Source organism: Prionailurus bengalensis, chromosome E3 (genome assembly GCF_016509475.1).
Source record: "Prionailurus bengalensis isolate Pbe53 chromosome E3, Fcat_Pben_1.1_paternal_pri, whole genome shotgun sequence".
NCBI classification, from domain to species: Eukaryota; Metazoa; Chordata; class Mammalia; order Carnivora; family Felidae; genus Prionailurus; species Prionailurus bengalensis.
The window spans coordinates 30,599,016-31,086,602 of record NC_057357.1 but is presented as its reverse complement, the minus strand read 5'-3'; the positions used below and the strand labels follow the sequence as shown (position 1 = coordinate 31,086,602).

Sequence of the window (487,587 nt, the reverse complement as noted above, 5' to 3'; positions counted from 1 at the left end):
CCCTCCTGTGGAACGCAGGGAACGCCGCGAGGTCATAGAGGGACAGAAGTGGCAGGTCCTGGGGCCTAGGAGAGTCCCAAGGAAAGACCTTCCAGGACGTGGGACGTGCCCCTGCCTGGTCTGCTCTCTCCCTACCCCCTGCGCTTCTTCGACTTCACTTCATCTCACGGCCTTCTCCCGGGGGTGCTGACCTCGGGGCCAGTGGCTTGCCACCCCGCCTTCCCAGCTGAGCCTTGGTCCTCGGCAAGTCCCAGGGAGTAGAACCATCCCGGATGCGCGCCTGGCTGGAGGGCGCATTCGGGGGAAAGGAAGGGCGAGGCGGCCCCGTGCACCAGGGAGGGGCGATCCTGATCAGTCTGTACCCTAGTCCGCCTTGGAGTGGAAGCCACTTAGTCTGTCCCTAACCCCTCCGAGTCCCCTCTTCCCTGGAGGGCAGATTGGAGCCGCAGCTCCTCCGCACGCACGCCTGAAAAAGCCACGGGCGGAGCCGCCTCTTCGCCCGGAACAGGTCTGAGCCGTGCCTCCCTCCCGGAGAGGGCGCGGGAGGTCCCGCAGCCATCCTCCACCTGCCGGGAAACCCGAGCGGTGCCTTCAGCCCCGGTGGCTGCCGAAGCTCCCTCCTCCCCGCCCGCCAGCCTAGCTCAGCTCCGCGCGCCCCCCAACTCGCTCCCGCCCCCCCCCCCCGCCCGCCCGAGTCACCTCTTCCGCGCCCCCGCCCCTCTCGAGCTCGCGCCCGTTCCACCCCCCCTTCCCTCCTCTGCCCGCCCTCCTTCCCCTCCCCCTCCCCCTCTCCTCCTGCCCTCCCTTCATTCCACAAGTGTTGCTTCGCTCTCTCCAGCGCACTTGGCGAGCTGGAGAGGTGAGAGGGATCCTGCGAGCCGGCGCAGGGCGGCGAGTCCGGAGCCGCCGGCCAAGGCGAGGCGCGGACAGACCGACGCTCCCCTGCTCTCCGGCCCCCGCCTCTCCCCGTAGCCGGCCGGACCTGCACCCCGCGCTTGCCCCCGCTCATCCTCCCCCCGCCCGGTCAGGCGCGCTCCTCCCCGGCCGGCCCCTCGGCGCGCGGCGCGCTGGAGGCGAACGCGGGCTGAGCCGAGCGCAGTGGCCGCCGACCACCGAGCGCCCCGCGCCGCTCCCTGCATGTGCGGCCCGCGGCGGCTCGCAGCCCCCGGCAGCAGCCTCGGCAGCTTCGGCCGCGCCTCGAGAGGCGGCTGCAGCGGCTCCAGCGGCGGCCGAGCGGCCGAGCCCGGGCTGGGAGACACGATGCGCCGCGTCCTCCGGCTGCTCCTCGGCTGCTTCCTCACCGAGCTGTGCGCCCGCGTGTGCCGGGCGCAGGAGCGAGCGGGGCACGGGCAGCTGGCGCAGCTGGGCGGCGTGGTAGTGCTGGCGGGGGGCAACCGGTCCGGGGCCGCCTCCGGAGAGGCCGGCGAGGGCGCGGGGGCCTCGGACGCGCCCCCGACCCGGGCGCCCACGCCGGACTTCTGCCGGGGCTACTTCGATGTCATGGGCCAGTGGGACCCGCCGTTCAACTGCAGCTCGGGCGACTTCATCTTCTGCTGCGGGACTTGTGGCTTCCGGTTCTGCTGCACATTTAAGAAGCGGCGACTGAACCAGAGCACCTGCACCAACTACGACACTCCGCTGTGGCTCAACACCGGCAAGCCCCCCGCACGCAAGGACGACCCCCTACACGACCCCACGAAGGACAAGACCAACCTGATCGTTTACATCATCTGCGGGGTAGTGGCCGTCATGGTGCTTGTAGGCATCTTCACCAAGCTGGGGCTGGAGAAAGCGCACCGGCCGCAAAGGGAGCACATGTCCAGGTGGGCTGCCTCCCCTCCCCCCGCCGCCTCCCCTGCAGGCGCCGCTCTCCCTCGTCTTCCCTCTCCACCTTTCCCTGGGCAATGGCGCTTCCCCCCCCCCCCCCCCCTCGCGTCTCCGCTGGGGGAGGTCGCCCGGGAAGCCAACTTCGGCTCCCCGCGCGGAGAGGGGGCGCTGGGCTCCGCACAGGTGTGGACTGGAGCGCGTGTGTGTTTGGGGGGGGGTCTCTGCACCCGTCACCCTCCCGCCGCCCCCTCCCGCCTAGGATTGAAGCGGGTCTGAGACACACACAGCCCGGGAGCCCGCGGCCCCGGAGTCTTGGGTTTTGGGGAGGGGTCTACCCCTCGGATTCCAGACGCTAGCTTCTAGGTAAACAGGGCAGGCGGGCCCGAAAGGGAAGGGGGGCGTGTGTGAGCCCGCGCGCGCGCGTGTGTGTGAGGGAGGGAAGGAGTGTGTGCCGCCTGCAACTCGTAAGGCTCGCGAAAAAGAGGCGAGGGAGGTGGAGAGAGAGAGGGGAGGGAGGGCGAGAACAAAAGCCTTGCCTGGAGCGGCCGCCTCTCTCTCCCTGAGCTGCCAGGTTCCCGGAATCGGGACCTCGGTTGCCTCCCGGCCACCCGCACCCCTCGCCCCTTTCCGCCGTCGCCACTTCTCCCTGCTGGGGGCCGGGGCCTCCGCCGCTCACTGCGCCCCTTGCAGGGGGTTGGCGCGGACTCCAAGGGCGGGAGCCCCCCTCCCGCCCCCCTGATTCGTCAACTTTCCTGGTTGCCTTATTCATTATGCAAGTCCCAGCGCCAGCAAGTCGCAGCAGATGGGAGAAGGCATTTGGGGATTAATGGAGCTATTTGCCTTTTGCTTTTTTTAAAAGTGTCTAAATTGATTCGCACAACCCAGTAACTTTGGAGGCCGAGAACGCAACCCCCAGGACTCAGCCCCCAGACCCGACGGAGGCCAGGGTTGGCGTGAGGTCTGGGCGGGCGGGGTTGGGGAGCGACTGGCGGTCTTGGAACGGCTGGATGGCTGGGCGCTAGCTAGCTCGATCTTCTTGCCGAGTGTAGGCAACGGGGGTCGCCATGGGTTCCCCCCCCCCCCACAGACACACACCCTCCCCACACCTCCGGCGGGGGCCCATGTGTGCTCGTGTGGATGCACGAGCTCCGTGCGCCTGCCTAAAAAATCTGAACAAAGAGACCCACCAAAAATAGGCGAAGGAACATTACCACCTCACTAGTAATTATTTTCTATTTATACGCAGAGTATCCGATGATTCTTTCTTTTTTTTCCCCAGAGGGGAGGGATTTGGGGCAAGAGGTGAGGAAGTTCCTCTTGGTTTGGGTCAGCAGGGAGGGGTGGGTGGATGTTGGGGTCTTGAAGCACAAAAGTAAGCCTCCAGGGGATTCAGGAAACCCTGACCCGCTGAGCGAGTAACACGCTGGCCCCGCCCACCTCCTGCACCCCCAAGAAGCCCTGTCGCCAGCCCCACAGGCCGGAGTTTCACTTCCCCGCAGTCCCCGCCAGTCCCTGTAGCTTCCCGGGGTCTGTGTTGAGGTGAAGGAAGAGTACCCAGGCAGGACTGCGGCAGGCGGCGGGTGTCGCCTTGGTCGGGAGAGAGTCCCCCAGGGATAGGTAGCCTGCCTTGCAGATTCGGGTTAATTCCTCTGCTGAAGTATCCACTGAGCCTTTCCCTTGCAAACCAGCGCTTACGGAAGCCCTCCTGGGTGTTTGGGTGGGGGGTGGAGGAGGGGAGGAAAGGCGGGAGAAGGGGAGGTGGGAGGGTGCCAGCGGAGCTAAGGGTGGGCGGCTCCCTTTGGCCTGCGGCGGGAGAAGGTGATGTGTGATCTTCAGGCTCCAGGCTCCGCGTGATCTGGGTATTCCTGTCGAGAGCGCTCCACCGCCGACCTGAGGGCCCAGGAGCGACTCCCATTCCTGTCCTGCCACCTTGCAGCTCTTGTCTGGAGAAAAAGAGTCCCCCCCCCCCCCCCCAGCTTGGTCAGTTGTGGCCACTTCTGCAGGGACCACTAAAGGGCTGCTTGGGGGTGGCATCGCTGGGCACCCAGTCCTCTGATAACAGAGCCTGGTCACAGGACTCTCCGGGTACACTTTGGAAATTCCAGAATGCAGTAGAAGTACATTCTCTTGAAGAGAAAGGATAGTTGATTTTTATTGGCAGTTTCCACCCTGTGGTTTTCAACCCCAGCTGCTGTTTAGGACCACCTGGAGTGCTTTAAAAAAAAAAAAATCGTGTTGCTAAGGGCCCCGCCCTCGACAATTTCCATCAGAATCTCTAGGGTTGCTGAGTCTGTGTACTTTTGTAAAGCTCTCTAGGTTTTCCAGCCTGTGGACAGTTACCATTACAGAAGATGAAGGAACATTTGCCAAGCACCGTATTAGGGGTGTGTGTGTGTGTGTGCACGTGCATGTGTGTGTAAACACGCCTTTAGTGTGCACAGCTGCCCTAGGAGACAAGTGCTGTCAATTCCCACTGATAGATGAGAAAATCACGGTTCAGGTTGGATGGCTTCTCCAAGGTCACACAGTTATAAAACTGCAGTCCCCAGGCCCCTGATTTCAACGGTGTTTTCAGTGCCAGTGAGCATTGGATGGGGTGGGGGTGGGGGCTTCCTAAAATGCACATTCTTGTGTTCTGTCCGGAAAGGTTCTGGGTCAGTAAAGGTCTGGGATGAGCCCCAGAAATCCGCATGTAACAGTCTCCCTGAATGGCTCTTCAAAAGTGGCCTTGACGTTCTTGAGGAAGACCGTTCTTGAGTTTGGGACTATTTTTTACATTCTTGGGAATGGATGCATTAATCCAAGGCCACTCCCTTATTTGCATTTGGTTGTGTGTTTTCAGCACGTATTTCTGCTTTGTGTATTTGTGGTGCTGGGGGCTGCCCCAAGGACCGTCCAAATGCATGTTGCACTGTGTGTGTGCAGTTGTTCGTTTCAAGTCCCGGCCACAGCCATGAGCTCATTGGGTTTTGCTTGTGGGGGCCAGGGGGTACCTGGGTGGGTGCATCCAGCCACCTGAGAGCTTCTGGGGGCAATTAACGTCTCACCCACAGCCTCTTAATTTATTTTGTCTTGGGCTGTGCGGGTCACCGAGATGAGGGGTTCATTCTCATTTCATCGGAAAGCACCCCTAGGTCACCAATTGCTCCTGGTGACCCGTGCGCTTGTGGTATCCCGGAAGAGGCCTCCGTGATGTCGGTTTTCAGACCCAGAGTCCTGGGCATGTTGGCTGCTCCCTTCTGGGCCGACTGGGACCTGATAACAGGAGAAAGTCGCTAACTCCAGGAGCTGTGGGGGTCTCACCCACGATATCAGAAGAGCTTCAGAGACCCTCATTCACCAGCCAGAGCAACATTAGATCCAGCCACTGTGGATCAGAACAAGTGACTGCAAACAGTGGCCGGCTCTGGTTACCCAACCATGCAGGCATGTTTTGTTTGGTCTGCAAGGTGTGGCTATTTATGTATTCTTATTTTTATTTTAAAGTTTCACTCTCTCTCTCTGTTGTTTTTTTTTTGTTTGTTTCTTTTACACGGTGAAACATTTTGCACATACAAAAGAAAAAACTTGAAACATAAAAATGTCTTTAGGGTTTGTCACTCCCGGTATGACTGCCATTTGGAGCCGGCTCATTCTCAGTAGTGGGGGGGGGGGCTGTTCTGTGCATCCGTAGGGGGTCTGGCAGCATGCTTCGACTCCACCCACTATGCCAATAGCACCCCCCTTACAACCCAGCTGTGACAGTTAAAAAAAAAATGTCCTCAGTCATAGCCACATGTCATCCGGGGGTAGAATCACCCCCAGTTGAGAGTTACTAATCCAGGCCACACAATTATTAGTATTTTGTCATGTTTGCTTTAGTACACACTCTGTATTTTCTTTTCCTCTGTCCCTTTCTCCCTCCCTTTCCTTTTCCTGTGTTTCTTGGCTGAAACATTAAAAACGAATTGCAGACATGGCACTTCATCCCTAAATACTTCAGCATGGATTGCCTAAGAACAAGGACATTCTCCCCCACGACACAGTCCTAGGATCACCCTCGAGAAGAAGGGCAGAAAGTCTGTCATACCATCAAGTAGCCAGTCAGGGTAACATTTTCCTGGTCGTACCAAAGATGTCCTCTGGAGCTTGAGGTTCCAAACTCGGATCCGGTCAAGGCTCACTGCATCTGGCTGTAAAATTTCATACATTGTGTCATACATTGTGTTTTAAAACCAACTTAGAACTAAGGAGATTTCACGTAGAAATCCCGATTCCTGACTTCTCTTGAGAAATCGGTAGTTTGGACAACACTGATGTGCATTTTCCCAGGGAAGCTGTTGGTTGCCACCCAGTGGTGAGTTCCCTCTTTAGGAAGCTCTCAGGTCGGCCTCTGTCTCCACCCCCACTCTGGAGTCCCTGGAGACTCAGTCGAGCCTACCTCAAGTCAGATGTCTGGAGATTCCAGCCAGCCTGGCCACTTAGGAGCTGTGTGACCTTGGGAATGTGACTTCACCTCTCTGAGTTTTAGATTCTTGTCTGTAGAATGAGACCCTGGTGATCCCTATGTCCCAGGCTTGTGCGAGGTTTCACTGAGACTGGACTTGGGAGGCCCTTAGCACAGGACCTCTTTATGGTCACTGCTCAGCAAGTTTTACCCCTTTGCCATCACCCATATTACTGGAATTTTCTACCCCTTAACTGCCAAAGGGGTAAATGTTGTAGTCTGAAACTCAGTACCTTGTCCTTGCCCTGTTCCATCTTTTAAGCTGTGTGGCATTGGTCCAGTCTCCTAACTCCTTCAGAGTTAAGCAGCAGAGGGGGACAGGTTCAGAATAGGAGAGAAGACCTGGGAATGGCCTCATGAAATGCCTTGCAAAGTGTTGGCCTGGGTGATATGAAAGAAGCCTTGTCCAGCCTGCTATTTCACCACGAACTTGTGTATAAGTGCTCATTTAATTCCAGGCCCTGCCCCAGTGAGGCAGGCCTTAGGACAGTGTGCCTCTGAAGAGGCACAGGTTGCTTTCCGTGAGGATGAACGAGGCCCTGGGGAGTGGAGGAGTCAGACTTCCAACCCAGACAGTCTGAGGCCAGGGCACAGGTCCCTGACCACTAGGCTGCACGGCCTTTGAGTGGACACGTGCTAGACTAACGTGCTCTCAGATCGCAAAGAAGTGCTTGCTGTTCTGCAAATGGCGACACGTGCAGGGGGGCCAGTTCAAGGACCCCCTGTAAGATCAAGACCAGGAGTGTTTCCTGCATCCGCCCCTGGCAGGGCCAGCGCCCTTGGAAGGAGCCGTTGATGAGAAGCGACCTTGGGGGCAGGAATGTGTGTTTGAAGCTCCATACGCTTCAGGCCAGTAGGGAACACATGTCATTATTTTGCCCACCTTCAAACAGAATCAGAAATCCAAGTGGCACATTGCACAGCACAGTGTCCCGGGTGCTTTTCAAACACGCTTCAGAAGAGCTGGAGTCCCTTTTAAAGAGGCGGCATCAACCGATAAACGTCTCCCCTCCTTTTGCCTTTTCTCTCTTCCCGCTGCCCCTTTTCCTTGCATGTCTGTGGTTACCCTCTGGCTTTGACCAGCTCCCCAGCTTGGAGAAACCCTTGCAGGCAAATCTTGTTGCCCATGGAGAAGAGTCTATAAATTCTTGCTCGTGGCAGGTTACTTCTCTTTGGGCGATGGAGTCCTTGCATTTTAGCAGTCACCTTCAGTGGGGTATATACTTGACCCAGTAAAAGGCACACATTTTAAGTTTAAGTGTGGTTTCAGGAGCTTTGCCTCTACCTGTGTAACCACCACTCCAGAAAGTCACCTCATGCCCACGGCCCTTGCGTTCTTGAAAAAGTAAAAGATGCTTCAGAGGAAATGTTCCGGAATCCTATTCAGGTGTTTAAATGTCAGAACATAGTTTAGACCTCGGGATTCCTGGGAGCTTTGAAGCCAGATGAGGAGGTTCTGAGCTCTGTTTGGAAATGTTGGGGTCTTTTATTTGCTCGCTGTGATTGGAAAGTGAAGGAACACCGTATTCTCTTTTTGTTCCTCAAAAATGCCAAGCTCATTGCTACCTTGGAACTGTCGCGTTGGCTTGGCTCGAATCCTCTGTCAGACCTCATGCGCTGGCTCCCTCGCCATTGAGGTCTCCGCTCTGGTGTCGCCTTCTCCGAGAAGCCGTCCCTGATGACCCTGACGACTCAGTTACCACTGCCCGCCCCCCTCTGGCTCATCGCCTGGTGTTTCTTGCTTCATTACAGCCTAAAATTAACTTATTAATTTCCTGGTTTGCTACTTGGTTATCTGTATCTTGCTTTACTGTCCAAAGTAAGGAGTGTGGGGACACCACATCTCTTCTGTTGTATCCTCAGTGCCTAGAACAGTATCTGCCACGGACAAAACCAGTATCCTGTTTCTGACATCATAATTTACAAAAGAAAGCATCTTGTCTTTTGTTCATTCATTCATTCACCCATTCATGTAATCATTTCATAGGTATTTATTGAGCACCTATGGCATACCTAGTACCGTTTTGAGAGCTATAAGAGAATAGTGACAATACAGATGCAATCCCTGCACTCAAAAGAGCTAACAGTCAAATGGCACGAGACAAGTAACACACGAGTACATCTAGAAAGAAATTGATGCTAAATTGAAACTTAGGAAATTGCCAATATTCAATCATCTATGACCGCAAAAATGGCAATGTTTCAAGGTAATTGTTCTGAACTGGGACAAGAGATAGCAAAGAAAAGTGCAGTTTCTTTAGTAAGGTACCTGTATTAGTTATGGTTCTCCAGAGAAACAAAACCTGTAGGAGATATATATATAGAGAGAGAGCAAGAGTGAGATACATGATGTGGACTTGCCATTAGGAAGTCTGAAATCTGCAGAGCTGACATCCCAGTTTGAGGGCTGTCAGGCAGGAAAATTTCCTTTTACTCAAGAGAGGGTGGGACTTTTGTCTCTGCATGCCTTCAACTGATTATATGAGGCCCACCCGAATGCTAGAGGGCAATGTACTCAGTCTGTTGAATGTCAGTGTTCATCTCATCCAAATGCACATTCTCAGATGCATCCACAATGACATTTGACCAAATATTTGGGCACCCTGTGCCATAGTCAAGTGGACACTTAAAAGCTACCATTATGGTTCTTTTAGGGACTTAGTACTCAGAGTATGTCCTGTGGAGCTGCCTCATTTTCGTGACCTGGGAGCTTGAGTGGAAGAATCTCATGCCCTGCCTCAGACTTACTGAAATAGAATCTACATTTTTAACAAGACCCCGAGGTAGCACGAATGCACATGGTTTGAGAAGCACCCAAACTATGTGCTGCAAATAGATGGCAAATCGTTGGGAATTTGGTTTATAGCACATAGTTGGTGATGTCCATTGTCTTATTTATGCAGCTTTTTGGACACGCATTTTAACATGTTTTTTGGTCTGTACCCTAATCCATACACATTTGTTGTACTAATAAGTACGTGCATGGACTGGTGAACAGTTGTTAGGTACATTATAAAGCACACCTAAAAACAAGTTTTAAGCTGAGCTGAAGGTGCAGTAAATTAATTAAGTCTGTTGGTAAGCATGATGACGTCATGCAATCATTAGCTAATGTCAAATCATGATGTTTGTTGAGGATGAAACTTACCATTAAACAGTCCACATTTTGAATATTTTTCATGAGAATTTTGACTATTTTTGGCTGACTTGGCTTTGATCTGAATAGAACATTGTTGTTTTTAACCTTGTAACAAGCTAGCTGTTGAAGAAAAGTGGAGAGGCAACGCAATTGTTTTCTTTTTATGTGTATATATAAAATTTACTGGTTTCCATACAATACCCAGTGCTCATCCCAACAGGTGCCCTCCTCAATGCCCATCACCCACAACGCGATTGTTTTCTTGTGCTTCCTCTATCAGAATTTTCTTCAGCCTGTGGTTTTGTTACGGTTGGGGGGGCGGTGGTGGTGGTGAAGCCATGCGCCTGCTCAGTGATGGTTAGCCTTGCTAAACTTAGATAATGTATCTGCCTATCCCCTTTAGGGGGGCACATAGCTGTAATATGGGCAATGCACCCCAGTCACCGTTCTTGGTCTGAGCTTCCTGATTCTCGCTGGCTGACGTGGGCATCTCAAGTGAGGGTGCCAGCATCCATACCCGTATTGCATTGATTCCTCGCTTGAACGACTAAAGACCATACACAGGAGTTCTTGGATTTCCTGTCCTTATGCCGAATCATTTTTTTTGTGGTGCATAAAGTGAGTGGACTCTACTTTGAAGGCTGCTTTTCCAGGATGTGGAGGCCTCTTAAGAACTCTCATCTCCATTGCGTGCCCTGGCTTTTGGGCTGGGTTTTCAGGAATTTCAGCACCCCAGAGAGGCCCAGGGAATGTGCACATAGCCGCGCTGACCGAGTTCGTGGTAGCTGTCCTGATAACTTACTTTGCTAACCTCTTGAAAGCCTGAATAACGTGGAATTCCGGGGGGGGGGGGGGGGACTCCTTAGAGGAACTGGTGAAAGCTATGGCTCCTTGCTTGAGAAAAATGCACAAACAAAATTTCCATTCAATTCCCGAGGGGTCCAGGGACCCCCTGAAGTTCATGATGAAGATCCTGTTGAGAAGTGAAAAAGGCATATCAGGTTTGGAGTGCCTCCTTTACCTCAAACCTTCTGTTTCCTGCAGCCTCCTTGAGTTTCAGACTCTGCTTACAGCACAGAGTGAGGAAGGAGGCTGAACTCTAATTTCAGAGACACTCGGGTTTGTATCTCAGTCCCTGCAGTGATGCGCCGGGTGAACTTGAACAGTTTTTTTTTGCTCCATAAAATGGGTAGGATAATCCTCACCTTGAAAGCTTCCTTCCTTATTGCCTATCCTCCAGCTTCATTGGCCTTTTGGCTTGTACTTCAAGTATATGAACTCTTTACTGCCCCAGGGCCTTTGCATTTGCTGCTCCAGCTGCCAGGAAGTTTCTTTCCATCACCTTTACACGACCAACTCTTTCTTACAGTTCAAGGCTCACCTCAAATGTCAACTCCTCAGGAAAGCTTTTCCTGGTCACCTTATCTCTCTCTCCCTCCCTCTCCCTCTCTCTTTCTCTCTCTCTCTCTCTCTCTGTAGAATTTTAGAAAAGTGTACAATTCAGTGGTTTTTGACATATTCATAAATTGAAGCAACTATCACTCCTGTCTGATCCCAGAACATTTTCATGGTTGAAAGTCCGTATTCATTCCAGAGCCGCTCCTCAGTCCTCCCTATCTCCAGCCCCTGGCCACCACTGGTCTCCTTTTTATCTCTATGGATTAACCCTTTCTGAACACTTAATGGAAATAGAATCACGTACCCCGTGGCTTTTTGGGTCCTTTGCAAGGAGCTTCAAGTTTCCAGGTTCCATCCATGTTGTAGAGGTGTCAATGTTTCCTTCCTTTTTGTGGCTGAATCATACTCCACTGCATATAACACCTTCTGTGTGTCCATTCATCAGCTGATTTGGGTTGTGTTTCCACTTTGGGGCTGTTGCAAATAAGGCTGCCATGTGTCAGTGTCACTTGACCATGTTATACTTTTTATTTATTTATTTTTTTTTAATTTTTAATTTTTTTTAATGTTTATTTATTTTTGAGACACAGAGAGAGACAGAGCATGAATGGGGGAGGGGCAGAGAGAGAGGGAGACACAGAATCCAAAGCAGGCTCCAGGCTCTGAGCCGTCAGCACAGAGCCCGACGCGGGGCTCGAACCCACGGACCGCGAGATCATGACCCGAGCCGAAGTCAGACGCCTAACCGACTGAGCCACCCAGGCGCCCCACGTGTTATACTTTTTAAAAATTTATTTAACACGCATATATTTTTTTTATCCTGTCCCCTAGAATACAAGCTTTGGTAAGACAGTGATCTTGTGCATCCTGCACACTGGCTGTGTTCCCAGAGCTCTGACTAGTGCCTGGCACATAGTAGGCAATGGATATTTGTTGAGTGAATGAGTGAATGATTGGGAGCTGTCGTTACTGTCTTGCGTCTTGGCACGCTCAGTCTTTTCCTCTAATGCGCGAGGGACTCTTGCTGTGTCCCCTGTAGTTCACATCTGACACTTCTTACCCGCTGTGGTTTTTGGGCCATTGTCTCCTTGCCCCCTGAGCAACCACTCAGTCCCCGAGCTTGGGGTCTCCGTGAGCCTAACACAGGCTCAGACTTGGATGTGCACCTGAAAACACAGGTGGCTGCCCCTGGAGTTTCTGAGTCAGTAGGTCTGGGTGGACCCGAAAATTTGCCTTTTAACGTGCTCCCAGGTGATGCTGGTGCCGCTCGTTGGCAGACATTGTTTGAGAATCGATGCTTATATGGGGTGGTGGGGGTGGGGGGTAAATTTCAGCCGGCAGGCTGACCTCTCGCAAACAGCTCTCCTTCCGTCTCTGTCTCCCTCGATGTGGACTCAGAGGGTTCTGGTTGGTTAGGAGCATCTGGATGTATCCTAAACCATGGCAGTATGACTTGTGGGTGTGTACCCTGAGAAGCTCTCCCTGGTCCAAGAGGAGGCGTGAATGAGGGTGCCTATGGCTGTGTTGTGTTCAGAGGCAGGGAGGTGCTGAGCGTCTCGGTGCCCATAATTAGGGAAATATTAGGGAAATGGCTAAGCAGGGCTGATACTCGTCTGCTTCTCCATGAAACCACTGGGGAAAGGAGATTCACACTTAGCATCTTGGCTAGCTCTCCTGTTGCGCAAAGAGGAAGAAGCAGAATTAGGTTTGTAGTCAAAACACGGCTCGTGTCAGAGATGCATACCTGTGCAGTTATACCCACAATAGTACGTATCGTTCAAGGATAATCCTGTCTCAGGAATGACCTGGTGGAGCGTAGGCCGAGAGGCAGATGTGGGGTGGTGAGGTCTGACCTTAGATGTGGTATCTGCTTGGCACTTACCTCTGTTCTGCTCTCTGTGCAAACGCTGAGCGGCTTTACTAAGGTTACATCTAACTGTGAAGGTCACCGTTCTGGGTGAACGGCGTACCCCCACCCCATAACAAAAGCTTTTTTAAAGTCCTGGTCTTGTGGTCCTCAGAATGTGACATTATTGAGGAATGGGATTTTGCACATGTAATGACTTGAGATGAGCTTATCCTGGAGGAGGGTGCGCCCCAACCCAGTACGACTGGTGTCCTTAAAAGCAGGTCTTCACGGGAAGACAGAGCCTCATGAGACACACGGGGCAAAGACGGAGGAAGAGCCTGGGGATGAGGCAGCTGCGAGCTAGCAGATGCCAGAGATTTCCACCAGAAATCCACTGGAAGCCAGGAGGAGGCAAGGGAGGAGTCTCCTAATATTCTGATTTTGGACTTCTGGCCTCCAGAACTGTGAGAGAGTACATTTGTGTGGTTTGGGGCCACTTAGTGTGGGGCACTTTGTTACGGCAGCTGGGAGAAACTCACATCGTCACTTAACACCTCTCAACTGGTTTTCTTATTTGTCAAAGACAGCCGAAAGAATACTGACCCTTGGATGAGTGTCAAGGAGGCGAAACATGATGGTAAAACACAGTTGGTGACTCAGGTTGTAAGCTTGCCCTATGTCCCAGCTACTGATTAAGAGGGGCACCCACATTGGGGGGTATGGATGGATCGTGCCAAATCCTCCCTAACTACAGGAAACCCAATGCACTCAGCGTACAGAGCTGTGAAAACGGACTCTTGTTCAAAGACCCGTGCAACGGGCTGTGTGACTTTCAGCAGGTTAATTCACTTCTCTGAGCCTTTGTCCGCTCATCTGCAAAGGAGTAATAAACCTCATAAGGTGTTTGTAAGCCCCTTAGTTAAGGCTTAATGTGATTCACACGGTGCCCCACTTGTGTTAAGCACCCTATAAATGTTATTTGTGGCTAATAGTGGACCACTGATGTACGTGGGGTGTGGTATCAGGTGTCAGCTATGAGGGGGGCTAGGTTTATGGGGTGCAGACGCATTACATATATTCGTCATTCAATCCTCTCCACAGCTCTCTGCAAGGTAGGTGATATTGCTAATTACACATCTCTTGTGGGGAACGCGTGTCCTGTTTTGCATGAAGTCCTTATGTAATCTGTAATTGCAGTGATCTTCTTAACTTCCTGATGTCTTTTTCTCCCTCCCACCTCTAACGAGCATGGCAGCTCCGTGGAGTAAGGGGCCTCGTCCTCCTAAGTACAGTGCTCAGAACACAACAGGTGCCAGTCATTGCGTTTGGAATAAACAGATTTCACTTCTTTCTCCTTTCAGGGCCCTTGCAGATGTCATGAGACCACAGGGCCACTGCAACACCGACCCCATGGAGAGGGACCTCAACATTGTGGTTCATGTCCAGCATTATGAAAACATGGATACCAGAACTCCCATAAATAATCTTCGTAAGTATAGCTGTGTGGTCCGTTTCCAGCCCCACGTGGTGACCCAGGCAGTGGTCACGTGTCCAGATTGCATGGGATGTGTTTGGATTCATTAAGAGCTTTTCTGTTTGTTGCCTAGTTGCAAGTTTTCTTCCATCTCTCCGGATGAAGGTAGCTAGCTGTGTTCGGCATCATCCGATTTCACTTGGTTGGTGTTTCTGTTACAGATTGATCCATTCGGTTGGCTTCTGATGGTTGGTTCTTCCGTTAACTAATGGCCCTCTTGGTTGGTTCATCATGGGGACTTAGTTAACCAATGGGTTACTTGGTTGTTTCATTTTACGTAATCTGTTTGGCATTAACCCATTTTATTCGTTCATCTTGATCGGAAAATCGTTTAACCAGTGGTCCATTGGCATATTCGCTTCCTGAGGTGGACCAGTTGTGACCTTTAGGCTTCATGCTGTTTTCAGTGAACGGATAGTAGTTCAGAAGAATTTGATCTCTTTTTCATAAAAAGGAGAGTTTCATAAAAATAATTGCAAACTACTCTGAGTATGTACACACGGACATACATGTGCCTTTGTGTGTGTGGGGTCTTGACTTGTGGTTATGTTGCTTTGGGGTGCTTATTCCTTGCTATTATGTTTTCAAGTTACCCCCCACATGAAAGTAATGTGGAGGGCTTCGTTTAAAATAACACAAGCCAGACAGTTTAAAGGATGTATTTAGTGGTGGCTGGAGGTTCTTAAAAACACGGCACATTTTGTAGTCTGGGTCGCTTTTGCTGAAGCCCCGTTACAAAAGTTGCATTGGTAGCTTATTTGCTGAATCACCATTTTGGACTGTTTGGCTACAAATTTTTATGCTTGGTGGGTAGAGGAATAAATCTGCGGTATGTGACACAGGTGATGTAGTTTCTCTGATTTTGCATTGTGATAATTTTTCATAGGCTTGAAAATGTTGCCACATAGTTATCAAATCAACGTTTACATGGTTCCGAAAAGGGCTACCAAATAGAATGTCTTAGGTTTCGCTGTATTCAATGATTTGGCATTATTTATTTATGAATCGGGTCATAGAACGGCGTGAGAAATGGCCACATTTTAGAGCGAAATACATCAGCAGTTAGAAGTTTTATGACCAAACCACACAGCCCTGAAAGATACGGTAAATTGCACCAACTCGGAAATGGCAGTTGCTGAGTTCCATTCTGTCTCTGATGGAAATGAGCACATTCCCTTTCAGGTGTCACTGGGAAAGAAGCAGAACCTAGTTGTATGTGGGTCCCAGACGTCACACGTGAGAGAGTGTGGTTACGGAGTAGACAAAGGTGAAATGGTGTGGAGTCCGTGGCTCTCCAAGGGGAGTTAACAAGTTTCTCATGTGAAGTTGTAAGTTCTGTGGTGATTTTTGAATCAACACTCAAACAGAATAACAAACTCACTGAAGTCACCCACGTTTCATCATTGCATTAGGCCAAAGGGCACGGAGCGTTAATGAATCTTGTTGAAATAAGGGACTTCTGTTAAAAGTTGTACTGGAGACAAATTACTGCTCAGAGATGGGTGTCCAGGCACTGAGGAATTCAGAAGTCTCTTGTGACAGACTAACTTGGTTTATTTATGATTCTTGCGTTTGGCTTATGTCTGAGCCTCAGTAATCAGAGATATTTATGCCAATTAAAAAATGTCCTGTAATGTTCTCTTGGGTGGATGTACGCCAGAGCATTCCTGGTAGACTACAGAAGAGAATTCCAGGTCTACACAAACACTTACTGCATTCGTACGAGATGTTAATTTCCTATCCTGCTGCTGGGATGATGCAGTCCTTATTTCCTAGAATTTTTGGGAAGGTCTGGAAAGATAAGAAGCACATAGCTATTCCTCTAATTTACATTAATCAGTTTAATTTTGTTTAAAATGTATCTATTTTTGAGAGAGAGTTAGAGCGAGCATGGGAGGGGCAGAGAGAGAGTTAGAGAATCCGTAGCAGGCTCCTGACTGTCAGTACAGAGTCTGATATGGGGCTTGAACTCACAAACTGTGAGTGAGATCATGACCTGAGCCGAAACCAATAGTCAGAAGCTTAACCTATTAAGCTTAACTGATTAATCGATTAAGCCACCCAGGGGCCCCTTAATCAGTTTAATTTTCACAGTTAATTTAGTAGTTGGTAGTAAAGATAGCCTTCCTTATAGTGATTTTGTCTTTTTATTGATTCACAAGAGCTATTTACATATTGTAGACACAGGGAAAATTTACATGTTCAGAAGAGGGAATGATTTTTGAAGTTCATTGACAGGCTGGGCCTAAATGACTGATATTTATCAATTATTAGGGCTTCAACAGGCTAGGCAGTCACCAGAGCCCATTTTGACCCATAGAGAACTAGGAGAGAAGGAATTCATTCCAACTGAGAAGTTAGACTAGCTCTTGGTGCCAGAATTAGAATGCACCTATTGAATTGAACCCTTCTCTGGATATTGTGAGCAGTGAAGATTTACCATTACCAAAAATGGAAAGAAAGGTGCATCCAGTTGTGATATACCAAGAGGGGGCACATCATGCCATTGTTGTGGTATTCTTCACTAAACATGCAGGTTACCAGACTTGACTGGGAATTCGATAACCCAAACTTGAGTGTCATTTTCATCTCTATTCATCTCTATTCAGTGGCTTTTCATAAAGTGACATTTTCATCTCTATTTCAGTGACAACATAGCTTTCAGAGAATACTCATCTCCAATCTATTTCTCTTTCCTCATCTTTTTTTTTTTTTTTAATGTTTATGTATTTTTGAGAGAGAGACACACAGACCATGAACGGGGGAGAGGCAGAGAGAGAGGGAGACACAGAATCCAAAGCAGGCTCCAGGCTCTGAGCTGTCAGCACAGAGCCTGACATGGGGCTTGAACCGACGAACCATGAGATCATGACCTGAACTGAAGTCGGACCCTTAACTGACTGAGCCACCCAGGCACCCCTCTTTCCTCATCTTGTACTAATGCTAGACCCCTTTCTGATCTTTCCATTATGCCTTGGTCAAGCTAAGAGAATCAAAAGTCAGCAGAAATCCGGATATTTAGAAGGAAGGGACTGGAGGACTAGGGTAAAGGCAAATCCGGGTGGTGGGGGGGAATCTTCAATGTGGGGAAATGGTGTCAACTTCCCTTTATACATTTCCTAGGGTTGATCTTTCCTGTGATATGCAAGACTTGCTTTTTTATCTGAAGATGAATTTTTCTTCAGCTGATGCTGTTCATGTTCTTTCCAGGCATTCAGTGATATTGCCTAAAAATATTTAGTCTGATAATCAAAAGGGCCTCGACCTCTTTGATGAACAGGATGTAGATTCAGATGAGATAGTGATTTTTCGCAAATGCTCCTCGGCTTCTGTATAATTATAGTTTGCTTTTGAAGGCACATTTTGTCCTCAAGTGCTATGAACGTGCTTCTGTCTCCCCCACCCCAGCTTCCCAGCCTGCCAGGGACACTCCCCATGCTTTTCGGGAGTGCGGAGTAAATATAGGCTCCCTTGTATCTTAAGGATGGGAGATGTGAGGGGGCACCTGGGTGGCTCAGTCGGTTAAGCCTCCTACTTCGGCTCAGGTTGTGATCTCAGGGTTTGTGAGTTCAAGCCCCACGTCGGGCTCTGTGCTGACAGCTCAGAGCCTGGAGCCTGCTTCGGATTCTGTGTCTCTGTCTCTCTCCGCCTCCCCCCTGCTCATGCTCTGTCTCTACCTCTCAAAAGTAAACATTAAAAAAAAAAAAAAGGATGGGAGATGTGAGTGAAGGCTGTGGGTGCAAGGAGAGACCAGGTTAATGTTTCTCAGCTCATTTGTGTTAACAGCACACTTTCTAAAAACTATATGTAATTTTAATCTGGAAATAATTTTATATTTACAGAGAAGTAGCAGAGATAACACCCAGAGTTCTATATACTCCTCACCCACTTCCCCCTGATGTTAACATCATTTATTACTGTGGTACACCTGTCAAAACTAAGACATTAACATTGGTACATTATTTTTAGCTAAACCGTGGATAGTGTTTGGGTTTCAGTAGTTCCTTTCCTTAGGTCCCTTTTCTGTTCCAGGATCCACAACAGGATGCTACATTGTATTTTGTACAGTCAGGCTGATAGTAGTATTTTGGTTGTGCAGTATTGTTTAATGATGTGGTAAAGACTGAAAACAGCACTAAATAAGTCCGCGGCAATTACAAAGCCTTTATTGCCACAGTAGAAAAAGTATCTCCCAGGGTCTATAAAAGCATCCACATAAAATTATTCCCCTGGTCAGTGTGGGAATAGAACCAGTTTATGTCTTCCCTGTGCTCTCACAGAGGCTCGTGGGACAGAGTACCCTCTGAGTGTTCTATGCAAACACAACACGCCTCTTTCGAATTGGGTTGATAGTACAATCTTTACTTAGAAGGTGAGATCTCACCCCAGACTGAGGAGAAATGCTGGCTTGATATTTCTGGACACAGGATCCATCAGAAAGACCAGAAATTCCAGCCTCAGCTCCCCACTGACCACCCTCCTCACCTCCCCCCCCCCCCCCCCCCCCCCGACCTCCAGGACCATTTCCCAGCGGGTTTACAGGGAACCAGATGAAAAGCAGATCCATCATTTAGCTTCTGAAGATGTTGTGCAGCTCATATCTAGGGCCAAATGGGTTTCCATTCATTTCCCATATTTACCAAGACACCCAAATGTCCTATACTTGACTTTTGGAGACACTGGCGGGGATATTCCCAAATATCTTTTAAAAATCGGGGGAATTTCATAATCGCGGCAGGTGTATAAGAGTAAAAATATATGTAAGATAGTGGAATATTAACAGTAACTTATATAGGCAGCATTCTACCCCCCACCTCCACATTGAATGTTCAAAACCTTATTAGGTTGGTACTGTTATTTCCACCATCATAAAGGTGGGGAAACTGAGGCTCAGAGAGGTTAAATGACTTATCCAAAGTTCATACAGCTACTAAATGGTAGAGCTGGGATTTAAACCGGGCCAGTGAGACCCCAAGGTCTGTGTTTCAACCACTATACTATGTGACCTCTCCTTTGGGTACAGGTGTTTGCAGAAGGGGGAAGTCTTCCCCCCTAGGAGTTGAAGTGGTTGAAGGATTTGGGAAGTGAACCCACAGATGCATTGGCCCTGTAGGAAAGAGAGCTGTTTCGAAAACACACTCCAGTGTAGGTCTTGTGATGAGTCCTTCCTTAGGAGGAACAGGAACTAACATTTACTGAGCACTTACTATGTGCCAGGCATTATGTTAAAGCTCTGGACGCATTAGCTCATTTTGTACTGAAAACAACCCGTGAACAGCCTTGCTCATCCCTGCCCCAGGATCTTTGCACTTGCTGTGCTCCCTGCCTGCAGAACCCTGCTCCCAGGCCTCTACCCTTTTATATCATACGCCTAAAGCTACCTCACTGGAGAAGACTTCCTTGTCTCCCTTTGGCCCACAAGCTCCCTACTGTTCCTCATTCCCCCATTATTTTCTTAATAACTTTTGTTCTTTCTGAAGTTGTCTTCTTCCTTATTTATGCCTCTTCCACTACCATGTAAACTGCACCAGAGCACATGCTTTGTATTGTGACAGTGACCCCCATACCGTGGGAACCGGGCTGGCTGACAGAAGCAGCCCCATCCAGTTTTGTCTAGTGAATGAAAAAGTCGATGGACAGGGTATCGTTATTCCTGTTTCAGTGGAACAGTGGAACAGAAGGGGGGAAATATTGCATATTACTATTAATAAATATTACTATTATTGTTATTATTTGGTGGCCAAATACATGGGAGTCCATTCTATCTTTGTATTTGAAAATATCCATAATAAAATTAACCACGAAAGGTCTTGTCCACGGTGTCATAGTTAATAGATACAGGAACCAGGATTCGTCCCCAGGTCTGTCTGACTATATAGCCTGAACTTTGTTCACATGGCGTATCTTCTGGGGACTATCCAGGCTCAGGAAGGATAGGAATCAGGGCTACCTTCAGGACTTTAGCAGGTGGAGTGAGTAAAGCATCACTTTTGTCTTTAAGGCAGTTCGCTGCTGTGTCTTTTAGTTCCTATTATGCAGAGAGAGAAAATGTGATTAGCTTCTGACCAGCCCGTGGGCTGGCTTCCTCTGGATCAGCTGTCTGACCTGGGTGCAGTCAGTTGAGTGGGGTGGAGAGTGTTTTAGCTCCTCTCATGGCCGTGGTGGAGCTGGTTCTCCAAGAAGGCCATCCTTGAGAAGTGGGGTGGAGATTGCTGTTTTAAGCTTTGTTGGGGTGGGGCAGGGGTTGTGTTTGTTTTAGTCATCCCCGTATCTTCAGTGAAATGACACAGTGTTCAACAGGTGTTTGTTGGATGAAAGAACACATGCATGGAAGAATGAATCTCTGGTCAGTGGAACCTGTTAGTAGGACCCTTGGGATTTTGAGTTTTGAGGGAACTTGGCTAATTCCAACTCTTGTGAGGCTCTCACTCTTTTCAACGAAGCCATGGCTACCAACGCTCTTGTTTCTGAAATGTGAGCATTCTTTTCCCCAATCAGGCAGACTAAGACTGTTCCATCTGAAAATCTCTGACTGTTAGGGTTTTGGCACATGGGTCAGTAAGTGATGAAGTTAATAAGAGGTAGGGGTTGGGTCTGTAGTGGATTAACTAAACACATTTGTAGGTTCCGTGCAATGACTTGAATCAATTTTGTGTGATTTTAGATCAAGAGTTCCAGTTTTCTCTTGAAGTATTCAGTGTTATGGAAGGGTCTCTCACGTGTGGTCGATGCCCACTAAACATGTCCAATATGTCTTTAAGATAGTGCAGTGAGGCAGTGGGGTATGTGGACTTGGGAGGTAGACGTAACTGGGTATCTGCTCTGTTGCCTGTTGGTTATGTAATCTTGGGAAAATTAATTTCATTTTCTGAACCTCGGTTTCCCATTCTATAAAAGGAGCAAAATACAAGATTGTTTGGGAGGATTAAATGCATTCATTCAGATAGTGAACTTAGCATAGTGGCTGGTAACCTAAATGTTGGCCGTTACTCTTACTTGTGGGACGAGTGAAACTTCGTGCTAAAGTGGTCCATTAACGAGGGGGTGATGATACACACCAGCACGAATTCATCGTGCAGTTGCTATTTCAAAGTGAAAATGTTTGCCCTCCACAGTCTGCACGTGTGTGTGTGTGTGTGTGTGTGTGTGTGTGTGTGTGTTTGTTACTACTAATGTTTTTGATGCCAATGAGAACCAAAGAATCTGTCAATTTCTTCCCAAGGAAATAGTTCTGATGGAACAGCTGTCCTATTCTTAGCCATTTGTTCCCGTCTTATGTTTTTCTTCTATTCCCGTTGAAACACATGAGCTTTTGTTCTGTTAGGAATATTGGTTTTAATATTTTATTTACAGTGGCAGACCAGGCCTGTAGAAATCTGTATGGTTTCAAACATGGTTTGTATTTTCACCCAGAAAATGGGATTATGTGTTCATGAGGGGGTGTGTATCTGTGTGTGTGGGCAACACAGAAACGGAGCCCTTAAAAGAATAAAAAAAAAACACAAAAAACCCCCCAAACCCTACCACTTTCTGTAAGCCATCTCCTGGGCTGTTTTCAAAAATTGCTACTAACTCTGGCCACATGGCATTGCTTAATTAGGTTTGCATTGCTTTTCCAAAGTGCTTCAAACCAGCTGTAGGACTATTTGTAAAGAAAGCCTAAGTGCCCATCACAGTGTCTGGTTAAAAGATGCCAAGCTCTGTTCCTGCCATACTAGGGGAAGCCTATTCTTGGACACAGGTATTTTTGGGAGAGCGTTTCTATTTATATATCAGGATTAAATGATGCAACATGCCTACTATGTTTTTGACACTTAGTGTGGATATAAAAGGAGTAATAAAACAGAATAATGTTTGTTGTGCACCTGTCACGTGCATGCATTTTACTTCTCACAATAACCCCATGAAATAATTGGAAAACATCTTGCACCCACATATTATAGATGAGAAAACCGCGTCTCAGAGAGTTTAAGTAGCCTGCCCAAGGCCACAGAAATATTTGGTAAGGCATTCACATCCTATATGTGGGTTCAAATATGAACTCAACTCTTGTCTGGCTTTATACTTTGTACTCTATTCATGACTTTTCTTGGGCCTTTTCCAAGGACCTACACTGGGTGATGCTCCAAATTATGTCTCTTCTCTTTCCTCTCCTTATGTTTTGCTTTCTGCTAATAATCACTGTTTTAGACTACACTAATCTTTGAAAATGGACCAATGGAGAGAAAGTCACCATTTCTGTTTTGGAGGACTCAGATTTTAGCCAATTTGTCTGATTTCTTGTCATTAATATTTCCATCGACTCAACCGATATTTAACTGATACTTATAAAATCCTGCCAGACAATGTGCTAAGAATGGGAGGTATACAGATGAATGAGACAAAAAATTGGAACTGTCCTCTTAGAGTTTATGAGACAGTGGAGTAAACAGGTAATTGCAAAGAAGCATGGTAGGCGTAAGGGCAGGATGCCGTGGATGCAGGCAGGAGACCTCCTCGAAACACTTGGGGCCAAAGGAGAATGAAGAGATTAGCACATTTTCTTGAGAAATTGATATTTTGTTCTAAGAGAAATATGCCCTAACAACTTCCCAAGAATCATAGTGAAAGAAAGCAGAAAAATTTCATGTACTGATTTTCCTCACCTTCGACTGAGGGGAGATCTATCAGTCTTAGAATATAGGTCTTTCTTGCAGGTTTGATTAGTTTTATACAGATTGTCTAATGGGAGAAGGGGATTTTGTTTGGTTGGGGTCACACTGCTTTTGGTAGGAAAATGAAAATGCCACACCTGACATGGAAGGACCAAAATTTCAGGATTAGCTGTCAGGAGTTGAGTACAGATCTTTTTCAAAGTACTGTTTTCAGTTCGATCAGCTCACTGTTCTTCAAGATTAGTGTTGAATTTTTTCTTCTTTTAAAAATAACAGCCAATATAAAATTGAGCAACATAGTTTAATCCCATAATAAATATATTAAAATAACTTATAATAAGGTTTTAGGAAGCTGCATGAAAACCCCAGTAAGAATTCTCAACAAAGTTAATTACAAGTTGAAAGGGAAACCCCATCATATTATTCTGAGAATGCAGTTAATGAAACTAAGTGTAATCGTAATCTGAATATTTTATTCCATGGAGACTTAAATTTATTAATTTAGGTATTAGGCCTTGAGTTGTGTGGTCACATGAAGACTGCCATGCTCAAAGCAGAGCCTGCACTGTCTTCTCATTTAAATTTTTTAAAATGTTTTATTTATCTTTAAGACAGAGAGAGACAGAGCATGAGTGGGGATGGGGCGCAGAGAGAAGGAGACACAGAGTCTGAAGCAGGCTCCGAGCTCTGAGCTGTCAGCCCAGAGCCCGATGCGGGGCTCAAACTCACGAACCGTGAGATCATGACCTGAGCCAAAGTCGGACACTCAACCGACTGAGCCACCCAGGCGCCCCTCTTCTACTCATTTCAATCCAGCCCTTTGTCCCCCAAGATGGGCCCCACAGTTGGAGATCTGTCCGTGGTGCTGAATCACTCCCTGATGCAGTTATATGGTTCAAACCATTCAGCAAGAAAAGTTTATCTCCTAGAATGCTGGAGCTTGAGAGAACTTCAAGAATTATTCTTGCTTTTGGTTCACCACACTATTGGTTTCAAAGATTAAAAATTTTAAAGAAATTGGAGAACCGGGGGATCAACATAGTATACTAACTTCCACTTTTGCCAAGAAAGGAAATTTCGTAAAAAGTAACTATAAAATACTATCACCATCATTTCATAAATGATAGGGACATTTTTTTTAAATTTTTTTTTCAACGTTTATTTATTTTTGGGACAGAGAGAGACAGAGCATGAACGGGGGAGGGGCAGAGAGAGAGGGAGACACAGAATCGGAAACAGGCTCCAGGCTCCGAGCCATCAGCCCAGAGCCTGACGCGGGGCTCGAACTCCCGGACCGCGAGATCGTGACCTGGCTGAAGTCGGACACTTAACCGACTGCGCCACCCACGCGCCCCTTATGATAGGGACATTTTAACACCAAACATGTAGGTATGAAATACTTCTCAAAATAAAATACATTTCCTAAATCAAATGAAGTGTTGGTTTTATGAAAAATGTGTTCCACTGTCCTTATTCTCAGTCTGTCTCTTTCTCTCTGCCTCCAATAAGTTGAGAATGAGAAAATGGATTTGGAGTTTTGAGAATAATTGATTATTCCTTAAATGGTTTGCTTTACTCACTGAGTCTTTATTGAATAAATACTGGGGCTTGGTGCTAGGGATGCAGATATTGACTGTGTGTGTGTGTGTGTGTGTGTATGTGTGTGTGTGTGTGAGAGAGAGAGAGAGAGAGAGAGAGAGAATGTAGGTATATGTGTATATATCCATATATCACTTCATAGAGATTATGCTCAGTCCGTTCTTTGCATTTTACAAGTAATGAAACTGAGGACCAGGAAAATGTATGGGTTTTCTTAAAGTCATACAACAATGAAACTTATCAGATTAATATTGTCTTAAAAATATTATTGAATATTTAGGACGCAATAACTGATCACAGATACGTATTTACTTGGCAGTTCTCTGAAATGGACTTAAAGATGTGAATGGTAGGGATAGACTATAGCTATTGGTACAGTGCTAGTTTAGTTTGATGTCTTACCTCTAATCCAAAGGAGCTCTTTGAAATATTCGGATATTCTTAACATTTTTAACAAAATAGTGACTTGTCAAAAGCCCACGAGTTGGAAGTTGTCTAAGAGCAGCATGTGGTATTTGACTTCGTTTATTGAGTAGTAACAAGGAATGGAGAAAGTGCCTCATTCTTCAGCGGTGTTACTTAAAAAATTTTAGAACATGTATTCAAAGTCAAAGAAGGTCATCAGTCTAACAATTCTTTGATAATAGCCAACAAAGACATTGCACAAACATGTTTTTAAAAGTTGTGCCTTGTGAACATTTTTGTTCTCTAATCAGCTTAGAGGTGGCCAGGTTCAGATTCTGGTATGTTTCTTTAAAACATGTATTTTGTTTTGTTTTGTTTTTTGTTTTTGTTTTTTTACTTATTGTTACGTACATATATATAATTATAGAAATTTTCATATCATGTGGTACTCAAAATTCTTGCTTCTGTCCTTCATAGCTCCTTTAGAGATACAAACAGGATCTTAAGTCATATAATTACCAATTCTTTGTAAACCAAAATAATCATTTTATTTCAACATGTATGTACCATGTATGATATACATTCTTAAATTTCATCTCCTTTGTTCATTGTTTTGTCTTCTGTGCCTGTAGTAGGGTCTGCCGCATAGTATGTGCTTGATGTGTAATGCTAGATGAGTGAATGAATTTATAGAATTTTGGCACTTTATAGAAGGAGATTCAGAGATTAGTTAAGCTTGTCACCTCAGTTTAATTACAGTACTGAATAATCATCTGTAAATTCTTCCTGCTAAAATTGCCTCATTTTTGGGCAACACCAGCACCCTGACTTTTCTTTTGGGGGAGCCATTTCTCATCTACATTTTGGGTGGAGCTCATTTCCTCCTATTCCATGGATGAGCTGTTGACTCAGTCATAAGCCAACAAATGTACTGTAGTCCCACAGTGTATTCTAACTTTTGGAATAATGTAATGTTGGTCATCCAACTTTGTTATTTTTCTTCAGAGTTGTTTTGAGCACAGCTGTGGGTTCAAGACTGGGCAGTTGACCCAGTAAGAACTGGGTTCACAATTTTGTTTGTGTACTGGAGAGAAAAATAACTTACTGATAGGGTTGTAAGAAAAATAACTTACTGGGGGCGCCTGGGTGGCGCAGTCGGTTAAGCGTCCGACTTCAGCCAGGTCACGATCTCACGGTCCGTGAGTTCGAGCCCCGCGTCGGGCTCTGGGCTGATGGCTCAGAGCCTGGAGCCTGTTTCCGATTCTGTGTCTCCCTCTCTCTCTGCCCCTCCCCCGTTCATGCTCTGTCTCTCTCTGTCCCAAAAATAAATAAACGTTGAAAAAAAAATTTATTAAAAAAAAAAAAAAAAAAAAAAAAGAAAAATAACTTACTGATAGGATGTAGTCCTGGAGTTGATGGAAGCCATCTTGTCACTGCAAGGTGGAAAACCTTCCATGGAATAAAGCTATTGTGCAGGAAGGCAGAATGGAGAGAGTGAGTTTAGTTCTGATGATATTCGTTGAGTTCCTGGGTCCAGCCACCCCTGAAGTGAGATTTTTAGTGACCTAAGAGAATGAATTTCTTTCAAACTTAATTAGCTTGAGCTGGATTTCTGTCACTTTGAATGGAAAGAGTGCTGATTTCTGTAAGCAAAAGGTACCTTTCATAAATTAGTCACAGTTTTCAAAGCATATATCTCATTTAACTCCTACAAGAATCACCTGGGACTACAGCCTATTATCCAGGAATATCCAAATTTATGCATAAATGTGCTAATTCTGTTGTGATTTTATCCTACTAGACTGTGAACCCTTTGAGATCTGGGATTAGGTCTCAACATTTGGACCTGAACACACAGTAGGCAGTTAGGAAATGGTTGGTAAAGACACTATTGAAGCCCTGCCTCTTAACTCGTCGTGACTGGTCGAAGCTCGGGGACAGAACAAGGACTCCAACCCCAGTCTCCAAACCTCAGGTCTAGCGCTTTGATTGCCCACCTTGCATGTGAGCCCTGGCCGCTTTGGGGGTATAGTGACATGTGGGTCTTCACCTTCACTTCATTACATCACAAACTCCATTACCTGCTTAACACTAACCACTTGAGATTTCCATTGCTTGTTTCCGTTGCCATGCAAACAAAATACCAAACTCCTCACATGCCCACAAGGTCCTACATAACCTGCCCGAGCTCTTGCCCTCTACTCTTCATCTTGCTCAACCACGGCAACTTATCTTTTCTCTTCTTCAAACATGTCAGGATTGCTGTCACTTTAGGAGCTTCACTTTGACTCTTCCATCTGCCCGTGACACTTTTCCCCAGATCTTTGCAAATGGATGCTCTTTGCTGCCATTCAGGGCTTGGCTAACCTGCTATGTCTTTGAGGAAGCATTCCCTATAGAAGGTAGCTCACCCTATATAAAGAATCCTACCACCATCCCTCTCTATCAGGTCAACATTTTCTTTTCTTTACTTTTGTAGTGTTTGTTTATTTTTTTTGAGAGAGAGAGAGGGAGAGAGAGAGCACGTGTGCCCCGGTGTGCAGGCAAGCAGAGGAGGCTACAGAAGAGAGATGGAGAGAGAGAATTTTGTATCCTGTAATTGGAGAAGCAGGCTCCACACTATCAGTGCAGAGCCTGACGCGGAACTCCATCCCACTAACCGTGAGATCATGACCTGAGCCAAAAATCAAGAGTTGGATTCTTAACCAACTTGGACCACCCAGGCGCCCCGCCATTTTATTTTCATCATAGCTCATTACCTAAAATTATCTCATTTACTTGTTTTCTTTGTGTCTTCCCCACCAAAGTGTGAGGTCCATGGTATCAGGGACCTTGTCTGTTTTGCTCCCCACTTGTAGTATCCCCAGTGCCTAGCATAGCACCTGGCACATGGTAGGTGCCCTCTAAAAATTAGTCAAGTGAATGCTGTCAAAACACAAGGCTGGGCACCTTTTCAAGTACTTGCTACTATTACTTCTTCTTTGTCAGTTCATTGGGGTTTTATTTTTTGTGGACTAAATCTTCAGTGTTGTTATCGGTTTAGTTTAGCAGATGCCAACTTACATGCCAAGAGAAGTTGCATACGTTTAAAAGATCGTGGGCAGATATTCCAGCATTACCTGGAAATTATGAAATGTCACCCAGAGACAACGGTATCAGAATCCAGTCTACTGACTTAATCCCAGTAGATTTTTGTCATTGGCATTTCCCGCCATTTTATTTCATTCAGCTTCTTTGGGTCATAGATGTCGTGTTTTCATCAGCCCGAAAGCAAACTAAGGAAGGAGTTGGGTGTGTTTAATAGTTATGCAATTGCTATGGTGTGTTGATATGGCTAATAATAAAAAAAAGACTTTGGTGGTGCAGGGTAACCTTAATCATCTCCTGCTTAGGATCACAATATTAATTTAAATGTATTGGCAAGCAGAGTATTATATCTCCAGCAGCTATGTTCCACATTTAATTATTGTATTTAAAAGGAAGTCTTGACCACCCAGAGGGAGGAGGTGGTGAGTATGGGGGGGGGGGGACGGGGAATCTCAGCAGACCCACAGATTCATTTTGTATCCTGTAATTGGGCAATCATCCAATGGCAGGCCCTAAACCCTGACTTATCCACGGTTATGATCAACTGTTTACCCACCCTTTGAGTCCTCAAATGCTCCAATATGCCACCAGATCTTATAATGCTCACCTCTGGAGCAAAACCAGGTCAAGCTAAGAAAAGTGCTTAAGAACAAAACACGCATCCTTAGGATTTTCAATCACGAACTCTCTGAGCATCTCCTGCTGCCCAGGATACTTTTTAGTAAATGTAGGGAAAGACAATGGATAGAATGTGTTGTGTGGATAGAGGGGATGGAGGGAGGAAGTTGGGTTTTTTTGTTCCCTTTTCCTGATTTTCAGTCTTTGTGTCCCATTGTGCTAGCTTCTGGAAGGTTTCTGTTTATGCCAGCCCATCTTATTAAGCCATCATTGTATGTGAAACCCTCTATGAGGCTTACTTGGGGGAAAACTAATAGCACCGGAAGCATTTATTGGATACCTGCTGTGTGCCACATGTTTCAAATATATTATTTAATTCTCTTACGGAAGAGAAAGTGGGTAGGATTATCTATATCTGACACAGAGTAACCAGGCACAGATTATCCTTCGGATACATGGATTCAAGCACAAAGCTGGGGCTCTTTCTTCCACCCAGAATAAACACCCCCTAGGGTTCCTTTTGGGTGCTATCACTCATGACCCCTAGAGTCGTCCTGAAGTGGAGTGTTTCAAGGGTCTTCGAGGCTGTATTCAAGCCTGGTGGGCGTGAGGGGTGAGATTGAGTAGCCGCGTCTGCTGTTTTTGTGGTATTGATGTTTACCCCTATTTCTGCAACACATATGATAAAGGCACCTCAAAAGACTTAGGATTTTGGGGGCGCCTGGGTGGCTCAGTCGGTTAAGCGTCCGACTTCGGCTCTGGTCACGATCTCACGCTCCGTGAGTTCGAGCCCCGCATCAGGCTCTGGGCTGATGGCTCAGAGCCTGGAGCCTGCTTCCGATTCTGTGTCTCCCTCTCTCTCTGACCCTCCCCCGTTCATGCTCTGTCTCTCTCTGTCTCAAAAATAAATAAAAAAAAAAAATTAAAAAAAAAACTTAGGATTTTGTAAATGAGGGAAGACAAATGTAATATAAAATGAGGGAATATACACCAAACTGATGGGTTGGAATGGAAAGGCCTCACGTGTGTATTGCCTAACCTGTGGCATTTGAACATATGGCAGCTGATGAAGCATATCTTTGTTGAATGAATGAATGAATGGATAGTTTGAGGCGTTTGATAGCTTTCTGTTCTCTTAGGTTCTCAAGCTATTTACATGCATCAAGTCATACCACCATGAAACTATGTATCAGAATTGCATTACTTTGTTTCCTATAGGTGTAGCCAATCCAGGACTGTGTTCATAGTACCTCCTTGTGTTTGTTTTCCTTTTTTTAAAATCATGGTTGATGTAACAAAGGGCAACGTGGAGAATGCATATGCATTCTTGTAAGTGTGCTGTTGAAAATGGGGTTTATTCTATTGTTTAATCCTTTCTACACAGAATGACTTCTGCATTACACAGATCTTTGTCTTCCATGATCTTGTTTAAAGATCGTGCTAGTGGAGCAAAAAGTAAGCCACATCTGTGACCTCTAGAGTCTACAAGTGATTGATGGAAAACTCTTCTTATATTCAATAGATGAAAGTGAGAATTCTTATTTGTGATATGTATAGGATGAAACAAGGAGGGTGGTGAGATAAGGAATAACAAAGGTAGCATCATGAGGAGGTGACAATTTAAGTGAGGCCTAAGGATGAATGAGAAGGAATTGTCCACATAAAGAGTGGGGGAAAGTGGTATTCTTGGCAGAAAATAAAGAATGTGCAAAAGCCTTGTGGCAGGAAAATATTTCACCATGCCTGCGGACATAAAGGAAGCCCAGTAGGGCCAGAGTCTGGTGAAGGAAGGGAAGGAGTTATAGAAGTAAATGTGGAGAAAGGCTATTCAGAAATGAGAAGGAACCAAGTGGGATACTAAGTATAAATTGTCGCTATAGTTTTTGAGAGCCTTCTGTAACTAGGCATTGTGTCACCTGCTTTACATCTGTTATGTTGTGTCTCAATGGTTGATATGTCCTTTTTTTATGTAACAATTTTTTTTTTGAGAGAGAGAGAGCGAGCATAAGCGGGGGAGGGGCAGAGAGAGAGAGAGAGGGAGACACAGAATCCGAAACAGGCTCTAGGCTCCGAGCCATCAGCACAGAGCCTGACGCGGGGCTCAGAGCCACGACCTGTGAGATCATGACCTGACCCGAACTGACTGAGCCACCCAGGCGCCCCTGATGTCCTTCTAATAGTGCTTCCCAGTGGGTGTTTCCCTGAACACTAGTCCTCTGAGATGCTCTACAAAATAAGAGTTTCTTGGCCAAATAAATTTGGGAATACCTCCATGCTCTCCTGCCTCTTGGAGATTTTCAGAAACATAGTAACACGTTGAAGACTGGGAGAATACACACAATGAAGCCATTTTCGATGGCATTCAGGTCAACGCTTTTCAAACCGTTAGATCTAGGAGAAACATCTTTTCATCTGATGATTACGGATGTACAGAGGAGATAACATCTGGAGAGCTAACTTTGAAGAATGCCGCTGGATGAAAGTTAACTTGGCCCTACTTAATCACCCGCTTTGGTGGTAAGCTCCTTACCTCCCGAGGCGATCCCTTTTGCTTTCAGGCAGGCCTCCTTGATGAGAGCCATCACCGCAGCCTGGGAGTCCTCCTTCCAATCCTGCACCAAAGCGTTTGGAGGGTTGCTAGGAAACGGGATGCTTGAGCAGTTGAGATCTGAATATAACAATTCTCTAAGTTTCCATGGTTGGAGGAGGGGCAGGCCAGTCCTTTGCCACGTTTTCTTACCTTACTCGGGAGGAGAGTCAGGCATAGGTACCTCTAAGCTGTGTGGATTCAATTCTGTGCTCTCAGGTCAGGGATGGGGAGAAGTGAATGGGAGAGGGGAGCCAGAGGGAGAGAGTGAGAGGGCGACTTAAATAATGTCGGTATTTCTGGTCATCACTCCACACAATGAGCATATGCCGAAAGTAGATGGGAGACGTGAGCCTGCTTTTGCCTCAGACAGACTCACTTCCCACGAGCTTCTCCTGAGTGTGATTCTAGCATTTAAAGATATGCATTTTTCATAGAACTTGGCCCCGAAACACAAGCCAGTTCCTTCATCTGGTGCTCAATCTGAGAAACAGGCACGGTGGGTGATGCTGGCTGAACGTGACTTTAGCTGCTCCCTCTGGCCCCAGACCCCTGCCCCAGAAGGGACTCCAGTGTGTAGTTCTGTGAATCCAAGCTGATGCCATGTAAGTGCCTGTCTGCTGACCTGCCCTCCCCTTGGCACAGTGTGGACTGGCTGGAAAGTAGCGGGGCTCATTTATCTGTCCCGTAGCCCCAAAGACGTCTCTTCTAGGGTCACTATTATAAGCTGGAACAGAAAATACGGCCGGGTACCCTCATACAGTTAGCCGGGCCTCCCGTGAACCCCAGCCCCTCTCCGCCCCCTCCACTGCCCTTGCCTTGTGTATTTCTTGACATTTCAGGGATTGATTCTCAGATGGTTTGTGTAGCTGGGGATTTCCCAGAAGGACAGCTTCCCTAGGTCTCTGGGCAGTGTCCTCTGCCCGTTGACATAGAGTGCATTATTTTGGATGTATGTATGTATTTATTTTTTAAATCTTATTTTAGAAAGAATGCGAGCCAACATGGGAGGGGAGGGGGGCGCGAGGGAGAAGGAGAGAGAGAGAGAATCTCAAGTGTCAGGCTTCATCTCACCAACCGTGAGATCACCACTCGAGCCAAAATCCAGAGTCGGAGGCTTAACCGACTGAGCCACGCAGGCGCCCGTACTTAGAATGCATTTGAAACATTAATGTATTTCTCTGTCTGAATAGGTCAATACATATACGGAGTAAAAAATCAAGCAGTAGAAAGGGTGTCAAGGAAGCACTAGGTGTCCCCTGTTCTCTTCAGAGGCCACCACTGTAACAAGTTTTACTGTCTGTTCTCCCAAAGATGCTCTACACATTTATTAACATTTATAAACAGCTTTGCACTTTGTTTATCTCACTTAATGGTACATGTCCGCTCAGGCCACTCGGGCTACTGTAACAAAATACCGCAGACTCCCTGGCTTCAACAACAGAAAATTATTTCTCACTGTTTTGGAGGCTGGGAAGTCCAAGATCAAGGTCTAGTCTATTTGGCTCCTGCTGAGAATTCTCATCCCGGCTTGCCGATACCTGCTTGCTTGCTGTGTCTTCACTTGGAGGACAGCTGTCTGGCGTATCTACTTCTTTTTAAAAGGGTGTCAGTGCTATCCGATTAGGGCCCCACCCTTGTGGCCTCATTTAGCTTTTATCACCTCCTCACGGGCCCTGTCTCCCAATACAGTCACCTTGGGGGTTGGGGATTTAACGTATGAGTTGTGGGGGTCAGGGGACACCCAAACAGCCTGTAACTGCGGATGTTGAAGAGTGTGTGGGAAACATGCTCAGGGAGGTAATGATTTCGTCTAAGTGGCTTTGTTGGGATTTGAATCCCTAAATCTGGTTGGTGTTTTCCCCACTCCATCAACTTTTCTCACCCCGCCTCCCCCTTCTCCTGCCTCTCCCTGCCCTCTTGGTGGTATTGGTTGAAGCATCACAGGAATGATAGAAATGATAAGGTTCCTAGCATACGCCCGGCGTGGAACACGGTCTTGTGCATACAAGGTCTGTCAGCGGAGCCTCATTCTCTCGGGGCAGAGATGCTGAGAGAGCAAGTCTGGGGGTGAGCCTGAGATGCATGGCCATTTAACAAGCTCGCCCTTCTGCCAGGTGATGCTGATATAGATGTTCCTGGGCCATATTTTGAGAAACACTGTCTTAAGAGCCCTAAGTATTCATCTTACTGATTTGGACTCTGGTATAAGGGGTAGATACTCAACCAAAGGTTGACCCCTCCCAGATATCTTATTTTAATTTTTTTAAAGTTGTTTTATTTATTGAAGAGGCGGGGAGTGAGCACAGCCAGCAGGGGAGGGGCAAAGAGAACCCCAAGCAGGCTCTGGGCCATCAGCGCAGAGCCTGATGTGGGGCTCCATCCCGAGAACTGTGAGATCATGACCTGAGCTGAAATCAAGAGTCGGATGCTTAACTGACTGAGCCGCCCAGGTGCCCCCCTCCCCTTCCCCCCCCAGATATCCTATTTTAACGGTGTGGCTCATACATGGGTCTGGTAAGGAAGGCATTTTTTTGTTAATGAAGGCCTGGGGCAGGGGGTTCTTCTGCCCACTTGTGGTTCCATGGTATCCACCTGTCAGGGTCTGAGGCAGAGACCGGAGCGTGGGCTTTGGAGTCCCTTAGACATGGGTCCAGACTCATGGGCTGTGCCTCTTACCTGTGGTGTGACCTGGGGCAAAGTGCGTATCCTCTCCCTCCTGCCACAGGAAGTGATGGTGTTATGGCTGGTTCCTTGGATTGCCCTGAAGATTAAACGAAATACCGTGTGTAAAACCATTGGCACAGTTCCAAGGCAGCAGCAACAACAGACAAAACAAACACACCTTGTCTTCCCGAGTGTTGTGTTGGGATACTCTGCTCCAGACCTGCCTTTGTCCATGGAACTCGAGTATGGCACGTGGTCAGACTAGGCTTTGTCAAAGCATTACTGCTCCAGGACAAGTTTAGGGGCACGATGGCTTTACTCCTTTTTCTTTGCAAGGACAAAGACTCTGGAACAATCTGTGACTTGGGCTGGAGCCATTTGAGATCCCCAGTGCAGTGACAGCCTGCTGGTAGCGTGAGATCCTAACAGTTTGCGTTAATCCTGGGGACAGAAGGTGAGGACAAGGGAGGCTCTTGAGGGTGGCGCCCCTGACGTCTCCACACACCTTGCTGCCATCTTCCTTGGGGCTGAAGGACGGGAGATTCTAACTCTCTTGAGCTTCCCTTCTCAGTAGGGGAGGGCAGAACCTTCAGGAGCTGGTACAAGTAAGCTGATTTCCAAACAGGAAAGGGCAGAACAGGCTGAGAATTGTTAGTGGCTACAGTGTTCTAGAACTGGCTCTAGGAACGTTCACCGGTGGAGAGAATCTTCAGGATTGTGCAGAGTTGGATCATGTTGCCTTTCTCCTGATCCCACAGAATCAAGCTGACCAACCCTGTAAGGCGGGTCGGAGGGTGGGTGGGGGGTGTTCCTCAGCATTTGCAACAGAGTCTGGGTAACAGCTTTGCAGATCCCATGATTATATTTGCTGAAGGGTGTGCACTGAAGGGGACGTCCTCTGTATCTCAGCATTTCCTTCTACAAAGCCCATTGTGTTTTGAGAAGCTGGTGCTAGGAGAAAGCTTGGCATCTCCTAAGGAGCTCGAATATTCTCATGGCAAATCTACGGAGAACGATGTACCTGGTCACCCTAACCTTCCTTGACCCACAAAGGCAACCAAATTCAAACCTGCATCGATTCTCATCTCCTGTTCTCTGGTTTCCATTTTGCCCTCATCTTGCTATGTGCCTGGACTGTGTCAGGATCTTTTACATTCTAGTGACAGAAACGGAATGCAAGCAAACAGATTCAGTGGACCACGCCACTGACCTTCAGACATCTCTGGGTTTCAACAGGTGTTCTCAGAGCCCTTTCTCTCCATCTGTAGACTTTGTGTGTTCCCTCATCTTAATTAAAAAAATTGTTTAATGTTTATTTATTTTTGAGAGAAAAAGAGAGCATGAGCAGGCATGGGGCAGAGAGAGAGAGAGAGAGAGAGAGAAACAGAGAGACAGAATCTGAACCAGGCTCCAGGCTCTGAGCTGTCAGCCCATAGCTTGACGCAGGGCTTGAACTCACGAACCCTGAGATCATGACCTGAGCTGGGGTTGGATGCTTAACTGACTGAGCCACCCAGGCTACCCTCCTCCCCTTTTTAATGTTTATTTATTTTTGAAGGCGAGGGGGGGGGGGAGAGAGAGAGAGAGAGAGAGAGAGAGAGAGAGAGAGAGACAGAACATGAGTAGGGGAGGGACAGAAAGAAGGAGACAGAGAATCCAAATCAGGCTCCAGGTTCTGAGCTGTCAGCACAGAGCCCGATGTGGGACTCAAACCTGAGAACTGCGAGATCATGACTTGAGCCGAAGTCGGATGCTTAACCGACTGGGCCACCCACGTGCCCCCTTGTCTTAATTTTAAGACAGGCTCTTTTCCTGGGCTGGCAGTCCTAATGCAGCATTGTCCTTAACTTCCAGACCCCAGAGAATGGGACAGCTGGAGTTCTCCACAAGGTTGGAAAGAACCTTGGAGAGGTCTGTGATTAGTCTCTGATAGCATGCCAGTCCCTGCACCAATCACGTTGACCAGGCGGAGCGGTGCTCTGACAGGTCACTCTGGGATCACGTGTTCACTCTGGCCGTGGGAAGAGTCAAATACATCCAGATCTCACAGACGAACAGGATCCCCGTGGAGCAGGTGTGTGTTTGTGTACAGGGCATATTTGATGGGGAGTTCTTCAAGAGAAAAGTTTCCAAACAGACAACCACCTTAACGAAAAACCCTCCACACCCCTTATTCTAATCTGTATTGTTCCTGGTTTGGGTGTATGATTGTTTGTTTATATCTACTTGGCTGCCTCAAACCCTTTGTGAAATGAGGTGGAATAAGTAAATGATAAGATGTGTAAAATGACTGAAAAGACACATCAACACATCTTTCCTTACAAACAGGGGGTGGGCTTGGCGGAGAGAACAGTCGGCAAACCCAGCACCAAACTGAGCTGTGGAATGTGTTCGAGTGGAAAGCTTGTCTTCGACTTCCTTCAGACTTCCATTCTGTGATGGGCGTGCCTATTTAAAAAATGACCCCACTTCCTTTTGTGGATGTTGATGAGGGAGTCATGATAAGGTCAAGACCATGTCCCCCGTGGAGATCCAGAGCAGAAGAGGAAGGCTCTAGCCCAGGTTTCACATCTCAAAATTCTCGATTTGGTTTTTGCCATTCTCCCTTCTGCTTCCTCTCTTACAGGGTCTCTCAACCTTGATACTCTTGACATCTTTTTTCTTACTGTTTATTTATTTTTGAGAGAGAGAGAGAGTGTGGGGAGGGGCAGAGAGAGAGAGAGAGGGGAGACAGAGGATCCAAAGCAAGCTCTGAGCTGTCAGCACAGAGCCCAGCGCAGGGCTCGAACTCATGAAGCATGGATCATGACCTTAGCTGAAGTTGGATGCTTAACCAACTGAGCCCCCCCAGGTGCCCCTCACAAACATTATTTTAAACTGCTGTGTAATATTCCAGTGAGTACCATATTAGTTGTTTAATGCCGCGTAACAAATCACCCCAGTTGATGGCTTAAGACCATAACAGTCATTTATTATCTCCCATGGTTTCTGTGGGTCAGGAATTGGGGACTGGCCTGACCAGAAGCTTCTGGCCCAGGGCCTGTCCTGAGATCACAGTCAAGATGCTGGCTGGGGCTGCCATCATCTGATTAGCTCAGGAGGATCCTCTTTCAAGATGGCGCACTCTTGATGATAGTGTGAATCTCAGGATGTGAGAATCACTGGAGGCCATCTTGGAAGCTGGCAGATACGTGGGCACTCATTAAATATCTGTTGGATACATTAGTGAGTAGATGTGATGCAGTCATCCTCTTATTGCAGCATATTCTGATTATTGGTGGGGGCAAGAATCTTTGGTCCACAGGAGGGGGCCTGAGTGGGGAGGTTAGACTGCCTTGAAGCTCATGACAGAGCTTGATTTTCTCATGTTAGAGTTCCTCGTCCTATTAAAAATGGAAAGCTCAGGGTTGGGGGGGGGTAGGGTAAAAATGGGCAGAGCGAGGTGCTGGAAAAAGGATCAAGTCAGGTAAAAAAAAACCCGTCAGCTGTGGGCATACCAGCCAACTAATAACAAGACCTGATAATAAAACGAAATGTTTTTGGAGAATCCGCTGGTTACTAGGCACTTTGACCTTTGTGTAAATGATGAGAGCAGTTTTTTTTTAAATTTTTTTTTTAACGTTTATTTATTTTTGAGACAGAGGGAGACAGAGCATGAACAGGGGAGGGTCAGAAAGAGAGGGAGACAGAATCTGAAACAGGCTCTACGCTCTGAGCCGTCAGCACAGAGCCCGACGCGGGGCTCGAACTCAGGGACCGCGAGATCATGACCTGAGCCGAAGTCGGACGCTTAACTGACCGAGCCACCCAGGCGCCCCATGAGAGCAGCTTTTCAAGGCAGCCATTGTTGTTCTTATCTGGGAAATGGGTGGTGTGGGTACTCACTGAGCCTGGGTGTCCTCATTTACAAACGGGCTGACAACACAACCTCCAAACAATAGTGTGTGTGTGCCTGTGTGGGTGCCAAAGTGACTAACACGATGCAGTCAGCATAGCGCCTGCCATGCTGCTCAAGACCTGCTCCCTGCTCTCGCCACTGTTCTCACTGTGTTTGTTGTTATTCTGACTGTCGTACGTTCCAGGAAGGTGGCAGAGCCCACGTCTGTCAGATTCCGTATTCTTCGTCCTCTACAAATGTGCCAAAGATCCGTCCTCCTTGGCATTCGCCACCCTCCAAGGCTCTCAGGGTCTTGGGAAAGATGCACCTTGGGAGCATAAGACAGCCAAGAGAAGAAGACGATACACCTTGGGTTTTAACGTCTTATCTCAGGTTGATTTCCTAGAGGTAAAACCCAAGACACAGATTTGGTTGGGAGTGTTGCCCTTACTGAGGAGAAGGGAGGTGAGGAATCAGAATAAGGCAGAGGAACAAAGCTAAGCGAGCATGTGGCCTTGGTGGGAGAGGAGTTTCAGCCTGATCCCACAGGGAAATCTGGAGCATGAATTGTATCACAGAGGGGGTGCTGCCTTGAGGCAAGTGGCTGGCGTTTTGTACCTTTACTTCAGTCAGCCCTTTGTTGGCTGTGGGTGCTCCCCTGAGTGGACGCAGGGAAGAGTGACTTTCTAGGAGAGATGGTTCTGGAAGCCAAGGTGGAGAAGGGGCAGCCGTAAGCCATTAGCAGCCGGTAGAGATGATCTGAGTCAGGCACTAGCAGTGGCCACTGTCCACAGACCGGGGCAGGAGTCCAGAGACTACAGCCCATGAGCCAAATCCTGCTTGCCACTGTTTTTGTAAATAAAGTTTTATTAGAATACAGCCATGCTCATTCATTCCCATATTGTCTCCGGCTGTCAGTGCTACAACGGCAGAGTTGAGTCGTTGTGACAGAGACCATACGGCCTTCAAAGCTAAAACATTTACTCTTCCCAGCACCTAGTCTAGGGGTTCAGAGAGGACTGAGGTGCTCAGAGTAATCTGGGGTGGCCCCATGGTGGAGGTCACTTTTCCCTGGGACTTAGGGGATGGGTGAGGTGTGGGGTAGTGGTCAGGAATCTGGAAGATCTGCAAGGGCTAGTAGGTGAATGCAGGTATAGGGGAAGCAAATACACCCTGAAAAAGGTGGAAGACTGCACCGGGGAGTGTGATACGGTCTAGAAACTTCTCTCCAAGGGCCACGTGGGTATCTGGGACAGGAGCTTGTTTAAGTGAAGAAATCCACTTAAGGCTCATTTCCAGGGAAGAATTCCATTTAGAAACCCTTAATCGGAGGAGTGTGTGGTCTGGGGTGTGCTAAGCGCAAATGCATTCAGACGTAATTATTTGGAGCAGCTATAAACAAGTCTGGTCACTTAAGATAAAGATGTAAAGCACACACATTGCCTTCATAGGAACAGCAAAAGAAGAGAAGGGTGTCTCAGTCCTTGATATTGGTGAACGCGTAGCAGGAATTCACTCAGCACCGGTAGACATCATGTGCTAGCTAACAGGGACGTCAGGACAGCAGCTCTTGCAACCCACGGACTATTTTTGTCAAAGGAGAATTCAGTTTTAAATATTCGATGCCTTTAGGATAACTCATCTATCACTGGGCCAATTTAAGTCTCATTAATCACATAAAGGAGAAGGGGAAAGAACTGTCTGCCCCTTGAAGGTATTAGTGCACAGCTGTGGGATGGGAGCCCGGTTCCCCTGAGAAATGGGACTCGGTGGCCTCAATATGCAGAGATTGGAGCGACCATGATCCCCCTGAGTGGGGACTGTTCCTGGACTCAAAATTGCCAATCGTGGCTTTTGCTGCAGATCCCGGGGCAACCGGATTTGAGAGGATTTGGAAGATCATGATGGGGATCTACAGAAGCATGGGGCGTTTGGGGTTGGGCAGCCTCTATCTATGCGTCTGCCATCCACCGAGACCTACTATGTGCCAGGCACTGCGCTGAGCACTTTAAACCCCAAATCTCACTTGGTTATCACAACAACCCTATGGGATGTATATCATTGCCACCCTCTGCCCCTTTTACAGATATGAAAATTGAGGTTTAGAGGCATTAACTCAAGTCATAGGGCTTGATAGTGGCCGAGCTGGGATTTGAACCCCGGTTTGACTATTTCCCAAACCAAACCAAATGAAACGCTTTTACTGTTACACTGCCCTGCTCTCAAGGTAAGCCAGTCTCATCAGAGGAGAAGTACTCACCACGCACTTTGGAAAAAGTGGAAAGCACACAATGGTAGGAAGTTGAAAAAAAAAAACAGCCATTAATTCTAATTGCCCGAAGTAAGATCGATAACACTGTGGTCTATTTCCTTTCAGGCTTTTCAAAAATGGTCCTATTTTAAAAACACTTGTACTCACACAGTGCCTTTTTATCTTATGTTTTCCAAATCAACATGATGCCGTAAGTGTTTAAATATTACCACGTACCATTGTAACGGTAATTTGAAAGAGCCCCCCAATATGTTATTGAGTGGCTGAACGTACTCCTCTATGTTAGGTCCCTTATCTTTAAAATGTGGCCAATATTTGCTACCTCATAGCTGTATAGTGAGATAAGATAACAGTTATTAAGTGTCTGGCATATGATGGGTACTCAATAAATATTGTCTATGTTAAGACAAGTTTTCTAGAATCAGAGCCTTAGATGGGGATGCTGGCATAAGCCTCTTTTTTTTTTTTTTTTGAGCTGCTCTCTGATGATAATCTCATCATCAGGATCATCATCTGGGTGATGTCTAGGGTGTCACCTGGCCTTCTGATTAACCAGTTATAAGTCAAGCTTCCCAGGACCCCCTCCTTGAGTTTGATAATTTGCTGAAATGGCTTAGAGACCTCAGAGAAGCACTTACTTCTGTTTACCGGTTTATTATAAAAGGATATGATAAAGGATACAGATGAGTATTCAGAGGGAAGAGATCCATAGGGCAGAGCATATGGGAAGGAGTATGGACTTTCTAGTACCTTCGTGTGTTCAACAGTGTGAAGCGCTCTGAACCTTTTGTTTTTGCGGTTTGATCGCATGATCATGTAGGCACGATCGATTAGTTTTTAGTCCCTGCCCCCTTCCTGGAGGGTAGAGAACGGGGCTGAAAACTCCAAGCCTCTAGTCATGACTTGGTCTTTTTGGTGACCAGCTCCCATCCAGAAGGCCACCAAGCATTGCCTCCTTAGAACAAAAGACACTCCTATCACATTTCAAGGGACTCAGGAGCTCTGTGTCAGGACCCAAGGTCACTGACCATATATTAGAATAAAAACATGCTCTTGGTGCTCGTATCATTTAGGAAATTATAAGGATTTCAGGAGCTCTCTGTCAGGAGCAGGGGCAGAGACCAATATATGTACTTTCTGTTATTTGATAGGTGTAGAACCTTTGAGTGAGGAGTCTCCTAGTCTCCCAGAGGAGGCTTTCTAGAGCAGTCCTTCCCAACATGGTAGGGAAGGACTATGAAGTGCTCGGAACGTGGCTGGTCTTACCTTACCTTGTGATGTACCTTGTGATAAAATACAGACCAGATTTTCGAAGGCTTCACATGAAAAAGTAGATGTCTATATCATAAATAGATTACAACTCAATTACATGTTAAAATGATAACACCTTGAATACAGTGGGTTAAAGAAAATATATTATTAAGATTAATTTCACTGGTTTGCTTTTATTTATGTTTTTCAATGTGGCTGTCAGAAAAAATGAAATTACATATATGGCTCGCATCTGTGGCTCTGTTGGATAGCATTGCTCTGTAGTAGCCGTTGGCAAACTTTTTCCATAAAAGGCCAGAGAGTGACTATTTCAGACTTTGTCGGCCGCCCAGTCTGTGTTGTAACCACTTCAGCTCTGCACTTGTGGAGGGGGTGGGGGTGGGGTGGGGTGGGGTGGGAAGGGGCCATAGAGACAAGGTCAATGTTGAATGGGCATGGCTGTGTTCCAATAAAACTTTATTGATGAAGGCAGGTGGTGGGCTGGACTTGGCCCATGGGCTGTGGTTTTCTGATTCCTGCTGTAAGAGAAAAAGAATCAGCTGTGAACTTTTAGCCAGTGTCCACATCAGTTGGGGATGGTGTGTATCAGTCTGTTAAAGACAATCTGGGTGGGACACCAACAGTGTGTTCTCCATAGTCCCATTTCTCCCCTGGTTAGGGAAGAATTCTCTGCCCACATGATTTCCACCCCCCCCCCCCGCCTTTGCTACTGACCTCTACTACTGTCTCTACAGGAGTAAGCTTCAGCAGAAAACTTTAGGGAGCTTGGACCGTGAGGCTAAAAATGGAGAAATAGAGTAAGACCAAACATTTCTTTCCTTGAGAATCAGAGGAGAGGAACACACGCCCATCAACACAGCGTTTGAAGATGCTATTTGGTACTCTAAGGGTCTGTGTAACTGGTCTACCCTGGAAGGTCGGAGGCAGTGTCCTCTTGGGGATTTAAGTAATCTTTTTTTTAATGACACGTCCTTCCTCCTTCCTCCCCCTAGCTTTTGCCAACACAAACAGAAACTTGGGGTTTTTCAATGGAGAGCAATTAACATAGAATGCCTTAGGCCAGGAAATAATTAACACACAATTGTGGGGAAATGGCAGCCCCTGCCTCCCTAAGGTGGACTTACTCAATTAAAATGATCCCTTGGCCTCCAGAGAACTGTGACCTGTTTAGGCAGAACCTGCGTGTCTCCACTGGCTCTGTGAATGTCTCCTGGCCGCCCCACTGCCCAGCCCCTTCTTGCCAATGCTGAGAATCTTCCAGATGTCCCTTTGGCTGGTTTGCAGCAGATCCTTCTTGATGTTTTACCCATTTATAGGTGAGGATGCCCTCCCAGGTCTCCTGTCCCCTCCAGTCAGGCTCCTTCAAGGCAGATTGACATCTTCCTCCTTCTAATTCTTTCTTGCTTTCACAAATGTTTATTGAACACCTATTATGTGCCAAACCTGTTTTTTTAAGGCACCATTTACTGGGTCAGGCTTCATATGCTAGTGGAGAATACTAATAATGAATATGTAAATCAATAAGCAAATAATACAACTCTAGGAAGTGATAAGGGCACTGGGATTGAGATGGGGGGACAGGAGATGTCTTCTCGAGAAGGTGGCATTTGAAATGAGGCCTAAAAAAATAGAACGAGCACGGCCAGTGTTTATATCATGCCTCTGTGCTACCGCGGTGTTTCCCAGACATTGATTGATATCCATGAAGAGGCGTTGCGATAGACCTAGGATGAGCCCCAGCTGGTAGAACCTGAGGTATAGACAGATGAAGTCATTGGTCTGAGGATGCCAAGTTCACCAGTGGTGGGATGGCTCCAAGCCCCCTGGCTCCAAGTTCTCTCAACTATCAGGAGGCATTAGGACATTGATTTATTGAATATTTGATTCATTGATTTATTCTAGACTCTCAGAGAGGACCTAACATGGACCATGTAGACATAGGTAAGACCTATTCCTCAGTCATTGCCTTGGGGAAGAGGCAGCCTTGGGGCTCAGGCTTGCTGAGAACTGTCTTCAACATGAGGAGCTAGGATCTTTTCTCAGCCTGGGACAGTGGCGGAAGGACCATGGAGACCCCTTGAGGGAAAGTGACAAGATAAACTGATACTTGCAGGAAGGCAGTGTTGGACTGGAAAGTGGGAGAAGAGGGGTCAGGAAGGGCTGGCAGGCACAAGGGACCACATTTCGCAAGGACACGGAGCCATTGCAAGCTCAGGCAAGTAATGGTACCGACAGAGCACCCGTAGGGAGGCAGCAGCTCATGCGACAGGCAACGTGGGCAGAAGTTCAGATTGCTTGAGCAACTGGGGTTGGCAGGATCCCATGGGATGATTCTAAGTAAGAAGTGACATGGTTGTATTTGTGCATTTAGAAGATCCCATAGGTTCCATTGTACGAGTACGTGGCGGTTTTACGGGGAAGACCCAGGTGTATTTGTGTATCACTTCTTATTCCTAAAGTAATATATATTCACCACCAAACATTTAGACTGTTTGGGTAAGCAAAAAGAAGAAATCAGAAGTCACCTTTATTCTTTTAAAACATTTGTTTTTATTTTTTAAAGTTTATTTACTTATTTTGAGAGAGAAAGAGTATGAGCAGGGGAGGGGCAGAGAGAGAGAGAGAGAGAGAGAGAGAGAATATCCCAAGTAGCCTCCGTGCTGTCAATGTGGAGCCCTGTGCAGTGCTTGAGCTCACGGACCATGAGCCAAAACCAAGAATTGGATGCTTAACCACCTGGGCCTCCCAGGCACCCCCAGAAATCACCTTCATTCTTACCATTTAGAGATAAATGCTGTTGATATTTTGGAGAGCGTTCATCTAGTTCTCTCCTATTTATTACAAAATGAAATCATATTATAAAATGTTATTTTGTAATTGGTCATTTCCCGTCACCACCTGATGGAGGCACCTTGACATTCTTCTCCAGGGATGGTCTTCAAACTGGTTGTAGCCTTCTGAACCGTTTCTATGAGCATTGGAAATGAAATTTATAAGAGAGATTGCTTTTGTCTTCTGGGGCTGCTATAATGAAACCACAGCTTGGGGTGCTTAATCAAGAGATATTTATTTCTCAGAGTTCTGGAGGCTGGGAAGCCCTCAATGAAGGTGCTCTGTTTTCGTCCCTTGAGATCCCTTTCCTGGTTTACTGTGAAGGGGATCTTTCTTGCTGTGTCCTCATGTGGTAGTAACAGAGAGAGAGAGAGAGAATGTTGCCGCGTGAGCACTCAGGGGTCTCTTCTTCTTATAAGGGCACTAATCCCATCATGGAGTCCCACCCTTATGACCTAATCCTCACCTAATCACCTCCCCAAAGCCCCACCTCCTACTGCCGGCACATGGGGAGTTAGGGCTTCAACATACGAATAGGGGGAACACCAACATTCAATCCATAACACAGATAAAAGAGCCTCTCGGATTGAAGCAGAAGCGAAGGAACCCAAATTTCATGCATTTGTCCTCGGTTGGCTCCTAAGTCAGCTCTGTGGATCTTCTAGCTTCCCAAGGAGGACTTTTTGCAAAAGGAAAATCCTGCTCTGGCATTATTTTAGGTGGTCTCACTGTATGCCATTGTACCCACGTATTCATTCTGTAGCATCAGACATCTAGATTGCTGTCCATTGTCTGCCATTAAGAACGACATGATAACGGACAGCTTTGCATGTCCAACCGTGTGTGCACCTGTGATCATTTCCCTTGGATGTGTCTTAGAAGTGAAATGTCTTTTGATTCCTGGCTGGTGGAGATTTCCCTCTGAAGCCCAAATCTTTATTTGGCAGGCCAGGAGGGTAGGCCTGGGTTCTGAGTGCGTATGTGACAGACACAATATGTCTTGGTAAGAGACGGCTGGTGGTGGCCTGCTGAGTCGTGCCGTGTTGTCAGGACAGCCACAGACTTACCCCCTTGGTCCGGCCTGGCAAGACTAAAGCCTTTCATGCGATCTTGCATTTGCAACAGGCTTTGATAGTTTTCAAAGTCCTCTTCCTCTGTTGTCCCACAGTTACTCCATGAGGTAAGTGGGGAGGAGACAGATGGATCTTTAAAACAATTTAAGTCATACTGAGGTCCAGAGAGGTTAAGTGACTTTCCTAAGATTATGCATCTTGTAAATGGTGGCACTCTGTGTTAGTCAGCTATTATGGCAATAATGCTGCATAACAAATAATACCCCCCCCCAAAAAAAAAACCCAGATCTCAATACCTTACATCTACGATTATTTTTCTTTCCTCCATGACAGCTGAGTGTGAGGGTTGGTTGTGGTTTGGCTGATCTCAGTTGGGGAGCTGTAGCTGGGTGCAGGGGACAGAGGGAAAGGGAGACCAGATAATGTCCTAGAGGAAGATTTCGGCAGGACCCGAAAGGCCACGGTGGGGACTTTGAATGTTACACTTACTGCAAGTTGGGAAGCTGTTGAAAGATTTTGTGGTGGGGGGCAGTGTGAACTAATTTATGTCTTAAAGGATTATTTAGACTTGTTTGTTCCACGTTGGATTTTCTGTTCGTGGTTCATAACTGATGCACCGTTGATATTTTGTTCGATTAATAATGAACCCGTTTCCCAGAGAAAGCAATGCTTGCCAGACCTGAGGAATTGAGTATTATCCTGTCCTGTGCGAGATGCTGTCGAGCTGGTTGGCTTGTCTGGGCAGGATCTGTTAGTTTTTTCATTTCACTAATTCAGCAAGCATTTACTGGGTGCTTCCTCTGGGGTATCCACCCCAGCTCAGGGAAGGCTGTGCATCTGCAGAACTCTGGAGACCTCAGCTAAGGTCCTGACCTCCCCTCTTCTGCTGATTTGCTTTTCTTCTAAGGAGGAAAATCTCAGAGCAGCTGGTGAATAAAAGGGGTTCAGACTTTTGAGAGACAGACTCCTTCTCTATTGGAGGCAAGGAACCAGGGCAGAGGGTGACAGTCATTGGTAGTGGCAGAACACCCTTCATTCACTTCTTCACTCAGCTCAGTTGTGTGGAAACCAAGTCCCCGGATGCGGGAGAGGCGGGGAGGTGACCTGATTGCTCAGGACAACCCAGCAGATTAGCACACAGCCAGGTAGACCCCGCCCCACCCCCTTGTTTTGCTCCTGGGGCTCCTTTGCACCACCCTGCCCCCCGCACCCTCCACCCCCCACATTCATCTTTAAGCCAACAGTTTCATTGCTCCAAATACAACCTTGGGGAAAGAAAATAGTGGTGTTTATTTTGAATTAAAATGCTTTTTTGATTAAGGACCAACTCCGTAAAGATAGTTTACGTTTAAAATGGAATGTCAAAGTGCAAAGGTTGCCTTCAGGAATAGGAATTACGGTTTCTAATTATATAGTATTTGGGACTACGTATTTATGGAACCTTTGAAGAAATGCTTTTATAAATGGGTCAAAACGGGCCTCACGGTCCTTATGTGTTTATTCGCCTGGTACGCTCATTTGGCATCCGGCCCTGATCTTGTGCAGCCCTGACTTTGGTTACATATTCTTGTGTAAATGAATCCTCTCCAGCTAGACTGTAAGCAGGATTTTTTTTTCTTTCTGTTTATCCTTTCTTTCCCTCCGTCACAGTGCCTAGCATCATGGTACCTGGCACAGGGAGCTTACTTAATAAATGCATCTCATTCCTTCCCCCCCCCCACCCCTCCCCTACCTCTTGTCTTACCACCCTCCTCCTCCCTTCCACAAACACCTCTGGAATAAAACCATTCCAAGCCCTTTATAGCCACTGGGGATTGAACGATGAGTACGGTGAACCGTTCCTGCTCTCACAGAGTTCTGAGTCTGGCTGGGGAGGCCCAGACACTAAGCAGCTAGAAAGTGCGATCACTTGTAAAATTACATCTCTGATGTGAGCAGGGGAGAACGGGAGACAGGAGAGCATGAAATGGGGGCCTTTGGTCAAGGGTTAGGGAATGCTGTTTGCCCAGGATTCGCTGCTGGAGCAGAGACCTGGAGGGCAGGTGGGAAAGGCAGTAGGAAGGGACAGAGTAGAACAGCAACCCAGGCCCAGGGCACCGCATGGCTCTGCTGGGGGAAGGCCTTGAAGTAGGCAGTGGCCTGGGCCTTTGGAGGAGAGGGCAGGAGACCTGAGTGGCCAGAGTGGAGAAGGCAGAGGGGGTGTGGAGAGGTCAGTTCACCGACCGTGGGAGGTCTCAGAGGCCATGGGGCAGAGGGTGGCGATTTTCTCGAGAGCAGTGGAGATCCATAGAAGCGGTTTAAGCAGGAGGAAATCAGTCTGAATTTCATTTCCGGAGGGTCCCTTTAGGCCCCATCAGTAGGGAGTGGCTTCAATAATCGGTGTTGGGTCTGCACTGTAGTGGTCTGCAGGTGTAAGAAAGAAAACAGAGGAGACAGAACGGTCCCCAGAAATGGGGAGACACCAAGGTGCAGAACGTAAGAAGTAGAGGGAGTAAGACTGTGTAGCTGAATTTATGTGTACTTGAAAAAGGAAGCGTTGGAAGGCTGAAGACAAATGTAGCAAAAACGGCTGGATGTCGTGTAGGGGGAAGACGGATGGGGACAGGGTGGCCGCCCCAGACTTCTCCACGCGTGCCTCTCGATGTCGTACTGTCTTTTGAGCCACGTGGATGGCTTCTGGTTCAGAGATTGCAGACAGATAGATGAGCTGAGCTGGCCCCTAGCAGCCGGGGGCTCTAAGTTTGGGGGTGGGGCGAGGGGAGTGCAGGCTGGCTGTCAGATCTCCACGGGAACCGCTCTTTTAACTTTGACTTTCCCTGCCGGTGCTTCCTGGTATGATGGCAATGTTTTAATCATTTATTGAACAGACGCTCCTCATCTCCTAGCTCCTTCTCTGCCAAGACTCTGGCTTTAATAACTAATTCATTGACATCTTACCTTTGACGGTTGTTGTAGGGTTGCCTCAGCTGGAGGGTGACGTTATCTAACTTTTACTGAGCACATACTATTCACCAGACACAGCGTGTTCCTTCTACACCGTCATATTTAATTCTGACAGCCGTCTCTCGCCACTGCTTAGTGCAGGAGGAAACTGAGACATAGAAAGCTGAGGCGTTTTTGTCAGGAGTCCCCCCTTGGAGGTCACCCTGGGGAGGGTAAGAAAGCATCCCATTAAGGCCCGGGTCATGATCTCACAGTCCGTGGGTCTGAGCCCTGCGCTGACAGCTCAGGACCTGGAGTCTGCTTTGGATTCTCTGCCTCTCCCTCTGCCCCTCTGTCTCCCTCTCTCTGCCCCTCCCCTGCCTGTGCGGTCACTCACTCTCTTTCTCAAAAATAAATAAAAAACATTAAAAAGAAAAAAAGAAGCGCCCTGAAACTGACATGGGGGAGGAGCCGGGTGGGGGCCAGGTCGTGCTGGACCTTGATACTGTTCCTGGGTTTTATGCCATTTTCCCCGGCCAAGCCACCTCCCATGTACACCTTTCCCGGCTATCAGTAAGTCCTGCGGTCTTTAGAATAGGTCTGTAGTCAGCTCCCGAGAGTCCTTCCTTGCTCAGCTGAGCACTTGCTATGTGTCAGCCTCTGAGCTAGGGGTTCAGTGGTGAAAATTATGTGGTGCTGTCTTGGGTGAATCCGATGTGGAGACGGACAGTTTCCAGGTGTTAAGTGACATTATACAATGAAGCCCAGAGAAGGGGCATGTAGCTAGAGGCAGATGGTGGTTGGGAAGGGCTTTTTGGAGGAGGTGACCCTGGAGCTAAGTGCTGGTGGATGAGGGGGAATTGGGTGGGGGGTGAGCTGGCGATGCCTCAGAGCGGAAGGGGCAGCAGAGGCAAAGAAGTGTGTCTGAAACAGCGGAGTGACCAGAGATAAAAACTAAAGGGCTAATCAAGGCCCTGGGAACCAAACGCTGAAGTTGAATACAGTATTTGCCAACCGAGCGGGAAGGAGGAGGAAGGAGAAACAGGGGGAAGAAGGGAGGCATCCTCTATTTCAAAACCGTCTCCCACCCAGAGCAGCCTGTCAGTCAGTCCCCAGAGCACCTGGCACTGGCACTTTCCCCCGGGGGACAGTGAGCTCCTCACAAGAAGTCAGGTTTCGGCTGAGCTCTGCACACTGGGCAGCTGTCAGGTGTGATCGCACATACCTGCCAGAGCTGCCCTTTGTCGGCCAGGCAGTGAGGTCTTCCTGCGTGGCTGAGAGCAGGACCCCAGGGGGCCAGAACCTCCGGCCTGGTAAGAATAATTAAAATGGGATCAGCGGTCCCTGTGGCGACACGGACATCAGTGCTCCCAGCACGGAGGCCTCTGGCCACGGCCGGACTTAATTTCTGAGGGCTGGCCCCCCTGCCTGCCTTGCCTGCTTTGGCCAGGCTCACCCCAGCTGGGCGGGAAGGAAGCGCCTCCCTCCACCACCTGCCGTCACGTGTTGGCGCTGTGCTGTTGTCACATTATACGCGTGATCCGAATTGTCAGGATTCCGAAGGCAGGAAGGGGAAACTGAGGCCCAGGGAGCCCCTCCCATGGACCGTGGGAGCCGAGTCAGGACGCGACCCCAGGTCTTCGGGCTGCTGCAGGTTCTGGGTTTTCCAGCCTCCCTCACCACCTCTTCTCAGCCCCTCCTGATTCTAAGAAGGATGCTCACTGTGGTCCCTGTTGTGGACTGCGTGAGTGTGCCCTCCCCAGGTTCCTGTGCAGAAGTCCTCATCTCCATGGTCTTTGCAGGGGCGTCTTGGGAGGGGCTTAGGGTTAGGTGAGCTCATGAGGGCAGACTCCCTTCCCCCCACCCCCACCCCCATGGCAGTAGTGTCCTCAGAGGAAGAGGAAGAGATACCAGAGCTCTCTCTGCCATGTGGAGACGCATGAGAAGGTGGCCGTCCACAAGCCAGGTTGCCCTCACGGTGACCTGAGTCGTGTAGCGCCTTGACCTTGGACTTCCCAGCCTCCAGAGCTGTGGGAAATCAGCGTCTGCTGTTGAAGGGCCCCGGTCTGTGGTGTTTTGTTACGGCAGCCGGAGCAGATTTAGACAGCTGGAACGTATTGTCACTTCCTTAAGGCACCCCGATTTCCACTTGGAGGTTTACCTCCTCTCTCTAGCTACCTCGTGGTGGGCCTGACCGTGAGCTGGTCATGTGACCACGCCAGGCCAGTTGGAACTTTCCCAGACCTGGCCTCTGCAGTAGATTCTCAAAGTCCAGGAACTTCCTTCCAGGGGCAGCTTGGGGACATGGGGAGTGTGGCCTGGCCCCAAGCCTACTTCCCTACCTGGTTCTCAGCCTCCCATCTGCTCTGTAACGTACCCGGGGTCCGTCTAATCTTGTACCCACAGCTGGTTTCTGGTGCTTTCAGTCAGGGTGGCCCAGGGACAGCAGTAGCCTGGTTCTGGGCACTGTTTTTTCTTTCCTTTCCTTTCCTTTCCTTTCCTTTCCTTTCCTTCCTTTCCTTTCCTTTCCTTTCCTTTCCTTTCCTTTCCTTTCCTTTCCTTTCCTTTCTTTTAACTTTTCTGGAAAAAAAAGTATTTATTTTTGAGAGAGAGAGAGAGAGGCAGAGAGAGAGGGGGACAGAGGATCCCAAGTAGGCTCTGCACTGACAGCACAGAGTCCGATGAGGGGCTCAGACTCATGGACCAGGAGATCATGACCTGAGCTGACCTCGGAGGCTTAACTGACCGAGCCACCCAGGCGCCCCTGTTTTGTTTTAAACAGCTTTATCAATATATAATTTACATTTCCTCCTGCCCTCAGCCCTGGCAGTTACAAATCTACTTTCTAAACTCTGGATTTGCCTATTACAGACTTTCCACATAAAAGAATTCACACTATATGCGGCCTTTTGGGTCTGGCTTTTTAGACTTACTGCATTTTCAAGGCTCATCTCGGTCGTAGCTTGTCTCAGTAATCCCTTGCTTTTTAACAAATCTATGGTAAAAAAGACACAGAACATGAGCTATACCCTCTGAGCAAATGTTTAAGCGTCCCGCACAGTGTTATTCAGAACTTTTTCATCCTGCGAAACAGAAACTTGATACACATTAAATGCCATTTTTTTAAAAGATTTTCTTTAAAAATTTGGAGGGGGGGGGCACCGGGTGGCTTAGTCGGTCAAGCGTCCAACTCTGCTCAGGTCATGATCTCACGGTTCTTGAGTTTGAGCCCCGTGTCAGGCTCTGTGCTGACAGCTGGGAGCCTGGAACCTGCTTCTGATTCTGTGTCTCCCTCTCTCTCTCCCCACGCCCACCCTCCCTGCCCCCGGCTCTCAGAAATAATAAATAAACATTAAAAAATAGTTTTAAAAATTTTTAAGTAAACGCTCTGCCCAAGGTGGGGCTCAAACTTATGACCCCAAGATCAAGAGTCACCTGCTCTACTGACTGAGCCAGCCAGACGCCCCAAATGCTGGTTGTTTTTAATTGTACACTGGAAGTGTGTAACCACCAAACGAGTTGTTACAACCGAACATGTATCCTGAGAGAATGTGCTAGACCAGCAGGAAAGGCACTGAGCATGGAGTCTGTCTTTGCAGAGTGCAGTCCTGGGGGGGTCCAGAGGACCCTAAGCAAGGTGACCGTCTGACCCATTCCTGCAGCTGGAGCAGGGCATGGGGGTCAAAGGTGCACCCATCACAGGCTTTGACCTTTGGGGGCTCCTATGTGGCAGGAGAGGTCGGCAGGGCCTAAAATAACCACATCGTGGTGAAAATAATCCGGAGCGGAGGAGACAAGGCAGTGGGTGTTCAGAGGACAGAGGTGGTTCTGTCTGTGGATGATTAATAATGATAACAGGAACAATGACAATAGGGCATTTGTTGAACTTTTATTATGTGCTGGGTGCCTTGCTTCATGTTGTATGTTTTTACATCATTCGATCTTCATAATACCCCAAGGAGGCAGCCACTGTTCATTCTCCCATTTCCCAGTTGGGGAGACTGAGGCACAAAAGAGGTTATAAAAGGGGCTCACGGTTACAGGGTCAGAGCCGCATAGAAACCCTCCCCTTTCTGGCTCCGCAGACCTTGGTTTCCACAAGGTTTCACAGGGCTGGAGTTTTGGGAGTCGAGCTGTGAAGGCAGGCTGGGAACATTTAGCCCAGAGTCAGATAATACTCACCTCAGGCAGAAGGCATTAGAACAAGCTTTTTACATGTTCTGGGTGTTGTAGGTGAGAGAAAATCATTCATGTAATCCCTTCCCTCCAGTCCTCACCGAGGGGGCTTCTGCAACCCCCTCATGTCACAGCCTTATAATTAACTAAATGAAAAGCTCCCTGCAAACAGGGAATCTTCAAAGGGCTGCTGTTTGCAGACTAATAACACTGACACATCATGGTTTTCATTAGAACAAATTGCTGCCGAAGTCGGGCCAGGCACAGGTCTGCCCTGGTTATGTTACAAAGCAGTCCGTTTTCAGATCTGGCCTGAGATACTGACTTTGAAAAGAACTTGGAGCCAGGATACAGACTTGGCTGATCTGGAAGGAAGCAAGAATGTATCTCCTGTCTGCTGGCCCCAGATCTTGGCACATAGTGGGTACTCCATAAAAATCTGATGCCTGAACAAATAAAAAGAGTTCAGAAGTAATTGTGTGGACCCTCACTGGCGTCACATGACCCAAAGGGGTGATGGTGTATCAGTCAAACCTTTGTTTGGGGTTTTCTGCTTTTTGATGCAACAGAAATTGAAACTGATTTAAATAATAGAATATATTGGCTATATAACTAAAATGTCCAAAGGCATAGTGGCCTTCAGGAAAGATTTGATCCAGCAATGTCAGTGTCATCAAATTACTGTTTTGTTGTGAAAGCTCAGCTCCTGGGAAATTCAAGACAGGATGTGTTTGTACTACAGCCCTGTTTGAAATCTGATGTTGTGGCTCGGTCAAGGGTAGTATTTTACAGGCACATGATCTGGCCTAAAATGGAAAGAAATCGCCAGATTGCCAGGCTTTTGTGAAGTAGAGAGGAGCAAATCAACAAAAGTCAAGAACACAACAGAGAGTGGAGGGAATTCCTAGCTCTGTTAACCTCAGAAAAGTTGCTTAGAGCTCCCCAAACCTTGTTTCTCTGCAATACAAATGAATAGTAATTTTTGCCCTGTTTAATTCTTGGGGCTGTCCAAAGGCTCAATTGAGAAAATCTATCTATTAGAATTCTACACAAATGAGCAGCTATAACTAGTGATCATGGGAATTAACTGATTATTGATAATGGTAATTTCTTCTAGTAGGTGCTTAGGCTGATTCATTCATTTATCTATGCATTTTTTTTTCTGTATAGTTTTCAGGAAATGTTTGATCTAGTGATATCACCAGATGATTGTTTTTGTCTTGAAAACTCAGCCCCTAGGAAATTTGAGAGGTGATGTGCTTAAACTACAGCCCTATTTGAAGTCTGTTTGAAATAGGCATGTGTGTGTGTGTGTGCACAATTCACATACCATACAGTTTCAGCCTTTTAAGGTATGCAGTTCAGCGGTTGTTTGTAGGCTCACAAAGTTGTGCACCAGTCATCACTTCCATCTCCTCAGAAAGCAACCCCATGTTCATTAGCAATCATTTTCCCTTTCCCTCTTAGCCCAGCCCCCGGCAGACACTAATCTCCTTCCTGTCTCTCTTATTGAGCACCTACTGTGTGCAAAGCCCTCTACCAGGTGCTAGACAGATGATGATAAGAAAATCCTCCTAACTGATTTGGAATCAGATGAACAAACCCTGAATTCTTCAGGCAAAACCCCAAAATAAGTGGACCTGCCTGATTGCTGGTGTCACTTAGGCAGGTGACTGCTTTTTCAGGAAGGGACAGCATAGGGTGGAGCAGAGCTGACTCCCTTCTGCCAGGAGTTGGCAGCCCTGTGGCCTTGGTCTTCCTGAGCCCATTTTCTTGTCTTTAAAATGTCATCCAGCTTCTAGTGTTGTTCTGAGGATAGAATGAGGTAATGCATGTTAAGTGCACCTAGGTGATGCACGTTGAGTGCTCCTAGGTAGTGCATGTTAACTGCTCCTAGGTGATGCATGTTAAGTGCACCTAGGTGATGCATGTTAAGTGCACCTAGGTGATGCATGTTGAGGGCTCCTAGGTGGTGCATGTTAAGTGTACCTAGGTGGTGCATATTAACTGCTCCTAGGTGATGCATGTTAAGTGCTCCTAGGTGGTGCATGTTAAGTACTCCTAGGTGATGCATGTTAACTGCTCCTAGGTGATGCATGTTAAGTGCTCCTAGGTGGTGCATGTTAACTGCTCCTAGGTGATGCGTGTTAAGTGCACCTAGGTGATGCATGGGAAGTGCTCTTAGGTGGTGCATGTCAAGTGCTCCTGGGTGACACATGTCAAGTGCACCTAGGTGGTACATGTTGGGTACACAGCACCTAGTGCAGAGTAAAATAAGTGGTCAATAAATGGTACCAGTATTACCCTTGAGATGAATGATGAGAAAAAAACAGTAAAGACAGTGCTTATCTCAGGAACGGAAGAATGGGGAACATTTTCTAAACCTACTACATTGAATCTGGGGTCTGACCCTGGCACTCTGGCCTGGATAAATCTCTGTCGGGGTCCAGGTCTATTGTGGGAAGCATAGCAGTGTCCCTGGACTCCAGCCACTGGGTGCCATTTGCATTTTTCAAGTAATAACAACCCAAACTGCCTCCTGACATTTTGCCCCATGTCCCCTGGAGGGAAGAATAGGGTGGCACTGGTCAAAACTGGATGCTCAAGTACTTTCTGAAGAACCCTTGGCTTTCTGGCCTCAGTGACTTTGTCCCTTGGGGGGATTTCCAATGCCCCAGCCCCACTGTGTCCAAAGCCCCCCATTGACTTTCAAGGCCAAGCTCCAATGCCTCTTCCGTTTTGTATGTTCCCCATTGTAAGAGCTTCCCCCGTCTCAGATCCCACGTGTTTGACAGTCCTCATGGTAATTCCTCAAGGAGGGCATCTGTATCTTCATTTACCGGTAAGGAATCCGAGGGTTGGAAAAGCTGTGTCACTTGCTCAAGGTTGCATAGCTGGAAAGTGGCTGAACCAGAACCTGTGTGTGCCCTTTAGGGTGTATGCTACTTCCTACACCCGCCGCGGTCTTTGCGAAAATCCCTTTCTTTGCATTGGCATGATCCACATACATAACTCTCTTCCTCTGAAGCCTGGGAAGCCGTTTTGCATTCATTTCCTAGCGCGCCCCTGGCTCGTAGCAAGGGCTAAAGAGTATTTGTCAAGCGAGTACATGACAAGTAGAAGAAATCTCCGAGGAGGCTGCCAGGTACGGTCACTGAGATTTTGAACCTGGGAAAGACACCGACCTATCTGAGACGGTTAAATATTTATCTTCTGGAAGGAAGGCTGTTGTTTGGGTTATCTTTTGAATTCTTGCCTGCTTAGAGCCTTTCAGCAGAAGTTTCCTGAGTGTCTCCTGCATGTGATAATTTCTAGGGGTCTAGAAATGAGTAAGACAGGACATTGCTTGGTGGAAATATTCTGGAAACCAATTTGGAAACTTCTTGGAAAGTTGAAGATGCTGATACCATCTGAATGAGCAGTTTCTCTCCTAGGTGTAGATCCTAAGAAAGTGAGTGTCACGGGCACAGGGAAACCTGCAAAGAATAGTTATTGCAGTGTTAACAGTGAAAAAATTGTAGCCAACCTAATTCATTGGTTCCCAAATTTGTCTGCCTGTTAGAATCGCTGGAGATGTTTAAAAAATTCCAAAATTCGGGCTACGACCCATTTCAAGTAAATCATAATCTCTGGGGGTGAGACACAGCTGTCACTGTGCTTTGAATCTCCTGGGTAACTCCAAGGTGCAGACGGGTTTGGAACCACTGATCCAAATATCCACTGTCAGGTGAATGAATAAATAAATTATGGTATATTTATATAATGGATTACCTTCCTGTAATTACAATGAATGAACTACGCTAAAAGATGTGTGCATGGATGTTTATAGCTGCACTCTTCATAATAGCCCTAAACTGGAAACAGCCCAAACATCCGTCAACAGTAAAACGGGTAAATAAATCGTGGTGTGATCATAAAACGGAATACCACACATCAGCAAGAATGAACAAACTACAATTACATGTGTGAGTCTCTTAGGCTGTGAGTGAAAGAAGGCAAACCCAAAGGTACACAGACCATATGATTCCCTGGGTGTGAGACTCTAGAAGAGGGGTCAGCAAAGTTTTCTGTAAAGACAGCAGTAAATATTTTAGGCTTGTGGGCAGTATGGTCTCGATTGCTCACCAGCTTTGCCATTCTCGTGCAAAAGCAACCATGCACCGTACATAAATGAGCACGGCTGTGTTCCGATAAAACTTTATTTATAAAAACAGGTGGCAGAATGGATTTGGCCCACCATTTGCAGTTTGCCAATCCCTATTCTAGAGCAAGCAACATTAATTTATGGCGAAACCGCGATGAAATTTGTTACCCTAGGTGGAGACTGGTGAATGGAAAGGCAGCTGCTGGGACTTTTTTTTTTTTTTTCTTTCCATTTGGCTGCTGATTATGCTGCTGTGTTCACTCTATGGAAATTCATCGTTCTGTGCACTTACGATGTGTACACTTTTCTGTGTGATATTATTCCTCGGTGTTAAGTTTGCATTGGAAGCAACAAGTAAACAAATGAACTGAAACAATGTGCTTTAAATGATAGTGTAGGACAAAGTCAGTGTTAGAAGATATATACACAATTTGAAATAGGCAAAACAATGTAACAGACTATTGAGACCACGCACTAGATTAAGGTGAAGAAGGGGTTCATGGGAATGGTAACCTCCACATCCAGGATAGTGGGTATCTTTTTTTTTTTTTAACGTTTATTTATTTTTGAGACAGAGAGAGACAGAGCATGAACGGGGGAGGGGCAGAGAGGGAGACACAGAATCTGAAACAGGCTCCAGGCTCTGAGCAGTCAGCACAGAGCCTGACGCGGGGCTCGAACTCAAGGATCGTGAGATCATGACCTGAGCCGAAGTCGGACACTTAACTGATTGAGCCACCCAGGCGCCCTGATAGTGGGTATCTTGAGAGGAGGGAGGAAAATGGGATGGGCGGGGCTACAGAGGGGGCTTTTGGTGTAGTGCTAATTTCTTATTTTTTTTTTTATCTGAGTTTGAGTAAATCAGGTTGTCTTTTATTTCCTTTTATGTATCTAAATATGCAGTAATAATAGCAAAAAGAACAGCAGATAATATCCCTGCTTTTCAGGGGTATATGTTTTCAAGTGAGTTGAGAAGATGGTGAGCCCAGGAGGGCAATGGTTTTTAATCCTCTTAATTCATTTCTTTTTCTCCAGTGCCTAGAAAAGGTCCTGAGTTAGAGTAATTAAGCACATGAAATACTCATTGAATGAATGAATGAATGAATGAATGAATGAATGAATGAAGCGCTCATCACACAAGACTGAGATTGATTGGTAATTAGAGTTTGAAAGTGTGGGAATTTGGAGAGAAGGGGAACCAGGGACTCCCTGAAGACCCGCACCTGGGACCTGGGCAGGAACAGTGGACACTGCCCAGTCTTCAAAGGTGCTCATTTTCCAGCCTAAATGACACGATCAAAATGTTGGGTCAAGCATTTAAAAGATGACACTGGCTGACCTTATTTCCCTTCCAGATCCTGAGTTTGTGCAGGGAAGGCGTGAGGACCCCTTGGCTTGCCTGCTTTGTGGGCTGTCTAGTAAATTCTGCAGCCTTTGTTGGGAGTCAGGAAGCTCAGATCGCCAGTGCTTGCTGCTGGGGAGGGAGGCGGTGGGGGAGATACGGGCCGTGTCTGGCCGCCCTGGAGAGGCAGGCAGAAGCCCGCTTGTTTCTTGGCTGGCTGCCCGGTCTTGAATGGGAAAAAGGTCTTCCCATGAAGCATGAGTCAGCCTCTGAAGCTTGGGGAGGGGTGGGGAACTGTGGCCTAATTTGGTGCATAATTGGGGAGGCAAGCACCCTCCCTGTGCTCTGCGGATGCTGTCGTTTAAAAAATTCATGAATCTCCTTACTCACCCTGTACTGTTCTGTGGATCATCTCTCTTTAGGAGGATGAACACTGAGAGCCATGTGCCGTACCCGATTATTTCTGTGATCACCATTATTATTAATGCCATCACCGTTGTTCTTGGGGTGGATCTTTGAGGCAATTAATCAAAGCAGCCAGAGTAAAGAAAATCCTGTAAAAATGGAGAAAGCCGGTATTTGGCAGACTTTCCCAGCTCCTTTTCAGCTCAGTGTTCAGCTCAATCTTAGTGGTACCCACGGGGTTATTCATATTAGCTTTCTCTTTAGAGGATTGCCCCATGGATTCTGGCCTGTCTTTGCATTATAGTTAGTCTATTCATTCCATAGAAATTTCTTTTGAGCCCTTAGTCTATAGTAGGCACCTTCTGGACGCTAGAGATGTGGTTGTAAATAAATTTGGTAAAATCCCTGCTGTCCCAGAGTTTATGTTCTAGTACGTGTGTGTATATGTGGGGCGGGGGCAGGCATGAGGACAGAACAAACATAAATAAATAGGAACATCTCCAGTAATTGTAAGCACTAAGATTATTATGGTAGCAGAATCCATTAGTTAGGGAGATCAGGGAGGGTTCTTAGGAAAGGCAAAACCTGAACTAGGACCTGAAAGATAAGAAGAAACAAACAGTAGGGCAGAGTGGAAGAGTGTTCCAGCCAAAGAGAACCGTAGGTGCAAAGGTCCCGAGGCAGGAAATAATTTGGGAAGGTCTAAAACCAAACAAAAGTCCAGTGTGGTTGGAACCAAGTGGGCAAGAACGTGGGTGACACTTGATGGGATGAGCGGAGATATTGGAATGAGTGAAGTCATATAGAATCTTTCGGACCCTGATAAGGAGTTGAGACCTCCTTCTAAGGCAGCTCTCTCCAGTAGAGCTTTCTGTGATGATGAACCTCTCTGTTCAATATGGTAGCCACTCACCATGTGTGGCTACTGGGCAATTGACCTGTGGCTCATGCCACTGAGAAACTCTATTCTTAATTGTATCTAATTTTAATGAATTCAGAGTTATATTGGAATAGCTGCATATAACTATCCACTACCATATTGGACATTGCAATTATAAATGACCCATATACCAGTGGGTGGTTTTGACCAGTGGAATGGTATGATTGGGTAATATTTTTCCTGCTAATGGACTTTTGGGGCAAGACTAGAAGCAAGGGCCCACTTAGGAGGCTGTTACATCCTATATACTTTTCCTAAAGAGCCTGGCAGCTGAGTCCAATACAAAGAAAAATTTCCTTTTTTCCTTCTTCTTTTCCTTCTCAAATGCCATCAGCTTCTCTGGAATGATATGGGATCATGCCTGAGCAGATCCTTTAGGAAAAGAGAGAGTCATGGGGAGTAGGCTTTGTGTTTCGATAGACAGCTCTATTCTGGGGGTACTCAGGAAGAGATTCTTGATTCCCATAAAGATATGGACTATAGACCAAGCTAGTTAATGCCATTTGAACAATCACTGGGCAAATGGTACATCTTGATTTCTGAGCACAAAGCTGTCAGGACACTGGGCAAGAGAAGGCCAGTTTCACATCAGTGGCTTTCCTGCAGAGAAAGCTCACATAATAAAACCGGGAGATGTTGTTGTTTTTTTTTTTCAATATATGAAATTTATTGTCAAATTGGTTTCCATACAACACCCAGTGCTCATCCCAAAAGGTGCCCTCCTCACTACCCATCACCCACCCTCCCCTCCCTCCCACCCCCCATCAACCCTCAGTTTGTTCTCAGTTTTTAAGAGTCTCTTCTGCTTTGGCTCTCAAACCGGGAGATGTTAATGATAGCCTTTTTTGTTGTTGAGTACCTATGAGCTATGCCACTTATGATGTATATGTAACACATTGAATTTTGACAACCGCTCTCCCTGTGGATGATAGATCCCTAAGAAATTTCAAGATACAAATATTTGTATTAAGACTCCTCAAGGTAAGGATGGCATTGCTGATATGGGGACAGTGGAAAGAAAGAACAGAGGACCAGTGCTCCAGAGACCTGGGCTCTGGCCTCACTTCTGCCACTAACTGGCTGTGTGGCCTTGGGAAAGGCTCTTCTCGTGTCAAGATATTATTTGGAGGGGATTAATGAAGTCTGCCCCAAGGCCCTTTCTGGACCCTGCATGTTTGCCCTTCTTATCACCCATAACTGGTGTTATTGAGACTGGGGCTCAGGGAGGGAGCATGGCAGAGGGTCTCCAGCATTAGTACGGTCAGGGTCCTTGGGTGGCACGCAACAGAACCCAGTTCTGGTCATCCTGAAGAGCTGAAGATGAGGCCTCGGAAGGACAGGTAGCAGGACTTCCAGGGTATCTAGAGAATGGCTGTGAAGGCCTACCTAGGTTGAGCCCTTGTGTTCACATGCACATGATTCCAATTATGGGGAGAAGAGCGTATGTTTGGACAAGCTTGGACCACTGCTTGGCCAGGAGAGGGCAGGCCGCCTTTACTGATAACTTCTCAAAAATTGAATCTGGTGGGAGAGAGACCTGTTGCCTAAAAGAAAACTAACACCCTCTTGCTGACCGAAGGGGGAAACCAGGCCAGGTTGGTGGAAATGACCAAGGTGTCTCCTAAAAACACAGACTATCGTTTTGAAAGTGAAGCATGTAATCCAACTGCCGTATACACATTGATGGTACCAGCCGTAATTCTAAGGGAAATGTGTCTATTAATCAGAATCCTAAATTCACTGTTTTTTTTTTTTTAGGTGACTCAATGTGAAAATTATTCTGAACTTAGAACTATTTCTATCTACATCTGTATTATCTATATTTCTACTCATTTCTCTATATTTACATAATGTTTTGGGATTAATGCATAGTCAACTGAGATCCAAACTCTTGTACAATGTTAACCTATATGCATAAGACTCTGATCCACCCATCCATCCACCCAGCAGGTGTTTGTTGAGTACCTTTTGTGGCTAAGCACTGTCTTTAGGTGCTGTGAACACAAAATTGTAGAAGATACATTCCTGGCTCTTCAAGGAATTTTTGGTTGGGTGTGGGTTATCGTCAGGTGGTGGGTGGGGAGACACATAAGGTAACAAATGAATTGCCACGTATATTGTGGTCAAAGCTATTTTGATCTGGTGAACTAAGTATTGTGGGGAGGGATGGGGCTCAGAGATTGGAGCTATTAGCTCTGTCCAAGTAGTCAGGATTATGGAAGTTGGGTGTTTAAGGATGATTAGAAATATTTAAGTCATAGTGTTGCCTGGATGGCTCAGTCAGTTCAGGCTCTGGCTCTTGATTTTGGCTCAGGTCATGATCTCATTGTTTGTGAGTTTGAGCCCCACATCAGGCTCTGCACTGACAGCTCAGAGCCTGCTTGGGATTCTCTGTCTCCCTCTCTCTCTGCTCCTCCCCCGCTTGCTCTCTCTCGTGTGCTCTCTCTCTCTCGCTCTCTCAAAAATAAATAAATAAACATTAAATAAAAAAAGAAATATTTAAGTCATAGTGACCAGGGAAGGCCATTCAGGCCGTGATAACTGAGGAACAAAGGGGTAGCACTGTGAGTAGGCCTGGCCTAATCAGGAATTGTTTAAATTTCAGAGAAAATTTGTGGGTGAGGTCTGTGGCAGACATGGATGATGCCCCAGATATTTGACAAGATCCTCGGTCATCCTTGAGGGATTTGAAGTCATACTCAATAGCCTGGCTTATTAAGAAGGATAATAGCTTCATTTGTTTGAGCAGCATTTTTGGCAGTGAGCATTAAACCGATAGAAATTTCTAGTGAAACATTAATTCATCAGAAAATCTGATGACCCAGAGCCTCCTGACTAATCAAAGTTTTACTGCGATTCTCAATTAGTTTCGTTTGGCAACATATTTGAACGAATCCTGAGTTGCTTACCCCACTGATTGCTTTAGGAAAAGAAACTCATTAATTTTTGAAGAGGGTGGCCCTTTGGATTCTCTTCCGTCCTTTTGTGGTCACTGGCTTGCGTGCATCATCTCTGAGCTTGAAAGGTGGGAGATGCAGCCTCCCCTGCCGCTAATTCTCATTCTCCTACCGTCTCCGCGGCATTGCAGAGGTTTGGAAAGATGCTTTACTTTCTCCTGTATGTTTGGACCAAAGATATTTTCTCCTGAATCTTTGAATCATTGAATCTGAGAATCTTTGCCTCTCAGAATCTCTGAATCATTCCACGCTGTGGCTTTGCACTGCAAAGTGACTTCCAGGGGCTAAAGAACAAAACGGTTTTCAGGCAGGCGAGCGTTACAGTCAAACGCGGGTGATAGTCAAAACCTTGAGCCTGAGTCAGACCACCCTGGTTCCAGGCCTAGCTCTGACTGGAATGTCCCCCTCGACAGAGGAAATGAAGTAGCATGGTGGAAATGCTACTTCAGAGATGTGTCAGGGACCGTAGAGGAGGCTGGCTGAAGGTAAGCCAGTGAAGACTTTCAGAAAGAGATGGGTCTTACAATGAATCAAAAGAACACGTAAGGTGGCGGAGAGTCTCGGGAGGAGACCATTATGAGCTTGAATGATGCGGGAAAAGGAGTCATGTGAGTGGAGAATATGTTGGGTATTTTTGTGGGGAGCAGGGCTTGGCAGGATGATTGTGCATCAGTCATCCTAGTTTGGGTTATGCTGCAGTAACAGATGGTCCCAACGCTTCAGTGGCTTAACCCAAAAAGGCTGATTACTCCTGCCTCAAGGCGGTTGCAAGTAGGCTCTATTCTGAGTCCTGCCCACTCAGGAAGCCCACTTACCGGAACGTCCATTCTCTGGAACGTTGTCAGTCTCTGAGACGGGGCGGAACGGGCTACAGTAAGTCACGTGGTGGCTCTCACAGGCTTCTAGTCACGTGTCACTGGCCAAAGCAAGCCGCATGTCTCTGCCTGGCATCAGGGGCATTGCAAGGTCCAGTCCTACCCCGTTGGAGGAGAATGGGAAATACCAGTGTACAGAAGGAATGACTACTAACAGAGTTATAAAATCGGTTTGGAATCATTTAGTGTCCTTATGTGATAAGGAGATGTTAAAGATTCTTGTGCTGGGCTGACCGAGGATAATTATAATCACTGCTACAAACCATTGTGCACGGACTATCTGCTAGGCACTGGCTACATGTTTTACGTGCATTAAAAAATGGAGTCTTGGGGCACCTGGGTGGCTCAGTCGGTTATGCACAGGACTTCAGCTCAGGTCATGATCTCGCAGTTCACGAGTTCAAGCCCCGCATCAGGCTCTGTGCTGACAGCTCAGAGCCTGGTGCCTGCTTCAGATTGTGTCTCCCTCTCTCTCTGCCCCTCCCCCCTTGTGCTCTCTCCCTCTCTCTCTCTCAAAAATAAATAAAAACAAGAAAATGGAGTCTTAAAGAACACCTGGGTGGCTTACTCAGTTGAGTGTCCCACTTCAGCTCAGGTCATGGTCTCATGGTTTGTGAGTTCAAGCCCCGCATCGGGCTCCTTGCTTTCAGCACAGAGCCCACTTCGGATCCTCTGTCCTCCCCCGCCCCCCTTTTGCCACTTACCTGCTTGTGCTCTCTCTCTCTCTCTCTTTCTCACTCTCTCTTTAAAAAAAAAAAACATAAAAAAATCGAGTCTATACAACCTACTCTGTAAGCTAGATTTTTATAATGGCTGTTTAATGCATGAAGAAACTGGGGTTCTGAGAGGTTAATCTAAGTTTGCCCGAAGATACCCATGTAGTGAATTCTAGGGTTCATAGCTTCAGCCCAGGTTTCTCTTGCATCAAAGCTCAGTCTTTCCAGTTGAAAAGGAGATGGAACCCTTATAGGAACATGGCAGCTCCCGTCCTGGGTGTGTGTGTGCGCCTATGGGTGTGGCGTTCCCCCTGGATTGTAAGCTCCGTGAAGGTAGAGGACCTTTCCTGTCTCATTGACCCAAGTGCTCATTGTGTCCCAAGTGCCTAGAACAGTTTCTAGTACTTGCTCAACAAGTAGCTGTTGAGTGAATGAGAAGGGGTAGACCTTGGTGGGTTATCCTCTGGCAAGGCACTGAGCATAGACATGAAAGAAATGGGCCCTTCCCTTAGGGGACTCACCACAGATGGGAGTAGGTGGTGCTGTGGGGAACACAGTCCAGTGGGGGGCTTGGGGGGGGAGGGGAGGATCGGGTAAAACTTCTTGGGCTTCCTGAGCAGAGCTGTGAAGAAGGAGAGGAAGTTATTCGCTTGATGTGAATAAGGGTGGGGGTGGGGAGGAAGCTTGCCTAGGGACTAGCTGGTGCAGAGACAGAGGGGAGAGAGAGAGAGAGAGGGAGGGAGGGAGAGAGTGAGCATGGTAATGGGTAGATGGCACCTGGGATGGCGTGCTGTTCACCAGCTCATAAAATGGAAACCCGAATTTGCCCCACCCTACTTTCATTAACCAAAATGGCACCGCTGACTCGGTGTCAGATAATGGGACTGCTCAGTGTTTTTTCCGGAAGAAACAAGCCTGACTTCTATTCCCCCTTGGGGAAGAATTTTCATAAATGTAGCCCTGTTTCATCCAATTACAATTGCTGATTTATATAAAGAAGGAGGAGTATTATGTAACCTAAGGAGTCAATTTTGATTGTAACTGACGTTTGAGTATTATTTGAAGCACTCAGAATTTAATTATGCTCCGTGTAGATGGTAAATAATTTGAAATGTTAGGTGGCGAGTGTGTTTCCAAACCCCAGACCGAATGCCAGTGATGCAAATTGCCACCTCCATAAAACTCACATAAAGAACAATTAAGGACAATAGTGTTTGTTTCCAGAGTAATCTGTTTAATATCTAACGGGAATGACATTATCAAAGCCCCACAGGAGTGCAGCTACCTCGGGTGGGGTGGGGGACATCGCATATACTGTTTGGTCTCTGTGTGTAAGGAGGTGAGAAATTTCCTTCAACTTTGTTTCCATCCCAATGCATTGTGACGGAACTAGTAAGGGGACCCTCTCCTTAAAAACATAAACACTAGCAGGGGCACCTGGGTGGCTCAGTCGGTTAAGCGTCTGACTTCTGCTCGGGTCATGATCTTAGGGTTCGTGAGTCTGAGCCCCACGTCGGGCTCTGTGCTGACAGCTCAGAGCCTGGAGCCTGCTTTGGATTCTGTGTCACCCTCTGTCTCTGCCCCTCCCCTGCTCGTGCTCTGTCTCTCTCTGTCTCTCAAATATAAATTAATGTTAAAAAAAAATACTAGTAAAAGAAGATGAGTTGAGGGGTGGCTGGAGAATGGATAGAATGAATGATAGATCGTGTGAAAGAAAATCTATCCAAGTACTGACTGTAGCCTCTATATGGTGAGTACGTGGGTCTTCACCATACAATTCTTTCCAATTTTCTGTGTACTGGGAAGTTTCTGTAATAAAATGTTGGGGGGATGAAAAAGCCAGACACCAGTCTCTTCAAGTGATGGGATGGTTTCTAATCAGTTTGGGGGGTTCCGGAACCTGGTTGCCAGCCTTGATTCCTCTCCCCTCTCAGTCTCCCTGTCTAATCAGCCACTGAGTCCTGCGGATTGTGTGTTGGCATTAAATCTTCAGGTACTGCCCTGTCCTCTCCTGTCACCATGTCTTGTCTTACCACGTATCCTTGCCCGGGTTATACAGCCACACCCTCTTTGCTGGTCTTTCTCCGATCCCTCTGTGATCCTGCACATCGCTGCCAAAGTAATTCTCTATCCATTAAGCACCTTTTGAGTATCTGCTCTATGCAAGACACATCTCCTATGTGCCGGGCACACAAGACTGGACTGATCATACTCCTTGGTTTAGAGCGGACTCTCATTGTTCCATGCTGGGCTTGATTTTGTGTGGTTAGTTATGTCGAATAGTTGATCATTTTGGGTGATGTGATAAGCGCCTGTGAGCTCATGGCCCAGATTAAGGTAGAATATCGATAGTAATGTGCATCTAACCGTATGGTTCCCCGTCAGCCCACTCCCCTGGCTTGCTCCATCCAAGTCCAAATCCCCCCCCCCCGCTTTTAAATGTTTATTTGTTTATTTAGAGAGAAAGAGAGCGTGCACATGCGGGAGGGGCAGAGAGAGATGGACAGAGAGAACCTCAAGCCGAGAGTTTGGATGACTTGGGACTCTGGCTCATGACCATGAGAACATGACCTGAGCCAAAATCAAGAGTCAGATGCTCAACTGACTGAGCCACCCAGGCATCCCTCCTTGCTCTCCTTCTGATATACTTATTGTTTCTCCTTATATTCCTAAATGTTTGTATTTTTATTTTGACTCCTTTTTTTTTTTTTTTTTGTAAAAGGTGTATCATGTTATTTATCACCTTTTGGGTCTTCCCTTTTGTCCCTGATTTAATGAATATTCATCCATAACATTGCATGTTGCCATTGTTCATTGGTTTTGACTGCTGTTTATCTGTTGTAATTTCTTTCAGTGTTTCTCACTTAAAAAATTTTAATCCTTGCTTTCTTTTCACAAATCGATGTCTCTAGGTCTCCTCTTGTAAGATGAGTACTTAACACACTTCCCCATCCCTTTGGCCCTTCCCTCTTTACCACTAACTACTGACTTCATTGGACTGGTGCCTCTCACATTCTTTAAATTTTTTTTTAAATGTTTTTGTTTATTTTTGAGACAGAGACAGAGCATGAGCAGGGGAGGGGCAGAGAGAGAGGGAGACACAGAATCCGAAGCAGATGTCTCTCACATTCTAATATGTATTCACATCACCTGCAGATCGTATTAAAATGCAGATTCTGTTTCAGTAGGTTGTGGGTGGGGCCTCGATTCCTGCATTTTTAACAAGCCCAGGTGATGCCCTGGCTGCTGGTCCAGGGACCACACTTTGAGTAGGATCTGGAGGCTTTTAATTCTGTGTTTTTATGGATACAGTTTCTTTTTATTTGGTCTTAGCCATTCCTTAAAGACCGTATCAAGACAGTTGGTCAGCTCTATCAGTCTATCTGCCATCTCCTGGGTATGTCTTTCCCTTTATTTAGGTAATTCATTCCAAATTGTTTTCCATTGTGGGGCTGGCTCTGTGTGACATTTTTGAGGTCTTCTGTGCCTGACAATACCTTTATCATATCTTCATATTTGGATGACAGCTTATTTGGATATAACATTCTAATTTTTACGTTGTTTTCCATTTAATTCTTTGAAAACGCTACTTTGTTCTCGCATACAGTGATGCTGATGAAAATTCTGATGTCAGTCTGACTCTTTGATTTTAGAAATGTGATCTCTTTCTCCTTGGAAGCTTTTAGAATTTCCTCTTTCGTTTTGATAATTTTAACTTGTACTCTAATATGTCAACATACATGTTTTTCCTCATTTCTCCTCTTTGGACCTTAAAAAAAAAAAAACTTCTGAGAACACCATATCCAGTGTTTTTTCAGATACTTAATCTTCTCTACTTTTATTTCTCTCTTTCCGGGATTCTTATTGTGAGATGTTAGGGGTTCTTTTCCATCCTCTGTATCAGTTGACTTAAAGAGTAATTTTTTATTTTTTCTTCTTTCTAGAAGATTTCCTCAATCTTGTCTTCCAGTTGATTAATTCTTTCTTTAGCTGTGTTTGTTCTTTATTTCATTGTATTCTTTATTTCAATTATTACATTTTCATGTCTGATATTCCAACGTGGTTTATTTATTTATTAAATTTGTTTTTTATGTTATGTTATTTATTTATTTTCAAAAATGTATTCATTTTTGAGAGACAGAGACAGAACAGGAGCAGGGGAGAGGCAGAGAGAGAGGCAGACACAGAATCCAAAGCAGTCTCCAGGCTCTAAGCTGTTAGCACAGAGCCCGATGGGGGGCTTGAGCCCACGAGCTGTGAGATTATGACCTGAGCTGAAGTCTCATGCTTAACTGACTGAGCCACACAGACGCCCCTGAAGTTTATTTATTTTTGAGGGGGGGGGGGTGGCAGGTGGGTGGAGAGAGAGAATCCCAAGCAGGCTCCATGCTGTCAGTGCAGAGCCACAGGTCTGTGGGCCTTGATCTCCTGAGCCACGAGGTCATGGCCTGAGCTGAGATCAAGAGTCAGTCACTTAACCAAATGAGCCACCCAGGTAGCTCTCAACATGGTTGTTTTATATATTTTCTTGTTCTTTAAAAAATTTTTTTTCATTTCATTTATTTTAGAGACCAAGAGTGTGCAAGACCATGAGTTGAGGAGGGGCATGGGGGCGGGGGGGGGGGAGAGAGAGAGATAGAGAGAGAGAGAGAGAGAGAGAGAGAGAGAGAGAGAGAGAGAATATCTTAAGCAGGGTGCACGCTTAGCGTGGAGCCCAGCTTGGGGTTCCATCCCACGACCCTGGGATCATGACCTGGGCTGAAATCAAGAGTTGGTCTCCACCAACTGAACTACCCGGGCGCCCTGACAGTTTCTTGTTCTTATTTTTTATTGCTGATGTTTTCTTTTTATCTTTGTAACACGTTTAACGAAGGACTAGTTTTCAATTCTGACTGCTCCGATATTTTTTCTTCTGTTGGAACCTGTAGCCCAGTGTGTTGTTTTTCTTTTGAAAAGGTTGTTTTCCTCAAATGTCTTGCTATTTGGGGTTGTAGGCTTGTTCTACCCTGAAGGTACTGGGTTATGGTGATGGGCAGTGTAGATGGGTGGACGCCAGGCCCCAGTGTTAGCTCCAGTGGGCTCAGGGCTCAGAGGGTAGGGGCTGGGTGCCCTGGCATGAAGAACCCCAGGTGCCAGCAACCCACAGCCAATCACTGCTCACCATTCCAGACAGCTTTTCAGGCATCACTGTGCCATCAGGGCGGCAACAGAGGAGGAGACGCTTTTGGGGGTTTGAAGGGCGAGAAGTCCTCACCTTTCTTTGAGGTCAACTTCCTTCCTTCCTTCCTTCCTTCCTTCCTTCCTTCCTTCCTTCCTTCCTTTTAAAAATTTTAATGTTTTTTTTTTTAATTTTGAGGAAGAGAGAGACATAGCATAAGCAAGGGAGGGGCAGAGAGAGAGACAGACACAGAATCCCAAGCAGGCTCCAGGCTCTTGGGGCTCAAACCCACAAACTGTGAGATCATGACCTCAGGTGAAGTCTGACGCTTAACAAGCTAAAGCCACCCAGGCGCCACAAGGTCTACTTCTTTGAGGTGACTTAGGTGCCACCTGCTTTTTTCAGCACCCTATAAGCACACAGCCTTCCCTTGCCCTGATTTTACCTCTGACAGCATCCGGATGGGAGGCCTGAGTTGGGCGACAATGGGGCAGGTGCTGTTTGCCCCAGGGCAATGGTAGGGGAGCACTGGGGGCCAAATTCTTATAGCTGCCCTTCTGGTTTCTCTTCCTACAGCCATGCTAAGCAGCTTCTGCCTCAAATCCCAGTCATTCCCCACTTTCCCCCATCCAGATTAGCCCCTAGCCGCTCCAGCAACTCCTGCCCAGTCCTCTGCTTTTCTCTCTGGTTCCTCCAGGGTGGATCCCCAGGGGAACGATCCCGCAGCCAGGCTAGCGCAGCCTGTGATCAGAATGGAATTGGCAATCTTGATCTGCCGCCTGCTGTAACTTTGTTAGAACATAAATTGTGTGCCCCCCCCCCAATTCATATATTTAAGTCCTGATACCCATTACTTCACAGCATGACTGTATTTGGAAACTGAGTCTTTAGAGGGCTCACTGTGTTAAAATGGGTCTTATGGGTGGGCTCTGATCCAGTGTGCCTGGCGTCCTTATAGGAAGAGGAGATTAGGACACAGTCATAAAGAGAGAAGGCCTTATGGGGACACAGGGAGAAGACGGCCATCTGCAAGCCTCAGAAGAAAGCATCTCTCCCTCCTGACACTTGAACTTGGACTTCCAGCCTCTGGAAGGGAGAGAGAATACATTTCTGTTGTTCATACTGCCCAGCCTATGGGACTCTGTCATGGCAGCCCTAGGCAACCGTCTGTTGCTATGGGACTCTACGGAGGCCACCCCACTCAACACCTCTGACTTCTGTCCATCTTCCTGCACTGATGCTTGTTCAGTGGTTCCTGTGTGTCAGGCACCGTTCTGACCGCTCCACATGCACCCACTCGCTTCATCCTCCAGTGCTCTGGGGAGACCTCAGCATCATTCCCATATGGCGAATGAGAAAACTGAGGTACAGAGAGGTCATGGAACTCTGGTCAGGGTCGTGCAGCCAGTTGGGGGTGGAGTCAGCCTTAAGGGTGCCTCCAGACACCATTCGGGAACCGTTAAGGGTGGGTGCCTAATATGGCACCGTTAGTCACATGTAGCCATTTACGTTTAAATTAATTCAAATTCCGTAAAAAGGAAAATTAATTAAATCAACATAAAGAGGGGTGAAACCTTGAGGAATTTCCTTGGACCTCTTGGAGCCTCAGTTTCGCCCTCTGAGAAATGGGGATGTTTGCACCTCAGAGACTGTCTGTGTGGGTTAACTGCGAGAGACTGCAGGTCAAGCATTTGGCACAATGCCTGACATGTAGTAGGGCCTCAGAAAACATTTGCTTTCACTTGGTGTCACAGAGGACAAAGTACTTTTGAGTGTTAACTTTCTGGTTATTTACCGTATTGAGCTCTGTTCTGTGCCCTCCGATTCTTCCAGTTTAAATCCCCTTTAGTTCAAGCTGGTTTGACTGGGTTTCTGTTTCTTACAACCCAATGGTACATGATTAAGGTAATGAGTGCTTGTTGGCTCTTGGCGGTGGCTCCTGTTTATGACTCCATATTGGCATCCGTTCTCTTCGGCTGTTGGTGTTATTTGCTTCAATACTTGGTAGGCAACGTTGATTTCCAAGCTCAAACCCACCTTGGACTCCCCATACGGGGATCTGGCATTCGTGCAATCCCAGCATTCCCAGCCTTCCTGCCACCTTGCCCTTGTCACTCCATTGCCAATACACTGATTCTTATCTCTTTAAGCTTCCTCAATATCGAAGCCTCAAGCATCAAGGAAATGAGCAGAGGTACTGAGAGGCAGAAAAAAAAAAATGAAAGGCATATTCAGTATCTACCATGGTGAAAATTAAAGCCCTTGTAATGTATTCAATCATTTTCCTTGTGGAAGGATTTCATATTAAATCTTAGCGGCCTTTTATTTTGCCTCCAAATATGAGCTCAATTTGCTGAAGTTCTGTGAACAGTCGAATTCTCTCTCTTATTTACTGATCCATGTATGAAGAGAGCTGAAGATCCAGGAGCAAGTTACTCAATTACGTCTCTCTCTCTCTATAGAGGTGTAAAATGCGTTACTTTGCTTCGATCAGAGCCACGCTTAGGTAATCAGCTCTTGGAAACAGTCTTCGAGATGATCTTTATAACTTCAGGAAGGGAGCCTTCTTTCCACTAGACAGCAGGGAAGTTGGTTCTTGGGGTTTAAAGCCTAGGGCTTGGGAGAGTGCTGCTGGGCTTGGGGAAGAATGATGGAGGCCAGTGTGTTGTCGCCTCTCCTCCAGTTGCTTTGGCATATGCCTCTGTGGGCTCTGCTTCCCCTGGTCTGCTCCTGTGAGTCTTTGAAGGACCCCTTTGGGCAGTTAGCTGGATCCTTTCTGCCTGCGAGCCTGCATGCCCCCAGTACCTGAGTGATGCAGGCCTGTGGGGCCCAGTTCTCTTACCTTGAGTTGGAACTAACTCTGAGGTCTCGTGTTCACATCAGAACTACAAAGAGGATCAGGATGAGGTTGGCACATTCCCTGAAATTGCCCCTTGCTCAACCTCTCCCCCTTCCCTGTCCTGTTTTGTCTGCTCCCTTACCCGTTTTTGCTGTGAGCACTTTCTGGAAAATGTGTTGCACATTACCTGAATTGCAAGTAAATCCTCCTCTCAGGGTCTGCTTCTGGATTATGTTTGCACCCAAACGAGGTAGTGTTGGTGGGGGTGGGGGTTAGAGAGAACGTAAGGTGTATTGTCTGGCGAACTTGAGATCCTGGACTTTCTCTGTTACCACTTACTGGTTGTGAAACTTTGTCCAAGTCTCTCAGACGTTCCTAGCCTCAGTGTGCTCCTCTGTAAAATGGGAAGAATATGATCACCTTGCAAAGTGTGGTGAGGTTGGACACGTGGTCTGCCCAATGGCGTTCTGTAAGTTTTAACTCTTATTGCTCTTTACCATTGAAGGGAGTGAGACTGGAGGCCAGGAGTTCATTTGGAAATGAATTGCCAGAGGGGCGCCTGGGTGGCTCAGACGGTTAAGCATCCGACTTCAACGCAAGGCATGATCTCGCGGTTCGTGAGTTCAAGCCCCGCATGGGGGTCTGTGCTGACAGCTCAGAGGCTGGAGCCTGCTTCCGATTCTGTGTCTCTCTCTCTCTCTCTGCCCCTCTCCTGCTCTCTCTCTCTCTCTCTCTGTCAAAAATAAAAATAAACATTTAAAAACACAGAAATGAATTACCTGAGAGGAGCAATGTTAACCCCCTGAGCAGGTACCCTCTGCTACGCTATATACCATTTATCTCCCATAGTCATCATTTATATGCATTCCCTCCCCACCTAAGGGCTTGGACTGACATCCAGCTGGTGTCATGTCGGCACTCCACCCAGGTCTGCTAATTTTTCTTTTCACGCTGAAAATACTGGATTCTGTTCAAACACGTTTTTGTATTTTTATTTTTAAAAATTATAATTATTATCATTACTACCATTCTCGTGGGATCCAACCTTTGACTTTCCTGTGCTTTTGTTGGCAACAGCCGGTACCAGTGATTGTTGTTCCGAGGACTTTCCCAGCTGCTCCTGGAGCTGTTTCGCTCACATGCAAGGAGCCAAAGACACCTGACAGTTTGTATCCTGCTCCCAGGACAGCCCTGAACTCATGACCGCCGGGCGCAAGAATTGAGAGCCCAATTCTCTTGCCCTGGATCAGGCCATCAGTGGGGCCAGTTTATACCCTAGATCCTGCCCCCCTTTCCTTTCTTTGTTCTGCTTCAGTTGCTTTCTTACTGGTTCGTTGTTATATGTTTGTTTGTCCGTTTTTGTCTTTCTCTGGGAGCAGTTTCTTGGTAGGTCACCCATGGGACACCCAGTCTAGGACAGCTGGTACACACGGGTGTGGCCATGAGTGGTATTTAAATATTGAAGTGCTTCCTTGCCATTTGGTACACATGGGTGTGGCCATGAGCGGTATTTAAATATTGAAGTGCTACCTTGCTATTGCCCTGGTGCCCTAAGTGCCCACCTGCCACCTTGGCCCTTCCCGTAGATCCTCTAAACCTTCCCAAGATTTTTTTTAACTAAAAGGGTAACGACAGTGTACTTCCAGAACCTTCTCCAATGCTATGGTCAGTGTCCTTTCTGATTGGTCAGTAGATGCAATGTCAGGGTTATTAAATATTGTGTGTCAAGCAGGCACACACAGGGTTACCCAGAAGTGTGTGTGTGTGTGTGTGTGTGTGTGTGTGTGTGTGTGTGTGTTTGTGTGTGTGTGTGTGAGGAATTAAGAATGGCAGGCAGGCTGGCCCAAATTTGTCATCTTGTGGTGGCACTTCTCCCAGACATCACAAAGCCTCCCTTGTTTAACAAAACCCTCAAGCACTTCTGTCTGCCCAAACGTCCAGACTCACGCCAGAGAAAGGAAGAATGGGCTTCTGTTGGAAGTCAGCAAGACACATGAGTCCATTCAGCTTGAGGCTCACCCACAGTGACCCCAGGGGGCTTCGGGGCAAGCAGGTGTGCTGGTGGCATAGTCGTAGGGAGACACCTGTCACCTGTCTGCTCTGGTGAGGCCAGGAGAGAGTGTGCTCAGGTGTGCAGTACCTGTTTGTCCTCAGACAGTCCTGCCCTGACCATGGTTATTCCCCATTCACCCTTTCCTGGTGGTGCTGAAGGACTTGCTTTCTCCATTCCTCTCTCCCTCCTTCTTTCCCTTTCTCTCCCTCTCTGCTTCCTTTTTCCTTCCTCCCTTCCTCCCTCTCCTCCCTTCCTTCTTTCCTTCCTGCCTCCCTCTCCTTCCTTCCTCCCTCCCTCCCTCCTTTTCCTTTCTTTCTTTCTTTCTTTCTTTCTTTCTTTCTTTCTTTCTTTCTTTCTTTCTTTCTTTCTTTCTCTCTCTCTCTCTCTCTCTCTCTCTCTCTCTCTCTCTCTTTCTCTTTCTCTCTCTCTCTCTCTCTCTCTCTCTCTCTCTCTCTCTCATTCTTTTGTGTGTATGTGTGGTAGGGTACAGTGTGGTATTGTCTTTACAATTGATTTAGAATTCCCTTTCCATGCAGTGAATGGATGAATTACTCTTTACAGCCATGAGTTATTTGTGTTTGGGGGGGAGGTGGTGGAAACAATGAAAGTGTATATCGTAATTCCTGAGAAAGTTTCCTGTAGATCTGGGTGGTGAGGTGGAGGGGGAGTTCAGATGTGTGAGGTCATGAGCCCCGAGGCCTTCCCAGACTGGATATCGGAAGGGGTGCCTGACTCCCGCTGAAAGGATCTCATCTCTCTGCAGGTCGGGGAATCGGGGAATCAGGGAATCAGACTGTCTTTCCAGGATCCATACATCTAGTCACCCAGATTTCAGGAGTGCTAGTTACTCACATTCATTACTCACTCACTTGTGTGCTAGGCACGATCCCAAAGGCTTCCCCTTATTTTGTTCTGCCGACGATCCTAAGTGGGAGACGCGCTATTGTTAATCTCCCCATTTTACAGATGAAATACTGAGCCTTAGAGAGGTGAAGTTTCTTGTCCAGTTCACATGGCTGATCAGATCTGGAGTTAAAACCAGGGACTATGACTTCAGGGCCCGAGTGCTAACCATGATCTGACCTTGTGTCCTCCACTCAATAGCTGCCACCACACTTGACTAACGTGCGTCTTGCCTTCCATCTCTGTCTTGGCCACGGGACTCTGAGCCACCTGAGGCCAACAGGCTGTTTCTTGACCTTCTCAGGATCCCTCGCAGCTCTCCGGGACCCAGCACTGGTCAGTGGGTGCTGAAGGGAAGAGAGCATTGTGGGCAGAGACTGTGTGACGATCCCCAGAGCAGGTGATGGGGCCAAGGAACTGTTGTCTCTCGTTCTTTGTGCATCTTCCCACTGATCTAGCCCGTGTTTGAAGTTTCAGAAGGACCAATTCCACGTTGAGGAAGGTTCTAAGTCTACGTTGGGAGGAAACAAAATGAGAGCTGCCATTTTAGTGAGTAGGTGCTACCTCCAGTGTGCAAACCAGTTTACCCAGCATCAGTTCCAGCATCTGCCTCTTGTAGATGTGGAAATGAAGGATTACTACCTGCATAAAGTAAGCAACTTGCTCAGAGGTACAAGAGCTAGTACATAGTGGACCCAGGATTCATCTCTAGGTGGTGGGTCCCCAGCTTTCCTATGCTCACACACAAAGCTATTCTACTTGTCTAATTACGTCAGTAGTCAGAGACCCAAAGAGGAAAAGGAAGTTGCGGGACAGGCAGGAAGATCTTGAAGCCAAGTGTCCAGATTCTTTCAGGATGTCCCTATGGCCATGCCCATGGTCCTCTTAGATTTCCCTGCAATTACCTGGGACTCCCAACTCTCCGGGCTCTGTAGTCTCAAGGGACCACCGTATGCCCAGTAACATTCTCAGACTCGATTCCCCTGCCTCTTTGTAAGGCCTTTCATTGGCTGTTTTAACTGTTAGGTCAACTCTTCATGACCCTTGACATGTCCATACTCTTGCTTTGAAGGTCTCTCTCTGCCCAATTCAGACAACATTTTCCTACAGGCCGTGCCCTTCTGCCAGGCAGATTTTTCATCCCTGTCTTTATTCTACCACTAAGAGTTCTGCCCAATGCCAAGTCCCCAAGCACCAGTGACCACGCATTGTCAGATAGCATCTTTCGCCCTGGAGAAGTCAGACGAGCTCCTCCTGGCTTGGTGCCGTGTATTTGTTTTCTTTTTAAGAAAAAGGTTTTGGGGCGCCTGGGTGGCTCAGCCGGTTAAACATCCAGCTTAGGCTGAGGTCATGATCTCGAAGTTCAAGCGTTCGAGCCCTGTGTTGGGCTGTGTGTTTACAGTCTAAGCCTGGAGCCTGCTGCATATTCTGTCTCTCTGCCTCTCTCTCTCTCTCTCTCTCTCTCTCTCTCTCTCTCTCTGCTCTTCCCCCACTCGCACTCGCTCGCTCTCTCTCTCAAAAATAAATAAACACTAAAAACATTTAAAATAAAAAAAGAGAAAGTTGAATTAAAATGTAGTTCCTGTTAATGAGAACTAGCTTTTATCTGAATTCTTCACGACTTGCCAGCCGCCTTCTTAGGCATTTACGTGCGTTACCACACGGTTATCCCATGTGGTGGATGAGGTCACAGCAATTCGGAGCTTAAGAGTTAGTAAGAATAAGTGCTAGAAAGTGGCACTGCTGGGATTTAAAGCCAGGCTTTTCAGACTAGAAATCCATTCTCTGAGCTTATAGAACCTGTAGCTGTTTTGAAAAAAGAAACAAAAACTGCCTTTTCATCCTACTACCTAAAGAAAATGGACGTGGGATTTGCTTTATTTCCACTTAGTCTGTTTTAAAAAAAAATTTTTTTAATGTTTATTTATTTTTGAAGGAGAGGGAGCAAGACATAGAGTGTGAGCGGGGGGAGGGGCAGAGAGAGAGGGAGACACAGAATGTGAAGCAGGCTCCAGGTTCTGAGCCATCAGCACAGAGCCCGACGACATGGCGCTCAAACCCACCAACTGTGAGATCCTGACCTGAGTGGAAGTCGGGTGCTTAACCGACTCAGCTACCCAGGTGCCCCACTCCACTTAGTCTGTTTTCCTAAGAATACACGTCTAATTAATTTTCTCTCCCCCCATGCCATTTTGTTATGATTAGGTTTCCATGCCATTAAATACCTCTTAAAAGCAACATTTTAAATGTCTCCGTAATATTCCATCATATGAACAGACCATAAATTATTTGACCCTTTTGTTATAATTGGACAGACGGGTGGCTTAAGTGGTTATTCTTAAATCAGTGGTTTTCCATGGGGATTTTGCACCCCAGGGAACATTTGGCAATGTCTCAAGACAGTTGTGCTTGTTGTGACTGGTGGTGGGTAGGCGAGTGGGTGTGCTCTTGACCACTAGCAGGTGGAGGCCAGGAATGCTGCTAAGCATCCCAGGATGCATAGGGTGGCTCAGCAGCAGAGACCCCAAGTGTCATTTGTGCTGTGCATGACTGGCCTTGGTCGTAGACATTCTTCGTGATGGTCATCCTGTCCATTAAACCAAGCACATTGGACTGACACAGCTTCTGTGGTTTCTAGAAAGGGAACTGCTGAGTCAAAGATTACCCCCTCTCGGAGGGCCCTTGAAACACAGTGTCAAATTGCTGTCCAGAAATGCAGAAACACCATTCTTCCAACATGGGTACCCATACCACGACACTCCACCTAGCTTGGAAAATGATGGTGTTGCAACCCTTCGCTAATTTGTAACAACAACAACAACAAAAATGCTCCCCTGTTGTTTTAATTTGCATTTTCTTTGATTAGTAAGGAGTTGAGTACTTTTCATATGCTTCTTAGTTCATATTTCTTTTCCTATGAATTAGCAGCTCGTGTCCTTAGTGGCCCCCCCCTTTTTTTCCTACTCAAGTTTTAGGGGCTTTTACTTGGTGGGAAAGTGTTCCTTTTGAAACCTTTTTTTTGGATTTCAAAGGCAACTCAGAACATAACGTATTTGGCTCCTTATGCATAACTTATTAAATATTGTTTGGTAAGAACCATCTAATAGGATGATGATGGGTTTTCTGGAGATTTTCTCCTGTCAGATATAGAGAAGTCTTTGGAAGTTGGCAATATTCTTTGAAGATGAAAATGTCTTTGCCTGGGTGTAAACTAACCTCCTATTGAACTGGAGAGAAGGAGATGAAGGGGCCTGAAGTTTCAAGTGTGAATTAAAAACAGAATGAGGACATTTAAGCATGTTCTCAGAGTGACAGAGCCCGAGTCTCTGGCTCGGAAGAAAAGTTCTTGTAATTGTGGAGTAATTCCTCAATTAACGTCACTCTGTTCGTCGCTCCATCAGAGTGGGCTGGAGGAGAGGAAGGTAAGCCGTGTCATGCCTCCCTCCAGAGGCGTTCAGAACAGCACATTTGGGAGAATTACATGGAACTCAGCTCTTTTCCGAGCCCAGGTGTCCAGAAGCATCCACCTTGTATCACTGGGGGCACCTGAGATTTTATAGATGGATATTGATGGACCCTTCTAATCGTTACCTTTATTATTTTTATTTGTGTTTTTAAAATTGAAAAAAATGTTTGTTTTTGAGAGAAAGAGAGAGAGACAGAGCACGAGTGAGAGAGGGTCAGAGAGAGGGAGACACAGAATCTGAAACAGGCTCCAGGCTCTGAGCGGTCAGCCCAGAGCCCGACGCAGGGCTTGAACTCACAGACCGTGAAATCATGACTTGAGTCGAAGTTGGATGCTTAGCCGACTGAGCTGCCCAGGTGCCCCTGTTTTTTTTTTTTTTGTTTGTTTGTTTTGTTTTGTTTTGTTTTGTTTTGTTATTTTAGAGAGATTGAGAACAGGGAAGGGTTGGAAGGGGAAAGAGAGAAAGAATCTTAAGCAGGCTTCGTACTGGGCTCAATCCCATGACCCTGAGATCATGACCTGAGCTGAAATCAAGAGTTGGACACACACAGCCGACCGAGCCACCCAGGCTCCCCGTTACGCATTTATTTTAACGTACTCTAGAGAAAATCTCTCTAATTAGCTTGTTGAGCCCATGTGTTCACGGATATCAGTGCTCAGGAGAAGGTAAAGTCGTATAATTAGGTGAAAAAACAAAAGTCATCTGGAGCAGTGCTCAGTACTCAGAACTGTCTGGCACGTATCAGGGCTCAACAGACATTTTTCGGATAAACAGAATATATTATTAAGTGGGTGATATGGGTAATATGTAGGTACTTTATAGTAAATACTGCAAAAGTTGTAAAAGAATGGAAAGTTTGAAGAATAGTGTTACTAACATCCTTGACTTCACACAAGAACCCTGAGCCTCGCTCACGGACGGGAAAAAGTGGCCCAAGGTCACATGATAAGACCCAGACTCTGGTCTCGATGCCAGTTTCTCTGTTTCGGAGACCTGTGCGATTTCAGCCACAGTAAAAGGTTGTTTGTCGCAACGTTAGCATGGAGTTTTCTTCTTCGCTGTTGTAACTGTAGAATCCACTTCCCCTGTCGTTGTTGGTCTGGGACATGACAGGTGGTGGTGTGCATTTTGCCAAGGGCACGCTTTCCAGGGGCAGTAAACATTTACCGCGTGCGCATCACACACGGGGCGGAACTGAGCCCTTCACACGTTTCATCTCTCTGCTTTTCCTCCACATCTCTACCACGTAAGTGCTAGTCGTTTCCTCCCATTTCACAACTGGGAAAACCGAAGCCCAGAAAGATGACATCACAATTCTTGTGTCATCCGTTTGGCCCTTCTGCACGCACTGCCAGTGACATTTTCCTCGTCTTGGATTCTTAAGGAATTCATTTTTGTCTGTATGTATTTATAGCTCTTTCTCTGAAAGAGATGACATATTTTATGGTGGGGACGGGGTGGAGAGGAGAATGGGGTAGCCTCAGTCCCTCTGGGAGCCTCCTACTGTGTCTACTCCCAGTTGTGGTTTCTGAAGAAGAAACGAGTGAACTTTCTTCTGGTCTTTGAGGCTGAGTTAGGTGGCAAAGAACAGGGGCATGGCCGGCTGTCTCTGGTCCTGAAAAATTACTTTTGGGGTGCCGCTCGAGGAAGCAACAGACAAAGCACAACAGTTAATTGTGTGGACCCTGGAAATGGACATAACTGGGTCTGCGTCTCAGTCTGGTTTTTCCTAGTGATAGGACGTTAGGCCCATTTCTCTGCCTTTCTGAACTTCCGTTTCCTGGGATTAATATACCTAGATCAGGCATGGTGATGAAATAAAACAATCTAGAAAGTACCTGCAGGCTTGGTGTTCATTCAAGAACCACTTATCAAGCACCTGCTCTGTGTGCTGTGTCCAGCACTCATGACTTGGTGGGGTGAGTTGATACAGCCCCTTGCCCGCATGGAGTTTACAACCTAGTGGAGAGGCGGACATCAAGCCGACACTTGCCCACTTTGGAGTTTTCAACTTCCGATCATTTCAGTTCATAACAAATGTAGGTTATTTAAGGAACTAGTCTGAGGAGCCTGTTTAGCCCGGGCAACCCCTTGCCTTTCTGAGCAAGATAAGTTAAGCTGAGATCTGCAAGGTGAGTAGGAGAAGGCTCAGACACCAAGGAGAATGGTGGTGGTGGGGGGGGGGGGTTGGTTCCCGGTGGAGGGGATGACCAGGAAACGGACAAGAGGTTAGCCAAGTAGGGGGCCTGAAGGCAGGCCAGTGTGGCTGTAGCATGAGTGAGGGCGAAAAAGGGAAGAAATGAAGCCCTGTACCCCAGGCTAAAAATAGCTAGAGATTTTTAGTTAGAGAAATAGTCAGTGCCCTAGAGGTCAGGATAGGGTATTTGGACTTTTCTGGAGTGCAGTGGGAAGCCATCGGAACATTCACCATGAGCTGATCAATGTGTAGCTGGAAATGCTGGCTCCTGTGTGAAAAACAGATTGGAGGGGCTGTAGAAAGCAGGTGATTGCAAGCCTCTGTGACACCCAGTTGAGAAATGACAATGTCTCGGCCCAGGGTGGGGGCAGCAGCCATGGAAGAAGTAGATGGATTCAGGATAGGTTTTGGAGGTCATCGAGGACTGCATCACTGGCTACACTTTCCCCCCGCCATTGAAAGACAGTACTTCCTCAACCACTGATCCTGGGCTTGGCTGCATGACATGGTTTTGTGAGTGGAATATGAGCAGAACTGACTGTATGATCTGAGAAGAAACCCTACGAGGACTTGGACGTGTGTACCGAGCTCTTGTGTTCTCTTGATTTGCTATGAGATCGTCAAGCCTGATTGCTGGTCGTGGTGGTGCTCCATCACCCTCGTTCTGGGATGAGGGGATGTGTGATATGGTCCTGCCCTTGCCCTGCATCTTGAGAAGAAGCCCAGCAGAGTCAGGCAGACCTCCTGTTGACTCCCTGTGGTCTCCGACCCCTAAGAGTTTGGAGTTGTTTGTTACTAGAACAAAAACTGAACCTTACAGAGGTGGAACAGATGTGATCACGGGCAGGGATGTGATGTCAGGGTGAGGAACACAGTGGTGTCAAGGTTGATGCCTGCGTTTCTGGTATGGGCAGCTGGATGGATGGTGGAGCCATTTACTAGGAAGGTCAGGGGTTCCGTTTTGTTACTGGTAATCTGAGATAACCGTCAGGTCCCCAGGTAGAGATATCAAGTCTATAGATGGACAAACGTGTCTTGGGCTCACAAGAGGGTTTTGGGTTAAAGATAGACTTTTTCTTTTTCTTGATCAGCCTCTAAACAATGCTCAAAGGCACGGGAGTGGGTAAGACCATTTGGGCCAGTGTTTCTTGAACGTTGGTGTGTGCCCAAATCTCTTAATGATGCTTGCTGAGAAAGCAGGTGTCTTGGCCGTACCCATGGAGATTCCAACTCATCAGGCATTGGCTAGGATCCGGGTTATTGAATTTTTAAGAAATCTCCCCAGGTGATTCTCTGGTCGAGGGTCTGTGGACCATACTTTGAGAAACACTGGACTGCGGAGAGGTACCTCGAATGCAAACACGAGGGTCTTGCGAATCTTCACCTGGCGTTCAGCCCAGCAACAACAAAGTGCTCGATTTCCAAATTTAATCCTGCTGTTGACTGCTCCTTCACTCGGCTTCCACCTTCCCACCACCAGAACTCCTAGGCCTCCAAGGATTTCTCAAAGTAATCAGCTTTAAGAGAAGATGTTTGCATTCGTTTTTACTTACTTATTTGTTTGTTTGTTTGTTTGTTTATTTATGGACAAAAGTCTACCATTAGATGACCTAATAAGCATTTTTAATTAGGTATTTAATTGTGTTTATTAATTTGTTTTATTTTTTTTTTATATTTATTTTTGAGAGAGAGAGAGCGTGTGCGTGTGTGCATGAGTCAGGGAGGGGCAGAGTGAGGGGGACAGAGGATTCAAAGCACAGAGCCCAATGTGGGGCTGGAACTCAGGCACCACAAGATCATGACCTGAATTCAAGTCAGATGCTTAACCGACTGAGTCACCCAAGTGCTCCCATCATGTTTATTCATTAAAAAAATTTTTTTTAATGTTTATTTATTTTTGAGAGAGAGAGAGAGAGAGACAGAGTGAGAGCAGGGGAGGGGCAGAGAGAGAGGGAGACACAGAAGCCAAAACAGGATTTGAGCTGTCAGCACAGAGCCTGATGCGGGGCTCAAACTCACAAATTTCAAGATCATGACCTGAGCCTAAGTCCGATGCTTAACCGACGGAGCCACCCAGGCGCCCTATGTGTATTCATTTAAGTGGTACCTTCGCTCAGCTGCTTGAGCCTGGGATCTGTGTAACCACAGTCTTGTAATTCCTGCCTTCCCAGTGGCTGTCACTCAGGTGTGTCACTGGCCAACGGATGGATAGACATACAGGAAGCAGTACCCATGGCACTCATGGTGCTTCCAGACTTGAGTTTGGTGCTCATGTCTCTGGTAATGCCAATTACATAATTCCCTGGAAATTGCAGGAAGGTGTGACTAAAATCTCCTGCCTCTCAGAAGGCAGACAGCGAAAATTCCTAAATGTATCCAGGACGCAATGGGATAACGTGCACCTGCCTCTTCTCGTTTGTTGCCAAGAACGCAGATGATTTTTGATTAAAGTCTTCCGCCCAAAGTTGCAAACTGGTGACCAGGAAGGCTCTGGAGTTGTCTGGCAGATATGTTTGATTTGGGCTGCACCGTGGGTTTTTTTTTTTTTTAAATCAATTTTATCCCCAGCATTTAAAAACTGGGAAGCTGCATATAAAATGCAGATTTTTGGCTCTCTTAAAAAAATTCAGATCTGGCAGCGCTGAGTGCATTTTCCCACATAGCAACCGTCAGTTGGAGGTGAGTAGCTGCCGTCCCATTTTAAGGGGGTCGGGTTCTCCCATTTGCCACAAGCCCCACCACACCCTCCTGAGCCTGGTATTCTGGCTGAGGGCTGGTTGCCATTTGTCATCTTTTCCAGGCCTCCTTGACTTGCTTCGGTTACCGGCATGGCGCCCACGGCTGCCACAACTAAGACCTCAAGCTATGCTATTCACATCATAGTCTGGAGGTGTGCCTGTGTTCTGTGCAACTGTACTCAGGAGCCCTGCGAATTCCCTTGGATCCGTGGTTCTAAACCTGGGATCCCTGAGCCCTTAGCATCTTTCGACGTGTCTCAGGGGCCTTGGAGGTGAAAAGGGAGGTCCTGAGGGTGGGACCTTATGAAGGACTTTACATTGCCTATCTCTGCTTGCAACAGAAAAGCTTCCTTTGGGTCTGTGATTGTGGAATGCCGAATAATATTTTCATTTTGAAAAAAATAAAAAGTTTTGTGGCTAAGAAAATTTGGAAAAGGCGACTGCTCAAATTAGCTTTTCTATAGGGCGCCCAGTGCTGAGCTCTCTGGGGATAATGCCGCTCAGCATGCCTGTAATTGGTGTTTGCAGCCCTCCAGTCACCAGATCCTTAGCCTAGAATTTGTTTTAGGCAGTGTGATTTACATACAGTGAGCTGCACATAGCTTAGGTGAACAGTTCGGTGAGTTCTGACAGCTGCATTAACTCTTGTAACCAAGTCCCCAGTTGAGATGAGGAGCCCATCCCTCACCCTCAAAATTCCCTCATGCCCCTTCTCATTCAGCCTGGCCATCCCCTAGAGGAAACCACTATTCTGATTTGTCTCACCACAGAGTAGTTTTGTATGCTCCTGAGTATTGAGTAAATGGAATCATCACTTAATGCTGTCCTTTGTGTTAGCTCTTCTAGTGGGCCAATCCCTGAGGCCCACTGACTAGGTGTCAGAAGGTCTTTCTGCTGTTCCTGAGTTTTCTCCCCTTTCCTGAGATCCCTAGGGTGGATGTATTTACCTAAGCCTTTGGTTCTGAATCTTGGCTGCACAAAGAATCTCCTCGAGAGTATTTAAGATTGTAATGCCCTGATGTAAAAGAGAAAGAAATCAAACAGTGGTTGATTCTGGGGAAGGGAGGTGTGGATTGACTGAGGAGTGGTATGGAGGAACTTTCTGGGGCAATGTATCATATCTTGATAGAGATTGGGAATATGCATAGGAATAGGCAGTGTTAAATCCATAGATTTGTGGGTTACATTCTAAATAAATATTATCTCAAAAGATAAAAGCATAAACAGATATTGAACTTCAGTTATGACATGTTAGGCATGCCAACATATTTAGGGGGAAATACTCTGATGTCTGAAATTTACTCTGAAATTCATAAAAAGTAGTATGGAGTGACGGGTGGATAAAGGGATGGATGGATGGATGGATGGATGGATGGATGAATGCAAGGAAGGATGGAAGGAAGGAAGGAGGGAAGAATGTAAGGAAGAAAGGATGGTTAGACAGATGGAAGGAAGAATGGATGAATGGATGGATGGAAAGAAGGATGGATAGAGGGATGAATAAATATACAAGAAAGCAAGAATAGTAAAATGTTAAATGTAGAAGTCAGGTTGTGGGTAATGAGGGTTCACTGTAAAAATCTTTCAACTGAAAAAAAAATCTTTCAACCGTTGTGTATGCTTCAAATTTTTCATAAGAAAAATTTCGGGGAAAGCGCCAATGCCCAGGACCCTCCCCCAGATAAATGGATTTAATTGGTCTGGAATGGGGCCTGGTTGTCAGTACTTTGTAAAGCTCCCTGTGATGGAAAACCCTGATCCTTTTACCTAGGGTAGTAGCATTTCTCTTTTATCATGTGCCTATTATATGCCAGGACCTCTACGTACAAGATTTCATTTAATCCCTTGTAACAGCTCTGGGTGACCAGAGAGGGGTCACGTGTTCATCGTCACACAGCTGCTAAGTGGAAAAACCAGGTTTGGAAACACCATGCTCCATATCCTTGACGTGTGGCCTTTCATGCAACCTTTCGCATGGGCCAGGCATGATGATAGCATGCAGAGTTTCACTGCTTCCCCATGCAATCGTCCTAGGAGGAGGTCATGATTATCCTCACTGTGGAAAGGCAGAGGCTGAATTGCTCAAGCAGTCGTTCATTGGGTTGATAAAAAGAGATGTACCAGGCACTGTGACAGTCACCTGGCTCCTGTGTTGATAGAATTTACTGTCCAGTAGGAAGGGAGGCTCCAAAACGCATTCTGGGCCACACACCTTATGACAGTGGTGATGGGTGCTGCACAAGTCCAATTAGAGGGCGCTGTGAGTTTATCTAAGAAGGACATTGGACCGAGCCTTGGACATGAAGAGGCCATAAGCAAAGCACCGTAAGAGAATACTATTGAGCTGAAATCTGAAGAAATAGTTGGTCTTGGCAAGGGGGCGAGCACATTCCAGGTAGAGGGAACAGCATGTGCAAAAACTTGGAAGTGGGAAAGAGCAAGAAAGAGCAAGAAGGCCAGGGTAGTTGAAGCAGATCAAGAATTGGACAGGGTGGTGCAAGCTGAGAGTAGGGTGGTAGCCTGTGGCCGGATCCTGCATGGCCTCAGGCACCAAGTGGGTGACTTGGGACTTTAGCCGCAAGTCCTAGGGGAACAAGGAGGGGCTTTCAGACCTGAGAAGAATGTGACCCATTTTGTTCCAGACTCCATAAGTGAGAAAATGGCCAAATGCAGATTTAGACTGGCACCTCTCTGTCCACAACCTAAGCGGTCACTCTAAGCTTGATGGGATTCCACACTTTTTTTAATATTTATTTATTTATTGTGGGAGAGAGAGAGAGGGAGGGAGAGAGAGATAAAGTGCATGCATATGCACGAGCCGGAAAGGGGCAGAGAGAGGGAGAGAGAATCTTAAGCAGGCTCCACCCTGTCAGCCCAGGGTCCATTGTGGGGCTCAGTCTTACGAACAGTGAAATCATGACCTGAGCTGCGATCAAGAGTCAGACGCTTAAGCTGCTGAGCCACTCAGGCACCCTGGGTTTCCAGACTTCAAACGCTGGTGTGTTTCCAAGAATTAGTTGTCTTGGCCATACGCGAAGACCCGTTCTGCTCTGACGGCAAGGAAAATTCTCTCTGTTCTAAGGCAGGGGGCATGAAAGCAACCTGTAAACACCGCTCACGACAACACATAATAATCAGAAGTTACAATATCCATAATATTCTGTGCGGCAGGAATAATGAGTGGGTGTTGGATATGCAGGGCGCTGGCCACGCATTCTTTATGATTTCTGTTGCAGAGGTGTCCTGGGAGGACAGCGTGTTGGGCTGTGGTGGGAAATAAAGCAGGGAGGGGAGGACAGCGTGGGGATGCTTTGCATATTCTGAGCATTCTGCTTAATAAGTGCTCAGAAGTTGTCTGAGAAGGGGGACTGTGGATCTCTTCCTTAAGCCTGCCTCAAACGAGGTATAGGAAGGAGCCTACCTTTTGACAGTTCTGGAAGGAAACCTGGGGCCCAACTTGTCCATTTTAAGGAAACCCAGAGGAGTGATGTTACGCAGTCAAGGTTCAGCAGGACGCTTGTGGTAATTCAGGAGCTGGAAACCGGGTTGCTTGATGGACGGGCCAGCATGTTAAGTATCTCCAAAGACAGGGCCAAAGACATGGTAAACAGCGAGGCCGGAGGGTTGGGCTGGCCGAGTTGCTGCTTTTGGGGAAGGGTCCTAAGGTGAGGATTTTGGTCTTCTTCTCAGAGCCCCAGGAAGCCACTGGAAGACTTGAAGTAGTGGACTGACTTGACTAGATTTACATTTTATGGAGAGATCGCTAGATGCTTGGTCTAGAGCAGATTGGCAGAGTCATTCAGGTGGCAGATGATGGTGATTGAGCCTAGTGTGGGGTGGGGGAGGTGTTGACTGGGGATAGATTCAAGAAATATACAGGAGATACAATTGGACACGACCCTTTTGATGGTTCATGGATGAGGGTGGGAGAGAGGTATTGAGGATGCTTCCTAGATCTCTAGGTTGGGCCGTTGAGACCAATGGAAGTACCGTTTCTGAGGCAAAGGTGACTAGTTTGTGGAGCTGGTGGGCAAAGGGTGGCTTGCTCGCTTGATCTGAGGCACTGAATCCGGGACGCTTGTGAGACAGCCAGTCACAGATGCCACGTCAGCTGTTGGATAAATGAATCTGGAGTTCAGAAGAGAGATCAGTGCTGGAGATTTAAATTTGGGAGTTTTGGAAGGGCTGCAGGACAGATGAGATCAGCTGCTAAGGAAGCATCGAGGGAGAGGAGGCTGGGAGTGTGGGCAAAGGACAGCCAGCACTTATGAAGCACCTACTGTGCACCAGGCCCTCTTGCACCGTGCTAGCACCCTGGGGGTGGGGCATGCCTGTTGTGCCAGTGAGGAAAATGAGGCTCAGGGAAGTTAAGTCATTTTCCCAAGGGCACACAGCTCGTAAGTGGTGGCAGAGGTGGAATTGAAATCCCGGTCTTTCCCTCTCCTAGAAAGAAACCTCTTCCTGCTCAGTGGATCTCAGAGATGCCATTCATAAGGGTCCTGGGACTGACTTTTGCAGGACAGATATGATACTTTCTCATCCCTGTGTCCATCACTCGGGCCAGCGGGACCTCTTGATTGGCCTGGCCCGGGACACGTGCCAACCCCTGAGACTAGACACAGACCACATGGCTGGAGAGTGGGGGAGGGGAGGAGCTGTTACCAGAAGAAGGGGGAGAGGATGCTGGCAGGGACAAAGAGCAGGTGCTCAATGCAGGCAGACACTTAGCCTCTTGGGCACCAGCCTTCCAGGGACCGCAGCCTGTTTGGAAAAGTATTGCTGCCACATGGTGGCTCTTGGGTGACCTCGGCTTATGAGCCAGGGGAAGGTCTGAAGCAGTGGGAGGCTCTTATTTCGGAGAGCTGAGCGCAGAATGCTGGAGTCCTTTTAGACTGTAAAGTCACCCACAAAGGCATATGTCTCCCTGCAACTCAGGATGCAGATGGGCAGTGAAGCCACACACACACACACACACACACACAGACGCTCTGAGAGACTGATTTCAGACGAGCTTTTATTAGCTAGCATATCATCTGTGTGAAGAAGAGACTCACATTTGAGCATGTGCATCATTGGAAGGAAAGGAAAATAAACCTGTCAGACTCTTTCCTTCCTCCCCCAAAGGAAGGGGCGAGAGTGACCTCAGCAGCCTGGTGGGTGTGTCTGGTCTGAGCACCTGTCCTCTGGCTTGTTTTCTCAGCCTAGAATGGGAGAGGTCAAACCACAAGCCATCAGCAGTGACAGAGAGTCGGGTGCGGGTGGGGGTGGGGGTGGGGGGAGGAGAAAGTTCTTGCTCCCTGTTACCTATCAACATCACAGTCAGCCCGTGACACTGGGTCAATATTTATCGAGCCCTTTCTCTGTCTTTCCAACTTGTGGCTGAGGGCAGAGACGATGCCAGTGAAGCATGACTCAGAGTTCTGTCCTCAAGGACTTTGCAAGTCACTAGGGGACTTGATTCATTCGTTCGTTCATTCATTCATTTATTCATTCATCATTTTTATCTGTCTTGTCCATTATTGTATTGCCAGCACCTTGCACATTGCCTGGTTCGTGAGAGCTGTTCCGTGAATACTTGTGGGGTGCACACAGGAGGGAAGAAATGAGGAAATGAGTGGTAGAAGACCTTTGGTGAAGGGATCAAGAACCTGCCTTCATTAGGGGGACGTAGGCACCCATCACCACATCTGAGGCACCTCCCCTGGCCACTCTCTGATCTTTGAAACTCACCCCTCCCTTGTTTTTCACGCTCCACTTTCTCCTCTGCTTCCCTTCCTTCCACCACCCAGCCCACACAGCTCGGGCTACCCTTCTCCCACCTGTCCCAATCTGCAGATGGATGTCTTTAGCTCTCTTTTTCTCACCTTCCATGCCTTCTGCACACCTGCTGTCTCAGGATCCTGTCCACACCACTGAGCACTACCTGGCTTCATTCTGCCATTCAATCCACGGGGACCCACGGGGAACTGTTCATGGGCCAGGCCCTTCTAGATGCTGGAGAGAATGTGATGAACAGCACAGATCCAGGTCTTGCCCTTGGAGAATGTCTGTCTTCCACCCTCCAGTCCCTCTTGAGTTCTAGACTCATGCAGCCCGATGTATTCTTGATTAGACGTCTGAAGGGAAATTCATCCTCTTTGCTACAGACCAGCCCATCCTCCTGCGTGAGGGATCTCAGCAGGTGGCTCTTCCCACTACCTGGTTCTCCAAACCAGAGGAGGGAGGCTCACCCTAGGCTCTGCCCTCTTCCCGTGCCCCCTGCGCCCAACAGGTCTCCAGTCCACTGGGGTCCCACATCTGGCATATCTCTTGTTTTCCACCTGCCCAGCAGAAGTGCTCTGTAGCTCTGGCCTATATGTACTGCTGTGGCCACCATATGGGTGTCCTTGTCTTTGTTCTTGCCTCCTTCCAATTTATATCCCCACTGCTGCCAGAGGGATCTATCCCAATAACATCACACGTCTTCATGGCTCAAAACTTTGAAAGCCTTACATTGCCTTAGGGTGAGAGCCCAAGCTTTTAAATATGGCACTAGGACCCATCATCTTGACTTGCCCCCCTCTGGATGCTTCCCCACTCTCAGCTCTTCCCCACTCACACTGATCTACCCACCGAAACTCTAACCCTTTGCTCATGCATATCTTCTCTGTAGCTGTTTCTTACGCCCCTGCAGAGACCTGGCCTCTCCTTCCTTCAAACCCCACTGGTGCCCTGCAGCCTACCTATCTGTAATTCTTATTGCACAGGATTATTTACACATCTTTTAAATATTTTTAAGTTTATTTATTTACTTTGAGAGAGAGAGCGAGTGAGAGAGCACACAAGTTGGGGAGGAGCAGAGAACGAGGGAGACAGAATCTCAAGCAGGTTCTGAGCTGTCCGCTCAGAGCCCACCGCGGGGCTCGAACTCATGAACCATGAGGTCCTGGTCTGAGCTGAAGTCGGAAGCCTAACCACTGAGCCACCCAGGTGCCCCTAAACGTCTTTGTTTTTAAATCCCACAATGGAAAGAGCAGGGTCTTAGTTTCCTCAGTGCCTTGCACTTGTAGGTACTGTCCCAGACACTTTTGGTGACTGCTTTCCTCTTTCCTGCTGGCTTCTTACCTGCAGGTACCTGGGACTCTGCCTGAGCAGTCTCGACGGCCACAGGAGCAGGCCTGGGATGTGAGAGAGGCCGGCTGGAGGTTAGGGCTGTAGGGAGCATTGGTGGGTAAATAATAATTTAAAATATATGTTAAATTAGGATTGGCATTGGAGGATTAATAGCCCAGCTTCCTTCCTCCTTGGGTGCAACAACCGTGAGATGGTTTTCCCGCCCTCTCTGAGAGGTCCCCGTTGTGATGTGCCCCAGTTATGTCTGTGGTAACCTGCTCATTAACACACCCTTCCCCCGTATCATGCCCTCACTCTTCTGCTGCGACTTCCTGGGATCATCGTGTGAAATAAGCCACTGTACCCGAAATCTTTGTCTCAGTAATGCCTGCTTCTGTGGAACCCCGTAAGAAATGTTTGATGACTGACCACACAAATGTCATACAATGACTATAAAGTATCCATAAAACAGTAAGTGAGAGGCCCGAGACAGCTTTTAAGCAACCATCAACAGTTGCAAAGCTTTCTAAGTCAGAGGAGAAGGGTGGGGAGGAGGATGGGGAGGATGGGGAGTGATGAAAGCTAACACTGAATGGGCATCGAGTATGTCCCAGGCTCTATTCTAAGGTTGTGTGTCCGTGTGTATTTTTTTTCCTCATTTAACTGTCACAAGTCCTGGGAGGTGCTGTTGTAACCGCGCTTTACACGCGGGGAAGTAAACTGGGGCACAGAAGGGCTGAACGTAAGACTTCCCAGCTGTAGGTGAAGGAGCTGGGAGTCTGCTCCAAACGGTCTGGTCTCCAGCTGGATTCTAAGCTGCTGTGCCTTGACAAAGTGATGGGATTTGTTCTGGGTCTGGAATGGCTGGAAGGGATTGGGGGGACGGCTAGGAAGGCAGGTCAGCAGGAGCAGAGCAAAGAGTGTGCACAGCTTTGCTCAAGGTCTCACGCCTTGAGCGAGTCTTTATTTGCAGGAAGGTCTGTGTTTTGCAGCTATCTCCTTTCATCTTCCGTTTTCCCTGCCCCCCGCCCAGGGTTTTTAGCACTGGAGGGTGTGGGGACGTCTGAAGGGCCAAAACCTGGAATCAGAAGCCTCTGAGGAGACTGGCTGCAGACCCAGCTTTATGCATTTGTAGTCAGAGTCTTGCATGAGTCTCAAATGCACACGGGAACTGAGATCCAAAATCACAAGATCCCCGAGCGTCATATCCAAGGTCACAAACTGAAATGCCTCTAAAGGCCAGGCAGTCTGGGCAAACAGTGGAACGCCCTGATGTAAGGTGGTAAATGCCAGGGCGCCTGGGTGGCTCAGTTGGTTAAGTGTCCGACTCTTGATTTTGGCTCAGGTCATGATGTCACAGTTCGTGGGATCGAGCCCTGTGTTGGGCTCTGTGCTGACAGTGCAGAGCCTGCTTGGGCTTCTCTCTGTCTGTCTGTCTGTCTGTCTCTCTCTCTCTCTGCCCCTCCCCTACTCATGCGCTCACCCTCTCTCTCTCTCAAAATAAATAAGTAAACTTAAAAAGAAAAGTTGGTCACTGCAGCCTGTATCTTGCCTGGAGAAGCCAGGCAACACCCAGCTGCAGCCTATAGCCTGCAGCCTATTTCATTGCCTGCTGGAAATGCTAAATATTGACAATAAATTAATTTAAGAAAACAGTTTTCAGGCTGACATTGAGGAGGTCAGACAAAATGGGTTGGTGGGTTAGGTTTGGCTCACAAGCCCCCATGTCTAGACTTCCTACTGTAGACAATAGAATACTGTACTCAGATCCACAGAATCCTGGATGTAGAGAATCTTAGCTTCAGAATCATTAGTGTTATAGATGCTCGGACTTAAAACTCTTCTGGATGTTTGGCACATTAGAATAACAGATGTAGAATTTTAGCTGAGACCTCGGGTATATAGAATCGTAACCAGAAAATCAGAATCGTTAACCTGATAGAGTTTTCTGAGTCCGAATCTTTATTGTTTAACTTAAAATCTCACAATCGAGTATCATTCGAATCAGATGCATCTGGCCTTTAATGTATTTAAAGTTAGTAAAGATGTTTAGCTGGAAAAGTATAGTTGCTAAATCTCTGCCTGAATGAATCTCCCTCCCCACCCCCCGATATTCTTGTTCATGTCTTCCAAAAATTTTTTACTGAGCACCTGATAGAGGTATCAGTGAACCGAGAGAGACAAGGTGCTGCTGTAACGTAGCTTAAATTCTTCTGCAGGGAGGCAGGCAGTAAACACATACACAAGATGATTTTAGGCGGTGATGATTTCTTTTTTTTTTTTAAGTGTATTTTCTTTATTTATTTTAAGAGAAAACCCGAGCAGGGGAGGGGCAGAGAGAGAGAGAGAGAGAGAGAGAGAGATGGAGAGAGAGAATCCCAAGTAGGTCCTGCACAGTCAGCCCAGAGGCTGGATGCAAGGCTCAATCTCACAAATGGTGAGATCATGACTTGAACTGAAATCAAGAGTCAGATGCTTAATCAGCTGAGCCACCCAGGCGCCGACAGTGATCGTTTCTAAGGAGAAGCGAAACAGAATAATATTACAGAAAAGGAGCTGGTGGGATGAAAACATTGGGGTTCAGGTGGCCCTCTCTGACAAGGTGACCTTTGAGAGGAGACTCGAATGATGAGGAGTCAGCCATGGGAAGATTCGGGGAAAGAGAGTTCTGGGTAGGCAGAACAGCATGTGCAAAGGCCCTGGGGTAGGGACAAGTTTGTGTGATTGAGGTGTAGGAGAATAGTAGTGTGGTCATAGCACGGTGAGTGGGTGGGAAAATGGGGGGAGGTGAGGCCAGATTGCTGGGCAGGAGTGCACCCTCTTTTCAAGTCAAATAAACTTTCAGCACACTTGTGTTGAACCCCCTGTGTACTCTACGTCACACGTAAGTGCCTGCTAGGGGGTTTTGCATACAGAATTCAGGTCACAGAGAATGAAGTGGGGGTTAGCCCTGCTCTGGGCCACAGTGTCGTGCAAGGGTCTGCAGTCAATTTTGCTCAGTGCTCTTGTAAGCATCCTCCTCTGTACTTAAACCACTTGCCGTCATCACTGCTTTGTGATATCCCCTCCTCCCTGGTCCTGCAGCGGACCTGGGGTCCTGTGTCTCTATCAGCAACGGCCAGACAGGGAGGAGAGGCAACTTTCAGAAGGGTGTGTGAGAGCTGTCACAGCCTCGGTGCCTGCTATCTCCATGGTACCCAGGCAGGGGGACAATCTAATTAGGCTATTTTCAGCCTCCCAGAGGGAGGGGGGAGTGGAGGGAGACAGGGAGAAGGGGACCTGCCTTTCCTGCTGCCTGTCTCTCCCTCCCTCCCTCTCTGAAGTTCTTATTGATTAAGGAGTCAGGGGCCAGGGAGGCAAGACCTTTGCATGCTCCGTGCTGGGATCAGAGGAGGCTTTCTGACAACGTGGTGGGCCTTGTAAGTCACATCAGGGACCCCAGGGCTGGCAGGCTCCCAAGCCCCCATTACTAATGAGCTCTGAAGCTTATAGCATTGTCCAGAAACATGTCCCCTGCGGGCTATTTGTCCTGTGCTGGGGCCAGCTGCCACCAGCTTCCTCTGGAATGATGGGCCCAGGGATAAGGAGGATGGCAACCCTGTGTTTCTTAGCCCGGGGCTTGTGTTGGCCTTCAAGGCTTTTGCCTGTGATATTCAGAGCCTTGGAAGGGAGCCGGCCTTTCATCTGCCTGGAACACGTGGCCAGAGGCTTCTGGAGGTGACTCATGGGCTGTAGACTCAATGGAAACCTACCGGACTCTTAAGTTCTGAGTGGCCAGGGATCACAGCCAGTTTGGTCCCCCATGCCCCGGTGTCTAGCACTTACAGGCGCTAAACATTTATTCATCAAGTGTCATTCTATGGACCTGTAAGAAGGCGGGCTCTGTACGGTTTTTCTTTAAACCACAAGACACCCCTTTTCACGTCTGCCCATTTGCTCCTGCTTTGTTCAAACTTTGCCCAGGTCTACTGGATCTGGATGTTAATACGGTCAAATCAGGTTGCAAAATAAAGCCATCACTCTGTGTAGGAAACTGTGCCAGATGGGCCCCGTGCATCGTCTTATTTAACCCTCAGAACGACTCAGCGAAGTAGGTATTTTTATTAGCCCCATTGCACAGATGAGAACACAGAGCCACAGAGCGGGTAAAGGAAGATGCCCAAGACAACACAGCTGGTGTCAGGTTTGGGATTGAAACCCAGGTTTGCCTGACTCCAGAGCCAGCTTTCCAAGGCAATAAATTTAAATGGGATTCACGGTTTCAGGACTCAAAGGTGTCTTTAAAAGGTTAATATGAGTTGTGAGTCTCAAAGAAGGGGCATCTCCTGAAATTATTTGATCCTTTCTTTTTTGTTTTTTTTGTTTTCTGGGCACACTTGTTAACGTCTTCTGACAGCATTTTGGGAAGGGCTGCTAGGAGGTAATTAAACAGAGCAAGTGATAATGTCCTTAATTAATCCAATTCACTCTCTTTCATTTGTGCTTATTTCCTTATATTGGCAATAGCTCCAACAGGAGGTCTTTAACAGTCAAACCCCTGGTTATTCCGTCTGACTCCAGAAAGAGCATGAACACCAGAGGGGGCGCTTTCAGAGAGACGCTCATCTTGGGTTACTGCTTTGCACCAATCGGAGAGGTGATGCTGTCTGTCACAGCAGAGGGCGGCACATGAATTCTGAGCCGGGGTTAAGGCTGTTACACAGCCACACACACACACTTTGACACACTCACACGCCTGCCCTGATGAATTGGAGCTGACCTTGGGACTTTGTCCTTTTGTTTAAAGTATTACAGAGTCACAGGACTTCAAAGACATCCTTCTGATATTTTTTTTTATTGCTGGATTCCCTTTTACCCATGATTTACTTCTTTGCTCTGTGACACTGCCCCGATGGTGGGGTCTCACTAGTATGCCTTCTACTTCTCCCTTTCAGTGTCTAGCAGAGGGCTGGCTATGCAGAAAGGCTCAACAAATGACTGGTTGGTGGGTCTTCATTCAGCGTTGCTGTTAGCGTCGTCAAAGCTCCCCCTGGTTGATTGTCTTCTGTGAGTAGACGTCGGGCTTTACGCTTCGTAGTCCAGAGTCAATATATTGCAGCCCATCGGCCAAATTCAGCTGGCTGCTTGGTTTTTGTCAAGTAAATTGTTAGTGGAACACAGCCATGCCTTGTCATGTAGGTATTGTCTGGGGCTGCTTTTGTGCTGCAATGGCCGAGGTGAATAGTTTAGGCAAAGCCCTTTGCAGAAAATGTTTGCTGATCCCTGCTTCGTACAACACACGCAGTCTCTTTTAATTCTTGTAACAACCTTGAAAGCAATGTTCCCATCTCACAGAGAAGGAGATCGAGGTTCAAGAAGGTTAAACAGGGGCACCTGGGTGGCTCTGTCAGTTAAGTGTCTGACCTGGGCTCAGGTCGTGATCTCACGGTTCGTGAGTTCGAGCCCTGCGTTGGGCTCTGTGCCGACAGCTCAGAGCCTGGAGCTTGTTTCAGATTCTGTGTCTCCCGCTTTCTCTCCTCCTCCCCCGCTCACACTCTGTCTCTGTCTGTCTCTCTCAAAAATAAATAAACATTAAAAAAAAGTAGAAAAAAAGAAGGTTAACCCATTGGCTCAGATGTTAAGTGGTAGACCCAGAGTTTGGGCTGAGGTCTGTGCCTCCAAAGCCAACTCTGTGTACTTTGCCCTGTGTCCCCTGTTCCTCAGCAGCACAGAAAACTGAGAACAGCCTGAATAGTTTGGAACTAGGTTTTCAGAGCATCTGGGGTTGGTGCTGTTGGTGGTGGAGGGGGCAGTGCCTACCTAAAATCACCCGAGAAGGCGGGATGCCTGGGTAATTGGAGCTGGAGGGGCCTGTTACCCTCTGCTTAGATACAGAGATTCCCTTCTGGAGATCAAAGGTGTCGGGAGCCGCGGATTCATCAACACTTTTGAAGTCTGGTGCCAATTTCGCAAAGACAAATGAATTTCCTTAGCCTCCCAGCCTCTGATGGCTTCAACACATGCAGTGCTTTCCTCTAAAAAAGTCTTGCAGTATTTCTGCACGCCATGGATTCCTAGAGCTGGCCGAGTCTTTGGTGACTTAGAGTAAAGCCCAGTCCACAGGTGTTAGGTCCGGCTGGTTGGCTGTGCATGGGTGGCGGTGAGGGCAGAGAAATTCTGTGTCTCTGGAAAGAATACTCAGACGAATTAATCCCCCGGTCGTCGGTGGAGTTTTTATCACTTACATTTTCCTTAGGCAAGCCTAACAACCTGACCCAAATGCAGAGCATCTCATTTCGTTCATTGATTTCATTTGGACCTATGGTTCTCTTGATGTTAAGGTGCTACAAATGCATGACATCATGTGTCAAGGGAACAGACTTTGTGGAAAGCGTGAAGTGACAGGAGTCAAGACCATCTTGCAAAGGCAGGGGCATGTTGGTTTGGTACTTTCTAGGCACTTTTCAGGGACATTGCAAAACACAATCCCCAAGAGAGGCGGTTTTGACCTAGTGAGCTTTTTGTGGTGTTAGGAATTTGAAAGTGCTCACCTGTGTGCTGGGCGGGGAGGGGCACAGAAACCTTTGCTTTTCTGGAGGGATGAGATTTGGGATTCTGTGCAAGGCACTTTGCTGTACATTATCTTCACACGGTAGCTACATAAAAAGCCTTCCATGGTGTAATCATTATCCCCGTTTTGTTAAAGCAAAAAAAAAAAAAAAAAGAAAAGAAAAGAAAACTAAAACTCAAATCTATTAAGCAAGTTGTTGAAAGTCTCACAGTTCCTGGCTAAGCAGGGATTCCCATTTAGATCTGTCTTATTGAAAGTCCTTTTTCTTTGAAAATAATGGTATCATCATCATCAACAATAACCATGAATGGTTGATGGCATTGAGTGCCAGCTACGTGTCAGGCCCGTGGTAAGCGCTGCCCGTGAATTACCTCATTTAATCCTCATGATAACCTCACAAGGCAGGTCTTACATTATCCTCATGTTACAAATTCGAGAAAGTGAGATTCGGGGCAGTTAAGTAACTGTCTCAAGTCTCCCCAGCTTGCAAGTACCAGAGACAGCGCTTGAGTGCATCTTGCCTGATGCCATTGTTGGAGGAACAGGAGTTCTGCTGCCTTCTATTCAAGTCACACCCATTCATGTGCTCAACCAGGGATATCCTTGCTTAGGGGTCATCTTATCCCAATCTCATCCAACAGTGAATCCACTGGGACTTCAGGAAACCCCCTCATGTCCCTCTTCCCCTCTCAATGGAGATTTTTGGCTACTTAAAGGTGAAAGGTCTAGACTCAGCCTTCTTCCATATACCACCCAACACCATTCACTCGCCCCAATCCTATGTTGTCCCCCACTGAGGGGCTAGCTCAGAGCCCCAGCCCTCTGCTGGACAGAAGCAGCCACAGCTAGATACGTAGCCCACCCTTTATGCCCTTAGTGGAAACATTCACCGTCCGCAGACATCACCGTGGGGACGGTTATTGAGCCACTGCTGGCCTGGCTTCCCCTGATCATGCATGCCCTACACCCAAAGCCTTGGCCCCAATCTCGCAAGAGGGGTCTGGTCTGCTCTTTGAATTTAGTCTCTTGTCTGTTGGCTCCGCCCCTGGGGAAAGCCATTGGCACTGGTCAGTTAAGACCAGATTCTCTGCGTTTCCTGTTTCCTTCCTGGTCTTTCCTCTTCGATCCTCCGTCCACCTACCCTACCGCCTAGCATTTTCCTGGCACCCACATCTTGTACCTCGTGGGTCATTCGTTACAAGCTATGCTTTTGAGCAAGGCAGGGGAAGAGGAGAGGGTTCCATGGGGATGCAGGCAGTGCTCAGCATAGCAGAGAGAAGAGTCATAGGCAGGACATGCGGAGACATCTCAATTTTTTCTCTGCCTCCATCACCGTCATTTCCAGCCCAGGAGAGGCAGTGCAGCTGGTATTTCCAAAATAGAAATCTGCTTCAAATCCCTTACTGATTCCCAGCCACCTATCAGCTTTGGTTATACAATTTTAATGTGCATGAACATCACCTTGTGAGTTTGTAACAATGCAGAGTCCCAGCTCTCAGAGGTCCTGATTCAGTAGAGGTGGGTTGTCTGTATTTGGAAGAGCCTCTGGGGAATTCTATGCAGATGGTTCAGGAACTGAACAGTGGAAAGCTTTGACCTATAGTCCAGACTCCTTCGTATGTGTCTTAGTCTGCTTGGGCTACAATTACAAAATGCTCTAGACAATGGGCTCCAACAGCGTGAATTTATGGTCTCCCAGGTTTGGAGGCTGGACACCCAAGATCAAGGGTCTAGCTGACTCAGATCTCTCTGCCTGGTTTGCAGATGGTACCTTCTTGCTGTGTTTTCTCATGGCCTTTCCTTGGTGTGTGTGCAAGGAGAGGGGAGAGAGAGAGAGAGAGAGAGAGGGAGGGAGGGAGGGAGGGAGGGAGAGAACTGGCATCTTATAAAGACATGAACTGTATTGGATCAAGGCCCCATCCTGATGTCCTGACTTAACTTTAATTACTTCCTTTAAAGGCCCCATTTCCAAATACAGTCACACTAGTAGGTTAGGGCTTCAAAATAGGAGGCTTTTTGGGGGGGCGAGTAGGGGGACACAAACATTCTGTCCATAATAGTATTGCACTCAGGGTAGGGGGACACAAACACTCAGTCCGTTATAGTATTGCACTCAAGACTCTTTGAGACCTGACCCTCCACATCCTTTGTGTCTCCACTGCCCCTTCTGCTTGGCATTGTCCGGTCCAAATGTACCAAACTACACTAGGCCTGTGATATTTTGGAGGGATGGGTTCCCAGACCTTTGCAGCTCTAAGCATCAAGGCATTCAGAGTGAATGTGATGTTCGTTCCTCTTTGGAGGAATGATACACAAGGGCACAAAGTCTTGATTTCATTCTTGACTGCACGCCTCTGACAGCTCCCTACCCCTGCGCTTCCGTGGGGATTGGTGCTGGAGCAAGAAGCCCAGACGTTAGAATCCCCGTCTTGGTTCTCCTGAATCTGGAAGAGCTGGGTGTGCCGAGCTGAACTTGTTCGTGCAGCCTCATGGACAAAGAGGGGGTGTTCCTGTCTTCCCCATGACCGGATGCATGTGTGCTGGGTTCTCCTCTAGAGCAGGGGTGAATCAACCCGGGGTTACCCTGCCTTTCTTCCTTCTCCCCCAGGGGTATTGAGCAATATCTGGAGACACCGCTGATCATCACCCACGGGGGTGGGGGGGGCGGGCGGTGGCTCTCGGCATGCAGTGAGTGCAAGCCAGGGCTGCAGTGCACAGGACCCTCTTCCCTCCACACACGCAGAGCAAAGAATTACCCAGTCCACATGATGGCAATGGGGTTGGGAAACTCAGCTCTAGAGGTCCTGCTGAGGGTATGTTGGCAGAGGGCATGTGTGTAGAACAGTCTTCCATGTATGGAGGCAAGAAGTGACACGGGAGGGGGGCTTCGCATCTGATATTTACCAGCTTGCTCATCATGCCCACTAGCAAAATGTGTCTCAGTCAATGTAGCTACTGCCAGATGTTCAGATGAGCAACTCCTCTGCCCAGGGGACACTGGAAGACTGGGAGCTGGGATACGGGAGAAGGGGACAGAGAAGTGACCCACTCTCTGGGTGGAGGGGGCATGGGTGGGGGTGGGGGGGGAGGGAGAAGGTGCACCAGTCTCCTGTGACTGCAGCACCACGATCACCACACACGGCCTGGCTGTAACACACTACAAACCAGTTTTCCTAAAGCTTGGGAGGCCAGAGGTCTGAAATCAAGGTGTTGGTAGGGCCACACTGTCTCCAGAGTCTCGAGGGAGGGTCCTTCCTTGCGTCATCCAGCTTCTGGTGGCTCCGGGTGTTCGTTGGCTTGTGGCTGGTGGCCGGTGGCCAACCTCATCCCTGTCTTCACGTGACCTCTGTGTTGCAAATCTCCTCCTGCCTTTTCTAAGGACACCTCTCCCTGGATTTAGGGCCCACCTGGGTAATCCAGGATGATCTCATCTTGAGATCCTTAATTGGATTACATCTGCAAAGAGCATTTTGCTAAATAAGGGCACGTTCACGGTTCTGGGGATTAGGAGTTGGACAGTCCTTTCGCGGGGGGGGGGGGGGGGGGTGGGCAGCTGTTATCTAACTCACCCCAGAATGGGATAAACCACGGAGATGGAAGAGGATAAAGACACTCCATGGAATATGATTTACCACCTAAAAATTCAGGGCAAGAGGCTGACGAAGGAGACAGAAGCATTAACAGGGCACCTACCATGTGCCAGGAACTGGGCCAAAGCGTTCCATTCCTCAGACCCGTTAATCCTCACGGATACTTGGTGGATTGGTTATCTCCATCTTCAGGATGGAAATAGAAGCTCGGAGAAGGCAAACAAGGAGCTCAAGCACCTACAGAAATTGAACACAGGTCTGCTGTTTCCAGAGCCTGTGCTCTTTCTAGGATAAAGGAAGCATTTGCAGCCTCTTACTAGCAGCTGCGGGGAGAGGCCAACTCCAGAACATCTATTTTGCAACAGAGAAGCTGTCACTGCTCGTCCTAGGCCTCCCCCAGCCTGGCGTTCACCTGCTTCCTTTGGCAGCCGGGACCCAGGTGCTGGACTGCCCAGCTGGCCCGGAGCCTCCTGAGGCTGGGGGATGGAGGCAGATTCTGGCTGGTTCAGAGGCAACGCCCCTTTTGGCGCCCTTGCCCACTTGGCAGAGGAGCCAGTCCCACAGATAAATATTAGTGGGTTTGGATTCCCTACTCCCACTGGTGCTGGGATCAGAGCAACCCAGGCTGGATTTTCTGAGAGAGGCTGGGCAGAGTGAGAGAAAGAAGAGGTTGCAGGGGGACAGACCTGGGTTCAAATCTCATTTTTCCCACTAATGGGCTGTGTGACCAGAGGTGAGTTATTTCATCCCTCTGAGCCTCTGCTTCCTCGACATTAGACCAAGGGTGATAGGGCGCCTGGGTGGCTCAGTCGGTTAAGACTAAGGGTGATAATCACCACCTTTGCCAGACACGCACATCATACATCTTGAATGGTGCCCGCTGCATAACAGACTCTCGAAGTTCCTAGGTTGGCTGAATGTGCAGATTCCTGAGATGCTTCCCTACACCAGGTTAGCCTCACTCCGTAGGGCCTGGTCGCTGCTGAACTCTGCAGTGGTAAAGCTGGGATCTCACTGTCGGGTACCTTCTGTCAAATGCAAATGTGTCCATCAATGCTAATGAACGGGGCAGATCAAAAGAGGTTGTTAAAACTCTGCCTTTTGTTCCTTATAAAGGGAAACGTAAACTTCCAACACGGAGCTTGCAGCCCAGAAATACCACTCCTATGTATCTACCCAAGAGAACTGAAAATTACATCCACACAAAGGAATCTACACTAATATTCATAGAAGCTTTATTCAGATTAGCCCGAAACTGGAGACAACCCAATTGCCCAATAAACAAACTGTGGTACATCCACACAATGGAATAATTCTCAGCAATAAAAAAGAATGAATATGGATACATGCAAAAAAAAAAAAAAAAAAAAAAACCAACCACGCTTGAATCTCAAAAGCATTCTGGGGGGTGAAAGAAGCCAGGTACATACTGTATGAATCTATTCATGAGATTCAAAAAAAGGTAAAACTATAGCGATAGAAAGCAGACCAGGGGTTGCCTGGGGTTGGGATGGAGTAATGGACTTCAAACAGACCTTCCTGAGGTGATGAAAATGTCCTCTCTCCATTGTCATGGGTGTTAACCTGACTAATACGCCACAACTGATCGAATTGTACACTTAAGACGGGTGCATTTTATTATGTGTCAGTTATACCTCAATAGCGTTTATTTTTTAAAAATCCGTCTCCGTCTCTAGGCCCTGCTCGCCTCTCTGTGCCTTCACTGTCAGGTGGCCTCTCCCCAGGTGGTGGCAGGGACGGACCTCAGTGACTGTCGCCCTTCAACTCAGCAACCCTAAGGGAAGAGACTTGTTCCTATTTAAAGCTAGCTTATGCATTGTTATTGGGCTAGCTGGGTCATATGACCTTCCCTGAACCAATCACTGTCTGGGAGTGGTAGTGGAATTGTCTCATTGGTCAGGCCCAGGTCATGTGCTAGATCCCGGAAGTGGGTTCAGTCCTCCAAGGCCACGGCGCACCGAGGCAGGAGAAGAGAACAGAGGAGCTCATACCGGAAGGTGGAGGAATGGATGGGCTGCATAGACCTTTACCTAGCTATGACCTTTCTGGGACCCTGTCTCTCTTGCAGACCCCTCGTCTTCCAGAATTAGAGAGATCCGCCTCCGTCTCGCCTTCTGCCGGCTTGAGGTCGGAGAAAGGTGTTGCTGTCAGAAACACGTGGGTTTGAAACTTAGCCCGGCTTCTTCTTAGCCCCTTGACCTCGTGCAGTTTTATTGAAGTTCTCCAAGAATCCCTTTTCTCACCTCTGAAGGGAGCATAATCGCAATGCCCGCACCGAGTCGCTGTCGTATTAAGTGAGATGATTCACGTCAAGTGTTTGCATAATGGCTGGCACCCAGTAAGCGCTTAATGTCCTCTATAACTATTGGTTCTGCGATTTCAGATTTCTTTTAAGAACTGAACATTTTTGTTTATGACCGGGTGGAGCAGATGTATTGGGGCCCTGCCATACACCCTGGGCGCTTGCATTCCCATCTACCCTCGTGGAATCCTCCTTACTACGGGAACCTCCTACTCCTTCTGCTGGAGGGCTTTCTCTGGCGTGTTCTTTTGCATGCGAGGTGGGCTAGAAGTGCTGAGTGTTGGCGCCCGTGGGAGGAGCCTTCCGCTAGTGATGGGTACCCAACTTTCTCATCTCTTGGGTGAGACAGTCTGGGGCACATTCTATAGCGTCTGACAGGGCTCCCCCCTTCCCCACCGGTTGTTCCTGGTAGTAATATGACCTTTAACAAGGGATGGGCTTACATTCCTTTCTTGTCTATCTTCCCTGTTCCTTCCTACCTACTAAACAAACTATTTGCATCCAAACTTTATTTCAGAACCTGCATCTGAGGGAACCCAGCCTGAGATCCAGACCTTATGAGTGAGTTGAAATATCCTTTTTTTTTTTTTTTCTCTCTTGGCTGGAATCACACGATTGTCTAGTGTTACAGTATAGGGTACTTATCTCCTGCAGGCCAGAGGCATTGAGTGGCAGCTCTTTAAGGTTTTGATGAATAAAATATGGTAAAAAATAATGAATTATTCCCTAGTAAATGCAGGTTGATGGATAGGTAGACCCTATAAAAACATTTATAGCGAGGAATGCAAAGGGGGATGTGAATCCCAAAAGGCAAAAAAGAGAGGGAGTTACTGATGGGGGAGTTCTCAGTAAATATTGGTTGAGTGATTGATTAGCCTGGCTCCTTGCACCGGGCTATGACTCAGTGTCAGAATAGTCAGCTGTGGGCTTGTGTGCATCCTAGTGGCTTTGCAGAACTGCAAGGCTTAGAAGGCTGAGCACACAGCCTCAGGCCACTCCTGTAGCCCTGTGATGTTGCCAGAGAGGGCCTCGTCTGAGAAGACATTGGCTAAACAAAGTGCCACTGGGCACCCTGGCTATGGTGGGTCTTACCCCATGCTTTTTGGAAATGATTTCGCTAAGGGTCCGCAGCCTCCAATTTTAATCCCTCTCTTGCCATTGTTTTCCTCAGTGACCTTGGTGAGTCCCCTGCTCTCTCTGGCCCTCAGTTTCTTCCTCTGTCCAGTGGAATGGTTTGGATGAAGAGGTCCCAGTGTGTTTTGTGAGTGGTAGGAGTGCCGTTGCCTTGTCCATGGTGTATCCAGCCACTGTGCCCTCTCCGTGATGCGTGTGGGTAGCAAATGGACACTGGCCCATTTTACAGATGGGATAACTTAGGCAGAGCGAGCAATCTGATGCAGTCCCCACAAACTGTGCCACGTTTAAAAAATTTCAGTGCAGAAACTTGTGTCATTCTTGAGACTTGACAGTCAGAGGTAGGGAAACTTAGGCATGTATCATAGGAAATAGCGGTGTTTAGGTGAAGCATGCCCGCGTGGAAAGCAGGTGAGTGCTACGGTCTGATAAACATGGGTTTGAATCATAGGTTGGCCACTCACTGGCTCTCTGAACCTCAGTGTCTTCCCTTGTAAAATGGGGAGAAATCCTATCTATGTCCCAAGGTTAGAGGTTGGGCTCACGTGAGAGAGTTCTGCGGCCACACTGGCCCCCAACACATGCATTTGTTCCTATGCGATTAATCTGTTAGGAAATGGTTTTGACTATAATGCGGATTTCACACTTGCTTGTGTGCAGTTTCATCAGGGAGAGACAATAGGTGAATGAAGAAAACTGCACTCACCCGAACTGAGCCATGGAGGACTACCCCCAGGCACACATGCGCACACCTCAGATGTCTCCCAGGTGAACTATGAGCCCTACCCATTCACGCCTGCTGGTAAAGCTTCCCATCTGATTTTGGATAGCCAACAGGAGCCCCACGTCTTCACAACCCCAGTTGCAGCCCTTACAACACACACCTCCAGCAGCCACCTTCAGGTCATTTCCCAGGTAAACTGTCACATTTATTGTCAGGTGCATGCATTTTTAAGACCGCAGACTCCATGTAAAACTGTGCTACCATTTTGATGAGGTTCCTGTGTTTTTTCCTTTCAAATGCCTCGCTGGTGAGGTTTCTGAGTGCTGTCCCCCAGCCTCGCTTTCCCAGAAGCTCTGTGATGTTTGCTGCGTGATTTTGCCCGGTGCATTGACGTTTAGGGATGCACGTGCTGTACTGTGGGAGAACTGGGTGCTGCGGAGTGCCTAGGATAGTGCGTGGCACAGAGTGAAGGTTAGAGTGTCCTCCTACCTTCGTTCTTCATCCCCATGTAATATAAGGTAGAAAGGCACGGTTGTGACTCTTGATTGTTGGTAAGAGGAACCCCTCAAGATTTATAGGTGAAAAAAAGAGGGATTTATAGAATTCTCTAGGGATATTGCATGGACAGGAATGGAAGTTGGCTTCAGGGAAGTCACACTGATGCCCTTTGGTTGTAAGAAACAGAAAACCCAGCTCACTTCCTAAGACCAAAAAAAAAAAAAACAAAAAACAAAACCAAACTTATTGGCTTGTATCTAAAAAGTTCGCGGAAGATTTGTTTCTGTCACAGATGGATCCAGGAACTCAAGCCACAGCCGTGTCCCTGGGACTTCGTTTCCGTCTCTCAGCCCTGCCTTCTGCCACGTTGGCTCTATTTTCGGGCAGGCTTTATCCTAGCGGTACCATGATGGTAGCCAGCAATGATTGGCTCACATCCATACAGCTTCGAGCCAGTGGGAAAGAGAGGGTGCTCTTTCTTCTAGCCTCAGCTGCCTAAATCCTGAGATTTGCTGGCTCTCATTGGGTCACATTCCCATCCTTGAAATTACAACTGTGGGCGGAGGGACACCATGTTCTTATTTGGCCAGGCTTGGGGGCCACACCATGCCCTGGAATTAGGGTGTGGTCAGCCCTGATGGGAATGACTGGCACTGAGGCTGGGAAAAGAATGGTTCTCCAAAGGAAATTCAAAGCATTAGTACCCACGTTAAGAAGAATGAATATTGGGCAGGCAAACAACAGAATTTCATTATACGAAGTTACTCAAACCAGGGATTTGGAAGCCATTTAGATTTTCTTTCCTACTCTGTGCTTCATCCTTTGCTTTGCCGAAAACTTTTCTTTCTCTGCTCGTCTGATTCACATGGTCTTCATAATGGGCGGAATCTGCCAACCCCCACGCTTGCCCCACACCATTACAGAGCCAGCCACCAGAAGGGGGTGACTATCCAATTCAAAATTCTAAAGGAAGGAGGCTATCCCAGCTTGGATCAGGGGCCCGCTTGTATTCATATGGCCTGACTCAGGCATGGGGGTGTTGCTGTTCCGTCGTACAAAGACATGCTAGGAGCCCACTGTTATGTCTGTAGATGGGGAGAATGAGAGGAGTAGTCAGCGTGAGTTGGTCAGTTCATAACAAGGCAGGTGTTTTCCACCTGCTCCTACCTCTACTGCTTTCGGGATTCCAGTCCAAGATGGCTTAGCCCATCACTGACAAAGCGGAGGAGGCTAATTATGAGATACCACCGTCTGAGACCAGAATCTTCCCTTCCCGCAAGCAAAGGAGGAGCCTGTTTGGTCCTTGGAATCTAGCCCATTAGGAAGGATAGAGGGGAACACAGAGGAATGGAGTTGGTGGGGGTAGAGGCAGTGAATAGTACCAGCACCTCTTTGCCAGTGACCCGACTTCGCAGCTTCCCTGTCACCTCCTGGCCCTGCTAGACTTGGTAATGAACAGTAACGCTGATTCATGTCTTACAGAAGTCAGGTGGTTGCGACATTCTTTTTTCCCTCCGGTGAGGGAAACTGGATCATAGGCATTTAGCCTCACTCCAGAATTAGTGAGATACGAGAGCAGGAAGTAATTTCAGTTTATCGTTTTGGTCCACTTGGGCATTGTTTGGTCCACTGGCAGATGGTCATGGCAGACCCAATTCTTCAGCCCTCTTCCGCACACACACTCTTTTCTGTGTGACGTTGCAGTTGTCATCGCAAAGAGGCAGAGCTGGTTCCCCAACCTCTTGAATTTGGTGTGGCCTTCGATGTGCTTTGACAAGTTTGACAGAGGTGACCGTGCACTGGTTCTGAGCCTAGAGCTGAAGAGACCCTGTGTGTCTCTGCTTGGACTTATTGCACCTCCATCACTGCCCAGACGGGCCTGCTGGAGGATGACAGACATGTGAAGCATCCCTGGGACCCCCGGTAGCCCCGTCTGAGATTTTCAACAGTCGGCCCGTCCTGACGTGTCAGTGAGCTTAGCTGAAGATCTGGTGGCCGATCCTTGCCTCAGCCACTGGTCCTAGACTTAGGAGCTAAATACATTTTGTTTTAATGTTTATTCATTTATTTATTTTGGGAGAGAGAAAGTGAGCGAGCAGGGGTGGTACGGAGAGAAGGAGAAAGAGAGTCCCAAGCAGGCTCTACGCTGTCAGTGCAGAGCCCGATGCGGGACTCGAACCCACAAACGGTGCGAGCCGAAACCAAGTGTCGGACGCTTACCAGACAGAGCCACAGCATTTTTTTTTGAAGCTTCAGTTTTTTTTTTGGGGGGGGGGGGAGCTGATTTCTAAAGTAATGTTCTGTGACACATCACTGATGTATGTTTGGGATAGAACTAATAGTTCTATATCTGAGTATCTATTATGCAACAGACATTTTATGTACCATGGCTTTAGTCTTCCCAGTGCATTTAGGTAGGTTACATTTGGTAGACAACTGGGATGGGGATCAAAGAAACAAGTGACTTACATGGGGCCAACCAGCTAGCAAGGGGGTGGTTTGAAATAACACAGCAGATAATTGCCAGTCTGTCATTCTGCCTACTTCTCTGTTGTGCATCCACACCCATGTTGGTGATACCTATTAGTCCAAAGAGCTCAGTAATTCAGAATGAAGGTGTGTGTATTTGTGTGTGTGTGTGTGTGTGTGTGTGTGTGTGTGTGTGTGTGTGTAGGCAGGGTGGAGGGGCATTCTCATGGATGGTGTCATCACGAGGTTGATTTGTCTTCCTGTAACTCCGTTTTGATAATTTTTACCCATAAAGGTCTTGGATTTGTTGGTGGTATTAACATCATACGTAAAAGAGCAAAAAATTTGAGCAGACAGTTCACCAAAGAAGATACACAAATGGCTGATCAGCTCCTGAAAAGATGCTCAACATCATTAGCCCCCGGGGAAATGCAAATGAAAACCGTAATAAGATACCACCCTATAGAATGACTGCATTAAATAGAGTATCCAGCAATGACAAAAACGTGGAGGCCACTAGAATTTTCATATATGGCAGGTGTCAAAGTCTACAACCAAAAGGAGTTTGGCACTTCTTCCATAAAGTTAAATCTGCACTGGACCGTATGACTCATCAGTTGCACTCTAGGTATTTACTCAAGATACATGTAAACATGTCAGTGGAAAGACTTGTACGCTGATGTTCATAGCAGCTTTATTCATAATAGTTCTGGAAGCAACCCAAAAATCCATCTATAGGTTAATAGGTAAACTACTCGTGGGATGTTACTTAACAATGAAAATGAGTTAACTAGTGATATATGCATTAATATGGATGAATTCCAAAGAAATTATGTGGAGGGAAAGAAGGCAGATATAAATGAGAACATACCATGTAATTCCATTAATGTGAAGTCTAGAACTGACAAATCACATCTATAGTGACTGAAGGGAAATAAGTGGGTTTTTTTTTTCCTGTGGCTGAAGGTGTAGTATTTAATTCATATAAGGCCCAAGGGGGCTTTTGAGGATGACGGAGATGTTCTGTAGCTTCGTGGTGGTGATGGTTAAATGAGTATATAAATTTGTCGAAAGCCTTCAAAATGTACAATTAAAATGAGTGCATTTAATTGTACATAAATTATACCCAATAAAGTTGATTTTCAAAAAGACCTAAAATTAGGTCTTTTGAAAGTCACATGGTTAGGAATTCTTGGGAGATGGTGGATGGTGAGGTATAAAACCAGCTTCCAAGAATTAGGGGGGAAAAGTCCCTGAGCTGCCCAAGGTAATTCAGGACCACAGACAGCCCCTAAGTGTCCAATGATGGGTCTAATGCAGGTAAAGCCAGTAGCACAGAGCCTGGCAAGAGAGTTAAGCTCTTACTAAAAAGGCAGTTCAGAAAACCCTTTAATGAATGCCTACTATGTGCCAAGTATCACGTAAGACCCTATTTATATGCATTATTTCATTTTATTCTCACCAGCCACTATTATTATCGTCACTTTGCATTTGAGAAATCAAGCATTTTCCTTAGTGCAATTTTGTAAGGAAAAGGAAAGTGTGGAGAAACACACACACACACACACACACACACACACACACACACACAACTTTGCCATGTTTCCTGAAAGGGGAAAGGGCATTCTTGCTTCTCTTGTGTAATCATGTTCTGCTTCCAGGATGTCTGAAGGCAGGGTAGTCATCAGGCAAAGCAGCTGTATGTGCCAGTGTGGAGGAACCACAGGTACATTTCCCCTAGCCTCTGGCAGATTGTTTTTTACATACAAAATTACTTGTCAGGCAGACTTTTTTTTCCTCCCTTAGTTCTCATAGGATAGAAACAACAGTGTTATATAACATGCATCAGCAGCGTTGGTTTTGCAGAGCCTCTGACCAAGATTGGGGGGTGGGCAGCAGCAAGGGAGAAGGTAGTTGTAGCTAAGGGAGCCTTGAAGGCTGGAGTTCAGGGCAGACTGCCGGGTGAGAGCATGGGGCGGAGACGAACCCTTCGCCTTGGACACTGGGCAAAGGGACACGCTGGGGAGCTCGAACCCGGGGTCCTTGCCCACCCGCTTCTCCTCCAGTTCACACTGTTGCCCTGTGGTTCCACACCCATCTCTTGCCTGAACTTTAGAAGTGACTTCCTAAGTCCTCTCCGTTCCAGCCTTTCCTTGGCTTAACCTTAGGGCTTTGTACACGTGTATCAGATTTTTTTTTTTTTTACTTCGTTCTATCAAAGGTATGAAACATTCTTCCAAACTGAACTTCCTCATGTGGAGTCAGTCCTTCATAAGCCTAAGGTGTCGTTCAAGATCAGGGTCATGAGTTCTTCACTGGCCTCCTTCCTTGCTTCTGTGCACCCTTGATCCTCCTTCCACTGAACTGTTTGCAGGTCTCTGAATACATCATGTTGTGCTGTATTTTGCCTACATATTTCCCTCCACCTGCGGATCCACCTCTCTAACTCCTAAATGTCCTCACAAAGCAAGAGCTCCGTTGTCAGTTTGTCCGAGAATCTTCCTCATCTCCCTTCCCCCATTACCATTCTGGCTGGATGAGAGTTCCCTTTGTTGTGCTCCGACAGTATCCCTATTCCAATCCCTTATGCAAACTTGTACTTGGTAATATACACATCTGTTTAATCATTCTGTACTTTGCTTTCTTTTCTCTAGTTCTCTTCCCTTCCTCCACTTCCTGCAGAGCAACTAGGGATAATTGTTTTAGGACCCCACTCTTACTAACACTGTTCCAGCTACCATGGGTTTTGGGGTTGGGGAGGAGGCTTCTCCCACATGCACCATACTCCTACTGCCTCAGGGCCTTTGCATGTGCTGTTCCTACTACCTGGGATACTCTTATCCTTCCCCATAGTTTCCCATCTCATAGCTAACTCCCATGCTTCCTTCAGAATTCAGCTCAAGCATTTCCCCCAGGACCCCCTCTTTGTGCTTTAATGTCACCCTGCATGTTTCTTTAAACACATGTCCTAACCCTGTGAAATGATGTATTTGCTGATGTGATCGTTTGCGAATTCTCTTCCAGGCTAGGCTGTCATAAGCTCCGCAGAGGTGGAGACCACATGTCATATCTGTGTTGCCTACCACTGAATTACTAGCATCTGGCACATAGTAGAGGCTCAAGAAATTTTTATTGAATCGCTCAATGGCTCTTTCTACCTCATCCCCTCACGTTAGAGTAAAAAGTTCCTAATAGTAATCGTAATGTCACATAATTCAGTTCACAAATGACTTTGACATGCAATGCCTTCTATATTTCTGCTCGAACTCTCTGAGATTGACAGCATAGGGTTATTACCCCATTTTTCAGAAGAGAAGCTTAAGGCTCGGAGAGGTTAAGTGACTCAAGAAGGACACCCAGCTATTCAGGAGCCTCTCTCTGTCTCCTGCTCTTTCCATGCTCCCGACTCCAGCTTCTGTAAATGGAAAAGATATGCCTGACCGATTTGTCAGTGCCGTGGGTTCATTTCCGTGACTCATAGAGGAGGTTGCGAGGCTAAGGAGGGTGGTGTGTTTAGAGCCCAGAGAAAGCTACAGTATAATGCAGGCCCTTATTACATTACCCTTTGGAAGATGAATTGGAGCCGCCAGGCATTTGCCTAAATCAATAAGCAGCATGGCATTAACTAGAGCGAGGTCCTCTTCTCGTCCCCAAAAGAGGAGCAGTTGGCTAGAGGGGCTATGCACTAATCCCACACACCTGTTCTTTGCCAGTGACCATAAGCACAAAAGCTCCATAAAAAGAAGGCAGACTGGAAAGAATGCGCTGGGCTCTGGAGCCACACAGACCTGGTTTCATATCCTGGCCCTGACGGTTTTCGGCCCGGTGGCCTGGACCTCAGTCTTCGTAGTTGAGCAAATGGGGATCATAAGCCGTTCCTCATCCATCATCCCCCACGGTTGTTGGCCTGCTTGATTCTTTTCTCTCTTGAGTCCTATTTTTTTTTCAACTCCATCTATACAGTGTGCCCTGCATCCCTCTGCTTCTGGGCACCACCTTGGTCCAGGCCACCATCATCTCCCTGCTGGTGGCCTGCATTAGCCTCCTCCCAGGTTTCCTGATTCCAGTCAGACCATCCACCCGCAGAGTCCTCACTATGCCCTGCGCGGCGTGCATCATCTGGTCTGTGCCTCCCTTTCTTGCTCATCTACACCTCCCTGTGCCTTTCCTACTCAGTCACAAGTGCACTGGCCTCCTTTCCTTCCTCCAACACTTGACGCGTGTTCCCCACCCCAGTGCCTTTGCACTTGCTGCTACCACTGCTTGGTGTGCTATTCGCTGTAATGTTTGCACACCTCCTTGTCATTCATATTTCAGCTCAAATGCCACTTCTACAAATGGTCTCTTTTTCTAAAAAAACTTCCTGCCTGGCTAGTTTGTTTCTTCTGCATCTGCCTGTTTAAAATTTTTTTATAGCATTGATCACATTCCAAATGATCTCATTCATTTGCATGTTTTCATGTTTATGGCCTGACTTCCTCATTAGAACATAAACTTCAAGAGAGAGGGATCTGGCCTATTTTTTTTTTCCTGCTCTATCACCAGTGCCTTACACAGTGTCTGATGCATAAAACATCCCCATAGAATTTTTGAATTAAAAATAGCAAACAGTCACTGAGTAAAGAAAAGTTTCTTTGCCTTCTTCCTATCATGCTAAGGTCTGAGGATGCTTAGAGGTGCATTTCTGGTGCAGGTGAACACTAACATAGGAGTTTTAGAGTCATAAGCAAACTTTGCTTGTCTTAAGCTGCCCCACTGGACTTCACAAGCCCACTTGCTAGAGCCGGCCTGATTTTTCCACCACTTGGAGTGGGGAGCAGGTATGGAATCCTGAACATCACTTCCAGGGACCTTCCAGCCCAGAAATGGGCACCTTTGCTTCACAGTGAGCAACAAGGAGCTTGTAGCAGATATGGGCCCTTCCTCCATCCGTGTATCCATCCCGCCCTCTATCCATCCAGCCAACAAATACAGTAAAACCTTGGTTTGCAAACATAATTCGTTCCAGAAACATGCTTGTAATCCAAAGCACTTGTATGTCGAAGCGAATTTCCCATAAGCAATAATGGAAATTGAGATGATTCGTTCCACAACCCAAAAATATAATACAAATATAATATACTGTATAATATACACTGATCTATACAAATACATACTAACATAATACAAAATAATAACAAAAATACAAAATAAAAAAGGTAAATAGATTAACCTGCCCTTACCTTTGAAAACCTCTGTGGCTGGTGTGAGGGAGGCAAGAGAACAAGAGAGAGGAGGGTTATTGTGTAGGACGACTTTCATTATCACTAATGGAATCACTGCTGTCTGTTGGCTTAATGGAACCTTTTTCTGCATGGGGGTCATTGTATACACTCGCACGGGTGTTGACTACAGTGCAGTATTAATAAACTCTTGTCATATACTGTATTTCATGTAACTGGCAGTAAGGCATCAGAGGAAAGGGTCTATATCCGCAGGCAGGCTGACCTAGAATGAAGCAAAGCATTCCTAGGCTTACTCTTGTCTGGAAAAGCAAAGGACTGTCCGGAGGTGCTTGGAAGTGACAAAAGATACACCAGTGCCAGTTGTGGGTACCTTCCCGCGTTCTGAAAAATCACTGATTTCTGCCAAATACCGCAGCCTGAGACTGAACATCCGAGCATGGGACACGATCACCCACAGTCCCGCAGCGAGAGAGAGAAGAACCACTGACTCTTTCGCGATCACGTGATGTTCGGCATCATGTACTACTCGTATTGCAAGACATCGGTTGCTTATTAAGTTAAAATGTATTAGAAACGTTTGCTCGTCTCACGGAACACTCGCAGAACAAGTTACTCGCAGAGAACAGTTTCTCTGCAAGTCCTGGGCTCCGTATCCAGGATGCAACATTGAACAAAACTTGCATTTTTCCTCTCAGCAGCTCACAGCTGGGTGTGAGGTCTCCGTGATGGACATCATAGCTGTCCCCAGGAGCACTGCTGCCCCCTCAAAAGCTCGCCTTTCCTTACCAGTTCCTCCCTGGCCAGATAGAGCCTACCTCTTTGGCCAAGTTGATCTCTTGTTTGCCTCTCTGTGTCCCATAGCTGATCTCTCTTTGTATGTTGGGCTCCAGTCTCATTGTGGCTGATCCATATTTAGGATGCCTGTCTTTGTTCCCAGCCTGGGCTTGGCCAATCCCTGACTCCCTGCTCTAGCTCTTATCAGGCCTTGCAACCTGCCTGGCTCCTCCCCCACATCCAAGGTCGGACCGTGCCCTCCTCTCTTTGGCTGTTCTGTTCCCTGTCAGGGCCAGGTAGCCCCCGATACGGCTTCTGTGGTACACCCTCTACCCTCCTCAGCCATCTCGAGGCTTGCAAATCAGGGGCTGGGTGCAGTTCTACCCTGATGATTTTGTGTTCTGAAATCCTCATGAAGAACTTATTTTAAGGAAGGGTTCTGTGGCTCTGATCAAGTTTCACAAACACTGATCAGATCAAATGAAGGCGCAAACCGGTTTCTTCCCCTTTTTAGCAAAATGTCAAAGTAGCGCCTAGGTTCACAGTTCTCAAATTTTCGAGTACCCGAGGCTCGTTGAGGAAACTGATAAAATACCAATTCCCTGGCTTCACCTCCACGAATTCTAATTCCGTGTGTGGTAGGACTCTGGAATCCGCCATTTGAAAGAACTCCCCGGGAATTCTGATGTAGGTCCAGGGGTAATATCAAGAATGTTTAGGGGCTCCTGGGTGGCTCAGTCGGTTAAGCGTCCGACTTCAGCTCAGGTCATGATCTCGCAGGTTTGTGAGCTCAAGCCCTGCATTGGGCTCGGTGCTGAGAGCTTAGAGCCTGGAGCCTGCTTCAGATTCTGTGTCTGCCTCTCTCTCTCTCTCTCTCTCTGCCCCTCTCCCACTCACACACACACTCTCTCTCTCAAAAATAAATAAACATTAAAAAAAAGAATATTTAACAAATGTTATGACATAAGCACCATCCTGTCGACAAAATCTTGTAGGTCCCCCTCAACCTTTCACCAAATGCCTGGCTTGCCTTTTTGGTTTCTGGATTGGAAGGAGATTTAGGGGAGGTTGAGGGGGTTGTGTAGCATTTGGATGATCCAGCGGATATTTTGGGTTCCCAGGGCAGTGCTAGTACCAACAAATATGGATGTGTTTCTGTATTTTAATAACTGGTATGAGTTCCAAGCTCTTCTGTGATCTGCTGGGTAGAAGGTCTGCTGGAATGCAGCCCATAAGGAAAACTGGAAGTCTTGGACCAGTTCCCACCTCACCCTATAACTGTGCGTTCATGTTCACTACTACCTAGAAGAGGCTTCTTCCTTGCTGCTCGGCAAAGTTCTAGCACCATGCTCGTGATTGCCTTTGGCTCACTGGCAGAATTTGTTCCTTTGGGGACTGATCTATAGGATTAATGAAGTCAAAGCGGATTTGCTTTGACTGTCTTTTGTGAGAAATACAATAGCAATTTATAGCAGAACAGACACTTTTTGCAGGCGTGTGATCAGGGTCGGAGCAAATGCTTCCCCTGTTCTCGTCAAACTCTTCCCAAGCTCAGATCGTTCGGCTAGATGTCCACTGAGCCAGATGTCCAGTTTTTTGATGAAGGGGGTCAACGGCGGCCCCTTTCTTGGACAGCTCTCTGGTCCTCTACTGTGTAGAATGCTAGATACTGAAACAGACTTTTTTGTTTTGTTTTGTTTCAGAAGAAAAGTGGAGGCAAGTGACTCCCTGATTCAGGGTCAGTGCCCTGCTCCCTATTCCTCTCTTCATGTCATCTTGTTTTATTTCCAGTACAGCTCCTTTTGCAGTCTAAAATGCTGTTTTGTGCTTATTTGCAACGTATCTCCCTTTACTAAAGTTGCATAACAGCAGGGCCCTTTTCCTTGTCCGTTGCTGTGTCCCCGATGCCTAGAAGCATCCCTGGGACAGAGTTGACTCTTCGTGGAACGAACTAACTCAAGGAGGATGTTGGTTAAAGTAATGCTAGCTTCTGGAACAGATAAACTCCAGCATCTCCGCGGCTTTAATGCAACAAATGTATTGTGCAGTCACAGGAAGTCCTTTTGTATGTTCCCGGACAGCATTTGGGGACTGGAGATGGCAATAGCATGTGCTGCCTCATGCAGTCCCTCAGGGACCCAGGATGATGGAGGAAAGTCTGCTTTATTTATTTTTTTAAAGTGTATTTATTTATTTTGAGAGGGAGAGACAGTGCAAGCGGAGTAGGGGCAGAGAGACAGAGAGAGGGAGACAGAGAATCCCAAGCAGGCTCCACACTGTCAGCGCAGAGCCCGACGTGGGGCTCGAACTCGCAAAACCGCGAGATCATGACCTGAGCCCAAAGCAAGAATCAGATGCTTAACCTCCTGAGCCACCCAGGCGCCCCAAAGGTCCCCCCCTTTATCATATGGCTTTCAGGGTTGGTCTAGGTATCATTTGTAGCCAGTAAACAGCAGGGAATGCTGTGGACCCAGGAGGGAAGGATCCCCTGGGAGTTTTTAACGGGCTCGACCTGGAAGTAGGCATGTCAGTTCTGTCCATAGTCTTTTGGCCAGAACTCAGTCACATGGTTACATCCAACTGCAAGGGGGAGCCTGAGAAATGTCTAGCTGTGGGCCTGGGAGGAAAGAGAAACAGGTCTGGTCGTTAGCTAAGCACTCCCTTTCGTGGGGGCTTTCATGGTCGCTTTGTGATTCCAGAGCTGGACTTTGAGGTGCTTTACTTAGTTTCCGAAAGGACCCCAAATGACATCTCTCCTCCTCCTCACTGGCCCAGCAGGCTCCACGAACATTGAATCCCACCTTTCTTAAGTACTCTGTCCGCTTTTTTGACATGTTTACAATTTTCCTTCGGGGTGGGGTGAAATAGGGGTAGGGGATGAAGGGGGACAGACATCCAGTTATAAAACAGATAAGTCACAGAGATGAAAAGCATAGCAGAGGGAATATAGTCCGTAATCCTGCACTCATGGCAGATAATGACCACACCTGTCAAGGTGAGCACTGTGTGGCGTATCACCCTGAGTCACTTTTTTTGTACGCCTGAAACTAGCCTCAGGTTGTATGTCACCTATACATCAGCAATAAAAATTAAATTTTTTTCCATTGTAGAAAGGCAAATAAAGTTAACATTTACGTTGACATTTACAGTCTCTCCTTGAAAAGCCACATGAGTATTTCACAAGGCTGCCCAGTGCGGCAGTTAAACACGTAGCTTCCGGGACCCTGCTTCCTGTTTGAATCCCTTCCCTGCAGTTCCTAGCCCCGTGACCTTGTGCCGATTCCTTGTGCCTCAGTTTCCTGATCTGTAAGACCCGATATCAGTAGTACCCACCTTATAAGCTTCTTCGAGAGATTCAATGTGTTTCTTTTTAGTGGGAGTAATTGAAGGTTTTAAAGTGTTTTTAAGGCAAAAGTGTGAGTCAATGTAAAAAACGTGTAAGTTTTTCACGGGTAACTTTGATTCCTTACTGGGTATTATTCTAAGTGTCTTACCTGTATCATCTCATTGACTGCTTACTATGAGGTGGGTGTTAGAAAACCATTTTACAGGTGTGGACAGATAAGTGGTTTGCCCAGGGTCACATTGTTAATGACAGAGCAAGGATTTCTGCTGGAATTCTGCCTCTAGAGCCTACACCACTAATCATGATGCCCTGTCTTGGTTTAAGTAACACAAGATAGTCCATGGATATGGCAGAAGTAATGAAATGTGTTCATTCACTTACAAACTCAAGAAATACTTATTGAACATCTACTATGTGCCTGGCTTCCTTGAAAATGCTGGGATCGGTAAATCTCCTGGGGAGTTTAAGTGTACTGGGATGAGTCCGTAAGCAAAGACATACACCAGATAATTTCATACCCAGATAAGTCTTGGGAAGAAAATAAAGCCGGAAAATGGGATAGAGTGGCCGGAGAGATCTTGTGTGGCTGCCCCAAAGGAAGAGGCCACAAGGGGCTGGGAAAGGAAGGTTTTTGTCTCTTCCCCGGCTGCGGCTTGTCCTTGCTGATAAGCCGGGCCATGTCACTGTTATGAATTCAATCCAAATTTCAAGACGGTCAGGCCTATTAAGTCAGACCTTCCGTCCAGTGTGCTGAGCACAGATTTATTATATGTCAATGTTTGTTTAAATCCGTAACTCTCTCACAGCGGAATCGAGAAGGCAGGCTCCAAATAACCATCAGAGCCCATTAATTTTCTCCAAATGCAACAGCATATTAATCAGACCATCACCAAGAAGCTGTGGTCTGGAGGTGACGCTGATGCTAGACAGATAATCTCATCTGCTCCCCTCCTCCAGCCCCTTTCCTGGGGAGAGGCAAGTTTCCCTCCGTGCCTGTGTATTCTGTGTGTGCAAGATGAATGTCGCGTCACAGCCTATCTGCGCCAGAAGGGACCTTAGTGAGGGAGGCTGTTTTTTTCTTGAACCTCAATTCAAGTCCTGTCTGGGCCGACACAGGATTTTTGAGCTGCTTCTAAATGTGAGAGACATTCTGGATACGGGATCCAGGCTCCCAGAGAGCAGGGTTCCCAGGTCCTTTGTGGGGGGGGGGGGGGGGGGGCGGGAGAGACTGCCGTGACACAGAGGATTTCCTGGGCCTGCCGCTGGGGGAGCCAGGATGCATTCCTGCCCTGATCTCTACTATCAGCTCTCTTGTCTCATCTTCCAGGAGATAGAGCTCAGAGAAGGTGTAAATGACCCCTAAACACAGAGCAAGTTATTGAGAGAACGAGTATTCACTGTAAAGCAGCCGGGGCATGTTCATAAGTTTGATGGGGCTTCCTCCTGTCTCAAGCCCTCCGTGGCTCCCCATTGCTCTAACTAGGGAAGTTAAACTCCTTACCTGAGTCTCCTGTTCACCTCCCAGGTATCTGATAGCTTGGTTTCCTCCGCCTAAAGCACGCTACCTCTACTCCACCTGGCTAGTTTCCCCTCATCCTTCAAGCTCCGGTTGTAACGCCATTTCTCCTGGGATGTCTTCCTGGAAGCTCTCACCTGGAGCAGACGCTCCTGGTCTGTGTTCCGCCTCCCCCGCCACAGTCCCTCCCCGCTTCAGCGCTCTGCCTGGTGCTGGCCACAGGAAAGAGACCTGACTAAAGGCGCTCACATCGCAGATGATGCGCGGGAGTGCGGGTCTCTCTCCAGGGGACCTGGTTTGCTATTTTCTAGGACGGGCAAACAGGAAGACTGGAAGTGTATTCATGCCCCAGGTCTGCCCCACTCCTAACTCTTCAGCTCCACCCCTGACACCCACGTTTCAAGGGTTCCTTTCTGGCAGTTCCCCCAGAGCGTTAATGCGTCCCTTTCCGCCCTTCCTGCCCACCCCGCGAGAAGGGAGCCAGCCAGCTCACTCCCTGCTCACAACCCTCAGGCTGTCTGTCCCTCCGTTAATCAGACTACCAGCCCATGGTGCCTCACCCATCCTGGGGAAAATCAGAAACCTTTCTCAGAGCCTTTGGGGACAGGGCCAGGGCCTCCAGCTGTGGCTTCCGATGCTGGCACCCCTCCAGCCCCAGACTGTGGCAGATTGGCAGTTCTTATTTTAAACAAACTTTCTTAGGCAGCGGAGAGGAGTTTGCCCAGGGCGTAGGAATTGGCTTTCTGATAGTGGCTTTCTGGAGGGGGGGGCTGGGTGTTTACCACGTAATGGTTCTGCCCTTCGGAAAGAGAATACATTCAGAAAACCCCCAGTAGGGCCATCTGGAAAAAGTGACAAGAAGTAAACATATATCAAGTTCCTCCTGAGTGCCAGAATCTGTGTTAGATTCTTTGTGGCTTTTATCTCACTTGAGACTCTCCCCACCCTATGGGCTTAATACCACTGATAAGGTCGCTAAAGCATGGCGAACAATTACCGTGTCCCAGACCGTATGTTGCGGGCTTAAGATGCATCATCTCATTGGATCATCATTGCCGCCCTGTCAGGTCGTGGCTGTTAATGTATGTTCCTTCCCGTAAAAGTGACGTGGAGACACGGAGAAGCCAAGTGTACTTAGGTTTACCCTGTTCACAAGTGGGATTCAGATCCTGTCCAGCAAACCCCAAGGCTGGTTCATTTTTAATGCCTGGCGTTCCGACTTAATTGTTAGCTGAGCTGATCAACAGAAAGCTGTTGAGGCTTTCTGAAAGGATACTGCCCCAGGAGACACCCCCCCACCCCTGCCCTCGCCCCAGGAATTTCTTGAGATGGATTCGGAAGGCTCCGCTTTGAGGTTGCAGTCTCCAAAATTTGCATACCAAACAAGTCATTTGTTACTTGTTTTCCCACGTCAACTCTGTTGTTATGATAAATGGCATCTCTCACACAACTGGTGTTGAGGAAGTAAACAAGTCACTTCTCTGATGTTTCATTTTGTCAAACTCAAAATCTGGTGGGGTCCTCAAGACTTCTGATCAGCGTGGTAAGGAGGGCAAGCATTCATGGAACCCAAAGCAAATCCAGGCCGGTCTTGAAGGTGCAATTTCTCAGAAGTCTTTTGAGCCACTGAACATGGCTTATGGACCCACAGCATTTTTAAGAAGCACTTTGTGCATCTAGGAGTCTAGAAAGGAAGCTGGATTGTAAGGTCAGCTTTGGACTTTAAGAGAACTCCATAGTCGTTAGAAGGCATGGGACCTGCTTGTCGAGTATACGTGGGTTTCACTGAGTAGATGATTCAGTCATGAATTAACTATTCAATTAGATACATTCGCTCATTTAATATTTCATTTCTCCTATTATTTATTGATTGATTATGTCATTCAATTCATTAAATCCTTTGAGCCAACGTTTCTGGTCCAGTGTGTGAGGTGCTGGAATGTCTAACAAGGGAAAGTGACCTTAAATCTACTTTTTGCTCCTGGCCCTTCAAGGCACATCCAGGAATTATTGGCAAATCCAGAGCTTTGAGCAGCCATTCTAATTTTGGTGAGAGAGAGAGAGAGAGAGAGAGAGAGAGAGAGAGTGTGTGTGTGTGTGTGTGTGTGTGTGTGTGTGTGTGTTGAGTGTTCAGGCTCGCTTGGTATTTTTCCAGATAGGTGTCAGGACTCATGGAGGTATTTCATGGCTTCAGGGAAGAAAACAACACTGATGAACGGTCCCAAAGTGCCCTCTGTTAGAAGTTAGCATACCTGGGCCCTGGGGTGGTTCTGTTCTTTAACAGTTATGTCATTTCTGGTGAGTTGAGGAACATTTCCAAATCCGGCGTCTGCGTCTGCAAAATAAGCTGGTTGACCAGATGACCCAAGATTCCTTTTATGATTGCTTGTGAAGGGCCCTGCCCTGTGCTCCGTGGGCAGTCAGCTCTTGGTAGGTAATCATTTCCTTTGCTCCAGGTTTGAAATGAGGATTCATGGAGAAATGACCAAGTGCGGTTTTGTTCCTCACCCTCTGGGGAGGAAAGTGTGTCCTCTGTGTTGTTTTCCCCCCGCGGGATCATTGATAGTGGCGAGGGAGCTGGAGATCAGAGACCAGCCCGTGTTGTTGTAACTAAAGTGAGCAGCTGTGGACAGCACAGATTTCTTCTCTCTGTGTGCCTTAAGTCTTCCCTGTCAAGAGGGGAGAATTACACAAAGGAAAAGTTCTCATTTCTTCTGCTGCTTTTCCTCCCGGTGAGGTCAAAGTGTCCTGGCTTCGCCCTGCCGCCCCCAACTCAGCTTATGCTTTCAGATGATTCTGCCCTCGTGAAATGCTCAAATCGGAGAGGTGATGGTATGGGGGTCCGCCTCTCCCTGTCTGTGGGTGGTTCCGCACGCGGAACCCCACTGCTGATACTTTTTTCCCCTTGATGTTTGTTTTCTCATGTGCCTCTACACGTGTCTATTCAAGGTTTCGAGGACAGAGGGCTATACATCTCCTCAAAAGGAGAAACGACTTCTAGGAATTTATCCCAAGAAAATCAGCGTGGAGGGGTCAAACTGAATGCCCATAAAAGGGGATGTTACATAAGCGAAGTATTATGACATCACATCATGGGGATATAGAATAAGTATTGGCATGCAAGGGTGTCTAGGATGTCTTTGGTAAATTTATAAAAAGCACGGTTACCAAATTGTATGAATAATATGACAATGTGATCGGGAGAGGGATATGGAAAGAGTTCTAGATACATCGGTATATAACAAAATGTTAAGGTTAATCACTGGGGAGGTATTTCCTGTCTTGCCTTAGTCCCTTAACAAATGAGCAACAGAATAGGCTTAAGCTCTTTTCGTGGGACGTCCCATCTCCTAAAGATTCATCAAGAAGGGTGCGCCAGGAAAACCCCAAATATTTTGCCACGAGTAAATATCTGTGTATGGAAGCGGGGTAACTTTGTGTGCTTCTGTTTTACCACTCCTTCGCTGGGTGACTTTGGGTCTCAGTTTTATCCTCTGAAAATGGGGTTAATAATGATCCCATGGTGGGGCACCGGAGTGGCTTAGTTGATTAAGCACCTGACTTTAGCTCACGTCATGATCTCACAGAGTGAGTTTGAGCCCCGCGTCGGGCCCTGTGCTGACAGCTCAGAGCCTGGAGCCTGCTTCGGATTCTGTGTCTCCCTCTCTCTCTGCTCCTTCCCAGCTCAAGCTCTGCCTCTCTCTCTCAAAAATAAATAAACGTAAAAAAATGATCCCATGAGACTAGGCTTCCAAACAAGCTTAGCACAGAGTATGTACCCAGTACACATCAGCTACAGCTGGTTTGGGGTTTGGGATTCATGTTCCCTCTCTGCCATTGGTTTTTACTACCCATCTTCTTACCTATGTTCTGTTTTTGTTTTTGTTTTCTTTTCTTCTTCCTCTCATTCTTCTTCTTCTTTCCCAGTTTCTCCTCCCAACTCTACTGCCTCTCTTCTTCCTCCTCCTCCTCCTCCTCCTCCTCCTCCTCCTCCTCTTCCCAGCTTGAGCAGCATTTTTGCATACCTGGGGCCACATGGTTTAGATAAACAAGTGAGCAAGTAACAGTGAATGTTGGAAGCAGTCCATATTTCCAGAGGAAGTACCACTTTGGTTTTTTTATTATTAATTATAATTTATTGTCAAATTGGTTTCCATACAACACCCAGTGCTCATCCCAACAGGTGCCCTCCTCAATACCTATCACCCACCCTCCCCTCCCTCCCACCCCCCATCAACCCTCAGTTTATTCTCAGTAGTTAAGAGTCTCTTATGGTTTGCCTCCTTCCCTCTCTGTAACTTTTTTCCCCCTTCCCCTCCCCCAGGGTCTTCTGTTAAGTTTCTCCAGATCCACATGGGAGTGAAAACATATGGTATCTTTCTCTGCCTGACTTATTTCACTTAGCATAATACCCTCCAGTTCCATCCACATTGCTACAAGTGGCCAGATTTCATTCTTTCTCATTGCCACGTAGTATTCCATTGTGTATATAAACCACATCTTCTGTATCCATTCGTCAGTTGATGGACATTTAGGCTCTTTCCATAATTCAGCTATTGTTGAAAGCACTGCTGTAAGCATTGGGGCACAAGTGCCCCGATGCATCAGCACTCCTGTATCCCCTGGGTAAATTCCTAGCAGTGCTATTCCTGGGTCATAGGGTAGGTCTATTTTTAATTTTTTGAGGAACCTCCACACTGTTTTCCAGAGCGGCTGCACCAGTTTGCATTCACACCAACAGTGCAAGAGGGTTCCCGTTTCTTCACATCCTCTCCAGCATCTATAGTCTCCTGATTTATTCATTTTAGCCACTCTGATCAGCGTGAGGAGGTATCTCAGTGTGGTTTTGATTTGTAGTTCCCTGATGAGGAATGACGTTGAGCATTGTTTCATGTATCTGTTGGCTGTCTGGATGTCTTCTTTGGAGAAGTATCTATTCATGTCTTCTGCCCATTTCTTCACTGGATTATTTGTTTTTCAGGTGTTAAGTTTGGTGAGTTCTTTATAGATCTTGGATACTAACCCTTTATCTTATACGTCATTTGCAAATATTTTTATCCATTCCGTCGGTTGCCTTTTAGTTTTGTTTAGATTGTTTCCTTTGCAGTGCCGAAGCTTTTTATCTTGATGAGGTCCCAGTAGTTCATTTTTGCTTTTAATTCCCTTGCCTTTGGAGATGTGTTAAGTAAGAAAATGCTGTGGCTGAGGTCAGAGACGTTTTCCCCTGCTTTCTCCTCTAGGGTTTTGATGGTTTCCTGTCTCACATTCACGTCCTTCATCCATTTTGAGTTTATTTTTGTGAATGGTGTAAGAAAGTGGTCTAGTTTCATTCTTCTGCATGTTGCTGTCCAGTTCCGAGGGAGCACCACTTTGAATTAGAGTCCATTGTGCCCTCAGTCATGCCCCCGTATAGTGTTTGTGTTTTTAAGGCATTTTTAGACTTTAAAAACTGCTCATTGCAACCCTTAAACCCTTGAGGAAGGACCAAACTTAGCTTACCCACAGATGCTAGAAAGCTCCAGCCATTAGAAAAATAACACACCAAGAAAAGAAAAGAAAAGAGAAAAGAAAAGCAATATTGTGTCAAAGTCCAAGTTAGAACCTGATTGCCAAAAGGCTTTATGCTCCCATTAGTGATTTAGAGATCTTCCCCCCTTTTCCTGAATAGGCTTCTGGGCTTTGGAAATAAGCTCGTTTTTCTGATAACTCTTGGGGAACATGTCACCTGAACTGTTTGGGTTTAAGGATGATTAAGGGTTATGCGTGGGAGAGCGAAGAAATAAGACCAGGGAGCTGCATCATTGGGCTCTGTCTTCTGAGAGCTCCACAAACAGCCTTATCTGGAGAGCTTCCTCCGTTGCCCCACTGCTGTGGATGAGGAGTGAATCAACCCCATCTTTTAAATACTCAGAGCTGCCAGTCGCACAGAAATTGTGGAGTCTTGAACCCACTTTGGCGAGAGTACAACTGACTGGCGGAGTCTGTGCCCAAACCCTATTCAGATGAGTTCACCGAGCTGCGAAGGCCCTATGGCTCCAAGTTGCTGGAGAGTCACTTGTGTTTTCCTGGATTAAGTTAAATTTCTTTAACCAAACCTGCAAGACACTAATGGGAAACTTTTTTTTTTTTGATGCTACCTGGGCTGTGCCCTGCGCGGGGCATGTATTTGGTCCTCCCAGCAACAGTCAATGTGGGCCTGGCTGTTCTCGCTTATGGCTGGGGAAACTGAGGCTCACAGTTTTAGGGCGTGGCTTGATGTGGTTGTTAGACACGAGGAAATCCTTTAGGACTCCCTTCCGTCTCTCCTCCCTGTCTCCCACCCTTCCCCTGGGCTGGCGTTCTGTCTGTCTTACGTGGTATACACCAGATCACTTCCTCTGCCCCAGTGCTTGGACCCTGGCCCAAGTCTCCACCACCTGTCACCCGTGCTAAACAGGCCTGCTTGCTGCCTCCCTGGCCTCTTGAGATCCATTTTCCATCTGCCGTCCAAGTGTTTGTTTTAAAACAGTAAATCGGATTGTGTCGTTTCACCCCGGCACCCGTCCACAGGTTTCTCATCCGCCGGGCTTAAACTCTGCACCCTTCTGCATGATCTCCCCCTCTGAACTCACCTTTCTTGGTCCCTCTCCTCCCTGAGCTCAGCGATCGAACCTTTCCCCGTGCACCTGACACCTGCCAGCCACGCTCCTGTCTGCCTCAGTGACGGCACATTTGCGCTTGTCTGGAACGCTCTGCCTCCAGATGCTGGACGCGGCTTCTCGGTCCAGATCTCAGGTCCGTGTCCCCTCCCCAAGAGGTGCTTGTGACCATTCCAGCTAGAGAGGTCCCCGCCCTTTCCCCCCTAGTCTGTGCCTTCTACATCGCGTACTTGTCAAAGCCCACATCAGTCAGAAGTACTTTGGCTTAATTTTACATCTTTCCCATTAGAATACAATGTCTGCAAGGGCAGAAATGATGTCTGTGTGTTCCTCGCATGTAGAACCATGTCGGGCACTTAATGCGAGTTCAACAGTCCTCAGATCACGGAGTAGATGACTCCATCCTTGGGTTTGGAAAACGTGGCCTCAGCTCTTCAATTCCCTTAGGCTCACACGTTCTTACTTATTGTAAGTTTATAGGGGCTTCGGGTATGAGCAGCCTTGCCACGAAACAAGGTGCCTCCTTACTCAATCCGGAATTTGCTCAGGGGGCTCCGGTACCCCGGGAGCCGCGCCGCTTGGCCTGAGACTAGGGGGTTTCCTGGCAGGCCTTTCGCTGTTAAAAACTGGGAGAGTCCCAGGCAAACTGGCAAGGTATGTCACTCTGATGAGCGGGGACCAGCTAACCTACGGCTAGCCCTTTGACCATCGCTTTGTCTTTCTTCCTCACCTTGACCGTTAATCAAGGGTAGCAGGCCCACAATAGATCCAGGCTTTGCTTGAGACACTGGCCTCAAACCATCAAAGGAGACTTAGTTCAGTCATCCGTAAAAAGTCGGGGTACTAAAGATCTTTAGCTTTACAGCGGGGCGTGGGGGTGGAATTAGAAATACCAGGGTGGAGCCCATCGCCGGCTCGGCCCCCTCCCCCATGCACACTTGGCCTTGGCTAATGTTACTCTCTTTCTTCTTCTGCCTTTTTGTGTAACACTGAAGTTTCCTCAGCAGCAAATGATGACTGTTCTATTTTAAACTCCCCGATATTTCTGGGAGCCAAGGAGCCTTGTAAGTCATTTGACTACACACACAGCCACAGCACTTCTTATTGGCGAATCAAGGAGAATGCCTTTAACTTTCCATCATAACCTCCTTTTAAAAATAGATGACAAATTTGACTTATTTTCAGGGCAACAGTAGGATTTTGCTAAGGGGGTTTGTGAAACTCCTCTGGAGATGGCTGATGAAATGGCAAAGAATAAATTGCCCCATGTGGGGAGGGTTTAGACTTGCCTCCAGGCAGAGGCATGCTTACATTAGAGGGAAATCTTCAACATGCCCTGCCTCTCTCTGGCCTCTGCCTGCACCTCCAGCCCCCTTTCAACCTATGTCCCCTTCACTTTCTGCATTCCATTTATACCGACCTCCTTTTAGTGCTTGGAAACGTCCATGTGCCCTCTGGCCACAGGGCCTTTGTACATACTGCTTTGTGCTCGCTTTCTGACTCACTGTTCTCTCTAGTCCAACCCGAGTTGGACTTGGCCTTTAAGTTTCCACTCAAATAGTGGAACTTCCTCTATTCTTCGAGAACTTTCTCTGACCTTTCCAAATCCAATCCCTTTGCCTCACCCTGTCAGAATGTCCCCATGATCACAGATGCAAGTTTGTATTCACACACATCATTGTTAAATGAATAATCCTGTTAAATTTGTCTGTCGCCATCATCGCCATAGCTTACCTGTTTCAAACCTCTTCTCTGTGCCAGGTGCTGTTCTAAGCACTGCACACGTGTTAGTTTATATAATCCACACAACAGCCTCGTGAGGGAAGTACTACGATTATGCCCATTTTTCAGGTGGGGAAACTGAGCCACATAGCGGGTAAGTGATTTATGGAAGACCACACAGCAAGTAAGTAGAGCCAGGATTAGAACTCAGGCATCCTTGTTCTAGAGTCTGTGCTTTGAGCACAGTGGGAACAATGACCGTGGTGATTTTTTTTCTATTCACCGTCTTTCTGGTTCTATTACAGGGCCCAACACTCAGTGGGCTCCACCTAAGTATTTGGGGGATGATTAATGGCTTGCTCTCTCTAATTCTGTGCTCCACACCCACTATTTCCTTAGTCTTGGTGATAGTCACCGGAAGAAGGTGTCTCGATTCTCTGCTCAAATCCCAGTTTCATGAGAGCTATCCTGGGGCTTCATTGGACTCACTGGGGAATGAGTCGCTATCCCTCTCTGGTTTACAACACCCGAGCAGAAGTTGACAGCACCCTCCACGTCCACCTACCCTTGCTTCCATCATGAGCTCTGGAGGTCGTGGCCGCCCAGAGAAATCCTGAAAATACAGAGGAATTCTGGAATTGTTGAGGGAGTAGCAAAGTTGATATTGTCCTATTCGTTACTCAACCAAGGTGTATTTTATTTTATTTTATTTTTATTTTATTTTATTTTATTTTATTTTATTTTATTTTATTTTATTTTATTTTATTTATTTAAAAAAATTTTAAATGTTTATTTCTTTGGAGAGAGGGAGAGAGAAAGAGGCAGGCAGAGGCAGAGAGAGAGGGAGAGACAGCATCCCTAGCAGGCTCCACGCTATCAGCGCAGAGCCTGATGCAGGGCTCGATCTCACAAACTGGGAGATCATGAACTGAGCCCATATCAAGAGTCGGATGCTTAACCACCTGCCACCACCCCATGTGCCCCAGTCAACCAAGGTGTATTTTAGAAAAACCTTTCTTGCACTCAGGTGAGAGTGGATAAAAACCACCAACTGTTCTTGGTAGCAGCCTGCGAACCCTTGTTAAACAGAGTTCGCGGGTTGCTGTCTGGACCTCCAGACCCTAGTCAATGCTGTCATCCGTGGTTTTCGTGATGCTGGGGGCACAGATGTGCTTTGTGGGTCCCACACCTCTCTCCCTCAGTAGGCTGTGAGCTTTGGCAGTGGGAGGAGAGGCAAGGGCTCACCAAGGACTCCCCAGGGCACACTTCAGGGCCAGACACATAGCAGGAGCTCAGGAAATACTGGCTGAATGGATGCATGAGTTTTGGGGGCTGTATGTGCAAATGGGCTGTGGTCTGATTCTTTATACAGGGCAGCAGAAGGCATGGAAAGCACGTGTGTGCTGCTCAGCACATGAAATGATGGGAGACGTGCTGGGGGACGTTCACGGTGATGGAAGACGTGTTGGTAGAGGCAGGAGAGAAGTGTATTTTTCAGGGTGGAGGCAAACCAGGCTTTGTCTCAGGAAGGGTGTGGTCACCTAATAGGGGCTGGAATGCAAGGAGGTAACAGCCAGCTCTCTGAGTCAACTTCCCCGGGCCAACAGGATCTGTGTTGGCCCACCTATGGTGGACTCACCTATAGGCATCAAGGTCAGACGTGTAGACCAACATTAGGTCTGGGGAGGGATTCGTATTCAGTGGGAGCTTGTTAACAATGCAGATTTTGGGGCTTTACCACAGACCCAAGAATCCGAGTCAAGGGAGTAAGGGCCTCAGAGCCTGTATTTTAAATATGCACCAAAGGGGATCTGGTCCATTATACAGTGTGGGAACTGCGGCTCTAAACCGGTGATTCTTCCTCAAGAGTCTACTGGAAAATTGCCTGGGGAGCTGTTTCCACATATACATGTGCAGGGCTTGCCCTCTGGAGATTCTGATTAGGTAGGGCTAGAGGTGCATTTAAAAATAAATGCTTTGCCAACAATTGGGTGAATACCAACTTGAGTCGCTTTTCGCCTGGCGGTAACAACACGTGCACGCTTGTTTAAAATGCCACATCCCAGGCTGGCCCCAGCGTTGCTGGATTTGCCTCTATGGGAAGCGGTGATTCTCAACATCTGCTAAAGTTTGGGACACGGGGTCCTTTCCTGTGCCTGTTACTCAAGGGCTCCCTGGTGGCCACAAGCAAGGGGAGGTCATGTTGACAAGTATCTGCTCGTTTGGCCCCAAGCCAGGAGGCACTTTTGTGCTCCTCCTTTTTTTTATTCTCACACCTCTCATAATAGGTGTTCATTATCTTCCCCATTTACACATGAGCAAAGTCGAGGCCTAGGGAGGGAGCCGTGGTGCTGGGAAATGGTGAAGCTGGTTGTAAAATGCTACAGCCTCAAAGGTTCTCCTCCAAGCTTTCACTCCAAGCTTAAAATAGCTACAAGTATCAGCTTGTCGGGGTGGGTCATTGAAGATTTTGCATGTGCTCAGGGTTACCATACATCATGCGGGCACCTTGACATTGGCCTGCTGTTTGCTGGTGTTTGAGTTGTAGGGGAGATATCTCTGGCTGGTGAGGGTCCAACTCCAGGCCAATACACATTAACAGCATCAAGTAGCTCACCAAAGAGCAATCCATAATCCTAGACCATTTGGCCAAGGTATGCATTGACTTTGTGTTGGGGATGGACATTTGGAAAGGTGTTTCCATGTCTGTTTTCTGTAGTAATCAATAAAACATTCTCATGAGGTCATATTATGGGTTGAGCTGTGTCCCTCCCCACCCCCACGTTTCATATGTTGAAGTCCTAAACCTCAGAACCTCAGAATATGACCTTCTTTAGAGATGGGGTCTCTACAGAGGGAGTCAAGTTCAAGTGGGGCCATTAGAGTGGGCCCTGATGCAATAGGACTGGTATCCTTGTAACAGGGGAGGTTTGGACACAGAGACATGCATGGAGAGAAGACAAGGGAAGACACAGGAGAAGGCAGACATGTCCAAGCCAAGGAGAGACCTGGAACAAGTCTCCCTCACAGCCTGTGGACACCTTGATTTAAAAAAAAATTTTTTTGATGTTTGTTTATTTTTGAGAGAGAGGGAGAGACAAAGCACACATGGGTAGGGCAGAGAGAGAGAGGGAGACACAGAATCCGATGCAGCCTCCAGGCTCTGAGCTGTCAGCACAGAGCCTGACATGGGCTTCAAACTCACAAACTGCGAGATCATGACCTGATCTAAGTGGGTCGCTTAATGCACTGAGCCACCCAGGCACCTCTGGACACCTTGATTTTAGACCTCTAGCCTCCTGATGTGTGAGACTGTTGTCTAAGCCACCAGTTTTTGGTGCCCTGTTACTGTCGCCTGAGCAGACTGATGTAGGAAGTAATTACTGTTGTTTACCCCCATTTTACAGGTGAGGTAACTGGGACTCACAAAGGTCACGACCTTGGTCCAGGGTCTCACCCTGCCGAACCCCAATTGGACCCAGCCCCAGTATCCTGGCTTTGTCTCTTCCCTCGCTGTGCTCCACCCTGCCACATTATTTAGGCTGTCCGGTCATCATCCTGGGAAAACCATTTGGATTCCTTCCCCCTCCTTCGTCTGATGGGGGCTGCCGGTGAGGACGGTGAGGGTATTAACTGAGCTGTCTCCAGACCTCATGTCTGCCTTCGGAAGCAACAGACTGAGGTTGAATTCCCCTGCTCTGTGTCTTGTCATCCGGAGGACATGGGACCGTTTTATTTGTTTTTGTTTTTGTTTTTAACCTCTCTCTGGGCCTCTTTCTCTCTCTGAGAAGCGGGGAGAATGGAACTTATCACAGAGGGCGACGTGGACGATCAGAACAAATAAGGCCCGGAAGCAGCCTAAGCCCAGCACTGGGCCCACCAGGCTCTGGGTGGTTGGTAGCCACCTCTGTGATTCCTTGGAATCAGACGATGTGCCTTTCAGGTCAAGGTGCTCGTTTCGGGAGAGGTGAGCCTTTTGGCTCTAATCTTCCTATCTCCACTGGGACCGAAGGAACTGGCATATAGGAACAGCAAGCCTTGGCTATCACTCTGCCACTTGGATGCTAATCCCCATTAACCATAGTAAACAGTAGGGACGCTTTTTCCGGCCTCCACACGGGGCCTGCTACGGCTACAGGCAAGACCTACTAGAATAGGCTTCCAAAGCCTTTGCATATGCTCCATGCTACAGCCGGAGATATAAATATGCCTCACACACAGTGTTAAAAGAATCATTCCCCAGCCTACACAGATGTCAAAATAATAACAGGATGATGTTAGGCAGGGAAATATTTTTGATGACTATTCCCCCATCTAGAGTTATATAATATACATATATTTTTGGTTGTTATTGTTGTTAAGAGAAGTAACGTGACGGTTGGTGAGTCCAAAGGTCTAAGACTGTTGCAGAGCGGCAAAGCCTTTGAACTTTGCAGTTTTGCGCATTGCCCGGGTTAAAGGGAACGTGGGCATGAGGTCACGTGGGAAGGTGCTTTGAGGACAGGCAGGGTGCTGCTGGCCTGGGGCTGCCCAGTGGTTCTTTCAACTCCGCACGTTTGTTGAGCACTTTCTAAATGCTGGACACTGTGCGGGAAGCTGGGCGCGGAGACGGGGCCCGCCAGGCGTGGCGGCTGCCCTGTGGAGGGACAGCCCCAAACCAAGTGACCAGCCATGTAAGAAAAACCATTGCAAGTTATGACTCCTGCTGTAAAAGAAGCAAACAGGCAGAGAGACAGGGAAATAGGACGTGAAGTAACTGGAAGGCTTCTCTGAGGAGGAAGCGTTTAAGCCAAGGCTCGGAGGACAGAAGAGAGCCGTTGAATAGTGGGAGAAGGAACATCACAAGCTGACCGAAGGACCTGTACAGGGTCCTTCAGGTTGGCAACAGCTCCCTGTGCCTGCTGAAAGGAGAGAAAGCCAGTGGGGCTGGACCTGAGTGAGGGAGGGCACAAGTGGGGGCAGGTAAGTGCCCGCTTAGGCGATTCTTTTTATTATCCGATTATTTTCGTTATCCCAAATCAGCTAGCAGCTAGGGTTGCTAACGGCAATCCGGGATGCCCAGAGAAACTCAAGGGTCAGATGAACAGCAGGTAACTTTGTGTGTCCCAAATATTACATGGGGCTTACTCTAAAATATTACCTTTGTTTATCTGAAATCCAAACGCACCTGGGTGTCCTGCATGGCTAAATCTGTCTACCCTGGCTGGAGGGATCCACCAATATTCCATGCAGACCGCGAAGGCAGACCGCGAAGATGGAGGGAGGTGTTGCAATCAATCTAACGGGCAAAGACTCTGGAGTAGAAATAAGGACTGAGTCTGGGTACTTGGGATCCCACCGTGGGGCCTGGAGCAGGTTGCTTAACCCCTCTGGTCCCCAGCTGCCTCGGCGGATAAATAGAGTTCCTCTTTGGGTCTCACGGGCCTCAACAGGGTTTACTGAGGCTTCAGTGGCAGAATATTTGCTAAAGCGCCACAAGGGGTATTGAGCGTTTTGTAACTTGAGGGCACGAGATACGATGCCGCCCCTTATGAGCCCCTGGCACTAGGCACACAGCCATTTCCTGGACTAGTGTGAGCAGGGTATTTACTGGTTGTTGGCCTCGGGCCCTAATTTGGCTTGGCACAGCAGTACTGATTCTGTATTTTATTTTATTTTTTTAAGTTTTTAATGTTTATTTTTGAGAGACAGAGAGAGAGCGAGCTGGGGAGGGGCAGAGACAGAAGGAGACACAGAATCGGAAGCAGGCTCCAGGCTCCGAGCTGTCAGCACAGAACCCGACACGGGGCTCAAACTCACGAAAGCGAGATCATGACCTGAGCCGAAGTCGGACGCTCAACTGACTGAGCCACCCAGGAGCCCTTTTTTGTGCATTTCTAGTTACACCTTCCACTTGCCAGTAAGCAGTGGGGGAAGGCTTCTTTTTTTTCTTAATGTTTATTTATTTTTGAGAGAGAGAGACGGAGTGCAAGCCAGGGAGGGGTAGAGAGAGAGAGAGAGAGAGAGAGAGAGAGAGAGAGAGAGAATATCTGAAGCAGCCTCCAAGCTCTGGGCTGTCAGCACAGACCCCGCTACAGGGCTCGAACTCACAAACCCTGAGATCATGACCTGAGCCGAAGTTGGTCGCTTAACCGACTGAGCCACCCAGGAGCCCTGCAGGCTTCTAATCAAGGGCACATATGTGATAGAGGCACACAGGAGCCTGAAACAGAAATGTGAAATGTGTGTGCTGGGAGAGTGGGTGTGGTGATGATGAACCTGAAAAACGGGGGTCCTCAGCGTTTGCGCACTGGGAAAAGCCGGGGTTTCCCCATGGCCCACTCTTTGGTTCTCTCCCACCCGTGGGCCCCTGTGTCTGCTTCCCATTGTACCGGAGTCTGCCCTGCCCCGGCCATGCTCTCCAGGCTTCCTGGCCGAGGCAGGCTTTGTGCTGGGTCCCGAGGCTCCTGGCTCCCCTGCACCTCTCCGTGTCTGGGTCCCTGCACTTGGATTCACCTCCCGTTTCCTAGATTGTGACTTTGGAGTCTCCACTCCTCTGGGAGCTGAGACTCAAACAGATGTAGTGGCAGGCTACAGTCCTTCATTTATTCAGTCCACAGATACTGACCTGGAACGTCTGTGCTTGGCACATCTGTAGATGCTGGGGATACAGCAGTAAAGTCACAGAGACGGGTCTCCACGCTGAGGGAGAGCACATGAATGAGCAAGACGACTTCCAGTGGGGGGAAGGAAACCAAGCAGGGCCAAGGGACAGGGCTCGGGGAGGACGTACACTGAGATGTGATGTTGGAGCAGAGGCCCTGTAGACTACAGTCTGCATCCTTCCTTTGAGCTTTGTGTCTTTTTTTTTTTATAATTTTTTTTTAACGTTTATTTATTTTTGAGACAGAGAGAGACGGAGCATGAACAGGGGAGGAGCAGAGAGAGAGGGAGACACAGAATCTGAAACAGGCTCCAGGCTCCGAGCCGTCAGCACAGAGCCTGACGCGGGGCTCGAACTCACAGACCGTGAGATCATAACCTGAGCCGAAGTGGGACGCTTAACCGACCAAGCGTCCCAGGCGCCCCAGAGCTTTGTGTCTTTGTCTGTGCAACAGGGGTGAGAATCCCACCCCCCGGGGTGACATTAGGAGTAGACACAGCCAGCGTTTGACCGCTGCCCTTCAATCTGGCCTGAGTGTCAGAAACCTTGCCTTGATCTCCCCCAGGGGTCCCAGACCACAGTCCTAGTCTAAGAAGGCGTCACTTAAGTCTGGGCCTCCCCCTGCTGCGTTCTTCTTCTGTCCTCCGTTTCCATCCGTGACAGTGAACACAGCCCATTAACAGTGGCAGTCTGTCTCTCTCTTGTCTCTTGCCTTTTCCTTCTTTCTCTGTCTCCTCCCACTCACAAACCCAGCCTCTCACCACTCCATGAGTTGGGCCCCTGTCTGGACACCACCTCATCGTTCGGGTCCAGAGCAGATGTACATAAGCAAAGGACCAGTGATGCTTTCAGAGACAATAGGATGCAATTTTCACGGTTGCCAAACCATGTCCGGGGTACAGCCACTGCGCAAAAAAGACACACCTGTTTATCGACTAGATATAAAAATGATAATGATAATCCAGATGGCCTTTCATGCTTCTAGGTGAGATTCCTCCCCACCTCTTTCTAATGCTCTTAACATTCTTTGCCTACTTGAATAATCCTGTCTCCGTGGAAGGGTTACAAGGTTTGCCATGGTTTCCATGCTGTGGCTCTCTGTGGAAAGGAATAGAGAAACAAAGTTAAAAGTTCCTAAAGCAAAATGGAAGTCCTTTGAATTTGCCAAGGGAGGTCGAAGCAGTGAGTCTTGTCTGCAGCTCCTAGAATCTCTGCTTGTCAGGAAGACTGGGCAGGTCGTCATCTCCCTGTACTTGACCTTCAGCACACACTCCCTGCCATAGTTCACTTGGCAAGGGCTTCTCTCGGGTACCTGTGCTGCATGAACTGTCTCATGTCAGTGTCCATTGATAAGTCATCCTAGTAGTCTGGCTGAGTGAGCAGGTGCAGGCTTGCGAAAGACCGGCGTTCACATGTCCGTTTTCTATGATCTTTCTACCCTGAGCAGCTCCCGCCTCCCGCCCCCACTACTCTGAGGGAGGCTCAGGTTCAGGAGGGCTGAACACAGTAATGTCTCTCCCCCTTCCAGGGGCAAAGTAGGGTCGTGCTTGTCTTCGTTTTAAGCTAGGAGTGGCCATGCGACTTGCTTTGGCCAGTGAATTATGAGCAGAAGTGACACGTGTGTATCACTTCTTGTGGAAGTTGTAATGGCCAGTATGTAATTTCCCGTGTCCTCTTTCCCTTGCCTTGGAGATCACGCTGAGATCAAACACACATTGAGATGGAGTCTCCATCAGCCTGGGTCCCTGAGTGACTATGGTGAAGATATCCCTCTGCCGGCTGGTACTTGGCATGAAGTGTGAGTGACAGACCAGCCACTGGCTCTTCAGGATTGTGTGTTACTGTAACACAGCTTAATGATTCCTGACGGATACGATATCCCCTTTAAATGTTTTCTTTTTCCTTTATAGCTTGTATCACCCCCACCAAGCTTATTTATCCTTACTTATTTTTTTTTCTAATTTTTTTTAACGTTTATTTATTTTTGAGACAGGGAGAGACACAGCATGAACAGGGGAGGGTCAGAGAGAGAGGGAGACACAGAATCTGAAGCAGGCTCCAGGCTCTGAGCCGTCAGCCCAGAGCCCGATGCAGGGCTAGAACTCACAGACTGCAAGATCATGACCTGAGCCGAGGTCAGCCACTTAAGCGACTGAGTCACCCAGGCACCCCTATCCTTATTTATTTTTTATTTCCTTTCTCTAGAACAGAAGTTCCATGAGAACCATCTTTTTTGTTTTTTTGATGTTAAAAAATTTTTTTAATGTTTATTTAAAAAATTTTTTTTTCAACGTTTATTTATTTTTGGGACAGAGAGAGACAGAGCATGAACAGGGGAGGGGCAGAGAGAGAGGGAGACACAGAATCGGAAACAGGCTCCAGGCTCTGAGCCATCAGCCCAGAGCCCGACGCGGGGCTCGAACTCCCGGACCGCGAGATCGTGACCTGGCTGAAGTCGGACGCTTAACCGACTGCGCCACCCAGGCGCCCCTTTAATGTTTATTTTTAAGACAGAGAGAGAGAGAGAGGAAGGGGCAGAGAGAGAGGGAGACACAGAATCCAAGTCAGGCTCTAGGCTCTGAGCCATCAGCACAGATCCCGATGTGGGGCTCAAACCCACAAACCATGAGATCATGACCTGAGCTAAAGTCGGACGCTTAATGGGCTGAGCCACCCAGGTGCCCCGAGAACCATCTTTTTTGTTAATGTTTACTGGAGTAATTCTAGTATCTTGAAAAGCGCCTAGTACATAGTAGGCACCCAACGAATATGTATCGAGTTGATTAATAATTTGATTAATGTGGGCAGGTCACTTAAGTCCCACAAGCCTCACACTGCTCATCAGTAAAATGGGAGTACTAGCCATACCTGTGTCACAGAAATGTTTTGAGAATTGAAGTGTCAAGAATATAAAGCACCTTGCACTATGCCTGGCACATAGTAGGTGTGCAGTAGATATGTGCTGTTGTTTTGTAACCGTGAACCAAAGACAGAGCCCCTGTTGTCAGTTACACTGGGCAGATATAGTTCACACAGTTCCCCAGACTTATAAAAGGTCCCTCTGCAAATGGGTGGCATCATTATACTGGAATCCCAGGTCCTCACTCAGAGAGACTCTGCGAGACTTGTTCTAAGTGTCTGCTTTTAGGTTCACAAGCAGGAAATGGAATGTGGGGAAAGAAGGTGGTCTACCTTAGGCTGGTGCACAGTCGAGCCCCCAGGGAGCTTTAAGTGCTATGGGTCTTGGGATGGATGTTCAAATAGGAAGGGATACCTCGTGCCTGTGCAGTTTCCAGGGATTCTACATGGAGAATTAAACTTTTCAAGCCCTCAGAAGAGAGCCGGGGTGCTTATACTTAACTTTCTTTCTCACTGCTGGGTGTGGAATCTGGTTCTGATGTCGGGGATAGGGCCACAGTGGAATCTTCCAGATTCCTCTTGTCCGAGAGATGGATGAGTCTATAAGAAACACCCGACGGGCAGGGGCTCGTGTTGGTGCTGAAGCGTTGGGCTCTGGGGTTGGATGAACTCAAGCTTGAATCTGGGCTCCACGAGTTTATAGACTCTGGGCAAATGGCTTCTCCTCCCTGTGTGTTGGTTTCCTTTATCTGCCCTTCTGGGGAGAAGCAGGTGAGATTCTCTGTGTCTCCAGCTGGACTTAACCTCAGTCAATCTGTTCTCTTGGCTGAGGCTGATGTGTTCTTCCTAAGAGGCAGATTTGATCATGTGACTTGTCACCTAAAGAACAAATCTTCAGCGGGTGTGTGGCATTTCCCTCAGGGAAGGGTCTCAACTCTGCCTTCCACAAGGGTCCTGCCTTCACTGGACTTTGCCCCCCTTCCCGATTCCACCTGTTTGTCACCCTGCGTGGCTCACCCCACATGCTTGCCTTCCATTCTGACTTCCCTCTTCCTGCTAATTCCTCCTTGACCTTCAGATCTCTCTGTCGGTGTCACCTCCTCGAACCCCAGGCCCTGGCATTTCACTAACAGGACTCAGTCTGTAACGCACAGGCCGTTTTCAGGCTGGCTGGGATGGGGCCATCATCCTGGGAGGGCTGAGGAGCTGAGTGGTTCAGCACCTTGGACAGCACGCCAGGCCTTCCTGTGCCTTGGTTTCCTCACCCGTCAAACAGGCCGACAGCCATGTGCCGCGTAGCTGAAATGAGATCACACATGTTAAGTGGTGCCTGGCACATAGAGAATGGTTTTCTAAGTTGTTTTCAGCCTCTCGTTTTGTGGACCTGAAAAGTAAACAGGTTCCTAAAAGGGTGTGTGACACCCACGTAGTCATTCTCTCTCTCTCTCTCTCTGTCACTAGGGGACATTGGGGACAGTCCCCTCAAAGTACCAGACCTTGTGGTGCAGTCGGGCAGGTTTGGGAGTGGCCTTGCTTTTCGATGGAAGCCAGGACCTCTCTTCTCAGGGGTCTTCCTCCGTCCCATACTGGTAGCTCAGTAAGTTGATTTGGAGGTATGGCTTTGGCAGGCGTCCCGGATGCCAATGAACACAGCAGCTGTGCCATTAGGAAGCCCAGCTTCCCCGCGATTTGCAGATGGAAGAGGGTGCTAGGTGTGTGTGTGTGTGTGTGTGTGTGTGTGTGTGTGTGATCATATATGCGCGCGTGTATACGTGTATGTGTACATGTGTGTGGATGTGCACGCGTGTGCGCATATGTGTGAAAATAGCAGAAGAGATGGAATTTCTTTTTTTCTTTCTTTCCAGCATTCTGCATTTCTTCCCCGCGTTCCTGCTCGTGTCGCTTGGTCTCCGTGCCTGTCTCTGTCCTCTGTTTCCTCCCCTCTCCCCCCACCGTCTCTGACCCTCACTCTGTCGGTCTACACTCCTGGGTCCCTCTCTGTGTCTTCCCTCAGCGCCCCCTCGCCCAACATCCAGTCTCTCTGTTGGCACAGAGTACTGGTTACCTAGGAAACCACTGCAGGGTGAGCACATGTGATTGGCCAGATTGGGGCTCGACTCTGGGTTGGCGGGCAGATTTTGGGGGTGATTCTTGTCCTCAGTCCCCTTTGGGGGAAGGGCCATTGTCCAGGACACGAAAGGAACCTCAATGTGCTGCGATGAGCAGGGCTTCTCAGCCGGGGAAGGGATTCCTGTCCTGATGAGTCCTAATGAGGACTCAGAGTTACAGAATGAGGTCGCACTAAGAAATTTCCAAAAGGGCATGCTTGCAGGAGGCTTTGGGAGGGGCTATAATAGTAATAGCTAACACCTACTTACTCGGTCGCTCTTTTCTGAGCTCTTTATATCTGTCAGCTCCTTGGCAAACCTATGATCTTTTTCTCCCCATTTTACAGATGAGGAGAGGGAGGCCTAGAGAGAACTATCTTGGCTAAGGCGACAGTGCTGGTAAAGCAGAGCCAGGATTTGAACCCAGGCACGTCCTGTATTTTTTTTTTTTAATTTTTTTTTTCAACGTTTATTTATTTTTGGGACAGAGAGAGACAGAGCATGAACGGGGGAGGGGCAGAGAGAGAGGGAGACACAGAATCGGAAACAGGCTCCAGGCTCTGAGCCATCAGCCCAGAGCCCGACGCGGGGCTCGAACTCACGGACCGCGAGATCGTGACCTGGCTGAAGTCGGATGCTTAACCGACTGCGCCACCCAGGCGCCCCAGGCACGTCCTGTATTTAAGCCCACTTTGCCTGGGAACTATAGGGAAGGGATGGAACACGTGGGATCACTGCTTATGGAGGCAGGGGCATGGATGAGATGGCTTCCCAAAACCCTTTTGCCCATTCCCCCAGCCCTGTCCTTTGATCTGCTGTTCTCGCTCCCTCTCCCTCTCTCTGTGTCTCTTAAATGTTTATTTATTCTTGAGAGAGGAGACAGAGCCCAAGCGAGGGAGGCTCAGAGAGGGAGACACAGAATCCAAACCAGGCTCCAGGCTCTGAGCTGTCAGCACAGAGTCCGACGTGGGGCTTGAACTCATGAACCATGAGACCATGACCTGAGCTGAAGTCAGATGCTCAACTGACTGAGCCACCCAGGCACCCTTCTCTCTCTTTTTATTTAAGTTTATTTATTTATTTTGAGAGACAGAGAGAGAAGGGGGCAGGTAGGCAGAGGGGCAGAGAGAGAGGGAGAGAGAATCCCAAGCAGATTCCGTGCCATCAGCGCAGAACTCATGAACTGTAAGATCAGGACCTGAGATCAAGAGTCAGATGCTTAACCCACGGAGCCACTCAGACACCCCAGTCTTTCTTGAGTAGCCCACTGCTTCATGCAGGCCTGGGGTGCTCAGGAACTAACACATCACACCTGCTTCCTCATCTTTCAAGAATGACAAGGGCTTCTGGAAATGGATGGTTGGTGATGGTCCTCTAACGATGTGAAGGTACCTAATGCCGCAGATGAGTGGTAAATTGTATGTTCTGTGTACTAAAAGAGTGACCAGAGTCCTGTATGCATCCACTTGGGGTCTTGGGGGCCTGTAATTCTGGCCCTGTGCCTGTCCCATGGGAGAGAGAGGAATCGGCTGGCAGGGTGCTTCAGAGTGCTTTCTCTCTTCTGGGTGGGCCGTCTGCTAAACCCTTCAACGTCGATTATTTCACTGATTTCTCTCAACACCCCGTGAGGCACTTTCCCTCGTGATCTCCATTTTACAGATAGAGTAGTTGAGGTTTTGGGAGGCTGAAGAAGTTCTGGAGTTCACACAGCTAGCTAGCGATGCCTTCTGGTTTGAAACCCAAGCCTTTCTGACACCAGAACACCTCCTGAATTGCTGAAGGCCTCCTTGCTACCTTATTGTTCCGAGGATGCCACTCCTCCGTGGTCCCAGGAGATTAGATGATCCCTTGTCCCTGATTCCAGCTCAGTCCCTTCTCAGGGCCTTGGTGCCCATCTGTCTCCTAGCGGGCAGCTGGCTGGCCCAGGCCATCACCCTAGTGTCCTGAAAGTGTCAAAGCCAGTTCAGTGATGTTGCAACGTGGTGGCTGGAAATAAACCAGGGACCCAATGCAAGTAAGCCGGCCAGATCAAAGCTAATGAGGCACATCCTTGGGAAACGCAGTGGAGGTGGGCAACCTCGAGCGATTGCCTGCCACTGTCCGTTCTGGAGATGTGGCCGGGCAGTAAATTGGCCAGAGGGGAAGAATCTGGGGCTCTGCAGGGCCGCGAGAGGAAGGGAGAGGGCAGGACACATTCCCTTGCAGTCACGTGGCAAAATTAGAGCCAAGAGTCCTTCCAGCCACCATGTGCCCATCACACATCAGGACTGCTGGCTCGCTGAGAGTTTTAGCCGTGGCAATGGCTTCATTTATACACACAGTCCATTAAGCCTTTCAGGAACTATGACTGGGCCAGTCACGATTCTTCTCCCCAGGTGCCAGGGTGGCTCAGTCGGTTAAGTGCCCAACTCTTGCTTTTAGCTCAGGTCATGCTCTTATGGTTTGTGAGTTCCAGCCCCGTGTCAAGCCCTGCACTGACATTGTGGAGCCTGCTTGGGATTCTCTCTCTCATCGTCTCTCTCTGTCCCTCCCCCACTCTCTCTCTCTTTCTAAATAAATAAATAAATAAACTTAAAAAAAAAAAGATTCTTCTCCCCATGTTACAAAGGAGGAAGCAGGCTCAGGGAGATGAAATGATTCATCCAAACTCACACACCTGGCAAGATGCAAAGTTGCGTCTGGCTTAAGCCCAACCTCTCTTTTCTTGTACTGTAGGTCTTCCTGCCTCCTGAAGATTAATTAGGGTCACTAGGAAGTCAGGGCAGGGACTTATTAGGTGGTCAAGGATGAAAGATGGGGGCAAAAGTCTACCATCTGTCATAGTCTGTTCAGCACACACATCTGACATTAGTGCCTAAATACCAGAACATCTGATCACGTGGGCGTGGAGTGTTTTGCCTGTGGCACTGGTCTTCCAAGGGTGGTGCCTGGTCCAGAGCATCAGCATCTCCTGAGAACTTGTTAGAAATACAAATTCTGGGGATGGAGCCCAGAAACCATCAATCTGTGTTGACTGGTCGCCCCTCAAAAGGTATGTCCTCCTGCAACCTGTGTGTGTGACCTTATTTGGGAAAGGGGCCTCTGCAGATCTAATTCAGGTAAGGATTTTGAGAAGAGATCTTCTGGAGTTAGGATGAGCCCCAAATCCAATGACAAGTATCCTTACAAGGGCAGAAAAGGGGAAAAGGACATGATGTGAAAGCCACGTGAAGACGGAGAAAGAGATTGGAGTGGTGGCGGAGAAGCCAGCAGCCCCCCAAATCTAGGAGAGAAGCATGCAATGGGTTCTCCCTGAGAGCCTCCAGAAGGAAGCCAGCCTGCAGGCACTTGGATTTCAGACTTATAGCCTCCAGAACTGTCAGAGAACACGTTTCTGTTGTAAACCACCTTGTTTGTGGCCATTTGTTGAGACCGCCAAGGGAAACCGACACAAAACCTGCCAGGTGATCTTGGTGTATAGTAAGACCTGGCTTAGAGCAGGACCTGTCCAGGTGTGCAGATACATAGGCCCCAGTACTTGCCCACCCAAACCAAGTCAACCCAAGGATGTTTAAGCTTCAACAAGCGTCTATGGTGATTTTCAGGCATAGTCAAATTTGGGAGAATTTAGCACTCGTGAGTATTGCAGGTAAACACCTTTGTCTCTCCTCCCCTGCCTGCTCATTCCAGGCCAGCTGAGGGACACCCTACTTTATTTTTATTTATTTATTTATTTATTTATTATATTTTTTAATGTTTATTTATTTTTGAGAGAGACAGAGACAGAATGTGAGTGGGTTAGGGGCAGAGAGAGAGGGAGACACAGAAGCAGAAGCAGGCTCCAGGCTCTGAGCTGTCAGCACAGAGCCCGACGCAGGGCTCAAACTCACGAGCTGTGAGATCATGACCTGAGCTGAAGTCGGACGCTCAACCGACTGAGCCACCCAGGCGCCCCGGGACACCCTACTTTAGCCAGCTCCCTACGCTTGCAGGAGCATTGTTATTTTTTACCATTATCATTGTTACTATTCTGTTTTTGCCCGGTATCTCTGCTTCTCCGCTCTTGGCAAGGGAAGGAGGTGAACGTGGTTTGTGGTAGAGACCCATGTACCCACTTAGGACTCCACACCTGCCCTGCACTGTAAATGCATTCTGGCACACTGCACACAGTTACCAGGATAGGCATGACGCTTGACTCCCTAATCCACATCTGGGGGCCGGACCCCTGAGAAAGCAGAGCAGGAATGTGGAAATTTCCTGATCATCTGCCTGGATGGTGTAATGAAGTCAACATGCCACGTTACTTACATACTTGAGAAGGTTTCCATTATTCACTGTGTTCTCATCTCCAACACCTGGTGTTGGCCCCTCCGGAGACAGAGGGCCTGGGTGGCCAGAGACGCTTGCCTGGCCTTTCAGGCCCTAAAGCCAACAGCTCCTGAGCACATCCTTCATGATTTGAACCTTTGGAACCGTCTTTTGAACCCAAGATGCTCTGCTCTGCCTTACTCTTGCAAGAGATAGGAAGATGGGAAGAAGGTGTCTAACCATGAAAATCTCCAGGCTGGGCTAGGAGAAGCGTCAGCTGTGGCTGTGGGCCCCCGCAGGGATCCGTCTGGTTCTGAAAATTCAGCCATGGCTGAACAGGAACGGCCCGTTCAGTTAAGAATATCTATTGATGGTCTCCTGTATGCATAGTGCTTCCTATACGTTATCTTTTGACCCTCATAAAAGCTCTACCCTGAAGGTATTATTGATTCCTGTCCTGTAGAAGACAAAATAAGCCCCAAGGAAAAAGTAGCCTGCCAAAGGTCACACAGGTGACCTGAGGTACCATGAAGATTTGTTTCCCATGGCATTTCTCAGCCTTGGTGCTGTTGATATTTTGGACCAGACCGTTTTGTGTGGGGGGGGGAGAGGGGGGTTTGCTGCCCTGTGCATTGTGGGATGTTTAGCAACATCCTTGGCCTCTACCCATTAGAAACCAGTAGTGCCCTGCCCCCAGCGTTGTGACAACCAAAAGTGTGCCCAGACATTGCCAATTGTCTCCTGGGAGCAAAATCATCTCCCGCCGAGAACCACTGGTCTAGCTTCAGATACTTTGTTATTTCTGCAATGCCAGTTTGTCTCAGCAAACGTTCCAAATCTGAGCACCTTTGTGTGAGGCACCAAGGTATAAATTACATATGATACAACTCATTAACTTCATTACCTTCTAGTTGACTCCTTTTCCACACACACACACACACACACACACACACACACACACGCATTTTTGAGGTATGGAACAACAGAGTTTTGTCCACTTGTTTCAAGGTCTGTTTGACCTTACAAATAACTGAATCCAGGACAAAGTCCTGTTTGCAGGCCCTCATCCAGTCCTTTCTCTGCCTCTGCCTTCTCTTCCCACTACCTCCCTGCAGCTCCAAGGCCTGTCTGTTGCTCCTGCAGAAGGCCGGGCGGGCTTCTTGAAGATTCATTATGTTGTGTCAGCCATAGCATCTTGGAATAATTGGTTTCCTTATTTTCCCTCCATTCTTTCCCAAGAATTATCATTTCCACAGAGTCAGAGACGTCTGTATGTGTGTTTGGTACTATATCCTCAGTGCCATCATGGCACTGGCACATAGTAGGCCCTCAGTAAATATTTGTTGAATTGATGAAGAAATCACTGTTAGGGCTATTTCCATGAATGAAAATCACAGGGGCATTCATTACCTCTTGGTGTCAGCAACACCTGGGTAACGACTGGTTTTGAGACAAGAAGCAGAAACCCACTTAAGGTGGGTAAAGCAAAAAGGCGTCGTTTATTGGGAAGCCCCAGGGACATTGCACAGACTTCAGGGCCAGAACAGCCCAGCATCAGCAGGCATCTGGGGCCAGGAACTGGACCACTAAGGCTAGTGGTCCGCCTTCTCTCTGCATGAACAGCTTCAGATCTTAGGGTTCCATCTCTTACTCCTCTCTCTCTGCTTCTCCACCCCCTCATTTTCTTTTTCATTCCCTCTCCATGTCCAGACCGGCTTTCCCTACCTTACTCCCCCAGCAGAAGATGACCTTGAAAAATCAAATTCTGGACCTCCAAACTTACTTGACCCCTTAGTTCAAACACAGACCCAGATCAAGGGAGGTCTCTTACTATCAATTTCAGATTTTCAGCAGGGAGAATCCGATTGGCCTAGTTTGGATCAGGTGGTCCTGTCTGGTCCAATCCGGAATGGCCAGGAAGCAGGTAGGGCTTGCTTAGTGTAAAAATGACCCCAGTGGCCCATTTCCATGTGTTGGGGGGCAGTCCTGAGAAAGGTGGGGGTTGGGGAAACACTCCCAAGGGCGTCCACTACACTTGCGTTGCCCAGATGAGAAGTGGCAGCTCTCCCTAGCTTGGGTGAAAGGCAGGTACTCAGTGCAAATCTTCTGAAGGTCGGAGTGGGTGGGAGAATTGGGTGAGGCATGCTGTCCCCAGTTGCTAATTACAGCCAGTTTTAGTTCATTGGGATTAATTGGGAGGCAGAAGTCCAGTTTACATTAACAAAAAGCCAGATACATATATATTCCTCTGTTTTGATTACTTGTAAGGACACGCGAGGAGTTACACTACAGTCGTAAAAATGTGGTGGCAAAAACAAGTAAAAAGAAGCCAAGAAGGATGAAGAATAGAAACTTAAGCGATAAAAATCCCAGGGGGACCTGCTTTATTCAATAAAACCATAATGGTTGTAATAAACACATAAACAGTTGAAATGGAAACAGGTGCTCGTTTGATTCTCTTAAGTAATAACAATGATAAGAAAGAAAAGAAGCAAGTGTGTTGTATAGCATTTACTTTGTGTCACGCACCGTTCTAAGTGTTTGGTAGATTATAAAAGCAATTCACTTAGTCCTGCAGCAACTCACTGAGGGAGATTCCTAAAGGATGTGAAGCCCAGTACTAGACCCTGAAGCTGGGGGCTGCACAAATGCTTCGAAGATACTTTGGGGATTAGTTAGGGGGAGAAAGGGAAGGGTACGTCTAACCTCCTCTAGAGGAGGCATAACGGAGTGGTTAAGAGGTGGGAGTCCGCAGGAGCCAAGCAGCCTGTGTTTGACACGAGCTGAGCAACGTTGTGTGAGTTACTTAACCTCTCTGAGCCTCAGCTTCCTCTTCTGTAAAATGGGGATAAAGAACACCTGCCTCAGATGATCGGGGTGAGGGTTAAATGTGACAGAGAGCCTCTGTAAATGGCTAGCACAGCGCCTGGCACATAGTAGATGCTGAGTAAATGCCGTGACCTAGTACTTGAGGACACACTAGATCCCGGCTGTGTGCCTTACAAGCTTTGCCCACTGGGAGTTAGTTCTTGCTAAGCTTCCGTTTTCTCATGGTCGCTGATAGATCCCACTTCGTGGTGTCTGGTGAGGAAGAATTCAGGGAATTCAGGGAACGTACTTAGTCCTGTATCTTGAGTAACGTAAACTTTGCTGCATATTGTTATTACTGTGATCAGCATTCTAGGGGAATGAACTAAAGAAGTGCAGAAAAAAAGATGGTGGGCTATTAAGAATGACAATGTGAAAACCGTTCCACCGTCAACCAGTTTGTGCTGTGCAATTAGAAAGTTACACTCTTTTCTTTTTTCTTTTTTTTTCCCCCAAAAGTGCTTTAACAAAAGGAAGGCATTTGTGCCAATCACGACAGCCTGTAAACAATTTTTTGCCCCCGGATGATCCATTTTCTCCTGACAGTGCTGGCTCAGCTTGATGGCATGCACATTCCCCTTGATTTGCCTAATTTTAACGAGACATTAGATAAACATCACAAAAGTAATTTCAGATCACTGTGGTTCCTTGACAGGATTCTGTTACCATGGCAAGACTTGGTTTATACCTGGAGAATCTGTGCCGTTGATTCCCAGGCCCAAACTCTTTTGGACTGCCAACACAAAATGTGAAATGCCGATTGTTTAAACTGTGTTATTAAGGTTCTTAAATGTTTGTTGATGCACGCTGCAGAACCCGACCTTGGCTGGCATATGTCAAATGGAAATGGAATGAATGAGTAAGAGAAGGGAAGGCTAGGGAACCAGGACCTAGGGCAACTCCAAGTGTGTGGGAAGCAGGACAGCCTGACAGTCTTGTCTGGATACACCACATGGTCAGCTCCACCTTTCTCTCAACCTTCTTTCCTTCCAGGTGAGGGTTGAGGTCCCGGGAAGAATCCTATTGGTCTAGCTTGGATCTTATGTCTACTCTTTGGCCGGTTAAAACATGATGACTCAGTCTCGCTGAGACCACAGACACTGAAGAAATTTCCTGAGAGCAGGTGTGACAGGAGCAGGGTCATGGCGTGTGTATGCATGGGGCCTCCTTTTCCCTAGTTGTCATGTACCAGAATCCTGGCTAGCGCTTTGCAGTGACTGATTAATGTCCAGACTTAGCCATGCATTGACTGCTATTGGAGATGTAAAATACGCATGCTGTGAAAGAAGGGGGTTGTTACATCACGGAGGATTGGGGTTTTCGAAACCATTCCTAGTCTCCTCTGATTCTTAGTCCAGGGAGTTTTTGCTGTATCCAAGAATGGATAGAAAAACGTGAGACACAGAGTCGGAGCCTGTTAGTGATCTGGGCTTTGTGTTCATTTTACACAGAGAGGGAGGGCCACATCTGGATTTAGACGCGGAGCTATGGGAAGGGGTCATCATTTAGTCCCCGGAAGAGGAAGAGATGAGCAAGACAACTTCATAACACTCTTTATCAGGAACCTAACCGGGTCAGACGAGGCTGCCAAGCCGGTCCTCAACGGCCACTGTGAATAGGCGAATTCCTTAGCTGGACTGAAATTGCGATGTGAATTATTTAAGTGGGACACGAGGAAGGACTCTGTAGCTGCCAGGAAAGTCAGACATTGTAGCAGGACTTCAAGGTATGGTTTTGATTCAAGGTGGTCAGCTAGTGCCCCTTCTCTCCCCCTCCCTCCTGCTTTTAAGTCCTATGTCGGTGATGTGTATCATCGGGTAATCACCGCCTTTCTTCCAGGCAGGATCAGATTTCAGAATATTTCTCAACTCAGCTTCTGAGATGGCCTTTACCTCTCAACAGGATCAACTCGCAAGTGGGGGAGGGGGAGATGAACAATTTACTGCCCAGAATCTAGATTCAAAATTGAAATTATGAGTGGAATCAGGGGACTGCACTAAATATCTTCTCAGTGTTTTGCCGTACTTAGGAGTCACTGAACAACTCATTAGGTAATTGCCGAGCCAACAACAATGACCACAACAGGAAACCCCGATGGGGAGAAAAAAAGGACACGGGATTTTGTCAGGGTGAATTCACTGAGGGCAAGTAAGGCATTAACCAGAAGTGTTTGACTCCTTTGAGAACACACAGAGTAGATACATACCATTTAAGAACTTTTGCATTGTATGCAAAAAAGCCCAAAACTACAAATCCCTCTGACTTAAAAATCAATGCAACTTATTGACTAACACAACAGGAAAATCAAGAGATGATCTTGATTTAGTTCAGATAGGGCTTGATCTAGTGGTTTAAAGACCCCATTTCCTCTTACTTTGTCTTTCCATGGTAATAGCCCCATCCTCGGGGCGCCTCTCTGTGGGTCATCAAGAGTTCCATACCGTCTTCTTCTGGTTCCCCAAATGGCTACAACAGCTGCAGATGTGGCATCTTCAGCCCACGGCATTCATAGAAGAGTGTCTCTTCAGATACCTCCTACTCAAGTCCTGGCATCTTTTCTTTCTCATTGGTCCAAATTGACCAGTATGCTGTACCCTGAACCAGTCACTGGGTGGGGGCTGGTATGAAGGTCAATCCATGGAATTGAGGGATGGCTCACTCTGCCAAAACCACGTGGCTGAGATTGGAGTGGAGGTAAATTCCCTGAATGAGAAGCCGGGTCGGATTGAAAGGAGAGGGGAGACTGGACACTGAGGAGGTCCTAAAAGCTATTGTCTGCAGTTGTAGATTTTATATGCGTGAGTGGATGGGTAAGGGACGGAAGTCTGTTTCTTACAAGCCCTTCCTTAAATGCGAATAAGGAAAAGATGGAAAGTTTATCCTGTCCGTAGGTTCTCAAGGTGCACATTTTAGAGAAAATCTTTAGCTCCCCAAGAGAGTCCATCACCTTCTTTACCGCCTCTTCGTGCAGAAATTGGTTTGGGTCAACTTTGCCAGTGGTTTGCTCCACCAGCTTGGTCTGAAGCTTCCCCTCCCTAACAACTCTGACACATGTGTGCCTGGTTCAGAACCGGTGTGCCGGTGGACCTGGACTTTCTCAGCCCTTAAAGGTTGGGGCGTGAGCAGCCAACCGTGGGACACCCCTGTTGGCTGGTAAAGGAGTCACCTGAGAAGTAGATGCTATTTCTCCTGCTCTGTCTCTCCTGGCCCCCACTGGGCCTCATGCTGGCTGCTCCGTGGGTCTGGTGAGGGAATGGGATGGGGATGTGCTAAGACTTGGGCTTGGACAAGTCACCCAGTCTCTTCTCGGCCTTATGCTTTCTCAATGCAGTGGTGTTATGAGTGAGTTATTCTGAGGATTACCATAGGCATTACATGAGATGATGTAGGCGAAGCAAGAGTGCCTCCTTTTGAGTCTTTGATTGGGTTTTATAGAAGCAGACTCTGAGACGGGGGTTCTTGCACGAGTGGTTTATTGAGGGAGGCTTTCCGGAGAATGGTGGCGAGAAAAGCAAATAGTTCAGGGGGAGGAGCTCAGCAAGACTGTGGTGGTCTCAGCTGGTCTTCAGCCTGGCCCCATGGGAGACTCTGGGATATCAATTGCTGTTCCCACTTTAACGCAAAGGGTCTGGCCTTCTGTGCCCCCATGTTATTCAGTCATCATTTGTGGGTGGCTCCAAGGGGCTGGGGGGGCGTAACCTCACTGGTGAGGCAACTCCCATTCAATTGGAGCCAATTTTCCATGGAAGAGGGTGGCTGTGAGTCATTAGCAATCATCATTCATAGCATCTGGGAATGCCCTCCCCCCCCCCACCCCATGAAAGGAATCTGGGCAGGGCACCAATGGCACCCACTACACCATGCTGGATACAATCTGGTGGCAAATGGGGGAGGGACATAAGGCTTGTGATTAACTCTGATTTATAGATTTGGGAACTGATGTAGAGAGACCATGTTTCTTACTCAAGCTCATGTTGGCGCTAGGGCTTTAGGGGGGGCGGGCGAAGGTATAAAGTTCTTTCTGCCTTTTGCGGTGAGGTTTTCAGTGTTGTCAGCTGTCTCAAAAAAAAAAAAAAAAAAAACCAGAGCAGTCTCTTGTAGATTATCTAGACCGGCCCCTTTATTGTACAAACCAGGAAACTGAGGCCCAGAAAAGACCAAGTGACCCAAATTCATAAAGAGAGTAGGGCAGACTCAAGATCAAACCTGCCCAAACATACCCATCAGACAAACCCAGCAAGGCTCCTCCTGCTGCTGCTTTTTGAAAACAGGCAGCTCAGAAAGCGGCTGTTGGTTTGTGCCAATAAGTTCCCATGAACTCAATGACCCCCTGCCGCTTAGAAGAAAATTTTGATCATGTGGTGAACACGCCTCCCAGACAACAGCATTCTTGCTTCCGAAGAGGCTTGTGGGAAAGTGCACTGAGCTCAGGTGCACGTTTGTGAGGGTGCCAGAGAGGGCTGGCACCAGGGGGCTTGCATTTCTGTAGCAAATTTTTATTGTGCTAGACAGTGGGGGGTGTGGCGGTACACAGTCCAGATGGGTTCCTTTTTCTGGAGGTTACAGTCCGGTGGGAAAGACAAAAAATTAAACTACTCTTTGTGTGATTGAAATGACAGTCATGGTAAGTGCTGTGAAGATGTTCAGGGTATTGTGTGAACATAGAACCAAATGACCCGACCTAGTTTGGGGCCAGGAAGCTTTCTCTGTGGGAGTGATGTTCTAATTGAGATCTAAAGAATGAAGAGAAATTAACCAGGGGTGGGGGTTGAGCAGATGGAAGAACATTCCAGGCAGAGGAAACAGCTTGTGCATAATCTCCAAGGTGGGAAGGTCTTTTGGAGACCTACTTGTTGGGGGAAGGCCAGGGTGGCTGGAGGTAGACAGGGGAGGAGTTTTATAAGAGATGAGGATAGAGATTTGGCTCTTTAGTTGAGGGAAAGACATTAAATGGAGGTAAGCAGGAGTGGGTATGAGGAATGAGGGTGTGTGTGTGTGTGTGTGTGTGTGTGTGTGTGTAGGGTACAGGATAAGATTTGTGCTTTCGAACTATCATTCTGTTAGTGATGGTGTAGGGAGAATAGACTTGGCAAAATGGCAGACTCAAGTGGCATAGCTATTTCCCTTCGTAAAACATATAGAATTATTTGATATATATATTATTATATATTAATTTGTATGTATCTATTTTTTTCTCTTTTTGGTACTTTCATCTCTGGAGTCTTGGCTTCATGGTTATCTCTTGCTGGTCACTTCTTAATTAAACTCAATATTAGATTTGTCTTTCCTATATGACTCTGCAAAGGATAGTTGGGTGTGCATTCTTGTAGCTCTCCTTTTCCTGTTGGGCTTTTGATCATTGTTTAAGCTGGCCATGAGCACCTATAGAAGATATCATTTCTTTAGTTTAATTGAACTACAGTAAGTTAACATACAGTGTTATATTAGCTTCAGGTGTACAATAGAATGAATCAGCAATTCTCGGTGCTCATCATGATAAGTGTTCTCTTAATCTTTTTTATTTACCCTGGGCCCCCTTTGTCCCCTGTGACAATATATTATTAGTCAATTAATATGTTATTAACTGGTACTCCCATATAAGGCTAGAACTTGTCCTCTTTTGTTAATGGGCTAGAGAAGCTCTGTCCACATGTCCAAGGGAAGTCCTTGCCTGCCCAGGATTCAAGGTTGGGAAAAGATTTCTGGTGAGAAAGTGAAAGGCTGAATCTGTGTTACGTGTGGATGTACACACCTGGGTTAGAAATTCCATTCTGGGCAATGAAAGCATTAACTAATCTAGGGCCCAGGATATCTGAGATCCTTTGTAGGGTAACCTCTGTATCCCTAGGCTCACAGGAATTTTACAGAATAAAGAACCTATGTTGAAGGGGAGCTCACAATTAAAATATTACAGACTGCATGATTAGGCATATTACATAAAGGAAAGTTAACAGGCAGAATATGTAGAAATAGCATCTCAAGAACTTGAGACTGTAGAACCATCCAGAAAAGACTATAAAATAAGTTTGTTGAAAATGACCACAGAGATAAAAGAAGGATGAGAGATCATAATGAAAGCAGAAGATGTTATAAAAAAAGAGAGAAAGGGGCGCCTGGGTGGCGCAGTCGGTTAAGCGTCCGACTTCAGCCAGGTCACGATCTCGCGGTCTGTGAGTTCGAGCCCCGCGTCGGGCTCTGGGCTGATGGCTCAGAGCCTGGAGCCTGTTTCCGATTCTGTGTCTCCCTCTCTCTCTGCCCCTCCCCCGTTCATGCTCTCTCTGTCCCCAAAATAAATAAACATTGAAAAAAAAAAAACATTTCAAAAAAAAAAAGAGAGAAAGATTTTTTAAGCCAACTAAAATTTATAGAAATCAAGAATCTCCCTATTGAAATGAAAAACGCTATTTCAGAGTTAAACAGCAGATTAGACACAGCTTCAGAGAGAGGCTGTGAATTGAAAGACAGACTGGAGGAAATTAGCCACAGGGCCGCAAAGTGGTATTGCTAGGTGGGAAGAAGTCAAGAGTAGATTCAGAGACTCTTGGGTTATGTAGGTAAGAGATGGTTGTTGTGTTCTGGGAAAAAGTGGTGCCAGTGAAAATGGAGAATAAAATGGAATTGAGGAGACTTTGTATTTCAGGATTGAGCCAAAGAATGTGCTTAGGCCGAGAGTAGGGTGCTTGTCCTCTGAGGGGAAAACAATGAGTAATGCATGGAAGTTGGAGGGAGGCTGGTTTTTGTGCATTCCTATTTTTCTAAGAACCAGGCTTGGAGAGATTATGAATTCTTATTCCGAATTCTTATACTACTGGTGGAAACATGATTCTAGTTCTTGTTGACCCCAAAGCCCATTTGTAGAAATACTGAGCCGGGGTCTAAAGGGATGCAGCTTTGAGGTTTCCTGCATCTGACGGGCAATAGCAGAGGTGGAGTGGGTGGGGAACATGGAGGGCACGAACTCTCTGCTTCTGGGTCTTGGCCCAGGACTTACTCAACCTCAGGTGATTAGAGGAAATTCTTTGTTTTTTTCTTAAGTTTATTTATTTATTTTGAGAGAGAGAAGGAGAGAGCGAGTACGGGCCGGAGCAAGTTGGGGAGGAGCAGAGAGAGACAATCCCAAGCAGGCTCCACAGTGTCAGCACAGAGTCTGTCCTGGGGCTCCAACCCACAAACTGCAAGATCATGACCTGAGTCAAAGTCAGACGCACCCCCCCACCTTTCCCCAGGTCTCTCCTGCTCTTACCCTCCCCCCTTCCCCACCTATCCCCCCCTCCTGCTTTTATCCATAACAAAGGGGTTAAGAAACCCCCAACTCCCAACTCTGCCACTAACGATGTGATCCTGGTCTGGCTGCTTTCTGTGTCTGGGCCTCTGTTCCTTCATCTGTAAAGCTGGGATGCTAATAGGACTCACCTTGCAGGGCTTTAGACACGATTAACTGAGCAACACGTAAAACGGCAGGTTTGCTTTAAACTTGGTAATAAACGTTGCAGAAAGGTAGTTACTCATGACTATTTCTGGACACAGTTCACAACTTGGGATGGGAGGGGTCCACTTTGAGGAGATCCCTGACCCTCAGCCTTCACAGATCCCAGGTAAGGACTGAAGTGCCTTAACCATGAAAATTCCAGGTATGGTGTGTGCAAACGGGAGAGGGCGGGGCGCAGACATTATGAATCCCCTCTGGGGAACCTCGTGTTTCCCTTTGGTCAGTTCTTTTGCTCCTTTTCAGCCCTGAATTTTTTTTTTCCCCAGGTGCTCAGGTGTGTTTTGAGACTTTCCTTGGGAGTTTGGGTATTTTTTTTTCCTTGGCCTTCCCCTTCCCTCTGCAGCCTGTGCATCTCCACCGTGGCAGGCCTCTGCTTACACACCACATGGCGCTGTGAGGGATATATATAGTTGGGAGGGCAATCTAGTTCAGATGAAATTGTCACTGACTCAGATGTTCACTCCTCTGGCAGAAGGGACAGGCACGCAGGATTTAGTGGGTGTGGCTTGCCCTCCTTCTGTCTGTCTCCTTTCTCTGCCTTTCCCTGTGGCCTGCTCAGCTCCAGGCCACAACCCAAGAAGGAATGCCCCAGGGGCGGGCCCATTCACGAACCTCCCGTCCCAAGGAGGCTGCCCAGGTCCTGCCCCTTGGTACTTTTCCATTCTGCCTTTGTCCTTCGCCAAGGCGGCAGTGGAAGGGATTCTGGGAGAGAAAAATTTATCGTTGTCACAGGAAAGGAGAAAAGGTAACATGGCACACTCCCCAAGCGTGCTTCTCTGGTTCAGGATGGGGGTAGAAGATGCATTCCACATTCCCCCCACCCCCCAAGGGCCCGAAACCATCAGCAAAACATGAAACTGAACTTCCCATCCTTGGAAGATGACTTTAAAATAGGCCATTAGACAAAAGTAAGCTAAGAGCCAATTTGGTGCTAAATATACCCATTCTTATAAAATCTGCTATTTTTGAGTTAAATGTTGCAGAAATTACCGAATTTGCATTTAATTATTTTAATAGATCTTGTTTACAGATGACTAGGCAAAAATGAAAAAAAAAATAAATATATCCCCCAAACTAATTCACTTTGACTGTTCTGGTTGTAACTGTGCCTAAAATAGAAAAACATTCTCAGAATCTCTCTGAAAGTCGGAGGGAAAGACAACCTTAATTCCATTTTGTCTTGGTGCCTCGACACCACACATGCTGTTTCCCCTCTTAAGTGAAATTCATACCTTTGAGAATGGGAATGAAATATATTTTCCCTGGTGAAGGACTTTTCTGGATCTGTCTCCTAATGGGCTTGTAGGCTTTGTATGGGGTGTGATGAGGACTGACATTTTATATAATCCACAAGACCCTGTCTTTGTGGTCCAGCTTGGCTGGGACTGAATTCAAGTTTTGCTGCGTACTAGCTGTTTGTCCTTAGGAGAGTCACATAGCCTCTCTGAGTCTTGGTTTCTTCTTCTTCTAAAATAGAGATATTAATTTAACTGTGTAAGGGTGTCAGGAAAATAAATGGTAATATACGCGGAAAGCAGCTAGTATCGTGGCCGACATAATAGGTGCTCAGTAAATACATTTTCCTTCCTTTCTTTCCCTCTCTAGATGTGATCAGTCCCTCCCCCTCCCACCTTTTGACAGAGCCAACTTGATGGGTTCAGTGATGTGTCAAACAGTTCCTAGGCCCCAGGGATAACTGTGAGAGAGAAGAGCAGAATTCCCTGAGCAATCAGTTATGACCATGCGTGCAGGCACCTTGTATTTGGAACATGTTTCTTGGGAGGCTGGCAGGCATCTAGTTGCAAGGGTTTTCACTTCCTATCTCTACTTCGGGGATGACCAGCCCCATTAGCCCACAACGTGCAATTTGTCTTGGTGTTTTCACACCGAGCTAAGGATGCCAGGAAGTGGTCAGCTTTGCTGCATTGGCTGACTCCCTACCTTTATAGGGCTAATGGGTAGAAGAGGCAAATTATAACTTCTCAGATCTGAGTGTGGCTACCCCATTGGGCCAGGGAAGGGAAACCAAAAAAAGAAAGTGCTGGGGGGCTGCCAGCTTCCTCCTCGGGACTGTTCTAGCTCACATGGACACAATATTTGCCATGTGTTAAGGAAAAAAGATTGTGTTCCAGGCAGTCTTCATTTTACAGAGCCCTAGCCTTGGGATTCCAAGTATGATAGAATATAACGTTCTCTCGGCAAGCCCTAAACAGTTAGCTTCGTACACACAGGAGCTGGTGATGGTCTTTTCTTGCCACGGTATTCCCAGCATTCCACATACTATCTGGCACATGGTGAATACTCTGTAAATTGTGAGTGAGTTTACACTGCCAGATAGTAAGCCCTGTGCAGTGGTTGTCAAAGTTGAGCATGCATCAGAATTACTGGGAAGGCTGGTGAGGACAGATTGCTGCCCCTTCGTTAGGTCCTCAGTGGGGCCAGAGACCTTACGTTTTGTGAGCCACTGCTTAGGTGGTCAAGAGTGAAAGCTTTGGAGGCAGGAACACTTGATCTGGAATCCGTGTTTCACTAGGTGTTAGGCGGGTAACTTTGACCAAGTCACGTCACTGCTCTGAGCCTCAGTTTCCATTTTTATATAATGGGACTAACACCAGCTATGTCATAAGGTATTGAGAAAATTAGATGTGAGGATGCATGTAAGTTGTTAAACGTAAGCCCATCCCAGAGTAGCTGTTCAATAAATGGAAGCTAGTTTGATGATATGCTGAGCACCTGCTGTGTACAAGGCTCCGTGCTATGCAGTGGGGAAGGCAGAGACAAGTAAGCTATGGTCCCTGTTTCCACGAACTGTATAGATTAGCTGGGAAGGCAAAGGGCTAAAAATGGTTATCTACCATGACCACATGTGAGAGATGCAGGCTTCTATGGGGGCACAGTGGGAGGCACCCAACCTAGCCGGGGCTAGGGGCTTAAGGAGGGTCCCCGGGCAAGGCTGATGCCCCTGTGGAACCTTAAGAAACATAGTGAAGATGGGGAAGGTTGTCTAGGTGCAGAAAATGTTTGGGTAGACTTGGGATCTCCCATTTGGTGTCCATGTAGAGAACCAAAGGCCATTCACGGTGCTGAGTCTTACCATAATTTTGGGGGGTTGAGGCAAGTCTTGGAAGTTTAATTCACTGAGCCCTTATCAGGCATAGACTCCCTGGCTCACTCGCTCACTTCTGCCTTCTTTGACCCTTTGAGCTTTCATGAAGACCCCAAGTGGTTTTTCCGCTGGGCTTTTGTACCTGCTGTCCCTTCCACCTAGAACTCTCTTCCCCCAGACCTTCTCATGGAGGACTCTCTCCCTTCATGCCATCTGCAGAGAGGCCATTCCTGATACCTGTCTTAAAGTAGCTACTCTGTCCTCTTCACCATATTCTTAACCTGCTTTATTTTTCTTCAAGACACATATCACCCCATGAACTTATATATTTATTTACTCATTTATTATCTCTCTTCCCCACTAGATGATCGTCTCCCTTAAGACACATACCATGCCTTGTACCATAGGTGCTTAGGGCATAGCAAGCACTTGATAAGCATTTGTTGACATAATGTATGAGTAACTGAGACAGTGGCTAAGTGACTGAATCCCTGTGTAGACCCCTACAGTACTCCTTGGAGATGATCTAGTTCTGTTCTTTTGTTGTATTGGAAGAAGCCCAGGAAGGGGAAGGGAGTTGCCCAAAGCCATGTAGTGAGTTGCTGTAAGGTCTGGCTTTGAACCCAGGACCTTGAGTCCTAGAACGGAGCTCTTCCCTCTTCTAGCCCAAAGAGAGAACAGGTACTTTATGGGGTGGGCCGTGAGACGGTAGAAAGTCTTGCATTATAGTGACATTGTGTGGGTCATGCAGTCTTCAGGGGCTTTGACTTTAGTATTTCCTATACAGAACACAGCTTAATAGCACTGTGTGACTGGGGGTGGGCTGGAAAGGCGTTTTCCAAGTGGGTAGAATATCAAGGTAGACAGCATTCTGCTTCACCAGGTTGCCCCTGGCCAGTGGTGGGAACAAGGCTCAGAGTCAGAGCTTCGTGGCTTTGGTAGTGACAGCAGTGCTAGGTCTGGGTCTGGTACTTGTAGTTCTAATGATAGTTGTTGTCATTAACTGACTGCATTAACTTCCTATGTGTGAGCCACTGTTTAATGTCTTACATGCAGATTCCTCTCAACAACCTGCAGATCAGATACTATAGTTATCCCATTTCACAGAAGAAACTGAGGCCCAGGGACAGGAGGTCCCCTGTCCAAAGTTTTGAACACGGGTTGGTTGACTCCAGAGCATGTGCGCCTGATGTTATTGCTGAAGAGTCACAGAAACCTGGGCTCAAATCTGGACTGTGATTCTACGGAGCTGTGTGATCTCGGACAGATGACAACCTGTCTGAACGTGGCTTTCTTCTTCTGTCGAATTGGAGTAAAACTACACCCCCTGTCAGATTGTTGTAAGATTTAGACATAACGCTTATTCGGTACTGAAGAAATCCCTGGTGCATAATTGGCATCCTTAAATGCCGGCTCTTGTCATTAATGACCACTGGGAGGGGGGCTTTTCTCTTGGCAGAGCCTGGGAGCCACTTCAGCCTCTAGCAAGAAAGGAAGGAGGCTCGGAGAAAGGGGCATGTGAAATTAACGCAAACGACTTGAGTGGTTTCTGGAGGATGCACAGGGCAGAATGTCCAGATTCTCTTCAAGGACTGGCCGTGGGTTCCCGTCCACTCTGTGCATGTGCCCCTTGCTGCCTCAGAGATGGAGCTCGGTGCTGAGATAATGGGCTTGCAGAGGCTGGGTGGTTCTGGAGTCGGGCACACCCCTGGCTCTGCCTCTCCAGACCTCGTGACCTTGGACAGCTCCCTTTGTCTCTCCATGCTGGTTTCTTCATCTGCGTGGTTGGTGTGGTTGTTAAAGAGAGTGTTGTCTATATGGGAGGGACATTAAAGCTCTGAGTCTGTTCAGCAAATCTTTTTTGAGTGCTCAGTGTCTGCTAGGCATGTCCTGGATGTGGGGTTGGCAAACAGCCCACGTGTCAAACGCTGCCTATTTTTGTAAATAAAGCATCGTTGGAACACTTCCACATTCATTCGTTTACGTATCCTCTGGCTGATTTGGTGCCACGGTGGCAGAGTTGAGTCACCGTGACAGAGACCACATGGCTCATAAGGCTTAAAATCTTTGCCATCTTACCCTTTCCAGAACACTTGTAGGTGAGGAGATAGGGAATAAACAAAACATGCACACACCTCTTCACTAATTTGAGGAGAGAGGAAGCAGGTAAGAAACCAAATAAATAACTGAATTTTATAATATATTAGAAAATGGAGAAAAATAAAACAGGGGAGGGTGACAGGGCCTGCTGGGGAGGGAATGTAGTTGTAATTTTGTATACGTGGACCGGGACCAGCTTCCCTGAGAAGGTGACGTTTCAGCCCTGATGTGGAGGAGGTCAGGGAATGAGCAGTGAGGTAGCTGGGGGAAGAGTGTTCCGGGTAAAGGGCATGGCAAGTGCAAAAGCCCTGAGGCAGGGGCATGTGTGTTGTGTCCTAAAAGCATCGTGAGTCCGGTGTGGCCGGAGCGGGATGGGTGGGGACAGAGAAGTGGGGAGAAGGAAGAGACTGAGAATCCTCATCTCAGAGTGGTCTTCTGAGACCTTGTGTGTTTTCCGTTTTCCCCCTGAGTGAGCCGGCAGCATGGACGGTGTCGAGCTTGTACTTCACGAGTGTCACTCTGGCTGCAGTGTTTGAGCGGTGCAGAATCTAGGAGATTGGAGAGCCTGGGGTCTCCACATGGACCTCCAAGCCTTCCATCCTTGACCTTCTCCCTTGGCACCTGAAGGCAGTGTTCAGAAGCCACGTACCCACGGGGCGTGTGATCCCACAGGAAAGCAGGGTCTGTAGCAAAGTGGGCGCGTGGCCCTTTAAGAGATAGCTGCTGATTAGCTCCCGCAGGTTGTCACCATATGGGAATGTGAGCTCCTCGTCCCCAGAGCTGATTCCTCAAGAGAACCCAGGAATGCAGATTTTAATATCAAGTCTTCCAGCCTTTGTATGTTTGCTAGTGATTCAGCTTGTCTTTCTAAATACCACGTACAACAAAACATATCTGCAGTATCTTGCCAGCACAAATACAAATATTCCCAGCTTTACCGAAGCTCCACCAGGATTTGGGCTGTGGGCTTGTAAATTTTTGAATATTTTTTTTTTTCGGAGAGGGCCGATTGGACCTGGCATTAGCAAATTGTTGTTTCTAATCATGTGCCCTGGTGAACTGTGACATAAACCAGAGTACAAATAGTGCTCTGGGTGGGGCTGCTCATGCCAAGCGGGTTATAGCCTCACATGCGCACCAGGACTGGGGTCCGCATGGCCCTATCTGGCTTCTAAAACCTTGAGGGTGTAACTAGCCCAGCAGTGATGGTTGTTTGCCCGGCTCATTCATACTCCAGGCCTGGCTCTGTGCTCTGGACTTTCCAAGGGGCAGAGTTGGCAGTCTTGTTCTTGCCCTCCTGAAGTTTCCACTCTAGAAGAAAAGGTGGCACAAATGTCCTGAAAAACAGAGAAATACTGGCTAGTGCCGGGTTGCAAACTGGAGTCCTCAGGTGCACCTAGCCAACAATCATGTGTTGTTTGGGTTGCACAAGTGTGTGTGTGTGTGTGTGTGTGTGTGTGTGTGTGTGTGTGTGTGTGTGTCTGTGTCTGTCTGTCTGTCTGTTTTAAACTAGGTACTGGCTTTTGTTTTGTTTTGTTTTTTAATATTTTTAAAATCCTTGTTTATTTTTGAGAGAGAGAGAGAGAGAGAGAGACAGAGTGCAAGCTGGGGTGTTAGAGAGAGAGAGAGGGAGACCCAGAATCTGAAGCAGGCTCCAGGCTCCAAGCTGTCAGCACAGAACCCAACAAGGGGCTCAAACCCATGAACTGTGAGATCATGACTTAAACCGAAGTCGGATGCTTAACCAACTGAGCCGCCCAGGAACCCTGACTTTTTTAAGCTTATTTATTTAGAGAGCGAGCGAGAGAGAGAGAGAGAGAGTGAAGAGAGAGAGAGAACAGGGGAGGGGCAGAGAGAGGGAGATACAGAATCCTAGGCAGGCTCCAGGCTCCGAGCTGTCAGCACAGAGCCCGACGCAGGACTCGAACCCATGAAGCACGCGATCATGACCTGAGCTGAAGCCAGATGCTTAACCCACCGAGGCACCCAGGTGCCCCTAGGTACTGGCTTTTGAAAATGGAAACATTTCACAGTAAATTCCAGATTTGTGCTTCTCTTGAAACGTCAGGAGAATCCAGTCACATTCTGCCCAAATTCTGGTCCAGACAATTGAATGGTGCTGAGAATGGCTGCCTCCTTGAGATGGGATATGTGCTAGCAACTCACACCTTGTCCGGGTCTACTTGGTTAATTTGTGGTCCCTGCCTGTCCCCCTTTTCCCTGCAGGCTTTGGAGTCTGAATCTCTTGAAATTAGGGCTTCAGATCTGAGTGAGACCCACTTGCGGCCGTATCCTGTCTCTAGGGACTTCCACAGACTTGCATTCATTCCCAGGACTCAGTCCCTCATGTGTCTGCCATGACCAGTGACCAGTTAGGATCCCTCCTATTTATTGTGTGCCCCCACGCTTCTGGCACAGTGCTCTGGGCTCAACCTCTGGGGCCGAGCAGCCTCCAGAACGAGCTACCAGCAGGCCGAGTGCTGCTGTTTTGGTAGACGTCTGACCTGCCCTGGTGTCTTCACCTCTGCCAGTTTCCTGTGTCCTCACTTGGTGGCCCAGATCATTTCTCAGAGTGTGCCCATGGTAGCCATTGCTGCCTCTCTGAAATACTGAGGGGTAAGAGAGAGAGGACAGGTTTTCCCTCCACCCCTTCTGGTGCCCTGGTGCAGCATTCTCAGGCAAATTGATCATACAGCGATGTCAGGGTCGCAGCTGGCCCTTGGGAAACATTTCATCCATGATGTCATAATTGATTTTCCATGTCCTGACTCCCCCCCTCCTCCCCCCCCCCCCATTTCCCTGCGTCTCTGCTGCTATGATGCTTTACTGATTCCCCTTGATGTTTGGGGAAAATTCACTCTCCGTGACTTGTTTTGTCCCTGTTAATCCCCAATCAATATGTGGCATCCAGTGCAGTCACTGTTCAGGGGGAAATAATAATTATTCTCCCTGGGCCAAAAGTCATCTTAATTTCAAGGATAAATGGCTAAGTCAACTTTCAGGTTTTTCACTCTTAAAGTGACAGGTCATGGGTTGGCAGAGGGAGGCAATGCTTCCTCCTATCAATTCCAATATGATAGTTTATACATATAATAATAATACCCTTTTTATCTTTAAAAAAGTGCCTTCTTATTTCTGCTTTGACGGAGCGCCTACAGTATGCAGATCTCTTTGAGCACATCATCTCTGGGCCTCTCAATTGCCCATAAGGTGGTTTACTCCTTTTGGAACAGGAGGAAACTGAGGCAAAGAGATTGCATGACTTATCCAAGGTCATATAACTAGTCGGGGTGGCGGAGGTATGTTACGCTCCAAAGCTCACAGTACATTGAGCAAGAGCCCCGCTGGTAACTTCATTCCCTGCCCTTTCATCCTTGTCCATCTCCTGGGACAGCCTGAAAGCCCCCTTCTCAAAACTCCTTTTCCGGTAGGAGTGTGATGATTTATCTTTCTCTTTCAACCTTGGTTTGTAGAGTTTGGGATATGCCTGGGGGATGTGATCATGTTTCTGGGGTGAATTACTGCACATTCCAGGTCACAGAGTGTCTTTAATGTTCGTGAGCAGGTGAGTGGGAGCAGCAGGGGCTGATGGGAAGGAAGCCAGGGTGGCATCTGCAGAGCAAGAAGGGTCTCCGGTGAGATCAGCTCTGCTCTTGAACACTCTCCTCCAGCCTGTGGGGAACAGGGAGTCACAGGGTCAGGGACTGCCCCCGTTTTTGGGCACTGATCATCTCGCATACATGTAGAACTCCTGCCTGTGCAAAGTCTCCTCTGTTATGTCTGAGGATTGTGCAGTGGGTCCGTTGTGTTTTTGCTTTGGTCTGGCTGTATTCTTCTTACAGTGTCTGCCACTTTTTTTTCCAATTTTGGCCTCATTGTCAATGTTTGCAGCTTGAGATGCTCTTGTGGGTGCTTCATGGTGCTGGCACCCATGTGTTACCACACCATAAGCTCTGTCTTAGGACGTTTGCAAAGATGCCAACTCTTAAGTTTCCAGAGCAGTGAGAAGAAGTCATGTCTCCTGAACTCTGGGATACACTCTACCATCTGAGCTCCAAAGCCATCCATCTTGTGCTTTGCACTTAAAGTGTCTCATAAAAACACAGGCTTCAGTTTATCCATTCATATTCTCTCTAGATTGCGCCAGGGACCATGCCCTTGGTTCTTACTCTTCCCCCATCTCTGTCTCTTGGGACATCAAAGCCTCTTGTTTCTTCTTCATCCCCAACCAGTACCCTTATGCAGTGGGCTCATGGAAAGACACTGTTCCAGGGGGCCCAGCGCACCTCTCAGACATGTTGGGATTCCAGTTTGGCTTCAAGGTAGGGCCTGGTAATATTTAATAGTATGGGCTTGGATGAGAATGTAAAATGGTGCACGGGCCTTGGAAAACAGGTTGCCGATTCCTTAAAAAAATTAAATGTAGACTTACTCTATGACCCATCAGTTTCACTCCCAGGAACTTACTCAAGATACAGCCATGAGGATTCTGAAAAGTATTATTCATAATAGCCCCAAAGCAGAAACAAGCCAAGTGGCCATCCGTCAGTGAATAGATATACAAGATGTGGTAGATCCATACAGTGGAAAACAATTCAGCAATAAGAAAGCGATAAAATACTGATAACTGCTAGCAAATTCGCTTTTGACCCTCAAACACATGCTGGATGAAGACATCCAGATGTATGGGCACGTTGCACGATTCCATTATGAAATGTCCAGAGAAGGCAACTCTATAAAGACAGGAAGTAGCTTAGTGGTTGCCTGAGGGAAGTAGGAGTAGGGATTAACAGAAAATAGGCATGGGGGGAAATTGGGGGCATGCTGGGAATGTGTAAGACTGGAGGGTGTTGATGGTGGACAGTCTATAACTTTACGAAAAACATCATAGAATTGCATACATACAATGGATGAATTTCATGATATGTAAATTATACCTCAATAAAACTTAAAAAAAAAAAAAAGCCACAACTATGTGGGCCCTGATTCAGACAGACCTTGATTTGAGTCTCCACTCTATTGCTTACTAGCTGTGCCATTGTGGGTTACTTCGTTTATTTTATTATTTTTTTTAAGTTTATTTATTTATTTTGAGAGAGACAGTGTACATGTGAGAGAGCAGGGCAGGGGCGGGGGTGGGGGGAGGGAGAGAAAGAGAAAGAGAGAGGGACAGAATCCCAAGCAGGCTCTGTGTGCTGATGGAGCAGATCCCGACCTGGGGCCTGATCCCACCCCCTGGGATCATGGCCCTGAGCCAAATCAAGAGTCAGACACTTAACCCACTGAGCCACTCAGGTGCCCTGAGGGTTACTTCATTTAACTGAACCCCTGTTTCCTTATCCATAAAATGGGCATAAGCACTGCTTCCTAGGGTTGTTGGGAAGGTTAAAATTGGTCAAAGCACTGTTAGCATCAGGAAAATATAGTAACAATAAAAGTTAACATGCATAAAAAAAACGAACATTGATACACTCTGTGCTCCATGCAAGTTAATTTTTTTATTGTCTTTCCTCCATGCTGAGATATTTTTTATATTATTAACTTTTTGTTTTTTTTTGAAATGGACCTCAGGAGTGCACAGCTAGTGAAGTAATTCCATTTCTGTATCTTGGAAAGAATTTTTGGACGTATGGTGCCCTGCTTACCACAACGGGTCTTTCAAGCTCCCTGGGCTCTCAGGCTCCTGCTTCTTATTTTTGCAAAGCTTCTTGTAGAGAGGCTTAGATGGAGGATGGGCAGGATGGCCCCACGGGGCTTCCCGCAGCCTCCCAATTAGACTAGTTGTGGGGAGACTCTGGAGGAGGGAGGTCTGGGCCTGTGCCAGCAGGATGGCTGGGAGTCTGGGGAGAGAACACAGAGCACAGAAAGGGAACTGTCGAAGCAGCCAGTTTCATTCTGGGCTTGGCAATTGCTTGTGCTGTCAGGAGGAATTGAGCTACTCTGCTGAGGAGAGCTGCCAGGGGCTGAGAAACTCTATCCTTCCAGGTCTCCCAGCACCTCGTGGGCTTCCTGAAAACCTGGCACTGCATGGTGGGAGACACAGAGCTTTGAGGTTGGGAAATGTTGAAATGACATTGAGAGCGCCATCTTGGATGATAGTGGCATTCGAAGTCTTCATCATCTGGCTTCTAGTCTGCATCTCCCCCTGAGGCCTGGCTCCTCTGAATATCCTGGGCTCCCTTTGTCCATAGGTACCATTCCCCCTCTGCCTCTTTGTTTTCATCCCTGCAGCTCCCCCCCCTTTTTTTTTTTTGCAGAGGGGGACTTTGAACCTTGAGAGGTCAAGCAATTTATTCAAGGTCACACATCCAGTAAGTGGCAGAGGTGAAATTAGAATCTGGGTTTCGATGATTCAAGAGCCCTTGGCTACTAAGCTCTGTTACCTCCCAAATTTTGGTGTGAATAATAGCACATGTGAATAATTTGGTGTGAATAATTATCACATTATATCATGACTTGATGATGTCACATCTGTCTCCCCTCTGCAGGGATTGCACATTTTCCACCTCTGTATCTTCTGGGCTCAGCACAGAGCCTGATGTACAGGAGTGACCTTGGGTTCTACCACTTGTTAGTTCTGTGGCTTTGGGTGACTCATTTAAACTTTCTGAGCCTTGGTGAATAATACCTACCCAGGCCATTTGCGAAGATTTGGTGAAGTGATCTATGCATGGTGCTCCATGCCAACTAAGTTTGGGGCCCCCACTCAGTTTGGATGGGGTTTACCTTAATCTCAGCTCCAGGGACTCTGACAGACCCCCGGCTGGCCTGGCCAGATTGCCAGGCCACAGGATTCCTTTGCCACAGGGATTGGTTCAGAGGTGGACATGGGATCTGGATGGGCCAATCTATGCCCTCTCTGGGACCTTGGCTAGAAATACCAGGAAGAGACACATTCCATCCTTCTAAGATAGCGGGTGCTAAGGGCCATATAGACAGTGAGGTATTGCTTTCACCAGGCAGGAAAACACTTTCCTGAGAGCCCAGAGGAAACAGAACCAAGAGGAGAGTGCAAGAGATTTCTGGTCATATTATTTGAGTTTCTGGATCCAGCCACGCCTGGACTTTCTCAGCTACGAACCAATAAATCCTCTCCCTTTCTCGAAACTTTTGGCTCGAGTTAGCTTCTCTGGGTTTTGTCACTTGCAAGTGAAACTACATTTCACACAGCAGGCATCTGAAAGTGATGAGTCTTATTTTTATTTATGTGGTCAGGGCTTGAAGGAGTGAATGAAATCATACGTGCATATGAAGTGATCAGAGTTGAACTTCAGATTTAGCGAATATCACATATTGAGATAGGCAGGCAAGGTGAAGACATGGGACAAGGTCTAGAATTCATGGGGCAGGAGGTTCTTCAGCAGGGTGCAGGACATCGAGACCTAGCTATTTTCTGGTATAAAAGCCACCTTGGGGTTGGGGAATAATGACGGCAGGTTGAGGCCCGGTGACGAAGACCTTTAAATGTCACAATGATGCATTGGAGGGTAAGCAGTGGATAGTGAAACCAAAGGCCAGTAGGTCATATGGAATGGGCACGAAGGAGGACAGTACTGGCAAGTATGGGGCACAGCTAGTTCTCAGTCTTGAGTCAGTGAAAGCCAGGTTGGCAAGGGGATGTGGGTAGGGGTCTAGCCACGCATAGCATAAGCCCTGCCCATGGTAGGTGTGACAGGTATGTTTTGATTTGATTTGATTTTTTTTTTAAGGAACTGAGCTTGTTGACTGTAGTTTTACATTATCCTAGGTTTCATTCATTTAAACCATCCATTTAGCAGGTATTTATGCAGCACCTATCACAGGCCAAGCACCCTTGGGGGCCCAGCTGGTAAAAAACAAAAAAAAGAGGGATTCCCAGACATCTTAGAGTGTACTTCTCATGGGGTAGTGCATGTGGGGTATGTTAGGTGGTGATCAGAGCTAAGGAGAAAAGACATTTGGGTTTTGGGGGGATGGGGAGACTGAATGGAGGAGCACGTGCTGTTTAGGGAAAGTGGGCAAGGGGAGCTGATAAGGAAGTCTGCCTCAAATTCAAGGCTCATGGCAGGGGATGCTTATTAATTTTGGGGAGGTTGTTTATGGTGTAATACTAAATGGGGAAAATCAGCATAGGAACTACAGAACATTTGGGGATAGAGTAGGATTGCTTTTACCAATGGGAAAATCTTGAATCTGAGCCAATCTTTTTTCTTTTTCCTTAAGCAACTTTGGTAATTTTTTTTTTAATGATTTGAAAGGACTCTCATTGCAATTGATACTAATATCAGAGACTGTCATGAGACTGAGGGGGAGAACAGCCTCCCCCAGGTAAAGTCAAGTTATCCACCTTTCTCCCACAAATGTTGTGTCCTCAATTGACTAAAACCTCCCAGAGTGCCCTGAAATGGGACAGGCAAGGCTGTTGTCTCCAGGCCTGTGACAGGTACAAGCTCCAGGAATCTGGGGCAGGGTTGGGGGCAGAGTGTCTTGACCTGGCTCTCTTGGGACCACAGTCAAGCTTGGTATTTCCAAGCTTGTCAGGATTCTAAAAATCCAATCATTGTCTCATTGATTGATTGATTGATTCATTCATTTATTCATTGAGTTACCACGTATTGTGGGCATCAGATGCCCATGTCCCTCATTTCTTACTCAGTCTCTCTTTTGCTCAGGGATATGGAGGAATGGTGGCAGCCTCAAAAAAAAAAAAAAAAAAAAAGGTCTGATACATGCATCCTTCACTAATTCAGAAAAATCTGCATGTTTGATGATTAAAACAAAAGACCCCACCGTATGCAGGTACAATTTACATAACATAGCATTCACCCATTTTAAGTGTACAATTTGGGGGATATTTAGTAAATTCAATGCCTTGTGCTACCATCACTGCTTATCCAATTTTAGAACATTTTCATCGCCCCAATAACATCGTTCTTGTGCCCATTCCTACCCCCAGGCCACACCAGTCTATTTTCTGTTTTTGTAAATTGGCCTATTCTGGCTGTTTAATATCAACGGAAGCATACAATATGTGACCCTTGGTGTCTGGTTTCTTGTGCGTAAGCGCACTGTTTTTGAGGCTCATCCGTGTTGTAGGTGGTATTGAGATTTCATTTCATTGCTGAATAATATTCCATTATATGGAGGGACCACTCTATGTATCCATTCTGGCTCTTTTCTGTTTGGAATCTATTGTGAACAATGCTGCTCTGAATATTCTCACACACGTCTGTGTGGATGTCCGTTTTCATTTGTCTTGGGTAGATACCAAGGTGGGGAATTGTTGGGTCATACAGGAAGACTACTTTTAAGTTTTCAGGAAACTCATAGCTTAGGGTTTTTTTTTTTCTTTAATGCTTTTCTTTTTCGTTTTGTTTTTGAGAGAGAGAGAGAGACAGAGTGAGAGCACGAGAGGGGCACAGAGAGAGGGAGACACAGGATCCGAAGCAGGCTCCAGGCTCTGAGCTGTCAGCACAGAGCCTAATGCAGGGTTGGAACCCATGAACCGCAGGATCATGACATGAGCAGAAGTCAGATGCTTAACCCACTGAGCCACCCAGGCTTATAGCTTAGTTTTTAAGCCATGTTAAAATGTCCTCCCAGCTGCTTGCAAAGGGCCGTTGGTGGCCCTGGATGCCCTCCCCATGTGACTGTCCCAGGGCTTACAATGGGATTTTCAGGACCTTCTGCCACCTGCCAGAGTAGATCCCCACTGCCACCCGCAGCCACTTGTCCATGCAGCCCCCTCCCCGCTCCGAGGAAGAGGGAACCCGAAGAGAGCCATGGCTGTCTGAACGGGCTTTCTCCCTGGACCAGACTTGTACAGTCCTGTAAAAGCAGCTGCAACGTTTCCCTGCTGCAAAGGGTTTTTCATGCAACGGACAAAGGAGCTGAATGTCGTGTTGGAAAGGTGAACCCAGGTAGCTGGGATGAAAACAGCTGGGCACTGTTTGCTCTGCATTTCCCTGGGAGGAATCAGCTGCGTTTGAGGAGCGGTCCGGTCCATTTTTCAGCTTCAGCTGCGGCTTGGGTCTGTGTCAACTTTCAGAAGCATAGAGGGGAGGGGACTGAGACTGTAGCAGGAATCAGAGGTCTCTGGAGACTTGGAGACAGCCTCCAGATGGTATGACAGGTCAGGGAGGCCAGTCAGCCAGCTGAGCAGCTGTGATGGGGAGCCCGTGATCAGAGAGCCACACGTGGCTTCGTTCATCCCGTGGGAACCTGGGGAATTTGGGCTCAACCAGACTGTGCCCAATGGAATCTTCACTTGTCTAAGACACAGGAGGTTAGTGTAAGTTGAACAGATGCCAACGGTACCAGTCTTCTTACTGGTAACTGATCCTCCCCTAATGGGGCCGAAGGTGATTTTAGAAAAAGACTCAAAACCAGGTTCCCAAGATGGAATTGTTGGTCGCTGAGAAGGTGCTATTAAGAAGGCGACCTCAGGGGACACCTGGGTGGCTCAGTCAGTTAAGCATCCAATTCTTGATCCCGGCTGAGGTCATGAGAGATGACCCGTTTGTGAGATTGAGCCTTCCTGTCGGCCTCTGCGCTGAGCCTGGTGCCTGCTTGGGATTCTCTCTCTCTCTCTCTCTCTCTCTCTCTCTCTCTCTCTCTCTCTCTCTGCTCCTCCCCTGCTTACATACACATACTCTCCCTCTCTCTCAAAATAAATCAACTTTTAGAAAAAAGAAGGTGATCTCAGGCATCAGATTAGTTATACAAAATCATCGGATAATGTATTTAACTCCTCTGTGCCTTGGCTTCTTCATCTGTTAAATGGGACTGAAAAGAATATCTCCTTGTTTTGAGGATTAACTGGGATTATGTTTGTATAAGCTTTAGCAAAGTGATGGATTCATAGAAAGACAATAGTAAATCCTACCTATCATTAGTTTTATTTTTAAATTTATGCTTTATTTATTCCTAAGGTGATTTTTTATTTTAAGTCTCCATTCTACCAGGTGAATCTGGTAGATTCTCCCATTCAGTTCTACCAATTGAATCTTGATGTATTCCAAGTAGCCCCTGGTGATTCAGTCTTGCCTCTCCTCACAGATTTTGTGTCTGTAAATGTCGTAGGGTTGTAGGCAAAGCACATGGAGAGAGTGTGATCATCCTTGCCTGGGTGAGGGGCCATCCTGTCTTGAGTTATCGTCTGTCCAGGCTGATATCTATGGAGGCTCATTTTATCGTGTTACTTGCAGCTTTAGGAACTGAAGCCCAGAGAGATAAGGAAACGTGCTTAAAAAAACACAGCTGAAAAATGGAGCTAAGATTGAAAACCAGGTGTGTCTGACTTCAGGGACTTGCTCTTTACTATGTGTCTTCCAAATGTGACCTGAAGGCCTGTGCACCTTAAGTCCAGATGGTCCCATCATTAAAAAACCAAGGGGAAAAAGGGTTTTTTTGAGGAATGGACTAGGATTGCCTTGTGACCGGGCAGAGAGGACCTTGGGTACTTACTTGAGTCATCTGCCAGATAAAAGGTTTTTGTTAAGTTTAGAAAGCAACGGTGTTTCAGTTAACAAGGTATATTCAGTGCATATCTGTTGAATTGAAGGAAGTGGAAAGGGAGAAGAGAAAGAAAAAAGAGGGAAAAACATAAGAAAAAGAAAGGAAGGTTGGAAAGGAGGAAGGGAGGGAGTGAGGGCAGAAAAGGTTTTTGTCTTCCGTCACGAGGCATGCCTTTGGTTTTTTATTTTGTTTTTTTAATATAAATTTTTTTAAATGTGTATTTTTGAAAGAGAAAGACAAAGCATGAACAGAGGAGGGGCTGAGAGAGGGAGACACGGAATGCAAAGCAGGCTCCAGGCTCTGAGCTTGAGCACAGAGCCTGACACGGGGCTTGAACCCATGAACCGCGAGATCATGACTTGAGTAGAAATGGGACACTAAACCAACTGAGCCACCCAGGCGCCCCGAGGCATGCCTTGCAATGTAATACATTATGGGACTTCACCAGGTTATGCCTTAGTGTCTCCAGCAGAACATTTTCAAAATTTGTATTCTTGGCTTACACCCCACACCTACTGAGTTGGAATCCCCGGGGTCATTCCTGGGCAGGTAAACACAGGTGAATCGACATTGTAACTGTCATCGAGAACTGTGAGTTTGTAGTTTTTTTATTTGGTTTGGTTGGTTGGTTGTTTTGAAGCAAAATTTAGGATTGATTGAGGTTTAGCAAATGATTTGTTACAGGTTGTGAGTCTGGGTTGATTGGGTCTCTTATTTAGACACTTCGGACTGATTTCCCTGTTGGAGGTGTGCTCAGTGACGCACTGAGGGACCATTAAAAGGCACCGCTGGGTCAAGGCCCCTGTTTGCCTTTGTGAGGGCCAAGGAGTGTGCGGGGTTGACATTTTCCCTTTAAGCAAACCCTGTGTCACTTGGAACCAGAGTCTCTTTTTGTACCTTTATCTCGCTTTAGCTCGCTGATGGTAGAGTAACAGATTTGTACACATCTTCCTGATTTTCAGGACTAAAGATTTTCAGGTCTAAATGGACCTAAATCAAAAATGTTTTCACTAATTGTAGCGATGGTGGCCACGGCGGAGGTTCCCAAGGGACCAGTGAGATAGCATCTCCTGTGTGTTTGCATGAGGATGTTCTCCTCGCCTGTTAGCATTAGGTTAGGGTTAGAGTGATCTGTTTTTCCGGGCTTTTTCCAGGCAGTGCCCATCGTGACCTAGCTGGTGGTTGCCTGATTTGAATTTCCCATCACCAGAGTAGAGGATGATCATCCTTGCTTGGTACAGCATCTCTGAATTAATTGGCTGCCTTCAGGACTTGTAGGTGACAGCCATTGGACAGGAATAGATATTGAAACCTTGGGAAAATTGTCTTGCCTGAGAGGCTCATTACTGCATCCAATACAAAGGAATTTGGGCAGGGAGGTCAGAGCTAATGTGCTTAATATTCAGTTGCTGCAGGGACCTAGCCAAGGAATTGAGAATGTCCTGAAAATTACTGGCTCATTTGTTTGCATTCTCTGGCTGTGTTCTTGGAACCCATGGAGGAGGGAGGGCTGAACACAATGGAAACTGGGAAAAGGCCCAGGCCAGTATCTTAGGGATGAGAGGGGTTTTGTGGCCATAGCCAGGAGGTCGTTTCATCTGACTCTGGGTCAATGTAGGCTTCTACCCTAAACTAGCAGCGATCATTCATTCATTCACCACATACTTACCTAGGACCTGCTATAAGCCTGGAATTATGCCTGGAAAATCTTCAGAGATTACCTGTGTTGGTTAAAATATTCCTAGAAACAAGTGACTGTTTTCCCAGAACACAAAGATTTAACAATTTAGCTAAGTCATAATATCGAAGTGTCCCTTCCACTCGCAATGTTTTTTTCTTCTTCGACTACAGTTTTTACTTCGAAGAAGTTAAAAAGGGTACAGAAAAGTACAGAGAACGAGGTAAAAAATCACCCGGCCTTCCACCACCCAGACTCTATGATTGTTAACTTTTGGTCCTATTTCTTCGGGATGTATTTGGTTTTGACATCAGAACCAGTAAGTGACAGGTCATGTTGAAATTGCCCCTTTTCTGTCACCGTCTGTCTTACCCTCTCTCAGGCATGGGGTTAAGGGTCATGAAGTTTGGTTAGTTCCTTTTTATATCAAACCCGGTAACATTTAAGTATTTAAAATTTATTTCTTTTTTAATTGTGGTGACATTTATGTAACACAAAATTTGCCATTTTACTACTTTTAAGCTCAAAGTTCTGTGGCATGAATTGTGCAACCAATTCTATGACCGTCCATCTCCAGATTTCTTTTCATCTTGCAAGACTTAAACTCTGTACCCATTAAACACTAGCTTGCCAATTCCCCCGACCCCAGCTCCTGGCAACCACCCTTCTACTTTTTTTTTTTTTCTCTACTCTCTACCTCTATAAATTTGACTACTCTCTGTACCTCATAGAAATGGCATCCTAGAGTATTTGTCCGTTTGTGAATGACATTTCACTCAGCACAATGTCCTCAAGGTTCAACCACGTTGTAGCCTGTGTCAAGATTTCTTCCCTTTTTAAGGCTGAGTAAGGGTTCTGTTGAATGTATATACCACATTGTGTTTGTTCATCCGTCCGTGAATACTTGGATGGCTTCTTTCTACCTTTTGGTCATTGTGAATCATGTGGCTTGTAACATGGGAGCTCAAATACCTGGTTGAGACCCTGTTATCCGTTCTTTGGGGTGTATCCCCAGAAGTAGAATTGCTGGATCATAGGGAAATTCTATGGTGAATTTTTTGAGGAACCACCATACTGTTTTCACAGTTTCATTTTATAGTCCCATCGCTTCTCGGCCTTTTGGCTAAGATCAAGTATAGTCCCACCAGCAGTGCATAAGGGTTCCAATTTCGCCACATCGTTACCGACAATTGTTATTTTCTGGTTTTTTTTTCTATTTTTTTTTTTTTTTAACAGCATCCATTCTAATGGGTGTGAGGTAGTGTCTCACTATGGTCCAGATTTGTGTTTTGCTGATGATGATTGATAATTGAGCTTCATTTCATGAGCTTATTGGCCATCTGTATATCTTCTTTGGAACAGTGTACCTGCAGGTCATTTGCCCATTTTTGAATTTGGTTGTTCATTTCTTTTTTAGTGTTGAGTTTAGGAGTCCTTTAGGCATTCTGGATATCAACCTCTTATCACATAAATAATTTGCAAATATTTTCTCCCATTCTGTGGCTTGCCATTTCGCTGTGTTGATTGTGTCCTTTGGTGCGCACAAGTTTTTCATCTCAATGTGGTTCAATTTGCCTGTTTTCTTTTGCTGTCCCTGCTTTTGGTGTCATATCCCATGAGTGTCAAATCCATGAGATCATTGACCAATCCATTGTCATGAAGGTTTTTACATCTGTTGTTTTTTAAGAGTGATAGCTTTGACTCTTACGTGGAGGTCCTCTTGTTAACTTTTACATATAGATTTATGTTTTGGCAAGTAATATATAGTATTTTATGTTTCAATTTTTGTTCATTGTATCATACTTGACATTGCATTCTCCACCTGCCTTTTCCCCCCTCACTCAACATTATGTTCTGGGGCTTTATATATGTTACTGTCTAGCTAGGTATTCCATCTAGCTCCATCCATCCATTATCCATTCAGCCAGCCATTTCTGTTTTCTCCTTCCTTCCTTCCTTCCTTCCTTCCTTCCTTCCTTCCTATCCATCTGTATCATTTTTCTTCTTTGCCTCCTTCTTTTCCATCATCATCGTCATCATCATCATTTACGTATCTACTTACTTATTCATCTGTCTGGCTGTAGCTACTTTACACTTATTCTGCATTACCCACTCGTTATTCTTGCCTCATCAAGTAACAGGGGTGATACTCAAAATATCTAATAACCCATATGCTCCGTAATAAAACTTTGTAACGGCCCCATCAGACTCCATTTGGCTATGAACAACTGGCACATCTGTCGTATTGGTTCACACCAGCTGACCAGTCTGCCTGCTTGTAGGCACTTGGATTTGTAAACCCCACACTAGCAATACTGCCGTTCCTTCCAGGGGTGATGTTCTTAGAAACAAAATCATCTGAATGTCTTCCTCAGGAAGACTTTCTCCTTTGACTGCTGACTCTCTCACATCATCTCTCCTTGTAGAAGTTTAAGCAGCCTCTTTGGCCTATTTCAAATAGCACTCCCTGCATAGATAACTCTCGGACCTCCAAGGCAAATGTTTGCTTTGATTCTCTACTCTTATAGTTGGGGGTGTATCTGTAGCATTGTCCATCGGTGGCATGTTCCAATGGACTGTAGGTTCTTTGGACCTGGTAGTGTACCTTACTGGTCCATCTGACTTTATTTTGTACCCACCTCTCACTGAAACATGCATGTCAGCTGGTGTCTGGGGCACACCACAAACTCTTGTTAGGTTGGCAAAGGATCAGTGGTCGTGTCTACTTGCAATGCAGCGTCAGGAGTATGTCTGGGACAACACGAGGATGTCCGGTTTTCACGTTCTCATTCACAGGAACTTCCCAAGGTGTTCTTGGCCCTACGGGTCCTTGCCTTTGACAGAGCTTGTCAGAGTAACATGGCTCATGGTATGGCACAGTGATGCTGCTGAAGGTATCAGGAAGGAGCTGAAGCCCCAGATAAAAGACTTGCTTTGAGAAGATGGAGGCGAGATGGTGGTTGACAGCCAGGCGGTGTGGACCAGTGAGCAGAGTGCTGGCTTTGGAGCTAGACACTCACCTTTCTGGGGCTGTGCCTAGAGAAGCCTGGGAAAGTGTGCGTCTTAAACACAGTCATTCCTGGCATGCGGTAGGCACTCAGTAAATATTTGCTGAGTGTGTGCATGGAGCCACATAGCCCCGGGTTCAAATCCTGGCTCTGATGCTGGCTGCCACCTGTGAGATTTTGGACACATTTCTCACCTGAACTGAATTTCAGTTTCCCTACCTGAAAACTGGTGACAGTAATATCCACCTTCATGGTTGTTGGAGAAAGGAGGCGTCCTGGATGTGTAATGCCTAACACAACTACCTACACAAAGCGTGTGTGCCGTAAACACATTGCCCTTAATATGGGTTAGGGCTTTTGTGTATGTTCAGCACAAGCCCTTGGGAGATGGACACATGTATTTGTCCCAGTGCTAGTCTAGTTGTGATCCCGGGAAGGTTTGACGCTGTTGCTGTTTGTTTGTGTTTAAACCCTGTGAGAGAATGAATTTCTGTGAAGCCACCAAGTGTGTGGTCATTCGTTAACAGCAGCCGCCGGAAACTAATAAAGGTGGTTTCTGTGCCGAATTCCGCTTACGCAAGAACCTTTTCTGCGCATTGCAGGTGCTTATTGAAATGCCCTTAAAAAGTTTACCGTACAGTGCTGGGAGAGGACACAGAAGCCAGCAGTTCCACAGCGCAGCAGGTGAGGGTTCGATAGAGAGGAGCCCAGGAAGGACAGGTAACCCCGCGGCAAGGTGGTGTGTGGGTGTTTCCAGGAATACTTCCTGGAGTTCATGGAAGCTGTGTCCCAGAGATCAAGGAGGAGGCAGCTAGACAAGGATGTGGGAGGGCGTTTCAGGAGAGGGCGCCACACACAGAGGCATGAGACAGCAAGAACAGGCAATAATTCTTGTGTTGCCAAGTCTCTCGGGAAGGTCAGAGAGCCGTCTGGGGCGGTGCTTCTCAAACATTGAGGTGCACGCGGATCACCTGTGGGATCTTGTTAAAATGCAGACTCCGATCCGGTGGCTCTGGGGCGGACTCGGAGATTCTGCATTTCTTATGAGCCCCCCGGAGGCTGCTGGTGTTGCTGGTCTGCAGAGGCACAAAGCCTTAGGATTCTGAGGTTCCTAACACTATTTGAACCTGCCCCGGAGAGAGCCCGCCGAGAAGAAGAAGGGCCCTGCCTGAGGTCACGCAGCCTCAGATGACATCTTTGATCTTAGAACCTAGGTTTTCTGACTTTGAATCCAGTGCTCGTTTTAAACAAGGCATCGTGCGATTTCTTATGATATGCAAATGAAGACCGGATTTTGATTTAGACCCAGCCTGAGAGTCTTTTTTCTTTTCCTGCGTACCTTGCATGCTTATTATCAATTCTGTCTTCATTTTCTGGCGATGCTTTTATTCCTTACGTGTCCTTGCAATTTTCTTTACCCTCCCACTTGTGTCTTTTCCTCTAGATTGGTGCTTCCCAGCAATAGACACATATAGGAATCCTGTACGAAGCTTTAACAAATCCTGCTGTCTGGCTCCTGCCTGAGATTTGGATTTATTTGCTCTGGCATGTGGCTTAGGTATCAGGCTTTTTAAGACTGGCCCCACGTATTCTAATGAATATACCCAAGGTTGGGAGTCACTGATCTAGTCTTTTTGGCCTCGGTTTTCACTCCCTTCCTGCTACTTGCCTAATTTCTGGGGGTTTTTGTTGGTTTCATTTTTGGTTTTTAAATTTTTTTTAAAATTCTTAGTTTTTTAATTTTTAAAGTTCTTCAGTTGATCACCTATATATTTAAAAAATTTTTTTTAAATGTCTATTTATTTCTGAGACAGAGAGAGACAGAGCGCGAGTGGGGGAGGGGCAGAGAGAGAGGGAGACACAGAATTCTAAGCAGGCGCCAGGCTCCGAACTGTCAACACAGAGCCTGATGCGGGGCTCGAACTCACAGACCGTGTGATCATGACCTGAGCCGAAGCTGGTCGTTCAACCGACTGAGCCACCCAGGCACCCCATCACCTATATATTTTTAACTAGTACATTCAGTTCTTTTCCTCCATTTGTTATCAATCCCCTTGAAGTGGAATCTTTTAATACGTTATTGTGAAAACATTTGAGACAAATGTGGATATTCACTCCCACATGCCTCTTCCCGTTGGCCCTCTTTATTCCAGCAAATCCCGATTCCAGTGTAATTGGTAAGCTCTGGGTGTATGTCTCTGTGGCCTGTGGGTTTCTTTCACTTCTCTTGGTGTTGTTTATTTTGTACTATTTGACTTTTCCATCGACACTTGTACGAGCCACATTCTTTTCCCAAGGTTGCTCAGCTTTTAGTTCTGTATTTCCATGGTTTCCTTTGTTAAAACAACTTGAAGAAGCTGGAGGGGCTAGAGGGATGGAAACAAAATTACTGTTTCTAAGATAATAATTAATAGTAATAATAAGTCCTTCTTATCTGGTAAGTCATGACATCTTACTAATCAGGGCTAATTAGGGAGCAGGTTCCAGGCCTTAAGGGGCATTCATTCAGCTGGGTTTTTTTTTTTTGTTTGTTTGTTTGTTGTTTTTTGTTTTTTTGGTGGGGGAGGATTTTGTTTTGCATCCATGTGTATAATGGAGACTGGTTTTCTTGTGTGGCCTTTGTTGAGGAAGGCAGACTGGGTTGGATTCAATCCTTATGGTCTTTGTCCAGTCTTGGTACTGATACTATATACTTGTGTCATAAAATGATTGGGGTAACTTACCTCTTTCCTGTGTTCTAGAACAGTCTGACTAAACCGGGAATTCTCTGTTTCTCAAAGGTCTGCTACACTTTGGCTATAAAAGTAATTGGGATATTTGCTTTTGTGGGAGTGTATTTTTTTTTAACACTGGCTTTTATTTTGAAATTTTGAAACATGTTCAACTTACAGAAACATTGAAAGTACAACAGCAATGACTTTGGTTTAAAAAAATTTTTTTAATGTTTATTTTTTAGAGGGGGGGTGTGGGAAGGTGGGGGGGGTAGAGAGAGGGGGCTGGCACAGAGGATCCAAAGCAGGTTCTGAACAGTCAGCACGGAGCCCAATGTGGGGCTCGAACTCGTGAGATCATGACCTGAGCTGAAGTTAGCTGCTCAACTGGCTGAGCCACCCCTGCGCCCCAGAAATGACTTGAATTTTTATATGGCTTTTGGGCTACTGTGGTTTTCTACTTTCTCTCGGGCCAGTTGGGCAATGTATGTTTTGCTTGAAAACGTGGCCATTTCAACGAGATTTCTATTTTAGGGTGAAAATTTTAAACAGCATTCTCTCATTTTCCTAATCTCGGCCGTATCTGCAGTTGTAGCAACTTTATCATTTCTGACAGGTTTTATGTTATCTCTAATCCTCATAGCGACTCTATGAGGCAGATACGACAGACGTACCAGTACCATTCGTAGTTTACAGATAAGGACATTGAGAGAGGGAGAAATTCAGTGACTTCCCAGGGCCGAACAGCCGGTGAGCGAGAATACCAGGTTCTAGCCGCAGCTTTCCAGAACAGAGTCCAGCTTCCCTCAGCTGTGTCTTCATGGCCTGCTGCTCTGCTACCCACACTTGGGACAGCAAGACCTCGGTGTTCCGAAGGCTCCAGCACTGTTTGCCCATTTCTTACCACATGTGGGCCTCCCTTGGGGATGGCGGGTTCCCCATTTGCAGCTGGGAAACCAGAAGCTTTCAGAGAAGAGCTGCCTTGCCCAAGGTCACCTGGCTTCCACTGGTACCATTGATTTTCGAACCCAGGTTTTCTGATTCTGATGACAGTACACTTGTTAATAATTCACCATGCCATTTTGTCGTGGCATACAAGTAAGGGTTAGGTTTCTATTTTCTGACCCGGTCCGAGAGGCGTTTTCTACTAACAGATTGTTTATATCCTATATCCACTTACTGATGTAACAGGCACGTTTATTGGCCATTAATAATAATTATTATGTTTCCTATTATTAAATAGTTACATAATCAAGTAACAATTATCAGTGGGTTGTTAATAATCATCATTAATTACAACTAATTAAATTAATTCTTATTAAGCTGCCTCTCTTCACATTCTCCCGAAAGGTGTGGACAGAAGTCTCTCCCTGTGTTGTTACCTTTAGGAGAAGTGACCTAGTGGGGTCTGGGGTGAACTGGGCTACACCCAGATCAGCTTTCCCCCGACCAGAGCCCTAGACGACTATAGTGTGGGGCTTAGGCTTAGCTCAGGCAAACACTGAGTTCTTGGCCACCTGCTTCTATCGAGTAGGTATTGACTATTAAAAGGGGGCTGATATTTTGTTGTTGCTGCTGTCGCTATTGTAGATTGCATGAGATCTAAGCTACTGTGCAAGCCCATGTGCAGTCAGTAGTTAGGAGGTACATTTTTTAGAAGAAGGTTGATGGGTGACCTCAGAAAGAGCTGAGTGCACTCCAAGGGGGATGAGAATGTGATCTGAAGACAGTGTCCTCCTAGATGTCCGGTGGGAATGGGTGATGGCAGCTGGCATGGCCATAAAAAATGGCATGATGGTAGTTGGCTACAGGAGAGGACAGGTAGTGCAGCCCTGAGGATGAATCAAAGGAAGGAAGGTTGTAACTAGATATATCTAGATATGTCTACAGTATTTCTTAGCTTTGGCCACATGAGTTGGGTTGCAGAGTTACTCCCACTGCTGAGGGAGTTCCCAGTATAGTAAAGCAGTGAGAGCTGATAAATTCCACTCCAGAGCTTTGGAGCCCTTTGACCTATTACCTGGGGTCACGTGACCAGGGGACCTGTTCACAGAAGGGTCACACATCAAACATCTCCTCCCCACGACCCAGGATAGAGTTGGTGGCCTGGGCCTGCTCCAGGCTACAGGGCGTTGTTGTGTTAGCCGTGCCCTGATTTCCCCGCGGTGGTATATAGGGCGGAGAACCCCGAGGACTGGAGAACATATTTTTACACATAAATATTTATGTCAAATCAGCTCTGGTAAGAAGGTGGCAAAACAAGGCGTGAAAACACAATGAGACAGAGCAGCCTGACTTTCTGCAAATATTTATGAGAGAGGAAAATGCTGGGAGAGAAATAGCCCTGGAAGAGAATAGCAAAAGAGGAGAACAGGACCATCAAGGGTGCCCCGAGCTGTGGCAAGGCTGCCTTGTTGGAAGAAGAGGGTACAGAGGGCAGGGCTGATCACATAATGCTGTTAGGGAGGGGAGGGGTTGACACTGTTTATCTGTGTCTTGAATACCTATATGACAGGCACTTTGCTAAAGCACCTGAAATCCTTTTAACGTTTTTGTGCACTTCTGTTCAGAAGTGTTAAAAGGAGCATTATCACTAAATTGTGCGCGCGTGCGCGCGCGCACACACACACACACACACACACGCAGAGGACGGGTCTATATAACAGACATATCTGGCATCCTTCTCTTTGGTAGAGCGATGACAGCGAACGCCCTATTTCATGGGATCCTCTGAGTACTGAGCGAGATGGTCCACACAAAATACCACAGTGCCCAGCACACTGGAAGCTCTCCATCCATGTCAGATGTCACGGTCCTCTTTTCAGCAGATGGCTCCTCGGAGAAAGGCACAGAGTGGTGGTCGATGGAGCGTGCATGCGCCATGCTCATAGTAGAGGCTCAGTGCTTCTGTTGTTGTTGAAGAAGAAGATAGAAAGAAATACGCTGGGGCTGACCCTGGTTTTGAGAGAAGGAGGTCCGGCCTCCGTGTACAGTACAGCTATAGGCGGTAACCGGCCACTGCAGAATTTTCCTCCAAGGGTCTTCCACTGTCCCTTTAAGATGTGGCCATTTCTTGGGGCGCCTGGGTGGCGCAGTCGGTTAAGCGTCCGACTTCAGCCAGGTCACGATCTCGCGGTGCGTGAGTTCGAGCCCCGCGTCAGGCTGTGGGCTGATGGCTCAGAGCCTGGAGCCTGCTTCCGATTCTGTGTCTCCCTCTCTCTCTGCCCCTCCCCCGTTCATGCTGTCTCTCTCTGTCTTAAAAATAAATAAACGTTGAAAAAAAAAGATGTGGCCATTTCTTGCCAGGCCACCAGCAACTGTTTCTGCCTGTGGCAAGCAGTTTTCCTCAGATTCACTTGACAGTCCTGTCCTTCCTAAATGCTGGAGGGAGCAGAACTGTAAAACCTCTGTCCCATAGGAAACCAGCCAAGCAGTGGTGGTGGTGGTGGTGGTGGTGGTGGTGGTGGAGAAAGAGATGCCCCTACGGTGTTTGAGTGTTTTCTCAGTTCAGCTTTGAGGGACTGTCCATTTTCCAGGCATTGTGTTTGGTGCTGCCTGGGTGTTTTCTCTTTGGATCTTCACACAATGCTGCAGGGGTGAAATTAGCATTCCTGCTTTATAGACGGAGAAGCCAGCTCGCCTAAGGTCCTGTAATTCAAACAAATGGGATAGGACTAGGGTTTGGGAGCTAGACTCCCCGTCTGGGTTTTAACCCTTTGGGAGGGTGTGTGGGGATCGAAAAAGCAAAGAGGTGTGAGAGTAAATGCGCGTTAGCATGTAGTCGGTTCGGTTTTGTGCCCTTGAGAAGTGGGGCAGGAAAGGGGAGATCTTGTTACTCAAAAGGATACATGCCCTCGTTCACTTGGGAGCTGTGTGTGGCCCCGCTCATGGCTGGCAACCAGAGTCAATCTTGAGCGTCTCATCTGATCTGTTTGGTAGTGGTGCTTGGTGGGAAGTTGACGGATGGGGCCCCTTATGCACATGGGATAAGGAATCAGTGGCCTGTTTGCTATGTCTCTGTTGCTACTCCTGGAGCAGAGAGGTGACCCTTCTGAGTCATACAGGAAAGGCATAAATAAGGGTGGCTGGATTGTACCATCGTGACAACAGAGGTATGAGGTGAATGGTGAGCACAGCTGGCAGAAACGGAATCCAGCGAAAATGGGCAAAAAAGGCCTCATTTTGTGTTATAACGAGAGATCGTGAACTTGACAACTCTCCAACTGCCCTGAAGGGAGGCAGCCCAGTCTGGGCAAAAGAGAGACTTTCAGAAGAATCCAGAAAACAAGGGCCTCTTCCAGTAAAGTGGCTACTAACAGTGGGACTTTTGGAGCTGGGCAGGTCACATTTCAAATCCTGGCACCACCACTCATGAGCTGTGTCACCGGGCTTTTACCTCTATGTTCTCATCCAGAGTGTGTGAGTACTGCTCCTGATGCTCGGTGTTATTCTGAGAATGACGTGACATAACATCATTAAAGTGCTTTGCATACAGCAGGTGCTCTGTGTATGGATCGTTCCCTTCCTCTCCACCCACTGTCTTGTACCCTGCATCTGGGGATTCTCTCCTTGGTGAGGAAGGGCCTCATCGGGGAGCACCGAATCCTGACTCAGACTCAGTCCAGCCCTTGGTATACAGGTGTCTCTAGTGCCTGCCCCTTTCCATGACCAAACTTCAGGGCCCACTTGGCTTACCCTATTACTATTAATGGAAACTGTGTTCCTAATTCCCCTCCCCGCTGTGCAGTCAATTTACCTCTTAATGCCTGGTAGAGGCAGCATGCAGAAAGATTGACAACATTGTTCACACTGTTTAAAGGTTCCACTGTGTGCTGAAAATTGTCTAAATGGGGGGATAATGAACAATCACCAAATTGGAGCTTTCTCAAGCTGAGAGGAAAGAAAGGCTTCGGAGAGCGGTGGCCACATGACCGAAGTTATTAGCTGGGGTGGGGAGGGGGAGAGAGATAGTGTCAGTTCCCCAAGCCCAAGAGAGATTGGATCTGTTGGAGCATGAAGCGTTTGGAGCCTTACACTATTTGCAGTTTGCCTGGTAACTTTCCAGGAGATGCTGGGACAAGAAGGGTTGGCACACCTTGTATTCTCCCAGCTCCAGACAGGTGAATAAAACTGTAAATCCATTGGCGTCCACCACAATCTGGACCTACTTGAGATATGAATTCACCATTGATTTCCTGACCGCAACTTCCCCGATGGGATATGCTGGATGGAAGGATTGTATCTCAAATCCCATCTCTCTTTTAGTAGGGGTGTATCTTAAGATAGTTGGCTTCACCTTTAAGTCTCCACTTTTTGCCTGATAAATGAAGGGATCTCACAGAACCATTAGGATGAATTATAGTTGTAATATTTAGAAATAAGTATCATTTGCCGTGCTGCCCTTTTATGGTGGAGAAAGACACTGTGCTCTGTTTTGATCAGCAGCCCTGTGACATAGATTATTATCCACATTATAAAAATGAGACGCTGAGCCTCGTAAAGTTGAGATTTGTCATCCAGGACCTCACAATTAGGAACCAAAATCTGCTTGACTCCAAATATGCTACCTCATCCATCTATGCAAGAATAATATCTCCACATGAGTCACTTGCTGGTTCCAGAACCACCCAGTTCGGGGCAGGAATGCTGCTCAGGAAGTATTCATGTTGAGCAACCTGCCAATAGTCTCATGGGTGTTTCCTTGTATGTAACCCCTCTCTTTTCTCTTGCTGCTTTGACTTTTGCCAGTTTACTTAGAATGTGTTGGGTATGGCCCTAATTGAGTTCAGCCCACTTGGGATCCTTCAAGCCTCATGGATTTGGATGTCCATTTCTCTTCCTAGGTTCAGGGCCTTTTCAGCCATTATTGTTCTAAATATACTTTGTCCCTTTCTCTTTCTTTTTTCCTTCTAGAATTCTCATAATGTGAATATTGTGGGTTTTTTTTTTTTTACATTGTCTCCCATGTCTGCTAGGTTTTCTTCAGTATTTTTTGATCTTTTTTCTTTTTTCTCCTTTCACTGGACAATTTCTTCCTCTTCTTTCTTTTTTAAGTCTGCACCTTTATTTATTTACCTTTCAGTAAGTTTAAGTCCTCGAGGGGGTACAGCATTACACAGATTCTGTGGCCCATGGCTTTGGCGGGAAGGTTGTTTTGGAATTTGGCACGAGCCATATGCCACTGTGTCCATGAGCACGAATTACTTTTCCCAAGATCCCTCTGGTTTTGTTCAGTTTGCCACCAGGAGTCACTGTGTTGTTCTTTGCTTTGTATACATAAGCACATCTCTTGCCTAGATAGAATTTAGTTTCATCTCGAGCATAAACACCTTCAGTTTTAAGAAGAGACATGCACTCCCTCTGTTTCCAGAGACCCCACTTTAACCTGCAAAAATGACTTTGGACCACAGCCTTCTAGACATATCTGTTGTTTTAGGAGTCCTGTTCCCAGCAGGCCTCCTCAGGTTCCAAGGTGGTGGAAAGAGCTGGATAATTTCTAATGTTCTGTCCTCCAGGTCACTGATTCTTTCTTCAGGAGATCAGATTTGTGGTTATCAGAGGCAGAGGGTGAGGGGAGGGTGAATTGGTGAAAGTGGCCAAAAGCTACAAACTTCTAGTTTTAAGTTCTGGGGATGCAATGTACAACATGGTGACTGTAGTTAGTGCTGGTATATGACATATAGGAAAGTTAAGAGAGTAGATCTTAAGAATCCTCGTCACAAGAAGAAATTTTTCCTCTCTTTTTACTGTATCTGTATGAGATGATGGATGGTATCTGAACCTATTGTGATCATTTCACAGTCTACGTAAATCAAACCACTATGCTCTACGTCTGACACTTACACAGTGGTGCATGCCAATTATTTCTCAGTATTACCTGGAACAAAAGAAATATTTATGTGTTTATTGTTCATTAATCTGTCCTCAGTCCTGAGCACTGATCAGCTAGCTCTGAGGTTAGTGTTGGACGTCCGCTGGTTCATAACTAATATTACCAGTCTTGTTGATCCTTACCTGGCATAAAGAATGGGTAGGCAGTCGGGGTGCCTGGGTGGCTCAGTCGGTTAAGCGTCGACTTCGGCTCGGGCCATGATCTCACGGATCGTGAGTTTGAGCCCTGTGTCGGGCTCTGTGATGTCAGCTCAGAGCCTAGAGCCTGCTTTAGATTCCGTGTCTCCCTCTCTCTCTGCCTTTCCCCTGCTCGCACTCTTCTCTCTCTCTCTCTCTCTCTCTCAAAATTAAATAAAACATTAAAAAAAAATTTTTTTTTTAAGAATAGGTAGGCAGTAGACTACCTTCTCTGGCTACCACAGCAATGGCGGGCCCTCTTCGAAATTGACAGGACGTGAGGAAGGGTCCAATTCAATGACATATCCTAGCTAGTGGCAAGTCCTTAGGTGTCTTATGGCACAGGTTGAGAACTCCATGATTGGCAGAGGCTGGCAAAGTGTTCACAGCCCGATGTGGGTGGATGGTGACATCTTGAGCTTGGACAGAAGTTTAGACAGTGATGAAGAGGCTGCCTGGAAGTGAAAGCCTTCCCTGGGGCCCTCATCCACACTCACAGCCAACTCTGGTTTCCCTATCGTAATACTTAACCTCACTACTGTGGGGTCTGTTTTGCTCTCCCCACCCGAATGTGAATTCCTTGAGAAGACAGATAAGTCTAATGGATCTGAGTGTTCCCAACGTGTTGCGTAAGGCCAGGCAAAGAGTAGGTAGCTAACCAATACTGTGAGAGCCTGAGGGTGCATGAGGGAGGGAGGAAAGGAGGGATGTAGAGAGAAATTGAGGGAAAGGAAGGAGGGAAGGAGAGAGGGAGACAATCAAAGTAAGGAGGGTAGGAAAGAGGGAAAACAAAGGCAGAGAATGGAGGGAGAAAATAAGAAAAGGAATTTAAGTAGGAAGGGAAGGAGGAAGAAGGAAGAGACGAAGGGGAAAGAAAGGATGGAAGAAAAGACTCCACAGGCCAACTCTTGAAGGGTTTCTCTTTGGCTCTCTTGCAAGTCACGAACTCAAGCTGTCTATGTGACTGGTTTCCCAGGACACCAGGCTGCAGGGTGAGCTTAGGAACTTTATTCCAGAAGACCCACTTTTCTCTAGGGCTCAGTCCTCTTGTCTGTGAAACAGGCTTAGCCATGTCTACCTCGCACGATTGTGAGAATGAAGTCACATAGTCACGATAAAAGAGTCATGGCCCCTGAAGCGTGGAGACCCAAGCGAGGAGGTGGACCTATTCCAAGAAGCTCGGACCGGAGGAGGGAATCTTAGGGAGGGCCCAGCTTCCCATGGTGACCTGTCAGCCTTTCCCCTTCTAAGTACTCCAATTGTTACATTCTTTTATTAAATTCTTTTCTCTAGTTTAATAGGCCCATGTCTGCGATCAGGACCTTTCCTGGGGTGCTCACAGACTGTGCTATTTTGAATTCTGCATCATTAAGATAATTAGGTGCCCAGACGGAGTTTAAATACTATGAAGGGTTTGATGCACACTGCCTGGCCCTGGTGGCAGAGTCATTTGGGGACACAGCCTCTGCTTCCTGCTGGTGTTGGGAGCTCAGACCCTTGCCTAGGACATAATGTCTCTCCTGGGCGAATGAAGGGAAGAGAAGGGGAAGAAGGTGGCATATTTCCCAGCTCCTTCTCAGTGCCAGGTGATCAGCAGGGAATTCTACATGCCTTGCCTGATATACTTTTATCCCCTGAACAGACTTGTTAGGTGTGCATTATTGCTCCCATTTTACAGATGAAGACAGACTAGTGGAGGGGTGAAGGCTTGTGCCTCAGATCAGCATCTGGGAAGCCCCTCTGGCTGGGTAGCTCTGAGACCTCTCCTTCACCTCTCTAAGGCTGGATATGCTGAATTCATAAAATGAAAATAGCAGGAACACCTACCATGGAGGGTCGAGAAGCAAATTCAGCACCATGGGACCTATATAACAGTCTTATCACCGTGCCAGGTGGCTACAAAGAACTCGATAGTGGTGTGTTAGCATTCTCATTCATTCCCACATTATCTGGGCCCAGAGCCCAAGCTCAGTGTATGAATCTGTGAGCTTCGCTTGTGACCCACCGGGAGACAGACATGGGCCCCACGTGGACAGCAAGAAGTCGCTCTTCCGTTTAGTATGTAATCGTTTCCGGTTCCCATCGTGCTCTAGGAATTGAGCTGTACCATGGCTGTGTACTTGTGTCTACACCACAGTGCTGTAAGAACTCACTGTGTCCATGCCTGTATGCCTACTCTGTGCCTGTGTGGCCACAAACCCACTTCTGCATTGACGGAAAAAGTAAATATCTTCACAGAACTTTACTGTTCATAGAAGAGCCGTGTTGTGTGTCAGCTTTTTTTTTTTAATGTTTTTATTTATTTTTAAGATAGAGACAGAGCATGAGCAGGGGAGGGGCAGAGAGAGAGCGAGACACAGAATCCGAAGCAGGCTCCAGGCTCCGAGCTGTCTGCACAGAGCCCACTGCAGGGCTCGAATTCATGGACTGTGAGATCATGACCTGAGCTGATGTCAGATGCTTAACCGACTGAGACACCCAGGCGCCCCATGTCTTAGCTTTTATCTCTTCCCAGTGACCCTCGGTCACTGATTGACATTCATCTTGTCCTCAACCTACCAATAGTTGTGTCTACAAATGTGTTTCTGAGCATCTTGTTTATGTCGGACTGTTTCAGACAGAGGAGCAAATGAGAAGACAGGGTTCTTGTCTTCATGAAGCTTCTGTTCTAGTGGCAGTAAGTGTATAAAGGGAAAATAAAATACTTGTATATATTTTTTAAAAAAAATTTAACATTTATTTATTTTTGAGAGAGAGAGAGACAGAGAGAGAGAGAGAGAGAGAGAGAGAGAGAGACAGAGTGTGAATGGGGGAGGGGCAGACAGAGGGAGACACAGAATCTGAAGCAGGCTCCAGGCTCTGAGCTGTCACCACAGAGCCTGACGTGGAGCTCCAACTCACAAACTGAGATCATTATCTGGGCCAAAGTTGGCCACTTAACTGACTGAGTCACCCAGGTGCCCCAAAATACTCGTATGTATTAATTAGGTCTACGAAGGAAAACCAGAAACTTCAAACACCCAGTGCATGAATATGACCCGTGTTCACTTCTTGTTCCCATGACAGTGAGCACTGCTCCACGCAATCATTCAGGGCCTCAGTCCACGCAATCATTCAGGGCCTCAGGACGCTACCTTCTGCTGGCTCTGCCCATTTTCTTAGGGCCCTGAAGTCCTCCAGTGGGCCCCTAGCAGACCAGGGGACAGTGTAAGATGGGGGACAAGAGGCTTTTACTAAATAGACCTTGAGGGGCAAACATAACTTCTACTTAGGTTGCATTTTCCAGAACTATTGTGTGGCTGTACCTTGTTACGAGGGATACTGGTAAATACGGTGTGGCCAGTTTCTCAGGAAGAAAAGGGAACCAGTTTAGTAAAACATGCCTCTGTCCTCTGCCACCATGTTCATGAGTGTGGTTGTGCTCTGCTGGGTGTTTGCAGCTGTATGGGCTTCTTTGGAGGAGCCTAGTGGGGGCCACTTTCTGCAAGGAGGCATCCCTGGTGGGTGTGTGATGACCCCCCCGCCTCGCCCTTGGTGCCATGATGCTCTGTAGAGGAAAATCTGACCTCTGAGCCTGACTTTTTCACATTCTCTTTCTCTCCCTTTTCTGTCTCTTACCCCATATCCTATCCTTTGCTCAGGCCTAGACAGTGCTCTGTTTCCCTTCTCCCTTGCCTGAGTTCAGATCTTCTGGCCTTGTGAATCCCCCACCACTCCTCAAAGGCATCTCACAACTGGGAACCCAGATCATTTCTTGTACCTTTGAAAAATTCTCAGTTCTTCGTGGCAGTCACACTAATGTCACTGCTTCGTTTGAATGGCCTTCAGAGTCTTTAGTGAACTTCGGTGTGCTGGGACTTCTGGCTCAAGGTCTGTATCCCAACTAGACTGTGGGTGCCAAGGTGCAGGGACCATGGCTGTCTGAGCACAGCTGTACATCTGGTGATTGGCACAGTCCCGGCTACAAAGTGGAGCATCCGTACAGCATGTTCGGTGGGCACATGCATACATGATTGAATATATCTTATTTCATCCTCCCAGCAACTTTAGGAATTAAGTGTAATTATCCCATTATGCATAATTTCTCTTCCCCAGTTTAATATTACCCTCAGGTTAGAAAACTGACTCTCAAGGAATTTAATAACTACTTTAAATCACAAGAATAATAATTGGGTGGGCTTGGATTCATACTCAGGTGTGCTTGATTCCCAATTCCATGCCTTTGGCTTTTTTTTTTTTTTAAGTTTATTTATTTTGAGAGTGAGTGAGTGAGCATGCAAGCAGGGAGGGCCAGAGAGAGAGAGAGAGAGAGAGAGAGAGAGAGAGAGAGAGAGAGAATCCCAAACAGGCTCCATACTATCAACATGGAGCTCAACTCAGGGCTCGATCTCACCAACCATGAGATCATGACCTGAGCTGAAATCAAGTATCGTATTTCTGTATCATATTTCTCCTGTATCATTTCTCCTTTATCATATCCCATCGTCTAATACTAATACTGATATATAACAAATATATAATACATATTTTACATAATTTTAAATATAATTGTTACATAATTTATAAATGATTATATATCACATAATAAATATATAAATAATAATAGTATGGCTCACATTTTTTTAGTACTTTTTGAAAGTACTTTTACATAGGTGATTTCATCAGAATATCATGATAATTCAGTTCAGTGTAGTTTGTATCAGAGGCTTGTTTTTATTTTCCTACTGCACAGATTTGGAAAGAAAGTCTATAAAAGAGACTTCTACACTAAGGGTCAACAAACTTTTTCTGTAAAAGACTAGACAATAAATATTTAAGGCTTTGTGGATCATACAATCTTTCTTGCAAGTACCCAGCTCTTTCCCCGTAGCACAAATACAACCATAGACAGTATGTAAAAGATGGGTGTGGCCACATCCCCATAAAACTTTATTGACAAAAACAAGGGACAGCCACATTTGGCCTGCGTGCCACAGTTTGTCAACTCCTTATCTACACAATCACGGAAAGAGCTAAAATGGAAAATACCAGAAAGGAAAACTCAGGCTTGAGAGTTTCAGTAACTCGCCCAAAGTCCCACAACATGTTCGTGTCACAGCTGGCCCCCAAATCTGTGTTTCTTGCTTCCTGACATAATGTTCCTTCCAGTACACCAGTCTTCCTCCTTAGCCCCTACGGCGGGGAGAGAACCTGATCTCAGACTCAGGGATTTGCCATTTGTTCCCTTCCACTACAAACACGAGTCACTGCTCAGTCTTTAGTGCTGATAGCTTCCTTCCACAAAAACCCAGAGAAGGGCAAACACTTTGCTGTCTTGCCTTCTCTTTCCTAAAGAAATGAACCTAGAAGCCAGAACAGAAATCCTCTCTTGATTTTCAGTTCACCAGAGTAGTCAAGAATCCATATTTAGGGCCAGGCAGTGGTGGAACAGCAGCTCTGATGCTTACCAGCTGGGTGACTTTGGGAGCCTCAGTTTCCTTATTAGTAAAATGGGGTTAGTAACAGTCCCTGCCTCAAAGGGCAGTTGGATGAGGACCAGAACAGTGAGAAGTGTGTACGCATTTAGGCGAACGTCTCCCATCCAGTAGAGGTTTACTGCTGATGCTGCTGTTTATCACCATCTTCATTATCATTAGTCCCAAATTTAGGGAACACGTGACTGCTTATCTTGACTGCTTCTAACTGCCAGTGCCAGTGATGCAGAGTTTCTTGCTTTTGGCATTAGTGACATTTTGGGCTGGTAACTCCCTGGGTGGAGAGGGAAGTCCCATGCATTTGGGGATGTTTAGCAGCATCCCTGGCCTCTCCCCACTAGATTGAGGAGCATCCTCTCCCTCTTTTGGTTGTAATAACCCAAAATGTGCCCAGACATTGCCACATGTCCCTTGGGTTGAGAGAAATAAACCAGACTGAAGAATGAGTTTTTAAAGCAACGATCGTTCCTTTGGGTTTGTTTCTTCAGGATTTTGTGTTCCTGGGGTAAATATTCCAGGCCACGATCAGGTCCTTTGTGATCCATCAGAAGCTGAAATCTGCTTCCCAGGCCCTCTGACACTCAGAGATTCTGGGCTAAGATAGGCCCTTTAAGAGAATCCACAGGCTCTTTTAAGGGTTAGAGCTACCTAGCAATAACTGTCCTGAAGCCCTTGCGATTCTGCGGTCTTGGTTTTTTTTTTTTTTTTTTAATCAACCGTATCAGCGATGCCTCTGTGTATTAGACTGTACAAGCAAAAGACCCGTGTTTCAAGCCAGAAAGCCCTGGGCTTGAATTCGAACTCTTTATTAGCAGCTGCTTGACCGCAGACAACTTATATAACTTTGCTGAAACTCTGAGGTTTCTGAGACAAGGGCTGGGTTAAGCAAGAAAGAGAACAGGGGTTGATTAATGATGTCTGTCACAGGAACAGAATGAGCATATGGGGCCACACATGGCACATGCTTGCCGTCTTTGTGGCAACATCAGCAGGATGTATCCTTTCCCATCCAGGAGTTTTCAAGCCTGTCTCAGTTTGTGGGAAATCAGGTAGAGTTTTGCTTTAGCAGTGATGTCTGTCTTTTGTAACTAGCCAAGTGAATGAGAAATATTTGTTGGAACTGCACTTGGAGGCATGCTAGATTCTGTTGGGTGGAGTTCTTAACCTGGCAGTCTTACCTCTTTCTTTAGGACTCAGTTTATGTAGATGCACAGGGATGCTGCTTCTCCAATGTTAGCGTGTGTAAAAATCACCTGGAGAATTTGATAGAGCACAGCTTTCTGGGCTTTATCGTCAGAGATTCTGATTTAGTTGGTCTGTAGTAAAGCCTGAGAATTTGCATTTATGCATACTCATAAATGATTGTGATGCTTCTATTTCATGGACCGTGTTTTGAGTGGCCCTGTTCCAGAACCTTCTCTCTGCAAACAGCAGCATAAGCATCAGCTGGGATCCATCTGACATGCATAATCTGAGACCCAATCCCAGAGCTGCTGAATCAGAACCCGCACTTGAACAAGATCCCCTGGTAATCCATATGCCAGTTAAAGTTGAGGACCTCTGGTCCAGGAACTGTTGTCTACTCTGCTGTGCTGGGAGAGGTGGGTTAGGTTCTCATCATCCCTCCCTCACATCCCTCCCTTATCACATGATTATAATCAGAGTAATCTACCTTTTGAGAACACGGCCCCACATCCTCACTTCTGTATATCCATCTCCTAGGCCAGTACTTGTGTAGAGGAGGCCCTCAGAGAAGTGTACGTTGAATGAGCATATATGGTAGCCTCCAGACCTTGGACTCCACTAACCATCCCTCCAGGTCTTATTCAAGTTCTCTCTTGGATGATCTTTGAAGAGGGATTTTAGTTTTTCACTGATTCAGGAATATGGACGCCTCACAAAGGGAGCATTTGAGCCATTTAGGAGGACAAGGGATTTCCAGACACATCAGCTCTTATTTCCCTGCAAACAATTGCTGCTGTAATTATGAATCATTTTCCCCCATTCATGGGAGCAGGTCATGAGGATTCCCTATTTGGCAATATCTTTTTGCAGGATTAGTGCCTCAAGAGATGGCTGGAGTGTCTGATCATCTACCTGAAGTTTTTAATTCTATTACACCTACCTTCACCTTGGCTTCATTGGCACCTTGGGCTAGGAGCTTTTTTTTTTTTTATATTATTTTGGAGAGAGAGCATGAGCAGGGGAGAAGGGCAGAGAGAGAGGGAGAGACAGAATCTTTAGCAGGCTCCACACTCAGTGTGGAGCCCCAATACGGGACTTAATCCCACGACTCTGCGATAATGACCTGAGCTGAAATCAAGAGTCAGTCGCTTAACCAAATGAGCCACCCAGGTGCCCCTCAGTCTGGGAGCTTTAATTAGGGTGCCTTACTGCATTGCAGGGTAAGGGGAGTGGGGGTGGGGTGGATGGAGCTAATGGAACTTCTGTTCTCAAACAAATGCACTGAGTTTGAATTAGAAGACTAGAGTCATCATTGTGAAAGTAATGTTTCCTTCCACAGTGACCTCAGAAATTCTCCTCTCCTGACTTCATTTTCTTGTGATAGGTTTGGATGTTATTAGTAGTTTGTTTTCTTCCTTATTTTGTTTCTCTTCCTTAACTTTGTTCCCTCCATCAACCTCCTCCCTTCCTCCCCCCTTCCTGCTTCCTTCCCTTCCCTTCCCTTCCCTTCCCTTCCCTTCCCTTCCCTTCCCTTCCCTTCCCTTCCCTTCCCTTCCCTTCCCTTCCCTTCCTCTTTCCCTTTCCCTTTCCCTTCCTTTCTCCTTCTCTCCCTCCCTCTTTCCTTCATTCTCTCCTCCTTTCCTTCCTTTCCTTTCTAGTTTCCTCTCTCCCTCCCTCCTTTTTTGGTTTTGTTCCTTCCTCCCTTCATCTCCCTGTCTGTCTCCTCTCTTCCTTTCCCTTCCTTCTCAACCTTCATCTCCCCGCTCCCAAGCTTCCCCCCTATTTCTTTCCTTCCTTCCTTCTTTCCTTCTTTCCTTCCTTCCTTCCTTCCTTCCTTCCTTCTCTTTCCCCTTCCCCTCCCCCCCCCACTTCCCTTTGTGTTATCAGCATAACCATTTCTTCAGGAATCTTGTGTGGGTGCCACTTTGTAAGCCAGTCACCAATGGAACTGCCCCACTTGGTGTGCCTGGACCACCAGCCTCTTCCACTTTCTCTGTCTTTTAAACAATTCTGTAGAATCCCAAATTCCTGTGAAATGCACTTTACAGACCACTGGATTTGATGATCTCTGATAAGCATTTTGTTCCCAATAATTTAAGGACCATATGAGTAAACAAGACAAGTCAGGTTAGAATGTCTTGTTTGGCACCTCACAGCAAGACAACTTTAAACCTCTTACCCCAGGGCCTCAGAAAGGAAAACCCTTGAGGCTCAGACTCACTCATATTGGCTCTGATTCAGATGAGTGAGGCTCCTGGTCGTCTGTATCCTTGTACCCTTTGCCATGGTTCTACTTCTCACCCTACTTCCCAGCTTGGCTCTGTCTTTCTGTTTTGGCTCTTGGCTGTTGGTCAAGCTTTTTTCTTTTATAGGTCAATAATGCTCTCTTCTGAGGGTAAGCAAACATCTCATGGGTCCATTCACTATCCACCCAACAATGATTCATTACAGTGAGTTCCATATGCCAGATGCTGTAATAGCCATGGGACTGTAGTAATACATCACACGCTGTCTTGCCCTCAGTGATGTTGTAGTCAGGCTGAACATGCAAATGCATCAATACCTATCAGTGTCAGCAGTGCAATGACAGAAACCTGTACATGGCAGTGAGGGGAGAGCATGAACACTGTAGGGAGGCTTGTTGGCATTGGGGAGGCTTTCCCAAGAAAAGTCATAGCTAGGTTTTGAAGGAAACCTCCCAGAATTGGACTGGGGAGGAGGTGAGGCATTTGAAGTTGTAGGACTAGATGTATGAAGATTCCGAGTTGTGAGGCCACAGGACATGTGTGTTACACATAGGGGCATTTAGAAGTATCGAAAAATAACTGTCATCTCCAGAAGGAGGTGGAGTTGGGGATGATGAAATCACAGGGGCAGGACCAGCCCCTGAAGGCTCTAGTATATTACACCGAGAAGCTTTACTTTGTAGATGAAGCCTATTTGCAAATCTGATTTCCCTCAAAAGTCATGGTGGAAATTTTAGGAGACAGAAATCAAAGAGATACAAAAACAAAACAAAACATCTTACCTATGGAAGCCCATGGTCCAAAGGCAGCAACTGCTTATTTTCTAGTCTTTTTACTATGCATTTTTTGATATAGTGGAAACAATACCAACAGTGAGTTTTCAACAGGATAGTCAAATCCAGACTTGCCCACGAGAGCAATCATTTTGTGGGCCACATGACATCTGGAACCCTAAGCAAAATCTCAATGGACCGGAAATTACGTAATAGTCTTTTGTTTCCAAGTGTTTTACTTAAGAATAGTTTAGACTTATAGAAAAGTTGCAGAGATACTACAGAGAGCTTCTATGTACCTCTCTCCCCAGTTTCCCATTTCATAGTCTTAATTAATATTGCCATCACTTGTTAGTCAAGTAAGACAATAGGCAAGTCATGGGGATTTGTCTAAAAATGTGGTGGCTGGTTGGTACTTCCCCATGACTGCCCTCTCCTTAGTAGCTATAATACTGGACATTGAGGATGACAGTTCACATTGATAACTGTGAAGGGACCTGTCCGTAGGTCATCCTTGCCAAAGCAGGAAATTAACTCAGATGGTAGAATGATTCCCCACCATACCAGTTGAAATAAACATGGCTTTCTATTCTACCTGAAATAAAGTTCCAGCATCCCCATGCTGGAAACGTTTCTGAGCCTCATCCATGAACCCATACCAGTTGGAGAAAGCTATGCTGGGTCTGGCTCTAGGTCTTTCCTCTCTGGATGTGGACTGGGTGAAATGGGAGTCCAAGGGTCATTATAATTGTGACAGATAATGGGGTGTCTAGCACGGCCAGGCCAAGTGGCATAGCCACAAGTACTTGTTAGGTCTTCCCTGAGTCCATGTCAGTAACAGCCTACACATTCCCTTCTGTAGCTAGAGAATTTGAGTCCCCCAAACCATACTGCCTGAGCCAGGCAGTTTAACTGCAGCTTCTGAGCTCCGCTTGGCTCCACTTGGTTTTCACAGTCCAGGTAAATACATGTAATCATAACCCAATTTATGACTATAACTCTTTGGCCAGCTGCAGTGGAAACTTTGCAAATAGAGACCATTAGTCTATAATACTCAGGTTCCAAGTCTTGATATTAGAGCTGTGCATAGTTATCTTGCCCTGCCTATGAAGACTGCAGACGATGCATTATCAAATCATCCTTTTGATGGTCTATCACCTGGCTCACCTCTGCCTTTTTTTGACCCCAGATTTAATGCTATTTTTTATCATGTCACTATTTCACCGAGGGAGGGACATTTCCATGGCAATGCAGAGACCTTCCTATTTTGAAGCAAGTTAAAGCATGTTAGTATACTGTTTAAGAATTTTTTTTAGAGGGAACATTATTCAGGATGCTATACAGTATGTCACAGGGGCTGTAAGTCTTTTCCCTAATTCCCCTTTTTATATTTTTTAAGGGAGAAGATATAGTCAAGTTAGTGGGGATGAACTTAAGAGCATATGGAGCTGAGGAAAGGTCCTCAGTAGATGTTTCTTCTATTCCAATTAGCCTACTCACTTAATGTATTAGTGGACATTTTCAGCCTAACAGCACAGTGTACTTAGGATAAATATGTTTCCATACTTCTCCTTCTGGAATTCAAACTGTTACAACAGAGGGTGATAAGAAGTTCACACACGACACAGGGAAGACCAGTAAGCAGCTGCACTGGTCCCCAGTGGGCCAGCTCTGGTCTGGTCACCGTGCTCTAGCTGTGCTCCCCAGCCTTATTGGCTGTCCCTCTTGATGTGACCTGGCTCCAGCAATTGACTCCCACTAGATTGATGTATAAACCATCATAAAAATATATCTATTGCCACTGAAAGAGAGAGTTGGCCATCAAGCAGACAGCGTTGGGCTGGATGAGTGAAATCTCTTCTGTGGGTCACACCACATGGGAAGCTAAATTATAGTCAAAATATTCCTTCAGTGGTACCACCGGGGATGCTGGAGCATGCTTGTTTTGACCTACAAGGATCAATTGTACATGTCTTTTCCCAAATCCAACATTCCTGTTGGTGGCTTGCAGTTGGGCATGCTGAGAATATTTACACCATGATAATTGGCAAATGTTACAAATTACTGCTTTTTTTCTCCCCCAGAAATCTGATTGTTAAACATTTATCAGTATATCAGTTGGCTTACTACATGTATCAGAAAACATATTTAAGTTGGTAGCATAGTCCTGGACATGTCTTGCACAGACCTTGGAGCGGCATGACGATGTCTTCTTCCTTTACTCTTCTTGTGGCTGGACAGGAATTCTGCTAATGGATGGATCTACTGTTATGTCCCAGCATGGGAGACTGTTTTCTCCTTACTACTCCTTCAAGTTGATGTTATTTACCTCTACCATCTTATATTCAGTGGATAACCTAGTTTCTTGATTCCAGGTTCTCTGGGGCCACATCACTGTTGGCCTTGCATACACTACTGGGGGTGAGAGTGGCAAGATAAACAAAAAACAAGAGGCAAGTGCTGCCGTCATTTTAGTGACTGTTAACCATCTGTCATTAAATGCCCTTGGTGAAACAATAGATTTAATGGGAGCTCAGATTGCATGTGAAAACTGGCCTTCTACTGATCTTGGGCCTTGGTTTGGACAAATGGGAGGAAGCAGAACCCTCACTAAGTAGATTTTGCTCGTCTTAATGAGGGATATAGTGTTGAAAAAATTAAGTTTCTTTCATTAGTGAAAATGAGGCTCCTTCATCAACTTTCACATTACACAAAGAATGAAAGAAAAAACACAGGCAGAAGAGAAGGCAGGGAGCCTAGACAAAGTAAACAATTATTTTTGATTTATTGATCCCTGCAAGAAGATAGAGCTTTTGGCAGAACAAGGAGCATCTTTCTTAATTAGTGCCATGATTTTTCGGCAGTTATTGACCATGCAGTGTCTTCAGCTCTATTGTTTCCTTAATGCCAGTCTCTTTGCCCGTGTTCTTCACTGTCTAGTTTGGATTCTCCATCAGAGGGATGAGAGGGAAAGGAGATTCTCTGCTTCTCCCCAAGAAGCCAAAGGGGTGCCTGGATTGCAGCATAGTCCAGTATTGGAACCAACCCTGAGTTCAAATTCCACTTGTGTCACTTAGCAATTACGTGGGCTTGGGCAAGTTTTAACTTCACCAGGTCTAAGATTACTTAGCTTGCACGACTATAAAATGGAATAATCAGACCCGCTTCATGATTTTATTGAGAGAATTAAAGGTGCAGTGTGGAACGCATTTCATGGTTTAGGTATAAAGTGGCAGTTGTCAATAATAGTAATGATTGGACAGATCGATTTCTGCAATCTGCTGACAGGCACAGTATTCATTTTCCTAACAAATAAATTACTGAAAATAACCTACTCTGTGTCAGAAACTGTTCTAGACACTGAAGTTTTATCAGCACACACAACATATGAAACATTGCTGATCTTACAGAGTTACATCCTAGTATATCATGAGAAATTTACAGTTACTTGACTTGAGAAGACACTGGAAACCTCAGCCCAATGGACAAGGCTCTTAACTGAAGTCAAAATTGCTGCATTCAGGAAATGAAAGGGTTATTATCCAAGTCCTCTGGGAGGAAGTTAGGTACGTACTTCTTAAAGCCAACATTTTTTGAGCTCTTAAAATGAGACAGCGTGTCAGAGTCAGAATTTAAGCATAGGTGTGCCTAATCTTGAACTCATGCTCTTAGCCATTACTATTGAGATACCAACTTGATGGGTGGGATCTTTCTCTGAAACTTCCTTTCACTTCAGATTCACGCGCAGGTAATGGGACCAACTTTCTGGACAAAAGTCTGATTTCTGTCAATTTTAATATACAAGCTTTACAAGGGCAAAATATGTGTCTTTTTGGCTGGCTACTGCATTTTAGAAGCTAGTTGAGTTTCTGGAATTTATTAATTGCCCCCAAATATTTTGAATTAATAATGAATGAATGAATGAATGAATGAATGAATATGGTAAGATACGTCCTTCCTGGTCCTTGATGTGTCTACAGAGGGAAGACAGCCTAGTTGGACTTACTCAGCACAACGGACAGCAACCTGTGTTTCTTTGAGGAGGTTATATTGCCTCTGAGGAATAGTCAGAGCCTAGAAGATATGGTGAGAAGAGGCAGGGAATGAGAAACTAGTACAGTCAGATCATGGAGTGTCTTGAATGGCATGCTAAGGAAATTGGATACTATCTGGGGGCTATAGGAAGTCAGTGAAAAGTTGTTAAACACATTAAAAAGGGTTGGAATAGTTAAAATTAAGATGATTCTAGAACCAAGAAGAGGAAAGGTTTGCCTAAGGCCAGACCCCAGAGCAGAAACTAGAAACCCTAAAGCCAGAGAATTTCTTCTGAGCCACACTATGTCTTAATTTTTGTGGGAAAATGTGAACTGAGCTTTAATTGTATGTTCTTTCTGCTCAGGGCACATTTGGCATTGCTTTTGTTTTGACCATCTCCATTAGGTGGGAAAATCTTTGCCTACAGACCAGAGTTTGAGAGAAGCCCATATGTATCAAGAAATGCTAATTTCTCCAAATACTTCATGCCTAGTCAAAGGGGGTAATCAAGAGTTGGAGTCCCAGAGGGACAAAGGAGAGCAGTGAGTTAGCCTTCTGGAGAACACCTTCAAATAGGTCTCTGGAAATATGTTGGAGGAGGACCTAGGATGTTCTAAACATTAGAAAGGTGTGCTCAAGAGTCTGTGACCATCTTTTCCTATGTCAGCAGCTGTCGTGTGCATGCGTGCGTGCACACACACACACACACACACACACACACACACACAAATAGGCACACACCCCTTCCAGCACCCACCTGCATGCTCAACTTAGAGTTCTGGTGCTGCCCACACATGCACACTGTCAACACACATTTCCCACCCATCCCCACACTATCTGAATACACACAAACACACATTCCCCACACTCACTGAAATATATGCACCATACACTCACATAGGCTAGAGCAGATGTAATGCCTTATGCTCACACACCCTTACACACCCCTGCAAGCACACATACCATGTCGTTTCTGCAACAAACCCATACAACTCATGCTTTCAGCCACAGAAATACACTACACACCTGCATCAAAACCTTCCCACTCCCCAAACACACACATTTCATACTCACCTTCTCACCCAAGTTACATATACCTTCCTCTACCACCTCTCCACAGCAAACACAGCCCATATTCTATTTATACCTATATCTATGTTTCTACGTGCATCCACAGCCACATTTCTAGCTATATTTACCCACACGTACATACCCCACACACACACATGCAGGCACCCTCGTTTGCTCACATATATGCATATATACTTATGCCATGATTTTACCATGTATATGTACCATACTTATTTCCTGGGAATCCTAAGTCAACAGTGAAAACATTGCCCAGGGCTGAGTGCAATCTTTGTCTAGGACCACTAAAAAAATATTATTTAAAGTTTAAAATTTTTATGGGAAAATAAAATTCTATTTGCCTATTTTTAGCTCCCCTGAGGTTAAATATGGCCTTATTCCATGCTCAGGCAGCTTCCGGGATTATGTAACTCAAACAGCTCTGACTTCTGACGTCAGTGCCTGCTCTACCCTTGGTAATGGGAGTGTAAGGCCCTTTCATCCACCAGCAGCAGCAGCAGGTGTTCTAGGCAAAGGGATATTTACTGTTCTGGTTAAGGGATAGAATATTTGGGGGAAAGTGATGCCCTCAGCCCATTCAATGAGCTTCCTGAACACAGTAAAGCCCAGACCACAACATGAAAAATGGTCTGTTGTTGCCACATACTGCTTCCCAAGCTCTCTTGATGTGAGTCAGATGTCTGGGAGAAAGAGTGTTGACTCCAGGTGATCAGGCTCAGGTTCCAAGCATGAGTGTTGAAGGGCAGCTGGGAATAGAGATGAGGGGCCCATGTGGAGAGACTGTGGTTCAACGCTGTGGGCTCTACTTTTCATACTCACTGGGCATGGGGTCACAGAGGGTTTCCAGAGTCTACCTACTGGCAGGGATGATGTGGCCACTGCATCACCAGGTGAGGGGCAGTATTGCAGGGTGGTTAAGTATATGGTGCCTAGAATCAGGTTACAGTGAGTCACATTCCAGCTCCTTCATCTTTTAGCTCTTTGGACTTGGAGAAGTTCCTTGGCTTCTCTAAGCCTCACTTTCCCCAACTCTAAAATGGGGATTGTTGTGATGTCCAAAAGATAGAGTCATGAAAAGAGCATAGCATGTAGAAAACACTCAGTAGTCTTCAGAATATCTTTATTTTCCCCCACACCAGACCTATTTTTCTGGTGTCAACTGTGGCCAAGATTGAATTCGGAAGAAGCCCTGCTCTTTGGTTTTTCCTTTGAAGGTAGAACTTTACTCTTCCCCCACATTGGCCCTTCAGTAGTTCTTCAAATATGCTACATTTGTTATAGCTCCATGTCTTTGCTCATGCTGACTCCTCTCCATGTACTGCCATCCCCTTCCTTGTTGGCTTGGCAAACTTTTACTCACCCTTCAAGTGTGAGCTTGTCCCGGTTAGTGTTCCTAGATACCCCAAGAAAGACTCAGGATTCTTCCACTCTGTCACTGCTTCTTGTGCATGGTGACTGTTGTCCCCATCCTTCACTTTTGTGGCAGACTTGACCCTGTTTGGCAGCAGCAAGAGACAGCAGGAGTAGCTAAGAAGGAGGGCTGACGACAGTCTTTAGGATAATGAGTTCAGTCTACTCCAAGCTTTGCTGCTCAACGTATGTTCTGGGGAGTCATCATCACCTGGGAGCTTGTTAGAGATGCGCAATTTCTACCCTGCCCCAGACCTACTGAGCTGGAATATAAATTTTAATAATGAGGTGATTCATTTGCATAATGACATTTGAGAAGCTCTGTCTAGGACTCCCCCTATGCAATGATGGTGACAAGCAGGGCAGGTGAAATATTGTGCATCTGTGAGCATTTGGTTTATTTTGGCTGCTTTCAACCATGACCATGGGGGAAAACACAGGTAGTTACCATATGTATGCAAGATGCAATCAAGAATATGATCTCAGTCTGTCCTGTTTATTGAATCCCCAAATCTTTCTCCATATTATTTTCATCTTGCCCTCATCTTAAACCTTTCCCAAGATCTAGCCCAGTGTTGCCAAGGTGGAACCAGCAGACTATGGTTTACTTTGCCCTTAATTATTGCATATTTACTTGCACGTAGATTTTTTAATATTATAATTAACAAGGGAAAAATGCTCCAAAAATGGAAAAAACCAAGAACGGTACCCAGTCTCTTTGGTTTTCAGTAGATTATATCTTCCCTTCATTTGACTGAACAGCAAGAAATTTAGTTTCCTCTTATGTTCACAAGAATATAAAGGCTCTGTAGCTATATCCTCTGTATGTATCCTACCCACCAATACATGCTCCCTCAACTCTCTTCAATTAGGATCTATCTCTACTGTTGTTGTATAAAGAATATTTCCAAATTGACATGACTGCGTAATTAAACCCTTACAAATTCTTGACCTAAATATATTTTATAAGCTTATCAATTAGCCAAATGTACTTCCCTCCTTCAGAAAAAAAATAGATTTCCTTGCTGATCATTCTGTACACCCGCACATGCCTCCTTTGTCTTTATACCCTAATCTCCATGAGTACAGGACCATGGATTAGCTGACACCCAGTAGGTATGCTTAGGATATTTTTCTTATGTGAGTCACTAAGTAGGACCCTTGGGCCCAGGGAGTCTGACTTTTTCCTCTGTATGTCCCCAAGTTTGCTGGCACAGAGTAGGTGCCATAATTAATTCTGAATGAACGAATGGACAGCAGGAGCAGTCACTTCTGCAGTCTCTGCCTGTAGGGATCAGAATGGCTCCCTAGATGAAATTACATGAGAAAAAGATCAGGGAAGAAAACAATATGCAGAAACCTTATTTCATGTGTATTATCATGCTGCTCTTTTCATTCAGTGTAAATAAATAAAAGGGGCTCGTTCCAACAATGGAGCTGTGAAAATACCCAGAGATGCATATAACAAGTCTACCACTACCACTCCCTAGAAATAAATTCATCTGGTTGAGCTATTTATTTCAGACTCACTTTTTTTTTTCTTCAAAATAAGTCTGCTGTCCTCCATACAAGTCAGGAGAGTGTATCTGCATGCTGGCTTTATCTTTAGGTTCTGTGAGTTTCTCTCCTTGTCTCTGTGTCTCTCCTTTTGCCTGATCTTTCAGGGCTTGTGGGTTGCAAGCAACAGAAACTAATTTTGGATGATGTAAATAAATGATCAACTGGACGAAATAGGGGATGGCTTGTGGATTCAGGGGAAATGCTAGAGAATCGCACTTCTGAAAGGAAAGAGACCAGGGAAGTTTCAGAGAACTGGAACCCAAGGGGTCTTTTCAGCATGCTGTGTCATTGAGATGGTTGAACCTCAACCATTTTACATTGGTGATTCGCTCAAGATTTAAATCCCAGCAACGGGGTGGATGATGGGCCTACCTTGGGCCCCATGTGCAGTCCTTGTCCAGGCAAGGAGAGAACACCCAGTTTGCTGGATTGACCAAGACGCATCAGAAGAATAGATGATGTGGTAGGAAGAATAACAATCCCAAACATGTCCACATTCTAATCCTAGAAACCATGATTATGTTATGGAACATGGCCAGGAAGAATTAAGATTGCGGGTGGAATTGAAGTTGCTAATCAGTGGACTGACTTTAAGACAAGGAGATCGGTTGTCTAGGTAAGCCACTGTAATCACAAGGGTCCTTTAAATGTGGATGAGGCAGTCAGAGTGATGTCTCATAAGAAAAAGTCAACCAGCCAATGCTGACTTTAGAGATGGAAGAGAGCCATGAGCCAAAGAATGAGGACAGTTTCTAGAAGCTATAAAAGGTAAGAAAACGATTCTCCCATGGAAAAGAACGCAGCTTTGTTGACACCTTGATTTTAGTCCCGTGAAACCCATTTGGAATTCTGACCTCAAGAAATATAACATAATAGATTTGTGTTGTGTTAAGTAAGCCACACATTTGTGTGGTCGTTTGCCCCAGTACTAATAGGATGTAGATACAGATTATCAGTCAGAAAAAAAACAACACTGTCTAAAACAGGGGTAGCCTGTAAGTGTTTGTTTCCACATTGAGCTTTTAATGGAAAGCTTGGTGTCAGCAGTCCTCAGAGGTGGACAGCCGTAGTTTTGTTCCAAGACCCAGCACAAAGGAGGTGCTTGGTGAATGTTGGCTTCCTAAATTGAGAGACAGTGGAGGTTTCTTGCTTTTGGCCTCTTCCTGTTCTGATGTTCCTTGGGATCTACAGTGAATGTTCTCTGCCCGCTGTTCTAGAAGCTTGTGTGTTCTGGAACTTCGTTGTGTGACTTCACACCAGAAAAGGGCTTCTCCATCTCTGCTTTCTGCAGGGCCTTTAGATAAGCCATAAAAATGTGCCCTGGAGTATCGCTTGCACCTATCACGAGTTCCAGAAAACAGAGAGACGCAGCCCTCTGGAGGGGCCCAAACCTGATGTTCCGGGGTGTTTGCCAGTCTTCTCCGGAGCATGAGAAAATATTGTACTTGATGATCGTTCATTTTGATTACACTTCTGCTCCGGGGAGTATGGTACTTTTTTCCTGCAATGTTTGGGAACGGAGCATCTCTGGGTATTGGTCTATGCCCATCAGAAATCAGTGTTGTGATATAATTACATTTTTACATTTGCAAAGCAGATGGATCATCAACGAGCAGGTGGCTGAAGCTCCTGTTTCAAAGAGAGGCAACAGATATGAGGGCTGGGCTGGGGGTGGGGGATTGAAATCTCTCCTCTGTTCCCAGATAAGAGCTGTCTACTTTGTGCCTTTGATGCTTTTGTAAGGAGGTTGGCAGGGAAACCCATGCAGGGGCTCAGGGAGGGGAACTCATATTTATTAAGCACCTACTACGTGCGGGTTCTTTCCATACCTATCTCACTTAGCGTCTGTAGCAGACCTAAGTAGTTGGTGTTAATCGTCTGCATTTTACAAGCGAGTAAACTGAGGCTCCGGGAAGTTAAGTTAGGGCCGTATAGATGAGATACCCAGCAGGTGTAGCAGCCCTTAGCACTGTCCAGCAAATGGTTCCAGTTCTGTTCCTAAGCATGTGAGAATTTGCCTGGTCTCTGACTTTCTCAAAGCGTGATTTCTCTGCTCTGACCTTCGAGTATGGGCATGTGACTTGGTTAGGACAGGGGCATGTGAGTAGAAATGAAGTGTATCTCTTCTGGGTAGGAAGCCGATGCCTTTAGGGGCCCCTCCGTTACTTGCCATGTGCTTTTGGCCTCCACCGTGGTGAGTGTTCCAGATAGAGGCTGCTCCGACAGGAGGCTCTTGGCAGTAAGGATACCACAGAGCAGCACCCCCAGCCAGTGCTTGTGAGACATGAATCACGAGTGAGAAATAAATCTTTGTTTTAAGCCCCTGAGATTTTTGAGGCTATTTGGTATATCAGACAGGCTAACCCTGTCTGATATAGCTGCGAAGGAGAATATCTGGAATTTGACCCCTTCTTAGTCTGGCTTTCCCTCTGCGTGGCACCAGAGGAGGCTTGGCTTCTTATTCATGATCTGTATATAGAGAGGCCTTTGGGTTTTGACTTGGTTTTGGTTTTGGTTTAGTTTTGGGTTTTGCCCATGATCTGGGTTCAACTGAGTCTTTGAAGGCAGAGAGGGTTATGTGTTCCTCGGTTGTTTTGGAAGGGTTGTCTCTGCCCCCCCCCCCCCCCCCCCCCCCCCCCCCGCCAAGAAGGGTGCACTGATGGGGACTCTGTCTCTCTCTCCATATCCCTCATGGTACTCAGAATGGCTCACAGGGTAGTTGACAAAATACTTAGGGCAGCAGTTACTGGAACGGATCGAAATGGTTAAGAAGGCAATGAAATAATGGAACAGGATGAAATGCAATGGAATGGATTGGGACACAGTGGCTTGAAATGGAAGAGGTTGAGATGCCCTGGACGTAGATGAGGGACAATTGTATTGAACTGGAATCCAGTGGAATGAGTTGCAGCTGGAATGGCATGGAATGGCATGGAATGGGCTGAGCACGGAATAGCTTGGAGTGGACTTGGTGGAATGACATGGAGGGACACGTTTGGATAGGATGGAATGGAATGAACCGGATTGAACAGGGCGACTTACTGGATTAAAGGCATAGATGGTGCTGGAAAGCATTCTTTGTTTCCAGTCTCCTGTTCCCACCCCACCCCACCCCACCCCACCTTTGCCTCTGCCCCAGGAACGATTTTTGCTGCTGTAAATAGTCAACATGCTGTTGAGAAAGTGCCATTGTTGGGTGCCTGGGTGGCTCAGTCGGTTAAGCGCCCGACTTCAGCTCAGGTCATGATCTCGTGGCTTATGAGTTCTAGTCCCACGTCGGGCTCTGTGCTGACAGCTCAGAGCCTGGAGCCTGCTTCAGCTTCTGTCTCCCTCTCTCTCCACTCCTCCCCTGTTCACGCTGTGTCTCTCCCTCTCTCTCAAAAATAAATAAACATTAAAAAAAAAAATTCAAAAAAAAAAGCAAGTGCCATTGTTAAAAAGACGTCCCTTCTGTGAGGGAAATAATTTCGATCTCTTTAGCTATGCTAGGCTGCTCCAGGGATGACCTCTGGCCTTTGATGGTACATATGTGTGTGTGTGTGTGCACGTGTGAGGGTGTAACACGCACACACATACACACACACACACACACACCCTGGAGTAGAATATGATCCCAACTGGCATATCCACACTGCAGCCTTCAAACCAACTAGCTATTTCTGGGCCTGGGGGAAACAGTGCTGGGTCAGGGGGCATATGGCCAGTTCTCTTCTGGGAAAGTGCATCTTACTACATACCCTCAGCTTCAGCTTCTCTCCCTCTTCCCCACGTCTGCTCTCCCCCTGCCCCTGCTCTGTGTTCCCTGTATAGTAACAAGAAGCTCGCTCTGCTTTTCCCTTCCCTCTCCCAGAACGAGGGAATGTGCTTGGAAACAGTTGCCGAGGGAGCAATCTTGTTTTTGAAAAAGAAACTGTAAAAAAAATGTGTTTGCGGGGATGCCAAAGTGGAGTGAGCCTTATTTAAGTGAGTGGGGTGGTGGGAATGTGTTTACCCAGCAAGAAAACGCAGGCTGGCTGTCTGCTATTTCTTAAGTGGATGGTATTTTGAAAGGACTTTATGATCTATCTTTTAATTCATTGTTACTGCCTCCAGCCCAGGAAAGTGTGCCTTCCTGGTGGTATTCACGTAGCTTGGGTTAAGCAGCAGAAAATTGACAGCCAGTCTGAGCCTGTGATTACCTAACAGAAATGTGTGTACGGGCAGCTCAGACAGAGCCAGGCACACGTGCGTGACTGGGCACACCCATCACCACCGCCGGGAGCATTAAGTGGAGTTCACATTTGCAACATGCTTAGGACAGAGCCTGGCACATAGTAAGCCCAAGTTAGTGCTAGCCCATTACTTAGTAACTTTGTGCAGGTGTGTATGCACCCAGTGCTGCAAACACTCATTGATGGGTCCTGTGGTATGTCCGTACACAGCAGTGCACATCAAACACCGGGCACACCTGCGGGATTCCGTTTGTGCACAGAACTCCATGCACACTTCTACCTGCACAATGTGGACAGCTAGATGTGCCCTTATCTGTGCGCTCGACCCCGTGATGTGTGCACCATCAAAACATGAAAACACAAAGGAACTGAACGCCAAGGGGCTGTAGACGATATATAGAAGCAGTTTGTGAATTTCCTTTGGAAACCTGGCTGAAGGCTTTTCAAGCATGCTTCAGAGGATCCCCTTTTAGAAACTGGTTTCCACGTTCCATTCTTTCTCACTTCCAGATGGCAGGGTTCCATCTCCTTGCTCCCATCTGAATCCTCATCTTATGTCTTCTTCCCTCCCCTTCCTCCCTCCCTCCCTCCCTTCCTCCCTCCCTTCCTTCTTCCCTTCCTTCCTCCTTCTTCTTCCTCCCTCCTTCCCTCCCTCCCTTCCTTCCTTCCTTCCTTCCTTCCTTCCTTCCTTCCTTCCTTCCTTCCTTCCTTTTCCTCCCTCCCTCCTTTCCTCTTCTTCCCTCCCTCCCTTCCTTCCTTCCTCTTCCTCCCTTCCTCTTCCTCTTCCCCTTCCTTCCTTCCTTCCTTCCTTCCTTCCTTCCTTCCTTCCTTCCCTTTCCTCCCTCCCTTCCTTCCTTTTTCTTCCTCCCTCTTTCCTAATGCACTTTATGTGCTCATTATTGGCTAAACATGTTGGCTTATAAGACAGTCCTGCACCTCCTTTCTCAGAGCTTCTACTCTATCCTAGCATCAAGTAAAATGCTTGCTGATGTGTGAAGCAACTTACAGTCCCAAAGCTCCACTGCATACATTATAATACTTGGTTAGCCCAGTACCGGAGCTCTACCGGTTTTGGAGCTAGACTACCTGGGCTCACGTCCTAGCTGTGCCAATTTCTTGCTGTAATGGGATGAGTTGCTTCACCTTTCTGTGTCCCATTTTCTCATCAGCGAGACCGAGTTGACAGCAGCAGGACCCAGTTCATAAGATTTTGGTGAGGATTGAAAGAATTTATGTATGAAAGCCCTTAAAACCGTGTGCAGTGCACATCACGTGCTATCGGTTGTTTCTAAAATTGCTGTCGTCGATTTCTCTCAGGCCCGTACAGCTCATGGCACTGTCCACATTTTGCACACAGGAAAACAGGATCCGAGCAGCTCAGTGTTACCCTTGGCTGATGGTCACTGCCTCTCAGCTGTCCTCCCTGCTTTACTCTCCATCCCCGTTCCCCAAAGGGCGGGGAGGCCACCCCCAAGTCCCCCAAAATGTTGTTCATCCCCTCTTCCAGTTTCCCCGGACCTGGCAGTGATCGCAGATTTGAACCTTGTTCGGAGATGAGACTTTGAGACATCGCTGCACAGGGTCCAGCGGGCCCTCACCCGTCTCCTTGTCTGGTCTCACCGTGCCTCTGCTTCTACTCATCTCCAGGGCCTCGTTTCCTCTGACGTGGGCTCCTCAGTTAGTCTGAAACAAGATCTGTGTGTCAGGAAGTGGTGCTGTTGGGGATGACTTTGGTACACTAGAAAGAACCAGGGGTTTGTGGCCCAAACCCGGGCTCCAGTCCCTTCTAGGCTTACCTCTCTCCTCTGTGCCTCAGCTATAAAACAGGATGAGAGTTCTTCCTGTGTTTCCCCTCAGAGCTGCGTGGACATAGTGGGGAATGCCTGGGCTCTGCCTTCGGGCTGACCAGCGTCCAGATCCTGGCTCTGCTTCTCCCCGACTGGAACTTGCTTGTCTTCTCCAAGGCTGTTGAATTGGCCCGAGTCCTTAGTCACAAGCAAAGGGACCCTCCTCTGAATGATTCCAGCAGGCAAGGAATTTATTGGAAGGATATTAGATTGCTCATAGAATTTCCAGGGTGTCTAGGAGACTAGCTTGGAAAATGAGCAGAGACAGAAGGAACCACAGTAGCCAGAACCACTGTGTCACGGAAGGTGTCCTATGAGGACCCTGCTGTAGCCACCCCAGGACACTGGATGTCGTCACAGTGTTTCTCCTCCTAGGATGGCTTCTTCATCATCCCTGTTTCTTGTGCCATGAGCTCCCAAATCAAGAGGCTGAAGCCATGAGTGGCCAAGCCTAGGTCACACGCTCTTGCCTGAGCAGCAGGAGAGGCTAGGAAAGGAAGTATCTAGTCTTTCCAGCTGCAGGGAGCCAGACTCCATGTCTCTCCAAGACTCATAAGATGGGGAGCCCCCCAAACATAGGAAGAGGGGGGTGAAGATGATTGGAAAAACAGAGACAAAAACTCAGCCAAACACTGTCAACTACAATACTGATTCCTCCTCTGTAGATTTGGGGAAACAACACCCATCTCTAAGAATTCTTGAGACGGTTACATGAGTTAACCCCTGCGGAGTGCTTAGACATCATATCTAGCATGTCATATGCACTCAACGAATACCTGTATCCTTTCGCTTTTTCTACAATCTACTTCAAGAATCTAGGCTCACGGAGATGTCCACACCATTTGTCCTTTCTCCACATCCTAGGTTCGGGTCTGTCCCTTCGGTGAAGCTCTCTATAACCAGTCCCCAGAATTCTCTCTTCGATGAATATGTCTGTAGCCCATTATCTTCTTTTTTTTCTCACTCCTGTTCTTCCTCCTCCAGTTATTCACCGAGGGCCTACTAGGTGCCAGACACTGGAGATAAAGTGGATATGAAGACAAACATGCTATCTCCTCTCAGAGAATGTCCATTCTAGTAGAGGAGAGAGAAAATAAACAAGAAATAAAATAATTCCATATTGTAGTGGGTGAGGGCTAGGGAGACTCTGAAACAGTGGCCCTAGGGAAGCTTAGGAAACTTTGTGTGGATATCAGTGGGAGGTTCCTCGGAGGGGAGAGAGTTCCAGGTAAAGAGAACAATGTGTCCCAAGGCCCTGGGTAAATGTGAGCTGAGGTGTTCTGGGTACAAGTACAGGATGAGCACGGCTAGAGAACAGTAAAGGGAGGAGACAATGGCATACAGGGTTCAGTTAATAGTACTTTTTATCTTGGCTTGTAAACTTGGGTTTTCTGTAATCAAGCGTGCGTCTTCTACTTCTTAATGTCTGCCTGTTATTAATTATGCCCAGAATGTACTGTTCACTGGAGGAGGTACTTAAGTTGACATTTGTTGATTGACATCCCTCTCTCATTTGTGTATTATGTTGCATAGGTGGTCCTGACCCCTTCAAGTGTTATTTCCCGCAAAATTGTGAAGCCCAAAGCAGAAGACCATTGAGTCCTACATGGCTTCAGTAGGGTGCATCTAATGCAAGTTGGGTCACGTAGCCCAACCCCAAGCAGTGGATATGAGGAACAAAGTCTGATGAGAAAATTCTAGTATGCGCTCTTTGGGGATGGTTTTCACACCTCCTTGGGCTCAGTTTAATGATACGGCCCTCTGAACCTAATATTTAATAAGCTCCTACATATGCACGTAGATCTGTTAGAATACTTCCGTTGAGAACATTCTGACAGGAGGGAAATGATGATGTCTCCCTGAAGCCTCCTAATTCCGATGCCTCTGGCTGAGACAGGGGAGGCGAGAAATCAACACTCTCCTTTTCAGACTGGCTGGCTTCAAGGGAACGAGTGGATTCAAGTGAATTCTCATTCTCAGGGCAGATGTTGGGTTGAAATGACCCTGGTGTCTTTCCCTAGTCCTGTTTCCCATGGCAAGAGACGTTGAAAGGTTGGCATTGGAGCCAAAACTTTAAAATTGCCTAGAAAAGGCAGATCCTGGTTAGAGCCAAAGACCTATGTATTTCAAAGGAGCCATAGAAATTCTTAGACTTTTCTGTCCTGTATGTCTCCAAGGAGTTGTGAGCAGAGAAAATTATAGGCTGTGGGGGCCTCCAGGATGCCTAGGACTTTCTGAGATATCCATGGAAAAGGAGACCATCCAAGGATTATCAGAAGTCAAGAGAGGAGGGGTTTTGCTACATTGGTGGTCAATCTTTGTGACATCACTGAGGATGTCTCCCCTCGCTGTTCAGGCCTTTGTGTCATCAGATTAAGCTGCCCATATGGACAACCCCACATAGACCTGGACCCTACCACCTTCTCAGTGTTCTTTTTTTAAAACTTCTAAGGAAATTCTCTCTTTCAGTCAAGTATAATTTTTTAACATACAGTGTTGTATTAGTTTCAGGTGTACAGTATCATGATTCAACAATTCTGTATATGACTCAGTATTCATCATGATAAGTACTCTCAACTTCACTTAACCTATCTGGAGACATCTTTATAACCAGCTCCTGAAGCAGTTAATTAATCTTTTTCATTTGAGCCCTTTGGGTACTTTTCCCATCTCAACTTTGACTGTCTCTCTATAGCTAAGATGCCACCTCCATATGAACTCAAAGGCGTTTTTTAAAAAATATAATTTATTGTCAAGTTAGCTAACATACAGCATATACATTGTGCTCATGGCTTTGGGAATAGATTTCCGTGATTCATCACTTACATACAACACCCAGTGCTCATCCCAAGTGCCCTCCTCAATGCCCATCTCCCATCTTCCCCCCCCCCCCCGCATCAACCCTGTTTATTTTCTGTATTTGAGAGTCTCTTATGGTTTGCCTCATTCTCTGAAACTATTTTTCCCCTTCTGGTCACCCATCATCTTCTGTTAAGTTTCTCAAATTCCACATAAGAGTGAAAACATATGATATCTGTCTTTCTCTGACTGATTTACTTCACTTAGCATAATACCCTCCATTTCCATCCACATTGTTGCAGATGGCAAGATTACATTCTTTCTCATTGCCAAGTAGTATTCCATTGTATATATAGACCACATCTTCTTTATCCATTCGTCATTTGATAGACATTTGGGCTCTTTCCATAATTTGACTATTGTTGAGAGTGTTGCTATAAACATTGAGGTACATGTGCCCATATGAGTCATCACTCCTGTATTCAGAGGCATTTTTATGTCCCAGCATTCTTGGGTCTCACCTGTGTTGGCCCAGACCCATGACCAGGACCCAGGCAGTGATGAACCAGTTTTTTCTTGTCTTTGCATATTCCAGCCTCTTTTATAGACAGTGGTCTTTTGGGTGCCAGCCATGTACAAGACAAAGTTTTGGGTTGGCTGGGGTGGGAGAGTTTAGAGTCTCCCTTATAAGCAAAGTCCATTTCTGGGTATTTTTCTTACCAGTGCAAGAAATGGGAAGTTTCTAAAGATTTGTTTCCTTGGAGGCTTTATATTGGGGAAGGGGAAAATGTGATGGCACAGGTGGATTTCAGATGTGCCTGGCAGTAGATGAATTAGCCCATATGACCCCCAACATTCTCAAGTAGGTAATATAAGGTTTGGTAAAAGCCAGAAGAGTGGGTGTTTGGAAGGTGGTGGGAGAGAGCTTTTCCTTGGAGATGTGGAATACATGTGTCAGTCTTGGGTTCCTGGTGGACCTAGAATAAGGGGAATAAGTATGAATTTTTAAGACTTATGAGTTAGTGCAGAACAGTATAATTCCTTCATGGTAGACAGCGAAAGTAGTTATTTGTTCGGATATAGAAGTCATTAAGGAACAAATTAAATAAGATTTGCTGGTTCCTATAGCGCTGTCAAGGAAACCGAGAGGCCAGGATGTTCCTTTATACCTTACATTAGCATCCATCACAGTGCACGTTGTTAATACATGGAACTGATTACTGGAATGATACACCAAATTCCATTAAAACAAATTCAAGGCTTGTCCAAATTCTTTTCTGTGATAGAATCAATACATAGCAAATGAGTAATTAGGCCACTCCTGGGCCTTGACAATGTACCGTACAGGATTTTGTTGTAATTCTCTTGGTATAGAAGGTGGCTATTACCATGTAGGTATGGGATCACTCTGCTAAGAGAAAACAGGAGAGAATGTTAGCAAAGTAGATGTCAGAACGCTTGAAAAAGACTTCAGTTTCTAGTGCCCTGGAAAGCAAATTAAGGTCTTCATTTACATGAAAACAAATACTGATAAGAGAAGAGGAAGTAGTTTTGAATAGATACTGTTTTATTGCCTCAGAGTAGTTGTCGTATCAAAAGATGGCTCTCCTCAACCTTAATTCTTTTTTTTAAAAAAAGTTTATTTTTGAGAGAGAGAGCCTGAATGTGATCAGGGGAGGGGCCAAGAGAGCTAGGAGACACAGAATCTGAAGCAGGCCCCAGGCTCTGAGTTGTCAGCAAAGAGCCCAACGGCAGGGCTCACTCTCATGAGTAGTGAGATCATGATGTGAGTTGAAGTTGGACACTTAGCCGACTGAGCCACCCAGGTGCCCCTCAACTTTAATTCTTAATGTGTTAATTTAAAACGTTTTGTAAACCAGCCCACATCCTTCTCTTAAAGAACATGTTTTAAAAGAACGTGGACAGAACTTGAGCGGCCTTGAACAATTCACTTAATTGACCTGAGTCTCAGTTTCATGGTCTGCAAAGAAAGCTGAGAGTGGTGAGTGGGCATCCTTGTCTTGCTTCTGATTCTAGAGCAAAAGCTCTCCATTTCTGACCACGGAGTGCGGTGTTAGCTGAGGGCCTTCATTATGTCGAAGTATGTTTCCTCTAAACCCCCTTTGCTGAGAGTTGTTATCATGAACAGATGTTGAAGTTTGTCAGATGTTCAGTGCAGCATTATTTATAATAGCCAAGGTATGGAAGCAACCTAAGTGTCCACTGATAGGTGAATGGATAAAGAAGAAGTCATTCATATATATATATACATATACATATATATATGTTATATGCGCATATTATATATAATATGTATATTATAATGGAATATTACTCAGCCATAAAAATAATGAGATCTTGCCTTTTGTGACAATATGATGGACCTCGAGGGTATTATGTTAAGTGAAAGAAGTCAGAGAGAGACAAATACCATATGATTTCACTTATGTGTGGAATCTAAAAAAACAAAACGAGCAAAAAGCAGAAACAGACTCATAAATGCAGAGAACAAACTTATGGTTGCCAGAAGGGATTGGGCAAAATGAGTGAAGGGGAGTGGGAGGTACAGGCTTCCAGTTATGGAACGCATAAGTCATAGGCATGGAAGGTAGAGAAAGCCTAGGGAATATAGTTAATGATATTGTACTGGTGTTGTATGGTGACAGATGGTGAAGATACTTGTGGTGAGCGTAGCATAATGTCTCGTCTGATAGGCTTGTTACATGCCTGGAACTCATGTAACATTGTGTGTCAACTGTACTTCAATAAAAAATGGTAATAAAAATGGAAATAAAATGAAAGAAAGCTAATAGTGCTTAACTTCTAGGGTCATACTAAGAGTTAAATGAGAAGATGTGTTTGGAAGTACCTACCTAGAACACGTCCCAAGTTCTAGGGAAAGAGGCAGCCTTGTTTGGGACAAGTCCTAGGGAGAGAGGCAATAAATCCCAAATGTCATTTAAGGGAGGAGAAAGGCATGATCTTCCCTTGACCTCAGGAAAATTATTTAATATCTCTGAGCCAACTTTATTTTACTTTTCAAAATTGCTTCGGTTATTACAGATCTTTTGAATTTCCATATCAATTTTATTTTATTTTATTTTTAAATTTTTTTAGAGAGAGCGAGAGAGCATGCGCACGGTGGGGAGGGGCAGAGAGAGAAAGAGACTCCGAAGCAGGCTCCATGCTCAGCTTGGAGCCCAACGTGGGGCTTGATCTTGTGAGTGAGGTCGTGACCTGAACTGACACCAAGAGTGGGATGCTTAACTGCATAAGCCACCCAGGGGCCCCTCCATATGAATTTTAGAATCAGCTGGTTATTTCTGCAAACAGGTCTGCTTGGATTTTGATTGGGATTGCATTGAATCTATATATCAATTTGGGTCAATTGACAACAGCATTGAGCCTTCCAAACTATGAGTGTACCATTCCATTCCTTTAGGTCCTTTAAATTTTTTCTCAGTAAGATTTTGTAGTTTTCGGGTACAGGACTTGCACGTCTTTTGTCAGATTTATCTCTAAGTATTTAATACTGTTATGCAATTCTATGTGATATTTTTCTTCACATTCTATTTCTCATAGTTCATTACTATTCTGTAGAAAAACAGTTGAGTTTTGTATATTGATCTTATGTCCTGCAACCTTGCTGAATAACGTATTAGTTGTAATAGTGTTTGCTTGTGTTTTGTTTTGTTTTGTTTTGTTTTGTTTTGTTTTTTGGTAGATCCCAACGAACTTTTACATAGATGATGAAGTTACCTGAAAATAAAGACAAATTTAAGTTTTTCTTTCCAAAATGCATTTTTTTCTTGCTTTATTGTGCTTTCTGGAACCTCCGGTAACATCCTGACTTAAATAGTGTAAATGGATAGTCTCACCTTACTCCTGACCTTAGGGGAAAGTTTTGGGTGTCTCAACATTAAATATGATGTCCATTATCAATTTGGGGAATTCTCCTCTATTCCAAGTCTGTTGAAATAGGATTAGTAGATGTTGGATTTTATAATATAACTTTTCTGCATCCATTGAAGTAATCATATGGCTTCTTTCTTATATTGTTAATATTATGAATTACATTGATTGGTTTTCAAATGGTAAACTAACCTTAGATTCCTGGGATCATTAACACCTGGTCGTAATATTTTATTTTTATGTATTGTTGCATTTGGTTTGCTAAAATTTGGTGAGAAATGTTTCAGCTATGTTTCTGATGGACGTTGGTCTGTAGTTTCATTTCATGTGTTTGTCTGGTTTGGTAATGCTGGCCTCACAGAATGACTTGCAAAATATTCCCTCCTCTTCAGTTTTTTTTTTTGAAAATATTTTGTGTAATTCATATTATTTCTTCCTTAAATGTTTCTTAAAATAGAAACTGAAGCCGTTCATTAGAGATCTTCTACCGTAAGCATTTATGTTATAAAGTATCCTCTAAATACTACTTTAGCTACATCCCACACATTTGGTTTGCTGTTTTCAGTTCAGTTCAAATTACATTCTCCTTTCCTTTTGATCTTTTCTTTGATTCTTAGATTATTTAAAAGTGTATTTTAGTTACCAAATGTTTGGGTATTTTGATAATTTTCTGTTACCAGTTCCTATTTTAATTCCATGTGGTCACAGAATATACTTTGTATATGAATCCTTTTAAAATAGTTGAGATTTATCTCATGGCCCAGAATATGTTCTGTCTATGGATTGTCTTCTGGAGTGTATCGTACCTGCTAAGGAATCTGCCATTATTCTTGTCTGATTCCTGTGTATGTAATGGGTCCTTTTTTCCTACTGTTCTTAAGATTTTCTGTATATCATTGGTTTTCAGCAATTTGGTGATGATATGCCTTTAGTATCGTTTTCTTCATGTTTCTTGTGTTGTGATTTGTTAACCATCTTGGTTTTTATAATATTTGGGAAATATTTGGCCATTGATTATTCAAACACTTTTGTTTTTTCTCCTCCTTTCTCCTCTCCCTCAGGGACTCAGATTCCACATATAATAGGCTGCTTAATGTTTTCCGCATCTTGCAAATGTTCTCCTCATATATTTGCTGTCTTTTAAAAAAAATCTCAGTCTTCCTTCCTTCCTTCCTTCCTTCCTTCCTTCCTTCCTTCCTTCCTTCCTTCCCTCCTTCCTTCCCTTCTTCGTTTCTTTGTTTCTTTCTTTGTTCTTTCTTTTGGAGAAAGGGAGAGAGATTTGAATTATTAAGTCTTATCATCTGTATGTCTTTGAAATGAGTCAACTGAGTCTCAGAAGTTAAAATGGCATGTTTCGAATCACCGAGAACCAGGACAAGAATTCAGGCAGTCAGGGGCGCCTGGGTGGCACAGTCAGTTAAGCGTCCGACTTCAGCCAGGTCGCGATCTCGCGGTCCGTGAGTTCGAGCCCCGCGTCGGGCTCTGGGCTGATGGCTCAGAGCCTGGAGCCTGTTTCCGATTCTGTGTCTCCCTCTCTCTCTGCCCCTCCCCCGTTCATGCTCTGTCTCTCTCTGTCCCAAAAATAAATAAACGTTGGAAAAAAAAAAAAAAAGAATTCAGGCAGTCAGATTTCACAGTCTGGAATCGTATCCTCTACAACTTGCTGTCTCTCTAGTACAGTGGCTCAGTGTAATATACATATCCCTAGCTGTACTTAAGAGGATTTCAGGGTGGGGCAACAGGGTGGCTGAGCCAGTTAAGCGTTCAACTCTCCATCTCAGCTCAGATCGTGATCTCACAGTTTGTGAGTTTGAGCCCCATGTTGGGCTCTGCGTTGACAGCACAGAGCTTGCTTGGGATTTTCTCTCTCCCTCGTTCTCTCTGCCCCTCACCTGCTCACACTCTCTCTATCTCAAAAACAAAGAAATAAACATTTTAAAAATAATAAAAACAGAGGACTTCAGGGAGTACATAATTGAATTTATTGTAACTTCAGTAATTTATTAGAAAAATATAACTAACACATCGAATTTGCAATTTTATAGGTTCTACTGCTTAGAATGAACCAAAGGTAGTGATATCAGACCTGAGTTTAAGAAGAACTATTTAATAAACACTATTTAATTAGTTAAGTATGTAGTAAATAGGCAAATTTGGCAAAAACCATACAAGTGTCATAAGCTTAGGAAACTTTCTGTTAGATTTCCTATCCCACTGCATGGATGGGGAAACTGAGGCTGAGGCAGAGAGTCCTCTGAACATGAGTAGAGAAGGTACTTTGCCCTGTCTTTCTTCTCTGTCTTCAGGAGGTTCACAGCTTCACATACAACGTCCCTTCCCATAACGGGCAGGAGACTGGACACATTATCATATGCTGATAGGCAAGCAGAGTGCTTTCCGCTGTGAATTTATTAAGATTAATTTGCGAGGGTAGTCGGGGGACCTATTGAGCCCTTAAAAATGTTAATTGACAGAATTCCCAATAAATCATGTCAACAGATCTTTATAAAAACAGTAGGGAGCTTTTAAATTGGGCCCAAGAAACAGCTTTGGCCCCACAAGGTGGGCTCGGTATAGCCTTTAAAAGAAAATGGCAGACATTATCCGCCACTCAGAGTCTGGAGCCCATGATTCCCCAGCCACAGAATTCTCAGTGGGAAGTCATTCGCGTAATCATAGCGATCATTTGTTAATGCCTGCTGTTTAGCAGGAGACCGTGCTTGGGATTTTATATATGCTGTCTTTGATCTTGCAACTGTCAGTTTTCTGATCTCTCATTGCATAACCTTGCGACATTCCAGGTCCTGAGGCGTGAAGGGACTTGTCCAGGATTGTGGGTTTTCTCCAAGCCCTCCTCCCAACTGCAGCTGTCAGATTACTAACAGTGCTTTCATGCTTCTGGGCTTCTGATCTGCTTGTTCCTTCTGGCCAGAGCACCCTCCAGCTCTGTCTGTCTCTGTGACACTAGCCAACGTATCCTTCACGTCACAGCCCTCTTGATAAAATATATGGTCAAGGCACCTATGTCCCTGCTTAACGGTCTTAGAACATCCCCTTTGCCATGGGATCAGGGGCATGCTCTTTAGCATGGCTGACAAGGCAGGATTGGAGAAGACTTTCCTGGCCACTTCTTCTCGGAAAACCCCTTTCCCCTCTCCCTCCCCATTTCCTGTCTCTTTTCTTCCTTTACTTTCTCCATAGCCCCCGTAACTGACATTATACACTTGTCCCTTGTGCTACCTTTCTCCTACACTAGCATGTCAGCCCCACAAGGGCAGGTCTTTTTGTCTCTTTTATCTACTGCTCTGTCCCCAGCATGTCCCCCAAATGTTGCAGAGAAGCTGTCAAAATGAGGGCAAAGGAAAGGTCATTGGATGCGGTGAGTGGAAAAGCCCCTGGTGAGCAGATCATGACGGAGGGAATAGGGAAGCAGAGAAAGCTGTGGGTAGAGTATTCTACCAAGACTTTTGTTGTTGTCAGAAGAATGTTTCCCTGTTCTTATTTTACTCTACTTCTGAGGATTTGGCACAGTTGCCTACTCCCTTCGTTCCCGGACACTCTTTTCTTTATTTAATTTCATAGATTTCCTGTGCTGCTCTGTCTGCTTTGAGTATGACTTCTGGCTCTTCCATGGCTGTTGGCTTGCCATCACTCAGGTCTCATTCACCTGTCTGTAATGACCGTGTTTTCTGATTTCTATACTTGATGCTTTGACATCTTGTGGTCTTGCTGGACCCTGGTGGGACTGCCCATCCCAGGGTTAGCCACTTCCTACAGATGGTAAGGCCTTTCATATGCACACCATCCAACCCAGAGCCCATACCCCCAGCTACCTTTCTTATCCAGTTCTGACACCCCAGGCCAATCACTGTTATTCCACCTGAATCACCCAGGTTTAGGTATTGGACAACTAGGATGGCTTGTGGGTTCCAGAGCCTACCAGAATCATTCAAAGTAACGATTCCCACCCCTGCTGACCATAGAAACCACCACTCTTGTCCATATTCCCCCCCTTGCACGTCCCTCTGCCTCCTGACTCACCCTGATCCTTCCCCTTTTGACCCCCCCCCCCATGGCATGGGGTGCCCCATCCTCTTGGGATCTGTGAGTATGTAAGCTATCATTTCAATGGTGAAGGGTTTTCTGATCTCCTGATCTGTTGGCCATGCCATACCTAATAACAAAACCTATACTTTAAAACAATGTTATCTCCCCAGAGAGCCCTTTCCTCACCCCCTATATTTCTATGTAAGCACACTTGTTGACTTCCTTCATGGGAAGTACCAGAGATTATAATTATTTAATTTGTGTGTTCATTTGTCTTATTATCTGTCTTCCCCCATGTGATTCTTTGAAGGTGTTTTAGAGAACCAAAAACAATAGGAGATATATCAACTATATATATATATATATATATATATATATATATATATATATATATATATGTAAGATATACACACACACACACATATATGTAAGATATCTATATCTTATCTATCTAGTGGAAGTTCTAGTTCAAAAGCCAGTAAGTGCAAGACCCAAGAAGGGTTGATTTTCCTGTTTGAGTCTGAAGTCAGAAAAATACAAATGTCTCAGCTCAGGTATCAGGCAGATAAAGTCCCGTCTTACTCTGCCTTTTGTCCTTTACAGGTCTTCAGTCAGTTGGATGAGGCTCACTACACTGGGAAGGATGATCTGCTTTATACTGAGTTTACGGATTCAAATGTTAGTCTCATCTAGTAACACCCTCACAGAAACACTTAGGATAATGTTTGACCAGATGTCTGGGAATCTTGGGGTCCAGTCTAGTTGACACATCAAATTAACCATCTGGTGCCTTGCATACAGGAGGTGTTTAATAAAGTCTGTTGATTGAATGCAGAAAGGTGACCTAGAGACATATGGTCACTCTCTGAGAGGGGCTCTAGTTAAGTGAGGCTAGGCTGTGCAACAGTGATGAATAAACCTGGAAACTCAGCAGCTTAACTTTATTTCATATTTACACAACTCTGCAGCATATCGGGCAGGTCACTCCCGTTTTGCGGCAATCCACCCACACATATGGTATTTAAAATTGCCACAGCAGTGGCCTGGAAGTTGCTTACATCACTTCTGCCAGCATTCTGTTGGTCAGCGTTTCATCACATGGTCCTAATCTTACCTGCAAAGGAGTCTGGGAAACATAGTCTTCCTTTGTGCCCAGGTGTGGTAAACTGCCAAGCACCTCCTGTCCATGTGATGCCATGAAAGAGAAGAGGGAGCCTTTGGAGAGGCCATGGTCCGCTGCTGTGGAGAAAGCTGTCCCGGAAGCATTGACAGCTTAGAAGGTGCTAGTGGTCTTGGGTTTGCTCTGGATCTCATCAGCACCAGGTTTCTGGGTTTTGTTTTGTTTTTTTCCAGCATCTCCTGAGAACCTTGGAGCCCAGGATATGAAATTAGAAGGGCACGATTCCCATCCCCTTGTGCCATTGACTGGCTGTGTGGCTTTGGGCAAATCCCATCACCTGTCTGGGCCCCAGGTTCTTCACCAGTAAGAGTGAGCATTGATACCTGCCTATAGAGTTGACGTGAAATTGGCATTTGTATGTACGTTGTGCCTGGCACTAACACCATGCTCAATGAGTGATGGTCACCATTGTAGTTGTCATTTTGTCACCTTATTAATTACATGGAAACCTACTGAGGCACAGACCCTACCTAGCAAAGTGGAAGCATCTTCCAGGTTCTGGGTTTCCAACTCCTCACCTATGGTGACCCCACGGAGGACCTCATACCTGTTTCGGAGAAGAGAGGCACGCTGTGAGGGGTTCGGCCATTTCTCTGTCTTACAGGTGCCGTGACCCTCACTGCACCCAACTCTAGTTGGAAGGTCAATTGCAGGGCAGCCCTTTTCCAGGGTAATAAGTTTCTAATGTAGATGCAATTAGTGAATAAGCAGTTGATTAGTTCATTATGAAAATGCCGAAAACAACCCCATTTGCCGTGGCAGAAGCTCTGGGAAGACAGATGTACTCCTTTTCATTTCATCAGTTGGGTCATAGTGCCAGGAAAGTTAACATATTTTACCATAATATTAAAGCCCTGTTTAACACTGGAAGGCCATTATGTTAGGAAAAATGTCCCTCTCTGGGGTATTAATTAGAGAGAGAAAGTTTAAAAAAAATCATAATCTCATTAAATTCCTCTCTTATAAAGCCATTTTCATAAAGAATCCTTAATGTGAAATGTGGATGGAAAAAAGCAACTCTGGATGAAGAATTTATGAAAAATGCCAAGCAGCTGATCCATCCTTTTTAAAGGGGGGGGAAACACAAAAACAAAACCAAAACATTTCATCAGATTCCTGGCTTTGGATTTCTGAAATAATTACGAGCAGCCTGGGCCAGAAGTCAGAGAGTAATGTAGTCTTTGTAGCCCAGTCTCCAGCCTCCCCCCCAAAACTAATGATGACGGATGATCGCTCTGGGTGGAAACTTATGCTCTGCGTCCCATCCCTGAATCACCCTGTTCTCTCAGGGCTTTCCTGAGATGCACTGGGTCTCTGGCTGGCATTATAATCTGGTTCTGATTCTTGCCCATGTGCTTAAAAATATAGCCGCTTAAATATACTCATTCATATTCACATTTATCATCAATATATATTCAGCACTATAGTAAATATCTATCGAGCTACTGGCCACACCATAAACCGGGCAGTGGCGGATGGAGCAGTCCTGAACTCAGATGCTTCTAGAGTAACAGAGGGGCTCTGTGCTCATCAGTAGATCTCTGAGGCTGGTGAGAAATTGCAAATGGGGCAGATGTAATGGATGAAGGAGGTATACAGTGCCCAGAGAGGGAATGACCCTCCAAGATGTTGTCAGGGAGCGGCAGGCAAGGCTCCCTCTGAAGGTGAAAGGCAGGAAGGGAGGGGGCTTTACCAGGTGAATGGGGTCTTCCTTGATGAGGAAACTGGATTGGCAAAGGTCCTGCTATAGGAGCAAAAGAACAAACGTGGAGAATGGAAAAGAGGCCAGGTGGCTGAAAGGGGGGTGTGGGAAGAGGGGTGGAAGGGGGGACAGATGGGCGGAGCTGTGCAGGACTGTCACCTTTTACCCTAAGAGACTAGAAAACCATAGGAGCATTTTAGGAGGTGATGTGATCATTTTACGAATATGTGTGCACACAGACACAGACAGTGCAGTAATTAAAGATGCAACATTAACTCCGTGCTGCTGAACGAATGGTTTTCTCTCTCTGACCCATTCCACGTGGATTAAATGAAGCTAGTAATGGGACCCGCCTCTAGTTTTACAGTAACTATTATGTGGAGTAATCCAAGTGCATATGCTTCTGTTAGTGGTTGGTAGGTCTTAGGGAAGATACTTTCCTTTCTTGATCTCTTTCTCTTTTTCTTCCTTCCAGCCTGCCTGCCTGCCTGCCTTCCTTCCTTCCTTCCTTCCTTCCTTCCTTCCTTCCTTCCTCCCCCACTCCACCTTCCTCTTCCTCCTCTTCTTCTCTCTGTGTCCCTTGTTCCCTACATTCTTCTGCCTTCATCAAGCTAATACCTCCAGTGGGGGGTGGGGGGGGGGTGCGGGAAACAACCTACTAACCAAAAGATATATTCTGCTTCTTTTAAATATTAGGACACTTAAGACTCTTTAAAAACAACAACACACTAAGTACTCTGCTTATTGCAATTTTTTAAAGTTTATTTATTTAGAGAGAAAGAGAGAGACTTCTGAGTGGGCTCTGAGCTGATACCGTGCGGAGCCTGACGTGGGGCTCGAACTCACGAACTGTGATCATGACCTCAGTGTAAATCAAGAGTCAGGTGCGTAACCGACTCAGCCAACTGGGCATCCAGCTTATTGCACTTATTAAATCGATTAATCACTGAGCGTGAAATGGGGGCTAGCCTTATGCCTGGTTCTGCGGAGATAACCCTCGAGTGTGGGAAGCCCCAGTTGTCACACCTGTGCCTCTGTATGGCCGGATGTGTGTAAGGGGCCCTTGATTAAACATGCAGGTGGCTTCAAGGAAGCCGGGTAACTTGCCGATTAGGGAATTTGTTTCCAAGCCCAGCCATTAGTTATGGTGTCAAATCATTGTGCGGAGCCTCTGTGTAGATGCACCATCATCTTGTTCATGGTTTTGACTGTTTTCCCTTCTTGTGGCACTGTCCATGGCCCCTCCGTCCTCTTTTTCTTCCTTTTTGTGAAATAATAATGAAAACACCATCACCTCACTATCACCTTCATGCTGGCAAGAACAGCGATCATCCAGCCTGCCAGCGACAATCTGAGCCTGTTTTCTCCTGTCTCTTCAGACTCATAGACAAGTGTTAAAAACAATCCTACGACTTAATCACAATTCACTAATCCTGATGGTTTCTTTTTCTTTTTCCTCTTCTCTTTCTTTTTCTTCTTTCTTTCTTTCTTTCTTTCCTTTTTTTTTTTTTTTGGTAAATAATCTTGATATAAATTCCTGGTGGGCCTATTAGAGAGGAGGTGGGTTTTAATGAATGGGAGATGAAGTGGAAATATTTTGAAATGCTGAAAAGTATATTTTGCTTGTCACCTAATTACTTATCTGCCACCTAATGGCACGTTCCATAATATCTTACTTCCTGATCTGTTCATCTGGCAGTAAGTAAAAATTCTTCCTTGTGATTGCCATGTGTTCCAGAGTAAAGACCAGTACATTAGCAAGTGAACAGAGAGCCACGCTTTAATGACCCAATAATGTCTTTATTCGGGAATGGAGAAAGGGTTTTCTTGTTTCACTGAAAATTCATTTTCTTCTCCAAGGGTCTTTTGTTTGAGAGGGAACTGTTAGTCAAGATCTCTCTCTCTCTCTCTCTCACACACACACACACACACACACACACACACACACACACACAATTACCAATCCAGAAACAAAACGTTAAATTCCGATTAGCTCCGACAGTTCCTCTTACTTTAACAAGGCAGTATAAACACAGCCGTGTTGAACGCATCCCAAAAGAGCAAAAAATGTTGCAGTTTTGGACAGTTTATTTTGGAAACGACAATATGGGGATGACATGTACATGTGTGTGTGCACACACGTACACACAGTCAGGCCCCACATATGCATGTCCTAAGTATAGATGCAGTTTATTGTATGTTCGCCGTGTCTCAGGCCCTGTGCTGCACAGTAGGAGTGTAATGTAGAGAACGGGAGGACATGGCCTCTGCCTTCACACATGTCACAGCGTAGATCACTCCTCTCATCTGGAGGTGTTTCTACTGTTCCGCCCCTGCTCCTCAACCCCAGGGACAGTTGGTAAGTTCTGGAGACATTTTGGTTGTCACAACTTTAGGGGGATGGGTGATGGGCGTCTAGTGGGTAGAGGCCAGGGATGCCGCTAAACATCCCACAGTACACAGGACAGCCACCCACCCCCCATCCCGCACCCGAGCAAAGAATGATCCAGCCCAAGATGGGATCTCGTTGTGCCGAGACAAAGAAGCTGTGGTCTAGCATAAAAAGTGAATGAAATGTTCAGCAAGTACAACTGAGTTTGCTAAGTGGATTCTATGCCAGAGGAAGCTTAGAAGGCTGTCAGGGCAAAGGGAGTAGGGCATTTAACCCAGCTAGGGAGTTCAGGGAAGACTTCCTGGAGGAGGTGATGGCCGTACTGAGTCTTAAAAGGCAAAAAGACATCGACGAGAAAAGGAAATGGGAAAAAGATATTCGGGGAGCCAGCACACTGAGTGGGGAGCCAGAGTCATGGCAGAGCCCAAAAGCTGGCTCACGGTGTGGCCCTAAGTATGTCATGTCACCTCACTGGGCCTTTCCCCTCCACCGTAAAACAAGAGACTGGAGTGGGTGATTTCCAAAGTCCTTTCTAGCTCTACATTTGTGATTCTGTGCCTCCAGCCTGTATCCGTTTGCAAAACGCAGTATTCGATTCCTGCCTGGTTTCATTTTTGTTGTTTTCATTGTGGGGCCTTCTCATGTGACAACTTCCAGCCTCCTATTTGTTTACCAACAACAAACGACTTCCTTTGGGCTCCGCTTCATGCTAGTTTCTGAGTAGACAGAAATTCTCTTCTTCTTTCACCTCTTCTCCTCCTGCAACTGAAAATCTCCTAGAAGCTCACCTCCATCATTGCCATGATCCTTGAGCAGCCCCTGGGAGTCAAAGGGCTGTGAGTCTACGGGAGCTGTTACTCTTAACTGGGCTGTGGTCCTAGGAGAGGTGCTGGTGGCCTGGATCGGGGCAGGGGACATGGAAATAGAACTGACGCAGGGATGGGTGCCATGAAACTTGAGGGATGTTTATAAGAAAGAATTAGTAGGACTCAGTCAGTTATTGGGGCTTATGGTGATGGTATCCAGGAGGAAGCCTGGGGCTTTGATCGGAGCAGTAGGTGGATGGCGGGCCCTTGGAGGAGGAAAGGTGTGGAAAGGAGAAGCTGTTTTTATATGAACATGGTGCTCGGGGTCCTTCTTTCTTCCTGCTCATGGAGCCAAGGAGCCCTGTGGGAATGTGAGAGGTACAAAGCAGTCGAGTAGATTCGCTTACCACTTGTGGATGGAGGCAGCTCTGACTCAGGGAAACAAAGACCTCTCCTGTGGGGAGAAAGCTTGCCCCACTGTCCTTGGCCTCCTGACACTGGTGTCAGACCTAGATGAAGACCTGGGAAATCCACGACGGGGTCCTGGTGCTCAGCCTGGGGCACCCAGTGGGACTCAGATTTGGAGTGACATGATCTGAGCTCGGGTTCCAGATCTTTCTGTGGCATTCTGTCTGTGTCGGGGCTCCACTTTTCCCATGCCCAAGAGGGAGGCGATTCTTCCCATGTCTGGGGATGCCGTGAGCAGTGAAGGAGAGAATGGGGGGTACAAGTACTTAGGAGACTCTTGGAATGTTCTGGGATCTGCATGGGACATGCTGAGGGGCAGGCTCTGAGAGAGGCATGGACTCTGGCTCCCTCACATTGCCTGCCTGGAGGAAGATGAGGGTTCAGTGTAACCCATGAGAGAGGCAGGGCTGCTTACAGGTAACTCCCCTGCTGGTCTTAAAGGGACTTGGGGAGTTGCGGTGTTTCTCAGCAGGGGCTCTGTCAGCATGTTGGGGGGATGAGTACCCGTGTTGGGACCCCACACACCGCAGGGCATTTAGCTACAGTGCTGGCAGCTTTCCCTTTATCACCTGACCATTAGAAAATGGCCTCTCCCAGGGGCGCCTGGCTGGCTTACTTGATTAAGCGGCCTCCTTTGTCTCAGGTCATGATCTCACAGTTCTTGGATTCGAGCCCCACGTCAGGCTCTGTGCTGTCAGCTCACACCCTGGAGCCTGCTTTGGATTCTGTGTGTGTCTCTCTCTCTGCCCCTCCCCCATTTGTCCTCCTTCTTGTCTCCCAAAAAGATGAATAAACATTAAAAAAAAAAAAAAAGACAATGGGCTGTCCCAGACTTGCTCACCTTTCCAAGGGTGGTAGGCAGCCCCACTTGGGTTAGAACATCACATATGAGGAGACCAAGCCAGAGGGAGCAAATAACCAGGCCCAGAGCATGTGGCTATCAAGGGCATAACTGGGATTTGAACCTACGTATATTCTCATTCTTGCCCTCTCTGAATGTAACTTTATATATGCATGTGTCTGTGTGTATAAATATAGATATATATGGGTATATAAATATATATTATAGATATATATGGATGTTTATATATTTATAAATATAAATATATTATATATGTTATATAAATATATTTATAATATATATTTATATGTTATATAGATATATATTATATTTATATTTATAATATATATTTATATATGTTTAATTTTTATATTTGTAACTTGTATATTTATGTTTCTATTATATGTTACATATATTGTTTATAAGTATGTTTATTTGTTTACAGATTTATAACTTACATATACTTATATTGTGCATATATAGCATTTATGTGATATGTATTTACATTTATCTTTATCACATGTTTGTATTTATGTATTAATATTTGTTTTCATATATATATGTAAAATGTTATTTATAATTTGGCTTAGTCTCTGCTTTATGTTCATATTTGGCCTAATGTTAAAGACTTACATCGGCCAAGCAAGATTTCCTTACTCAACTTATTCTGCCTCCCTGTTCGTGCCCACGACTGCATCTAAATTCACAGGGGCTGGCCCAGGGTCCAGGCACTTTGGAGGCACAGGTCTGGCCTGCACTTGTCACCTGCTTTGGTCTGTGGCCCACATAAGGCGCCTGTCCTCACATTAGCACAGGTGCCTGTGTTCTCCTTCGGTCTCTGGTCCTACGGTCCGTGCCAGGCCCGCTGCTCTGTGCCTGTTTGTCGTCTTGACCTCAGGGTCTGTCCAGAGTGCCACAGTCTCCCTTCAGGACCCAGATCTTGACTGGTACCCCCTGTGTCTGGTGGTCCCACGCCTTCCCAGGGCCAGGTGCTACTCACAGGCACAGGGAGTGTGGCCTCGGGCAGCCAGGCAGGTTTATGAACGTGGACCCAGAGCGGGGGTTCTCAATTTAGCCCAAGACTTGGCCCCCTCCCACTGACATAACTAGTGGTACCCGTTACATCTGCGAGCTGGTGTTTGACTCACCATTATTTTTTTTTTCACAAGTAAAATATAATTGCAGGCTTATTGTTATACTATAACCTCACACGGAGGAGTGGGTGGTAGGGTGGGCTGAAGGCTCAAGACAGATAATGGCCTTCTAGGGCTGCAGCTCTTGGATCACCCACATCTCTTCTCTTCTCCCCGTTTTTAATCTCTTTTAGAGACAATAGCTAAGCCCTGATGTTGACTCGGTGTTATTCATCCATGTAGTTACTCCGAGGCTGGGGGGGGACTCACAACTCCATTTATAGACTGCTTGCCAGCCTTTGATCTTTGAGGACCCGGGGCTGGGAGCCTCCTCATTTGCTGACTGGGGAAAACCTGATTCTTTCTGCATTTCCTTTTCCCTGCTCAGTCACCAGCCAGGAGGATCTCTCATCTGGGGCCAAACTCTAGATCTGCTTGGAGGTCTGAGTTGTAGAGATCCGTATTTTATTTCCACCACGAGCAGCGTATAGGACCCCACCCCACACCAATGACAGCTCACTCAAATTATTCTCTTACCTAGCTTTTTCCTCTCCTGTGACCTGGGATTCCTCTTAGCTTCTGCACCAGAGACAACACAGCTCAGCAAATGCTCGTCCTTATCAATACCATGTTTCGAAGCTCGAAAACCTGGCATCTGACTCTTTGGTTGTCTGAGTCCATTGTGCAAACTCTCCATCGAGACTCTGGCTGCACTGTGGCCATCTGACCAATGGGGAAGGGTCACTGTATCAAAAGAAGTATCAGGGCGGGGGGGACAGGGACATGGCCATCAGTTCTGCATACCATCCCACGCCACATGCATTGGCACAACTCGTGCCCAATACTTTTCCTTAAAAGAACGGATGTAACTTGTACATATATTCATGTGATTTTCTTCTGCCTACTCTCTCTCTTTCCCACTAGAGTATGAGTTCCCAGAGGCAGGAACGAGGTCCATTTTTTTTTCACTGATAAATTCCCGATGCCTTGCATATAGAGGCACTCCAAAAATATCTATCGAATGGATGAATCAATGTGATCAGGTCTATTCTGAGGTTCTAGAGGTCCAAAGAGACTCTTGAAGAAGAAATGTGAGCACAGAGAGGAGAACTGGAATATTTTATCCTCAAGTGGCTCAGAGCATCTCCTCCCCCTGTGGACTGGGTGTGAGTTGGGTCAGGTGTGTCTATGTGGGGAGGGATGCGGTCTAAAATCCCGGAGCATTGACTCTCATCCGGCACTGATGCATATTTGCTGAGTGATGGTGGCCAAGCCTACCCCCTCTTCAGGTCTCGTTTTTGTTTTTCATCCGGAACACTTTGAAGGGGCTGGTAGAGTCTTCAAGGTCCCCCGTTCTACCGTCTCCTGAGGAAGTTTCTCCCTTCCCATCTTGGGCCTCACGCTTACAAGTTGCTTCCTCCAATCGCCCTCCAGGCTCCTGACACAGCAGATGGAGCCGCTGCCCGCCCACGGCTGACAGATGAGCCTCATTTACAGCCCTCAACATTTAACCACTTGGCTATTTGGCAGAGTCATAGAGCTCTGAGACGCTGGGGGAGCCCTCCTTGTCCTGAGCAACACAGACAACTTCCCGCCCCCATGCCTTGGTCTGTGCCAGGGACCTGGGAATGCGGAGCCTAGAAGCCAGCCTCCTGCCATGGGTCTATGGGGCCTTACAGAGCAGCCACATTTGAGCCTAGCAACACTGCCCAGGGAACGGAAGATGATGAGGCAGTGTCCAGACAAGCATGAGCTAGCTTGACCTATTCCAGGCCATGGAAGTTTGGACCAGGGTTGGAGGACACCTAACCCAGAGGCAGCCTGTCCATAGGCTGATCTGTGTTCTCAGAGTAAAAAAGATGAACTGACCAGAGGAGACTCCCGACAACCAAATGTCTGGAAATGGAAAACAGACTGAGCCATCCTTACTGATTCAAAATCACGAGCATGGCACAGAGCACAGTCTAGAATGCAAAATTCAACATCTCAGGAAGCAGGTTTGGGAACCAGGTTCCTTTTCACATGCAAAGTTATTCCTGTTTCAGGAGACACCCAGTGGAGTTGCAGAGTCCATCAGAGTAACATTTAGCTTTTTTTTTTCCATCCAGAAACACGTCCTGAGCGGTTACTGTGGGCCAGGCATTGTGCTGGGCACCGGCATTGACCCAGTAAGCAAATTAGATTTGGTCACTGCATGTTTACGGGAGGACATGGGCATCGGTTAAATAATCATTCAAGGAAATATATTTTTATAAAGTGCGATTACAGAGAGAAAGGTTGTTGTTACTGTTATAATAGTCATCTTTACTATCTGGGGAGGGCCAGATTTATGCAGGGGAGGAGGCTCAAGAAAGTCTTCCCTAGAAAAATAGCTATGAGTCCCCAAAGATCAACCAGAAATCAGGAGACGAGAGAGTATTCTAAGCAAAAGGGGAGAATATGTGTGAAGGCTCTGAGTAGGGACATGACTTATGTGTGAGAAGGTCCCAATATGGGCTAGTGTGGCTGGGCAGAGTGTGGGTGGTGGAGAGTGGCAGGGAACCAGGGGCTGGTGAGGTGGGCAACTGTTGGTCGTGCGTGACCGCATCGTACATGGTGTGCATTTTGAGTTTACCTGAAAGTGACACTGGGAACTGATTATAGGAATTCAAACAGGGAGTGTTGTGATAGCAGGTGTATAATAAAGATTACTCAAACTTGTGAGTGGTTAAATGGGTTAGAAGTGGAGGGAGACATGAAGCATCTTGGTAGGAGGACCCAGATAGGAGACAATGGTGGCTTGGTCTAGAGAGGTGCTCGGGTGTGTATTTCATGTAGAACTACTCTAAGGGAACCAGCAGGAATGAAGCATGTTATGAGTTAGGAGTTCCCACAAAACCTTTGCCCCAAACTCTGAGTAATAAGTATGGTGTGTAACTGCTATGGGGCCTTAGGTGTTTGGGATGGGGATTCAGGAATCATCACCAGGGGTAGTGGTAGCCGGACGCATGTAGCAGTGGGGTGCCCAGCAAGCTCAGATAGAGGCATGTCCAAAAGGAGTCAGTCTGAGACATCCCAAGGTCTCATCCATCCTGAGATAAAACAAAAAAGGTTTGCCACCCACCTTGGCCTAATATCTCTAATTTCTGTATCCTTGCGTGTTCATTTTCCCCAGATATTTTTGATGGTGGGCACTCTCTGTGAAATAGCTATTATTGCCCTCACTTTTTAGTTGGGAAAGGGAGGGCCAGGGAGGTTAAATTACTTACCCAGGATCACACAGCCAGAACTCCAAGTCCAGAAATCCCCATACAAAACCTTCTTCCCCAGTGGTTTAGAAATATTCAGCTGAAAGAATAACCCACCATTCCTTGTTGGTTCTGTGTCCACATCCCTTGCCCTTTCACCTTTTTTTCTCTGCACGTGTCAGCCTACCCACTACTGGTGGTGGTGACGGGGTGGCGTAATAACACTGAGTCAAGGGGTGAAAATCCTGTTTTTCTTGTCATGGTTCCAGCTGTCGCACATGTTAGGGACTGAAGATTAAATTTCATCTCATTTAATTTCCCGTGAAGTTGAAAACGGATGTTATTTTAAAGAAATGCAAATCTCATATTTTCAGATCTACAAACTAAGATGTTTTTTAATGTGTTGCTGTGTACTGAATTAGCCTCACAAGTCAGCAGCTTGAAACAAAAACAAGCATTTTATTGTCACCCGTAGTTCTAGAGGTTGACTCTTCCCAGCTGGGTGATACTCACTGGGGATTTCTTATGCAGTTACAGTCAGACAGTGGCTGGGGCAGATGTCATCTTGAACTTTCTTTACTCACATATCTGGTAGTTGATTGTGGTCACCAGCTAGACTCTCAGCTGGGATGGTCAGGTGGAACATCTACACATGGCCTCTGTCTGTAGACTGGGCTTCCCCACAACATGGCAGCTGAGTTCCAAGAGCTGGCATTCCAAAAAAGCCAGCAGAATTGCCTGGCAGCTTCTGATCTAGCCATGGAATTCACAAAGCATCATTTCTGCCCTACTGTGTTGGTGAGAGCAATCACAAAGATCTGTGAGGGCTCTGCAATACAGGACACAGATACCACCACCAGATGGGAGAATTGTCAACATCATATTATAAAAAGAGCATATGAGTTGGGGAGGTATTGTGACGACCATCTTTGGAAAATGCAGTCTGCCACAGATGATAGGAGATAAAGAGTAAAATGAAACATATTAGTTGCTAATGCCCACCTTATGTATTTGTACTCATAGGTGGACACTTTCACTGCATTGTGATTCATGGCTGGTGTTTGTGAGCACTTTCATTGCAATGCATTTCATGGCTGCTGCCATAACGAAAAGCAGAATAAAAAGAAGCCTTCCCTGTGTATTGTCTGCTGTAGCTACTCTGAGTTTATTATGGTTCCTTAAAAACCACAAAATACTTTTCTGCGGTTCTTTACTTTCATCCTTACTGTTTCTCCTGCCAGGAATGATCTCACAACTGAGAGCTGGCAGAGTCTAAGAAGGCTGCCCTGAATCCTCCAGAGTTAAATCTCTATGAAGTTCTTCATCTTGGTTTCCACAACTGTGCTTTTCTTTTTGGAAGAACTCTATTTGACTCTTTTTTCATGAATACCTGTTCTTCTTTCATGTATGCAATAGCTCTGAGAATATTAATTACACTCGTTTTAAAGTCCTGAGCTAACGGTTCTGTTGGTTCTGTATCTTTAGATTTACATTCTTCCACTTTTTGAGATTATCTTTTCTATTTCATGGTGTTGGTATCTCCATGGGTTCAGTGAATCTGGATTGGGTACTCATCTTTGTGTGAGATTACTTGTTAGATTGTCTACGGATTTGTTAGCACTGTTGTCTTGAGGGAGGGAAGGGAAGGAACTTTTGTTACTTGTAGTTCCTTAACCATATCCACATTCTATGCAGAAAGAGTGAGGGGAGGGTGGGATGTGTCACTCTTTGGGATGCTCAAGCAGGTGGTCTTCTTGGTGGTAGTGATTCTTCCTGAGCACCCCCATCCACCTTGGGCATTCCTCTGTCTGTCTGACCTAAGATGTCTCAATCATGGCGGCTGACTTGCTAAACTGGGAAGCCAGAGGGTTTGGAAAGATGCATGATGGCTTGGGTTCTGCTTCCCTAGCTACCTCCACTGCAACACAAAACCAATAACCTGTCAGTGTCCTCAGCCCCTCTCATTTCTATCCCCTCTGGGATGTTTGAACACATCTTCTGCAGCTCTGTTCTCTGGTTTAGATCCTGCCCTATGAATCCTTTTTTAAATATAATCCCATTTTGGCCTCACATTTCAGAGATTCCTCACAGTTTCTGCTCTGCCAGCAGAACTCTTTGTTGCTAAGCAGGGTAATGTCTTTACATATTTTTAAAAAATTATTTAAATGTACTTTATAATTTATATACAGTGAAATTGATTCTTTTTGGGGAACAGTTCTGTGAATTTCAACAAATGCATGGAGTCACGTAATCATTACCACAGTCAAGACCCAAAATGGCTCCGTCCTTCTACCCCACCTCCAGATTCCTTGGGCTGCCCCTTTGTAGCCAGTTACTCACCTGAATCTTCACAACCACAGACCTGATTTCTGTCCCTCTGGTTTTGCTTTGTCTAAAATGTCATATAAGTGGAATCATATCCTGTCTGGCATTTTGAGTCTTCCTTCTTTCACTTAACATAATGTGTGTATTCATAGTCTTTTCCTTTTTACTTCTCAGTGGTATTCCACTGCCTAAATGTGCCGAAGCTTATTTACCAATTTTTCAGTTGAAGGACATTTGGTTTGTTCTTAGTTTTGGGTGATTATGAATGAATCCACTTTAAACATCAAGCAGGTTTTTATGTGAGCCTAAGTTTTCATTTCTTTTGGTTAAATACCTAGGAGTGGGATTGTAGAGTCTGATTGTAAGTACAGTAAAACCTTGATTTGTGAGCATAATTCATTCTGGAAACATGCTTGTAGTCCAAAGCACTTGTATATCAAAGCGAATTTCCCCATAAGAAATAATGGAAACTCAGATGATTTGTTCCACAACCCCAAAATAAACATATAAAAGTGATTACAATACTGTAATATAATATAAAATAACAAGGAAAATACAAAATATGAAGAAAAATAAACAAATTAACCTGTGCTTACCTTTGAAAACCTTCGTGGCTAGTGTGAGGGTGACGAGAGAGAAGGGTTATTGTGTAGGACAACTTTCACTGTCACTAATGGAATCACTGCTATCTCTTGGCTCAATGGCATCTTTTTCTTTTTGTGCAGCTTTAACAAGGAACCTATCCAATGACCTAGAATGAAGCACAGCATTCCTAAGCTTACTCTTGTATGGAAAAGCAAAGGACTGTCCATAGGGGCTTTGAAGTGACAAAAAATACAGTAGTGCTAGTTGTGGGCACTGTCCATTGTTCTGAAAAATCACTGACTTCTGCCAAACACCATAGCTTGAGGCCAAGCATGCAAGCATGGGAGATGATCACCCACAATCCTGCGGGGGGTGGGTGGGGGGGAACCATGGCTCAGTTGTGATCATGTGACAATCAGCGTCATGTACTACTTATATTGCAAGACATCACTCATTTTTCAAGTTAAAATTTATTGGAAATGTTTGCTTGTCTTGCGTAACGCTAGCAGAACAAGGTGCTTGCAATGCCAGGTTTTCTGTATATGTTGAACTTTTTAAGAAGCCGCTACATATTTTTCCAAAGGGGCTGTATCATTTTGCATTCCTACAAGCAGTGAATGAGAGTTTCTTTTGCTTCATATCCTCACCAGGACTTGGCATTGTGAGATGTTTTATTTTGTTTTTGTTTTTGTTATTCTTTTAGATAGGTAGTGATATATTATCATGGTTTCATTTTACATTTTTAAGAGTTTTTTTATGCCTTGATAATCATTTTTAGGAATTTGATATAGGAAGGATTACTATCAGGTAATTTTTATCTTGAAACATAGGTTGCCTCAGATCTTTGTGTCTACTTTTTTTAAATGTTTATTTATTTATTTTGAGAGAGAGCAAGAGAGCAGGGGCAGAATAGAGCGAGAGATGGAGAGAATGAGAATCCCAAGCAGGCTCTGCACTGTCCCTGCAGATCCCAGTGCAGGGCTCGATCCTATGAACCATAAGATCATGATCTGAGCGGAAATCAAGAGTCATACACTTAACCGACCGAGCCACCCAAGCGCCCCAGATCTTTATACGTACTTTTACTATCACATGTGTTACCAGGAGTGGTTTACCTTTCAGTTCCCCCTTCATTGGACTGTGAACTTTTCAGAGGCAGGAGTGGGTCTTAGGCATTTCTCCTTCCCCAGTACCCAGAAAGACACCTGGCCTAGGATTGGCACGTTGTGATTATTTGATAAGTGGGTTATTCAGTGAATGAATTTGCTCATCCGGCAATTAGCAAGGATTTGGTTTAAGTAATAATCACCCCTTGGAACATTCTCAGAGACAAGAAGAAATGGTTAGCTTGAATGTTTTTAAAATGTGGAAATATTATGGGGAGAAAGGTTTACCATTACAGATTCTTACATGTGCCAGATATTAAGGTCTGTGCTTTCAGGACATATCTTGCTTGATCTTTTCTGGACTCTGTCGAAGACAATCAGTTAGAATGGAGAAGGAAGCATTGGGTTGGGATCAAGGTGACTTCATCTCTGCTGCCTGTGACCTCACATACATGGTCCACAGCCCTTTCTTTTTGCCTCATTTTTTCCCATCTGCCCGTTGTGCACAGTAATGTCTAACTTACAGAATGGCTTCACGTATAATGAGGGGTGTGTGGATAGAGCACTTGGCACGTGCATTTTGGTCTCAAAATTTGGCAATGAATGCACAACATAAAATTAACTATCTTAACCATTGCTAGGTGTACAGTTCAGTAACATTAAGTATATTTACATTGTCGTGCGACTGACTTATGGAACTTTTTGTCTTGCAAAACTGAAACTACCCGTTGAACACCAACTCCCCATTCCAGTCTCTGCCTGCCCCTGGAAACCACCATTCTGCTTTCTGTGTGACCATGGATCTGACTACTGTAGCTACCTCATATAAGTGGAATCATAGAGTAGAAGTCTTTTTATAACTGGCTTATTTCACTTAGCATAATGTCCTTGAGGTCCATCCATGTTGTAGCATGTATCAGAATTTCCTTCCTTTTTGAAGCTGAATAATTGTCCATTGTACGCATACAGCACATTTTCTTTATCCCTTCATCCATCGGTGGACACCTGTTGCCTCCACCTCTTGGCTATTGTGAACAGTGCTGCAGTATAGACGGGCAAGCAAACGGCTGTTTAAGAACCTGCTTCCAAGTTCTTTTGTTGGCATTCCCATCTCGCCCATTTCATATGCAGTGAACCAGAGGTACCAGAGCTCAGTAATTTTCTTAGGACCTCACAGCTAATATGTGGCTGGAGCAGGATTTAAACCCTTGTCTCCCATCTCTAAAGGACCTATTCTCTCTGTGTTCTCACTCTGCTCTCAGATAACTCCTCACAGAGGAAGCTGTTTGGAGAACTTTGGAAGGTATGGAAAATGGGGAGAGACATAATTGTGTCTATCACTGTGAATGTCAACCACTCTCTTTGTGGTAGGTCCTTAAAAATGGACTCTCCAGGGGCGCTTAGTTGGTCAGTTGAATGTCCAACTCATGTTTTCTGCTCAGGTCATGATCTCAGGGTCATGGGATGGAGTCCCGTGTCAGGCTCCATGCTGAGCATGGAGACTGCTTTGGATCCTCCTTCCCTCCCTCTCTCTCTTGCTCTTTTTCTGTCTCTCTCTCGCCCTCAGCCCTTCTCCCCTGCTCAGTCTCTCCTTATGTCTCTGTCAAAGAAGTGTGGGGGGGGGGGGCGGTGCCTGGATGACTCATTTGTTTAAGCATCCAACTTTGGTTTAGGTCATGTACTCACAGTTTTTGGGATTGAGCCCCTCATGGGGCTCCATGCTAATGGTGCAGAGCCTGCTTGGGATTCTCTCTCTCTGCCCCTTCCCTGTGCACATTTGCTCGCTCCCTCCCTCCCTCCCTCCCTCCCTCAAAAAATAATAAATAAATGCACTTACAAAACGGACTCTACAAGCTAAGTGGAGGAGATTTGCACCCAATTCAAGTGGGCTCTTTAAGACACAAAATATATGGGTGATAGGAAATCAGTCTGTACTCTGCATCCGTGCATTGGCTCTGTGAAGCTTCAATGAAAGCTGGAACTAAAGGCCTTCTTGGTGCACACTGGAAAATGCCTTAAGCAACAGGTCCGTTGCAGCCCTGCATAGAATCGTTTCTGCTGGAGACTTGGTGTAGGATATACTTCGTCCTCTGTCTGTGGGGCATCTGTGTTGTGTTACCACCTGGAGGAAACATACCTAAGCAGCGTACCATCCCTGGTGTTTGGTTGAGCTGAGCCCAGTTCCCTAATTTGTTTCATCCCTTTGCTTTTTTGTCATTGTCGTTTGCTGTCCCAGGTGTCAGATTGTCCATACACAAAATACTTACCTGATGCACTTACAGTCCAAAAAGAAAAAAATGAATTTCAGAGCAACCGAAATGGCTGTTGCTAAGCTGATACATCCAATGCCTTTTTCTTAGTGAAAAAGCTGACTTTTAGGTAAAATTCGTTGCAAACTGCCTGCCACCTAGCAGGTGCCTGAAAAATGGTCTTCTTCCCTCTCATCCTTTCCTGTGTTAGTTAGAATTCAGTTCCATGGAGGGAGCCAGGAGAGGCACTGGGAGCGGAGGGGTGGAGGAAACTGAACACATTCCCTGGCCTCAGTGGTTTGGGAAAACAGGCACTGGAAATAAATAGAAGTATTTATGTGGCTAAAGAAGTCAAGTTAAGGAAGTGTTACACATTGAATTGTGCCCCTCTCAAATTGAAGTGTTGAGGTCCTAACGCTCAGTACCTTAGGATGTGACCTTATTTGGGGATAGCGTCATGGCAGATGGAATTAGTTAAGGTCATACTGGAGAAGGATGGGCCCCAATTCAATAGAATGGATGTCCTTATGAAAAAAAAGGGGAATTTGGACACAGACATGCACACAAGGGGAACACTATGTAAGGGTGAAGGCAGATATTGGGTGATGCTTTTATAAGCCGAGGAGTGCCCAAGATTGCCCGAAAACCACCAGAGACCAGGAAAGAGGCCCGGAACAGACCCTCCCTCATCACCTCAGAAGGAACCAGGCTTGCTGACACCTTGAACTTAGACTTCCAGCCCCTAGAACTGCAAGACGTTACATTTTTCTTGTTAAAGCCCTACTCTGTGGTTATGGTGGCCCTAGCAGACGAGAGATGCAGGAGTATTTAAGATTGGATGGGGTCAGGAAGGTCCCCTGGAAGCTGTGATGTATAAGCTGACCCTGGAAAGATGATTCACAGTCACCTTGGGGAAGATGTAGGGAAAAAGGAGAGCATTTTGCAGAAGCAAATAGCATTTTTACATACGGTTGTTACTTTACCATCCATTCTAACAAGCCTGGGTATCTAGTTTCTCTCTTTTTTTAATTTTTTAAAATGTTTATTCATTTTTGAGAGAGAGACAGAGGGTGAGTGGGGGAGGGGCAGAGAGAGAGAGGGAGACACAGAATCTGAAGAAGACTCCAGGCTCTGAGCGGTCAGCACATAGCCCGACAGGGGGCTCAAACCTACAAACTGTGAGATCATGACCTGAGCCAAAGGCGGAACTTAACCAACTGAGCCACCCAGATGCCCCTCTAGTTTCTTTTGTTTTTTAGTGCTTATTTATTTATTTTTGAGAGGGAGACAGAGAGAGAGAGAGAGCGAGAGTGAGCACAAGCAGGGGAGGGGCAGAGAGAGAGAATCCCAAGCAGATTCCATGCTCAGTGTGGAGCCCAGCATGGGGCTCCATCTCATGAACCATGAAATCATGAGCTGAGTTGAAACCAGGTCAACTGAGCCACCCAGGCACCCTTGGGGATTAGTTTCTAATCCCACAACACATTTGGACTAGAAATAATGAAGTCCAAGAGGACAGGCTGCAGCTCACCATGCAGCTGGTCAAAGACTAGCCATGATGGAAGGGAAAAGAAAAGTACTAAATAGAGGTGGATTGGGAGGAGAAGGATGCCAGGGGAGGAGAAGAGTACAAGGAGCAGAAAAGAAGCAACTATGGCTCCTTGGGCTATTGAAGGAAGGGGCATATACACCATTAGATGGGCTCATGAAATTGACCTTGGGGAATGGCTGCTGTTCACATAAGCAGCCGTTGATATTATAATGATGCTAAGCTATTGGTGGTGAGTTAAGCCACCTTGGAGATGTTGCATTGCAGAAGCAATACCAATAAATGGTAGTTTCTAGAATGTGCTCCTGATGCTATTTCCAACATGGTCCTCTAGTTACTTTCTTTGACAATCTCTCTTTCTCAAAGTGTAGATGAAGGTCTTCTTCCTTCTAAAACTGAGCGAGGTACCCTGTCCCTTGTGCTGTCATGGGACTCTGTGTTTTGCTGTATTATGGCACTGTACTGGTCTATAAAGACCATACTAGTCTTTATGCATATATATGTGTGTGTGTGTGTGTGTGTGTGTGTGTGTGTGTGTGTGTGTGTGTGTATATATATATATATATATGTATATAATATATATATGTGTGTGTGTGTGTATAAAGTTTATTTATTATATTTATATAATTATATATGTAAAGAGAGAGAGCAGGGGAGGGGCAGAGAGAGAGAATCCCAAGCAGGCTCCACACTGTCAGCACAGAGCCCTACATGGGGGGGGGGGGGGATCTCCCAAACCCTGAGATCATGACCTGAGCTGAAATCAAGACTCAGATGCTCAACCAACTGAGTGACCCAGGCGCACCTAACCATGCTGGTCTTAACGGTCCTCTGCGTCCCTTGCATTGTTCTTGTTCTGCCTCCTATCCTAGACTGTCATCTCCTTGGGGCACAACCTGAGATTTGAAATGAATATCTGCTGCCCCCTCCCCCGCCAGGGCCTGCATAAAAACTGACAAAAGGAACATTAAACAAATACTTAACAACTCCACTTTTAAAATAGTCCCATCATAAATGGTCAAAATAAGAAAAAAATGTTTTGCATGCTAAGAGGTATAAACCCATGGGCACCACAAATGCCTCATTTACCAAAGGTTTTACAATGATATATGTGCATTTTTTTCCCTCCATTGCAAATCCCTGCTGGTCTCTCTGCCACCAAATTTCAATAAGATGGATTTAATTCTCGTTCTATGTAAACCTTTTCTGGTGAGAGGCTCGCCTGCTATGTTCTTTTTTGGCAAATTCGGAGTAATTTTGAGTTGGATTTGATTTGAATTTTTTTTTTTTGCTTGCTTATGGCCATAGAAAAATCCACATGGTGTTTCAAACTATAATTTTCGGGTTTTTCTCTTTAAAAGGATACTGGGCATAAAGGTTTGGGAATGATAGAAAGGAAAACAGAGCTAAAAGCCAGAGCTCTGCTATGATTTCTGAACATGCATTCTCTTTTTTTGTTGTTGTTAAGAGAATTACCGGTGCAACTGGCCCCCCACAGGAACATCTCTTGCCTATTTTCTCTCATTTGTCCTTTTCCAAGTCAACTGAATGATCGGGAACATGTCCAGGAATCCTGAGTCGAGAGAGGGCCATTCTCTTTCTGTGGCCACCCCCATCATGTTTTCTTTGTTTACTGGACAATTGGAGGGAATAAAGCTTTGGCTAGAATATGTGGGATGGTTACTCTATTTCAGGGGCAATGCTGAGGATTGTGTACATGCCGTCTCCATGAAGTTCCCCACGCCCAAGAGGATGCTTTTATGTCCCTATTACAGAGCTGAGAAGACTGAGGCTCAGACAGGCATGATAACATACCCAGTGATGCTATTGGGAAAGGGAAGAGCCAGAATTTGAGCTCAGAGCTGACTGAGTCAGAATTTCATTCCTTTTTCATTATGTCGAGTCATTATGAGGAGGCACAGAGAATGTGTTGGGGAGCATGGGGTTCATCTGAAGTACAGTGCCGGTCAGGACCAGCATGGCCTCGCAGGCCAGGCAACCTCATGGGTGTTTAAAAACCTTGGGAAATGTTTCCCTAATTAGTTCCTCTATTTAGTAAGTGGTACAAGAGCTAGGACTTGTCTGCCAAGTTCAATGCCTGGCCCACCGCAGACACTCAAATATATGAGGAGGGATGGATGGGTGAGCAAGTAGGAGAGGTCTGAGCACAGGCATATTCCACAAGGCAGTAAGGGATTCTCAGGATGGGCAGGGGGTGGGGAGGCCTGCTCACTCCTTGGGTATAACACAAGTTCCATTCTCTGGGTGAAAGGGAGGCAAAAAGACACAAGATCTGGCTAGTGGTTTACGGGCCTGAGTGGGAAATTTTATAAGAGGGAAGATACTTGTGATGCCTGGGTGGCTCAGCTGGTTAAGCGTCCGACTTCATTTAAGGTAATGATCTCACAGTTAATGGGTTCAAGCCCTGCGTTGGGCTCTGTTCTGAGAACTCAGAGCCTGGAGCCTATTTTGGATTCTGTGTCTCCCTCTCTCTGCATCCCCCCCTCTTATGCTCTGTCTCTCAAAAATAGATAAATGTTAAAATTTTTTTCTTTAAAAAAGAGGGAAGAAACTTAAGACCCAAGAGTCTTTCCCCATAGAGGAGGCTCCATGCTGAGACACTAGTTTCTTCTAGTCCCGGCTAGGGGCAGCCTAACTTAATGGAGGAAACACCTGTTCTGCCATCTGACAAAGCTGGGATCAAATCCTGATAGTTACTAACATACTGTGTGACTCTGGGCAAGCACCTCAATCTCTCTGGGCTTCGATTTCCTTGTATGTAAAACAGGATTGTGATAGGCAAAGAAATCTGTTTTTTATGTGGTTAACGTCCTTTTCTATTTGGCCTTTGTGGGTGTGTGACTTCTGTCTGAGTTGGCCCGTGCTAACTGTCTTGCTTGGGAGAGAAAGGAAAGTAGAATCAAGTGGAAGGAAACGCTCTATGTATGGAACCTCCCTGCCCTACAATGAGAGGTTCTCTGGCGGGATTCCTGCCCTCAAGCACTATGGGATATGAGGGTCATTGAGGAAGGTCAATTTAGGCATCTGGTAGTCAGATCATACCACTCCATTTCTTAACTGGCTCAGCTACCCCCTGACAGCTTAGCGCTTCTTCCCTGTGAGCTCCTCCCAGAGTGAGACAAGAGATCCCTGCCGTCAGCATTTTCCTCATCCATCATTCTCCATCCCAACCTGGGTCTGAAGACCAAAGAGATAAAGTTGAGTGACATTCTTTCATCTCTCTCTCTCTCTCCTTTTCATTTTCTCGATTCCCTAGAATCAGAGAAGGCAGGCTTCCTATCCCATTTCTTCCCTGGTCTACCCTTGACAAAAACTCTGTGGTCTTGTCTACCAAGTCCAGCCCTCCATATGCTGAAGAGCAGAGAGAAAGGTATGGAAGTTCCTCAAAATGTTAGACATAGAACTACCCTACAATCCAATAATTGCACTATTGGCTATTTCAAAGGGATACACTGATTTACAGGCATACATGATCCCCTATGTTTATTGCAGCATTATTTACATTGCCCAAACTACAGAAGCAGCCCAAGTACCCATTGATAGATGAATGGATAAAGAAGTGAGGTGTGTGATTGTGTGTAATGGGATATTATTCAGCCACTAGAAAGAATGAAATGTTGCCATTTGTGACAATATAAATGGACCTAGAGTATGTTATGCTAAATGAAGTAAGTTAGCCTAGAGAAAGAGAAATGCCATATGATTTCACTCATATGTGGCATTTAAAAAACCAACAAAAACAATCAAAGGCAGGGGAAAAAAGAGAAAGAGAGAGCCAAACCAAGAAACAGAGTCTTAACCATAGAGTACAAACTGATGTTACCAGAGAGACAGTGTCTAGGGGGATGGGTGAAACAGGTCACAGGGATTAAGGAGTGCACTTGTGATGGGCATTGGGTGATATATGGAGGGGTTGAATCACTGTGTTGCACACCTGAAACTAATATACATCAACTGTCCGGAATTCAAAATAAAACTTTAAAAACTAAAAAAAAAGAAAGAAAAACAAAGAGTGGTGAGAAAGGAATAAAAACCTACCACTTTCCAAAGTCAGTCACATGACGTAAAATTGTATTGTTGTCTGTCTACAAAATAATTTTTCGAATGTCAAACATTTGAATTTAACTCCCTTAAAGCCAAAAGGAAGTGGTCAAGAACGCAGATTCTAGAGGCAGATGGCCAGGAACACAGCATAGCTCTGCTGTATATAAGTGGTATAACTTTGGGCAAGTTACAAAGCCTCTCTCTGTCTTGGTTTCCTCCTCTGCAAAGTGGGGTTAATAATAGTATCTCACAGAGATTCTTGGAACGACTGGATTAGTTCATATACAGGATAGTGCCTGGTACCTAATAACACCTCTGTGCGTATTATGTATGTAAGTGTGTCTTCACCATCTCCATCATTGATTGATGCCATCCATAATGATTATTTTTCTTTGTGGTGCTTCTGTAATAAATCCCAATTCCCCAGCATTATCCAGGCATGTGGATTCCATGGGCCATGATGCTCTTAGGAAGACAAAAACACTTTAATAACTTGAAAAATCCATTGTCTTTAGACTGTGCTGTAGTTGATAAGGTTGTTTCCCATGGGGGTATGGGAAAATGATTCTGGTATTGCTAGACATGGATATTGGACTTAACAACTGAGTCAATGGATGGTGGATGATGGGAGCCATGTTTCTCATTGCTGGGGTGAAAGATTACAAATAAACAAGGGGAGGAGCCTAGAATGATCCATGGATCATGGATTAGAGCTGGAGAGAGCAGGATGAATGTGTTTGGTTTAAGGTAGATACAGATGTTTACATATATAAATATTTGTAGATCCCGGAGTATATGAGTTAGGACATACACATAGTTTTCCTTACTTTGTCCGCAGAGAGAGAGAGAGAGAGAGAGAGAGAGAGACCAGAAGCACCCAGATCTTGGTTGCTAACACCATTCTACAATGAAAAGAACCAGGGCTCCTTGGAGAGATGGCTGATTCTAGCCCTAGACAGGGAATATACAAGATGAACGTGGAGCATCTCATATTGCTAGAGAGCAGGGGGTGGGGGTCTGAAAAAGGAGACACAGGAGCCAACTGAAAGAGTTTCCAATGACTGGACCTGGAACAGTTTGAGCAAAAAACAACATGGTATTGGTTTATAACCCAAAGTAATAACATACATATCTATGTGTCCACACTGATATAAATAAATGGTTGAATAATCAAGTGTGGGAAAAGAGACAAATCTCCTACATTGAAGAATTCTAAATAATTTATGTAGATACTCTTTACTCGAGGAGGTCGAATGTAACTCCCCACTCCTGAAATGTGGGTTGTGCAAAGTGGCTTATAGAGGATAGCATGGAAAAAGAAAAAAGTAGAACAACTTTACAGTGGACAAGCTTGATGGGCGCTACCTCAGGCAGGTGATCAAGGTTAACATCAACAGTGGTAAGGCATCATAGTATGTATCCTTGATAGGTTATGATGAGAATGTCACTTTATCTCTACAGTTCCCTTCCCCCAAACCCACAGCCTCAGTCTGGTCATGAGAAAAGCATCAGACAGATTCCTCTCAACGGCCATTCTACAAAATACCTGGCTGGTACTCCTCAAAACTGTCACAGTCATCAAAAACAAGGAAAGTCAAAGAGACTAACCGCCACAAGATACCTAAGGAAACATGAGGGACTCACTGTGGTAATTGGATGAGATTCTGGAACAGAAAAAAGGACATTAGGTAAAAACTGAGGACTTATGAAGAAAGTGTGGACTTGTGTTGATGGTAATTTATCACATTGGTTCATTATTTGTGACACATGCGCTACACGACACGCGCTGTTACTATCAGGGGAAACTGGATCTGGGGTCTATGTGGGACCTCCTGATGCCATCTCTGCAATAGTTTTATAATTCTTAAGATTGTTCTACAACAAAAACTTTATTTTTTTTTAACTTTTCAAACATTTATTTGAGAGAGAGAAAGAGACAGAGAGAGACAGAGAGAGAATGAGCAGGGAAGGGTTAGAGAGAGAGAGAGGGAGACACAGAATCCGAAGTAGGCTCCAGGCTCCGAGCTGGCAGCACAGAGCCTGATGCGGGGCTTGAACTCATGAACCGTAAGGTCCTGACCTGAGCTGAAGTTGGACTTTTAACCGACTGAGCCACCCAGGCACGCCTCGAAAACCTTATTTTAAAAGATATTTTGTCTGCAGCTCTCTACCTCCTAGGGTTGATATGGGAATTAAAGTGCATGAGAAATTCTTTACCAATGACTGGCATATAATGCATGCTCCACAAAACAACACCATTTGACTGTCTTGTGCCTTTCTCAGCTGTTTCCTTGTGATGTGCCATGAAAGACTGGCTTTTGTCACTTTGCTTCCAATAGGATCCACATTGGTCCAGTTTCTGATAGTTGTTATTTGTCTGTTCTACATTGAGAAACCAACAGCATCATCCCAGCATTTGCCGCGGAGCGTTTTTACCTTAACTGACCCTGTCTGAATGACATCTATCTCCTTTCTGTTTAGTGGCTAAGATATACCACGTATAATGGTATTTCCACAGCGGTTACCTGGGGGCAAGTGGTTTCCAATTAGAGTAGCTCTATCTTACCCTTCTTTGAAAATGGTTGTTTAATACATAAGGCCCCTCTTCTGTCTCAGGAAGGAGAGCACAGGGACATCATCAGCTTCTTGTTTGTTGACCGAGGGTCTTGACTGAAAACAGCATCCCAGAACAGAAAGTTCTCGTTGGCTATTTATAAGGGTCAGGATGAGTTGCAAAACTGTAATGCGGCAAAGAGTTTTTCTTACGGCATGGGGTATGAAGTACCTAGAACGGTATCTCTGGGGCCAAAGTTGGTCTATAAGAGAAACCATCCGGCTGAGAGCAAGACAGAGTTGGTTCAACTGGATTATCTCTATGGTCATGACTATGCAAATAAAATGAGATAGACGTATCAAACAACATATATCATAAGTAATATATATGTATGTGTACATATATAAAATACATACATACATATGTAAATAAATACATATGTATATGTACATACATAAAATACATACATATGTATGGGGCACCTGGGTAGCTTGGTCAGTTAGGTATCTGACTCTTGATTTCAGCTCAGGTCATGATCTCACAGTTCATGAGATCAAGCCCCATGTCGATCTCAGCACAGAGCCTGCTTGGAATTCTCTCTCTCTCTGCCCCTCCATGCCCCCCCACCCCCGCCATCTCTTTCTCAAAATAAATGAATATTTAAAAAGCGCATACATATGCATATACATGTATACCTACATTCTGTCTATCTATCTGTCTATGTATCTATGTCTTTTATTTTTCTTCTCTCTCTTGGCAAGGACAGGATTTGCAGATTATAACCCAGATCTCACTCTTTGTGCTTCCCTCACCCTATTGTTCTATTTTGGTTGGATGCCAAACTAGGCTTCCTTCGCATCTACACTTAGGTATCTCCTTCTTAGCTGGATATATTTGTAGAAAACTCCCAGGGAACCTGGGTGGCCAACTCTTTTCCATCTTCCTGTTCAGTAAAATGAAAATAACATTTAAAAAAAAATCCAGTCACACCTGCGTTTAATAATTTTTCGTTGCTGCCCCGAGACCAGATTTCTTTTCTTTTTTTTAAGTATGTGCCTTTTTTTTTTTTTAGGTTGGTTGGTTGGTTGGTTGGTTGGTTGGTTGGTTGGTTTATTTATTTATTTATTTATTTATTTATTTATTTATTTATTTATTTATTTTTGAGAGAGAGAGAGAGAGAGACTGAATGCAAGCGAGGGGGGTGCGATCAAAGGGCCAGAGAGAGAGGGAGACACAGAATCTGAAGAAGGCTCCAGGCTCCAAGCTGTCAGCACAGAGCCTGATGCGGGGCTTGAACTCAAGGACGGACCATGAGGCGATTGTGACTCGAGCTGAAGTCAGATGCATAACCAACTGAGCCACCCCGGTGCCCCTTAGATTTCAATATTTCTGAATATTTGATGCCTGGAAGCAGGCACAAAATGGCCGTCTTCCCAGGGTTCTACATGGGATAGCAGGAATGTGACTTTGGGCTGGTGAGGGATCCCTTTGGTGGGCCATCTCGGTCATGCCCACTTACATTAAGTAACTACCCACTGTCCTTGAGGTAGCTCAGGACTTGGGAGATATCATCCAGCAGCAAATACTTTATAATGGCATATTAAATATTCTGCTGGATAACATAAAAGGCTGTCACAAGTGATGAGGAACATCTCTACAGATTTTTTTTTCCTTTAATGACATGTTTTGCATCTCTCCTGGCAGGCCTGGGAACAGAAGTTGAGCATAGTGGGTGGGATCTAGAACCAAGGGAGCAAGGAGATGGGAGAAAGGGCCCACTGGACAGTGGGCTGGGGAGAGGCCAGCTCTTTAACTACACAGGCTCATGTTTGGGATCTACTTCCAGGGATTAAAAAAAAAAAAAAGACGACCACTATAAAGACATTAGTTAATTAGCTTATGAATAGCTTTGGGCATTCTCTATGTACTAGTAAGGGCACTTGCGGTTTGAAATTTCTACTATATTTCTGTAGAATACCCAGGAACAATGCCTTTATCATCTTAACAAAATCCCCAGGCCTTGCTTTATATCCACATGGGCAACTTCCCCTCTGGTTGGTTCCATTTCCCAGAGGAAATCCAGACAGCTACACTAGTCCAAACTGTACAGTGCAAGAGATACACCCCAAAGCATACTAGCTTATTAGAAAGAGGCTTCCCTGGGGCATCTGGGTGGCTCAGTCAGTTAAGCATCGACTTCAGTTCAGGTCGTGATCTCACAGTTCATGAGTTTGAGCCCCAATTCGGGCTCTGTGCTGATAGTTCATAGCCTGGAGCTCGCTTCAGATTCTGTGTCTCCCTCTCTCTCTGCACCCCCCCTCCGCGCTTGTGTGTGCTCTCTCTCTCTCTCTCTCTTTCTCAAGAATAAACATAAAAAAAGGGGAGGGCCTTCCCTATCTTCACTGCTTCCCTCCTGTTGTCCTTATTCCTTCACAATAAAGAGATTCTCCACTTGGTAGGTTCAAACTCGAATCCATGGCTTCCTGGATTTTTGAATCCAAAGGTTCCAAATAGAAAAATTCAGGGAAGTATTCTGATTGGTCCAGCCTAGATCACGTGCCTGCTTCTGGCCCAATCACTGTGGGAAGAAAGAGGTATTGTGACTTGTCAGATTTGATGACATGCTCACTTCTGTGGCCAGAGGTGAGAGTTACTGGCCTGATATCCAACTGCCAGCCCTTACATGTCTGAATAAGAGTTTTTTTGCCTGCTAGAGCACACTCTGACCATGAACATGGTGGGTTGCAAATGCTGAGGCATTGCTGTCTTGTAGCCCTCAACTGATGACTCATGGGAATTGGCATATAAATACTAAGGGGCTTGCCTAATGATAGAATTATCAGACAGGCATTCCACATCATTTACCAGCATTCCAAAGTGGGATTAAACTCCAGTTCACTAGAATCGCCCCTTGCTTGGCATTGTGCTCTTCGTCTGTTTTCCCATCCCTGTCTTGCTCCCTTACTCCTTTTCTTTTTTTTTTCTTTTTTTCTTTATTTCATTTTTTAAATTTATATCCAAGTTAGTTAGCATATAGTGCAACAATGATTTCAGGGGTAGTTTCCTTAATGCCCCTTACCCATTTAGCCCATCCCCCCCACACCCCCTCCAGTTACCCTCTGTTTGTTCTCCATATTTATGAGTCTCTTCTGTTTTGTCCCCCTCCCTTTTTTTAAAAAAATTTTCCCCTTCCCTTATGTTCATCTGTTTTGTCTCTTAAAGACCTCATATGAGTCAAGTCATATGATTTTTGTCTTTCTATGACTAATTTTGCTTAGCATAATACCCTCTAGTTCCATTCATGTTGTTGCAATTGGCAAGAATTCATTTTTTTTTGATTGCCAAGTAATACTCCATAGTATGTATATACCACATCTTCTTTATCCATTCATCCATTGATGTATATTTGGGCTCTTTCCATACTTTGCCTATTGTAGATAGTGCTGCTATAAACATAGGGGTGCATGTGTCCCTTCGAAACAGCATACCTGTATCCCTGGGATGAATTCCTAGTAGTGTAATTGCTGGGTCATAGGGTAGTTCTATTTTTAATTTTTTGAGGAACCTCCATACTGTTTTCCAGAGTGGCTGCACCGGTTTGCATTCCACCAACAATGCAAAAGAGATCATCTTTCTCCACATCCTCACCAACATGTGTTGTTGTCTGAGTTGTTAACATTAGCTGTTCTGACAGGTGTGAGGAGGTATCTCATTGTGGTTTTGATTTGTGTTTCCCGGGTGATGAGTGAGGTTGAGCATCTTTTCATATGTCAGTTGGCCATCTGGATGTCTTCTTTGGAAAAATGTCTGTTCATGTCTTCTGCCCATTTCTTCTCTGGATTGTTTGTTTTTTGGGTGTTGATTTTGATAAGTTCTTTAGAGATTTTGGTTACTAGCCCTTTATCTGATATGTCGTTTGCAAATATCTTCTCCCATTCTGTTGGTTGCCTTTTAGTTTTGCTGATTGTTTCCTTTGCTGTGCAGAATATTTTATTTTGATGAGGTCCCAGTAGCTCATTTTTGCTTTTGTTTCCCTTGCCTCCAGTGACATGTTGAGTAAGAAGTTGCTGTGGCCAAGGTCAAAGAGGTTTTTGCCTGCTTTCTCCTCGAGGATTCAGATGGTTTCATGTCTTACATTTAGGTCTTTCATCCATTTTGAGTTTATTTTTCTGTATGGTGTAAGAAAGTGGTCAGGTTCATTCTTCTGCACGTCGCAGTTCAGTGTTCCCAGAACCACTTGCTGCAAAGACTGTCTTTATTTCATTGGATATTCTTTCCTGCTTTGTCAAAGATTAGTTGTCCATACGTTTGTGAGTCCATTTCTGGGTCCTCTCTTCTGTTCCATTGATCTGAGTGTCTGTTTTTGTGCCACCCTTACTCCTTTTCTACAGTATTCCTGAGAGCACCCCCCCCCCAGATATGCTCATACTTGGATCCTTATTTCAGTGACTTCTGGGAAAACCCAGACTAAGACAGTCACCGTAATTGGCAGCTCATCACATGACCCAAATTCAGATGAAGCAGGATGTAGAAGGAAGTGGCGGTTCTGAAGACACAAAAATAGTAGCTGTCCATTAAAGAAGATACAGTGTGAGCCGCCCCCCCCCCAAAAAAAACAGCAAACATTGAGAGTTTATAGTAAGTGCTCCCACCAGACCAGCATTTGGGCACAAAACATGTCTGGCCTGACGTGCCGAGATGAAGTTGACCTCCCTAGCAGGTGGCTCTGGAGAGGAAGATGTCAGACGATCTCGGGGTCCACACCATAACAAATGCTAGGCCTTATGCAGCCCTATTTCCATTATTTTGTTATCTTGAGCCTTCTGGACCCAGCTGAATCGCAGCCAAAATGCTATTATGGCAGAAGGATACACCCACTTTCTCACATGCCAGCAGAGGCTGGGCGACATGGCATATGTTTGGTCACATCCCCATTACGCATTTGGGGTTGTGTGCTTGTGCAGTGATAAAAATGTTCTTATCTCTGTGTCTCAGCTGTGGTATCCCTGTCTCTTTCCATTTGGGTTTATTGGTTTCTAAAGGCAAGCATTCCATATACGTCATGGGGTATAACGTGTAGAGAAGTCATGGGTTGACTTGTCTAGAAGCAGCACTTCAGAGAGGGGGTTCAGGTGTATAATACTCTGAGGGAGTGCTCTTCAACACACACACACACACACGCACGCACGCACGCTCGCCCTTCTCAGGTTGTGAGGGAAACAAAATAGGTAAGATGAAGGAGTCTCACACGGATGGGGGTGTCAGTCTCAGGTAAAGTCTGGACCAGGGTTAGTCAAATTATGTCCCTTGAATCGAATCTAGCAGCTACCTGTTTTGATAAATTAAGTTTTATTGACATACAGCCACACCCATTATTTGACATAATGTCTGTGTCTGCTTTCTTGATACAAGGGTGGAGTTGAGAGTATTCCTAATGAGACTGTGTGGCCCATAAAGACTGAATTATTTACAGTTTTGTCCCTTTACCCAAAAAAACGCTGTCCCTTGTTCCAAACCCTGGGAGCTCTGGAGCATCCATTGGTCCATAAAGCTATCCACACCTTGAGGCAAGGGGCCGGTCTGCGCACCTTAGTGTCAGCCAGCCAGACACTGGTGGCCAGCCACCTCAGGTGTTGAGGGTGAGGTTCATGAAGCACCCGAAACCCAGAGTGGTGGTTCCTGAGAATAACTTAGTGGGTGCTAGGGCCAGCTCTGAGCTGTGAGTCCCCTCCAGAGCAGCTGGGAAATGGGCACATATGCCAGGTAAAGGGGATCTTTCAAAGCAGCATCAGCATCCACCGCCATGTTTATTTGGATCTGCACGAGTGCTTCATGTACCTGGAGACAATCTCCACTTCCTGCCTGAAACTGAGCAATAACCCCCCTCTTCTGGACTCCGTGCCTCATCTGAGCTTGCCCCCTCCCTCCCACTGCTCTCAGGGTGACACAGAAACCCTGCACAAGGCATCGTGAGCCCTGCAGGCCTGTTCAGCCCCACCTCCTCCCTCTCCCCTCTTCTGCACGTGCCCGGCACATGCTTCTACTGCCCTCCACCTCCTCCCACATTTAACTCACATCTGGATTTCTGGGTCTCAGCTCAGAGAATATTCCTTCGGAGCCAACTTCTTGAACCTCTCCAGGTGAATTCCATTTCCTCTACGTAGTCAATATTCTGCTCATGTGTCTTTACATATTTTTTTTCTGTCTTTGCAAATTACAACACACACAGATTTTCTTTACCAAAAATGCTGTATTATTTGCATTACTTTCTCATTTTCTTTTTCCCTCCTTAACAGTATAAGCCCCAAGGAACTATCCAGGTTGACAGGTGTAGAGTTAACACATCTTTCTATAAGATTTTTTTTAAGTTTATTTATTTATTTTTTGAGAGACAGAGACAGTGCGAGTGTGGGATGGGCAGAAAGAGGGAGAGAGAGAGAATCCCAAGTTGTCAGCGCAGAGCCTGATACAGGGCTTGAACTCGTGAAACTGTGAGATCATGACCTGAGCTGAAGCCAAGAGCTGGACTTAACTGGCTGAGCCACCCTGGTGCCCCAGAGTTTAACTTGATTTTAAACACTTTTTTTTAAAGCTGCATGATATCCCATTATATGCATGTACAGATTGTGTATGTAATATGAATGTACAATAATTTAATAATTCCCATATGGGTTTTTTTTGAGAAAGATAAGAGATAAAGTAGGGGAGAGGGGCAGAGGGAGAGAGAGGGAGGGAAGGAGAATCTTAAGCAGGGTCCATACTCTAAGCAGAGTCCAACTCAGGGCTCGATCCCATGACCCTGGGATCATGAGCTGAGCTGAAATCAAGAGTCACATGGGCCATCCAGGTGCCCCCAAGAATTCCCATATTTTTAGGAGCTCATGTTGTTTGTGTGTGTGCATATATTTCACCTCATAGACAATGGTGCAGAGAACATCTCTGAACAAATATCCATGTATTCTGATGTCATTTCTGTAGGCTCATTCCCTAGAAGTGGTATTGTTTGGTCAAAATATGCACTCACTTTACATTCTAAGGCACACTGTCATGTTCCTTTCCGCAAATATGGCAAATTGCGTGCCCACCATGAGTTGATGAGACCACACAACTTCCCACATCTTTACGACTATCGGTGTACCTCCCCCCTCTTACTCAATGTTTGCCAATCTCTTGGCGAAGGAACGGCTTCTCGTCATTGTTCTGACTTGCATTTCCTTGACTGTTACTGAAGTTAATCATCTGTATATAGTTTATTTTTTAATGTTCCTTCATTTTTGAGCGAGAGCACGAGATTGGGGGAGGGGCAGACAGAGAGGGGGACAGAGAATCCGAAGCGGGCTCTGTGAGCCCGATGTGGGGCTCCAACTCACGAACCGTGAGAGCGTGACCTGAGCCAAATTTGGACGTTCAACCAGCTGAGCCACCCGGGCACCCCTATAGTTTTAATAACAGAAATAGCCCCTGCAATGGTAGGGACCTTAACACATCCATTTCAGGGGGAGATGAAAAGTTCTAGGCGCACCCTTTGCCCTTTATTCACCCATCCCCTGCTGCTCTCGCTCTTGTGTCCCCAGGAGGGTGGGCGTTTGGGACCCTGCGAGGGTGGGTTGCTTTGCATGGGAGGAAGGTCCCGCCCCGTCTGTAACCACCCCCTGTTATCTTGCTTGCAGATGCTACGCAGATGAACAACGCGGTGCCCACCTCCCCTTTGCTCCAGCAGATGGGCCATCCGCATTCCTACCCCAGCCTGGGCCAGATCTCTAATCCCTACGAGCAGCAGCCGCCGGGCAAAGAGCTCAACAAATATGCCTCCCTGAAGGCGGTTGGTAAGTGCTGTTCTCTTTCTCCCCTGCTTTTCTGTACTTTTCTCTCCCCACCCCCCAACTGGTTTTTCTGCTCCTCTCTTTCGTTCTACTTCTCGTTTTCTTTTCCTTCTTCTCGTCTCCTGAACTCTGTCTCTGTCTGTCCATCTTTTCCTCTATCTCCTTCTCTGTCTCTCTCACACATATTCTTGATGTCTCTACCTGGGGCCCAGGTTACTGTGAAACAGCTGCTTTCCCTATGACTAGTCACGTGGGGCGGGGGGGGGGGGGGCGAGGGACACGTGTGGGGGCTGTTTCCCGGGACAGAGGGTGCCTGGAGGCTTATTTGGACCCACAGACACCTCAGCCCCTTCGTCGTCCACCATCTGCCCTAGTGAATCCCCAGGACATAGAATCCAGGACACCCGGTGTCCGAGTGTCTTGCCCTGTAGGAGGTAGCATCCATCACCCCGCAGTCACCCCGTCTCTGTGAATTCAGTAAGTGGAACGCTTCTGCTCTTCCGGATTGGGCACACAGCCTGGAGCTTGTGCTAAGTTCTGATCAAGTTCTTATCGATTGCACGGGACATTTTATACATCCTGCCTCTTTTTCTCACAGTGGTCCAAAGAGGAGGGCACAATTATTATCCCAGTTTTCAGATCAGGAAACTAAGACTCAAGGAGTTTCCTTTACCTTGGTCCAAATCAAGCAGCCTGTGGATTTTTATTACTCCAGAGCCTATCCTCCCGCTGCTAGCTTCCCCCTGCCCTGCTCCTCCGTTAGTCCCTTTCCCCAGCTCACACATGAGGGAGCGTCACATATGATGGTGTCCCGGGCTTCCGAACGAACCGCGTGGGCAGGAGTTCTATCGGATGGAAGCAGCAGCCACAGCAAAGTCACACTTTGGGCAGATGGACTCACAGGCCACCTGCTTGCTTTTATTATCAGCTACTTGTCTTCATTCCTTCCCTCGCAACCACGCCCCTCATCAGAGATATGGGATGGGAGGTGTTTGCTGATTGATTCCTGTGTCTGATATCTTAATTCCATTACAAACGGACACCAGAAACCAAAGCCCGGACGCTGTGACGTGTCTGTGATGCTGGAGGTGACCATGGTCTCCAAACATCGGAGGCACAAAGCATCTTGGTGGCTCGGCAGAGGGCCAGGCACATACTAGGAACTCCGCAAGCATTTGAATCACAAATATCTTTAGGAATTCATGTCTCCCCGTCTCCTAGGGCTTCCAGATGGAGTCCCTCAAAGATGGGCAGACCAGATTTCTAACCCCAAGGGCGCAGGCTGAGCAGACTGACACAGGCTTTTCCAAATCCCAAGCCCTGCAAGAACTCATATACCAGTTCCTGTGTTGCATGTTGAGTTTCTGCACCGAACTCAGCCCTTATACACACCCCATGACCACAGATTCCCCCCATTCCAGATCGCGTGTTTGCACAGCGTATGCATCCTGAGCGTGTTTAAGTAGACTCAAATATTAGGAGAAAGAGCTGCAGGCTGTTGCCTAGGAGAGAAGGAGTCAGGGCATCTACACCAATGTAGCTATGGAAGCCTTCATACACTGTGTGGTGCCCTGCCCCTTCCTGCCCCCTTCCTGAGCCTTGCCTTTAGGTGACAAATGGCATTTGCCAGTTCCATTTGATTCTTCTTTTGGCATTAAAAAAAAATCAACCCAGACATCCTTTTCCCTTTGAACTGGTTACATTCCCCTAAACAACTTATTTCTTCAGCTTAGGCCTGGTGTCTTGTCCCCCCTCCAAACCCAGTTGTTATTTGGGTGAATCATAGATGGATATTCCCACAATGCTCCTTGATTTTTCCCTCGGATTTGTACAGAGATCCTGCCCATAGCACATGTCTACAGTGCATTTAGAATTCCATTTCGTTTTGCCCTTCTTAAGTAACCCTTTCTTCCATAAAGAACTTCCATAAAGTTCTGTAGTGTTTACTGAATGAATGATTGTGCTTGTCTTTGGCATGAGTCCAATCATAGCTCAGTTGTAAGGAAGCACCCCTAATCTTCTAGAAAACTCTGAAGGATCTTACATAAAGAACTCTCCTCCATCCTGGATATGGTTGATGTGCCACTCTTCTTCTCTGTCCTTCCTCTCTGCTTGTTGTGGGAGTTCACAGACTTTACCTGAGTCACCGATGGTCTTGTGACTCTCCAGGGAGGAGCAAATTAAAGGACTGCCTGACCCAATGGGTTACCCACGTGTCCAGCATCTGCCTGCACAAATGAAATGCAGATCCTGGGCTAAGTGCTCTTCGAAAGGTTCTTTATTAAGGCATAATTCACACCATGATGTGTGTGCGGATGATGAAACGCATTTCATTAGCAAAATCATTACCACCCAGGAGAGAAGTTGTTTAAAATTTTTTTTCCTTTGAGAGTTCTGCAGCCTTCGATAAGCAGATGCATTTTCTAAAAATTCCTGGTAAAGAAGGAAGGACTTGGACAGCCTTTAGGGTTAACTGCCAGGTTCAAAAATACCCCTGGAAAATAAATTTCTCTTGGTGGCTTTAATATCCAGAACATGGGGTAGTTTCACGCAGTCACTGAAACTCTCTGACCTCAGCTTCTTCATGTGAAAAATGAGGAATGAAAAGCGAGGAAATTTTAAAATAGAAAATGAAACAATTCTACTCATTCTAGTTATTAGAATACTGTGGGCCATTAAATATGTCCCATCCATTCACTGCCAACTCCAGAGAGAAAAGAGTGGTAACTGTTGGTACTTTTATTTTATTTTATTTTATTTTATTTTATTTTATTTTATTTTATTTTATTTTATATTTTATTTTACTTTATTTGCTTGTTGAAATCACACTCATTAATGTTAAAAAATTTTTTTAGTGTTTATTTATTTTTCAGAAAGAGAGAGAGTGTGAAAGGAGGAGGGGCAGAGAGAGAGAGACACAGAATCCAAAGCAGGCTCCAGGCTCTGAGCCGTCAGCACAGAGCCTGATGCAGGGCTCGAACCTGCAAACCATGAGATCATGAGCCAAAGTCAGACGCTTGATTGACTGAGCCACCCAGGCACCCCAACACACTCATTGATGTTTAAAGAGAGCTCTTTTCTTTCTACAGTTCAGGGATATAGCATGTGAGTACACAATGTTCTCTGTTCCCAAGGGGTTCACTGCCCAAGTGTCAGCAAAAGATTAGCACACATTAGGGAAATGTTAGCAGCTAAACTTCATCAGATTTTGTACAAGGAGGTATGATAGGGTTGGATTATCATTTGTTTCATTCATTCATTCATTCATTCATTTATGTTAGACATTTAATCTGGTGTCCCTTGATTGTAGGTCCCATTGAGGCATGAACCAAGTCTGTCCCATTCATCAGTGCATCCCCAGCACCTAATACCATGCTGGGAACTTACAAGTGCTCCCAATAAGTTTTTGTAAAATTAGTGAATTAGAGCATATGGTGAGTACCACATCAAGTCAGGAGCATGAGATGATCAGCAAGATGGTGGAACATGGCATGGCCTCTGCCGCTGGTCGGGACGGAGTTTAAGATCTCACTAGATATTTTCAGGCTCTTTCTGAAATAACTTAACCTCCTCAGGTCTCAGTTTCCCCCCTCTGTAAAATGGAGATAATAACAATACGGAGCTGATGGTTTGTTGGGTAGATTCAGTGATACATTGCACAGAATGTGCTTAGCCTGACATACAGTCAACCTCAGTAATACTGGAACATATTAAAGGCTCCAGACCAGAGTTGTTTGTTGGCCATATTTTTCCTCAGATCTCCAAGATATACTGATGCCTTGATTAACATGCAGTGGCTCAGGTGTCATTTTGAGGGAGGGAGAGTTTATTCCGGTTTGATGGGAAAGACATACAAGGAAGCTAACTCACACTGAGGATCTGATAAAACAAACAAGCAAGCAAAACAGCAAATGACGTTTTTGAGCCGTTCTAAGGACCAGCAGTCAGCAAAACCTGTTTACTGCCCCGTATCTCCTGAATGACGAAGATCCAGACATATGGCTACTACAATCCATTAAAAAAAGATTCCTAGTCTCCTCCAACTGACTCTCCTTCCTAAGTTACAACTGAGGATTTAAACGTTGTAGTTCCATCCTCCACCAAGACTGAAGACAAAAAGTGTGTCTTGTGGTAGATTGAGTCGAAATGTAACCTGAAGTCTCCGTTAAGCACACGAGTTCCCTGGCTTGAGCCGCCAGTTTGATGGGTAGTTACGATGTGAAGAACCCACTTTATGGTTCTTCATAGGCAATGTTGACAGGACAGAGGTGTTTGGGAAAATGTCCAGAAGGCTTACCTGCTGGTTCAGAGGGGGGTGGTTCCTGCCTCCAGAGCTGGAAAAAGACCACACTTTCACGTAATTTCTGATGGACCTTGCATACAGAAAATTGACTACGCATTAGCATTTATCGCCTCTTGGCCCCATGTCCAGTTTTTTCCTCTAGGCACATAAGACTTAAACTACTGACCACATTTATTTTATTTTATTATTTTATAATTTTATCTACTTATTTATTTATTTAATATAATTTATTGTCAAGTTGGCTAACATACAGTGTATACAGTGTGCTCTTGGTTGTGGGAGTAGATTCCCATGATTTATCGCTTACATACAACACCCCATGCTCATCCCAACACGTGCCCTCCTCAATGCCCATCCCCCATTTTCCCCTCTCCCCCACTCCCCCACCCTCATCAACCTCAGTTTGTGCTCTGTATTTAAGAGTCTCATATGGTTTGTCTCCCTCCCTCTCTGTTTGTAACAATTTTTCCCCCTTCCCCTCTCCCATGGTCTTCTGTTAAGTTTCTCCAGTTCCACATATGAGTAATGAAGACATATGATATCTTTCTCTGCCTGACTTATGTCACTTAGCATAATACCCTCCAGTTCCATCCACATTGCTGCAGATGGCAGGATTTCATTCTTTCTCATTGACCTACATGCCCTTTAGATGCTTCATTGCAACCCTGGCTTCTCAGTGAGAGAAAGAGACAGGGTGTACCAGCATTATTGATAAAGTGCCATGGTGCCTTCATTTTTACATTAAAATTTTATTAAGAAGATATTTTCTTTGTTGCTATTTGACAGACAAGGGGCTCTTGCCAGAATCCTGTTCCATTTTCCAATGGCACTGTTTAAAACCACAACAGTACACTTCAACATGGCAGGAATTTCCTCTTTCATCTTGCTGTACGAGTCATGCGTGAGAAACCTACCTGATGCATGAGACCTCAGCCATGGATTGACCTCTGCGTGTTTAATTTTTTTTTTTTAAGTTATGGCAAGAAGAGGGCTAACATCATTGAAGTCTCAAAACACTATACCTCTGAGGGAGGTATTGTTCCCAATCTTTGGCAGATGAAATTAAGCAATTTTGGCAGGTGAAATTAAGCAATTTTCCCAGCGTCTTCCAGTAAATGGCAGAGGCAAGAATCACATTCAGGATTACCTGATTCAGAATCCTGTGTTCTTTCCATGACATGATTCCATCTTCCAGAGGGCAATTTCTGGCATCAGAAGGCTATAACCAGACCCAAAAAAAAAAAAAAAATGGGAGAGCACCTTCCCCTCTTTTTTGGAGGGAGGATTATTTATATTGAGTTATCTTTCTTTGTTTGAAGTTTAAAGTTTTCCCATGGTGCTGAGTATAATTGAGGTATAATATATTTAAGGTATACTGCAGATAAGGTAAAATTTACATGTAGTGAAATCTGCAGATCATAATTTTACAGTGGCATGATTGTTGAAAGACACATACTCTAGGATAACAAACATCCCAGTAAGGATAAGAAATATTTCATCACCCAGAAAGCTACCTCACGTTTGTTTCCTCTCACCGCCTTTGATTCATCTCCCTTTAATAAGTGTTGAAGTTTTTCCACCCAATAAATATTTATCTAATGTCAGGGGTAGTGGCACCAAGCATGTAGTGGGACCTTACGTGTATATTTGGAAGCCTGTGTGCTACCTGATTAAGTGTCCTTATTTTCAGTGGATTTATGAAAGAGAACTTGTTACCACCTTGCCAGAGCTAAGCCCTGCCTTGCATGGCATGGTTCCTGTCTTCAAGTGATGAACTTGGCTTAGGGGTAATGACCTGTTTGGCGTCCGTGACTCAGTGACTCAGGCAGTCTTGTGTCCACCCACACAGGAAGATTTGGGGCCACATCACTATTTCCAGATGTCAATGAACCTGGGCGGGTCTCACTTAATTTTAACTTCTTCACCCTCCTGTCCCTTCGTTTCCCCTCTGTTGTGAATAATGAGGGTGTTGAGTTCATATCGGCAGGGGGAATGTGGCAATCTGAGCGTCCTTTGGCATGCCTACGAGGCCAACCAGAAATGTTTAAATGAGACCGGATCTGTGCTCTGTAATCTTTCACATCACACAGAATGTTCCCTGCAACTCCTCTCAGCTGGCAGCCTGATGTCTGTCTGGAAATTGTGCAAAAATGCTGAGAACTTGGGCTTTTCAGGTAGATTCTTAAGAAAGGAAAGGGGAGCCAATGGCACACACTGATTGGTGAGGCCTCTGGCCAATGGACAGAGGCTGCTGCACAGACACGTGAGCAGGTTTACCCCCCTTTGAGTAAAATCCAATCTTACAGAGAAAGTCTAACAAAGACAGGCTTAGGGTGTGGCCATTGCCCTTCTTAACATTCTTTACACAAGAGGTTACCAGGGAGTTTTCTTAATAAAGTACCATCACCCGGGCTCATTTGGCACACCTGAAATGAAATTCAACTTAGAGAAACTGATTTCTAAACAAAATTCCAAGCATTATGTGATGCTTAAATAACAAACTTGAATCCTGTAGCATTTAGGGGTATTTCCCTCCCTTAGGAAAAGTGACTCACAGAGAAACTTAATTTGTTCGTTCGTTCATTCATTCATTTATTCAACAGTATTTTTCTTTCTTTTTTCTTTTTTCTTTTAATGTTTTTATTTTTGAGAGGGGGAGGGTCAGGGGAGGGACAGAGAGAGAGAGGGAGACAGAGGATCCAAAGCAGGCTCCGTGCTGAGGGCAGAGAGCCCGATGTGGGTCTCGAACTCACAAACCCTGAGATCATGACCTGAACCAAGGTCGGACGCTTAACCAACTGAGCCACCCAGGCGCCCTATCAGTATTTTCATACACAGATTATGTGCATGGACAGTCCCTACCCCTTGGGGGCCTGCCACCCAGCCTGTAAAGTTGCAGTCACTGCAGAGCCTGGCCCAACCTTGGATTTCCCTCTAACTTTTTCAGGAGAGGGATTGCAGTAAAACAGGATCCAAATGTATCTTGTCAACAAAGTGTTGTCATTAGCAAAAGTGACCTCATGCAACTCACATTTCCCTTTCTTTCTTAGAGGGTTGAGATTTAGAGCCAGATTCACTGCCTGAGAAATCTCTCTCTCCCTGACGTAACTGAAAACATCTAGGCCTTTTTCAAGGGACTTCTTCTGACCCTCTGTTGGGTGTTATCTTGATGCTGCAGAAGGAAGTGCCTACAGAATCACATTTGCCCGTTTGGTCTCTCGCCCTGTTCCCGGGGCCCCTGAGGCCTGCTCCCCCCCTGCCTTGGAGGCTGTGGCTGGGGCCGGCAGCAGGTGAGGGCAGCGAACACGAGAAGCCGGCCAGCAGATCAGCATCTCTCGATTGTTATTTTTTTAGGAAGTTCTGATGGTGACTGGGCAGTGGCGACACTTAAGTCACCAAAAGGTACTGTACGGCTCTTTCTAGCTCTTTTGTCTAGGTCTTGTCACATTTGACATTAATCATTGAAAGCACAAAGTGTCCTGGTGTCTGTGTGTGACCCAGTGCCACACGTGTGTCCCCATTGAGTGGACCTGAAATCCATCTAAGTTCCAGCATGTAGGTGTTCGTGTGTGTGTGTGTGTGTGTGTGTGTGTGTGTGTGTGTGTGATGTGTCTGTGCTCTGGGCTGTTGTTGAAGAATGTGCTACCCGCCTCCCTTCTCAATATTCATTGCCTGAAGGAAAATGTCCCTATCAGACACCATCCAGGTAAGACATCCAGGAAATGTTTTATTTTATTTTTTTTCAGAAAGCAACCCAAGCAAACTAGCAAAACACAAGGTGAATTAATGCAGGAGGGGAGAAAACACACCTTGTGAGGCAGAGATAAACACAGTCAGGTTCTTGGCTCCAAGTCTTGGGGATGATTTAGCCTTTTTGCTCTGTTCAGCTTTCCTGAGGCGGTCTGGGGAGAATCAGGAGTCCTTCACGTGGAGTCTGTGAGTTTAACCAGCTGGGTGGCTGGACCAGGAGGTAGCTAGCATCTCCTCACTCCCTACCATGTGCCAGACAGGGTGCTGGCCCTTTGCATCATGTTGTCACTAAATTCCCTGATGACCCAGCCATGCAGGCTGTGTCCTTCCTCATTAGCGATGAGGACACGGGCGTCTGAGGGAGGGTGTCTCGCTTACGTCCACAGCTGCTAAGTGCTGGCATTGTAGTTTGGACCCGCATCCGTCTGACTCACATGCCTAGGTTATTTCCCACCTGAGTGTGATGGGAGTAGCTCTTTTCAGAACAGATGAGAAACTCTGTTTTCTTCTGCTCTCACTCCATTTGCTTTGTTGGATTTGGCAGTGGGGAGGATGTCACTGACCCAAGGCGGTGGAGGCAGAACTGTTTAGTGACCTTGGACTGGGGAAATTAGAAGGCCTCACAGGGCTCTAGGCAGGATACTGGCAGAACCATTTTTGCATTCTTGATCGATAGTTTTGGTTTTCAAGTGGAGCTGGGATTAGGGGCAAATGGCCTGGAGGTAGCCCCCCCTCCCCCCGTCCCCTGCTGCCCTGGGAGGCTCCTACGATTACCCAGGTGGGCGGTGGCCTGGGCCAGGTGCGTAGAGAACACAGAAGACAATGAAGTGGGAGACAAGGGACGGTAGAAGGTCATGAGTGTGTGCCTGTGAGCAGGAAGGAGGGAACAGTGGGCCCTCACTGGTTCTCATATTTCAGCTCCTTGAGCAGCATCAGCCTCCCCCAGAGGATTATTAAAACCCAAATCCCTGGGCTCCATCCTAGAGCTTCTGATTCACTGGGCTTTCGGGTGGACCCGAGGAGTTACATTGCCACCAGGTTCCCAGGGGATGCTGCTGGCCTGGGGACCACACTTTGAAAACCACCACAGTAGAGAAATCTTGCTGGGAACTAGCACCCTCTGGTTAGGTCTCTAAAGATCTTTCTGTGGGCTGAGGGTTCTGATGAGGGCAGTTTGACTAGGTCTTGGTGGCTCAGAAACAACCTGAGCTCTGGGGGGAGCATGGAAGGGAAGGGGATGCACTGTATTCCTATATCCACAGAGAGAGCCTTAGACCCACGAGTCTGCTAAGGATCCCTTGACTACACAGTTGTTGCCTTTAGAGAGGCAGATTTTTGGGTCTTGCATTAGGTAATAACTGTTTACATGTCAACATCCATTTTTAGAAAGGCAAACAATTTGGAACATGACAGACCTACTAATTTGAGGCATAAACTTTTTTTTTCTCTCCCGTGTGAAAAACAAAGCCATTATGATTCCCGTGACAGCATTTAGAGGCAGTCAGCACCCCTGTCTTTATATCAGTTTATTGTTGTCTGATGCATTTAGGAAATATTTCAGGATGGGTCAAAAGCAAGAGCTTGGAAGCTGTTTTTCCACCCAAACTGGGCTAATTTCACCTGTCCTGTTAAATGCATCTTTATTTATCCTGCCTTATCTTGGGGGTGGGGGGAGGAAAGGGGTCTCAGAGCTGGCCAGGCCCAAGTTCCTGTAGAGTCACTGATCTTTCTCTAGTGTTCTCTACTCAGTCTCCAGACCCTGAGTCTACATGAGGAAAGGTGTCTCAGAGTTGGCCAGGCCCAAGTTCGTCTAGCATCACTCATCTTTCTCTAGTGTTCTCTACTCAGTCTCCAGACCCTGAGTCTACAGGAGGCATGATAACAAGGTTGGGGAGTTTGGATGGCCTCCACCTCCCACATTCCGCTCCCTTTTCAAAAGGGAGACACATGCAGGGTGTGATGGGTTTAGCCCCAGACACTCCTGGGTTACAATCAGGCTCATCATTCAATACTCTTGTGACCCTCAGCAAGTCAGCCAACCCCTCTGAGTCCCTGTTTTCTGATCCGCACAACAGAGACCAGACTGTCACCCACTGCCTAGGTTGCTGTGAAGATAAGGTAAAGTGTACAACACGTGGTGTGGTGCCTGACATACGGAAAGTGGTAACCGCATGAAGGCTATTACTGGCATCATTATGACTTTTTCCAGGTGAACAAATTAAAGGCTCTGGAAAATCTCATGGTAACAAAAACTGTCAGACTCTACCACGTCATTTCCCAAACACTTTTGATGTCTGGTCTCTCTCCTCTTCAGGAAATGCGGTTAACATCTTCACATACAGGGGCATGAATGTGGCTAGAAACCCACTCTGGGAACGTAGGGCAGGAAGGAGCAGAGGAGTAGGAGGAGGGGTGCGCGCCATGTGGGGAGGTTGGTGAAGGAAGGGATAGCTGCCTAGAAGAAAAGACAAGGTCCCTAAAGATGCAAGTGTCCTGTTTCCACCTGCATGATCTACAATTCCCTTGGGAGGTGAACCATATCTGCCAGGATTGAACGTGGCAAACAGATCACACCGGTTCGCGCCATTCATTTTTTCTGAGGTTTCTCATGCACACCACCCCCTAGTGGTCCCTGCTGTTACTCCACCCGTGTCCAGCCCTGGGAACTCCTGGCATAATTGTTGACAGTACACCTGGGAAGACACTACCCCCTCAAGCCCAGTGGACTTTCCTTATCAGCACAAAGCCATGTCTTTTGAAACCTGGTTATTTGCAAAATGAATGTTTGAACCTGACCTATCCCTTAGTCCAGTGCTACATTGGAGCACTGAACTTGGGGAAAATGCCAGCATGGTGCTGTGTACTGTGATATAGTCACTCTGGCTCTGATCAGAAGCAGACCATATGCTTTTGCACAAGCCACTCACATGCTCTGAACACCCATTTCTATCATTTCCAAAGCAGAGGCAATGAAAATCCACACCCTGTCGTGTTTGGGTTGGGGGGGGTGGGGAATGTTATGAGGTAATACAGGTAATACACGGCAATGGTGACAATGAAGAAAAGGCACCTGATTCAACCTTTCTGCTTTTATGGATGAGAGAACCAAGTCCCCTGAGATAAATGAGGTTGCCCGAAGTCACACGGGAAAATTCTATCATACCCAGGACACGGACCCAGTCTTCAAAGAATGGCTTAAAACCTGGACTCAGTATCAGTGGAGATGCTTGTTACAAATGAAAATCCTTTGGACACATTGCAAAGAAGCTGGAACCACTGGATGTGGGACCTCAACATCTTTTCATCATGTTTCTTTCTTTTTTTTTTTTTTTCATTTTGTAACTGCACCTTCTGGATAATTCTCTATATACTAAAGTGTGGACCTACCTTTCCCAAGATCCAATCCCTAGACGCAGTTTTCCCTACAACGCCAATTCCACATGCCAGCATTCTTCCAAACATGAGTATTTTTGGTGTTTGCTGAAATAAAACTGTTTTCTTAATTGAGGGTTTGAGCTGGAGCCCCAGCTGGAAAGTAGGAACATTAGAGGTGACAGTCTTGGATTTGGTGTCCTGCCCTGACACTCATCAGCTGTGTCACAGAAATTTGGTGGCCTAATTACTCAGTATCTCTGGGCCTTAGTTCCCATTGTCACATGGAAAAGATGATATTGCCTTTTCGTCCATCTTTAAGAGGGTTTAAGTGAGATAGTGTCAGTGAAATGGCTGAGAGCGTGTCCAGCACAGAGTAGGTGCTCAGCAAATTCCAGTTCTTTCTTTTTTTTGAAGAATATTGATGCAGCTCAATAAATATTCATCCAAGAGATGCTACAGAAGGCACAAAGCAGTAGAAAACATGTAATTTGGGTTGCAGTTCTGTCGGGGTGTGCACATCTTGGGTAAGGACCCACGGAAAGGCAACCTTAGAACATTACTTCATGAAATGCAGCCTTTTGCAATTTTCTGATTTGGGTTATTGGTTTGCTGGTGAGCTGGAGGGTGCAGAGCAGGTGGAGGATAGGGAGGGGATTTTTTTTTAATAAAAATCAAATCCCACCAGCTCTTAAGTATGGCCTCTTTTAAAAGCACACAGTGAGCACTGGAGTTTTGATGAGCTTTCCTGGGAACCCATAGGGCATGGGGGAAATTCTCTGCTTTGCAGAAAAGGCCACCGTGGTAAGATTGCAGTAAACATTTTATGCTAGTTTGAGAATATGCCCCTCAGAGGCTAAGCCAGCTAGATCTTATTCATTCCAAACTTTGCTGGCATCTTGCATGGTACCCATGGCAGGTAACAGACACTCAGTATGCGTTTTATTAACAAATTATTAAGTGAAGTGAGGCATAGCATTTGCAGGGAATCCTGCAGTCTTTTCTGAAGAGGTGCTGGGACATGGATAAATTAAGCACATGGAAGTCCAGGAGACCTGTGTTCCAGATCCATTGCTGCTTCCACCTAGTTTGGTATCCTTGAGCCCTTCAGTTTCTCTCCTATAGAATGGAAGGTTGGGGTCATTGATCTCTTTAGCCCTTCTGTCTCTGTAACCACAGATCCTAGGCTTTGCTCTTATTGGCTTGCCTTGTCACGTGCCCACCTCTGAACAAATTGCTATAGTAAGGGCAATGAAATGGGTTGATTGTAGTCACTGGGGGAAGAGCTGGGGGTGGGAGAGTGGAGAGGTATGTCATCTAAACCATGTGGATCAACAGTAGGAGACAGGTGGATTCCCCACCTGAAAAGCGCCACCTAGGGGGCTCTTCCTAGAAGTAGGGTGAGTAAATGATTGGTATTTGTATCAGTAGTCTTGCCATAATAATGCTGCATAACAAGTGGCCCCAAACCTTGTGGTTTAACATTTATTTAGCAGCATTTACTGAGACTAGGTGTCTGTGTACCAGTGACTTATATTGGCGTGGGAGTTTCTCCACTGCTCAGCTGAGTTGACCCATCTACCTGGGAGGTGGCTGGATGTTGGCTGATCTAGGCTGGTTTTAGCTGGAGTGACTGGGGTGACTTGGCTCTGCTCTAGGTGTCTCATCCTCAGAGAGGGTAGCCTAGACATCTCATGACGATGACATAGATGCAAAAGAGAAATACAAAGAACTTTATCAAACTTCTGTTATGTCATGTCTTCTACCATTCATTAATCACATGGATGAACTCCGAATCCGCTGGTGGGAAAAAAAGATCTTCCTCTTTTGGGGTGAGTTTCAAAGTCACATAAAAAGAGCATGGATACAGGGAAGGGTGAGGAATTGAAGCCATTCATGCATCAATTTAACATAGGATCCTAAACCTTACGATTATCTTTGAGATGGCCCTTTTCCTATAGCATTTTGGAAGGAGGTGCATTGTATTAAGGATAATAACCTGTATTTGTTTCATTAAGAAAAAAAAAAACTTGGGGCTTCTGGGTGGCTCAGTCGGTTGAGCATCCGACTTCGGCTCCAGTCATGATCTCACGCTTCATGATTTTGAGCCCCTTGTCGGGCTTTGTGCTGACAGCTCAGGGCCTGGAGCCTGCTTCTGATTCTGCGTCTCCCTCTGTCTCTGCCCCTCCCCAGCTCATGCTCTGTCTCTCTCTCAAAAATATATAAAGATTAAAAAAATTTAAAAAAAAAAAAACCCGTTGCATAAAATTTCACCAGAGGGGAGGTTGATCACAAGATAAACCACACAAAGGAATTTCTGAAAAGAAGTATCTCCATCTCTGGAGCAGCAGTGTGAGATGCATCGAAGGGTGATGAATGAATGAATGCAGTTTCCATCCAGGACCATTCTTTGCAGGGGGCTCTGTGGGCAGCCATGGCTGGACCCCATCTTTATTCAACAGCCTTTCAGAAAGAGGTGACTGCATAGCAGGCCTGCCTAAGGACAAGACAAAAGACCTGTAGGGTTCGAGGCCTGGAGTTCACAACAGAGGGGCTCATGGCATAGCCTGGACACCTTTGGTGTACAGCCCAAGCCAGGCGCTGTTTCAGAATCCTCTCCAGCAAAGGCAGTGGGAGCCCTCGGGGTTAAGACCAAAAAAAAAAAAAAAAAAGGTCCAGGCTCCTGGACTCCCCTTGAAAATTTTCTTTCTTAGAGAGACACAGGACTTCAAGAAAGCTGGGAGCCCTGAGCTTTATTAGGACCTGGTTCAAATGCGACTTTTCTTCCTTGTGCCTCTTCAGCAAGGCCCAGAACCAGGTGAAACAGGGCTAATTTACCATAAAGACAGTCCTTCTCATCTCCTCCCTGGCCCTCTCCTGTCTGAGAAGCTAGGCTTTTTTCCTGCCTTTCTTGTTTCTGCCTGCTGAGACAGTTTCAGGAACCTGCACAGATTTATAGAATGCATTTTAAAAGAAGAGAGAAATACCTGGGTATTTTTTAAACATGAACTGTCCCCGCTTTTGCTTTTTAATTTAGCTTGTGAGGGAGGAAAAAGAAGGAGAGACCCAGAAAATGTTCCTGTATAAGTAAAAAGCAAATACTTTCCTACTGAGCCAAAGGTCCCTACAGATACAGTGGCTTGAGGGAAAGAAGTATATCTCTGTTATAGTCCCGAGGTGGGGGGTGGTTGGTGGGGCAGCTTGACTCCAAACTGTCCCACGGGGACCCAGGTTCCTCCAACACTGTTTCTCTACCACCCTCTACCGGATTGTGCTCGGCTGCATTGTTGTAGCTGGTGGCTGTCATAGGCTATGAGAAGCGGAAGAGAGGACCCCCAGGGGAAATGATTTTCTTGCAAGCAAGTAAGGTGAAGTGGAAAATTGGGTGCATCCCTTTTGCTAACCTCATGTGGGCAAGAGATGAACTACATGGCCAAATTGAGCTTCCGAGAAGGGTGAGGAAATGTAGCTCAGAGCTGGGTAGCCACGTGCCCAAGAGAAAAGGGTAGAAAGAGACCCAAGAGACAAATGACCACGTGCTACACCTTCCCAGGAGATGTGCATTTAAGGAGGCCTGCCTTCTGCCATGTGTGATGGTTTGTGCTTTAACCTGCCTTGTCTTCTTTATTCCTGTACTGCACCCTTCAAAGTCAGTCTTAGTATCCCCATGTGAGTTTCTTTTTCTTTCGAACAATGACAGCAACAGCAGCTACTGTCTGTTGAATACCTACTTACGAGGCAAGGACATTGCTATTGTATATGAATCCCTTTGGTACCCTCACACTCCTGCCACGTAACCCTGGTTGTTTTATTTTCAATTTTGTTGGTAACCTTAAGAGAGATCAGGTGATTTGCTCAACGTCTCCAGCTTCTAAGTGGAAAACCTGGGATTTGAACCCAAATCCATCTTCTTTCAAAGGGTAGGCTCTTTCCGCCATATTGTAAGGAAGAATTTATGGTCACAAAAAATGAGGTGGGAGTTCTTCCAGACATCGTTAGATTCTTCCAGACCTGATGCACTGCATCCTTCAAGGTGTAGCCTCATTAATACTTCTTTCTTTTGCTCATTAATCCTTCTAATTCCTGAAATTTAATGCTGAAGCCTTGACTTTTGAGTCTCAGGCTCTGCTATGGCTGTCAAGAGCCCGGTGTAGGATTCAAAACCAACACTTTGGCTCTCTGTCATCACTGAAATTGATTGCTGCTCTCTGGGTGATGGGGAGGGGATGCTAGAACCACAAGAAAAAGAAATATTGGGTAATATCTGAAAATATCCCACTACATTGAGGGAATCAGCATGATGTAGCGTGAAGAGCCCAGGCAAGCACATCTGCCTCATTGGCTTGGGATGGGGTGGGAGCCAGATACATGACATAATATGGAGAGTGCCTGGCCCTGAGTGATGAGGAAGGAACTTCTGTCTTCTCTCAGTTCTGTGAGAAGTGAATGGTTCTTTCCAGCCCAGCTCTGGGACAGCTGGTCTGCTTTTGGTCAGTGCCCCTCAGAGATGCACAAGACCTGAGCACTAGCCAATTTGAATGCTGGAAGAGTCACAACCTGGCAGGGAGAGTCTCATGTCACCCCCAGCTCCCTCCTCACCTCAAAGAAGAAGATAAACATAGTTTGCCTTAAGAGGGAATTTGGGGCTTTGTTAAACTTCCCATGGTGACATGGGAATATGTCTTACTTGAGAATATGATAACTTACCTGTACACCCCCACCCCTGATGTCTGGAGAGGGGGAATCGAGAAAAGTGATTTTTCTGCCTAATTCTCATTCTGCCCTCCATTTTCTTTAGTTTAGGGGGATGTTTTCCCACAGATAAAACCTTCAAAAGGAAACAAGACTATTCTCCATAAGGCAGGCAGCCTAACCAGGGAAGTGGTGAGTGCTGTAGCCACAAATTCACAAATTCCAGGATACCTGGTATTCGGCCAGGTGTCCTGGGTTCAAATCCCAGTATCGTCGCTTGGACAAGTTGCCAAAGCTCTGTAGCCTCAGTTTCCCCATTTATAAAATGGGATTGATGATGGCACCTACCTTAGTACTGTATTGAGAGTATTACACGGGTTAACAAATTCCCTAGCCAAGTATCTAGGACAGAGCACACACTTAATAAAGATGAGCTTTTACTCAGTTTACCACTGGGGGAGCTGGGAGGGAGGCCAGATTTCTGCTCTAGCGAAGCAGTCTCTAACCAGCCCATGCCTCCTTCACCCACCTTCATCTTGCTTCCTTGAACGAACTGCTCCTCTGCAGTCATGCCTCTGCAAGACTATGGCCAGGGATATGGAGCTGGGCAGCACCAGGTTCTCCTGCCCCAGAAATAAAGGAACTTAACCACTGCTTATTCCTTAAGTTTCTGTAAAGCACAGGGCACAGGTCAGTCTTCCATGATGCGGACTATGTATTAGCGTTCTCCAGAGAAATTGAACTACAGACACACAGATACACATCCTATTATTTATATATATTCCTATATATCACACATGAATAATATATATATATATATATATATATATATATATATTATCAGTTTGATTGAGGCAATTCCCCATAATAAATCTCATATATATGTATGTATCTATATGAATATTATAAATATTCATATATATGAAAAATAGGATATCTATATATATGAAAGGAGATTTATTATGGGGTGTCGGTTCATGTGATTATGGAGGCTGAGAAGTCCCATGATCTATTGTCTGCAAGCTAGAAACTCAGGAAAGCCAGTGGGGTGATTTCAGTCCAAGTCCGAAGGCTTGAAAACCCGGGGAGCCTATGGGGTAACTCCCAGTCCAGGAGCAGAAAAGCAATGCCTCTCCTAGTCCAGGGGCAGAAAACCAATGCCAGGCAGTCAGGAAGGACATGGATCTTCCCTTCCTCTGATTTTTGTTGTATTTCATCCCCAAACACATTAGGTAATTCCCACCTACATTGGGGAGGGCAATCTACTTTACCGAGTACATCCGGGAATACCTTCATAGGCACACCCAGAAATAAAAATTAATCCAGACACCTGTGGACCCATCCTAGTTGATACATAAAATTAACCACGACACAGTAGATGGCCTGAACAGGAGACATTCTGCCCATTTCTAATATTCTAGAGAATGTTGTTGGTATGTGAACTATTTCCAGCGCTTCCTTGCCTTCATCAGATGAATCATTGTACCCCTACTATATGTCAGGCACTGGGCTAGGTGTTGGAGATACAGTAGTGAGCAGAGCTGATAATGGCCTCTACCCTAATTGGAGCTTATATTCTAGCCAAGGTAGACAGACAATACCCAAGTAACTAAGAAAGATAACTTGACAAAATGACACAGAGTTAAGAATATACAAGATGGGGAGAAGTGACAAGGGAAACTGGGGGTGGAGAGGGCTCTCTTTTGACTGGGTCATCAAGAGGAATTTTAGGAGGAAGTGTCCTTTGATCAGAGAACCAAATGACAAGAGGGTTGCAGATACGCAACCAAGAAGAAGAGCCTTTGGGCAGCTAGGACACAATTCAGTGGCTCTGACATGCAGAAAAGCTTGGTGTGTTCAGGAACAGAAAGGACTCCTGTGCGAACTGGGTTGAAGAGTATCCCTCCAAATCTGTACCACTCAGAAATTAGAACGTCTCCCCACCCTGGGAAATAAGGGCTTTGCAGATGTAATAAGTGAAGGTGAGGTCATACTGGATTCAAGTGGATCCTAATGCAGTGACTGATGTCCTTATAAGAAGAGGGAAATTTGGACACATGGACCCACACACAGGGGATGGCCAGGTGGAGTTTGAGGCACAGATTGGAATGAGGCAAAAGGCAAGGAACACCAAGGATTGTGGCGACTATCCGAGGCTAGAAGAGGTGAGGAAGGATCCCCCCCTAGAGCCTGCAGAGGGAGCATGGCCCTGCTGAGACTTTTTTCGGACTTCTGGAATCTGTGAAAGAATAAATTTCTGTTGTTTTAAGCCACCCAATTTGTGGTAATTTGTTATGGCAGCCCTGGAAAATGAATACACTTTGTGATGGGTTCATAGTAAGTGTGGAAGAGACAAGGGTGGACAAGTAGCCAGAGATCAGGTCACGCAGACCTTGGGGCCACTGCAAATAACTTGGATTTTATTCTTAAGTGTAATGGGAAGGTTTATCACTTGCTTTCAGCCTATTCTTGGACCAAAGACTGGGGCCAGTGAGGAATAGCAAAAGCTTAGGTTGGTTGGGGCATTGCTTACCAGGTTAAATTCATCACCTGAGACCTAAGAATATCACCAAGTGGTCATGAGCTGTAGGAAGCTCTCCTTAAGACATCTTTGGCTCTGGGAAAGAAGGTAGGTGGGAGGCCACATGTTGAGACCCCCAGATGTGCAGCATGTTGTGGAAACTGGTTCTTACCTTCACTCTCTCCATCCCCACGGAAGTGAGGCTCTATCCCACCTTGCACCTGTACAAGTGTCTGCTGATAATTAAGGGAGAGACAGATGGAGGAAGGTACAGTTTAATATTACTGCCTTGGTTCCTTCAAGGCAATGAGGCTTATTGGAAGGAAAGCACCTTTTTCATTCTTTCTTCCTCTTTTTAAATGAAGAAAAATCAAACTAGAGAGGGCCAATGTTGTTGAAAGGCTCACACATCTTTTTCTTGGTTGGCTTGTCAGCCATCTGCCCATGAGGTATCGGGGCTGATTAGGTTAATGCATTTATTAATGGGTCTTTCAAGGCTGTTCAATGAATCTGTTATTTCTTTCACAAGAGGAGTTTTGATAGACTGACAGGGACCATACGGCACAAAGCCAGGAGAGGCCAGGTAGGCATTTCTTCCCCCTCCGGAGCCAAGTTAGAGCAGACCAAAAGCACTGGAAAGAAAGCGTCACGAAAATTGCATTTCCTGGTTATGGGAACAGTTCATCCACCACCATCCACATTCTTGTTATTGAAATACTCTTGAAAATCAGTGTTTGAGGAACAGTGTCATGCCCCAGGCAACAAATCTGTGCCATCTCTGTACTTCTCTCAAACACCTCAGAGTCTAGTGGAGGGAAGATGGTCAGACAAATCAATAGCTGTGAATGATACAGTGTTGCCTGCAAGACGTTAGATGGTCTGGTGAGCCCCTGCCTTCTTCACTCTACCAAATTAGGCATCCTGTCTGTTTCTTGAAGCTGCCACACTCCTTCCCACCTCAGGGCTTTTGCAAATGCTGTTCTGTATCAGTCATATACTGCTGCCTAACAAAGTATCCCAAAGGACAGTGGCTTCATATAGCCACCACTTATCGGACTCGTAATTCTGGGTCAGCTGGCATTTCTTCTGGTTTGGGCTGGAGTGGCTGTTCTCAGCCAGTTTTACTCGGTATCTGGAGTCCGCTGGCAGGTGGGCTGATGGCTGTGTGGTCTAGGATGGCCTCACTCAGTATCTGGCAGTTAGCAGGCTGTGGTTTGGGCTTCCTTCTGCACGCACATGGAGGCAGGAATCCAAAAGCCTGATAGCAGAAACTATAGAACTCTTAAAAAAGCCCCAGTTCAGCACATGAGTGACATCACCGGTCATGCTACTGGTCAAAGCCAGCCATACGGGCAGGCCAGCTTCAAAGGATGGGGAAAGACATTGCACCTCTTGATGGAACCACAAAGTACTGTGGCCGTGTTTGCTATAAGAACCACATGTGCCCTGGCCTGGAATTCTGCTTCTGCTACTCTTTACCTCCAGCTGGCAGCTAAAGGCACGTCCCCGAGGGGGCCTTCCCTAATCATCCCAAATAGATCAAGTCCCCTTCTTAGGCCACTTCATAGGGCAAATGAGGCCAACACACAGGGTAGGTGGAGGGAAGTGAAGGGGGAAGGAAGAAAGGAAAGAAGGATGGTTGGTTTGGATCAATGCCCCCTTTGTACTTAGCAAGTTGCCTGGCACAGAGTGAGTGCTCAATAAATGTCTGTTGGATTTAATCCAGTTCTTTCATAAGCCAGGAGACAGACGAAATATATGTATCGAATAGTTCCTGCATTCCAGAACTATGCTATGTAGCTTATAGATCCCATATAATTTATTCCTCATAACAAACCTGATTTATCCCCATTTCACACAAAAGGAAATAAAGCTGTAAGAGGTTAAGTAACATTCCTGAGATCTCCTAAACACAGGTCTGTCTGATTCCAGAACCCCCAGATTCGTCTGCCCACCCCCCTCTTTTGCCAAGTACCAAACACTTTCTGTGGTCAGGGGCTCCCCAGTGTCAGGCTCACCAAGAGACCAAGTCAGGGTTGATTATGGAGAAGGTTGTAGATTCTCCATGTGGGACTCCATGACTCCTCTTAATGGAGGACTCTCCCCATCCCTGCACTGATCTAGCAAGAGTTGAATGTCTCTGTGACTTCTTCTCTTTAGAACTTTTTGAGAAAACATCACGTATCCCAGCTGTCGGGACACTTAGTGCATAATCAATTTTCTCGGTTTGTCAGACATGGGAAACCTTGAATACATTCCCTTCTCTGAGCAGAACTTAGACCACTCCATTGTGTGGAAAGAGGAACTGGGGAATGAACGATTCCAAATCATGACTGGGGACATAAGGAGGGTGAGTGAGACTTTCATAAGAGACTCCTGGGAGGAATGGGGGAAGGAAGCTTCCACTCCCACGACTGCCCTGATATTCTATGTGCATTCATGATTTTTTGCTCCTACGTAGACTCACTGAATATTGATTGGGTACCTAATATCTTCCAGGAGGTAGGCTGGACAGTGCTTATGAAGTATTGGGCATGAATCTGACCTGGACTTGTCCTCTTGGAACTGTAGTGGGAGAGATAAATAGTAATGAATGAAGTACATTAACAAGGGCAGAATGGTAACTATGATGCACGCCATGAAGAAGAGCCTATCATGGTGGGATCTGACCTTGTTAGACATCCTAGAAGGGAAGGTGGTGGGAGGTGGCTGGAGAGAACAGGAGTGAGGTCAGAAGCCACTTCCCTTGAGTTCTCTAGGAAAAGCTATGTGCCAGCAGTGTGCTAGACCCCAGGGCTGTACCTGTGGTTTCATCTCTGGCTGCACCTTTAGAATCACCTGGGTGGAGGGGCCTTAACAAAAAAAAGAAAAATCTGTGTCTGGGCCAGACCTGCCCAGAGATTCTAATTGAATGGTTTGGAGGAACGATCCAGGTATCTGAATGCTTGAAAAGCTCTCCCCTGTGATTTGCATGTACTGCCAGGATTGAGAGCCCCACAGATGCAAAGATAAAGTCCCTGCCTTCAAAGCTCCAACATCTGGTTCCCAGACCAGACTTTATTATAAATATTCATAATACTGAATAGTTCTTCATAGCACTTACCATATGTATGCTTTTATGCAATTTCTGAGATTATTTAGTCATTATCTGTCTCTGCCTACTAGATGCCCAGCTCATGAAGCCAGGGACCACATCTGTTTCTGATTCCTCCTTAGATTTCCACTGCCTAGCACCTGCTCATGCCACTGTGTTGAATGGCTGCATGAGCAAATTGCTTGAGGAGGTTTTGGTAGATGAGGGACATGGTCACTTTGGCATTTTAGAATTAGGCCTCTGGCTTCAGTGTGGAGAATGGACTGGGTGGAGGCACGACACTCAAGGAAGGGAGGCCAGTTTGGTGGCTGAAGTGGAACAATGTTCACAGTTGGGGGTCAGGTGGACCGTGTTACAAGAGAAGCATTTGCACGTGTAGCTGGAAGGACTTGGTGATTTATTAGTGGTAATAGAGGAGAGGAGGAGAGTGGAAGTCAGTGAATGCCACCGTGCTTCTGGCTTGAGTGACAAGCTAGTTGGCGTCCCCATTGGAGAGATAAGGAAGAGCCTGAAGAAGAACAGTACTTGTAATGATGATGTGTTCAGGTTTGGGCACTTGGAGTGGGAGATACCTGTGAATCTGTCCTAGAGGTACCTGGATACATGTTCCCCGACTAAGTCCAAGGGGGAATATCAGAGCATCCTTCTGTTGAAACTTTATGGCATTGGAAACCTAGCACTTTCTTCTGGAAGGCAGAAAGAGATCTAACACTGACTTGAGTTTAACTCTTGCCACTTCAATGCCTGGTATGGTGAGAATGTATATTCTTATCTTTAGTAGCAGATTCCTTTTGACAGTGACATTCCGTATCTTCAGACACCTCTAGAATTTATGGGAAAGGGGGACTTTCTCTTGAAAGACCACATCAGCCAGGAGTACTTACATTAACGAGGACAGAAACCCAACATAAACTGTATTAAGCCTGAAAGGTTAACATGTGGCTTCCTGGGGTACTGTGTTGAGTCTGAGTGGAGGCCAGGCTGCCAGGACAGCACAAGTGTGATCCATGAGGGACATTTGCCACGGATACGGAGGGAGCAAGCAGGGCATACTTTTGTCCCCTTGGTCCTAAAACTGAAGCTTTCCCTCTACGGCCTTTCAAACGCATAAAATAATGTCTGTCGGACTTCGGTTCTCCCCTGGATCAGTCACTAGCTGTGGATAACTTTTGTTCATCACTTCATATGTCTGAGTTTGACAATATCCTAGTCTATCAAACAGGGGTTAAAGCCCCCATCTTTCCTACTCCTGAGAGTTGTTGAAAGAAGCCAATGGGAAAATAAATCTGGAACTATAGTGGCTTCCATGAATTTACATAAATTCACATGTGACAGTGTGAGATGTTGTAAGTGTGGTGATAAAGCAGCAAATATCTTTCATCCCCCAAGAGATGGAAGTTCAAAGGTTTATTGCTAAGAAATACATTTTATGTTATTTATCTTATCTATTTTAAGTAATCGCTACACCCAGCATGGGGCCCAAATTCACAACCCCAAGATCAAGACTTGCACACTCCACCGATGGAGCTAGCCGGGCATCGCCACTAAGAAATAAATTTTCAAAGTGTAGAGCACCTTATAGTAAAAGAATTGGAAGAGAACATAAAATAAAAGATCTCATAAAATTATCAAATAGATAAATAAAGAGGAAGGAAGGAAGGAAAGAAAGAAAGAAAGGGGGAAGGAGAGAGGACAAGGGAGGGAGGAAGGAAGGAAAAGAAAAAAAAAAGGAAGGAAGAAAGAAATCATGCTGGAGATAGTGTGGTGAAATGGTGTGGAAGTTGGTGTAACAATTTTGTGGCGTAGCTAGCAATATGTATCAAGACCCTAGATAATATTTACACCCCGTGGTCATGTAATTCCACTTCAGGTAATTCATTTCAGGGCCGGCTAGTAGAGATTTCAGGCTTTGCGGGGCCACACAGTCTCTGTCACATGTACCCAAACCCACCACCCTAGTAGAGCAACAGCAACCACAGACGGTAGGTAAGTGAGTGGCTGTGACTGTGTTCTTGTAACACTTTATGTGCAAAAATAGGCAGCACCCACATCTGGTCCAGGGGCTATAGCTTGCCATCATCGGATGTAGATTAAGAAAATATTTTTAGAATTATTCTAAATGCAAAATTCTAAATACAAAGAGAGCTTTAGTCTTGAAGATTCTTATTTCAGCTTTATTTATGTCAACAACAGTAGCAAACTTCACTGTTCATCAATGGGAGGATCGATTCATTTTAGTAGTTCTACCCAATGAAATATTATGTACACATTAAAATGTTCATTAGTGGTTTGTAGCAACACGGAGAAATGCTTGATAGAAAGTTATGTGGAAATTAAGCCGTGATTTATAATGGTAATTAGCTTGGAAGGGGCTAATATGTAAATGCTTCGCGCACATCATATCATTTAACCCTCTGAACAACCCTATGAAATATATATACACATGCACACACTTCTAGGAGATGGTGGAGTTGGGGTTTGAACACAGGCCTGCTTAACTGCTAAAAGGCATCAAACACGCTAATAGAAATCCCAAATTAAACCGCGTTTACTGAGAAAACCAGAGGAAAAAAACAGCCAAGTGTTGATTTCGGCGGTCTTGCATGGTGGGTGACAGACACGAATATTTTTCAAGATGTTCACTCTTTCTCCTAATGAGAATGCATGATTTTAATAATGAAACAACACTTGAATTTCGTAAAAAAAGCCAAGGATGTACAATGCTAGGTGCACCGTGGTGGTGAAGTGCTTATCTGGGGGAGATCCAGAGTTTCCGTTGGAGATGCCCTTACCTTGTTGGTCCTGATCTTGATTGTGAAAGAAACATGAGCCTCTTTCCTTCTGTCCTCCTTCCTTCTGTCTGTTCCAGATGGAGTTTCTAGTGTGTGTCTCGTTTGGACTGTTGGCCCACTTTGATGCTGTGCTCTGGTACCCTTGCCAATCCCTAACTCTCTTTCTCTCTCCTTTCTCTCCCTCTCTCTTGCTCTCTCCTCTCCTTCCACGTCCGCCTTGGACAGCCGACAAGGTCAATGATGACTTCTACTCCAAGCGACGGCACCTGGCCGAGCTGGCCGCCAAGGGGAACCTACCTCTGCACCCAGTAAGAGTGGAAGATGAGCCGCGGGCCTTCAGCCCTGAGCATGGGCCCGCCAAGCAAAATGGACAGAAGTCACGCACCAACAAGACGCCCCCACATCCCCTGGCCTACAACTCCACCACCAACTTCAAGGGCTGGGACCCCAACGAGCAGTCTCTCCGGCGGCAGGCTTACGGTAACAAGGGCAAACTTGGCGTAGCCGAGTCGGGCTCCAGCGACCCCTTGGGGACTCGCACCCAGCACTACCCACCCCCACAGCCATACTTCATCACCAACAGCAAAACAGAAGTGACTGTCTGAGCTTTCACTACAGGAAGCATCCTGGAGACCATACTCAACTGAGAGGCAAAAAATATCCCTGGCCCACACCCTTCCTGCCCTCCCCGACATGCTCCCTCACGCCCTGACTCCCCATACCAACCGACCATAAACCTGCTGGCGACGCGGAATCATGCTTTTCTTGGGTCATGCCTAACACGTGTCGGCGGGCAGCTGAGCAAGGCCGAAGCAGGGATGTTCAGCAATACAGCAGAGGGGAAACTGAGGCACGGCTCTTTCGACTTCGGGCCCAAGGTGGCCGACTCACATGCCCAAACCGTGGGGCTGATTTTTTCTTTTCCTCCTGACTTAAGACTGAAATCCATGATGACGAATTAAAAGTAGCACAACTTAGAGAAATTGTCCATTCGAGCACATATTCCATTTACCACGTGCTGTCTGTTTCCAGGTGAAAGAGCCGGGGGTGTGGGGAGAGGAGAGCGTGGAGGGTACGACAAGAGTGTACTTGAGAATATGAGCTGTTTGGGGAGGAATCTGTGTGCATTATAAGTGTTTTCTAATCCCGAGAAGTAGTGACGTGGAAACACGCTTTTGATGAGCGTGAGACAGTCCAACCCTTCTATTTATAGTACTTTTCATATTGTCAATGTTGGAAGCAAAAAACAACACACACTTGAACTCACAAGGAATAAATAAGACCCTGAACCCACCAATAGTGATGAGAAAGAACGTTGTAGAGAAGTCCCGTAAAGACCATGACCATGGACATGGGAAGGATAGGTTTTTATGGCTGGGAGAGGGTCCAGAGAGTGTTAAATAACTTTTTTCTTAAAAAAACAAAAACAAAAAACAAAAAAAAAGAACAAAGATAAACGAATACAAGCCCACTACAAAACAGACAGAACGGCAAATCAATTTTTGTCCCAAATCCTCGCGACTTAGGAAACAAACAATGGCATCAAGAACAATGACACCAAAATTCATGGTTGAAAAGTCGACAAGAGGTGAAAAGGGGGCCCCCTATTTCCTGCCTTGCCTCCGAGACAAGAAACACAGAAACCAGTCCTCCATTAACTGTCTCTCCCTGACTCCCCTCAGCCCTTGCCACCACCGCTGCCAAATTTCAGCTGCTTTGGACTGAAAATGTCATAAGCGTGGGTGGTGCCTTCAATGTGTTACTGTTTAATGACAGTCTTGTTACCCAAGTGCAACCTGTGTTCTCTTGGCCCCCCTCCCTCCTGTTTCCTGCAATAATAGAAGATGTTTCTATCCCCCCAACCCTTTGTCGGTGAGCCCACCCATCACACACTCTGAGGGGGCTGCTGTGATGTCAGGGGTACCTAAAGACGAAGACACCCCCCCTTTCCTCCCACCCTGTCACCACTAGTCCTCCCTTTATCTAGCCCCCCCCCCCCAGGCCTATCAAGCATTTCTGGGTCTCGTAATTCCGACGGTCCTTCCAAACCACCTCCCCAGATACTTCCATGAATTCAGCTCCCACCCGGAATTCCCTGAGGTGGTTTTTCAGATAGGTTCTCATAGCCAGTGGCCCTTGGGTATCCCAACAAAGCCAATGTCCCTGCTAGTTTTGTTTAGTGGAAGCCCGAAGAGGAGAGTGGAGACACAAGAGATTTTGATTTTAGGTGAGAAGTTTTCAACCAGTCCCTAATGGCCTTAGCCAGTTAATAGGAACCTCCAAGTGACAGCCCCCTGCCCATCCACCCCCACCCCCCAGCTCTTCTGGTGTCAGAAGCTGCACACGGTGGTCCAAGAAGACTCCGAGAATTCCCCAGGATGGCCACGTGCAGAGTTCTGCCTCACCCGTTTGTCATCTCGGGCATCATGGAAGCAAGGAAATCTGGTGTTTATTCGCCTTCTCATTCCCATCTGATCTGGGGACATTGACAAAGCATGGTATCTCTCTGGGCCTTGGCCTCCCATCTGAAACACAGGCAGTTGGGGCTAGATCAAGCTTTTCAAGGTTCTTGGAAAGCAAAACCTCTGCCCGTTAAAAAAGAAAGAAAGAAAAATCATCCACAGATGCCAGTATCGAAGATCCTCATTTATAAAGTGGTTCTGTGCTGAACAAAGCAGGGCTGTCAGTGGCGGGGCGGGGGGCAGATATAGTGCCCACCTCCTCAGCCTCTTTGCCAGGATCCCAGCACACCCCAGCGTGGAGTAAACACCGCCAAGCTTGGTCAGTGTTTTCTTGATGTTAGTTCCAGGTACTGCAGTGTGCTTTGGCATCCCTGTGTGTCTCCATGGCAGTATCTAAAGGGATTCATTCTTAATACCTCGAACTTCTAAAAGGAAAACTCCCTCTCATGATTCCAAATAGAAAAGCGGTATCGATCACCCTAAATAGAAAAGAAGGAAGAAAATAAGTACAAAGGCAGCAAAGCAACAGTTGTTAAGCTCTAGGTAAATCGTGTTGCCTGTGGAAGGGTCTGACTCTAGAGCCAGGCTTTGGGATTGCGCACATGCACTCTCTCTCCCTCTCCCTCTCTCCCTCTCTCCCTCTCTCCCTCTCTCTCCCTCTCCCTCTCCCTCTCCCTCTCCCTCTCCCTCTCCCTCTCCCTCTCTCTCTCTCTCCCTCTCTCTTCCCTTCTCACACTCCTCTCTTTTCTTTTTTCTTTTCTTTTTTTTCTTTTTTCTTCTCTTCTCTTCTCTTCTCTTCTCTTTTTTCTTTTTTTAATTAAAAAGATGAGCATGTTAAAAAGCTCTTGAAGATCTACCGGCACTCAGTGGAGACACTGCACTCCCAAGGGACTCCATCAGAGTCTAAATGGAAAGGAGCCGATTCCCTCTGTGACTGGGTGTTAGCCAGTCCTCTGTCCACATGCTACGACGAATCATTTTGCATTCATGAGTGGCGCACAGCGCATACTTCAGGAAATGCTGGTGGGCTTCTCTGGGAGGGTCCCCCCAGCTCCAAAGTGCTGGGGGTCTGGTTTCCCTTTTTATAGCTCATCTTGCCCCCTGCCCTCAACTCACTTGGTGTCACCTTTATCCTGACCCCGATTAAGGACCTTTCTTGGTTTCTGCAACTACAGAATTTCCTTTTTCCTCCGTGTTCCTTCTCTTCTGAGTCAACTGCATCCAGCGAATTGTGTTATTTGGGGGTCTGGGCAGGAAGGTGACCGTGTGGTCAGTAAGATGTGGCAGCGGATGACTGAGAACATATCTTCTAGGTCTCATTACCTTTCAGGAGGCTTTGTGAGCAGGGACCGTTGGACAGGGAGGTTTATTCTTTGGCATCCTCTAGGGAGGGTGGATCAAACTCGTGGTACTGAGGGAACTGTGGCCGCCATGTGTCAGCAAGAATCCTGTAGCTAACAGTGGGGACCTTAGAAGAGAGAAGCCAGAACAAAGCAGAGAGTCGCTCCCTGCCTCAGCCCATGCCCTGGCATCAGCCTCTATTTCTTACCTTTAGTTTATGCCCAACCCCCAACCCAACAGGACCAGAGTCTGACTTCCCCTTGCCCTCCCAGAGTATCTCAGCCTCCATCCACCTTGGGCTCTGCCTGGCACCCCCACCTAAGTCCCCCAGTTTTCCGTGTAAATGGAGCATATTTTATGTGCGAATATTTTAGTAACCTTATGTTCTGCAAGTAAACCTGTGTTAATATTCGTCCACAACTGCAGAGTTTATGATACCAATAACACTTCCTACAATGAAGAAGAAGAAAAAAAAAACATTTGTTTGTTTTCTAAGAATGTTTATTTGTAAACATGTATTCACTATATTAATATGAATTTCTTACCTGGCAATAAAACTGATTATATGTGATGCTGTTGGGGTTGCCCTGTATGTTTTGTCCAAAGTTCAGGAAAACAAACAAACAACAAAGGTTAAGACTAGTGCATCACCAAAGTGGTAATTTTACTAAGAGTTTCTTGTGCACACACCAAAAACTTTGCAGACGGGGAGCACTCAAACCAAAATGTGGAATAAGGCTGAGAGGTATATTGTTGGAAAGCAGCTAAGTAGTGTGGAGACAGTGATTGTTTATTTTTCACAGTGACTGGTTCACAGAATTTTCTTAACTGAAAGAGAACTGGTTAGTGGTTACCTCGTATCAATCTTGGGGAACAGCAGGTTTGGTTTAGGATTTTCAGAGGTATCAGCAAGAAGCAACCCAGGTCAAGTAAGCCTTGGTTGTCTTGCAAAAGAAGGTAAATTAAGCTTTGCCTGTGTGACTAAGCTGGTTTTGCCTGCTCAGGGAATTTTCAACTCGGATCTCCGTTTGTGTTTAACACTTTTTAGGATCCCACATCCTAATCTGAACGGGATCCCACCAGGGACTACCAGTGTTACCACAGAGAGCTTTCATACGTACTCAGGATACATGGGTAATTGTTACAGGTAAAGGATGCTTTTGCTTAGTAGCAACTTACACAAATTTTCCTGAGACTTTTTTGTTTGAAACCTTTTTGGTAAGAGTCTGTGTCTCTTAGGTTCACTTCCTGCCTTCAAAAAATACACCATTGCTAGGTCTCTTTATAATAGGGGATTCTTCCCCTATTTGTTAAATTTTACTTCCTGCCTGGCTTCTGTTAAAAGAACAGAATAGTGTTAAGAGCATTATTTCAGTTGGAAATGTTCAGGTAGAAACTTGCCTTAATATGGTCCCACTGGAAAGGGGGTCTGAGAAAAGTTGATTTGAGAGATGAAGGGGACACCAGTAGGTGGGCAGGTGAGGCAGGAAATGGGAAAGAGCCAATAGAGGATGCTTTCTCATGCCAGCTCCCACTATGAATGACTGGAGTTTAATGCTGCAGGGAATATGTGGGGGTGGGGTTGGGAGGGTGTAGAACACACACTCAGAATCATCCCACCCAAATGCAGATGGAGCTGGGCTGTATACACACCAACTCCCATCTGACACCATTTGAGCATTGCTTTCAGGGACTGTTAATAATTGGACACTCGCGGGCTCTCCTGAGTGGTGGCAGAGAGATTTTCGAGTCCTGGAGAAAGGCCCAGGCACAGAGATGCCCCTGTTGGTAACTGGAAGTCAGCCAGCCACTGGGGGAAGACACAGGGAAGAGGCTGGAGCTCTCTGTAGGGGGCTGCTCAGAGCCAAAGCTCTGAGGTCTGCTGGCATGAAGCTTCTCTCTGAATGCCTAGAGGAGTCGCCTGTAGGGGACGGGACCACAGTCTGCAGTCTGAGCTAGGGTTCTTGCCTTGGGAGGCAGACAGGCTTCATTGGTCACAGGGTCACTTGGCGTCTCCCAAAGTAGATCTCATGGGCTCTCTCTCTCTTTCTCTCTGGGGCATAGCTGTGGATACCAGAGAAGTCTGGATGGCAGAGGGTGCTTGCCTCTCCAGTGCTCAGGAACTCTTCGGAGGTGGAGTCACGGACAGCATGCTTCACAGCCCCACGGATGCGGTGGTAGGACAGAGATCATGCCTCTGTGGAGGGCGGGGAGGGGGAACAGTGACAGACTCTCCCACTAGTGAAGCTGCTTGGTCACAACTCAAAAACAACAACCACCACATAAAGTATATTTGTAGAACTCTCATCACATGCCAAACAGTGTTGAGGACTTTGCGTGCGTTGCCACATATGATCCTCACGACTGAATAAGGTGGGCAGTGTTGGCTTTGGAGGTAAGTTCTACTTAGGACTTGAGTAATTTTGCCCCAAGGGATTTAACTAGTAAGCAGTGGAACTGGGCTTTGAATTCCAGAACTCATAAGATGCTTTGATTCCTATAGAGTAGTTGTCACTGGGTTGAGCAAGTGAGTCAGTGGGGAAACTTGATAAAAAAAAGCTGATTCCCAAGCTCCTCCAACCAAGATGAAGTGGGTCTGAATGGGGACCCAGGATTCACTGTAACAGGTGTTCTGTCATCACAATGCAGTAGCCCCCTGGACCTGAAAGGTGTTGCACCCCATTTGCCAATCATCCAACATCTGTGGGATCATTCTCTGGGACCCGGGATGCAGAAAGAAATGGAATGGAGGTGTGTGCTTCCAAGGAGAGGGCCCCTAACTAACCCCTTGACTTCATATCCAATGTTGGAAGACTGTGTCCCATACAAGACAAAGGACTGACTCCGGAAGAACTGGTTGCTGGTATTAATTCTCACACTCATTTGCCATGTGCCCTGGGGCCTGAAACTAGTGCTCTTTGAGACTCTCTTTCTTCATTCCAAGAAGGAGGAGTTTGGGATAGAAAAATCTCCATTTCTACTCTCTCACTTGATTGGGTCATTTCCCCCTACTTCTCACTATGGCATTTGATATAGTCAACGGGATTAAGTCCTTTATCATTTCCAAAAGTTTGCTCCTTGATGAACAGGATTTTGCTGCGTGTAATGATAATTATTATTGTAGAGGCTTCTATGCCATGAGCACTTGATAGGTACTTGGCTTTATGCTTAGGGATTTCCATTGCTTTAATAGCTATGGACTTAATGACAATAGTTCTTTTTCATGCCATGGATTCCTTTGGCATTCTGGGGAAGCCTGCAGATCCTTTCTCAGAATAATGATTTTAAATGCATAAAATGGGGGTGCCAGGTTGGCTCAGTGGGTTAAGCCTCTGACTTTGGCTCAGGTCATGATCTCTCAGTCTGTGGGTTCAAGCCCTGCATCAGGCTCTATGCTGACAGCTCGGAGCCTGGAGCCTACTTCAGATTCTGTGTCTCCCTCTCTCTGCCCCTCCCTCCCCATCAAAATTAATAAATAAACATTAAAAATTTTTTTAAAATAAGTGCACAAAATGAAATACATGGAATTACAAAATAAGCCCATCATCTGGAAATGCAACATGAAAATATTTTAAGGACCTGCATGTGTGATACAGTAATATATGTGATTTGTAACCATTGCATTAAATGACAAGATCTAATGACAGGTGTCAATGTAGTGACGAGTACAAACAACCCTTTGAGCTATCTGTTACAAGTGCACATTGAAGTGACAGCATCCGTGATTCTATAGGTGACATAGTCCCAGGTCCGTGCTAATATCATGATGGTTTTTTGCCTATGTTTATAACTGAGGGACATACAACATTTCAGTTAGAGCCTAGTGAAAATAAAGATGTTACTTTTTACCATCCAAGTCCTCAAACCAACGGAATTCTACCCACAACTCCCCTTGAGGGTCTGTGGGTCTAGGTGAAGCACCCAAGGGCTAGAAAGACTCAGAGCTCCTTGCTTTTCTCACCATGCTTCGATTTTCTCATCCTTCAAGTAGAGATAATCATAGTATCTCTTTCACTGGCTGTTGTGAGAAATAAAGTAATAGATTCAAAGACATTAATGAGCTCCTAGTAAACACTCAGGAGTTATTTCAGCTCATTCTATTTCAGCTCATTCTATGACAATTCTATGAATGGTTTTTTATTATCCCCCACTCCCAGAAGAAGAGACTGAGGCTCCGAGAGGTTACACTTGCATAGAGAAATAGCAAGTCAGTGACAGAGTGTACTGAACCCCAGATCTTTCTGGTTCACCCTCAAGCTGTTGATCACATACTGTGTTGTATACATATTTGTGTTGCAAACATGTTAAATGTTCTTAAAATTCGCTGGAGTCAGCTCAAACCCTGGGGTAGTGACAGTGAAACTCCTAGTTCTTTCCCCCTCCCTGAGGAGAAAGGTAGATGTCTGAGGTTAGGGAACCTTTTATCAGACATGTTTGGGGACTTTTGTTTTTAAGATTTTATTTTTTAAGTAATCTCTCCACCCAATGTGGCGCTTGAACCTACAACCCTGAGATCAAGAGCCACATGCTCTCCTGACTGAGCCAGCCAGGCGCCCTGTCTGGGGACTATTTTTAAAGGAATGTTGGAGACAGTTAATAATAATATCTTTCCATTCAAGGTAAGCTCTCCATGCCCAGTGCTTAGAAGATCCTGACTACAAAGACTTCGCTGTCCCAGAAATTTTCAGATTCTGGTTTTTTTTAAACCCAGTTAGAAATATATTCATCACCTAAAACTAAAATAAATCTTCCTCATAAATTCAGACAGTCTCAGCCTTGAAAGATAATAATCATAATGATAATAATAGCAACACATCTTTCTGTTACCAGTTACTGAGTTTTTATTATGGGCCAGGCACCAGGTTAAGTACTTTCTATGCATTGCCTCATTTTCTCCTCTCAACAGTGCTCTGAGGAAGAGGCATTGTTCCCATTTTCAAGATGGGAAAACTGAGACTCGGAGAGGTGAAATGACTCTTACAAGAACATACCTCTAGCGAGTGGCAGGGTTGGGAATCCAAACCCAGTCCGTATGATTCCAAAGCCAACCCTACCACAATGAGCCAGTTCATACTCAGACGATCCATGCCTGCACTTGTTTCCACTGCAGTAAATAATTGGGAACTGTAAGGGCGCCTGGCTGGCTCAGTCTGTTGGGCGTCTGACTTCAGCTCAGGTCATGATCTCGCAGTCAGTGAGTTCAAGCCCCACATCGGGCTCTGTGCTGACAGCTCAGAGCTTGAGCCTGCTTCAGATTCTCTCGCTGTCTCTCTCTCTGTCTCTCTCTCTGCTTCTCCCCTACTCGTGCTCTGTCTCTCAAAAATGAATAAACGTTAACAATTTTTTTAAAAAATAATTGGGTACCATAATGTGTCCTAAAATTGCTCTAAGGATGTTCAGTTAAGTGCAGGGAGAAGTATATTCCTCTGGGACAGGTAGTATCCACTGGTCAGTATCCATTCCTACCAAATGTCACTGACCTGGAGGCACTCAACTGGGCTGAGGGTGCCTCCATTGATGTTTCCATCCTTCATGTTCTTCAGACCTGTCCTGCAAACTGCTTATGTCACCAGCAAAACAGTACTTGGTCTCCAGAATGGGTTAGTGTCTAGGGAGTGGGAAAGAAAGCAGCACCAGAGGAGCCCTCTGAGGCCAGCAGACAGGAAACCAGGAATTTTAACTAGGTGTCCCTTAATTTTGTCTGACTCTGGGAAAGTCACTTCCCCTCTCTAGGAGGTTGTGCTTTCTTTTGGATAAGAGTCGGATCTCTGGAGTCAGAGGACCTATGTCTGCTTCCAAGTGGGCATAATAATAGCACCTATGAAAGGGTTGGTATGAGAATGGAATAATATAATCTATGTAAAGCTCTGAGCACAGTTTCCAGTTGGTATTTTCAGTATTTTAAACCTCCGTTCAGGATCATCACATACCCTAGGCCCCACAGAAGGGATTAGAAGAAACCTCAAGCTCATTAAGCTTCTTCACCTTGGCTTTGGGTAAGACAATTCTGAACTTGGTGTAGAACCTTTTCTTCCATCTCCCTGGCTGTTGGGGATGTCGTGAGCATGTCAAGGACCTGCTTTTACTACAGACCCTCTTGTAGTTTTGATACAATTTTTAAAACTAGAAAGAAGATAAATTCTTGCCCAATGGATGTGGTTTGCTGGATGGAAGGAATTTTTCAGATCAGGAGGTCTATAGGGGATAAAATCATCATTAAGGAGATCATGGTAGTAAAAAATGTTGGATTTAGATGGTTTGTTAGTTATGTATTGTTTATTGTTGCTTATTATAAGAGATCAGGAATCTGAGCGTGGCTTAACTGGGTTCTGTGCTTCAGGGATCTCTTGTGAGCCTGCAGTCAAAGTGTAAGTCAGGGTTGTAGTATCATTTGAAGGCTCAAGTGGGGTAGATCTGCTTGCAAGCTCCCTCATGTAGTTGTTGGCAGGATTTGGTTCCTAAGGGATTGTTGGACTGACGGTGTTGGTTCCTCCCTGGCTCTTGGCCTTAGGCCACCTTCAGTTTCTTTCCATGGGGGACTCTCTAATATGTTAGCTTACTCCATCAAAGATGGCAAAAGAGAGCATTTGCTAGCAAGACAGAAGTCACAATCTCTTGGTCATCTAATGATAGAGGTGACAACATCACCATAAGCTATTGGTTAGAAGCATGTTGCTCAAGGGGAAAGGACTGCATAAAGCTGTGAAGACCAGAAGATGGGATCATTTGGGGCCATCTTAGAGGCTGCCTGACAGCTTTTGCCCCCCAATGCAGAAATCTAAGCTATAATGTCTTTTGGGAGTATTGAGTATCTGAGCATAATTATGACATCTCTATCACTTTCAGAGAGATAACTAACTAACCTGGAATTCTTAGCTCCATCACCTTCTGTGCCTCAGTTTCTCCACCTTCAATAATAGAAGTAATAAGAGCCCCCCCACCTCACGTTTTTTGTGTGAGGCCTTTATATGGAATGTATGAGTGGCAAAACAGCTAGTTACCCAGTAAAGATGTAACATAGAGTTATGGCAGGCCAGACAAGATCTATGCTTCTCAATCCTTCTCCTTTTGCATCTGGATGGGAGTCATGTGACTGGGTTTGGGACGATATGAATGGAATTGATGTAGTCAACTTTCAGACATGGTCCATAAAACCTCTGGCATAATCCTCCCACTGCCTCCCCCACCTGCTGAATAGATGCCAATGCCCAGCACAGCCTCAGAAACCACATATTGAAGATGTCAGAGCCTTGGTGAGCCCCAGTCTCTGAATGATTTTGTGGAGCAGTGACTTCCTCCGCCACTGTTCCTATCATTATTTGAACTTTATATGAGTGAGAAGTAATCTTACTATTGTGTTAAGCCCTGAGATTTCAGGGTTTATCTGTTAGAGTAGTTAGAATTTCCTTAACAAATCCAATAGATGAAACATCTTCAACAGTGTCTGGCACATAAAAGACACTTAATAGATGTTGTCTCTTATCATCATCATCATCACCATCTTGACTAACCTACTCATGCTAAGAAATTCCCCAATGTCTTACCCTCCCAGGAACTCTATTTAATAGGGCTAGTAATGCCATTTAATAGCTAAGGGTTTTGTGAAGTTAAGCGACTTCCTTACGATCACAGAGCAAGTGCTGGTTCCACCAATTCTAGTACCCCCCTCAGCCCTCTCCAAGTTGCTGGCACAATCTGGATCCAGTTATGGAGGTGAAATCTTTGTAGGAGAAGAATGTCTACACTGTCAGCTTGGCATCTTGCTTATTTTCTTGTCAGATTCCAAATCCTAACTCGTGCTGTGTTGTACAGTTCAAAGAAAGCACTTCACATCAAGAAATGTCATGGTTGCTGGAAATAATTTTTTCACATCATCTTGAATTTTTCCTTTTTGCAAGTTCAGAGGGTTCACTTAGATTCAAATCTTATAATGCCTCCTTTTAAAACATTACAAAAGGGCACCTCGTTTTTAAGAATCTCAACATCCAAATAGAACACTTCATTGTCTTCATCTTAAAAGCTACAAAATAAGGAAATCCTAAAGGGGCAATTTATAACATGCAGGTGCCTTATTTTCTGGTAATTGGAAGCTGGTTTTGATACTCTAATTTTGGTTTTGCATTTTGCTGCCCGCTTACTGAAGGCAGTTGAGCTGAACGTACAGGGTTTCTACAAGCTGTCAGTCGAGCCCCAGGTTCAGGTCCCAAATGTTAATACCATGTAGGTCTTAAAGCTTTTATTGTTGGTCTCCTTATTTGCTATGGGAATCTGCCTCAGGGGGGTGTTTACTACTTTCTCAAGCAGAGTCAATGGAATTTTGGAGAAAATTTAGAGACACTTCTAAGTGTTTTGTTCCTCTCAAGCACCTCATTTAATCAATCAACAAATACAGAGTACCTACTATGTGCCAGGTGTTGTACAGGACCTTGAGGATACAAGGATCTCTGTGCCACTATCCCTGCCTCCCTCCCTGTGAAAAAACAAATGAAAATGTAAGGTGAACAATGGATAAGCAAGTACTATAAAGAGAGCATGGGTAGGGGAAAGCCTCGATGACAGCTAGTCTGGGGTTCAAATCCCCTCCCTAGCACTTCTAGCTAGGTGACCTTGGGGAGATTACTGAGTTGTCTCAGAGCCTAGGTTTTCTCATTGCCAGGATGGACACAATCATGCCTAACTTGTCATGTTGTTGGAGCATTTGAGGTAAAGTGTGTGAAACATTGAATCATGGTGGATGCTCAATAAAGGGGAGCTGTTATTAATAGGAAGCCCATGGATTCCCAGGCTAATGGCGTAGCTTGGTGTTTCTCTTTTGGTTATATTGGGATCCCCAGAAACATATCCCAAGTCAGGGATTCATGTGCAAGGAAGAAAGGAATCCAAGGAGGGACGGGTAAGGGAAAGGTGGGAGTCCGACAGAAGGGAAAGAAGCCACACGAGGGTACAGTCTCAGGCGATGTCCCGTGAAGGGTCATCGGTGTATAGTGTTCCTCAGAATTTGCAGCTAATCCAAGGAAGGAAGCTGGGCTTTATCAAAAGGGATGGGAACCCCCAGGAACACTGGCTTGCTGTGTGTGAGGGGAACACAGTGTCAGTAGCCCAAGGGAAGAGCTCCAGAATCTCAGGTGCTGGTAGTTAGAATCAAAGGCACACAGAGTCTGAAAGATTGGTGCCTGGAAGTAGGAAGAGGGATATGAGGGCATCTGGGTGAAGCACCAACTCTTGGTCATACCTCCCTTTTCTGACTTCTGGGGACATTAGTCCTGGCCCAACTAGCCCCAAGAAGTAGGATAAGTTTTCCTTGGTTCATAAGCATAGAAAGTTTGGGAGAATTTACCTATCCAAATAGAGCTAATGGGAGGCTTTGGGGTCACCCTGGCTTACCATGATGTCTTAGCTTACCTTTTTATTGCCTGTGGCACTTTGGGCAACTGCTTTAGCCTCTCTGACTTAAATGTTCTCATTCGTAGAAGAGGAATAACAATATGCTTTTTTGCAGGTTTGTTCTACAAGGATGTCTTTCTGTTCACTGATTTATCTGACAAATACATACTGAACTTCTGCTATATGTCAGGCTCAGGGCTAAGCATTGGTACACAGAAATGAATCAGACACAGGTCCTGCGATCCAAGACCTTGGCAGCTAGTGGAGGAGGCAGACGTATAAATTACAGACTCCGTGTCCTTCCTCATACATGATCTCTCTCTCTGTCTTCCTCTCTATCTATGTCTTATTTTTGATGCTGTGCCTTCTCCTCTGTCTCCTTCCGCCCCATGTCCTCCCTCCTTTTCTTCCTCTCTACATTTCTGTCCTGCATCCTCCTACCCTCCCCAGAGACTAGTTTTCATATCAACTGGACACTCTACCACCTTCTGCCCTAGCCAGTTCCTGCCTCCCGCTGCTGTTTTCCAAGGGCCCTTCTGAAGGCTGCAGAGTCTCTGATGTTCTGGACAATTCACTTCATCCTAGGCCCTCTGGTATGACCGTGGGTGACCTGAAGATAACAGGAAACCATACAGAGCTGCAGTTAAAGCTTGGAGGCTAGATTAAAGGGTGGGTGTGGGTGTACATGTGCAAGTAGCAGTCCTGAATCCTGGGGAAGAGCAAATTAGAATACATGGCTAATTGTTTGGGGGCAAGGGGTGGGTGGTGGTGCAGGAAGGTCTGGAAAGCAGAGGTGATTTCCTTGCTATTTTGCATATAGGTGGATTCCCAAGTGCACTGGGATGGGCCCCAGGAAATTCATGCCAGGAACAAGCTGCATGATATTGGACATTGTTTTCCTCATCCGTAGGATAGGGATAGAGACTGTGACATTTGAGGACTGTTCTGGTCCTCTTGGTCAGGACCTCTGCATTCAAAAATCTCTTGATTTCTCCCCTTGATGCTTCTCAGTCCTGGAATGACACTGACTAGGGGTTCCTAATAATAGTAACCAGCCTTTGTTTTTAATTCAGGACTCTGGGAGATGATTAGCTTTGGGCTTGGGAAAGACTTAGACGCAAGGCCCTGGAAGCAGACTCTTTTGGCTGGAGCCCGGTTACCCTTGTGTTGTGAAGTTAAGGGCAACTGCTGCACATAGAGAGAGCACTCTGGTGACTTGTATGAAACAGCACTCGGACTTGAACACCACGATCCAATAGCTCTAGGGGCCCAGAAATCAGCATTTTCACAAACACACCAGAGATTCTGATGTGGGTAGTTGGTGGACCCCCGAGAATCACTTCTAGGCACTCGGGCTTGGCTCTACCTCAAATAATCCAAGTTTGTTGTGGAAGGTCTCTGAGCATCTTTCTTTGCACAGTAGGGCTCTTTACCCCTGCCCTGTCTTTCTGCAGGATTTCTGTGAGAAACAGATGAGATGGCAGATGGGAAGACTCTCAGAGGCTCCACAGAATCAAAGATGATGCCCTTTGTGTGTGAAGCTGCACCACCTCCCAGGTCCCTTGTCTCTGGACTCAGAGTCAAAGAGACTGCAGACAGAGAATATTCCAGTGAACACTTCAGCCCCTCACCCCACCCCCAGTATCACCTCCTCTTGACCAGTGGTTTTTACTCTAGCTGTTGCTGTGGTCTACCCAGGTGGCACCTGGCCTATGTGTGCTCCAGAGCTCTGCCATATGCCTTGGTGCCTTCCTGCCTCTACGTCAGGACCCTGTGCCGCCGTTTTGAAGCATGTGCAAAGCTGGAAGTGTGAGGGGCTTACCACCCCATGGGCTAAATGTTGCCCAATGGGGGTTGGGGATTAGTGGTGCACAGTCCCCATTTCCCTCTCTTGGGAAGACAATTGTGAGGGCATTCCATCAATTCCTCACAGGTCCTGGTAGGCTGGAGCTCCCTTCCTCACAGTGGTAATCAGCTCCATAGAGCCCTCTGAGATCGGCTTTTCCTCCTTTCCTGTTTCACCCTTCCCAGACTTTCCTCCTGTGCCTTAGGACCCTTCCCCAAACAACTCCCTTAAAGCTTCTGCGTTGTACTGGGGTCACTTGGCAAACCTCATACACAGGGATCCTCTAGAACAGTTCTGCCAGTTACAACCTTAATCTCGAAACTCCTTTCCAAACCCACCTGCTCACACCTTGCTCCACCCTATAATTTCCTCAGGTATTTGGAGGGTCCACCCAGTTCTTGAGCTGGCAGTGGGGGGGGGGGTGGAATCTGTCCTCTGGGGTACTAGTCCTCCTTAGGTAAGAGTGTGATGGGACAACCCCATTAGGTCAAAAGGTGAGCACAGAAGGAACATTTCACGTCATTTCTCTTAACACTCAGATTAAGAAGACAAAAATGAGATGTCACCAAAAGTTACTTTCCTTTGCCTTTTTTTTTTAAATCCTCCCACTTCCTGTTTTCTCTTGGGAGATTGAAAAGTGTCTTCTCACACATTTCTTATTATCAGAACTTAATGAGAATTCTAATTAGGACTACTGCACATTTCACCGGTAGTTTCCGAAATGTAGCTCTGGCTTCTGGTTTGTCAGACTGCCAGTCTTTTGCACCCTCGCCAAAGATACCCTCTATCATAATAACACGAATAGCTGTCATTTATTGAAAGTTTACTATGTGCCAGGCAATTTGCATATATTAGTCCTAGTCCTCATAAAAAGTCCTACGAGGCAGGAGCTATTCACCCTAAGTGTAGATGAGAAAAGTGGGGTGCGGCTGGTGAAGTGATGGGTCTCAACGCATGCGTCTAGGAGCTGGCAGAGCTGGGATCCAAACGCAGGTGTGCTCTCTGCTCAAAGACTTCTCATGTCCTGCCTGCCCAGGGGATCATGGGGAGGGAGAAGATAAGACAAAAAATAACTTATCACAGCTTCCAGAATGGCCATCAGTTCCCATCATCATGTTTGTTATGAGTTATTTGGTCTCCAGCCTCAGTATCTTAGTCTCTCTGGGAATAGTGCTGTAGTTTAGGGAATCCCAGGAGACTCTGAAACACCCAATTAGAAGGGCAGTAATAGACCCCAGAATAGACTGATTGCTTATTCATTATTCTTGTTATTTCTGAACTATTCCATCCATCGTAGGGAAGGCTGTCAGCAATTACCACGATGTTCTTTCCGGAAAAGGGCCTCATAGCCTGGCTCATCACCTCCCCCAGAACCGAACAGAGTCTCAGGGCAAATTCTCCTGATGTGACATCAAACTTCTGCTGTCTCTGGGGCTTCCCAGTGAACCTTCAGTGGACACCTTGGGGTAAAATGAGAGAACTCGACTTTTGCAAAGGAAGGAGCGGGTCCCTCTCAGGCTTGTTAAGCGCTAGTCGTTTTGTTAAACAGGTGTGCCTAGAGGCAATGTGGTCTTGTAATGGATCAGCAGATTAATACCAGGTAATGGACGGTCAGGTGTGAGCCAAGGTCATCTGCATAGCAAGAGACACGCTGTGTCTGTTCCTTTCTCCTCTCCTCTCTGCTGATCCTTTTGAGCACCTACTTAATAGCACCACACACCTCATCATACCTGACTTTACCAGGTAGAAAGTGTCACTGGCACCATGCTGTCACCACTGCTCAGCCCCTAAAGCCTGCGTGCCCCCAAAACACATTCTCTCATTTTGACCCTTTCTGTTTCTCCTCTCTTGCTCTCCATCTTTGGGATTCCTTGTCTCTCTCCTCTCTGTCTCTCTGTTTCACTCTCTCCCTCTTTTTCATAAAGGATTAATTCTGTCTGGAGCTCAGTCCATGTTAAACCATCACCACCATCTTCCATTCCTACTTGTTTCAGTCAAGGACCATTCAAGCTCAGAAGATGGAAGTTAGGACCCAGATCTGGCTGGCTCCAAAGCTTGTGTTGTGAGAAACTGCCTCAATCTCCCCTTTTCTCACTTTCCATGTTCACTCTCTTTCCAGTTCTGGCCATGTTAATACTCAAAATATTTCTGAAACATGAAATGCAACTTCTTATCCTTACTCTTAATTTATTCATTCAACATAAACTACTGAGCACCTGCTATAGGTTGATATCGTGTAGTAGGTCTGGAACAAGTGACAGAAAAGTCAGAATTCAGGCAAGAATTCAGTCTACAGGGGAAGGAGATGACCACGATCATTGTATAAGCTTTCATCACATCAGGCCTGGGTTAATGTAACAGAATTTTCTCATAGATTACCTAATACCCTCCATAACCTATCCTGCAACCTCCCTAGACTCATCTTTTACCTTTCTGTGCCTTTTTGTGTCCTAGGAAAATTAGGCTGTTGGAAGTTCCCCCATATGTCTACCATGCTGTTTCCTGCCACCTGGCTTGGTTTTTTCCTCTGCCTGGAATGACTTTCTTTCGACATCTTGTTAACTCTACTTATTCTTGAAGACTCATATCAGAATCTTCCCAACCCTCTCAGCCTCGATTAGATGTTCCTCTTTATGACCTATAAATATCCGTTATTGAGATTATTACATATTGTTCTATAATTACCTCCTTAGGTGTCTTTCTCCGTATTAGACTGGGAGCTCACAGGAATAATTTGTCTCTGAATTCCCATGCCTAGAATAGCATGTAAAGTAGGGCAATTGATAAATACTTGAATGAATGACTAAGTGAAGAGATTAGTAAGTGAAAGAATGCTATTTTTACTATACCTTGGTGCCTTTCTGAGCATTGAGAGGCCAAGGCTTATTGAGCACAAGAGATAAATTGTAGCTTAAAAGATCTGAGGACTGAAAACCTTCCTTTGGTTGTGTTAGGGTGGGGGTGTCTCAGACTCCTTTGAGCATCTGATGTGACCTTTATGCGAAAAATACACATACACATAACACATTTGCTGTAATTGTGGTGAACTGGTGGATTCCCAATGCTTATATATGTTGACCTCTGGCTCACTTGAACACAGTATTAAAAACTCCATCTCTGGAAATGAGGCCAGGGTACAAATGATCTGCCAGAGAGTCTCTGTCCATTTAGGAAGTTTTATAGAAGTAGAGACAGGGTTAGAATTCTGTGCCTTCTCTGTTTCCCTGGGACATCACATTTCCTCTTGGCTGAAGTATTTGGCCATCGGTATGGAAACCTTCCCTGGACAAGGTTTTCTTTCTTTGGTGCTATTGATATGAGGTACTTTGCTATAACCCTGGAACGTGACTTGGTTGATTCTTGGAGATACTATGTAGGTTAATTAAATGTAATTAAGCTAGTCTCAGTTGCATCTGGCTTCTTAATTATGTGGCAAGTTACTTCTGGGACTCTCTTTCCTCTTCCCTAAGATTGCACTAATAATAACAAAGCCATAAGGTGTTGAATAGATAACATTCAAAGGGTGTTGACTGGGACAGTATCTTGTATATGATACACACTCAACAATCACACATCACCACTATGATAAACCCCCGCATTCAAGTCTCTCTATCTGATCTATGTGATGCTTTATCTGTACAATATCATCATATTTTGATGACTCCTTTTTGCAAAGCAGAGGGATGCTGGCAGATAGCATTTCCTTCAAGGGTCATCCCACCAATTTAAATATTGTGGTTCTGAGGAACAATTCAAATGTCTTTGCAAATGTTGTCACCTCTTTATGAATGTCCACCTGGGATCCAGCATTTATATAAAAGCCCTTAAACTGACCTTTAGAGGTGGAATGTTCTCTCTTCCCTTAATGTTTTAGACTCCCTTCTGTGCTTAGAAGCTGATGAAATTGGAAATCTGCCCATTTTGTGCTTTTTGGAGGAAAACCCAGTTTAAACACTTAATTTTATTGGTGACTTAAACCCATGTTTGCCATTTTCTTTGCAAGGAACTCTGAGAATTTGAAAGCAGCTCTCTGCAAATAAAAACATCATGACCAGACTTCTCAGCACTCCCTGTGTGGATGGGTGGTTTTGTAAGTGGGGAAAAAAAATTGTGCATTTTCTTGATTCCAAGGAACTGAAATTTGACTAGAAAATCATAGCAGCCCTGAGGCCATGTAATTTAGTGTTGCTGACACTATTCAGCCATCTGCCATCCACGTCTCCAACCTTACTGCCCCTCCTCTACAACCCCATTTGGAGACAGTAAAACTTTGATTACCTAACATAGAGAGAGGAAGATTCTGAATAAATAAATTTTCTGGTTCATTAAGTAATCGTCTTCGTAGAAGAAGATTATTGGGCAGACCTGTCTTTGAGTATTGTCACTGCTACTTATTAAGGGTGTCCTTGGCCAAGTCACTTAACTTTCCAGGGTCTTTATTACTACAGCCAAGACATGGGAATGGAAGTGGAACCATTTGAAGGTTACTTTGAGGATTAGAAACAAATTTGTAAAGCATATGGCACGTAATAGGTGCTCGGCAAAAATTGGTTCTCTTACCTTCTACTTTTTCTTTCATTCAACAATTTATTGAATAGTTCCTGGGTGCCCAGCACATTCCTAGGAACTGGGGGTAGAATGTCAAACGAAACTATATTGCCTGTGTCCTTAAGGAGTCTAGTAGTAAAATATGATTATGTTCTATGGTAAGGATGTTTAAGGTGCTTTCAGAGTCCATAGGAGAGGAATATAACCCAACCTGCATCTGTTTAGGTTATAGCTGGGATCATAGATGAAGATTATCATCGTCATGGCAATAGTGATGGTGATGATGGTGCTCATGACTTTGGTGATGACGATGACAGCATCATTCCCATTTTGTGCTGAACACTGACATTAAGTGAGATCACAAAGTCTGCACAGCTGATCAGTGTCAGAGTCCTTTTCAGAAGGAAGTTCTTCCTAATTCCAGAGCCCAGGACTGTCACCAGCTCTTTCCAAGCTCATGGAGCTTGAGAATTTACTCCAAAGTGGACCAAGAATGAAATTTTGAGCATCCATTATCCTCACAGTGTGATGACATCCACTATACCCTTTAAAAAAAAATAATCCGAGTCCACTGTATTCAATATTTTATAAATTCATACAGGAAAAAGCTGGTGGGTCAACAGTGCCACCTGGCCTGGAATGGATATGAGCAGGTGACCAGACTTTCATGAGCCCAAGAGGACTTTGAGGAAGAATCCATGAAATGGGTGTTCGTGAGATTCAAACTGAGATGTGGCCGACTTTCTCTGGATATGGACATGCTCAGGAATCAAAACATCTCTTGCCTCAACTATAAATTCTGTGGCTGAGGATGATAGTAAATGGGAGTTTGCTGGCAGGGATAGCCTACAGGTGTGTTACTGTGAAACTCAAGCATCAACAGCATGACAACACCTTCAAACGTGGCAGAGAGATAATACAGACATTAATTAAATCATCCAGCCCAGGTGGGTTCCCTCTACAGAGGCTCAGAAACTGGAGATAAGAGCCAGGAGTTCCCTTTGAGGTTCAGCCTGAGACAAAACCAACATCCCACCACCCTTGAATGCCCTCAAACAGTCTGGCAAAACAACAGGCTGTCAATCATCCAGTGAGAAAAACTGGTCCTGATATGCTCAGTGCTTGAAAAGAATGGGGTTGATAACAGCCACAAATTGATGAGAAGCAGCCTGAACACCTCCAGAGGTGATCAGCGCCTGAATGTAGTGGTTTTCATTCAGTGGAAACTTAAAAGCCCCAATTCCTGATCTTGGCATCTGCAGCCCTCTGATGAATTTCAGCTTCATTTCTCAGCTCCCTCCTTCCTCAAACACACCAGTCCCTATGGCACTCACTGCTCTGTCTGTAAGAGGGGTCTTATCAGATTGTATCACACTGTTGACCTGCTGCATTGCCTGCCTGCCTAGAAGATCCTTAAAGGTAGAAACTCTTATCTGATTAATCATTTTAATTTGAGCCATTAAGACCAATGGAGCTTCCCTATTTTGGCCCAGGTATCAGGTTTTCAATACTTTTTTGTTGAAGGAAGGAAGGGAGGGAGGGAGGGAGGGAGGGAGGGAGGAAGGAAGGAAGGAAGGCAGGCAGGCAGGCAGGCCAGCTGTTTTCTGCCATGTAATGGGCCACCCACCATGAAGCATGGTGGTCACCTCGTCCATTGAATGCACTCCATTCACTAAGATCACCCAACTGAGAGATGTAAAACCAGTCCCTCCTCATTCAGCCTTAAGTTACAGAAGAGGACATGAACTGTCTCTCTATTCCTTCTAAATCACTTCCCCTAGGTGCAGCCATACCTTTCACTGCTGCCTCCCTGCATAGCCATGGCCGGTGTTGGGTGGGCGGTGGGGGGGGGGGGGGAGGTCTCTTCTGTATTTCTCATCCCAATCTCAGTACCAAAAAGACTCTATTTCCTTACCTTAAGTTGCCTTACAACATGACTAACCTTTGCTTGGATTCAAAATTTTTCTCAAATCTTAAACCACATTTCCAGGGTCTTTACCCTGCACTCCTCACCTCAATCTAAACACACTACCCTCTCTCATGAACATCTCTCTCGGCTACTGCCTTTGGTGAGGGGAGCTGTGGTAAACTAAGGCAAGGGCTTTTAGCTTTGCGAACCCATGGTCATGCATGGCCTGTGGATAGCCTTCAGAGACCTATAATCCCTCTGAAATGGAATATGAAATCTTGTATGAAGTTGTGCTAATACCAGTTTCCTGGTTTTGATGAGGTACTTTGGTTCTGTATGATGCTGCCACTGGGGGAAGCTGGATGAAGGGTACTTGGCACTTGTCTGTATTATTTCCAAAACTTCTCATGAGTCTATAAATAAGCCAAAATAATAAAAAGTCTTTAAAAATTGTGCCAAGGGGCACCTGGGTGGCTCAGTCAATGAAACGTCTGACTCCTGATTTCGGCTCAGTTAGTGATCTCCTGGTTTGTGAGTACGAGTCCTGAGTCACGAGGTTGAGCCCCGAGTTGGGCTCTGGCTGACAGCAGCTCTGTGCCCACAATGAGGAGTCTGCTTTGGAGATTCCGTCTCCCTCTCTTTCTGCCCCTTCCTTGCTCATACTCTCTGTCTCTCAACAATAAAAAGAAACATTTTCAAGAAACATTGCGTGAAGCAACCAGATACATAAAATGGTGGGGTGGGAGGGGCCGGGGCGGGGGAGACTCTTATGCATGTACCTGTTTACTTTTCAAGATTTGTATCTTTTCTCTATTTCTTAGAGTGGAATTTGATCCACAGAATGTTATAAACACCAATATAACTATTTACACAGTTCTGAGGCTTAGTGCCTTTATCCCTCCCCATTGTATGTCCTCCAGTGGGCTGTCATATGTCATTACCATTGTCTCCTTCTGCACTAAATGGGGGCGGAGGCGAGAGAAGGATTATTTCAAATCTTGAGAATGGAGAAAACCAGGGGCAGCATTCCTCTTGGTTGACAGACTTCGGGACGAAGTACCTGAATACAGGAAAATTCTTTGTACTACAAAGATTCATTCCATCCTAGTATCTCTCTTATACGTAGTTTATTTAACAGAATGTCTCTCTTGTCTCTAGCCCTGAGCTGGGTTTCTGAAGATCCTCCTTTTTTAAAAAAAAAAATTTTTTTATGTTTATTTATTTTTGAGACAGACAGAGACAGAGCATGAACGGGGAGGGGCAGAGAGAGAGGGAGACACAGAATCAGAAGCAGGCTCCAGGCTCTGAGCTGTCAGCCCAGAGCCTGATGCGGGGCTCGAACTCACAGACCACGAGATCGTGACCTGAGCCGAAGTCGGACGCTCAACCGACTAAGCCACCCAGGCGCCCCTGAAGATCCTCCTTTTAATAGCTTAGATTTGAGTTGCTAGTGAGCCCTGGTTTAGGAGTCAGAATGAAAGTTGGGCGAAAAGAGGACTCACTTTTAGTGCTGGCCTTTCCAGTGTTAGTCCCAGAAGCTCTGGGCAACTTACAAGCCAACCGTGGTGTTCAGTATCAGAGCTGCCCAGAGTCCCCCGGTCTCTTCCTCCAGTTGGAAACATGGCAGTTCATGGTTCCACCCCACGAAAGAGGCTGTGTGGCAGCTGTGTTACATTCAGAAATTGTCTGGACCTGGAGACACAGGGACTAAGTTTGAATTCTGGTTCCACCAGTTATTAGCTAGGGCACTTTGCACAAGCCTCCAGGCCTCAATCTCCTGTCTTCCGACTGGGAAAGGTAACATTACCCTCATGACAGAGTCATGGGAAGTGCATAAAACAGGCATGTGAAAGCACTCTGAAGACTCCAAACTAAGACATAGGTGTGAGAGATTATTAGTAAGGAGTAATATGGGGAAAGAAATGACCTGGACATGGGGTCAGGAAACAGGCCAGACCTGGGCTGTGTCCTTTACAAATGTTACCTAAACTAAAAACACTGACTGCCAGAATCCTAAGCAAAGGTAAGAAATATCTCTGCCGTAGAAGGTTTTAATGTATTCCAACATGGAGGAAAGTGAGTGAACGTACTGACTTCCTTAGACCCAAGGGAATCATATTCTTTCCTGTCGTAGTCCTGTCCTGTCCTACCCTACCCTACCCTACCCTACCCTACCCTATCCTATCCTATCCTATCCTATCCTATCCTATCCTATCCTGTCTTATCCTGTCCTATCCTGTCCTATCCTATCCTATCCTATCCTATCCATTAATTCAACATTCACAGAGCATCAAATCATGTGATACATGCTGAGATATGGAAACCAATGAGACACTGGTCCCTTCTCTCCAAGAGTGGAGTTTAGTGTGGGACATAGAAACTCCTCCTTTCTAGGGAAAGAGGCAAAACAGAATCAAAGAAAAGCAAACAGCTTTAGGGGATTTTGTTTTTAAAAGCATCATTACCAACATCCAGAGTGTTCTGGCCAACAGTTCACACTGTAATCAATCTTCTAAACTCTAATTCATCTCTATCTGCAGGCTTGGATGCTGAGAATTTCTGTTAAGATGTAAGAAAAGTTCAGTTCTGCACACCAGACACCAGATAAGAAGTAGGTGCGTAGTTTGTTTTATTTTGCATTGTCATGTTCAGTGGGTGCTTTTTCAGATATGTTTTTTTTTTTTATAGCAAAGCAACTTCATGCACAGAGTTAAATGTATCAGCTTTATAAGGACAAGTAGGGGTCCCCTCTCCCCATGTCTGCTCATCTCCCGTCTTTGATGCCTTCCCAAAGGCAAAGATTTTTAAGGGTTAGCTCTTCTTCCACAAAGTTAGTGCTATATTTCTTTTTGTTTTTAAAGAATTTTTTACATTTTTTTTCAATGTTTATTTTTTGAGAGAGAGAGAGAGAGAGAGAGTGTGTGTGTGTGTGTGTGTGCGCGCGCAGGGGAATGGCAGAGAGAGAGAGTTGGGGGGGGTGGGGAGACACAGAATGCGAAGCAGGCTCCAGGCTCTGAGCTGTCCGTACAGAGCCCAACGCGGGGCTTGAATTCACAGACCGTGAGATCATGACCTGAGCCGAAGTAGGACGCGCAACCGACTGAGCCACCCAGGCGCCCTGGTGCTATATTTCTAAATCTGCCCATGTTGCTGTCTCACAATTAATTTCCCCCAGACATTATCAATGGTTTCCCTCTTTGGGAAGATAAGCATGTCATTCTCTTCTATGGGGGTGAGTTCTTTCCCCAGTCTTGGACTAGAATGAGCATTCTATAGGTCTCTGAGCCTACAGTGCCTCTCGGGAATCCCATACAGATTGCTCCTACCTTGAGGCTTGTCCAGGCGAGAGAAAGGAGAGCTTTGAGGGAGTCATTGTTGGCAGGTTTTGACACACAAGCAACCTTCCCACAGGCACTGGCTCTTGCCGTTTTCCAGTTGGAATTACTCAGGCACCAAGCCTCCTGGAATGTAGGCTGGCACTGCAGATGCAAAAGAACTTTCAAGAGGGGAAACTGTTTGGCTGGAAGTCCAAGGATAGCTCTGGGGACTCTGGTGGAGGAGGAACTGAGTGGGTGGTAGTGGGAGGAATAGAGAGGAGGAAAGACATCTGCTCAGGCCCGGGCATGGCTCAGAGAGGAGAGGGCTGAGAAACAGTCACTCTCAGGAATGAGACCTTAATATATGATAACAAGCCATGGGGAAGCTGAGGGATTATTCAGCACACGCTGCTGGGACAAATGTTGGTTAGCAATTTGGCAAAGGCTTGGGTTGATCCTCACGTCAGATTTAATACTGAAAAAAAGAAAAAAAAAAAAAAACCTTCCAGATAGAGTAAAAGAGTTTAGATTTTTAGTAAAAATAAACACCAGAAAAAAAAAATAAAATTAAACATTTATTGGGTTGCTGAAAGAGGGAGAACTATGAGTGGATAAAATCACAAAATAAAAGATTTAATTATACATGGGATATATATTTCAAAATAAATAATATAATAATATATTGTATCTATCCTATCTAATACATTATTTATATATCATATATAACAATGTCTTATTATAATATATTAGATTTATTATGTCCAATAGATTATCTATATACTTTATATATTATATCTATATCTAATAGATTATATGTTATATATAATGATATTATAATATATTCATTATATATAATAGATTATATTAGATATATATTGTTATAATAAATCTATTATATTTAATGGATGTATTCCCACATAGAGGGATATATAATCTCTAGCTTTGTATATCTTATATATATCTAATATATATCTATCCAATATATATCTAACATATATTATGTCATTATATCATATCATATACATATATGTGTACCTTTGGTTTAAAAAATGTTGAAAGAGAGCAAAGCAGGACAATATTCTAAGCAAAGATGAAAAACCAAGCCTTGATATTCTTAACATAAAAGAGCTTATAAAACCATTATGAAAATCACTAAGCTCCTGAAAGCCAAAATAGACAGAAAATAAAAATCACAAAGAGGAAACAAAACTGCTTTAAAAACATATGTGAAAATGTTCAACCTTACTAGTAATCACAGAAATGCAAATGAAAAATGGAGATGCTATTTGCAGCCAGCAAATGTGTAATATTTGCAAAAAAACAAGAATACCCAAACTGATGGGGGTGTGGTAAAATTGATACTTCTCATGCACCTCTGGAGGCGATGTGAGCTTGTACAGCCCTTTTCGAAGGCAATTTGGCAGTGTGCATCAAGATCCTTAAAAGTATCCATGCTTCTTAATTCAACAATTCTACCTCCAAGGGGCAATCCTAAATGAAGCCAAAGTTTTTGTGTTAAAAAAAAACAAAACAAAAAAACAAAAACAAGAAAACAAACTTCATCGCAGTGTTGTTTACAGTGGTGAAAAGGAGAACGCGATCTAAATGCATAACAAGAGGAGGAATGGTTAAGTAGCTGATGGAGTCCATTGGTCGCGTTATTATAAACCATTAGTAATGAGTCAGACCAACCTGGGTTTGTTCTGGCTTCTCTTCTCTGAGCCCCAGGGAATGCTGCTTGCATTTCTCCTCCTGCTTCCTTGTCTGTAAAATTGAACTAATGGGCCCCTGCAGGGTGGTTGTGAGAATTTGGCTGGGTATTTGGTACATTGACTGGGGGTGCTTTTCTTGTTTCTCAGTCTTTCCTGATTTAGCACCTGGCACTGTTGCTCCAAGTGGTGGGATAGATATTCCTGTGCCTCAAAGGATTCCTGGTCAAGGGATTTCACCAGGAAAGCATCAGCAGAGAGGAAAAAAAGGCAAAAGGATTTGGGGGCCACAGGGTGCAGGCAGATGCTGCATAAATGCACACGGGGGGCTTCAGGAACCCCGCCTGCCACCCCTTGTTCCTCTCGGATGGATGGTTTGGTGAGAGTGGGGGCAGAGGTTCATAGCGATGTTAGGGATGTTGAGATGAATAAGACTTTCCTTACGCTCAATAAAGAGTTATCTTTTTAATAGTTAGGCTTTGCAAGATGCTCAGTGGCACATAATGTTCTCCATGTATATGAGAAAGTGAAGATACTATCTTCCATGCTGTTAATGGTCCTGTTTCCATCCTCATTGTTGGCATGTTTTCCCCTTTTCTATGGTGGGCACACTTCCTTATGATGTTTCCTTCCTGTTGAGCTAAAGTGTCTTCAAATCAATCCTGGGATCTCTTTGATTAAAAAAAAAAATCAACAAGCAGCCTAAATAAATAAGAATTCTTGCAGGAACTACCATCACTAGCTTTGTAATACATTCAGCAGGTATTTGCTGAAAACCTATTAAGAGCCCAACTAGACTCATAATACCAGTTACATCCATCACTTCTCTGTACCTCAGTTTCCTCATCTATAATATAAGCAAGGTAAGCAATATGGCCCCTTTCAGCTATAAAGTTCTGTGCATGTTTTAGGCAGAGGAACCAGTATTACAGAGGTCCTGGGGGATAATATATTTGAGGCAGAATAGAGGAAGAGATGGAATAAAGGAGGCTACAGTTGAAATAAATCTATAGATGTAGGTCAGAATCTGTGACGCTTTCTGGGTTCCAAAGCCATGTACCTTGTAAAGAGGGGAATCTAGGATTTGATCCTAGGTCCAGGTAATCAAATCCCATGCCTCTTCAATCACCATAGACCTGATGAGACTTCACCTCTAGAAGGCTCTCCCCTCTCCAATAACAAGGCTGACATTTGTCAAAAGTTAGGTATAGTTGGATGCAAGGGCATTGGAACCAGGCCCTGAGAGGCTGACCCAATTATCGTCACTCTACCTCCCACAGAAAATTTAAAACCAGCCACGTTGGGAGGAAGTGTTTGCTGGGCTCTGATAAGGCCTTATTCACCAGACTCCAACAAAATCCAACTGTTTATTTGTTGAAAAATAGTTTGCCTTTCATTTACATTTCCCCTGATGGTGTGGGTCTGCAGGCTGAGCCAAGGAGTAGGACTTTATAGCATTGGGCTGATGTGTTCCTCACTGTATAGGATTGTACAGACTTAACAGGGGGGTGTGAGGACACCATCACATTTCTCCAGGGCACCTCCATCATGTTTTTGGAAAGAGACCTTTTGTACAAGGCAAAGCAGACTTAGAAACAGAATGTACCTTCCTAATGACTTTCTCTTAGGAGGCTGAGGAAGGAAAGGAGAAAATGAGGGAGATAGAATGAGCTTTGCAAGAATGTATTTACAGTTAAATTGTATTTTAAAGGGAATGTGGAAATCCTTGTTCTGCAAAGATGCAAGGTAGAGAGAAGCCAGCAAATTGTAGTAGGAAGTTAGAAAGTGACACAGGCGTTGGAGTCAAGAAGACTTGAGTTGAAGTGTTGATCTGCAATTATCAGCTGTACGACCTTAGCCAATTAACCTAGCTGGGAATCAGTGTCTGAAAATCAGGATAATATACTTGCATGTTACAAAGGTTGTGACACAGAAGTCATTGAATGTATTTTTTTCTCTGTCTCATTAACCAAGAAATATGTACAGTAAACAGAAATCAGTTACGACAGAGCACCTTGGAGTCATAAAAGTAGTCTCTAATTAGAAGCATGGGTAGTTGGCACCTTGGAATCACCTGGAGCCTTCCTTAGAGAGGAAATCAGTTTTGAGTCACTGGAAGTAGCATCAGAGAGAGAGAGAGAGAGAAAGAAGAAGGAGGAGGAGAAGGAGGAGAAGGAGAAGGAGAAGAAGAAAGGAGGAAGAGGAAGGAGGAGGAGGGAGGTGGTGGTTCTGGAGCCTCAGTGGGGAAGTAGATCATATGGTCTCATTCTCTTGGAAAAGGGATGTATATAAGGCATTTGGATCCATTCTCAGGGTTTAAGAGAGAGTGAACTGACCACTGATCTCAGACCCTGAGATGGGAAATTGATGGGACTGTGTGGTTTTGTTGGTAACAGGGATATGTCCTAAGTCTGACAGTCAAATGAAATGCTTTGGAATAGAGCTCACATTTGGACATCCTTGGCCAAGCTTAATCACAAGGAATGAGATTAAAAAAAAAAAAAAAAACATAGTCGTGGGATGCCTGGGTGGCTCAGTTGGTTGGGTATCTGACTCTCAATTTCAGCTCAGGTCATGATGTCACAGTTTGTGGGATTGAGTCCCCCATTGGGCTTTGCACTGACAGCTCAGAGCCTACTTGGGATTCTCTCTCCCTTCCTCTCTGCCCCTCTCCCCTCAAAACAAACAAACAAACAAAAAACCATACCGGTGATCCAGGGACTGCAGTGCCAACGTAGGCAGAGAGGACAAACATTCTCTGTTAGATTCTGTAATACAGTGATTCTCTTGGCCTGTAGAATCATCTGGAAAGCTCTGAAAACAAACAGTTGTTGTGAGCTCTACCACAGGCCCACTCAGTCAAAATCACCATGTGTAGCCAGGCTTGAGAACCACAGGTGTAGACCAACTTTAAAAAGCATGTGGGTTGTTTCAGTTTGGGACTGTCCTGAATAGTGTTGCTGTGAACATCTGTGTGCAAATCTGTGTGGACACTGGCAAATAGATACAAAAATGTGGTCTGTCTGTACAATGGGGTACTTTTCAATGGTACAAAGGAGTGAACTACTGACACCTACTGCATCATGGATGAGCCTCAAATACATGATGTGAAATGAAAAAGAAAAGCAGACACAGAGACACCAGATTGTGCAGTTCTATTTATATGACATGTTCAGAAAAGATAGAAAGGAGAGTACATTAGTGGTTGCCTGGGGCTGGAGGTAGGAATAGCGATTACCTTCAAATGGGCATGGGGGGAGGGTCTTAGGAGGGGTGTGTATTTGTGTGTGCATATGAAAGTGCTCCCAAACTGATTTCTGATGATAGCTGCACCACTTGGGTAACGTTACTAAGAATCATCAAAGTGTGTAATTGTAAAGGAAGAATTTCATGATATGTAAACCGTACCCCCATAAAGTTGTTTTTAAAAGCCATTCAGTGAGAAGAAGCATTGCAAGAAGAAACAATGATGGTTGTGGACTGTTTAAAAGCCATGGATTTTCCTTTCCTGCTTGAGTGTAGAGGCTGAATAAGGATCTTACTCCCTTCACTCTCCTTCCTGTACCACATGTCAGTTGCATTAAACCTTAGTTTCTTCTGCTGTATGTGAAATTGGTGGGGAGACCCATGAGAGGGCTACCAGATTTTTTTGGCCAATCTAGTAGGTAAGGACTCTAAGATTTCCTGGAAAAATAAAAATAAAAATAGATTGGCACGTGGAAGACGTACAATAAGTATTAGCCCTTCTTTTCTTCTGCATCGGGCAAAGCATATTGTCTTTCTTCTTCCCTAGGATCTACTCTCGTCCCACTGTTTACACTAAAATTGTGCATGTATCATAGGGGATTTTCATTTTCTCCACAGCTCTTAGGATCACTTCTTACCTTTGTCACTACTGAAGACTTCCCAGATTGACTCGGTGATATTCTCTCCCCTTCTCTCTCTCTCACTGTTTTTCTTCGGGATTTTAAACCGTCTGGAAAACCAAACCTACTGCTTTCTGTCTCGTTTTCTGGGACAGCCATGGAATCAGAGAAGTGATGGTGATTTGGCCATGTCCCCAGTGGCCTGCTATCAGAATTGGTACTTTTCACTGCATCACACCAACTCAGCCATCATCAGCTGCAAAAACAGTCTACAGAAGTATTATTAAGGACCCAGTTCCCAACGATGTAGCTTTCTCATGACAGTGCAAAGAGACCTCAGGCTACTGGTAAGACATCTCCATGGCATGGCCTGATGGAAGCATTGTGAAATCTCAGGGGTGCTATTGAGCAGCTATGTGACCCTGGGCAAGTTGTTTGACTCATAGGGTTTTTATTGGTATGTTACATGGGAATGCTTATTTAAAAGGTAGATAGAAAAACTCAACAAGATTATTTATACAAACAGGACCCAGGGCCAGGCACAAGGTAGAGGCTCAGTGAATTCTCATTCTCTCCCCCAAGCCTCAGAAGATTAAGATACTACAGGACTGTTATCCAATGGGCATCTGATGTCCATGGGCATCTTTGTCTCTGAAATCAGAAAGCACTTGCGCATCTGGCGGTCTCAGTGCCCATCATTCAGAGCATCAGTTTTGAGTGGGTTGGAACTGAAAATACCAATGTTGAAAGTGAATCTAGCCTCTTCCAGTGAGACTGTTTATAGGAATGAGTCACTTGCTGTGTGACCTTGAGAAAGTCAATTTAGTGACTTTGAGAAAGCTATCTTAGTTTTCTCACCTAGGCAAAAGTAACAGATTTGGCTAGACAAAAATATATAACACATGCCATTAGCTTGCTAACTTCTTATTTGAAGCCTCATAAAACCAAAACATAAAAATGTATTTTTCCCCCATCAGTTATTGGGCCATTCCAGAGATGTTGGGGCATCTGATGAAGGGGAAGATAGGCCATCATTTTGAATTGCCACTTGCATTCATGGATGTTTGTGATTCAGTATCCCGGCTCACAATTTCCCCACGTGAGTCCATTTTGATGCTCTGGATAAGTTTCCAATTGTTAGACACAACAAGATTGTCCTGCTTTGATGTCAGCTTGTACAGTTTAATTGCTTATATATATGCTCATAAAATATACTTTACACTGATAATATCCTCTTGAAAAAGAAGTTTTATTTTCCTTGTTCATCAATTGAAATGCCTTGAAGAAGTTACCTACTCTTATAGTTTCAAGTGCAAAGGCCTGTAAGTGGTTTTATCTTAAATTTTAATTGATGATTCCAGCCTCTAGAAGCTGTGCATGGAAGTGGTTGTTAATTCCCCGTTGTAGAGGTAATGTGGGCAGACCGAAGGGAGTCAAATCACTGCTGGCTGACCCTGAAAGGAGGAGGGAGGAGAGAGTCCCCGAATATGACAAGTGGCCTGAATTCCATGACATGCTGACTCTTTGTGGGATCCGAATGCTTGAAAAAGTCATTCATGTTGCCTTGAAGCTAGAGAAGCCACTGAACGTTGATAGCCATCTCTTTGGAGGAAACCCAGTGGAATCCAACAGGTTTCAGGGAAGTCTCACTAATTCCCTACAGCAGAAAAATGTCAACCATTGGTGGAAATTCGGTCAGCTGTCCTCAGTCTAGCACAGATTGCCAAGCTGCCCTCAAAGTGTGGCCCAGGGTGCTAGTCATTGGGTCCACTTTGAGTCGAGGCAATGGTTATTTGATGCAGCTGGGATATCTGTCATTCAGTGTCAAGTGTAAATTCCTCACATGTGACAATAAGGCATGCAGTCAAATATCTATTCAGAAGGCATAGATTGGAGTTCAGCTCCAGTCTTTACCAGCCTTTACCACAGGGCTGGTGTGGGGATCAAGTGTGATAATATTTCTAAAGCCCTTAATATTGTGACTGGTTAGGTGTTCGACACACATTTCTTTTCAGATACTGTTTGTGCATATTTTTACATGATTGAGATCTCACTGCATATACAGTTTTGCCTGATGCAGAAATAAAAGTTCAAAGTCATTTTATCAGAATTTAAGACATTATGGTTCTAATAGATCAGTCAATATAATCTGATTTCTTTTATATAAATGTTTCCCCCTTCTCTTCACTATTTCAACAGGTTGTTATTAAGTTTTGTGATCATAATATGCTGTCATATATATAAATTTGATTTAGCAATCTTCCAAGGATATCCATGTCTATGTGGAGGGGTGATTTTAATCTGTAATTTTATTCATTTTTGGAATGACTTTGGCCAGTTTCAATATCTGCATTTCTCTGGCTGCACAAACATATTGAGAGGTGCCTCCTCTTTCTCTATTTTTTAAAAGAGCTTGTGTAAGTTTGGTGTGAGTTCTTCCACAAATGTTTGATAGAATCCACCAAAATCACCTGGACTTCAAATATTCTTTGTGGGAAAGTTTTTTACAAATTCAATTTCTTTTCTAATATTCTCCTCTTCTCCTTCTTATGCCTCTATTTTTCTGTGGAGCTAACAACCTCTTTTCATTCCTGATTTTTAAATGTGCATGATTTCCTATTTTTCTTGATCGCTTTGCTTAGGGCTTTATCAGTTTTGTTGGTATTTTTAAAGAAGCAAACTTTGGGGTTTATTAATTTTTTTTCTTTCATCAACTTCATTGATTCCTGCTGTTTATTTCCTTTCCTTTTACTCACTTTGCTCTTTTTCTCCCCTCAATGCAATATTATGTCATTAATTCCATAATTAATCTCCAATCTCACCCTTTTCCCTTTTCCCTTTGGGGGACTTTATACACATGTCAGATCATTTGATATTGTCTCATAGGACCTTGTGGTTCTGTTCATCTTTCTTAAGTCTTTTTTTGTCCTTTGTTCTTTAGAGTTGATAACTTCCAATTACCTGTCTTCAAATTCACTGACTTTTTCTTTTACTTATGCAGGAATTTTTAAATTCCAGGTATCATATTTTAATTGTTTTGCTTTTAATTTCTAGCCCTTTCATTTGGTTCCTTCTTATAATTCCATTTAATTGTTGAGATTTTCTATCTATTTACTCATGAAGACGTTATTTTCCTTTAAGTCTTTCCTTTAATTATTTGCACATATTTGTAACAGCTGCATGAGAATCTTTGTCTGCCTAGCCTCACATTTGGACCAGTTTGGGATTGGTTTATAGTGACAACTTTATTTTTCCTACCTATGGATCACTCTTTCCCATTTCTTTGTATCGCTAGTGTTGTGGGGTTTTTTAATTGAATACTAGATGTGATAGATAATATTATGGAGACTTTGGATTATGCTTTTCTGAAGAATGTTGATTCTTCAACTCCTGGCTGATCACCATGAACTTCTGAACTTTTAATATTACATTTTGCCAGTGCAAATCCATGTTTATCAAACCTCTCTAACTGTGCTGACTTCAACTACATTCTTTGTCCCGTGCAGGTCTTACTGAGGCTTGTTTCTAGGCTTCATTAAGGCGAGCTAGGAGTAGGCATGATGAACATTCTTATGTGTCAGCTGGATTTCAGATGTGTTAAGGATGTGTTAAGAAGATCCCTCCACTCTAGGGCCAGAACGGACCATCTCTTGGCACTCTTCTTCTCAGCTGACCTATGGTGTTTCATTCCATTTTCTTTTTTAATTTTTTTTAATGTTTATTTATTTTTGAGAGAGAGGGAACATGACAGAGTGCGAGCAGAGGAGGGGCAGAGACAGAGGGAGACCCAGAATCTGAAGCAGGCTCCAGGCTCTGAGCTGTCAGCACAGAGCCTGACGTGGGACTCAAACTCACGAACCGCGAGATCATGACCTGATCTGAAGTCAGAGGCTTAACCTACTGAGCCACCCAGGCACCCCTCATTCCATTTTCAATTCATGGTAGCTTCTGTCTGGTAAGCCTTGGGAGGGCTCACTTTGAGAATGGACAACCTAGCTCTCATCTATGGACTTGCAAGGGACTCCCTGCATAGACTTCCAGGGTTCCCTCTCCACGCAGTTTCCGTTTCTTTGATGCCTTCATCAAACACTAATGACTTTATTATGTCATCAATTCATTCACTAGACAGATTCCCTGCAGCTTCATTTCAGATGTCCAGGACTCTGCCTGATGCGTCCTCAAGTTAGCAGAACTGTTGTTCTCTTCTTATACTTTAGTTCTCTGTGTCACACTGGGAGAATTTTCCATAGACGGAGAGCTATGTGATCATGGGGCTTACCAGGGATGTCCCTTCTCTCAGGTATTAGAGTCTTGTGCTGCCTGTTTTCCACTGTCTGAAAATCCATTAGCTTACAGATTTTGTCTAGTTTTACAATTGTTTACGGTGAGAAGACGGACCCAGCCCCAGCTATTCTATCATAACCAACAGCAGAAGAATTTGGCACTTTGTTTTAATGTCTGGAATTCAGATAACTTCATCAGGATACCTTTAGATGTGATGTCTGTCTTCCTTATCACTGCATTCAGAATAGTGCTGGACACATAGGTGATCCATACAAATTTGTTGAATAATCAAGATATCCTGGGTGGTTACCTGGTCAGTCTTTTCTACAGCTCAGGAAGGTTTTCCTTTATTAGTTATTTGACAATTTCCTCTCTTTCATTCTTTCTGGCACATTTACTAAGCAAATTTGGAATTTCTGGATATATCTGAATATCCCCCTACTCCATGTTTGACCTCTTTTACCAGTTCTTTTTTTTTAATTTATTTCATTTTTTAATTTTATTTTATGTTTTTTTTAATGTTTTTTACAGTTGTTGGGATGAGCACTGGGTGTTGTATGGAAACCAACTTGACAATAAATTATGTTAAAAAATAAAAATTAAAAAAATAAATAAATGAAATGTTTTTAAATATTTATTTATTTTTGAGAAAGAGAGCGTGAGCAGGGGAAGGGCAGAGAGAGAGGGAGACACAGAATCCGAAGCAGGCTCCAGGCTCCCAGCTGTCAGCACAGAGCCCAATGTGGGGCTTGAACTCATGAACCACAAGATCATGATCTGAGCTGAAGTTGGCTGTGTAACCGACTGAGCCACCCAGGTGCCCCCATGTTTTTATTTTAAATGAATAAATTCTAGGTTGCCAACTACTGAAATGTCATATTTAATGTATATAAAAATTTTAGAAAAAACTTTATTTTTTAATTTTTATTTTTTTAATTTTTATTTGTTTTAATGTTTATTCATTTTTTAATTTTTTTATTTTGTTTTTATTTTTTTAAATATGAAATTTATTGTCAAATTGGTTTCCATACAACACCCAATGCTCCTTCCAACAGGTGCCCTCCTCAATGCCCATCACCTACCCTCCTCTCCCTCCCACTCCCCCATCAATCCTCGGTTTATTCTCAGTTTTTAAGTCTCTTATGGTTTGGCTCCCTCCCTCTCTAACTTTTTTTTTTTTTCACCAGTTCTGACAAAACCTTTCACCTTAGTATCCCGGTCCAGATTTTAGTCTTCACTGGTATCCGTTCTTCTATGCAGACCATCCACTTACTACATTTTAGTTTTTAATTTGGCAATTATGGTTTTAAAATTTTGTGTTTTGAGAGTTGTGGGTGTTTCTTTTCCTTGGCATCCTGTCTTTTCTTACTGATGTGATAAATGGGTAAGTTTCCTTCGGTTTATTGTGTTAACTCTTCCCCCAGACATTAATTTGCTGCTGCTTGTATTTTGAAATTCTTTTTCACGTTGTTAGTTTTCTTCAAACGTATGGCAGGTATTGGTTGCTTGTCCTAATTGTTGATGTAATTTAAATTGAGTGATGTTGGCAGCCAAGGAACAATTCTTTAGTTGAAGTGAAATTTCTTGTTCTCTTGGCAATGAATGCAGATTTCGATCATGGGGGCCTTAAGGCTGGAGGAGGAGATTGGAGACTGGGCTTCCCTTTAAGGTGTGTAAGCAGAGGATTTTTTCATTTTGAATAAGTGATCTTCTAGTCTTTCCTAAAAGCTATGAGTTGTCTGGGCACAGCCCTACTTCACTGGCCATAGGTCACGCTCTGGGAGTCTTTGTCAGAATTTCTGGGTACAAGATTTGTACACAAAACCTTGTCTTAGAATAAATGTCAATAAAGCCACTCTGATACCCAGGGCCTAGCTCCACTGCTCTACCTTTTAATTCCTTGCCCTGATGACAACCCATGGCCATTGTTCTTTATTTCCTCCACCCCATTGCCTGCCATTTTCCAGAGCTTTCTCTTGTGTCATTATGTATTGGTGGTACTCTTCTCATCCTCCCCAATCTCCTATAGATTTAAAGAACATGTGGATGCTTTTCTTCTGTTGTTTTCATCACAGACATCAAACCAGAAGTGTCTACTTCTATCCTGTCTTTCAGTAACCACCTGTACCCAAGCATCTTCTTTGTCACTAAAGTTATTTGCGCCTGTGTGAAATCAACATCACCAACCCAGATAAAAAAGGCATACAGATCTGAGTGAACCACTTGTCTGGGTAAAATACAACAGCCAGTGTTTGTTTATTAGATCTAATAAACTATTAATAAATATTTTATAACTATTAATAAATAAAATATTAGATAAAGAGTAACAGGCAGGAACATGTCATTTGCGAAGGCCATCTGAGAGCTTTCATGTGTGTTTATCACTAGGGGGACATTGTTGACAAAATAGATCTTCATCCAAAGTACCCCAAAACAGCAGATACTGATGGATAGAATAGGCTTTTAAGAAAAAGGTATTGGAATTAGCAGAGAGGACACATAAACATTTTGGACCTTGTGTATCAAGCCATAAAGATGATACTCCTTAGAGGCCTTATAAACATATTTCCATTAAAAAGGTGAAGGTGTGGAGTTCATTTATTTATGTTTTGTCCTTTTAGTAAAAGCTGAGCTGAATGAATTATAGTCACTATGCAACTGGAGTGTGGTTACGGGTTTATATACCTGTTTGTCTATCTTTTTCACTCATTACTTTATTGATTCACTCACTAAACAAATATCAATTAAGGATCCACAAAAGACACTAATTAAGGAACTCACAAGGAAGCCTATCGTTGATACCACTGTAAAGTGGTACTACAACAAGATTGATAACCTGGTCTCTGAGATCCCGTGAGAACTTTATCAAATGTAGGGGGATGAGAAGGATTCCCAAAGGAAGAACAACTAAGCTGAAGTCAGAAGGAGTTAATCAGGTAAAGAGCAATAGAAATGATGTTTTTAGATAGAGAGAGTAGATATTCAAACATCCAGAGGCATGAGTGAGAAGGATACATTTCAAAAGAATCCTAAGTGGATCCACATGGCCCGAGTAAAGAGTGTGCGAGGGAAGGAGCAAGAAAGAATGCTGGGGAGGTGAGTGGGGGTCAGAACATTCAGGAACTTTGGCCTGTGCTGAGTTTCAGGCAGAGGAACAGCATAGTCTGGTTTGGCTCCAGAGTGTAGGAGAGATTACATACAGTGGAACCGAAATCCTGGGACCGTGTTGGGGAACGGGTGGAAATCCAGCTGAGCCATGGCAGTTTCACAAAAGTGTTGTCGGCAAAAGTGACGATAAACAGGGCAGTTCTAGAACTGCTTGGTGGTATAAGTAGGATCTGGTGAGTGTTTGCACCTGAGGGTGAGGAAGAAGGATGCGTCGTCGACTTGGACACCCTGTCACCAATGGGTGAATTCAGGTCCACCCAGAGAGATAAAGAGTATGGTGGGCACCACGATGGAGGAGGAGCTTTGGGAGGAAATGGTATGTTCTGTTTTGGACATGCACTTGTGAGGCACCCATGGAACCACATAGTAGGCAGGAAGAAATGTTAATACACAGCTCAGATGGGAGATCTGGATCAAAGAGTGTATCCAGGCGGCCTGAGAGGTAATAGTAATTGAAAACACAGGACTGGGTAAAAACCAACCATGAAAAGAGCATAAACAATAAAATATCAGGGAGATAAGAGGAAGACTAGACTAGTTTGCTGTTTTAGTCGGCTCAGGCTGCCACACCAAAAGACCTGCAGGAGTGGGTGGCTCGAGCAACAGAAATGTATTTTCTGACAGTTCTGAAGGCTAGAAGTCCAAGGTCAGGGTTCCAGTGTGGTTGGGATCTGATGAGATCACTCCTCCTGCTTTCTGGCTTGTGTCCCCCCAACATGGTGGAGAGAGAAGACTTGGTTTGTTGACTGATTGATTGATTGATTGATGACTGATTTCTGGCAGTATTGAATTCCAAGATGAATCCTCAAACTCCAGACTCCCACACCCTTTTGTTTGATCACTGTGACCCACCCAACTTGCCTTCCAGACACACGATTCAAAAATTCCCTCTTTGCCCCAAGCTCATTTGAAGTTGTGCTTCTGCCTTTATATAATTTCTGAAGAATCCTCACTGATCCTGAAATTGCTGCTGTGGCCCCAGAAGTACGAATACTGTGACTTGAGGAATCAAGGGCAAGGAACTAGAAAAAAACAAACAAACGTGTAGTTGTTTTGTAAGAGAGATTCATTACTTCCTTCAACGCACATCTACTGTCCTATGCGCAGATTTAACACTGAACATAGGTGGAATGGGATGTGCGTAGCTGCGTGTGAAAAAAGTCTCTCTGATAAGAAACTTTGTTGAAAATCCAACTTCAGGGCCCATTTATGGTATGACCTAATCTGCGCTCCTACAGTATTGCCTGCATAGCAATACTATTGCATTTTTATTTAATGCTGCAAGGGTGAACATTTTCATTTCCAGAAGGCAGCCAAAGCAGAGCCTCTCCCTTACATGCAGCATTGGTTTTGGGGACGAAGACAGACACAGAAATACACTTTCCTGGATTGTGTCTTTTCTTGACTATTCTCCTCCACGGCGAGCATCCACTTACACTTGTAGTCAAGATGCCCATCCAGAGAACGACATGTCACAGCATCATGAGCACCTAGGAGGACAGAGGCTGATGGAGAAACAGACCTTCTGCATGGGGAACGTGGTATCCTGAGTTGCTGACAATTAATTAGTGATGAGTTTGTCGTGTTGCTTGTGGTCCAGGATGATTAATCTGAGTCTGAATTCAACTAAACCATTAAGGAAAGTTCACAGCAAGATAAGCTGTGAGTGACAATGTTACCCTTTAGAAGAAGGGGAGCTGACAGAATGAATTGCAACCCCCTGCCTCCCCCTCGCTGGCTTCCAGCCTGTCACAGTAAAATCTCTGAGCTCCCACTGTGACAAAAGAGCTGAGGAGGCATGCTTTCAAGGCATGATCAGGGGACTCTCAGAAGTTAACGGAGCCTGGCAGTTCACGCCTCCAAACTACTCGTCCCGCACATGAGGGGGTTGAGGTCCAGAGAGGCCGTTGTACTTGTGTATAGACACACAGCAAGCAGCTGAGGCTGCAGCCCTCTGACTTTGGCAACTCTGTGTTGTCCCTTCCTACTGTGTCACCTCACAGAGGACACTGGCAGTGTTGAGCACACTCTTTAAGGACATGAGAATAGAGGCCTGGAGACCCACCTTCTAGCACAAGCTCTGAGATCAGCTTGTCCCCAGAACTAAAGCTGCAAAGGGAGAGGCTGGTTGCTGATGGTGGCCTCGGTGCCCCCACCTCCATGGCTTCTGGAAGCTAGATCAACTTCCTCACTTGGTGGTCTCTGGAAACCCATACTCTAAAACTTACACAATATCACCTCCTCTGCTGGTAGTTGGTCAAAACCAAGGGTCCTGGCCAGCCCAGCAGACCCCAGCCCTTGAAGAATAGTGACAAAGTGGCATCACCAAAGATCACGTGGGATAGAACTTCTCTTTTTGGCAATCTTTGCAAAGTACATCTTTCACTTCTGACAGTCTAGAAATTTCAAGTCCCCACAGGAATGACCAAATAACCCCATTAACTCCATCACCCAAATATACCTGATGTCTTTTCTCTGGATGATGTTGCTTATGAACTGCTCTCAATTATCTTGTGCTGCTGGTGGTGTACTGGCCTGGGGCCAAGAGAAAATAGAAGCATGTGTGTGTAGATCAGGTAATTACATTTAGGCATGTCCGCCAGTCTATGTTCAAGTGCATGTTTTAATTTGATATTTGATTTGTTTTTCATCAAAGATGTCATATGACTCGAAAGAATATGCAATATCAAAAGACAGAGCCCAAGAGGGGACCTGAATGGCTCAGTCAGCTGAGCGTCTAACTCTTGGTTTTGGCTCAGGTCATGATCCCAGGGTTGTGGGATTGAGCCCTGCATCAGGCTCCATGTGGAGTGTGGAGCCTGCTGGAGATTCTCTCTCTTTCTCTCCCTGAGATTCTCTCTCTTTCTCTCCCTCTGCCCTTCCCCCACTCCCTTTCCCTCTCTCTCTCCCTCTCTCCCCCCACCCTCTAAAACAAATGAACAAACGAATCAAAATGTGATCTTAAGGAAAAGAAGAGGCCAAATGTGGAGCTGCTGTTGCTTCTGTGTTCTGTCCATGTCCTGAACTAGGCAGAAGCCAGAAGTGGTGGTGACGCACACGAGCCCAATTACAACCCAGAATGTGTGTTTGTCCTGATGGCTGCTTCTTATTCCGGCTACTCGTGACACACTCTTTTTTTGCATCAAACAGTTGGAACCCGACAAACAGAGGAATTGGGTATCTATCCCTGCGCAGCTTATCAAGAAAGACTGGAGTTTCCCTCTTTTGTACCTCAGCTCTTGGAATGACCCTGGTGTTTACATTTCCCTGATCTTTTTACTTGGAGTCTGTTACTAGCTCTGTGCTCATCTGAAACCTAGTGGCAGATGTTCGGAGTTGTGTTTTTTTTCTCTTTCTCCATCTTCTGAAGTCTCTCTCAAATATCTGGCTTGCACTGATCTGTCGATCTCCCTGGTGGCCTCCACTGTATACTCAAGTGGCCTCCATTGTATACTCAAGTTGTACAGATCCTAGAGGCCCAGTCCCCATGCCTGCCAGAGAGCACCATTCAGGTGAGGGGGAGTCACACAAAAAGAAATCTTCACTTCAGGACAAGAGCAGGGAGGGAAGGAAGGTCTCCGGGGTGGGCTTGTACACTGTGCCCTGAGGGGCTGACCTCTTCCAAAGCAGTTAAAAAAAATGTTGTTGGGGACGCCTGGGTGGCTCAATTGGTCAGGTTTTGGACATCAGCTCAGGTCATGATCTCACGGTTCGTGAGTTTGAGCCCCACATCAAGCTCTGTGCTGACAGCTCAGAGCCTGGAGCCTGCTTTGGATTCTGTCTCTCCCTCTCTCTCTGCCCCTCCCCTGCTCGTGCTGTCTGTCTCTCCCTCTCTCAAAAATAAACATTTAAAAAATTTTTTTAATGTTGTCAAAGAGCAAAAGTTCTAGTGCATCCAGTTGAATGAGGACATTTGGCCCCCCTGGTCCCAGCAGTCGTCTCTTGGAAATAAAGAAAATATGCTGGCTAGCTTTAGCAGAAAAGCCAGTATTGATCTCTGTTCTAGGCAGAAGGAACACGGCTTCTCGTCAAATAAGGATCTTTTTTAAAAAGAACAAGACAAAGCCAACCATACACAGGGTTTCTCCCCATCCAAACGGCTGTTAATCTTGTCACATCTTGGCTGCAGTTATTAACTGGAAAAGTCAAAGAGGCAAACGGATTTCAGAAAGCCTCCGTTTATTCTGCAATAGGGCGATGAGTGTCCAGCTGTGGCAGACAGAATCTGGACAAGTTCTTTTACACCAATGGTCTTGTGATTGTTCTGAAATAACTTGTTTATCTGATGTGACACACAGCAGACACACCACTGTTGGGTTCTTTTATTCCCTCTCCCTGCCAAGGGATGTGGAGGCCCCACTTAGGCAACCACTGTGCCAGGTGCCTTTGGAACATCTGAGGCAGCTTGCGCCCCATGTAAAATTCTGACCAAGGGAAGTTCTTCCTTCCGTTGAAATCCAATCCTTCTCTCAGAAAACTATACCTCTTTGTCCCAGTGCTACTTTCGGAGAACCAAGTCAGAACCAAATATTTGATAGTCCTCCTAATATTTGGTGAGAATCATTATTCTCCCGTGAGTCTTTTCTTCTCTAATCAAAATTGTACTCCGCGAGTGGACTTTTTCTTGTTTGTCATGATATATGGGTGCACACATGTGTGTACACACACACACACACACCATTCCCTAGAACAAACAAGAAGACCATGTTGTCTCTGAATTGTTTCAAACTCCCTGTCCCTCACCCCCTGTGGCTAAGAAACCACCAATTCCTGCTTATTCCACCACCTGCAAAGCTCCTAAAAAATGCGGTAGTGACATCATACAGTGGTTAAGAGCCCAGACTCAAGCTCTTCCCGGTTTTGAACTCACCATTTGCACGCTGGGTCACTGTGGCCTCAACATCATTGTCTATAAAGTGGAAGGTGTAACAGTACGTGACCCATAAGATTGTTGATTGAATATATGTGATGCTCTTAGAACAGTGGCCTACATCTGATAAGTGTTGTTACTGACATTGTTTTTATTACAGAATCTGTTTACTCGTTTCTGAAATCTTCTTCATTCAGGGCCAACACTATCTTCTGCCTAGAAATCACCGATAGCTTCTTTTTTGTGTGTGATTGATTTCTAGTTTCATACTGTTGTGGTTGGGAAGGGTGCATGTAGATTTCATTCTTCTTAAATTTATTGAGATAGCTCTTGAACTTCCAGGCTCTGCCTCTGTTAGTCCATTCTTCCATTGTGTAGCCAGACTAAACAGTTAAACAAATGAACAAAAACTTGGTGATAGGGCATTTACACTGATGTGGAAATGACAAGAACCATGTGAAGTCTAGGGAACTGAGAAAATCCTTGAAGGCTTTGGTTTGTAATCCCATGGTTTTGCCCAAGGCTGTGTGAAGGGTTGGGGCACCCAACTGACAGGTGGCTATCCAACACTCCCACTCTTGAATGTTGGACCCTTCATGTAAGGTTAAGAGCAGCTCCATTCTCAGCGTCTGGCCACCACTAACAAAGATGGCATCATCACTGTGTCCCCTGGAAAATTTGCGGTGTCCCATTCAGTGACTGAGTGATGCTAAGGGGTTCCACTGGACAGTTTATCAGCTCGTGTTTTCTGTGTAACAATCCACCCCAACACTCAGTGGCTTTAAAACAACAGCCATTTCTTATTCTGTGGAGTGTAGTGTGGGTTCTCCAAGGATTGGCTGGTCTGGATTGGTTTCAGCGCATCTCTCCTGGGTTTGCTAATACTTCTGCAGTTCAGCTGGGGCCCTACTCCATGCTGGATTTGGATAGGTCCCCTTAACCGGGGATGGCCTGCGTTGTGTACCACTCCTCCTTTTTCTAGGACCAGTATCTAGCCTGAGCTTTTCCTTCTCTATAGCAATGCAAATGCAAGAGAAAACATTTAAGACTTAGGCTCAGAGCTGACACATCATCAATTCTGCTTTCGTGCAGTTGCCCAAACTAAGTCACATGGCCAAATCAGGAGCAGGAAATAATGTCCCACGCATTATGCCCACAGACTTCCTAGTGCCCAAAGGTGGGTAGCTGTGGGATCTCCTGACAGGTGCCCGAGTCAGTCTTCCACGTTGAGCATACAAAGTCCCACATTGGCAAGTACTCTATCTTCATCTGAGACCAGGGCTCTTAAGCTGAAATACTTACAGAGGTCAGACAGCTAATGTAATGAGTGAATCGAGTGGGGTGGGAAATACAATAAAATGGAAGGTTATGCCCTGTCTTGAGCGAGGGAGAGACTGCTGGGAATGCCTGTTTGGTGTTAATTGCGACATAGTGTAGCAACTGTTCTAACACATAAATGGCAGGCACTGGTGCAAAAGCATGGCTTATGTTAATTCATTTAATCCTTACGACAAACATTTGAGATAGTTATTATTATTGTTATTACTCCCATTTGACAAATGAGAAAATTGAGGCACAGAGAGGTTTGGTAACTTGCCCCCAATCACAGAGCTGGGGTTCTAAACCCAGATACCTGGCTCCAGAGTTCATGTTCTTAAATATTACACTCTGCAATCAACACTTTATATTTTAAAAAAAGCCGGAAAAGCAGACTTTCACATGGAATCATTCAAGTTTACATTTTGACAAGTAATTTAAATACACAAAAATCATGTGCAGGCCAAGGAAAGTATCTTTATGGGCTGAATTTGACTGTGGGCCTCTAGCTTAAGACCATTAGCTAACCTAGAATATTGGGCTGACCAGGGGAATTTTATGAGCCTGAATTTAGGGCAGCCGCCCAGCCACTGCAGGCCTCCTACCCTTCCGGAAAAGTACTGAACTCAATCAAAGCTTCCGAAATCAATCCCCAAGATCCCAGCAGTGTCTTAACGGGGCTCTGGCTGAGGCTTCTGCCCTGGCACTGGCCCAAGGTATCAGGTAGGCCCTGCCTGACATTGACCAGTCCTTCTGAGGGCATCAGAAATTAGAACTGGAGCCCCAGGCAGAGACTGGCCATACATATCAGGTTTGGGTCAGCTTTGGGCCTTTTCACCTTGGAGGGTTCACCCTCCTGCAGGGGCCTGGGCGGGTAAGCGATGTCTCCAGTGCTGAGCAGGTGCAGTGCAGTTTAACACTGTTGCCAAGACTTGGCTGGGCAGGAGGGGGTGGCGGTTAGAAGAGGAAAACCTTAGGAAGACCAGAGAATGGGAAAACCAGTGATGAAAAATGTATCCCGCACTGCAGGGTGAGGAGCAACGCCTGTGGTGTGCGAGGAAAAAGTTTGAAAGTGCAGAGGAGGGAATGTTGATTCAGAGATGTTGCTCTTCTCCTTTCTTGGGAGCTTCTCCCTGACTTGCCCCAAATCACAAGGCAGGTTTTTGTGGGCTCAGTCTGCCCCTCTTGAATCTGTACCCGACTCTGTGCGGGTCTGTTAGTTAGAGGAGGGGGGGGGAAAGCCTCCTTGCTTTCCCTGCACATCTGAAAAGTACTCTGTCACCAGTCTTTCCAGAGGGTGACACCTGTCACTCCTCCTGCAAAATCCACCTCCCTTGTGCCTTCAGAGGTGATAACAGCCAACATCTTTTATTTTACTTACTGCAGCATTTGCCTCCATTACCAGCCCCACCTCTTTAAGCTCTGTCAGTTTGAAAGAAAAGAGTTACGATTTTTTTTTCCTCTGCAAAATTCCCCACCCTCCATCTTTTTTGGCAGGAACAGACACGGGGATTTCTGAAGGTGGCAAAATAGGTGGTTACATCCTCAAGTTATAATTTTTTAGCATTTTATGTAACAAATCCTGGCAATATTTACCCACTTGTATTATCTAGAGGGTTGTTATTTGCTGTGCCTGCTGTTTTCCAAAAGGCACACAGAAAAATTAAAAAAAAAAAAAAGGCAGGTCTCTGCCTCACTGTGTCCAGGAACGCTGGGGATGTGTTTGATCCCATTCTGCTTGGGGGACTGACAACGGCGTCACAGCAACAAAGCCATCCAAGATGGGATTGTGAAAAACCCGTCGTGCAGATTATAATACTATTTCCTTATTGTACGTGTAATGCATGTTCATTGTAAACATACTTTAGAAAATACAGAAGGGGTAAAGAGAATAATCACCTGTCTTTCCATCTGTAAGGAACTTAGTGTGAAATACTGTCTCCCATGCACCCATTCAGGACGACACTATAAATACATATTAATATCCAAATTTATTTTGCAGTTTAATGGCATCCCCATAGCAGGAAGGACTTGAAATGCCCACACAATGTTGCAACATATCAATGTTCAATAACATCTTCATTCCCCTCTGTGTGGATATTTAGGCGGCTTCCAAGTTTTCAAGTCTACATGTGGATAAATGTCCTTGCTCACAATTCTTTGTATTTCCTGGTACCTCAGGCTATTTCTATGAGTCAGATTGTTGATTCAGGGCACATGGTGGCTCAGTTGGTTAAGCGTCCGACTTCAGCTCAGGTCATGATACGGTTCGTGGGTTCGAGCCCCACATCAGGCTCTGTGCTAGCAGCTCAGAGCCTGGCCCCTACTTGGGATTCTGTGTCTCCCTCTCTCTCTCTCTCTCTGCCCCTCCTCTGTTTATGCTCTGTCTCTCTCTCTTTCTCAAAAATTGATAAGTGTTAAAAAAATTTTTTTTAATTGTTGAGCCAAAGGGAATGGATATTTCTAAGGCTCTTGATAATTTTGTAGGAAGTTGGTACAAATTTACACCATGTGGTCTTCTGAGACCAGGTCACTATCAGCCCGTCGTAGGGGCTTCCCTCTGTCCCAGGGAAAAACAGAAAACAGGTGAATGCCTGGAGAGTGCTGGGGTGGAGCTGAGATTTGAAGCAGGACAGTGAGGGATGGTGTTGCCAAGGTGACGGTTATGGACTGAAAGTCTGTGTCTCCCAAATTCATGGGTTGAAACCCTACCTGGCAATGTGATGCTACTAGGAGGCGGGGCCCTGAGGAGGTGACTAGGGTTCAATAAACTGATGACGGTGGAGCCCCCAGGAATAGGATCAGGAACCCTACAAGAGGCACTAGAGAGCTTGCTTCCTCTCCCTGCTCTCTGCCTCTGGAGCGTGCAAGAAGACGTCAGCAATCTGCAAAGTGGAAGGAACCGGAAGAACCTGGCCATGCTGGCACCCAGATCTCAGCCTTCCAGCCTCCAGAGCTGTGAGAAGTAGACTTCTGTTGTTTATAATACACCTGGTCTGTGGCATTCTGTCACCATAGCCCAAGTGGCCTAACACAATGACACACATCTGCTTGAGGTGAGAAAGAGCCGTATGTATTTAAGGGAAGGGACTCCCAGCAAGGATACGGCAGATGCAACATCCCCTAGGCTGGAAAAGGTTTGAGTTGGCAAAGAATGGAAAGAAGGATGGGCTGACTCTTGGCCCTGAGCTTCCTGGCCACCAGAGCAAGAAGGGCAGCTTACCCGGAAGTGTCCTTTCTCCAATCACACAGCATCCAGGACTTTCTGAAACACTTTTGATGAACTTGCTGGATGCAGGGGGATATGCTCAGGTGCTCAATCCATTGGTTGATACCTGCTACTTGATTGGAAAACAAGGAGGTGACCTTTACCTAAGGCAGAGGTGCTCCCGTCCTCATAGAAACCCAGTGGGCTTCCTGGCTCAGGAGCTCAGAGACTTTGATAGACCCTCCATGCTAGAAGGAAGCGATGTTGAAGCTCCTTCTGGAAAAAAGTCCCCCTGAAAACTCTAATTTGCTATTAACTTTCTTAATTTTGCTAATTACTAACCTCAGTGTATTATCAACAATGAAAATAATTGCTCGTAAATACTAAGAGATTATCTCCCAGGCACTGGGCTAAAAGCTTTATATAGATTACCTAAATTTAATCATTTCAACAACCTTAAGAAGTCAGTAATATTATTATCTTCATTTTTCGGAGGAGGAGGAAACCGGGCTTTAGGGTAAAGTCACTTCTCTAGGATAAGAGCTGGTAAGCAGGCACAACTGGGATTCGAACCCACTTCTGTCTGGCGAACTCTACCTTCTGGTTTGCCTCAGAGAGAGCACTGTCAGAGCCTTACTTTATCTGGTGAAATGCTGATATGCAGCCCTTTGGAAGAGTTTATTCAGTTAACTAGGCCCTGGGGAAGGAGGGCTGGAAACCGCTCAAAACACATCCTGGCTGCCATGCTGAGATCTGGCCTAATTATGGCTCTCCCAGCAACGCGCAGGGCTTGGTTCTTCGGGAGGGCACGTTCAGCCTCCCCTCTGCACACCACTGGGTTCCGGTCGCAGCCAGAGTGGGAAGCTCCCCATGCGGGGTGCCTGGAGGCCTGTCCCCAGATCTGCTTGGCCGAAATCAGCAGTCTCCTTGGATCCCCGTGAATTGCAAGAACAAGGTGAAGACTGGCCTGGAGGGAACCCCCAGCAGGATGCTCCAAGGGCAGCCCAAAGACTCCCTGTTCATTCCGTGGAGGCCTACTGAGAGACCCCTCTCTCCTGATCTAACCACCACCACCACCACCACCCCCCCCACCTTCACCTGCACGCTCTTTCATTGCACAGAACATTGCTTTATGGTTGAGAAGATAAAGACTCTTTGGTCACATTTCCATCACCCTTTACCCTGTACGGTCTCCGCTCGAAACGACTGACCATTCAGATCATTTAGACTTAGATTCTCAGGCACTGTTCACAACTCTGTGAAGCGGGTAGGCTTTGATCTCCCTTTTCACGAAGGTGACCTGAGGCACAGAGACGTTATGTAATTTGCTCAAGGGCGCACAGCTGGGTAGGGGAAAGAGCTTGGACGGAAATCTAGATTGGCTGGCTCTAGAATCCACTTTTTTTTTTATTAAAAAAATTGTTTTAACATTTATTTTTTGAGACACAAAAAGAGAAACAGAGTGTGAGCAGTGGAGGGGCAGAGAGGGAGACACAGAATCGGAAGCAGGCTCCGGGCTCTGAGCTGTCAGCACAGAGCCCGACGCGGGGCTGGAACTCGGGAACCGTGAGATCGTGACCGGAGCCGGAGTCCAGACGCCCAACATAACAAGTTATTGCCCATCTTTCCCTCGGATAACCCTTGCATTGCAAGGTGTGCTGACTTCCCAGACCCAGTCCACCCCTGGAGCGTTTCTGAGTGGGATCTCATGATGTGACCAGCTGCAAGGAGCAGAACCAGCTCCCCGGGAGCAAGGACTGGTTTTTGGAGCGTCCCTGCAAGTGTAACCCCGTTCCTTCCCCTTTGATCCTCCACAACGGCTCATCCAGGCGGGCCTTCCCGGAGAGAAATGAGGTGGTGCCTTCCCCTGCCTTTCCCCGATCTGCTCTGGCGTCTGGTCTGCCCCGTCGGCAAAACTCAGAATCCGATCACTCAAGGTCTCGTTTATTAATTGGCAATTGGAGCCCGTTTAGGACAGCACCCAGGCGGTTGGTGAGGAGCTGAGCTGCAATGAAAGAATTTAATTTAAAGAACGAGTCGATTCAATTGAATCCTGAAAATCATTCCGATGTGCTCCCAGGGGAGTCTGTTTGGAATCGATAAATGTGCCTGTGTCGCTGTCTCCTGTCTCCACTCTCCCCCGCTGGCCCTCAGCCAGGGGGAAATTGTTCCAAGGGACCAGGTGTCATTTAGGAGAGGTGTGGGCTCTGCCGGATGCACAAGGTGGGGCATTCCTCAGCCCCAAGATGAGATGGATCTCTCCTTCTCCGCCCCCCATGCTCCCCGAGCCCCCTACTTACTCCCGTCCTTCGCTGCTTCCCTGCCTCTGTGTCTGTCTGTCTGTCTGTCTGTCTCTCTCTCTCCTTCCTTCACTCTTGGCCTTCTCCTGTCGTCTCTTTTATCTTCCTACAAAGTGCTGCTAAAATAGCCAAACACGCAGAAGCAGAGGGCAGAATGGTGGTGGCCAGAGGCTGGGAGGTACGGTGAGATGTTGGTCGGAGGTCACAACATTACAGTTCTGCAAAGTTCTAGAGACCTAACCCACCACGTGGAGACTGGGAGACCAGCGGCAGAATTCAGAATTGAGCCATGCTCAGGCTCAAACCCCGATTCTGCCAAACCTGTTCTCTTTGAACCCCACTTTTCTCACTGTAAAATGAAGATTATCTCGTCCACTCGGCAGAGTCACTGTGAAGGCTAACAAGATGATGGAGGGTGAACAGAGCTGAGGGCAGTGATGGTGACTCTGCCACTGTGGAAGGACTACAGTCCAGGCATCACGGGGACATGCTGGTTTTTAAAGCGCCCTGGGCAGCCACAGAAGGTTTTACTAGACGGAGGTGACATGATCTGGGCCGGTCATTTCCTCCCTCGTCAGACTGGTAGGACCCAGACCGTTGTCTCTTGGTCTCGCTGAGTCATGAGAAGGGGAAGCCAGCAAGCCAGCAATCTCTACGTGTCATCTCTCATTTCTGCCCCATGGAACCGAGGTGTACAGGCAGGAAATTAACCTTTTTTTTTTTTTTTTTACGAAAGCCAAGATGTCCATAGCTTGTGCACGTGTGTGAGTGAGCCAGACAGAGCCCCAAGCCTGTCCTGGAATACACAGTTCTTACTAGCAGTGAACCCCACAGAGATCAGCTGCTCTAACTCTGGAAGGTGATGACACCAGCAGCCGGGTGCTGTAGGAGGACGGACTGGAGCCTCTCTGGCCTGAGTTCTTTCCAATCAGACTATCTAGCTGTCTGCTTCTGCCTCTGTTCACATCACCCTGCATCTACACTCTGCCCTTTCTACTCTCCCATCAGTGACTTGCTTCCCTTTAGATAGTCTCACCTCCTCTGGGAAGCCTTCCCTCATAGGGCTGTCACCCAGTGAAAATGGCAATGGCTTTTCTGTCTGAGAGACCTGATGACTCTACATGTAAGGCATTTTAAAGCATTCATGTTTTAGGGGCTTCTGGCTGGCTCAGTCGGTAGAGCATGCGACTCCTGATTTGGGGGTCATGAGTTGAAGGCACATGTTAGGTGTAGGGATTACTTAAAAATAAAATCTTTTATTTTACTTTATTTAAAAACAAATTTTTTGATGTTTATTTTATTTTTGAGAGGGAGAAAGAGAAACAGAACACAAGCAGAAGGGCAGAGACAGAGGGAGACACAGAATCGGAAGCAGGCTCCAGGCTCTGAGCTGTCAGCACAGAGCCTGATGCGGGGCTTGAACCCACAAGCTGTGAGATCATCACCTGAGCCGAAGTTGGACACTTGAATTTTAGGGACACCTGGGTGGCTCAGTCAGTTTTTTTTTTTAAAAAAGCGTTCATGTTTTCTCCATCTATAAAGAGGGAATATGAAGCAGCTTCTCCAAAAGTTAAACAGAATTACCATATGAGCCAATAACACAATCCCAGGGGTGTAACTCAAAGAACCGAAAACAGAAACTCAAACCAATAGCTGTACATGTGCTCACAACAGCACTATTCACAATACCCAAAGGTGGAAGCAGCCCCAATGTCCGTCGGAGGATGGATGAATAAATGAATTACTGCATCCACACAACAGAATATTACTCAGCCCTAAAAAGGCAGTGTGAATACCTGCCACAATGTGGGTCAGCTTCAAAACCGTTATATGAAAGCATTAAGTGAAAGAAACAAGGAATGTGCAATATCCAAAGTAAGTAAATCCATAGAGACAGACTGCACATGGGGAGTTGCTGGGGTCTGAGGAGTGAGGACGGAAAGGGGACTAAGTGGTTAGTGGATACAGGGTCTCCCTTTAGGGTGATGCAAATGTTTTTGGAGCTACATAGAGGTGGCAGCTACACAGCATTGTGAATAAATCCCACTGAATTATCCACTTAAAAATGATTCCTTCCAGGGCGCCTGGGTGGCTTAGTCGGTTGAGCATCTGACTCTTGATTTTAGCTCAGGTCATGATCTCCGGGTCGTGGGATCAAGCCCTGCGTCAGGCTCTTCACTGAACATGGAACCTGCTTAGGATTCTCCCTCTCTCCCTCCCCCTCTCCGTCTCTCTCTCTCTCTCTCTCTCTCTCTCTCTCTCTGTCACTCCCTCTGCTCCACTCACACACTCCCTCTAAAAAAAATAATAATACGTGATTAATTTTATTATGTGAATTTCACCTTTTTTTTTTTTAAGTGAGGGATAGCAATAACCAGCCACATGATACGGTTGGGTATGAGTGATGAGATAATGAGACAATACGGGTGTAACTCCAAATCCACTCTGGGAATCAGCAGTTGTCACTCAATATACATGTGGTTTTCCTTCTTCTTCATAGAGTGAATCTTCACAGGCTAGGAATGTGAATCTGCATCAGATCCCTGGGGTCCTGTAGCACAGCTGAGTTATCCTTAACTTGGGAGTACCATATTACTTGTTTCGGGAAACCAACTAGAATTTTTTTACAGGAGGAAGTGTACAAAAAGGTCCCACTCCCGAACTTGATTTCTGTCCAGACTACAGCTTTTTGGGCTCTGATTCTCAATCCACTTCCAACCTCTGTTTTCGAGCATTCACACTCATGCACCCGTGGGCTACTCCACTGTCTTCCTTGGGTTTTTCAGTTTCTAGTTCTTGGAAGATTTGTACAAGTGGTGTCTCCTTGCCACCCACCACACAGAAGCTGCCTTTATTCTTTTTTTTTTTTTCTTTTTCTTCTCCTCCTCCTTCTTCCTTTATTACTTATTAAAGATAGTTTTGTGTTCTGATAACTGAAGAAAAACATGTGCACACTAAGTCAAGTTGGCAACAGTGTGTAATCTGACGCCGAGTGTAAATTGAACAGAGAAAGCTGGTTTCTAGATATCTTGACCTTTGTAGATACAAAATAATAAGAGTAATAACGAACAATAATAACTGTTTATTGAGCAGTTACATTGTTCTGAGAACTGTGCCAGAAGTTTTTATGTGCATTTTTAATCCCCACAACCTTAAGAGGCCAGTGCTATTATTAACCCCTTTTTACAGATGGGGAACGGGAGGGTTAGTGAGGTTGAGGACCATGCCCTGGGCTGAAATATGGAATAAATGAGTGATGAACTGAGTGTAGAGAGGACTGCCATTCATTCATTGACTGCAGGGAGCAGAGGAGGCAGGAGGGGCACATAGCAGGAGCAGATTAAGGCCAAGATACTCAAGGTAGGCAGCTCCTAGGATGTCTCACGGTGATCCCCACCTCCAGGTATTCAGGCCCTGTAATCACCCCTCTGGGCTGGCCTGATAACTTGCTTCTAATAAATATATGGCCGGGGTGCCTGGGTGGCTCAGTTGGTTGAGTGTCTAACTTCAGCTCAGGTCGTGATCTCACAGCTAGTGAGTTCGAGCTCTGTGTCGGGCTCTGTGCTGACAGCTCAGAGCCTGCATCCTGCTTCGGATTCTGTGTCTCCCTCTCTCTCTGCCCCTACCCCCCCTCTCAAAAATAAACAAACATCAAAACAAAAAAAAAACTTAAAAAAAAAATATGGCAAAGCACCCTCCCTTGCCTGCTCTGATGGAGTCCAGCTACTGTGTTCTAAGCTCCCCCACAGAGCAGTCCACCTGGTGGGAAGGACCCGTGGCCTCCTTACAGCCCCATGAATGAGCCTGGAAATGGACTGCCCCCCATTGAGCCTCGAGATGAAAAGTACAACCTCACAAGGGGCCTCAAGTCAAATGACCCAACTACATCACACTAGATCCCTGCCCCACAAAAGTGACAAGGCAATGTGTGTTTTGTTGTTTTAAGCCACCATGTTTGGGGCTAATTTGTTATGCAGAAGCAGATAATCGGCACAGTAATGTTTCCAAAGCACAGCTTTTGTCAGGCCCTGCTAGAGACAGGAGAGATTGAGAGGACCAGGACATAGTCTCTACCCTGCAGTAACTAACTCATGGTTCATAGAATGAAAAGAGAACCATTTAAAATGGAAAGTTTAGAAGTGTGTGCAAGGCACAGAGCTGGTAGAGGGGATCCGGTGTTAATGAAGAGTTCTGGGGCATTGACATATAAGTAGGAGTTTACTAGGTAGATGCTAGAGACAGTAATTAAATTTTTTTTTTAGTGTTTATCTTTGAGACAGAGAGACAGAGCATGAGTGGTGGACAGAGAGAGAGAGGGAGACACAGAATCTGAAGCAGGCTCCAGGCTCTGATCTGTCAGCCCAGAGCCTGATGCAGGGCTCGAACCCATGAACCGCAGGATCATGACCTGAGCTGAAGTCGGACGCTCAACTGACTGAGCCTACCCAGGAGCCCCTAGAAACAGTAAGTTTTTGAACAAATGAAGAGGGCTGAGTGCTAAAAGATGGGAAGCAAGACCATTTAAGATTCAGGAAGTGGGATTATCATGATTTGGTGACCAATCTGTAGGAATTGAGAAATAGACACAGGAAGGAGTCAAGGGTGACCCAGAGTTTTTTGTTTGGTTGAACAGGTGGGTGCTTGTGCCATCAGTTAAGATGGAAACCACAGGAAAAGGGCTGTGAGCCTTTGGAACAGGTCCCAGATATATTCCGGGCTGTTGTTCTCTCGCTTTCTTCGATCATTCTTTGAGAACATACACACACACCAGAGTATTCGTTATCTATCACTGTGTAACAGAATACCCCACAGCTTAGTGATTTAAAACAACACACATTTATTAAGTTTCTGAAGGTCAGAGTTCTGAGAGTGGCTTAGCTGCTCAGGGTTTCTCACAAAACTGCAGTCAAGATGTTGGCCATTGCTGTAGTCATCTGAAGGCTTGAGTGGGGCTGGAGGATCCACTTCCAAGATGGCCCAGCCACATGGCTGTTGGCTGGAGAGCTCAGTTCCTCTCTACGTGAGCTTTTTTGTGGGGATGCTCCACATGGTAGCTAACTTCCTCGAGAGCACAGCAGCCCAAGAGTGAGAGAATAATCAGGAAGCCAAGGGGCTTTGTATAACTTAGTCTTCTAAGTCCTACACTGTCACTTCTGCTTTATTCCATTCATTAGAAGTGAGGAACATCAAAGAATATGTGGACATATCTGACACGTACACACACACATACACAGCTCTGTGTATGTGTGTGTGTATACATCTCCACATATGTCTTTATGCCAGTGCTGAGCTCACAGTAGGTACTCAAATATTTATGAATGGAACAATTACATTGCATGCACAAGCTTTATTCTATCTCACTTAATATATTACGAACATGGTTCCGTGGTGTTGTTAACTGGAAAGATAAAACTGTCCATTATTTTACCGGCAGATATGGGTTTATTCAGGAATGACAGAGAATTGCAATCCAAGAAAAAGCAAGCTACAGCAAAACCATAGGCAAGTCCGGAGCACAACGATGAGGAACGCTCTTTTACACAGGAAAGGGGGAATTGGGAGGGGTTATTATTTTGTTCATGTTTATTTGTTTTCGACAAAGAGAGAGAGAGAGTGTGAGCAGGGGAGGGGCAGAGACAGAGGGAGACACAGAATCTGAAGCAGGCTCCAGAGTCTGGAGCCTATCAGCTGAGCTGTTGGCACAGAGCCCCGATGTGGGGCTCTAACCCACCAACCGTGAGATAATGGCCTGAGACGAAGTGGGATGCTCAACTGACTGAGCTGCCCAGGCGTCCCCAGGGAGGGGGTATTATAAATAAACTGGGAATGGACTGGGAGTTCAAAGTATAGTGGCTTCTCATTAGTTGAGTCATCACCCTCATTGGCTGGGCTGTTGCTGAGGGAGGAGGAAAGTCTTTCTTCCTCCTGCTGGAGTAGTGAAGTAGTGGCTGAAGTGGTATTCACAGGCAAGGCACCCCTCTTCCTGTTGGGTCTGGGACTACAATTGATGAGTGCTAGGGCGTGAGGGTTCCCCCTGCTGGCCTTCCAGCTCCATTCTAAACGAGAGTTCCCATGATTAATTTTCATATCAGAGACAGATACATCGTATACTTTGCAGTCAGACTGCTTGAGTTTCAAGCCCCAGTACCATCTGTGCAAACCAGAACAAATAATGTAACTACTCTGAAGTTCAGTTGCATGGTTTAGCGCCTATATACCAAAGTTGCTGGAAGGATTAAATAATGTAATACATGCACAGAACTTAGTCCACTGCTTGGCGTGCAGTAATTTTTTTTAATGCCATTTATTATTGATATCATGCTTTCCTGAATGGAATGGCCCTCCGTGTACTTTCCCTGTTCTTCCGGCATCTGTTTTCCCTTGGCTAGTGGTTGACGCTTTACAGATTCAGGTATCTAGGGATGAGCTTTGACAGGAGCCTCACAGCGCAGAAAGGGATGCGCCTTCTGTTCTAGTAAAAGCACAGGATAGCTAGCTGCTTGTTTTATATTTGCCATACAGGAGTCTAAAAAGCACGGAGCCTGATGCCAGCCATTATGCTGACTGTAGACATGATTAATTGGTTGTCTATTCCAAGCATTAACACTTATTCCCACAGCTACCTGATTACAATGACTAATTAGACAAAAGTTCCTTCCAAAGCCTGTTTGAATTATAGCTCTAATGCAATAAACCCCAAAGTTTGTATTCAATCCGTACATGATCTTTTTTCCTGTTCTTTTTCTTCACAGGAATCGATAAGTTGTTTAGACACCTTTAATAGAGAGGAAATGAACAGAACGCAGATTTTGCCACTTTATAAAAGGGGCTTTGAAATGTTTTACCTTTAACAAAGACTATCCTTTTCATCTACCCAACAAGTTGGGATTTTCAGGATAATTTAGATGCGCTTATTTCCATGATTACGTGAGGACAGTTAATGGCCTTGCCAGCGATTAAAGTTGGATTTCACCATGAGTAAGACGGACTTGCTTTCACGAAGCTCCCTGTGTTTATTCTGGGCACCATATATCACAGGCCAGGGGCAATTTGTTTTCTCTTCTTGCTTGGTGCCACATCCAATGCTCATTTCCAGTGCTCTTTCGTGACATTCGAAGTGCATCTGAGAGACGAAGATCCTCTCAGAAAATAATTATTTTGAGGCATCACATGAATAATAGGATAGTGAAGAAACAGAATAGAATGTTCTGGGACTTTTTAACCGCCAAAGCAGCAGACTGTATGAAGTGTTCTATTTTGCAAAGTAGTCTCTGTTCCTGGCCCATCCTCTTGGGGAAAAAAAGTCTTGTTTTGGTGCTTATAGAAGGGAGGACGTGGAGGCAAAGCACCATGTAAATTTCGGGTGTCGATTTCTGTTGAGGTAGAATTGTGGGACAAGAGGTAGAATTGTGGGACAAGAGACTGGTACCCACTGTAATGACTGCTGGTCTTTATCCACTCCCTGTAAACATCATGCCAAGGGTCCCGAAGTGACACTATTTAAGGTAGACCATTTAGGGAGGAAAGTTGGTGGAGATGAGGTTGGTCACATAGTGTGTCCCCAACATCGATGGGTCTCAGGCAAACATCCTGGATCAAAGACATTCTAAGTATCCCAAAGACAGTAACTCCTTGACGTTTCCTTCTGCCCCCCTGCCCCAGTCCCAACATAACATGACCAGCTCCCATCCATCATAGCAGGAAATCCACAGATAATTGCCCAAGTAGAGGCTTCTAGAGGTCACACACTAGTTAACGATAGGGAGGGACCAGTAGAAAAACTTTAAAGGTAAAAGGTTAAAAGTGGTTCCCCAGGGAATCTCCGTATGTGTGCCTACGTGGGCAGAAGATGGGAATACGGCGGGGGACTGTTGCATTTTATTATTGAAAAGGGAAAAAAATGTTTATGAGGCGTCTGTAATACCATGGAAAAATATTTATAATGTAAGTGGGAAGGCTGGTAACAAGTTATATACACAGTGCATTCACAAGTATATAAAAACTAGAACCAAAACAAACAAAAAGCTATGCACAGGGAAGGCCTAGAAGGAAACATGCCAAGTTATGTACGGCTCCCTGGGTGGTGGGAAACAGGATCATTTTATTTTTGTCATCACTTTGTGCATTTCCGTATTTTCCCAATTTTCTATGGCAAACACGCACAGCTTCTCGAATGCCAAAATAAACTGGATATCACAAGACTCGAATGGAAGCCCTCGGTGCAGTTTGCTATCCTCTCCTCTCTCCTCGTGCAGAGTGGCTAGCAAAAGGGATTGTTTGGCGGGGAGTCAGAAGCCACAGGGCTTTGCTCCAGCTCTGCTAATGAGCTGTATCCCTCGGGCAGGGATCCAGCTTTCCTTCCACCGCACAGACGAGGCTGGATCGCCAAGTTCCCTTGTTGCTCTGGCATCTTGGGATCAGTCCTAGGGCAGTTTGCTATAGGCTGGGAACAACTCCTTATCCTTTGATCACAATGGTCCCCCAGTCTTTCCTGGTCCCCTTGAAGTGATCTTTTGCCTCTGTGTCAGATGCCACCTGCTGTTGGAGCCAGGGGTCCCCTGGAGAGAGAACCGTCTTGGAGTCAGGGAGACCTGCCTTCTCAATAGCTGTGTGCCCTGGGGCCCACCACCCCTAGCACAGCACCTATAATGTGTCTGGTCCACAAGAATGTGTAATGAAGAAACCTCTCTGAACCTAGCTCCTCGCCTTTAAAAGGAAGGTGATAATTATTCCTATTTCCTATGAGGGCGAGAGAAATTGAATGTTTGGGGACATAGCACAATGAGTGGCACATGAGAAGTACTTGATAAATGGAAGCTGTTGCCGTAAAAGCCAACATTATTGTGTGTATAACGCTTAGCACTGAGCTATATGCTTGGCATTCATTAGCTCATTTAATCTTACCACACTTTGCATCAGGGAGGTATTTCTATCGGGAGACAATAGAACTGTGGTTAAGAGCCTGAGCGCCGGAGACAGACTGTCTGCCACTGTCCAGCTATATAATTGGGCAAGTTATATAATGTCTGGAAGCATCCTTTTCATCACTTGTAAAATGGGGAGGCTCATAGGGTACCCACCTCATAGACGGTTGCTAGGATTAAATAAATTATTTTATGTTACCTGCACGGAACAGTGCCTGGAACATAATACAGATGAGGTCACTGAGGCTGACAGTCGTCGGATGGCTTTTCTACGAAGGAAGGTCACATGTTTAGCAGTGAGGACACGAACCCAGGCAGCTTAGTGAGTCATTGTGCTGCACTCCTCCTCTCCTTGGCCAACTCTTTAACATGCGTGCATATTGAGAAAAATGCCCAGATGAACAGCATGTCCTCTTATAATCACATCTGTAGGTCGGAGTAAATAAAATCTGCTAAAGAGCGTTGGGACCTGAACAATGACAAGGACAATGCCGGGGAGTCACCATCACCCAGTTGTGTGGCCAAGATGAGGGACAGCTTTTGGAAAAAGCTGATGACTGGTCAGACGGATCCTGGGCACGGAGCAATCATTTGTTCACTGGTGAGTCCCCGGTTACCACCTGTGGTCTGAGCGGTTTGTCAGCGGGCAGGAAACAGAGGTGGACGGGTCAGTTTTGTCTGGTAAATTGTGGAACAAAGAAGGCACCATTTCTTCACCAGAGTGTCACCATTTCTTCCTGTCTTGGGGATTCTGTCCATAAGGTTGTATTGACCACTTTCCCCAGGAAGGGAGTCCAGAATGTGACCTCTCCTTGCTTTTTACTGGGTTCAAGGGTTCAAATATATCTTCGGGTCAGGCTCAAACTCCTGAGGGATCTTCTTTGCGTCCACAGTTACTGAGTGCTTACGATGTGCACTAGGAGCTGGTGATCTAAATAGAAACAATAATTCCTGACATTTGAAGTCCGTACCACAGTCCAGCCATTCTGTATCACTGAATCTAAGATGACATCAATAGTTCACGCTTGTATTTTATGTTAAGGAAAAACCCCACTCCATCCAATAATTGATGATAAACTGTCACTTGTGAGCCACATTCTAGTTTCAGAGATGACAAAACGTGGGAGATGTGCCCCATAGAAGTGATGATAAAATACGCTGTTAACGCCTTTGGCCTTCCATCCACTCCACAAAGCAGATCTTAAGATGCACCCCTTCAAGAAGGGGAAACTTGTCCAGAGACATTAAATAATGTGTTTGAAGTTCTACATCTAGCCAGACAGAACCAAGGCTTAAGCCTTGGCAGACTGATGTGAGCCTGTGGGATTCCAACAGCCTGAAAGGTATCTGTTCTCCTTGCACATCAGGCAGGAAGCCTGCCTGTTCCTCCTCTACTTCCTCCCCAAAGAGCCTTAGGCTTCTCTTCACACCTTCCAGCCTTCCCTGCTGCACAGCCTGACTCCCTCCCTACTTCCAGAGGCCAGCACAGCCCAGGAGGTCCAGGGACCCTTTCCTGGATCTTTCTTTCTGGGACTTCTCTGGTTGCAAACAACAGAAACTACCAATGACTTATAAACAAAAGGGGGAGTTTTATTGATGAGAAAGGGGAGGCTTGCAGAATGGTCAGGGACCTGGGGTTTAGGGCAACCCCTGGAGTCTAGATGCCAGGGAAGTTTTGAACATCTGCTCGAAGGGCTCTGTAGCAGCCACTTCTGGTTGGTTTTCCTCAATCTGGGTCAAAGCTCAAGAGTCTGTGTTCCAGGACAGAGTTCTGTTGGCCTGGTGTGGATTCTGACAGGGGACGCTCAGTAGGACACTAGAATTTTCCTGATATTGCACACAGCAGAGGGTTCCCCAAGAGGAGATCTGGGGGAAGAGCATAGCTTCTGGGGTCAAGCTGCTTTCTCTCACAGGCTGGTTCTGTCTACTAGCAGGGTGAACCCCCCGCCCCGTGCACTTCTGTTCCAGAGGAAAATGGAGATCACATCAGCCTTACCTCGCTGGGTTGTTGGGTGGGGGGGATACATGAAACAATTCCTCGCACCCTGCGTGTATTCACTGTCTACAGCTTGTCCCCATACATGGCTAACTTCAACAGCAATGGCTGTCTGTCCCAGAATCTTCCTGATCCTTAGAGCTTCACGAATCATTGCTTTCCCAGACGTACCTTGTGTTCCTAAAATTGGAAATGCCTCCCATTTGATCATCTGGGGTCCTCACTCGGAAGCAAAAAAATGCTTTTTTTGCTCAAATCTTCTGTCTGAAATACCTAATATCTCACATGGTATATAAACAGATCATTTCTGGGGCACCTGGGTGGCTCAGTTAGTTGAGCATCTGACTCTTGATTTCAGCACAGGTCGTGATCCCAGGGTCATGGGATCGAGGTCTGCATTGGGCTCCGTGCTAAGCATGGAGCCTGTCGGGGTTCTCTTTCTAAAAATAAAACTTAAAAAAAAAGGATAATTTCTAAAGCCATCCCACATGTGCCTTTTTAGACTTAATCTACTATTTACATACTCTGTGCCCAGCACTGTGGTAGTGTCCATAATTTATATGCAGGGTAAAAGGTTCTGTATCATTCATAAGTTTATTACCTACCAGGTTAGGGATTTCCCACCTTCTCTACCATTGACATTTTGTTGATTCTTTGTTGTGGGGGCCTGTCCTGTGCATTGTAGGATGTTTAACATCCCTGGCCTCTGTTCCTAGGTGCCAGTAGCAAATATTACTCCACAATAATTATGGAATCTAAAAATATCCCCAGGGGCACCTGGGTGGCTCAGTCGGTTAAGCCTCTGACTTTGGCTTAGGTCATGATCTCAGGGTCTGTGAATTTAAGCCCCCTCTACGGGCTCCATGCTGACAGCTCAGAGCCTGGAACCTGCTTTGGATTGTGTGTGTGTCTCTCTCTCTGACCCTTGCCCTTTCTCTCTCTCTCAAAAGACAACATTAAAAACTAAATAAATAAAAATATCTCCAGACATTTGCAAATATCCTGGGGGGCGGTGCAACATTGCCCCCAGTTGAGAACCACTATTCTAGATGAGTCTAAATCCCATCACAACCTGCCTGTGTCTGTCTGGTTCATCCTTAAATTCCCATGGCCTAAGAACAGTAGCTGGCACACAGTGGGTGCTTAATATTTGCAAAATGATCAGATAAACCCAGATCACAGCAATTTTCTGCTGAAAATAAAGCAAACAAAAACCTGGTTCCACCACCATCCCCTATCAAGTTCAAATTCCTAGCTGACATTTATAGTCCTACCCAATACAGGTCCAGTCTACACCCCCCAGTCTCATCAGGACTCAGGGGGTCCTTCTGGATTCACTTTCCTGCGTTCATTTTTAAATTTTTTTTTTTCAACGTTTATTTATTTTTGGGACAGAGAGAGACAGAGCATGAATGGGGGAGGGGCAGAGAGAGAGGGAGACACAGAATCGGAAACAGGCTCCAGGCTCTGAGCCATCAGCCCAGAGCCCGACGCGGGGCTCGAACTCCCGGACCTCGAGATCGTGACCTGGCTGAAGTCGGACGCTTAACCGACTGCGCCACCCAGGCGCCCCTCCTGCGTTCATTTTTGCAAAACAAACTCTCCAGCCAGCTGCATCTCTCCTGCCCTAAGAGACCTGTGGGAAAACTCTCCAACAAATATTTTAGTCGTCAAAGTGACACTAAGAGGTAAGCCCTACATATAAGAGACAGTAACGCTTTATCGCACAAGAATAAAGCTGACTCTCCTCCTTGCCTGACACGGATTTGAAACTGCATAGCTGAAGCTGTGGTTGGAGAGAGCCCAACTTCAAGGAAGCCTTCTGCCTTTTGTTTCTTCCTCCCTGAATCCCCAGATGGAGAAGGGCCTAAGGAGAGTGTGAGTGGTATGCATGCCTTGAGGGGGACAGGTCTCCCATCTGATTTTTTTAACCCTTCACATCCATGCTGGAAGTGCAGTCCTGAGTTTACAGCCCGAGGCTCAGCATCTCAGCCAAGTTCTTCCAGATACCCTCTTTCTGGGTCCTTCTGGTGCCTATAGAGAGTGTTTCCAGGGACTGCTGTGCAGAGATGTGTACAGGGCTGATAAGAAATGGGACCAGGGACCGAAGAGGTGTGGCTTTTCCAGCAGGGATGGTTCTTGTTTAAACTTTGGTTTTACATTTGTTTTGGTATTTGAATTTGAAGCAAGGCCAAGAAAGAGGAACATTTGCAATTATAACTGCTTCTTATTCTGTTAAAAGTAAAACCTTAAAATTGTAGGTTAGGGTGGAAGCAAACAGCATTGAGCTCTGGGGGCCAAAGATATGAGTTCCAATTCTTGTTTCTCTCTTTGAAGCTTGGTGACCTCAGACAAGTTAGTCACCTTTCTGGGCCTTGGTTTCCTTATCCGTAATAATGATACCAACTCTTCGGGTTGTTGGGGAGGCTTAAAAGAGATAATGGATGCCAAGTTCACCGCACAGAAAGGGAGGCATTGTTGCTGTTCTTGTTGTGTTACTGGTGCATACAACCTCCTGGGGAGGTAGCACAGTCACCTCTGGAGAAGGGCTTCTTCTGAAGGCCAAAGCTTCCTCCCTGGTGTGTGACCAACAATGTCAAATCTGAAGTCAGTGATTGCTTACCCTTGGTTTGTAAGGGAAGACTGGATGGGTGGAGAAGAGGGCAGGGGATATTATTTGGCAAAGTTACTGTAAGTTTCCATTTGTAACTACACTGTGGACTCATTCTCTGGCCACCTCTCTCTGGGCCTCAGTTTCACCATTTGTACAATGAGGAGGGTAGAACTTGAATACCTCCAAACTATTGTCATTCTTTGACATTTCAGTCTGGTAACCTTCAAAATCTCTGCAATGATGGCAATATCCTATATCCACCCTGTCCAAGATGGTAACCAGTAGCCAGAGGGAGGTATTGAGCACCCAAAATGAGGCTAGCATTACCAGGAACTCAATTTTTAACTTTATTTAATTTTAATAAATTTAAATTCAAACATAAATAGCCCAGGTGGCTAGTGGCTACCATATTGGATAACACAGCTCCAGGATTCTAGGAATCCACAATGAGAATTCTAAATGGAACGGCAGTCCCCAGATCATGACTATCTGTCTCCATCTACAGTGGCATCAGGAGGACATGGTTAAGATCAAGTGTAACTCTAGCAGATTCTGATACCTGGGAGGTCAAGGATCATGACTGTCTTTGTGGTGTCCTCTCTAGAGCCTTGCACAGTGGGTGGCACATGGCTGGTGATCAATCTATTACAATGAATGAATGAATGAATGAATGATCTTTCCCCAGGATTCTCTCTTTGGTCTTCCTACTACAGGCCTGAAATTCCTCCCAAGGACAAGTAATTCTGGCAGCTTTTGCACTACAGTGTCCACAATTCATCTCTTAAACTTCAGCTACCCTGGGAAGAGGACTGTAATAAAGCCTACTTGCATCTTCTCTGAATTAATCTATCAGATTATGAGTGGAGGCCCGGAAGCAGTAGGACAGGGGATGACACAGTATCTGGGGAAGGAGAATTCAAGGAGCATATGAATACTATGAATACAGCCAATACTGTACAATGTCTGTGTCTCCTTGTGTGTCTTCAGGTGTGTCTGTCTTGTGGTCTCTGGTTGTGTTTGTATGTAGATGTGTGCAATGTATAGATGGGCTTTATGGATTGTTAGACAGTTGTGCTCCATGTAATAATAATAATGGCTGCCAATTCATAGCTAATGTGACCTTGAGCAAGGACTTAACCTTTTGAGATTCTCTAGCTGTGAAATAGGGATAATAAGGATTACATCTTTAGAATTTGTGATAAATAAGATATTTTTAATATATATTGAAATATATATATATATATATTTTTTTTTTGAGAGAGAGAGAGTGAGTGAAACCATGAATGGGGGAGAGGGGCAGAGGAAAAGGGAGAGAGAGAATCCCAAGCAGACTGCATACCCAGCCTGGAGTCCAATGCAGGGCTTGATCTCTACGACTGTGAGATCACTACCTGAACCCAAATCAATAGCTGGATACTTACCGACTAAGCCACCCAGGAGCCCCTAAGATGTTTTTTAAAGTACTAATACCTGGCATATAATAGGTGCTCAACAAATGCTTGATAAATAACATAATAGAGTTGTGACTAGATATTGTATTGCCCACATATCGTATTCTTTCAATAATCATGCTAAGTACATTACAGATATTCTTGCCTTTAACTCTCTTGACCATGTTGCCAGCTAGGTCATGTATTACCCAATTTTTACAGATGGGAATGCTCGCAAAGAAAGTGAATGTCATAATAAACGTTGGCTTTCATCATTCCATTTATACCCGACATCCCTTTGGAAATGAAATGTGATTAGCTTCATGTCCAAGCACCAGGCTGGCCATGTCCTGTCACAAAGTCTGCACCCACGGTGGGGCTAACACATACACGTTGTCTCCCATGTCACTCAGGAGGCAACACCCCCAGTAATTTAGTGGCAGATCCACAGTTTGGCACTCGGCTCCCAATCAGAACTGATACTCCTTGGTCTATGAAGCTTTGATCTCGTAGTATCTTTCCTGACCCAGTCTAAGCCAGGGTAGTTGCCTCTGAGAGTCTCTATAGCTCAAGAGCCATCTCCAGGGTCCCAGCCCAGTTTTCAGCCATCTTCTGATCAACATCCCCAAAGAAAAACATGTACAAGAAGAGTACATGTTCTTGATTTGGGCAGATGGGGTTCAAATCCCATCTCTACCACTCACTAGCTAGCTCTGTGACATAATTGCACCTCTGTGACTTGTGGCTGTTCTTTGCTTTTTTTTGTTTTGTTTTTTATTTATTTTTGCCTTTAAAGAGGAATAGTCTTTGCCCATCTACTAGGGTTACATTATCAGATATGGTTCTTTGGTCACAGGCAACAGAATCTGGTTCCAGATTGCTGAAGCAAAACCAAATTAATTAGAAAAATATGGACTAGCTTATAGGACATGAGAAATAGACAGCACAAAGTGCCTGAGAAAATACAAAAGGTGTTGGTAGCACAAATCACTTGATGGTTGCATTAATCAGGGTTCTCCAGAGAACCTATCGGATCGATCCATGTATCTATACCTATCTATCTACCTGCCTACCTACCATCATCTGTTATCTATCCGTCATCTATCTATCTATCTACCTACCTACCTACCTACCATCGTCTATTACCTGTCATCTATCTATCTACCTACATACCTACCTACCATTATCTATTATCTATCTACCATCTCTCTCTCTCTCATCATCTATTATCTATCTGCCATCTATCTATCTACCTACCTACCTACCATCATCTATTATCTATCTATCTATCTATCTATCTAAGATTTATGATTGAGCAACATATGTTTGAACTGTGCAGGGGTCCACTTCACATACATTTTTTTTAATATAAATACATCACGTACTGTAAGTGTATTTTCTCTTTATGATTTTCTTAGTAATTTTTCCTTTTCTCTAGCTTACCTTATTGTAAAACAGTATATAACAGGGGCGCCTGGGTGGCGCAGTCGGTTAAGCGTCCGACTTCAGCCAGGTCACGATCTCGCAGTCCGTGAGTTCGAGCCCCGCGTCAGGCTCTGGACTGATGGCTCAGAGCCTGGAGCCTGTTTCTGATTCTGTGTCTCCCTCTCTCTCTGCCCCTCCCCCGTTCATGCTCTGTCTCTCTCTGTCCCAAAAATAAATAAACGTTGAAAAAAAAAAGTTAAAAAAAAAACAGTATATAACATATAGAACATAAAAATATGTGTTAGCCAACTGTTAATGTTAGTGATAATGTTAACAGGCCTGTAGTTAATTTTGTGGAGGGGGGGAGTAGTCAAAAGTTATATGTGGGGTTTTTTAATGTTTATTTCTGACAGAGAGAGAGCATGGGGAAGGGCAGATAGAGAGGGCTTCAGAGGATCTGAAGCAGGCTCTATGCTGACAGCAAAGAGACTGATGCAGGGCTTGAACCCACGCCCTGAGCCAAAGTCAGATACTTAACCAATTGAGCCACCTAGATGCCCCTATACATGGATTTCTGACTATGTAGGGTCAAGGGTCAAGGACAAGGGTCAACTACATTATAAGGAATTGTCTCACACAGTTATGGAGGCTGGTTAGTCCCACATTCTTCCATCTGCAAGTTGGAGACCCAGGAAAGCTGGTGGTAGAATTCCATTCTGAGTGTGAGGGCCTGAGAACCAAGGGGATTGATGGTGCACATTCCAGCCCCATGCAGAAGACTAATGTCCTTCTTGAAAGCAACCAGGAACAGAGAGCAAATTCTCCCTTACCCTACCTTTCCCTTTTTTCTTCTATGCAGGCCTCTAGTTGATTCACTGAGGCCCACCCACCTTAGGAAGAGGCTTACATGGTCTATCCACTCAAATATTAATGTCATCTAGAAACACCCTCACAGACACATCCAGAATGATGTTTGACCAAGTATCTCAGCAGCCAGTGGTCCAGTCAAATCAACACATAAAATTAATTGTCACAGTGGTCTTACTTAGGTGCCATAAAGAAACCACAGTGGTTCCAAGTTCCTTCCATTACTTCACTTAAGAGGCAAAGTCCCAAGAAAGAGTCTGGTTGATATCAGATCACAGGATGGTCCCTACTGTATTGGGGTAGTGAGGAAAATGATCTGGTAGGACTACACAGCACCTAACACATGTTCCGTAAATGGGTAGCTATTGTTATTATTTTCATCTCTCTCCTCTCTGTGCCTTATTATCAGTAACTCAGTGAATCATCTCAGAATGTCTTGCCACCTGGTTATCCTGAAGACAACCTCCTCAACGCCCACCAGCCAAATTTGCTTCTTCCCCAGCAAGAGTATATACAATTTAGGTGTTAAACAGTGTGATAACAGTTATTTCAGTTCTTGCCATGGTGTTTACCAATTTTTTGAAGTCTTGCCTCCAGGAGACACCAGGTATTATCACTCCATGAAAGTAACACTTATTCTTCTTGGTACATCAGGACGGAGTCCTGCCAGCCCTTCTCTCTGCCCACTCCACTCGAGATACACCCACATCCTAACCAGGGAGGAAGGGAGCCCAGGGGTGGGACCTGCTGGGGGCAGAGCCTGAGCCTCTCCTTTTCAGTTGGTGTATCAGTGATCATGTAAAAAGGCCCTAGCTCTTGACTTTCTTTGGGCCTCAAGGTTGTAGTTTGACACTTGTGTCATCCGAAAACATCTCCTCATACCCATACCAACATCTTGTTCATACATTAGCTTTGAACAAATGACTGAAAAGTTTCCACTTTTGAAAACAGTGATCTCTTCTGCTCCCCTAAATACACTTCGGCCCCTGTCCCCCTTCTCTCAATTCCAAACGGGGCCTGGAGCAGGTGCCCCTACCCCCCACCCCCTCTAGCCCTTGTACACCTGTGCAGAATTCTTGGTTGGCTGGAACAGCTTTGAAAGAGAAGAAAAGATCAACTCCTAGATGCCAGCTTTCTAGTAAGGGTCTGTTTTCCCCCTTGACAACACCAGTGTCATTACACATGAATAATCTACATACCCCTCCGTCCTCCACCACCCATCAGGGTGTTGGAACTTCTCCACATTAGCAACCTCCCCCACCCCCACCCCACCCAAAGAGGCAGCCTACTGCCCTGGGCTTGTGACCCACAAACATGCATAAAAATCCATGTGGTAGATGGTATCGTTGACCCTAATTCTTCAACCCCTCCAACCCCTCCTATCCCTGCCTTTTGCCTGGGGTCTTTTATTTTCTTTGCTAAAGAAGTAAACAATAAATTCCCACTCCTCTAATTCAGGTTCAGCCAAGTGACTTTCTGTAGCTAATAGAATGAGGCAGAGGTGACGCTGTGCCAATTCTGAGATTACGCCTCTTGAAGATTGCATGCTTCCTTTTGCTTGCATCTCTGCCATTCCAGGAGAAGAATATGCCCAGGACAGCCCACTAGATGGAGGCCACATGGAGCAGGGCAGAGCCACTCCAGCTAATCCCTGCCCCCAGCCAACCTACAGAACTTGAGCTAAATACATGCTTATTGCTGCATGCTGTTGAGACATTGGAATTTGTTAAGCAGCAATATTTAAAATTGATATATGGTTTATACATCATTCCTGCCACTTTATCTTTGTGTGGCTCTACTCAGAACTGTTTCCTCGACTCCTTCATCAAGGGATTGAACTGGACGATTCTTAAAGGTCATTTTAGCTCTGAAATTATTCAGTTTCTTCTCCAGACCCCCGATAATCCCATTAATGGATCATCCCCCAGTATCTTTGAACATTTACTACGTTGTACTGTAGTGATGTACAGAGGTGGATCCCACTCTCATCCACTGTGACATCCAGATGGGTCAACTGGGTCTTATCCATCAGAGCAGTACAAGCATCCACCTCAGTGTGGGCATGTATTAAGTTTTCAGTTAATGTTTATTATGGCAATGACTAGGTAGCTGAGGAGACTATCCAGAGGCACATCCAGATGGACACGCATTTACCTTCCTTCCTCAATGGCAAACAAATGTTTCCAGATCCACTAGACTACATGCAGGCTAACTTTTGTGCTGAGGACGTGACCAATCAGCAATAGTTTCATGTAATTAATTTCCAGCATACTTATAAATGGGTACAGTATGTCAAACTACCTTTATATTTTCATTTATTTGTATTATCTAGCTATCTGCTTGACCACCTACCAGAAGGCAATACATGCAAATGATAAAAAAAAAATAAGTGCTATAAAAGGGTGTCTAGTCAAAATTAAGTCTCTCTTGCTCTTAATCTTTAATCCCCTAGTTCACCTCTTTCTCAAGGGTTTCCTGGGCATTACAAAGATCATAAAGATATTTTATGGACGTACAAGGAAATATGCACCTATCATCCCATTTTTGCTATCTTTTTAATATAAATGCAGGATATCTTCTTATTATTTCTATATTTCTCATTATTCTATATTTCTCACTTAGATTTGCTTAAAGATAGTACCAGAGTTGGTAGGTATAGCTCTATCTTTATCCTTTCATAGCTGTATTGAATTCCATCTTATGGCTTACATCATAATTTAAGCAGTCTCTATTATGAGCATTAAGGTTATTTCTAGTCTTTGGACCAAATTCTTTTGAAAACTCTGGCTCATCTGGGACCAACTGGGACTGACACTTGAGCCCACACTCCACTCACTGAACCTGGAACCCTATGGTAAGGCTGTAGTCATCAGTTGAACAGGTGTGTTAAGAGGACAGCTCCCTGACTTCACTCCTCTAGAAGTCTTAAAGTACTCCTCTCAACTTAGCACGTAGCCTATTCCCAGGGATCAGCTAAGTGAGGTGACCAGTAGCCACCAGTAACTACCATGGACACTACTCATAAGGAGTAGTTAATTATGAAGAGGCAGACGGAGTAAGAGCTCTTGAGTAGGGAGCTGGATGAAAAGCTGGGACTGGAGAAAGGACCATGAAAAGCCATGAAGTACCCACCACTAGAGAGAAGGAGAGGATGCAGAGGGGGAGGGGATGGTGATATTAAGCATTGGTCCCTGGGCAGGAGATAGAACCCGAAGAGGGTCAGTGTGAGGGTTCCTAAAGTTTAAAAAAGTGAATGGCTGCAAATATGATTGTGAAAAATCTCATTAAAAAAATTAGGAAACTTTTAAAATATTTTTCCAAAATGTTATCACTTTTCTCAAATAAAAGAGGAAAGCCATTTTCCCCAAAGTTTTCTCCTTCTTCCTATGTCCTCGTGTCTTTAAATACCCCAAACATGGTAATTTTATGAGCAAACCATATTATACATTATACATTTTTATGTTTCAAAGCTTACAAAGTGACTTGAATTCCATAGTGTTAAAATTAAAAACAAAAAGAGGAATGCATATATTTCAGTTTTCCCACATTGCTGCTTTATCTACTCTCCTCCACCACACTAGATTTTGGCTTCAACATTTTGGGAAATTTTATAACTGTAACCTCAAACTTCCTTTCCAGGACGACCTCTACTCTTCCCTAGACAAGACCTGGAATCTCATTCCAGCCCCATTATTTGCAGAGTGACTTCCAGTGAGTCACTTAATCTCTCTAATCCCTAGTTTGCTCTCTGGAAAATGGAGACAGTGCTACGACTTATGCCATGTTGTGATGATAACATGGCACATGTTAATAGCTGGTACAGTTCTTGGCACACATTAGGGTGGATTCACGTTCTGTTTCCCCTTCCTGATACCCTTCAGAAAATGCTTCCTATTATCATGGGCCAGTTGTCCTTCTTGTTAACCTGGGTGGGGTAGAAATTAGACGATAGTATTTAGGGGAGATAATAAGGGACCATAAGTCAGGAGAAGTGACTGAAAGTGGATCTCAAACAAAAGAGGTGACACTAGGAAAGAAACAAAATAATTGGAATCTGTCATTATATGGGAGAAGACAGGTCTATTGGAAGAGGCTGGGACATATCTCTAAGATGACCCGCTTGGCCTGGTTTTCCTGGGACTAAGAAGGGTCCCTGGATGTGGCCTCTAGCACTGGCTAGACCCAGGGAAGGCCCAGACTAACTGGAACAACTTGGTCATCATATGTCTTAAGCTTGTGGAAGTTATGAAAGATCCTTCCCATGCCTGTGAAGGACTGGATGGACTTAGTGTCAACCTGATGGCTGAGTAACCTCCATTTCGTTGTGGAGAAATATGGAAAGGGCACGTGAGAGAACACTGGTTCAAGAAAACACTGGAGATGAGGGAGATATAACCAAGGAATGACTCAGCTACTCTAATTGGCTCAGCAAGTCCCCATATTCCCTCAAAAATCCACCTGTGTTCTGAAAGAAGATTCAAATTTGATTAAAAATGACATCCTTCCACCAGACAAGGACAAAGAACCCTCCATCAGAGCAGCGAAGAGGCTGTACTGCCCAGATGTCCTCAGAAGCCCCAGAGAGGGTAAGGTGGAGTTTCCCCACTGAGAAAGAAGAGGAAATGGAGAATGGAAATATCCAACAGGGTGTGACTCCAGGAGGGCTCCCAGAAACCCCAGCTGGGAAGATCATTAGTGATACAATAAAATAATTGGGAATTTGTCTTTGAGCACTCATGTGTTCTGTCTTGGTATTACTCATGCCTCTCCTCTCCACTGGGGCACAGATACTGAGTGGTCTGGTGCCTGGAACACCAAATTCTGGGGATGCCCAACATGTCTAGAACTGTCAGAGGAGTTGTTCTGCCCTCTGCAAATGGACTCTTCTTTTGAAAATATCCATCCCTTCATCCTGCTTCTCCTCTCCATAAAAGGTCCCTTATGGTGGCTATCTTCATAAGCCAGAGGCCTGGAAAAACCACCTTTCACTGGGGAAGGGAGAGAGGGATGATATTCTCTGGTCCAGCTCTTAGACCCTGAAGATTGGGGTCATCAGCACACATGCAATTGGAACATCCATCCAAATACCAAACAGCCTTTCCTCTCTCTTTTAGGAGAATGGAAATAAAGCCACAGTCAGGGATAGGCAGGACCATCTTAGTTCCACAACCCTTCCAGCTTCGGTCAAAGTTTCATTTGATTCTCCAGTAACCTGGGAAGGAAGATGCTGGTTTGGGTAACGTGTGAAATGTTATCACCCTGATGGAGTCATTGATATATCTCCCACACGTCCCCAGATGCACATTTGACCGAGATGCATGTACATCACAAATGCCACCCTCTTGAAATCTAGGAGGGAGGTAGGTTTTCAAGACTGCCTATTTTATGTCATGCATATTTCATGGCATTCAGGGTGAATGGAACTTCTGGACATCTTCCAACAATCTCAGACTTTCTGGAGCCAAGAGCAACATTATGCATTTGAAGGGATGAGTTGTTTAACTTTGAGGAGAAAATACCTCAGGTTTCTATTTACCCCTTAAAAGCTTTGGTAGAGGGGCTCCTGGGTGGCTCAGTCAGTTAAGCATCTGACTTTGGCTCAGGTCATCATCTCATGGTTTGTGAGTTACAGCCCTGCATTGGACTCTGTGCTGACAGCTCAGAGCCTGGAGCCTGCCTGAGCTTCTGTGTCTCCCTGTCTCTCTCTTCCCCTTCCCTGCTTGCACTCTGTCTTTGTCTCAAAAAAAATAAATAAATAAATAAATAAATCAACATTAAAAAAACGTAAAAGATTTGGGAGAGATGGATGGGGGAGATCAGCGGGGATGTCCTAAAATAGGAACAGAAGGAAATCATTCTGTGAATATCTGATACTTAAACTACTTTGCCTTAAGGTAACCATCCACTGCTTTGCAGCAAAAAAATGTGGGGTAGAGGCATTCTCCATTGCCTCTACTTGCTGACATAATTCATGCTTTATATGCTTCCTTGTTAAAACTCTGCAACCTTGTTAAAAAGGATAACAAAGTCCCTGTCTCTTAGGAAATATCCACCTCATCTAGCTCTAAGCTGTCTCTGCTCTAAATACAACCACGGGAACTAAGAAGATCAACATTTTCATCATGTTTTCCTTCATATCTTATTCCATTTGATTTTCCCAGCCATGTTCATGTCCCCAGTTTTCAGATAAGGAAACTGAGGTTTGACAATCTTTAGACTTTGAGGACAAGTTTCAAAGTTTAATGTCAAAGTTCAATGTCAAGAATCAAGACCCAATTCTTGTTTTCTCCTCATTGGGAATAGACATTCATCACCAGCCCATGAGCTTGGTGTTTGGTCTCCTCTTTCCTGGGTCTTTCATGTTTCCACCACCCCTAAGGGGAAGAATCTGTTTCTTGGTGGTCATTGGCCCAATTGTCTGAGGTCTGAGCCAGTGTTGGTCACCAGCCAATCCTCATGGATACATATGGCCAACTGTGGGATGAAAAATCTCACTGCTCCTAATTTGGAATTCTAGTCCTGCTGGCTGAGGCACTTTCCCTTCCCTGGATGTCACTCTTTTCCTCTGTAAAATGAAGACAATAGGAGTCCCTGCCCCCTAGGTTTGTTGTGAAGGATCAGTGAACTGATCTACAAACTCCTTTGCCCATTACTAACTGAGCTAAATAGGGTAATGATAGTAAAGTCTTTACAGGGAGTCAGACACTGAGTAGGTGCTCAGAAAATGTTGCCCACCTTCCCCTCCTAAAACAGGATAGTGCACTTAAGTCTTCTAAGAGGCTATGTGAATCCCACCTTTGGTTCTGGTAACTTTTCATGCTTCCTAACTCATCTTTTGGTCCTTTGCATATGCAAAGCTAATTCCTAGATTCTGATTCCCACAGAGAAAAGCCAGGAGTCATGGGTGAGTTGTGTCTCACCCCACCAATAAACAAACAAATATTAAAGTCCTAACCCCAGGACCTCAGAATATGACCTTAGAGACAGGGACTTTGCAGAAGTAATTAAGATGCAGTCAGTCATTAAGGTGGGCCCTAATCCATTATGACTGATGACTGGAAATTTGGACACAGAAACAGTCATACACAGAAGGCAGATGATGTGAAGACACCATGGGAGAAGAAAGCCACGGGACTAGAGGAGAGGGTCATGAAACACTTCCTTCCCTGTGTCTTCAAGGGACAAGGGCCCTGGTGGCACCTTAAGTTCAGACCTTCTGGGGTCCAGAACTGTGAGATATAAATCCGTGTTGTTTTAAGCCACCCATTTTGGGCTACTCTGTTATGGAAGCACTAGGAAACCAATACACTAGGGGTTTGGAGATGGGCTTATCTAGGGATCTATGGCTTGGGGGTAAGAGCCAACTCAGACTTTCCCCATGACCTCGCTGATGCACGCTTCATAGTCTGGCCTTTTGAGCCCAAATCTTCTAATCTAATCTATTGCAGAAAGCCAAGACACTTGCAGAAATACACACACACATACACACACACACACACACACGTGCGCACACACTCACAGAAGTCTCCACCTCAAATGCTAATTAAAAAGCAAATAAGGAAAGGGCATCTTTAGATCAGGAGGGCTGACCTACAGATAAGGACATATAGACCCTCACCCGGAAACATGATCTTTTGAAAGACCTTAGATTTTGGACCCAGGCAGCATCCAAGGTAAAACCCAGCTGGCTATTCACCTGCACTGTGAATGTGGACCAGTTTCCCACCTGCAAAATGAAATCTAACACTACTGGCCTTATAGAACTGTCATCAAGTTAAATGAGAAGCCATAAGCATTGTGTCTACCACAGAGGTAGGTATACAGTGGTGTGCACTCCTTAAAGGGTAATTACTGATAATGCAGTTGCTGCTGTGTCCTAAAGACTGACACAGTCATACCTTGTTTCCCCAGAGTTGTTTTTTTTTCCTAATTGCATAGCTCATTAAAAACATTTGAAGAAGATGGAGAGAGAACCTAATGGCCTAATTACCTCAACGACCCAGGAAGTATGGTTCTGTGGGTCTGTTTTCCCTATGCAATAAAGAGGGAATGATAAAACATGCAGTTTTGCCTTTGAAGATGGAGCTTCTGATGAACCAGAAGGGAAGACATTTGAGTGGGTTATCGAGTGGCAGTGGAAGCTTACAGATCTTGTACTTCTTCATGACCTCACCTGCATCCTGACCAGCAGCATAATGGGGCAACAATTCTGGGAAGACTTGGGGAACGAATCAGTATCACCGGTGTAGAGTAGAGATGGAATATGGGCTGTCACTCTCCACTTTGTGCCCAGGCACACACTGCTAATCACTAGTGGACCTCCTTCCCACAAAGGAGGGAACCTATCCATATATCTAGAACCTTAACAACTCAGCCACTATCCCCTAATTACAGCCAGCCTTTGGTTTGAAAGATACTTGTTCTCTCTAGCTCCCGAAAAAGAGAGAAGACACTAACTGATTTATGTCTCTTTCATGGGGCAAAGATGAAACAAGTTACCCATCCACAAAATGTGATGGTCATAGTAGGAGGAAGGGTAGGGCTTTGGGTGTGAAGGGCTTGTTGAAATTAGAAATGGGAAAATACATAAGCAGGTGATGAATCAGGCTCACAGGTAATTACATCAGAGAAATTACGTCTGGAGAAAGAAAGGACTCAGGGCAAAGACTTCAGGAAAAAGAAGGAGATGGGTGCTTAAGTTTTGGAGGTCCCAGCTAGACAGCTCAGTGGTGATGCCTAAGGAATTACACAGGGCCAGGACATAAATACTCACTGAGCAAGTATTAGGTGTCGGGGACTCTCGAGACACTTCCATGGACATTTTGTCATTCAACACTTGCAACAACTATATCAGGCTGGAAGTAATGTTCTCAGTTTACAGATGAAGACACAGATCCAGAGAGATTAAGTAACTTATCCAAAGTATGCCACCTGCGTTCAAGTCTTTTTCTTTCATATCATAGCTGATGTTCATACTTTAAAAAAAATTTTTTTTAATGTTTCTGTTTATTTTTGAGACAGAGACAGAGCATGAGCAGGGGAGGGTCAGAGAGAGAGGGAGACACAATCCAAAGCAGGGTCCAGGCTCTGAGCTGTCAGCACAGAGCCCCACGTGGAGCCCGGACTCACAAACTGTGAGATCATGACCTGAGCCGAAGTCGGACTCTCAACCGACTGAGCCACCCAGGCGCCCCTGATGTTCATACTTTTTGATCTTGAAAGCTTTCCAGACCGCTAATAAAATACACAATGATAACAACAAGAATAATGAGAAGAAATAATAAAGATACTATAAACTTTGCCAGGTCATGTTGGCCAAAAATTTTACTTGATAATCAAGGATCTTCGAGGTCGTATCTAATCGATATGCAGACTGGAAAAAGACCGGAAAAGGAGGTAAAAGATACCAAAGACAACACTTGAAAGGAGAGGCTGAAGGTGTTTATTGCAACTCTGTGCCAAGGTCAGAGGCAACCCAGAGTAACAGGTTGGTGGTGTCTCTGTCCCTGGAGGGTGCAGTCCTTGGTGAATGAGAACCAGTGCAACACAATCATGTCTGGAGTTGAGAGATGAAATGCAAGCTTTCATTAGGGAGACTGATGGACTAATGGACTAAAAGGGGGATGGATGGAGTAGGTTGGTTGCAGAACAGCCTTGAATCATGATAGTTTTTCTGGCTCAACTTCCACCATATATATGCTGGCAATACTCACCCTCTGGCTCCTTTTAAAGGTGACTGTAGTCCCTTAAAATAGGGAAACCATATAATTTTTTATCGTTTGCCCCCCCCCAGGTGCAAAATAGGATGTCACCCCCGAAAAAAAACAGATAGAAGTCATGTGACTTTCCCTCCAACTCCAACTTTAACTTACCAGCCACACACCCTCTCTGAGCCCTGGTCTCCTCATCTGTTATAGTGCCTGGACAAATTCTAAGGCAAGGATATCCTACAGAGTTCCCAAGACAAGAATATCCTACAGGGTTCCCGTGCTCCTTTGAGGGAGGCTGAGGCCGTTAGAATATGGGTCTGTGTAGTCAAATAGGAACTGCAGAATGGAGGCCCCTATTTCCTTGGGCTCTGGGGAGGACTATCTTAGTGCTTGTGCCCTATACTCCCTGATGCCTAGAGAAGAAATAGAGATGTGTTAATAACCAAACAAGTGAAGATAAATATAGCCCTTGTTGGATTAATATCCCCAGGATTACTCATGTCTCCTTCAAAGTGAAGCAAAGATCATGTGCTGCCCGACAATCACCCATCTGGCCCGAGAAAAGTTGCCATATGGGTGGTTCTCACTAATTATAGTTAAATACTAAAGGGAGGGGTTCCAGTGTGGATTCTCATCAGATCAGAATTCTCTTGGTTTTCCCCTTTCCAGGAGTTGTGGAAAGGCTCTTTCCCCTGCTCACACTTGCCTAGGTGCATTCAGCAATGCTACCCAACTTTCCAGAATCAACGTTCTCCAACTCAGAAGTGGAGGAATAATACTCATACTTCCTTATGTTAAAAGGAGTTATCAACATGGCCTCTGTGTCAAATAAAGAATCAATGAAGATCCTAAATCATGAAGGACTCCAAGGAAATAAGCAATAATGTAATAAATGCACATTTTGTGGTTCTTATTATGAATCTGAGTCCTTGTTTAGGCATACCAGGATTTACCCAAAACATAAATATATGGGTGGTGTTTTGGGGTTTTGTTTGTTTGTGGCAGTCCCAGGCAAAAAGCACCCGGTGGATCATTCTGATCCCAGAAAGGAAGTTCCTTTGTTGAAAGCATGTAGCAAACTATGGCACTGATTTCTTAAAATAGTTGGCGATTACTTGCTTTCCATCCCAAGAGGAGGACCAGCTTGAAAGATGAGAAATGCATTTCCCATGTATGTGCCCTGGGACAATCACCAAAGGCTGTCAGTTCAGCTGTGGACCAAATGTTGGGCAGGCATTCAGGTTGGGGTGAGGTGGAATGTTCAAATTGCAGATGAATGTTTGTCAGTGCTCTCATTCTGTCTGCATTGTTTTGTCCACCCCTGGATCCTGGTCATCTAAGCCCAGGAATCTCTCCCATCCACCACTCCATCAAAGTAAGACTACTCTCCCACGGAAGCACAAGCTACCATACCCTCAGACACCAGGTAGGCAACGTACGTAACTTTAGTGAAACAGGTGTAAGAAAATTCACATGGCTTTCTCAGTGTCCAGTACTTGACCCACTTTTCTTCAAGATGTGGCCATAAAGAAAGAATTCGCTTCTAAAACCAAAACAACAATGGAAGCATGGTGATAGACGACAACTGATGTCTGGCCCTAGAAATTTGGGAGACTCCAGAGTTTGAGGGAGGGATGGTAATAACCTGGAAAGCACATGCCCTGCTTCAAGGGAGGTATTCAAGGGAATACCTCTAAGCAGTCGGCCCTTGGCTACCATATGCCAAGGAAGGCTCGGTATTGACCGGTCATCTGAGTTTTCCAGAGATACTCTCATGGCACTATTTCATGGGTACTACTCTGATTTTTTTCTTGACTCACATCTTCAGTAAGTACTTGAAGCTTTTCTACTACTATTATTATTTTTTTTAAATAAGCATGATCTTTGTTCTGGCCTGGATGTGAGCCAAGCACTTTTGGCCAACTAAGGGAGGGAGCATATCTAAAATGACACTAACACAGAGGGAAACAGAGCTGAGAGATGGTGAGGCTCTAGGTCCTGGTGATGTCATTTGAACACCTGGATCTAGCCACACCTGCAATTTCCTGTATCCCTGAACTTATCAACTGTGTAGCCTAATCATTTCTTCCTTTGGCTTAAGTCAGTTTGAGTTAAGATTATTTTACATGCAACTGAAGAAAAAATCCTAATCAATGAAAGGACCTCGGGGTCACTCATAATTCATAACAGGATTTTTTAATATGAACATACCAAGGATCTGTCATTGTTCAAAATGGCTAGAAAGAGACTGTGTTGGGGCCAGAGCAAGTTGCCAAGATAGAAAGAAGGTGTATCACAAATTACCTAGAACGCTTTCCTAAAAAGTTCATTTCTTCACCCACAGGCAAGAGTAAGCCAGTGAACATTTTGGGAAGTGGCCCAGCTTTCTCTGTCTTGGGATTTTTGAGATTAAAACAAAAAAAAATTTTTTTAAGTAGGCCCCATCCCCGGAGTGCAGCACAACACAGGGCTCGAACTTGCGACCCTGAGAACAAGACCTGAACTGAGACCAAGGGTTGGCCACTTAACCAACTGAGCCACCCAGGCACCCCTTTATTTGGGATTTTGACTTCTTTCCTACAATTTTTTTTTCCTGCTAGTTGCTTCCAGGGCAGTGGAGGGGTTTCCTCCTGGATGATGGGATGGAATGAGGAAGGCTATGTTTTCTGGATTCCTAACCTTTCGGAACACGGTGCAGACTCATTTGACTGGTTTGTAACCCCCAGGTGAATATACAGTAGGCAGAAGCTCTTGGCACTTTGAAGCAAAAGGCACGATCATAGAAGAACAAATGGCGCAATATTTTCCTAAGCGTGTTTGGGTTCTATTTGTGTTAGATTTGGGACTGGCAATTTAATAGGTGGGAAAACTTTCATCAGACTTCAGAAAGTACATGTATAATTCATGGCCGCTTGGTGCATGGAATTGCAGGGAGAGATTAGAACCAGAGAGAGAGCTGTAGTACGACACAGTACAAAATAGCATCACCCGTCACCCTGTTGAGGCTCCTCTTGCAATTTATGGAGACTGTCAGCTACCAACAATCTAAATAACTCATTTCCATGCCAGAGATTATAACAGCAGCAGAAAATACATAGGATATCAGTTCCATGTTGTGACTGGTTTTTGTTTTTTGTTTTTTTTGAAATAAGGACACAGCCTGGCATGTGGGTGTCTCCGAGTGGGAACTGGCATGGCTTAATACCTAATGGGCACTTTTTACCATATCGAACTTCTATTTTATTTTTTTCACAAGGGTCCCAAAGTTCACTCAAGAAGGGCTGAGATGGAACCGGTTGAGAGAGGATGATGGGAAGCTGTTTTCATGTCCTAATATCAATAGGGCTTTGGGGTCAACCAGACCTGGACTGGAATGCTGACTCTTCTGATTACAATCTGTGTTATCTCTAATAAGTAATACATGCCTCTGAGCCTCAGTTTCCTTATCAGTAAAATGGAGTCAGTAGTAGGAATAGCAAGTTGTGACAGCAGGTGTATGGGCCTTTGTGCTTCCTTTTGAAAATGGGTTCAGATAAAAATTTGTGAGTGGTAGTCATGGGTTTTGTTTTTTCCCCTTTGTGGTGTTTGTGTGTGTGTGTGTGTGTGTGTGTGTGTTATGTGGTGTTGAGAGAGACACACAGTGAGAATGGTATAGATATATAGATATAGATAGATGTGTACGTATCTATCAACATACATACATATATATGTATGAGAGAGAGAAAGAAAGAGAGAGTGCAAACATGTAAAGAGCCTGGATGCTGAGGCCAGTCTACTATGGTTCAAGTTATGACTCTGCTACTTATGTAAATTGTTCAAATTACTTAATTTTTTTTTAATTTTTTTTTCAACGTTTATTTATTTTTGGGACAGAGAGAGACAGAGCATGAACGGGGGAGGGGCAGAGAGAGAGGGAGACACAGAATCGGAAACAGGCTCCAGGCTCTGAGCCATCAGCCCAGAGCCCGACGCGGGGCTCGAACTCCCGGACCTCGAGATCATGACCTGGCTGAAGTCGGACGCTTAACCGACTGCGCCACCCAGGCGCCCCGCAAATTACTTAATTTGTCAGTGCCTCAGTGGCCTGTTAAGTGGAGACGCTAAATAATATTTCCTTGTAGGTTCTTGCAGGAGTTAAATGAATAAATACATGGAGAGTGTTTAGAACAGTGCCTGGCAAATAGTGTACTATATGTCTTAGCTATCAGCAGTAATTGTGTTATTAATTGAACACTGCTATTATTTCTATTAAGAATCATAATGATAATAATGACTCATTTAATGTAGAGGGTTTTGAGATTTGAGGAGGAAAATGATGAAGGGTTGGTAGACTTTGAAGTTATTCCCGGTTTAAAATATGTTCAACTTTCATTTCTAATTTATAAAATGGGGATGATAATTTCTACCCTGTGGGGTTACAATGGCATTACAGTGAGACTGTGGTGTATCAGCCTGGGACACAGAAGCTGTTGTCATGATCTCCCGTTTTACAGAGGAGGGAGTTGGGTTGATTAAGCCATCTGTCCACAGACACACAAATGATTTGGCCAAGTGTCTTCCCCAAAATCCTTTGCCCTCTTCACTCCCCAGATACTGCCTCCTCTGAACGACATTGGGAACGTTTAAGGGACAGTGACAGTCTTTGGGTTTTCTTATCATGGAAAGTGATTGTGCCATGTGAATTGATCCAGTAGTCATTTGGGGGATTCTGTCCAGTTCATCTTTGGGGAAGACTTCCCTCAGGTGGGCCCTCAGCAGCCAGGTTCCTGACACATGACCCCCACCTCCTGATAATGATTGGACCAGGGCTGGGCACCTGATTCCAGGTGAGCCAATCAGATCCACTCTCTGAGGAGCTGGGACTTGGAAGCTAAGTTCCCTCAAATCCTTCACCATAATTAAGACAGACTGATCCTTTCAAAAGGCAATCACCCTCTCCTGCTTCAAACATATATATGGTTCCCTGTTGTTCTTGGAATAAGAACGTGTTTAGTCTAACGTGTTTAGTTACGTACTGTGGATCTGTAGGGCCTCATCTCACACTATATCACGTTTCTTTTTAGTGCTGTAGCCCCGCTGGCCTTCACTGCCCCTTGGACTCCCAATGCTGCCTTTGGCTGTGAGACCCTTGCACATGCTGTTCCCTCCACCTGGAATACCCGTCACCCTACCCTTCTCCTCCTCTTTCCAATGCCATTTCCATGATTACTTTCTCAGGGAAATCTTCCCTCCCCTCTCTGGTTGGGTCAAACTTGCCCCCTGTGGGCTTTCCTCACACTGTATGTCTTTCCATCCTAATGCTAATCACAGCTGTGACTATTCATCTGCGCGTATGATCATTTGACTAATGACCACATCTCCTATCTGACTCCAGGCTCTATCAGGGTGAGGTCGTCTTTCCTTTTGCTCAGTTTTATATCCCCAGCATCTGGCACAATGCCTGGTCCATAATAGATGCTCAGTAAATACCCACAGGGAGGATGAATTAGTACTAGGATAGGCCAAGCTGCAGAGTGAAGGTACCGGAGATTCAAGAGTTGTCCTGGTCCCCACCCCCATCCTTCTTGAAGCCTGCTCCCTCATATTTTCTTTAGGATCAAAGGCATTCACCGTGATTCCATTGCATTCTTATGCTTTGCTTCCTGTCCTGTGAGTGGGGTTCTCTTATCTGCAACACAATGAGACCCTTCAGGCTGCTGTAAGGAGATGGAACTGAGAAAATCCTGATGGTTTTCTTCTTCCAAATGATCCAACATGGGGACACACGGCACAGATAACAAAGATGGCCGCAGTTCCAGCAAACACGAAAGATGTTTGTAGATTTTACCAGCTTGTTATTCATCCTCAGGCTCAGCAGACTACCCAGCTGGACCGGGAAGCACTACTTCAGTTATTTCTAGTTCTTCTGGGCCTGACCTCAGCCCTTGTAATGCCTTCCCCACCCTCTGCATTCACCTTCCCATTTTCCACACTCTCTCTTCCCACTGAGCCTATTTGAGTTCGTTAGTAACTAAGGCACATGGAAACCTTTCCTTCCACTAGATGCAGCATTGAAAGCCACATCTAAGGGTCCTGTATCTATGTAAGAAAAATCTTGGCTTACCTGAAACTTTTTTAAAGTATCTCCAGCCCTAGTATTTACTCTGGATTCATTGTTTTTCTCATTCCCATTCATTCATTCATTCATTCATTCATTCATTCATTCATTTTTATGATTGAACCCAATCAACTTGCACCCAGTTGTCAAAACCAGGACTTAGAATCTGGGCATCACTTTGCTTCCTCCCTTTCCCTGACTCCCCACTCAGTCAAACCCACACTGTTCATCCACCCTTCCATCTGCTAAATATCTCCACAGTCCACCCACTTCCTCACTGGCACCCCCACTGCCACCATGCTAGCCAAGCTGTCATGACCTCTCCCTCTCCAGGAGACTATTCTAACCCTCTCCCCACCTCCAGGATTGCCCCTTGCATACTGCTTACCTTCCCAAACACAAATCTGACCATGTCTGTTCTTTCACCTCCTCTTTACCACCACAGGGATATGCCTTAGAACTCACTATCACTGGGGCATCCAGCTCGCTCAGTCATGATCTCGGTTTGTGAGTTCGAGCCCCGCACTAGGCTATGCACCGGCAGTATGGAGCCTGTGTGGGATTCTCTCTCTCCCCCTCTCTCTGTTCCTCCCCAACTTGTGCGCTCTCTCTCTCTCTCTCTCTCTCAAAATAAACTTAAAAAAAAAAACCTTTCACCGAACACTGCCCCATGTACAGACATCACCAATGCCAACTTCTGACCTCATAACTGCAAACTCCTATTCTTCCAACCTGAAGACAACAACCTCTTACACAATAATTCCTCCACTTCTCTATGACTCCAGGCCATTTACGCCACCACATTCATTTGTCCCCCACCACTACTTTCCTCTCCCGTTTCTATCCTGATCTCATGGCCCATCACTTGCAACTGCTTGCTTCCAAATGCCCACTTACACAATATCCTTGACTCATTTTCTCTCCACAGCACCTTTGCTTGGCAAAACCCAACCCTATATGCAGTAAGCCATCTGCATTCTCTGTGCTACACCTGAGCCACTAAAAACACCAGACAGAAAATAACACTGGGATACTGGTTTTACATCTCATAATGTGTTTCTACTGACCTTGCGTGCCTGCTTTCCGAGATCCAGTCTAGCCTCAACAAAGTCGTTGTGAACACTAAGAACGAATACAATGCAAAACAATTAAAGTCATACCTGGAATGTGGGATGAACTGATTGAATGTTGGCCATTTATAATATGACTATTGTTATTATTGTCGTTGACCCATGCTTCTTCCATCTAATGACCTTACTTCATACTTAATTGAGAAACTGGAAGATTTCAGATGACAACTCCCTAGTCTTGATGTCACCAACTCTTCAAACCTCCAGATAACCTTACTGATCTCATTCTTTCCACAAAGTCATTTCCTTGACATGTGATTCAGATCTTGTATACATTGGCTTTCTTAAGACCTTTACATTTGCCCATATATCCCTTTTATCTCTTGTACCATAAAATAAAATGCTGGATACCACCCGAACTAAAGAATTAAGTCACACACCCCCTTCTCTAGACAGTTCATTAACTCAAGAATTTAAAGCATGTTCCACAAAATGGCACTAGGTGTCTGGCCTCTGGATGAAAAAAGTCTAGGAGGAAAATAAGCATCAATTGCTTGGGGGGAAAAAAGGAAATCCTATAATTAATGTCCTAGTTGATACACATATTTGTATCCTGAAAGCCATTTCCTTCAGAATTGCAATTCATTAGCCCAGAGCAATTTAGCTCTGGTGCTTACATGTCTAAAAGTGCAAGAACTAACCAGACAGAAAGGCCGACTGAACTAATTATATTAGGCATCATGATCTTTAATTAGATCAATAGGAGAAGAGCATTGGTACACATCTTAGGAGGCTTTTGCCACATTGCTTGTTCCCTCCAAGAAACTCCAAGCATCAATACTAATCCATAGGAGAATGTCCAGAAAAGCACAGCAGATTAACAGTGACAGAAAGGATCATTTGGATGAAATAAATCATTGTTATCATTGTACAAAAGCAGTACTTGCCTGATAAAATGAGTCCAGGGCATTGGAGACCATGTCCTTTTCTTCCAAAAAAATTTTTTTAATGTTTATTTATTTTTGACAGAGAAGGACAGAGTGCAAGTGGGAGAGGGGCAGAGAGAGAGGGAGGCACAGAATCTGAACCAGGCTCCAGGCTCTGAGCTGTCAGCACAGATTCCGATGTGGGACTCCCAACTCACGAACCACGAGATCATGACCTGAGCCAAAGTCAGACACTTAACCAACTGAGCCACCCAGGCACCCCCCTGGGTCACTGTTAGTCTCAGAGCCCATGGCTTCCTAAACCTTCTCATTGGTGGAGACACAGGACAGTTCCATCACCAGTATGTACTCTCCCATTCACAGGAAAACCCTACAATTATTATGCTTTTAATGAGATCACCCAAGAAATTCACTGAGTAGGAGTCACAGAGAAGAATCAGAGCTTTCCTAACTCACTGAGTTCAGGGAAGACCACGGAAGGGAATAATGAGATGGGAGACCTAGCTGATAGGTCTGTATTTGGCCATCATGTAGATCTTGGTTTTATAAAAATTCATATTTATCCTACTAAGGATTCACACATATATGAATATAGAATATTCATATAGAGAGAGGAAATGGCATACTCTCCCATTTCATGGCAGGTTATAATTATCATCCAGTGGTAGGAGCCTCCTTTCTTTTCATATTTATTTACTATTTTTCCCTACCAGGTACCCACACTAGTGCACCTAGCATATATCCTTCAAGTCACTTTCCATAGTTTATACACATTTAAAATATACCTGCACCCTTGAAAAAATATGGTGTCTGTATATGCATGTTTTGAGTTTACATAAATGGTATTATGCTATAAGTCCCATCCTGTTTCTTACCTTTCTTCCCTTGCGTTAGGCATTTGAGATTTATTCACATTACTCGATATAAATATGGCGCTAGGATCTCTGGTTTCCTGGTTTCCTCCTACTCTCCGCCTTCACTCATTGACTCAAAAGAACCAAAGGATCACCAACAAGCAACCAATCCAGCCAGCTTTATTTGTGAACAAAGAAATACTTCTCTTAAAAAAAAGTTCAACCAAAGGAAAACAATGTATTGTACATTTTTAACTTCTTTTTAGTTCTCTTCCTGGTGGTGTGAGAAAAGATAATACCAGAGATCTGCTTTTGACTCCTGGTTCAACCAAATAAAAGGAGTGGAAGCTACCACTTTTGAGCATTTGCTGTACATTCAGCCCTAGGACAGGCACAGCCTTCTCATTTGATTCCCAGAACAATCCTTTGAGGTGGCAAACATTGTCCCCATTTTATACAAGGAGGATATTGCGACTAAGAGAGGCTCGGTAGCTTGCTTGGGGTCCCAAAGCTCATAAGAGGCACAATTAGGATTCAAATGCCTGCTTCCTCAAGCCTGTCCATAACCCAATTCCAAGGGCAATCACACGGCGCAAGGCCAGCGCTCCAGAAATCCTGCATCTGAAAGTCTCCATCTTTCACATAACAGTGAAGAGACATTGACAGCTTAGAGGAGGTGGAAGCGGAATCTGGAGCACACTTTTCAACAGAGGATTGCATTTCTGGACAAAGAAAAGATACTACTGTGGACTTGACTCCCCGAAAATACTGCAATAGATTATCAATGAGGGATGCAATTTTATGTACCTAGATGCCACTGGCTGACCTAAAAGGCCCGGGTCATCTTTAGATGAGTGTTTTATACCTAAAAAAGGAAACATGCCCATCAACCAGGGGCCACATCCCGAGATTTCCTAACCGTGGCAAGTGTGTCAATGGCATGTTACACATGAAGAGTGAAGAGTTGACATACACTGGTGAGTAGTGTTTTGGTATCAGTGGTCACTGTGATAGGATTGAGTAGTTGTTGTGCAGAACACTGTTACTGGGAACATTTCCATTTTCTCAAGATTCCAATGGTTAAGTATTAGCAACTCAAGCTTTTTTGAGCCAGCTTAAGAAAAAAAGAGAGACAGAGAGAGAGAGAGAGAGAGAATGTTGGGAACTGGAAAGGCCCCAGAACTCTATATGTCTGCCTTGTCTTCGCCCTCCTGTAGAACTGCTTCCTTTCAGTCACCATTTTCACCTTGTCCTATTGTGGCAGGTAGATTACTGCTGACCCAGAGATGTACATATCTCAATCTCCATAACCCGGGAATGTGCTACATTTTGTGGCAAAGCAGTATTAAGATTGCTAATTGAATGAAGTTTTCCAATCATCTGACCTCAAAGTAGGGACATTCTCCTGGATTATCTAGGTGGGGCTCTATGGAAGCAAGTAACCACAGGCTGAGACCTGTGCCGGATTTCTAACCTATGGAAGGGTAAGATAAATTTGTGTTACGTTAAGCCACTAAGTTTGGGATAACTTGTTATGGCAACCACAGAAAACTGAAACAATAATGTTGGTATTTACTGAGTACTTTTTACGTGCCAACAACAATGTGCTAAACATCTTAGAAGGTGTGGGTGCTGTCATTTCCCTTATGAGTTCTCAAGGGAGAAGTCAGCAAATAACTGCCTCAGGGGAGTTAGGAAGTGGTGGAGGGGTCCCCAGGTGTCTGACTTCATAACTGGGGTTCTTAGCCAAACACAGACAGACACTGAAAGGCTGCTGCTCGATTGGATTCTGAATTCTATTAGAGAACATCTGATAGGCCCTGTTTTAATCACGTGATCAGCATGACAATACAGAGGCCCAATGGACCTCTGTAGACCCAACATGGCAGAGGAAGGAAAGACACATGGAACAACGTTCCCTCCCACCAGGAGTCGTCTATTACACAGTCCCCTGGCTGTATGCTTTGTGGCCTCCTCAACTCTTCTCCCTTCCCACTCTCCATCTGATGTAGACTAACACTCCCCTTTGCCAGAGGACACAGCAGTGGGTGGGTTAGTCGCCCCCAAGGTCACTCTCAAATACTCTCCGCTCACGTGCAGCCATGGTTTTGACATTTATTCTTTGGAATCAACCAAACTGGAAAGAGGGCCTTCCTAACCAAGAAAATAAATCTGGTTTCAGACCAAAGAGGTAAATAAGAGGCATGTGATTGCCATGGAGAACTTCATATGATCAATATCATCCCCCTTTGTCCTTCTAGTCCCTTCCAGCAAAATGCCAATGAGGTTTGCAAAGCAGTCATGTTCCTGTTACTTGATATTGTGTCTTAATCACCCACCAGAGTCTCCTATGGTGGCAGTCTGGTTTTCTGCTGGAGAAAACACAAACAAAAACAAAACAACTTGCCTAACTGCAGAGAGGGAGGCTGGAGTCACAGGGATAGATACTATGGATGTGTGTGCCGTCACTGGTTAAGCAGAAGCTCTGGAGGCTAGGTGCAGGGTTCATGAGGACGGTGGGGCAGAGACAGAAAGGAGGGCTGGGCACTCTGCTGCCACACAGCCACTGCTGCACTTCTTAATCCACTGACAGTTCTAGCATTTCTGTACCAAGCAGTGCCCATGAAGTTAAGATGTCTAATTTTTCTTCTATCCCAAGTTCTACATCTTTCTCCATTTCAGCATTCTCAGAGCACAATTGAATCAATGTGCACATTTATTTTTGTGTTTTTCTTCCAGGGAGGTGCTATCAGATCAGTGATGTGTCTTACAAATGGTTGTCTTAGAATCATGAAAACGTAGTAATAAATTTCATGGGGGGGGGGCTATTTTGGTTTAAATGAGCACATAAAAGGGTCTGGTCTTTATCTGGCCTGGAAGGGAGGGACCAGGTCACATATAAAGACAGACTTAGTTCCTTAGAAGATGTGCAAAAGTTAGGAGTTCCATTACTTTTTTTTAATGTTTATTTTGAGAGAGAGAGAGAATGAACGTGGGGGATGGAGGAGGGGAAGAGAGAGAATCCCAGGCAGGCTCTGAGCTGTCGGTGCAAAGCCCAACACAGGGCTCGATCTCAGGAACCATGAGATCATGACCTAAGTCAAAATCAGGAGCTGGACACTCAACCAACTGAGCCACCCAGTCACCCCAGGAGTTCCATTATTTTTACTAGAGCTCTTTGCAAGGCGCCCAAACTGATATCTGCTGAGATAAGCCTGGAACCCATCCGACCTCAGGGTTCAGTCCTCTGAGAGCCATTCTTGGGAGCTTTGGGTTTCTGCCTCTGCCTCCTAAAAGGCAGAGATGCATTTGCAGAAGTGGGTCTTTTCCAGATGTGACTTCAGGCCCCAGAGGCACACCTCATTCTAAGACTCACCTCGCTGCTATGCTCATGTGTGCGGAGAGAGAAAGAGGATGAGGAAAAGGGCAAGTACTGGGGTATGAACTTGGAATGGCTTGTTGAATGGCTGGTTTTCAGATGTTTCTTGTTATTACACAGAATCTCTTTTATTCTCCAAAAGAGGCCTTGGCAAAGTCAGAGCAAGGAACCCAGCTGTTCCAGAGAACATTCTATCCTCATATCTTCTACCAACAGTATTTCTTGGACCTATAACAGGCTTTCACGTCTTCCCAAACAGAAACAATGACTATCATTTATTGAACCCTGATGTACAAGTACGATGCTGAATTCTTTACGGGAGTAATTTCTTTTATATGAGTTAGTTGTCTCAATCAATTTTCATACAATCGCCATTCTACTCATGAAGAAACTGGGAATCACAAAGATTAAGTAACATTCTCAAGGCCACACAGCAAACGCAGCAGAGCCAAGACTCAAACCCAGATGTACATTACTCCAAAGCCTAGCCTCCAACCCACTTTCCCACACTGCCTACCACTTGCCACTTATAGTCTCCATCCCGAAGCAGGCTGCCCATCTGATGGGGAAAAAAAGAGGGGGGGAGGGTTCCTCACCAGACAGTATCAAGGCTACCAAGTAAAGCAAATGGTAGGTGCTTCCATATAAGCACATTCTTCTGTGTAAGTTGGTTTCCTGCCTTTCATAAGCTCATGGACTGGTGGGAGGGAGGCAGAGAAGAGAAAGGAAAGAAAACAAGTACGACACATGTATGAGCAAAGTGCGAACCAAGGACTGCTCATGTGCAAAGCCCATTGAAAGAGCAAAGGAAGGAAGCCAGGGCAGCCCCAGAGCTGACTTTCTCCTGGCCACCCTCCTCTTTCCAGGCTGTGATGGCTCTGGGGAGGGGAAGTCAACAGACACTTGCCCAAGTTGCTGTTTATTTCCTGAAGTTCACAGGAGAGAAAACTGAATCTCCCCTCCTGCATTTAGAAAAATTGATGTGTTGGGATAATTATGATTCATCCTCTGATCTGTCTCTATCTGCAAAGCATAAATAGCGTTGGCTGGTGAGGTCTGATTGCTCCGATATTTCAGGTTTATATTTTGAATAACACAAGACTTGGTTGTTACACCGGTAAATAATTTACTCTAGTCTGAAATACAAGCTCCAGGCAAGAAACAGGAGATCAAACATGGGCAACTGTGGTGCCATAGCAAATACACTGCTATCCTGCAAAGAGTTCTTCTAAATTCACTGCCGGAGGAAGGAGGGAGAATGACAACAGGTGGTGAATCAGCCACAGTCCTTCTGGCTACTGCCCAAATAAAAATGGCTTTGCTGACATCAAAGGATGTTGGAGAGATTAATATCAATCATGAGCATGGCTGGGGGGGGGGGGTGCGGGGAGGGTGACAGTTGAAGGAGAATTCCTGAAGGTTCTAACACCAAAACATCTCTTTGCCCACTCAAACCCTCAGCCTTGCCCAAGCTGAGTGGCAATGCCCACATCTTAGTCTCCTTTGAAAACACATTCTGTGCCACTGGGTGCAGAAGAGTGGGAGTGCATGGTCTGGTTTCTTTGACTTCATATATATGGGCCAGAAATAAAGATTAACAAATGGACAGGTGCCTGGGTGGCTAAGTTGGTTGAGCACCCGGCTCTTGATCTCAGCTCATGATCTCATGGTTTGTGGGTTTGAGCCCCGTGTTGGGTTCTGCACTGACAGGGCAGAGCCTGCCTAGGATTCTGTATCTCCCTCTCTCTGCCCCTCCCCTGTTCTCACTCTCTTCGCTCACTGTCTCTCGCTCACTCTCTAAATAAAGAAATAAGCTTAAAAAATTCAGGGTGCCTTGGTGGCTCAGTTGGTTAAGCATCCGACTTCAGTTTAAGTCATGATCTCACAGTTCATGGGTTTGAGCCCCTTGTTGGGTTCTGTGCTGACAGCTCGGAGCCTGGAGCCTGCTTCGGATTCTTTGTCTCCCTTTCTCTCTGCCCCTCCCCTGCTTGCTCTCTCTCTCTCTCTCAAAAATAAACATTAAAAATTTTTTTAAAAACTTTAAAAAATTAACAAATGGAGACTTTATTATAGCATGGAGATTATGATTTGAAATGCAGCTGCAGTGTAGGCAGAGTTAAGTCCAAGCCAAGAGCAATATTTCTGGAAGTAGAAAATGCATTAACGTATTATCAGTGGCTGCTGGTAGGGGATGGGAAGATAGCCATACACAGCACTCCTTATTATCAAAGGGAGATCATGGTGGGGATGTAGGGTCCACTGTATTGTCCTGAGATGACCTTTGAGACTGGTCTGGACAGTCATGGGGCATGGCCTCCCTTGAAGAAAGAGAATCTTCCTTCTGCCTGCAAGTTTTGGGTTAACAGGAAGGGCATCAGTTGGCCCCTACTAGTCTCTACTTGATTGGTAATGGACTGTGTGGGACACTGAGATGGAAAGGATTCTGAAATCCGTGGAATAAAAGGCCTGAATGATTAGTGATGTCTGCCTGGGAGCAGAATAGGAGATAGCAGCATGAGATGAAATATTTGCTGTCTGGTTTTGAAGTCAGCCCTCTGAGTTCAAATCTTGGCTTTGAGCATGGGTGTTTGAACCTTGAAAGTTCACCCTAATTTTCTTGGATCTGTTAGAAACCTGTGAGAATTAGATGAAATAATCTATGAGGATATAGCTGGCATAGGTAAATGTTTAATAAATTTCTCTCCCTGCTTCTTCCTTTCCTTTTCGTCCTGCAAGACACAGAAACCATCAGAGAACATTATTCTGTTTTTCAGAATTTTCACAGATTCAGCAGGAATGTAAGTTCTTCAAGCAGCCAGTGGAAGGTCTCAGGTTAGAGGAGGATTAGAACCCTCTTTTGCACATTATGCCTGGCCTATGTCAGACTGTTGAGGGTTACGAGTTTCAGGTGTCAACAACAGGTGTAACACCCACTATTTGTGTGGTTTTCTGCACAGTTATAGGAAGATGAACCGTATGCAGTTGACAGGTCTACAAGACAAGGTGTTTTAGGGCCAAATAGTGTTAGAAAAACCTAGGACACCTGGGTGCCTCAGTGGGTTAAGTGTCCAACTTTGGCTTAGGTCATAATCTCATGGTTCATGAGTTCGAGCCCCACAACCATCTCTGTGCTAACAGCTCAGAGACTGGAGCCTTCTCTGGTCTTTGTCTCCCTCCCTCTCTGCTCCTCCCCCACTGACTCTTTTGCTGTCTCAAAAAATAAAAGAAAGATCTATCAGAATGAGGAAAACAGAAAAATACCTCATATCACTGGGCATATGCTGAGCTAAGCAAATTACAGATAGAATTTTTGGAATTCTCCCTTTGAGGCTGGAAGCCTAGAACTTAAATAGCTACATATCCCTGGAGGTAAAGAACTTCTTGATTGGGCTGAGAAATGCAATTCCCATTCCCTGGACTTCAACTGGGCAGGGTATCCAATTTTGGATTCTCTGTGGCTCTCATTTTCCTCTTTAGACTCTGTGTATCCACTCTCTCAAGAAATGGGTATTTTTAGGTTCTGGTCTGGAGAAGAGTAAGTCAGCAAAACTCCAATAATTAGTACTGGGGAGAATTGGCCCATTAATGCTATTGCCATTTTCATTGTAATGGAATTTTTTGCTGAAGGCTAGCAACACGGTAGGTGGGGAAAGTGTATATTTTGGACTCCATCTGAGTTTAACTCCCAATTTGCCAACTTATTTTCACCTTCTGAGCGGTGGGTCTTCGTGTATTAAATGATACTGTAGGTACTTATACATTTTGCGATTTTTCTAAGATCTGAAGTATATTTATTCTTTCTCTTTCTCAAGCAGATGCTGTCGGTGCCCAGTATCACTTTCACTGAGCCCAACTCTGACTTTAGCTACAGAAAATGGTCACTGCCAGTGTCCTGTCTCAAGTCCCCACTGTGTCTCTCCACTTTACTGTCTCAGATCTTTTTAAAAAAATGGTGGCAGTTCATTCAGGGCACACATAGGCAGAGCCTAGAAACACAAGGGAGGTAACACCAGCATGGCAACCTCAGCCAGTGGGAGTTGGGAGTCAATGGACATACTGAGGTGCAGTCTCCACAGTTTCTCAGAGGATCCCCAACAAGATGCCTTCTGGTTGTCCATAGCGGTAATCAACTCAATAATACCCCTTACCAACTGTCCTTCCTTTTTCATGTCACTTGCCCTAGTCTCTCCTTCCTGCTTTTGGACATAAACTGTCACATAAAGTACCTACACCCAAATCCTTGTCTCAGGTTTTGTTTGGGGAGATTTACATCAACACCATAACTATGTTACCTGTTCTTACTTTTGCCCAACACTTATTGTTCCTCCTTCATTCCCCACCCTGATGGATGATTCCATCTCTCCTTTAAAGGTTGAGAAAATTCACCATCTGCATTTCCTTTACATCTCTTTGCCTATCTTGCTTCCATTCTCAGAGGAAATAGGACTCCTCTCTCTCTTTCTTGGGGTAACACTTTTATGGTGTCTTGACAAAGTCTGATTCTCCAACAGGGTCATCCATTTCAGTTAATGGCACCACTAATCTCTCAGTTGCTCAACCCAAAAACCTGGGGGTCATTCTCTTCTCATCCCCTCATCAACCACCAAATCCTAAATGTTTCTCACTTTTATCTACTTATGTCTCAATTCATATTAGCTAACCTTTTCTTGACTATTTGCTATATGCTAAGCATCTGACGAGTTCTGTGCTTTATCTCAGGTACATCCCTATAGAGATGGTTCTGTTTTTACTCTCATTTACAGATGACAAAATCTAGGCACAGGGATGTCAAGGAATTGGACCATGGTTGTTTGGGTGGGTCCCTGGAGTGTTGAGCCGGTTCTTAATTACAGAGCTCATGTTCTTTTTAATTTTTTTTAGCGTTTATTTATCTTGAGAGCAAGTGGAGGAAGGGAAGAGAGAGGAGAGAGAGAATCCCAAGCAGTCTCAGAGACAAAATGGGGCTCGATCCCTTGAACCTCGAGTTCATGACCTGAGCCAAAACCAAGAGTTGGACACTTGTTCTATCCCCAGTTCTATAAGAACGTCCAGCACTAAGTCATGCTCAGTGAATGTTTCTTGACCAAGTGGCATCCTGATTCAACAGAATCACTTCATGGCTATCACCTTGCCATTGTTCCATGAATCATGACTCTAGTTCTGATTGTGCTGAGCCAGACACTAAACTCAACCTCTTCCTTTATTTCCCAAAAGCACCTGAAGAACGCGTTTGTGAATTGCAAATTCTATTGAAAATTATAGGGTACACAGTGCAAACAATAGAAAGGTTCCCAAAATAGTGTAAAAAAAATGACTTCCACTGTGACAGAGCCACCCAGGTGCCCCAGAGAACTCATGTTCTTTTTGTTTGTTTGTTTGTTTTATGTTTATTTATTTATTTTGAGAGAGGGAAGAGGAAGAGGAGGAGGAGGAGGAGGAGGAGGAGGAGGAGAGAGAGAGAGAGAGAGAGAATATCCCAAGCAGGCTCCTTGCCTTCCTCACAGAGCCAGATGTGGGGCTCAATTTCATGAACCCTAAGATCATGACCTGAGCCAAAATCAAGAATCAGATGTTTAACCAAATGAGCCACGCAGGCACCCCGCAGAGCTCACATTCTTAACCACTCTGCTTTCCACCTGTACATCTCCCCACGCATCATTACCCACACACTTCCCTTCCACTCCATCATCTCCACATGCTTCTTCTCACAGGGCTTCTTCCCCCTGCCTTCACTCATTATGATGTCTCCTTTTTTGCATCAGGTTGTCTCACACAAATGACTTACTGAATGACCGAGCCTTTATTCAGCTGGTTATTCACTCGACATGTATTGTGGGCATTCACACTTGACTGTGTGCTGCTTGTCATTGCTGAATGGAGGCAAAAGATTTCAAGCTTTGGAGTCGGAAAGGCTTCAGGTCAAGCCCCGCTGCCGTCACTTAATTGTTATGTAACCGTGGGTGACTCACGGAACATGTCCCAGCATTAGTTTCCTCATCTGCAAAGCATGGAGTAAAAATAGCTCCTGGGCCACAGGTTTGTTGAGAGAAGAGAATGAGATCATTTCTATATGCACATCACTCTTCAACATTTCTGCTATATAATGAACGTTTGTTACTTGGTATTACTACCATCAGCAGTACTTATCTGCTCCACACCCGCTAGTGGTTCCCATCCCACACCCCACCCCATTCACAGTGAAATCCAGATTCCTTGTCATTCAACAGCTCACGTGATCTGCCCTCTGCTGTCTGGCCAAACCCCACGCCCTCCACTGCCCCCTCTGCTCTAGATCTGCTGGTGCCCTTGCTGCTCTCAGTTGCACCAACCATTCTCTCTCTCAAGGCTCTTCTGCTTGTTCTCTCTGCCCGGAGCTCTCTTACCGCAGACAGCCTACCACTTATTTCATTCAGTTCTCTGCTTCAACATCTTCTTTTCAAAGAGAATTTCCCCAAGCACCATGTACCATCATCACACCCCCATCTCGTCCTGCTTCATTTTCCTTCCAAGCACTCAGCACCCCAGTTACGTTAAATGTCTCCCCCCAGTGCATACACTCCATGGGACCAAGGGCTTTTCCATTGGTTCACTGCAGTATCCCCAGTTCTAGAAGAATGTCCAGGACTAAGCCATGTTCAGTGAGTATTTCTTGACCAAGTAGCATCCTGATTCAATGGAATCCCTTCATGGCACATCACCTTGCCACTGTTCCCTGAATCATGGCTGTGGTCCTCAATGTGCTGAGCCAGACACTCAACTCAGTCTCTTCCTCTATTTCCCAAAACCAAACATTAACAGAAGCACCTGAAGAAGGCATTTGTGAATGGCACATTCTTGAAAATTATAGGGTGCACAGCGCAGACCGTAGGAAAGTTCCACAGTAGTAAAAAACAAAAACAAAAAAACAAAACAAACAAAAAAAAACCCTTCACCTGTTACTGAATGCTTTGGTCATCCTGGGACTAGAGGATTTCAATGGGCCATCTCATCCCATCATTGTGCGTGAGCCTTACCCCACCTCACTGATGGCGGGCCCCTCCCTTTCTCAATCTTCTTCACATTTCACTTTCCCAGTCCTAGTGCCCTTTCTTCTGTATTCCTTCTCCCCCTACCTCAAGAGCAAAGCCACCTTTCTTTCATCTTCTCCCACAGAGCCACGTAGCCATAGCCATTTCTTTCATTGCCTTCATTTTTTTCTAAAGTCCAGGCACTCTGAGCTTTACTTAGAGCTGCACGTAGCTTCTCAAGGGATTTCTCTCAACAAAAACAGTCCCGATACATAAAAGGAATTCTGATGCCAACTAATAATATAATTAAGGTTTTCACATCTGTTGCACTAGTGTTTGTATAAGATTGTATCCCTTTGGGAATAAGAGCTATGTTGTATTGAACTCAGAAAACGTTTAGAAAACACTCAACCATCTCACCAACTCTCTATAGGAACTGGGCAACCAGAGATGAAAAGATGTGGCTTTGGCCCCCTAAGGGGGCACCGTCTAAGTGGGAGAATAAGCCATAAGAAATCAACCATTTTGATGTTAGGTAATAAGCCCAACATTGAAATATGTGTAAGGCCCAGCAAAACACAGAGGCAGTATCACAAATTGGAGTTTTTCATTTCATGACCTCCACTCCAGACTGTAATTTCCTTGAGGGAAAGAGTTTCCTTAAAGAAGGACAAAGTCCCCTTAGGGGAGAGTGATACTGAGGATTATGGCATCAGAACAGCATTTTGAAGGATGAAACAGAGAAATGGGGGAAAGTGTTCTGGACAGGTGAAAAAACCATGTGCAAAGACACGAAGGCACAGAAAACAGCTTGGAATTTGGAGAACTATAAGTGGCCTGATAGAGCTGGGATGTAAAGCAGGGTCGGGGAGCAAGCAGAACCAGCCTTTACTGTACCCTCTGGGCTAAATCTAGCCCATTGCTGGCTTCAGAATTGCACTGGTGGTCTTAAACCTTTGGGTGCATGGTTCCATAGGAGTATGGTACACATGTGCATTCTCAAGTCTCAGAATATGGCGATCAAAACTTCTAGAGCAGAAGTACTCAAACGGCAGTCCAAAGACCAGCAATGTCAGCACCTCCTGGGATCTTTTTAGAAATGCACATTCTCTGGTCCTCCCAGACCTTCTGGATCAGAAACTGAGGGGGTGGGGCCCAGCAACCTGTATTTTAACAAACATTCCAGGTGAGTTCTGATGCATGCTCTAGTTTGAGGACTTCTGAGCTGGCTGTGGGGCTAAAAAATCTATACCAAAACAAAAACAAAAACAAACCAAATGCACAGATATCTTTGATGATCTGCCCAGTTTGAGAAACTCCACTGTAGACATGTCCCTTATCTTTATTGCTGTTGGCTTAGCACCACATTGACAGATTTAATCTGCCTTTTAGAACTAGCTTCGGCTTCCTTTGGAAGACCTGTGTCCACTAGGTCCTTAATAAAAATATGAAACAGACCAGAATCTGGGGAGGGGGCAGAGGCTAGTCTCTGATGTTGACATGTTCTAACAAAGAGGAAAAAGCAATTGTCTCTTTGCTGAAGACAGTGAATCACACAAAGACAAGAGACACCCCGAGAAAACAAAGAGAAACAAATTTAGAACAAGCAACAAGAGATATTTCCCCACTTAGCATTTACTCAACTTGCAGAATTTGGGTGATTTATGTCTTTTGATGAATATTCACGATGATTCCTTTCACCCAAATATAATCAACACCATTCAGTATTTTTATTCAACAGACAATATACCATATAGACAATATTACACAGACAATACCCAATTATAATGAACACCAGGGAATATTTTTTATTAGACATTATAATGGTAAGAGGCTCCTGGAAGATTATTTCATATTTCACTTATTCTCTGATCAACTTCTAGAAGAGGGTTGATTCTCTATGGGTAAGGAATTGTGCCCTCTGAATGCGCTCCTTCCCTGGACATTGATAATGTTTTGAATAATGCAGGTATCAGTTATAATGAAAGCATGCATATCTGGTTCATTTCTTTGGTTCGAGCATCATGCTCATTAGAGCACATTGCTGGCAATGTCAGGATTAGGGGTTTAGTCCTGGCATAGTAAGAATGAGGAAATGGACAATTTAGGGTAAAGGACAATGTAGGGGACAGATGTGGATGGCAGCATCCAAGGACCTTGGGACTTCATAAGTATGTGCTGAAAAGAATTAAGATGGTGATGAGGAGGGAATTGAAGATAGTAACAAGCCAAGAATGATTCCCAAGTTTATATCTGCTTGTGGAACCTCATGGATGGCGTGTACATTTGAACCTCTGAAAAAATAGAGGACAACGGTGAAATGATATCACAACCGCAAAGAATCTCCCCCAAGGAAAGTTCTAGCTCATAGAAAACAAAGTCTTCTAAATTGCCTTGTTGAAATGCACGGAGCCCCTACTTTGGTATTATCACATGGTGTAACATGGGTAATTTCATCTGGCAGTGGGCCCAGAAAATTATGGATCATTCAAGGCCATGTGAAAAATGTGTGAACAAAACTGCCATCAGTTACTCACCTATTGACAAAATATCCAGTGTCTTGTTTAAGTGGCTCATGTCATTTGGAAAGAGCCTGCAGATCACTCAACAGGTAGTGCTTTAATGTAACACTGCGTCTGGTCCACGCACTTTCCTGTAGTGCCTGCTGGAGACACAGCATGCACAAGGAGAGGACATGTCTGTCTAAGGACAGAGGAGGCATGTTTTCATTTAGTGTAAATATTTAGGTAAATATGTTTCAAACTTTACTGTCCATACCAGTCACCTAAGGATCTTGTTAAAATACAGATTTTTTTTAAAGTTTATTTATTTTGAGAGAGAGAGAGAAAGAATGCAAGTGGGGGAGGGGCAGAAAGAGGAAGAGAAAGAATCCCAAGCAGGCACTGTCAGCACGGAGCCTGACCCCATGAGCCATGAGATCATGACCTGAGCTGAAATCAAGAGTCAGATGTTTAACCAACTGAGCCACCCAGGCTCCCCTATAGGTTCTGATTCAGTAGGTTCTGGGGGTGCTGAGCTTCTGTATTTGTAACAAGCTCCGAGGTGATGCCAAATTTGCTGGTCTCCAGACCACACTTTGAGTCGCAAGGATCTAGGTTTGTAAAACTCTGAGCCAACATGTGTAAACCAGTACTCTCCTTTCTCAGAGACCTTAATAACCTCAAGGATGATCTGTCAAACCAGTACAGCAAGGAGTTCCAGTCAACAAAATTTAAACTCAAAGAATTAAAGCACCTACCAGGGTGAACATCTAAATAAATGTCCAACAGTAAGTGCCAACAACCACTCAGAGATCACACTTTTTGCAACCACCATGTGCCGAATGCTTATTGAATGCCAGGCACCCTGTAGCATTTACTCCATGGCATACAGTCATGCTGAGGTCTGAATTCAGGCAAACCGGATACATAAAGCAGAGAGAGGGAAGATACCACCCATGGGTACCATTTATTAAGCTCTTATTCTGTGCCAGGCATTTCACATTCTCCCATTTAATCTGCAAAAGATGATAAGAGGAAAATATCCTTGTCCCCATTTTTCAGAATGGGAAGCCAAGACACAGAGAAATTAAGCCAATGTTCAAATTCTCCTTGTTCTTATGCGGGTCACTGAGAATTTGAACCTTGTTTCTGTTGATCCACGATTCAGCTTCTATTGAATTTTACATCATTTGGAATGGAAATACGGCCTCCGATCCTAAAATAAGATGAACATCTAGCCGAATGAGCCGAGAAAATGAAGATCCCTCCCTAAAGGGGTGCATGAGCATGTGCACGTGCACACACACACACACACACACACACACACATACACACATGCACACACACACACCCCAATCTGTTAATAAACCCTTACTTATCCCTGGGTATACCACAGTCTTCCAGACCATTAGCCCCCTTGTTACAATCCAAATCCATATTGTCAGGGCTGCAATCATCTGTAATTCAGAAAAACCTCCAAAAAAACACCTCACAGACTGGCAATTCCCTACTGTGCTTCGAGTGATTAATCAACCAAGTCAATCAACATGTCCTTAAAACTAGACTGAGATCACCTGCAAAGGCATTTCTAATCAGCCATATCTGAGCAGTGGGCGCTGGTAGGTGGAATCGTGGGAATCGTTTTGCAACCACTTTTCCAGCCCTTGGGGAGCCAGAGGTAGTTTCTGACATAGTGAGGTGGGAAGAGGGGGATTTCAAGGAATTTGGGGAGTGTAAGTAGGCTCTTTCTTGTAACTGGTATCCAAGGAGTTACCATGGACCAACCAGCCTCACACTCTATTAGTTGCACCCATGTGTATGGAAATGTGCTAAGTGGAAGGAACATGACTTCTAGCTATCAACAGAAATTAATACAAACTTGGAACCTGACTGGACTGTACAATTTTGTTTTTTTTTAACGTTTATTTATTTTGAGAGAGAGCAAGTGGGGAAGGGGCAGAGAGAGGGAGAGAGAAAATCCCAAGCAGGCTTGCACTGTCAGCACGGATCCTGATGTGGGGATCTATCTCACGAACCGGGAGATCATGACCTGAGCTGAAATCAAGAGCCGGACGCTTGACCGACTGAGCCACCCAGGAGCCACTGGACTGTACAGGTTTTACAGCTTGATGGTGGAGGGGGAGGTAGTGTGGAGGAGGAGAAAGTGTGTGTAATGCAGTGCAAGCTTGTTTTAACAGTGAGAGAACACTTTAAATATTTTTTAACGTTCATTTGTTTTTGAAGGAGAGGGAGAGACAGAGCATGAGCAGGGGAGGGGCAGAGAGAGAGGGAGACACAGAATCCGAAGCAGGCTCCAGGCTCTGAGGTGTCAGCACAGAGCCTGACATGGGGCTCGAACTCACAGACTATGAGATCATGACCTGAGCTGAAGTCGGATGCTCAACCAACTGAGCCACCCAGGCGCCCCCCGATAAAAACATTTTAATCGGAGCCCAATGCGGGCTGTGAGACATGACCTGTGTTGGAGTGGGATGCTTACCTGAGCCACCCAGGCACCCCCAGGGGAACACTTTTAAAAGACAAACATGGCTGGTGCGATAATGATGAGTTGTATCGATCAGAAGTGAATTCTTTCACGTTGGAAGATGGGAAGATGCTAACTAATAAACGCAGAAAATACATTTGATTGGAGCACTAGCCTCCAAAGCAAGATGCGTGTGGAAAAAATCCCACTGAGATATGGGAAGAAATGTTAGAACTTCTAATAATATTCCTTTTTACTTAAAATTAAGAAAGAAATTAAGCATGAGAGATCTTGAGCATATGATTGCAGTGGGATAAGCGCTCAATGTGTAAATGAACACACACACATTTGGGTGTATAATTACACATTTTTCCTGGGAGAAAGGACACTCTTTCACGTGAATATGCATGTTTAGATAGATTCTAAATGTCATGTTGGTAGAAAGAAAATAGACCAGAATGGATAAATAAAGTGGTAGATATTAACATAATGGAGCATTAGACATCTGTTAAAACAAGTAAGCTGAATTCAGATAAATCTCGCACAAAACGCCAAATGAAAAAAGTAAGCTGCAGAATAGCGTTCAGGAGTGACTTCATTCATGTGTAGCTTTAAAAACATACAAAACAATATCCCAAGTTGACTATTAAGGCTCACTTATATAAAAAGACTCTCTCCTGGATAAGAGCGGTGCTCACGAATTTTAGAGGAATGGGGACACCTGGGAGAAAATAAAGGGCACAAGGTTAGGGAGGACCACAAGGGATGTCTGAACAGAAGAGGGGACCAAGTTGGCGGAACAGCATCCAGGGTTTTTGGGTTTTTGTTTTTTTTTTTTTTTTGCATCTCTACTCCCGGAAAGTCTGAACAAAGCTTTTGTGTTCACTCTGGAAGAGAGCACTGGTTGCTGGCTGGCTGATGAAATTAACGTTTTCTTCATATAGTCAAAATATTTCCTCCTCATCAAAGGCATGAAAAGTGCTAAACTGGTGGGTTGAGGACAACATATCCTGGACAGTGAGATTTATAAGATACTGTGTGGGGAGGCTGCAGGGACTTAACCTTCTCATGACCTCAAGAGTGAGATGAGCCAAAAACAGGGTGTTCAGCCAAGAGAGACAGAGGGTGCCACCAAGAGTCAACCATGCCGCTACCATTTCTGGGCTGACCCCGCGTGGGGCTCCCTCTTCATGCAAAGTGCATGGTAATTAGCAGAGCTGCGAGCAGTGTGCCACATGATCTTGTGAACCTCATCTTGGAGGATTGGGGTGAATTTGAGAGGGACATGAGAGGACAAAAGTTGAGCTCACAAGGGCCAGGTAGACCAGTGGGTCTCAGCTCCAGCTACATACTAGCAACATGGAGGCAGCTTAGGTGTGCCTGACTCCTCTCTCAGTATTTCTGGGAATGGAGATCTGTATGGACATTTCATTGAACATTCCCCAGTTGATTCCAACATGCAGCCTAGATTGAGAGCCTTGGGCTATAATGTGTGCTCCCGGGTTCCCAAACCATGGATTCTGTCTATTATACTCAGGCTGATAACAACCATGCAGCTTGTGTCTGCACATACACATTGCTTTCCCAGCCCTGCCGGTTGCCTTTTCTGCTCAGACATGGATCCCAGCAGGAAATGGAGACTAGAGTCAACAGTCGTTAAAGGAATCTGGGACCATGTGATACCGTGGCCCTGTTTTCAAAATGAGGACACCAACATTCTGAAACACAAAGTACCATGGCTCCCAAATACATGGCTAATTAGTAGTAGATCCAGGATTTGAATGCTAATTTTCTGACACCATCTTGAAAGCAATATAGAAGTTCTATTAATAAGGGTTTATTTCTGGAGCGCCTGCGTGGCTCAGTCAGTTGAGCGTCCGACTTCGGCTCAGGTCATGATCTCACGGTTCATGAGTTTGAGCCCCATGTCAGGGTCTGTGCTGACAGCTCAGAACCTGGAGTCTGCTTCAGATTCTGTGTCTCCCTCTCTCTCTTCCCCTCCCCTGCTTGTGCTGTCTCTCTCTCTCTCTCAAAAATAAATACAAAAAAAATTAAAAAGGGGCACCTGGGTAGCTTAGTCAGTTAAGCGTCCAACTTTGGCTCAGGTGATGATCTCACAGTCATTAGTTCAAGCCCCACATCAGGCTCTGTGCTGACAGCTTGAAGCCTGGAGCCTGTTTCCGATTCTGTGTCTCCCTCTCTCTGCCCCTCCCCTGCTTGTGTGCTTTCTCTCTGTGTCAAAAATAAATAAATAAATAAATGTTAAAAAAAATATAAGGATTTATTTCCCAGAAGCGATCCTGGTAACCTGAACTGGCATGAGAAGGTGCTACTGAGTGGACCTTCTTTCAAGCACAACATAATTTATAATTACCCTAATTTTGTGGAAATGAAAGCTTCTCAAGCATGTGAAATTTCAGAAAAACATCTCGTTCAGTTAACTATTTTAAGTATTCCCACTATAATCTTGTTTTTAACCTGGAATTATTTTATTTTTGAGGGAGTGTTTGCTTAGTAATGAAAAGCTTTAACCTACCCTCTGTGTGAATGGTCATGCATTAACATTACTGGAAGCCAAATTAATAAGGGACTGAAGGGCTCTTTATTCTGAGAGGCTTGGAGTGGAGTGGGGCCAATAATAAAAATCAAAAAATAATAACAGCAAACATTTATTAGTACCGGCTGGGCACTCTTCTAGGTGTTTAAGTGAGAGGGTTGCCAGATTTAGCAAATGAAAATACAGGACACCCAGTTAAACTTGAATTCCACATAACGCTGGGTCAAGATACATTCTGTGAGTTTCTTTGCTGATTCTAGCAACTCACTACCTTATTAACTCCACTTGACCCTTACAACCCTATGAGGCAGGTTCTCTTTGAACTCCCATGACACAGATGAGAAAATGGGGGCAGGAATTTTAGGTAACTTGTGCCCAAAGTGACAGAGCTAGTATGTGGCAGAGTTGAACCAAGGAAGTCTGGCTGCAGAGCCTCTTAATTTAACCACAAGGACATACTGCCTTTCTTAACAAATAAAGTGAAAAAGCTAGTCAACAACTATTCAATTAGTAAACATTGATTCTGTGTCTGAAGCCTGAGAGAGACAGACCTGGAAAAGTCATTTTCTTCTGTATCCTCCTGTGTATGGTGGCTGTATCCTCCTGTGTATGAGGAAAAGATAAAGCCAGACCCTTGGCTCTCAACTTGGGCAGGCAACTTGAGAACTTGCAAATGCCTCTGCTCATCTCCACAGATTCTGAGGGGTTTGGGGATGGATTCTTGGAATCTGGATTCTCTAAAAGCAAGTTGAAGTCAATGAATCTGAAATTCAAGACCCTCCAGGTGAGGTAATCTCTCAACTTCATGATTCTCAACCCTGGCTGTGCATCAGAATAACCTGCAGGTCGCCTGGGTGGCTCAGTCTGTTAAGCGCCCAACTTTGGCTCAGGTCACGATCTTATGGTTTGTGAGTTTGAGCATGACATCGGGCTCTGTGCTGCCAGCTCGAAGCCGGGAGCCTGCTTTGGATTCTGTGTCTCCCTCTCTCTCTGATTACACTCTGTCTCTCTGTCTCTCTCTCTCAAAAATAAATGAAAACACTAAAAAAATTTTTAAGAGAATCACCTGGGGAAGTGGTGACTCATTGGGTGTGGGGTGGAGTCCCCTGAGTGATTCCACGTGGGAGCCAAGGCTGAGGACCACTGCCAGACACCTCCTAGCTCTGAATGGTCAATGACAAGGGAACACCCATGGTTGAAACACTTCTGATGAAGTTAGAGATAAAAGGGAGTGAGAGCATTGATGTTCCTTCATGATAGAAGACCTGCTCCTTATGTGACGTTCATTTTTGCATCAGTGAGTTCAACTGATTGAATTGATGTATATATGTATATATACTGAGAACCTACTATGAGCTTGGTGAAGAGATGTACAGAACCAAAGACTATATAATAGGGATAAAAGGCACAGTAGAGGGAATATAGTCAATGGTATTGTAATGGCATTGTATGGTGATGGATGGTAGCTATACTTGTGGTGAGCAGAGCATAACCTACAGACTTGTCAAGTCACTATGTTGTACACCTGGAACTAGTGTAACATTGTGTGTCAACTATAATTCAATTTTTGAGGAAAGTCTATATACATACCTGAAATGTGGTTTGCTATATTGCCACTGCTGAAGGGTTTGTCCTTAGGGAGCAGAGCTGGGGGGGGGGGGTGGGCAGTAGGTATCATGGTCCTACCTTCCTTTTGTGGACTTCTGGGATTTTGAATCCCTCAGTCAGCTTTTGAAAGTCTCCAGGTGTGTAGGAAACTCTGAGCTAAAGAAGGCTTAGGGAAACCTCAGAGTTCTGAAACCCAATATATTTCATTCATTCAACAAATAGCTGAGTGCTGAGCCTTGGGCTAGATCACGGGACAATAAAGCTAGTCAAGACAGACAAGACCCCATGGGGCTTATATTCACTCTGAGATAGAGTCAGGTGGTATAGCTTCCTCCTAGCAAATATGGCAAAGGGGCTACTGAATGTCCCAACATAATTCCTCTACCATACCCAGGTATAAAAAGCACCATCTTGGTGGCAGGAATGAGGGCTACATTGCTGAGATTTGGGTCAGTGGGGCCTGTAGAAATTCTCTTCTGAAGGTTCTGGTCAGCCATTTACCCCAGTTCTTAGCATTCACTAAAGGCGCCCAAAGATGGCGAAGTTTTTCTGACTCTAGAGTTGATGTGCCTGGCTACACCTGGTACTTCTTCCTCCATAGATTCATGGCTAATGATGCCATGTTTGGAATCACATCGTGGTTAACATCTGACTGCTGCATGCTGGTAATGTGATCTTAGGAAGATTGCTGCAGACCTCTGAACCTCGGTTTCCTTTTTTATAAAATAGGAAGTTTTTATGAGAAAACCACATTTTTGAGTTGCTTCCCAGGCATTTTACAGAATGCCAACCCTGCTCACACCCAGAGTCTGGACATTTAGATGAGAACCTGAGCTTAGAATTCCCACCACCTGTTCCTACCTTGCTTTTCCTTGGGAATCTTTTAAAATAAACACTTAGAGGCACCTGGGTGGCTCAGTTGGTTAAGCGTCCGACTCTAGATCTCCACTCAGGTCATGATCTCATGGTTTTTGAGTTCAAGCCCCGCATCAGGCTACATGCTGATGGTGCAGAGCCTGCTTGGGATTCTCTCTTTCTCTCTGCCCCTCCCCCACTTGTGCTCACTCTCTCTCTGTCTGTCACTCTCTCTCTGTCTGTCTCTCAAAATAAATGAATAAATAAACATAGAAAAATTAAAATAACCACTTAGAATTGAGCCCCCCAAAAGTTAGTGAACTCTGCCCCCACCATCTTTATAACTAACAGGTGCATAGTACCCACTGTCTGTCTCATGCTCACCTTCATGACCTGGGGTGGAGGACTGTCCTTTTCCAAGTTCCTTGTGCCCAAATCTAAGATCTCTAAGTAATAAATCTCGTGACATTAATTCCTTTGTGTGAGTGTACTGAAACTCTGCCTTCAGTCAAAGTGGCCGAACTTTTCCATTCTCCAAAGTGGGAGCCCAGATGCCTACGTAGCTACCTGCTGACCCCCTGTGTGTGCCTCCTCATTAACCAGGTCGTCATCTGCGTGTTTTTAACTTAGTGCACTAGCTCTGGGTTTTCCGCCACAGGAGTACTGCCACACTTCCAAATTTAAGGCACACACTGTTTTCACATTTTTAAAACATTTCTCAAATTAGAATGTGACATACGATTGATTTAGACGTTAAATGTTCATTTTCTCCTCCTTGGTTTCTGAACTGATGATGCATTTAACAATTTATGGCAGTTTAGAATAGAGAAAATACAGCAATAAGATCTGTGTAAGATAGCTGATTAGCTGAAAATTTCCATTGGGTTTAACTCTTGGTTGGTTATGGAACATATTAATTTCTTCCTTGACTCATCAAATATGTAGTAAGTAAGTACTTGCAACAGTGCATTGTACTAGGTAAAGGGATATCATGGTAAATAAGACAAATTAAATTACTGCTCTTGTGGAACGTTCAGTTGAATGACAGAGATATTTTTAAAAATATTATAAAAGTAAAACATGTAGCCTCAGATTTAACTTCCAACAGAGGGACATTAGTGAGAGTGGCACCATAAAGACCTCCCAAAATCTACTTTTCCATTTAAGCAGCAGTGATAAGAATTGTCAAAAGTCAACTTTTTCAGAACCCTAGAAATTACCCAAAACCTTGCAAGAGTCTAAGGAGCACTTATTCAAGAAAACTAGCTAAATATTGGTAAGAAGAGCAAACTTTGTGGCATTTTAACTGGCTTCATTCAACCCCCATCCTCAGCTCCAGAGTAGTGTTGAAAACCAAGAATCTGCCACCATAATGAAAGCCAGCAGCCTAGAATCCACTGGAAGGGAAGCCACTGGAAGTGAGTTGGAGCTCTCCAAAAGCACCATTCTCAGTTAATTATCATTACTGACTCGTCTGACATTTCCCAGGAAACACACACACTAACAAGGCTTGTGTTTACTTGACCTCAGAGCCTTCTCTTGTGAACAGCCTCTTACGTGAAGGCATTTGTCAAAAACAATCAGCGACAGTTGTTTAACATAGCAGCTGCCTGAGGCAGCAATAAAAATCTGAGCAAACAAATTTTTGCAAGCTGACAAAAAACCTTAAAAGGAAAAGGTGAAAAATGAGATGTCCATTGAGGATTCTGAAAATCTCTGACATGTTTCTGTGAATCTGAAAGTCTATACAGATGCACAAGACTGGGCTGTGAACATACTCAGGAAAGAATTGACAAGACCCTAAATTCTCACTGCTGGCTGACCTTAGGCTTTGTACAAGTAAGAGGTGAAAGCTAAGAAAGAGTTGTAAACTGCCTGTCTGAGCACTGAAGGGGTTCTTAACATACACAAAGAGACACTGGGCAAAAGCCTGGTGACTTACTGATCCAAGAATAAGGAAATGTCTATTCAAACCTTAGCTGAGCTAAGCAAGCAGAAACTTCAATGTCCACACATAACAAACAATACAGATTAAAAAAAAAACATTTCAGGATGGGGCGCCCAGATGGCTCAGTTGGTTAAGCATCTGACTTCAGCTCAGGTCAAGATCTCATGGTTCATGAGCTTGAGCCCTGCGTTGGGCTTTGTGTTGATGGCTAGGAGCCTGGAGACTGCTGCAGATTCTATGTCTGTCTCTCTCTCTCTGCCCCTCCTCCACTTGCATTCTGTACTCTTGTTCTCTCAAAAATAAATAAACATTTAAAAAATTTTTAAAAAATATCTCAGGAAAGTCAACAGCGGCAGGAGGAGCATTAGCAACATCAACCACAGCAAACAACAACAAACCTTGCTGATGACGATAGAATCAGAAAGATCTCAAGTCAACAACTTGGTCTTCTACATTAACAAACTAGGAAAAGAAGAGCAAACTAAACCCAAAGCAAATAGAAGGAAACAATAAAGATTAGAAAAGCAGTTAATGAAATTGAAAAAAGGAAAATATGTAGGAAAACCAATGAAACTACCAAACTTCGGTTCTTTGAAAATATAAAAAGTGAAAAACCCTTAGTTAGACTGGCTAAGAAAAAAGGGAGGAATCAAATTACTAATACAATCAGGAATGAAAGTGGAGTCATTACTACCAGTCTCATAAAAATACAAAGAACTCTGAGAAAATATTATGAACAACCATATGTCACCAAATGAGAAAATCTAGATGAAATGGACAAGTTCCTAGAAACCCACAGATTACCAACACTGATTTTTAAAAACCTGAATATCGGGGTGCCTGGGTGGCTCAGTTGGTTAAGCAACCGACTTCAGCTCAGATCATGATTTTGTGGTTCGTGGGTTCGAGCCCCGTGTCGGACTCTGTGCTGTAAGCTCGGAGCCTGGAGCCTGCTTTAGATTCTGTGTCTCCCTCTTTCTCTGCCCCTCTCCTGCTCATGCTCTCGCTCTCTCTCCCTCTCTCTCTCAAAAATAAATAAATGTTAAAAAAATTGTTTTTAACTGAATATCAAGTTTAGAAAAAACTTTACACAAAACAAATCCCAGACGCAGATGGCTTTACTGACAAATTATACCAAATGTTTAAAGAAGATATAACAACAATCTTTCCCAAAAATCTTTAAAAATAGAAGGGGAGGAAATACTTCCCAACTCATTATATTAAGCCAATATTAGGCCCTAATACCAAAACCAGATAAAGACATCACAAGAAAACTACAAGCCAATATCCCTTGTAAATATCATAAACACATCTTGAACAAAATACTAAAATGACATATCCTGCAAAATACAAAAACAAATTATACACCATAACCAAGTGGGATTTATTCCAGAAATGTAAGGTTGTAGAATATATGAACAATGTAATATGTCAGATTAGTATAATTTAAAATTTTTAAATGTTTATTATTTATTTTTAAGAGAGAGAGTGCAAGGGCACCTGGGTGGCTCAGTCGGTTAAGTGTCCGACTTCGGCTCAGGGCATGATCTCGCGGTCTGTGGGTTCGAGCCCCGCGTTAGGCTCTGTGCTGACAGCTCAGAACCTGGAGCCTGTTTCAGATTCTCTGTCTCCCTCTTGCTCTGACACTCCCCTGTTCATGCGCTCTCTGTCTAAAAAATAAATAAATGTTAAAAAAATTTTTTTTAAAAAAGAGAGAGTGCAAGCAGGGGAGGGGCAGAGAGAGAGAGATGTGGAATCTGAAGCAGGCTCCAGGCTGTAAGCTGTCAGCACAGAGTCTGACATGGGGCTCAAACTCACGAACCACAAGATAATAACCTGAGCCAAAGTCGGAACGCTTAACCAACTAAGCCACCCAGGTCCCCCTATCAGAGTAATATAATTAAGGACAGAACCACATGATCATTTCAATAGATGCAGAAAAATCGTTTGAAAAAAATCCAACTGTTGTTCCTGATAAAAATAATCAATAAACTAGGAGTAGAAAGGAACAATTTCAACTTAATAAAGACCATCCATAAAAAATCTGCAGCTAACATCATGCTTAATGGTAAAGGACTGAAAGTGTTCTTCTTAAGATCGGGAAAAAGATAAGGATGTCCACTTTTGCCACTTTCATTTGACATCGCACTAGAGTTTCTAGCCAGGGCAATTACACAAGAAAAATAAATTAAAACGTATCCATATTGAAAGGAAAGAAGTAAAACTGGCATCCTGGCATCTGTTTACAGATGGCATAATCTTGTATACAGGAAATCCAAAGGAATAAAAAAAAAAGACTGCTGAAGCTAATAAATTATTTCAGCAAGGTAACAGAATATAATATCAATATGCAAAAATCAGTTATATTTCTATATACTACAATGAAGAATCCAAAATAAGCATCCAGGGTGATAGTAAACGCCTATCTGGGGCATTACAGATAGTGTTGCAAAGAAAAGAGGTAGAATACCTCTCAGTGACTCCTCAAACTTGGGCTCCTAATTAGCTCACATCATTTCGATTCAGAATCAATTAACCAAAACAAGTCACATGGCCAAGCCTGATAACTATGGGCAAAAAGGTAGAATCCTCCCTGAGGGAAGGCAGTGGATAGCCCAGAGGCAATATTTCAGATAGGCTGATGGCATAATAATACGGGGTCTAGTCATAACAGAAGGGTATATTAGAACAGTCCTGTTTACCCTCTCTTCCCTGCAAGGTTATGAGGCATCAAGATTGAGAACAAATGTGCTGTTTGAAATATAAATGAATGACTGGCATTTGGCGACATCATGGAAAAGAACTGGAGGTTACCAGCGCCTGAACAGCTCATCGTCCTAAATACCTATTTGTTCTTAATACTCAGCTTGCCCCATAAAAAGGTGTGCCTGTAACTTTCTGTCGCTGGGCAGTGGGATCATCAGTCAATGTATGCTGCCCATAGGCTACCATTATCATCCATACTAGAAGAGCGTTTTACTTCTTAACCATTCGAGGCACTATGCAGTTCTTGGAGGCTCACCATGTCCTGCACCCATGGTAGCCACTGTGTGGGGAGATACTATGACCCTTTCCTCTCCCCTGCCCCTTGGGAAGATGGAGGTGGCATTAAAGCTGTCTTCTGATTTATTTCCCCTTTGGTCATCCACCTTCTTGATACAAAGACCTCATCAGTAACAGAAGAAGAAATACCCTCTCAACTCTACTCCTGGAAACAGAAACTTAGTTTTTAATCAGCCTATGATAAATTAATCTGCTTATTCACGGGTTCAGCCCGGCTTCTGACTTGCTGCGACTTTAACCTCTCTTGGGCTTTCTAGAAAAACAACCTCTGGTCTTAGAGATAAGGACTAGAATATTCTCAGATACCTTAGGGAGTGGGTGGGCTGGCCCAGGATTCCCCACCTGCTTTGAATCTGTAGGCTTCTGAGAAGCAGGTAGTCATAAGTGTGTTGACATCATCTTCACACTTTCTGAGGGCTCTGCGAGAGAATCAGTCGGGATCTAGGAGGGCGGGGGGGGGGGGGAGGTGTTTAAAAGAAAAAAAAAGCCTCCTTCTGAAAGGGCACATCTCCTGCTCCTCTAGCAACAAAGGACCATTTCCAGGAACTTCAGGTAACTTCGGCTCATCCAAGCTGTGCAACCGTGCTCATGATTGATAAAATGCTATTTTAAATAGCAATGAGATCCAATTTTTCTCAGGTGGACAAGAACTAAAACGCTTGGTAAAACCCACTATGGATGAGAGTGTGAGGAAAAGAGGCATTCATGGGTGTGGGTGTGTAAACCAGTGCAGCTTCTTTAAAGAACAACTTGGAAACACTTGCCAAAGAAAAAAATGCTTTCCCTTTGGCTCAGTGATTTCATCCTGTGTAAATGTATCTTCATTTGTGTGCATTAATTTGTGTGCAAAGACATATGTAGACCAGCTTTCCCTTGCTGCATGGCTTGTAAGAGCCCCATGCTGTAAATAACCTAAATGTTTATCAATAACAGACTAATTAAATGAATTATGGCACATCTATTGACTAGAATACCATGAAGCTGTTTAAAACACCAAAATTTATCATTGTAAGCTGGTATGGAAGGATGTCCAAGTTATGTTGCTAGGTGTTAAAAGCAAGTTAGAAAGTGATTCTTTTCTTTTCTTTGAAATATTTTTGATTTTATTAAAGAAAGTAAAAAAAATGAATTCTATATTTTTAATGTAGACTGCCATCATGCTTACAGTATTTCTGTATATCCTAAGTAGTATCTCTAAAAAGTGTTTAAATCTCCCACAAATAGGCTGGTACCAGTTTTCAACAAGGATATTAGTAATAACATTTCTTGGGTTTTCCGTGGGGTCCCCCAATTTTTCCCCCCATTTCTTTTCTCAGTTTATTTGCCTTGTATATCTCGGCCATTGCTGTAAGATATTTTAGATGAGGGCCTCTCCACTTCAGTGCTATTGACATCTTGGGCCCAATGATTCTTTATTGTGGGGATTGTTCTGTGGATTGTAGGATGTTTAATGGGATCCCCGGCCTCTACCCACTGGATGTCAGTAGAAATCCCCTACCACTCTCAAGTCGTGTCACTCAAGTTGTGACAATAAAAAATGTCTCCAGACATTGCCACATGCCCCCTTGGGACTGGGGGGAGTGTGATGCATGGAACCCGTATGCTGTGGGTGTTTGGGTGTGCGTGGATCATTTCTGGAATAACCATGTGACTCCATGGTGATGGCTGCCTCTGAAGAGTGGGACTGGGACTGTAGGTAGGAGAGAGACCCAGGCTTCTTTGTGAATACTTTTGTAATGTTTGCGTTTTACCGTACAGTTTTACTCTAGAGTTAAACGCAAACAATACACATCCTATCAGGTGTATGCTATTGTTAAAATCAGATCAAAAGTAAGCTACACAATGATATCTCCATAACTGTTGAAAGTAGAAAAGGCATTTTTTTAAAGATACCATTTTGATCCAAAGAACTCAGCATCTTTCCCCTCCATTTGCAAAGTACACAGAACGAAGGTTTAGGGGACAGCAGCAAGACCAGGGAATACATATTCTTGGTGATAGAAATGTATCTCCGGTCAATGCTATCACATTAGTTTGGGGAAATATTTTGCTGTAAAGAGTATGAATGGCCTTTGAGACCAAGAGGGTTTTAGCTTTTAATCCATGATTTGCCTCTGAATGGTATGTGAGCTCACACAAGTTAAGTCTCTGAGTCTCAGGTTTCTCATTTGCCAAGTGAGCATAAAATTATCCAGCTTATAGAAATTTTGTGAGCATTAAATAACGTGCTTGTGCACACGTGCGCATGCGCACACAATTTCTGCATAAAACTTCTAGTGACTACCAGTTAAGAATACGTTTTCTGAATGAAAGGTAAAGGGGGCCTCCACCATGATGGCTAAGAGCTGTATCTTTGGAATCAGATAAACCTGAATCCAAATCTCATTGGTGCCACATGATTGCTTATGTGACTTTGGGGAAAAAAATAACTTCTCTGAGTCTCAGGTTTTCTTCTGTACGAAGGGGAAAAAATCACTATGGTAGAAACTGGACATATATGACACATGGCCATCCCTGATTCCGCAAAGCCTAAAGAGTCGGGATAGATGATCTCTCAGGTCTTATATTACTTAGGGACAGAGCTCAAACTGGTTTAGGTCAAGGGAGTGATTTCATGATCCACAAACTGGACAGGTGACTCATTTCAGACACTCAAATTACATCATGAGGGCTTGGTCTATCTCTATCCCTCTTTGCCCCCACTTTACTCTGCCTTGGTTTTATTCTCAGACTCTCTCCATGTGATAACGGGGCGATTGTATGCACTGAAAAAAAGTCTAGCATAAATTGCATGCCTATAACCAAAGGGTCAGAGCAAAGCTTCTGGGTTGTGTTATTAATTCTGCTCAAGTCCTGCCCCTGTTCATATGCCCATCCCTGAGAGTACAGTGGAGTCAGCTCCTCTAAACCCATGGAGAATTTCTGAGATGGGTCTGTTATCTATGGCATTTACCATTACAGATAATGTGTTTTATTGATTTTTCTTTTTCTAGCTTTTTCCTCTTCCAGACTCTGCACAGCACAAGGGCTTTGACTCTTGTCAAAGGGTCAGGGTCCAGTACAGTGCCTGAAAATATGGGTGATCAATAACTTCCTCCAGCACAATGAATACAAGGACTACTTGCATTCTAATGATCCTGTCTGGGGTCTGTGCACAGCTCAAAAATATTTGTTGAATAAATTGACAGATCTTCTGGGGAAAGAAATCATATCTGATTCACTGTTTGTATACTCAGCAAAGTACACTTTAAGTGGCCGATGAATACTTGTTAAATAATCTATTCATTGCACAAATGAAATCTAAGTTCTGCCACAGCAGGAATCCCATCTCCTTCATCTGTCACTTCCCAGGGGCAGGTCCAGTGAGCTCTACCCTGTGGTGACCCAGGCACCTTCAGCGACACCCTCCCTTCCCTCCATGTGGACAGCCATTTCTCCCCTACTCCCCGGGAGATGTTCAGAGGATGGGGCCACAGGGAGAAGGTAGTAGCTTTGAATATGCAGAAGAGGCAAGAAGAAGGAGGCAAATGAGTTCATTCCAAGTTCACGTCTATCTTATTTTGGAAGGAAGTGGGAAAGGAGAACAAAGTTTTCATGAATAATGCTGCTTATTAAAATGCCTGCTCTCTCCGATGGTGATTAAGATGGACGCAGCATCACACTGACTTTCAGAGAGGGTGGGAGTACAGCTGACAATTTTCCCATCAGAGTTTTTCATAAAGAAGGAGCAACTCTTAGGTCCCCTCCCTTCCCTCCTCCCCCTCCAGCCTGCCTTTCCTGCAGAGCTTCTGGCTGCTTCAAGGCACTGGGGGAGGAATTCATCAGGGGCTGACAAGTGGCAAATGACATTAGCTTCCAACTGTATTAAAGAATGTGAACACAGCAGGCTGGTGCCTTTTTCCCTCTCCATGTTCCCAGCTCCTGTGCCTGTCATAGTGCCTGGGCCCTGGTAGGCACGTATTGCTTTGAATCATTCTGTAGTGGGTATCTGTCATCTTTGGTGTCCCGCATCCATTTCCTTTTCTTGTGTAATCGATGCCTTTCTTTCCTTTGGGAGAACCACTCCCTGACTTCAAACCAATTCTGGGAATTAAAGGAGCTAGTTTTGTAAAGTTCTCAGAATACTCTCTGGCTCAATTAATATTAGCTACCATTATAGCTAATATTATATTGTAATTCATGAAACACCCATGAAACAGGATCCAGTAAATAGAGGAATTATCAGAGTGTATGGAAGAGCTCATTTAAATTCAAACATCATAAACATCATAACCAATCCTTTTAAAGAACTAAATAAGCATAAGAGTAGGAAGATTAAAAAAAAAAAAAACAAGGACATCTCAGAGGAAGGAGAGCCAAAAGACAAAGATGGAAATTCGCGTGCGTGCGCGTGCACACACACACACACACACACACACATTTTTAATTCGAGCATCAATCCAAGAGGTCCAATATTTCACTAAGAGTCTCAAAAAAAAATAGTACAGGAATAACAAAGGAAGGAAATTATCAAAGAAAAAATACAAGAAAATTTCCCAGGCTTGGAAAATACTCTTTTCCTAACCAAATGCCCAGAACAACCAACAGCAGCAACAACAAAAATACTGGTTTAAAAAAAAAAAAAACAAAAAACAAAACTAAGACATATCATTATTAACTTCAAAAACCATGTCAGTAAAGAAAAACATTAAATTGCTTTAAAAGAGAAAAAGAGCAGATAACACACAAAGCATTGGAAATCAGTGTGGTATTAGATTTCTTAACAATGGGATTAGAGACTAAGAGGCAATATAGCAATGATGTCAAAATTCTGATTAATAATGACTTCCAGATATGGGACAGCCTGGGTGGCCCATTCAGTTAAGTGTCTGACTCTTGGTTTTGGCTAAGATCATGATCTCCCAGTTCATGAGATCAAGCCCCATGTCTGGCTGTGGACTGACACAGTCTGCTTGGGATTCTCTCTCAGTCTCTCTCTGCTCCTCCCCAGCTAGCCCTCTCTTTCTCTTTCTCTCAAAATAAATAAATAAACGTTAAGAAAATAATGGCTTCCAGATAAGAATTCTATTCCCATTCAAACTATAGTTCAGTATAAGAAAGAAGCTCCCCCCTCCCCCCCCCCCCAGTTTGCAAGTTCTCTGAAAGTTGTTGGACAATGTGTTCCACCAGACAAAAGAAGTAAACAAAAAGACAGAAAAATAAGATGCCTAAGGAAGGGATCCAGCAGAGAATAGACGCAAATGTAATTTCAAGAATTGTTTTGAAAGGAACGATGACAACTAGATCCCTTGATGACATCTGGGAATTAGCCCTAGAGAGCAATTAAAGCAGATTGGAGCAGTAAAACAGAGAGTTATGAGAGATATGAATAGATTCATCTTCAGGAAAACAGTGGAACCAACAGAATAATTGAGTCATTTGACTATGAGAAAAATAGTGTTAAAATGATTTCTAGAGTTCTCTAGAGGATGTAAAGTAATTTATATATAGAAAATGAAGCAAATGAAAAAATGAGGTAATTATCAACTTAAGGAAAACATAAAGTGACATAATGGGAAAAGATAATCAAAGTATACTACTTGACCCAGCAGTGAGCCTGTATGTACTAACGGGGTCATAACCTATCAATAAATAAGTAGTTGTATGGTTTAAATATTGAATGATTAATTATATTTGAGCTATTACTTTATTGGAAGGGTTGGGAAAGGAACGACAATCAGAAAATAATTAACAAGATGGCAATAGGAAGTCCTTAGCCATCAATAATTAGTTTAAATGTAAATGGATTAAATACTCCAACCAAGAGACATAAAGTGGCTGAATGGATAAAAAATTAAGACCCAATTATATATTATATCTTGTATAAAAAAGTCTCACTTCAGATTGAAGGACACACATAGCCTGAAAGGGATGGAAAAAAGATATTCAATGCAAATAGTAACCAAAAGAGTGCAGGGGTGACCATACTTAAATCAGACAAAATAGACTTCAAGTCAAAAACTGTCACAGAAGACAAATAAAATCATTATATAATGATAAAATTATAATTAACTAGAAAGATACAGTTATCAACATACATGTACCCAACATCAGAGCACCTGTATATATTTAGCAAATACTGAATATATTAAGCAGAGTTCTGAAGGCAAATTTAGACAGAAATGAAATAATAGGGGACTTCAATACCTCACTTTCAACAATGGGTATATCATCCAGATAATCAATAAGGAAATACCGGACTTAAACTATACTTTAGAGTAAACACACCCAACAGACATATACATAACATTCCATTCAATAGCAGCAGAATACACATTCTTTTCAAGTGCACATGGAACATTCTCCAGGATAGATCATATAAGTAAGATAAGTCTTAAATAATGTAAGAAGATAGAAATCATAACAAGTATCTTTTCAGTTACAGTGGTATGAAACTAGAAATCAATAACAGGATGAAAACTGGAAAATTCACAAATATGTAGGTATTAAATGTACACCTCTGAATAATCAGTGGGTCAAAGAAGAAATCAAAAGGAGAAAAAATATCTTGAGACAAATGGAAATGGGAATATCAAATACCAAAACTTATGGAAGATAGCCAAAGCAGTTTTAAGAGGGAAATTTATAGCAATGAATGCCCACACTAAGAAGAAAAGAGCAAGGGAACCAGTTAAGTGTCTGACTCTTGGTTTTGGCTCAGGTCATGATCTCACAGTTTGTGAGATCGAACCCCATCTTGGGCTCTGCATTGACAGTGTGAAACCTACTTGGATTCTGTCTCTCCCCCTTTCTCTGACCCTCCCCCACTCATGCACATGTTCTTTTTCTCTCTCAAAACAAACAAATAAATAACTTTTAAAAAAGAAAAGACAAAGTGTCAAACAAACAACCTAACTTTACACCTTAAGGAAGTAGAAAAAGGAGGACAAACTAAATAAAGTTATCATAAGGAAGGAAAGAATAAATATCAGAGCAGAAATAAATGAAATAGAAACTAGAGTAACAATAGAAAAGATCAATGAAACTAAGAGTTGTTTTTTGTAAAGATAAACAATATTAATAAACCTTTAGCTAGACTAAGAAAAAAAAGACTCAAATAAATAAAATAAAAAATGAAAGGAGATATTATAACTGATACCACAGAAATACAAAATATCACAAGAGACTACTATGAACAATTATATACCAAAAAATTGGACAAACTAAAAGAAATAGGTATATCTCTAGAAACATATAACTTACCAAGTCTTAATCAAAAAGAAATAGACAGTTGAAAGATCAATTACTAATAAGGAGATTGAACCGGTAATCAAAAAGCTCCCAACAAAGAAAAGCCCAGAACCAAAAGGTTTTATGGGTAAATTCCACCAAACTTTTAAAGAAAAATTAGTGTCAGCCCTCAAACTCTTCCAAAAAAATCTAAAGAAAAGGGAACACACCCAAACTCACTTTATGAGGCCAACATTACCTTTATATCAAAGCCAGGTAAGGATCTACAAGAAAATAAAACTACAGGTCAACATCCCTGATAAATATAGATGCAAAATTCCTCAAGAAAATATTAGCGAGCCAAATTCAACAGCACATTATAATCATCATATATCATGATCAAGTGGGATTTATTCCTGGAATGCATGAATGAATGGCCTAACATATGCAAATCAATAAATGTAATACACCACATTAAAAGGATGAAGGATAAAAAACCATATGATTACCTCAATAGATGCAGAAAAAGTATTTGACATTATTCATTATTTGTTTATGATTAAAAAATAAAACTTTCAATGATAAGGTATAGAAGGAGTATACCTCAACAAAAGACAGCCCATATGTGACAAGCCAACAGCTACTCATACTTAATAACGAAAAGCTGAAAGTTTTTCCTCTTGGATCAGGAACAAGACAAAGATACCGTTGTCACTACTTCCATTCAATGTAATACCAGAAGTCCTAGCCAAAGTAATTAGACAACAGAAAGAAATAAATGGCATCCAAATAGGTAAGGAAGTAGGAAAATTGTTGCAGATGATGTGATCTTATATGTAAAAACCCTAAAGACACCACCAAAAAAACTGTTAGAATAAAGGAATTTAGTAGTTGCAGGATACAAAATTAACATACAAAAAAATCAGTTCTATTGCTACACACTGACAGTGAAATATGTGGAAAATAAATTATGAAAGCAATCCCATTTACAATGGGATGAAAAAGAATAAAATACTTATGAATACACTTAACCAATGAAATGAAAGACCTGATACTAAAAACTATAAATGCTGATGAAAGAAACTGAAGATGATACAAATAAGTAGAAAAATATCCTATTTTCATGGATTGGGATATTTTTAAATGTCCATACTACCCCCAAAGACCTACAGATTCAATGCAAATCTTATTCAAATTCCGATGGTATTTTTCACAGAAATAGTAAAAACAATTGTAAAATTCATATGGAACCAAAAAAGACCCCAACTATCCAAAGCTATCTTGAGGAAGAACATAGTGGAGGTATCACACTACCTTATTTCAAAATGTTCAACAAGGCTATAGTAATCCAAACAGTATGGTACTGGCTTTAAAATAGACATACAGACCAGTGGAACACAGAGTCCAGAAATAAATCCATGCAGTTATAGTCAATTGATCTTGACAAAGGTGCCAAGAACACACAATGGGGAAAGGATAGTGTTGTCTATAAATGGTACTGGGAAAACTGGACCTCCACTTGCAGATGGATGTAAATAGGGGCAACCTTATCTCAAATGACTTATAAAGATCAACTCAAAATGGATTAAAGATTTAAGTGGAAAATCTGAAACTGAAACTACTAGAAGAAAACCACAGGACATTCTGGAAAAGCAAAAACTATGGAAATAATAAAAAGATCAGTGGTTACCAGGTGTGTAAAGCAAAGGAGGAGATAAATAGGCAGAGCACAGAAGGTGTGTAAGAAAGCAGAAATGCTCCAGTGCAGACACTGGATACATGTGACATGTGTCCAAACCCAGAGAATGTACAACACCAAGATGGACCTAATGTAAACTGTGGACTTTGGGTGATAGTGATTTGTCAATGTAGGTTCATCACTTATAATAAATGTACCATTCGGGGGGGGGGGGGTGGATATTGATAACGGGGGAGGTTATGCATGTGTTGGGGCAGGGAGAATATGGGGAAATGTACACCTGCCTCTCAATTCTGTGAATCTAAAATTGCTCAAAAAATGGTTTAAAAGGCACATAGAGCTAAAAACACACACATGAATGAGTACAAGTAAAAGTGGGTAAATGTAAACAAGATCAGTGGATTATATCAATGTCAGTATTCTGGTTGTAATATTTTACTATAATTTTGCAAGATATTATCATCATTGGTAGAAACTGAGTAAACGTTACACAGTATCTCTCTGCATTGTTTCCTATAATTGTCAACAAATTAAAGGCTAACATCTCATTCACTACTGTCTGGAGTCATGGAACCCCTCCCCCATACTTCACTCTTGGAGGTAACTACTCATTACTATTAGGTATTCTTCCAGACAGAACACATAACGCAGCAGAAGAAATATCCCTTTGAATTCAGACAAGCCTAGGTAACAAATTCCAATTCCACCACTCAGTAACTTTAGAGGAGGAACTTTCTCTCTTCCTTAGCTTCCTATTCATTAAATGGGTATAATAATATTAGCTAACTTCTTATGAGAAGTTAATTAAGTGTCATTCCATCATAACAGTGCCTCATACATAGTTTATGCTCAGTATATTTGTATTATGCATGTATTTTGGGGAGACATGTAGCATAATTTGTTTTGATGTTGATTTTTGTGTTTTGTATAAATGGTAGCACACTCTCTATATCTGTTATTTGCCTTCTTCTCCCCACAACAATATGGCTTAGATTCCTTTCCATGTCACTAAATACAAACTATCTCATTCTTTGTCATTGTTGCATAGTATTCTATGGTTGGCTCTACTTCAATTGATTTACCATTTCCCTATTGGTGGAAATTTAGATTATTTCTAATTTTTTGCTCTCTAAACTCCTGTGAGTGTGGAAAACTCCTGTGAGTGTGTTTAGAGAAATCTAGTGTTGAGAAATCAAATGGTTGGTTCACTAAAAATGGCCTTAAAATTTTCAGATGACAGGTCAAGTTTCACTACTATTTATATAAATCTCCTTGCCACTTAAAAAAAAAAAGTACTTGATCAGGGTAGGATCGACATATTATAAAATTCATCTATCTCTGCAAATTTACACAGGTGTGCAAGCAGCGCCAGGATTCATTTTGCTGTGGGTTGAACTGTATTCACTAAAGGAGGTAAGTTGAGGTTCTGGCCTCCAGGACCTCAGAATGTGACCTTAGTTGGAAATAGGGTCCTTGTAAATGTCATTAGTAAGTTGAGGTCATATTGGAATAGGCTGGTCCCTAGTCCAGAAAGAATGGTGTCTTCATAAGAAGAGGAAAATGTGGACACGGAGACAGAATGCCACGTGGCAAAAGAGTGATGTGGCCGCAAGCCAAGGAATGCCTGGGGCTGCCAGAAACTAGAAGAGACAAGGTGGGGGAGGGTGGAGATCCTTCCCTAGAGCCTTCAGAGGAAGCATGGCCCTGTCAACACCTTGAGTTTGGACATCTAGTCTCCAGAACTGTGAGAGAATGAAATTCTTTTGTTCCATGCCGCCTGTTGATGGCACTTTGTTAACAGCAACTCTAGGCAACTAATTCACTGACCTCAGGAAAACCCTGAGTCCCATGTTGGAGTGCAGGAGAAGACCCAAATCTTTCAGCTGATGCCTTCATAGGTATTACCCCTGATGACTCATTTTCTCTCATGAAAATGACCCAACAGGAGACTTTTAGGTGGTCAAGTTTGGGACATAGCTTCCTTATGTCCACCCTTGGTCTTAAGAGTTCTTCATCATTAGGTCAAATTCAATTTTGAAAACCTGGTGAAAATCTCCAATCCAAATGGTATGCATCTATCTCCATATTGAGAAATGTGGCAATTTTAGACTCCCCAGAGCCCACCTGTGAACCCCAGTTTAAGAATATTTGGCCTTTCTGCCTGTCCATTGCCTGCTTGAATATCTGTGGTGATGGGGAAGTCAAGACTGCTGTGGCAGCCCATTCCAACCTGGGGAGCTCTGTTCGATGCAAGCCAATTCCTATTAGTTAAAATCTGGGTCCTGGTGGATTCCATCTCTGGTCCCTGGGATGGCCTTTGTGAATGGCAGCATGGAGCAGGGGAATGAGGAGTGTTCAGTCCCTGCAGTCAAAGAGGAACCTACAGAAACATGCATGGGAATGACTGTCAAACCCTAGCAAACTCTCAGGATGGGGAAGCCATGAGAAAGCCAAGAATATAAAAAATCTGGCTCTATCACGTGCAAAGTCTCTGGCCTTCAGGAATACTGGTAGCCAGTCTGAGCCTAAGTTTTATGTGTCTGTAAATAGGAAAACCTGGCACACAGTAGGTATTCCATCATGAATGAATTTAGACTGAAGAGAACAACACTCATGAACAAGAGATAGGACCAAATCCAGAGGAGATGGAAAAGTAGAGAAGGAATAAAAATTTTCATATCTAATAGCATCCTAATAAGTGAGATGATCAAGTCTTTAATACATAGACCTTTTGTAAAAATAATAATAATAATACACTCTTTTCAGGGCAGTTTTAGGTTCACAGCACAATTCAAAGAACGTCATATACCTGTATACGCATTTGCATATAGAGTACGTAGCCCTTTCAGATTGGCTTCTTTTATTTAGCCATTTGCTTTTAAGGTTCCTCCGTGTCTTTCCATGGCTTAGTAGCTCATTTCTTTTTAATGTTGACTAATACTCCACTATCTGGATGTACCACAGTTCATTTATCTACTCACCTACTGAAGGACATAGCTCATTTATTGAATTAAATTGTCCCCATCTTACAGCCGAGTGACTACAGCATCGAATGAGCAAATGGCAGCCTTCCAACGTCACTTGGAAGGGAAACAGGTCCTCCCAGTGATGCAGAGTCCCACCAATGGACCACAAAGGACAGGTCCTAGGTCTCTAACATCACAAGACCTACTGCATTAAGTAATTAAAGAAGCAAAATGAATTTTCTGAGGAAGCTGGGATTGGTGTGCAAATCACAATGCAGTATCTCCATCAGCTGTAACTGTGGATGAGTCCCATTCACCCCAAAGGACTGACCCGCCTCCCTAGGATGGGTGCCCTTGGAAAACCAAATCTGGGAAATGCACCCCCATCACACTTCATTATCCCAACTTCACAGGACAATTCTGATTTAGGCACTTGATACAATGGGGTCTTTCAAGATCCCCAACTGGGAAGAGCAAATGATAAAACTTGAAAAAAAAAATCAGAGTGCTTTGCTTTGGTTTACTGAAGGCTGAATTAAACAGAGCTTAAATACTGTTATGTTTTTGCTTTTGTTTTTTTTTCTAGGGCCTAGAATCAGGGGAATTTTTTCCTTCTCTCTCTTTTCAAAGGGTTCACCAGGTGAACCAGAAGTAAGCATGCATTTTCTAAAACCAGTGAACCATGACATAAGAATATTCTCCAAATCACACCTGAACCAGACCTACATTTCACAGAGTTGGGAGTCTCTCATTGAAATTATGCCCCAGACATAGAGTTCTTTTACCCAATTCAGAGAAGCAGTATGAAGTGTGTTTATAGGGTCTCTCTCTCTCTCTCTCTCTCTCTCCCTCCCTCTCCCTCCCACTTTCTCTCTCTCCCTCCCTCCCTCCCTCTCTCTCTCAGTTCCGTTGTGGTTTTTATAGCTCCATTCAGTCTCTGAGTTCTTTGCATCTTAGTGACTGTCTCCTTTCATCCCTTTGTATGTCCATCTTTTGTCTCTACTTGATTATTTTTATCTGTCCTTCTCTGACTGTGATCTTTCTTCCTCCCCCAATGCCTCCTTCTGAAACGCTTGCAATATAAAGTCAAGTTTTTTAAAAAAAATTTTTTTTAACGTTTATTCATTTTTGAGAGACAGAGACAGAGCATGAGTGGAGGAGGGGGAGAGAGAGAGGGAGACACAGAATCCGAAGCAGGCTCCAGGCCCTGAGCTGTCAGCACAGAGCTCGACACAGAGCTCGAACTCATGGACTGTGAGATCATGACCTGAGCCAAAGTCAGAACCTTAACTGACTGAGCCACCCAGGCTCCCCTATAAAGTCAAATTTTAAGAGCACAGACTCTGGAGCAGACAAGCTGGGCTTGAAATCACCTGTGTCTAGGCATCTGTTTCTTTATCTGTCAAACACACTTGAAAGGGTACCTGGCATGTAATAAACATGTTATAGTTCACTTGCTATTATTATTGCCTACATTCTTTAGCCAGCTTCCCCAAGTAGCTTCTGGGACCAGAAAACAGAGTGACACAGCAGATTTAGAGAGAGGACATCATGGGTGAGGGAAACAAGGACAAAGACTTCACTTAGCTCTCTCGGTTGTGTGGTTTCTCCTCGAGTCTTCTGCAAGAGGCAACATGAGTCATCTCAGAAGACTGAGGTGTATGCACCTTGACCATGACAACCTGTGAGAGCAAAAAGTTTGAGGCGAGAAGGAGAAAGAGGGAGACAACATGAGGTAGAACATAAGAGAAAGACGGGCACCTGCGTGGCTCATGTCATGATCTCGCAGTTCATAAGTTCGAGTCCCATGTCAGGCTCTGCGTTGACAGTGCAAAGCCTGCTTGGGACTCTTTCTCTCTCTCTCCCTCTCCCTCTCTCTCTCTCTCTTTCTCTCTCTCTCTCTCTCTCAAAAAACTGGAAAAAAAAGGAGGAGAAAGAGATAAGATAGTAGAGAGATAGTGAGAGAGATAGTAAGAGGAAGAAAAGGAGAGAGTGGGAGAGACATTGTCTGAGGTTCACTGAAGCCACATACCAGTGTTTCCTCCATCAACCTGCATCCTTGGAAAACAGATGATCTGTTGCTCCTTATAATAAACTGCGCTAAATGCAAGCCTATTACCTGTCGAATTCAGCTTAGTACAATTCACTGTGCTGCCACAGGCCTCAGTTTCCAGCTGAGTCCCTGCCTCTGTAAGGAAAAGTAAAGCTCCATAGGGCAAAGATGTGGCCCCTTAGCAGCTGAACAAAGTTCGGTTCAAGAAAAGAAAATAGAGCACACGGCGCTTCAGAGTCAAAGTATAGAGATACTGAAGCATTTCATTTGGAAGCAACAAACAACAAAAACAAAAAAACCCAGCCCTCAACAAACCCAATGCCACTGCCATCTGCAATCAATATGCATCATTACAGCTACGCAGATGGCTGGGTTCTGAAAGAGTTCCAAGCCAGTGGTTCTCTACCTTAGCTGCACACTCTAATCACCTGAGAGCTTTAAAAAGTGAAATCTCATTGCCCACACTGCACCCCAGCCCAATTAAATGGTGGGACTCAGGCAATGAGTATTTTTTTTTTCAGAGCTCCCCAGATCACTCCAATGTGTATCTACAGTGACAACCTCAGGTCTTGGATAACCCCGTGAGCCAAGTCACAATGTTTTAGAGCTCTGCAATCTGACTACAGCTAAGGTGGCTTAAGAAATGACTGCACCTGTTGGGTAATTAAGGGAACAACTCAGGGACTGTCAGAGGAGTATAAAAAGGCCATCTGTTTTGGATAAATGATGCAGCTTAGTCAAATGATGTTCTTCGGAAGCAACTCTCGTTCCCTGACATTTGGTTTGCCCCAAGTGTTTGATGGTCCTGGTGTGCTGGTGTCTGTTTATGGACATCTGCTGTGATTGGGGGTCGGTGGGGATTGAAGGAGTGGCCTGCCAAGTGATGGGTGCAGCTTTCCTAATACCAGGCTCCTGGGAGGGAAAAGGTCTATGTCAGGGCATGACCCTGCACCTCTGGCCCAAGCACCCACAATACACCTGTTGTGGGTTGAGCTGTTTCCATCTCAAATTCCCATGTTGGAGTCCTAACCCCCACTGTTTTAGAATGTGACCTTATCTGGGAATACGGTTATTGTGGATGTAGTTAGTTAAGATGCGGTCATGCTGGAGTAGGGTTGGCCCCTCATCCGATACAAGTTGTGTCTTATAAAAAGTGGAAATTTGGACACAGAGACCCACACACAGGAAGAATGCCTTGGGAGGGTGAAGGTAGAGACTGGATCCTGTTCCACAGGCCAAGGACCAGAGATGGCCAACAAATCACCAGAAACCAGGGGAGGGGCATGGAACAGATTCTCCCTCCCACCCTCAGAAGGAACCAGCCCTGCAGACACCTGGATCTCAGTTCTCAGAACTGTGACACAGTCAGTTTCCATTGGTGGTTGATCATTGCAGCAGCCTTTAGCAAACTAGCACAGAACCCCAGCCTAGGAGAATCAATACTGTGCCTGGAATTGATGGAGGTTTCAGGGTTGGGAGAGGAAGGGCCCTGAAACAAGCAGCTGCCCCAGTTCCAAACCTGGTTCCAAACCAATCCTCATAATGGTCACTCCCGACCCCCTCCTGCTCACTGCATCCACTGTGAGAGAGCCAAGTGGGGCTGGCTTCTTGGGCATGTGACACATGGACCCCACTCTTAGGAGACTCCCATGCTTGTCTCTTGTGTTGCCATCTTGAAATGTTTAGTAATTTTTGAACAAAGGCCCAGCCTTTTCTTTTTGTACTCGTCCCTGCAAATTGTGTATCTGGTCCTCTCCCCAAACCTCCCACCCACTTGACCTCCTTCAGTCAGATGTCATCTACCTTCTCACAGGAATTTCTCATAGCTTCTGGTCCCTGGCCACTCCCTTTTGGTTTCTCAATGATGCTATGGATTTTTCCATTTATCAATATTGTTTGGGTCCTTTGTAGGGAGGGATTTGGGGCAGGAGATGATGGTGGAAGGGGATTGTGTTGGGCAGCCAAATAAAATATTCCAGTCTTGTCGGTTAAGCTTCTAGTCCTCTAAAGGACCAAGGTTGAAGGAAAGCACAGAAGTTTATGAAACACTGTGTGACTCTCTAGGAACAGACAGTCTGGCTTTGGGGCTCAGGTGACCAAGTGTGACCAAGAAACATGGATGGTGCCGTACCCCTCAGGACTCGTGCGGGGGGCTGTCTGAGCCTAGCTCTTGTTAGCACAGTGTTTCTGGTCATTTATTCACGGCTTTCTCTAAAACCCTGGCATACGTGTCTGTTATCCATGGATGCTGTGACAGGTGGGTTATTATTCCCACTATGTTCCTCACTCCCTGAATTAGAAACTGTACATTCATGCTCTTTGCCATGGGTCTCTGCAGTGTCTCCCACTGTGGGCAAAGTGACCTTCCCTGCCTCAGTGATGTTGGGTTGGCCCTGTGACTTGCCTTGGCCAATGGAACCTGAGTGGAACTGTCATTGTGCCAGTTCCCAGCTGAGACTTTAAGAAACATGACGTGTTTCTTCTCGCCTTCTTGCAAACCTGCCATCTGCCATGAGAAAAACCTGCCCCATGTAGCCGTTGGCCCAAAGAGAATGAGGAGGCAGGTGGAACAGACCCAACGCCCAGCCTAGATCCAAATCTAGCTGATCCCCGCCAAGGCCACAAGCATCACAGCCTCTACAGAGATCCATAAGCAAAACATAAGCGCTTGTTTTTATAGTCCAGTGAGTTTGGGAGGTCTTTGTTATGCAGAGTTACTATGGTCCTAAAGCTGACCGATACAAGAATCATGTTAATTCTTTAATTGGGTTGTCATGGCTTTGCCTGGCCTGGCCCTTCCTTTTATTATTCAGCCTTAACTCCCAGCCCCCAGCCCCTTCTCCCTCCACTTCAGGCTTGCTTCTTTTATTTTTTTTATTTTTGAGAGCGCACAGTTGGGGAGGTGCAGAGAGGGGGTGGGGACAGAGGATCCAAAGCAGGCCCTGTGTGCACAGCAGCAAACCCAATGTGGGGCTCAAACTCATGAACTGTGAGATCATAACCTGAGCCGAAGTCACACATTCAACCAGCTGAGCCATCCAGGCGCCCCCGTGTTTGGTTCTTTCACGCTTCAAATGTGCCATGTTCTCGCATGACTTTGAGCCAGTAACACGTTCCCTCCCCACATCCCCCAGCTCACTTATCCTTTTCCCTGGCTGGCTCCTTCTCGTTCATTTGCTCTCAGGCTACATGACCACCTAACTCCTCTTCAAGGCCCATGAGGACCCGCTGAAGGCTCCTGCCGTGTGCTTCTGTTACATGGTGGGTTCTCCCATCACAGCCCTTGAAACAGTACATTGCCATCACTAGCATGGTAGGAAAACAGATGGAGATGTTTCTTGGTGTTTGCTTTTCACTGCTGTGGCAGGACCAGACAGAGTCAACGAGAGATAGCAATGCTCCACTTTCCATGCTTCCCATCCCAACCGCACCACACACACACACACACACGCTAATCCCAAGAGCCTATAGGACCCTTTGCGTCCACGTCATTCTAAAGCAAATTCAGAATCTGGGTGTTTTCTGCCTCTTGTGAACTGCTAAGCCATTTCTAGTATCATCCCAGAAGGGAAATGGTGAGAGGGAAGTATGGCTTTGGGGTCTGGCTGTGAGAAAAAGAGATCCCCTCTGAGTAAGGCTGAACAATGGGGATCTGTGTTCAGTGCAAGGACTTGAAGTTCTAGTACCCTGCAGAAGGGTTGCGCCCCCCCCCCCGACCCTGTCTGAGCTCCTGCTCAGCAAGAATGCCTGTTTCTTAGGTTTCATGGAAACAACAGCAAGAGATGTGAAGGCGTGCTCAACAGGGCCCTCGACAGAAGCCAGGGTAGAGCTGAGGAAGGTTGGAGACACCTGTGTATTCACTTTCTATTGCTGAACAATGTGACTTTAGGACAACACAAACTTATCACCTCCTAGTTTCCAGGAGTCTGGGTAGGACATGACTAAGTCCCCTGCTCAGAGTTTCACCAGGCCGAAATCAAGGTCTGTTACCAAGTCCCACATTAAAGGAGCGAGTCCTAATAATGCCCGAGACAGAATTATCTGCCAACCAGATGTGACTGGGGCTGGGAATGAGACCTAACTTGATTTCTAGAAAGTAGATATATCTTCGCGATTTCTTGCATCCTCATAGTTTGGTTTTAAATTCACATCCGCTACACTTTGATCCTCTGTTTTTCCTAGTGGACCATAAGCTCTTGGAAGCCAGGATGTATGTCTTGCTGATTATTACATCTCCTAAGCCTAATACGGTGCCTGGAACTTACGGAGAAGGAAGTAACAAATAGTTCCCAAATGAGGGACTGACTTAAGTGCTCAGTAAATCCTTATTCACTTAAACTGACTCAGTTCTCATAAACATCAAGGGCATCGCTGTAACTGTTTCAGAGAAGAAGAAACCAGATGTGAGAAGTTTAGGCAACATGTTCAGGGTCACATAAATAGTAACAGCAGAGCTAGAACTTTTCCATTATATTCAGAGAAAAAAATATTCCTTTCTTTTGGAACTTGGCCCTGAAATGTAACACTATGACACATCCTAAATTGCATGACTCATACTTTTCATCCTCCGTGATCAACAGTGGGGGAAAATGTAATGAATTAGAAACCTTTATAAGACAGTTTCTAACGTCTCAAAATCCCAAACTGGATTTTGGATTTGCCTGGATTTGCCAAGCGGGTGACTCCCCTCTCACTGGGAGCACAAACTAAGTCACTACCAAGGACTCACAGGATAGTCTGGTTTGTCCCAGACAGACTTGACTTACCTCCTCTTTCAGGTTTTAGGTTACCTAACTAGTGTGGTTGTTTAGCGAGCAGAGATTCTAAAGTGTGGGTTATATTTCTTATAAATCACATAACGACTCCATTCATTCTTTTCTCAGGGCCTTTGTGCAGGCTGTGATGTCTGCTTAAAATGCTCATCCACCTTCCTATGGCTCAATCCCTCTCGTTCTTCAGTTCTTGGCTTGGACGTCAGTCGTCAGAGGGGTTTTCCTGGTACCCTGAGGGCCTACCCCCTCCCCATTAATCCCTGTCCCTACATACCCTATATAACACTTTTCATAAATTGCAATTATATATTAATTTTACATGCCTGTCTACCCCCTGCAAGATGACACGCTCACAAGGGCAGCCACCAACTTGGTTGATACACCAATGTTAACAACTCAGCTCTCACCCAGTGCCTGGGCTGTAATAGACATCCACTAATTATTTGTTAAATGAATGAATGGAGTCCACTAAGCCATTCATCAAGCATCATCAGTGGAGCATGAATTTTGTGTACCAGGTGCTGGTAATACAAAGTTATCCAAGGGGCAGCTGGGTGGCTCAGTTGGTTAAGCGTCTGACTTCGGCTCAGGTCATGATCTCGCAGTTCCTGAGTTCGAGCCCTGTGTCAGGCTCTGTGCTGACAGCTCGGAGCCTGGAGCCTGCTTGGGATTCTGTGTCTTCCCCTCTCTCTCTGCCCCTCCCCTGCTTGTGCTCTCTTTCTCTCTCTCTCTCCCCCTCTCTCTCTCTCAAAAATAAATAAACATTAAAAATTTTTTTAATTAAATAAAGTTATACAAGACCTGGGTCCCTCCTTCCAGCGGCACCCAATCTAGGTGGAAACATACACGGATATATCCTAAATGGCCCAGGCTTCACCTGGCTTAACCTCAAACGGTGTCCAATCAGCACAAACACTTAAGTTGCAATGGCTTTTCATCCCCAGCCAAGAACCATGTGACTTTACCCTCCCTCAAGGTCTCCCTTGGTTATTTCTGAGTCTGCAGGGCTGCCTCACAAGTGCTCTGAGAAGAGCCTACTCAACTCCTCATCCCCAGCCTCCTGATCCAGTTTGCAAGTCACTCCTGGCACCATTACTTCCGTTTCCTTCCATGGGTGTGTGGCTTTCTTGCCTGACACTGGAGCTCTCCATTTGTTCAGTGCCACACTACAGGCCAGCCAGGTGTGGTCCCGGTGTCCTAGCACAGATCAGGAGGATGCCTGTGTACATCTGGATCACCTGGGATCTGGCTGAAATTCAGCCTCTGACTCAGTAGGCCTGGGATGAGCCCTGAGATCCTGCATCTCATGTAAGCATCTGGGTGATGTGGACCCTGCTGGTCCACAGGCCACACCTGAGGAGCGAGGATATCTGTAGCGGGCATAGTAAATGCTCCATCCACGTTGGCCGTTGTGATTTCATACCTGCAAGGCGCCCAGTACAGGGGCCGTCATTTTGCCGATGTATCAGACGCTGTTGGTAACCTGCCCAACTGTATCAGACGCACCTCTACACGCCCCAAACTTGCAACTCTGAATATCTGTTACTTTTCTTAGCCCGTGAGAGCAAGATTGGCTGTCATGTGAGGTAAAGCAGACAGGCTAGAAAGTAAATGCTTCCTAGATCAATCTCAACCAATGATAGGAAACTAGGAGATAAATGCCCCATCCCCCTGGCCCATCTAGTTGAATCATTGTGAGGCACCTGTTCATATGGGGTCCCAGAGTTCTCCACAGAACAGAGACACATTAGAAACTTTCCTGATAATGCCCCATTCATTGGCTTTCTTCCCTTCCCCCACTCACTCCCCTCTGCTCCCCTCCCCAGCCTGGTGTTTCCAGACACTACCTCCCAAGTCAACTCTTTCCACTCAAACAAATCCTTGCCTCTGGCTCTGCTTCTGGGGGAATCCAAACTGAGACCAAAGGCTTGTTTGCTTTGGGGGGCTGTTAAAATTAAATACAAAACGAAGAGCATGCTCTAAGCACATAAAACCATTTAAGCCAAACTAAATCTAGCTTATTTCATGAACATAAGTGAAACAAAACTTAGGTTATTTCTTGTAAATGCCTCTGATAATAAAAGAAAACTGAAGTCCTCTTTCTACAAATGGTATAAGATAATCAGGTTTTTAAAATTTTTTTTACTGAAATATACTTGATGTATAACATTGTATGTATAAGTTTAAGGTGTGTGACATTTTGATTTGATACATTTATATATTGCAGTATGATTGACAATGATGTGGTACCTAACACCTCTCACGTACTATCATTTCTTTTTTTTGTGGCGAACAATTAAGTTCTAGTCTCTTAGCAAGCTTGATGTTTCTATTACAATATTATGGACACTATTACAATATCGTTACAACAATGATTATGCAGTGTGTTAGATTTGGAGGATTTATTTAGCTACTGGTTGCAACTTTGGACCCTTGAACAATATCTCTCCTGATGAGGGAATAGATGATCCCTTTTAACCAAGCCCCTGCCCATAGGGAAACTCTCAGTGTTTTTTTTTTTTTTTTATGTTTAATCATTTATTTTGAGAGAGAGAGAGAGAGAGTATGTGTGTGTGTGTGTGCGCGCGCGCGCGCGCGTGTATGAGTGGGGGAGGGGCAGGAAGAGAGGGAGAGAGAATGCCAAGCAGGTTCCTCACTGTGGGTGCAGAGCCTGACTTTCGGTGCCATGAACCAGGAGATCATGACCTTAGCCGAAATCAAGAGTGGAATGCTCAACTGACTGAGCCACCCAGCTGCCCCTGGAACCTCTCATTGTAATAACCAGTCATTGTCAATGTGAAGCAGCTTCCTCATTTTCATGTTATAAGCCATTCTGTAGTGTCATGGCCCTGAGCTTCACATCTGTTTAAAATTTGAAAGCTCCCAGCTCACAAGCTGTCTTTAAATGCACAATAAACACCTACTAAATACTTTTTTATTGATTTAGTCATTTTCATTTTGCTATTTCTGGTTTTTTGACGGGGCCCAATCATCATAATATAAAATCACTATTTTTTTTGGTGCGGGGCGGTGGGGGGTGGGGAAGGACCCAGTATGAGTATAGGGGCCACATCCAGGGACCACCCACTGAGTCTAGCAGAAGTTCAGCCACAGCTTTCTGTGCCCTCCCTGCGACATCATCTCAAATAAGGGAGATAGTTGTTTCCAGGGTCCCCACAATGCTTTTGCAATCTGATGGCAATTGAAAAACGTATTCCCACAATCCTAACTCCATGGCTAACACCTCAGTTTGCCTGTATCCTTTTCATGCAGGCAACCGGCTCTCTGATCACACTGACCCCAAATGAGACAGGTGTCTAAGGACACAGCCTAGTAGGCACTGATGTCAGCTGTACAGAGCAGCAAGGGGGATCTCTCTTGCAGATACTTTCCTTTCAACCCCAAGGAAGAAAGATGCATTTTGTATCTGAGAACAAAATAAAGAGAGGAAGTTACAGAGAACCAGGCCAATTCAACCAACCTCCCTTAGCAGGTAGGCTGGTGAGTCTCCAATTTAAGCCTGCCTCTCAGGCACTTTGGGAGTGTGCTAAAATTTCATATTGCCGGATCCAGATCTAGAGAATTTGATGGCACTTTGGGAAATACTCCTGTAAACTGTCAGAGGCATGAACGGCCCACGGAATCTCCCCTGGTTTGGAGGGAATTTATCACGTGTCCACAGGCTGGTTCCTCTCCTGAGCACTCTACCTTTATTCGCTTCCTATAGCCTTGTTAGATACGGTTATCAGCTTCATTTTACAGATAAGGAAAGTAAGGCACAGGTAGGTTAAGGAAATTGCCCCGTGTCACACAGCACACAGCCAGACGCAGGGAGCAGGGATGCAAACTGCCCATGTGGTTCCAGAGCCATGCACGTTCCATCGCACTGGAGCTGGAAGACTGATTGAGGCCCGCACAGGTTACCTCCATTCCCTATGAAGACCCTCTTAGGGATTGCATGTTTATGTCCCCCCTCCCCCCCTGCATTCATAAGTTGAGGCCCTAACCCCTAATGTGACTGTATTAGGAGATAGGGCCTCTGGGGAGGGGAGGAAAATTAAATGAGGCCATAAAGGAAGGGTCCTAATCCACTAGGGCTGGTGCCCTTAGAAGAAGAGGAAGAGACATCAGAGATACCTCTTTCTCCATCACGTGAGGACAAAGCAAAAAGGCTGCCAAGTGCAAGCCAAGAAGAGAGTTCTCACCAGAAACTGTCGGCCAGCACCTTGACTTCAGACTTTCCAGTTGCCAGAACTGTGAGTAAATATATTTCTGTTGTGGAAGCCACCCACTCTATGATCTTGGGGTGTCAGCCCAACCGTAAGGTTTTCCAGATTCTTATCACAACTGATGTGTTCTATGGACATTCTCTCACATCCCTGCCATGTGACCAGAAACAAACTAGACACAAATATGAGGGGTGCCTGGGTGGCTCAGTCCAGTAAGCATCTGACTTTGGCTCAGGTCATGATGTCATGGGTTGTGAGCTCAAGCCACGCATAGGGCTCTGCACTGACAGTATGAGGTTTGCCTGGGATTCTCTCTCCCTCTCTCTGCCCCTTCTGCTCTCTCTCTCTCTCTCTCTTGCTCAATCAAAATAAATAAGCATAAACATTTTTTTTGAACTGCCTTCCAGAACCTAATTTTTATTACTTGTTATGTATTTATGTATTTTGAGGGGGGAGGTGTCGGGGAGAGAGAGAGAGAAAATCCCAAACAGGCTCCACAATGAGTGCAAAGTCTGACATGGGACTCAATCCTAGGATCCTGGGATCATGACCTGAGCTGAAATCAAGAGCAGGACGCTCAACCGATTAAACCACAAAGGCTCCCCAAGGACCTAATTTTTAAAAATAACTTCTTTGTTTCTGTAATCATAAATTGAGTTCAGAGCACATATTTGGCACGTGGTACATCTTTGGGGGATGCAGGAATGCCTTTGCAGGACCAGAAACTGAGGGCTAGCCCCTGAGGAATGCACCCTTAGTAAGAATCCCACGAATCCAGTGTGGAATGTTATCCCTAATCACTATTGGATTCGACACTTTCTAGCACTGTGTTGGAAGTGGAGACAGTCATTCAAAAGCAGCACTTAATCACATACTGGATAGTACAGCTCGGAATCATCATACACATGCTTCCACAAGGAAAGGAGCAAGTCATTAACCTTAAATCATCTTCTGAGTAGGTCGTATCAGGAAGTGAGGACAGAAAGATGCCTTCCCACTTCAGGATCTAGAATGGCACTCTTGAAAAGATGACTGAAAAATAAAATAACCCAATTTTGTAGACGAGAGTTTTACTACCATGTGTGTGAGCCTTCTTTGGCAGGTCACTTTCCCTCTATGGGCCTCAGTTTCCTCCCTTGTAAAGGAAGGGGCATAAAGCTGGTAGTTGCTCTGACTTTTCTTTGATCTGCACAAGCCACAGTAGATATCCCTTCTTTGAAAACATATTTTAAGAGCAAATATCTCAAGACGGAAGCATATCTTGTAAATGGCATATTATAATTCAAAGCCAGTCTTTCCTTATACTCAACCCCTTTGCTTTCCATTATTATTTTCTTTACATTACCCCTTACCACCTGAAATTCCCTTTTTTACTCAGCAAGAACTAAAAATGTATACTGGGCATCTGTACTGGTCCTTATTGCTATTTGCTCTCCAGGCTCGGAGCCAGAGCACCCTCCTCTTCCCTGATCCTGTGAAACCTTCTGGCCGGCATTCAGCTGCCCTATTCTCCACCTCAGCCATTGGCCATGCTCCACAAAGTTCTAGAACTTTTTAGTATGCACCAGGGATATGGCCCTGTGGGTTGGGAAGGCTATAGGACTTGGTAGAAAGCATCAGTGGGTTTCAGAGACAAACACACAGGGGTTTTCTAATTTCACCGCTTTCTAAGTGACGCTTTTCTAAGCGTGTGACTTTGCAGACATCACTTCATGTCACTGAGCCTTAATTTATGTGCAAAAAAGGGACCGTGGCACCATTGTGACCACTGTTGGTTGCCTAACCAGCAGTGGTTCCATCTTTGTCGACAAAGTAGTGCTGGGTCTGTTCAGGTATTCAGGGAAATGTGTCCTGTCCTAGGGATGGATTTTGATTTCTAGATGGAACATAATCTATTTCCATTTGTCAGTGACTGCTTTAGGTTTGGCCGTATGACGGTATCTGGGCTGGATATAAAGGGAAATCTGCTGGAAAGTACTGGGGAAAGACTTCCCTCCCTGACAGCAGGAAAGAAATGAGAAGAAAGCAAACCCATCTTGCTGTCTTCATAATTTTAGACATGATTGTGCAATTTTGTGACGATGGTCGCTACATCACCCAACTCGCAGTTAGGAGGGGAAAGCCAAGGGGCACCTGGGTGGCTCAGTCAGTGCCCGACTTCAGCTCAGGTCATGATCTCACAGTTCATGAGTTCGAGCCCCACACTGGGCTCTGTGCTGACAGCCCAGAGCATGGAGCCTGCTTCAGATTCTGTGTCTTCCACTCTTTCTGCCCCTCCCCCACTCATGCTCGCTCTCTCTCTCTCAAAAATAAATAAAATAAACATTGAAAAATTGAAGAAAAAAAAAGAGGAGAAAGCCAAGAAGATCACAGAAAAGCTATAGGGTCTGACAGTGTGTAGATTGTGAATCGACTTTCCCTGAAACCATCTATCTCCAGATGTTTTATTTATGAGAAATAAAAGTCTCTATTGGTCAAGCCATTTGTACACTTTTGTGGGGTCTGAAGGTTACACACCCTTTAAGTAAAAGAATAAAAAAATTAAAATATAAAAGACAGACAGTAGATTTTTAAAAATAATACTAATGTTTAAATAATTCTAATAATTCTTAAAATTCTAAAAATAACTCTAAGAAATCTAAAAAAATTCTGATCTAAAAATTATTATTATACTAAATTAATAATTCTCAGGGTGCCCATGTGGCTCATTTGGTTAAGCATCTGATTTCTTGATTTCAGTTCGGGTCATGATCTCACGGTTTGTGAGTTTGAGCCCCCACATCTGGGTCAGTGGAGCCTGCTTGGGATTCTCTCTCTCTCTCTCTCTCTCTCTCTCATTTTCCCTCTCCCTCTCTCTGTCCCTCCCCTCCTCTCTCTCTCAAAATAAATAAATAAACTTACAAGAAAAGACTAGTTTATTTTAAAAAGTTGATAATTCTCTTTAGGAAGTAACAGTAGATTCTAACTTTTAAAGGTTTATAAATGCCCAAACATTATAATATTTTTAAAAATAATAGTTCTTGGGGTGCCTGAGTGGTTCAGTCAGTTAAGCGACTGACTCTTGATCTCAGCTCAAGTCTTAATCTCAGGGTAGTGAGTTCAAGCCCCATGTTGGGCTCTCTGCTGGTCATAGAGTGTATTTAAAATTTAATAATAATAATAATAATAATAATAATAATAATAATAATAATAAATAGTTCTTATTAATAACTAATAAACCTCTATAATATTTGTATCCTTTATGTTCCATCTGCATGCTCTGTCTTCAATATAACAATAATTTAAAACAGCATTTTCTACAGAGAACAAAAAATTCTTTTTTTTGAGTATGGTTGACAGAAAATTAAAATTATTATTCATGGCTTAGAAAATTTACTTTCAGCTTCACAACTCACTGTTGGTAACATCAGGTACATTTTTAGGATCGTCATCAAATTTGGGGAAATCTCCAACGAGTAGGTTTTTTTTCATACATGAGATCTATGTTTTAGAAGAATTTTCCCAACGACTAGCTTCTGACTCCATGAAATTCAAGCCTAATTTCTCCTGTGTTACCTACATTTCTTTCGGTTCCCACTGCAATACCACCTCCGGGCCTGCTGTTTTGTATCAATACACCAGGTGAGTCAGCACAGTAGGGGCAGGAATGTTCCTGGAAGCTCTCCCCATTCCCTCCTCTGGTGGGTTGGGAATGAGTGAGAGCCACATAAACATATCCCACTAAGCCCATCCTAATCTATTCCTGGAGCGGAATCCCAAATCCAAATTCCAAATGCTCTCAATGTTTCCACCAGTAACCAACACAGAGGGATGTATAACAAAGGAGATGTCCCAGGGGAAAGACTTAGCCATCTTAAACCACTTCAGTTAAAACGCTGATGTTCGCATATATAAACCACATCATCTTTATCTATCCATCAGTTGACGGACATATGGGCTTTTTCCATAATTTGGCTATTGTTGAAAGTGCTGCTATCAACATTGGGGTACATGTGCCCCTATGAATCAGCACTCCTGTATCCTTTGGATAAATTCCTAGGAGTGCCATTGCTGGGTTGTAGAGTAGTTCTATTTTTAATTGGAATACTATTTGGCAATGAAAAAGAATGAAACCATGCCATTTGCAGCAACGTGGATAGAACTGGAAGGTATTATGCTGAGTGAAATAAGTCAGTGAGAGAAGGACAGATATCATATGTTTTCACTCATATGTGGATCTTGAGGAATTTAACAGAAGACCATGGGAGAAGCAAACTGGGAAAAATAGTTACCAACAAAGAGGGAGGGAGGCAAACCATAAGAGACTCTTAAATAGAACAAACTGAGGGTTGATGGAAGTGGAAGGGGGAGAGGGGAAAATGGGTGATGGGCATTGAGGAGGGCACTTGTTGGGATGAACCCTGGGTGTTGTATGTAAGCGATGAACCACGGGAATCTACCCCCAAAACCAAGAGCACACTGTATACACTGTATGTTAGCCAACGTGACAATAAATTATATTAAAAAAATAAATAAAATTATGACTGAGATTAAAAAAAAAAACATTTACTTTTGCAAATTAAAAAAACAATGAAACAGACAAACGAATAGCAGCAATCCTAGAGCCTCAGAAAATGTCCACGCAAGTGAGGGGGCCCTAAAACGTAAACTTTGTTTGCTTCACATCAAATTCATCTTCCTCTGATCCTGGGCATGTTGTGAAAACTGAATGAACCCATAATACAAATAAAGTGCTGGGCACAGTGTCTGGCACGTAATGAACTTTGAAACAGGGTAGCAACCATTCTACTTTTAGTGATGTCAGTATTATTTAAGACGGTACCTCCCACAGTACGTAGGTCCTTCCTCCTTCCTCCTTCCTCCTTCCTCTCCTTTCCTCTCCTTTCCTCTCCTTTCCTCTCCTTTCCTTTCCCCTGACCGTGTTTTCACAGCTATACTCAAAAGACCAGACCTCAGAGGAGACAAGCCTTTCAAGTTGTTTTTCAGTGTGAAATCTGTTCATGATAAAATAGTAGTTTTCAGGGGTTAAATATTCCCATGCCTGAAAAGGGCAAATGTCTCTATAATCGCAGTGACCAGGAAATCAAAGTGACATCTTTCCAATCAATAGTTTTATCATTATGTTTTAAAATTGCATTTTTGCCCTAAAATTGGCATGCTATATTTAGTCACCACCACCAAGAGACATCTGCCCAATGAAGCAACCGTGCCTTTCACGAGTGATATGTCATTTATTTATTTCGGCAGCTAAGCACCTCCTGGCACAACACACAGCCACCTTTGGAAACAAAGATGGAATTCTGGGTGCCTTAAACAGAGAGGGGCTGTCTAAAATTACAGACGATGCTAATTAACTAGAACACAGAATTAGAACCTACGGTTTGGAAAATATGCAGGAAAAATAGAGTGTCTGTCAGAAACTTTACCATCGGGGAGCTGACGCTGGCTGTTTCAAGGATGCTAAAGTGATGATAAGAATTCTATACCACTGTTAAATCTCAATAAACAAAGCCCCAGGTTGCACCTGAATTATACCATGTGTTTGCTCAAAGACTGGTGTTTTAAGTAAATTCCCTTTCACTGATAAAAATTATCAATAAACCTAGTGAGAAAGATACTGTCTGGAAGAGGGGAGACTGTATTGGACCATAACTTTATTTATGTTTGATGAACAAATTATTTTTTTCTGTCACAGGCACCTTAATTCAAACAAAGCAACTGCCATGAGATGTTCTTGAATTTAAAACCTGATTGAGTTGCTTAGTGTATTTTTAAAAATATCAGGAGGGGCTGGGGGAGTTACTTGGTACATGTGCTGGTGTTCTACACGAGCTCTGTTGGTGGAGGCAAGTGAACAGGCAAAGCTTCCAGGTCTGGAGACTGGGATTTTCATCCCAGGTCCACTGCTAATTCGCAGGATGAGTTTAGGCAAGCTACCGAACTGATCTGGCTAATAAGGACAATAGTGGTTCCTGCCTCCTTGACTGAGTAACAGTTATAGAAGACTGTGAATGTTAGAAGGCACTCCATAAAAAGGAAAAGTGGAAATGGCAGTAGAACATGGGGATTAGGAGCCCCTATTATATGTGAATGAAGACCAGAGTCTGCTAGAAGTTCAGTCATTGACCAAGTGAACAGTCAATGGCAGAGTACTTAACTTCTCTTCTTCTTCTTTTGACAGAGAGAGAGAGAGAAAGAGCATGGGGGAGGTGCAGAGAGAGAGAGAGAGAGAGAGAGAGAGAGAGAGGGAGGGAGAATCTCAAGCAGGTTCCAAGCAATCAGCACAGAGCCTGATGCAGGGCTCCATCTCACAAACCATGAGATCCTGACCTGAGCCCAAATCAAGAGTTAGATAATCACCCCTCAACCGCTCAACGACTGAGCCACCCACGTGCCCCCATAGGCTGTTCCACTTTGCATCAACAAAGATGGCCTGACAGCACATCTGAATTCCAAACCACAGGATGAGTGAAGGCAAGGTAAGGGGAACAAAGGTACACCCCCTTTCTCTGAAAATACAACCTATAAATCACACCTGATACTGCTGCGTCCAGGCCACAGGCTCGAACTTAGAAAGGTGACTGCTCTTGTCGTCAAGAGAAACTGGCTACGGCCCAGCTAAAATGTAGCAAGAAGGAGACAGAGAAAACTTACGTGGATGAGATACCAAGCTGACTCTGTCACAGTGTCCAAGCTTCTTAGCAGATATGAATGGTCAATAAATCGTAGCACAGAACGTCCCATGTTCCAGGTTCCCCCTCAGTCCTGGGAAAACTGTGATGGTTGGTCACCCAAGATGCTCTATGGTGGGCTTCTGGGAGACCTCTGGAAATGAGACTTCAGGTAGGAGAACCAGCTGAACCTGCGGTGTCAAAAATAGAAGAGGCCTTGAAAATATAGGTCAAGCACTCATTGTATGGTTCAAGTTCCTGTATATAAAAAAGGGAAAGGGATTTTACTTATGACTTTGCCATTCCTAAGTACAGAGGTAGGTAGAGTATTTGCAAAGGGCTGAGAAGGAGATCAGTGTCCAAACATACTTCTACCATGGGTCTGTCCTGGCATGGCCTTCCCCTCCTGCTTAACAGAAAAGTCCATTCAGTAGCTCTGCTGATGTGTTAGACCAGAAGTACCCAAAACTGGAGGGGATTTACCAGCAGGGGTGCCCTAACCTCTCCTTTTTCTTTCTTCTCTCACTTATAATTCATAGTAATTGGAACTCTCTTGGTTACAGGTGAAAGAAAGCTAACTCAAACTGCTTTCAGCAGCCAAATGGAAATACAGTGGCTTATGGAACTAGATTCACAAATCAGATTCAGTCACAGCTGGATACAGGGGCTCAAATCACAGCATCAGGAACTGGATCTGTTTCCATCTCTGCTTCTATCGGAGTAAGTTTCATTCACTGGCAGATTCTTCCCCTCCTGGTGACAAAATTGTTGCTGGCAGACCAACTCCCTTGAAACCGATGGAGAGAGTTTCCCTTTTCAGTAGTTCTAATAAAATTCCCAGAATTGTGTTAGGCCAGTCTGACTTGCTCATCATTGTGATCAAAGAAGGGAACATGCCGAGTGGACAACGTGACTTGTGTGTTCATGCCTGGAGTGAGAGACTGTGAGGTCAGCCCCACATGAGATACATGGGCTGGGTGGGAGTAGAGAGGGGTGGTTTCCCAGATAAAAATATAGATGCTAAAGACAGAGGAAGGGAATACAGACACTCAGTAGGCAAACAACAGATGTCCATAACATCTCCTAAATTCCCTTTCTTTTCTTTCCTCTCTCTTCCTTCTCCTTCCCACATTCTTTCTTCCATCCCTCTTCTCTCTCTTTCTTTCTCTCTCTCTCTCTCTCTGTGTCTTTCCCTGTGTCTCTGTCTATATTTTTCTCAGTGTGATTGCCATTAAGCAAGATGCAAAGGTGAACTTCTTGTGACCCCTGACTTCAAGCAACTCTCAGGTTCAAGAAGAAAAAGGGACAATTAGGTAACAAACAGTAATAAAATGTGATATGCTTGGGGAATGCACTCATGCATACATCTCTGAATAAATAAATAAATAAATAAATAAATAAATAAATAAATAAATAACACATGCATGAATGAGATGGTATAACACAGAATTATGCAACATTAGGCGCACAAATAAAGGAGAGGTTAATTTAATCTGGATCAAGTGAAAACTCAGAGAAATGATCACAGAGGAGACATTTCATCTGACTGTGAAGGATAAGGAGCAGTCTGTAATATGTTTTCAGCAGAAAGAGACCCCTATGCAATCATAATTATGGTCCTGTCAGTTTCACGCCACCTTCAAAGTTCCTCATGGAGTCTAAAGTAAATCCAATCATCAAAAATCAGGAAATTTGGACAGACAGAGCCTGTCACTAAATTTAACCTTGTGTAAGTCATTTATCATCTCGTGTCAGCAGTTTTTAATCATTTGTAAAACAAGCAGATGGAACTATTTCTGGGGCTCCTTGCAGCTCTGAAAACAAGCAATTTGTCTCTTGAAAACACTGGAGACCACTGGCTTATAGAGTGAATGGAAGGGTCTCTGATGTTGAGTTACGTGTGCAGATGTCTGAATCAGCTAGTCAGTGCTATAGGTACTAAGGAGAAGAGGCAATGAGATTTCCCTAAGCTGAAACTGGGTCATTTTATCACATTATCTCAACTCATCCTGAAAGTGTAGCAACTGAAGACAACTACAGGGCCACTTGGAGATTTCTATGACAGGATGAATCTGTTCTGTGTGTCTGACCATTGAGAGATCATCTTGGAAAGTCCTTTTTGTGGCTTTTCCCCCAGTGAGTTAAGTTTTGCTTTCTCATGGCTGAGATATCACACTTGGCCAACAAATGAGATAAAATTGGGTGTCCTAAAATATGTTTACAGTTTTAAATGATCACCAGGTTCTATTTTCACTTCTTAATTTAGTAAATAGGAGGAAAACAAACCCTATACCACCTCTCAGTGCTGCGATCTTATATTCAAAAGTCCTGTTGAGAGACCAGCATGACCCATTAAGCCCTGACTTTCCAACCACAGAAATTACTACCTCGACCTAATGATTACAATTTGTTATTGGTGCACAGCCCCAGCAGATGAGTAAGTTCTAGCATCCAGGGAGAAAATGGACTTGAAAGCAGGATGGAGTAGGAGTTCACAAATGCCCACACAGCATTCCTTGAAACAAGGGCTATAAATTCCCTGGGGACATTATTAGCCTCATTTTCAACACAAGGAAATAAGCAAGGAAATGTCAAATGATGCCTTCATCGCATATCTAGGAAGTGAACATGTAAATTAGAGGTAGGGGCTCAAATCACATTCATTCATTCATTCATTCATTCATTCATTTCTACAGCGTCCTTTTCATTGCTCTTTGCCAAACTGATTTTCAAAAGGGAAGCCAACACACCTACCAAAACAGCTCATATGGAAAAGACAGAAAATACTAGTGGCAGAAATGAGGAACAAGTAGAGGTCTCACATGCAACAGGAGTGTTAAGTGGCACAACAGCTTTGAAAAACTGTTTGGCATTGTCTACTAAAGCCACACATCCTCTAAGAGCCACCCATCCCATTGCCAAGAGTAACGCGCGCCTCTGTCCACCCAAAGACACATTCAGGAGAGTCTAGCACTCTTCATGACATTCCCAAACTGCAGGTGACATGAACACCCATCACCGAGACAACAGCTACACAAACCATGGTATATTCCCAGGGTGGGATGTCATACATAAAGGGCTGCTAGACATGTGACAACATGGGTGGATTATACAAATCGAATATTGATCAAAGTGAGCCAGACACAGATGAGTACATGTAGGAGATTATGTAAAATTGAACAACAGGCAAAACTAACCCATAGCACTCGAAATCAGAACAGCACATCTCCTCGGGGAGTAGTGACTAGAAGAAGGTATGAGGGGGAGTCAAGTTCTTGGGTCCAGGTGATGTTCTGTTTCTTGATCTGGGGCTGGTTCCATGACTGTGATCAGTTTGTGAAAACTCACGGCCCTGCCCTCTTATGACCTATGCACCCTTGTGTATATATGTTATATACACATACATATACATAATATATATATGATGTACACGTGAATAAAATCTCCAAAGGTAGAAAAATAATAATAATAATAAAGCAAATTCATACCAGGTTAAGAGATGAGCTAAATGCAGGCAGAAATATATACAAATGATAGCAACAGGGCCTGGACTTCATCATAGGCTCACTTAGAGTCTTGCACTTTTATGCATTAGTTTATGCATTTGAGCCTTTCAACATCAAAAAGTGAATACAGTTGTCACCCGCTCCTTAGAAGGTAAAACAAGACTGGAAAGCTTAATTGCCTAACCCTGACCATACAGCTGAGAAGTAAGAGAGCAGCTACTCAAAGCAAAGCAGCCCACCTCCAGGGTCCACCTCTTAACCATCGCGTGACATCATATCTCATGATGGTAGGACCTGGGACACCCAGGAACACTTTGACTCATTGAGTTTAGTCCCCTGGAACCTGGAAACCACAGGAATTGGGATAAACTCCCTTAGGTTAGCTCTGGAAGAAAATAAAATGTTTAAATCCAAATCCAATATCGAGTACATTGGAGAAAGGCTGTTTATCAAAATTTTCGGGCAGCCATGGAGAATGTCACTAGGGCTATAACTTCATGCTTGCCTAAGGCTCCCTTTGAATATATCACCACTTGCATCACTCTGTAGCAACTGGAGAAGATGGGGATGGAAGCAGTCATTTCAGGAGGTTAGAGGACAGTGCAGGATTCATGACAATGTGTTGAAAGATGGTTGGCACCCAAAGGAGGGAATGATACATGTTTCACGTTTTATGGCATGTTTTGTCATGGGGGGAATTCAGAGGTGGAAGGACTTATAAAGTGAAACAGAAGCCAACTTTCTCTACTTGCCACTCGTGTTATTCAGGAGGTTTCTTGCGGGGAAAAAAGAGAACTGGAGACTGATTCTGTCCACGAAAGGACAAGAGCATTACTCCGAAGAACTGGATGGGAACTAGGAAGTAGTCAGAATCAGGGGCAAAGCTACTTCCTTCATTTTCTCCAGTCCTAGCATCTTGGTTTCCTTCTGCAAGTCTTGTCTGTTGGTCTCTTTCAACCTGTTCACATCACCACATCCCTGTTCCTAAACCAGAGGGAGCTTCACTGAATGGCATGGTCATGGGCATCACACACATGGGACAGACCTTACCCTCACAGGTTATTTCGGGAGTCACCATCTGCAAAGTCAACCAGTGCAGGGTGCTGGGAGGATGCAGGGGCACCTCAGCTCAAGGAACACCCCATTGCAGCTTCCCTGGACTGGAGACAATGGGCAGATTAATTCCTAAGAGCAGAGAGAGGAGGGTTTGGTGGGTTGCCCTATTGACATGGTAATTACGACTTATTTATCAAACTCAATTTATTTATCAAACAATGTCCAACCTTTAGGAAGGTTTACACCAAATACAGAAGCCCCATCTGGTGTTTTTCTTGCTGCAACCAGGAGGCTCTCACTGTGATTCTTCCTCCCTTCCTTCTTTAAACCCTTCCTTCTTTTCTTCCTTTACTCATCCATTCAACAGATACCTGATATATTTTGGAGTGGTGACCCTAGCCTAAAACTAAATTATATTTATCTCTGAGACTATGCCTTGTCTGGGCATGTCTGATTTGCTCTTACACATATTTTTTTTTTAGCAGTGATCCTTCAAGAAAAGAAGTAGAAAGAGGTGTTCCAGTTTTTTATTGCCACGTAACACAACAGATCCAAACTTAGTGGCAAAATGGCACAGCCATTTTAATATGCTCACGACTGCAGGTTGAAAATTTGAAAGCACATGAAAGGATTGTTTGTCCTTCCTTGTATATCCATGTTCCACAGTGTCTGGTATAATCTGTCTAGAGATGGCAGGAATGGCTCAACTGGGGATGTATGTGGGGCCTAAATTCTTCACCACGGGACACCTGCTGAAATTGGAATGTTCCAGATGAGTACCTCACAAGCCAGGTGCTTGGGATGAGATGGCTGAGACATTTGGGGGCTACTGGCAGTTGCTTTCCTCCATATGACCAGCTTGAGCTTCCTCTCAATAGGGTGGTTCTCAAGATATTCAACCTAGTTAAATGATAGCTGACTTCCCCTGGAGCAAGTATTCAAGGTAGAAGTTGCTGAGAAGGAAAGCTGGCAAAAGCAGATTAAAAAAGGGGGGGGGGCAGCCAGATGCTTTTGGCTTCTGTAATCTTGCTTGCCTCTTGCATGAGCCAACTGCCTGCATAGCACAACCAATAGTAACCCTCCCAACCCCACCCTGCCCTGTGTAGCCAACAGAATGTTTCCAAGTACCCAGAAGCTAGCCAAGCATAAAAGAAGGCCCACACCAGGACTCAGGGCTCAACTTTTGGAGGTGACACTGCTGGGCCGGCACCAGTGCAAACTAAACAGTCTTTTCTGATTCCCTGAGTGAGTGTCACTTGTCTCTTCCTGGGCATTGAGTATTTGCTATAACACTGCAAACCCTCCTTGAACCTAGCTTTGGAAGTCATGCATTATTTCTGGTATATTCTATTAGTTACACAGGGCCAGCCCAGATTCACTGTGGGAGACTATTTAAAGGCATGGATATGAGAAAGTGAGGTTCTTGGGGGTAAGGCATCTTTGGAGACCCCCTATCACAGTAGAAATGAAGTACATAACAAAGAGTCAGCTTGGATCCCCCAACCAGCCCCAGAGACTCCTGTCTGAGCCCTGGAGAACCGCAGGAGGGGGTGGATGATTCTATTTACCTTTTGCATGACCCCACAGACATACAATATGTCTCTAGCATCTTAAGTCCTGCAAGCCTCAAACCAACCTTAAGAACACAGGAGACAGTACACTTGGCATGGTTCCACTGAGACATCTGCCCAACCCAAGAGGCAGAATCCACAGCAAAGGGCAGAGCCAAAGAGAAGGAACACATTGCATACCACACAGCATTCTGCTGACAGCCTGGTTAATGAGCACAAATGAGACCAGCCTTGGGAGATTCCCAGATGTATGCAAGGGGGCTTGGTGGCTCTTTCTGAGTAGTCAAAGAAAAACTAGAGAAATGTGGATCTTCAATCTTCTATAAGCCCATGTGTACAAGTTGGATCATGAAGACACAAATTACATTTGATAACAGTTTTAGTTCAAGCTTTGTACTTAATGACCTCACCCTCAGGGGTTTAGCTTCTAATTGGGAAAATAAAATTAATATACATTAAATAATGGCATAAGGCAACATAAAAGCTGTCACCAGGGAACCACAAATAAATGGCTCATGCATTAAGTTTTATAGGAATAACCTCAGAGGAAGAGGCATTCTGAGAGCCCGAAAGAAGTGAAGGGCTCCAGGAAGAGGAAAATTTGACCTGTGCCTTGGAAGTTAGTAAATTTAATTAGGCAGGGAAGAAGCAGAGGGTGGAAGAAATCTCAAAGTTAGAAATGTTTCTGAATGACTTTTGGCCCGAGATACAATTATTTTCTCCTAAACATTTAAAATTTTTAAACTCTAGCCATTTTTAGTGTGTAAGGCATGGAACTCAGGAGTTTAAAGATTAATGAGAAGACTGAATGTGGTTATAGGAAGGGATTCAGTAACCAAAAGGAGAGGAAGCATTTGAGAGTGGTTATTTACTTTATATCTCTTTTGTACTTGAAAAAAAAAAATCTAGACCAGGAATTTGCCAGAGTAAATAGTCTTTGCTGCAGCTACCCAAGTCTGCTTTTGTAGCACAAGATAAGCCATAGACTATCCCATAAACAAATGGTCATCACTGTGTTCCAATAAAACCACTTCCAATAAAACCAAGGGGCAGGCTGGATCTGGCCCACTAGGCAGAGCTATTAACCTCTGTTCTGTTTTATCCTGTGAATGTTTACTGAAAGCCACACTATCCCTACCACTGTTGATAAGACGTGATGCAAAACTCACTCAACAGGTGGTGACTCTAGGTCCATTGTGTGCTTTTCACCATGGGTCATGTGGGATATTTAGCTAAGCAGGGAGAGGTGACGCTCCCCTCATGGAGCCTAGGAGGGAAGCCTGGAGGTGAGGAGGAAATATGCCACAGGATCTAAGCTAATCTTAGGGGATGAAGGAGTCCGAAACGACTTCCCCTGAAGAAGTGACATTTTACCTGAGCCTGGAAGCAGCTTGTGTTAGCACAGATCATTTGTGGAAGAAGCGATGTTAAGGAGGGTAGAAATACTCCATGTAGGAGAAAGAGCTGTTTGAGAAGCACCGAAATAAGAGACAGGGTATTTCACTAGAGAAACCAATAAAAGTATGGCCACAATGGAAAGAGAGAGGGATGGGGGAAAGATGGGATTGGAGATCTCAAGAAATTGGAATTACCCCCAAGAAATGTACTGGTGTGGTGAACTGTCCCTGACCCCCACCCCCACACTCATTTCCTCTCCAGCATCAGGATATATCATAGTCAGCCTTGTCTGGGAACAACTGAGGTCCTGCAGATGACAAACACTGTGAAATCGTCTCAGACAGACACTGAGTCTGCTCACAAGATGGTGTTATGGCTACTCCAAGCCAACAAGCTCAGATTTGCTTCAGGGAAAAGCAGTGATCCACTCTCTATTCTTCCCACACACCAGGCGAGGACAGAGTCTGTTTCCACACCATTTTCAATGCTGATTAAACTGGCACCAATTAATGCAAACCTAGAGAGCACTTGGAAGTGAACCTTTCCCTTTCCGAGATGACATATATTTGGTTGGAGCTCAACATTCACGGACTGTGCCAGGTGATGCTCTTTCTGAACTCCACACAATTCTGATGTGCCATCCTTGGGCTCCATGAACTTCGTCCAATGAACACAGTAAACACTCAGTACATTTTAATTTATATTATCTTGGGGTATGTCAAAGGACCCAGGGCAATGTGTGCCATGCAGTGTGTATGAGCAAATAGTTCTCTTCCCTTTCTTCCAGCCCATTCTACTACACAACTCTTGCCTGAAATCTCATAAAATCTCTCATGGGTCGTGTTTTCCACTTCGTCAGTTGCTTTGGGGCATCTGCATAAACAAATCCCAGGTTGGAGCAGATCCTTTCCAGTCACACTGAAAGAAATGTCTGATCGGCAGGAGGCAGGGAAAAAAACCGAAATGCCTGACAAGCATAGGAATGCCCATGTGGGGTCCCAACTTTCACGTGGGGTTTTTTTGCTCACTCTATTTTCTAACAGGACTGCATCTGCAGAGCCAGGTCTGAGCTGGTGTTGCTTGGTTGGCCATTCTGTGGAGGCCACGGGAAAGGGTCCCCAGGAGAGGGTACTCGTCAAGGACCCAGACCCACCCACTAGTAAAATGTGGCCTTTGATGTCACACTCAAATGCATTGTGCACATGTTCCCCTAGAACCATCACTGAGGTACAGGGAGCCTCCAAATTTGGGGGGGTGCATATAACATATATCCTCAGGCGAAAGCACAATGCAAGGGGCACATGTGTGTACTCCCCACCAGAAGAGTCAGGTGAGTGAGTAAGTGAATGAATGAATGAATGAATGAACGAATAAATAAAATGGGGTTTCTTAATGTTGTGAATATTCCAGTAGACTGGAGAAAATCACCTTGGAAACAGTTGATATAAGACAACTGGATTGAAGAGTGAAGTTTGAATTCTCACCCTGTAACTTCCACTATCTGTCCAGGGTTCTTAGCGCGATCATTTCATGGGTCCCGTGTCTCTGTTTCCTCATCTGTCTGGTGAGGGTCTCACTCCAGATGAGCAGGAAGCTTCCTGCCAGCTCTAAAATCAAATGTTCTTATGGTAACTCTGGAGTAAAGAGGATGGTGTCCAGGACTTGAAGTGGGCGAGTGTGGGCTCTTATCCTAACTTACTGTGAATCTGTTGTGTGGCCTTGAGTAAATAATTTAGTCTCTCCAGAACCAGTTCTCTTACCCCTGAAATGAGAGGGCTCCATCAAGTCCAAGATATTGCTCTGAGTATCTTCTCTGAACAGCATCCATGAGCTGACGGGTCTCAGATATTCAAATGTTTGCCTGAGGCGAACGAGGCTTTGATCTGCCAGGCAGTGCAGAAATTTTTGTATACTCACTCTGCAGAGACACCACCGGGCTCTGTCCACCTGACATCTGTCTGGTGTTTACCTGGACATTGTTTTCTTTATTTTTGTCTTGTTACAAAAGTGAGACATATTCAAAGGGAGAAAAAAACAAAGGGAAGAAATAACCCCATACAATCTACCCTTCCCCCAAAGATACTCATTGTTAAATTGTGTTTTATATCCTCCAGATCTGTTTTCAGCATCTCCAAGAGAGACTCAGCATTTACCCAAATCATCTCTAAGTTCTTCAGCTTTGTGGCACCAGCCTTTCATTTAATACTCAAAACAACCTATTTCCCCTGTGTTGGTTCTACACAACAAGTTATCATAGGCACTGAAAACAAAGTCCATGCATGGTATGGCTGAGTTGTCTGCTCAGGGTTTCATGAGGCTGAAACAAGGTGTTGGCTTAGCTGTGTTTCACTGTGGAGGCTCTGTGTATGAAGTGACTTCCAAGCTCAGACTGTTGGCTGAATTCAGTTCCTTGTAACCGTAAGACTGCCATGTTTGTTTCCTTGCCTTGCAGCCAAGGGCTGCTCCCAGCGCCAAGAGGCCACCTCCATTCCTCACCACCTGTCTCCCCATCTTTAAGCCAGTAAGGGCACACTGAGTCCTTCTCCTGTTTTGACTCTCTTTACGGAAAGAGCCCTGTCTTTTTTCAAGACTCACCTGATTAGGTCAGGCTTACCCAGATGCTCTCTCATTTGATGAACTTGAAGTCAAGTGATGAGTGACCTAATCATGTAACCATATACACGAGACCCACCCACTCTCAAATGGAAGGGATTATGTAGAGCATTTATGGGGTACGAGGGCAGGAATCTGGGGGGGGCATGTTAGAATCTTGCCTATCACATAACCCCATTCTGTGTAACTGCAAGAGATTCACCCCTCTCCTGAGTACTTCACTAATAAGCAGTCTGTCCCAGGGCTCAGCACATAGCTGGCACTCAATAAACTTGTACAAAGTGAATCCAAGTGTTCCAGAATTCAATCACTTCATTGTTGCCAGTCCCTTCTCATTTACTACTCCAGTGTTGCCTTGGTTTTGGTCACCTCTGGCCACATCACTGGCTTCCATGCTTTTCTGCATTGTCTTTTCTGAATCAGTGCCAAAGACTTCAGCCTTCTTCCAAGGCAACAGTAACAGAAGCCAATGGGGATGATGAAAAAACTAGAAATAATGAATCACACAACACTTCATAACAGACATCATTACTCCTTTAGTCCCACTCACATTCTGTCAAAAGAAGTCCCTAACTGGTCTTGGCTTAGGCCAGGGTGGTGGTATATAAGAAAAACATTTGGCTCTTGTCCCCAGTTCCCAGCACTTATCTCCTATAACCCTTGGAATTGCCTGAGAGACAGGAGTATCTTTTGTTATTCATAAGGAGCCCTCCCACCTTTTTTGTTAAAGTTTATTTATCTACGTTGAGAGAGAGAGAGAGAGAGAGAGAGAGAGAGAGAGAGAGAAAATAGAATGAGTGGGGAAGGGGCACAGAGAAGGGGAGAGAGAGAGAATCTCAAGCAGGCTCTGTGATGTTAGTGCAGAGCCTGACCCGTGGCTCAAACTCACAAACCGTGACATCATGACCCGAATCAAAATCAAGAGTCAGATGCTTAACCAACTGAGCCACACAGGCACCCATAAGGAGCCCCTTCTGAGCACACCAGAGTCTATGCTAATGAGACCAGGGTGGGGCCTCTGAGAGCCTCTGTCTACTAGAAAGATCAAGTGATTAGAGGACTGGAACTTTCAACCCCACCCATAACCCTCAGGGAAGCAAAAAGGGAAGGAAGTGCCAGGTTAAGCTCTATAAAAATTCTTGAGGGGCACCTGGGTGTCTCAGTTGGCTAAGCCGCTGACTTCAGCCCACGTCTGGGCTCATGGGTTTAAGCCCCACGTTGGGTTCTGCGTTGACAGCTCAGAGCCCAGAGCCTGCTTGGGATTCTCTGTCTCCTCTTTCATTGCCCCTCCCCTGCTTGCACTCTGGCTCTGTCTCTCAAAACTGAGTAACGTTAAAAAAAAAAAAAAAGTAACAAAACCTCTTGAGCAAGATTTGGTGAGCTTCCATGTTGGTGACTACATCCACATGCCAGGAGGGTGGAGCACCCTAATGCTACCCATGGGGACAGAAACTCTGGCATGTGGGACCCTTCTGGACCTCACCTTTATCTATCTCTTCACCTGATGGTTCACTTGTATCCTTTACCATATCACTTGTAATAAACCGGTAAATGCAAGGACACTAGTCCCATCCCTTATTCATGGTTTGGAAGCAAAGGATCCTTCTGCCATCTTGTCAGGTTGGTACTAACCCACCGCTACACCACAGTGTGTACCTCATCTGCCTCATTTCATCCCAACATAAAGGCATTTTTTTTTAAGGGTTTTATTTCTTTTTGAGAGAGCGAGTGTGAGCAGGGAAGGGGCAGAGAGAGGGAGACAGAGGATCCAAAGCAGGCTCTGTGCTGACAGCAGAAAGCCCAGTGTGGGTCTTGAACTCACAAACCATGAGATTGTGACCTGCACTGAAATTGGACACTCAGCTGAGTCACCCAGGCGCCCCTGTCAGGAAGGCATTTTATCATCTCACATCATCAGCCCAAGAAGGGTGAGCACAGTACAGTAAGATATTATAATTGTTCTGTTTTATCACTAGCTATTGTTATTCATCTCTGACGGTGCCTAGTTTGTAAATTAAACTTTCTCATAGGTGTGTATGTGTAGGAAAAGCACAGTATACATAGGGTTTGGTACTATCTGTGGTTTCAGGCATTCCAGTTTTAGACCATATCCTCTGCAGAAAGAAGGCGACAGTGCAGTCTCTGAGTTCCAGGGGCAAATTAATCAAACCCAAGGTGGGGAGTCATGGGAATCTCCAATTGGTAGCTAGTTCGTCAAAAGCAGAAACAAAAACTCGGGTTTGAGACTGGCATCGGAAGCCGGGGGGAGGGGGGCGCAGCTCATGGGACTGAGCCCTTCACCTGTGCAATCCAACCTCTCCAAGTAGTTAGTGTCAGAAATGAGTTAAATTGTAGGACACATAGCTGGTGCCACAAAATCGTTTCACGTGTGGACAACCCACACATCTGGTATCAGTGTTGTCTCAGAGTAGTGAGGGTGAAGGAGATACATGGAAGGAGTGAGGTTTTCCTTCTTAAGAGCTTGGCAAACTTCCCTAAAGTTCCAGGTAGTAAACATTCTAGACTTGGCAGGCCATCAGGTCACCCACTGCAGCGCTTTCTCTTGAATACTGTAATGAGAAAGCAGTCACAGACGATGTGCAAACAAAGACATGTGGCAGCATCACAATTAAAATGTATTTATACAACCAGATGTGGGCCAGAATTAGCGTTTGGGTCACTGCTTGGAGTCCTCTGCCTTAGATCCTGGAGGCTGTGAGGCTGTGACCCCTGTCTTGGAACTGAGTCTCTCCTTTATCCTTCCCGGTTGAAGGAAACTCCTATCTCAGGCAACCAGCAGCAAGTAAAAACCTCATGACATCCACATAAACTCTGTTCCAAGAGAACCACTCATTTGCATCAACATGAAAAACAGTTTTGGCTTTCTCTTGTCCTGATTTCCATTCTGGATCAGCATTACCTTGGAAAAACCAATTTGAGCATCTCTGCTGCTGTTGATTTCCTCATTTGTTTTCTCCCAATGAAGAATTCTTAAGCAACCTGAAGACCTCGAAGAAACAATGAAATTAGAGCTGTTTTTGTTGTCCTGATGATTCTGTAGCTGTAGACGGAGTTCTCAGGCACAGTTCAAGGTTAAGTGACTTCTTTCCCTCTCCCTATAGCCCTTCTGTCAGGGAGACTAAGGGGCGGGAAACGGATAACAGAAAAATTATCTCCACTTTCCCATCTCAACATCGACGTCGCTGTTTTCTTTCTTCCCCCCTTCCTGTTATAATAGGAACTTCACAGTTCAAGGGGTTCTGTAGAGTATTTGGCAGAAAATGCAGTTTGAGCTGCAACTTGCTATAAGAATAACAGTGACCATTTATTGGGAGCCTACTACATGCCAGTCCTTTGCCAAGCATTTTATGTGCATTATCTCATTTAATTCTTGCGACAGTTCTTTGAGAGAGGCACTATTCTTTCCTCCATTTCTTGCAAGGGAAGCAGTGGTGGCAAGAGGTTAACCAGCCCCCCTAGGTTCACAGAGCCAGAAAGCAGCAGAGTCCATTCTGAACAAAAAGGTCTCTCTGACTCCAAAGCCATTTCCCCCAGCCATTAGAGAAAGGAGCCTCTACAGCTAGGACACCCCCCATATTGTCTGTGCACCTTCCCTCTGCCCCCATCGTGATGAAAGGAAATGACCTCTCTTCTAAAGGGCGCCATAGAAATTATCGACATTCTTTTAAGGCCAACCCCACATAATAAAGTACTTCCATTGATGTTCTAGTAAATAAGTTCAAGACAAGCTAGAGGGCTTAATTTCAGACAAAACAATACATTAGGTGGAAGCAAGTGCCACAGAGCTAACTTGATCAAGTGTCTACACCTGTGGGATCTTCCAAAACACATCCAAATGTAACACTGCAGTTGAATGGCTGCACACAGATAATGTAGCATTGACATCATCTCTACTTGACTGCATGCTTTGTGAATAGTGTAAACAGTGCTGGAGTACTTCCTGCCTGTCAGGTATCCCCAAGCATTCTACTTACACAACCATATTGAATTCTCTACATCAGCCAGGACAGTCTAGGCTCTGCCATGGAAACAGGAGACTCCAAAGTCTCAGAGGCTTCTAACCAGAGGTTTAGTTCTTGCTCGTGCGCCATCTCAGTTACAGGCAGCCAGAGACTGCTTCTCTGATAGCAGGCACTACCTGGAACCGTCCTGGTTGGTATCTGGAACATCTTCAGTCGGCATCACACAGGGAGACAAACAGGGGATCATTCTAGAACAACTCGTACTCACAACTTGAAAAAACACTGAAGGCACAAACCCACTCAGTAATGAGTCAAAGGTCTCATTTTTGATAGAAGTATAGCATTTCTGGGGCTCTACGGAGTGCTGGGCATACCACACTGTAGGTGTTTTATAAATATTTATTGAATATCAAATGGTTTCCAGGAGAAGTGTACATGAGGTTCAGAGTCTGCCCTGAGGACACAATAGGAAGAACTGCTAGAAGTCTAGGGATAGAGGGACCCCTGCAAAGAATTTTCTAGATTGAGTTTGTCACTGAGGACACAGAACACCAACATGCTGGCAAACAGCCAAGACGACAAGAAAGACGAAATGCTAGCGCAAACTGTGTGGGTCAAGGTTTAACTAGTCTCGCAGTGAATGGGGCTGCCATATGGAATTGTTTTTATTTGCTGTGGGTAATTTTCTGTGGAAAGGCATCCTCCTAACCCAGCATAATGAAGCCGATTATTCGTGCTTAGAATCAGCAGCAAGAAAAAAAGAGAGAGAGAGAGAGAGAGAGAGAGAGAGAGAAATGCAATCATAGAAACACTTTTATGAGTGAGCTATAGCCTTAGCTGGATTCCATCAGTGGGGACCATCTTGGATGGACCACCAAGGAGATGACAAGGGCTGGATTGTCAAGTGCACTGACCAAGAGGTGAAACCAGATGAGAGGGTTTCTTATCCTAAATACACACACTGAGTGGAGAGTGAAGTCTTCTTAGGGGACCCTGGTGATCTCCAATCTTAAAGACAGATGTAAACAGTTCCTGGTTGGATAGCTTCCTGGTCACTCAGACTCCTGAGAGTGGGCCATTCATTTCATGTCCAAATGAATGCTGACCCCTAAGAAGACACTTCTGAGATCTGAAAATTGGATAGAGGATGCTTGGGGAAGAGAACTGACTGTATTAATGGACTTGTATGTTGGGCTGGATGGATCTTAGCTGGCATCCTAAGGGTAATGGTGAAGATTCCTTACAAGGGGACACTTGAATTACAGAAAGATCCCTGGGCAGATGGGTGGAGAATGGATGGAAAGACAGGGTGTTAGTCTTACAGTGGCCCCAGTGCTTGAAGTTGAGTGTGAGGCCAGCTGAGCAATGAAAGATGAGACATCAATTTTGGCTCTAGGGATGCGCATACAGAGGAGGGGAGCTGTATTTGCTTGCTAGGGCTGCCGTAACCAAGGACAACACTGGGTGACTTAAACAACAGAAAGGTACTATCTCACAATTTCTGGAGGCTAGAATTCTGAGGCCAAGGAGGGAGCAGGGCTGGCTCTTACGGAGTGCCGTGAGGGACAGATCTCTTCTGTGCCTCTCTCCCAGCTCCTGCTGGTTTGCAGCTCATCTTTGCTACTCTTTGGCTTGTGCCACATCATCCCAACCTCTGCTTTTATCTTAACAGCGCATTTTCTCTGTGTCTCTTCACATGGTCTCTCCTCTGGGCATGTCTATGTGTCCAAACTTCCTCTTTTTACAAGGACACCAGTGATACTGGATTAGACCCTCCCACCACCACCCTACTCCTGCATCACTGTATCTCAACTAATTACATCTGCAAAGACCTTATTTCCCAACAAGGACTCATTCTGAGGTACTGGGGTTAGAACTTCAACATACAAATTTGGAGGGGGGGCACACAACAACCCATTTCAAAGGTATTTTGGAATTTCAATTAAAATGACTTGGTGATCGATTTTAGTATTTATGCATCAACATAGCTGTCAGTTGATGGAAATATTAGCATACAAGGGGAGCATCTACAATTTAGCAAGTGCTAAATTTAAATTTAGCTTAAGTGCCAGCGTCCTTTTTAGAAGCTGAATTATGTCACCTGGCCAAAATTCATATGTTGAAGCCCTAGTGCCTGGTGTGTCAGAACGTGACTATATTTGGCCTTTAAAGAGAAAATTAAGGTTAAATAAGGTCACTAGGGTGGGGCCTAATCCAATGCACTTGGCATCCTTTTAAGAACAAGTGGTGGAGGGGCACTTGGGTGGCTCAATCGGATAAGCATCCGACTGCAGCTCAGGTTATGATCTCACCATCTGTGAGTTTGAGCCCTACGTCGGGCTCTGTCTCTCTTGTTTTCAAAAATAAGTAAAACATAAAAAAATTTTTTTAATAAAAAAAGAACAAGTGATGGATGTGTGAAATACCTTGACTGTGCTGGTCATTTCGCATGTCTTCATATATCAAAACATGATGTTGTGAACCCTAAATATATACCATGTTTATGTGCAAAGTATACCTTGATAAAGACGGACAAACTAAGAAAATAAAACAGAATTGGAGATTAGGACACACATAAACACAGAAGCAGCATGGTGTGAGGACACAACGAGAAGACATCCATCTATAAACCAAGGACAGAGGTCTCAGAAGAAATAACCCTGCAGACACTTTGATCCCAGACTTCCAGCTTCCGGAACTGCAAGAACATAAATGTGTGTTGTTTGTGCCACTTTGCTATGGCAGTACGAGTAGACTAACACAGTCCTCATTAATCTAACGATCATTTATGGTATTGTGCTTGACTAGTGCAGGAGATAGATCCTTGGGACTGGGGAACATTGAGTCTTTCCAGGTAACCGGATTCTTATCTGTCAAGACACAAGATTAGTGTTGCCTATTAGGGATCATTGGTTTGCAAACTCCAGCAGGTCTAAAGCTCAGAGGAAGAAGCATTTGTAGGCATCCCACTTGAACAAGCCCTGGAATCCTTAGTGCCGCCATGTTGTTTGCCTCTGGCAACAACTGCCATTTGAATTTTTAGACATCATGTTTGCTCAGTGAGTAAAAAATGCGTTTTATCCATCACTGAAAGGGGAAAGATGTTGAATGAAAGAGGACAAGAATGAGAAAGAGAAAAGCAAAGGGAAGAAGGGAAAAGGGAGAAGAGGAAAGTGGATAGAGTATGAGACAGAAGAGCTAATGTATCTGTGGCTGGTGTCTCAGCCTCCAACGACATTGGAGGCTGGATCATTCCATACTGTTGGGGGCTGTTCTGTGCACTGTAGGATGTTTCATAGCATCCCTGGCCCCCACCTACTTGACGCCAGGAGCACGGACCCCCTCACCGCCAGGTATGACTAGCAAAAATGTCCCTGGACCTTGTCAAATGTCCCCTGGTAGGCACCATCTATGCTACGGTCTACAGTATGATTTCTCATAAAATATGTGAGCAATCCTTTACATTTTTTTAGAATAAAGGGGAGAGGTGAAGAAACATAAAAACACATAAAGACAGGAAGACAGGGACGTAGGCATGGGCCCTGCAGAGTCCCACACTTTGGGGGTCTTAGCTTGCAAGGATGTGGCAGATGTGACGAGGGGCTCAGCATGTGCTGTGCTGTATTTATCAGGTACAATTACAGCTGCGACTTATGCTTCATGCTTCAGACGGTGGGTTCTGTTTACACGTAACAGTGATATCACACTTCTACCAAAACACTGTCCTCCCTGCTTGGAACACCACTTGATGGTCCAAACCAAACACAGTCAGAGGTAGGGGTTTGACTTCATTTTCTTAATTGGCTCGAGGGCATCCTACTTTTTTATATCATACTTTTCCTTGGCTAAAAGGTAGTAAAGGGTATATCAGGTCTTTATCTCTAATTGTTTTAATGACATCAGTGGGAATCTAGGAGGCAGCCTTATTATTCACAGCTAAAAGCGAGGTGTGTTCCTTTGGGTGGGTTACTTTCTGAGTCTTCATTTTCTCCTTCGCAAATGGGATAAAAATAGTCTCTCAAAGGATTTGCTGTGAGGATGGAGATAGTAAGAAAAGTGCTTCGTACAGGCCCTTTTTACCAACAAAGGGTGACCAGAAAGATAAAGGAACTAGATATTAAGTTATATGAGGAGTAATTAAAAGATGTTTCTTTTGACAAGAGGGGGCATAAGGGCTGTCTTCAAGCAGCTGATGGGATTCTATGAAAAGGAAAGGATCTTTCCAAAACACAGAACTAGGGACAAGAGAGGCATATTTAGGTTCAAGAAGTTTTCCAACAACTGTATCCACATGGCTAACTACTGGAGAAGGAGGAAGGTTTTCCTCATGAGAAATGATTGAGCAGAGGCTGTTTGGGAAACCTCTTCAGCTGGATAAGAGAAAATTTCTACACATCTATCAACACCCAGCCTACCTGAGGAAGGCTGCCCAGATCACCTTGATGGCCCAGCCTGAACTGAGTATCTTGAACTTGACTTCCCAAGATTTTATAGTAGTTACCTGTTTACCTGCCTCTTTCCACACCTACATGGTGATTTTACAGTAACTACCTCTTCACCTGCCTCTTTCCACATCTACACAGGGAACTTCTCCAGGACAAGAGCTCGGTGGTTCACTTCCTTAGCCACACTGCCTTTCTTAATTCCTGGAACCAAGCAGATGCTCAGAAGATGCCAAAAAGGAAAAAGAACTGCATGTCCAGAAGAGATTTCTGATTTGGGGGAGAGGGTTGACGTTGATTGCCTATACATTTCCATCCAACTCAAATATGTGATAATTTCTTCAGTTATATTTCCTAACATCCGACTTATTTTTACCAAGGCCTTGTCAGGCTGAATACTGAGCAACAAAACAATAGCTTGAAGCCAGAAAGGAAGAAAAAAAACAATCATTTCACTGCTTTTTTTTTTTCCCCCATACCATGTCCAATGGCCCTTTTTGTGGTAGGCATGATTTTTCCCAGGGACTGGTCAATCTGTGAGTCAGTTGGCTCAAACAACTGGTTCTGGACTGACTCAGCTTCCTGCCTTCTAGCAGTGAGTTGATGGTCAAAGACCTGTGAGGGGATTAAGACTTGCAAGGAAATCTGTACCCAATTCCAATAACAAAAATATTAAAATAACTTGTCTTCGAGTTGTACCCAGGCTTGTAAAGTCTCATATTATGAATTTCTATCCTATAGTTTCTGAAAGATGAAAAGCTCCATGACCAATTGCAGAAGCTAGTGGGTCTACCCTTATGCCTCTTTTCTGTACTTCGAAGTTCAGAAGATGTAGGACATCTTGTTGGAGAAACAAATAAAGTACTGTGCCAAAGATGGCTGTCGGGACTAAAACAAGCTCTGGTCTCTAGCTTAGAGACCCCTCTTCTGGGTTCTTCCTGCCCTGTTTGCCTCTCGCGTGAAAACCCCCACAGATGTGGAAGCTGACAACTATAGTTGTCCACCCCACTTGCGTTCAGCATTCAAATCTTTGGAGAAATGGTCTCCTCTGACCCACTGGTGTTAAATAAATCTCTGATCCATCAAGATCTCTGAGTGCTGCTTGGTTTTTCCACCAGCATTCCAGCCTGGTTCTGTAACATATTTGGTTCCCTGACCGGGAAACCCAAAGGTGCTGGCCCACTGTTGCCACTGGTTTGGAAGAACGGTGAGGTGGTGACTGAGCAAGAAATCGCCAGAGAGAAGGTGTGCCCTGCCTGAATTTTGGCAGTCTCCTATTTGGTCACCTTAGGCCAGCCCTGCTCTGTTGTTGCTGATGGACTCAAAGAGACCTGGTAGGTGAGGGCCTGGACCCAACATCGGAACCGCTAAGGCCAGGGCCCTAAAGTAGTCAGGCCCACCCAAAAGGGTGGAAGGGGGACCTGATCAATCCCCGGAGACTTTAGTGGTCTCACAGGTAGAAAATTTCACAGGAGGGAATGTAATAGCCTCTGGTGTGTTTGTGCATGTGTGTGTATGTGTATGTGTGTGAGAATGTGCGGCTCAGCCAGGCTTGCCAGGTGAGTTCAAGTTTATGTCTCCACGGAGGAGCACCTTTAAGGTCCCCAAAAGTCTATGGAGTCTGAGTGGGCTCTCCTGAGTCGTGGTAAAAGCATAAGGTCCAGGGCAGCATCAGATCAGACTCTGTTGCAAGTCACAAAGCTGAATCCACTATGGCCAGGCCTCACCTAAAGTTTCCCTTGGGAATGCAACCAGTGGAGTATCTGATTGGTCTTCTCATCAGAGGGGATACCTTCACTTTGTCTGTCTCTGTGACACTGAACACGAGAAAGGAATTAATAATGGGATCAGAACAGGGTAAGCCTAAGATTTTAGAGGTCATGCTCAAAAATTTTAAAAAGGAATTTTTAGGTGATCATGGGGTGAAAAATGACACCTGGGAAGTTAAGGACCTTTTGTGAACTAGAATGGCCCATATTCAATGTAGGATGGCCCCCAGAAGGGACATTAGATGCTCAAATAGTGCAGCGGGTTTGGCTAATAGTCACTGGGAACCCAGGTCACCCTGATCAATTTCCATACATTGACTCCTGGCTTCAAACTGCCCGAAATCTTCTGCCTTGGGTGTAATTCATCCATAGCAAGCAGAGCCAGGCAAAGGTTTTAGCTGCTTTATCCAGGGACTCACCCAGGGAGCCAAAGAACAACCCACTGCTCCCCTAGTGTTTGCAGGAGACCCTGAAGAGGATCCCATCTTTCTGCCTCCTTATGACTCAACAGGCTCCTTCCCCGCTGACCCTGAGCTTGAAACTCCTCCCCCTGCAACTGCCTATCTCCTCTCCTCCCCTCTCGGACCCAGAGAACCTCCTCCCCACAGGGGCCAGCAGCCAGATTGCACCCCAGACCCAGACTTAACGCTCTCCAAGTACCTACAAGGGAAACAAGAGAGCCTGAAAGACAGAATTAGGATCGAACAGTCCAGACCAGCCATTCCATGATGTATTATCAACCTTTCTCTACAACTAACCTCCTCAATTGGAAACATAACACTCCATCATACTCTGAAAAGCCACAAGCAATGGTCGACTTGATGGAGTCCCTCTTCCAGACCCACTGGCCAACTTGGGAAGATTGTCAACAGTTACTCCATACTCCATTTAATACAGAAGAAAGAAGAAGAACGAGAGAAACACGACAGTACCTAGAAGATCATGCACATCTGGGATCAATGACCCTGCTATCTGGGCTCAAGCTGCCATGCCTGAAGAATGTCTAACATGGGATTTCACCACAGAAGAAGGATAAGCCCACATCCGATGATACAAGGAAGCCCTCCTTCAGGGAATCAGAGCTGGAGCCCAAAACCCCACAAACATGACTAAAATACCGTCAGTCACATAGCACCCTGGGGAGTCTCCCGGATACTACTATGAAAGATTATGTGAAGTATACCGTGTATACACCCCGGTTGACTCCGAGGCACCAGAAAGTCATCAACAAATGGTAAATACCTCTTTTGTGGCACAGGCTGCCCCAGATATCACAAGAAAACTCCGGAAGGTGGAGGGCTTTACCAGGATGAATATCACTCAGCTGATAGAGGTCACCAGTAAAATTTTCATGAACAGAGAAGTTGAAGCTGAAAGAGAAGCAAAGACTAAAAAAGAAAGGCACCCTTCTCGCAGCAGCACTAAAAGAAACAGACACTGCAAAGATAGGAAGACCCCAATCACCAAAAGGGGGGAGGCCCAGAGCCCCCTTAGCAAAGGACCAATAGTGCAAAGAGAAGGGACACTGGAAGAATGAATGTCCGAATCAGAAGGGGCCCTCAAAACCCAGCCAATATTGGGAGGAACCTCGATGTGAAGAACCTCGTTGGTCTGGCTGGAATAGAATCAGACTGAGGGGGACAGGGCCCTTTCTCTCTTGACCCCCATGAGACCACAGTCGAAATGAAAGTAGGGGGCTGAACAATAACTTTCATGGTTGACACTGGGGCTGAACACTCGGTTGTTTCTTCCCTGGTGGCACCCTTCAGCCAAAAGATGATAACCATACTTGGGGCTACTGGGACACAGGCGATGCAAAAGCCCTTCTGTCAAGCTCAACAGTGTGAACTTGGGAGTCACAAGGTCCAGCATGTGTGACTTACTTGCCTGACTACCCGATTCTTCTCCTGGGCCAGGGTCTGCTCTACAAGCTTGGGCCCCAGATAACTTTTGAACCCACTGGACACACTAGACTCCAATTAAACCCAAAGTAGGAGGAAACCCTGGTCTTGGCAATTACCCTGCCAATGGAGACTATTCTGAGTACAGGCCCTACCCTGTAGCCCCTCAGAATTCAGGCTTACATTCCCCTCTGTATGGGCTGAAGATAACCCACCTGGACTAGCTTGGAGTCGGGACCCCATCATTGTTGACCTGATCCCTGGAGCCCAACCTCAGAGACAAAGGTAATACCCCCTTCCACTCAAGGCTAGAATGGGTATACAAGAGCACCTGACCAAGCTCAGAGAAGCAGGTATTCTAACTGAGGGCCAATTGGCTTGGAATACCCTACTCTTGCCAGTCAAGAAACCAGGAGGAGGATACAGACCAGTACAGGATTTGAGGGCCATTAACAAAGTGACTGTTTCCTTACAGCCAGTGGTTCCGAGCCCATATACTCTCCTCAGCCAAATTCCAGGGTCAGCCGTATGGTTTACATGCCTCGCCCTAAAGGATGCTTTCTTCTGCCTCTGCCTGGCTCCTCAAAGTCAACCACTGTTTGCCTTTGAATGGACTGAGCCCGTTACAGGGCACCAGATGCCGCTGACCTGGACACGACTTTCCCAAGACTTCAAGAACTTGCCCACTCTTTTGGGGGAAACACTAGCTGCAGACCTCGCTGACCTTCCAAGGAAAACCACAGGGTGTGTCCTCCTCCAATATGTAGACGACCTCCTCCTTGCCAGCGACACTCAAGAAGACCCAAGAAGAAAGGTACCAAGGCACTCCTGCAGCTCCTATTCTACTTGGGGTACCGGGCCTCTTGGAAAAAGGCACAGATTTGTCAGCAGCAGGTCCAATATTTGGGCTTCCTCCTCACAAAAGGAAAAAGATAACTGGGACCAGAAAGGAACACACTGCCACAGCCCCAAACAAAACGAGGTTTGTGTGAATTTTTAGGGGCCGCAAGGTTCTGTCGCATTTGGATTCCCGGATTCTCAGCCATAGCAAGGCCCTTCCATGACCTGTTGGGAGGGCCAGACCGGGAGCCCCTTGCATGGACTGAGGAGGCAAGGGATGCTTTCACAGAAATAAAGTTGGCTCTGGGACGAGCCCCAGCCCTGGGTTTGCCTGACTTAGAAAGGCCCTTTAACCTCTTCATACGTAAAAAGGACAAAATAGCCCATGGAGTGCTCACTCAGAGCATGGGGCCTTGGCAAAGGCCAGTGGCCTACCTGTCAAAAAAACTTGATCCTGTGGCTGCAGGATGGCCACCATGCCTCAGAGTGCTGGCAGCCACAGTCCTGTTCATCAAGGAGGCAAACTCACACTGGGACAAACACTTAATGTTAAGGTCCCACATGTGGTCATGTCCCTCATGAACACCCAAGGATATCTTTTCCTCTCCAATTCTTGGCTGACACAAGACCAAGGCCTTCTCTATGAAAACCCAAGGGTCACTCTTGAAACAGTAAGAACACTAAACCCGGCCACCTTCCTTCCCACAGAGGAGGGAGAACCTGATCATGACTCTTCCAAAGTAGCGGATGAAGTCTATGCCAGCCACCCGGACCTCCAAGACGAGGCTGTAACAAGCCCAGAGATCACCATGTTCGGTGATGGGAGCAGCTATTTACAAGAGGGCAGCCGAGGAGCAGTATATGTGGTAACCACAACCACCAAAATTCTGGAAGCCAAGGCCTTGCTGGAAGGGTGGTCAGCACAACGAGCTGAACTGTACAGCTTAACCCGAGCCCTCATCCTGAAAAAAGGTAAATGAGTTAACATCTACACTGATTCCTGGTATGCCTTCTCTACCGTGCGTGTACATGGGGCCATCTATAAAGAAAGAGGCCTCCTTACTGCTGCAGGAAAAATGATCAAAAACAAGGAAGAAATACTAAAGCTTCTTGAGGCTGTATGGCTGTCAGACAAGGTAGCTATCCGACACTGTAAGGGACATCAGAAAGGATATGACTCTATAACTCAAGGAAATTGCCTGGCCGACAAAACAGCCAGACCGGCTGCCTGTGGTGATCCAGGTGAAGCTCCTACCTACACTATGACTCTTGCACCCCAGAGGGAAGCCTCCCTGCCCCTGTACACAAATGAAGAAAGAATTGGGCCTCAGCAGAAGGGGACACACTAAGCAAAGAGGGATGGTGGGTCATGCCAAATGGGCACATCTGTGTCCTGTCATCTATGTGAAAACACCTAGTGAAGGAATATCACCAACTCACACACCTAGGGAAAACTGCACTAGAGGCCCTCCTCAAAAAGAACTACTCTACCAGCCAGCTGCAGGCATTATGCTGAGCTGTCAGCGACCAGTGTGTAACGTGTGCCAAAAACAATGCTCGGTCGGCCTCACGGCCCCTGCCTGGGACACAAAGGATGGGGGCCGCCCCTGTCAAAGACGTAGAGGTGGACTTTACTCACATACAACAAAATAAAGGGTTCAGGTACCTTCTTGTAATCATCTGTGCATATTTGGGATGGGTCAAAGCATTCCCAACCAGAACGGAACAAAGTCGCAAGGTGGCCAAAGCTCTTCTACGGGAGATTGTGCCTCGGTTTGGTCTGCCCTTAACCATACACAGTGATAACAGACCTGCATTTGTGGCAGACATTATATGAATCCTGACAAAGTCCCTAACATTACCTAGAAACTGCACACTGCTTACCGACCCCAGAGCTCAGGGAAAGTAGAGCAGATGAAACGCACCCTCAAAGAAACCCTGGTTAATTTCCACCAAGAGACTAATCTCCCATGGCCAGATTTACTACTGCTGGCCCTCTTGCATGCCCAATGCACACCTGGGCACTAGGATTCTCCCCTTTTGAGTTATTATATGGGCGACCCCCCCTCCATGCTTAGGAAAACTCCCAGAACACCTATACCAGATTGGAGAAAAGGGAATAAGAGAACAGCCCCAGACCTTGGGTGCAGTCCTAAACAAGTTACAGAGATACACCACAGAGAGGGCCCCAATTTCCATAGGGGACACCCATTCACCCATTTCTTCCAGGAGACTCTGTGCGGGTCAAAGATTGGAAGAGGGAACCTCTTAAATCACAGTGAACTGGGCCTCATACTGTTATTCTAACAACTCCTACAGCCCTTAAAATTTCAGGTATCACCCCATGGGTTCATCACTCCAGAGTTAAGAAGGTCAACTCAGAAGAACCCGCAACCTGGCAAAGTGATCCGGATCCAGTCAACCCGCTTAAACTGACCCTCAAAAGGGACACTGGCCCCTGAGACCTCCATCCCTGCTCCAGCCACACCCCGGAAGCTGGCTGGCCTGCACACAGCAGAAGCTTGAGGAATCAATGCGTGAACCCAGCCCAGGGGTTTCGATGCAACTCTGCCAGCCCTTGCCCCTTACTGGTGTCATAGCCCTGATCTTACTTCTTACTGTTGGGCTGATAGAGATGGCACCAACAAGCTGGACATGGGACAAAAGATGCATGTTGGGTCTCACATACCTCCTCTGGATGGGAGGGCCATTAAGTATTGCCCGTATATTATGGTAACCTCTCTCACCCTCACAACTGCCGCTTACCCCCAGGATTGTTATATGACAATAAGGGGGTCAAGGGCATTCAGCGCCTTCACCTCCCTCCACAAAGATGGCTACAAGGGAAAAACACCCATTCTCTGTCAGTCACCTGGTGCCCCAATGACTAAGTATTGGACCGTAGAGATAACCCAAAATATCAGGAACCCACATCACAAGAAGGGCTTCCAGAGAGGGAAGCGAGCTTGCTACACTTACCTTCCTCAATGGGGGATCTCAGACAGGGTAGGGTTGCAAGACAGGGCCCTCGAAAAATTTATAAAGGATATCCAGGATAGGGTAATACAAGCCATAAAGGTGACTACTCCCCCAGCAGCCTACCAGGGTTTGAACCTTTCAGCCCTCAATCAGATGTTTACCAATTTCCCACTCCAGCGTTGAGCCAACACTACTCTACAAGTCTTCCATAAAATAGATAATCACACCCAAACCTGGTGGATGTGCTTGCCCCTCAGCTGGAGGGCTTACTTAGCCAGGCCCATCCCTTTGACTTGAGAAGCTCCTGAAAATCTCAAAACCAACACCTGTGTCTTAATTGGAGCCCCGGCCACTGGGGTCTGTCTCACAAATACTGACAATCTAATCTGTACAGTTGCTGAAGGTATGAACGGTACCTCTCTATGCAGAAGAAATATAACCTTAAGGAGGAACACAATCCTATGTTCAACCCCTGGAGTGTTCTGTGTTCTAATTCAGCCTACCGATGCTTAGGGGCCAACTGGACTCAGATACTTTATTCCGTCTTCCTAACCCCAGAGATGTCCGTATACACTGAAGATCAGTTCCCAACAGCCTTTAGCCCCAAGTCCCGGGCTAAAGAGGCAGTCCTGCTACCTGTTCTGATAGGAGCAGGAATTGCGACAGGAATAGGAACTGGAATAAGAGGCATAGGTTCATCTGTAGGACCATACCATATCTCAAGAGCTCAGTGAAGACATGGAACAGGTGGCAGATTCTCTGGTAACCTTACAAAGCCAAATAAACTATCTGGCAGCAGTGACCCTCCAAAATAGGCAAGCCCTCGACCCCTCACTTCAGAAAAAGGAGGGACTTGCATCTTCCTGTGGGAGGGTTGTTCCTATTTCGTAAACCTGTCAAGAATAGTTACAACTAAGGTTAAGGAACTCAAGAAAAGAATTCAACGTAGACAACAGAAAAGTATCAATCAATGCAAAGGATGGGATCTCACGGATTGGGCATCCTGGCTTCTGCCCTGGCGAGACCCTTCCTCCATAATTTTACTTGTATCCATCAGCCCCTGTATACTGAATGCCATGGTATGTTTTATTGAAAACGCTGTTGCTTGCCAAACTACCGCACATATCTTAGCCTTCTGAGAGTACCAACCTGTAGGACTGAAAGGTGATGCCTACTAAAAGTTTTTTTAAAAGGCATCAAGGGGGGGAATGTTGGAGAAATAAATAAAGTATGCCAAAGATGGCCGAGGGGACTAAAACAAGCTCTGGTCTCTAGCTTAGAGACCCCTCCTCCAGGTTCTTCTTGCCCTGTTTGCCACGCACGTGAAAACCCCCACAGATAATGAAGCTGACAATGAAAAGTTACCCTTCCCACTTGTATTTGGTGCTCAGATCTTTGGAGAAAGGGTCTTCTCTGAGCCCACTGGTGTTAAATAAATTTCCAATCCACCAAAATCTCTGAGTGCCACTTGGTTTTTCTGCCAGCGTTCCAGCCTGGTTCTGTAACAATCTGTACTCCTTTTAAACCTCTCAGCATAGTGGGCCATTCCTCTGAGCCAGTGGGCAGATGACTGTTTGCAAGGTGGCAAATAAATACAAGTTGCAAATCTTGGATGGAAGGTGAGAATTATTTTCTAAGAATGGCTTATGGGGAGGGGTTGAGAGAGGAAGAAAAGAACTAGAAACTGAAAAGCTGTGAAATCATTGGAATGGAGGGTGACATTCTAAAGTGTTCAAAAATTTGCATTTTGCACTAGTGTCTAGGGTCCTGGAAAAAACACTTATCGGGAAAAAAAAAAAAAGGACAGAATTATCATTTAACACTATATATCCCTTAGGGTTTTTTTGTTTTCTTTTGCTTTCTTTTGTTTTTAGGGAAGGCATTTCAATCCAATTCAATGAACAAATGTTGTGGACCTACTATATGCAGCGCACAGAAGGTGGAAGATGGATAAATAGGCGTGGCAAGATGTTATGAACACAGTGGTGGGAAAAGATCATAAAAATTGTGTTTATTTTAAGGAAAAGAGCTACCACTTACTAACACCTATGGTGCTCTTTTACAAAAATCAGGATAGCAGAGTGGTAAGCTCTGAAAGCCTGGAGGCCATACACCTCAATCCAAAACTCAGACCCAACACTTAACTGACTGTGTAACATTGAGAGAGCTCCTTAACCTCTCCGCTTCTGTTTTCTAATCTGAAATAACGGAAGTGCCTACTTCATGGGATTATTGTGAGAACTAGATGAGTGAATATGACCGAAACTACTTAGAAAAATTCAGTTAGTGCTGCATGTAGTAGTTACAATAGCTATCATTTCTATGCGTGTGCAACAGAGGGCATTTGTTTTATCTCGGGGCAACCTTTTATTATGCCTGTTTCACAGATGAAGAAGCTGAGGTCCAGGAGGGTTAAGTTAGTTCTGTGTTTGAAGACATAAAACAATAAAGGGTTGAAACTAGAATGCAAATCTCAATCTGACTCTAAAAGTTCATATTCTTACCACTGTGTTTGACTGAATCCAAGGTAATAATAATATAACACAAAGGAAATACAGGAAAATGGAAGTTTTGAGTAAACATTTTGGGAATGCAGGGGGAAACAGGTGGATGGATTCACGGAGAAGGTAAAAACTGAGCCCAGCATGGAGGAAGGGTTGACCCACCTGATTTAACCTCATATCCCCAGGATAGACAGCTTCTTGTGTGCTTTGGGTCTAGACCATCTATTGCCTGCCTTTTTCGTCAGCTTGGTGACCTCACTGTGTTCGACAAGCCACACTTGGTTCATAGTAAGTGCTCAATAATTCTCAATGGAATGAGGAATGAATGAATGAATGTCTGGGATCAGTGTTCCAGGTTTTTAGCAGAACTTCAGCTAAGGCTCTCAGTTACATTCAGCTAGCCTACTAGCCAGTCTCCTTATTACAAAGTTGTGGGATTCCCCTTTGTTTGGAAAGAGACTGGTGCTTTTCAGAATATACTGTGAACAGAGAATGCCTCTAAGCTTAATGAATAAGCCCTCTCTAAAATGAAAAATGCGCTAACACTGCAAACCTATCGTGTGACAAGATTTCAGCCCTGTAGGTAATCTGTTCTCTTTCAAACATAATTTCTTCCCTATTTACTTGATCCATTATGCTAATTAATGAAAACAACAGCTTTCAAGATGTGCCCAGGTTTTGTTTTGTTTTTTTCTCATAGTAAAACTCCTATTATTTTAACAACATGCATTGCCTGAGAGGATTCATGCACAACTTCCCTGAGAAGGTGTCTTCAGCACACGTAGTGAGAAAACTATAGGAGTATTTGGAGCTACAGGGGCTTCCGAGGGGTTCAGCAAGAACACACCCCTCAAAGAATCTGAACAATGGTGGAAAAGACAAGACAAACACACAAACCATCAGGCAAATGATGGTAAAGTATGTTGCGGGAAATGGCAGAAAATTGTGCGTGATTGAGCCCAAGTTGGTGGAAAATGACGTCCATTCGCAGAGGATTAAAAAAATAATAATAATTTGAGGGTGGCTGGGTGGCTTAGTCGGTTATGCATCTGACTTCGTCTCAGGTCATGGTTCCAGGGTTCGTGAGTTCGAGCCCTGCATGGGGCTCTGTGCTGACAGGTCAGAGCCTGCTTGGGATTCTGTGTCTCCCCCTCTGTCTCTGTGCCTCCTCCACTGTGTGCTCTCTCAAAAATAAATAAATAAACATTGAAAAAAATTCAAGTTTACAGGAGTATAACTGGAGAAAGGCAGTACTTAAATTATTTTTGGTGGACTTAACCTTGGCAAAATGTGAGAAAAAACAAAAATTAGTTCACCGCACAGCTCCTGATAGTTCAAGCAAAATGGTTTATTTTTAAACATTTGAATATTGTCATTCTTTCTTAGGGTGCTGTTAAGAAGGAAACTCAATAGGGAAATAAATTGGGAGATTGGTGTCCTGTCCCATATATATTTTTTTACTTCAATATAGATTTTTATGTTCAAGGACATAGAAAAAAATAAACTGCTCAGGTGAGCAAGGACACTTTAGAATTCTCTCCCATTTCTTATTCCTGCTGAAGCTGCCGCAGTTACCTTAAACATAAAGACCTTGTATTTCAGATAGATTTGATTTTGTCTCTTCCATTTGTGTAGTTAATTGCTTTAGAACATCCTGTCTAATCCCCCATATCCTTGTTTTAAAGCCCTTTATGCTCTGATAGAAACCTAGATTCTCTTTGGCCTGGAAAAATTAGATATATTTGCTTTTCAAAAGAGATTTGCAAGTTTTTGCTTAAAGAAACAACAAAAAAAATGTCATGGAAACATCTAGAGAAGCCTTTTACCATGGTTACCGTCTTGAAAACATGGCTCCAGAAAAGATGGACATTGAAGGCTGCTGCCACACCCTGGGGAGGAGAGATTTCAGAGATGGATACTAATTACTCAGCGTTTAATCTTTTTCAGGCTCAGCTCTATCCACTTTAATGTATTAATGCACCCAACAGTGCAACGAGGACATGAGCACTATCTATATTTCTATTCTACAGATAAAAAAATGGAAACAGAGAGAGGTAAAACATTTTTCCCAAGGCTGCACAGTCAGTAGGTGGGCAACTGGGATGAAAACCAGCCTGGTCCCAGGCTCCATGCACTTACTCTTCATTCTGTAGAGTCTCTTGAACCATAAAGAACAGCGTCATGGCAATTCCATTAGGGAAGATCCTGATAGGGTTTAATCATCCCCTCTGTGAATGTCCCATTGGATTCTTGAGGATAACAGCATTTATCATACATAAGTTACTAATATCAGCTTGGTCTTTTCAAGGCGACCCTTGACTTGGAGGGGAAGGGATCCAAGGTCATAAACATGAACACAGCAAAAACTGCCAAAGCCCTGAAAACTCCAAGTATTTGCTTTAGGGTAAGACCATCCTGGGTTTATAGGACTTTTCTACCACTCAATTAACTACTGCAAAAATTTGTGCAAGTCACTAAAATTCTCTGAATCTTGGTTTGCTCCTCTGTAAAGCAGCAATGACATCATCCATTTTGAAGAGATTCTAGGTCGATAAAGAGATTAAACACGTAATGGGCGCATAATAGTTACTCAAAGGGTAATCTCTTCCACGTGCCCATCATTGGGGTGCTTATATTACAAGGATCTGACAATACCTGCCCATTTTCTATCAGTTACAGTACCTAGTTGTGCACTCTTATATGCTTAGTGAGGCCTCAGAAACTACTTGAAAATACCTGAAGTAATCATTTTATTTTATAGGTACAACATTAAGCTGAGAAAGAAGACAGCAGAACTCATGTACTTGGTGGGAACATCACTGCAGACAGGGAGCTGAAAATTAGGCATAGAATTCTTATTGACTGTTTCTCAAAAACGGGAGTCTGCTATTGCAACCAGGAGGTGAAACAGTAATCATTTCATGATTCTTGTTGACAAGTTTTGGCAAAACTGTGAAGGACCCGAGAGAGGTAAGCAGCGAAAATTCATTAAAAGGTCAGAAAAAGGGGTCCATGTGAAAAGGTTAAAAATAATTGGAATTAGCCCAGAAAGGAAAAGGCTATGTGGCAACTTAATTATTGTCTGTGTTCCTTCGCAAAATGAGGTGCCCTCCATGACTTCCATCTTGGATAATGAGAATACAAGAAGAGCTGACCTTAAAAAGAAAGCAAAGGCAATGTAGGCACAGTTCTTGAGACCTTTTTTATTGGACAAAGGAAACACTTGAAAGGTGACCTAAAATGAGGCTAGAATGGTCTACTCAGGAAAGCCTGTCTTTCAGGCATGGTATGTCTGGAACATGGGGGCCGAGGGGGGAGGATTTGTTACACCCTAATAAGAGAATGGTTGAAACCGGAAGGCACAAAACCGGACCCAATAGCTTTTGGTGGCCCCACGAGCTCTCAAATTTTGAATTCCTTGAATTTCAGTCTGAGTCGCCACCTCCCCAAGCGTCTGCGCCACTGCCATTGTGTTCAGCCCAATTACAGGGACCTTCTTGGGAAATGAGGACTTGTGTCTGCAGCACAGCCATGGAGGAAATAAAAGGTCAGCTCTCAAAAGCCCAGTTGGGAGCCAACTCTGCTTCTTTTGACCTTCCAAACTTTCCATTAGAAGGGCAGTGATCTCAGCGATTTACCAGCATGGGCAGCTGGGGCTGTGATTACATGAAATGCTGTTAAGGGGCTGAGTTAATACTTAGGCAGGCACAATGGAGGAGGATGTGTATTCTGGGCGGATCAGGTCTTCTTATATACTTATTGGAGGAGGGGAAACCTGGTAAATCCTCAGTCTTACTCTTACCCCACAAATGCCCCACCAAATCTATGAATGTACAGATGGCTTTTTAATAGTGTGTATGTGTGTGTGTGTGGGGGGGGTCATTTTAGATTCTTGGGGCTTCCTTTCCTTAGAAAGAAGTCTCTCCCCTTTATATCTCCTCCACTTTCCATTTCCAATCTCTGGCACCCTTATCTCCTTAATGCCTTTAATTTTCCCTGCATGCCCCTCTCTTTTCTCTGGCTTTAGGGGAGACCTGTCAGTCATTTGATTGCATCTATCCAGTTTCCTGCTGGACTGGGGATCAGGGATAGAGTTTAAGTCCTTTTATTGTAGGAGAAGGAGAAAGGAAGTCTTTGACATTGGCCCTAAAGCATAGCAACTACAAGACGTCCAGATTTCAAAATGTCAAGACTGGCTATCTGCTCACATGACCCCTAGTGATTCCATTAACAGTCTCCCTTCTTCTGCTTTGCATTTCCTTTCCAAGTGCCTTTTCCATTAACCTAAAATCTGTGTACATTTTGTCTAAAGAAGGGGTACAGGCATGTTCCAAGTCCTGGGATCAATCCAACTCCCAACAGAAATAATTAGATCAAGTGGTCGGGAGTGGGAAGGGAGTGGAGAGAAACAAGGGAGGGCAGATAAGGAATAAATCTTATTTCGCAGTGATGTAAGGCAAGATAAAAGCAGTTGAATAAGAAAATGTGTGAGGTGTGCCTGGAACCCCATTTCTGTCCGTAGAGCAGGCATGAGCTAAATCATGGAGGAGGAAATGCAAGCACCAAGAACATCCTTCTAAACTGAAAATGCTTACACTTACTAGGATAATAGGGATACAAAAATGTCCTGTACTTTCCAAAGTCCCTCAGATTCATCACATCTTAACAGTAGGGATCTGTGGACCCCAACTTAAGAACTCTGATTTCAAAGATGTTCTGTGTGAAGCAGCTATGGGTGGGTGGGAAGCCATATAATTCCATGCCTTCAAGGAGGTGCTGGAGACTTACCCCGAGGTCATTTCAAAGTTCCCCTTCTGAAGAATACACTTAAAACTCCACTGCCTCCAGAGGCCAGGCAGGGAATGCAACTGAATGGAGATTCATAGACCAGGAGGGTGCTTGTCGGTTAACACGGACAACCACTAACTGGTCACCAATAGCACCCATGCAGGGGCACATTGCTGGGTCTTCCAATTTCTAAGAGTGAAATTCTAACTTTTATGCTGGATCTCGTAGGTTTGTTGCTGATGTTTGCCTGCTTGTTTTGTTTTAGTTTTAGTAACTAAATCAGAAAAACAAGAACATTAAAACACTCCGTGGTGATATACTCCGTGGTGATATTAGGTGTTCCCATGGGGGTAAGCTGGGGGAAGGGTATGTGGACCTCTACTATTTTTGCAATTTCCAGGGAATCTATAACTATTTCAAAATCTGAAGTTAAGACTGAACAAAATAAATGGCTCAAAACAACACATTCTGTAAATAAAATCAAACTAGGTTGGACAGCAGCATTTACACTACTCGCCTCCAGTTTTGAGAGGCGGCTTTGCTACTTGAGAATCATAACTCACCCAAAGGCAAGAACAGACAGTACTAAGGGCTGCTCATAAGAAGACTTTTCATTACATTTTTTCTTTCGAGATAACAAGGCATTTCTTCTGGGGAAGCTCACCGGAGAGAAGTAGAAAATAATGTTACTGGAATTTCAGCTACTCCAAATGTATGAACTTCAACTGTGCGAAAGAGATGTTATCAAGGTTGATGGTTAAAATGTGACTCTGGGACAAGGAGAATGGAGGAGTCCTAACTAATGTTCCGCAGAAGATGTTTGCTCAGAGGGGGCGTGCTGGGGAAGGTGTTATACGGGCAAAATGAATTCATTTTAGAGTCAGTGCACCCGAGTTTGAATTCCAGTTTGGCTCCTTACTGGCTGAAAGACCTTGAACAAGACTCGTCCATCTCATTCTCCACTGTCTGTAAAATGGGGGTGATATAATTCTCCACCCCCAAGGATGAGATAAAAATCACATGTAATAATGCATCGTGAAAGGTCGTGATAATCTCTGAAGTAGCAAATCATCAGAAATGGCAGTGGTTGTTTTTGTTGCTATATGGTGGAACATAATCCCAACGATTAATTTTATGCCCTGGTAAATCAACTCTCCATGTTCCCAAGCCCCTACACTTTTATTTAGTTTACAGGGGCTCGTTGCTTCAAACAAGAGAAAATAAAACTTCCATCCATCGCCTTGTTCTGTGACTTATATAACCCACCTGGGAAAGCTTAGCATTAACAAAAGGCTGTGCATCATAAACCACCCACTAATGCCCCTTCATTAGTTTTCTCAGGTCCGTCTTTATTCATTTTTCTCCCCCTTGACATTATTTTCTGTCGCTTATGAGGTAATCTGAATATCCGCTTTGTTTAAGGGCAGTTTTCTTTTCAGATGAAGTAGGAGTCCAGCCTGGAAGTCTAGTGACTTATGTGAAGTCCTTCTCGGCCTGGAGAAGCAGTGATCATCCATATGATAGCTATCTCCTGAGGTTCTATGCTACACACAGCCATCTGACAAAGAAGCTTCCATCATCCTCACGAAGACCAGTTTGTTTCCTTTTCAATGCTGTTAAACAGGATATAGAAAATGGAAGTTCTCATAGGTCTTCTGGAAACACTTTCTTCATCTCTCCAGCATGTTCTCTTGCCTGTGTCCCATGTTCTCCAGCCTTATCTCTGGTCACTTCTTCTCACTTGGCTCTAGAAACATCAGACTGCTTGTCTTGCTGGAGCTGTCCCAACACGCTTCACCTGGTTGTCACGTGAGATTCTCTCAAGATTCATATGCAGCTATGTCTCCTCCAGGAAGCCTTCTGGAGAGGACTGGAGTTGGACTCAGTGTCTCCCACATTGGGTTTCTGTTCTTTTTCACTCCTTCTCACTTTAATTATGGCAGTTGTGTCTGTCTCCCTTATCACAGAGGAGTTCTTGAAGGATCTCAGACTCTTCCTGACTCCTTCTTATTTCTCCAGAACCTACCATAATCCTGAGATTCTCTGGAGATGTTTGTTGAAGGACAGTTAAATTGAAATGAACTTAGATGCTAAGGTTTTGGAGATAACGGGTTGTATCCTTTTCCGTTCATTACTGAAAGCTAATTCCTAAAAGTGTCTCCGCAACATAGTCATCAGTCAATAAATATTTGTAGATGGAGCAAAGGAACAAATGAATGAACCTACATTAGCATAAATATTAGTAGTAGTGGAAAGGGAGTATTATTCTTACAACTTTAAACCATTTGATTACTACGCATCTCCTATGACTGAACCTTTTGGTCTTAATTCACAGTGCCATGTGGTTATTCAAGGGATGATATAAAATAGGATAAAGTCATGGACTGTACTCGAAGCCAGAGGACTTGGACTAAAATCCTGACTCCCCCACCTCCCCTTTATGTGACTTTGGGAAAGTTGCTGCACCTCTCTAGGCCTCTATTTCCTCATTTGTAAAATGGAGGGTAATAATATTACCTCCCAGACCAGTAGGACTTAGTAAGTATAAAAGACACAGTTAGATTAGTGCCTAATACATAGTAAGTGCTCCTTATAAAGATTATTTATATAAACTAGAAGTCAGATTTCCAATAACATTTAATAGCATTTTTAAAAACATTTAATGAGCACATACTATGTGCTTGGCACTGAGTTCAACCCTAGGGAGGCAAAAGTGGGGGAATAAATTGGTGTTTGCCCACAAGTCAGTCATAATTTATAAAAACTGAAAATCTATTTTGGTGCTATGACTTCAGTGAGGCAAACAAAACAGGGTCAGAAGAGCGAAAGGATTTGTTTTGGATTGGTGGAGTCGGACAGGAGGCTTCCCAAGTCTAGAGGGGGTGGTTTGGGGTTCCTGATGTACTGCGGACTTGCACCCTCCATGTTCAGGGTCACGAGAAGATGTCAGGAACTCGAGGAGAAATGAACAAGATGTATGGAGAGCTTGGAGCCCAGTCCCTGGACTCATGACATGACTGTGGCGGGGGGCAGCTAGCTTAGCGACATGGGACTGGTGGGAGAGAAGGAGCACCTGCCAAGCCCACTATGGATGCTGCACCTGTTCGTAGATCCAGGCGACCTGGAGTATCCAGCATCCAGGCATTTGCCTTTTTAGTCCCAGTCTCATCTCCATGGAAATTGCAGTCATTTTCTTTTGGGGGGTGGGGGGCAGTGGGCATGTATTTTAAACAGCCAGTCACAGAATAAACACAAAAGAACCAAGAAAGTCTGGGTTCAGGAAACTCAGAGTGCGTAACCTCACCAGCCGTGTACTGTTGATCACAAAACTCTTTTCTTCTTCCTTTTTTTTCTTAGGTAGTGAAAGACTGCCACAGAAATGACATTAACTCTTGTGGATAAATATTACAGTGCCTAATAATGCATCCTGCAAAACATACACATGCATATTCACAACAAAAACCACTGTGCAGCCATGATTTTATGTATGATGGATGTGAAAACAGATGTACAAAAACTACTGAGTGATGGTGACCATCATGTGATGCAAAGGCACTTAGAGGGGAACCTGTCAGGGAGATCACAGTCAGTAGGCACAGGCCCAATGGGTGTCTAAACTTAGGCAAGGAATCAGTATTTCCAAAGTGGGTTTAGAAGGAGACCATCTGTTCGCATGAAGCTCTTGCTCCCGGGCAGAACCATCATTGGATGTACTGTCTTGGGCCTTTAGAAAGTCTATGAGAATTGAGTTTTCCTGCTCATGGTAAAAAATTTTCATTGGAGGAGCTTTCCTAGAAACAAATTTGGAAGTGCCCTATACAGAGCATGCACACACACACCCTGGCCTTTTATTCCAGCGCAAAAGGCCGGATTTCTTGGAGATGGGAGGGTGATTTTAAATAGCAGAACATGCCTTCAAAGGCCATTATCCAGTCTGACCTAAATGTTAGGTTGGCCCTGATCATTATGCCTCTCAGCTGTGCCCTGCACTGTAATTATCAGCTCTCACGCCATCCCACCCTCACAAAGGCACCCTCTGAAGCTGTGCAAGTCACAGACTGGGCCTGTCAACTTCTTCCTTCTCCATGCCCATGATGAAATGAGAGGTGAACAGAATGTACTCTTCTGAAGGAGGTTATGTAACGGGAGGCCATCTGTGACCCTGCTCCAAGGCAGCCCACAAATGTCCCTTGTCTGTCCTCCCTATGCATTGCTCACTGATGGCTCCAGATGTTGAACCAAAGTGATTTCTGAGGTCACCTATTCAGAATATCTCAGTATTCTAGAATAGGAGAGGGAAAATAAGCTACCATCGTTCTTTGGAGTGGCACTGAACACAACTGTTCTTTGGAGAGCTTCTCTGAGTTTTTCCAGATAGTAGTTCAAGTTTCAAAAACAAAAAAACAAAAAAAAAAACCAATGGTGTTTAATGCTGGTGAGCAGGATGCCTAATGAGTACCCTTTGGGTACCCAGATGTAGGAACGTAAATCAATCTGTTCTGGAAGATTGTATCTGAAGATACAGATATTTCTCAACTTACAGTGGGGTTATATCCTGATAAACCCATAGTCAGTTAAAAATATCATAAGTTGAAAATGCATTTCATACCCCTAACCTACCGAACATCATAGCTTAGCCTCGCCCACCTTAAATATGCTCAGATCACTTACGTTAGCCTAGAGTTGGGCCAAGTCATCCAATACAAAGCCTATTTTACAATAAAGTATTGAATAGCTCATGTAATTTATTGAGTACTGTACTGAAAGTGACAAATTGCAGTGGTTGTCAGCGTATCGGTCACTTACTCTCATGATTGTGGTTGACTGGGAGCTGTGGCTACTGCCACTACCCAGGATCACGAGGGAAGACCAGACTGCCTATCTCTAGCCCCGGGAAAGATCCACATTCAAAATTCCAAGGACAGTTTCTACTGAATGCATATCACTTTCACACCATTGTAAAGTTGAAAAATCGCAAGGTGAACCATGGTAAGTCGGGGACTGTCTGTACATAACAGGAGTTTGAATATATGTATTCTTTTAACTCTGTACCTCCACACCCATTCTAAGAGAACGATCTGAGAGCCAGACAACTTTATGGAAAAAGGCATTCATTACCGCAAAACAGTGGGGGGAAAAACAAACTAAAATCACCAACATGTATGGAACTGGTCAATACTTTTTGCTAAAATCCTCAATGGAATATTTAAAGCCATGTAAAATGATGCTTATTTACAAAGACTTTGTAATTAACCTGGAAACGTTTGTGACCTGATGATTGGTTTAAAAATCAGAATATAAAATGGAATATACGATATGGGCTCAAATTAAAATAAAAAATGAAAAAAGACAACAAGAAACAGATGAAAATGTTCAAGGTGGCTACTTCTGCACTATAGGATTACAGGTGAGTTAACTTATTGTATTTAGTACCTTTGTCATTGTATGAATGTTCTACAACAAGCATTTATTCCTTCTACCCATTAAAAATATGTTACTTTAAAATTTAATTTTTGGAGATAAAAGTCAGAAGAGCGATTTCTTGAGGATAAGGAGGAGGACTGGAAAGGGGCATGACAGAACTTTCTGGCAGGATGGAAACAGCTTATGTCTTGATCTGGGTTGTGGCTATATGGATGTAAACAGAGTTACAAACTGGGTTGTGCATTAATACACGTGTACTCCATTGTATGTAACTGTCACCTGAATTTTAAAAATATGGCATGCTGACCCTTGCACCCTTTTGATTGAGTAAAGCATCCACTTGTTTTTCTCCCATGGCCCTTTAGGCCAGCCCCTTATTTTCACATGGCTCTTATCCCTAATGCCCAGTTGCCCTCACCCACGTGTCTTACCCCCACCCTTATGTTGTAGTACGTTCTCGGATTAACCACATTGTCTCTTTCCTACAAAGCTCTCCAAAGACAATTACTTCTGGTACATAATCTGTTTCTTATGTGCTTACAAGGAGACTTCCTGCTCCCTGGGAACAGCCCTCAATGATTCATGGGAGCTGGCAGGCAACGACCAGGGCTCTGCCACCCCTCAGCTATGGCAAGTCTGAGTTTTGTGCTCTTCACTGGTTCCAGGAGTTTCCCAGAGGGATCACATCCCAGAGACCCAATGGTAATTCACTTGATAACACACCAGCGATCAACTGAAGATTTGTATCCCCACAACTTGATATGTTAAAAATTAATTTCTGCTGTAATGGTATTTGAGGGCTTTGGGAGGTGATTATGGTGATGAGGGTAGAAGCTTCATGAATGGAATTAGCATCCTTATAAAAAAGACCTCGGTGGGATCCCTTCCCCATTCCGCATTTATTCCACAAAAGACACAAGGAGACATAGACCATCCGTGGCCAGTAAGGGGGCTCTCACCAGAAACTGATCAGGATGGTACCCTGATTTCAGACTTCTGGCATCTGGAACTGTGAAAAATCAGCTCCTGTTGTTCATGAGCCCCCTAGTCGATGATAACTTGTTATCACAGCCCTCCAGTGGCTGCTTTCCCTTCCTGGTCTCCCTCCCACCTCCTGACTTCACTTCCTTTGCCTCCCAAATATGCCCCTTGGACTTGAATCCTTGCCTCAAGCGTCGGGGTTGGGAGGAAACCAAGCAAAGATAAGCAATACATCTATTGGGCACCTGCCTTTTTTGCAGCTTGCACCCTTGTGGGGGTGGCCAGCCATAAATAAGCAAACAGTAAATAAAAGATAATTATAGGTTGTGAAAATTACCAGGCAAGAACCAAGAGGATGTGATAGGGGACAAGTGGGGTGGAGGAGATATTTCAGATATAATGGTCAGGCATGTCCTCTAGTGAAAGCAACTTTAAAAAGAGACCCGGGAAACAAGATGGAACCAGGCACACAAAAGGCAGGAGAGAGAGAATTTAGGAAGGCAGAACACCAAGGGCAAAGGTCCCCCAGGTGGGAAATGTGTTGCATATTTATGAACTCAAAGGAAGACCGAAGGGCGGTGGGAGCAGAGTGACTGAGGAATTTGGAGACACTGGCAGGTGTGACAGACCTTCCAGGGTTTGTCGGCATGTATGTCAAGAAGGAGGGAACCATGGGAAGCCACTCACATGGTTTAAGGAAGGTCTTTGCCATGCACCTGAATTTGAGCCCTGTGTGGAGGTTACTGCCTCCACCCTTAAGATTCAAATCCATTCACCCGGCTTCAGGGCGGAAGGGAGAGGAAAAAGGACACTGGGAGGCAAAAAAGTATGTTGGGAGAAGCTGATGGGACCCTTTGTTTCATCAGGCTAGTTTTGCCTTTGATTCCTCAATACCTCTAATTCTGCTTGTCACCACCAAATAGGTGTGCTGCAGCTTGGTGACAGCCTTTCCCAGTGTCTATGGCAACCTAGGGCTGGGGCCATTTCTCCTTCATCAAAAGAATGGGCTGGCTTCCTGAAGATAAGTAAAGCCCCATTGTTTTCTAAACTGTTAGAGAAGTAGCATGCACCGGAGTCATAAAGACACGACAGAATGCTGCTAGAGATCTTGTATGAAATAACATGAATTAAATAAGCCATTTCTCTCCGGTCTAATTATACACGCTTCAGGATGAAAATGTGAAGTGGGGTCTTGCTTCTTAGTCTAGCCATTAATTCTGGTGTTCTTTTTTTTTTCTTTCTTTCCATCTTCTTTCTTTCTACTTTCTCTCTTTCCTTCCTTCCTTCCTTCCTTCCTTCCTTCCTTCCTTCCTTTCTTCCTTCCTTCCTTCTGTCTGTCCATCTGTCCTTCCTTCCCTCCTTCCTTCTTTCCTTCCTTCCTTCTTTCTCTCTTTCTCTTACTCTCTTTCTCTCTCACTCTCTCTTTCTTTCTTTGGTAGCCAGAGTCCGGATCTGTCCTTGTCTGAAGACTCTGCAAAAAGCTGGCTTCCAGGTTTGTGAATGAGAAGCACTTAGCTGTGTTCTTGAGAGGAATGACAGAGCTAAACAAAGCACAGTGGGTGGAGGAAGGAACACTATTTGGCCACAAAAGTCTCCCAACTTGCAGATCAGGTGGGTGTGAGGTTCTTCCTCCCCTGCATACCCCTTGCACGGGGTTATCTTTCCAAAGGAAAGGAGTTGGTAGAATCCAACAGTGATTCAACAGTAAAAACCTTGGGTCATTCCCAGAAGACTAAAAGAGAAAACCCAAGCTGTTTAGCCCAATTTCCTGGACTGGTGCCTCCATGATGCACCTTGTATTTACTCTGCTGGGCTTTTCCCAGTTCCTCCAATCACCAAGCTGGATCTGGCCTCTGAGCTTTTGGGTGAGCTGTCCTCTCTTCCTGGATTGCCCTTCCTCCTATGAAAGAACACACACTCATCTTCAAAAACTTGGCCCCAGAATCTTTTTTTTTTAACTTTTGAAATGTTTATTTATTTTGAGAGAAAGAGAGACAGAGACAGAGACAGAGTGCGAGTGGAAGAGGTGCAGAGAGAGAGGGAGACACAGAATCCAAAGCAGGTTCTAGGCTCTGAGCTGTCAGCACACAGCCCGACATAGGGCTCAAACCCACGAGTCATGAGATCATAACCTGAGCCGAAGTAGGATGCTCAACTGACTGAGCCACTCAGACGCCCCAAGAATCTTTCTTTTTAAATGTTCATTTATTTAATGAAAGAGAGAGAGAGAGTGCATGGAGGGGAGGAGCAGAGAGAGAGAATCTCAAGCAGGCTCCCCACTTTCAGTGCAGAGCCCGATGCAGGGATCGATCTCACGAACCTTGAGATCACGACCTGAGCCAAAATCAAGAGTCAGATTCTTAACCCACTGAGCCGCCCAGGTGCCCCAACAATCTTTTTTTATCATAAAGCTTTCCAAGGCCTGATGTAACACCGTTCTCACCCTTGCAAACTGTATACACCTCATATTGCAGTCTTTGGGACTGGGGAGATTCATTGCATGAATGGCCCCAGTGAATGGCCTGCCTGTATCCACACCCTTTGCTTATAATTTTGTAGATCCCTGGCTCAGATGGGTGGCTTGTTTTGTAAGATAAGACTGTAGCAAACCTCATGCAATCAGAGGCTTCAAAGCATGTGTGGGTCTCTTCTGGTCCTTTTATACAATTAGGTTTACTCAACCTCAGACCCCACCACCACTGTATGTTCAAGCCTGGGCTCTGCTGCTGGAGAATGAATGACACGTTGAACAACTTTGCACCCCAATGCAATCCTAGACCCCCCCGAGTCAACCCTCCCACTGGCTGAAGATGCCTTAATGAACCCACCAAAGCTGGAAAAACTACCCAGATAGCCCACAGACTTGTAAAAAAATAATAATAAATGGTTGTTTTAAGCCACTAAGTTTTATGATCATTTGTTTTACACCAATTGCTAAATGATATAGGGATCCACACAGGGGAAGATTTAGGTCTGGCTGGTCACTTGCCCAACCAGCTACGTGAAAAATACCGTAGCTTTCTCCACTCCCATCGAGAGTAAAGGGAAGAGAAAAGAGGGGTCCATTGCCTCTACACATTAATTTTTTCCAGTAGAGAAGGCTGGTCCCATTTATGTTCTAACCTTGTACTCTCATTAATCAGATGTAGAACACTTCCTCCTTCAAAGGCAACCGTATCTACTTGATCCTTTTGAGAGGACAGAATGGTCTCATTTATGGGCCAGTCATCAGGAGACAGGGAAAGGGAATGGCTCCCCCTACAGGACATATTTGACCAGCCACACACAATTCTGAAGGGTTGAAGTTTCCAGAACTAATGTTACACCCTCTTTCACTAGTGCTTGCTTGTTTGTTTGTTTTTGGATTTGAAGGAGAAACGAGGTCAACCACCAAGGAGGGAATGAAAGGGAAAGATACAGGAAGAAGGAAAAAGGACTGAGAGGTGCAGACAACACATGAGACACTTTAGGAAGGCAATTTGCCCTCCCTGACACCCAGCCTCGCATTGGGTGTGGCCAGTCCTCTCTTTAACACGTTAAATACCATACTAGAAAACATGTGATGAGTGTTTGTTCCATGCCAGCACTGTGCCAGCCATGCGACAGTAACTCCAAATGTGGGCTCATTCTCCACATGAGGAAAAAACATCAGCAAGTTATCCAAAGGACTGAGGTATGAGTGACAGAAATGGGATGCAAAGTAGGAAGACTTGGGGGCGACTGAGTGGCTCGGTCGGCTGAGCATCCGACTCTCGATCTGGCTCAGGTCATGATCTCATGGTTCCTTAGATGAAGCCCGACATTAGGCTCCTCAATGACAGTGTGGAGCCTGCATGGGATTCTCTTTCTCTGCCCCTCCCCCAGTGATGAATGCGCTGCGCCCTTTCTCTCTCTCAGCATAAACAAACTTAAAAAAAAATAGGCAGACAGGCTCTGATGGCTGTGTATATACTATCTTGAAGAAAGAAGCCACACGGCACTCTGTAGTGCGCTAAGTGGCACTAGACATTGGAGGTGGGTCAACAGGAATGGACAAAAAACAGGAGCAGTGCCTCCTCCATACCGCATCTCAGAACTTCTTCCAAATCGGCACTACTAGACCTATGTCCTTATGCTCCTGATTACGACATACTTCCAGACATATGGCTTTATTAGTCTCACAGGCATTAGGCTAAGGAAAGGGCATCTCAGAGCCAGGCGCTTTTGAGTTTTGGCTGGGTTCACCCTTAGAACACTCCACTCCACTTGGTTGAATTCCACCGGTCTTGGCTCACCTCGCTACTGCTATCACGGAAACATAATCAGCCACCTCTTTTGTACCTCACAGTCCAACTCATGTTCTAACTCTACTATTTTAGTCCATTTAATTTCTACACCAGAGTATTTCCAAATATATATAACCACATAATTATACCTTTATAAGCCATTTATCCCAATTCACTCTATATACATAATTTAGTACACAGTCCATCCCTGAAACAAAAGATCCCCCTTTTGTTCAATATTTTGCATCATCCCCTGCCCCAGCCTTTGTCTGAAGTTCTTACATCCCAGCAAATAGAAGCCACCTCTGCATTGTCCCCAAGTCATTCTCTGATAATTTACACCCCCCCCAAAAAGCCATGAAGTACCTCTAATTTCCTCAACAGAAAGAAAAGTCAAATTCCATTTTTCCCCCATCCCCTGTTGGACTGATTCCAGGAACAGCTTTGATGTTTTGCATTTCACCAGGGATTTATGTGGAAATCGATAAACGGAGTCAAAAGAAAGTGACACAAATTTGCACATGGTGGATGAGAAAAGTGAGCCCAAGTGCTGGTTGCCATTGTCAACAGTCTGTGTCTAGGAAGAATTGCCTGACCCCAGCTGAATGGTAATATGCATGTGGAAATTGATAATTATGTTCACTCAACCCTTTGCAAAATGCCTTCATGTGTTAAGATGCAAAAACATGAAGCTAAGTGGCCAAGACTTTATTAACTCAGTGTGAAGTTTTTACAGTTGAAGGCAGCAGGTTTGCATCTATAATTACTCCTCAGCTTTCCAGCAGATCTAAATGGACAAATGCACCATGGTACCAGCAGCTTCTACTCCCCCTGATACAATACATTGCACTCCTGCTGGAAGAAATGAATGGGAGTTGATGTGGAGCTAGACACTCTTTTGGTGGCTGGGAGTTTCTCTTTGATTTAGCTGGAGAAACCTAAGCCCTGGAGGTAGAAAGTTCCAAGATCCTTCTTGTGGCATGGGGTTGGAGGAAAATTCATTTAACGAATGAATAATGAGTGTCTACATTGTCCTAGGCACTCTTCCAGGGACTGGGAACAGAGGGGTGAGAGAAAGAGGCAAACATCTTCCCTCATACTACTGGGAAAGACAAACAGTAAATGAACAAATAAGTAAGCAAGACAATTTCAGATGCAGTTAGTACTAAGAAGAAAATAAAAACAAAATAAAGATCTGGCTAGTGACTCCTCTTTGCCCATTTGCTATGGATGTGAAGGACTTGTCACCATGCCCTGGCTATATGGTTGGACTTTTTCCTTCTGATCTTCCTGGAATAAGAAAAGGGAGCCCTATGCCCCTTTAGACTAAGCCCTAAACTTCCCTATTTCCCACTCCAGGGCTATATTCTCTGGTTAGCTAGATCACCTTTCCATCTTCCATCTGTTCCATGTCTCCCATGATTGCTCACATTTGAGTCAGCTCAAGAATCATGTCTTAACCACCATTTCCCCTAAAGTGCCTAGTGTGGTGTTTGGCACAGAGACATGAATGAATGAATGAATGAATGAATTAATGAATGTTTCATTGGGGGGCAATTCTGGGTTGCTAATATGCATAAGGCCACTGTGTAGTGAAGAATCAACTTACCTGTGCCCTTGGCTGCTGGGATGTAATCCCTAGACCCTTGGGGATGTTCACTCCTTGTAGGAGTATCTTTGTTTCCTAGGGACCCTGGCCACCAGTCTAACAATAGGATGTAAAATGGAGGTTTGGGGCTATACAGTATTAGTTCCACCGATGAAGGAACTAGAGACTAATGGTCAGTCCCACATTGTCAGATCTAACTCCAGAGAGGCTGCCACACAAGCCGTATGGGATGAAGCCCCAACAAAAATGCAAAATACCAACTCTTGGGCGAGCTTCTGTGATTGACACTACTCTGTGCCTATGATCACACATCGATGCTGGGGAAGTCACACTGTCCATAATTCCATAGAGAGAGGACAACTGAAGCTCCACATTTGAAACCTTTCCTAGACTCTGCTCATGAGATTCCTCCATTAGCTGATTTTATCCCCCCTCCATTGACTGATTTTAACCTGTATCCTTTCCCTGCAATAAACTGTAACTGTGAGTACAACAACGTTCAGTGAGTTCCATGAATCTCTCTAGCAAATTATCAAAACTAAAAGTAGTTTTGGGGACCCCTTGAACTTGCAATTTATTTCAGGAGTGAGGGCATCTTTGTGTGGACTTTGTTCCCTCTACCGTACATGTACAATTGTCTACCTCTCACAGCCACATGCCTGCCCCATGTTACCACATAAAAAGATCTTGCACTAACTTGTAACTCACAGTCTAAGTTCTGAATACCTATTTCTGGCTGATTCTCTATACAGATATCAGCTCTGTATAGCCTTTCACCTCCCAGCTTCTGTTTGTCCATGTCCTTTTTATTTAACTTAGAACCATTTTATATTCTAAAAATATTAATTCATCTTGAACTGAGTTTCTTTGTACTGGCTATTCAGCCACCAATAAACATAGTCCCCAAAACTTCATATTGCCATTCTTTATGCTTAGGACAGTCCCCAAAAAGGACCTGAAGGCCTGGGTAATTTACCTGAGAAACAAGAAGAAAATTCAATAAATTAATGGTTCCATATAAGAAATAACAAATGTGGGGCACCTGGGTAGCTCAGTCGGTTAAGGAACTGACTTCAGCTCAGGTCATGATCTCATGGTTTGTGAGCTCAAGCCCTGCATTGGCCTCTGCGCTGACAGCTCAGAGCCTGGAGCCCATTTTGGATTCTGTGTCTCCCTCTCTCTCTGCCCCTCCCCTGCTCATGCTCTGTCTCTCTTTCCTTCAAAAATAAATAAACGTTAAAAAATTTAAAAAAAAAAGAAATAAAAAATGTGACTAGGGCCACTCTCGGAAAGACCTTAGGGAGAATTCACTTATCTTCCTTCCTTCCTCCTTTCCTTCCTTCCTTCCTTCCTTCCTTCCTTCCTTCCTTCCTTCTTTCCTTCCTTCATTTATGTCAAGGACAATGTCTGCCGTGTCACTCGAAGCTCAAAAATATTTGCAATATATCCTCAATGTATAGATGAACTAACTTATACTGAGCACCTACCATATTTCATACACTGTGCTAGGCACTAAGATACAGTGATGGATAATAAAGAAATGTTCCAGTTTTGATGTACTTGTTCTACCAGTCAACCTGTTGAACTAAAGAAAAAAGAACCATCTAGAGGAAACACAGGAGGTCCTAAGCATAACTTTTTCAGGATGTTTATTCTGTTATGGCTCACCTTCTCTTTCCACCAATTATGATTTTTTGGGGTTCATGGGATATCATACAAATGATAGAGATTCTTTGACTGGAAGGACCTTAGACATTCCTAGCATGAAACCTTGCCTGATGAGCCAAGTCCTGGTCTAGACTAGGTTGGGGAGAAAGGATTTTACAAAGACTTTATAAAGAAAACTTCCTCTCCCCTCCCTTCAAGTCTACCCTCCTTCTCTCATGTCACCAAGTATATGATCAGGGGAGTAGGTTACCAAGGGAGTATTATCAATCGAAACAAGAATGTGTGTAACCTTCATATCTGCCTGGAGACGTTCTAGCCTACTGGTTTTTCATTCTCTTTTTTTGCAGGGAGACTAATCTCCTTTGTTTTTCCAAATAAGTCATAACTAGATAATTTGCTGCCCCAAGCCATACATCAAAATTCAGTCACCGGAGTTTATATATTAGATAGGGAAAAATGTATATCGCAGAGGAGAGAGAAAGTGCATTCCTTTTCATTTTTTCTAGCCTGGTGTGTGCTAATAGTAGACTGTAATGACCCTACATATCATGTCTGGGGACCTTAATGGAGGTGTTTAACACAATTAATTTAGAAGCAAAAGGGCAAAGTAAAGGCATCATGCTGGTATCGGGCCGTTAGAAGTTAATCTACCTTAAGATAATGGGTATGAAAAGAGAAACAAGTTTGTATGAATCCTTAGATATCCTTATAGTCAGTATCAAGCTCCACATGATTATTAATATACATTTACATATTCAATGGTCAGTAATTGAGCGTCAAAACCCAATAACATTGGACTCACAGAAGATGTAAAAGGAGAAATATAGTTCTTGCCCTCCTGGAGATGCAACCTACCGGTACAGAAACAGAACACACGTAAACAACCTCAAAATGAGTCTTTTCTATGAGTGCCTTGAGGATAGGGGTGGTATCATTAGGGTTACAGTAATAATAATACAAACACTTAGTATTTTATTGAGTTCTTACAATGTGCTATAAACTTGATGCTCCCTTCTAATCTTTACAGCAAGCCCCTGACTTCTAACATGTTAGCCCCATTTTATAGATGAGAAAGCTCAAGTTTCAAAGTCACATGAGCTGCCTAGTTTCACCTGGTTGGCAAATGCCAGGGTCAGGACTCACACAGAAGAATGTCTAATACTTTTAAAGCCCATTATTTTTCTGGTTATTTATTTTTGGGGCACAAGGAGACAGGGGACAACCTGTCACATGGCACAGGTTCCAATAAACTTGCTGGATGCTTAAAAGAATGTGGCAGAGTTATCAGGAGGATGTCTTAAAACAAGGGAACCTCTGGGTGCCTGGGTGGCTCTGTCGGTTGAGCATCTGACTTCAGCTCATGTCATGATCTCATGGGTCATGAGTTCGAGCCCCACATCGGACTTTGTGCTGACAGCTCAGAGCCTAGAGTCTACTTCAGATTCTGTGTCTCTGTCTCTCTCTATGCCTCCCCTGCTCGTGCTCCCTCTCCCTGTCTCTCAAAAGTACATAAACATAAAAAAAATTAAAAACAAACAAACAAAAACAAAGGAAACTCACGGGTTTAGCACCAAAGTGGCTCAAAGTGAGGGAGGTTCATATTATGGTCATAAACTGTCTTCTCTCTGATACGATCTGCCTTAGGTGGACTGCAGTTGGCCTGAATTTCTACCAATGCAGAAGACCAGAGTTAGACAAGGTAAACCCCATTCCACATTCAGAGGAACTAACTGGACTTGGCTTGCAGAACCTTCACAGGCTCCCAACCAGCTCCTCAGTATGGCACAAAGACATTCTTCTGGTCTTTCGCTACTCCTTCTAGGCCACTTCTAGCTTTTCATTTGTGTCTTGCTCTCTCAGGCAGTAATCCCTGTCTCACCATGTCATTTATCCAATACACAACAGAGAAACACGGCAGCTTCGATTCGTGCGGAAGTGTTTGGCCAATGAAGGAGATGCCCTGGCTGAGGTCGCATTAATGTTCATGGAAATCTGAGTCTGGAATTATGACAGTTCTCTGAACCTGACCACACTTGCCCCTCTTAGGCAATGCTGAGTGTTTGTAAAGACTGGCTGGGACACCCTCCTGGTGGCTGAATCCAAGATAGTTAACCCTTAAGGTTTAGTGAATCTCTAAAGAGCTATAGATGTACTTTATTGATGAAGGCTCTACCTATGCAACCAAGAATTATTGAGTACCTACTATATTCCAGGACTATTAATTTCTTTATATCCAAGATATATTTATTGAACTTCTACTATTTCTTGCCACAGGATGGACAGCCATGATATAGAGATTAGTAATAAATGGTCTAGTCTCTTAGGAAATGTCAACCTTATCATTTAAATCATCCATTTAACAAATATTTATAAAATATATATTCTGTGCTAGATACCAAGTGAAACACTTCATATTCATTATCTTATTTAGTTATCACAATAATGCCTTGCCAGATTGGATTTTCCCATTGCACATGCCCCACAGAATCTTGCCATCCCTATCAAAAGATGAAATCTAGAACCTGGGTGGCTTTTGTGACTGTTTAGGATAATAGAGTATGGTGAATGTAATGCCATGTAACTTTCAGGGCTGCATCATAATGCGAAATACAGATCTGCCTGGCTCTCTCTTTTGAGATTGTCACTCTTGAACATAGTCATCATGCTGTGATGAAACCCAGGACACATGAAGATGCCTACCTGGGGAGAGACCAAGGTCCCTAGACCTTAGTCTCAGCTCAACTCCCAGCCAGGAGCCAGCACTAACCTGGAAACCATGAGGGTGACCCATCTTGGAAGGAGATTTCAGTCCACATGGGAGGAGTCAAGGCTGATGCTGAGTACAGCGTAATGGAGACCTTCCCTACTGAGCTCTGCCCACATTGGACATGCACAAGCCAAGAGTGCTTTTGTTTTAAGCCTCTGGTGATGGCTAATTTTATGTGTCGACTTGACTGCTCTAAGGGATTTCCAGATAGCTGGTAAAACATTATTTCTGGGTGTGTCCATGAAGGTGTTTCTGGAAGACATAGCATTTGGATCAGCAGATTGAGTGAAGGAGATCCCATCACCATTTGCAAATTGAGTCTCTGTGTAAGGCAGGGGGCTCTGTTGCCTAAAAGAAAGAGCTTCCTTAGCAGATTCTGGATTTAACCAGTTACTGTCCTCAGCATCCACACGGTTCTGGCTAGGACAGACTGGACTGTTGGCTGCTTGGGAAATATCAAGCAATTAACCAGCTGGAAGAATTGATTCCTGTATCACATTCCTTCCCTAAGTCTACAAAATTGCTGTGTGGCAGACGGTTTTGAATCTTTGCCTTTGGGTCCCTGGAATCACAGAAGCTTGTTAATATTGACTTTCATCTAATTACTTCAGTATTTAGTTGGCGGTGCTGTTCTTTTTTCATTTTTATTTTCCTAGTTACCTTATGCCCCAAAGGAATGCTACTTGATAGAAAGGTCCAGACTCAAAGGACATACACTCCTTTCCCCTTACCCCCATTACACTTATGTTGTGAGAATTAACAGCAGGTTTCTCACTTAAACTTTCTGGGCTTCACTTATCTTGTCTTAAAGTAGGCATAATTCGACTAAACTCCATTACTCCCTTTGTAGAGTAATCGGGAGGGATAGAGGGAGCTCTTCAGCTGAATGTACTGCCTGGCACTCAGTGAAGGTTTAATAAAGAGTAGTTGTAAATAATCATCACCCCGTTTGCAGGGAGATGCTACCAAGCCCTCCCAGACCTATTAGAGGACAACACAGTTTCAGAACTGTGCTTGGTAGATTCCATCATTCCCACACAGGTCTACTTTTTCATGGATGGCTGCTAATCTTGGTCCAAGATTAGTCCCAAACTCACAACCCCACAACCCCAGTGCAGGCTGTATTTTCCCCACTTGGGTCTCTCCATCTCGACCTTGATGCTTTGGATTCATAGTTCAACTTTGTAACTGGAGTCTGCACCACACTTCCTTGTCTCAAGCTCAAGCCTCCTTCTTGGGACTTCATTTATATTAGTTATGGCCCAGGCTACAATCACATCCTTCATCCCCCAAACCACTGATCCATTCCCCCTGAGTACAACAACTGGAAAATTTTCTCTGTAACTGATGATAATAATAAAGTAATAATGGTGGCTAAGACCAAGTGCTTATCATATCCTGGGCACTCTGCTAAGGGATTCACATGTATAATAGCCTTTATTCCTCACAAAATTCCTGAGGTAGATTTTATTCCTATCCCCATTGTACAGTTGAGAAAAATAAGGACCTGGGAGATTCATTAAGCCCCACAACTAGATAAAGATTTTCATAAACCTCTAAACAGGTGGGTAGTTTCCTTTTAATGTTGATACTTAGGGATCTAGGGTGGTCAAAGATTTTTGTTATAAAGAATAATGACGGCTCCATTCTAAAACATAACCTTCCATCAAAGAAAATGCTCTTTCCTATTAGCCATTAGCTTTATAGCAGGATTTCCATGCCTCAACGCTATTAACATTTGGGGACAGATAACTAATTATCTGTTGAGGAGGGATGCCTTGTGCATCATAGGATGTTAAGTGTCACCTCTTGCCTCAAGCCACTACATGCCAGTAGCACCTTCCCCTCCCCCCAAGATGAGACAACTAAATATGTCTTCAGACATTGACAAATGTCCTCTGGTGGGGGACACAGTTGCCCCTGAAGACCACTGCTCCAAGGCACAGAATAATCCCAGAAATGAAGTTGAATATGGATCAGGTTCATTTTTGGTAGACATAAAGGTCACTGGAAGAGTCTAGAACACAAGATTTTGTTCAGCAAGGATAGGATCTCTAGTAGGGTGTGGGGGTGCTCACACCAACTTAGGCCAGGTTGGCTGGGGGTGCCCTTAGGAATAACATCCATAAGAGAATGAACAGAAGACACAGGAAACAGAACAAGAGAAGCCCCTGGTTCTATCATGGGGGCTGTGAAACTAGGACGCCTCCTCAGAATTATCCCCAACTGACACTTAAGGACTGGGCATTTGCACCATTCAGTTGACCATTTAGTGGATGTTGGATGCCTCTAAAGGAAGTATAAACAAGGGCAAGTCCACTGCAGAGACTCAGCTCTGAGTCCCCAGAAGCCAAAACTCTTGACAGCTTGGAGAATAAATACACTGGTCCTAAAAAAGAGACCTTAGGATGCCTGGGTGACTCAGTCAGTTAAGCGTCCAACTTCGGCTCAGATCATGATCTCACAGTTTGTGAGCTGGAGCTCCACGTTGGGCTCTGTGTGACAGCTCACAGCCTGGAGCCTGCTTCGGATTCTGCATCTCCCTCTCTCTCTGGCCCTCCCCCACTAGTACTCTGTCTTTCACTCTCGCTCAAAAATAAACATTAAAAAAAAAAGAGGGGGCGCCTGGGTGGCTCAGTTGGTTAAGCATCCCACTTCGGCTCAGGTCATGATCTCGCAGTCCATGAATTCAAGCCCCGCAACGGGCTCTGTGCTGACAGCTCAGAGCCTGGAGACTGCTTCAGATTCTGTGTCTCCCTCTCTTTCTGCCCCTCCCCCATTCATGCGCGCGCACGTGCGCGCGCGCGCGTGCTCTTTCTCTCTCTCTCTCTGTCAAAAATAAACAAACATTAAAAAAATTTTTTTTTAAAAAGGGATCTCATGGCAAACCATAGCAGTCATTGCAGGCAACAAATTGCACTTAAGGCTCTGGAATAGATGCTTTATGTACAGTTTCCCATGTATTTCTTCATCAGAACACAGTGTATCACGTAGACATCATTCTTTCCATTTTACAGGTGAGGAAATTGAGGTAGGCTAGGATTATTTTTGGAGACAAGTTACTAAAAACCCAATTCAAACTACATTCAGCAAAAGAAGTTAATTTATTAGCTTTTGAAACTGAAAAACCAACCACAGATTTGGCTTCTAGTCTAGTTTAGGCCAAGGCTTCAATACCAGGACTCAGTCTCTCCCTATTGGTTCTGCTGTCCCCTGTGCTGGCTTCATTCACAGATCCCACCTATTTGCTCTCAAGTTTTCTAGGCTTGGTCAATGTGCTTCCCTCCAAACTCAAGCAAAAGTCTTCGAATAGATCCCTGGCTCTGACTGCCCTGACTTTGTCGTGTGTTCATCCTGAACCAATTGGTGAAGCCAGGAGAATGGTATAAACTGATTGGTATGGCCCAGGCCACATGATTCACCTCTGAATCCAGGAATTGAGTCCCCTTTACTAGAACAGATGAGGGAGTATAAGGCAAGCTGCCAGGCCACAACCCCCCCCCCCCAACCCCAACCAGGTGGGATGTGTGTGATATTCCTCAGGCACTCCTGGCTGCCCAAGAACAAAGGAAAGGGAAGAAACAAACTGTTAAGTGATAGAGATAACAGTCCTGTAGGACTAAGTCTCCATCAATCCTCCACAGTGATGTGGGAAACAAAGCCAGAAGGAAATGGCAGATAGAACTAAATTTCCTACCATTGACAGATACTTGAGGCAGGCAGAGTAAAACATTTCTCTAGGAACTGTTGTCTTAATGCTAATGCTTTGCTAGAAGGGAAAACAGCCCTAGCTTGACAACAGCTAGGCCTCTACTATCCTGGGAGTCTTCTTTAGCATATGAAAATCTTACTGGAAAGTTTCGCTGGACTTTACCTCCCTCCAACCCCATAGTAAATAACCAATCTCTCCTCATGGTTCCCAGGGCAGCTCTTCCTGCCCACGGGTCCTGTGCCCATGCTTCAATAAAATCATTTTTTTGCACCAAAGACATCTTCAAGAATTCTTTCTTGGTCGTTGGCTCTGGACCCCATGAACCCCACTCTCACCCCAAAAAACCTCATCAGAACCACCTGGATTAAGTGTAGAAGAGAGGTAGATCCCCCCTCTTCACAATCTATAATAATCTATAACAATCAAAAGAAAGAGGAAATGATGCTAGACAGCAAGTACAGCCAAATTTCACCACACAGCCTTTGGCAAGGAGAGTCATTTATCTCAAGGTCATAAGTCTGTAAAAGTGGAGCCAGATTCAACACCATGACTCTCTGGATCCACACCCATTTCTCTTTCCCCTCTGCCTCTTGGGAAGACATCAGAATTTACTGAATTCTGTAAATTCAGAAGCCACAGAAATGACTTCGAATAAGAGTCAACAAACTACAGCTCATGGGTCCAATATGGGCCACTGCCTGTTTTTATAAGTAGTTTCATTGAAAACAGAGGCAAACCATTTATGAAGGTATCATCCATGACTGTGTTCGCTCTGCAGCTACAGGGTTGGCGAGTAATAACAGGCACTGTCTGGCACAGAAGCCTAAATGATTTACTATCTGAACCTTAACTGAAAAAAATTACCAACCCTTTTATTCAAAGAATGGATCTCTACCGATATTGTCTAGAGGCTGCCCTGCTGGATGAAGCCAAGGGGCCAGCAGGATGTCGGGCTTGTCTCATTTCACCTTCTTCCACTCCCGCATGGAATCTTGGGTCCCCAGCTGTGTTCCTTGCTTTCTTCCCTATTCACTTAACACCAGGTTCATTTGCCTGCACCAGAAGTGTCCCTAGATTGAAAAGTGAAAACAGTTCAGAAAGGAAGACCTGCACACCAAATGCGTGTCTGAATGCTTCCGAAATTCGCCTGTTATACACATCACTATTCTTGAGGTGTTTTCTCTCTCTTCACAAGAACTGAGAAACTTAATGGCAACTCATATCACACCAAGACCCATCTCAGTCCTGCTACAGACCGAAAGGGTTTTATTCTCCCTGTTCCTCTGTCAGATTTTAAATGGATATGGTTTCATTCCCCTTCTCATCTAATATTGGAACATCTCAATCTCCAGCGAGATCTCATTTTTAAATGATGTGCTCGTATTTCAAGAGGACCTTTTTCAAGAGGGAAAAATAGCTCCACTCAAGAGAAAGCTCATGGCTGGAAAGCAAGCATATTTATCTTCAGTGATTCAACAAATATTTACTGCATGCTGAGCCCAGATTCTTGGGGTCTCGTGTACAGAGGGGGCAGGACATCCTCAGAATCATGCAGCCAAGTTAGAGGCCAAACACCTGGGTGTTTTCTTCCCTCTTACAGGGGCTACCTACTTCCCATTCCCCTTGAGGTGACACACAGAGTGGCTGGAACAAGAATCTCTATCTCGGCTCTGCCGGGATGTAGCACCATCGAGAATAGAAACGATGCCAGATCTTGCCATTCTCTGCTGTACATCTCTCAGTATGCACCCATTTCTTTTGGAAGAAACTCACTCCCTGGACCATGGCTGAAACTCACTCACTGTGACCTATTTGACTTATTCTTTCCATGGACCCCTCCTCTTCTGCCACACATGTCCTGTCCTTGGCCTGTACTGTTCCCAGTAGCTACTATCACAGGGTCTAGGCATTTATGCACCGGTCAATGACCTACCCCCACCCTATCAGTCATTTTTCACTCACCTGCCCCTCCCTGCTTTACACATCAGTTTAAACGGCATGTCCTCCAAGCACCTGCCCTTGACCACTGACTTCTCAGACTAGGTGAACTTTGATAGGTTCCTGTACTATTTGTTCATGATATTGATTGATGAGGGAGCACGAGGCAAGCTGAGGACAAAGCACAAGCTAGCACGCTGCACTCCACCCCCCACCCCTACCAGTTGGGATATGTGTGATATTCCTTGGACACTCCCAGCTACCCCAAAACAGGAAACAACAACAACAACAACAACAAAAAAAAACGAGAGTCTCCATCAGTTTACAAGTAAGTGGCAATCCCGTCAATGGCATAAAGTCCAGGAACTTCCTACTATCTTAATGTTAATGCTTTGCTAGGGGAAAAAACAACCTTAGCGTGACGATAGCTAGGTGTCCAGTAAGTCTTTGTCCAGTAAGTCTTTAGTGTGTGAGAGTCTCTTTGGAAACTCCCTCTTGACTTTATCTCCCTGACTCCATAAAAGGGTCACCCCTCCCCAACACTTGCAGTGCTGGTCCTGTCCCCATGCTTCAATAAAATCATCTTTTTGTAACAAATGCATCTCTAAGAATTCTTTTGTGGCCATCAGCTCCAAACCCCAAGAACCCCACCATCACCCCAAAACTTCATCACTGATCACATCTGTAATTATTTACCTAAAGAGAGTCTTTCCCATTTCCATTTCCTGAGAGCAGGAACTGAGCTTATCTTTTTGTACATTTCCATATAACCAGTTCCCAGCCCAACGCAGGACATGTACTAGGTGCTTAGCATTCATGCATTAATTAACTAGCCAATACAACCTGCAGGCTCTGGGCAGAAAAGCAGATGTTTTTATTATAAGGGACAATGGGACTGGGGGCAATTTCTTTCTGCCCTCCTTTAGGGTGAGCTTTTCAAAAGCTGTTTAATCCCACAGCCTCCTTGAAGCCCCTGGATTTTGTGGTCAGTATCAAATAAAGTAGATATCCAACACCCTCACTTTGTCCCCAAGCTTATTTCTAAATCTCTTCTCCTAAACCCTCCTTATGACCCAGACCAGCTTCTGATCTCTGAGGTTCTCCTTCTCTTATTTAATTTCTCCCACAAATAGACTTGCCTGGAGATAGTTTTGCCTTTCCCCACCACCAAACAATGGATAGGGCTTCATCCTTCTTAGCTGAAGACGTGATTTGTCCAAGGGCCCAGATCATATTCTGGTTCCCAACAAATGCAGCTGTAAGGATACCACCACCTAGTTATATCTTCCCAGTTTTTTGGGACCCCAGCACTCTGTGATGAGGTTTTGGGGTGATGGTGGGGTGGTCCCCACCCAACGGCCAAGAAAGAATTCTTGAAGACGTCTCTGGTGCAAAAAGGTGATTTTATTAAAGCATGGAGACAGGACCATGGGCAGTAAAAGCTGTATCGGGGTTGTGAAGGATGGCTGGTTTTCAACTACGGAGTGTGGGGGTGGGGGATGGGTAAAGACAAATAAGAGGCCTCCAGAAGGACTTGGATGTGCTAAAGAGGACTCCTAAGATTCCTGAGGCCTTGCTATTGTCCAGCTAAGGTTGTTTTCCCTCTAGTAAGGCATTAACATGAGGACGGTAGGGGATTCCTGGAGAAATGTTATACTCTGTATTTGCCTCAAGTTATTTGGCAACGGGCTGCAGGTTTGAGGAAATTTCATTTTACCTGCCATTTCCCTCTTGCCGTTTTTCCCCACATCGCTACAGAGGGGTGATGTTGGGGCTCCAGGAAACTGAGTCTACAGGTTTCTGGAGATTAGGCTATTGAGAAGATTGCCTTTTTCTTGTAATTTGCCAAGACATTTGCAAACTGATGGATAGCCCTGTCCTGTACGACTGTGATCTCCATCAGTTAGTCATTTGTTTTCTTTCCTCTCCTTCTTCTTTGGGCAGCCAGGAATGCCTGAGGAATATCACATATCTCCCACTGGGGGGTGGGAGAGGAGGGGTGTACTAGCTTATATTTCGCTCTCAGCCTGCCTCAAGCTCCCTCATCACCTCTACCTCTAGAATTTTACACATGCTTTTTCCTCCCACCCTATTCACTCCGTTAACTCATACCCATGCTTAAGACACTAACTCAAACAGGAATCCTTCTGTGACTCATAAGGCCAGGTCAGGCTCCTCTGTCATATCTTCTTTTAACACCATAAAATTGTATTTGTGAAAAATATTTGGAGCCGTTTAAAAGGTTGTATTTGTGAGATTATTCTCATTAATGCTTATCTATTCTAAGCTGTGAACTCTGGAAAAGGTTGGAATCATGTCTCTTTTTTTGACTCATTATTACAACCTCAATGTCTGGCACAGAATAATTGCTTAAAGTATTGGGTGAATGAATGAAGATATTATTCAAAATGGGTACATCCTCTTTGAGCCTCTTCCTCCTTTTCTGATGTAAGGAAATGGGCGGGAATGCAGAGAGGATCCCTTTTAGAACTTTCCTGAAACATCTCCCACAGTAAGGAGGGCAAAAAAGGGGCGTGTGGCCCCTCTATTATTACCTGTGAGCTTGAACAAGCTACTCCCTGGCTCTGTTCCTCAGTCTCTATCCTCCTAAAATGATTATTTGAATAATAATGCCTCCAATGGTACATTTCCTTATCCACTCATTCATTCACTCATTCATTCAGTAAAGAACATTTCTCAAAGTGCAGTCCTGGGACCAAGTGCACGGGGATCAGCTGAGCCACTTAACAATGCAGATTCCTAGCTCCCATGTGAAGATTACAGGTGACCCTTATGCACCTGTAAGTTAAGAACCAATGGCTACAGTGAGTTGTAATTTTAAAAAGTCATCATGTATAAAGTAGTTTGGGGGCTACTTTACAGCACAGAGCCTGCCGCCTGCTCAGTGCCACAGACCAGTACATCTTTCCAGCTTCTTCTCCATCTTCTTCACCCATCTATCTAACCACCTACCTTCCTCCATCTTTTCTAATGGAATACTTCCATTTCTGCCTCTCATTCCATCCTATTCTTCTTCATTTGCTTTCCCCATCTTATCCTAAATATCATATTCTACCCCAAATCAACAGGAGGCCCATCCCTGTAGCACGTGATGAGAGAACTCAAGGAAATGCAGGAGACAAAGATGTGGTCCTCAAGAAGCTTCTAGCAGAGAGAAGAGACCTGGGCCTCTGCACCTATATAAAGGTTCATGGACACACGGCAGCCCGTGGGCTTCCATCTGTGCAAACGGTCTCTTCTCCCCTCTCCTCTCTTGTCCTCTCCCACAAAGCCTGATTTCAGGCTCACCCAAATGACTTTGTGCTTCTCAAATCTTCCAATCCCACACTTATTTGTCACTTGGAGATAAGCGCAGTCACTCATTCACCACATCCCACCTGTAAATTCAGAACTTCTTCCTCCTCAGGGTAATCACAGGGCAAGATTAATTATGCTAATCAGCCTCTACAGACTGACACAATTAACCAGAGCATGAGATAGCCCCAGAAATCTGTATAGGAGCTACCTACCTGCTGGGTTTAATTTCACCATTCAGCACAGTAATTAAAAGGGGGTGCTATTTTCAACTAAAAAGCACAGAGTTCCATCCTCCAATGGAAATTGCAGGTTTTCCAGTTGCAGGAATGTCTGGCCACTTTATGCCCCCACCTTGGGACCTGTCACTGGACATCTCTTTCTTGGGGCAAGGTGCCAGCATTGCAGCCATTTTATTTTTCCTTGGTGGTGGTACAAAATGAAGTACTCAGGGGCGCCTGGGTGGCGCAGTCGGTTGAGCGTCCGACTTCAGCCAGGTCACGATCTCGCGGTCCGTGAGTTCGAGCCCCGCGTCGGGCTCTGGGCTGATGGTTCAGAGCCTGGAGCCTGTTTCCGATTCTGTGTCTCCCTCTCTCTCTGCCCCTCCCCGACTCATGCTCTGTCTCTCTCTGTCCCCAAAATAAATAAACGTTGAAAAAAAAATGAGGTATTCATGTTTTTTTTTAAATTTTTTCAACGTTTTTTTATTTATTTTTGGGACAGAGAGAGACAGAGCATGAACGGGGGAGGAGCAGAGAGAGAGGGAGACACAGAATCGGAAACAGGCTCCAGGCTCCGAGCCATCAGCCCAGAGCCCGACCTGGGGCTCGAACTCACGGACCGCGAGATCGTGACCTGGCTGAAGTCGGACGCTTAACCGACTGCGCCACCCAGGCGCCCCGGTATTCATGTTTTGATACATTTTAAAATCCCTTTGCTTCCCTTCTCTGCTAACTCTTCTATATCTTTAAATTTTTTAATATTTTTCTTTACTTAAAAATTAAAAAGTTGTTGGGGGCCCTGGGTGATTTAGTCGGTTGAACCTCTGACTTCGGTTCAGGTCATGATCTCACCATTCGTGAGTTCGAGCCCCGCGTTGGTGCTGACAGCTCAGAGCTTGGAGCTTGCTTCGGATTCTGTCTCTCTCTCTGCCCCTCCCTGACTCACACTATGTCTCTCTCTCAAAAATGAATAAACATTAAAAAAAATAACAAATAAAATAAAATAAAATGAAATCATAAAAACTTTATACCAAGCATCCTTAACATGTGTTTCATGGAGTGCTAATTCGCCAAGCTGCTTTGGGAATAGAAGGTGACAACTCATGTTTCAAAAGCTCTCATCTGAATCCACTCTTGAGGAGTCATAAGGCAAATTTTTGTATTAAAGCGCTGAAAGGCCTGTTTCCAAAAACACGTTCAACTAGTTAGCCCAATCTTTTCCAATTTATCTTTCCACAGGTTTTAGTTTTGTTTCTCCCTAAAGGTGACCCTAAGACAAAGACTTGAGAAAAGTTTGCTTATTGAGAGATTTCAGGGAATAGAAGTGAGACAGCGTGAAAAGCAAAGCAGGACAGGGAAGAAAGCCAATGAAGAGTAGTCATGAACTTGTTACTGCTATTGCCGATTGGAGTTTAGTCTTGCTGGGGACTCCCTAAAGATCCATGTAAAATGCATTGCAGCATTGTCCTGTTGAAGGATAGAAAAGCTTAGACATGTATCTACTGACTTATTCCCTTATTGTTTGAGAGTTGCCCTAAGGGACTACCTTCATGTACTTCTGAGTTGGTCAGTTGACAAGCCTTCCTCAGCTTTGGGAAAAGCGCAATAGAGAGACATCATGACCCTTAATATGGGACAGTGACAATGGGGGATGGAACTGTCCAGCACAGTGGTGCTAAAATCAGGAGGGCTAAAGGGGCGTGGCATGGTAATCACAGAACCTGCTACCCCATATAATCCTAAAAAGAATTAGAACTCTAAGTTATTTACATCCAAACCACTTATATTCTATGTGCATAAATTTAACAAACACTTATTGGAAATTATTACTGCTTTTCTGGTTCACCTCCTCTGCCCCCCACTGGGAATATAAAAGACTACATTTCCAGCCGCCTTGCAGTGATTAATGCTGGTCAGTAGCCTAAGAGTAGACTTGTGTACGCCACTTCCAAGCCGAGGCAGTAAGAGTGTCTGTCAAACTTTCCATTCCTCTCTAGACATACTGAGTATGGTATAGAGTGGCACCTACTGAGAAGCCCACAAGAAAGGAGCAGACTGGACTCCTGTGTGGCCTTGGGGGGAACTGCCCCAGTGAGCTGATGTGCCATGGATTTGGGGTGAAGAGTAAGTCAGATTTCACCTGTCAATCCACTGGGATTTGAGGCCTTTTTTTAAAAAATTTTTTTAAGTTTATTTATTCTTGAGAGATAGAGAGAGACAGAGCATGAACAGGGGAAGGGGAGACAGAGAGGGAGACACAGAATCCCAAGCAGGCTCCAGGCTCTGAGCTGTCAGCACAGAGTTCAACATGGGGCTCGAACCCATGAATCACGAGATCATGACATGAGCCGAAGCCAGACGCTTAACCGACTGAGCCCCCAGGTGCCCTGAGGCTTTGCTTTTTATCACAGCAAAGCCTAGCCTACCTTGAACAATCCAACTGCCTTGGAGAATACAGCCACAGAGAAGCAAAAGGTGGCTGTAATTTCTAGGATCTTCCTTACACAGGATATCTAATATGGGTCAGCTAGTGTTATAGCAAAAAAAAAAAAAAAAAAAAAAAAACAAAACAAAAAACAGAAAAACAAGGAGAAGATAAAGAAAGATCGAATTGTTGCCTGTGTTTCTTAGTATAGCTAATAGAGAATCCCAAAGACAAGTGAAGATATTGTCTGGTGAGTGACCCAAGCCCTGCATAAAAAATGTCTTATTTCTGCAAAATGAGATGGCCCAGAGGGGGCTGTTTGATTTGACTGGAGGAGATATGGACCAAACTCTTCCAAAGCCAAAGGGATCTAGGTGTTCTGCTTCTATGTCATACTCCTGACTCTTTAAATGGGCTCACTGATCCATAAAACATATTCGTGCTGGTCTAGAAATGCGAAAAAGTGAAGCAACGTCTCCTACCCTTGTTTATTCCAATTCTAAATTTTTACTATATTATTTAAACTAGCTCTGAAATCTTGACTCTGTAACCCTTGTTCAAGTATTTTTCTGCCCCTCTTTGGGGAATCCAATTACATACAACTTTCACTGTTTGAATTCACCTTAGAGCTCCTGAGTCTCTGTTAATATTTTAAAATTCTCTTATCTCTCTGTATTTCATTTTGGATAGTTTCTATTGCTGTCTTCAAGTCCAGTAGTCTTTTCTGCTGTCATATCTAATCTTCTGTGAATCCTACCTAGTGTTTTTTTTTTTTTTAATCTCACACATTGCAGTTTTCATCTCAAGAATGTCACTTGGAGCCTTTTTTATATATTCATTCCATATATCTGTTTAAGTTTTGAATATTTTAAATGCAGTCAGAACTTATTTAACGTTCTTGTATGCTAATTCTAGTATCTGTGCCAGCTCTGGGTCAGTTTTGATTAATTAATTCATCTCCTCGTATGGGTTGTATTTTTCTGCCTGTTAATTTTTTTTATTGGACACCAGGCATTGTGAGTTATGTCTTCTTGGGTGCTGAATATCTATGGATTCCTATAAACATTCTTGAGCTTTCTTATGGGACACAGTTGAGTCCCTTGGAAAAGTTTTATCTTTCAGATCTTGCTTTTTGGATGTTAGGCAGGAACAGAGTAGTGCTCCGCTTTGGGCTAATAATTCACCATTGTGAGGCAAGATCCTTCTGTGTATTCAACCCAGTGCCTCATAAATCAGAAGTTGGAAGAGGCACTACTCCCAGCCCTGTGTCAGCAATTAGCACTGGCCACCACTAATCTTTTCAGGAGGTTCCTTCCCTCACATCTGGTAGTTTATTCACATACATGTGCTAATCAGTGTAGAGCCAAATATTCAAGGGGTACCCCTATTCAGATCTTGCTATGTTAAAAGAAAAACGCCTTACCTGTTTAAGGTAAGGTAATTTCTGTTGCTTGCAACTGAGCATAATCTTGACCTCTCACTCTGTGCCTTCCCTCCGTAGGGAACAGTTTTGGTCTGTACCATTACCCAAACATATAAAACAAACAGGTCAGTTCTGCTTGGAGAACTTCCCCACTCCAACTTCTAAAGGGCTAGACAGAATCGATATGGAAACAGAAACCAAAAGGTGGGAATTTTTTCCATAAGGCTAAGTAATAATTACATCACTGCACTGATCGCATGTGATTTATGTGTCAGACACTGGGCTAAGTGCTTCACATGAATTATCTCATTTAATTTTCAAAACTGCACTAAAATGTAGAGGTTAATATATATAGTTAACCAATATTTATGGATTATTCGATTTATGGATTAGAACTGTTCTAGGAACCATGGGCGTTGCCATGAATTCTACAAGGTATTTTCCACCCACGGAATTTACATTCTGGTGAGGAGACATGCAACAATTAAGTGAATTAATTAAGTTAAAATACGAGGCTATGAACAGATCTCTGAGGATCATGAAAACATAGAATGTGACAAAGGCAGAACATTGGGTTACCCTAGATCAGATCATTGTAGGGGGGGTTGTGTCTCTGAGGAGCTGTTTAAGGTGAAATCTGAATGACAAGAGTGGGACAGTCTTGTGAAAATCAGGGCACTGAAGGCAGAGGTGCTTAAAGAAGAGCAACAACTAAAAGGAAACAACATGAGCCAGAGTGGCTGGAGGAGGAGAGGGCGAGGCTGGAGGAAATGAGGCTCCGGGCACTGGGAGGAGCCTTCAGGAAAAGTCAGGAACGACCTGGTGAACCAAGGTCAGGAGTTGTTATTCCATTCCAGATGCAGTGGCTGCTAACTGGAGGATTTTTAAGCAAGAGAGTGCTTTGGCTTGATTTATGAATTTACAAAACTCATCTAGATATTCCTTAGTGAGTACATGATAGGGGATGAAGAGGGAATAAAGTAAGAAAGTTAATTAGGAAGGTTTGCAACCACTGAGATGGTGGACAGACTCAGCTTGGATACAGTGACAGTAAAGATGAAGGATGATGGAGAAGAAACTAGAATGTGTCTTGGAGGTAGAGTTTGCAGAGCCCACACATAGGCTGGCTATGAGCTATGAGAGAGAAGAACCAAGAATTGCTCTTGGGATTCTGGCCAAGGCCGCAGAGAGAAAGAGAGAGAAATAGAGAGAGAGAGAGGAGAGAAGGAGAAATTATATATGACAATGATTATATACCTTGCCAAAGGGCACAAGGCTAGAACATAACATTCATTTATAGTGTATTTATTCATTCATTCAACAAATATGTGTGAGTTTCAGGAGAATTATGAGTGGCCAAACAGTCATGGTCGCTCATGGAATCCACAGGTGCAGAGGAAAAAAGAGTATAAATAATTACACACACATGGCCAGATACACAGAGTATTTGCCTTCATTATTAAAGGGCTTAAAGAACTCTAAAGTTCAAACTCAATCATTATAACCCAAAGCTCATGCTATGGTAGACTGAATTTCCCAGGGTTTGAAAGGAGAAACCCAGGGGTCAGGACTGTTTAGACCCCCTCTGCTATCCCACCTAGCCCACCTTTTTCTTTCCTCGCCTGCTTGTTCCTCAGCCACAAGCCCTTTTGGATTTTTTTTCTTTTAATCCTTCTCCTGTGCTGTACTGGTAATGATTCCAGGAGTCTTGGCAAACACTCACTGAATACCTACTGTGCATCAGGCTCTGGGCTGGTCACTAGGGAAACAAACACGAGTAATAGATCTTCCTCTCCTCAAGGAGCCCACCGTCTAATTGGAAAACAGAACCAGAATTGATTTTTTTAAATTATGTTTATTTTATTTTTGAGAAAGAGAGACACAGAGACAGAGTGCAAGCAGGGGAGGGTCATAAAGAGAGGGGGACACAGAATCCGAAGCAGGTTCTAGGCTCTGAGATGTCAGTACAGAGCCCAAAGCAGGGCTCAAACCCATGAACGGTGAGATTATGACCTGAGCCCAAGTGGGTGCTCAACTGACTGAGCCACCCAGGCGTCCCAAGAACCGATTATTTCAATCCAGTATAATTAGTGTCATGATAGCAATAAGCACAGGACACCACTGGAGCACAGGGGAGGGTCCCTTAGACTAGAAAAAAGTAGTTAGAAAGCTCTATTAAAGGAAGTGATATAAAGAAGAAGAATGGCATAAAAACAGACACTCAGATCAATGGAACGTAAAAGAGAACCCAGAAATGGACCCACAAATGTATGGCCAACTCATCTCTGACAAAGCAGGAAAGAATACTCAATGGAATAATGACAGTCTCTTCAGTAAGTGGTGCTGGGAAACTGGACAGTCACATGAAGAAAAATGAACCTGGACCACGTTCCTACACCATACACAAAAATAAACTCAAAATGGATGAAAGACCTAAATGTAAGACAGGAAGCCATCAAACTCCTCGAGGAGAAAGCAGACAAAAACCTACCTGACCTTGGCCACAGCAACTTCTTACTCAATACGGCTCTGGAGGCAAGGGAAACAAAAGCAAAAATGAACTATTGGGACCTCATCAAAATAAAAGCTTCTGCACAGCAAAGGAAACAATCAGCAAAGCTAAAAGGCAACCAACAAAATGGGAGAAGATATATGCAAATGACAGATCAGATAAAGGGTTAGTATTCAAAATCTATAAAGAACTTTTCAAATTCAACACCCAAAAAACAAATAATCCAGTAAAGAAATGGGCAAAAGATATGAACAGACACTTCTCCAAAGAACATCCACACGGCCAACTGACACATGAAAAAATGCTCAACGTCACTCACCATCCGGGAAATACAAATCAAAATCATAATGAGATACACCTCACACCTATCAGTGGCTATAATGGCTAACATTAACAACTCCAGCAACAACAGATGTTGGTGAGGGTGCAAACAAAGAGGATCTCTTTTGCACTGTTGGTGGGATGCAAACTGGTGTAGCCACTCTAGAAAACAGTATGGAGTTTCCTTAAAAAATTAAAAATAGAATTACCCTATGACCCAGCAATGGCACTACTAGGTATTTATCCAAGGGATACAGGGATGCTGTTTCGAAGGGACACATGCACCCCAATGTTTATACCAGCACTATCAATAACAGCTAAAGTATGAAAAGAGCCCAAATGTCCATGGATGGATATCCCACATCTTCTTTATCCACTCATCCATCCATGGACATTTGGGCTCTTTTCATACTTTAGCTGTTTGAGTGGATAAAGAAGATGTGGGATATATATACAATGGAGTACTACTCGGCAATCAAAAAGAATGAAATCTTGCCATTTGCCACTACGTGGATGGAACTGGAGGGTATTATGCTAAGCGAAATTAGTCAGAAAAAGACAAATATCATACGACTTCACTCATATGGGGACTTTAAGACACAGAACAGATGAACACAAGGAAAGGGAAGCAAAAATAATATAAAAACAGGGAGGGGGGACAAAACAGAAGAGACTATTAAATATGGAGAACAAACAGAGGGTTATGGGAGGGGTTGTGGGAGGGGGGATGGGCTAAATGGGTCAGGGGCATTAAGGAATCTACTTCTGAAATCATTATTGCACTATATGGTAACTAAATTGGATGCAAATTTAAAAAAGAAATTAAATTTAATTTAATTTAATCAAATTAAGAAAGAAAGAAAGAAAGAAAGAAAGAAAGAAAGAAAGAAAGAAAGAAAGAAAGAATTCTGCCTTGCAAAAAGCAGAGCAAAAAAATTCTAAGGCAGACAGCAGTCCAAGTAAAATCATAGTCTTGCAATAACACGCGAGTTCCAGGACGTGCTCCGACCATAGGTGCAAGGTGAGGAAGCAGATGAGGTTGAGAAGTCTCAGCCTGGCCCCACAGGAAATTCCTTACAAAACCCCTTATTCTGAATTTCCTCCTCTCTGTCTCTCTCCCTTCTTTTCCTTTTTCAGAAAAAAAAAAAAAAAAAAGGACTTCCCAATGCAAATTGGAATCTACATTTAAAACACTAGATTCCATTGGTTTTCTTCCCATCTTATTTTCTAAGGACCTGCTGTATTTCTGATCAAGGATCCTCTTTTGTTTGGGAGCGTTTTCATCTGAAATTCTTTCTGTCCCTCTTCCATCCACCTGCCGCCTGCCGCCAGTTTCTTTAACTAAAAAGGGAAACTGCCAGGGGGAACATGTCAGGTTCTTGACAGACTCTACTGTCTGTGTATATTTTAAAACACATAAAAGGGCTTCTAAGTTGAGCAGGGGCATTCCCCAGCTTCCTGGGTTTCTGTTCCAGGGACTGTCGTCCAATTTCACCTCCCAAGGCCTGGAGTTTGGAGGCTCCTTCTGGGAGTTACAGTAATGTTTAGGGAAGCCCCCCTGGGATAGGCCCTTGAACGGTGTTGCCTCATAGAGACAAATAACGTTGAATTCTTCTGCTGAGCGCTCAAATGATCCTTTTAGCTGTCCAAGGCACACATGAGCACATGGACACACACATCCAACGCACATGTACACGTATATAGGCACATGCATATATTCTCAAGTTCTTCCATTTATTTTCTTTCACACAAATGTGAACTCTTGCAGGATGCTGAGAATTGTGCCCCATTTTAGGATTCTGGCCCACTGTAATGTGTGTGACAATTCTTTCTGCTCCTGTCCAGCCTACTGAGTATTTCAGGGAGAATCCCCTATGGTTATTTTGTGTACACAGTTGATTTTACTGTCTTTTATCCCATTTCTGGAGAAACCGCTCAGAGAATTTCAAAATACATTCCTCTTTTCTGTTGTTCTCAGAACCCAAGATGACCTATAAGAATTCACAAAAATAGAACTAGTAGAAAGCTTTTTTAAAAGCCAGGGAGATGGAGAGATAACTAGATAGACCAGCAGAAAGAGAGAAAATGGGAAGGCACACTAAGAGGAAAAGAGAATATGTAAATATACAACCCATAAAATTGCACCGGAAAACTCGGTTTTTAATTTGCCTTTGAGCTGTCTGAAGACCTGAGAAAAAAATATTCTTTCAAATCACCTTTGCCTTCCCCAAACAAGAGATCATGGCTGTGGTCAAAAAGATTCATCCTGTAGCCCTCGATTCTGGTCCCGATTTGGACTCCATAGTTCACCCCCTAGAAACCCTGGACCTTCTGGTGCATCTATTCCTGGGTCTGTTAAATGCGGGCACTGAGCTAGAAGTCCATTCCGGGTCTAATACCAAGGACTTTATAAATAACTTACTTATGGTTTAGTGGTTCTGCCCAACAGATTCCAAATTCGTCACCCATTTTCTGAAAAAAAGAACCTTCTAGATCTTTAGCCTCCATTTCCCAACTTGAGTACTTCCCAGTCCTGTGCTCCCAGAGATTTGGGGAGGGGAGGGTGTACTGGCTGGACTCAGGCCTCATGAATCCCACTTCTGGGGCTTGGGGACATGCACTTAAGCTGCTTAGGTGATTCTGATGTTCCTCTAGGGCCACTGAGGCTTTAGAGTTCCCTACTGCTGCTGTAACAAATTACCATAAACTCATTGGCTTAAAACAACACAAATTCATTATTTTACAGCTCTGGAGATTTACAAGTCCTAAATTAGTTTCGCTAGGCTAAAACCAAGGTGTCGGCAGGGCCTCCTTCTGGAAGAATTTGGTTCTTTGCCTCTTCCAGCTTCTAGAAGCTGCTCAAATTCTTTGGCTAGTGGCCTGAATCTCTCTTACTCTTTCCCTTGCCACATTTCTATCTGGACTTGGACCCCGGCCCTCCTGCTTCCCTCTTTGAAGGACACTTGTGATTCGATTGGGCCCACTCAGAGAATCCAGGTTAACCTTTCCATCTCAAGATCCTTAAAGGAGTCACATTAGCAGAGTCCCGTTTGCCATGGAAGGAAACACATTCACATGTTCTGGGTATGAGGACGTAGACATCACTGGGGGCCATTTTGTAACTGACCACATGGTCCCTTGGTTTCATGGGGGCTGAGCAAAGGGGCTCCAAATTCGTGGCTGTGATTTTTCTCTTGTAAAACCCAGTGAACTGACTCTAGGAGATACCACTGGAACATTTGTTAATAACAACATACCCACGAGTACTTGGTCACCATCTACATTGTATGTCACATAGAACTCTCCAATGCATGAATGCACATATATTCATCTCCGAGGACAGAGTCGTGTCTATTAAAATAAGAGGATTTAGGGACAAAACCAACCTGATCAGTCTTTTACCCTGGTCACTTACTTAACTTCTCTGCTCCTCAGTTTCCTCATCTGCGAAATGGGTTCTCACAGCTATTAACCAGCAGTTAGGATTAGAGCCCTATGCTCAGCAATTCTGACTCCCAGTTCCTATACTTTGCTTGGTGTGTGTGTGTGGCCAAAGGGGAAGGATGACAAGGAAGGCAGTTTTCTTTCTTTCCCTCTAATACAGCTTAATTTTTGTTGTGAGTCTCAATTCCACCAAACAGACAAAAGTAAAGCTTGGACTATTCAAGATTCTTCTTCCTCTCCTTTCTCAAGGGATTGTGGCTAAGTCCTGGGGCTTCCAGAATGACATCATGAGAAGAAAAGAAGTGGGGTTTTTCTCTGCCATTGTCTATTTGGGCTACCACTCCCTGAGAAGTGTTCTTTCCCTTCTGGTCAAAGCCCTGGCCTGTCCAAGCCTCTGTCACTCTCAGCCTCTCGTGAACATTTCCATGTTCATTTGGTTCTGCTTTCTCAGGGCTTGGGGAACAGGGAGATGCCCAGGGGTTCCCCCACCCTGCCAGCATCTCTCTGCTCTCTGCTCTGTGCTCACCGCTGAGGCACCTGGGACTCTGTGCATCTATTTCAGGACAAGTGGCCATTTCCATTTAGCCTCTCCTGCTCCCA

General features: G+C 45.2%; 1 protein-coding gene and 1 pseudogene across 2 annotated transcripts; one reads left to right on the top strand and one right to left on the bottom strand.

The window, feature by feature from the left end:
• The first annotated feature begins 1,164 nt into the window (after positions 1-1,164).
• Positions 1,165-280,115, top strand: SHISA9 (shisa family member 9). 2 transcript variants are annotated; one of them, XM_043560505.1, is made up of 5 exons: positions 1,165-1,823; positions 14,061-14,188; positions 252,471-252,626; positions 260,281-260,328; positions 277,373-280,115. In XM_043560505.1, exons 1-5 carry the CDS (start codon positions 1,261-1,263, stop codon positions 277,750-277,752), a joined length of 1,275 nt encoding a protein of 424 aa, XP_043416440.1. In that variant the 5' UTR covers positions 1,165-1,260; the 3' UTR covers positions 277,753-280,115. The 2 variants fall into 2 exon arrangements, with proteins under 2 accessions (XP_043416440.1, XP_043416442.1); XM_043560507.1 differs by lacking the exon at positions 260,281-260,328 and having other exon boundaries at positions 1,168-1,823.
• On the bottom strand, positions 159,292-183,384 carry LOC122472041 (annotated as a pseudogene).
• Positions 280,116-487,587: the final 207,472 nt, after the last annotated feature.

What these genes read in the sequence shown, in the direction of transcription:
- SHISA9 (XM_043560505.1), top strand. Translation starts at nt 1,261, where the DNA reads ATGCGCCGCGTCCTCCGGCTGCTCCTCGGCTGCTTCCTCACCGAGCTG. An exon ending in CAAAGGGAGCACATGTCCAG is followed by an intron (nt 1,824 to 14,060) that starts GTGGGCTGCCTC and finishes TTCTCCTTTCAG; the next exon opens with GGCCCTTGCAGATGTCATGA. An exon ending in TGCCTCCCTGAAGGCGGTTG is followed by an intron (nt 252,627 to 260,280) that starts GTAAGTGCTGTT and finishes TTATTTTTTTAG; the next exon opens with GAAGTTCTGATGGTGACTGG.